The 576716-nt window shown below is 43.4% G+C and overlaps 4 protein-coding genes and 1 non-coding gene across 11 annotated transcripts; 2 read left to right on the top strand and 3 right to left on the bottom strand.

Annotated features, from left to right (window-relative positions):
- Positions 1-110673: 110673 nt before the first annotated feature.
- On the bottom strand, positions 110674-112625 carry LOC141126553 (integrase/recombinase xerD homolog). The gene has a single exon (XM_073612479.1). It carries the CDS (start codon positions 111493-111495, stop codon positions 110674-110676), a length of 822 nt encoding a protein of 273 aa, XP_073468580.1. The 5' UTR covers positions 111496-112625.
- A 44791-nt stretch (positions 112626-157416) lies between these two features.
- Positions 157417-161103, bottom strand: LOC141129817 (uncharacterized). Of its 2 annotated transcripts, none has more exons than XM_073617882.1 (4): positions 160738-161103; positions 158846-159070; positions 158188-158699; positions 157417-158103 (listed from the first exon to the last, which is right to left on the bottom strand). In XM_073617882.1, the coding sequence occupies exons 3-4, from the start codon at positions 158537-158539 to the stop codon at positions 157742-157744; spliced, it is 714 nt and encodes a 237-aa protein (XP_073473983.1). In that variant the 5' UTR covers positions 158540-158699; positions 158846-159070; positions 160738-161103; the 3' UTR covers positions 157417-157741. The 2 variants fall into 2 exon arrangements, with proteins under 2 accessions (XP_073473983.1, XP_073473984.1); XM_073617883.1 differs by lacking the exon at positions 160738-161103 and adding an exon at positions 159974-160631.
- A 706-nt stretch (positions 161104-161809) lies between these two features.
- Positions 161810-242586, top strand: SPRYD3 (SPRY domain containing 3). 4 transcript variants are annotated; one of them, XM_073613556.1, is made up of 12 exons: positions 161886-161960; positions 164822-164869; positions 167222-167357; positions 178469-178544; positions 187865-187989; positions 220707-220842; positions 220923-221108; positions 221197-221346; positions 221849-221906; positions 231359-231478; positions 231561-231727; positions 233303-234459. In XM_073613556.1, the coding sequence occupies exons 3-12, from the start codon at positions 167230-167232 to the stop codon at positions 233435-233437; spliced, it is 1281 nt and encodes a 426-aa protein (XP_073469657.1). In that variant the 5' UTR covers positions 161886-161960; positions 164822-164869; positions 167222-167229; the 3' UTR covers positions 233438-234459. The 4 variants fall into 4 exon arrangements, with proteins under 4 accessions (XP_073469660.1, XP_073469656.1, XP_073469657.1 ...); XM_073613559.1 differs by lacking the exons at positions 164822-164869; positions 233303-234459 and adding an exon at positions 242149-242586 and having other exon boundaries at positions 161810-161960; XM_073613555.1 differs by lacking the exon at positions 164822-164869 and having other exon boundaries at positions 161810-161960.
- On the top strand, positions 164892-165055 carry LOC141130779 (U1 spliceosomal RNA). The gene has a single exon (XR_012242527.1). It is a non-coding gene; the product is annotated as a U1 spliceosomal RNA (small nuclear RNA).
- Positions 242587-255839: 13253 nt separating the features above from the next.
- TNS2 (tensin 2) lies at positions 255840-526917 on the bottom strand. 3 transcript variants are annotated; one of them, XM_073613552.1, is made up of 29 exons: positions 526761-526917; positions 392313-392418; positions 370122-370159; positions 367597-367635; positions 363980-364018; positions 354690-354736; positions 349807-349978; positions 345542-345592; positions 344847-344969; positions 344682-344746; positions 341411-341494; positions 340178-340290; positions 334827-334887; positions 334565-334643; positions 330383-330512; positions 328746-328811; positions 325027-325143; positions 311492-312916; positions 281857-283366; positions 275686-276251; positions 275511-275597; positions 273217-273348; positions 273047-273136; positions 265141-265218; positions 264572-264649; positions 262114-262279; positions 261953-262021; positions 261836-261865; positions 255840-259225 (listed from the first exon to the last, which is right to left on the bottom strand). In XM_073613552.1, the coding sequence occupies exons 1-29, from the start codon at positions 526833-526835 to the stop codon at positions 259084-259086; spliced, it is 5778 nt and encodes a 1925-aa protein (XP_073469653.1). In that variant the 5' UTR covers positions 526836-526917; the 3' UTR covers positions 255840-259083. The 3 variants fall into 3 exon arrangements, with proteins under 3 accessions (XP_073469653.1, XP_073469655.1, XP_073469654.1); XM_073613554.1 differs by lacking the exon at positions 526761-526917 and adding an exon at positions 463632-464059; XM_073613553.1 differs by lacking the exon at positions 526761-526917 and adding an exon at positions 425421-425568.
- Between the last annotated feature and the right edge of the window lie 49799 nt (positions 526918-576716).

The following is a 576716-nucleotide window of genomic DNA, read 5'->3' as shown; positions in this document are numbered from 1 at the left end:
GAAATACGTGATTGGGAGAATTCTCTCTTTTCTACAGTCGGCTGTGGAAATAAGATTGGCTTTGAGTACAATCAAGGGTCAGATTTCAGCCCCTGTCGGTATTCTTCCAAAGACCTTTAGCCTCCCATTCGCTGATCCGAACTTTTATGCAGGGGGCAACTAGTTTGCTTTCCCCCATTAGGTCACCTTTGTGTCCTTGGGACTTAAATCTGGTGCTCTGTGTTACAGAAGCAACCATTTGAGCCTATCAAGGAAATTCCTTTAGACTTGCTGTCACGCAAACTAGCCTTCCAGATGGCAATCACCTTGGCTAGAAGGGTGTTGGAATTGGTGGCCCTTTCATGTAGGGAACCATACCTAATCCTTCACCACGACAAGGTGGGGTTGCGTCTTATTCCATCCTTCTTGCCAAAGGTGGTGCTGGCTTTTTATTTGAATCAGGAGATTGTTTTGCCTTCTTTTTTTTCTCTCAGCCTCATTCGGCGGAAGAGAGGCGACTACACTCTTTGGATGTAGTGCGGGCAGTCAAAGTTTTTTGTCTAGATCTGCAGAGATTCAAGGTTTAGACTCCTTTTTTTTGTTTTACCAGAATGACCCAAGAAGGGGCAGGCAGCTTTCAAAGCTTCCATTGCCAATTGGGTCTGCCAGTTGGTCATTCAGGCCTATGGTCTGAAAGGTAAGGCTCCTCCCTTCACGGTGAGAGCTCATTCTACCAGGGGTGTAGGAGCCTCCTGAACTTTTCGCCATCAGGTATCCATGGCTCAGATTTGTAAGGCTGCTACCTGGTCTTCAATACATACGTTCACAAGATTTTATCAGGTAGATGTTAGAGCAGCCAAATACCGTATTTATCGGCGTATAACACGCACCGGCGTATAACACGCACCCCAATTTAGGAGGGAATTTTAAGGAAAAAAAACTTTTAGGAGGGAAGTTGAAGGGAAAAAAACTTACATTTAAATGCCCATCATTGCAGCCTTCTCAGTGCAGCCTTGCCCCAGTGCAGCCATGTCAGTGCAGCCTTGTCAGTGCAGCCTTGTCAGTGCAGCCATGTCAGTGCAGCCATGTCAGTGCAGCCATGTCAGTGCAGCCTTCCTCAGTGCAGCCTTGTCAGTGCAGCCTTCCCCAGTGCAGACTTCCCCAGTGCAGCCTTGTCAGTGCAGCCTTCCCCAGTGCAGCCTTGTCAGTGCAGTCTTCCCCAGTGCAGCCTTCCCCAGTGCAGCCTTGCCCCATTGCAGCCGTCGATCCCCTAGCCGAGTAGGTTCGGATAGCTCCGCTCGGGACTACGAGTGGAGCCGAAAATGAACGAGAGCCGCTGGAAAGAGCCGAGGACCGGCTCTGTGTATTTCGGCGCCATTTTCAAATCGCGGTCGGCGATTTTGAAGTTTTGACACCACGGGATCGCAGGGGATCGGCGTATAACACGCACCTGCGACTTTCCCCTGATTTTAAGGGGAAAAAAGTGTGTGTTATACGCCGATAAATACGGTATTCGGCTTTCGACCGTAGTGTACTACAGGCTGCCGTTTAAAGTCTGATGGCTATTTCCAGGGCTTTTTTTCTCAAACAATAGGTGCTGGAACTTAACCACAGCCCCAGAAAACCCCTCCCTCTACACACACCCTCCAAATCACATCAAATAGTGGGTGTGTTCAGTCAAATTTCACAAAAACAGTAAGAGGGTCTTAAAGGGGCATTAAATACCAGGATTGCATTAACATACAGAGTGCAGAATTCATGGGGGCTACACACAAAGTGCAGAGCTGTCACTTGTAAACACAGAAACCAGACTTCTGTGTTTACAAATGATTGTGGTGAGCAGGCACCAAAGGGTCTGAGCCAGAGGTGGTGGAACTGAGTTCCACCAAGTTCCCCCTGAAAAAAAGCCCTGGCTATTTCACGTAAGCTTACCCCTAAACATTCACATGTACCTCTTCCAAAAATTAGACTCTCAAGCGCCAATCTTTCCCAACACCCCCAAAACTATACAACCCATCCCAGGGCCACATTCCTGTTTCCATTAATAATTTCTTGCACCCCTAATCACCTTATCTCTGCCATCTCTCACAGAATCCCATAGAGAACTTATGGACCAACCCATTACATGTGGGGAAATACATAACACTATTAAGCTATTGTCATTACATAATTCACTGGCCCTGATGGCCTCCCAAATAATTATTATAATACATTTTCTGAACAGTTAGCTCCTCATATGGCTCTCTACTTTAATTTCTTGCGAGGTGGCGGAAAAGTCCCCATAGATGAAAATAGGGCATACATCAGTGTCATTCCCAAACCACACAAAGACTCCACAGACATCCTTAACTATAGTCCTATCTCACTGATTAATTGTGATGTCAAAATCTTAACAAAACTTTTAGCTTCACTCCTCGGCACCTTTTGGTGCAATACATCCACAAAGATCAATCTGGTTTTATTACCGAACGCCAAACGTTAGATCAGATTCGTTGGTCCATAGCATTGATCTCTGCAGGACACTCCAAATGGGATGCCCCTTTCATTGGACCTTCATAAGGCCTTTGATAGCTTAAATTGGGACTACTTATTAGGCTTTTGGATTTGGCTTTGCTTTTATTATATTGCTTAAACAACTTTATAGTAGCCCGTCGGCCCAGGTTTCTATTCGGGGTCATAAATCAGCAACCTTTTCTATCCAGCGCAGAATGAGACAGGCAATTGAACCCCTAACTGTAGCAATTCAAACTCATCATAATATACATGCTCCTTGTTTGCCGACGACATCCTTATGTATGTCACAAATCCTCAAATTACTTTACCTAATCTTTTGACTCTGTTCCGTCAATTTTCCCAGATCTCAGGGCTTTCTTTAAATACCCAAAAAACGACAGCCCTTAATATTTCTTTACCCCCCTCAATGGTCTCAACCTCACGAAACACTTATAATTTTCAATGGGCACAAAGCTCCCTCCCATATTTAGGCATCCAGCTGACACCCTCGATCGATTATCTCTATCGGGCTAATTACTCCACTTTTCGGTCGACTCCGGGAGGATCTTCAACGATGGGCAGATTATCCCTTGTCTTGGTTTGGCAGAATCAATTCTATTAAGATGACCTTTCTACCTAGGATACTTTATTATTTTAGGACTTTACAGATTGCGGTTCCGAGGGGAGATATACAGCGACTACAATCAGACATCCTTCATTTGATTTGGAGCAACAAGAAAGCTCACATGACTAAAATGACACTGTATGTCTCAAAACCATCTGGGGGGCTTGGCCTCCCTAATTTACAAGCTTATTATCAAGCGGCTCAAATAACCCAGCTTTCTTACACAACGGCCAAGGATCTACACCCCTCTGGGTCTCTATTGAGGCTTTTCGTGCCACCCTTTCGCCATAGGTTCTCTAATGTGGCTCTCTAACCGTCTTCGCCCTCCTATTTTGTGCCCTACCCTGTCTTATTCACTAGCAGTCTGGGTACGACATGGCAAACCTCTGTCCTCCCCACATACGCCACTAGCTCCCATATTCTTTAACCCTGAGTTCTCTCCCAGATTGACTCCAATGCTATTTCTATGGTGGCTCAACAAAGGGCTTCTTAGGATAGGAGACTACCTTAATGGGGAACAACCACACTTGTTGCAATATTTTAAAGACACATTTCAGATGCCCTCCAGCGAACTAATTAGATATAATAAGATTATTTCTTTTGTACGATCTAAACTTAACCTGTTGGATGGACCCCTTATACTTATAAATTTTGAACTACTTTGTAAAACGAAGGGCCTCTTACGGGGAAGGATATCTACAATATATACTACCCTTACTGACCCGAATGCTAAGCTCCCTTACATGACTCAATGGGAACGGGACTTGAATACCACGTTGAAATTATGGGATTGGCAAGATATTGCCTATGCTTTATCCAAAATATCTATCAATACAATATTAATTGAAGCAAATTATAAAACACTTCTACGTTAGGATTTGATTCCAACCAGAGTCGCAAAGATGCATCCGTCTGCGTCACCCACCTGCTTTTGACGTTGTGGCCGGATGGGTACAATGTTTCATGTTTGGTGGCAGTGCCCTGTAGTCACTAGATTTTGGATTTGTATATTTAACCTAGTATACTCTGTGACGGGGGTTAATATACATAGATTTCCGGATAATATACATAGATTTTCACTTTTTCAAAAGTTTTCTGATGAGGTCCCCAAAAAAATCGACAAAACTAATTACATGTATGTTTTTGGCAGCTAGATTAACTATCACTAAATATTGGAAGCAGTCGATGGTTCCCCTTGACCATGTGAAGAATAAACTTAACTGGATCATGGTTAAATATAGACTTACCTGTATCCTTTGCAATTCTACTAAGAAATTTGATGCGACATTGGATCCATGGATACGTTATTTATGTACACCTTAACCACTTGCCGACCAGCTGCCTCAGTTGTACTGTGGCAGAATGGCACGGCTGGGTAAAACGATGTTATGTAATGTTGCTTCGCACTACTAGGGGCCACCGCCGGGCTCCCGCGATCACTCGTGGCACACCGAGAATCGGGATCTGTGTGTGTAAACACACAGTTTCCGGTTCTCTGAGGGGAGAAGAGATGGATCGTCTGTTCATACAGAGTATGAACAGCGATCTGTCATCTCCCCTACACAGTCCCCTCCCCCTTCAGTTAAAACACACACTGGGGAGTACAATTAACCCCTTGATTGCTCCCTAGTGTTAGCCCCCTCCCTGCCAGTGACAATTTTACAGTAATGGTCCCAAAAATGTGTCAAAATTGCCTGACGTGTCCGCCATAATGTCACAGTCACGATAAAAAATGCAGATCGCTGCCATTACTAGTAAAAAACTTTACCAATCAATATACGCTTATTGCGATTTTTTTAACCAAAAATATGTAGAAGAATACATATCATCCTAAACTGAGGAAAAAAAATAGTTTTTTTTTATATATTTTTGGGGGATATTTATTATAGCTAGAAGTAAAAAATATTGCGTTTTTTTCAAAATTATTGCTCTTTTTCTGTTTATAGTGCAAAAAATAAAAAACGCAGAGGTGATCAAATACCACCAAAAGAAAGCTCTATTTGTGGGAAAAAAGGACATCAATTTTGTTTGGGTGCAACGTCGCAGAACCGTGCAATTGTCAGTTAAAGCGACCCAGTGCCGAATCGCAAAAAGTGCTCTGGTCAGGAAGGGGGTAAAATCTTCTGGGACTGAATCGGTTAAAGCGCTTCTGACTGACCCTCTTCCTTCCTCTCTTTCTTCTTTCCTCCTTTTCTCTTTCTCTCTTTTCCCTTCTCTCGATTTACTTCCTTTTTTTTCTTTTATTTTTTAGATTGTTGCTGATTTGGTTATTATTGCTAACTGCAAAATGCTTTGACAAAACATATATCCCTATGATGACATGATACTAGTAGAAATGTATACAGGGGTTCCCTTTCTTTGACCTCTTTCTCCTCCCCACCTTTCCTCATTTCCTTACCACCCTTCTCTATTCCTTACAAAATATCTCTTTCTGCCTGTGAAAGTCATTCCTAATGTTATAAGTTAAAGTAGCTTGATGGGACAATCTGCAACCGGTCCCTAGTTGATTAGAGATGTATTTATTGACTGATTGAGTGAAAGACTTGATTTCTTATTTTTTTGTTTATGTTATATGGTTATGTTAATTGGCACTCCCGCCAAACACATTTTATGTTGAGATTGCTCTGTCTCTTATTTCAAAGGTCCTATGTTTATGATCATTTGAAAGAAAGGAACTCTCTGAGGGTGCTCGATTTTCACTTCTGTTTTTGTAACTGTTTATCGATTCTGCCTTAAATAACATTGTTACTTCAATAAAAATATTGAAAAGTAAAATCTGATGTCTATTTTTGTTTGGCAGGGTGTCCCCCTCTCCTCAAGGCTATTGCTCTGGGATGTCCCAGTAAGTAATGAATAATAATAGCCTAACTCTGTGTCTCGTGAGGTATGATATGAAAATAGGATTTTTTCATCATACTTACCTGTAAAATCCTTTTTTTTAATACATCACGGAACACAGAGGCCCCTCCCCTCTTTTGGGAATTTGGTGCTTGCTACAAAACTGAAGTACTTCCTGTATGGGAGGGGTTATATCGGGGCAGACTTCCTGTCTAAGACCTTTGGTCTACCAGTGTCCATTCACCTAGAGATGGCGTATAACCCACTAAGTAATGAATAATAGCCTAACTCTGTGTCCCGTGATGTATTCAAAGAAAAGGATTTTACAGGTAAGTATGACGAAAAAAATCCTATTTTACGTTTTTGGCTGTAACATGACAAAATGTGGAACATTTTAAGGGGTATGAATACTCTTTCAAGGCACTGTAAAACTATTCGATTTTTTTTTACATTTTAGAATGGGGTGCCTTGAGACTGTCCATAATTACCACAAGTTTGATCCTGGCTGCTTTGGGGAAATGACCGCTAGGGGGAGGAGGCTAGAACACTGACCCCTCTTGCTACGAGAGGACCTGCCCCTTACTCCAGGTACCACACTTCTGACTGGCTGTTATTCACTCTTCACTAATTACTGGTTACTCATTCCTCCTCCGACTTGTCTTGCCAAATTAACCTTTGTAGTGGTTTTGTTTCATACCCCATATGTGCTTTACAGGTCTAGTTCCTTATCACGCCATGTACCACCATGCACCCCTTGAATAACTTCAGAGCAGGCTCACGAATAGTTCAATTACTGTACTGAGAATGTCTGCGACAAAGACAGTACAGGTATACCAGTTAGTTCCTACCCTAGCTGGCCAAGTTGAGGCTGTCCAGGCATAACTTAGAAAAGTGCAAGTCCAATACTGGCATCATCCAAAGCTGGCAGATTCCTCCAAGGCTCCGATATTATTGTGGGACTACATAGCGCAGCAGCCTTTCCTCAGCTTCCCATATGCAGGCTCCAGCTCTATAGGGCTCTGCCCTCCCCCTATTTATATGTGGACTGGGAAGTAAGGCAGAAGGGAAAGACCCAAAAAGCCCAGGAAAAGAGTCTGAACACAGCCTGGGCAGACTACCTCACTCACTGAAAAAATATTACCCCTTTTAGTCGCCTGCCTACAAGCAGCTTAAGGTGATCTGGGAACTTCTGATACTCAGCTGGTAAGGTAAGCCCCTTGTTTGCTTACATTTGAGTTATCAGACTTCCTTGATCCAGTAAGGCAGTTTTGGGATTTTTTTACTGCTGTTAATCAAACTTTATTGATTGGTGGTTATATGTTATGTTGCCACTGCCTACTGTCCATCGGATTGCTAAGTAAGAAAATGAAGAATAGTGCTGTTGACAGGTTATGCGATGCACATATGTGCTGTAATGTTTGTTTAACCACTTCAGCTCTGGAAGGTTTACCCCCCTTCATGGCCAGGCCATTTTTTGGAAAACGGCACTGCGTACCTTTAACTGACAATTGTGTGTGTGTGTGTGTGTGTGCGAACCTGTACCCAAATAAAATATATGTCCTTTTTTCCCCACAAATAAAGCTTTCTTTTGGTGGTATTTGATCAACTCTGCGGTTTTTATGTTTTGAGCTATATACAAAAAAAGACCGATAATTTTGAAAAAAAATAAAACAATATTTTTTACTTTCTGCTATAAAATATTTCCAATAAAAAAAATGTAAAAAATCTAATTTCTTCATCAAATTAGGCCAATATGTATTCTGCTAAATATTTTTGATAAAAAAATTCCAATACATGTATATTGATTGGTTTGCGCAAAAGTTATAGCGTCTATAAACGATGGTATATTTTTATTTATCAGCGACAGTCCAGTGGACAGCAGCCGGAAACATCACATTAACATTGTGAGAGTAATTGGCGTTTCGCTGGATAGTCATCAGCCAACGTGGAGGTGTTGAGACTGAAGGGGGCGCTTGATTATGTCATGAGCTATACAATGTTTCATACAAGATGTTTTACATGTGAGTGGACTGGGTATTGGTTTTAGATTAACCACTTGAGCCCCGGACCATTATGCTGCCTAAGGACCAGAGGTCTTTTTCCAATTTGGCACTGCGTCGCTTTAACTGCTAATTGCGCGGTCATGCAATGCTGTACCCAAACGAAATTTGCGTCCTTTTCTTCCCACAAATAGAGCTTTCTTTTGATGGTATTTGATCACCTCTGCGGTTTTTATTTTTTGCGCTATAAACGGAAAAAGACCGAAAATTTTGAAAAAAAATGATATTTTCTACTTTTTGTTATAAAAAAAATCCAATAAACTAAATTTTAGTCATACATTTAGGCCAAAATGTATTCGGCCACATGTCTTTGGTAAAAAAAATGTCAATAAGCGTATATTTATTGGTTTACGCAAAAGTTATAGCGTCTACAAACTAGGGTACATTTTCTGTTATTTACACAGCTTTTAGTTTATGACTGCCTATGTCATTTCTTGAGGTGCTAAAATGGCAGGGCAGTACAAAACACCCCCAAGTGACCCCATTTTGGAAAGTAGACACCCCAAGGAAATTGCTGAGAGGCATGTTGAACCCATTGAATATTTATTTTTTTTGTCCCAAGTGATTGAATAATAACAAAAAAAAAAAAAAAAAAAATATTTACAAAAAGTTGTCACTAAATGATATATTGCTCACACAGGCCATGGGCCTATGTGGAATTGCACCCCAAAATACATTCAGCTGCTTCTCCTGAGTATGGGGATACCACATGTTTGGGACTTTTTGGGAGCCTAGCCGCGTACGGGGCCCCGAAAACCAATCACCACCTTCAGGATTTCTAAGGGTGTAAATTTTTGATTTTACTCCTCACTACCTATCACAGTTTCGGAGGCCATGAAATGCCCAGGTGGCACAAAACCCCCCAAAATGACCCCATTTTGGAAAGTAGACACCCCAAGCTATTTGCTGAGAGGCATATTGAGTCCATGGAATATTTTATATTTTGACACAAGTTGTGGGAAAGTGACACTTTTTTTTTTTTTTTGCATAAAGTTGTCACTAAATGATATATTGCTCACACAGGCCATGGGCATATGTGGAATTGCACCCCAAAATACATTTAGCTGCTTCTCCTGAGTATGGGGATACCACATGTGTGGGACTTTTTGGGAGCCTAGCCGCGTACGGGGCCCCAAAATCCAATCACCGCCTTCAGGATTTCTAAGGGTGAAAATTTTTGATTTCACTCTTCACTGCCTATCACAGTTTCGGAGGCCATGGAATGCCCAGGTGGCACAAAACCCCCCCAAATGACCCCATTTTGGAAAGTAGACACCCCAAGCTATTTGCTGAGAGGCATGGTGAGTATTTTGCAGCTCTCATTTGTTTTTGAAAATGAAGAAAGACAAGAAAAAACATTTTTTTTTTTCTTTTTTCAATTTTCAAAACTTTGTGACAAAAAGTGAGGTCTGCAAAATACTCACTATACCTCTCAGCAAATAGCTTGGGGTGTCTACTTTCCAAAATGGGGTCATTTGGGGGGGGGTTTGTGCCACCTGGGCTTTCCATGGCCTCCGAAACTGTGATAGGCAGTGAAGAGTGAAATCAAAAATTCACGCCCTTAGAAAGCCTGAAGGCGGTGCTTGGTTTTCGGGGTCCCGTACGTGGCTAGGCTCCCAAAAAGTCTCACACATGTGGTATCCCCGTACTCAGGAGAAGCAGCAGAATGTATTTTGGGGTGTAATTTCACATATTCCCATGGCATGTTTGAGCAATATATCATTTAGTGACAACTTTGTGCAAAAAAAAAAAAAAAAATGTGTCTCTTTCCCGCAACTTGTGTCGCAATATAAAATATTCCATGGACTCGACATGCCTCTCAGCAAATAGCTTGGGGTGTCTACTTTCCAAAATGGGGTCATTTGGGGGGGTTTTGAACTGTCCTGGCATTTTATGCACAACATTTAGAAGCTTATGTCACACATCACCCACTCTTCTAACCACTTGAAGACAAAGCCCTTTCTGACACTTATTGTTTACATGAAAAAGTTATTTTTTTTTGCAAAAAAATTACTTTGAACCCCCAAACATTATATATTTTTTTAAAGCAAATGCCCTACAGATTAAAATGGTGGGTGTTTCATTTTTTTTTTCACACAGTATTTGCGCAGCGATTTTTCAAACGCATTTTTTGGGGAAAAAACACACTTTTTTAAATTTTAATGCACTAAAACACACTATATTGCCCAAATGTTTGATGAAATAAAAAAGATGATCTTAGGCCGAGTACATGGATACCAAACATGACATGCTTTAAAATTGCGCACAAACGTGCAGTGGCAACAAAATAAATACATTTTTAAAAGCCTTTAAAAGCCTTTACAGGTTACCACTTTAGATCTACAGAGGAGGTCTACTGCAAAAATTACTGCCCTCGATCTGACCTTCGCGGTGATACCTCACATGCATAGTGCAATTGCTGTTTACGTTTGACGACAGACCGCCGATTGCGTTCGCCTTAGCGCGAGAGCAGGGGGCGACAGGGGTGCTTTTTTTTTTTTTTCTTTATTATTTTTCTGCTTTTTTTATCTTATTTTTAAACTGTTCCTTTCATATTTTTTTTTTTTAATCATTTTTATTGTTATCTCGGGGAATGTAAATATCCCCTATGATAGCAATAGGTAGTGACAGGTACTCTTTTTTGAAAAAATTGGGGTCTATTAGACCCTACATCTCTCCTCTGCCCTCAAAGCATCTGACCACACCAAGATCGGTGTGATAAAATGCTTCCCCAATTTCCCAATGGCGCTATTTACATCCGGCGAAATCTAAGTCATAAAATGCTTGTAGCTTCCGGTTTCTTAGGCCATAGAGATGTTTGGAGCCACTCTGGTCTCTGATCAGCTCTATGGTCAGCTGGCTGAATCACCGGCTGCATTCTCAGGTTCCCTGTTGAGACAGGAGAGCCAGAGAAAAACACGGAAGACGGTGGGGGGGGGGGCATTCCCTCCCACGGCTTGTAAAAGCAGTCTAGAGGCTAATTAGCCGCTAGGATTGCTTTTACATGAAAGCCGACCGCTGGCTGAAAAGAATGATACCAAGATGATACCTAAATCTGCAGGCATCATTCTGGTATAACCACTCAAAGTCGTGAATGGCGTACCTGAAGACAAAAAAATGGTTAACAATAAAGCACAGTAAACGGTAAAGTATAAAAAATTGCATACCTGAAAAAGCAAACATGATAAAACATAATAACAATAAAACATTGCAGAATAGAATACAGTAAAAAAGAGCAGAACAATAGAGAGAGAATAGAGAGAGAGAGAGAACAATAAAACGACAACTATTTTTTTTTTATTTTATATATATATTTTTTTTTTGACACTTTTTTTGTAACTAACTTTTGTAACTGTAACCGGTTCCAGGTTCGGGTCTCACAAAATGCGATGGCATCTTGGGAGACCCTGTGAAAGTGTGCCTAGTCTGTGCAATGCTGTACCCTACGCTAATACTCAACTAGTGCATGGTAGCGTTCAAAACATTCACCAATGCAAAGACCAGGATTGTCAGGACAGGAGGGACAATAATAGCGGGTGTCACGCCTATATCCGCGCTTCCTGCAGACACAACATCTTTTTTGGGGGTTCGTTGGGTAGGGGTACTCGGGAGGACATAAAGAAAATGCCTCTCATGCAGCCGACTGCATTTGATTGGGGATGTGAATGGGGGAAGTACGGGCGCTACAGAAGCGGTGTGTTCCCAATTAGGATTGACGAATGCAGCAGGAAGGGCACTATGGGCACGACGGGCCTGTGTTTGTCTTTTTGGTGGCAGCGGGACACTACTTGTGCTTGTCACCTCACCAGCTTGAACTGCACTTATGGGACTGGCCACGTCACCAAGTGTTGCTGCAGTGCTGGTTTGACTACGACCGGGGTGTACTAGGCTGCTGGTGCTTGCCAGTTCACCAAAACGCTACCAAAAAAACTGTTAGCGATCGCAGGGATCAAGGCCTGACTCTGCAAACGCTGCAGTTATGCGTTTAGTGTTTTGTAAGTGTCAGTGATCGATCGATACTGCACTTGGGTGGGCTGGGCTGGGCCGGGCGGAGGGGCAAAACGCAGGTGCTAGCAGGTATCTGGGCTGATCCCGCTAACACTGCGTTTTTGGGAACCCTAAACTGCTGGGGACGCTAGTATAGATCTGATCGGATCAGATATTGATCCGTTCAGATACTATACCACTAAGGGAGGTGTATGCTGCATGCGTGGGTGTTAGCGGTACTGGCGCTAACCTGACGCTGCCTGGGGCTGGTGCTTGCCAGTTCACCAAAACGCTACCAAAAAAACTGTTAGCGATCGCAGGGATCAGGCCTGACTCTGCGAACGCTGCAGTTATGCGTTTAGTGTTTTGTAAGGGACAGTGATCGATCGAAACTGCACTTGGGTGGGCCGGGCCGGGCGGAGGGGCAAAACGCAGGTGCTAGCAGGTATCTGGGCTGATCCTGCTAACACTGCGTTTTTGGGAACCCTAAACTGCTGGGGACGCTAGTATAGATCTGATCGGATCAGATATTGATCCGATCAGATACTATACCACTAAGGGAGGTGTACGGTGCGTGCGTGGGTGTTAGCGCTACTGGCGCTAACCTGACGCTGCCTGGTGCTTGCTTGCCAGTTCACCAAAATGCTACCAAAAAAACTGTTAGCGATCGCAGGGATCAGGCCTGACTCTGCGAACGCTGCAGTTATGCGTTTAGTGTTTTGTAAGTGACAGCGATCGATCGATACTGCACTTGGGTGGGCCGGGCGGAGGGGCAAAACGCAGGTGCTAGCGGGTATCTGGGCTGATCCCGCTAACACTGCGTTTTTGGGAACCCTAAACTGCTGGGGACGCTAGTATAGATCTGATCGGATCAGATATTGATCCGTACAGATACTATACCACTAAGGGAGACGTATGCTGCGTGCGTGGGTGTTAGCGGTACTGGCGCTAATCTGACGCTGCCTGGGGCGACGCATATCACCGCCGGGCGATCAGGGGGCTAAACCTTTATTCGGTAATAAACGGCGGGTGCCCTGACACTATAAAAAATAAACGAACTAACCAGCGTCAACCGTAACGTTTATACGGTGATCAGTGGTGAAAGGGTTAACTAGGGGGCAATCAAGGGGTTAAAACATTTATTAGATAGTATATGGGGGTCCCTGACACTATAAAACGCTGACGGCGAACCTAAATATTTACCTCACTAACTAGCGTCACCAGTGACACTAATACAGCGATCAGAAAAATGATCGCTTAGCAACACTGGTGACAGGGGGTGATCAAGGGGTTAAAACTTTATTAGGGGGGGTTAGGGGAGTACCCTAGACCTAAAGGGGGGTAATACTAACTGTCCCAACACTGTAACTGTCACAAACTGACACTATGCAGTAATCAGAAAAAAAAAAAAAAAAAAAAACCTGCTGGTGTCAGTTTGTGACAGGGGGGGGGGTGATTGGGGGCGATCGGGGGGGGGGATCGGGGTGTTTTGTGTGCCTGGCATGTTCTACTGTGTGTGTAGTGTGTTGTGCACTTACATTGATGTCTTCTCCCCTCGGCGCTGGAACGGAATACCGAGCCGAGGGGAGATGACATCATTTCCTTTGCTGCTGTTTAGCATACAGCAGCAAAGGAATGTTCCCATTGGCCGGCGGCGATCGCGAGGGGGGGGCCACGAACGGATGGCCTCCCCCTCATCTCGGATCGCCGGGGAACAGAACGGGACCGCCTCGGGCACCGGGGGGGGTCCGATCGGACCCCCCACCTGCGGAAGGCAAATCACGTACATGTACGTGATTTTGCCTGCCCGTGCCGCTTTGCCGACGTAAATCGGCGTTAGGCGGTCCTTAAGTGGTTAAAGATTGTGCTTTGACAATATTACACTAGTGGAGCCTTTCCTTTTCATGTATCCATGGATATGTGCCTTTACTACAAGGAACTGTGGAGAAGTGGATTGGCTTATTAAGGAATCTTTGAACAACTGAATCTTATGGCTTACTAGCCTAACCATGAGAGTGGTAGGCAGTGGCGACCCGTCCATAGGTGGTGCACGGGCACCGCCCCCCTTTCAGGCAGTCACAAAAAAATTAAAAATAAAATAAAAAATAGAAGAAAAGGTCTTTAAGTGCCCTGTGTTCTGGCGCCAGACACAGTGCACTATGGGAAGCGCCACGTCTATGCAATCACGAGATTGCCCGGCGCCCATAGTATTTATTACTATGGCCGGGTGCTTTGATTGACATTCGAGTTACGATGTCACTTCCGGTTTTCTCTGTGCCAGTGTGCCAGAGCGGAGGAAGCATAAGGAGCGGACTCCTCCAATGCCACTGCTGCCCACTGAAGGAGACACAGCAGGATGAGAGGACACCACAGTAAGGTAAGTGCTGGACCTCCCGCGGAGAATGGGGGAGGTGCTATAAGTGTGTCCTGACTCTAAATCAGGGCGACAAGTAATTACCATGTGCAAAATGCTTTTGGTTATAGAGCACGGGACACAGTGAGGCTGCATTTGATGGGACACAGTGAGGCTGCATTTGATGGGACACAGTGAGGCTGCATTTGATGGGGCACAGTGAGGCTGCATTTGATGTGGCACAGTGAGTGAGGCTGCATTTGATGGGACACAGTGAGGCTGCATTTGATGGGGCACAGTGGCTGCATATGATGGGGCACAGTGAGGCTGCATTTGATGGGCACAGTGGCTGCGTTTGATGGCACAGTGAGGCTGCATTTGATGGGAGACAGTGAGGCTGCATTTGATGGGACACAGTGAGGTTGCATTTGATGGGGCACAGTGAGGCTGCATTTGATGGGGCACAGTGAGGCTGCATTTGATGGGATACAGTGAGGCTGCATTTTATGGGGCACAGTGAGGCTGCATTTGATGGGACACAGTGAGGCTGCATTTGATGGGGCACAGTGGCTGCATTTGATGGGGCACAGTGGCTGCATGTGATAGGGCACAGTGACGCTGCATTTGATGGGGCACAGTGAGGCTGCGTTTGATAGCACAGTGGCTGCGTTTGATGGGCACAGTGGCTGCTTTGGATGGGCACAGTGGCTGCATTTTATGGGGGGGGGTTTCTGAGTTTGTTTGCCCCCCCAAAAAATTTGGAATACCAGCCGTCACTGGTGGTAGGCAAATTAATTTGTTGAGTTTCCACTTGATGGAAGCGGGTCTAATGTGACACATACGGTGGTGGATACCTCGCTGTGTTTTTCTTGACTAGGACATCACTGGGAATTATCATCACATTCTTCGCTGTTTAACGAGGACTGCTACTGGACTTTTTTTTTCCTTATTTAATTTTATTTTTACAATTTTTTTTTCTTTTATATACATTTATATAATTTGTATAATTGTATAGTTTTATATATATATATATATATATATATATATATATATATATATGTTGTGCTACTGTGAATCTTGCTATATATGCACTTTGGTATATGTGGTATATATATTTCATTTTCACTGGTTTAGTACAGCTCGAAGCAAAAAAAAAATAGGCGTATGGCTAGCATGACTGGGAACACAGGGCAATCAGGGAGAGACAGGGTAACATTTTTAGAGTTAACATATCTTCAGAGTTAATTGGTGCTGCTAGCAGGTGGGAGGGGCTGCAGGGGTCTTTTGGGGGAAGTGAGGTATTTCCTGGCATCCGGTGAAGACACGTGAGGAAGGAACATTCGTGGACCGTTTTCCGGGCTGTGCATCGCTTTGATCACTTATAGGCTGTGCCCCACCCCCACCATCTCCTCTGGGAGGGACTCAGCTGCTCCAGGAACCACTGCGAAGACCTCGTCGGACTTGCCGAGGGACGTTAGTAAAAGTACAGACACGAAAATAAATAGATAGGTGTTTTCACCAGGCCTGTAGATACACCACTCAGCGCCAGGACGCGATACTGATCCGAATACAGAAAAAAAAATTATATATAAGAATAACAAATATATATATATGAGTAAAACCCAATCTGCAAATATGCAAACAAGGCGTAAAGCCCTAAGGCAAAAAAAGCAGCCTTCAAGAAATCGCTACATACAGTGTAATAAGCAGTGTTTAAAAATAATCTAAAAAAAGAGACTAAAATGTCACACTAAACAGCGCTAATGTTGAGCAACCTATAATAAACATGTGGCCAACTACACATGCACAAAAAAATCCATCAGAAGAAAAGTGATGTAAAGTTCAGAGTGCAGTTCATAAAGCGTTCATCAGGTGATGATGGAGAATATTCCTCAACGTGCACCTTCCACTGATCACTTCAAATTCCACCCTGTGCGAACACACTCCCCGCAGGGGGTTAAACTCACCAGAGCTAGAACATAATACAGCATCCAAAAGAACAACAGTTCACTCCACCAGCTGATGCTAACATCACTCCAGAGGGATCTCAGATGTACAGGGCTCGCAATAAGTCAAAAACAAAGAGAAAGGCGCACATAGCGTAATCCTGTTTATTGACTATACATTCCTTACAACACATACACACACCCCCCTTCAATAAATATACGTACATCAATGTTCATAATACCCTTGCAATCAATCAAGCAGGTAGTAAGGAGCGTTTTTTACTTCACCGCAACAAGCCAGTATCGCTGCACAGGAAACGTCATCCACTTCCTGGTTGTGTAGCTGGCTGTGGTGGAGCGCACACGTCACTTCCTACGTCGCGTAAGCCACGCCCTGACGCGTTTCGTCATATCCTGACTTCGACAGAGGGCGTGGCTACACGACGCAATGATCAGCTCGGAAGCGCAAGAAAATGGCCATTTTGGAGGGTAAAATTAATGAATTCCGCTTGCAGCTGGATCCTGTTAAGGACTCCCAGCAAGTTATAGATTTTAATACTCGTATCAAAAAAAAGCTTGAAAAGATTGACAAGGATACACAGAAGAAGAAGGCTAAGAAGTTTCATAGGGACTTAAGTGATTTTAGATCTGGTTCTGTGTATCTTTGGCAACAATGTAAAACCCCAACTAATGTTGAAGGTGATGTGGCTGGGACACATAGTGATGGTCCAGGCAATCGTGCGACTAAACCTCCTAATGCGGGTCCGTATGTTGGTGGCAATAGAAGAGATGATGGGCTTAACCGCCCCTCTGATGTATGTACCACCCCTGTTAGGGGCAATGCAGGTTATGGGAGAAGCAATGAGGGGAGAACTGGATTCAATAAACCGTATTGCTATACGCCTTCCAATAACCAATATCAGGTCCCTGTACATAATAGATTTGATCCTTTGAGGGGAAATGGAGAGAGAGCTAATTATTTATCTCCCCGTCCTTTTTTAGGGAGTGGGAGAGGATGGCAGAAACGGGATCGGGGGAACTCTCACCGAAGAGGGAGGCCTCCGGGACAGTGGCAGCCAAGACAGGACTACCACGAACCACAGTGGAGGGAGCAGTCGCGACAAGAGGGGGATTACGCCCATCACCCCAACCAGTGGAGAGAAGAACAAGGGGCTGCAGGGCAGGAAGAAGGGCCCAAAAAAAGAAGGAGAGAGCAGGACTAGGAGGCATTTTTAATTTAAGTAATGTGATTTTATCTCCTAAAGAAACTAACATTTTGCATCTGGGTTTGAAATGTGGCTTGAAAAGGCCCATTAACAAGTTTGATGTTTTTATTGATATACATAGGTATATGAGGAAAGTAAATATCAAGAAATATTTTCTAAATAAGAATCCCCGACCGGTTGTCACGAACACTTTGGGGCCTATGGATAGTGGATTGAGGAATAAGTCCCTCTTTAATCCCCTCAATAGCGCTAATCAACACATTGAGGTGTTTAAAGGGTTGGTGATGCGCGACTTGGAGCAGCTAGTGCCGAAAAAGAATGTCAATCCACAGCACATTATAGATGGGATCTCCTTGCTTGAAAAGAGGAAGGAGATAGTTATTAGGCCGGCTGACAAAGGGGGGGGGGGGATAGTGATTTTAAATAAGGATTTTTACTTGAATCAACTCACTGAGATGTTGAATGATGGCTAGACATATGTAAAATTAACAAAGGACCCTACTGCACAATATGAAAAGGATCTTAGGAATCTTGTTGAAATGGGTTACTCAATGGGGGTTTTGTCTAATAGAGAAAGGAGGTATCTTGTGCCGAGTGATAGCAGAATCCCCACGATCTATACCTTGCCTAAGATACATAAGGATCTGAATAGGCCCCCTGGGAGACCGATAGTCAATGGGATTGGTTCCATCACGTCTCGGATGGGCCAATACCTTGATCACTTTCTTCAAGATAGTGTTATACACACTAAGGCGTATCTTAGGGATACTAAGAGTCTCCTACAGATCCTACAACAGGTGGATCTAACAGGGAAGCAAGAGCTTTACTTTGTAACGGCGGATGTGGCTTCTCTTTATTCAATCATACAACATGATGATGCCCTCCTAGCCCTCAATTGGGCCCTCTGCCAGCGGGATGATTTGCCACATAACCAAAAAGTTTTTATCAGGAATGCGCTAGACTTTTGTTTAAGCCATAACTTTTTTTGGCTTGATGGTCAGTTTTTCTCCCAGCGTAGAGGCGTTGCTATGGGGGCAAAATTCGCCCCGAGTATAGCAAATTTGTTTATGGGGGAATGGGAGGATAAAACAATATTTTCTGCCACCCGTACCCAACTTTTGCTATACAAAAGGTATATCGATGACCTGTTTTTTTATTTGGGAAGGGTCTAGTGAGAGTTTGCAAGAGTTTCTGAATGAGCTCAACTCTAATGTTAACAATATCAAACTGACCAGTGAATTTAGTCAGAGTGATATTCATTTCTTGGATGTGAATATCTTTAGACAGGGGAATAGGCTGGGGACCAAAGTTTATTTCAAACCCACAGACTCCAACAGTTACCTACCAGTTAATAGTGGACATCACCCTAAGTGGTTAAAAAATATACCTAAGGGGCAATTCACTAGAGTGAAAAGGAACTGTTCGGAGGATGCTGATTTTATGTTGCAAGCCCAGATTATTAAGAAAAAAATTATGGAAAAGGGGTATTTGGAGGAAGCACTGGACTCCACTATTCATGAATTGGCTGTACGACCGAGGGACTCTTTTTTAGAAGAAGTACCAAGAGTTCAAAATATGTGTATGGACAAAACGTTGTGTCCGGTGTTACCCTGTAGGCCCAAATTCATCTACAGAAGGTCCCATAGTTTTGCGGACAAGGTAGTGCGGAGAGTGTTGGACCCTCCTTCGAGACCCTTGACCTGTTGGGATAGAAAAGGTTTTTTCAGCTGTAGGAGGTGCCGTGCATGCAGGGAAGTGGATAGACCAATGAGGGCTCTGGAAAGCTTTATGTCCACTTCAAACGGGAAAGAATTCACCATAAACAAATTTATCACGTGCAACACGGCCTTTGTGGTCTATGCTATGCAATGCCCTTGTGGTCTTATTTATATAGGACGCACTAAGAGGCTTTTGAGAGTCAGGATTGCGGAGCATATAGCAAACATAAAAATAGGTTATAAAGACCACAATGTATCACTCCATTTTGAATTAAAACATAATCAAGATCCATCGGGCCTCAAATTTTGGGGTGTTGACCATTTGAAACCAAAATGGAGGGGCTCTAATCTAGTTCGAGACCTGTCTAGGAGAGAGACCCAGTGGATCTTTTTGGCAGACACATTATCGCCAAAGGGGTTAAACGTGGATCTCGATATTAACTGTTTCATAAGTAATTATTAATATCTGTGAATAGCGTCTACTGTTGAATTTGAATATTGCCGGATATTTTATTTATATTTTTGGGGTTATCCCCCCATTTTTACTAATGCCTCTAGGATTGAAGTCTTCTAATTATATAATTATATTTCATCTGTAGATATATGGTGTCCATATGTATTTTTTATATTTTTTTATGGTTATATTTTTATCTCTCCCGTATTAAGTTGAGCTGTCTAAATCAACATTAATTGGAGTTGTTTAAAATAATATGAGAAAGACACTCTTTAACAGTGTAAATTTGGGGACTGCTGGTGTTTTTATTTTTATTTGTATTTATATTACCTGCTAATTTTGTACAGTTGCATTCTGGTAATATGAATGTCTATATTTAGTTATCCTTTATTTTAAATGTGAATATGGCGAGCATTATTGTCTATAATCTATGCACAATGAATGGCATAAGTCTTTCTATTAATATACCTACTAACATATTGATGAGGTTTCGCTAGGTAAGAGTATAGCTCATTGTACCCCGTGTGGATAGTGTTTAGTGCTGATTCATATGCCTAGGGACTGGCCTATTGGCTGGTGGGCTTGTGGATTTGCATATTCCGGGGTTTTTATATTTATTATTATGTTTTTAAGATGTGCAGTGTCTTATTGTCCCTCTCCCCCTCCTGTAGTAAGCCGTCAGTGGTGACTGGGGTTGGCGGCGTGCACCCGCCGGCACCTACGTTGCGCTCTGATTGGCTAAGGGGGTTGAAGAGGGAATATAAGCTTATCATTGCGTCGTGTAGCCACGCCCTCTGTCGAAGTCAGGATATGACGAAACGCGTCAGGGCGTGGCTTACGCGACGTAGGAAGTGACGTGTGCGCTCCACCACAGCCAGCTACACAACCAGGAAGTGGATGACGGTTCCTGTGCAGCGATACTGGCTTGTTGCGGTGAAGTAAAAAACGCTCCTTACTACCTGCTTGATTGATTGCAAGGGTATTATGAACATTGATGTACGTATATTTATTGAAGGGGGGGGGTGTGTATGTGTTGCAAGGGATGTATAGTCAATAAACAGGATTACGCTATGTGCGCCTTTCTCTTTGTTTTTGACTTATTGCGAGCCCTGTACATCTGAGATCCCTCTGGAGTGATGTTAGCATCAGCTGGTGGAGTGAACTGTTGTTCTTTTGGATGCTGTATTATGTTCTAGCTCTGGTGAGTTTAACCCCCTGCGGGGAGTGTGTTCGCACAGGGTGGAATTTGAAGTGATCGGTGGAAGGTGCACGTTGAGGAATATTCTCCATCATCACCTGATGAACGCTTTATGAACTGCACTCTGAACTTTACATCACTTTTCTTCTGATGGATTTTTTTGTGCATGTGTAGTTGGCCACATGTTTATTATAGGTTGCTCAACATTAGCCCTGTTTAGTGTGACATTTTAGTCTCTTTTTTTAGATTATTTTTAAACACTGCTTATTACAAAAGTACAGACACGGTTAGCTTGGCCGATTCGGCCAAATGCGAGGTGTATGTCTGTTTTTTTAGGGTCCTTTTGTGTGCACATCTTAAATCCAAGGTGCGGGATAAAATTTGGCACGGGAACTATGGGGAGATTTTCACATTGTTGCCCCTAGAGAAGTTTAATCTGGATAGGATTAAACCTGAAGAATCCAAGAAGGAAGATGAAGAAAAGCGCCGCTACCATTTGATTCTGTGGATTTTTAGTAACTGGCTCCAGGCCTTTGCCATTTTTGCAAGCGTTATTGGGAAATTTGAGCCCATAGAGTGTATGGGGGTGTGGCTTGGCTGCGCTATGACGAACAGTTTAGTCAACCAAAGGCTATTCAGCTGTCTTTACACTGGGATCATAAGGACATCAGTTTATGAATGAAACTTATGTCCTCTGCGTGGGCCTCCACTTCGTTTTTTCCAGCGGGGGCCAGGAGTCCGACTGCCCCTGGACAGCCGACCACAAAACGGAGGGGTTATTGTTGGCATTTCAATGAAGGTTCTTGCAGATTTGGCAATGGCTGCCGATTCAATGCTCCCACTGCAGGGAGGCTCACGCGCTGTCTCAAGGCTGGTAAGGCCCATCCCCTCGGTGCGGGGAAAAAAGGCAAGACGCCGGTGAAGGTGGACAGGATGGTTCCCTTTCTAAGTAGATATTCGGATCGGCGTGAAGCCAGTTGTCGCAGGCAGGTTTCTCAAAGGGTTTCTTGATTCCTTGCTCCCTTACTCAGATCCCTCCCATGGCCGACAATTTGCAGTCAGCTCTTTTACACTCCTGCGGTGGTTTCCGAAAAGCTCATTAAGGAGGTGTTATTGAGCCGTATGTGTGGCCCTTTTGTTCACCCCCCTTCAACAATTTGGTAGTCTCTCCTTTGGGTGTCGTTCCAAAGAAGGAACCTACTGTAATAAGTTCCACTTGATACACCATCTTTCATTCCCGAAAGGTGGGTCGGTCAGCGATGCTACTGACCCTGTAGTGTATGCGGTGTCTTATACCTCTTTTGATGCTGCGTTTTTTTGGGTGCGGCAGTCAGCCTTTCGGTTGTTGCGGTCCACCTGCGCAGTTTTCATCTTTTGGGTTGTAGATGGTCAGGTGCATTTTATGTGGATCATTGCCTTCCTATGGGCTGTTCCATCTCATGCGCATTTTTGAGACCTTTAGCTTTTTCCTTAAATGGGTGGTTTGGGACATGGCGGGGGTCAATTCAATTATTCATTGGTGTTTTAATGCCCCTGTAGAAGTCCTATTGGATGAAACACGTCAGGCCAAGCTTACCATTCCCCACACTTTGATTTTATCTTTTGTGATCATATTTTATATTTGTATATTGGTTTTGTCCCAATAAACCTACCATTTTGATCCGCACGATTGGAGCACTCCATTGTTTTCTTTCCACACCTTTATGTGACATGAGACTTGGTCCTTCCTGCTGAATGTGGGACTCCTTTTGAATAGTGGACACCGTTGCTGCTGTTCCAGACAAGGGGAGATGTGGTTTGAGATCCGGCACCCCCATTCCATCCCAGGACAGCCATCCATCTGGATCTCTAAGCTCGTTTGATTAGGTGCCACTGGCATCCGAATCCACCAGTTCCGGTAAGAGTATTTTATCTCTCTACACTTCAAGATTCCCATGTAGATGAATTACACACCAGAATCACATATTAGAAGATCTCTTCACATTTATTGGATTCCACTTTTCACTACAATGTGGGACTATCACCATTGACTTTACACATACCCACACCATAGTGGGGAGTCACTTTTTACATTTTGGTTCTATTATCCTTTTAACACGTTTTAGCGCTACATATTTACACAATTTTATCTTTGAATATTTGTCATATTTGGATGTAGCAGCTTTGTTTTCTTTCTTACTGGGTCAGCGCAGTAATATATTTTTTCGTTCCTCAGTTATTCATTATTTGGATGACTTTCTGTGCATTGGGCCTTCTTCTTCGAATTTATGTGGTATTCTGCTGGCTATGGTTCAGCATAACACTGAGCGTTTCAGTATTCCTCCCACGGCAGACAAAACGGAGGGCCCTACGTCATTAATCAAGTTCTTGGGGATAGTTATTGATTCCCAGGTGACGAAATGCCATCTGCCAGATGACAAGTTGCTTGCTCTCAAGGAGGAAGTTTGTCTAGTGTTTGGCAAACACAAGATACAGCTACGGGAGTTACAGTCACTCCTAGGCAAGCTGAGTTTTGCTTGCCGCATCATGCCGATGGGCAGAATTTTTGGTCGGCGGCTCTCTGCCGCCACGGCTAAGGTGCATTCTCCTAGGCATTTTGTTTGTTTAAACTTGCAGGTATGACACTTTTTTTGGAAACTTTCTGTCCCTCTGGATGGATGGACCGGTCAGTAACTACGATCTTGATCTTTTTACAGATGCCGCCAGGTCCACTGGTTATGGAGCATTTTTAAGTTGCCAGTGGAGTGCAGAGTGCTGGCACGCCGAATGTTATTTTCATAATAAAAACTGTGACAACCTGGTGTGCTGGCATGCCGAATATTATTTTCATAGTAAAAACTGGGACAACCTGGGGGTTGTTCAATCATCAATTCGCTTTCTGGGTCCTCCTTGCCTGTAGTCCAGCTCTTGCAGCATCTTGTTTTGTGTTGTCTTCAACTGAATGTATTTTTCTATGCTCTGCATCTTCCGGGGGCGAAGAATACTTTGGCTGATGCTTTATCTCACTTTCAGTTGACAGGTTTCGGGAGTTGACACCGGGTATGGAGCAACATTGAACCCCTTGTCCTCTACGGCTGTGGCAGATTGCATTGGAGTAGCCTCCAGTTTGATTCAAAGCCCCTTGAGCTTTGAATCAAAGCTTGGTTTTCGTACACCAAGGTCCGGCGGAATGAAGCTTGGTCTTCATACACCAAGGTCTGGTGGAAGTGGTGGGAGCTTCTTCAGTGGGCGTGGGTGGACATGGTCAGTCGAGAGGTCAGACATCTCTTGATGTAGTTAGTTTGTCTGAATTTCACAGGAGGTGTGACTATTTCTGCCATGAACCATAAGTTGGCCGTTCTGGCCTTTCTGCTCAAGTTACATCCCAGATTTTACCAAGAGTTTCTTGGTGAAACAGGCCTTGAGAGGTTATCGGACGGGTTCCCGGAGGCCGGATTGCCACTGGCCAATCACTTTTGACATCCTACAATCCTTGTTCATACTGGTGCATGCGTGCTGTGTGCTCTTCCAGTTATGAAGCTCTCTTGTTCCTGGTTGCTTTCGATTTAGCCTTTTACGGGGCTCTCGGGGTAGGCGAGTTGGTTAGTTTGTCTAAGGGTCCTTTCACACATACGAACCGTTCATTTCATCAGTTCAGTTCTTCCATTTTTCGTCAATTCAGTTCATTTTTTTTTTTATCAGTTCAGTTCATCCATTTTTCATCAGTTCATTTCATCCATTTTTCATCAGTTCAGTTCATCCGTTTTTCATCAGTTTTTATTTTACATCCACTACCAATGCAAAAATGGATTAAAAACTGACCATTTGTCAATTTACATCCGTTTTTCGTTTTTTGATGGATGAAATGTTGACGGAAGCGGATGCAAATGGATAAAAATAGATGATCATCTGATAATCATCCGTCTTTCCATAGGAATGCATTGATGTCCGTTTTTCATCCATCAACGGATGAATGAAAAACAAACAGTCCGTAGTTGTGAAAAGGGGCCTAAGGCTGCTCAGGGGGGCTTCCCGCAGCTGATGTCCTCTGTGTGTAAAACAATGACCAGGCCCTCCGGCCAGGAATAAAAAATTCCTCTGGTCCCAGCCAAAAGGCCCGGCCCAAGAGGCAGGTGCTAAAAAAGCGTGTTCTATGGTGCGGTGACTGTGGTGCCTCAAATCAAAGTGACTGCCACTCACAGTGATTTTATGGCACCCCTGGACTGCCACTCCAGGGGCACATACTCCATAGGCTTTCAGGACCAACCCTGACCAACGACCCAGACCACAGCAGCCCCCCACTCCAGGCAGAAAGGCATGAAGTTTAGGGCGCTTGGTGAGAGCCCTTTACCATCAGCCTCTACCGCCGCTCCCATCACTCCTTCCTAATTACATTCGGGAAATACTAACCACTCCCCCCCTCATTAGAGGGGAGTAAGCGTTCTCTCCCGTATAACTGTCCATAGCTAGAGCTACTACAATCTAGGCCAAAAGGCCAGGGACCCGACCCTCTGGCCAGAACCAGATGCAGCACCCATTCTCACCAGGAGCACCCTTCCAGATGGCTCAGACTCAACCATTGGCCGGTCCCCAGTATCTGTCGGGCAACTCGGCATAGTCCCTGCTGAAAAACCACCCTTCCAGGCACTATCACACCATTGAAATTGCTGACCCGCTCCTATGAGAGTGGCACAGCGCCTCCTCTGGAAACTTGATCTTAGCCAAAAATTTATTGATGCACAAATATCCTTGGCGTGGGTAAATTTATATATACAGTGGGGAGGGAAAGTACCCCCTTAAATTTTTCACTCTTTGTTATATTGCAGCCATTTGCTAAAATCATTTAAGTTCACTTTTTTTCCTCATTAATGTACACACAGCACCCCATATTGACAGAAAAACACAGAATTGTTGACATTTTTGCAGATTTATTAAAAAAGAAAAACTGAAATATCACATGGTCCTAAGTATTGAGACCCTTTGCTGTGACACTCATATATTTAACTCAGGTGCTGTTCATTTCTTCTGATCATCCTTGAGATGGTTCTTCACCTTCATTTGAGTCCAGCTGTGTTTGATTATACTGATTGGACTTGATTAGGAAAGCCACACACCTGTCTATATAAGACCTTACAGCTCACAGTGCATGTCAGAGCAAATGAGAATCATGAGGTCAAAGGAACTGCCTGAAGAGCTCAGCGACAGAATTGTGGCAAGGCACAGATCTGGCCAAGGTTACAAAAAAATTTCTGCTGCACTTAAGGTTCCTAAGAGCACAATGGCCTCCATAATCCTTAAATGGAAGACGTTTGGGACGACCAGAACCCTTCCTAAAGCTAGCCGTCCAGCCAAACTGAGCTACCGGGGAAGAAAAGCCTTGGTGAGAGAGGTAGAGAAGAACCCAGTGCGGCTGAGCTCCAGAGATGCAGTCGAAAGATGGGAGGAAGTTGTAGAAAGTCAACCATCACTGCAGCCCTCCACCAGTCGGGGCTTTATGGCAGAGTGGCCTGACGGAAGCCTCTCCTCAGTGCAAGACACATGAAAGCTCGCATGGAGTTTGCTAAAAAACACCTTAAAGGGGTTGTAAAGGTAAAAATTTTTTCACCTTAATGCATTCTATGCATTAAGGTGAAAAAACTTCTGACAATACCGCCGCCCCCAGCCCCCCCGTTTTACTTACCTGATGCCTCGAAAGTCAGCTTCGCGTTCCCGACATCTATTCCTCCGCTCACCCTGGCCGCTGATTGGCTACAGTGGATGGATTGGAAGCAGCGCAGCCATTGGCTCGCGCTGCTGTCAATCACATCCAATGACGCGGCGCGCTGGGGGGCGGGGCCGAGTGATACAGTGAGCGGCTATAGCCGCCGGCTGTATCACGGGAGCGCGCCCGCAAGCACTAACCACCATGCGAGGGAGCTCGCATTAAGGTGGTTAATGCTTGCGGGGAGGAGCTGAAATAGCCACCGAGGGACCCCAGAAGACCAGGTTCGGGGCCACTCTGTGCAGAACGAGCTGCACAGCGAAGGTAAGTACAACATGTTTGTTATTTTTAAGAAAAAAAAAATTTACCTTTACAACCCCTTTAAGGGCTCCAAGGTGGTGAAAAATAAGATTCTCTGGTCTGATGAGACCAAGATAGAACTTTTTGGCCTTAATTCTAATAGGGCGTACACACGGTCGGACTTTGTTCGGACATTCCGACAACAAAATCCTAGGATTTTTTCCGACGGATGTTGGCTCAAACTTGTTTTGCCTACACACGGTCGCACAAAGTTGTCGGAATTTCCGATCGACAACCACGCGGTCACGTACACCACGTACGACGAGACTAGAAAAGGCCGGTTCAGAACCAAGCGCGGCACCCTTTGGGCTCCTTTTGCTAATCTCGTGTTAGTAAAAGTTTGGTGAGAGACGATTCGCGCTTTTTCAGACTCGTGGCTTTCAGATCGTTTTCTGCCGTTCAGTTTGTGCTTGTGGGTTTGTATCTGCTCTTCAGTGCGTGCAAGCAAGTTCCGCGTGACTTTAGGTAGTCATTGTATTCTTGTTCGTTCATTACTGGTTTTCAGGTCGCTCTTCACAGGCCTTGCTGTTCTTCAGTGCGTTCTGTTACTTCGTTCTGAGCAGCCGACCGTTTTCTAGCCATGTTTCGTATGCGTACTCCTCGTAGAGTTCATGCTGTGCGGGGGCTTGGTGTTGGGGTCCTGACCTTGACACAAGTCCAATCCATGAACAGGGTGGGGAGGAGTTCATGGACCAAGAATTGGTTGCTTCAGCGTGACCAGTTCTGTCATATGCCTTTGCTCCGTGAGATCCGTGAGAATAATCCTGATAATTTCAGGAACTTTCTCAGGATGACGGACCCCGTGTTTCACCGTCTGTTGGCTTCGCTGACCCCCTATATCAGCAGGCAGGATACCTGCATGAGGCAAGCCATCACTGCGGAGCAGAGGTTGGTCGCTACCTTGCGGTATTTGGCCACAGGGAGAAGTCTGCAGGACTTGAAGTTCTCGACAGGCATCTCCCCCCAGGCTCTGGGGATCATTATCCCAGAGACCTGTTCTGCCATCATCCAGGTCCTGCAAAAGGACTATATGAAGGTAAGATTTTTATCCTTTTATCTCACATTTTATTGTATTTAATGTTTGATAATATCTTGTATTTCTTTCCTCATTCCCTAATTACCATGATTGTAATATGCTGTGAATGTCCCCTTTGTTCTCATGCATGCTGGATTGTTATGTAATTATTATTTTAGGTCCTTCATACATATTTGCCCTTCAATAACCTCTCCAGCATGGTGTCTCCTGCCCTATATTCACCTCATGTAGTCACTTAACAATGTATTTTATCAGCTCTATAGTAGTGCTTTACCCCAAACACCCCCTAAAATGTTTTAAAATGTTATTTTTTATTTAAATTCAGGCAGAGTGCCAGAGGGTTTTTTTGTGGTGTCCCCAAATTTTTTGTAACCCTCCCTCTCCCAACTGCTAAGTCAGCTGATCCCAATTCTCTATCCTCAATCATCTATCTGCTGACTTTGCCAAACCCATACACACTATACCCACCTCTTTACTGGTCAGATTTATGGATGAATTCCCCAAAGCATGTAGTGCAAGGGCCTGCCTGTATACTTTCCAATGGTACTGTTTAAAGTTTTTGTATCCTATTATTATCTTGATAGGTAATAGCAGAATGTTCAAATGTGCTCAAATGTGTACAGTGTGTATTTATATCTTAGTATTATGACACTTCTTACCTGTCCAGTGGTCTGCCAATAGTGTAACTAAGGAGGGGCTGTTCCAAGTAATACCCATTATTTAGGCATTCATCTCTCAATGAAGTGAAGAGGGTTACCTGTTCAAGAGCTTCCCCCCCTATAATGTTAGAAATGGCCCATGAGGGGGGGAGGGGGAATATGATAGGTGTACCTTATACTTTGTTGTTGTTAAATTCCCCTTAATAAATGCTATCTGGAGGTTGCCCCATAATGTTTGTGTCTAATCTGCTTGCCATGTTTCTGTGAAAAAATAGTAATGTTTATTGTTTTTTCCTCAACAGTTTCCTTCAACGCCACAGGAATGGCAGACTGTGGCCTCCCACTTTGCCCAGCGGTGGGACTTTCCTAACTGCGGAGGGGCAATTGATGGGAAACACGTCCACATCGTCCCACCACCCAACTCAGGGTCGTACTATTATAATTACAAGGGGTTTAATAGTATAGTGATGTTGGCGGTGGTGTCGGCTAATTACGAGTTCTTGTATGTGGACGTGGGGAAGAATGGCCTGATGTCCGATGGTGGAGTGATCGCCCAGACGGAGTTCTACAGGCGTCTCCAGAATGGCAGCTTGGACTTGCCACCTCCAGAGGACAATGTTGAAGGTCTCTCATTTGTGTTCGTTGCTGATGAAGCATTTGCGCTGGGGGACCACCTGATGCGGCCATTCCCGATGAGGACCCTCACCCCGGAACAGAGGGTTTTTAATTACCGGCTGGCCAGAGCCCGAAGAGTGGTGGAGAACACATTTGGAATCCTGGCCAGCCGGTTCCGATTATTTCTGACACCCATACATATGGCGGAGTATAAACTGAACCATATAATACTTGCCTGCTGTGTTCTCCATAATTTTTTAAGAAAACATTCAGCCAACTATGCTGGCTCAGTTGGGCTTGAGGCCGGAATCCCAAATCTATCAACACTGACGGCGCTTGAAAGTGGCCGTCCTGGCTTGCCCTCCCTGAGTGCCCGTGATGTCCGGTTACGCTACCTGGAGTTCTTTGCGGGTAGGGGGGCTATGAATATGCCAGACAATCTGTGAAACCTTTTTCAAATAAAAAACAACCAAAATAAATTCTTTGTGGACATTTACTGCTTGTGTTTGTTTTAGCTGACCCTGACAGAAATGTGTTGAGTGCAGAAAATGTCGTGATTGGGTAACCTTATAAAAAACAGTGTTGGCTGGTACTTCCTAAATGCAAAAACACATTTCACTACAAGTGCACTTGCAACTGCACTGAACCTGCACTTGTAGTGCAAAGTGTATTTGCCCTTAGGAAATAACCCCCATTTTTGCATAAAACAGCAATCACATCACCCCAAAAGTGTTGTAGTGTTGAGACAATAATCCACACATTCTTGAGTAAGGCACTTTTTTATACCTGCACAATCACATGTGCATTTACGAAAGGTTTTTAAAACAAACCAACATGTTTGTTGTATAACAATTTTTGCAGTAGCATTATCAAAAATCGAAATATCCATTTCAGATAAAACAGGCCTGTGTAAAACCAACAAGAAAGCCAAAAAACTTGAACTTACAAAGTTCACATTAGGTAAAACCTGAAGGCTATATCAGACATCAGTATTTAGGAACTGGGTTTGATATAGCGTTCAGATGGGGGGAAATCACCCCTGGAAAAGCCAAATTTGGAAGATGCACACCAATTTACGAATGTCAACATGTGCTATCTGCCATCAGGGGGGATCAAGGGACGTGTTTTGGGGGAGCAAGCCCTTCCTCAACGCGACTTTATAATTGAGGAAGGGGTTGCACCCCCAAAACGCGTCCATTGATCTCCCGTGATGGCAGATAGCACATGTTGGCACACTGTGTGCATCCTCCAAATTTGGCTTTTCTAAACATTGAAAACATTTTTGGAAGATTGGACCACAATAATAAAACAGGTGATTTTGTGGGGTTTAAATTCGCCCCAAAACATCAATGATGTTATTTTTTTTTTAATAACATCATTGATTTTTTGCTTGATGTTTTGCAGTTCGGCATTACACCCCATGATCTCCCCGATCAGGATCTGGGCACTTTCAGAAGTAAAGCGTTCTCTATCCCTCACATCACGAACACCTAAAAAGAGATGAAGAACAAAAAAAAAGGTCTCAAAAATCTGCCACCATCCATCTCTTTTACCTGAGCCTGTGGTCGCAGACACTCACCTGTTGTGGTGCCAATCTCCACCACGTCTTCTTCTTCCTCCTGCTCAGCATCTTGTGTTTGCGGTATTTCCCCTTCTTCCAGAGGTGGGGGGTCTGTGTTCTCCTGGGATGAGGGGTGTCCTGCGAGTCTTTTCTCCCCTATGTAAAACAAAAATGGTATACTTAGCACACAGATATTTGATGGCAGAACTAGAAATAGGAAACATTGCTTGGAAGTGGGGTACAATTGTCTATTTTAGCCGAGTTCCAAGATGTATATTTTTTAGTGTCCTTTGTCAACCTGCAATACTTTACCTGTTTGGTACAAGCTTCACAGATGTAGCCCCCCCTATAGTATACACTGGAGCACCTGTGTGCCCCCCCTAATAAAAATGGTGTTCTTGTGTCCCACACTAGTGCTCCAGTGTCCAGATGTGAAAACAGCTGCTCAGTGTCCTCTCCTTACACACAATCTAGTTGGCATTTCATTCTAGTAACAAACCCATCTACACAAACAAATATTTGGCATCCAAGTAGGCCCCAAAAAATGTGTGAAAATGCATATGGCCTAAATAATGGTGTTCTAGAGGCCGAAAGAAAAATGTTTGATACGAACGAATAATGGGCCCATGAACATTAAAGTTGTCCTTTTAAACGTTACAATTAATAAAAGCATATGGAGCAGAACGAACGGAATAAAGACAGAAAGAATAGGAACACAGCACAACTACTTACTTTTTTGCAGCACTCTCCGGATCTTTCGGTACTGCTCTGGCTCTCTCAACTTCAGGTCCGACCACCGCTTCCTGAGCTGATCTTTCGATCTTCGTACCCCGAAATTCCTCTCAAGACTCCTGACCACTTTCGCCATGATCTTGGCCTTTTGGATGTTCGGGTTGGGGTAAGGCCCATATTTTCCGTCATAGTCGGACTTCTTCATGATGTCGACCATCTCCAACATCTCCCCAAACGACATATTTGTGGCCTTAAATCTTCTCCTTCTGGATCGGGACGTGCCTGGATCCGGCCTTTCCTCCTCCTCCTCCTCGTTGCTAGAATTAGCACGCACCTGCTGTAACTCCGCCATGTGCTCTTCACCCACTGCGCTATTTTTTAGTGTCCTTTGTCAACCTGCAATACTTTACCTGTTTGGTACAAGCTTCACAGAGGTAGCCCCCCCTATAGTATACACTGGAGCACCTGTGTGCCCCCCCTAATAAAAATGGTGTTCTTGTGTCCCACACTAGTGCTCCAGTGTCCAGATGTGAAAACAGCTGCTCAGTGTCCTCTCCTTACACACAATTTAGTTGGCATTTCATTCTAGTAACAAACCCATCTACACAAACAAATATTTGGCATCCAAGTAGGCCCCAAAAAATGTGTGAAAATGCATATGGCCTAAACAATGGTGTTCTAGAGGCCGAAAGAAAAATGTTTGATACGAACGAATAATGGGCCCATGAACATTAAAGTTGCCCTTTTAAACGTTACAATTAATAAAAGCATATGGAGCAGAACGAACAGAATAAAGACAGAAAGAATAGGAACACAGCACAACTACTTACTTTTTTGCAGCACTCTCCGGATCTTTCGGTACTGCTCTGGCTCTCTCAACTTCAGGTCCAACCACCGCTTCCTGAGCTGATCTTTCGATCTTCGTACCCCGAAATTCCTCTCAAGACTCCTGACCACTTTCGCCATGATCTTGGCCTTTCGGATGTTCGGGTTGGGGTAAGGCCCATATTTTCCGTCATAGTCGGACTTCTTCATGATGTTGACCATCTCCAACATCTCCCCAAACGACATATTTGTGGCCTTAAAACGTCTCCTTCTGGATCGGGACGTGCCTGAATCCGGCCTTTCCTCCTCCTCCTCGTTGCTAGAATTAGCACGCACCTGCTGTAACTCCGCCATGTGCTCTTCACCCACTGCGCCGAACGAAAAGGGGCGGGGAATAGACTAGAAAGAACGTCAGGGGCGGGCGGAGTTACACGCATGCGCAGTGTGTATAAAGCGTAACACGCGTGCGTACTACGTACGATCTGTGAGCGGAGGAAGGAGCATTGGACGCGCCGATCGTAAGAACGAAGGTAAGAGACAAACTTGTGCCTATACTGCTTCTAGATTGAGGCCTATATTGTAACAAGATTAGGAGAGTTTTGTCTGACATTAGGCTTTGTCTTGTGTTGTGTCTTGCAGTGAACATGGATATCTTAATGAAAGACAATGACTTCATGTCAGTATTCGCAGAGATGCTAAGTGAGCTGCCCTGTCTGTGGGAGATTACCCACCCCCATTTCAAGAACCAAGCAAAGAGGAAGGCAGCACTGGAGCAATTGTGTGAAATTGTGAAGCAGGTGATCCCCACGGCAGACATCACTTATTTAAAGATTTTCATTGGTGGCCTGAGGAGCACATATCTGAGGGAGCGCAAGAAAGTCCTGGATTCACAGAGATCCGGAGCAGCAGATGACATCTATGTCCCCAGGATGTTGTACTACAACAGGCTGCACTTTCTGGCAGGCCAGACTGAACCCAGGCCATCCCTCTCCAGTCTTCCTTCCACGCTTCCTTCCCCCCCGGCTGAGGCTTCTGACGCCCAATCCGGGCCTTCCAGGTCACATGTGGAGGAGCCCAGATTGAGCCAGGTATAGAATTCCTCTAAATATTTCTGCTTGTCCAATCAATGATGTTAACTAGATGTTAGTTGGGAGTACTAATTTAGGATTGTGATTGATGATGCAAAACATTACAACCATGTCCCTTTTTCATACACAGGGAAGTCTCAGGCAGGAGGTGGCCGGGCCGAGCCGGCTGGCTGATATCAAGGTCCCTCCACCCCCCCTGAAAAGAGAAAGTGGCAGTAGGAGGAGTACCCTAGAGGAGGCTGCTATAGCATTCTTTTGGAGGGCTACAGAGGTCCTGGGAGCACCCCACACCATGGAGGAGAACATTGCTGCCTTCATAGCCTATAAAATGCAGAGGATGGAGGAGGGCCAAAAAGTCTTGTGTGAGGCCCTCATATCGGAGGCTCTGGAGAAAGGTATGAGGGGCCAAATTACACCTCACACACATCTTGGGGATGGTCCTCCTCCTCCTCCTGCAGGTCCTCCTCCTCCTCCTCCCTCTCCTCCAGGTCCTCCCAGTCCTCCTCCAGGTCCCCCCAGTCCTCCTCCTCCTCCAGGTCCTACTCCTCCTCCTGCCACATCTCCAACTGCACAGCCACAGCCCGGAAGGAAGCGTGGAAGGAAGACCAGACAGTGATTGCCCTGGGTTCAGTCTGGTCGGCCAAAAAATGCAGCCTCTTGTGGTACCACAGCCTGGGGACACAGATGTCATCTGCTGCTATCCGGATCTCTGCGAATTCTGGACCAGACTGGCCTCCCTTACATATGGACTCCTCAGGCCACCAATTTTGATGTTGAAGAATTGATGTCTGCCGTGGGGGTCCCAGGCTTCGCTAATTTCTCCTGTTGATCCAGTGTTGCCTTCCTCTTTGTTTGGTTCTGATCCCTTAATAAAGGATTCTTGTTTTGAATTATACTCTCCTATGTGTTTTACTTCAAAAAGGACAGTTGGTTTGTGAGTTTTCAGGTACATTTCAAATATACAATGTGAAATGAACAAGGGACACCAACACGAAACAATCTCCTTGAGATTAAATAATAAAAGATATCAATGGTGTTGGGGTAACTTGACACACAAAACACACACAAAAATATTCGGGAGTAAAAATAAAAATAACATTGAACAAAGATCAGCCTTGGCAAAAATCCAAACATTAAAGAAAAAAAAAGGCTGAAAATCCAAAAAATAAAAAATAAAAAAAATATAAAACTGTCAGATGTGACAACTAATAACAATATATTCATGGAATCCCACTAAAAAAACACAAATAAAAGTTTGTGAGAAGTGTGTGTGAATATGAGCAGCAAAACGACTTAATTCTTGTCACATTATAAAGAAGAAGAGAGTGCGCTGTATTAAACCATTTTGAACATTGCAGCGTGACGAAAGTGCTGTATCCATTGCGAACGCTAAGTTTACCAGAACGAGCTGTCCCGTGTCGGAATTTCTTCTGAGCATGCGTGGCACTTTGTGCGTCGGAACAGGCCACACACGGTTGGAATTGACGCGATCGGATTTTGTTGTCGGAAAATTTTATCTCCTGCTCTCCAACTTTGTGTGTCGGAAAATCCGATGGAAAATGTCCGATGGCGCCCACACACAGTCGGAATTTCCGACAACACGCTCCGATCAGACATTGTCCATCGGAAAATCCGACCGTGTGTGCGGGGCATAAGAGGTATGTGTGGAGAAAACTAGGCACTGCTCATCACCTGTCCAATACAGTCCCAACAGTGAAGCATGGTGGTGGCAGCATCATGCTGTGGGGGTGTTTTTCAGCTGCAGGGACAGAACGACTGGTTGCAATCAAGGGAAAGATGAATGTGGCCTGGGATATCCTGGACGAAAACCTTCTCCAGAGTGCTCAGGACCTCAGACTGGGCCAAAGGTTTACCTTTCAACAAGACAATGACCCTAAGCACACAGCTAAAATAACGAAGGAGTGACTTCACAACAACTCTGTGACTGTTCTTGAATGGCCCAGCCAGAGCCCTGACTTAAACCCAATTGAGCATCTCTGGAGAGACCTAAAAATGGCTGTCCACCAACGTTTACCATCCAACCTGACAGAACTGGAGAGGATCTGCAAGGAGGAATGGCAGAGGATCCCCAAATCCAGGTATGAAAAACTTGTTGCATCTTTCCCAAAAAGACTCATGGCTGTATTAGATCAAAAGGGTTCTTCTACTAATTACTGAGCAAAGGGTCTGAATACTTAGGACCATGTGATATTTCAGTTTTTCTTTTTCAATAAATCTGCAAAAATGTCAACAATTCTGTGTTTTTCTGTCAATATGATTTTAGCAAATGGCTGCAATATAACAAAGAGTAAAAAATGTAAGGGGGTCTAAATACTTTCCGTCCCCACTGTATATATTATAATATATTTTTAGTTTTTGGGTTTAAAGTGGTTGTATTGTCTGCTTGGTGATTTTTACCTAAAGGTAAGCCTATAATAATACTTGTAGGTAAAATGAATATCTCTTAAACATGCACAGTTTAGGAGATATTCACCCTCCATACAGCTGCTGACATCAGTGGCGCATGCGCTCTGAAGTCCTGGCGAATCGTGCCGGAACTTGCTGGAACCTGGCATATGAGGAGCTGCAGCCATCAACAAGTTCTACCACATTGGCATTTCCCACAGACTTTTGACATTTAAAGGGCTGACATGGATTGTTGACACTCAATTGTGTGCCATTTACTGTTCTTTTAACATGAAGTGATTGATGTGTGCGGGGGAGAATAGCATGTGGTTGTCTGGCACCATCATCATTTAACTTTTATGTATACAAAGTAGGATTTCCTTTGGGAGGAGATTTTCAGTCGAATTTGGATATATTTATTCAATTGCAAAGAAAAACAAAAAAAAAAAACGGTATTTAATCCATCTACTTTGGCCCTCTCTGTTCTTTTTGTAGGTGTATATGTAAACTAAACCTTGACTGGGTGACATTTAGTCTGTTAGTCTGCTATCTTTAATACTGTTTTCACCCTTTTTTCAGCCTTCATTGCATTTTAATTCTGCTTATCTCTTGCAGTCACTTTGTGTCTTTATGGTGATGGCTCAATATGGTATTTCTCAAGCAGGTTTTCTGATGGTGACTAGGGATGAGCCGAACATCCCCCCGGTTCGGTTCGCACCAGAACCTGCGAACGGACCGAAAATTCGCACGAACATTAGAACCCCATTGACGTCTATGGGACTCGAACGTTCAAAATTAAAAGTGCTCATTTTCAAGGCTAATTTGCATGGTATTGTCCTAAAAAGGGTTTGGGGGACAGGGGACATGTATCAATGCAAAAAAACTTTTAAAAACGGCCGTTTTTTCGGGAGCAGTGATTTTAATGATGCTTAAAGTAAAAAAAAAAAGTGAAATATTCCTTTAAATATCGTACCTGGGGGGTGTCTATAGTATGCCTGTAAAGTGGCGTGTGTTTCCCGTGCTTAGAACACTCCCTGCACAAAATGTCATTTTTAAAGGAAAAAAGTAATTTTAAACTGATGAGGCTTTAATGTAATGCCGGTTCCTGGCAATATGGATGAAAATCAGTGAGACAAATGGCATGGGTACCCCCCAGTCCATTACCAGGCCCTTTGGGTCTTGTATGGATATTAAGGAGAACCCCGCACCCAAATTAAAAAAGGAAACAGCAGTATACAGGCTCTGTACTCTGAACAGCAGTATACAGGCGGTGCAAACAAGACAGGGACTGTAGGTTTGTTGTTAAGTAGAATCTGTTTGTAATTTTGAACTGGTACATTTTTTACATGTTTAGCTCCAGCCAAAATGTCTATTTTAAACTTTTTGGAAAACATAGGGAAGGGTTATTGTGACATTTGTGACATTTGTTTTGCTGTCTGTGCTCCTCTTTAGAAGATTTCACCTCACTTTTTGTCCGAATGACAAATGTTTTTTGAAAATTTGGGGTTTTTTTGTGAAACAAGGATTGGTGATAAAGCATCAGTGGAAAGGAGAAATGTTTTTCCCATATTAACTCTTACAGGAGAGAATTTCCCTTCATAGGGGTAGATTTCATCTCACTTCCTGTTGTCTCCTTCCGTTTGCAAGTAGGAGTCGTTTGTAAGTTAGATGTTTGAAAGTAGGGGCCTGCCCTATATACTCAGCAGAAATTTGGGCCTTAGGTGTTGTTGTGGCCACAACACTGTAAGCCCTCACTGGGCCCTACTGTGAAATATTAGATCAAGAATTGTAATTACATGCCCCTGTTGAACAGGGGCAGAAAAATTGGGCCTTTGGTGGTGGTGGTGGTGCTGGTGCCACAACACTGTAAGTCCTCACTCGCTCTTGGTGGGCGCAGAAATGGGCCCTGCTGTGAAACATTAGATCAAGAATTGTAATTACATGCCCCTGTTGAACAGGGGCTGAAAAATTGGGCCTTAGGCACTGGTGCTGGTGCCACAGCACTGCAACCCCTCACAGATACTCTAGTTGGAATGCAGGAACGAGCCCTGCTGCAAAGTATTGCATCAACAATTGTAATTACACACCCCTGTTAAACAGGGGCTGAAAAATTGGGCACCAGCACTGGTGCTGGTGCCACAACACTGCAACCCCTCACAGATACTCTAGTTAGAACGCAGGAACAAGCCCTGCTGCAAAGTATTGCATCAAAAATTGTAATTACATGCCCCTGTTAAACAGGGGCTGAAAAATTGGGCCTTAGGCACTGGTGGCGGCGCCCAGAACCAAAAGTGTTCTTACAAGCTATCAGCGTGATCATTGAGGAGGAAGAGGATAATTACTCAGGATAGTCACTCAGCATCAGCATAGGCAGTCTTTGAAGGGATCTGAGATTTAAAAAAAAATTATTCGGTTACATCAGCATCAGGTGCTTGGTAGCTGGTGGTGATCCAAGACTGATTCATTTTTATGAAGGTCAGTCGAGCGAAGAGTCGGTGGACAGACGCACCCTGTGATCGGTTACAAAGCCTCCAGCAGCACTGAATGTGCGTTCCAAAAGAAAGCTGGATGCAGGACAGGCCAGTAGCTCAACTGCATACTGTGCAAGCTCTGGCCAGTGATCCATGCTCAAGACCCAGTAACCCAGAGGATTTTCTGTGGGAAAGGTGTCCAAGTCAGATCTTGCCCCTAGGTATTCCTGCACCATGTAAAACAGACGCTGGCGATGGTTGCTGGAACCGATCATACCTTGGGGCTGCGGACTAAAAAATTGTCTGAACGCATCAGTCAGAGGGCCACCTTCTCCACCGCTACTTCTTTGACTGACCGAAGCCTCAGCAACATGTTGTACAGAAACAGGAGTTTGTAACCTCCCAGTCTCTGGGAACGCATTGCACAGACCTTTCTGCAAGGCCTCCCGAACATGTTTCATCCTCTGCTCCCTTGCCAGCCAGTATTGGTCCTTATCCTTGATACCATGAATACGAGGATCCTTACGCAGGCTTTGCAGGATCAGGGAGGCCATGCAGTGTAGGTTTGCTGAGGCATTCGGTCCGGAGTCCTCTGGGTCACTAAGGACGACATGGTCCGCAGCCACCTCCTCCCAGCCATGTACAAGTCCATGTGTTTCTTGGGACTGATCCCTTAAAGACTGCTGCTGATGCTGAGTGCCAGGCTCCACCTCCATACTGACACAATCCTCGTCCTCTTTCTGTGTGATCGGCGGGCACGCAGGAACACTGGCTGGATAAAGGGGGCCTTGAGAGCTAATGAAGTCCTCCTCTTCCCGCCTCTGTTTTGCCTCAAGTGCCCTGTCCATTATTCCATGCAGCGTGTGCTCCAACAGGTGGACAAGGGGGACAGTGTCACTGATGCATGCACTGTCACTGCTCACCATCCTCGTGGCCTCCTCAAATGGTGACAGGACAGTGCATGCATCCCTGATCATGGCCCACTGGCATGGGGAAAAAAACCCAAGCTCCCTTGACCCTGTCCTGGTGCCATAGTCGCACAGGTACTCATTGATGGCCCTCTGCTGCATGTGCAGCCGCTGCAGCATGGCCAATATTGAGTTCCACCTGGTGGGCATGTCACAGATTAGGCAGTTCTTGGGCAGGTTAAACTCCTTTTGGAGGTCTGCCAGCCGAGCACTGCCATTATATGACCGGCAGAAATGCACACAGACTTTCCTGGCCTGCCTCAGGACATCCTGTAAGCCCAGGTACCTGCCCAAGAACCGCTGCACCACCAAGTTAAGGACGTGAGCCAAACAGGGCACATTGGTCATTTGTCCCTGTCAGAGGGCAGAGAGGAGGTTGGTGCCATTGTAGCAAACCACCATTCCTGCCTTAAGTTGGCATGGCGTCAACCACCTCTGAACCTGCCCCTGCAGAGCTGACAGAACCTCTGCCCCAGTGTGGCTCCTGTCCCCCAAGCACACCAGCTCAAGCACCGCATGGCATCTTTTGGCCTGCATGCTTGTGCAGCTCCTTGAATGGCTACAGAGCACCGCTGGTTCTGAGGACAAAGCACAGGAAGAGGCCATGGAGGAAGAAGAAGAGGAGGGGGTGGAGGAGAGAGGTGTGTCACAATCATTAGTAGTGGCATTTTGGAGGCGTGGTGGCGGAACAACCTCCAACACTACTGCACCTTGTCCTGCATCTTTCCCAGCTGCCAGCAGAGTCACCCAATGCGCGGTGAAACTTAGGTAACATCCCTGTCCATACCTGCTGGACCATGAGTCAATGGTAATATGCACCTTACCGCTGACCGCCCTGTCCAGTGAGGCCAAGACATTGCCTTCCACATGCCGGTAGAGAGCCAGAATCGCCTTCCGTGAGAAAAAGTGGCATTTGGGTACCTGCTACTGAGGAACCGCACATTCCACAAACTCAAGGAAGGGGGCAGAGTCTACCAACTGAAAAGGCAGCAGTTGAAGTGCTAGCAATTTTGCCAAGCTAGCATTCAACCGCTGGCCATGTGGATGGCTGGGAGCGAACTTCTTTCGGCGGTGCAGCAGCTGGGGCAGGGAAACTTGCCTGGTACAATCTGACGTTGGTGTACCGAAAGTAGATTGCCCACAATCTACTGTGACACACCTAATTCTACACCTTCATTCCTCTCAGTGCAGGTCTCAGAGAGGACTGTATAGTGGGGTTGGAGATCTCAGCTGATGAGGAGCAAGGAGAGGTCCTCTTTGTTCTTTGGTGTGGGTCTTTTAGATACGCTTGCCAACGAACTGCATGGCAGGTCAACATATGTCTGGTCAAGCATGTGGTGCCCAAGCGGGAGATGTTTTGGCCACACGAGATACGCTTAAGACATATGTTGCAAATAGCAGCGGTGCGATCTGATGCACTCGTCTCAAAAAAGGCCCACACCAAAGAACTTTTGGAATAACGCGCCCTGCACATGCGGAGCTTTGGGGTGGGATGCAGTCAGTGTGCTGCCCCTAGGCTGGCCCCTGGAGGGCATCCTGCCTTGTTGGTGATGTGCCTCCTCCTCCTCCTCTCTCCTATCAGGCACCCACGTTGAGTCAGTGACCTCATCATCCCCTCCCTCCTCATCACTGGAGCAAACCTGGCAGTATGCTGCAGCAAGGGGAGCATGACTGCCAGATTGCTGTCCTTCTTGGGCACCCCCTCTGTCCGTGCTCACGCTACTGCCTTCATCTAGCTCAGTATCATCATCAGAGTCTTCTAAACGCTGGGCATCCTCCTGGAGCATGTACCCAACACTATGGTCAAACATATATATATATATATTTATATATATATATATATATATATATATACTGATACTGCTACTGCAGCTAGCAATATCAGTAATAAGTAATCAGTAATCAGCAATATCAATATCAGCTAGCAATAACTGCCTGCCTGCCTGCCTGTAGTATGAGAACACCACCAACCTTCTACAGGTAGCTTTAGCTGAACACTGTGCAGAGCTCGCAAAAAAACTAACTTGTAGCTTATTTAGCTGCCTGCGGTAGTGATAGGATCAAGAAAACACCACCAACCTTCTACAGGTAGCTTTAGGTAAACACTGTGCAGAGCTCGCAAAAAACTAACTTGTAGCTTATTTAGCTGCCTGCGGTAGTGATAGGATCAGGAAAACACCACCAACCTTCTACAGGTAGCTTTAGGTGAACACTGTGCAGAGCTCGCAAAAAACTAACTTGTAGCTTATTTAGCTGCCTGCGGTAGTGATAGGATCAGGAAAACACTACCAACCTTCTACAGGTAGCTTTAGGTGAACACTGTGCAGAGCTCGCAAAAAAATAATTTGTAGCTTATTTAACTGCCTGCGGTAGTGATAGGATCAAGAAAACACCACCAACCTTCTACAGGTAGCTTTAGGTAAACACTGTGCAGAGCTCGCAAAAAACTAACTTGTAGCTTATTTAGCTGCCTGCGGTAGTGATAGGATCAGGAAAACACCACCAACCTTCTACAGGTAGCTTTAGGTGAACACTGTGCAGAGCTTGCAAAAAACTAACTTGTAGCTTATTTAGCTGCCTGCGGTAGTGATAGGATCAGGAAGACACCACCAACCTTCTACAGGTAGCTTTAGCTGAACACTGTGCAGAGCTCGCACTACACTAACTTGTAGTTTTAGCTGAACACTGTGCAGAGCTCGCAAAAAACTAACTTGTAGCTTATTTAGCTGTCTGCGGTAGTGATAGGATCAGGAAAACACCACCAACCTTCTACAGGTAGCTTTAGCTGAACACTGTGCAGAGCTCGCAAAAAAATAATTTGTAGCTTATTTAGCTGCCTGCGGTAATGATAGGATCAGGAAAACACCACCAACCTTCTACAGGTAGCTTTAGGTGAACACTGAGCAGAGCTCGCAAAAAACTAACTTGTAGCTTATTTAGTTGCCTGCGGTAGTGATAGGACCAGGAAAACACCACCAACCTTCTACAGGTAGCTTTAGCTGAACACTGTGCAGAGCTCACAAAAAAATAATTTGTAGCTTATTTAGCTGCCTGCGGTAGTGATAGGATCAGGAAAACACCACCAATCTTCTACAGGTAGCTTTAGGTGAACACTGTGCAGAGCTCGCAAAAAACTAACTTGTAGCTTATTTAGCTGCCTGCGGTAGTGATAGGATCAGAAAAACACCACCAAATTTCTACAGGTAGCTTTAGCTGAACACTGTGCAGAGCTCGCACTACACTAACTTGTAGTTTTAGCTGAACACTGTGCAGAGCTTGCAAAAAACCAACTTGTAGCTTATTTAGCTGCCTGCGGTAGTGATAGGATCAGGAAAACACCACCAACCTCCTACAGGTAGCTTTAGGTGAACACTGTGCAGAGCTTGCAAAAAACTAACTTGTAGCTTATTTAGCTGCCTGCGGTAGTGATAGGATCAGGAAAACACCACCAACCTTCTACAGGTAGCTTTAGGTGAACACTGTACAGAGCTCGCAAAAAACTAACTGGTAGCTTATTTAGCTGCCTGCGGTAGTGATAGGATCAGGAAAACACCACCAACCTTCTACAGGTAACTTTAGCTGAACACTGTGCAGAGCTCGCACTACACTAACTTGTAGTTTTAGCTGAACACTGTGCAGAGCTCGCAAAAAACTAACTTGTAGCTTATTTAGCTGTCTGCGGTAGTTATAGGATCAGGAAAACACCACCAACCTCCTACAGGTAGCTTTAGGTGAACACTGTGCAGAGCTTGCAAAAAACTAACTTGTAGCTTATTTAGCTGCCTGCGGTAGTGATAGGATCAGGAAAACACCACCAACCTTCTACAGGTAGCTTTAGGTGAACACTGTGCAGAGCTCGCAAAAAAATAATTTGTAGCTTATTTAGCTGCCTGCGGTAATGATAAGATCAGGAAAACACGATAAGAAAATTCTAGAGGATGACGTGAGACGTCAGACGGCTGAGGGGAAGGGAGGAGTAAGAGGCGTGCCGCCCAGCTGAAGCACTGGCGGACCTCCTCTCCCCTACACAGAGCGGGATGACCGGACGAGACAGCTGAGCGGGGTGCCACGGGTGTAGCGTGCAGCGTGCAGGGTAATGGCGTGCTGAAAGCCGGTGGGCGCCCGCTGGAGGAAGGCAGTGCACGGACGAAGCGACAGTCTCCGCTGCCGGCTCGGGGATCTCCGCTCTCCTCTCCCGCCCTCCCCCCCTCCCTGCATACAACATCAGCATCTAATTCATGCACTGACATAGACGCTGCAGGAAGCAGGCGTCAGAAGATAGGAGCCTCATAACCGGGAGTGACGAGGAAACAGCTGAGCCTCGCCTGATAACCTGGAGTGGTGACAGTGAGTTATGCAAGGTGGTGGTAAGAGACAATTAAAACCTAATAAAGCCAAGGTAAGAATGCATTAGAGATAAGCTTGGAGAACTAAGCCCGTAGCTATCTTGAAAGAAATATCTGCAAGGGATTTCCACCTTATACGGTAACAGGCTGGAGGGAAAATAGGTCTCTTTAGTATCATACCGCACATCTTTACTTCATAATCTACACCTAAAACCTAACATAAAGTGTAACATTGTCAAGGGGGGCGACGGTGGAGTAGCTGAGATATTGGGGCGAAGCAGTGGACTGTTACTCTGGTTTTTTTTTTTTTTTTTTTTTTTTTTTTTTTTTTTTTTTTGCTCCTTGCCATATTGGAAGTATACTAATGCCTATTACAGGACTGCGTTATCTCTGAGTCTTTGAGTCTGTATTCTAATATTCTAATGTCTAAGTGCTTATGAGGCGGGCATAGTTTGGTGGAAAATACATCCAGGAACCCTCTACATTAGTCCCGCACGTAGGCACGAATTCAGCCCAGGGATACAAAGGTCTATCCACTGAGTTAATCCTACCCTATTCCCACACCAGCATTTGCACTTTAAATCCAACTTTACTGGTTCCCCAAAAAAGAAAAAAAAAAAAGGGAAACCCGGAGACTCACCGGTTACGGTCAGTGTCGGTCCCAGCGATCAAACCAAGTAGGTCTGGATATTGATAAGAGAGATATGAGTCGCAGCTCATCTAAAGCTGGGAGGGGGGGCCCACCGAAAACCCCAAAAGATAACCTAGCTGGGAGTAATCCCGCTAGTACAATCAAGCAATACATGGTTAAAGGGGAGAGTCCGGCGAGTTCCCATCTAGAGTCGCACAAGGTAAATGTGGCTGACAAAAAGAAGAAGGGACGAGGCGAGAGGGAGGACCTGACCCCAGACCATTCCAGAGAGGAGACATTAATTGATGACACACTGGAAGCATCTAGAAGCTGTGAATATAGTCACAATTCACAGCTACTCTCGAAAGGAGACCTAGCAGAGATGCTCAAAGCGCTTGAGTCATCGATTAAGGCGGAGATCACTCTGCTGAGGTCTGATTTAGGCAACCTCCTGGCAAGAGTGGAAGAGGCTGAGGATAAGCTTGATAGGCAAGGGCGGGAGATCTTCGGACTAAAAGAACAACTTAAAACAACTCAACAAAATCAGATAAAAGCCTGTTACAGGCTGGAAGACCAGGAAAACAGGGATCGCAGACAAAACCTGAGACTCAGAGGGATTCCAGAAAATAGGGGTGAAGATCTAAGGCAGACGGTGGCGACTATCTTTAGTCCACTCCTGGGGCTGGGAAGAGAAGACTTCCCAAAAATAGAGCGGGTGCACCGGGTAGGCAGGTTAGACACCAGACGGACCGAAAGAAGCCGAGATGTAATCGTGAGGTTCAGATTTTATGAAGACAAGGAAAACATCTGGTATAAAATCAAGGGTCATGCCCCACTACAGTTTGAGGAGGCAAGAATTCAAGTCTTTGCTGATCTAGCCAAAGGTACACTGGCAAGAAGACGACACCTAAAACCCCTACTGGAGCAAATGGTGAACCAAAATATTAAATATACATGGGGATTCCCAGCCTGCCTGGTGGGCTCGAGAGATGGGAGAACCGCAATCCTTAGATATCCAGGAGAATTGGATGAGTTCTGCGAGAAACTGGGGCTGCAGGTGCCCCCAACTTTGGACTGGTCCATGGAACGTTGGATTGAACTGAGCATGGGTTAAGGGAGATTCTCGGTGGGAGGGGTGAGAGGGGAGAGGGAGTAAAAGGTCATATAGGGCAACATAGTTGTTGCTAGGGTAATACAAATCTAGAGACGGTACGCCTAAAACTTCACCTTCAGAGGAGGAGACCAATGGTGGGCCACAGTTATTGTGACCCTCAATGGTCCAAGGGTTCGTTAGGGACCAAGTGGGGGGATGGGGGACGGGGGAGAGAGCAGAGGGAGGGAAGTGGGGGGGGGGGAGGGGGGGATGGTGGGGGGATGGGGGGATGGTGGGGGGATGGAGGGATGGGAGGGGGGGAGTTGGGGGAACGGGGAGGGGGTGCTTTTGGAATAGAGGGCTGGGTTTAACCTCAACCCTAAGAAAAGGGGGAACTCTCCAGGGTTTAAAGAAAAGGGACATCCTAAGAGGTTTTAGAAGGGGTGATGGCAACAATAAAATTTACAAGTTATAATGTTAAAGGTCTAAATTCACTTAAGAAAAGATTAAATATTTTCAATGAGTTAAAATTATTGGGACCAGACGTGGCGTTCCTTCAAGAGACACATATTTCACTCTAATCGAGACTTAGATTGTCCTCGGGGGAATACCCGGTCTGGTTTCAAGGAGACACTATCTCAAATAGGTCACGGGGAGTAGCGATTGGTTTCGCAAAGAACACAAGGTTTGTGCTGGAGGAAAGGTTAGTAGATCCAGAGGGAAGGTTCTTGTGCCTAAGAGGTAGATTAAATGAGGAAAGATATACGTTAGTTAATATCTATGCTCCTAATAAAAATCCGTTGAAGTACCTGGCTAACATCTTGGGGAAAATAATGGAGTTTACGAGAGGGCACTTGATTTTGATGGGGGACTTTAATTTTTGTCTCAACCCTAGCATCGATAGTACGGCCCGTCCCCAGAGGAAGGACTGTACTTACTTAAAGAAGATAAAGCAAAAGCTCTCCTTCTGGCAACTAGTGGACATCTGGAGGGTCCAACATCCACATAAAAGAGATTACACGTTCTATTCCCCTGTACATGGGTCCTACTCGCGGATTGATTGGGGCCTAATTGAGCATAGGGGAATCGATAGGGTTAAGGGATCCACGATAGGAAATATAACCTATTCAGATCATGCTCCTATGACCATAGAAGTAATGTCCGAAAGAGAACAAGCCGTGAGGGGGCAGTGGAGGTTAAATGAGGAGCTGATAAGTGATGTCGAGGGGTATAATAGAATCAGACAAGAACTAGAGAAATACTTCGAGATTAATGATACAGGAGAGACGTCGGAGGCCATATTATGGGAGGCTCATAAAGCCTATGTTAGAGGTGTGCTCATTGAAATGGGTACGAGGAGAAAAAAGAACAGACAGGAAAAAATCAAAAAATTAACTGAAGAGCTCACGGGATTAGAACAAATACATAAAAAACTTATTGACCAGCGACCCCAAGAGATACACCATCGGATGGTTATTAAAAGAACTGAGCTAAAAACGTTATTGGAACAGGAGTCTAGAACATCATTAAATAAGATAGCCTGGGAAAGACATAGATGGGATAATAAACCTAGCAAGTTGCTAGCAAAAAGGGTACAAAAGAAAAAAAACAGGAATTTTATAGAAAAAATTCAAACTAAAGAGGGACATATAGAGTATTCAACTAAGAAGGTGGCAGAAACTTTTAGAAACTACTACAAGGAGATTTATTCAGCCCCCAAGCAAGATACTCCCTCCAATAATAAGACACTGAGATATAACAACTATATTAAAAAGGCGGCGCTCCCCAAGATCTCCGAGGAAGACAGAGAACTGCTAAAAAGACCAATCTCTGAAGAAGAAATAAATAAAGCCCTGGCGGGAATGGCCCTTGGGAAAAGCCCTGGCCCAGACGGCCTAACAATACTCTATTATAAAACATTTAGAGAGGTCTTAGTACCAAGGCTATGCCGCTACCTAAACGGGTTGGGCGATAGATTTGAGATGAGTAGAGATGCATTGAAAGCATCTATTACAACAATATTGAAAGAAGGGAAAGACAAATTACTGTGCTCGAGCTATCGCCCAATCTCTCTCCTGAATAACGATACAAAAATCCTCGCAAAAGTCCTGGCAGAAAGACTGAAGGAATTCATGAACCTTTTAGTTGACCCAGATCAGGCGGGGTTTGTCCCCAATAGGGAGGGAAAGGATAACGGGATTAGAACCCTTCTCCTGACCGGGAAAATGAGGGAGAGTGGACCCCCAGGACTACTCCTGTCAATTGATGCCGAAAAGGCCTTTGACAGGGTAGACTGGGGGTTCATGTTTCAGACTCTGGAGGCTGTGGGACTGGGCCCTAAAATGATCAGTAAGATAAGGTCCCTCTACCATCATCCAACCGCGGTAATTAAAATCAATGGCATTACTTCTCAACCTTTTGAGATGGAGAGGGGCACGAGACAGGGTTGCCCCCTGTCTCCGCTTCTCTTTGTCTTAGCCATGGAACCCTTCCTGGCCTCAATTCGAAGAGACCCTGACATCCGAGGCGTCGTGGTAGATGGTGAGGAGCACAAAGTCGCAGCATATGCGGACGACGTGCTATTTTTTATAACCGACCCCACCACGACGATGCCCAACCTATTAAAAGCAATAAGGAAATATGGAAAGGTATCCAACTTTCAAATAAATATGAATAAATCAGAAATACTAAATATAAATATAAGCAAGTCAGGGATAGAAAGTCTTAAAAAAGAATTTAGTTTTAAATGGACCAAAGAACTAAAATATTTGGGTATTAAACTAACTAATTCAACCAAGAAGACGTTTAACATCAACTATTTACCCCTACTAGACTTAGTAAGATCAGAATGCAATAGACTTTATTGCAAGGCCCTATCCTGGATCGGTCGCATCAACGTCATTAAAATGGTTCTATTGCCCAAGATTACGTATCTCTTCCAGATGTTACCAGTCCCACTGCCTCAGTACTATTTGAAGATGCTTAGGAAAATACTCATGACCTTTATCTGGAAAAATAAAAAACCGAGAGTCCCACTACAGACATTAAAACTAAGAAAATTGGATGGTGGCCTGGCTGTTCCCGATTGCAGTTGTATTATAAAGCCGTAGTTCTATCCAGGGTTGTAGAATGGGCGACAAGAGGAAAACGGAAAAAATGGGTGAAATTAGAAGAAGATTTAAGTAAAACTCAATTAGGCACCATTGTCTGGAACCCCCCATACTTTAGATCACTGGCAGATAGTACACATACAATAACTAGAAATGTTTTCAAAATATGGGATGGGGTCTACAAGAAGGTAAATGGAAAGTATAATTCACCTTTGATCACATTAATAGATAACACACTGTTTACACCAGGAATGGAGAGTATAGGAGGAAAGGAAGCACTTTGGGGGAAAACACAATTGAGAGAAGTTACGAACGAAGGTAAAATTATGTCACTGCACCAGCTTACACACGGGAGGATCACACGGGGTTTGGATGGATGGCGATATCTCCAATTAAAGCATTTTTTGAAAAGGCTCCCGCAGCCAATCAGGTCGGGAGAGCAGCTAACAGACTTTGAAAAATTGTGTGATAAGGAGGCGCCAAGAAATATAGTTTCCCAGATATATAAAATCTTGTTGGCCTCAGAAAAATTGGAGATGCCGCCATATATAGTTAAATGGGAGAAGGATTTAGGCACTAAAAAGGACACAGATACAATTAAAAGAATTTTTAAAATGAGCGCCAATTCAAAAATAGATTCCCGAACGGCTGAAATGAATTACAAATGCATCAGTAGAAGCTACCTGACCCCTGACATAATAAGTAAATATCAAAAAGGGCCAGCCACCTGCTGGCGAGGTTGCCAGGCCATCGGAACAATGGGACATATGTGGTGGGGCTGTCCTACAATCCAAAGCTTCTGGCGTAAAATATTACCTCTTATTAAGGAAATTACAGGAATAGAGGTGGTAGATGACCCCTGGGAGGTTTTGTTTCTCGGGGGATTAAGGGACCCAAACAACTATAAGCAGTCCTTAGTCCCACAGCTCCTGAATGCGGCAAAACGAACGATCCCAAAGAACTGGCAGAAGAAGGAAAGCCCTGAGCTTTGGGAGTGGTTTGACGCAATAGAGGAGAGCTGTAATATGGAAACATTGGGGAGTAGATTGGAGGACTTAAGGAGTAAAAATACCAGCAGGTGGGACCGCTGGAAAAAATTTAAAAAAACATGGAACTACGCCAAAGAGATCCAATCTATAGCCTAAAAAGGAGAGGTTAACGGAAACTAGACCCTGGAGAGGGGGAACGGGAGGGTTGGGGGGGGGGGTGGGGGTTATGGTAACTAGGGGTTAAAGGGGGGTAGGGGGTGGGTAGGGGTAGTTGTAGAAGAATCTAATACTTTATCCACATATGAGGGACACTAGACGAGATAGAGTAAGTCCACTAGCCTGGGTTTGTGGTGGTTTCAATTGCTCTTTTTCTCTTTTTGATATGGCAAGGAGTCACGATGATGAGACAAACGAGAGAGGGACAGTTATGGAAATGAACTGCAAAATTGATTTACACCTCTCGGTATGGTCGACTGATGTGACAAAAAAAAAAAAAAAAAAAAAAAAGAAAAAGAAAAGAAAAAAGAAAAAAAAAAAGATCAGGAAAACACCACCAACCTTCTACAAGTAGCTTTAGGTGAACACTGTGCAGAGCTCGCAAAAAACTAACTTGTAGCTTATTTAGCTGCCTGCAGTAGTGGTAGGATCAGGAAAACACCACCAACCTTCTACAGGTAGCCTTAGCTGAACACTGTGCAGAGCTCGCACTACACTAATTTGTAGTTTTAGCTGAACACTGTGCAGAGCTCGCAAAAAACTAACTTGTAGCTTATTTAGCTGTCTGCGGTAGTGATAGGATCAGGAAAACACCACCAACCTTCTACAGGTAGCTTTAGGTGAACACTGTGCAGAGCTCGCAAAAACAACTTGTAGCTTATTTAGTTGTCTGCGGTAGTGATAGGATCAGGAAAACACCACCAACCTTCTACAGGTAGCTTTAGGTGAACACTGTGCAGAGCTCGCAAAAAACTAACTTGTAGCTTATTTAGCTGCCTGCGGTAGTGATAGGATCAGGAAAACACCACCAACCTTCTACAGGTAGCTTTAGCTGAACACTGTGCAGAGCTCGCAAAAAATAATTTGTAGCTTATTTAGCTGCCTGCGGTAGTGATAGGATCAGGAAAACACCACCAACCTTCTACAGGTAACTTTAGGTGAACACTGTGCAGATGTCAGAGAGGTTACCTGGTTGGGCGCCGGTGCGCGCCGGGGCGCGTTGGTGCTCGTGTCTCCGTGCGTACTAGGGCGCGTGTTCCTGGGGGCGCTGGCGTGTCTGGTCTGACCAGCCGTGGCGTGCAGGGTGGCGTCCGGGCGGACGTGCGTACGCGCGTTCGCCTATGGGCGTTGCCGCGGGCGTGCCCGGTGGCGTTGGCGTGCATGCCGGCGTCGGGAGCGCGCTCGGGCGTGTGCGGGGGCACGCGGCGCTTTGGCGAAGCGGCGTACGCACGAGCGCGGCGTTTTGGCGCCAATCAGCCTATTTAAGTCTGCCTCTGTCCCTGTTCGGTGCTGCCTGATCAACAGCTCTGTGTCTCGTTCGGTGATCCTCTCTGTGTTCCTGTATTCCTGAAGTTTGACCCGTTGTGACCCGGCTTGCCTTTGGACCTCCCTTGATTGCTGCCTGAACCCGACCCCGGCTTGTTTGACCTTGTTACTGCCTGCTCCACTTGTACCGTTGCTGCCAGCTCGCTGCCGACCTCTGCCTGTGTGTGATCTGCCTGATAAGCTCCTGCTCAGCATCAGTTCCAGCCTTCCTGAAGCTCTACCTGTTGCCTGTAAAACCACCCTGCTCCAGGACTCCACATCAGGCCCTCATACCACTCCGCATTCGTGGGCTTCCTGTTTACTCTATCAGGGGTCCCGAATCGGATACGTAAGGGAGCCTACCCTCTGCCCAAGCGGACTCACCTGTCTGGTAAGTGTGGGACCTGACAGTATCAGGCAGCCATGACTCAGTCCCGGCAGGGGGCCTCCCCCATGGATGAACTTTGCAGGCACCTAGCGGGCCTCACCCAAGCCGTCAAAAGTCTACAGGAGGGCTATACCAGACTGGAGGGACAGGTCCAGGCCCTCTCAGCCTCCCCTTCGGGAACAGCACCTGCTAATCCTGCCTCAGCTGCCTCTGTAGTAATGCTCCCACCAGAACCCAGGGTGCCTACACCCGAAAAATTCTCCGGAGATCGTTGCAAGTTCCGGGCGTTCCGCAACGCATGCGAACTTTATTTTGCTCTACAACCCCGTACGTTTTCCCTGGAAGCCACCAAAGTGGGGTTCGTCATATCTCTGCTGTCCGGCGAGCCTCAGACCTGGGCCCACCACCTGCTTGAGCAAAAGGCCAGATCTTTGGATTCCTTGAATGACTTTTTCATAGCAATGTCCCAGTTGTACGAGGATCCCCAGTTAACAGCCACAGCAGAAGCCGCCTTGCACTCCCTTCAGCAAGGCCGCAGAGCGGCCGAAGATTACGCTGTAGAATTTAGGCGTTGGAGCTCTGATACGGAGTGGAATGACGCGGCTTTGCGTCACCAATACCGGCTGGGGTTGTCGGACACTAGAGGAGCTTATCAACTTGTCAATCCAAATTGACCGCCGCCTCAGAGAAAGACGTTCTGAGAGGTCCGTTGGCCATCCACGCCTCACTTGGATGTTACCCAGGGCTCCTATTGCCCCGAACCAAGCTCCACCTGTCTCGTCTGTTCCAACCCTGGAGGCTCCTGAACCCATGCAGCTGGGACTGCTCCGTCCCTCTCTGACCCCAGAAGAGAAGACACGCAGACGCACTCTCAACCTGTGCCTGTACTGCGGAGAGTCTGGACACTTTGCAAGAGCATGTCCCAATAAGAGACGTAAGTGCCTACCGTCCTCTTCGTTGTGTGCACCTGTTTTACCTAGATCCGGTAACCACTTAACACTTTCCGTTGTATTACAGTTACCTGGAAGGAACATCCCAGTACCGGTCATCATTGATTCGGGAGCATGTAGCGGATTCATTGACCGGACCTTCATTAAAGACCATCATATTCCTACTCAAACCAAAGCTCAGGGATTAGCAGTTTTCCTAGCGGATGGCTCCACTCTCAGCTCCGGCCCTGTTACCCAGGAAACTGTTCCTCTACTGGCCACCATTGGCCCGGAACACCAGGAACTTTTACGCTTGGATGTCATCTCCTCTCCCCTCTTCCCAATCATCTTAGGAATGCCTTGGCTACAGGCTCACAATCCTAGTATCAACTGGTCCACGGGCAAAATCCAGTTTTCATCTGAATATTGCAAGCAACACTGTTTACAAGGAACCCCTATGGCATCCTCTCAATGCCTGTACCTAGATTCAGAAACCAAGTCTTACCAAAATCTCCCCGAACCTTACCGGGATTTCCTGGATGTGTTCAGCAAAAAGGGGGCAGAAACTCTTCCAGTACACAGACCCTATGATTGCCCGATAGAACTCTTACCGGGAACTGAAGTTCCTTTCGGGAGGATTTTTCTCTTATATGAGCAGGAGCTGGGCACTTTGAAAGTCTATATAGACGAAAACCTGAAGAAAGGATTCATTCGTCCCTCCACTTCTCCAGCAGGTGCAGGCATCTTTTTCGTAGAGAAAAAGGATCACTCCTTACGTCCATGCATCGATTACCGGGAGCTCAATAAAATTACTGTAAAAACAGATACCCACTACCTCTGGTTCCCGAATTGTTTCAGAGATTAGGATCTGCTACCGTCTTCACCAAGCTGGACCTCCGTGGAGCCTACAATTTGATCCGCATAAGAGAGGGGGACGAATGGAAGACGGCCTTTCGTACTCGATTTGGGCACTACGAGTACCTCGTCATGCCCTTTGGTCTGTGCAACGCGCCAGCCACATTCCAGCACTTCGTCAACAATGTCTTTCGGGACTTTCTGGACCTATATGTCATCGTTTATCTAGACGATATCCTGGTTTTCTCTGCTTCCCTGACTGACCACCGCAAACACGTACGAAATGTACTTACCCGGCTTAGACAACATGGGCTTTATGCCAAACTCAAAAAATGCGAGTTCAAGCGACAATCCATCCAGTTCCTAGGCTTGGTCAGTTCCCCTGACGGTATCAAAATGGATCCGCAAAAAGTATCCGCTATCTTGGATTGGCCTGCACCTATAGACAAGAAAGGAGTACAGCGTTTTATTGGCTTTGCTAATTTCTATAGGAAATTCATTAAAGGATTCTCTTCAATTATAACTCCCATTACAGAACTTATCAAACAAGGAACCCGGTTCTGCTGGACCCCCAAGGCGCAAGTGGCCTTTGAAAGACTCAAAGCTCTGTTTACGTCAGCCACTATCCTCAAACATCCCAACCCTGCCTTACCTTTCGTCTTGGAAGTGGATGCTTCCGAAGTCGCGGTTGGAGCTGTACTCTCACAAAGACAAGGTGCCAAAGCACTCCTGTACCCTGTGGGATTTTTCTCACGTAAACTCTCCCCTTCCGAGAGAAATTATGACGTGGGAGATCGGGAACTTCTAGCCATTAAAGCAGCTCTGGAGGAATGGCTCTATCTCCTGGAAGGTGCAGCTCACCCCATTTTGGTCTACACGGACCATAAAAACCTAGAATACCTAAGGACAGCCAAGAGACTGAAACCCCGGCAGGCCAGATGGGCACTTTTTTTTTCCCGATTTATTTTTCACATTACCTACAGACCCGGATCCAAGAATGTCAAATCCGACGCCCTTTCCCGAATGTTTTTTGATTCAGAGAAGACCCTGTCTCCAGACACCATTCTCCCCTCTGGGAATTTCCTGATCTTACAGGAGGATCTAATCTCTCAGATCAGACGATCCTCTATGGGAATGTCATCACCTGCTGGAGCTTGTACCAAAGATGGGTTGTTCTGGTATAAAAATAAAATTGTGGTCCCTGAGGAGCTAAAGGTACGGGTATTAAGCTTATGCCATGATCACAAACTGGCCGGTCACTTCGGCACACGGAAGACAATTGATCTTGTCCAACGCACCTTTTGGTGGCCCCACCTTACCAAGGATTGCAAGGAATATGTTGAGTCCTGTAATACTTGCGCCAGAAGCAAGAGTAGCCGGGCAAGAGCTTGGGGTCTGTTGAGACCATTACCAGTCCCAGAGAGACCATGGGCCATGATTTCAATGGACTTTATTGTCGAACTCCCTCCATCAGAAGGATTTTCTTCCATTTTTGTTGTGGTAGACAGGCTGTCCAAAATGGCCCATTTCCTCCCCATGAAGGGCACCCCTTCGGCTATGGAGACTGCTACCATCTTTATTAAGGAGATCGTCAGACTGCATGGAGTACCAACCAATATAGTTTCTGACAAAGGCGTCCAGTTTACCTCCAGATTCTGGAAAGCCCTTTGTGGCGCCCTGGAAATCGAATTATCATTTTCTTCGGCCTATCATCCCCAGTCAAATGGACAAACCGAGAGGACGAATCAAACCTTAGAGCAGTACCTCCACTGTTTCTCTGCATTCTCCAAGGATGACTGGGCTTCCCTGCTTCCCATCGCGGAGTTCTCTTACAACAACTCACTACACTCAGCTACCAATCAGTCACCGTTTTATGCCAACTATGGATTTATGGTCAAAAAAATAACTTGTAGCTTATTTAGCTGCCTGCGGTAGTGATAGGATCAGGAAAACACCACCAACCTTCTACAGGTAGCTTTAGGTGAACACTGTGCAGAGCTCGCAAAAAACTAACTTGTAGCTTATTTAGCTGCCTGCGGTAGTGATAGGATCAGGAAAACACCACCAATCTTCTACAGGTAGCTTTAGCTGAACACTGTGCAGAGCTCGCACTACACTAACTTGTAGTTTTAGCTGAACACTGTGCAGAGCTCGCAAAAAATTAACTTGTAGCTTATTTAGCTGTCTGCGGTAGTGATAGGATCAGGAAAACACCACCAACCTTCTACAGGTAGCTTTAGGTGAACACTGTGCAGAGCTCGCAAAAAAACTTGTAGCTTATTTAGCTGCCTCCGGTAGTGATAGGATCAGGAAAACACCACCAACCTTCTACAGGTAGCTTTAGGTGAACACTGTGCAGAGCTCGCAAAAAACTAACTTGTAGCTTACTTAGTTGCCTGCGGTAGTGATAGGACCAGGAAAACACCACCAACCTTCTACAGGTAGCTTTAGCTGAACACTGTGCAGAGCTTGCAAAAAAATAATTTGTAGCTTATTTAGCTGCCTGCGGTAGTGATAGGATCAGGAAAACACCACCAACCTTCTACAGGTAGCTTTAGGTGAACACTTTGCAGAGCGCGCAAAAAACTAACTTGTAGCTTATTTAGCTGCCTGCGGTAGTGATAGGATCAGAAAAACACCACCAAATTTCTACAGGTAGCTTTAGCTGAACACTGTGCAGAGCTCGCACTACACTAACTTGTAGTTTTAGCTGAACACTGTGCAGAGCTTGCAAAAAATCAACTTGTAGCTTATTTAGCTGCCTGCGGTAGTGATAGGATCAGGAAAACACCACCAACCTCCTACAGGTAGCTTTAGGTGAACACTGTGCAGAGCTTGCAAAAAACAAACTTGTAGCTTATTTAGCTGCCTGCGGTAGTGATAGGATCAGGAAAACACCACCAACCTTCTACAGGTAGCTTTAGGTAAACACTGTGCAGAGCTCGCAAAAAAATAACTTGTAGTTTTAGCTGAACACTGTGCAGAGCTCGCAAAAAACTAACTTGTAGCTTATTTAGCTGTCTGCGGTAGTGATAGGATCAGGAAAACACCACCAACCTTCTACAGGTAGCTTTAGGTGAACACTGTGCAGAGCTCGCAAAAAAAACTTGTAGCTTATTTAGCTGCCTGAGGTAGTGATAGGATCAGGAAAACACCACCAACCTTCTACATGTAGCTTTAGGTGAACACTGTGCAGAGCTCGCAAAAAAATAACTTGTAGCTTATTTAGCTGTCTGCGGTAGTGATAGGATCAGGAAAACACCACCAACCTTCTACAGGTAATTTTAGCTGAACACTGTGCAGAGCTCGCAAAAAAATAATTTGTAGCTTATTTAGCTGCTGCGGTAATGATAGGATCAGGAAAACATCACCAACCTTCTACAGGTAGCTTTAGGTGAACACTGTGCAAAGCTCGCAAAAAACTAACTTGTAGCTTATTTAGCTGCCTGCAGTAGTGGTAGGATCAGGAAAACACCACCAACCTTCTACAGGTAGCCTTAGCTGAACACTGTGCAGAGCTCACACTACACTAATTTGTAGTTTTAGCTGAACACTGTGCAGAGCTCGCAAAAAAACTTGTAGCTTATTTAGCTGCCTGCGGTAGTGATATGATCAGGAAAACACCACCAACATTCTACATGTAGCTTTAGGTGAACACTGTGCAGAGCTCGCAAAAAAATAACTTGTAGCTTATTTAGCTGCCTGCGGTAATGATAGGACCAGGAAAACACCACCAACCTTCTACAGGTAGCTTTAGCTGAACACTGTGCAGAGCTTGCAAAAAAATAATTTGTAGCTTATTTAGCTGCCTGCGGTAGTGATAGGATCAGGAAAACACCACCAACCTTCCACAGGTAGCTTTAGGTGAACACTGTGCAGAGCTCGCAAAAAACAAACTTGTAGCTTATTTAGCTGCCTGCGGTAGTGATAGGATCAGAAAAACACCACCAAATTTCTACAGGTAGCTTTAGCTGAACACTGTGCAGAGCTCGCACTACACTAACTTGTAGTTTTAGCTGAACACTGTGCAGAGCTTGCAAAAAACCAACTTGTAGCTTATTTAGCTGTGCAGAGCTGTGCAGAGCTCGCAAAAAAATAATTTGTAGCTTATTTAGCTGCTGCGGTAATGATAGGATCAGGAAAACACCACCAACCTTCTACAGGTAGCTTTAGGTGAACACTGTGCAAAGCTCGCAAAAAACTAACTTGTAGCTTATTTAGCTGCCTGCAGTAGTGGTAGGATCAGGAAAACACCACCAACCTTCTACAGGTAGCCTTAGCTAAACACTGTGCAGAACTCGCACTACACTAATTTGTAGTTTTAGCTGAACACTGTGCAGAGCTCGCAAAAAACTAACTTGTAGCTTATTTATTTGTCTGCGATAGTGATAGGATCAGGAAAACACCACCAACCTTCTACAGGTAGCTTTAGGTGAACACTGTGCAGAGCTCGCAAAAAACTAACTTGTAGCTTATTTAGCTGCCTGCGGTAGTGATAGGATCAGGAAAACACCACCAACCTTCTACAGGTAGCTTTAGCTGAACACTGTGCAGAGCTCGCAAAAAATAATTTGTAGCTTATTTAGCTGCCTGCGGTAGTGATAGGATCAGGAAAACACCACCAACCTTCTACAGGTAACTTTAGGTGAACACTGTGCAGAGCTCGCAAAAAACTAACTTGTAGCTTATTTAGCTGCCTGCGGTAGTGATAGGATCAGAAAAACACCACCAACCTTCTGCAGGTAGCTTTACTTGAACACTGTGCAGAGCTTGCACTACACTAACTTGTAGTTTTAGCTGAACACTGTGCAGAGCTTGCAAAAAACCAACTTGTAGCTTATTTAGCTGTCTGCGGTAGTGATAGGATCAGGAAAACACCACCAACCTTCTACAGGTAGCTTTAGGTGAACACTGTGCAGAGCTCGCAAAAAACGAACTTGTAGCTTATTTAGCTGCCTGCGGTAGTGATAGGATCAGAAAAACACCACCAACCTTCTACAGGTAGCTTTACTTGAACACTGTGCAGAGCTCGCAAAAAAATAATTTGTAGCTTATTTAGCTGCCTGTGGTAGTGATAGGATCAGGAAAACACCACCAACCTTCTACAGGTAGCTTTAGGTGAACACTGTGCAGAGCTCGCAAAAAAAAACTTGTAGCTTATTTAGCTGCCTGCTTTAGTGATAGGATCAGGAAAACACCACCAACCTTCTACAGGTAGCTTTAGCTGAACACTGTGCAGAACTCGCACTACACTAACTTGTAGTTTTAGCTGAAAACTGTGCAGAGCTCGCAAAAAACTAACTTGTAGCTTATTTAGCTGTCTGCGGTAGTGATAGGATCAGGAAAACACCACCAACCTTCTACAGGTAGCTTTAGGTGAACACTGTGCAGAGCTCGCAAAAAAAAACTTGTAGCTTATTTAGCTGCCTGCTTTAGTGATAGGATCAGGAAAACACCACCAACCTTCTACAGGTAGCTTTAGCTGAACACTGTGCAGAACTCGCACTACACTAACTTGTAGTTTTAGCTGAACACTGTGCAGAGCTCGCACTACACTATCTCGTAGTTTTAGCTGAACACTGTGCAGAGCTTGCAAAAAAACAACTTGTAGCTTATTTAGCTGTGTGCAGTAGTGATAGGATCAGGAAGACACCACCAACCTTCTACATGTAGCTTTAGGTGAACACTGTGCAGAGTTCACAAAAAAAAATACTTGTAGCTTATTTAGCTGCCTGCGGTAGTGATAGGATCAGGAAAAAACCACCAAGCTTCTACAGATAGCTTTAGGTGAAGACTGTGCAGAGCTCGCAAAAAACTAACTTGAAGCTTATTTAGCTGCCTGCAGTAGTGATAGGATCAGGAAAACACCACCAACCTTCTACAGGTAGCTATAGCTGAACACTGTGCAGAGCTCGCACTACACTAACTTGTAGTTTTAGCTGAACACTGTGCAAAGCTCGCAAAAAACTAACTTGTAGCTTATTTAGTTATCTGCGGTAGTGATAGGATCAGGAAAACACCACCAACCTTCTACAGGTAACTTTAGGTGAACACTGTGCAGAGCTCGAAAAAAAAACTTGTAGCTTATTTAGCTGCCTGCGGTAGTGATAGGATCAGGAAAACACCACTAACCTTCTACAGGTAGCTTTAGGTGAACACTGTGCAGAGCTCGCAAAAAACTAACTTGTAGCTTATTTAGCTGCCTGTGGTAGTGATAGGATCAGGAAAACACCACCAACCTTCTACAGGTTGCTTTAGCTGAACACTGTGCAGAGCTCGCAAAAAAATAATTTGTAGCTTATTTAACTGCCTGCGGTAATGATAGGATCAGGAAAACACCACCAACCTTCTACAGGTAGCTTTAGGTGAACACTGTGCAGAGCTTGCAAAAAACAAACTTGTAGCTTATTTAGCTTCCTGCGGTAGTGATAGGATCAGGAAAACACCACCAACCTTCTACAGGTAGCTTTAGCTGAACACTGTGCAGAGCTCGCACTACACTAATTTGTAGTTTTAGCTGAAAACTGTGCAGAGCTCGCAAAAAACGAACTTGTAGCTTATTTAGCTGTCTGCGGTAGTGATAGGATCTGGAAAACACCACCAACCTTCTACAGGTAGCTTTAGGTGAACACTGTGCAGAGCTTGCAAAAAAAACTTGTAGCTTATTTAGCTGCCTGCGGTAGTGATAGGATCAGGAAGACACCACCAACCTTCTACATGTAGCTTTAGGTGAACACTGTGCAGAGCTCGCAAAAAAAATACTTGTAGCTTACTTAGCTGCCTGCGGTAGTGATAGGATCAGGAAAACACCACCAAGCTTCTACAGGTAACTTTAGCTGAACACTGTGCAGAGCTCGCAAAAAAATAATTTGTAGCTTATTTAGCTGCCTGTGGTAGTGATAGGATCAGGAAAACACCACCAACCTTCTACAGGTAGCTTTAGCTGAACACTGTGCAGAGCTCGCAAAAAAATAATTTGTAGCTTATTTAGCTGCTGCGGTAATGATAGGATCAGGAAAACACCACCAACCTTCTACAGGTAGCTTTAGGTGAACACTGAGCAAAGCTCGCAAAAAACGAACTTGTAGCTTATTTAGCTGCCTGCAGTAGTGGTAGGATCAGGAAAACACCACCAACCTTCTACAGGTAGCCTTAGCTGAACACTGTGCAGAGCTCGCACTACACTAATTTGTAGTTTTAGCTGAACACTGTGCAGAGCTCGCAAAAAACTAACTTGTAGCTTATTTAGTTGTCTGCGGTAGTGATAGGATCAGGAAAACACCACCAACCTTCTACAGGTAGCTTTAGGTGAACACTGTGCAGAGCTCGCAAAAAACTAACTTGTAGCTTATTTAGCTGCCTGCGGTAGTGATAGGATCAGGAAAACACCACCAACCTTCTACAGGTAGCTTTAGCTGAACACTGTGCAGAGCTCGCAAAAAATAATTTGTAGCATATTTAGCTGCCTGCGGTAGTCATAGGATCAGGAAAAAACCACCAACCTTCTACAGGTAACTTTAGGTGAACACTGTGCAGAGCTAGCAAAAAACTAACTTGTAGCTTATTTAGCTGCCTGCGGTAGTGATAGGATCAGAAAAACACCACCAACCTTCTGCAGGTAGCTTTAGCTGAACACTGTGCAGAGCTTGCACTACACTAACTTGTAGTTTTAGCTGAACACTGTGCAGAGCTTGCAAAAAAACAACTTGTAGCTTATTTAGCTGTCTGCGGTAGTGATAGGATCAGGAAAACACCACCAACCTTCTACAGGTAGCTTTAGCTGAACACTGTGCAGAGCTCGCACTACACTAACTTGTAGTTTTAGCTGAACACTGTGCAGAGCTCGGAAAAAACTAACTTGTAGCTTCTTTAGCTGCCTGCGGTAGTGATAGGATCAGGAAAACACCACCAACCTTCTACATGTAGCTTTAGGTGAACACTGTGCAGAGCTCGCAAAAAAATAACTTGTAGCTTATTTAGCTGCCTGCGGTAGTGATAGGATCAGGAAAACACCACCAACCTTCTACAGGTAACTTTAGCTGAACACTGTGCAGAGCTTAAAAAAACTAACTTGTAGCTTATTTAGCTGCCTGCGGTAGTGATAGGATCAGGAAAACACCACCAACCTTCTACAGGTAGCTTTAGCTGAACACTGTGCAGAGCTCGCACTACACTAACTTGTAGTTTTAGCTAAACACTGTGCAGAGCTCGCAAAAAAACTAACTTGTAGCTTATTTAGCTGTCTGCGGTAGTGATAGGATCAGGAAAACACCACCAACCTTCTACAGGTAGCTTTAGGTGAACACTGTGCAGAGCTCGCAAAAAACTAACTTGTAGCTTGTTTAGCTGCCTGCGGTAGTGATAGGATCAGGAAAACACCACCAACCTTCTACAGGTAGCTTTAGGTGAACACTGAGCAGAGCTCGCAAAAATCTAACTTGTAGCTTATTTAGCTGCCTGCGGTAGTGATAGGATCAGGAAAACACCACCAACCTTCTACAGGTAGCTTTAGCTGAACACTATGCAGAGCTCGCAAAAAAATAATTTGTAGCTTATTTAGCTGCCTGCGGTAGTGATAGGATCAGGAAAACACCACCAACCTTCTACAGGTAGCTTTAGGTGAACACTGTGCAGAGCTCGCAAAAAACGAACTTGTAGCTTATTTAGCTGCCTGCGGTAGTGATAGGATCAGAAAAACACCACCAACCTTCTGCAGGTAGCTTTAGCTGAACACTGTGCAGAGCTCGCACTACACTATCTTGTAGTTTTAGCTGAGCACTGTGCAGAGCTTGCAAAAAACCAACTTGTAGCTTATTTAGCTGTGTGCGGTAGTGATAGGATCAGGAAAACACCACCAACCTTCTACAGGTAGCTTTAGGTGAACACTGTGCAGAGCTCGCAAAAAAAACTTGTAGCTTATTTAGTTTCCTGCGGTAGTAATAGCATCAGGAAGACACCACCAACCTTCTACATGTAGCTTTAGGTGAACACTGTGCAGAGCTCGCAAAAAAAATACTTGTAGCTTATTTAGCTGCCTGCGGTAATGATAGGATCAGGAAAACACCACCAACCTTCTACAGGTAGCTTTAGGTGAACACTGTGCAGAGCTCGCAAGAAACGAACTTGTAGCTTATTTAGCTTCCTGCGGTAGTGATAGGATCAGGAAAACACCACCAACCTTCTACAGGTAGCTTTAGCTGAACACTGTGCAGAGTTCGCACTACACTAACGTGTAGTTTTAGCTGAAAACTGTGCAGAGCTCGCAAAAAACTAACTTGTAGCTTATTTAGCTGTCTGCGGTAGTGATAGGATCAGGAAAACACCACCAACCTTCTACAGGTAGCTTTAGGTGAACACTGTGCAGAGCTCGCAAAAAAAAACTTGTAGCTTATTTAGCTGCCTGCTTTAGTGATAGGATCAGGAAAACACCACCAACCTTCTACAGGTAGCTTTAGCTGAACACTGTGCAGAACTCGCACTACACTAACTTGTAGTTTTAGCTGAACACTGTGCAGAGCTCGCACTACACTATCTTGTAGTTTTAGCTGAACACTGTGCAGAGCTTGCAAAAAAACAACTTGTAGCTTATTTAGCTGTGTGCAGTAGTGATAGGATCAGGAAGACACCACCAACCTTCTACATGTAGCTTTAGGTGAACACTGTGCAGAGTTCACAAAAAAAAATACTTGTAGCTTATTTAGCTGCCTGCGGTAGTGATAGGATCAGGAAAAAACCACCAAGCTTCTACAGGTAACTTTAGCTGAACACTGTGCAGAGCTCGCAAAAAAATAATTTGTAGCTTATTTAGCTGCCTGCGGTAACGATAGGATCAGGAAAACTCCACCAACCTTCTACAGATAGCTTTAGGTGAAGACTGTGCAGAGCTCGCAAAAAACTAACTTGTAGCTTATTTAGCTGCCTGCAGTAGTGATAGGATCAGGAAAACACCACCAACCTTCTACAGGTAGCTTTAGCTGAACACTGTGCAGAGCTCGCAAAAAACTAACTTGTAGCTTATTTAGTTATCTGCGGTAGTGATAGGTTCAGGAAAACAACACCAACCTTCTACAGGTAACTTTAGGTGAACACTGTGCAGAGCTCGCAAAAAAAACTTGTAGCTTATTTAGCTGCCTGCGGTAGTGATAGGATCAGGAAAACACCACTAACCTTCTACAGGTAGCTTTAGGTGAACACTGTGCAGAGCTCGCAAAAAACTAACTTGTAGCTTATTTAGCTGCCTGTGGTAGTGATAGGATCAGGAAAACACCACCAACCTTCTACAGGTTGCTTTAGCTGAACACTGTGCAGAGCTCGCAAAAAAATAATTTGTAGCTTATTTAACTGCCTGCGGTAATGATAGGATCAGGAAAACACCACCAACCTTCTACAGGTAGCTTTAGGTGAACACTGTGCAGAGCTCGCAAAAAACAAACTTGTAGCTTATTTAGCTTCCTGCGGTAGTGATAGGATCAGGAAAACACCACCAACCTTCTACAGGTAGCTTTAGCTGAACACTGTGCAGAGCTCGCACTACACTAATTTGTAGTTTTAGCTGAAAACTGTGCAGAGCTCGCAAAAAACTAACTTGTAGCTTATTTAGCTGTCTGCGGTAGTGATAGGATCTGGAAAACACCACCAACCTTCTACAGGTAGCTTTAGGTGAACACTGTGCAGAGCTTGCAAAAAAAACTTGTGGCTTATTTAGCTGCCTGCGGTAGTGATAGGATCAGGAAGACACCACCAACCTTCTACATGTAGCTTTAGGTGAACACTGTGCAGAGCTCGCAAAAAAAATACTTGTAGCTTATTTAGCTGCCTGCGGTAGTGATAGGATCAGGAAAACACCACCAAGCTTCTACAGGTAACTTTAGCTGAACACTGTGCAGAGCTCGCAAAAAAATAATTTGTAGCTTATTTAGCTGCCTGTGGTAGTGATAGGATCAGGAAAACACCACCAACCTTCTACAGGTAGCTTTAGCTGAACACTGTGCAGAGCTCGCACTACACTAACTTGTAGTTTTAGCTGAACACTGTGCAGAGCTCGCAAAAAACTAACTTGTAGCTTATTTAGCTGTCTGCAGTAGTGATAGGATCAGGAAGACACCACCAACCTTCTACATGTAGCTTTAGGTGAACACTGTGCAGAGCTCGCAAAAAAAATACTTGTAGCTTATTTAGCTGCCTGCGGTAGTGATAGGATCAGGAAAACACCACCAAGCTTCTACAGGTAACTTTAGCTGAACACTGTGCAGAGCTCACAAAAAACTAACTTGTAGCTTATTTAGCTGCCTGCGGTAGTGATAGGATCAGGAAAACACCACCAATCTTCTACAGGTAGCTTTAGCTGAACACTGTGCAGAGCTTGCACTACACTAACTTGTAGTTTTAGCTGAACACTGTGCAGAGCTCGGAAAAAACTAACTTGTAGCTTATTTAGCTGCCTGCGGTAGTGATAGGATCAGGAAAACACCACCAACCTTTTACATGTAGCTTTAGGTGAACACAGTGCAGAGCTTGCAAAAAACTAACTTGTAGCTTATTTAGCTGCCTGCGGTAGTGATAGGATCAGGAAAACACCACCAACCTTCTACAGGTAGCTTTAGCTGAACACTGTGCAGAGCTCGCACTACACTAACTTGTAGTTTTAGCTAAACACTGTGCAGAGCTTGCAAAAAACTAACTTGTAGCTTATTTAGCTGTCTGCGGTAGTGATAGGATCAGGAAAACACCACCAACCTTCTACAGGTAGCTTTAGGTGAACACTGTGCAGAGCTCGCAAAAAAAACTTGTAGCTTATTTAGCTGCCTGCGGTAGTGATAGGATCAGGAAAACACCACCAACCTTCTACAGGTAGCTTTAGGTGAACACTGAGCAGAGCTCACAAAAATCTAACTTGTAGCTTATTTAGCTGCCTGCGGTAGTGATAGGATCAGGAAAACACCACCAACCTTCTACAGGTAGCTTTAGCTGAACACTATGCAGAGCTCGCAAAAAAATAATTTGTAGCTTATTTAGCTGCCTGCGGTAGTGATAGCATCAGGAAAACACCACCAACCTTCTACAGGTAGCTTTAGGTGAACACTGTGCAGAGCTCGCAAAAAACTAACTTGTAGCTTATTTAGCTGCCTGCGGTAGTGATAGGATCAGAAAAACACCACCAACCTTCTACAGGTAGCTTTAGCTGAACACTGTGCAGAGCTCGCACTACACTATCTTGTAGTTTTATCTGAACACTGTGCAGAGCTTGCAAAAAACCAACTTGTAGCTTATTTAGCTGTGTGCGGTAGTGATAGGATCAGGAAAACACCACCAACCTTCTACAGGTAGCTTTAGGTGAACACTGTGCAGAGCTTGCAAAAAAAACTTGTAACTTATTTAGCTGCCTGCGGTAGTGATAGGATCAGGAAGACACCACCAACCTTCTACATGTAGCTTTAGGTGAACACTGTGCAGAGCTCGCAAAAAAAATACTTGTAGCTTATTTAGTTGCCTGCGGTAGTGATAGGATCAGGAAAACACCACCAAGCTTCTACAGGTAACTTTAGCTGAACACTGTGCAGAGCTTGCAAAAAACTAACTTGTAGCTTATTTAGCTGCCTGCAGTAGTGATAGGATCAGGAAAACACCACCAACCTTCTACAGGTAGCTTTAGCTGAACACTGTGCAGAGCTCGCACTACGCTAACTTGTAGTTTTAGCTGAACACTGTGCAGAGCTCGCAAAAAACTAACGTGTAGCTTATTTAGCTGTCTGCGGTAGTGATAGGATCAGGAAAACACCACCAACCTTCTACAGGTAGCTTTAGGTGAACACTGTGCAGAGCTCGCAAAAAAAACTTTTAGCTTATTTAGCTGCCTGCGGTAGTGATAGGATCAGGAAAACACCACTAACCTTCTACAGGTAGCTTTAGGTGAACACTGTGCAGAGCTCGCAAAAAACTAACTTGTAGCTTATTTATCTGCCTGTGGTAGTGATAGGATCAGGAAAACACCACCAACCTTCTACAGGTAGCTTTAGGTGAACACTGTGCAGAGCTCGCAAGAAACAAACTTGTAGCTTATTTAGCTGTCTGCGGTAGTGATAGGATCAGGAAAACACCACCAACCTTCTACAGGTAGCTTTAGGTGAACACTGTGAAGAGCTCGCAAAAAAAAACTTGTAGCTTATTTAGCTGCCTGCGGTAGTGATAGGATCAGGAAAACACCACCAACCTTCTACAGGTAGCTTTAGGTGAACACTGAGCAGAGCTCGCAAAAATCTAACTTGTAGCTTATTTAGCTGCCTGCGGTAGTGATAGGATCAGGAAAACACCACCAACGTTCTACAGGTAGCTTTAGCTGAACACTATGCAGAGCTCGCAAAAAAATAATTTGTAGCTTATTTAGCTGCCTGCGGTAGTGATAGGATCAGGAAAACACCACCAACCTTCTACAGATAGCTTTAGGTGAACACTGTGCAGAGCTCGCAAGAAACGAACTTGTAGCTTATTTAGCTTCCTGCGGTAGTGATAGGATCAGGAAAACACCACCAACCTTCTACAGGTAGCTTTAGCTGAACACTGTGCAGAGCTCACACTACACTAATGTGTAGTTTTAGCTGAACACTGTGCAGAGCTCGCAAAAAACTAACTTGTAGCTTATTTAGCTGTCTGCGGTAGTGATAGGATCAGGAAAACACCACCAACGTTCTACAGGTAGCTTTAGCTGAACACTATGCAGAGCTCGCAAAAAAATAATTTGTAGCTTATTTAGCTGCCTGCGGTAGTGATAGGATCAGGAAAACACCACCAACCTTCTACAGATAGCTTTAGGTGAACACTGTGCAGAGCTCGCAAGAAACGAACTTGTAGCTTATTTAGCTTCCTGCGGTAGTGATAGGATCAGGAAAACACCACCAACCTTCTACAGGTAGCTTTAGCTGAACACTGTGCAGAGCTCACACTACACTAATGTGTAGTTTTAGCTGAACACTGTGCAGAGCTCGCAAAAAACTAACTTGTAGCTTATTTAGCTGTCTGCGGTAGTGATAGGATCAGGAAAACACCACCAACCTTCTACAGGTAGCTTTAGGTGAACACTGTGCAGAGCTCGCAAAAAAAACTTGTAGCTTATTTAGCTGCCTGCGGTAGTGATAGGATCAGGAAAACACCACCAACCTTCTACAGGTAGCTTTAGGTGAACACTGAGCAGAGCTCGCAAAAAACTAACTTGTAGCTTATTTAGCTGCCTGCAGTAGTGATAGGATCAGGAAAACACCACCAACCTTCTACAGGTAGCTTTAGCTGAACACTGTGCAGAGCTCGCACTACACTAACTTGTAGTTTTAGCTGAACACTGTGCAGAGCTCGCAAAAAACTAACTTGTAGTTTATTTAGCTGTCTGCGGTAGTGATAGGATCAGGAAAACACCACCAACCTTCTACAGGTAACTTTAGGTGAACACTGTGCAGAGCTCGCAAAAAAAAACTTGTAGCTTATTTAGCTGCCTGCAGTAGTGATAGGATCAGGAAAACACCACTAACCTTCTACAGATAGCTTTAGGTGAACACTGTGCAGAGCTCGCAAAAAAATAATTTGTAGCTTATTTAACTGCCTGCGGTAATGATAGGATCAGGAAAACACCACCAACCTTCTACAGGTAGCTTTAGGTGAACACTGTGCAGAGCTCGCAAAAAACGAACTTGTAGCTTATTTAGCTTCCTGCGGTAGTGATAGGATCAGGAAAACACCACCAACCTTCTACAGGTAGCTTTAGCTGAACACTGTGCAGAGCTCGCACTACACTAACGTGTAGTTTTAGCTGAACACTGTGCAGAGCTCGCAAAAAACTAACTTGTAGCTTATTTAGCTGTCTGCGGTAGTGATAGGATCAGGAAAACACCACCAACCTTCTACAGGTAGCTTTAGGTGAACACTGTGCAGAGCTCGCAAAAAACGAACTTGTAGCTTATTTAGCTGCCTGCGGTAGTGATAGGATCAGAAAAACACCACCAACCTTCTACAGGTAGCTTTACTTGAACACTGTGCAGAGCTCGCAAAAAAATAATTTGTAGCTTATTTAGCTGCCTGTGGTAGTGATAGGATCAGGAAAACACCACCAACCTTCTACAGGTAGCTTTAGGTGAACACTGTGCAGAGCTCGCAAAAAACTAACTTGTAGCTTATTTAGCTGTCTGCGGTAGTGATAGGATCAGGAAAACACCACCAACCTTCTGCAGGTAGCTTTAGGTGAACACTGTGCAGAGCTCGCAAAAAAAACTTGTAGTTTATTTAGCTGCCTGCGGTAGTGATAGGATCAGGAAAACACCACTAACCTTCTACAGGTAGCTTTAGGTGAACACTGTGCAGAGCTCGCAAAAAACTAACTTGTAGCTTATTTAGCTGCCTGTGGTAGTGATAGGATCAGGAAAACACCACCAACCTTCTACAGGTAGCTTTAGCTGAACACTGTGCAGAGCTCGCAAAAAAATAATTTGTAGCTTATTTAGCTGCCTGCGGTAATGATAGGATCAGGAAAACACCACCAACCTTCTACAGGTAGCTTTAGGTGAACACTGTGCAGAGCTCGCAAAAAACAAACTTGTAGCTTATTTAGCTTCCTGCGGTAGTGATAGGATCAGGAAAACACCACCAACCTTCTACAGGTAGCTTTAGCTGAACTCTGTGCAGAGCTCGCACTACACTAACGTGTAGTTTTAGCTGAACACTGTGCAGAGCTCGCAAAAAACTAACTTGTAGCTTATTTAGCTGTCTGCGGTAGTGATAGGATCAGGAAAACACCACCAACCTCCTACATGTAGCTTTAGTTGAACACTGTGCAGAGCTCGCAAAAAAATAACTTGTAGCTTATTTAGCTGCCTGCGGTAGTGATAGGATCAGGAAAACACCACCAACCTTCTACAGGTAGCTTTAGGTGAACACTGTGCAGAGCTCACAAAAAAATAACTTGTAGCTTATTTAGCTGCCTGCGGTAGTGATAGGATCAGGAAAACACCACCAACCTTCTACAGGTAGCTTTAGGTGAACACTCTGCAGAGCTCGCAAAAAAATAACTTGTAGCTTATTTAGCTGCCTGCGGTAGTGATAGGATCAGGAAAACACCACCAACCTTCTACAGGTAGCTTTAGCTGAACACTGTGCAGAGCTCGCAAAAAACTAACTTGTAGTTTTAGCTGAACACTGTGAGGAGGATGCACTACACTAACTTGTAGCTTTAGCTGAGCACTGTTCAGAGGACGCACTACACTAACCTGTAGCTTTAGCTGAACACTGTGCAGAGGTCGCACTACACTAACTTGTAGTTTTAGCTGAACACTGTGAGGAGGACACACTACACTAACTTGTAGCTTTAGCTGAACACTGTGCAGATGTTGCACTATATTAATTTGTAGTTTTAGCTGAACACTGTGAGGAGGACGCACTACACTAACTTGTAGCTTTAGCTGAACACTGTTCAAAGGACGTACTGCACTAACTTGTAGCTTTAGCTGAACACTGTGCAGAGGACGCAATACCCTAACTGGTAGTTTTAGCTGAACACTGTGCAGAAGTCACACTAAACTAACTTGTAGCTTTAACTGAACACTGTGAGGAGGACGCACTACACTAACTGTAAATAGTCTAGCTGCCTGACTGTGGTACTAATAGGATCAAAAGAACACCAGCAATTTTCTTCAGGCAATACTGTAACAAGACAAGCCTGCCTGTCAGTAGGAAGATAACAGGAACGGATCTAGCTAAACTGAATACAGTGTATATATATATATATATATATATATATATATATATATATATATATATATACACTGTATTCAGTTTAGCTAGATCCGTTCCTGTTATCTTCCTACTAGTATATATATATATATATATATATATATATATATATATATATATATATATATATATATCTCACCTGGTATGCATATATATACACACAATACACTGTAAGTGCAGCTAACTCACTGACTGTCCTGCCTAATCTAGCTAACTCAAATGAAATGAAACTGTCTCTTTCTCTCTAAGCACACTGGAACACACTACACAGGGCCACTGTGCAGGCGGCCTTTTATAGTGTGGGGCGTGTTCTAAACCCCCTGAGCCATAATTGGCCAAAGCCATCCTGGCTTTGGCCAATTACAGCTCTCTCTACTGACGGTGCTGTGATTGGCCAATCATCAGCTAGCAATGCACTGCAATGCCGCAGTGAATTATGGACCATGACGCACCACACGAATTTGGTGCGAACGGCCCATATCTTTCGCAATTCGGCGAACGATCGAACATGGGTTCGACTCGAACACGAAGCTCATCCCTAATGGTGACACTAAGGCTAGCAATATACGGTGCAAATTTCTTTCCTGCAACTACAGACTGTGTTGACAAGGGAATTTCTCCTTGTTGAGCTATTGTGTTCTCCCAACGGTTCTCCCAACAGTGGTTATTGCTAGTGGCTATAACAGTCGCTAGCAATAATCACTCGCCCATTGTATTCAAATTGATCAACTTGGGTACATTCAGCCTGCCCATACATGGTTCAAATCTTGGCTGGTTCCTGCTGAACCTGCCGAGATTCTAAATGTTTATTCCTGGCTTAGCCACTTCTGGACCGCCGCACACCGATATACATCCTTACTTTGAAGGGGGATATAGTTTATGGTAGCAGCTGGCTGCTATATCCCCGTCATCCTCTTCTTCGGCCGGCAGTCTGCTTTCCGATAAGAGTGGTCTCTGTGGCAGATTCGCAGCGAGATCACTTTTATCGGTGGCGGGAGAGGGGCATGTACATCCGAGGATGAGACCCAAGAGCGTTCCTCCGGACCGTACCCTTTCCAGTGCACCAGGTACTGTAGGCGCCCAAGGAACCTACGGGAGTCAACAATGGTCTATACCAGTGGCATAGCGTGGGTTGTCAGCACCCGGGGCAAGTCAAGTAATTTGCACACCCTAACCCGTACACTTTTAGTACTCCCTTCCACTAGTACAATATTAACTAGTTCCCCACTAGGGATGAGCTTCAAGTTCGAGTCGAACTCATGTTCGACACGAACATCGGCTGTTCGTAAGTTCGCCGAACAGCGAACAATTTGGGGTGTTCGCGGCAAATTCGAATGCCGCGAAACACGCTTTAAAAGTCTATGGGAGAAATCAAAAGTGCTAATTTTAAAGGCTTATATGCAAGTTATTGTCATAAAAAGTGTTTGGGGACCTGGGTCCTGCCCCAGGGGACATGGATCAATGCAAAAAAAAGTTTTAAAAACGGCCGTTTTTTCAGGAGCAGTGATTTTAATAATGCTTAAAGTCAAACAATAAAAGTGTAATATCCTTTTAAATTTCGTAGCTGGGGGGTGTCTATAGTATGCCTGTAAAGGGGCGCATGTTTCCCATGTTTAGAACAGTCTGACAGCAAAATGACATTTCAAAGGAAAAAAGTAATTTAAAACTACTCTCGGCTATTGCATTGCCGGTCCGACAATACACATAAAAGTTCATTGATAAAAACGGCATGGGAATTCCCCACAGGGGAACCCTGTGCCAAAATTTAAAAAAAAAACGGCGTGGGGTCCCCCCAAAAATCCATACCAGACCCTTATCCGAGCACGCAACCTGGCAGGCCGCAGGAAAAGAGGGGGGATGAGAGAGCGCCCCCCCTCCTGAACCATACCAGGCCACATGCCCTCAACATTGGGAGGGTACTTTGGGGTAGCCCCCAAAACACCTTGTCCCCATGTTGATGAGGACAAGGGCCTCATCCCCACAACCCTGGCCGGTGGTTGTGGGGGTCTGCGGGCGGGGGGCTTATCGGAATCTGGAAGCCCCCTTTAACAAGGGGACCCCTGGATCCCGCCCCCGTGCGCCAGAGGGGGGCGGGGTCACCGGGTAGCCCCGCCCCGTTATTTAAGAACCGTCAGAAGAGGAGACGCGTCACACAGTGGGAGCCTCCCTCCATGCCAGCATAGATGTGGAGCGGCCAGGAGAAGAAGATGAAGAAGAGAAGAAGATGAAGAAGAGAAGAAGTTGAAGAAGAGAAGAAGATGAAGAAGAGAAGAAGATGAAGAAGAGAAGAAGATGAAGAGAAGAGCGGGAGCCTCCCCCCATGCCATGGGTGCGGAGCGGCCCGAGGAGAAGAAGATAGAAGACGCCGCGGAGGAGATGCTGGATGAGAACACCAGAGGAAGAACCTGAAGAGCCAGAAGAACATGAAGGAAGATAGAAGAAAGAAGAAAGAAGAAGCATTTAAATAAAAGAATTGTCAAAAACTCTCTTGTCATTTTTAACATTTTTGACAATTTTTTAGTGAAATGGTAGGGGTACTTTTGTACCCCCTTACCATTTCACACAGGGGGGCCGGGATCTGGGGTTCCCCTTGTTAAAGGGGGCTTTCAGATTCCGATAAGCCCCCCGCCCACAGACCCCCCACAACCACTGGCCAGTTTTGTGGGGATGAGGCCCTTGTCCTCATCAACATGGGGACAAGCTGTTTTGGGGGGCTACCCCAAAGCACCCTCCCAATGTTGAGGGCATGTGGCCTGGTACGGTTCAGGAGGGGGGGTGCTCTCTCGCCCCCCCTCTTTTCCTGCGGCCTGCCAGGTTGTGTGCTCGGATAAGGGTCTGGTATGGATTTTTGGGGGGACCCCATGTTGTTTTTTTTATTTTGGCCGGGGTTCCCCTTAATATCCATACCAGACCTGAAGGGCCTGGTATGGAATTTAGGGGGACCCCCACGTCTTTTTTTTTTTTTAATTTTGGTCTGGTGTTCCCCTGTGGGGAATTCCCATGCCGTTTTTATCAATGAACTTTTATGTGTATTGTCGGACCGGCAATGCAATAGCCGCGAGTAGTTTTAAATGACTTTTTTTCTTTGAAATGTAATTTTGCTGTCAGACTGTTCTAAACACGGGAAACATGCGCCCCTTTACAGGCATACTATAGACACCCCCCAGCTACGATTTTAAAGGGATATTACACTTTTATTGTTTGACTTTAGGCATTATTAAAATAACTGCTCCTGAAAAAACGTCCGTTTTTAAAACTTTTTTTTGCATTGATCCATGTCCCCTGGGGCAGGACCCGGGTCCCTAAACACTTTTTATGACAATCACTTGCATATAAGCCTTTAAAATTAGCACTTTTGATTATTCATGTTCGTGTCCCATAGACTTTAACGGTGTTCGCGTGTTCGAACAAACTTTTTTCCTGTTCGTATGTTCTGGTGCGAACCGAACAGGGGGGTGTTCGGCTCATCCCTATTCCCGACCAGCTGCCATCGTTATACGGTGACAGGTTGGCTCTCCTGCACAAATCGCCATAGCTGTACAGCAGCTCATGGGGGGAGCATGCCTGCGGGTCAGACAGACTCGATGTCCCCCGGAAGCCCACGATCGCCTAGTACAGTTAGAACACACCCAGGGAACACAGTTAACCCCTTCATCGCCCCCTAGCGTTAACCCCCTTCCCTGTTAGTGTCTTTTTTACATTGATCAGTGCATGTAATAATGTCACTGGTCCCTAAAAATTGGCCGCAATGTCGCAGTCCTGCTAAAAATTGCAGATCGCTGTCATTACTAGTAAAAACAATTTTAAAAAAATATACGTCCCTAAATCTATCCCATAGTTTATAGAAGCTATAACTTTTGCGCAAAGCAATCTATATACGCCTATTGTGGCTTTATTTTTACCAAAAAGTGTAGAGAAAAAAAAAAAAAATTATATATATATATATATATATATATATATATATATATATACATATTTGTCTTTTTTATATTTTTGGGATATGTATTATAGCAAAAAGTGAAAAAAAAATAGGATGTCAATTTTGTTTGGGTACAGCATCACACGACCGCGTAAATCTCAGTTAAAGCAACGCAGTGCCGTATCGCAAAAAATGGCCTGTCATTAAGGGGGCAAATACTTCTGGTCCTTAAGTAGTTAAACCCCTTACCCCCAAGCACTAAGCACATGTATTGCATTTTAAGAAAATACTGATGTAATTAAAGTAAAATGTGTCACTGCCCCCATCACCCCATGTATTTTATACACACTGCCCCCCTCACCTCATGTATTATATACACTGACCTCCCATCACCCTATTTATTATATACACACCGCCCCCCCTCGCCTCATGTATTATATACACACTGCCCCCCATCACCCCATGTATTATATACACACTGACCCCCCCATCACCTCATGTATTATATACACACTGACCCTCCATCACCCCATGTATTATATACACACTGATCCCCCCATCACCTCATGTATTATATACACACTGACCCCCCCCCATCACCCTATGTATTATATACACACTGACCCCCCAATCACCTCATGTATTTTATACACACTGCCCCCCTCACCTCATGTTTTATATACACTGACCCCCCATCATCCTATGTATTATATACACACTGCCCCCCCTCACCTCATGTATTATATACACACTGACCCCCCATCACCCCATGTATTATACACACACTGACCCCCCCATCACCTCATGTATTATATACACACTGACCCCCATCACCCCATGTATTATATACACACCGACCCCCCCAATCACCTAATGTATTACATACACACTGACCCCCATCACCCTATGTATTATATACACACTGACCCCCCCAATCACCTTGTGTATTATATACACACTGACCCCCCATCACCTCATGTATTATATACACACTGACCCCCACATCACCTCATGTATTATATACACACTGACCCCCCCTCCCCCCATGTATTATATACACACTGACCCCCCATCACCCTATGTATTACACACTGCCCACACCATGTATTATATACACACTAACCCCATATATTATATATCCACTGACCCCATATAAGTTATATATACTGACCCCATATATTTTATATACACTGACCCCATATATTATATATACACTGACCCCCATACATTATACATACACTGACCCCCATGTATTATATATACACATACCCCCATATATTATATATACACTGACCCCCATATATTATATATACAGTAACCCTCATATATTTTATATACACTGACCCCCTCCCCCCATCATCCCATGTACTATATAAAAACTGACCCCCATGTATGAAGCACAGAGCAGACAGAAAGCTCTGGGTACATGTTGGCAATTATGATTTCCCGGTCTGTGGGAATGTGTCCCCCTCCCAGGATTTAAGGTGTCTCAGAAGTCATAGAAGGGTGGCACTTCAGATAAACTTCTTCCCTCATCTCATTCCAGCCTGGCATAAAATGTGTCACCCCGGCATAAAATGTGTCACCCCGGCCATCCCCATCCTACCTGATCCGATCATCCCACACAAGGGACCAGCACTGTCCGGACGGCATATACACACATAAAATGTCCGCAGCTCGGAGAGGAGGAAGACGGGGAGACTCTACATGGCATGGCTTTGCTCGCATGCTGCCCTCAGATGATTTTTAGATCATGGTGGAAACGCTGCACTGCTACATACTTTGTCCACATATTTTTATCCCCTGAGAAGTGCCCTCCTGTAACATGATCGTGATAGGGCACCCTTCACTGACACTGACCCAGGCTGAGTTGAGAGCAGCAATCACTTGGAGGCAGAGCACACACAACATGGAGTGACAGGCTGAGGCTCAGTGAGCGCACATTAGGGACACTTTTCTGCACCCCTCTTGATTTTTTGCCCAGTGCCACGGACCCCCCCGCACCCCCCATGCTACGCCACTGGTCTGTACTTCATACTCCTCATGGTTCTCAACCTGTACAGAGTGAGGACATGGCACCAAGGTGGTAAAGCGGTTGCAGACCAAAGGTTTTAATAAGGAGACATGAAATACATTCAAAATATGTATATTAGAAGAAAGGTCTAATGCGTAAGCCACTGGGTTATCCCTGCAAAGAAAACGGAAAGGCCCAATAAAACGAGGTGTGAACTTCAGTGAGGGAACACGAAGTCAGAGGTTGTGAGATGACAGCCAGACCCTGTCCCCAACCTGGTAGGAAGGCGCAGGCAGGCATCTGCGGTCAGCATGGAGTCTGTACCTATCATTAGCATGTCGCAAAGCCTCCTGGACTTGTGCCCAAGTGGAACGAAGACCATGGAGATGCTCATAATTCGCCATAAATGGGGACAATCGGGAAGAAGAATTCAAGGCACTGTTGTGAGCAAACTCTGCCCACAGCAATAGGTCTGACCAGTTGTTATGATGGTCAGAAATATAGCAACATAGGAATTGCTCCAAGGACTGATTGGCTCGTTCTGCGGCCCCATTAGACTGCGGGTGATATGCAGAGGAGAAAGCAAGCTGAATTCCCAACTGTGCACAAAAGGCTCGCCAGAACCGGGACACAAACTGACTAACCCTATCTGAGACAATCACCTTGGGTAGCCCATGTAAGCGAAAGATCTCCCGAGCAAAAATGGAAGCCAGTTTCTTAGAAGTGGGCAACTTCTTAAGTGGAATACAATGACACATCTTTGAGAACCAGTCAACCACCATAAGGATAGCTGTGTTGCCCTGGGAGTTGGGTAACTCCACAATGAAATCTATAGACAGGTGGGTCCAGGACCTCTCTCCATTGGGTATGGGTTGTAGGAGGCCCACTGGAAGGTGTCGTGGAGTCTTACTCTGAGCACACACGGAACAGGCAGCTATGAAGGCAGTTACATCAGCACGTAGACTAGGCCACCAGAATTGTTGGGAAATGACCCAAAAGAGTTGATTCTTCCCAGAGTGGCAAGCAGCCTTGGGAGAATGGTAAGTGGTGCACGGCAGTACAGAGACTCTCTGGGACAAAGCAACAGTCACAAGGTTTCTCAGGTGGAGCATGGACCTGAGCAGCAAGAATTTTGTCACCCAAAGGAAAAGTGAGACTGGTGCAAACCGTAGCCAGAATACGATCAGGAGGAATCACAGGAACTGGAACAGACTCTTACTTGGATTTGTGGAAAATTGTTGTGACAAGGCATCAGCCCTTACATTCTTAGTGCCGGGTAAGAATGAGACAATTTAATTAAAACTTGACAAGAAAAGAGCCCATCGTGCCCCATCTGGGAGAGAGGCGTTTAGCCTCAGACAACAATGTGAGATTCTTATGGTCAGCAAGAATGAGAACCAGCACAGTGGTACCTTTGAGGAGATGTCTCTATTCTTTCAGGGCTAAAACAGGGTTAAAACAGCTCTCTGTTGCCAATCTTATAATTGCACTCCGCAGGTGATAATTTCTTGTAAAAGTAGCCACAAGGATGCATAGCGCTCTCAGAGGTAGGACATTGAAACAGAAGGGCACCATCCCCAGTCTCAGAAGCATTAACCTCAAGAATAAAAGGTAACGTAGGATCAGGATGTGCAAACACAGGAGCAGAAACAAAGGCAGCCTTGAGACTCTCAAAGGCCTTAATGGACTGCGGAGATCAATTGTGTGGGTTACCGTCCTTTCTGGTCATATCAGTCAGGGGCTTGACTAGAGACCAGAAGTTACGAATAAACTTCCGATAATAGTTGTCAAAGCCCAGGAAACGCTGCAGAGGACATAAACCCACGGGTCGGGCCACTGTAAAACTGCCGAAAGTTTCTCTGGGTCCATCGAAAAAAAACAGCATTGGAAATGACATAACCCAGGAATTGAACCTGTTCACGATGGAACTCGCACTTCTCCAATTTACCATAGAGATTGTTCTCTCTTAGTTTCTGAAGTACATGATAGACATCTGTGTGGTGGCTCTCCAAGGACTTGGAAAATATGAGGATATCATCAAGATAAACCACCACACATAACTGCAACAAATTTCGGAGGACATCGCTAATAAATTCCTGGAAAACTGCCGGAGCATTACAAAGGCCAAAAGGCATTACGAGGTACTCATAATGGCCTGTTCTTGTATTAAATGCAGTTTTCCACTCATCACCCTCCTTAATCCTCATGTTGCTCCCTTGAGGCGGTCAAATAATTCTGTAATCAAGGGAATCGGATAGGCATTCTTAATCGTGAAACAATTGAGACCCCTATAATCAATACAAGGTCTCAGTTCACCACTCTTATTCTTCACAAAGAAGAAACTAGCACCAGCAGGAGACAAGGACTTGTGGATGAAAACTCAAGAAAGTGCGTCTGCAACATACTCCTCCATGGCCTTATCCTCCAAGACCAACAAAGGGTAAACCCGGCCACGAGGGGGTATGGCACCAGGTTGAAGGTGAATTGCACAATCATACAGCCGGTGTGGAGGCAAACTACCGGCTTGACCTTTGTCAAAGACATTGCTAAAATCGTGGTACTCCTCTGGCAGGGAGGAGGAGAGTAAAGAGGTGCACAGGACCTTGGCTACCTTCTGAAAGCATATCTCATTGCATTGTCGTGACCAGGAGAGAACCTCAGCACGGAGCCAATCAAAAGAGGGATTGTGCCTCTGTAACCAAGCATAACCAATAACCAGCGGAAACTTAGGTGAGGAAATAACTTGGAATTGGATTATCTTATGGTGAAGAGTCCCTACAGCCATGGACAACGGAACCGTCTCATGAGTCACATGGGCAGGCTGTAGAGGTCTCCCACCAAGAGCCTCAATGGCAAGTGGAGTGTTACGTAGCTGCAGCAGAATCGAGTGCTTCGATACAAAGGTAGCGTCAATGAACAGGCCTGTAGCCCCAGAGTCGATTAGAGCCTGTATCTCGACGGACGACTCAGCCCAAGAAAGGGTGACCGAAACCAGGGGCTTATCCTTCTGGATAACTTGGGATGAAATGTGAATATAAACGTGACTGCGCTAAATAAAAGTGAAATGGGAAAAAGCAGCTACAAAAAATGTGACAAACCTATAAAGCGTAAATGGTGAATGCTGTAGCGCTAATACATGTACACTTGAATATTCAAATGAAACCGTGCAAAGGGTCAAATGTACAAAGTATAAGAAGATAAATAAATTAGAAGGATTCAGGGTATGGAAAGGATCAGAGATTCAACATATTGACAAATTATACTCTGCTAAAACATATCAAGAATTACAAAAAGAAGAATATTTCCTTCCCCCAACACCTTTTTTTTCAATATTTACAATTAAGACAAGCTTTACAGATCCAATTTAAAGGAAATAATTTAAAAGTTCAAAATATGCCATTAATAGACTTAATCACAAAGATATAATTGAAAAAGGGCATCATCACTAAAATATATGACTATTTTTTGGCCAACTCCAAGGAAAGGCTACCTGTCAAGCTAGACGGGATGGGAAAAGGACCTAGGACAGTGATGGCGAACCTTGGCACCCCAGATGTTTTGGAACTACATTTCCCATGATGCTCATGCACTCTGCAGTGTAGTTGAGCATCATGGTAAATATAGTTTCAAAACATCTGGGGTGCCAAGGTTCGCCATCACTGACCTAGGAGATCTAACAGATGAACAATGGCAAAATATTTTGGAACAAGTACAATCAGTATCAGTTTCACCCCAACAAACTTTAACACAATTATACATCATTCATAGGGTGTAAAGGACCCCAGTTAAATTGTATTACTGGGGTAGACGAGATACATCTGACTGTCCCTGGTGTAGGAGAACCTCAGCTGACCTAATACATATGCTATGGAAATGTCCCAAATTATTTAGGTACTGGCAAAAAATAAATTGATACTATTTGGGATGGATCCTATCCCACACTCCGCTGAGTGCTTCTGTCAATAATACCGCTTCCTCCAGTCTGACCATCAGAGAGATATATTATTATAGCTGCATTGAATACAAGTCTAGCCAAAAATAGCTTGTAGAATCTTGAATCGTTTATTGGGCAGAATACAGCCTTTTTATACACTTTTAACACAAGGGGTTAGATAATGAGGTAGGGCTGGCTAATGGATACTTCCCCCCTAGCAGCAACTTAGTAGACAATTATATAATTCACATATTAATTAACACAGCACTTAAGGCAGCCTAGGTGACAAGACAGTCCGTCTCCGCAGGTCAATGTGATCAGCTCTTTCAAGGATCATATATTGTTCAGAATTAAATGTAAAAAAATATGTGGCACTAATTAATCTGTGTAAATAAACTATGTCTAACCTGTGAAATAATGGTGATCCAAATAAATAACTATCAAAAACCAATCAATAAACATAAATCAATATATAAGCTAAATAAATAACGGTGAATAAATACATAGCTCAATAATAAAGTGCAATGGTGGGTGGATCCAAATAATTAATCTTCAAAAGTGCAATAATCAATAATAATAATAAGTGCAATGGTGCATAAATCAATAATGCTACTAAGTGAATAAATCTTATAAAGTGCAGTAATAAATAAAATGTAGTAATACGTGACACAGCTGAGTAAATAACATCCAGTGAATGTCCAAAAACAGGAAGAAATCCGATAATGTGCAATAATTAAGTGAACCAAAAAAGTCCAATGAACCATGTACTACAACTCCCAGCAAATAGGGTCAGATCTTCTTACAACAGTTCATATATAAAAAAAAGTGCAAGTGCAATAAACAATCAATGTGCAAAAAGTAATATGAAGTCTGTTCCATCCAAACACAATCCAGAGTGCGCCACCTGTTTCCACCAGCGTCTCACCTCTAGCAGCTGCCCCAACAGGCCAAATTGGGCTTGAATCAGCAATGGATGAAGATATCCTCAGAAGATCGACCTCCAGTAGTCCCCACAATGGGACACCCGATATCCGGCAGGCAACTTCAGTCTCCAGAGCTCAGCAGATGCAGTGAGGACATGTAGTAAAAGAGGATGGCTCCATTGTGTAGTATTTAAAAAATGTATTTTACTCCAGCACAAGTAGTAACTTACATTTAAAAAAGCGATATGACAACGATCTGAATGAATACTTCCGGCCGTGACCGGAAGTGACAACACCTGTCTCCTCACTGACGTGTTGCATCACTGCTCACGTGACTTTATCAAAGGGTCAAGGAGTCTGGTGTCAGTATGCCAGTTTAAATTGTCTCTTCTGCTGTCATAGCAACAGCAGATACAATCAATGACATATCTTCAATCAATTCAATAAGCAATAAAAACATCATATACACCTGAAATGGAATATTGGCCAAAAGTATAAAAATATTTTAAAAACTTGATAAAATTCTGGAAAAATTATTTTCTAATCAGTCACATAATGAATGCATACAGCACATAACAAGCGCCATCTGGCTGGTAGGGAAAATATATAAACATACAGAAAATCCTCCAAAACTCACTGATGACATCTAGTGGGAAAGCGATACCTAACACTTCAAGAGGAAATTCATAACATAAAAAGAAATAGCCGAGGGCTCTAGGTCTCACTGGTGACATCTAGGGGAAATGTAAGTACTGACATTTCTAACATAGAATTCCTAAATTCCTTGAGGCGTCATACAATGGCCAGTAATATAAATCACAATAATTAAAAACTGGTCTAACTGATGACAACTAATAAAATAAGAGTATAACCGCTCAATAGCTCAGGGCAAAGACTCTCTGACGCCATCTAGTGGTAAAATAACAAATTCTACCAAGGGACAATAATGAACATATAAACCGTATAAAATAAAATAAAACGAAAAAAAATATATACGGATAGATAGTATTAATAATTAGATATACAACAATTAAGGTCAAATTCAACGTTATGTCCTAGTTGCAACAAGGTACGTAATTCATATATCCATCGGGACTCAGCTTGGCTAATGACTTTTTTACTATTATCACCCCTCCAGTGGGGTTTGTATTTTTCTATTCCACAGACTTTTAGTGAAGAGGGGTCACTATTATGATATTTTGCATAATGTCTTGACAGACTTCTCAAAGTCTTTTTTGATGTTCTGAACATGTTCCCTCAGCCTCTTCCATAATTCCCTCTTCGTTCTGCCAATATATTGGATATGACAGGGGCACTCCAAAAAAGGTACACGACACCTTCACCTACACGACACTTTTTTTGAAGTCACAGTTGAGGTGAAGCTAGATTTCTTTTTCTTGCATTCTTTTGTGTGTCTGCGCGTGTAACAACTTCTACAAGGGTAGTATCCTTTACCTTCAAAGAAGGAGAACGTTTTCTTAGCTGGGGGGTCAAGGACATTTTTTGCCAAACAGTCCCTAAGGGTTGGAGCCCTCCTATAAGTAAATTTTGGTCTTTCCGGGAGGATAGTGCCTAAATGGCGATCTGCTCTGATGATATTCCAATATTTTTTAAAAATTCTCTCAATTTGCTTGTGTTGGATATTGAAATCCATAACAATAGGTACCTTATCTTGATTGGCTGTATTTTTGATGTTATCTTGTATCAATTTTTCTCTATCTAGTAGTGAGACATCCCGTATTTCTTCTTCAATAAACTCAGAATGGTATCCTTTTTGAACAAATCTTTCCCCAATCATTTTTGCTTGATTCGAAAATACTTTTTTAGTGGTGCAATTCCGTCTTAGTCTGATTGGCTGACTGTTTGGTATATTGTCTAACCAGAGGCTATGATGACAGCTATCAAGGGGCAAATATCTGTTCCTATCAACTGTTTTAAAATAGGTTTGTGTCATCAATTTGCTTCCTTCTCTTTCTATTACTAAATCCAGGAAATTGATTTTTTCATTACTTATCTCCCAAGTGAGCTTTATGTTTTTATTGTTGGTGTTTAAATTAAAACAAAAATCAATGAGGCTCTCTCTGTTGCCACTCCAAATTCTAATAATGTCATCTATATATCGTTTAAATAATGTAAGTTTATGCGGTACATAATTATAGAGTGACCCTTCTTCCCATTCTGACATGTACAGGTTGGCAACACTTTGTGCCCATTGCAATTCCACAGATTTGCTTAAAATAGTTGTTGTTGTACCAAAAATAATTGGAATCTAGACTGTATCTCAAACAGTCTAGCAAAAACCTCCTTTGTTTACATTTTAAATCACTTAGGCTATGTTTCCACTAGTGCGTCCCCAAAGTCGTGGGATTTACACTGCGACTTTGCGATGCGGTTTGTGGTGTGATTTGTTGCGACTTTAAAAACGACTTTGTGCGACTTGGATGTTCTGCGATTTAGTCATAGTGATGTAATTCCTTATCCTGCTTAGTTTCCCCTTCCTCTTTCGTTGTCACGTGTTGTATGTTGGTTAGCAAACATGTTGGCTATGCAATATGTTGGGTCAGCAGTCATTTTGGCTGCTGTAGCAGCATTTATAGATGAAGAAGAGGAGGATAACCGGAGGAGGAGAAGGCATAGGTTTTGGATCTATCCCATCATCGCCCAAAGGGAAGTGAGAGGCCAGTTTGGGGTCCTTTACAACGACCTCCGTGTTCATGAAGACAAATTCTTTAACTACACAAGGATGTCAATTAGAAGGTGAGAACATTTTTTGATGTCAATTTGCAAATGCTGCAAGATATATTTATGAAAATGTGTATATGCCTGGTCAGTATGACTCTTTTTATAATTTTTAGGTTTGAATAGCTAGAAGTGTTAACTATAACCTGATCAAATTGTTAAAAAAAATGGAACTCAATTTTTAAATGTTTGATTTTTACATGGTCAATGTAGATAATAGCCATATTTTTTCTCTTTACAGTTTTGATGAATTGTTGGCTTTGCTCTCTAGCCATCTAGAGCGACAAAACACAAGTTTCCGAAGGAGTATTCCAGCTGTTGAAAGATTCATTATAACATTGAGGTAACTTTTCATACCTACTTTTTCTTCTTCTTAACTTATATGTGGCATTTGGATATCCACATAATTCTTTTATCCTCTTTACATGAAGTAAAAAAATAAATACTAGCATGTAATTGTGCGTGAGATTGTTTTTACAATATTAACTTTCCCTCTACATCACCAGTGTCTTTCTCCTGCTCCTCTTCCTTCACTTCCTCAGGCACCTTCTTCCTAGCTCATTTTTTGTTTTTTATTGAAGTAGCTTATTGTAAATATGTATCATTATAATAAACTGTATGTACTGTTCCATTTTAGGTACCTGGCAACCAGACATTCCTGCATTATGAGTTTTTGGTTGGCAAAACTACTGTCAGCAATATTGTCCAGGATACCTACAGAGACATCTGGAATGTCCTTAGGGATTTGGTCCTGAAGAAGCCCACTTGCGAAGATTGGTGCAAGATAGCGGAAGTTTTCTGGGATCGTTGCAATTTCCCAAATTGTCTCAGGGCAATTGACGGAAAACATATGAGGGTAGTGATGCCCATCGGCAGTGGAACCAAATACTTTAACTACAAAAATATTTTTCTTTTGTATTACTAGCAGTGGCTGATGCCAATTATTGTTTTAGCTATATAGACATACGATCGTATGGCAGCAGCTCAGACTCCAGTATTTTCCAAAGATCATCATTTGGAAGAATGTTGAGGGAAAATGGTCTGGACCTGCCACAGGACTGTCCGTTGCCAGGAACAAATGGGCCGCCAATGCCATTTGTGTATGTTGGGGATGAGGCCTTTGCTCTCAGTGAGCATCTATAAAGGCCTTATTCCAATAGCTGTCTGAGTGAAGAGAAGCGAATCTTCAATTACCGGTTAACGAGGGCAAGACGAGTGGTAGAATGTTCATTTGGCATTTTAGCAAACAAGTGGCATTTGCTACATACACCGATTAATTTAAAACTTGAGAATGCAATATCTGCAGTAAAAGCAGCATGTGTGCTTCATAATTTTGTTAGAATTCGTGATGGCTATCTTTTTGAAGATTCCCTCATGCACGATCTGGAAGGTGCACAATGGAGTGCCAGTAGGGGCACCACCAATGGTGCCACTGTGCGTGAGAGATTCTCGTCATATTTTATGTCTGCTGCCTGTTCTGTCCCCTGGCAGCAGGATGCCATTGCATAATGTATGTCATGCATTTTATTTTAATATAATTTAGATATCTGTTATGGTTTATTGCATCCAAATGCAGAATAACAGGTCTTTAACACAAATTCGAAAAAAGGATAAGTAGAAAATGCATAATGTAACCAGAATAATTTTTATTTTCCTGAATTTTGTGCAAGAATGCACCAAAAATTGTTTTTTGTTTTGGTGAACTACACCGTTTTTTTTTTAAACAAGCACAACAAATATTAAAATAATAAAATATTTCACTTTGAACAACACAAAAATAAAAGTCATAAAAAAATAAACTATATAATCTGAATCTTTTTTACAAGCAAAATCTTTTTGCAAGAAGGCAAAAAAAAGAAATAAGTTCCATGAACTGAAAAATTCTACAGTTGTTGTTTTGGCATCCACAACCAACAAAAAAAAATAACAAGTCTTAAACCCACAGCAAAAATAATAGAAAATTACAATTGCTCGTATGTTTTGTTTTCAGTGGTCCCGGAAACTGAACTATTGGTTGGTCCAGGGAAATCCACTGATGGACCAGGGTAATATTTCCTTTCAAGAAAAGGTGGAACCTGACTGGGTGTAGGCTGCCTAAGTTGGTGAGAAGTTTGGTGGGCCAAGGGTAGAGGTAGTGGGGGCAGGAATTGGATGCAACATGCGTGGCCTTGAGGGATTCAGAATATTACCATACTGGTCACAGTATGGACGGTTTATTGGTGGAGCATACTGTGTACTTTGAAAGTGAGGGTACTGTTGATAAGGGGATAATGGGGAAGGGGGGGTTGCATATATGCTGGGGATGTTGTTGGCCCCTCACCCACAAAGGATTGAGCAGTTGACATCAAAGCCATCCTGAGTGCATATTTTTTCTCAGTGGGTACCTGTTTACATATGCCTAAAATTACAGTGAGAAATGCTGTGTCTTCACACTGGTTTTCAGCCATTTTAGTGGACATCTGACTGACTACATCTAAAATTTTATCCATGGGTTTCACAGGCCGGACACTTCCCCTTGAAGATCTTCGCAAAGGCCTAGAGACATTGCTAGGCACTGGTTCTGCATCCTCCTCATTCATTGAGTTTGATGTTGACCTTGATTCATCTACGAACAGTTCCTTGTCAACATTGTCTTGGAATTGTTCTTGCTCCTCCTCCACAGCAGCTTCCTCTGACTGACTTCTGGTGCCAAACCCTGTGTGCTGTCTTCCCAGCTTGCTTGGGTTCTGAAATGCAAATCACATATCTTTAAAGTAAGCATTACAATTTGATATGTACAATTCATAACATATGCCTGCTGATAACTTACTCTCGCATTTCCAACACTGGTTTTAAAAAATCAAGATCCCCGGCATGGGCATATAGGGCTAATCTTTTTGAGCCGGAACCACTTCTTCCTTCTTTTAATTTTTGTAAGTACCGGTTGTAGCAATCTTTGAGACTTCTCCATCGAGTTTGTAACGAGTGCACTACAAAATATAAAGAAAATAAAATATAAACAAAAAAAATCTTTATTAACTGCCTATAGGTCATTCATTTGCTAGGGTGCATAATTAATATGGATGGTGTTAAAACAACCGCTAAATATATTACCCATGACACCTGCATAATTTGCCATGTGCTGAAGGATGTTGACAGGGTCATCTTTAATATTATTTAATGTTATTTGGACCATGGTCAAATATTATTTCCTGGCCCACACACACACACACAGATTTACTTTCCTGCAGCCACAGGTTACAGGAAAGTAACTATATAAATTCCACCATCAACACAGATAGTGTTGACAGGGCATTCCCTCCTGCCAAACCATTGTGATCTCCTGGCAGGAGAAGCGGTCCCCACCAAGAAAACACAGTGCACATTGTTAACACACACCCATTGGTTGCAGAATATTTAAATAGGTGCAAGGCGCAAAGTGCTAAGCAGCATATATCAACCACTTACTTTTTGAAGACCGTTCTGTGGCTGATAAGGAGTCCCAGGTATCATAATATATGCGAGCCACTTCCAACCATGCTCTCTCCTTCTTTGCATGATCTTTGTAACCTGGATCTCTGAGGTCATATATTGCCGGACGTTGTCTGACAAGCCGAATAATTTCCTCATTGTGATGAACTTGTCTCTTGTTCTTTCTAGCCCTAGGCATGCTTCCTGCTGTCGTCCACACTCACATACATCAATATAGGAAGTGATATATTTGGGAGGAGCAGAGATCATGTGCTTCCGTAGACTTCCGTGGAAGTCGCAACAAAGTCGCGGTGTCAGACATATACATACGACTGCATTGCGACTTAATACCTTTCTATGGAGAACAAGTCGCACCGAAGATGGAACAAAGTAGTGCAAGAACCTTTTTTGGAGTTGCTGCGACTTGAGTCGCACCAATTAGAACGGGGACCATTGAAATACATGGGTTTTGACTTGTCATGCGACTTGACATGTGTCAAGTCGCAAAACAACTCGCACTTGTGGAAACAGAGCCTTAGGCTTCTAAGGGTCCATTTAGTTGCTTGAATGGCCTCCTCATTATTGATAATTGTATAAAGGGATGTGACATCAGCAGGTCCATCCATCAAGGTGATATCATTTAGCAGTTGAATGAGATGTTTCGTATCTCTCAGATACGACCTGGTTTTCTTCACCACAGGTTGCAAAAACCAATCAATGTATTCACCAATTCGCGCACCCACCGAGTTGATCCCATTGACAATAGGTCTACCTGGGGGTTGGCATTATCCTTATAGATCTTTGGTAGTGTATAGATGACAGGTACCCTACATACATTCGGCTGTAGGTATTTAATTTCTTTTTTATTCAACAGACCCTTCTCGGATCCCTTCTGGATCACTTTAGCCAATTCTTTCCTATATCTCATAGTGGGATTACTTGGCAATTTCTAATACGTTCCGACATCACTCAACTGTCGATTTAGTTCTTCATTATAGTCAACTTTTGATTGGATGACTATGGCCCCTCCTTTGTCCGCTTGTCTTATCACAATATCTTTTCTTAATTCCAGTTTTTTTATACCAATCTTTTTATCTCCTGGGTCAAAGGCCTTTTTAGTTTCAAATCTTGTCCTTCAAAACCATTTTTTTAAATACCTCAACATGTCCGTCATTCCCAGCCGGTGGATTAAAGAGAGATTTGTTCTGGAGATTGCTGAATAGAATACCATTGGTTTCTGGTATATTCCTTCCTCTGCCCTCTCCAGGGTTACTGAGCATGTATTTTTTTATGTTGAGACTCCTAAAAAATTTGTTAATATGAACATATGCGTTGAATTTGCTAAGATTCTTTTTAGACTTTTTTACCCTTTATCTAATACTTTGATTTATTCTTGTGTTAATTCTACCCCACTAATATTTATAATTCCTTCTCCTGTTATTCCCTTTTCCTTTTGTTTTTTTACCCCTGCTCGGCAACCTCTTCTTGTTTTTTGAAATATCCCTTTGGCTATTTCTTTTTATTTTATGAATTTCCTCTTGAAGTGTTAGGTATCACATTCCCACCAGATGTCATCAGTGAGATTTGGAGGATTTTCTGTATGTTTATATATTTTCCCTACCACCAAATGGCGCTTGTTATGTGCTGTATGTATTCATTATTTGACCGATTAGAAAATTAGAATTTTTATCAAGTTTTTAAAATATTTTTATACTTTTAGCCAATATTCCATTTCAGGTGTATATGATGTTTTTATCGCTTATTGAATTGATTGAAGATATGTCATTTAATGTATCCGCTGTTGCTATGACAGCAGAAGAGACTATTTAAACTGGCATACCACACCTGACTCCTTGACCCTTTGATAAAGTCACGTGAGCAGTGATGCAATGTGTCAGGGAGGAGCCGAGGCCGGAAATATTTGTTTCGATCGTTGTCATCTCACTTTTTTAAATGTAAGTTACTACTTGTGCTTGAGTAAAATAATTTTTTTAATTACTACACAATGGAGCCATCCTTCTCTTTTACTACATGCCCTCACTGCATCTGCTGAGCTCTGAAGACTGAAGTTGCCTGCCGGATATCGGGTGTCCCATTGTGGTGACTACTGGAGGTCGATCGTCTGAGGATATCTGCATCCATTGCCGATTCTTTTTTTTTATTCTTTATTTTATCCAAATTTATTGTACACAAAGAAGTAAAAACATTTTCCCTACTCAATAGGGATATACATTAACTAATTTTATTTCCAAACCTTTATCTACCCTTACCCTCCTTCCCCCCCTCCATCCTCCACCCCACTCCTAGGCCCTTTTTTCTCCTCTTCTCTAAGTAATCTTAATCTTGCTATATTTCTTTGTTAATTTAAACTTTTTACACTTTTCCCATCTCTTAATGAATCCCTCTCTAGTATCCTCATGGCTATATCTTAGATGTTCCATGTTATATATCTCTTCTATTTTATCAAACCACTCTCTAATTTTTGGGCTCTCTGCTTCTTTCCTTTTCCTCGGAATTAAGCTTTTTGCAGCATTCATCATATGTACAATCATTGAGTTTCTATATTCTTTTGTCGGAATATATACCCCATGAAATAGACATGTCAATGGTTCCTCAGGTATATCTATATCAGTAATTTCCTTAATATAACTCAGTATTCCCTTCCAGTACATTTTAATTTTAGGGCACCCCCACCATATATGGGCCATGGCTCCCATTTGGTTACAGCCCCGCCAATACTCCGTTGTTTGTCCTATTTGATATTTCCCTAGTATTTCTGGGGTTCATTAACTTCCAGTTTATTTATTTCTTAATTTGTGCTCCACTTCCATATGTATTATGTCCAGTATTGCCTCTAGTTGTAGTGTATCGCTTATTATCCCTTGCCCCGCCCCCTCCAAGACTACAAAAATGACTGCCATAACATCCGCCCCTCATGCTTGAGAAAGGAGTGCCGCTATTCTTGCCACCAATAGCGCGCAGACTCAGAAACGCGTCGCATAGCTGTGACGTCACAGCCCGGCGCCGCGCTGTGCTTGCCCTCCAGGCCTCGTTTTGGCTCCCTATACGGCCGCTACTATTCCATCCACGGAGCCAGACGAGCCTCACCATACTCTGCAGCACGCCCTGCGATCGGCCTTGGCGTCCTCTTAACCCCATCCTTGGAACCCGCAGACAGTTGGTCTGTGTTATTTTAACCCATCCCAACCCGGAAGTGCCATCTGGAGACCTGAGGGAGCCCCTGCTGTGTCCAGCTACCACTATCCATCCTCGCCAGGATCCGATGTGGGATCAGCACTGCACGGACTTGCTGAGACTTGTGGTCCTCCAGTTTTTCCTCTGCTCAGAGACGCACCGGAACGTAACACTACAGTCTTCCATGTGAGTGGATATTGTTTGTTGAAATAAATGTTTATTGATATATACTCAGAGGCGCCCCTTTTCCTTGTTTATCTTTTAGCCTATTGGACCTCGCTTCTGGTCTTTTTTTGGTGGCAGCCCTGACTGACTTCCTCTTGTATATATATTTATATATACCCATCCTGCCATTGGACTATTTAGGAACAGTTATTTGAGGTATACCTGCATTGCGCCTTTTTTACTTGTCCTTCATTTCTGGGGTTCTATACCACTGGGTTACACACTTATAGTTAATTTCCACCATCCCATTATTTTTGATGATCCATGTACTAGTTTCAGGATTTTTCCTACTTCTTGGTTCCTTCCTCGTTTCCCCAATTCCCTCTACCATTTTTTTTATAAATGTTGGAATTTCCAGCTCTTCCACTTCTATCAAGATTTTATATATCCTAGATATATTTCCACTTGTTTTTTCAATGGTACATAGTCGCTCTATCAATGTAAGTGCTTCTCCTTCTCTTATTGGATGAGGAAGTGCTGCTATGAAGTGTTTGTTTGAGCTGAAAATACCTCCATTCATTAATATCCAGCACATCTTTTTTTATTTTTAATTCTTGTAAAGTGCAAATTTTTCCCCCTTGTATTATATCACGTAGTTGTGCATTTTCTTTTTTAATCCAATTCCCCCCTATCGAACTTTTCCCTGGTGCGAATAGATTATTTTCCTTTAGTGCCATCAATGGTGAATTATATTTCCATTTATTTTTCTTGTGTAGTGCATCCCAAGTTTTCAAAACTATCCGTGTCAATGTGTGTGTATTTTCTCCCAATGTCCTATAGTGTGGTGGTATCCATATATTCCTCCCTAGTTGTGTATTAGCCATTATGTGTTCTATATTGACCCACCTTTTCTCGTTATTTGATGCAGCCCATTCCACCACGCGTGTTAACAGAACCGCCTCGTAGTATTTTTGAAAGTCAGGTACATTTAATCCCCCTTGGATTTTTACTTTCTTCAGAGTTGCCAGAGAGATTCTAGGTTTCTTATTGTGCCATATTAATTTAGTGATTAAAGTTCTTAATGTTCTAAAATATGCTAGGGGTATATATTTGGGGAGCATCTGAAACTTGTACATGATCTTCGGAAGTATTATCATCTTTAGGGCGTTAATCCGGCCCATCCATGATAAGGGGCGTGCTGCTATCCTTTTTATTTCTATTTTTATCTCCTCTAATAATGGGATATAGTTTGCTTGATATATTTCCTCTGGCGATGCCGTTAGTTTAATCCCATGCTATTTTATGTCCGTCCTCCTCCAAGGGAATGGAAGCTCTTGTTGTAGACTGTTTCTCTTTCAATTTCATGTTTATATTTAATATTTCAGATTTACTTGGGTTGATCTTAAAATTAGATAGATCTCCATATTTCTTTAATGCTTTCATAAGATTGGGCATTGTAATTCGGGGATTTGATATATAGAATAATATATCATCTGCGAATGCAGCTAATTGTCTGCATCCCCCCGCACTGTCGCCAGAAGAGGTTCCAGCGACAGCATGAACAGGAGCGGAGACAGGGGACATCCCTGTCTCATCCCATTATTCATTCTAAAGGGGATGACAATGTTCCATGTACTTTCACCATGGATGTAGGACCTCCATATGTTTGTATCCACTGCATCATCCTTGGGCCTATCCCCATGCTCTCTAGAGTGCTCATTATGAATCCCCAGTCTACCCTGTTAAATGCCTTTTCGCCATTTATCGACAGGAGTAGACTGGGAACTCTCCCTTCTTTTATTTTTTGAAGTAACAGAAGTGTTCTTACCCCATTATCCCTCCCCTCTCTCCTTGGTACAAAGCCCACTTGATCAGGATGGACCAACTCTGTCATTAAATCTTTCATCCTTATTGCTAGTATTTTCACGAAAAATTTTGTGTCCGCGTTTAACAATGATATAGGTCTATAGTTTGAACACTTAGTACTATTCTTGCCTTCTTTTGCTATAATAGTAATTGATGCCAATAAGGCCTCTTTACTTATCCCATACCGTCTTCCCAATCCATTCATATATGTGCACAGCTTTGGGGTCAGGATTTATTTGAACCTTTTTAAGTATAGCGTCGTGTATCCATCTGGCCCTGGACTTTTTCCTGGCACTGATTCTTTTAACGCCCGATTAATCTCCTCTAACGTTATTGGTGATTCTAGGGATATTGCTCTTTCCTCTGTTATCCGGGGGATCCTAGCTTTTTTTAAATATTCTTTTATTCTTTCTTTTTTCCCCTCATCCCATTGTCCTTTCTGATTTACTGAGTATAGTGTTCATAAAAGTCTCGGAAGACCGTCGCTATGTCCTTTGTATTATAGACCATTTCCCCTTTTATATTTTGTAATTTTATCATTGATTTTTTTTTCTTAACATCCTTGCTAGGCACTTGCTATTTTTATTCTCCCATTGATATCTTTCCTTTGAGATTTTATTGAAGGTTTTCCTTATTTCCTGTTCTAATAGTTCCTTTAGTTCATTTCTTTTTATTACTAGTTCTTGTTACAGTTTCTGATTAGGGATGAGCCGAACAGGGATGAGTTGAACACCCCCCGGTTCGGTTCGCACCAGAACCTGCGAACGGACCAAACATTTGCGCAAACTTTAGAAACCCATTAAAGTCTATGGGACTCGAATGGTCAAAATCAAAAGTGCAAATTTTAAAGGCTAATATGCAAGTTATTGTCCTAAAAAGGGTTTGGGGACCCGGGTCCTGCCCCAGGGGACATGTATCAATGCAAAAAAAGTTTTAAAAATGGCAGTTTTTTTGGGAGCAGTGATTTTAATGATGCTTAAAGTGAAAGAAATATTCCTTTAAATATCATACCTGGGGGGTGTCTATAGTATTCCTGTAAAGTGGCACATGTTTCCCGTGCTTAGAACAGTCCCTGAACAAAATTACATTTTTAAAGGAATAAAAGTCATTTAAAACTGCTTGCGGCTTTAATGTAATGTCAGGTCCCGGCGATATGGATGAAAATCAATGAGCCAAACGGCATGGGTACCCCCCAAACCCCAGTCCATTACCAGGCCCTTTGGGTCTTGTATGGATATTAAGGGGAACCCTGCACCCAAATTAAAAAAAGGAAAGGCGTGGGGCCCCCAGGCCCTATATACTCTAAACCATACAGGCGGTGCAAACAAGACAGGGACTGTAGGTTTGTTGTTAAGTAGAATCGGTTTGTAATTTTGAACTGGTACATTTTTAAAGTGTAGCTCCAACCAAAAAATCTATTTTTAAGCCTTTTGGAAAACATAGGGAAGGGTTATCACCCCTGTAACATTTGTTTTGCTGTCTGTGCACCTCTTCAGAAGATTTCACCTCATTTTCTGTACCAATGACAAATGTTTTTTGAAAATTTGGGGTTTTTAGTGAAACAAGGATTGGTGATAAAGCATCAGTGAAGAGGAGACACGTTTTTCCCATATTAACTTTTACAGGAGAGAATTTCCCTTCCTAGGGGTAGATTTCATCTCAATTGCTGTTGTCTCCTTCCGTTTGCAAGTAGGAGTCGTTTGTAAGTTGGATGTTTGAAAGTAGGGGCCTGCCCTATATACTTTGCAGAAATTGGGGCCTTAGGTGTTGGTGTTGCCACAACACTGTAAGCCCTCACAGTTACTCTTGGTGGGTGCAGGAACGGGCCCTGCTGTGAAATATTAGATCAAGAATTGTAATTACGTGCCATTGTTGAACAGTGGTAGAAAAATTGGGCCTTTGGTGGTGGTGCTGGTGCCACAACACTGTAAGTCCTCACAGTTACTCTTGGTGGGCTCAGAAACGGGCCCTGCTGTGAATATTATATCAAGAATTGTAATTACATGCACCTGTTGAACGGGGGCAGAAAAATTGGGCCTTTGGTGGTGGTGGTGTTGCCCTCACATTTCCACTTGGTGGGTGCAGGAATGGGATAGCTGTGAAATATTAGATCAAGAATTCTAATTACATGTCAATTTTGAACAGGGGCAGAAAAATTGGGCATTAGGCACTGGTGCCACAACACTGCAACCCCTCACAGATGCTATAGTTGGAGAGCAGGAATGAGCCCTGCTGCAAAGTATTGCACCAATAATTGTAATTATACACCCCTGTTAAACAGGTGCTGAAAATTTGGGCCTTGGGCACTGGTGCCACAACGCTGCAACCCCTCACAGAAACTCTAGTTGGAACGCAGGAATGAGCCCTGCTGCAACGTATTGCATAAAAAAATTGTAATTACACGCCAATGTTAAACAGAAAAATTGCCACAACACTGCAACCCCTCACAGATGCTATAGTTGGAGCGCAGAAATGAGCCCTGCTGCAAAGTATTGTATCAAAAATTGTAATTATATGCCCCTGTTAAACAGGGGCTGAAAAATTGGGCCTTGGGCACTGGTGCTGGTGCCACAACACTGCAACCCCTCACAGATACTCTAGTTGGAGCGCAGGAATGAGCCCTGCTGCAAAGTATTGCATCAAAAATTGTAATTACACACCCCTGTTAAACGGGGGCAGAAAAATTGGGCCTTGGCCAATGGTGGCGGTGCCCAGAACCAAAAATGTTCTTACAAGCTATCAGCATGAAAATTGAGGAGGAAGAGGATTGTGACTCAGCATAACAGGATAGTAACTCAGCATCAGCATAGGCAGCCTTGAAGGGTTCTCACATTAAAAAAAAAATCAATCGGTTACATCAGCATCAGGTGCTTGGTAGGTGGTGATCCAAGACTGATTCATTTTTATGAAGGTCAGCCGATCAACTGATTCGGTGGACAGGAGCACCCTGTGATCGGTTAGAAAGCCTCCAGCAGCACTGAATGTGTGTTCCGAAAGAACACTGGATGCAGGGCAGGCCAGTAGCTCAATTGAATACTGTGCAAACTCTGGCCAGTGATCCATCCTCAAGACCCAGTAACCCAGAGGATTTTCAGTGGGAAAGGTGTCTGATCTTGCCCCTAGGTAATCCTGCACCATGTGAATCAGACGCTGGCAATGGTTGCTGGAACGGATCAAACTTTGGGGCTGCAGACTAAAAAAGTGTCTGAATGCATCAGTCAGACAGCCACCTTCTCCACCGCTCCTTCTGTGACTGACCAAAGCCTCAGCAACACGTTGTCCAGGAGGATCAGGAAATTGTAACCTCTCAGGCTCTGAAAACACGTTGCACAAACCTTTCTGCAAGGCCTCCCGAAGATGTTTCATCCTCTGCTCTCTCTGAGACGGCAAGATAAGGTCCACAACCTTACCCTTGTAACGTTGATCAAGGCGGGTTGCCAGCCAGTAATCATTCCTCCCCTTGATATCACGAATACGAGTGCCAGGCTCCACCTCCATGCTGACACAATCCTCCTCTTCCTCCTCGTTCTCTGCCTGTGTGATCGATGGGCATGCAGGAACATTGTCTGGATAAAGGGGACCTTGAGAAGTAAGGAAGTCCTCCCTCTGTTATGCCTCAATTGCCCTGTCCATTATTCCACGCAGCATGTGCTCCAACAGGTGGACAAGAGGGACAGTGTCCCTGATGCATGCACTATCACTGCTCACCATCCTCGTGGCCTACTCAAATGGTGACAGGACAGTGCATGCATCCCTGATCATAGCCCACTGGTGTGGGGGAAAAACCAAGGTCCCTTGACCCTGTCCTGGTGCCATAGTCGCATAGGTACTCATTGATGGCCCTCTGCTGCATGTGCAGCCGCTGCAGCATGGCCAATGTTGAGTTCCACCTGGTGGGCATGTCACAGATTAGGTGGCTCTTGGGCAGGTTCAATTCCTTTTGGAAGTCAGCCAGCCGAGCACTGGCATTGTATGACCTGCGGAAATGCACACAGACTTTCCTGGCCTGCCTCAGGTCATCCTGTAAGCCCGGGTACCTGCCCAAGAACTGCTGCACCACCAAGTTAAGGACGTGAGCCAAACAGGGCACATGGGTCAGTTGTCCCTGTCAGAGGGCGGAGAGGAGGTTGGTGCCATTATCACAAACCACCATATCTAGCTTAAGCTGGCGTGGCATCAACCACCTCTGAACCTGCCCCTGCAGAGCTGACAGAATCTTTGCCCCAGTGTGACTCCTGTCCCCCAAGCACACCAGCTCAAGCACTGCATGGCATCTTTTTGTCTGCATGCTTGTGTGGCCCCTTGAACGCCTACGGAGCACCACTGGTTCCGAGGACAAATCAGCAAAGGAAGAGGCCATGGAGAAAGAAGAAGAAGAGGGGGCGGAGAAGAGAGGTGTGGCAGAATCACCACTAGTAGAATTTTGGAGGCATGGTGGCGGAACAACCTCCAACACTACTGCACCCTGTCCTTCATCCTTCCCAACTGCCAGAAGAGTCACCCAGTGCGCAGTGAAAGATAGGTAACGTCCCTGTCCAAGCCTGCTGGACCATGAATCAGTGGTAATATGCACCTTACCGCTGACCACCCGGTCCAGCGAGGCCAAGACATTGCCTTCCACATGCCAGTAGAGAGCCAGAATCGCCTTCCGTGAGAAAAAGTGGCACTTGGGAACCTGCCACTGATTTACCGCACATTCCACAAACTCACGGAAGGGGGCATAGCCCACCAACTGAAATGGCAGCAGTTGAAGTGCTAGCAATTTAGCCAAGCTAGCATTCAACCGCTGGGCATGTGGATGGCTGGGAGCGAACTTCTTTCGGTGGTGCAGCAGCTGGGGCAGGGAAATTTGCCTGGTACAATCTGACGTTGATGTATCGATAGCAGATTGCCCGCAAGTACTTGGCTGTGACACACCTAATTCTACACCTTCATTCCTCTCAGTGCAGGTTACAGAAAGGACTGAAGGTATAGTGAGGTTGGAGATCCCAGCTGATGAGGAGCAAGGAGAGGTCCGCTTTGTTCTTTGGTGTGGCTCTTTTAGGTATGCTTGCCAACGAACTGCATGGCAGGTCGACATATGTCTGGTAAAGCATGTGGTGCACAAGCGGGTGATGTTTTGGCCACACGAGATACGCTTGAGACATATGTTGCAAATAGCAGCGGTGGGATCTGATGCACTCGTCTCAAAAAAGGCCCACGCCAAAGAACTTTTGGAATAACGCGCAGAGACAGCAGCGCCCTGCACATGCGGAGCCTTGCGGTATGATGCAGTCAGTGTGCTGCCCTTAAGCTGGCCACTGGAGGGCATCCTGCCTCATTAGAGATGTTCCTGCTCCTCCTCCTCTCTCCTATCAGGCACCGACGTGGAGTCAGTGACCTCATCATCCCCTCCCTCCTCATCACTGGAGCAAACCTGGCAGTATGCTGCAGCTGGGGGAACATGGCTGCCAGATTGCTGGAATGTATATATATATATACTGATACTGCAGCTAGCAGAATCACCTGCCTGCCTGTAGTATTAGTATGAGAACACCAGCAATTGTCTTTAGGTAGCTTTAGGTGCACACTGTGCAGAGGACGCACTACACTAACTGTAAATACTGCAGCTGCCTGCGGTACTAATAGGATCAGAAGAACGCCACCAATTTTCTTCAGGTAGCTTTAGGTGCAGACTGTGAAGAGGACGCACTACACTAATTGTAAATACTGCAGCTGCCTGCCTGTGGTACTAATAGGATCAGAAGAACACCACCAATTTTCTTCAGGTAGCTTTAGATGCACACTGTGCAGAGGACGCAGTACACTAACTGTAAATACTGTAGCTGCCTGCTTGTGGTACTAATAGGATCAGAAGATCACCAATAATTTTCTTCAGGTAGCTTTAGGTGCACACTGTGCAGAGGACACAGTGCAGTAACTGTAAATACTGCAGCTGCCTGCCTGTGGTATTAATAGTTTCAGAATAACTGCAATCGTCTTCAGGTAGCTTTAGGTGCACACTGTGCAAAGGACGCACTACACTAACTGTAAATACTGTAGCTGCCTGCGGTACTAATAGGATCAGAAGAACACCACCAATTTTCTTCAGGTAGCTTTAGATGCACACTGTGCAGAGGATGCACTACACTAACTGTAAATACTGCAACTGCCTGCGGTACTAATAGGATCAGAAGAACACCACCTATTTTCTTCAGGTAGCTTTAGGTGCACACTGTGCAGAGGATGCACTACACTAACTGTAAATACTGCAGCTGCCTGCAGTACTAATAAGATCAGAAGAACAGCACCAATTTTCTTCAGGTAGCTTTTGGTGCACACTGTGCAGAGGAAGCACTACACTAACTGTAAATACTGCAGCTGCCTGCGGTACTAATAGGATCAGAAGAACACCACCAATTTTCTTCAGGTAGATTTAGGTGCACACTGTGCAGAGGACGTACTACACTAATTGTAAATACTGCAGCTGCCTGCCTGTGGTACTAATAGGATCAGAAGAACACCACCAATTTTCTTTAGGTAGCTTTAGATGCACACTGTGCAGAGGATGCACTACACTAACTGTAAATACTGCAACTGCCTGCGGTACTAATAGGATCAGAAGAATACCACCAATTTTCTTCAGGTAGCTTTAGGTGCACACTGTGCAGAGGATGCACTACACTAACTGTAAATACTGCAGCTGCCTGCAGTACTAATAAGATCAGAAGAACAGCACCAATTTTCTTCAGGTAGCTTTTGGTGCACACTGTGCAGAGGACGCACTACACTAACTGTATATACTGTAGCTGCCTGCGGTACTAATAGGATCAGAAGAACACCAGCAATTTTCTTCAGGTAGCTTTAGGTGCAGACTGTGCAGAGGACGCACTACACTAATTGTAAATACTGCAGCTGCCTGCCTGTGGTACTAATAGGATCAGAAGAACACCACCAATTTTCTTCAGGTAGCTTTAGATACACACTGTGCAGAGGATGCACTACACTAACTGTAAATACTGCAACTGCTTGCGGTACTAATAGGACCAGAAGAACACCACCAATTTTCTTCAGGTAGCTTTAGGTGCACACTGTGCAGAGGATGCACTACACTAACTGTAAATACTGCAGCTGCCTGCAGTACTAATAAGATCAGAAGAACAGCACCAATTTTCTTCAGGTAGCTTTTGGTGCATACTGTGTAGACAATAGGAGGACTAATAGGATCAGAAGAATCAGAAGAACACCAGCAATTTTCTTCAGGTAGCTGTAAATACTGTAAAAACACCTGCCTGCCTGTCAGTAGGAAGAGAATAACATGAACGGATCTAGCTAAACTGAATACAGTGTGTATATATATATATATATATATATATATATATATATATATATATATATATATATATACACACATACATACATATATACATACATATACACACACACACACAACACCTAGGATGCATATATATATATATATATATACACACAATACACTGTATGTGCAGCTAACTGACTCGCCTGCCTACTCTATCTAACTTAAATCAAATGACACTGTCTCTCTGTCTATCTCTCCACTGCTGCCGCAACACACTACACATGGCCACCACACAGGTGGCCTTATATAATATGGGATGTTTCCTAAACCCCCCTGAGCCATAATTGGCCAAAGCCACCCTGGCTTTGGCCAAGTACGGCTCTCTGTACAGACGGCGCTGTGATTGGCCAAACATGCGGGTCCACATGCATCCGATCATCAGCCAGCAATGCATTGCGATGCTGCAGTGAATTATGGGCCGTTACGCCCCACTCGAATTTGGTGCAAACGGCCCATGACGTTTGAAATTCGATGAACGAGCGAACATGCGATGTTCGAGACGAACATATGTTCGACTTGAACTCAAAGCTAATCCCTACTCAGAACCAACCTTGCCCAGAGAGGTCTTCATTGCCGCAGTGACACTGAACCTCCCAAGAGATGGATCATCCCCTCAGTGTCACTGAACTTTCCCAAATAGTGTACAAATGTTTTTACAGGGCTGGTTTGCTGTCCCAGTATCCAACCCACCTCTTTTTGCAGCACAGGCTTGGGACCGGCCATAGCAGAGTTATAAAAAAATTCAAGAGCACTGGTAAGCAGTCTTCCAGTTTCGGAAGGGAGTGCAGAGTTCCCCTGCACTTTACGTATGCTTGCACACAACCTTCACGTGCAACCTTTGGACCAGCTCTATACCGCAATGAGCATCTTCCAAGTGTTATGGAATGGAGTCTGGGCCATCGCTCTCAGAACCAACCGCGCTCAGAAAGGTCTTCATTACCGCAGTGACACTGAACCTCCCCCGAGATATGTCATCACCTCAGTGTCACTGAACTTTCCCAAGTGCTCTTCAAATATTTTTACAGGGCTAGTTTGCTATCCCAGCACCCAACCCTCCTCTTTTCGCAGCACGGGCTTGGGACCAGCCATGGCAGAGTTAAAAAAATTCCAGAGCACTGGTAAGCAGTCTTCCAGTTTCGGAAGGGAGCACAAAGTTCCCCTGCACTTTACGTGTACTTGCACACAACCTTCACATGCAATCTTTGGACCAGCTCTATACCCCAATGAGCATCTTCCAAGTGTTATGGAATGGGGTCTGGGCCATCGCTCTCAGAACCAACCGTGCTCAGAGAGGTCTTCATTGCCACAGTGACACTAAACCTCCCCCGAGATGGATCATCATCTCAGTGTCACTGAACTTTCCCAATTGCTCTTCAAATGTTTTTACAGGGCTAGTTTGCTAAATCAGCACCCAACCCTCCTCTTTTTGCAGCACGGGCTTGGGACCGGCCATGGCAGAGTTAAAAAAAATTCAAGAGCACTGGTAAGCAGTTTTCCAGTTTCAGAAGACAGCACAGAGTTCCACTGCACTTTATGTGTGCTTGCACACAACCTTCACGCGCAACCTTTGGACCAGCTCTATACTGCAATGAGCATCTTCCAAGTGTTATGGAATGGGGTCTGGGCCATCGCTCTCAGAACCAACCACGCTCAGAGAGATCCTCATTGCCGCAGTGACACTGAACCTCCCCCGAGATGGATCATCACCTCAGTGTCACTGAACTTTCACAATTGCTTTACAAATGTTTTTACAGGGCTGGTTTGCTGTCCCAGCACCCTACCCTCCTCTTTTCACAGCACAGGCTTGGGACCGGCCATGGCAGAGTTAAAAAAAATTCCAGAGCACTGGTAAGCAGTCTTCCCATTTTGGAAGGGAGCACAGAGTTCCCCTGCACTTTACGTGTGCTTTCACACAACCTTCACGCGCAACCTTTGGACCAGCTATAAACCACAATGAGCATCTTCAAAGTGTTATGGAATGGGGTCTGGGCCATCGCTCTCAGAACCAACCGCGCTCAGAGAGGTCTTCATTGCTGCAGTGACACTGAACCTCCCCCGAGATGGATCAACTTGTGTCACTGAACTTTCCCAATTGCTCTACAAATGTTTTTACAGGGCTTGTTTGCTATCCCAGCACCCAACCCTCCTCTTTTCGCAGCACGGGCTTGGGACCGGCCATGGCAGTTAAAAAAAATTCAAGAGCACTGGTAAGCAGTCTTCCAGTTTCAGAAGACAGCACAGAGTTCCCCTGCACTTTATGTGTGCTTGCACACAACCTTCACGCGCAACCTTTGGACCAGCTCTATACCGCAATGAGCATCTTCCAAGTGTTATGGAATGGGGTCTGGGCCATCGCTCTCAGAACCAACCACGCTCAGAGAGATCCTCATTGCCGCAGTGACACTGAACCTCCCCCGAGATAGATCATCACCTCAGTGTCACTGAACTTTCACAATTGCTCTACAAATGTTTTTACAGGGCTGGTTTGCTGTCCCAGCACCCAACCCTCCTCTTTTCACAGCACGGGCTTGGGACCAGCCATGGCAGAGTTAAAAAAAATTCAAGCGCACTGGTAAGCAGTCTTCCAGTTTCGGAAGGGAGCACAGAGTTCCCCTGCACTTTACATGTGCTTGCACACAACCTTCACGCGCAACCTTTGGACCAGCTCTGTCCGTTTTCATCCGTTGTGCGCATAAATTGCCGCCACTGTACGATCAAACGCAACCACTGTGCCCATTAATCCAATTCCTTCACCCCTCAGATCAGTCCCAATTCCTGCCCCATCAGACCTCAAATCCTGGTATATACCATTTCTCAGAAATCCTGGTATATAGCATTTTGCACAAAGCCTGGTATATAGCATTTCGCACAAAGCCTGGTATATAGCATGTCTCACAAAGCCTGGTATATAGCATGTCTCACAAAGCCTGGTATATAGCATGTCTCACAAAGCCTGGTATATAGCATGTCTCACAAAGCCTGGTATATAGCATGTCTCACAAAGCCTAGTATATAGCATTTTGCACAAAGCCTGGTATATAGCATAGCATTTCTCACAAAGCCTGGTATATAGCATTTCTCACAAAGCCTGGTATATTGCATTTCACACAAAGCCTGGTATATAGCATGTCTCACAAAGCCTGGTATATAGCATTTTGCACAAAGCCTGGTATATAGCATTTTGCACAAAGCCAAGTATATAGCATGTCTCACAAAGCCTGGTATATAGCATTTCACACAAAGCCTTGGTATATGGCATTTCGCACAAAGCTTGGAATATAGCATGTCTCACAAAGCCTGGTATATAGCATTTCTCACAAAGCCTGGTATATAGCATTTCGCACAAAGCCTGGTATATAGCATTTCGCACAAAGCCTGGTATATAGCATTTCGCACAAAGCCTGGTATAGAGCATTTCACACAAAGCCTGGTATATATCATGTCTCGCAAAGCCTGGTATATAGCATTTCTCACAAATCAGGCTATATATAGCATGTCTCACAAATCCTGCACAATTACCCCCCCAATCTGCACAATTACCCCCCCAGTCTGCACAATTACCCTCCCGTCTGCACAATTACCACCCCTCCAGTCTGCACAATTACCACCCCTCCAGTCTGCACAATTACCACCCCTCCAGTCTGCACAATTACCACCCCTCCAGTCTGCACAATTACCCCCCCACAGTCTGCACAATTACCACCCCCCCAGTCTGCACAATTACCACCCCCCCAGTCTGCACAATTACCACCCCCCCAGTCTGCACAATTACCACCCCCCCAGTCTGCACAATTACCCCCCCCCCAGTCTGCACAATTACCACCCCCCCAGTCTGCACAATTACCACCCCCCCAGTCTGCACAATTACCACTCCCCCAGTCTGCACCCCCATCATCAGCACAGATCCCGTCACTCACTGAGTGAGTGGAGAGAATGAGAGGGGGGCAGAGCACTGCAGAGAAGCACAGGGAAGGGATCCAACTGACAGCGAGGAAAGGGTCCATGGTCCAGGCCTCCACAGCCTCCAGGGATTAGTGTGTACGGAGCAGAGGGGCAGCTCACGTGCCGCGGCCACATACAAACTGACTGAGTCAGTCAGCTAGAAGCTAGCTAGGAGGAGAGGGAGACACAGTCTGTGACAACAGACGGCCCGCGGCGGTTTACATACCTTAGAAGCCACCAGCGAAGCTCAGGAGTCGGTCAGGTTCCTTCACTCCAGTCACCACGTGCCACCAAACACAGTGAGCCAGAAACTGGAAGTGACGCAGTGCCGCGAAAAGCACCACCCACCGTCCTCCGCTCTCGGCCATTGAAATAAAAGAACAGGAGCTGCAATGGAAAAATCACTGGAGATTGGAGAATGGGGGAGTGTTTGCGGGCACATCTATTGTGCCCCTGACACTCCCTAAACATGGGCAAATCAACTTGATTGCTGATTGCAAGCTGGGAAGATTCCCATAGACCGTCGTATGTCCAGCGCTCAGTCACTCTTAAAGTGACAATTTTTTTTTTTTTACGTATGGGGTGGGGGCGGCGCCCGAGTGCCCCCTGTGGATGGGCTGGCACTGATGGAGTGTCCGCTCAGGTCTGCCTGAAAGACTGACAGGCAGACCTGATCGGAAAGCCTGTGTGAAAGGGCCCTTAGTAACATGGTACCAAAGCTGAGCTTATCCTTGAGAGAGCATACAGTCTAAAGGCCTTGCCTCACATATATGCATGAGCACACACTGACTCACAGGGTAGAGCCCCACCTGCCCACACAGACAGGGAAGGTGAGGGTGCAGAGACACTGTGGCTGCTGTGCAGTTGAAGTGGTGCATAACACCACTCAGGATGCTTATTGCGATTTATTTTTTTAACCAAAAATATGTAGAATATTGGCCTAAACTGATGAAGAAATGTTCATCATTTTTGGGGATGTTTATTATAGCAAAAAGTAAAAAAAAATTTTTTTTCAAAATTGTCGTTTTTTTGTTTATAGCGCAAGAAATAAAAACCGCAGAGGTGATCAAATACCACCAAAAGAAAGCTCTATTTGTGTGAAAAAAAGACGTCAATTTTGTTTGGGTACCGCGTAATTGCCAGTTAAAATGACGCAGTGCCGTATCGCAAAAAAATGGTCTGGTCATTCAGCAGTTAAATCTTCCGGTCCATAAAGCAGAGTTCCACCCAAAAATGGAACTTCCACTTTAAGTTCTGGTGACTCCCTGACATGCCATATTTGGCATGTCATTTTTTTGGGGGGGGAGCGGGTACCCTGTTTTTACAGGCACCCAGCTTCCACTTCCTCCCCTGACGCCGCGGCACCGGAAGGAAGATCACCTCTCCCCCCTCCCTCCCTGCAAACTTCTGGGACACATCACAAGTCCCAGAAGATTGCCCGGCCATTCAAGGCTCGCGCCCAGCGCTGTGGAGAAGCGTGGGAGAGGAGCAGAGCTTCATACGCCCCCAACGCTGGACCATGGGACAGGTGAGTGTCTGATTATTAAAAGTCAGAAGCTACACTTTTTGCAGCTGCTGACTTTTAAATGGGTGGAACTCCGCTTTAAGTGGTTAATATACAGTAACACGTTGACGATTGGAAGATGCCAATAATAATTAGATGGATGCTAATAATAGTATAAATACATAATTATAAACATCATTGTAATCTATTATTATTCACTTCTATTATTATTTATCAATATCTTCTATTATTATCATTTGTTATTAGCCAGTCTTATATTGATCATTATTAATAGAGAATACAGATAATGACAGGGCCTCTTTCATGGTGAATATATAAATGATCAGATTGGGGAAGTTACCTCTCTTCACTGTCAGTGACACATGGACTTTGTTTTTTTCTTACACTGGTGACATCGGTGGGTGGCACAGCCGGTGATCTGCCGGTTGGTGCCCGCTATCGAGAAGTGCCCTGGTTGTACTGCGCATGCGCCGTACGGAGCAGCACAACAGCTGATTTTACGATCAGCTTTTGTGACGGCGCATGCACAAAATAGCCATAGTTTCCTCCAATCCCCCAGTAAAAATGTCCGACTCGGCTTCAGTAAATTCCCCGTCCCTCTCTCTCTAAATCTCTAGTGACAATCTCTGCCTTCTTAGAGTCCAGCTGTGATTCTGTAGGAAGACATTAAGGTGGGCGTGACAGAGAAAAGCCAAATCGTACGCCTCCTCTAGCTGGGCGATCGCGACTGATCCTCCCACCGAGTGACGCAGTAAGGTAATGCCCTTCCGCCGCGCGCTCGCACTTGATTGGCTGTCTCTCTCACTGTCTCCAGAGCAGGCTCCGCCCCCTCAGTCCAGCTATCAGCTCGCGGCTCTGCTATTGGTCAGTAGGCGTGGCCTGTATACTCCTGATTGACAGCTTCAGCATCCCCGGCTCCTCCCCCACATTCTCCAGCCGGAGATAGTCACAGTACCTACAGGTAAGCCTTATTATAGGATTACCTGTAGGTATAAATGGGTAAAACACAATTTACAACCACTTTAATAGAGAATACAGATAGTGACAGGGCCTCTTCCATGGTGAATATTACATATAAATGATTAGATTGGGGGAGTTACCTCTTTTCTCTAACTGGTGACATCGGTGGGTGGCGCAGCTGGTCTGGAACCGCCCATAGTTTCCTCCGATCCTGTAATAAAAATGTCCGACTCGGCTTCAGGAAATCCCCTCTCTCTCTAGTGACAATCTCCGCCCTCTTAGCGTGCAGCTGTTATTCTGTAGGAAGATATTAAGGTGGGCGTGACGGAGAACAGCCGAATCGTACGCCTCCTCAGGCTGGGCGATCGCAGACTGATCCTCCCACCGAGTGACGCAGTAAAGTAATGCCCTTCTGCCGCGCGCTCGCACTTGATTGGCTGTCTCTCTCACTGTTTTCAGAGCAGGCTCCGCCCCCTCAATCCAGTTATCAGCTTGCTTCTCTGCTATTGGTCAGTGGGCGTGGTCTGTGTACTCTTGATTTGTTTCACTGGCTCCTCCCTCCACACTCTCCGATCAGGGCACCGAGGACAGCAGCACGGCTTCATAATAAATGCAGAGCCTCCGAATCTCCTTCCGATGTCCTCATTCACTCCGCTCCACTACTACAGTTGCCACCTCATCCCTTTAAAACCGAACACGCATTAATTACACAGGTTCTGTGGCTCATTAAGGTGGTAATTAAACTCACTTGGTGCCTTATCTGCATTAAATCAGCCTCAGAACCTGTGTAATTCATATGTGTTCGGGTTTAAAGGGATGAGGTGGCAACCCTATCCACTACAGCTGTGTCCTGTATCCCCTCTACTGGACCTGTGTCCTCCCGGCGATGTGCCTTCCTTCCTCGGACTCCTGTGGGCGGCTGCCGGGTGAATAGTATGTCATTTACTGAGCCAGGCTTCCCTTCCCCCCCACCTCTGATAACTTTCCCTAAGTGTCTATTCTGCTGCAGAACTTATTAGAGGGGGAGGGGCGGGTCTCCTGGGTGCTGTAGTGCAGGGCAGTGATTGGCAGATGTGGGATTCCCAAATACCCCCCTCCCCTTCTCCACCCTAAATAATATCCACCCTAAACAAATAACCCCCTCTCCCCGCCTCTCCACCCTCAACACAAACCCCCGTGTTTAATAATGGGGGCAGTATGGAGGATGGGGACCTGTGTAATTATGGGGGAGGAGGGACTGTTTAATAATGAGGATAGCATGGTGGAGGGGGACCGGTGTAATGATAGGGGGCAAAATTTCACAGGGGGTCTAATAAAATGTCTTTCCAGGGTCCAATCAATATTAAAGATGTCCCTGGCTGCGCCTGTCACTAAGTGCATACAGCACCCAGGGGCGGATTGAGCATTCAGTGGTCAGTGAGGGGCCCCATGAGAGGTTCCTGTTGGTGGTTGATGCATTGGCCCTGGGAGAGGAGGAAGGACTTGTGCTGGCTGGGATGAGAGGGATGGTGGAACCAAGCGAATGAGGGCAACCATTCCTGTAACTTCTCCTCCTGAATGGTTCTATATACAGACACACACCGCCTACTGTGCCCCTCTGTGTTCATGGAGAGCCACAGACCACATCTCTGCTGTGGGGAACAGCAAGTCAGTGCCAAGAAGAGAGCCGGAGGTGGCAAAGTGTACAGAGCAGCAGTCTGCCTTGTATGCAGCTCTGTGATCGCCAGCAGCTTAGGCCCCTTTCACACTTATACGACTTGTCCCACGATTTTGTACTGCAAAATCGTATGACAAGTCATTCTCCATGATTTTCAATGACTACCATTCATAAGTCGCGCCGACTTCAAAGTAGTCCCTGCACTACTTTGGTCCAACTTCCATACGATTTGTACTCCATAGACCTCAATGTTAAACCCTCAAGTAGCATGCAAATCATATTTGAATAATATAGGCACGATTTCAGCACTACTTTGTAAGCACAAGCTGAGAATGGTTAATGCTAAAGTTGTGGCAAGTTGTACAAAGTAGTACTGCTCCCAAATCGCGGTAAAATAGCGGCCACGAAATCGTGTTAAAATCGCGTGACTTTGAAGTCGTATAAGTGTGAAAGGGGCCTTAGTGTGTAATTCATTCTAGAACAGGCTCAGTGTGACAGTGACTGCTCATGTACTACGTGTTATAACCTATACATAACACTGATCTCTATACACTGAGTGCTATTACCCATCTCAGTGTACAGATACCAGTGTTACATATAGGGAATATCACTCAGTGTATAGATATCAGTAATGTATGAACTCCCCACTTCTTTTCTACACATACTACCCACCTCCATACACTCCGCACTCATCTCCTGCACATACTACCCACCTCCATACACTCTGCCCTTTATATTTCCCATTTAACATTACCACATTCTGCACTATGTAAGTCATTTCAGACTCTAGCCACACCTCCTTCAAGCCAACCTCATGACGTAAGCGCAATTTAAAGCACGCCCACTTCTCGCCACGTCACACGGCCCCCTTTTTTTGCTCTACAACAATAGGGCCCACTTTTGATCTTGTACACGGGCCCACTGATTTCATAATATGCCCCTGGTGCATTCTGTGCGATTCCTGGTGTAAACTGGCGTTTATATATGTTTTCAGAGAGCACCTAGTATGAGTCAGAGCTGGGGCCTTTTTATTTTCACGATTTAAAAATTGTCAGCAGACATTTATAGACTGACATTCTTTGTGTTCTGTAATCCTGTAGCCTCTCTGATGTCTGTCACTGTCGGAACATTTCAAAATGTAGAAAGTGTAATTATACCTGTTATGTGTTTGGATTGTTTTGTTATTCAATTAACATGACTGACGGATACAGATGTCATTTTACCCCTAATACCAACCCACATCCGTCTTTTCCCCAATAACTCAAACCACACCGAGCTTGGAGTATAAAAAGGCCGTAGTGGCCTAATTTATTTAACAAATAATCTTAAATATAAAATTATAACATATAAAACATTATCTATCATAAATAGAAAAAACATCAACATCTGTTAAAACAACCTGTTTAATCAACAAGCGTTGGTCTGAGCAATATCTTAAAAAATCCTCCGTGTCCATAACAGGACTAGCACTGCGGTCCCATCAAATCTATCAAAATAGGCCTCAAGCCGACAAGCTGGCTCAGAGACTAGCAATGACCGCAGTGCCCCATTATCTTTTCCCGGCTAACCTCCGTTAACCGGGAACCACCATCATGAGCCATATCAATGCTAGCTCCCAAAAAGACTCTTACTTTTTACCATCTACCTTCTTTTTGCCCAGACCAACGCCCGCCATCTCTTTTTTTTTTTTTAACCATAACCAGATCTACTCAACCTTACTATATCAAAAAAGGGGAGGGTGGGCAGGAACTTTCTTCAGCCACTGTTACTCCCCCCTGGGCGGGGTTAACTTATAAAGCCCTGTTTGATACCTCCCCCTCGGTTACTTTTTAGTACCACCCCCCTAAACTATTAACTCCCCTGTTACCACAGTCATGTATGCCCTCCGCTATGCATTACATGCTGTTGCTACGGGCTTTTCTTGACTGACGGATACAGATGTCATTTTACCCCTAATACCAACCCACATCCATCTTTTCCTCAATAACTCAAACCACACCGAGCTTGGAGTATAAAAAGGCCGTAGTGGCCTAATTTATTTAACAAATAATCTTAAATATAAAATTATAACATATAAAACATTATCTATCATAAATAGAAAAAACATCAACATCTGTTAAAACAACCTGTTTAATCATCAAGCGTTGGTCTGAGCAATATCTTAAAAAATCCTCCGTGTCCATAACAGGACTAGCACTGCGGTCCCATCAAATCTATCAAAATAGGCCTCAAGCCGACAAGCTGGCTCAGAGACTAGCAATGACCGCAGTGCCCCATTATCACTTCCCGGCTAACCTCCGTTAACCGGGAACCACCATCATGAGCCATATCAACGCTAGCTCCCAAAAAGACTCTTACTTTTTACCATCTACCTTCTTTTTGCCCAGACCAACGCCCGCCACAGCACCCAAGAATAATACCTTAATCTTGGGTGCCCCTCCACACCCGAATTGCCCTCTGTATGCCATCTTGTAGCCCCAAGGCCCACAAATCAATTCCGACCTCGTTCAAATGCACTCCATCCGCTCGTAAATACCTCCACGTCTCAAACTCGAGTTCCAAATGCCTAACCACCAGCCCACCATTATTCACTACAAATTTGCTCACTTCCCTATTTATTTTTTTATGGGCCCTGTTGACGACGTCAACCGATCTAGCCATCCTCCAGGAAGTCCGGGCCACCATGTCTGACCAGACAATCACCATTTTCAGAAAGGCTTCTCTTAACCGCAAAACATCCAACTTGATGTCGCGCTTCAGGTCCACCATGGCTCTAATACCCAGGTCATTACCGCCAGCGTGTATTACCAATACATCCGGCGGCCTATCGCGCTGCGCATAACGATGCACCTCCGACACCAATCTGCCCCACAACATGCCTGGGATCCCCAACCACTTTATGCTCGCTTCTCTCCTGCTAAAGCCCAATTGCCTACCCTCATAGCGGGCGTCCCCTCTCCGAGCCCCCCATGCCACATAGGAATGACCCATGATCCAGACCATCCCCAGCAGCGAATCTGAAATAGACAAACACATAGAACCATACTATAACCAAACAATCCTATTAACACTTCCAACCCCAACACCCATATCACTATTACCCATAAAATACTTAACCTACAAGCTGATAACCAGATTGGGCCGCACATAAGATTGAAACCTCTTGGATTCCCATCTACCAATCCTCTTCACCGTCTCCTCCCCCAATCCATTCCTGGCTGCTTCCGTGGCTGCACCTATCCTGAAGGAATGTGACGAGAAATCCTTCTCAGTCAGCCCCAATCCCTGTATACATTTTGCAAAAACTGCCCCAAATTGGAATCTGGATAAAAATTCGCCACTTGAATGTACCAAAAAAGGGCCCATTCCCACCGGGCGAAAACCCAAAAACTCCCGAACCGCCCCAACTGGGCACAACAAAGAACCCATAACCGGATACACCCTCACGATTCTGCCCCTTCCCAGCTGATCAGTCTTAGATTTTCTCAAATACAACTGCAAAACTTCCGCCTCACACTTCACATCCTGATAACTCAGCCCTCCTTGTACCCTCTTAGAAGGGCTAACCAACTCCCCTATTCTAAAAGCCCCAAAAAACGCTAATAAAAAGGCTACTTTAAACAACAGCACTTCGTAACCTGAGGAACACACCCTCTCCAGTTGCGCTATAACACCCTGCAAAATCTTAAATGTCACCGGCCTTCTCGCATCCTGCCGAACCCATGCCTTTCTGTAACCCCTCATTGCCTGCCGTACCCAGAAGTCTTTCGTAAAATCCATCTGACCTTGCAACTTAAACAGAAAGGCCAACCCAGATACATTCTTATTCACTACTGATGCAGACACACCCTCCTCCATTTTCCTGGCAATGTAGTACATCAACAGCAATCTCACCTCTCCACCAACCGGCTCCTCCCCAATTTCTTGCACAAAATCCATCCATTCCTGCCATACCCTCGTGTAAGCCGCCCACGTGGACCCACTTACCGAGTTCTTTATCCATCCAGCGATGAGGCCAATGCTATCCCCCACAGCCAGTCGGGACAAGGAACCCCGTGTTGCTCCGCCTCCGGCGCCAACTCCCGGAACCTTTCCCACTGGAAGCGAGACAACGCATCAGCTATAACATTTTCCACCCCTGGTAAATGGACAGCGTGAATGAAAACATTCAGTTGCAAACAACGTAGTACCAGGTGTTGTAATAGCCTAATCACTAGTGGAGACGATGCCGTGCTCCTATTAATTACCTGTACCACACCTAGATTGTCCCCGTGGAAACGCACCTTCAGATCCCTGAATGATGCTCCCCATAACTCCACAGCCAGCACTACCGGAAACCACTCCAGCAGCACCAGGTTTTTTGTAAATCCTGCTTCCACCCACGACTGAGGCCAAGGCCCAGCGCTCCACTGTCCCTGAAAAAAGGCCCCAAAACCTGTTGAACCGGCGGTTGAACGGGAAGTGACACAGTGCCGCGAAAAGCACCGCCCACCGTCCTCCGCTCTCGGCCATTAAAATAAAAGAACAGGAGCTGCAATGGCAATCACTGGAGATTTGAGAATGGGGGAGTGTTTGCGGGCGCATCACTTGCGCCCCGGACACTCCCTAAACGTGGGCAAATCAACTTCCCAGCTTACAATCAGCCGATTGCAGGCTGGGAAGATTCCCATAGTCTGCCGCATGTCCGGCGCTCGGTCACTCTTAAAGTGACAATTTTTTTTTTTTTTTTTACACATGGGGTGGGGGTGACGCCCGAGCGCCCTCTATGGACGGGCCGCAACTGATGGAGTATCCGCTCAGGTCTGCCTGAAAGACTGACAGGCAGACCTGATCAGAAAGCCTGTGTGAAAGGGCCCTTAGTGACATGGTACCAAAGCTGAGCTTATCCTTGAGAGAGCATACAGTCTAAAGGCCTTGCCTCACATATATACATGCACACACACTGACTCAAAGGGTAGAGTCCCACCTGCCCACACAGACAGGGAAGGTGAGGGTGTAGAGACACTGACAGTGGCTGCTGTGCAGTTGAAGGATTTGGGGCTGCCATCACACCACTCAGTACGCTTATTGCGATTTTTTTTTTTCCCAAAAAATATGTAGAAGAATAAATATTGGCCTAAACTGATGAAGAAATTTGTTTTTTAAAAAACATTTTTGGGATGTTTATTATAGCAAAAAAAAAGTTTTTTTTCAAAATTGTCGCTCTTTTTTTGTTTATAGCGTAAAAAATAAAAACCGCAGAGGTGATCAAATACCACCGGTCTTCCGGTCCTTTTTTGGGGGGGGAGCGGGTACCCTGTTTTTACAGGCACCCAGCTCCCACTTCCTCCCCTGACGTTGCGGTGCCGGAAGGAAGATCACCTCTCCCCCCTCCCTCCCTGAAATCTTCTGGGACATGTCACAGGTCCCAGAAGATTGCCCGGCAATTCATGGCTCGCGCCCACAGTTAGAATGCTGGCGCTGCGGAGAAGAGGGGGAGAGGAGCGGAGCTTCATACGCCCCCATCGCTGGACTGTGGGACAGGTGAGTGTCTGATTATTAAAAGTCAGCAGCTACACTTTTTGTAGTTGCTGACTTTTAAATGGGTGGAACTCCGCTTTAAGTGGTTAATATACAGTAACACGCTGACGATTGGAAGATGCCAATAATAATTAGATGTATGCTAATAATAGTATAAATACATAATTATAAACATCATTGTAATCTATTATTATTCACTTCTATTATTATTTATCAATATCTTCTATTATTATCATTTGTTATTAGCCAGTCTTATATTGATCATTATTAATAGAGAATACAGATAAAGACAGGGTCTCTTTCATGGAGAATATATAAATCAGATTGGGGGAGTTACCTCTCTTCACTGTCAGTGACACAAGGACTTTGTTTTTTTTTCTTACATTTGTGACATCGGTGGGTGGCACAGCCGGTGATCTGTCGGATAGTGCCCGCTATCGAGAAGTGCCCGGATTGTATTGCGCATGCGCCGTATGGAGCTTTTACAATCAGCTTTTGTGATGGCGCATGCGCACAATAGCCATGGTTTCCTCCAATCCCCCAGGTAAAAATGTCCGACTCGGCTTCAGTAAATTCCCCGCCCCTCTCTCTCTAAATCTCTAGTGACAATCTCTGCCCTCTTAGAGTCCAGCAGCGATTGTATAGGAAGATATTAAGGGGGGCGTGACATAGAACAGCCAAATCGTACGCCTCCTCTAGCTGGGCGATCGCAGACTGATCCTCCCACCGAGTGACGCAGTAAAGTAATGCCCTTCCGCCGCGCGCTCGCACTTGATTGGCTGTCTCTATCACTGTCTCCAGAGCAGGCTCCGCCCCCTCAACCCAGCTATCAGCTTGCGGCTCTGCTATTGGTCATTGGGCGTGGTCTGTGTACTCTGCTGGGTGCTGTAGTGCAGGGCAGTGATTGGCAGATGTGGGATTCCCAAATACCCCTCTCCACCCTAAACACTAACCCCGTGTTTAATAATGGGGGCAGTATGGAAGATGGGGACCTGTGTAATTATAGGGGAGGAGGGACTGTTTAACAATGGGGATAGCATGGTGGAGGGACATACTAAAAGGAATGACAGAATGGAATGCCCATAGACTTTAACAGGGAGATGGAATGCCCATAGAGAATAATAGAACAAAGTGGAATGCCCATAGAGAATAATGGGGAAAAAAATTCTATTTCTGACAAACTCTTTAGACATATCATCAATTTCTTTTTTTAAAACCTACTTTTAAATATCAGTGGCCATGTTTATTATTGAGATTAGGTGGGATTATTGTTGTTTTTTATGGCATAACAAAGGTGAATGACAGAAGGAAATGTCCATAGAGTATAATGAGAAGTAAACTGGGAAGTAAAATCTAAACTCATTTGCAGGCAAATCGAGAGACTTAGCAATTCCACCTTTCCCACAGCTGTTCCTCAAGTAGAGTAGCAGATTGTAAGATTGTGATTATTTGGGATTACATCTGTTTTCTATGGAATTACAGATACATAATAGAAAGGAATGCCCATAGAGTATAATGGGAAGCAAGATGTGACCTGGAGTCAGAACCATTGGTCATATCAGATCAATCTTTAGCAGACATACTCTCTATGTTCAGTGATGATGTTCAAAATCGAAATGAAGCAGGATTATTATTGTTTTCTATGGAATGACAAACATAAGACAGACAGGAATGCCCATAGAGTATAATGGGAAGTAAAATATAAACTCATTTGCAGGCAAATCGAGAGACATAGCAATTCCACCTTTCCCACAGCTGTTCCTCAAGTAGAGTAGCAGATTGTAAGATTCAGATTATTTGGGATTACAGCTGTTTTCTATGGAATGACAGATAAATGATAGAAAGGAATGTCCATAGTCTTTAACAGGGAGTTGGAATGCCCATAGAGAATAATGAAAAAAATATTTCAATTAGTGACCGAATCTTTAGACATATCAAATGAATCCTTAGCAAACCTATTTTTAAATATCATTGGTGATGTTTAATATTGCGATTATGTGTGATTATTATTGTTTTCTATGGAATGACAACAGTGGCGTAGCTAGAACATCTGGACTTTCTTTTGCACCAACCCCCCCCCCCCCCAAGAAAAATGGTATGTGGCAATATAGCGGCACCATGCCAACACACTGTGGGTGTAGTCAGATTGCTTCTACAGTGGGAGGAGCTTAAAGAGCCATATGCTTTAATGATTGTGCCACACGCAAGTATGTAGCAGACAGTACAAACCTCAGTACACGCATTTTAATAAAATAAAACTGTTCTATTGAATATTCTTTACTACACACAGCTAACCTTAAAGTGATATTAAAGTCTTGTTTTTTTTTTTCTAAATAATAAATATGTTATACTTACATATCTGAAGTAGCTTGGATTCTCCTCTTCTTGGGTTCCTCGCCAGATCTTCTGGCCCCTCCCTTTTTCTGGGTGCCCCCACAGCAAGCAGCTTGCTATGGGGGCACCCAAGCAGGCACGCTCCAGAGCTGCGGCTCTGTGTGTCCATTCACACACATAGCCCTGGCTCCACTCCGCTCCCTCTTCTGATTGGCTCACTGGCTGTAATTGACAGCAGTGTGAACCAATGGCTCCCCCTGCTGCCAAAAGAAAAATCAGGAGTGCGAGTCCCCAAACAGTCCTCTTGTGGACATTGCTGGATCGAGAGGGGTCTCAGGTAATTATTAGGTGGGACTGGGGGGGCTGCTGCACACAGAAGGTTTTTTACCTTCATGCATATAATGCTGTGCCGTTACAACCACTTTAACAAAGAATGTGCTGTACTTTGAATGCAGTAGTCAGGAGTAAGAAAGGTAAAACACAGTGAGGGAAATTTATCAAAACTGGTGCAGTCAGAATCTGAAACAGCTGTTCCTGGCAACCAATCAGTTCTAGGTTATTTATCAAACACAGTATATGCATACCACAAATTACACACCAAAATACATTCTGCTACTCTTTCTGAGTATGACGATACCACATGTGTGAGACTTTTACACAGCGTGACCACATACAGAGGCCCAACATGCAGGGAGCACCTTCAGGCATTATAGGAGCATAAATTACTTAAAATTTCCTGACTACCTCTTGCACTTTTAAAGGCCCTGGAGCACCAGGACAATGGAAATGCCCCAAAAATAACCCCAATTTTGAAAGAAAACACCCCAATGTATATTCTAGGAGGCATAATAAGTCTTTTGAACATGTCCTTTTTTTTTTTTTAATTTGGAAAGAACATGAAAACGCATTTTTTTAAAAAAAATTTTTTAACAAAGTTGTCCATTTATACAATATTTCTAACACATAGCCTGTACATAGCAAAAATAACAAAACAGATTCTCCTACTCCTGAGTATGGCGATACCACATGTGGGAGACTTTTCCACAGCCTGGCCACATACAGAGGCCCAACATGCAGGGAGCAATGTCAGGTGTTCTAGGGGCATACATTTCAAATCCAATTTGACTACCTATTACACTTTTGGGAGGCACTGTAGTGGCATGGATAAGAACTGATGTGGCATGGATGAGCATGAATGGGGATGGATGAGCCGTGGATGGGGATGACTGAGCATGGTTGAGCCGTGAATGTGGATGCCTGGGCATGAATGGGTATGGCTGGTTAGGGCTGTGTATGGCTGAGTATGGATGGGATGGCTTAGTAAGGCTGAGTATGGTTGGGTATGACTGAGTATGGATGGGGGTGGATGGGATGCCTGAGCATGGATGAGTGGATGAATGCTGCAATGGGCACAGAGCAGCGCTGCTGCACCCGATCTCTCCCCTCTCCATTCACACTGTGCCGATCAGTACAGAGAGGGGAGAGAGAAACCGGACATGATGCCGGTTTGTTTACAAGTGATTGTTCTGTCATTTGTTGGAGCGATCACGTGGTAAACGGCTGCTGTCAGCCGTGATCTGCCGGGTCCGGTCAGGGATACTCCTGTGTGTGTGCCTGCGATTCTGGGAAGACATCATAGTAGGCCCTCCCTGAGTAATAGAGCCATCATTTGGCAATAGTGAGTTTGTTAAAGGGTTAAATCAAGGTGTGACACTTATGCAGTGTAGCCAGAATACTTCTTTTAAGATTGCATCCAATGGGGACCTCCTCAATTTTGCAAAAAACACACACATCAAAAAAATTGAAGATACAATCCCAATCTTTGCAATATTCTCTTTAATTGAAATATTCATATACATTGCAGGTAATCTGAGATCAGCGACTGCACAGTTTCGACCATAACATGTTCTTCATCAAGCAGCACATGTGCTTGATGAAGAACATTGTTATGTTTGAAACTGTGCATTCGCTTATCTCAGATTACCTGTAATGTATATGATTATTTGAAGTAAAGAGAATATTGCAAAGATCGGGATTGCATCTTCAATTTTTATACATAAAAAAACTGTCTTAAATAAAGGCAAAGCCTTTAAATGAGGCTGTTGTCTCAGATGGAATACATGTCCCTTTTAAATAGCTATAACTTTCAGGTTTGCCTGCAAGAGTTGATGTATATTATACTTTATGAGCATTTCCTTCTTTCATTCCTTAGAAAACAATTATAATCCAATTTGTCTTGATTTTAAATATTGCCGCTGAATTGAGAGTATATCTGCTAAAGATTTATTTGATATGTTGAATGGTTGTGACTCCGGGTCACATCTTACTTCCCATTATAGTCTATGGGCATTCCTTTCTATCATTTATCTGTCATTCCATAGAAAACAACTGTAATCCCAAATAATCTCAATTTTAGAATCTGCTACTCTACTTAAGGAACACCTGTGGGAAAGGTGAAGTTGCTATGTCTCTCAGATTTGCCTGCAAACAAGTTTATATTTTTCTTCCCATTATACTCTATGGGCATTCCTTTCTCTCATTCACCTTTGTCATTCCATAGAAAACAATAATAATCCCGCTTCATCTCAATTTTGAACATCACCACTAAACATAGAGAGTATGTCTACTAAATATTGATCTGATATGTCCAATGGTTCTGACTCCAGGTCACATCTCACTTCCCATTATACTCTATGGCAGTGGTTCTCAACTCCTGTCCCCAGGACCCACTAAAAGGCCAGATTTTAAGTATTACCTTGGGGAGATGCAGACTAGAATATTGAAATCTCTGAGCAGCAAATTATATCACCTGTGATGTATTTCAGCTATCCTGCAAAACTGGCCTGTTAGTGGGCGCTGAGGACAGGAGTTGAGAACCACTGCTCTATGGGCATTCCTTTCTATTATTTGTCTGTCATTCCTTAGAAAACAGCTGTAATCCCAAATAATCTCAATCTTACAATCTGCTACTCTACTTGAGGAACAGCTCTGGAAAAGGTGGAATTGCTATGTCTCTCGATTCGCCTGCAAATGAGTTTAGATTTTACTTCCCATTATACTCTATGGGCATTCCATTCTGTCATATGTTTATCATTCCATAGAAAACAATAATAATCCCACTTAATGTGAAATTTGGACATCACCACTGGACATAGAGAGTTTGTCTGCTAAAGATTGATCTGATATGACCAATGGTTCTGACTCCAGGTCACATCTTGCTTCCCATTATACTCTATAGGCATTCCTTTCTATTATTTATCTGTAATTCCATAGAAAACAGCTGTAATCCCAAATAATCTCAATCTTACAATCTGCTACTCTACTTGAGGAACAGCTGTGGGAAAGGTGAAATTGCTATGTCTCTCAGATTTGCCTGCAAATGAGTTTATATTTCCCTTATCGTCTTTCAGGACAGCACTTGAGAGAGTGACTCCTCCCCTTGCCAACAGGAAACACCTCTTCCACCAAACTTTAAAAGCAGGCTCCTTTCCACACATTGTCAGTTTTTGTGTTTCCTCCGGAGGGAACACTTTGTGGGGAAGTCAGGGCTCTCAGGTGCTGTCCTGGGAGCTCAGGTTTCCTGGATTTCCATCAAACACTTTTTTACCTCATGAGAGCTGTTCCTCCCATTCCACAGCTGAGGTGAAGTGCTGCTGGCTGGGCTCCCTCTCCCTCTTCATATGGGCTCAGGGTGAGTCCGACTGTCGTGGGCATCGCTCCTAGGCGGCGGGAAGACAGGCAGTGGCCGTTTACTATATTTTTTTCTCAGGTCCACCGCCTGTTGCTTATTGCACCGCCGCCATCTTGGGGATGGCAGCGGGGCTCCATCCGCCGGAAGTGAGGCATCCGGAGGGGGCGGCGCCCATGGAACAGGCGTGTGGCGTCATTTCCACCGGAAATCGCAGAGGGAAAGGGGAGGAACGGGGCTGGTGCTTATTTAGCGGTTCTGGTCTGGCGCACTGGCGCTATTGGAGTCCGGAACCGGCGTTTAGCCACACAAACACAGCAAGCGCTCCTCGATGGAATCGATGGCGGCAGCGAGTGGGACAGGCACAGGCACCAGCAAGGCCCAGGTAAGGTGCAGTTGTATACTGTCTTCCTTGTACTGTGGGGTCTCTCTCTCCCTCTCTCTCTCTCTCTCTCTCTCTCTCTCTTTCCCCCCCCCCCCCCCCGGTGGCAGGGGCCTGTCTGGGCACATAAAGCAGTTAGCTCTTACTGTGCACCTGTGGTGAGCATCCTTGGGTATAGGACAGGTTGTCTCACTGGGATGGTTTCTTCTTTTGTCTCATGGCAGGCCAAGAGCTCTGATCCAGTGGCAAAAAGAAAATGTCCTTCATGTAAATCCAGGGAAAAGTTGCAGGAGGATTTGAACAAATCCCGCAGTCATTTGGAGTCACTAGGGTGGATAGTGAATGTTCAAAAATCAAATTTCATCCCAGCTCAGCAAGTACTGTTTCTGGGTTATTTGATAGATTCAGTGGAGCAAAAGATTTTTCTCCCAGAAGAGAAAAAGATCAAGGTCCAAAGGGTAATAACGGCACTACAAACAAATCAACTGATTTCAGTCCGAAAGGTTATGTCGGCTCTGGGGACATTAACCTCTTCAATGCCAGCCATCCAATGGGCAAGGCTGCATTTCAGGACCCTCCAGAGGTTCTTTCTAAGGACATGGAACCACAGGACGGAGAGTTTGCATACAAAAGTAAAGATTCCCACCAGAGTCAAACGTTCACTTTGGTGGTGGAAAAGTCAGGTGGTACTGCAAAGAGATCTTCTTTGGTCTTTTCCGACCGGGAAAGTGGTCACAACAGACGCCAGTTTGCAGGGATGGGGGGCCCACATGGGTCAAGCCTTAGCGCAGGCATTGAACGAAGTAGCGGATTATCTGAGCCGACAAAAAGTTCAGGAATCAGAGTGGAGTCTGAACAGGAAGGTGTTTGCATTAATCACCAGTGTTTGGGGCCTTCCGCAGGTAGATCTGTTTGCTTCAAAACAAAACACGCAGCTCCCGAATTTTTTCTCCCTTCAGAGAGACATTTGCTCTCAGGGGATAGATGCTCTGGCACATCCGTGGGATTTTCACCTAGGGTATGCTTTTCCTCCATTTCGATTAATCCCTCTAGTGTTGAGGAAAATACTGAAAGAGAGAGTATCAATCATTTTGATTACTCCATATTGGCCAAAGAGAGCTTGGTTTTCCATGATTCTGCAGTTGGCAATCAAACCATGTTGGCATCTCCCGCTCAGTCAGGATCTGTTGATTCAGGGGCCAGTGCTTCATCCAGAGGTAGACAGGTTAAAGCTCACTGCCTGGTATCTGAGGAGCAATTAATGAGAAGCAAAGGCTTTTCAGAACGTTTAACTGCTACGTTGCTTTCCAGTAGGAAAAAGGTAACCAGGGATATTTACGTCAAAGTATGGAAAGTCTGTTTCTTTCTGTCATTCCGAACATAGGGGGGTTAAAGACCTAGTTTCAGTGCTGGAATTTTTGCAAAAAGGTGCAGACAAGAATCTGGCGGTCAGCACTCTTAAGGTGCAGGTGGCTGCCTTGGGAGTTCATCTGGAGAGATCCTTATCTTCAGAAACTCTGATCATGAGATTTTTCAAAGCACTTTCCAGGTCGAGACCGGTACCGGTGAAGCATTTCCCAAATTGGGATCTCTCGGTGGTTCTGCAGGCTCTGGCAAAAGAACCATTTGAGCCTTTACAGGCCATATCCCTAAAGAATTTAACTTTGAAGACTATTTTTCTGGTCGCAATTACTTCAGCAAGAAGGATTAGTGAACTGCACGCCCTATCAGTAAAAGAGCCTTTTTTGTCAGTTTTTCCTGAGAGTTGTCCTTAAAGTAGATCCGGGGTTTTTGCCAAAAGTGGCAAGCTTTAGTAACAGGTCTCAAGAGATTACTCTACCAACCTTTTCTGCTAACCCTTCGGGTGCAAAGGAAGAGCAGTTTCACAATTTAGACGTAAGACGTATCCTATTACAGTATTTGGAAGTAACAGGAGGGTTTAGAGTTTCAGATTCATTATTTGTTCTTTTTTCTGGAAACAAGAAAGGCCAACAAGCATCAAAAGCATCATTGGCTAGATGGCTTAAGACAGCTATTTCTGTAGCCTATTCTCAAATGGGTTTATCTTCCCCGCTGGGAATTAGGGCTCATTCAACAAGAGCGCAGGCCACTACATGGGCAGAAAGAGCTGGTGCCACCCCAGATCAGATTTGTAAGGCGGCTACGTGGTCAAGCTACTTAACGTTTGTCCGTCATTACAGACTGGATCTCCTATCAGCAGGTGATCAGGCTTTTGGCAGAAAGGTTCTGCAGGCTGTGGTCCCTCCCTAGGGGGGTAAGTCTCTATTATCCTCTCAAGTGCTGTCCTGAAAGACGATAAGGGAAAATTCAAGTTAGACTTACCGGTAACTTGTTTTCCTTGAGTCTTTCAGGACAGTAGCATCCCGCCCTATTGTTTTTACATATATATACTGTGACTAATCATATCTCGATTATGTGTTCCAGTTTGGGGCCGGAGGTTCTCTACTACTACTGACAATGTGTGGAAAGGAGCCTCCTTTTAAAGTTTGGTGGAAGAGGTGTTTCCTGTTGGCAAGGGGAGGAGTCACTCTCTCAAGTGCTGTCCTGAAAGACTCAAGGAAAACAAGTTACCGGTAAGTCTAACTTAAATTTTTACTTCCCATTATACTCTATGGGCATTCCATTCTGTCATATGTTTGTCATTCCATAGAAAACAATAATAATCCCACCTAATGTCAAATTTGGACATCACCACTGGACATAGAGAGTATGTCTGCTAAAGATTGATCTGATATGACCAATGGTTTTGACTCCAGGTCACATCTTGCTTCCCATTATACTCTATGGGCATTCCCTTCTGTCATTCACCTTTGTTATGCCATAAAAAAACAACAATAATCCCACCTAATCTCGATATTAAACATGGCCACTGATATTTAAAAGTAGGTTTTAAAAAATAAATTGATATGTCTAAAGAGTCTGTCAGAAATAGATTTTTTTTTTTTTCAATTATTCTCTATGGGCATTCCATCTCCCTGTTAAAGTCTATGGGCATTCCATTCTGTCATTCCTTTTAATATGTCCCATGGTGGAGGGGGACCGGTGTAATGATAGGGGGCAAAATTGCACAGGGGGCCTAATAAAATGTCTTTCCAGGGTCCAATCAATATTAACCACTTACCAACCCGGCCAATTCTGACACTTTGCTCCTACATGTAAAAATCATAATTTTTTTTGCTAGAAAATTACACAGAACCCCCAAACATTATATGTTTTTTTAGCAGAGACCCTAGAGAATACAATGGTGGTCATTGCAACTTTTTATCTCGCACGGTATTTGCGCAGCAATTTTTCAAACACTTTTTTTTTTTTTTTGGAAAAAAAAAAAGTTTCTCAAGTCATCTTCCAGGACGGCACACCTGAGAGATGAGAGGCTCCTCCCCACAGGAAACACAATCAATCAACAGCTGTTTTAAGTCCCCCCCCTTCCCCCTGATCCGCAGGTTTTTTGATTGTGTTTCTCCCTACACGGCGAAACTGTTTGTTTTTCTCCAAATGACCGAAGCCTGGGGCTGGTGGTCTCCCCCTGGGAGCCAGACCAAATGCCTGGGAAGCCTCTGGGTCTGGCGGGATATATTTATCCTTCCCGGGGGGTTCCCCTATCCTTTCCTCGGGGGGGGGGCAGCAGAAACTGGGAAAGCCCCCCTGAGAGCTGAAGGCCCCTGGGTACAGTGGTGACCCCAGAACTTCAGGGGCCTTTATCCTGTCTCCCCCCCCCCTTACCTGTCCGGACGTCCGTTCAGACGGGGGTGCTGGCCGTCGGTTCTTTCCAGGGGGATCGTATCCCCTGACTCCTGGGTCCCTGGTAGCTCGCGTGGGCTGCTGGGGAGGGCACCGCCTGAACGACCCGCGTTCTTACCCAGAAGGGAAGGCTGAGAGTCAGCAGGAGCAGGCGCCCACATCCTCCTTTTCGAGGAGGCACCAGTTTACTATGGTGAATGTCTGCCTAAACCACCTCAGATGGGAATGAGGAACATACGGCATTGCCCCCCCCCCCCATGTGTATATACTGACTGGACAGTGCAGGACACAGCCTAACCTTGCAGCTCCCTAAAGGGACAGCAGTTGTGGGGGGGGGGGCACTTTGGCGGCTATCCTCCTTGCGTGTGGACCATAAGGATGGAAAAGCAAGCCCGGTGGCTGTGGCAAATGGGGAAGATGACAACGGTGAGTCAAAAATCCCCAATCCCAGTCAGATGGTTTCTGGGCATTTGAGATAATCTCCCCTGGGGTCTGGATTCAAATAGCCCAGAAGCTTTTGCTAAAGACACCAGCCACAGCTCCCTCCTACATCAGAGATGCTGTATGGTGGACAAGTGGTGCAGAGGAGCGAGTGTGCCTAAACCACCTCAGATGGGAAAGAGGTAGGTAAGGCATTTTTTTCCCCTTCCACCTGTATTTACTGAGTGGGGCAGTGCAGGACCTGGGGTCTCCATAACAAAATAGCCCAGAAGCTACTGCTAAAAACCACCAGCCACAGCTTCCTCTTATAGCAGAGACACTGTGGTTATCACAACAGTAGGTTGCCAGCCTCTTCCTACATACCCGGTTGTGGTACATTAGTAGGGGTGAATACAGCAAAGAGGGTGACCTGGTAGAACAAAGAGTTCCTTACTGGCCAGGTATACCACTGAACAAGTTATTAATGGTGCAATGGTTGAAGGATTCAGGAGTAAGCTCCCTTGCTCAGCAGGTGCACTAGGTTATCTGGCCCTATTAGCCCAGCTGCTAGGAATCTGCTTAAAGTTGCTCCAAGATGCTTAAAAAAGCTGACCTAACTTTCAACAATGTGGCAGGGACCAAGCTTCTGTGTGGCACAGTAGGGGTTCCCTTGTGACAGATCCTCCTTTTGGGGGTTGCTTGCTATGGGTAACTTTTCATAAGCTCCAACCTCCCACTCCACTCTTACATTGTGGTTATATTTTAATGCAGGGGGTAAGAAAAACCTTTTTGTTGGTTTGGGCTACAGTCCACTCAGTGACAGATCTAAAAGCGATTTACCATAAATCGTTTTTCCTATATCCTTTGATTAAGGATTTTCAGTGCAAACATATGCAAGAGCTAGATGGCTATATGATTGCTTCTTTAAGGGCTGCAGGTGGCTATTTACCTCCAGGCTAAATTGGTAACCATCCTTTTTAGAGGTCTTATATTGGTCTCTAGGGCTGGGCTCATTGAGACTTTAGTTACTGATCAGCCCCACCCGTGTATGAGCTGGCTAGCGTTTGCTCAATATATGGAGGTAAGGTAGGACAACAGCTACTATAGTAAGGTGTCCAACCATTTTAGGATTGGTTCCTTCACTGGTGGTGAAGGATTAGTATCTACAGCCCAGGCTATGCCTATGAAATAATTTGCCCCTGTTTGGTTATTTCATAAAGGGATATACCATGACTCCTTCTTGGCTGCTCACCAATAGACCTCAGTAGTGAAGGTTTGTCCTTGCTGGGGTGTTTGGTGGCACAACTAAAGTACACATTGAAATTTGTGACATCTCTGCTGAAGCTTGTTGGATGTCCTTTATATCTTAAAGGTACTGCTTTGTTTGGCTACAGACCAGAAAATACAACAGGGAAGGTGGTCTGTACTTTCTGGTTTTGTGCCGCACGCCAGAAACGCACATTGAGTCTGGTGATGACATTTCTGCTCATAATTGTTATATTGCTGCACATCAGACCTACACAAGATTGGGGTCTGTCTGTGGGGTTTTTGTGTCCTGTATTACTGCTTTATTGATTGCTTATCAGAAAGGCAGCAGGAAAGATTGATGGCAGGGGTAGTACATGTACTGCCTTTGGTAATCGGTACAGCACCACAAGGTGGCGTCGTGCTGATTCAGACAGTGCTATTAACGGCAATAGCTGCCGATTTTAGGCATGCAATTTGACATGTGAGTCGCATGCCAAATCGCTTCAATATAGATGTGCTATCTCTATTCAGAATTGTTAGATTGTTGCACATTAGAGATATACACGATTGAGGTTTGTCTGTGGGTCCTGTATTACTGCCTTATTGGTTGCTTATCAGAAAGGTAGCAGTGAAGATGGATGGTCCTGATTTTGTTGGAAAATACAAATTGAACCTGTGCCATGGGTAGTACACATACTGCCATTGGTAATCGGTGCAGCACCACAAAGTGACGTCGTGCTGATTCAGCCAGCGCTATTAACGGCAATGGCTGCCGATTTTAGGCATGCGATTTTGAAATGTTGAGTCACATGCCAAATCACTTGAATATGGATGTGCTATCTCTATTCAAGATTGTTGTTGCACATCAGACACATACAAGATTGAAGGTTGTCTGTCCTTTGTCTTTCATTTACTGCCTTATTGGCTGCATATCAGAAAGGACACAACAGTGAAGGTTGTTTGTCTTTTTCTGATTTGTTTTTGCTGCTCAGCAGGGAGACACATTGAGGGTGATGACATCTCTGCTCAGTATTGGTATATGCTACACATCAGACATACACAAAGATTGAACATTGTTTGTGTCCTGTATGTCCTATATTTACTGCCTTATCGTCCGTACATCAGAAAGGCACAGCAGTAAGTGGTTTTTCTCATTGATCTTCCTTGCTGTTTCTTAGGTATACACAGTAGGGGGTTGTTGGCTGCACTCCTCCAGGGAGCCACAGCATGGGGACCCCTTGTTTGTTCGACCCGAAAACTGCTTTTCCTGCGACTTGTGTAATCTTGAGGTCTGTGGTTCCGTAAGCAGGGACTGCTGGAGACGCTGCGACCTGGAGTCGCACAGTCACGAATGGTACCCTTTGGAAGCCATAGTATATGATTTCTCATGCGTCTTGCAGTCCCAAGTGGCAGGTTGGGTCGCACGGGTGTGGGAACCCTAAGCTTATCTGTCCCTTCTGGTTCAAGTTTTGCAACGCAGCAGGAATACTCATTGTGGAGTTATTGCCTTATTTTGCAGTAGACCAGAAAGATCGCAGCTGTAAAGGCTGTCTGTTGTTTCTTTGTTTTTATGTTGCTGCATAGCAGAAGTACTCAACATTGAAGCTTGTTGGAGCTTTCTGTTTCATATTGCCTTACCTTATGGCACTTCAGAAAAACACAATGCTGTAGGTTGCTTGTGTTCTTTCTCTGTTTGTTCTATGTAACTGCACTACAGAACTGCATAACAGGAAGGATTGTCTTATAACTGTACTTGGTGGTTCGTCATAAATGCGCAACATAGAAGTTTGGGTCTGTCTTCTCTTTGTAGCCTTGTTTTGCTGTACATCAGTAAAACGCCACTGTGTAAAAGGGGGTTCCCGTCCTTTCTGTATTTACCAGTTATGACCTAGCTAGCTGCACTTCAGAAATGCGCAGCATTTAAGGTGTGTTTGTGTCTTAATGCTTACATATTGGCCGCACATCAGAAAACCAGACTGTGAGGTTCAGATTTGGGTCTTTTCCCATATTTGATATTTTGGTTTAGCTAGTCACACACAGATACACAACATTGTTGTCTATGCTTGTGTCCTTTCTGTCTAAATCTATTGTGCTATGTCCACAATCTGATTTTTTTTATTTGTGATATTAATAATACATGTATCACCTTTTTGTATTTCAGCCTTCTCTTCCGTGGAAGGGCCAGGAGTTCTGGCTGCAGATGTCACATGTCAGAAAGCCTCGACCCCTTACATTCAGGGATGCCAGAGCCATTTCCTCGGGTTGAAGCCCAGTAGAGTTATGGGTTACTGGAGGAAGGCGATAATGAATCACCCTGTTTAATAAGAACTTAGGAAGTTTAGTTCAGGGGAGTTTTATGGCCTGAAGATGAAGTATAAACATGTATACCCGACCAAATAGGTTACAGCTCGGTGCATGGCCTTCATTTTGCCCTTCTAGCAAAACTAGATGTAGCAATATGAGTGTTCTTCTCCTGCTATAGATGTTAGTCTCCTGAGTAGGCTCTCAGGCGTAAGTAAAACTATAGATTGGGCATGCCTTAAACCCAGGGATTAAGTTTTTGTTAATCTATTTCCCTTAAGTAGGTTTCCCTTCAGTCTTTGCTGACGTAAAGATAAAAATGAACAAAAAGGGGTTGTCTGTCAGGGGCCCCCCTTTTTTGGCAGTTTTATTTCCCTGGACAGGGTTGTGTTAAGACAAGCCCCCTTATGGATCAATGTAGTGTCCTTGTCTTAAAACACAGGTCTCCGATTAATCTTTTTAGTGGTTCTAAACAGCACCTATAGGCAGAATAGGCCATTGTTAGTAGATGTGTGACAGGCAACATTGATAACCTACAAGTTTAACATGTTTTCTGATTCCATCTTTAAGAGCCCACTCCACCTAGATCTTGCATCTGAAACAGAGAAGGCAGGGACACCGGTGGAGTAGACCGGCAGATCAGCGGCATGATCCAGCTAAGATACCTTCATCAACCATATGGAGTAAAGGTAAAGCTTACTGCAGAACCGAGGTTCGCCAAGAGGGTCTTGCAGTGGTCCCACCCTAAGGTAGGCCTGAGGTACTTGATTATCCTCTCAGGTGTGCCGTCCTGGAAGATGACTTGAGAAAAGTACTAGTTACTTACCGGTAACTGTCTTTCTGGGAAATCTTCCAGGACGGCAGGCCTACTTCCCACCCGTTGGAGGAGGGAACATTTTAGAACACTAGAAGGTGAGTGCCTATGAGAAATGATTTCCCTTGTGAACCAGGTTCAGGAGTTACTTCTCTACAAACTGAGGATCAGGGGGAAGGGTGGGGACTTAAAACAGCTGTTGATTGATTGTGTTTCCTGTGGGGAGGAGCCTCTCATCTCTCAGGTGTGCCGTCCTGGAAGATTTCCCAGAAAGACAGTTACCGGTAAGTAACTAGTACTTTTCATGCTTTAAAAAAAAACAAAACAGTAAAGTTAGCCCACTTTTTTTGCATAATGTGAAAGGTTTCTATTTACTCGGCACAACTTCATCTAACATGTCACGCTTCAAGACTGCACACGCTCGTGGAATGGCGCCAAACTTCGGTACTTAAAAATCCCATAGGCGATGCTTTAAAATTTTTTACTGCTTACATGTTTTGAGTTACAGAGGAGGTCTAGTGCTAGATTTATTGCTCTCACTCTAACGTTCGCGGCGACACCTCACATTTGTGGTTTCAACACCGTTTTCATATGTGGGCGGGACTTGCGTATGCGTTCACTTCTGCGTGCGAGCACACGGGGACAGGAGCACTTTAAAAAAAAATTTTTTTTGTTAATTTTACTTAAATTTTAATTTGACACTTTAAAAAAAAAAATAAAAAATTTGATCACTTTTATTCCTATTACAAGGAATGTAAACATCCCTTGTAATAGGAATATGGCATGACAGGACCTCTTTACAGTGAGATATGGGGTCAATAAGACCCCACATCTCACCTCTAGGCTGGGAAGCCTGAATTAAAAAAAATAAAACTATCACCGCTTCACAGCCGAAGCAGCGCCGTTTTTTTGAATGCAGAGGCCAGGCGTGACGTCATAACATCGCGCCCGGCCTCCAACGATCATAGAGACTCCGGCAACCATCTGGTCCGCCGGAAATCTCCATGGTCAACATCCGGGGGAAGCACGGGGGGGAGTCCCCTCTCGCTGCCCGTAAGAACGATCAAGCGGCTGACCCGCCGCTATGATCGTTCTTATGGTGTAGGGAATCACCGGCTGAAAACGGCAATATCTGAATGATGTCTCTAGCTGCAGGCATCATTCAGATATACACCCACAAACCCAGGACGTCATACGGTCGGCAAGTGGTTAAAGATGTCCCTGGCTGCGCCTGTCACTAAGTGCATACAGCACCCAGGGGCGGATTGAGCATTCAGTGGTCAGTGAGGGGCCCCATGAGAGGTTCCTGTTGGCGGTTGATGCACTGGCCTTGGGAGAGGAGGAAGGACTTGTGCTGGCTGGGATGAGAGGGATGGTGGAAACAAGCGAATGAGGGCAACCATTCCTGTAACTTCTCCACCTGAATGGTTCTACATACAGACACACACCGCCTACTGTGCCCCTCTGTGTTCATGGAGGGCCACAGTCCACATCTCCGCTGTGGGGAACAGCAAGTCGGTGCCAAGAAGAGAGCCGGAGGTGGCAAAGTGTACAGAGCAGCAGTCTACCTTGTGTGCAGCTCCGTGATCACCAGCAGCTTAGTGTGTGCTTCATTCTAGAACAGGCTCAGTGTGACAGTGACTGCTCATGTACTACGTGTTATAACCTATACATAACACTGATCTCTATACACTGAGTGCTATTACCTAGGGCTGCAACTAACAATTATTTTCATAATCGATTAGTTGTCCGATTATTGTTTCGGTTAATCGATTATTCGGTTAATAACCTTATAAAGTGTGGTGTATAATTAAGTTTAATATGTAAAGTTTAAAAAAAAAAAAAAAAGGAAATTTATTCTTAAATTCTTAAATTACCAACTTTATGGTTAGGGAGCAAAAGCTCTAATCCACTCTGAGAATAAGACAGAGGAGATATACTGTATATACTATTAGAGGAGATATACTATTAAAGGGTGAATCTGGTAAACATCATCAGACTCAGATCTATTTGTTTTTTAAATTTAAAAAAAAAAAAAAAATGTCGTTTTAAGAACGTTCGTTCGATTTTCTCGTTAGTGGGGTCAAATCGACGTTCATTTTCAACCACGGTGATGGGAAAATTTAGAAATAATGGAAAACTTCTTGGTCAAAGGAATTTTTAGACAGTGTATGTGGTTTTCGTTTAGAAATTACATTCATTTTAAAAACAGGATGTTAAAAACAAGTTAAAATTTCAAACATTCTTTCATTCAGCGACTGTACAAAGATTTTTCGTCTGAATATTCTCATCTGAACATTGACCGTGTGGCCAGCATAAGGCTCGGTACACACCTATGCAGTTTGCTTTTGATCCGTTTCTGCAGTGCTTTTTTTGCTGTGCGTTTTGATTTTTGCACACGTGATTTTGCTGCGATTTGCATTTTTTTTTTTTGGACATTTGTTGTTGGGCAAATTAAACACAAATTGCTGCAAAAACACATTATATGCTTTTTAGCAGCTTCTCCATTGAAGTATATTGAACCAAAAAAGCACCATTTTGCGTTTAAAAAAAAAAGTCCCTGACCCTTTCCAAATACGCAGCGGCTGAAAAAGCATAGATGTGAACCTGTCCTATAGAAAACCATGTAAATGAACTGTAGTGCGTTTCTGCAAAAAGCACAAAAAAAACACAGATGTGAACCAGGTCTAAGATGTTTAGTAACATATTGGGGTCTATAAAAACAAAATTAGACCTTTTTAGATAATCACTACTGTAAGGGGTTCATTTTTTTACTGTACAACTGTGAAAGTAATATTTACAGTAACAATTATTTGCTCTTTTTGTGCTATAAAGGGCTCATTTTAGGTTTTTTTTGTTTTTGTTTTTTTTTTTTTTTACCGCATTATGTTACTGGCTGATTAATCGATTATGAAAATAGTAATCGATTAATTTCATAATCGATTAGTTGTTTCAGCCCTACTATTACCCATCTCAGTGTACAGATACCAGTGTTACATATAGGGAATAGCACTCAGTGTATAGATACCAGTTCTATATGAACTCCCCACTTCTCTTCTACACATAATACCCACCGCCATACACTTCATACTCCTCTCCTGCATATACTACCCACCTCCATACACTCCATACTCCTCTCCTGCACATACTACCCACCTCCATACTCCTCTCCTGCACATACTACCCACCTCCATACACTCTGCACTCCTCTCCTGCACATACTACCCACCTCCACACACTCCTCTTCTGCATATACTACCCACCACCATACACTCTGCCCTTTACATTTCCCATTTAACATTACTTACGTAGTGCAGAATGTGGTAATCTCAGACTCTAGCCACACCTCCTTCAAGCCACACCTACAACTTGAGCACAATTTAACCACTTGAGCCCCGGACCATTATGCTGCCTAAGGACCAGAGGTCTTTTTCCAATTTGGCACTGCGTCACTTTAACTGCTAATTGCGCGGTCATGCAATGCTGTACCCAAACGAAATTTGCGTCCTTTTCTTCCCACAAATAGAGCTTTCTTTTGATGGTATTTGATCACCTCTGCAGTTTTTATTTTTTGCGCTATAAACGGAAAAAGACCGAAAATTTTGAAGAAAAATTATATTTTCTACTTTTTGTTATAAAAAAAATCCAATAAACTAAATTTTAGTCATACATTTAGGCCAAAATGTATTCGGCCACATGTCTTTGGTAAAAAAAAATGTCAATAAGCGTATATTTATTGGTTTGCGCAAAAGTTACAGCGTCTACAAACTAGGGTTCATTTTCTGTAATTTACACAGCTTTTAGTTTATGACTGCCTATGTCATTTCTTGAGGTGCTAAAATGGCAGGGCAGTACAAAATCCCCCCAAATGACCCCATTTTGGAAAGTAGACACCCCAAGGAAATTGCTGAGAGGCATGTTGAACCCATTGAATATTTATTTTTTTTGTCCCAAGTGATTGAATAATGACAAAAAAAAAAAAAAAAATTTACAAAAAGTCACTAAATGATATATTGCTCACACAGGCCATGGGCCTATGTGGAATTGCACCCCAAAATACATTCAGCTGCTTCTCCTGAGTATAGGGATACTACATGTGTGGGACTTTTTGGGAGCTTAGCCGCGTACGGGGCCCCGAAAACCAATCACTGCCTTCAGGATTTCTAAGGGTGTAAATTTTTGATTTCACTCTTCACTGCCTATCACAGTTTCGGAGGCCATGGAATGCCCAGGTGGCACAAAACCCCCCCAAATGACCCCATTTTGGAAAGTAGACACCCCAAGCTATTTGCTGAGAGGCATGGTGAGTATTTTGCAGCTCTCATTTGTTTTTGAAAATGAAGAAAGACAAGAAAAAACTTTTTTTTTTTTTCTTTTTTCAATTTTCAAAACTTTGTGACAAAAAGTGAGGTCTGCAAAATACTCACTATACCACTCAGCAAATAGCTTGGGGTGTCTACTTTCCAAAATGGGGTCATTTGGGGGGGGTTTGTGCCACCTGGGCTTTCCATGGCCTCCGAAACTTTGATAGGCAGTGAAGAGTGAAATAAAAAATTCACGCTCTTAGAAAGCCTGAAGGCGGTGCTTGGTTTTCGGGGTCCCGTACGCGGCTAGGCTCCCAAAAAGTCTCATGTGGTATCCCCGTACTCAGGAGAAGCAGCAGAATGTATTTTGGGGTGTAATTTCACATATTCCCATGGCATGTTTGAGCAATATATCATTTAGTGACAACTTTGTGCAAAAAAAAAAAAAAAAAAATTTGTCTCTTTCCCGCAATTTGTGTCGCAATATAAAATATTCCATGGACTCAACATGCCTCTCAGCAAATAGCTTGGGGTGTCTACTTTCCAAAATGGGGTCATTTGGGGGGGTTTTGAACTGTCCTGGCATTTTATGCACAACATTTAGAAGCTTATGTCACACATCACTCACTCTTCTAACCACTTGAAGACAAAGCCCTTTCTGACACTCATTGTTTACATGAAAAAGTTATTTTTTTTTGCAAAAAAATTACTTTGAACCCCCAAACATTATATATTTTTTTTAAAGCAAATGCCCTACAGATTAAAATGGTGGGTGTTTCATTTTTTTTTTTCACACAGTATTTGCGCAGCGATTTTTCAAACGCATTTTTTGGGGAAAAAACACACTTTTTTAAATTTTAATGCACTAAAACACACTATATTGCCCAAATGTTTGATGAAATAAAAAAGATGATCTTAGGCCGAGTACATGGATACCAAACATGACATGCTTTAAAATTGCGCACAAACGTGCAGTGGCAACAAAATAAATACATTTTTAAAAGCCTTTAAAAGCCTTTACAGGTTACCACTTTAGATTTACAGAGGTCTACTGCAAAAATTACTGCCCTCGATCTGACCTTCGCGGCGATACCTCACATGCATGGTGCAATTGCTGTTTACGTTTGACGACAGACCGCCGCTTGCGTTCGCCTTAGCGCGAGAGCAGGGGGCGACAGGGGTGCTTTTTTTTTTTTTTTTCCTTTATTATTTTTTTGCTTTTTTATCTTATTTTTAAACTGTTCCTTTCATTTTTTTTTTTTTTTTTTTTTTTTATCATTTTTATTGTTATCTCGGGGAATGTAAATATCCCCTATGATAGCAATAGGTAGTGACAGGTACTCTTTTTTGAAAAAATTGGGGTCTATTAGACCCTAGATCTCTCCTCTGCCCTCAAAGCATCTGACGACACCAAGATCGGTGTGATAAAATGCTTCCCCAATTTCCCAATGGCGCTATTTACATCCGGCGAAATCTAAGTCATAAAATGCTCGTAGCTTCCGGTTTCTTAGGCCATAGAGATGTTTGGAGCCACTCTGGTCTCTGATCAGCTCTATGGTCAGCTGGCTGAATCACCGGCTGCATTCTCAGGTTCCCTGTTGAGACAGGAGAGCCAGAGAAAAACACGGAAGACGGTGGGGGGCATTCCTTCCCACGGCTTCTAAAAGCAGTCTAGAGGCTAATTAGCCGCTAGGATTGCTTTTACATGAAAGCCGACCGCTGGCTGAAAAGAATGATACCAAGATGATACCTAAACCTGCAGGCATCATTCTGGTATAACCATTCAAAGTTGTGAATGGCGTACCTGAAGACAAAAAAATGGTTAACAATAAAGCACAGTAAACGGTAAAGTATAAAAAATTGCATACCTGAAAAGCAAACATGATTAAACATAATAACAATAAAACATTGCAGAATAGAATACAGTAAAAAAGAGCAGAACAATAGAGAGAGAGAGAATAGAGAGAGAGAGAACAATAAAACGACTATTTTTTTTTATTTTATATATTTTTTTTTTTTTTTCACTTTTTTTGTAACTAACTTTTTTATAACGCTAACCGGTTCCAGGTTCGGGTCTCTCAAAATGCGATGGCATCTTGGGAGACCCTGTGAAAGTGTGCCTAGTCTGTGCAATGCTGTACCCTACGCTAATACTCAACTAGTGTATGGTAGCGTTCAAAACATTCACCAATGCAAAGACCAGGATTGTCAGGACAGGAGGGACAATAATAGCGGGTGTCACGCCTATATCCACGCTTGCTGCAGACACAACATCTTTTTTGGGGGGGTTCGTTGGGTAGGGGTACTCGGGAGGACATAAAGAAAATGCCTCTCATGCAGCCGACTGCATTTGGTTGGGGATGTGAATGGGGGAAGTACGGGCGCTGCAGAAGTGGTGGGTTCCCAATTAGGATTGGCGAATGCAGCAGGAAGGGCATTATGGGCACGACGGGCCTGTGTTTGTCTTTTTGGTGGCAGCGGGACACTACTTGTGCTTGCCACCTCACCAGCTTGAACTGCACTTATGGGACTCGCCACGTCACCAAGTGTTACTGCAGTGCTGGTTTGACTACGACCGGGGTGTACTAGGCCGCTGGTGCTTGCCAGTTCACCAAAACGCTACCAAAAAAACTGTTAGCGATCGCAGGGATTAGGCCTGACTCTGCGAACGCTGCAGTTATGCGTTAAGTGTTTTGTAAGTGACAGTGATCGATCGATACTGCACTTGGGTGGGCTGGGCCGGGCTGAGGGGCAAAATGCAGGTGCTAGCAGGTATCTGGGCTGATCCCGCTAACACTGCGTTTGTGGGAACCCTAAACTGCTGGGGACGCCAGTATAGATCTGATTGGATCAGATATTGATCCGTTCAGATACTATACCACTAAGGGAGGTGTACGGTGCGTGGGTGTTAGCGGTACTGGCGCTAATCTGACGCTGCTTGGGGCTGGTGCTTGCCAGTTCACCAAAATACTACCAAAAAAACTGTTAGCGATCGCAGGGATCAGGCCTGACTCTGCGAACGCTGCAGTTATGCATTTAGTGTTTTGTAAGTGTCAGTGATCGATCGATACTGCACTTGGGTGGGCTGGGCTGGGCCGGGCGGAGGGGCAAAACGCAGGTGCTAGCAGGTATCTGGGCTGATCCCGCTAACACTGCGTTTTTGGGAACCCTAAACTGCTGGGGACGCTAGTATAGATCTGATTGGACCAGATATTGATCCGTTCAGATACTATACCACTAAGGGAGCTGTACGGTGCGTGCGTGGGTGTTAGCGCTACTGGCGCTAACCTGACGCTGCCTGGGGCTGGTGCTTGCCAGTTCACCAAAATGCTACCAAAAAAACTGTTAGCGATCGCAGGGATCAGGCCTGACTCTGCGAACGCTGCAGTTATGTGTTTAGTGTTTTGTAAGTGACAGTGATCGATCGATACTGCCCTTGGGTGGGCTGGGCGGAGGGGCAAAATGCAGGTGCTAGCAGGTATCTGGGCTGATCCCGCTAACACTGCGTTTTTGGGAACCCTAAACTGCTGGGGACGCTAGTATAGATCTGATCGGATCAGATATTGATCCGATCAGATACTATACCACTAAGGGAGGCGTATGCTGCGTGCGTGGGTGTTAGCGGTACTGGCGCTAATCTGACGCTGCCTGGGGCGACGCATATCACCGCCGGGCGATCAGGGGGCTAAACCTTTATTCGGTAATAAACGGCGGGTGCCCTGACACTATAAAAAATAAACAAACTAACCAGCGTCACCCGTAACAGTTATACGGTGATCAGTGGTGAAAGGGTTAACTAGGGGGCTATCAAGGGGTTAAAACATTTATTCGGTAGTATATGGGGGTCCCTGACGCTATAAAACGCTGACGGCGAACCTAAATATTTAGGTCCCTAACTATCGTCACCAGCGACACTAATACAGCGATCAGAAAAATGATCGCTTAGCGACACTGGTGACAGGGGGTGATCAAGGGGTTAAAACTTTATTAGGGGGGGTTAGGGGGGTATCCTAGACCTACAGGGGGGTAATACTAACTGTCCCAACACTGTAACTGTCACAAACTGACACCAATGCAGTAATCAGAAAAAAAAAAACTGCTGGTGTCAGTTTGTGACGGGGGGGGGGGGGGGGTGATTGGGGGGGGATCGGGGTGTTTTGTGTGCCTGGCATGTTCTACTGTGTTGTGTAGTGTTTGTGCACTCACATTTCAGTCTTCTCTCCTCGGCGCCGGAACGGAAATTACCGAGCCGAGGGGAGATGACATCATTTCCTTTGCTGCTGTTTAGCATACAGCAGCAAAGGAATGTTCCCATTGGCCGGCGGCGATCGCGAGGGGGGGGCCACGAACGGATGGCCTCCCCCTCACCTCCGATCGCCGGGGAACAAAAGACGACCGCCTCGGGCACCGGGGGGGGGGGGTCCGATCGGACCCCCCACCCGCGGAAGGCAAATCACGTATATGTACGTGATTTTGCCTGTCCGTGCCACCTTGCCGACGTACATCGGCGTGAGGCAGTCGTCAAGTGGTTAAAGCACGCCCACTACTCGCCACGTCACACGGCCCCCTTTTTTTGCTCTACAACAATAGGGCCCACTTTTGAGCTTGTACACGGGCCCACTGATTTCATAATATGCCCCTGGTGCATTCTGTGCGATTCCTGGTGTAAACTGGCGTTTATATATGTTTTCAGAGAGCACCTAGTATGAGTCAGAGCTGGGGCCTTTTTATTTTCACGATTTAAAAATTGTCAGCAGACATTTATAGACTGACATTCTTTGTGTTCTGTAATCCTGTAGCCTCTCTGATGTCTGTCACTGTCGGAACATTTCAAAATGTAGAAAGTGTAATTATACCTGTTATGTGTTTGGATTGTTTTGTTATTCAATGAACATTTCTGTGGGGTATTTTGTTTGTTTTAATAAACCTTTCTGTCCTCAAGGTCTGGTCTTATTTTCATGTTAAAAGGTCTTGTGACCTTTATTTTCATGTTTGGTAGACACTGTCCCCTGATTTCTAAGGACTTCTCTCTGGTGGTAGTTCCTATAGGAATTACTTTACGCCCAATTCAGAAATTTTTGCACCCGTGTAAGTAATATTAACCACTTGCTGACCCGCCTCTTTCCATGCTGAGCTGATGTCCTATGTATACCGCTGAGGGTGTCAATGTATACTCTTGTCTAAATAGGATTTTGGTTTTCATACAATATCTCTCTGGTGTAATTTTTCGTTTGTCCTAATTATTACTTAAGCCTCGTACACACGGCCACATTTTCCAATGGGAATTGTGTGATGACAGGCTGTTTGGCAGAAAATCCGACCTTTTGTACGCCCCATCAGACAATTGTTAGCCAACTGTCCGTGGACAAATGTTGGATGTCAAGTTTATACATTTTCCGCGGAAAACGGTGTGTTGTTGGATTTTCAGAGCGTCTGTACACAAGTTCGTCGGACAAAAGTCCAAAGTATAAACACACATGCTCTGAATCAGTGTTCACCTAACACAACATTGGCAGAAGGTGCCCAAAGGGTGGCGCTAAAGAGATATAAAAAAAACATGTAGTACTTTACTACGTTTGTGTTTGTTGGCCAACAATTGTGTGCCGTTTTGTATGCAAGACATGTTCCTGGCCAACGTCCTTCCTGCGGAAAATCCGATTGTGTGTACGAGGCTTTAGAGTGACCCTACACTGTACAATCCTTCGGACAGCATACCTGAGTTGAGCATCTAGAAACTTAGGTGTAGTTTGAGCTGTATATGGCTTCCCTAGAGGGAAATGAGTGCTGGGTGAGCTCCTAATCACACACAGATTTTACAGTGCAATCAGGTGAGCATTCCACGCAGACATCACATTGCTGTGCATATCACATGTGATGTCCGTGCAATGCAAATTCAGCCATACAAATTGTATGGCTATAATCACATCGCATTCGCATCAAAATCGTGCGGCACTGGAATCGGATTGCATTGTTGCATTGGTGTTTACATCCATGCGATCCGATTCCTGTACTATTTCACAGTTTGTACTGCAATCTGTAAACCCATTTGAGGGTGTCATTAACTTTACATTGACACTCCCAGTGGTTCGCAGATGTCAATGTAAACCAGTGTATGATGCGGGAACCTGCACTGGAATCACAGGGTTTCCCGCATTGCAGCAGTGTGAACCGGGAATTCGAGTAATACTAAGTTGGTGGAAAATTAGCAAATAATAAAAGAAGGTGTGTTAGTTTGATTTATGTTATGTTGATTTGTGAACCTTTAGGCCCGGTTCACACTGGTACGACATGAAAGTTGTGCGACTGTCTCAGACTTTGCCCTGCAACTTCGGTCCAACATTGATCCGACTTCCATGTGACTTTAATGAATGGGATTTGATTTTGATCCAACTGAGAAAATAAAAAATAGCATGGGGCTTCCCCCCCCACTCTGCTGAACAAGTCTATAACTCTGATTAGTGGATTACAATCCGCTGATCAGAGTTATTAACCTCATGTGACCACCGCCACACCCATGTCACCGCTTCCCTGTTCCCAGCCTCTCCACCTCCCTCCGCTAACTTTCACCTAAAACTACTCCCCCAACTCTCCTTTCCTATCCCCTTCACCCCCAGCACTGATTACCCCCCTCCACACCCGCTCCAACACCCCTGCAAACCCGATCCCCTGCAGCTACCATCATAAGCTGGCATCCCTCCTCTGCCGCTCTTGCCACCTTCAAGAAGTTTTCTATTATTTCTAAATTTTTACATCACTGTGGTTGAAAACAAACGTCGATTGGACCCCATTAACGATTAGAAAATCGAACGAACGTTCTTAAAATGACTTTTTTTTTTTTTTTTTTTTTTTTGAGGGTAGACATTAGAGGTCGACCGATATGGGTTTTCTCATGCCGATATTTAGAAATCGCGGTGGCCGATGGCCGATATGTGATGCCGATTTTTTTGGGCCGATATATTTGGCCGATTTTTTTTTTTTTTTTTTTCCTTCATCTCATAAAATCTAACAGTTAGACCCCTTTCACACTGGGGCATTTTTCAGGCGCTTTTGGGCTAAAAAGAGCGCCTGTAAAGTGCCTGTAAAACGGCTCACCTGCAGTCTCAGTGTGATATCCCGAGTGCTGTCACACTGAGGCGATGCGCTGGCAGGATGTAAAAAAAAGTCCTACGAGCAGCATCTTTGGAGCGGTGTATACCACCACTCCTGCCCATTGAAATGAATGCGCACCACTGCCGAAGCGCCTGCAAAGCGTTTTGGCAGCGGTGCTTCAGGGGCGCATTTAACCCCTTCCTCGGCCGCTAGCTGGGTTATAAGCGCCCCGCTAGCAGCCGAATAGCACCTCTAAAATGACGGTAAAGCGCCGCTAAAGCTAGCAGCGTTTTACCATCAACTCCTGCCCGCTCCAGTGTGAAAGCAACCTTAAGTAATAAGTGATACAGAAATTTTTTTACATTTAAACATTAAACAAAACAAACCTCCGATCAGTTCACTTGTATGTATAATTTAGAAAAAAAAAAAAAAAAAATCTTAAATATTAAATACACAAAAACAGGTAATCAAAACTTTTGGACGAAAAAAAATGGGCTAACTTTACTGCTTAGTTTTTTTTTTTTAATTCATTACTGTATTTTTTTTTTAAAAATTGCGTTTGAAAGACCGCTGCACAAATACCGTGTGACATAAAATATTGCAACAACCACCATTTTATTCCCTAGGGTCTCTGCTAAAAAAATATATATAATGTTTGGGGGTTCTAAGGGATTTTCTAGCAGAAAATACAGGATTTTTACCTGTAAGCAACAAGTGTCAGAAAAGATTTAGTCTTTAAATGGTTAAACTGAGAGCTTCTACACAGAGTTCAGTCTATTGATAAAAAGAACTTGAAAAGATACAATGTATCTTCTTATCAGACTTGGCAGACTGCCCAGAGGAGGAGAGAATCCTCTCCACAGGCAACTTGCATTGACTTCTATTACAGAAGTCATTTGCAAGTCATGGCTGAAGTTACAATCGGCCTTTTTTATCAGCACAATCGGCCGATGCCGATTAAGTAAAAAACGCCAAATATTGGCCGATATATCGGCCGACCTCTAGTAGACATTGCTTTTGTATGGCCAGCATATAATACATTACAGTTCTGTTTGAAAATCTGCAAAATAGTCTGACTTTTTTTTTTTTTTTCCTTTTAAATAAAAAAAAAAAAAAATGATCTGAGTCTGATATTTACTAGATTCAACCTCCTAATAGTATATATAGTATATACAGTATACCCCTTGTAATAGTGTATATACAGTATATCTCTTCTGCCTGTTATTCTCAGAGAGGATTAAAGATTTTACTCCCTAACCATATAGTTGGTTATTTATATTTACCACTGCTTAGAGATATATTTAAGAATAAATTGCCTTTTTTTTTTTTTTTTTTTTTAAACTTTACATATTAACTAAATTATACACCACACTTTTTTTTTTTTTTCAGTTTATTAACCAATTAATCTAAACAATCAGCCAACTAATCGATTATGAAAATAATCATTAGTTGCAGCCCTAGTAGTGTGTTTCTGTAAAACTGAAAACGCACTAAAAAATGCATAGGTGTGAACTAGGCCTTAAAGCGCACTGCAACGTGTGTCGAAGACAAATATTAGCACATGAACAGAATAATGTGGTAGAGAAAGGAAGGTTAGTGTATATATAGCTGGGGAGAAGGAAGGGGGTCATTAAAGCATAAGCAAAGTCCTTAAGCCAAGGCCCCACCCCCTTCTCAAGTCACTGTACATTAAATTTTAAATATTTTTTAAAAACCTTTTTATTTTAAACGTTCAGTCACCTGACCATTTTGATGGTAGCAGCTCAATGGCATCATCACAGTTTGCACCTGTGCTGGGACCACAACTCCTTGCACCTCTAGCTGCAAGATGCACTGCACCCTTCATTGGGTGTGACTAGCGCTGCCATTAATGCCATTGGCCTGCCTAAACAAAATGTTGCTACAGCGAATGCTAATGTAAGTTGGTGGGATATGGAGATAGATAGATATATATATATATATATATATATATCTATCTATCTATCTAATTTTTTTTTTTTCTTCCACATCAGAATTTAATATCACTTTAAAGAGGTTATTCAGCCTGAGCCAGTTCTCTTTATTCCATGGCACAGTACTACGGTGAACGCTACATCCGCTTACATGCTTCCTCATAATGCTGAATAGAGAATAGCTTGGGCATCCTCTGAACCCATCTCTAGCCACACTCATTCTCCTTTCCTTTTTTTTTTTTTTTTTTTTTTCTTTTTGTACTCCAGTGAGCTGCAGGCTGGGTCATTCTCACAGCAAAGAGGTGGGCTGGGGGTCAGGAATGACCCGACTCGCCACTCAGTATTAACCACTTCAGCCCCGGACCATTATGCTGCCTAAGGACCAGAGGACTTTTTCCAATTTGGCACTGCGTTGCTTTAACTGCTAATTGCGCGGTCATGCAATGCTGTACCCAAACGAAATTTGCGTCTTTTTCTACCCACAAATAGAGCTTTCTTTTGATGGTATTTGATCACCTCTGCCGTTTTTATTTTTTGCGCTATAAACGGAAAAAGACCTAAATTTTTTTTTTAAAAATGATATTTTCTACTGTTAGTTATAAAAAAAATCCAATAAACTCAATTTTAGTCATACATTTAGGCCAAAATGTATTCAGCCACATGTCTTTGGTAAAAAAAAAAAGTCAATAAGCGTATATTTATTTGGTTTGTGCAAAAGTTATAGCGTCTACAAACTAGGGTACATTTTCTGGAATTTACACAGCTTTTAGTTTGACTGCCTATGTCATTTCTTGAGGTGCTAAAATGGCAGGGCAGTACAAACCCCCCCCCAAATGACCCCATTTTGGAAAGTAGATACCCCAAGGAAATTGCTGAGAGGCATGTTGAACCCATTGAATATTTATTTTTTTTTGTCCCAAGTGATTAAATAATGACGACAAAAAAAAGAAAAAATTTACAAAAAGTTGTCACTAAATGATATATTGCTCACACAGGCCATGGGCATATGTGGAATTGCACCCCAAAATACATTCAGCTGCTTCTCCTGAGTATGGGGATACCACATGTGTGGGACTTTTTGGGAGCCTAGCCGCATACGGGGCCCCGAAAACCAATCACCGCCTTCAGGATTTCTAAGGGCGTAAATTTTGTATTTCACTCCTCACTACCTATCACAGTTTTGAAGGCCATAAAATGCCCAGATGGCACAAAACCCCCCCAAATGACCCCATTTTGGAAAGTAAACACTCCAAGCTATTTGCTGAGAGGCATGGTGAGTATTTTGCAGCTCTCATTTGTTTTTGAAAATGAGGAAAGACAAGAAAAAACTTTTTTTTTTTTTTTTTTTTTTCTTTTTTCAATTTTCAAAACTTTGTGACAAAAAGTGAGGTCTGCAAAATACTCACTATACCTCTCAGCAAATAGCTTGGGGTGTCTACTTTCCAAAATGGGGTCATTTGGGGGGGGGGTTTGTGCCACCTGGGCATTCCATGGCCTCCGAAACTGTGATAGGCAGTGAAGAGTGAAATCAAAAATTTACGCCCTTAGAAAGCCTGAAGGCGGTGCTTGGTTTTCGGGGTCCAATACGCGGCTAGGCTCCCAAAAAGTCCCACACATGTGGTATCCCCGTACTCAGGAGAAGCAGCTGAATGTATTTTGGGGTGTAATTTCACATATTCCCATGGCATGTTTGATCAATATATCATTTAGTGACAACTTTGTGCAAAAAAAAAAAAATTTGTCTCTTTCCCGCAACTTGTGTCACAATATAAAATATTCCATGGACTCGACATGACTCTCAGCAAATGGCTTGGGGTGTCTACTTTCCAAAATGGGGACATTTGGGGGGGTTTTGAACTGTCCTGGCATTTTATGCACAACATTTAGAAGCTTATGTCACACATCACCCACTCTAACCACTTGAAGACAAAGCTCTTTCTGACACTTTTTGTTTACATGAAAAAATTATTTGTTTTGCAAGAAATTTACTTTAAACCTCCAAACATTATATATTTTTTTTAAAGCAAATGCCCTACAGATTAAAATGGTGGGTGTTTCATTTTTTTTTTTTTTTTCACACAGTATTTGCGCAGCGATTTTTCAAACGCATTTTTGGGGAAAAAACACACTTTTTTAAATTTTAATGCACTAAAACACACTATATTGCCCAAATGTTTGATGAAATAAAAAAGATGATCTTAAGCCGAGTACATAGATACCAAACATGACATGCTTTAAAATTGCACACAAACGTGCAGGGGGGACAAACTAAATATATTATATATCAATTTTTAAAAGCCTTTACAGGTCACCACTTTAGATTTACAGAGGCGGTCTACTACTAAAATTACTGCCCTCGATCTGACGTTCGAGGTGACACCTCACATGCATGGTGCAATTGCACCAGACCGACGCTTGCGTTTGCCTTTGCGCGAGAGCAGGGGTGCTTTTTTTTTTTTTTTTTTTTTTTAAATTGGGGTCTATTAGACCCTAGATCTCTCCTCTGCCCTCAAAGCATCTGACCACACCAAGATCGGTGTGATAAAATGCTTTCCCAATTTCCCAATGGCGCTGTTTACATCCGGCGAAATCTAAGTCATGAAATACTCATAGTTTCCGGTTTCTTGTGCCATAGAGATGTTTGGAGCCACTCTGGTCTCTGATCAGCTCTATGGTCAGCTGGCTGAATCACCGGCTGCATTCTCAGGTTCCCTGTTGAGACAGGAGAGCCAGAGAGAAACACAGAAGATGGTGGGAGGGCATTCCCTCCCACTGCTTGTAAAAGCAGTCTAGAGACTAATTACAACCCCTGGCAAAAATTATGGAATCACCAGTCCCTGAGGATGTTCCTTCAGTTGTTTATTGTTGTAGAGGAAAAAAAGCAGATCACAGACATGGCCAAAAACTAAAGGCATTTCAAATGGCAACTTTCTGGCTTTAAGAAACTAAAAGAAATCAAGAAAAATAATTGTGGTGGCCAGTAACAGTTAGATTTATAGAACAAGCACAGGGAATAAATTATGGAATCATGAAAAACAAACAAAATAACACTCCAACACATCACTAGTACTTTGTTGCACCACCTCTGGCTTTTATAACTGCTTGCCGTCTCTGAGGCATTGACTTAATGAGTGATAAACAGTACTCTTCATCAATCTGGCTCCAGCCTTCTCTGATTGCTGTTGCCAAATCATCTTTGAGCCTTGTCTTGGACCATTTTCTTTAACTTCCACCACAGATTTTCAATTGGATTGAGATCCGGACTGTTTGCAGGCCATGACATTGACCTTATGTGTCTTTCTTCAAGGAGTTTTTTCACAGTTTTTGCTCTATGGTAAGATGCATTATCATTTGGATAAATGATTTCATCATCCCCAAACATCCTTTCAATAGATGGGATAAGAAAAGTGTCCAACATTTCAGTGTAAACCTGTGCATTTATTGAAGATTTAATGACAGTCATCTCCCCAGTGCCTTTACCTGACATGCAGCCCCATATCATAATTGACTGTGGAAATTTGCATGTTTTCGTCAGACAGTTGTCTGCATAAATCTCATTGGAACGGCACCAAACAAAAGTTCCAGCATCATCACCTTGCCCAATGCAGATTCGAGATTCATCACTGCATATGACTTTCATCCAATCATCCGCAGTCCACGATTGCCTTTCCTTAGCCCATTGTAACCTTGTTTTTTTGTGTTTAGGTGTTAGAGATGGCTTTCTTTTAGCTTTTCTGTATGTAAATCCCATTTCCTTTAGGCGGTTTCTTACAGTTCGGTCACAGATGTTGACTCCAGTTTCCTCCCATTTGTTCCTCATTTGTTTTGTTGTACATTTTCTGTTTTGAAGGCATATTGCTTTAAGTTTTCTGTCTTGATGCTTTGATGTCTTCCTTGGTCTACCAGTATGCTTGCCTTTAACCACCTTCCCATGTTGTTTGTATTTGGTCCATGTTTTAGACACAGCCGACTGTGAACAACCAACACCTTGTGCAACACTGCGTGATGATTTACCCTCTTTACCTACATACTAACAAGCAGATTTAATCTGATGCAGGTGTTAGTGTTTGTAATGAAAATTTACAGGGTGATTCCATAATTTTTTCCTCAGAATTGAGTGATTCCATAATTTATTCCCTGTGCTTTTCTATAAATCTAACTGTTACTGGCCATCACAATTATTTTTCTTGATTTCTTTTAGTGTTTCTTAAAGCCAGAAAGTTGCCATTTGAAATGCCTTTAGTTTTTGGCCATGTCCGTGATCTGCTTTTTTTTCTACAAAAATAAACAACTGAAGGAACATCCTCAGGGACTGGTGATTCCATAATTTTTGCCAGGGGTTGTAGCCGCTAGGATTGCTTTTACATGAAAGCCGACCGCTGGCTGAAAAGAATGATACCAAGATGATACCTAAACCTGCAGGCATCATTCTGGTATAACCACTCACAATCGTGAATGGCGTACCTGAAGACAAAAAAATGGTTAACAATAAAACACAGTAAACGGTAAAGTATAAAAAATTGCATACCTGAAAAGCAAACATGATAAAACATAATAACAATAAAAGAGAGAGAGCTATTTTTTTTTTACACTTTTTTTTGTAACTAACTTTTATAACTGTAACCGGTTCCAGGTTCGGGTCTCTCAAAATGCGATGGCATCTTGGGAGACCCTGTGAAAGTGTGTCCTAGTCTGTGCAATGCTGTACCCTACACTAATACTCAACTAGTGAATGGTAGCGTTCAAAACATTCACCAATGCAAAGACCAGGATTGTCAGGACAGGAGGGACAATAATAGCGGGTGTCATGCCTGTTACTGCAGTGCTGGTTTGACTACGACAACGGGTGTACTAGGCCACTGGTGCTTGCCAGTTCACCAAAACGCTACCAAAAAAAACTGTTAGCGATCGCGGGGATCAGGCCTGACTCTGCGAACGCTGCAGTTATGCGTTTAGTGTTTTGTAAGTGACAGTGATCGAGCAATACTGCACTTGGGTGGGCCGGGTGGAGGGGCAAAATGCAGTGCTAGCAGGTATCTGGGCTGATCCCGCTAACACTGCGTTTTTGGGAACCCTAAACTGCTGGAGACGCTAGTATAGATCTGATCAGATACTGATCCGTTCAGATACTATACCACTAAGGGAGGCGTATGCTGCATGCGTGGGTGTTAGCGGTACTGGCGCTAACCTGACGCTGCCTGGGGCTGGTGCTTGCCAGTTCACCAAAACGCTACCAAAAAAACTGTTAGCGATTGCAGGGATCAGGCCTGACTCTGCGAAAGCTGCAGTTATGCGTTTAGTGTTTTGTAAGTGACAGTGATCGATCGATACTGCACTTGGGTGGGCTGGGCCGGCCGGAAGGGCAAAACGCAGGTGCTAGCAGGTATCTGGGCTGATCCCACTAACACTGTTTTTGGGAACCCTAAACTGCTGGGAACGCTATTATAGATCTGATCAGATATTGATCCGTACAGATACTATACCACTAAGGGAGGCGTATGCTGCGTGTGTGGGTGTTAGCGGTACTGGCGCTAATCTAACACTGCCTGCGGCGACGCATATCACCGCCGGGCGATCAGGGGGCTAAACCTTTATTTGGTAATAAATGGCGGGTGCCCTGACACTATAAAAAATAAACAAACTAACCAGCGTCACCCGTAACAGTTATACGGTGATCAGTGGTGAAAGGGTTAACTAGGGGGCAATCAAGGGGTTAAAACATTTGTTAGGTAGTATATGGGGGTCCCTGTGGCTATAAAACGCTGAAGGCGAACCTAAATATTTACCTCCCTAACTAGCGTCACCAGCGACACTAATACAGCGATCAGAAAAATGATCGCTTAGTGACACTGGCGACGGGGGGTGATCAAGGGGTTAAAACTTAGGGGGGGTTAGGGGGTATCCGAGACCTAAAGGGGGCTAACAGTAACTGCCCTAACACAGTAACTGTCACAAACTGACACCATGCAGTAATCAGAAAAAAATAAAAAAACTGCTTGGTGTCAGTGTGACGGGGGGGTGATCGGGGGGGAATCGGGGGTGTAATGTATGCCTGGCATGTTCTATTGTATGTGTGTGTTTGAGTAACTCACATTCCAGTCTTCTCTCCTCGACGCCGGAACGGAAAATACCGAGCCGAGGAGAGATGACATCATTTCCTTTGCTGCTGTTTAGCATGCAGCAGCAAAGGAATGATTTGATTGTCAGGTGGCGATCGCGAGGGGGGGGCCACGAACGGTGGTCTCCCCCCTCATCTCTGATCGCTGCTGGTCAGAAGCGGACCACCTCGGGCACCGGGGGGCAGATCACGTATGTGTACGTGATTCTGCCTGCCCTTGCCGATGTACATCGGCGTGAGGCGGTCCTTAAGTGGTTAAAGAGCAAGTTTGGCTAGAGATGAGCTCAGGGGATGCTGTGGATCGATTGATTACCTAGGAAGAAGTGAATTTACTCCCTAGATTATGGGTCGGTACTTGTCCTTTCCAATAATATATGTCTAGTAATCAAGCATAACGTGAAAGCTAGTGTAACTGTTGGCAAACTTAATTGACTATGCAGAGTCCATACCTATAGAATAGGAACACAACATCCATACAACAAATGCAAACACTCCCATAAAAAGTAGATCTGGAAAACAGTCCTACCATTCGTAGAGGATCACCTTCTTCCTTGCTTGAGCTGAGCAGATTCATCCAGCTTTTCTGAGGGAACATCCCACCTTCCCCTCCAGGCTCTGTAGGAAGGTTTACTGGGTCCCTGGAATGTGTTGGCCTCACCTCCTGAACGTCTTTGAGTATTAATGGTTTGAAGTTGTACACAGAGAAGAGGTGCAGAGCTTCATCTCAGATTTTCCACACTTAGCTCACCCGAAGTGTGACACTGCTCTGGTTGGCCAGGTGCCGACCGAGGCTCCCTCAGTGTGACATGCAGATTTATACTGCCCTCCCACTACGAAGTACCAATGCCGCGCTGCTCAGCAAATTAGATGCCAGCATGCAGCCCCACTTGTCAGAGCCAGACATGTCCCCTCAGTCCTGTTTGTTTATCGGGTTGCAAGTTTGCAACTTCTAGCCAAAGCTGCCTCGCTCATGCAATTTAGTTGTTTATCAGGTATGGGAGCATGATCCTGCCTCTCGTAGACCTGGCCCCCTATTTATCACAAGACCTGACCCCCTTCGGTCCTATCTCCCATCCGTGACTGTAGAATATATAAAGATAGTGGGAAGAATTCAATAAAACTGCTGCACCACTTTTGTGATGGATTGATGAACCATTTGTGACCCTTTTGGTTCTGACAGTGACTCGTGCAGCAAATTCAGGTCATTGTGAAATGCTTCACTTTTACATTGTGATGCAAGGAATGTGCCAAATAAAAATTAAAATACAGACAGTTTGTATCGTATGAAAGTAGAGCTAATTTACACTAATGCCCCGTACACACGGTTGGATTTTCCAACGGAAAATGTTCGATGGAGCTTGGTGTCGGAAATTCCGACCGTGTGTAGGCTCCATCGGACATTTTTCATTGGATCTGGATCTCAAATTTTCCGACAACAAAATCAGTTTTCGCAAATGCCGATCGTGTGTACACAATTTCGACACACAAAGTTCCACGCATGCTCGGAATCAAGTAGAAGAGCCGCACTGGCTATTGAACTTCATTTTTCTCGGCTCGTCGTACATGATGTATGTTCTTGAAGTTCGGAATTTCTGACAAGATTTGTGTGACCGTGACAAGTTTAAGCCAACATCCGTCAGAAAAAATCCATTGATTTTGTTGTCAGAATGTCCGATCGTGTGTACAGGGCATAACTCTTCTGGCATAGAGAAACTGGCTCAGACAGATTTTGCTAAAGTGTCTGGTGCATTGTAAAAGTGGCGCAGTACATGTTCTAGACAGGTAGAAGAATTTTGCACCACTTTTAGAACACACAAGCGACAGTTTTGCAAAATCTCTGTTCCATACTTCTGAATTCCAGGGAGTGTGATGTGTAATCAGTGTCTGACAGAGAACAAGAAGACCACATGGGTGTTGGCTGAATGTGATGTCTAACATCAGCTCTTCTTTCCAATCCATTATTTATCAACTTAAGTCCTCATGCACACGGACGTTTTTACAGCTGCTTTTTTGAGCTTTTTTTGCAGCTTAAAAAGGCCTGTCTATGTTAGTCTATGGCTTCATGCCCACCTAGGCGTTTTTGAGCTGCAAGTGGCATAGGCGTTTTTAAGCTGTAAAAAAAACCCAGGACCAGTGGGTTCTGAGACGTTTTTCAGCTGTAAAAACGCTCTAACGCTGAAAAACGCTCAAAAACGTCATTCACCAACGTTTTTTAGCGTTTTTGATCCATTGAAAAAAAAAAAAAAATTTGAAAAAAAAAAACGCTCAAAAACGCTAACGCGGAAAAACGCTCAAAAACGCTATTGCAAAAACACTGAAAAAAGTTAAAAAAAATCACTGCAAAGATACTGGCGTTTTCATAACGTTTTTTTAACAGCCTGTGTGCATGAGGGCTAAGGATTGTGCCCATGTTTCACATTTGGTGTTTACAAGTTAAAATCAGTTTTTTTTTTTTGCCAAAAAATTACTTAGAACCCCCAAACATTATACAGGCAGTCCCCGGGTTACAAACAAAATAGGGACATAGGGTCTATAGGTTTGTTCTTAAGTTGAATCTGTTTTTAAGTCGGAACAGGTAAATTTTTTAAATTTAGCTCCAGCCAAAAAAACGATTTTTAAGCTTTTTGGATAGCATAGTGAAGGGTTAACACCCCTGTAACACTTGTTTTGCTGTCTCTGCCCCTGTTCAGAAGATTTCACCTCACTTTCTGTCTCTATGACAATTGAATTTTGAAAAATTTGGGTTATTGTGGAAACAAGCCATGGTGATAAAGCATCAGTGGAGGTACTATATATTTTTTTTTTTTTTTCATAACTCTAAGTCCTCATGCACACGGACGTTTTTACAGCTGCTTTTTTGAGCTTTTTTTGCAGCTTAAAAAGGCCTGTCTATGTTAGTCTATGGCTTCATGCCCACCTAGGCGTTTTTGAGCTGCAAGTGGCATAGGCATTTTTAAGCTGTAAAAAAAACCCAGGACCAGTGGGTTCTGAGAGATGTTTTTCAGCTGTAAAAACGCTCAAAAAACGTCATTCACCAACGTTTTTTAATGTTTTTGATCCATTGAAGGAAAAAAAAAAAAAAAAAAATTTGAAAAAAAAAAACACTAAAAAACACTAACTCTCAAAAACGCTATTGCAAAAACAATGAAATAAGATAAAAAAAAAAATCACTGCAAAGATACTGGCGTTTTCATAACGTTATTTTAACAGCCTGTGTGCATGAGGGCTAACAGGAGTGAATTTCCTTTCCTGGGGGTAGATTTACTCTCACTTCTTAAATTTAGTCTCTCCCTCCGTTTGTAAGTTGGATGTCTGTAACTAGGGGACCGCCTGTGTGTGAGAGATAGAGAGAGATAATAAATATATATATATATATATATATATATATATATATATATATATATATATATATATTATTTATTTCTCTATTCTCCCCCCCGACACCCTAGAGAATAAAGTGGTGGTTGTTGTTGCATTTGTGCAGGGGTCTTACAAGCAAATTTTTTTGGGGAAAAAAATTTTTTTTTTTTTGAATTAACAAATAAGAAATCGGTAAAGTTAGCCCAATTTTTATTTTATATTCTGAAAGATAATGTTAAGCCGAGTAAATTGATACCCAACATGTGACGCTTCAATATTGCGCCTGCTCGTGGAATGGCGACAAACTTTGACACTTACAAATCTCCATAGGTGATGTTTAAAAATTTCTACAGGTTACCAGTTTTGAATTAGAAGAGGTCTTCTGCTAAAATTATTGCTCTCGTTCGAACGTTCGCAGCAATCTCCACATGTGGGGTTTAAACACCATTTTCATATGCAGACGCTTTAAAAATGTTTCTTTATTTTACTTTTTTTATTTTTTTTTTACACTGTCCTTTAAAAAAAATATTAATTTTGGGTCAATTTTATTCCTATCAGTGCTGCCTCATCAGTGCACATCAGTAAAGGAGAAAAATTACTTATTTACAAAATCTATTGACAGAAACTAAGAAAAACTTTTATTTGTTTTCAAAATTTTCGTTTTTTTTTTTTAATATAAAGTAAAAGGCCCAGCAGTGATTAAATACCACCAAAAGAAAGCTTTTTCTGTGAAGAAAATAAAAATTTCACATGGTTACAGTATAGCATGACTGTGCAATTGTCATTGGAAGTGTGACAGCGCCGGAAGTTGAAAAATGGCCTGGGCAGGAAGGGGGTTAAGTGCCATGTATTGAGGTGGTTAATGTGAGTGGACACTGAACAAAAAAATCTGAAGTTTTCTACTCAAGTTTTCCCCCTCACCTCCTTTTTACCTGAGCCCTCATTTGATCCAGCGCAGTACACGTCTGAAGCTCTTCTCTCCCCTCACTTCTGAGTCACTGGCTTTGCTGTGGCACTGGGAGCCATTGGCTTCCGCTGCTGTCAATCAAAGAAAAGTGACTAGGGGCTGGGCCGTGTCCCGCTGTCTGTGTCAGTGGATGCAGTAGCGGGGCTTGGTAGCAAACATGCATTAGTGACCCCAGGGGAAGCGGCTTCCCATGGGGGACACTGGACGGAGGGGAGGTGCCAAGAGCGCTGGCAGGGGACCCGAGAAGAGATGTGCAGCTACTCTATGCAATTCAATTGTACAGAGCAGGTAAGTATAGACTTGTTTCTAATGGTAAAATTTAAGAAAAAAGTTAAATAATCTTTGTCAAGCCAATGTGTGCAAATTATCAATAGAAACTGAATAATTTCCCTTCAAATAAAATACAACGTGCAAAAAAACAAGTGCTTAATGTCCTATAAATAAAGTGCAAACTTGCAAAAAATTTACAGTATCTGTGTCTTTTGGTCTTCAATATCCTCCAGATGATAAATAATGTGCAAATGTGCCAAAAAAGTGCCAAAGACTTAGTGCAAACTGATTATCCTCAAAAGACAGTTCTTCAGGTAATTAATATACTAATTGCACTCCTCTTCACCAATATTTAAGTGCTCCACATGATAAAGTGCCAGGTGCTCATTACACCCCCTAGGCTAGAATGACTTACCAAAAATTAAGGACCTTTTTGATTAGAAAAACGTCTACAAGCGCTTAGGAATGTAATCTGTTATCAGCTTTCAAGTGGTTTGAAAGGCTGAAGATAAAAAACCTTCAGAGAGTGGCCCCGCCCCCTAATACTTGCCTGAGCCTGATCCAGTGATGTGGAGGCTCTCTTGAATCTCTCCTCATTGGCTCAGACACAGCAGCGAGAGCCATTGGCTGTCAATCACAGCCAGTGAGAAGGGGGCGGGGCTAAGCCATGCTCTGTATGTCCCATACACACAGAGCTGAGCATGTGGATGACAGGTCCTTCTCCACTCACTGTGCCGAGATGGACCTGTCAGAGACCCGTTTGTCCGTTTTTATCCGTTCCGGAAGATGGATGGAAAATAGGGTCACCATCTGCCTGGATTTGGCGGACAGGATCAGATATCAGCGGGTGTCAGTGGACATGTCACTGCTGACATCCGCTGCCCCATAGGGGTGAATGGAGTGCAGTCACGGCTGGTGTTTAAAACAAACTGGGCACAAACTGAAAAATTCTGGAAAAAAAAAAACCATCAATTGCAGCCTCTCTGTACCATCAAACGCAGCCATTGTGCCCATCAATCCAATTCCTGTCCCTTCGCCCCTCAGATCAGTCCCAATTCCTGCCCCATCACACCTCAAAGCCTGGTACATAGCATTTGTCACAAAGCCTGGTATATAGCATGTCTCTCAAATCCTGCACAATTACCCCCCCCCCCAGTCTGCACCCCCCATGTCACTCACTGAGTGAGTGGAGAGAATTAAAGGGGGGCAGAGCACTGCAGAGAAGCACAGGGAGGGGAACTGACGGTGAGGAAAGGGTCCACGGTCTAGGCCTCCAGGGATTAGTGTGTATGGAGCAGAGGGGCAGCTCGCGTGCCGCGGCCACATACAAAGTCATAGCTCAGTCAGCTAGAAGCTAGCTAGGAGGAGAGAGAGAGACACCGTCTGTGACAACAGATGGCCCGCAGCGGTTTACATACCTTAGAAGCCGCCAGCGAAGCTCAGGAGTCGGTCAGGCTTTCTTCAGTCACCACACGCCGCCAAACAGTGAGCCAGAAACGGGAAGTGACGCAGTGCCACGAAAAAGCACCGCCCACTGTCTTTCGCTCTCGGCCATTAAAATAAAAGAACAGGAGCTGCAATGGCAAATTACTGGAGATTTGAGAATGGGGGAGTGTTTGTGGGCGCATTGCTTGTACCCCGGACACTCCCTAAACGTGGGCAAATCAACTTCCCAGCTTGCAATCAGCTGATTGCAGGCTGGGAAGATTCCTATAGACCGCCGCATGCCCGGCGCTTGGTCACTCTTAAAGTGACTTTTTTTTTTTTTTCAGATTGGGGAGGCGGTGCCCGAGCGCCCCCTATGGACGGGCCGCCACTGATGGAGTGTCCGCTCAGGTCTGCCTGAAAGACTGACAGGCAGACCTGATCAGAAAGGCCGTGTGAATGGGCCCTTAGTAACATGGTACCAAAGCTGGATTTATCCTTGAGAGAGCATACAGTCTAAAGGCCTTGCCTCACATATATACATGCACACACACTGACTCACAGGGTAGAGTCCCACCTGCCCACACAGACAGGGAAGGTGAGGGTGTAGAGACACTGACAGTGGCTGCTATGCAGTTGAATGATTTGGGGCTGCCATCACACCACTCAGTACGCTTATTGCGATTTTTATTTTTATTTTACCGAAAATATGTAGAAGAATAAATATTGGCCTAAATTGATGAAGAAATTTGTTTTTTAAAAACATTTTTGGGGATGTTTATTATAGTAAAAAAAAAATGTTTTTTCAAAATTGTCGCTCTTTTCTTGTTTACAGCGCAAAAAATAAAAACTGCAGAGGTGATCAAATACCACCAAAAGAAAGCTCTATTTGTGGGAAAAAAAAGGACGTCAATTTTGTTTGGGTACCGCATAATTGTCAGTTAAAGCGATGCAGTGCCGTATTGCAAAAAAATGGCCTGGTCATTAAGCAGGAAAATCTTCCAGTCCTTAAAGCAGATTTCCACCCAAAAATGGAACATCCACTTTAAGTTCTGGTGACCCCGACATGCCATATTTGGCAAGTCATTTTTTTTTTGGGGGGGGGGGAGGAGTGGGTACCCTGTTTTTACAGGCACCCAGCTCCCACTTCCTCTCCTGACGCCGCGATGCCGGAAGGAAGTTCATCTCTCCCCCCTCCCTCCCTCCCTGCAAACTTCTGGGACACGTCACAAGTTCTAGAAGATTGCCCGGCACTGCGGAGAAGAGGGGGGGGGAGCGGAGCTTCATACTCCCCCATTGTTGGATTGTGGGACAGGTGAGTGTCTGATTATTAAAAGTCAGCAGTTACACTTTTTGCAGCTGCTGACTTTTAAATGGGTGGAACTCCGCTTTAATGGTTAATATACAGTAACACGCTGACGATTGGAAGATGCCAATAATAATTAGATGTATGCTAATAATAGTATAAATACATAATTATAAACATCATTGTAATCTATTATTATTCACTTCTATTATTATTTATCAATATCTTCTATTATTATCATTTGTTATTAGCCAGTCTTCTATTGATCATTATTAATAGAGAATACAGATAATGACAGGGCCTCTTTCATGGTGAATATATAAATGATCAGATTGGGGGAGTTACCTCTCTTCACTGTCAGTGACACATGGACTTGGCACAGGCGGTGATCTGTTGGATAGTGCCCGCTATCGAGAAGTGCCCGGGATGTACTGCGCATGCGCCGTATGGAACAGCACAACAGCTGATTTTACGATCAGCTGTTGAGACAGTGCATGCGCACAATATCTGACGGAAGAAATGTTTCTGTCAGATTGTGCCTGGCGCTGCCGAGGTGTGTTCATGTCAGCGAGAGGCGGATTTGTACATGTTGGGTGCGGATTTTTAAAAGATGGGCACGTCCCGCAAGCGTCCAGGAAAAATAGCAGAATAAAATTTGTTTTGCAGCACTGCCCATCATTTAAAAATCCACCCCCAACATGTACAAATCTGCCCCTCACCGACATGAACACGCCTCGCCAGCGCCAGGTACAATCTGACAGAAAAATGTCTTCCATCGGCCATTGTGCGCAGCTCCCTCACAACAGCTGAACGTAAAATCAGCTGTGCCGTACGGCGCATGCGCCGTACATCCCGGTCACCTCTTGCTGGCGGCCACTATTTGACGGTACACCTGCCTAGACCCGAACATGATTTTCTCCGATCCCTTAGTAAAAATGTCCGACTCGGCTTCAGTAAATGCCCGCCCCTCTCTCTCTCAATCCCCTAGTGACAATCTCCGCCCTCTTAGAGGACAGCTGGGATTCTATAGGAAGACTTTAAGTTGGGCGTGATGGAAAACAGCCGAAACGTACTCCTCCTCCAGCTGGGCGATCGCAGACTGATCCGCCCACGGAGTGACGCAGTAAGGTAATGCCCTTCTGCCGCGCGCTCGCACTTGATTGGCTGTCTCTCTCAATGTCTCCAGAGCAGGCTCCGCCCCCTCAGTCCAGCTATCAGCTTGCGGCTCTGCTATTAACGTGTCCTGTGAACTTCTGATTGACAGCTTCTGCTTTCCCGGCTCCTCCCCCACATTCACCAGCCGGAGATAGGCACAGTACCCAGACATGGGGGTAAGTCACACATGTGCAAGTCACAAGCAAGTCTCAAGTCTTAACCTTCAAGTCATAAGCAAGTCCCAAGTCACTGTGGCGAAAAGCAAGCAAGTCAAGTCGAGTCCCTGCTAGAAGTCAAGCAAGTCAAGTCAAGTCATTTATTTTGGTCAAGTCACAAATTAAGTCAAAATACTGATCTACCCCATTTCCATCCTTTAAATGAGTTAAAAGTCAGTTTTCAGGAAAGGTTTTGTTTTATTTTCAACATTAACAAAACAGCTTAGTGCTTTTTTCTTGGCATATTAAAGAAACACTTTGAATGCCCAAATAGCAGACAAGGAGCAGAACACTCAGCAATTAAATGGCCAACAAGCCTGAAAAAAATGTAGTCCTTGCTGAGGGGGAAAATAACTAAGCTCAAAGTTTGAACTTGACACAATGCCAATATCTGGACACTTGAATGGTGATGAGAATAATAGTATTCCCATCACCATTCTTCAAGTGTCCAGATATTGGCAATTTGGCATTGTGTCAAGTTCAAACTTTGAGCTTAGTTATTAGAATAGAAAAAAGAGGGAGAAACACCCGTGCAATGGGATGCATGCAATGGAATAAAAATTTAAAAATGAAAGAATGTTGTTGGAACAGCTGCCACTACCGATTACTTCCACTAGGTGGAGTAAGATATAAGAAAAAAGGAATAGAAGTAGATAGCGCTGTTTCCAAGCCTGGTGAATTCAAATGTGTTATAAAGGTCCTGGATGTGCATAAGTCAAGTTGGTTGTCTGACTTAATAAAGTGCAGTGTGTGCTCTAAAAAAGATATAACTTAATCCGTATAAATATAATATATCCATATATAAATGAACCCTATTTTTAAATTAAAAATATTTGTGCAAAATTATGTGATCCATAACGTAAATCGATAATGTACATATGAAGTGAACAAACAAATATATATAATCAAGTGCTTTCAGTGCTGCTAGGATCTGGTGAGTGCAATCAATCACTATTAGAACACGGATTAAGGCACGCACTGAAAGGTTTGGAAAATCCATCAGAATCCAGGGGTTTTCTTTGTAGCAGCACTGAAAGCACTTGATTATATATATTTGTTTGTTCACTACATATGTACATTATCGATTACGTTATGGATCACATAATTTTGCACAAATATTTTTAATTTAAAAATAGGGTTCATTTATATATGGATATATTATATTTATACGGATTAAGTTATATCTTTTTTAGAGCACACACTGCGCTTTATTAAGTCAGACAACCAACTTGACTTATGCACATCCAGGACCTTTATACACAATTCCACGGGATAAACATTCACTGAAAACTATAGGCAACATCTTTACAATCTTTCCCACTCCATACTGCCCTCCCACTAAGGGAATAACACATTTGAATTCACCAGGCTTGGAAACAGCGCCTATCTACTTCTATTCCTTTTTTCTTAGTTATTAGAACAGCCACTTAAAATGCATTGCATTTGCAAAAAATAGTATTCTCACTTCTCAGAATACAATTTTTTGCAAATGCAATGCATGTTAAGTGGCTATTCTCAGAATAGCCACTTAACATGCATTGCATTTGCAAAAAATTTAATTGGAAAGTACTTTCTCGCTCAGTTGTGAGCGATGGTGTCGCATTATCACCCCACCATGGCTGAACACACGTTCAACAGGTGCGCTTGATGCAGGGACTGACATTACTCTTACCGCTACCCTGAACAAAGAGGGGAGCATGTGCCTGTTCATGGCCCAAAACTGAAGGCAGCTCTGTCCATCACAAATGTCTAAATACTGGTTCAGCTGAATTTGGGGACTGGAACATGAATCTCTCTTCTGTTTTTTGCGGTATGCTGTGAACAGCCCAGATTGACTCTCTGACTCTGCCACTGGCATTTGCTCGTCTTCATCGGTGGTTGTTGGGGTGGGCTTGCAGTCCTCTTTGAGAATCAAGTCTGAAAAACACAAGCATAAAACAGTGACTCAATGCACTCAGGTGTTATTACTGCAAACGGGTTATTACCAAAAACATAACATACTTTTTATCATCGCGGACACAGCCTCCTTGACATTTTCGGTAGTCAAAACATCATGGGTCAACCACATGGTGCCAAATGAAGGATCCAGCACAGCAGCTATTAGGTATAGAGGGTCAGAGAAGGGTAAGGTTGCTACATCATTCTGTTCATCTGCCATCCTCACATTGACAAAGATCCCTTCGAATAGTCTTTGGAGTGATTCTTGCAGGCTACAGATCAAGCCACCAAGGTAACGCACGCTCTCTTTATGATTTTCCAAGTGGTGATTCAGAGAAAGGATGCAGGGTACAACAGCACTTATTGTCACAAGTTTTTCTCCCTGTGAGAGGTCTGTGGCTTCTCCAAAAGGCATGTTGCAGTTTATAATGAGGTCTGACAGGATTGAGTTTGTAATTGCCTTTTGCTGCTGGTGGTTGCAGTGGTATAGCTGCACAGTCCCCTGTGCGATGAATTGTGAGATTTGAGGCTGGGTATCATCAAAAGTCCCTTTGGTATGGATGTACACTTCATATCTATTAAGTAAACAGAAGAGAGATAGAAAAAAAAAGTTAGCTATGTGATTTATTGATTTGAACAACAATACACTCTGCTCCCACCTAAAGTGGGATGTAGGCCTAATTTGCATATATATACATACACGTGACGTTACTGTACCTACTTTTCTTTGTGGTGACGGATGAAATTGGATGTTGTGGTGGACGTGTCTCTTATTTTTGAGTTGCAGGCCTTGCATATCGCCGTTCTCTTCTTTTCACCAACATCTAAAACATAATCCTTAAATCCAAATTTAATTATTTTTGGAATCGCTCACTCCATTATAGCTGCCTTGTGCGTTGGTCTGTCAGGGGCGGATCCAGATTTTGCTGTCGGGACAGCCCGGGCACTGCCAGAAAATAAGGTGTTGCTGCTTAGTACACTAGTACTTACAGAACTATTTTTAATGTATTATATATATACGGTCCTACCCTAACCTTGTTTAAAACAGTGACACGTTTATCATTCCAGATTAGAATATTACATTAGTGACTCACAGTGACACTTTTTGGGCACCCGTGACACCAATACAGTGACCAGTGCTAAAGTTTGCATTGATTTCAGCATGCATGGAGCACTGCAGTACATGAACTTTCACTGGATGTGGACTGTTTAATGAGTTTGTAGTACGCATGGAGCACTTAATTCAGCAATATGATTTTTATGTAATATTCACGTTGAGCACTTTGTACTTCGCACAAGTAATAGTTAATTAGTGAAGGATTTAGGGAGGAACTGGTCTGGGACTGGGGGTCAGTGCAGTGGCTGTCGCAGCGCAGGAGAAAAAAGCACAGAGCCGAGGAGGAGGAGAAAACAAGGAAAGAAGGTTTGTACCTACCTAGGTTTCATAGTTTTAGCATGTGCAATGATATTGATGATTGATTGCATCTGCAATCATATCTGCATCCTGCAATCATCAGTACAGGCCACTGGCCAGGGCCCTGCTAGCTGCTACATCACTAGTGCAGATTTGCAGAAGCTGTAGGTCTGTTTGATGCAGTGCCAAGCAAGCTAATGCTCCCCTGCAAAGTTTGCAGGGAAGTTTTCAGGGAAGCATTTGCTTGGCACTGCATCAAACAAACCTGCAGCTTCTGCAAATCTGTTTCCTCCTCCTCGGCTCTGTGCTTTTTCTTCTGCGCTGCGATGACCACTGCACTGACCCCCATTCTCAGACCTGTTCCTCCCTGAGTCGTGTGACTGTCCCTGCTCCAGTGCCCCCTCAGTAGAAGAATAATAGTCTGCCATGACTTACTCTATGGCTGCTGGACTGGACTCCACTCAGATTCAGTCAGTCGGCTAGGCTTGGCTGGCTCCTTGGGCAACTTCCAGTTCCTTCTTCCTCCCCCACCGTGAGGCCCGCGACTCACGCTGCTGGCTCTGCACGTTTGCACAGAAGCCCAGCCCCTCCCTCAGAGATCACTCTGCAGCAGGAAGGGGGCGGCGCCGCGGCCTGGCCGGACGGAATACAGAGACCTACAGCCTAGGTGGAGAGACTGCAGTGCAGTCATCATCAAATAAAGAAAAAGTCTGCTGCGGCCACGAACCCTGCAAGCGCCGCTCGCGGACACCTATCCGATCCCCGCCCACAATGTTAGCAAGCTGTATTTGTGCGGGCAGAAGCCGGGACTCGGGGAGCTTTCTTTTGTGGGGGGGCGGCTTTTGCCTAGGCCAAGACACAGCACTGGTGGTGCCAAGTCATTGCAAGTCAAATAGCCCAAGTCAAAGTCAAGTCGCAAGTCATTAGTGGCAAGTCAAAGTCAAGTCGAGTCATTTATTTAATTTTGTCAAGCAAGTCGCAAGTCCTCAAACAGGTGACTCGAGTCCGACTCGAGTCAAGTCATGTGACTCGAGTCCCCCACCTCTGACAGTACCTACAGGTAAGCCTTATGATAGGATTACCTGTAGGTATAAATGGGTAAAACACAATTTACAACCACTTTAATAAAGAATACAGATAATGACAAGGCCTCTTCCATGGGGAATATTACATATAAATGATTAGATTGGGGGAGTTACCTCTGTACTCTACACTGGTGACATAGGTGGGTGGCGCAGCTGGTCTGGAACCGCCCATGGTTTCCTCTGATCCTTTACTAAACATGTCCGACTCGGCTTCAGGAAATGCCCGCCCCTCTCTAATTCCACTTGTGACAATCTCCGCCCTCTTATCGTGCAGCTGTGATTATGTAGGAAGACTTTAAGATGGGCGTGGCGGAGAACAGCCGAACCGTACTCCTTCTCTAGCTGGGCGATCGCAGACTGATCCTCCCTCCGAGTGACGCAGTAAGATAATACCCTTCCGCCGCGCGCACTTGATTGTCTGTCTCTCTCACTGTCTCCAGAGCAGGCTCCGCCCCCTCAATCCAGCTATCAGCTTGCGGCTCTGCTATTGGTCAGTAGGCGTGGCCTGTGTACTCTTGATTTGATGCCTTGGTTCCTCTCTCCACACTCCGAGCGGAGCTGCGAGGACAGCAGCACGGCTTCATAATGATTGCAGAGCCTCCGAATCTCCTTCCTATGTCCTCATTCACGCCGCTCTACCCTATGTAGAGCGGCGTGAATGAGGACATAGGAAGGAGATTCGGAGGCTCTGCATTTAGGGCCTTCGGAAACATTTATCAATTGCTACTTAGAACGGCTCTGGGTATAGAATAACAAAAGTAAAATCTTCGTAGACACATTATTACACCCGGTGTAACGTGGACACCTGGTGAGCTCATCTACAGTCTATTGATAGGAGGTGAGCGGCCATAACCGGTCATAAATCCAGTCAGACCGATCACAGATGTGACTCACACCTGGACATCCCTCTACAGACCCTCCCCGCCCACCTGACACGCTGTTCTGGTGTACATCACCACTAGCGTCACAATGTCCACCCTCTGACCGACCCCTAGTGACGGAAAAACCGTCCCTAAAATGTCTCCATGACACAATGAAGCTTCAGGCCACCGGCCATTTTTCTGAAGCCCGCGGTTTACCTGTAGCGGGATAACAATCTGCAACAACATGGCTGCCGCACCGAAGACGTCAAGTTGTCCGGCCTATTGGCGCTCTAGAACGAGTTGCGGTAAAAAGTTATTTCCCGCCTGCTGAGCTAATATCTCTCCTTTGATTGGCTGCCCGCGTGTGTCTTTCACAATGGCGAATGCTAACTGGCCGATGATTCGGTAGCGGAGCGGTGATTGGACCGAAGGCTCCCAGCCTTGAGAAGTCACTGATGGTATCCATGGCGGAAGGTAAGCGGGTCTGTGATATGGGGAGAAGGAGAGGGGAATGCGGCGGAACAGGAGCCAGGGAGAGTCCGGGCGCCATAGCAGGTGGTGAGTGAGGCGTGGGAGCTGACTGTTCTCTTCCCCTATAGGGTGAGGAGAGTGTCCATTATATAGTATAGGACCCTGTCTGAGGGGGAGCTCAGCACATGTGAAGCGGACCTGTCATTGCTGAGTGTGTGTGCTGCGGACAGATCCTTTATTATAATCAGGGATGTGATACTTTGAAGTGCAGAGGAGGGATCTTATAGACCCCCGATCCCTCCATAAAGAGTACCTGTCGCTGCCTATTACTGTCACAAGGGATGTTTACATTACATTACAGTGATGATAAAAAAAAACAGTGTAAAAATTTTTAAATGTACAGAATATTGGCCTGAGAGGTGGTATTTGTGCACTTGTGACAGAAACAAACAAGCGCTGTCTGATACTTTTTTCTATTTGTACTAACATACAATTTTTCGGGACAAGCTTTTAAGGTGTGTCCCCTTCCTCCGGGTTCAAACAGTGATTAGTACCACTGGGATCTTAACTGCTTCCCGACCGCCATATAGACCAGGGCTCTCCAAACGATGGCCCTTCAGTTGTTCATGAACTACAATTCCCATCATGCCTAGTCATTTCTGTGAATTTCTAAGTTTTACAATGCCTCATGGGATGTGTAGTTCCGCAACAGCTGGAGAGCCATAGTTTGGAGATCCCTGGTATAGACAAATGACGGCGGGCGGGATGCACTCTCGTTCAGGGCCGACGTCATATGACTTCGCCCAGTCTCACCGTGATTGCACACCCCTGGGGGCACGCGTCCCTGATACATGGCGCGACCCTGATTTCGGTAAAGAGCTGATGACACGGCTCTTTACCCATGTGATTGGCTGGGTCCAATTGCATGTAAACACGGAAGTGCCATTAATTGGCTCTCCTCGCCTCACACTGACAAGAGTGTGAGGAGAGCCGATCAGCGGCATCTTCTCACAGGGGAGACTACAGATCAGGGCACTGATTATTAGTGCAGCCCCAACAGTGTCACTAATCTGTGCCCATCAGTGAGGCCATTCTCTGCCCATCAATGTCTGCTCATCAGCACATATCAGTGAAGGAGAAAAAAAATACATATTTAAAAAATATTCTGACAGAAACTTCCTTTTTTCAGTCTCTCTTTTTTATAAAAAAAAAAAAAAACCTGCAGTAATTACCACCAAAAGAAAGCTCTATTTGTGTGAAAAAAAAATGATAAATTCATTTGGATACAGTGTTGCATGACTGCACAATTGTCAATCAAAGTGTGACAGCGCTGAAAGCTAAATATTGACCTGGGCAGGAAGGGGGTGAAAGTGCCCTGTAGGGAAGTGATTAAAGTGGTTGTAAAGCCTCAAGATTTTTCACCTTAATGCATAGAATGCAATAGAGGAAGTAAACCTTCCTGTATAATTTGTACCTATAGGTAAGGCTTATCTATAGGTACTGTAAAGATCTCCTAATCGCACACTATTTCGGAGACATTTACTGTATACTGCACCGATGATGTCATCGGCGCATGCGCTCTGAAGGAATGGCCTCCCACAATGCATACTAGCATATTATGCCTTTACTTTGCAGGGAAGGAAAAAAAAAAAAGTTTACTTCCTCTTTAACCACTTCAGCCCCAGAAGATTTGGCTGCTCAATGACCAGGCCATTTTTTGCGATACGGCACTGCGTTGCTTTAACTGACAATTGCGGTCATGCGACGTTGCACCCAAACAAAATTGATGTCCTTTTTTCCCACAAATAGAGCTTTATTTTGGTGGTATTTGATCACCTCTGCGGTTTTTATTTTTTGCGCTATAAACAAGAGTGACAATTTTGAAAAAAACACTTTTACTTTTTGCTATAATAAATATCCCAATTTTTTACAAAAACAAAAAACAATTTTTTTCCTCAGTTTAGGCCGATATGTATTCTTCTACATATTTTTTGGTGTGCTGTGGGCCCTCTGGTGGCTCTCCTGGGCAAAGCCGTATATGTATGGGATTTTGCCCAGGAGATCCATTCTGCCGCAGTATGTATATCTGTGTGAGCTGGACAGGAACCGGGTAAGGTGAAAAACCTTCTGTGTTGCAGCTCCCCCTCCCCAGACTCCCCCTTTTCATTACGTGAGTCCGATCTGATTCAGCGATGTGCATGAGCGCAGCAGCTCCAGCCGCTGTCACTGTCCGCATTGGACAAATTAATAGCAGCAGGAGCCATGCTGTGTCCCTGTGTCAATGGACGCAGCAGCAGGACTCAGGAGCGAGCCCCCATAGAAACTTTCCATGGGGGCACTCCATAAAGAGGGGCCTGGAGCGCCGACGGGGGTCCCCAGAAAAAGAGGATTGGGGATGCTCTGTGCAAAACCCTTGCACAGATCAGGTAAGTATAGGTATGTTTGTTGTTGTGGTATTTTTTTTTTTTGTTTTTTGTTTTTTTGTTTTTTTTTTTTGTTTTTTTCTTAAAACAAATGTTTGCAAACACTTTGTAGAAGGGAACACATTCCAAAAGCTTGTCCCACAAAATTGAGTATGTAGGTATACCTTGTGCAAAGTGACTTGATCTTTGCACACTGACCGCAGGGGGGGGGTCAATCACTTGGCACAGCCACCATTCACAGAACAATTTGTATATTTTTTTCAGAGAATACAAAGTGGTTTCTGATTGGACGTGTTGGAGTTTGACATTACTGTCCTACCTCTAGATCATTTATTATGTATTTTTTGCCTCGGGTAAAGGGTGTGATGTGAAGTATATCATTTTTTTTTTTATACTCAGAGATGGGTTTTAAAGCAGACTTTCATTCTTTTTCTTCTTTAGGTATAATTGTACTCAAAGAAAAAAAATTGTTTCAAAATCTACCAGAAGGTCAGTTTTAACAATATGTACGATACTTACCTGGCAGGGGAGATACCATGTTCACAAAGGTGGTTCTCCCAGGGCGAGGCTCATCCATTGCACGCCGGGTGTGCTGACCCCTACAATTTCCCCAAATGTAGGAAACTCGATTGCATAATTAGTGGTAGTATGGGAATGCGTTTGTGCTTTTCCCCCCAGGGGAAAAAAATAAATACGTACATACATTGTGTGTATTCAGAAGACTGTGGTTCTGTGGTGCTTTAAGCAACACTGTTAAGGCAGCACATTCATAATAAATGGGATGCCAACACTCCAAGAAAAAAAATAAATTGTCCCATTCGTCTCCTTGGTGAGGATGACATAGCTCTTGGCGCCCTCAGTCTCCTGGAATATCACATCATGAATCCCAGGAGGCTTTTGGAACATTTTCTCACAGACTGCAGATCTCATCCACTGGTGATTCAGCAGGGGATGACTGAGAGGTCAGGAAGTGACAGCCAGCTCCCAAATGCAATATGGCAGGGCAAAAAACAGAAACCCTGCAAAAGAATCTGTAGGCATGTGGCCTCTAAGACTGAGAACTGAGCGTTCAATTACCACTGATCACTCAGCTCCAGATGTTTTGGAACTACCTTTTCCATGATGCTCAACTACACTGCAGAGTGCATGAGCATCATGAGAAATGTCGTTCCAAAACATCTGGGGTGACAAGGTTCGCCATCACTTCTCCATGCTGTGCGGGTTTGGAATGCATTGCTCCAAATTCGCACAGGACCCTTTTTTTAACTTAAATTTTCAGATGCCATGCATATCTATGCCTTTTGGATTGCATCTGATCCACATTAGATATGCATCAGTGTGAACCGTGACTGCTCCATTCACGCCTGGGCATTTTGGGATTGCGGCAGATTTGCTGCAATTCTGCCCATGATCTCAAAATGCACTACAAACGCAAAATGCAGGTTCAGGTGCCATTATTTTCAATGGCACTTAAAATGCAGTGTGCGGCATCGTGTGAAGCTTGACATCCAAAAGAGAAGCAAGAGCTCCTTTTGGGTGACCAGCTTCTGGCGATGCGATTTGCCGTGCCAAAATTGTGGCAAAACAGCACCATGTTTTAGGTGCCATTGAAAATGATGGCACCTGGACCTGCATTTGGCTATTGTAGTGTGTTTTGAGATTGTGGACAGAATCGCAGAGATTCTTTCGCAAACGCAAAATGCCAAGGTGTAAATGGAGCCACACCGAGGCTTTGGCAGCTCAGCATGCGCTTGTCCTGAGCACCCAAGTGCTTCTTTGTGTGAGGGTAACCTGAAGGAATGTTTTTTTTTTTTTTTTTTTTTTTTTTCCCCCTTCCTCTTCGGGGCTGTGCCTTATCTATTCAGCAGATGCACTTCTGCTGAGCGTTAAGAGAGCCTGCCAATCCCTTTTACTGACAACCACCCAAACGGTGCTCGTCACACTGCGAGGTCTCCCCCCACCCTGCTAGTCCTCGGGGGCAGTGCTGGAGAGAGGCAGAGAGGTGGGTAGGGGATAAACAGGGCAATGTTAAAACCTTATTTAAATACGGTCTTGGTTAAAATGATTTTTTTTTTTTTTTTATCAAGTAGAGTGGGACCTCGATTTAGTCCCTTGGACAAGTCATTTAAAAAAAAAATGTAAACACACCCCTGGGGAGCTCTTGTTCTGGGTGGATGTCATATGATGTCCTTCCCAGCATGCATCTCGCACACACGCGCCTCAACAGACACAGCAGATGACAGATCGGTGTACCTGGACCATGTGATTGCTGTGACCAATCTCAACAGATCACATAACCATTGTACACAATGGATGGCTTCCATTCATTGTGTACTTTTGTGTTGAGCTCCATGATTGGTCACATGGTACAGACGGGGCCAATCACAGCCCATCTGCACCATGTGATTAGCTGTGGCCAATCACAATAGTAAACACTGAATCCATCTCATTCAGTAAAAATGGTTGTTTATAACAGCAATATTCACTGTTTATAAGCAATCATCCTGATCACCTCCCCAGAGTATTAGTCTTACTGTGGTAACATTGTTCTGCTCTGCTTACAGTATGCGAAAAGAAAATTGAAAAAAATGTAATAAAGAAGAGAAAAAATGTATTTTTGTTTTTGTCCCTGATCACCACCATACCAGTTATATAATGATGCTCTAGTGCACTGGTGACAGTATGTAAAAAAAAAAAAAAAAGTTAAAAAAAATTTTCAATTTCCCAAAACATTGTGACAGAAATGCTTATGTCTATTGGTTGTTTCAGCCCTACCATACACCATTGGTAATCTGGTAAGTTCAGTCTGTTCTAAAAATTATATATATATTTTTTTCCTAGGCTAAGACATGGATGACCTGAACCTTCACTACAGATTCCTGAACTGGAGGCGGAGAATTCGAGAGATCCGCGAGGTGCGGGCAGTACGTTACCAGGAGAGGGCCAAGCATATTATGGTAGACGGGGATACCCTTAGGTGAGGAAATGGCCTCGGCATTTCAGTGTCCTGTTTCTTTGGGCTGTTGCACTTTTCTGTACTCTGTCTAGGAGATATTAGTAAAAACTGGTGCACATATAAAAAAAAAGGATGTGTATTACACGTTATGCCTTTTAAAAGGGTGAAACAAGCTGATGGAAGTTTAAAATCTAAAGTTTAATGTAGACTTGACCTGGGTAACCGTAAGACCAGCTGTGTATTTCTACACCTTGGTGAAATGAATCACTAGGGAAGCAACAGCTCAGACTCTGTCTATGAAAATGTAGATTGAAAGTACCAACAAGGTATCAAGATGTGAATAGGTCCTTTCTCTAAAACGCTCATTCACATGTTTAGCATTAAAGTGCAACTGCATATAGATGCATACAATATACACTGGAAGGTATTTAGAGATAAGAAAAAACTTAGAGATATAGTATAGATTTCTATTAAAACAAAATTTGAGAGCGCACCACTCTCCCATAAGGTGATGGGACTTTCACGGATATGCCACTGTCGCTGAGATAAGCACATACACAGTGAATAATAAAAAATAAATATTTCTTACAAAATATACAGGGCATAAAATTCTGACAGTAACATTAGGCCATATAGAACATTGACCAAAAATGATACTCAAACCATATAAAAGCCTGTGTATACAGTAATCCGTTGGGTTTCGCAGACTCCTTATCTGCTTCTTCTGAGCAGCTCAACATGCATCTAAATCATTTAAATTACAAAAACATCATAAAGATAACATTAGTATCATTTACAATTTATTCAATAGTTCATCCTATACTTATGAAATTGAGTATAATTTTTGGACAATGTTTTATATGGCCTAATGTTACTGTCAGAATTTTATGCTTTTGTATATTTTGTACTAAATTTATATTTTATTACTCACTGTGTATGTGCTTACCTCAGCGACAGTGACCTATCCCTGAAAGTCCCATCACCTTACGGGAGAGTTGTGCTCAATCAAATTTTGTTTTTATCAATTTCTTAGGGATGTGGATATGACAGTCTGTCCCTAGAACTGGTATAACAATCCTAAATTATATATATTCTGTAGTATAGATTTCTATTATAAACCTAATCAGATGGGGAGACTGAGGCCTGAAGGGCCTAAGTCTACATTCTGACTGTCAAATCAAATGGTAAGTTGCACTCAAACTAATACTGTTGCTCTACCTGCTCCAGTAATTGAAATCCAGATATGCTGAAACAAATGGCCTGCTAATGTGGGAATGGGGTCGGGAACAAAAGCCCCCACTCTTTAGCTAAGTTTACGAGAAAAAAATGTCTAGCTCTGCCAAAAAAAAAAGGAAGCGGGAGGAGGGAAAAAAGGGGATGGGGGGGGTGAAGAGGGGACAGGACCCTAAATAGATAGGGGGAGGTTTCTATTTTTTTACCTGGTTATCCTGGTAATTCGCTTCCTGTGCCAGGTTGACAATGCTCACTTACCATTCTGTATCTGTGAGGAAGCAGTGTTGACACCTTAGAACAAGAAGTGGGTTAGGATTATAGGACACTGTTCTCTCGTCTTTTCCACCTTGATCAGAGGGTTCTCCCGTTTCCTTTTCAGGACCTTGGCCCTTGTGTTTGTATTGGTGTCGACTCTGGAATCTTGTGTTTTTAGATTGTTCTATGGTGTGTTTTGTGACGACAGGGGCACTGTGGAGTCTGTGTTAGCAGACAAGTAGGCAGAACAACTTTGGGAGGTGGTATGTGGACCAGGCCTCAAGTTTCAGTGGGATGAGGACACAGACTGGACAAAGTGGGATATTGCCGTTACCATCCAGAATGGTGAGGGACACTAACTAAAAAGGTTTTAACTTTTCAGTCATTCATACCTACCGTATACTTAAAGGCTAAGTTCACCTATGAGTAAAATGGGCTATACAGATAAGAGGTCTAAGTAGGTTAAAATAAACACTGCAGTTTTGTACAATTCAGCTTCATGTAGCTGGCATACCTGTAGGCCACTTAGGTCCTCCCTGAGGCCTGGCTGAAAAACTTCCACTTGGCCCAGTCTAGATCACGGGACCTTTTCTAACCTGAGAGCTTATGATGGCGAATGAGGTATCTGACCTGGCTGAGTAATTGTGAAATACAGTTTTTGTTTCCGACAATGCTCCCACTTTGTTTTTGGCATACTTTAATCACCAAGGTGGTTTAGATCTTGCACACTGTTATGGGAGGCCCAGGAAATTATTTTCCGGGGGGAAAGAAAATATATCCATTTCTGCAGTCTACATAAGAGGATCATTGAATCTTGTAGCAGATTTTCTCAGTTAAGTGAATAGAAGTAACATCAAGAGGTGTTTGTTGAGGTTGCCAACAAGTGCAACATGCAGACAGTAGATTTAGTCTCAAGCAAGTTAACAGAAAAGGTACAATAATGCTTTCTCTGGCACAGAAAAAGATCTTGTAACATTGATGGCCCTGTTCTAATGGGATTTTAGCCTAAGGTATGCATTGCCGCCTCCTTCATTAATTCCACAGGTACGTCAGAAAGTCTGTCCAGAATGTGGTTTGCAGGCATATAGAGTATATCGGTCCGCACTCCCTGGCCTTTGAGGGCAGGCTGGACCTTTCTGCTTCAAGGACCAGCAATGCATCCAAGACAGAATAATTAAAACTCTACTTCAATGTAGAAAAATTGTCACTAGAAAAAGCTATGGACACACCAGTTCAGCAAAACCCACATGCAATTTGTCCAAGGTGTTTGTTGGGCTTACTAGACTCTCCATTGAACCAATACTGGATTCTTCATTAAAGGATAAGTTCACCTTATATGTTATATGTTCCATTCATTTTTCGGGTGTCACATGTAACCTGTTTCCACTGCTGCAGCCTTTCTCTCTCCGGGAGAGAAGTCCCCCGCACTAGCTGTCACATTTTGAAAACATGGACATGCGGGGCTCCGCCCATATGGTCATGCCATTCATTTACAGAGCCTTTGCAGCTGTAAGCTTGTAGTTTTCAATTCACTAACACTGTGCTGTTGAGTGTTGTGGTAGTTCATTGAGTCTTCTTGTCAGTGTGAAACTGACCGTATGATGTACAGGTAGACAGCTCACACTTATGATATGCAGGAGAAATACATGGCATCGGCGATCTGCTGTTTGCTGGTGAAATGCTTTTCAGGCTCCTATAAAAATAAAATGGTAAATGCTAATTTTTAAATTTTTTTGCAGAAAAAAAAAAAAGCATTTATTTTTTGTTAAAGTGAACTTGGCCTTTAAAGTGGTTGTAAACCCTAGAAAAAGAATCCCCCCCCCCCCAAAAAAAAACCCTGCAAGACAAAGGCATAATGAGCTAGTATGCATAGCATACTAGCTCATGATGAATTACTTACCTGAGATCGAGGCCCCCCGCAGCGGTCCTCGTTCACCGCTGCAGCGGCCAACATTGCTTCCGGGGGTTACTTCCGGGTATCGTGGCTCCGGCGCTGTGATTGGCCGGAGCCGCGATGACGTCACTCCTGCGCATGCATGCAGGAGCCACCAGTAATGGCACAGCCTAACTAAGCCATTGCTTCAGTTTGCTTAAGTGCGCATGTGCCGATGACGTCGGTAAATACAGGGACATCTCCTAAACCATGCAGGTTTAGGAGATAAATCTATCCAGTGTAGCTACAGGTAAGCCTAATTATAGGCTTGCCTGTAGTAAAAAGTGTTTGTAAAGGGCTTACAACCACTTTAAAGTTTCTGACTTCAAAGATTGCCTTTCGTCTTGCTATTACCATGGCCAGAAGAGTTGGAGATTTACAAGCTTTTTCAATCATCGAATAAAAACCGAGTTGCCACGCTAAACCTTCAAAATAACATGTAGTGACAAAAAGTCCATAAAGTGAAGCCGTTCATGCTATTCTCCATAATGACAAAAACGGTAATTCAAAAACTGAAATTCTCCTGGTATATATCCAATTTTAAGTGAATAGTTGATTAAAAGTGCCGATCACTCGGGTGCACCTCCACCATAAATCATATAAAATGCCACCTCACTGGAAATCTAGACTCCAAATCATAAGTGTCTAAAAAGGTGCTGTTCACAGGTCCACAAGGTCTAATTCTCTCCCTCTGTTATACTGATGGGGTAATGCCATGGATGGTGGTGAGGATCACTCCGTCTCAATGCCTTTTTTCTGCCCCAAAACAAATATTAGAAAAGCTGCAAGTATCTGGCTTTCCTGGTCACATTGGAACCTCACATTCCTTTAATTCACTGTGGTTAATATTTCTAATCTTGAGCTTTGGATTGTTCTCCTTTCCCTGCCTAGGTTAGGATCTTTGGCAGTTTTTTGAGCTATTACCTGTACCTGCCCTTTATGTGGATGATTAAGCCTTCCTACATACAGCCCAAAGGGGATTGAGCAGTGCCTTTTTTTGCTTTGTGTCGTTCTCCTACGGGCAGGACATGTGCTGCCTTCATGCCCTTTTGGAACAGCTGGTAATTCAGAAGGTCCCAAAAACAGCCGTTTGTGGGTTGGAAAATAGATCCAATTAATGCACTTCATGGGGGAACAACTTCATTGACATGAGTTGTGATCTCAGAACTCTGTTAATTAATTGTCCTACTTGTAATTGGCACTTGTGGGCTGTTAAAGTGATAAATAATGCATATTAACTGTCCAACCTCACATGAATGTAACAATATACTCCAGAGGTCAACTGCCTTTTCCAGTGAACTACTCGAGGCAGGATGATTATGGTAAATGCAGGAAATCCAATGAATCTCGGCTGGCCCTGTTGAACTAGCTGAGATGTACCATGTATGTCCGGCTTTAGACTTCAGTTCTGCAATATAGTCTACCAATTGTATTTGTTTACATATATTTTTTCTGTAAGGAGAATACTTCCTTGTTGCGTGGTTACTCAAAATAGAAAGAAGTACAACATGGGAATTGACGTTGTTTTGCGATATAGCTGGTTGTACAATGAGTCACCGATTATGCAGTATAGCAGCTTTGAGACTTTCCGAATGCCTCAATACATATTTATGCATTAGTCATGCACTCATATTTTGTCTTGATTTTACGTAGGACTTTACGTATTTGTATACCGGTATTTTAGGGGTTTTTTTATTTCCTAAACTGGCTTTAGCTGCAACGCTTATCTGCAGCAATTGATATTTTTTATATTTCCTCCCTGCATAATGTGCAGCTTTCTTCCCTTTATTTACTTTCAATCTTATTATTTTTGAAAAAAAAGAGTACAAAGTTACATACAAAAGTGAGGCCAGAGTAAAGGTTATGCATAAATAACGTGTATCGAAAATAGAAGTGCAAAACAATACAATAAATGTGCGATATGACCTAAGACATAAATGACATATGTCCAACAAAGTGTAACTGTGCAGTACAATATAATAAGCAATACTATATACAATCAAAAAAAGGTGCAAAAATTGTGCAGTTCTATGCGACTGTATAATAAAGCCAGAATCGCATACAGAACGCATAAGCGTGTTAAAAATGCAATATGAATGCAAAAAAAAATGGTTGATCTCAAAAGTTCATATATTGCTGGAATCCAATAGTGACTTCATGTGGAACGTAGATCGGTGATCGACACCGTGATACCCGTCACCTCATTAGGATAAAAGGCTTACCAGAAAGCCTGCGACCTCTTACTCAGGGGGGGTTAAACAGTGCATAGTAGAATCAAAGATCCGCTGATGGAATACTCTGGTGTTCCCCAGAAATCCTGCGACCTCCCTTACTCAGGGGGATCAAACAGTGCTTAGTAGACCCCTCATGACGTCACATCTGACGAAACGATCGTCTGGATGCTACGCGCACACGTTCTGGGCATGCGCGGTTTGATACAAACGGATTTGTATGTTTTTTTTCCTTGCAAGGAATTCTGCTGTGTTTTTACACTCATATTGGAGATTTTATGTATTGCAACCCCCCTTTTTTTTATTAATAAAACGCCTTGGGAAGATACTCTACACCAGTGGTCATCAACCCTGTCCTCAAGGCCCACTAACAGGCCGGGTTTTATGTATTACCTTGGGGAGATGCAGACTAGAATACTGCAATCACTGAGCAGCAAATGATCTCACCTGTTATGTATTTCAGTTATCTTGCAAACCTGGCCTGTTTGTGGGCCCTGAGGACAGGGTTGGTGACCACTGCTCTACACTATTGGAGTTTCTTTTCTTCTTTTTTAAACTTATCTCCTGCTGTTTGTCCACTGATGTCCACGGATCTCTCCGGAGAGGAACGCCAGAGTATTCCATCAGCGGATTTTCGATTCTACTAAGCACTATTTGACACTCCCCCCCCCCCCCCCCCCCGAAGATTGCAGGCTTTCTGGTAAGCCTTTTATCCTAATGAGGTGACGAGTATCACGTTGTCGAGCACCCGGTCTACGTTCCACATTGCACTTGAAGTCACTTTTATTGGATTCCAGCAATATATGAACTTTTGATATCAACCAAATTTTTTTTTTTTTTTTACATTCATATTGCATTTTTAGCACACTTGTGCGTTCTGTATGCGATTCTGACTTTATTACATAGTCGCATAGAACTGCAAAACTTTTGCACCTTTTTTGATTGTATATAGTATTGCTTATTATATTGCACTGCGCAGTTGCACTTTGTTGGACTTATGTCTTAGGTCATATTGCACATTTATTGTATTGTTTTGCACTTCTATTTTTGATACACATTTTTCATCCATAGGGTTATTTTGTGCATAACCTAGTGCTGCACTTATTATTTTTATTTACTATCTGGTGCCCAATATCTGGGTTATAGTGTTCAGCTGCAGGTCATACATTTTTTTTTTTTTTTTTTTATTGAAATTTTTATTATTGTACATCATTTAATATCACTTAATTACCAAGTGCAGATATTAATTTTTACTTGTAGTAAAAATACAGCAAGATGTAATAACGGGACAAGAAAATAAACTGGATAATTTGGTCCAAACAAGCAATTTGCTTCCCTAACAGCTGTACCAGCTGGGTGTGCTGTATGAACTATATGTAGCATAGTATAAAGCGCTGTGTTCCAGCAGCGTTATGGGGACTTCCTGTCCTACTCCTGGAACAAGATCAAGGTGTGCTGACTGCTGCATAGCAATTTACAGAGAACTTTGGATTTCATCAGTAAATACAAGGCTTCCTTTGATTGGCTGAGGTGTAGATGGAGTTGGAGAAGCTTTGTATTCATAGGTACTTTTTTTTTGTTTCAGAAATGGGATGGGATATCCTGCTTCCCACTGCTGTAACACAGCACTGTATACTGTACTTAGCTGATACTTCGTACAGTTTATACAGCAGTGCACTACTAGCAGGCATGTCTGAAGTAAATGGTTCGTTTGGACTAGCTTGGTCCAAAAAAACAAAAGTGTCAAACCTGTAGTTAGGCTTTAATATATCTTTAAAAATGAGAAGAAAAGGGGTCACCTGATCATTCCTGGGCTTTTCATCTTTATGTGCTCAGTCCTATGCGGGATCCACCCAACTCCTCCCATATCATTGCAGTAATGCCTACATAAGTGAGCGTTATTAGGTGTCATGTCTATCTAACCTTACACACGGCTTTACCTAAATGAACTGTAAAAGGCAGTGAATGACTTGCTGTATGCTACATGAGTTTGCAGTCCAGATCACACTGCACAGTATAAGACACCAGTCAGAGCTTCCCTTCCATACTACTTACTGCTCCTGAATAATACAGCACGAATTACTGAGAATTGCTGCATTCAAACATAGAAAGCAACAAACTAACTTGCAGTATACTGTTGGTAGGGTTGTCCCAATACCGAGCATTTGCCCAAGTACTTTTACTCGGGCAAATGCTCCCGATGCTTCTCCTGATACCTTGACAGTCAGCAGAGATCGGCGCGTGGGGGAGTTGCAAGCTTCTCCCCCAGCGGCTTTCAGCTGCTTTAGTGAAATCTATACAGGGGTGGTCAGTGCTTGTAACTCTCCCACACACTATCGCCGCTGACTGTCACCGCATCCTCCATGCCCCCTCCGTTCCGCTGTCCCCCTCCATGTCCTCCTCCTTCCTTTGTGTATGGACAGAGTCAGCTGACTCTGTCCATTCACATAGCTGAAACATTGTAATCTGTGATTACGATGTCTCAGTTTATGAATGGAGAGGAGCCGCTGTCTTCTCTCCATTCCTTTTCAGTGCAGCTGAGGCTGCAGAGAAAGGGACTGGGGAATCTCTATCCTCGGTCTCTTTCTCTGTCTCAAGGAGGAGATATCAGGGGTCTGTTAAGACCCTTGATATCTCACCAAAGCCCCCCAACAGGGCTGATTAAAAATAAAAAAACACAAAGTATTGCAATAAATAATAATTTAAAAAAATATTATTGTAAAAAATAATAAAAATGTAAATTAAAAAAAACAGACAGCGTCCACCAGCCCCCCCCCCCCCCCCCCCCTAAAAAAAAAAAAAATAAATAAACGCTGCCGTGTGACATTAAAAACAAAAGTATCGGTACTCGGTATCGAGTATTTGAAAAAAAAAGTATCAGTACTTGTACTCGGTCTTAAAAAAGTGGTATCGGGACATCCCTAACTGTTGGCAGCTCTTTCTAGCATTCAGGGTATAGAGGGGGTGGGCTTTTCACTAACATTATCATCCAGCTCTGTGGAAGTTGTGTGCAGCACATAGGAGACACCAGCTGTGATGGGCAACCCCTAAAGCTCAGGGGCAAGCCAAAGACACTGTTAAAGCGGAACTAAACCTAACATGTAAAATTACTGCAATCAGGCTGCTCTTTATTGCAGAAGAGACCTGCAATGTCTCTTCTGCAGTAGCACACACCTGCCTGCTTGCATTATTCTATTGAATGTACACTAAGCTTACATGCCCAGCTCAACAAGAGTTCCCAGCGTGTTCTGGCTGTTCCCGAAATTACTGACTCCCATTGCTTGAGCCAGATGATGTCATTCCCTGCCGGACAGTCAAGAGGCTGAAAACCCGGCAACAGGAAGTAGCCTGGGAAGAAGATGACAGTGGCCAGTGAGGGATGTAACTGTCACATTGTGGAAGGTAAGGGAAGTATTTTCCAGAGTTTAGTTCTACTTTAAGTCAGTGGGGTTGATTTACTAAAACTAGAGAGTGAAAAACCTGTGCAGCTCTGCATAAAAACCAATTGCACCAGATTTTGCACTCTCCAGTTTTAGTAAATCAACCCCAGTGTGTCTTATAGGACACTGGGCATCCTGAAGATAGAAATTGTGCCTGCTGTAGTGCCTTTAGGTAAAAAATTCAAAGGCACACACTAGGAAGGGAGAAGGTTACAGAGCCAACACTGGTTTCCACCAAGCACCAGAGGCAGAAGATGGGACAAAAACTGATAAAGCTGGATTCACAAGATAAAAGTGCCTACTAGGTAACATACATATTCAAAACTAATTGCTGCCACATCCAGTTTGGCTTTGACCAAGCTGAGCTCACCTTTTTGTAAGCAGTTAAAAATAATTCCATTGGGAACAGGCCATTGCTGTATCAAGGATTATTTTTTAAAGCATAAGTTCACTTTTATTAAAAAAAAAAAAAAATGTGCATTGTACGTTTTATTTATTTTGTTAGGAGCTTGTAAAGCACTGTACCCACAATCAGCAGATCGTGGGTGTAATGCAGGACTCCTGTCAGTGTAAGCTTATAAGCTCTCTGCTCGTACTGGCAGGGAGATGCACAGTGGCAGCACCAGTGAACACTCAAAAGCACCCTGATGGGTCATTGAGAACTACAAGCAGTCGGTACTTGTAGTTCAATCATTCACAGATATCTGTGAATGATTCAGACATGTGGGTGTTCTTTTCAAATAGTGACAGCGGGAGTGGATCCCTGGTCCGCTGTCACAGGGAGGGAGGTGGGATCTGGGAGCGGCTGCAGGAGAGGGAACATGTTGCATGTTCCCAAATGTGAACTTTGAATCCTTTAAGCGAAACTCCGGAAAAGCAGTAAAAATGCTTTTAAAGTGATTGTAAAGTCTTGGGTTTTTTTTTTTTTAGTTAAAAATAAACATGTTAAACTTACCCGCTCTGTGAAATGGTTTTGCACAGAGCAGCCCAGATCCTCCTGTTCTTGGGTCCCTCTTCATTGCTCCTGGCCCCACCCTCCTCTTGACGTGCACCCACTGCAAGCAGCTTGCTATGGGGCACCCGAGCCAAGTCACAGCTCCATGTGTAAATTCAAACATGGATCGGTGTCCCCTTTCTCTTCTCATTGGCTGACTAACTTTGACAGCAGCTGGAGCCAATAGCGGCACGCTGCTGTCTCAGCCAATGAGGAGGCGAGTCCTGGGCAGCCGAGACACTGCTGCAACATCGCGGGATCTGGATGGACCTCAGGTAAGTATATGGGGGGGGGGGGGCTTACCTGAAGGCTTTTTATCTTAATGCATAGAGATAAAAAAAAACAAAAAAAAAAAAAAACCTTCTGCGTTTTACAATCTCTTTAATTCTTGTGTATGTGGTGTTATATATTTTTTTTTTTTTTTCCCCCCATTAGCTTGCTGAAAAAGAGTTGATAATTTGGCTTGTATCTCTCTCGGTTTACCGATGTGTGGTAGAACTTTTGTTTTTTGCTTCCTCTGCTTTGAAATGCAAAAATTCACAACACTCACTGAAATGTATCTGCTGACTGTGCATTTCGTCAATCTCCGGACTAATAAATATATATATATATATATATAATCTCTCTCTATATCTATATATATATATATATCTACCTTCATCCTGAAATGCTTCGCTATCCTTGTGTTATGAGGACCCTGAGTTGCTTTTTTGCAGAAATAAACCCTGGTCTTGGGAACTTTGCATCCTGGGCACAGAAATTGTAGTAGACCACTTTTTGCTGGGAAGGGGGTTATTGCTCCACCACATAGCCACATTGTAACCATGTTTATCACACCCCGCACACTCTATTGTACGTTAATAGAGATGTTTAGATATTTAATAGCATAGGGCCTTGGATCTGAATGTAAACTATAAACTTGTGTACTATGCATGGGTATATTTGTGGTATTGAAGCTTTGCTGCTCGAATGAATATGATTACATTTTATTTCTGTTCTCACCACTAAATTATTAATAAACTTTTGTCATTGCATTTTCTCAACAGTTACCACGGTAACTCGGGGGAGGTTGGCTGCTACGTTGCTCCACGACCACTAAGTAAAGACAATAATTACTTTGAGGTGAGCTATTGACAGACCACAGAAACAAGCCATAAGGCTGGCCATACATGGATCAGTTTTTTTTTTTTTTCCCGATCAACTGAACAGATTTCCCCATCTATGCAAGAGAGGTGGATGGAGGAATTCTCTCCGCTGTGTTATTGTATTCTGACAGCGGAGACTTCACCTCAGAATACACTGATCAGCGCTGATCGAAGGAAATTTCCAACAAGCTGGCTTTCATTAGATTGACTTCTCTGGAGCTGCAACTGCCATAGATGGATTGAAATTTGGCTGGTTCAGCAGGGACCAGCCAAATTTCAATCCATCTTTGGCCAGCTTTAGTTTTTCTAATTTTGTTTGTAGAGAATTCATCTTGCTGTGAATTGCATGTCTGTCTGTTTTTTTTTTTTTTTTTTTTTTTTTTTCAGTTAAAAGTGTGCAAGAATATGTAAAGTATATCTACTATAATTCGTTTTTTACTGCCGTATGGTTCTGTGGCTGTTTTACAAATATGATGGGGCATAGTCAGTAATCCCCAGGTTTCTGAATGATGCGTGCAGCTACAGTATTTATATTGTGGTGCCAGAACCTAAATTACCGATGTATGTGAGCTGTGACTAAATTAAATTGTAAGTTAAGGCTTTGCCTGAGATGGTGGGTCCTTGCCTCCCCTAATGCCCACACCACCAAATAGCGCTCTGCTGAAGAATGATCATCCCCCAAAATTTGACCAGAAACCAACCCTCTTGATCTCCTGGACCCTGCTGTTCTAAATTGTTCCTCTCAACGACCATTACTTCAGGGTACAGTAGTGACAATTGGGGTCAGCAGAACTGCTTAGCGCAATGGGAGACTAGGAGATCAACACTATAGGGGGGTTGGTTTCTCAAGAGACTTGAGGGGGTGACTTCTCTTCATAGGAGAGGTGTAATGTAGTGCAGGCTGTGGGAGAGGTAAACATTTATGATCTTCTTTACAAGGGAGAGTTTCATTTGCATTTTTACATTTTAAATTGTAAAAAAGATCATGTCATCTTAACAAGTTGCTGCACGTGTCATATATAACATTTATATGTGATAATCCTCCTGTATTATACAGGCTCCAAACCATTACATTGAGGACTAATCGAAACAATGCAATTATGAGCAGTGATCCAGACTGTATTTTTTTTTTTTTTTTCAGTTTAGCAGTGGCCGCTTTTAAGCAGTAATAAACCATGTTAAAAAAAAAAAAAAATTGTCCCCCCTGCAGGCTCATGTCATAATGTGCTAGTATGCTCTTCATTCCTCCAAAAAAAGTTGATCCCTCTAGTGGTGTGCAGGCCATTTTAACGAGTCATGGCTGCAGCATAGCTCTCTATGGACGGAATGTCGTCAATCGAGAGTGCAGGGTGTATGTGCAGCTGATGCCATCGGCTGCTACACATGTAAATATCTCCTAAACGGGGCACGCTTAAGAGCTATAATAGGACTTACCTGTAGGTACAAGATGGACATGGGAGTTTACTACCCGCTTTAATGTGGTTTTTTTTATTTTTTTATTTTGAGTTCTGGGTTATGGTTAACCACTAAGTTTTTAGGTCTAATTATGCAATAGCATATGGCTTTGTTTATAAATGTATAAACTTCTGCACTTTAGCATTTCTAAACATAACATACAACAGTAAAGCATTATTCAGTATGATAAAGTGATATGACTTTACTGAGCCTTAAATAAATCTGTGGACAAGCTATCTATGTTCAAGTGTTTACATTCATTTACCAGTGACTTTATTAAAGCGGGGGTCCACCTATCTATCGTGGTTTTTTTTTTTTTGAGTTCATTCACAAACTTTTCTTCTCAGCATTACATACTCACATATTGTGTGTAATATGTCCGCCTGTGTCAGATTTCGTCGGAAAGAATAACTTATATTATTCACTGCAGGCGGTTTCCATCTTCATTGTGGGCATTTGAAGCCCACAAGCATTTATTTCCTGGATGTGGGGAATGCTGTGCTCCCAGCATTCACCGCTCGTTCCCGCACATGCTCAGTGGCATCCTGGGAAGCCTGAGACTAGCTCCCAGGAGTCTGGGAGAGGCTAGAAACACGCCTACTCCCACGGGAGGAGAACCAGGAAGTGCAAAGAAGAATAGAAAAATAAAAGGTAATTACGGCGATTTAAATTTTTTTAAACGGCATGTCAGCATCTAGGCAAGGAAGAGAATACATACAGATATTGTTCAAAATTTGGGTGGAACCCCGCTTTAAGTACACCTGTTCAATTGCTTGGTAACACAAATTGCTAATCGGCCAATCGCATGGCAGCAACTCAATGCATTTAGACATCTAGCTGTGGTGAAGATGACTTGCTGAAGTTCAACAGAGTATCTGAATGGGAAAGAAAGGGGATTTAAGTGACTTTGAATGTGGCATGGTTGTTGGTGCCAGACGGGCTAGTCTGAATATTTAAAAAAACTGCTTATCTACTGGGATTTTTACACACAACAATCTCTAGGGTTTACAGAGTTTGGTCCAAAAAAAGAGAAAACATCCAGTGAGCGGCAGTTTTGTCGACGAAAATGCCTCGTTGATGTCAGAGGACAATGGGTAGACTGGTTTGAGATGATAGAGAGGCAATAGTAACTCAAATAACCACTCATTACAACCAGGGTATGCAGAATACCATCTCTGAGCAAACACATTGAACCTTGAAGAAGATGGGTTACAGCAGCAGAAGACCACATCGGGTGCCACACCTGTCAGCTAAAAACAGAAAACTGAGTCTACAATTCGCACAGTCTCACCAAAATTGAATAATAGAAGATTGGAAAAACGTTGCCTGGTCTGATGAGTCTTGATTTCAGCTGCAACATTCAGATGGTAGGGTCAGAATTTCAAGCAAACACGAAAGCCTGCATCCACCCTACCTTTTATCAGCGGTTCATGCTGTTGGTGGTGGTGGTGATGGTGTGGGGGATATTTTTCTTGGCGCACGGGCCTCTTAGTACCAGTTGAGCATCGTTTAAATGCCACAACCTACCTGAGTATTGTTGCTGACCGTGTCCATCCCTTTATGACTACAGTGTACCCATCTTCTGATGGCTACTTCCAACAGGATAATGCACCATGTCACAAAGCTCAAATCATCTCACCACTGGTTTCTTGAACATGACAATGAGGTCACTGCACTCCAATGGCCTTCACGGTCACCAGAACTCAATCCAATAGAGCACCTGTGGAATGGGAGATTTGCATCATGGATGTGCAGCTGACAAATCTGCAGTAACTGCGTGATGCTATCATGTCAATATGGACCAAAATCTCTGAGGAATGTTTCCAACACCTTATTGAACCTATACCATGACGCATTAAAGCAGTTCTGAAAGCAAAGGGAGGTCCAACCCGGTACTAGCAAGGTGTCCCTAAATAACGTTGCCGGTGAGTGTATACATAAGTGGCAAATGAGCCTTTAAAATAAGTGCTCTCTGACCTCTGTAGCTGAAGGCACTCTGAACCAATTCATCCTAAACTTCACAACAGAAGCATTAAAGTAATTCAGCAGCTCAGCTTATCCTGCACCCTGCTCTGTGTTTACAGATTAAAAGGCTGATGGTCGCTGCTGGCAAGGGGTTTGTGCTGATCTGCATGAGAAAAGGACTGCTGTAAATTCTGAGGATGAATTGCTCCACACCATTTTTAGTTAGAGGGCATTGAGGGCTTGTTTTATAAGCTCATTTGCTGTTTAACCACTTGACGACCACCTCACACCGATTTACGTCGGCAAGGTGGCACGGACAGGCAAAATCACGTATATATACGTGATTTGCCTTCCGCGGGTGGGGGGTCCAATCGGACCCCCCCCCGGTGCCCGAGGCGGTCATCTTTTGTCCAGCGGCGATCGGAGGTGAGGGGGAGGCCATCCGTTCGTGGCCCCCCCCTCGCGATCGCCGCCGGCCAATCACATCATTCCTTTGCTGCTGTATGCTAAACAGCAGCAAAGGAAATGTCATCTCTCCTCGGCTCGGTAATTTCCGTTCCGGCCCGAGGAGAGAAGACAGGAAGACACTACACACACACAGTAGAACATGCCAGGCACACTAAACACCCTGATTTCCCCCCCCCCCCCCCTGTCACAAACTGACACCAGCAGTTTTTTTTTTTTTTTTTTCTGATTATTGCATTGGTGTCAGTTTGTGACAGTTACAGTGTTGGAACAGTTATTATTACCCCCCTGTAGGTCTAGGATACCCCCCTAACCCCCCCCTAATAAAGTTTTAACCCCTTGATCACCCCCTGTCACCAGTGTCGCTAAGCGATCATTTTTCCGATCGCTGTATTAGTGTCGCTGGTAACGCTAGTTAGGGACCTAAATATTTAGGTTCGCCGTCAGCGTTTTATAGCGACAGGGACCCCCATATACTACCGAATAAATGTTTTAACCCCTTGATTGCCCCCTAGTTAACCCTTTCACCACTGATCACCGTATAACTGTTACGGGTGACGCTGGTTAGTTTGTTTATTTTTTATAGTGTCAGGGCACCCGCCGTTTATTACCGAATAAAGGTTTAGCTCCCTGATCGCCCGGCGGTGATATGCGTCGCCCCAGGCAGCGTCAGATTAGCGCCAGTACCGCTAACACCCACGCACGCAGCATACGCCTCCCTTAGTGGTATAGTATCTGAACGGATCAATATCTGATCCGATCAGATCTATACTAGCGTCCCCAGCAGTTTAGGGTTCCCAAAAACGCAGTGTTAGCGGGATCAGCCCAGATACCTGCTAGCACCTGCGTTTTGCCCCTCCGCCCGGCCCAGCCCAGCCCACCCAAGTGCAGTATCGATCGATCGATCACTGACACTTAAAAAACACTAAATGCATAACTGCAGTGTTCGCAGAGTCAGGCCTGATCCCTGCGATCGCTAACAGTTTTTTTGGTAGTATTTTTGGTGAACTGGCAAGCACCAGCCCCAAGCAGCGTCAGATTAGCGCCAGTACCGCTAACACCCACGCACGCACCGTACACCTCCCTTAGTGGTATAGTATCTGAACGGATCAATATCTGATCAGATCTATACTGGCGTCCCCAGCAGTTTAGGGTTCCCAAAAACGCAGTGTTAGCGGGATCAGCCCAGATACCTGCTAGCACCTGCATTTTGCCCCTCCGCCCAGCCCACCCAAGTGCAGTATCGATCGATCACTGACACTTACAAAACACTAAATGCATAACTGCAGCGTTCGCAGAGTCAGGCCTGATCCCTGCGATCGCTAACAGTTTTTTTGGTAGCTTTTTATTGAACTGGCAAGCGCCAGCGGCCTAGTACACCCCGGTCGTAGTCAAACCAGCACTGCAGTAACACTTGGTGACGTGGCGAGTCCCATAAGTGCAGTTCAAGCTGGTGAGGTGACAAGCACAAGTAGTGTCCCACTGCCACCAAGAAGACAAACACAGGCCCGTCATGCCCATAATGCCCTTCCTGCTGCATTCGCCAATCCTAATTGGGAACCCACCGCTTCTGCAGTGCCCGTACTTCCCCCATTCACATCCCCAACCAAATGCAGTCGGCTGCATGAGAGGCATTTTCTTTATGTCCTCCCGAGTACCCCTACCCAACGAACCCCCAAAAAAGATGTCGTGTCTGCAGCAAGCGCGAATATAGGCGTGACACCCGCTATTATTGTCCTCCTGTCCTGACAATCCTGGTCTTTGCATTGGTGAATGTTTTGAACGCTACCATACACTAGTTGAGTATTAGCGTAGGGTACAGCATTGCACAGACTAGGCACACTTTCACAGGGTCTCCCAAGATGCCATCGCATTTTGAGAGACCCGAACCTGGAACCGGTTACAGTTATAAAAGTTAGTTACAAAAAAAGTGTAAAAAAAAATAAAAATATATAAAATAAAAAAAAATAGTTGTCGTTTTTATTGTTCTCTCTCTCTCTCTCTATTCTCTCTCTTGTTCTGCTCTTTTTTACTGTATTGTATTCTGCAATGTTTTATTGTTATTATGTTTTATCATGTTTGCTTTTCAGGTATGCAATTTTTTATACTTTACCGTTTACTGTGCTTTATTGTTAACCATTTTTTTGTCTTCAGGTACGCCATTCACGACTTTGAATGGTTATACCAGAATGATGTCTGCAGGTTTAGGTATCATCTTGGTATCATTCTTTTCAGCCAGCGGTCGGCTTTCATGTAAAAGCAATCCTAGTGGCTAATTAGCCTCTACACTGCTTTTACAAGCCGTGGGAGGGAAAGCCCCCCCCCCCCCCCCCAGAGTGGCTCCAAACATCTCTATGGCCTAAGAAACCGGAAGCTACGAGCATTTTATGACTTAGATTTCGCCGGATGTAAATAGCACCATTGGGAAATTGGGGAAGCATTTTATCACACCGATCTTGGTGTCATCAGATGCTTTGAGGGCAGAGGAGAGATCTAGGGTCTAATAGACCCCAATTTTTTCAAAAAAGAGTACCTGTCACTACCTATTGCTATCATAGGGGATATTTACATTCCCCGAGATAACAATAAAAATGATTAAAAAAAAAAAAAAAAAAAAAAAAATGAAAGGAACAGTTTAAAAATAAGATAAATAAGCAAAAAAAATAATAAATAAATAAAAAAAAAAGCACCCCTGTCGCCCCCTGCTCTCGCGCTAAGGCGAACGCAAGCGGCGGTCTGTCGTCAAACGTAAACAGCAATTGCACCATGCATGTGAGGTATCGCCGCGAAGGTCAGATCGAGGGCAGTAATTTTTGCAGTAGACCTCCTCTGTAAATCTAAAGTGGTAACCTGTAAAGGCTTTTAAAGGCTTTTAAAAATGTATTTATTTTGTTGCCACTGCACGTTTGTGCGCAATTTTAAAGCATGTCATGTTTGGTATCCATGTACTCGGCCTAAGATCATCTTTTTTATTTCATCAAACATTTGGGCAATATAGTGTGTTTTAGTGCATTAAAATTTAAAAAAGTGTGTTTTTTCCCCAAAAAATGCGTTTGAAAAATCGCTGCGCAAATACTGTGTGGAAAAAAAAAATGAAACACCCACCATTTTAATCTGTAGGGCATTTGCTTTAAAAAAATATATAATGTTTGGGGGTTCAAAGTAATTTTTTTTGCAAAAAAAAATAACTTTTTCATGTAAACAATGAGTGTCAGAAAGGGCTTTGTCTTCAAGTGGTTAGAAGAGTGGGTGATGTGTGACATAAGCTTCTAAATGTTGTGCATAAAATGCCAGGACAGTTCAAAACCCCCCCAAATGACCCCATTTTGGAAAGTAGACACCCCAAGCTATTTGCTGAGAGGCATGTCGAGTCCATGGAATATTTTATATTGCGACACAAGTTGCGGGAAAGAGACAAATTTTTTTTTTTTTTTTTGCACAAAGTTGTCACTAAATGATATATTGCTCAAACATGCCATGGGAATATGTGAAATTACACCCCAAAATACATTCTGCTGCTTCTCCTGAGTACGGGGATACCACATGTATGAGACTTTTTGGGAGCCTAGCCGCGTACGGGACCCCGAAAACCAAGCACCGCCTTCAGGCTTTCTAAGGGCGTGAATTTTTGATTTCACTCTTCACTGCCTATCACAGTTTCGGAGGCCATGGAAAGCCCAGGTGGCACAAAACCCCCCCAAATGACCCCATTTTGGAAAGTAGACACCCAAAGCTATTTGCTGAGAGGTATAGTGAGTATTTTGCAGACCTCACTTTTTGTCACAAAGTTTTGAAAATTGAAAAAAGAAAAAAAAAAAAAGTTTTTTCTTGTCTTTCTTCATTTTCAAAAACAAATGAGAGCTGCAAAATACTCACCATGCCTCTCAGCAAATAGCTTGGGGTGTCTACTTTCCAAAATGGGGTCATTTGGGGGGGTTTTGTGCCACCTGGGCATTCCATGGCCTCCGAAACTGTGATAGGCAGTGAAGAGTGAAATCAAAAATTTACACCCTTAGAAATCCTGAAGGCGGTGCTTGGTTTTCGGGGCCCCGTACGCGGCTAAGCTCCCAAAAAGTCCCACACGTGGTATCCCCGTACTCAGGAGAAGCAGCTGAATGTATTTTGGGGTGCAATTCCACATAGGCCCATGGCCTGTGTGAGCAATATATCATTTAGTGACAACTTTTTGTAAATATTTTTTTTTTTTTTTGTCATTATTCAATCACTTGGGACAAAAAAAAAAAATATTCAATGGGTTCAACATGCCTCTCAGCAATTTCCTTGGGGTGTCTACTTTCCAAAATGGGGTCATTTGAGGGGGTTTTGTACTGCCCTGCCATTTTAGCACCTCAAGAAATGACATAGGCAGTCATAAACTAAAAGCTGTGTAAATTACAGAAAATGTACCCTAGTTTGTAGACGCTATAACTTTTGCGCAAACCAATAAATATATGCTTATTGACATTTTTTTTACCAAAGACATGTGGCCGAATACATTTTGGCCTAAATGTATGACTAAAATTTAGTTTATTGGATTTTTTTTATAACAAAAAGTAGAAAATATCAATTTTTTTCAAAATTTTCGGTCTTTTTCCGTTTATAGCGCAAAAAATAAAAACTGCAGAGGTGATCAAATACCATCAAAAGAAAGCTCTATTTGTGGGAAGAAAAGGACGCAAATTTCGTTTGGGTACAGCATTGCATGACCGCGCAATTAGCAGTTAAAGCGACGCAGTGCCAAATTGGAAAAAGACCTCTGGTCCTTAGGCAGCATAATGGTCCGGGGCTCAAGTGGTTAAGAATATAATTACTTAAATGTTCATAGCCCAGCCACGGGTTCCCTTTTTAAGGTTTACTTGTCACTTGTAAACAGTGAACGTTACCATTTTGGGTTTCCTTTAATTATTTGCTGTAGTACAGGTTTTAATAGAATGGAATAATTTGTGCTGAGTACCAGACAGTTCTTCAGAAACCTATTGTAAATTAGGTTAACTGTGAGATCACCACTTTTTCTGCCTTTTTTTTTAATTTAACTTGAAAGTTTATATGAAATTTTACTTATTATATCAAAGAACCAGAACAACATTGTTTAGTGTATTTTAAGATATAGGGAGTATATATTATCGAAGCAGAATATCAGGGCCTGTTTGGTCATTATTTGAATGTTCTAAATGGCCGTCATGAATTGGAAGCAAAAAACTTCTTTGAGTTAGTGGTAACAGCCCAGCCTCAATGTGCATATTGAATTCATATTGAGAGAGTATGTTAAATTTTGTTAAATCCTTAGTTGATTGCAGGTAACTGATGAATCTTCCAGGTGTATGTGCTTTTTAAACTACTGTGATTGATGTGTAAATTCACGTGAGTCTTTATTTCCCTCATCTCTCAAGTAATGACCTCTTATCCTTCTAGGTGTCTATTGTGGACCGTGGTGTTCGGGGGACAATCGCTGTTGGACTAGTGCCACAGTATTACAGTCTGGATCACCAACCAGGATGGCTGCCGGATTCCGTGGCCTACCACGCGGATGATGGCAAGTAAGTGCTGTCATGAAATGGCTGGTAAAATCTTAAGAATATCCCAAACTATTGATTACTAGTACAAAATGGCATAAGAAGTGTGAAACTTTGCAGTATAGATCAAACTGTATCTTCAGAACTGGAACTAAACGTGTGTGTGTGTGGCCCAAAAAAATAGGAGAAATGACAAATCCGTGACTATCTCACATCCATAGGCCTCCCTACCGTTCCCACTGATGCAGTCGAGTCTCGTAATGCTCCGCTCCCAACAGAAGAATTCCTGACAGCAGTCAAGTTCCTCAGGCCTCAGGGTTGACTACACTGGTGCTTATAAGCCATTTACTCCCATGCTAGCTGCACAGGTTTGGGTATTTGGATGGTCAAGCATCTGACACACTACAGACAGACACCTCTGTGATCTTGAAGGAGAGAAAAGACAAGGCCCAATGTATAAACTACCGCCTGATCTCTCTACTAAATGTTGATTTAAAGCACTTTACTAAAATCATATTGCTCAGACTCTTGCCTCTCCTTCGGGAAGTCCTCCACCATGATCAAGTGGGTTTTATACCCACCAAAGAGGTGAATGATAACACCACAAGTGTGCTTGACATAATCCACTTGGCTAAACTCTGGAGAATTCCTTTGTTTGCTTTCTTCTGCAAAAGCAGCTTTTGACAGGGTGGATTGGAACTTCCTGAAGGAGACGCTGTCACATTTTGGAGTAGGAACAAACTTTAGTAAATGGATAGATGCCATTTACTTCATTTCTATGGCAGCGGTAAGGTTGAATGAGGCAACTTCAGCTTAATTTATGTTGGCAATTGGCACATGCCAAGGGTGTCCTGTGTTGTCCCTAATTTTCATCTTGATTCTGGAGGCTTTCCTGCGCCATATCCATCAAAATTTTAATATTTAAACTTTTTTTTTTACCACTTCCGCCCCGGAAGATTTGGCTGCCCATTGACCAGAGCATTTTTTGCAATACGGCACTGTGTCGCTTTAACTGACAATTAAGCGGTCATGCGACACTGTACCCAAACAACATTTTTTTTCCCCCCACAAATAGCTTTCTTTCAGTGGTCTTTGCTCATCTCTGCGTTTTTTTTTTTTTTTTTTTTTTTTTGCGCTATATTGCGCCAATTTTGAAAACACAATATTTTGTACTTTATGCTATAATAAATATCCCCAATTTTTTTTTAAGAAAAGCTCATTTTTTTTCTCAGTATAGGCCGATATGTATTCCTCTACATATTTTTGGTAATAAAAATCGTATTAAGCGTATATTGATTGGTAATTAAATTTTACTAGTAATGACGGCAATCTGCAATTTTTACTGCGACATTATGGCGGACACATCGGACACTTTTATAGCACATTTTTTGCTATAAAAATGCACTGATTACTGTATAAATGTCACTGACAGTGAAAGGTTTAACACTAGGGGGCATGTAGGGGTTAATTGTGTGTTCTAACTGTAGGGGGAGGGGACTGACGAGAGGGGATGACAGATCGTGGTTCCTAGCTATTAGGAACTCACGATCTGTCTCTCCGAACAGAACAGGGATTTGTGTGTTTATACACACACGTCCCTGTTCTGCCTCCCATGCCCGCAATTGCTTGTGGTCGGCAGTCATCATGACCGCTGGCCACGAGCATCGCAGTGCAGCTGCCGCATGCGCGCGCCTGCTTTCCCACTTAAAGGAGCCGACTTATTGCTATGACAGCTCGCTGGAACGTGCTGATCTGCCACCGTATAATGACGGCAGCTGGTCGGAAAGCGGTTAAGGGAAGCAGAAGGTAGCTGCTTTCGCATTTTTTATTTAGACACGTAAATCGCTCTTCCCAACCTTTTTTGAGTGAATTTCAGATATAGCATTTTATTCATTTTCAAGACAAATTTGCACAAGTCCAAGATGCTTTCCTTGCGCCCCCCCCCCCCCCCCCAGCTTGTCCCACCTTAACTATTTGGCAGTGAAAATAACTCCTACCGTGGACATGATCTTTACAGCCAACTTTCCAACTTCATGAACTTAAGGAATACTTGCATAAGTGGTCGAAACCACATTCTGAAGATAAATATCATGCCCAGTTGTTTTCTATACCCTTTCCAAACCTTGTCCATCTTCATCCCACAAACCTTTTTAAAATCAGTCTGTAGTGTATTTATATGATTTTATATGGGCAAAATCAGGTCCATCTCTCAAGCGATAGCCTAATGTAGTGTCTTCGGCCACAAAAAGTGGCTTGAACTCGAACAATCTTGCACCGATATACCATTGCAATGTCTACCCTGGATAGAACCTAATCTTTTGGGTTCCCTCCCTCAAGAGTCCTCCTCTGATCAGGGCAACTCTTGGAGTACTACATAAATGGTGGCAAACCTACGATTCAGGTTTTGAAAATGCACGGATGGCCCTGGTAACCCAGCATTTTTCCCAGGCCTACTAGATAGACGATTCAGACGGCTTATCCAACAGGGTACGTTTTGACTTGAGGATATCCTGTCAGGCTCAGTAATGAAATAATCTTCAGACCTGCATATGATATTTGACATCCAACTGTTAAATGTACAGTAGTGCAGGCAGTAAATATTTATGAAAGAATATGGGACAGTAATTCTATACGTTTATGGTGCCACATCCAGTATTGAAACTAAAGCGAAAAAACCCCCTATGATGGACTTTCAAAGGCACACCTAATTAAAGTAGAAGTATCTAAGAGTATTTCAGTAAAAGGTTTTTATTATTTGTTAAACACATTACGTAAATGCATGCATATAAAGAAGGAATGTATTGTACATCTATAACATTGTCACCTTCTGCTAGCATAACAGATATGATCCTCTTGCATCCAACGCATTTTGGAGTACAGATATCTCCTTCTTCAGGGCTGTATATTGAAGAGGAAAATGTCTATCTCTGGATGTTGCAGGTGAAAGAAAACCAAAACTGGAAAGCTGATCTCAACTGAAAGAACATGATAAATTAAGGAAAAATTAGATGGTTATAGGGCCATTTTTAAAGGTAGTTTAGACCTATGTAATAGTAAAGAAAATAAGTCATAGACAGTCAATTTTTTTTTCATATAAAGTTTTACTGAGCCGTCTATTTATGAATATATTATAGGTAGTATATATCGCACTGTTAAAAAGAGGGCCACATAAATTAACCATATACCAACTGTTTCCCCTTTTTGTATTCCCATTCCCGCTCCTCTAGCCCACAGGCCAATGGACTGCCCGGCAAACTAAGCTGCCCGGGCTAGGTAAACAGCAGCGGCCTTTATGGAGGTTACAGACATATTTACATCTTCGTCTGACCTCCATCTTGCTACTCCGGTGGACATGCGCAGTCTGCCGATGAAGCTGTGTGTGTTGGTGGGCGGCACACGCGTGACGTCATGCCGGCGCTTCGCGCATGCACACCGGAGCAGCGCTTACACGGCTCAGGAGGCCATAACGGAGAGACCTGTTCCCTCCTCCCTCCAGGGATATCAGCTGTCACAATCACTGGCGCCAGCTGACTGGAGGGGGAGGAGTATTTGAGATGCAATTCTGGGCATGTCCAGTATTCACCACGTTTGGTTGCTGGACGTCAGGACGTGCTGCACTTTCTTCAAGTACCTGTTTAAAGGTAAAAATGCCTATTTACACCCATCTTACTGAAATTTGACTGGGATAGCACATGTTGGAATCATTACCTTTTTGCAAACAGGTTTAAATTCCTTTAACACCCTATCATCTGCCAACCTGTATATTAGTATTACAAATGTTAGTATATGGTTAATTTATGTGGCCCTCTTTTAACAGTGTGATATATATACTACCTATAAAATATTCATAAATAGACAGCTCAGTAAAACTTTATATGAAAAAAATATATTGTCTGACATTTTCTTTACTATTACATATGTCTAAATCTGCTCTTTGGGATAGATACACTATGCAGTTGTAAGATTCCTTTCGACAGTTGAGATATTGAAGCAGAAAGCCAGCAAGCACAGTCTTTTTATGGTTATATATATATATATATATATATATATATATATATATATATATATATATATATATATATATATATATATATATATATATATATATATATATATATTATAATTTTATAAATGCGTGGGTGCAAGGGGATCATATCTGTTATGCTAGTAGATGGTGACAATGTTAGATGTACAATACATTCTTTCTTTATGTGTGTTTTACGTAATGTGTTTAACAAGTAATAAAAACCTTTTACTGAAATACTTTTAGATTCTTCTACTTTAATTAGGTGTGCCTTTGAAAGTCCATCATAGGCTTTTTTTCGCTTTAAGTAAATATTTATGATCTTTACAGGGAGAGCTTCATTTGCATGTTAACATTGTAAAAAAGGTCATGTCATCTTAACAAGTAACCGCACTTGTCACATATAACATTTGTACATGATTTTCCTCATGTATTATACAGGCTCCAAATAATTACATTGAGGACTGATTGAAACAATGAAATTATGAGCAGTGATCCAGACCGTACATTGTTTAATTAGCATTTTCAGTTTAGCAGTGGCCGCTTTAAAGCGGTAGTAAACCATGTTAATAAAATTTTTTTTTTTAAATTGTCTCCACCCCCCGTGGGCACATGCCATAATGTGCTAGTATGCTCTGCATACTAGCACATTATGAAAAACTTGCCTTTAAAAGTGGATCCCTGCAGTGGCGCCCTGGCTCTTTCAGTGATGGGAGTCATGGCTGCAGCACAGCTCTCTATGGATGGCATGTGCTGCTGATGTCAGCTGCTACACATGTAATCCTCTCCTAAATGGTTCACTTTTAGGAGATATTTATTACACCTAATGGTAAGCCGCCTTCTAGACTTACCTGTAGATACAAGATGGACATGGGAGTTTTCTACCGCTTTTATTATGGTTTTTGTAATTTTAAATCTGGCTAGTGGTGAACAAGTTTTTTAGATGCAATTATACAATTGCTTGCATATGGCTTTGTTATAAATGTATAAACGGCTGCACTTATAAATGGGGATTCACCGAAATTTCGGCGGTCAAAAAAAAAAAAAACCTAACTGCTGAAAATGGTGTTTTCGGCACATTGCTGAAAGGAAAAAATTACAGATTAATTGCCCTGAAAATTGTGCATGTGCAGCAGTAGTGGGCGCACCACCGGGTGACGTCACTCGCTGTGTGGACGGAGTGCATGCTCCTCGTGGTTAAGACTCTGGACTCGGGGAGCACGTTCCCTGCGGTTGGGAGCACTTTACCCACGGATGGATGCTGGAGTTGAGAGCACGTTCCTCGTGGTTGAGACGCAGTTGGGACTAGAGCATTCAGGGCTGCATTGGGCCCTCCTGGATGGCTGCTATTACTACTGTTCAACAGTGAGCATTGCTGGAGATCTTTCCTCTTAACTGATGACAGTCCAACTAGTATTATAAAAAAAAAAAAAAGATATTAATATTTATATTTTCACTTCAGTTGTATGTAACTGCCAGTATTTAGTTAGATCTACTACTAATCTATAGAACAGGCCAGATAATGCCTAGTGTATGCCATTTCAGTATGTTTTTGTTATTACTACACTGACAAGTGCATAATTTTTTTTTCTTTAAAGTAGTAATAGTAGTAGTCGTCTGAATATCTCAAACCAAATAACATGCATATATTCTTTGGTCCAAGATGTAGTGCAGGCTGCAGGCATAACTACCTTGAATGGAATGGCAAGAGAACTGCACTGTTAAAGATTGGCAAGTTAGGCTTTTTTTTTTTTTTTTTTTTTTTATAGCTGCCTGGTGTTTAGTTTTAAAAATTTCCACTATAGATCATTCTATGCTATTCTTCTGCGCTACCAGTAAATGTGGACCATGTCTGCAGTGTGGAAATATTTTAACGTTTTGATCAAGACCCCAAATTTGCAATCTGCAGTCTTTGCTCAGCAGAAATTTCAAGCAGGGGTACAGTGCCAAGGTATTTTTCAACAACAGGTTTGATACACCACCTGAAAACACGTCATCCAGTTCAGCATACAGAATACAAGAAAACAGTAATGTCCTGTACACACGACCGGTTTTGCCGTCGGTATAAACTCCGAAGGTTTCTCAGACGGAATTCCATTCAAGCGGTCTTGCCTACACACGGTCAGACCGTCCAGGACGCAGTGACGTACAGCACGTACGACGGGACTAGAATAAGGAAGTTCAATAGCCAATAGCTTCCGTCTCGTACTTGCTTCAGAGCATGCGTTGCTTTTGATCCGTCGGAACAGCATACAGACTAGCAGTTTTCCCCATAGGAATTGGTTCTGTCGGAAATATTTAGAGCACTTTCTATTTCTTGGTCTGTCAGAATTTTTGAAAAAAAGTCAGATGAGGCACACACTTGATCGGAATATACGATGAAAAGCTTTCGTCTGACTTTTTCTGTCGGACATTCCACTCGTGTGTACGCGGCTTAACGCTTCCAAAAAGTGCCTCAGGCTCAAGCACATTAAGTTCAACACCATCTTCACCACAGTCTTCGTAAAGGTTAAAAAATTTACGAGTGACGGTCCCAAAGCTTGTGCCATTTCAGATAAAATTATTGCATTAGAACGACCAGCCATTCTCTGTTGTGGAGGACATTGGCTTCCGTAGGCTTATGCAACATATTGAGCCGCGTTACACACTACCAAGCAGACACTACTTTGCAGATACCTGTCTACTTAAATTGTTTGGCAGTGTTAGAAAACATGTTCACGAGCTCATGACTACCGACATCATAGCAATCAGTTTTACTACAGACATTTGGAGTTCAGACGTCAGTCCAACGAGCATGCTTAGCCTGACAGCGCAGTGGATAGATGCCAAATTTTAAATTGAAAAAGATCCTACTTAATATATGTGAATTTGTTGGATCACATACTGCAGCAGCAATATCTGATGACTTAAAAACCATACTTGACACATTGAGAAGTCTAAAGTGCATCTGATTATCCGAGATAATGCGCAGAACATAGGGATGCTGAAATTAATTGCTGCATAGATGCATTGTGATTCGGGTGTCCCCGATGCATATGACCGGAAAAATCGAGTGCCGGATGACGTCATCCTGACTTGCCCCGCCCCTCCTGGGAGAGCGCTCTGAGCGTGTTGTTAAAGTAACTGTGTTTTAATAAATCCCGAGCTACAATCCATTAAGTGCCCCGCTGTATGTGCTTTTTAAAAAATATGGAGCTACATGCCACTCATGTGACTGCACGGCCTGCCTCACTCCTCTCTCCTGACGTCAGTGAGGGATTCTCAGCCCCGACCGCCTCTCTTCTCATCTGATGGCTACAGCAGGCGGGGCTGAGAATTCTCCACTGACTTGAGGAGAGAGGCGGGCCGGGCAGTCACATGAGCAGCATGTACACACACTGAGAAATGCGGTATGAAGCTCCATATTTTTTGAAAAGCACATACAGTGGGGCACTTAATGGATTGTAGCTCGGGATTTATTAAAGCAGTTATTTTAACAGAAGTAAGAGTACAAATGTGTTTGTACTCTACTTACACCTCGTACACGCTCCATGCTGACAGTTCCCCGTCTTCCCCATTTGCACATTCCACTGTGTGAACTCCTAGTGTGCTGGAAGGTGCAAACAGGGAAGCCAGGTAACTGTCAGCACAGAGACAGTACAGGGAACTTCACAGGGCTGTTTGTCAGCTGTGGATTCTAATCCCTTCTGACCTCCAAGCAGCAGTGTGAATGCCTGTAACCTGTAATGCATCAGATTAGTGCACTTTTTAAGAGAGTGAGTTTATTTTTAACTCAAAGCGGAGTTCCAGTCAATTTTTTTTTGTTTTATTAAAAGTCAGCAGCTACAAAAAAAAAGTATCTTCTGACTTTTAATAAAGACACTCACCTGTCCCAGACTCCAGCGACGTGGCCACCCAAACCCTCCCTTCTCTCCCCCGCCTGTCCACGACGCTGGCAATACTACTGTGGGCATCTGGCTGTGACAGCTTGCAGCTTCACAACCAGTTGTCTTGCTGAGCTGTCCTGCATAGCTGAGCAGTCTTCTGGGACCTGTGACGTGTCCCAGAAGATTGCAGGGAGAAAGAGCCGCCTAGGTGTCCTAAGCAGAAATGGGAGCTCGTCGGTAATCGTGATGCATCGCGGAATCAAATCGTTGACCAGATAATAGTAATCGAATTGAATCGTGAGACCAGTGAAGATGCGCACCTCTAGCGGAACATGGCAAAGGCAATGGAAGACAGTGAACTTAAAAGCATACCATGTATGGCACACACGCTACAATTGGCTGTGAATGAGGGATTGCTGAGTCAGCGCACAATATCAGCTATTGTATCAAGAGGAAGAAAAATTGTGGGTCACTTTAAGCATTCTCCACTTGCTTATTCCAGATTACAAGCTTTGCAAAATCAGTTTGGAATGCCACCAAAATGACTGCAGCAAGATGTAGCCACTCGGAACAGTACCTACTATATGCTCCAAAGATCTTTACGAACGAAAGCATGTTTTAGCTACATATGTTGCAGATTACGAGCTGCCGGTGTTCTGGTGAGAGAGGTCCCCCCATCTGATAGTGTCCGTCCTGTACTGCGCAGTCCGGGGGACAAAAGAGACGCCGAAAGTCTCCGAACATGAACAGCTGTTCATGAGCTGTACACGGCGCTTGCACAATTAATAGTACATTCTGTCACACGCTCCCGATGCTCGTGGGAATGGATTTCTCAAATGGCCGGATCTTTGCGGGGCGTGTTAAGATATAAGCATCATTGTAAAACGCCTTTAGTAAATCAGCTCTGCCCATTCTGTAGGCACATTGCCCCTTGCAGAGTTGTACGAGCATCGGGAGTGTGTGACAGAATGTACTATTGCGCAGGCGCCGTGTAGAGTTCATGTTCGTAGACTTTCGGCATCTCCTTTGTCCTCCACGCTGCGCCTGCGCAGTATAGGGCGGACACTATTCGATGAGTGACAGTTCTCTACAGGACACCAGCAACACTGAGTGCGCATCAGTGGATGTTAGTTGAAAATAGTTTGTCTCTTCTATTTTCATTTGAACAGTTGACAAAAGAAATAAGCTCAGCTAATGCTTCCATTGCTGAAGTTATTCCCTTGATTTGCTGCACTGAAGCGTCTGCGGGGAAAAGAGGCAGAAACAGACCATGGCGTAATAATGGCTAAAACCACTCTACTGGAGGCCGTTAACCGGTTTCAACTCAGAGTCCAACCCTCTGTACTGCATTGCAACAGTTCTAGATCCTCGATTTTAAATTTTAATGTGGAGAAAAAGCAGCGTGCACGGGAAATGATTCAGGCACAAATGGAGGTGATGGAACATCTGGTGAAGGAGTTTCGAGGTGTAGCACAGAGGAAAGTATACCAGAGAAACGGTCGCATACAAGTGAAAAGGAACACACTCCCTCGATATCTGACATGTTAGAAGAAATTTTACATGAATGCACCCCAGTCCATAGCAGTGCCACAACAACTGCAGCTACCCAACACCTGGAGATTTATTTAGCTGAACAGCCTATTGCCAGAAGCGACAATCCCCTTGAGTACGGGCGCATCAACAAACAACGTTTTCATTTGCTTGCACAGATTGCACGCAGATATTTATCTGCCCCAAGCACCAGTACAGAGAGTGAGAGACTATTCAGTCTCTCCTGTGAGAAAGCTGAACAACTTTTGTTCTTAAAGCGAAATCTGCCACTTATACTGAAATAGATTAGAAAGCAGTAGCATAGTCCAATTTATGTAGAATTGTCTAGTTGTTCCACTCTTGCACTATAATTACCTACCAATTACAGTGGACTGTAAAGTTGAGTTATAACGTTGAGACTTCAAAACTTGAAATAAGTTTTTAGTTTACTACATACATAACAGAATAGAAAGAATGGGTAGGGCAGGCCCTTTGCTATTTTGTTGGTTGTTCATTTTAGTTGTACAGTTTTTGCACTTTCAATTTTAAAAGAGAACTCCTCCAGCTTTTGAACTACATAGTTTGTTGTTGGGCCAAACTATGTCTCTCCTTAAGCTGTCAGCCCGCTGCATGTGCGAAACTGTATGTATCTGTGGCTGGCTACATACATACAGTATACCACGCTGTGTTCCGGGTAAGGGCGGAGACTTCCTGGAACACAGACTAGTCTACAGCTTGCTGTGATTGGCTGAGCGCCACTGCTGTAGACTAGTCTGTGTTCTGGGAAGTCTCCGCCCATACCCATTCATACACTATACCGCACAGTGTTCTATGCATGTAGCTGCAGCTACATACATACAGTTTTATCGCACATGCAGTGCGCTGACACCTTAGGGAGAGAACTTAGGGAAAATAGTTCTCATTTAACCCCTTCCCGCCGACCGAACGCACATATGCGTCCTCGGCTTTCCGGGGTTATACCGGGATGATGCCCGCAGCTGCAGGCATCATCCCGGTACCGTTGTTTTCAGCGGGCGATCGGCTACCCGAATATAACAACCGATGCGGCTAAAAGCCGCTCGGCTGTTATACCGGAGGAGCGGGAGGGGACATCCCCCCCCTCCCGCCGCCTCCCGCCGCTGTTACCGGGCCTCCCGTGCGATCGGGAGGCCCGGTGTCCATTCGGGAATCTCCGGCGGCTGGGGGCGGGCTGGAACGAAGCTGTGAGCGGCTTCGTTCCAGCCTTCTAATTGTAAACGCGGAAGCGACGTCATGACGTCACTTCCCGTTTACTCGGCTGCCAATGGCGCCGAATTTAAAAAAGTACACAGTATTCAGAATCGCCGTTTTCGGCGATCTGAATACTTTGAAGTGTAAAGGAGGGATGGGGGGTCTTTTAGACCCCCCATCCCTCCATAAAGAGTACCTGTCACCACCTATTACTGTCACAAGGGATGTTTACATTGCTTGTGACAGCAATAAAAGTAAAAAAAAAAAAAAAAATTTTAAACACAATTTATAAAAGTACAAAAATAAATAAAATAAATAAATAAAAAAAAAAAAAAATTTTTAAAGCGCCCCCGTCCCCGCGAGCTCGCGCAGCGAAGAAAACGCATACGGAAGTCGCGCCCGCATATGTAAACGGTGTTCAAACCACACATGTGAGGTATCGCCGCGATCGTCAGAGCGAGAGCAATAATTCTAGCCCTAGACCTCCTCTGTAGCTCAAACCTGGTAACCGTAAAAAATTTTTAAAGCGTCGCCTATGGAAATTCATAGGTACCGTAGTTCGTCGCCATTCCACGAGTGCGTGCAATTATAAAGGGTGACATGTTTGGTATCTATTTACTCGGCGTAACATCATCTTTCACATTATACAAAAAAATTGGGGTAACTTTACTGTTTGGATTTTTTAAAATTCATGAAAGCGTCACTTTTCCAAAAATTTGCGTTTAAAACACCGCTGCACAAATACCGTGTGATAAAAAATATTGCAACAATCGCCATTTTATTCTTTAGACTCTCTTCTAAAAAAATATATATAATGTTTGGGGGTTCTAAGTAATTTTCTAGCAAAAAATACGGATTTTAACTTGTAAACACCAAATTTCAAAAATAGGCTTAGTCATGAAAGGGTTAAGTTGAAAATTAAAATAATAAAAAAAAATCGTATGTTATGATTACAGAAAAACTGTGAAACAGAATAACGGCCTTCTACCATAATTCTGTTAGACCCCTTTCACACTGGGGCAGTTTGCAGGCGTTATTGCGCTAAAAATACCGCCTGCAAACCGACCCTAAACAGCCACTGCTGTTTGTTCAGTGTGAAAGCCCGAGGGCTTTCACACTGAAGCGGTGCGCTGGCAGGAGAAGAAAAAAACTCCTGCAAGCCACATCTTAGGAGCGGTGTATTCACCGCTCCTGCCCATTGAAATCATTGGGGCAGCGCGGCAATACCGCGGCTATGCGAGCGGTTTTAACCCTTTTTCGCCCGCCAGCGGGGGTTAAAACCGCACCGCTAGCGGCCGAATACAGCCGCAAAAACGACGGTAAAACAGCGCTGTTTTACCGCCGATGCCCCCACCGCCCCAGTGTGAAAGGGGCCTTATGGTTAGTTGTTCTTTGATTTTGTAACAGTTTGTTTTGCACAGTAACTTTGCAATTAAAGGGATATGAAACAGAATAGAAGGCCAGGCCTGCCAGTTCCCAGGCTTTTGCTACTCGTGTTGTTAGTAGTTCAGTTTTTCAAATTTTATTGTACTAGAAAACACACAGAGGTTAAATGATTTACTAAAACTGGAGAGTGCAAAATCTGGGGCAGCCCTTTGTAGAAGGTTTGGTTAACCAATTGGCATTCCGTTTTTTTTGTCTAAGCTTTGAATAAGTCAAACTTCGAAGCTCGTTGGCTAATATACTCAGCTGCGCTAAATTTTTCAATCTCTCCAATTTTAATAAATCAACTCCACAATCTCCGGTGCTTGGAAGTGGGCCCCAGACTGTTGCCTACATTTTTCCCTGCTGGCTTTACTGGACATGCCTCGCTTTGATGCCCTCTTATGACTAGGGAAGTCCATGGCTCTACTGTCTGAAATAAAACCAGCCAGAGGGCTTACTGGCCTAGTACATTATCTTAAGAAAGACCTCTCTTTGTTAATATGGTAAGTAATATACAACAAACCAACTCTATCAACCTTGTCATCAAAGTAAGCTTCCAGCCCATGATACATCCATATCACATCACCTATAGGACAACTGGAAAACCCAACAGGCTACTGTGTTTTGAGGCCTAGCCTCTCCTCGGAGCTCTGGCTCTAAGGAAGAGACAAGTCCTTGAAACACGTTGGCCTGTTAAATGGGAGTGGGACAGCTGCAAAACACAACATGTGATGTGAATGATGGTGTATTCTGGACTGGAAGCTGATGTTTTACTTCGACAACAAGCTTTGATACAACTGACCTGAAGGCTTAGTATGATGTGTATAATAGCCCATGCGCCCTCTGTCTTGTTTTTATGGTTCTTCTATTTTTGAACAATAAACACAGTGCAAATACCATACATCTACTCAAACATAGTCTCTTAGTCTTTGGCATTTTATATTATGCCTGTTTTGTTTTTATATTTTTTTTTTATTTTATTTTTTATTATTGTGCAGCATATGTACTGTAAGTTTCTTTATTTAATTTAGTATTTTATTTTCTCTGTCCAATTTATGTGGGTTACTTTTTAATTAAAGTACTTATTTTACATTAATGGATTGTATTTTTTATTAATTTCATGATAGTTAAAAAGTCGAATTTGATATATCAAAACTTTATTTTTTATTTATTTTTTTTTAAATTGTCATTTTCGGTATCGGTTTTCGGCCTAGTGTATCCTTCATTTTCGGTACCAAAATTTCCATTCGGTGCACCCCTACTTATAAAGCATTTATAAACCTAGCATACAACAAAGTGTGTATGTAAGTGAGCCTTTAAAATAAGCCCTCTCTGTCCTCTGTAGGTGAAGGCACCCTGGATCAATTCAACAGAAGCATTAAAGTAATTCAACAACTCAGCTTATCCTGCTCCTCCTTCTTTGAGCTCCTGCTCTTTGTTTACCCAAAATGTGGTGGGGATGCAACATATCACCTCCTCACCACCTGTCAAAACACACTCCGATCGCTTTTTAGGGGAGTAGCAGTGCTTGCTTTCTCAATAAACTCTCCGCTCTCTTAGCCTCCAAGATTCTGCTCTATCCTGGTTCTCCTCTTACCTATCACATCGCTCCTTCAGGCCCTTTTGACACTGATTTTGCCACGATTTTACCGTGATTTTGATGGAACTTTAAGCAATGCCTGTGTAAACCTGAGGTCTGTGGACCTCAAATCGCATCAAAGTCGGACCAAAGTAGTGCAGGGACTACTTTGAAGTTGCACAGATATGAATGGTACACATTGAAAAACATGGGGAACGACTTGTCTTGTGACTTTGAAGTCCCAAGTCGCATAAGCGTGAGAGGGGCCTCAGTGTTACCTACAACTCTGTCTCCTTCTCTCCACTTTCTTTCTGTCTGGGTCCTTCAAAGCTCTGTTCTTGGACCACTTCACACTTCTATATACACCTCCTCTCTCTTGGTCACTTGATAACTTCCCACGGCTTCCAATGCCATCTCTACACCAATGACACCCAAATCTATCTATACTCCTCACCTCACTCCTTCAGTCTCCTCTCGCATTACTAACTGACCCATTAGCATGGATGTTGCACCATTTTCTTAAACTAAATCTCTATAAAACTGAGCTGATAATTCCCCCGCCCTTGCCCCCCTCCATGACTTTTCCATCAAAAATAATGCAACCATCAATCCCACCCCTCACGCCAAGGTACTAGGTATAATCCTAGACTCTGACCTGTCCTTTTTGCCCCAAATCCAATTATTGTCAAAAGCTTGTAGACTTCATCTAAATAACATCTCTAAAATTCGCCCCTTTTTAACTAACGAAACCACCAAGCTACTCATTCATTCCCTTGTTATCTCTTGCCTTGACTATTGAAACTGCCTTCTCATAGGCCTACCTCTCCAAAGGCCATCACCTCTTCAGTCTATGTTGAATGCTGCTGCCAGACTCGTCCACCTTACCAACCGCTCAGTGTCTTCCACCCCTTTGCTAATCCCTACACTGGCTTCTGATTATCCAGCAAATTAAATTCAACATACTAACTACAGCATACAAAGCCATTTGCAACTCTGCCCCCAGCTACGTCACCAATCTGGTCTCCAAATATCACCCAAACCGTCCTCTCCTCTCTTCTCAAGACCTCCTGCTCTCAGGCTCCCTTGTCTATTCCTCTCCAAGACTTCTCCAGAGCTTCTACCATCCTCTGGAACTCTGTCAGGCTATCTCCTACTCTGGCTGCCTTTAGGCAATCCCTGAAAACTCATCTCTTCAAGAAAGCCTATCGTGCCTCCAACTAATCTTTTATCACTTGCATCAGCTTGTCACCAGGAATTATAACCTTTTTGTAGCACTTGCCCTACCCTCTTAGATAGTAAGCTGTTATGAGCAGGGCCCTTTATTTTATTGTATTGCAACTGTACTGTCCCTTCTTATATTGTTAAGCTCTATGTAAACTGATGGTGCTATATAAATCCTGTATAATAATCTGTGTGCACAGAAATGCTTTGCATACCAGCCAACTGCATATACTTGCCTTTCCTTCAATCTCTCAAACTTGTGACCGCCATTTAGACTGTGACCTGTCGCAGAGCTTTTTATTTTGCCATTGAGCACTATAGGATACTGATTCTGGTTTTATGTATGGTGTAACAGTTGGGTGTTGCAGGAATCCTGAGAACATCATCCCATCACCTGTCCATATTGCTGAGGTTGTAAAGTAGTTGTGTGAGGATGACAGGACATATCCCTTTACGAAGGCATGAACAGTTGAATACCAGTATTTTGTACACAGTGTAGATTCTATACAATTCTCTATTATATACAATTATCTATTCGATAAAAATATATTATTTAGATAATTGTGATATTTTGTAAAATAAAATCTCATTTGACAAATTTGTTGGTACTCTTCACAAATAAAGAACCCAGAAAAGTAAATAAAACTGACAAAAATGTCCATTTATTATATATTTATATATGCCTTTTTGATTTTTGACTCGACTAATACAAATGAAAATGGCATAGACCAGAATGATGGAACCCTCAAACTAATATTTAGTTGCACAACTGCTAGCAATCACTGCTAGTGACTAGTGATTTTCTGGAGCTCTCAGTGAGACCTCTGTAACTGCCAACAAGTAGTTTGGCCTGCTCTTATTAAGCAAACTGCTCCAGCTGTCTCAGGTTTGAAGTGTGCCTACGGACGCAGAGAAGAGTACAATATACGACCATGGGGTGGGACATCCCAGGGGCGGAAGATGCAGGAGAAGCGGGACTCCCCTGAAACTGGGAGAACCCCACTACAAACGGAAACAGGAGCCAGCCAGGTATGGTAAACGTAGATTAGCGAATATCAAGTTGTCCCCATAGATTATACACTGCCGTATTGCATAGCAAACTCTCTAGTAGATGGCTGGGGGTGGATCAGACATGCTTGGCAAGGGAGGAAGATATGCTGAAAAATGTGTGGGTTCACATGGTAGCAAATAGAGAACACTGCAAATGAACCAGAGTAACTGTCTAATATATTCTGTACACTGACTTCCAAGAGCTGATATATAGACTGGCTCTCATCAAAAACATAAATCCCAAGAGCAGGCTACCATGTCCCTTTAAGGCAAGATAAAGCCTTGCAGCCGAGTGGTAGAAATCCCCAACGCTAGCTCCTGAGTGTGCAACTTTAGTCACAGGAAAATCAAGCTGCTTGAAGATAGTGTTACAGCCTTTATCTTTGATATGCTGGTCTGTAAATTTACTTTCTAAACTCCTCAGACAACTCTCCTTTTTGGTCCATGTTCGGTGTGCTTTATGTGATTATATCTAAACAGAAGAGTGCTTTTCTCCATTTACAGTGCGGGGGGGATACAGTATTTGATCCCCTGCTGATTTTGTACATTTGCCCGCTGACAAAGAAATGATCAGGCTATAATTTTAATGATAGGTTTATTTTAACAGTGAGAGACAGAATAACAAAAATATCCAGAAAAACGCATTTCAAAAAAGTTATAAAGTGATTTGCGTTTTAGAGTGAAATAAGTACTTTATCACTATCAATCGGCAAGATTTCTGGCTCCCAGGTGTCTTCTATACAGGTAACGAGCTGCGATTAGGAGCACTTCCCTTAAAGGGAGTGCTCCTAATTTCGGCTTGTTACCTGTATAAAAGACACTTGTCCACAGAAGGAATCAATCAGAATCCAATCTTTCCACCATGGCCAAGACCAAAGAGCTGTCCAAGGATATCAGGGACAAGATTTGTAGACCTACACAAGGCTGGAATGGGCTACAAGACCATCGGCAAGCAGCTTAGTAAGAGACAATAGTTGGTGCGATTTTCCGCAAATGGAAGAAACACAAAATAACGGTCAATCTCCCTCGGTCTGGGGCTCCATGCAAGAGCTCACCTTGTGGAGGACTCAAATCCTGCAGCATTCCCCTGCTCAAGAAAGTGCATATATACAGGCCCATCCTGAAGTTTGCTAATGAACATCTGAATGATTTAGATGAGAACTGGGTGAAAGTGTTGTGGTCAGATGAGACCAAAATCATGTTTGGAGGAGGAGGAGAAATGCTACCTATGACCCCAAGAACACCATCCCCACCGTCAAACATGGAGGTGAAAACATGCTTCAGGGGTATTTTTCTGCTAAGGGGACAGAACAACTTCACTGCATCAAAGGGACAATGGATGGGACCATGAACCTCCTTCCCTCGGCTAGGGCATTGAGAATGCGTCTTCCAGCGTGACTATAACCCAACTCACGGCCAAGGCAACAAAGGAGGGGCTCCAGAAGAAGAAGCCTAGCCAGTCTCCAGACCTTGATCCCATAGAAAATATGTGGAGGGAGCTGAAGGTTCGAGTTACCAAACGTCAGCCTCGAAACTTTAATAACTTGGAGAGGATCTGCAAAGTGGAGTGGGACAAAAATCCCTCCTGAGATGTGCGCAAACCTGGTGGCCAACTACAGGAAACGTCTGACCTCTTTTGCCAACAAGGGTCTTGCCACCAAGTACTAAGTCATGTTTTCAGAAGGGGTCAAATACTTATTTGACTCGTTAATGCGATCAATTCATAACTTTTTTGAAATGCATTTTTCTGGGTATTGTTTTTGTTATTCTGTCTCACTGTTAAAATAAACCTACCATTAAAATGATAGACTAATCATTTTTTTGTCAGTGGGCAAACATGCAAGATCAGCAGGGGATCAAATAATTTTTCCCCTCACTGTAAATAGACTAATTAGTCTTCAATCATGTCTAACAAGATTGTGATACTAATAACAAAAAAAATAAAAAAATCACTATGATCCAATTTATACTTTTTTCTAGGGGTACTAACAGATGTGTCCAGGCCGTTTTAGAGTATGCAATAATATATCTGTTTTTTATTTATTTTTACTTTTTTTTAGATATAAACGGAAGAAGACCGAAAATTTTGAAAAAAAAATATTTTCTACTTTTTGTTATAAGAAAAATCCAATAAACTCAATTTTAGTCATACATTTAGGCCAAAATGTATTCAGCCACATGTCTTTGGTAAAAAAATGTCAATAAGCGTATATTTATTGGTTTGCGCAAAAGTTATAGCGTCTACAAGCTAGGGTACATTTTCTGGAATTTACATAGCTTTTAGTTTATGACTGCCTATCTCATTTCTTGAGGTGCTAAACCCCCCAAATGACCCCATTTTGAAAAGTAGACACCCCAAGGAAATTGCTGAGAGGCATGTTGAGCCCATTGAATATTTAAATTTTGTTTTTTGTCCCAAGTGATTTAATAATGACATGACAAAAAAAAAAATGTTGTACAAAAAGTTGTCACTAAATGATATATTGCAAACCAATCACTGCCTTCAGGATTTCTAAGGGCATACATTTTTGATTTCACTCCTCCACTACCTATCACAGTTTTTGAAGGCCATAAAATGCCAAGATGGAACACCCCCCCCCCCCCCCCCAAATGACCCCATTTTGGAAAGTAGACACCCCAAGCTTTTTCTATTTGCTGAGAGGCATGTTGAGTCCATGGAATATTTTATATTTTGCCACAAATTGCGGGAAAATTACAAACTTTTTTTTTTTTTTTGCACAAAGTTGTCACTAAATGATATATTGCTCACACATGCCATGGGCTTATGTGGAATTGCACCCCAAAATACATTCTGCTGCTTCTCCTGAGTACGGGGATACCACATGTGTGGGACTTTTTGGGAGCCTAGCCGCGTACAGGGCCCTGAAAACCAAGCCCGCCTTCAGGATTTCTAAGGGCATAAATTTTTGATTTCACTCCTCACTACCTATCAGTTTTGTAGGCCATAAGATGGCACAACACCCCCCCCCCCCCCCCCCAAATGAGCCCATTTTGGAAAGTAGACACCCCAAGCTATTTGCTGAGAGGCATGGTGAGTATTTTGCATCTCATTTGTTTTTGAAAATGAAGAAAGTAAAGAAGAAAAGTGTGTTTTCTTTTTTTTTTTTTTCAATTTTTAAAACTTTGACAAAAAGCGAGGTCTGCAAAATACTCACCATACCTCTCAGCAAATAGCTTGGGGTGTCTACTTTCCAAAATGGGGTCATTGGGGGGGGGGGGGGGGGGGGGGTTGTGCCATCTGGGCATTCCATGGCTGTGAAACTGTGATAGGCAGTGAGGAGTGAAATCAAAAATTTACACCCTTAGAAAGCCTGAAGGCGGTGCTTGGTTTTCGTGGTCACAAAAGCGGCTAGGCTCCCAAAAAGTCTCACACGTGGTATCCCCGTACTCGGAAGCAACAGAATGTATTTTGGGGTGTAATTTCACATATGCCCATGGCATGTTTGAGTCGTATATCATTGACAACTTTGTGCAAAAAAAAAATAAATTGTCTTTTTCCCGCAACTTGTGTCAAAATATAAAATATTCCATGGACTCGACATGCCTCATCAAATAGCTTGGGGTGTCTATTTTCCAAAATGGGGTTATTTTGTGGGGGGTTTTGAACTGTCCTGGCATTTTATGCACAACATTTAGAAGCTTGTCACACATCACCCACTCTTCTAACCACTTGAAGACAAAGCCCTTTCTGACACTTTTTGTTTAACTGAAATTTTTTTTTTTTTTGCAAGAAAATTACTTTGAACTCCCAAACATATATTATTATTTTTTTTTTTTTTTTTTAAAGCAAAGGCCCTACAGATTAAAATGGTGGGTTTTTTTTCACACAGTATATACGCAGCGCTTTTTCAAACGCATTTTTTTTTTTTCTTTTTGAAAAAAACACACTTTTTTAATTTTAATGCACTAAAACATACTATATTGCCCAAATGTTTGATGAAATAAAAAAAGATGATCTTAGGCCGAGTACATGGATACCAAACACAACATGCTTTAAAATTGCACTCAAATGTGCAGCGGCGACAAACTGCATACATTTTTTTAAAAGCCTTTACAGCAGTGGTTCTCAACCTGGGGATCGGGACCCCCTCGGGGGTCGAATGACGATTTGCCAGGGGTCACCCAATCCTGGGCTGTTCCTGAAGCCCGCACCGCTCTCAACAGCCTTATCGCGCCCACCACCAGCACTGCCACTCATCCCATTCCTCCCACCCACCCGCCAAGGAGTAAAAGAATGAATAAAAATAGAGAATACGTGGAAGGGAGAGGAAAAGAGGGGGAGGAACAAAGAAAAAGGGAGAGAAAGAATAAGAGCAAAAACAAGAAACACCGCTAAAGAGAGGGATGGGGGGAAAAAAAAACAAGAAATTAGGATTGAGAGAGATAAAAGGGAAAGAAAGGAGAACAAAGAGAGAGTGGTACATCCTAAAATGTACCATAATGGGTTTTAATACACTCATAATTGGAAGGGACTCGGGGAGCGCTAAATGTCCGTGGGTTAGGGGCGCAAATTACTTGTCTTGCCTTGGGTGCTGACAACCCATGCTACAAAAATAATTTTACTGTTAGGGGTCCCCACAACTTGGGAAATTTTATCAAGGGGTCATGGCGCTAGAAGGGTTAAGAACCACTGCTTTTCAGGTTACCACTTTAGATTTACAGAGGAGGTCTACTGCTAAAATTACTCCCCTCGATCTGACCTTCGCGGTCATACCTCACATGCATGGTGCAATTACTGTTGACATATGACGCCAGACCGACGCTTGCGTTCACATTTGTGCGAGAGCAGGGGGGGACAGGGGTTCTCTTCCTCTTCCTCCTCCTCCTCCTTTCCCAATGGCGCTGTTAACATCCAGTGAAATTTAAGTCATGAAATGCTTGTAGCTTCCAGTTTCTTAGGCCATAGAGATGATTGGAGCCGTTCTGGTCTCTGATCGGCTCTATGGTCAGCTGGCAGAACCACCGGATGCATTCTCGGGTTCCCTGTTGGGACAGGAGAGCCAGAGAAAACCATGGAAAGACGGTGGGGGGGGGACATTCCCTCCCATTGCTTGTAAAAGCAGTCTGGAGGCTAATTGGCTACTAGGATTGCTTTTACATGAAAGCTGACCGCTAGCTGAAAAGAATGATACCAAGTTGATACCTAAACCCGCAGGCATCATTCTGGTATAACCACCCAGTACAGCAACATACCAGTACGTTGCTGGTTCTTGTTGGGCATATATTGTAATCTTCTTTTTTTTTTTATGCCTGTGGCCTGCTTGAAAAAAAAGAGATTGATCGGTGGGTATGCCCACCATTAGAATACCTCCCTTCATCCACCCACTTCTAATGATGGGCATACCTGCACCATTTTTGTTTTTAACTGTGGTGGTGAAATCACCTCCTACAGTGCTGGAGTCACGGCTTTATGTTTTGTGGGAGCAAACACTGTTGCTGTCAAGATGGATGAATCAGTGCTGCAGCTGAATGGTCTAAAAAATATAGGCCGAAGCATGGGGGCATCTGCCCCAAAAGTTAGGAGCAAATCGCTCCTCCACCCATGCTGCCCCCATGCTTCGGCATATATGCTCTTTTTTTTAACTGTGGTGGTGAAATCTCCTCCTACAGCGCTGGAGTCACGGCTTTATCTATCGTGGGACCAAACGCTGTAGCTGTCAAGATAAATATCCACGCTGCAGCTGAATGGCTTACCTGAAAACAAAAAAATGGTTAACAATAAAACACAGTAAACAGTAAATTATAAAAAAATTACATACCTGAAAAACAAACATGAGAAAACATAACAATAAAACATTGCAGAATAGAATACAGTAAAAAAAAGAGCAGAACAATAGAAAGAGAGAACAATAAAACAACTATTTTTTTTTTTTTTTATTTTTATATATATTTTTGTGGGGTTTTTTTTACACTTTATTTTTTTTGTAACTGTAATGGTTTCAGGTTTGGGTCTCTCAAAATGTGATGGCATCTTGGGAGACCCTATAAAAGTGTGTCCTAGTCTGTGCAGTGCTGTACCCTACGCTAATACTCTACTAGTGTATGGTAGCGTTCAAAACATTCACCAATGCAAAGACCAGGATTGTCAGGACAGGAGGAATAATAATAGCGGGTGTCATGCTTATATCCGCGCTTGCTGCAGACCCGACATCTTCTTTGGGGGGCTCGTTGGGTAGGGGTACTCAGGAGGACATACGGAAAATGCCTCTCATGCAGCCGGCTTACTGCATTTGGACTGGGAAGGTGAGGTGGAGCACCGTCTGGAAACATAATGGCTCTGACGATCTCTTCCTGGAAGTTAAGGAAGGATCCAGTCCGTCCTGAAGCTCTGTATAGCACATGAGCATCCAGCAAAACCAATTGAAATAAATAAACACACTTTTTTTTGTACCAGCGTCTGGCCTTACAGGCAACTAGTTACGGCGCCAACAACTGGTCGTTAAGGTCCACCCCTCCCATATTTTGGTTATATTTGTGGACACAGAGGGGTTTCTCCGCAACACCAGTCGCCGTAGGAATTTGGACCCTGAAGGGAGGAGAGAACGAAAACATTCTTATCCCTCCACTTCACAGCGAGCAAGTTATTACACTTCAAGCAGGCTCTCTCCCCCAGTCTAAGACGAGAATCTACAAGCCTCTGGGGTAAACCCCTGCTATTGGGTCGCACTGTGCCACATGCGCCAATCTGATAATCAAACAAGTGACTAAAAAGTGGCATGCTTGTGTAATAATTGTCCACATACAAATGGTACCCCTTTCTAAATAACGGTGACACCAGGTCCCACACAATCTTGCCAGCGGTCCCTATGTAATCTGGGCGGTTCAGCGGCTCTACGTGACTATCTCTTCCCTCGTAAACCATAAAACTACATGTATAGCCTGCGGCCCTGTCACCGCTTATACATCTTGACCCCGTATCTGGCACGCTTGCTGAGAAGATGCTGTTTGAAAGACAAGCGGCCAGAAAACTTAATCAGGGACTCATCGACACAGACAACTTGATGGGGAGTAAACAAGTCTACAAAACGTTGGTTGAAGTGGTTTACGAGGGGCCGAACTTTGTAGAGCCAATCGTATCCAGGGTCTCCACGAGGACGACGGAGTTCATTGTTGTTGAAATGCATGAACCGCAAGATCTGCTCGTATCGTGCCCTGATCATGGAGGCAGAGAACACGGGCATATGGTGAATTGGGTCATTGGACCAATATGACCGCAACTCACTCTTTTTATTTATGCCCATGAGGAGGGATAGGCCCAGGAAGGTCTTAAATTCGGAGACCGTAATTGGTCTCCAATCTCTGGCAAGGGAGGACTGGGGATTAGCGGCGATGAATTGACCATACAAATTATACAAATACAAATTACTTTGGTCCACAATAGATCTATAGAGATCTTCGGTTAAAAACAGCGAATAAAAATCAAGTGCCACAAAATCAACTGTTTCCACCTGAATTCCGGGTTGGCCAGTGAATGGGGGAAGTACGGGTGCTGCAGAAGTGGTGGGTTCCCATTTAGGATTGGCGAATGCAGCAGGAAGGGCACTATGGGCTCGATGGGCCTGTCTTTGTCTTCTTGGTGGCAGCTGGACACTACTTGTGCTTGCCATCTTGTCAGCTTGAACTGCACTTATGGGACTCGTCACGTCACCACGTGTTGCTGCAGTGCTGGTTTGACTATGACCATAGTGTACTAGGCCGCTGGTGCTTGCCAGTTCACCAGAAGGATGAGCGGCACTAGTACTTCTCTGCTCCATACAAGAGCCCTGCGGTTCTTGCACCTCAACAACAGCAGAGGAAGATTGGGGTCTGGTACGCCTGACCTTGGCAGGGACCACAACTCCGTCATCAGAGCTATCTGTCATGGAGCCACTGTGGTCTACAGGATCGTATGCTGAGCATGAATCTGACGTGACTTCCTCTTCACTATCTGTCATGTTTAGAAACGTGTAGGCCTCTTCACTAGTGTACCTTCGATTTTGCCATTTTGCGCTCTGAATTTACTGGTACACTAGTGAGACTCGCAGGTAAAAAAGCTCCTAGGCTGTCAGCAACTATCAAAAACTACCAAAAAAACCTGTTAGCGATCGCAGGGATCAGGCCTGACTCTGCGAACGCTGCAGTTATGTGTTTAGTGTTTTGTAAGTGACAGTGATCGATCAAAACTGCACTTGCGTGGGCTGGGCTGGGCGGAGGGGCAAAACGCAGGTGCTAGCAGGTATCTGGGCTGATCCCGCTAACACTGCGTTTTTGGGAACCCTAAATTGCTGGGGACGCTAGTATAGATCAGATCAGATATCGATCCGTTCAGACACTATACCACTAAGGGAGGTGTATGCTGCGTGCGTGGGTGTTAGCGGTGCTGGCACTAATCTAACGCTGCCTGGGGTGATGCAGACCCTATCTGACCCTAAAACCTAACTGATATCACCCGCCGGGCGATCAGGGGGTTAAACCTTTATTGGGTAATAAACGGCGGGTATAAAAAACAAACTAGCGTCACCCGTAACACTTATACGGTGATCACTGGTGAAAGGGTTAACTAGGGGGCAATCGGAGGTTAAAACCTTTATTAGGTAGTATATGGGGGTACCTGACGCTATAAAAAGCTGAAGGTGTATCTAAATAACTAACAGGCTAACTAGTGTCACCCGTGACACTTATGCGGCGATCAGAAAAATTATTGCTTAGTGACACTGGCGACAGGGGGTAAAAGGGTTAACTGGGAGGCGATCAAGGGGTTAAACATTTATTAGGGGGGTACCCTAGACCTAAAGGGGCCTACCACTAACTGCCCTAACACTTATAACAGTCACAAATGACACCAATACAGTGATCAGTAAAAAAAATAAATAAAAACTGCTATTGGTGTCACTGTGACAGGGGGTGATCGGGAGGGGGGGTGGGGGTTTATGTGCCTATGTGTATTGGTGTTAGTGTAGTGTTGGTGCAAACTCCACTGTGATGTCTTCTCTCCTCGGGAGCCGGAACGAAAAGGCTCCACGAGGAGAGATGATATCACTTCCTCTGCTTCTGTTTACATTACAGAAGCAGAGGAAGCTTCTCGTTCATCAGGAGCGATCGTAAGGGAGAGGCCATGAATCTGTGGCCTCCCCCTCAGGACGGATTGCTTCTGAAACGATGCCGACCAACTCAGGCATCGGGGGGGAGCACAATCGCGCCCCCGCCCAAGGGTGGGGATTAATGTATGGGTACGTTACTCTGCCTGCCCATGCCATTCTGCCGCAGTATATCTGCGTGAGGCGGTCGGCAAGTGGTTAAGGGTATCAACAAATTTGTGTGTGTGTATATGTATGTATGTATGCCATGTAGTTGCCTACCCCATTAATTTGTTCAGATCTTTTTGCAAGGTTTCCACATCCTGCGGAGAAGTTATTGCCGTACTGTGTCCGTGAGTTCCTTCAGCCGGTCCCTGAGCGCTAGTATGTACCCTACCACAGAGGTCTCTTCAGCCCCTACACCTCCTTCCCTAAGTAGATCTAGTGGCCCCCTCACCTGTCTCCCATACAATAACTCAAATGGGGAGAACCCCGTTGATTCCTGCGGCACTTCCCTGTAAGCAAACAGAAATTTCTCCTAATCCTGGTGAGAAGTTGTGAATGTCCGCAGCAATTGCTTTAGCGTTCCAATGAACCGCTCACATAGTCCATTAGTCTAGGGGTGGTAGGGAGAGCTGTGTATAGGCTTAACAGAGCTTCCACGACTGCTGGGTTAGGTCCGCAGTAAACTGAGTCCCTTGCTCTGAGATAATCTCCTGAGGGAAACAGACCCTGGCAAAGATTCGGAGCAGGGCCTCCACTACTGTCTCTGCATGAGTGTTTGTCAGAGGAACTGCCTCCTCCAGGTAACGAGTAGCATAATCCACCACCGTCAAGATATATCTCTTCCCAGAGGGACTGAGTCGGAGTAATGGTCCTACCAGGTCTATCCGGCTAAAGGGCTCAGCTATGATTGGTAGTGGGTACAAAAGAGCTTTAGATTGGTTGCCCTCCTTTCCCACATGCTGACAAGTATCACAGGTACGGCAATACTGTCTAATATCACCACTTATCCCTGGCCAGAAAAATAGCTGAGTTGAACGGTTTTGGTCACTCCAAACTGACCAGCTAGGGGAATGTCATGTCCGATGCTAAGCAGGTTGCACCAATATTTATTTCTGCGGCATGACCAGCTATCACTTGGGCACTGGATGAGATCCCTTCCCTTCGGTCACTCGATAAATTGATTCCCGATCCCACTCTATCCGTTCCCTTTCTAATCCCCCGGGGTCCATCCCTGCCCTCTCCCGGTAACTAGCCAATGTCGGGTCAAATAGTAGTCCCCGGCTAAAGTAAGTCAGGGTAGCCCAGGTGAAGGGTGGTACAGTCTGGTCAGGGTTTTGGGAAGTTGGGCCTCACCTGGGTCCCATCATCGAGTGCTTTGACTGCTCGCCTTGTTTGCTGCCGAAATGGGCAAAGGGAAGGCTTCTGGGGATAAATCCACATGGAAAGATGAAGAAAGATTTCCCAAATCATTTCCAAGTAGAACATCTGCGGGTATATCTCTCATCACTCCAACTTCCATGTCTCTGTATCCCGAGCCCCAATCCATATGCACTTGGGAAGTAGGGATGCGTTTTCTCCCAGTCATTGTAACCATCCTGGGTTACGCCAAACTAATAGTAGCTCCGCTGACCCTGAGTCCTTGGGCGGGTCCCCCATTCACCCATATGGCCTGTCGGTGATGCCTGTGATTGTCATCGGCAGCAGCTTGTATCGGGCTCACCTCCATGGAGTAGCCCAAATTCCTCTTCACCCCAGCCAGTTGAGGTAGATGGTGGGGCGGCTTCCAGGTAATGAGCAGCTGCTCGGGCCAGGCCAGGGGCAGCACGGTTCCTTGAAATGACTTTGACATTTCGAGGACAGTTAGCTCGTTGGTGTCCCATTTGATTACACCCATAACAGTGAGGCCCGGACTTCTTAATGGGTATAGCCAGTCGTGCTCGCAGTGGTCTGGAGATGCCGCGAGGCTCCTGTTGGTGGGATCTCCGGGTGTCCATATACTGGTCGGCTAGTTCCGCTGCTTTGTCTACCATTAAGGGCTTTTGGTCTTGGACCCACTGGCAAATTTTAGTAGGGGATCGGTTGTAAAACTGTTCCAGTAGGATCAGTTGGGCAGCATCCGCTAAGGTAGATGCCTGACAGCCAGAGAACCATGCATCTACTGATTGGGATATCTGATGAGCCCATTCCTTATAGGGCTGGCCTGGCCCTCTTTCCGTTGTAGGCTACAAAATTTGGACCTATGAGCTTCAGGGGTGATTGCGTATCTTGGCAGCAGTCGCTCCTTGACTCTCTTGTAGTACTTTTTTTTTTTTCTTTTGTCTTCCCCATGTATGGCTTCAAAAGCATCCAGTGCTCGACCAGACAGCTTGCTGGTGAAGATGGTGACCCAGTCAGCTTCCTTGAGATCGCACCGGGTCTTGAAGACATGAAGGTACTGGTTGATTTCCTCCACCCCATCCTGTAAGGGTCGGAAAGCCTTGTAGGGAAATTTCTTCAATCTCCTTCTGAACCTCAAGCATTTTCAGACGTGATATGTCTGCAATTATCTGGGTCATCACCTCTTGGGGGGGGGGGGGGGGGGGGGGGGGGGGGGGGGGTTGTGCTGTATAGCGACAGCTGCCACTGGATCTTTCGCTGGAGCTCGGCCATCCTGAACCCCTCCACAGCTGGCTCTCTGCTTCAGTCGCTGGCCTGGTCACTCTCCATTAACTTGGCAATTAGAGTTGCCTTTGACTTGTTGATGGCGTTCTGTCTCCTTGAGTCTAGCAGATCCTTGAGTGTGCTTCGCTTAAGGCTGGAGTAGCAAAGATCATCCGACAAAGTCCCATTGGTGGTTTGGATGTTCCAGGCACAAGAAAGCATCGCACCGCTGCTAACCAAATGTGACGAAGTCCGGACATCCGGGTTGGGTATTTCTGCCAAGAAGCTGCTTCCCAAGTCCTGGAACACGAGACCAGTGGATCTGGCTATAGAAACCCAAAGGACCAGACAACACCAGTCTTGGAGTACACCAGAAAATAAACGTCTTTTATTTTTTGGAAAATGAAATACTGAAATTTGAAATAACTTCTAAACTAAATAATATTTGAGGGTGGTCATGGATTCCCTCTATTTATTCCATGAATGTATTCATTTGTCTACTCCTACGATTACCTAGGCTATTAAAACTCTGATCACATGTTACTGTTGACAGCACAATAATATAAGGTTGGCTATGAAAACCAACACACTGCTTAACCACTTGCCTACCAGGCACTTACACCCCCTTCCTGCCCAAGCCATTTTTCAGCTTTCAGCGCTGTCGCACTTTGAATGACAATTGTGCGGTCATGCTACACTGTATCCAAACAAATTTTTTATCATTTTCTTCACACAAATAGAGCTTTCTTTTGGTGGTATTTAATCACTGCTGGGTTTTTCATTTCTTACAAAAAAAGTGTTTTACTTTTTTTTTTTTTCTGTCAGTAAATTTTGTAACTAAGTAATTTTTCGCCTTCACTGATGTGCGCTGATGAGGCAGCACTGATGTGCTGAACATTGAGGTGGCACTGATGAGGAGGCACTAATATGCTGTACTGATAGGTGACACTGGTGGGTAGTGATAGGCGGCACTGGTGGGCACTGATAGACGGACGGCACTGGTGGGCACGGATAGGCGGTACTGATGGGCATTGATGGGTGGCACTTATGGGCGACACTGATGGGCATTGACAGCATTGATGGGCAGCACTGATGGCACTGATTGCCAGCACTGACTGGTGGCACTTGTGGGCAGTGGTGGGCACTAATAGCTGGCATTGGTGGGCAATGTTGGGCACTGATTAGTGACAGTGTATTGCACTATTGTAATCAGGGCACTGATGACCAGTGCCCTGATTACATTCGTACATGTTCCCCTGTGAGGAGATGCCGCTGATCGTCTCTCCTCTCCTCACACTGATTGGATACAGCCAATCACATCGTTAAAGAGGCGAGGACGCGCCTCTTTAGAGATCGGGGTCGCGCCGTGTTCTATCTGCTGTATTGTTCTCTAGGGGCAGCATTGTCCATGTATCATATGTCTATCCTGGTCAATCTTCAGTGCCTTTGATCTCTGTAACCTACCTTCAACAATCATCCTGCCAGTCATGGCCCTCTTTGAAGCTCGCTTGCATAGCGTTTATCACACCAGACGGATAGGAGCCAAGCTTTTGTTCATCCTTTGCTTCTTTCAGATGCATAATCTGATATGCTACCAAGCTTTGATGTGCAACTTGTTACATTCCAGACAGCCCCCAAGAAAGCGAAGGCTTGGTTGTATCAACCAGAATGAAACTCCAGAAATATGATATTAAATCATGTTGCCTTCCAACAGAAAAGCACTGAATTTTTACAGCAAACGATCAGATAAGGGCTACTCCCATTATCTCAGACAAAGGTCATCTTACACAGTAGAGCTAGTCCTATAATCATAACAATGACCTCCTTAGACAGTCCTGCACCCCCCCATAGGACTAACTTGCATAAGACGACACAAGCAATTATTGACCAGCTCTGGATAACTTAAGAACACATTATAACACAGAGTTCTCCAGGCCATGGTTCTCCTGCAGCCCAAAGTCTGTGACAAAATAAATATATAAAAATATATATACACAAAAAGTTGCACGGTTGTGCCCATTTTTCAGAGAATGAATGATAACACAAAAAACTTTTCTTTCACTCATGGTTAGAGTTTGGCTGAAGCCATGTATTATCAATCAACTGTGTTTACTCTTTTTAAATCATAATGACAACAGAAACTACCCAAATGACCCTGATCAAAAGTTTACATACCCCAGTTCTTAATACCATGTATTGCCCCCTTTACCATCAATGACAGCTTAAAATCTTTTGTGGCATTCATGGATGAGGCTCTTTATCTTCTCAGATGGTAAAGCTGCCGTTCCTCTTGGCAAAAAGCCTCCAGTTCCTGTAAATTCTTTGGCTGTCTTTCATGAACTGCACGTTTGAGATCTCCCCAGAGTGGCTCAATGATTTTGAGGTCAGGAGACTGAGATGGCCATTCCAGAATCTTCACTTTATTCTGCTGTAGCCAATGACAGTTATGCCCCGTACACACGGTCGGACTTTGTTCGGACATTCCGACAACAAAATCCTAGGATTTTTTCCGATGGATGTTGGCTCAAACTTGTCTTGCATACACACGGTCACACAAAGTTGTCGGAAAATCCGATCGTTCTGAACGCGGTGACGTAAAACAGGTACGTCGGGACTATAAACGGGGCAGTGGCCAATAGCTTTCATCTCTTTATTTATTCTGAACATGCCTGGCACTTTGTCCGTCGGATTTGTGTACACACGATCGGAATTTCCGACAACGGATTTTGTTGTCGGAAAATTTTATCTCCTGCTCTCCAACTTTGTGTGTCGGAAAATCAGACGGAAAATGTCCGATGGAGCCCACACACGGTCGGAATATCAGACCGTGTGTACGGGGCATCAGACTTGGCCTTGTGTTTTGGATCATTGTCATGTTGGAATGTCCAAGTACGTCCCATGCGCAGCTTCTTAGCTAATGAATGCAAATGTTCCTCCAGTATTTCTTGATAACATCATACTGCATTCATCTTGCCATCAATTTTGACCAAATTTCCTGTGCCTTTGTAGCTCACACATCCCAAAACATCAGCGATCCACCTCTGTGTTTCACAGTAGGAATGGTGTACCTTTCACCATAGGCCTTGTTGACTCCTCTCCAAATGTAGCGTTTTTGGTTGTGGCCGAAAAGCTCGAATTTGGTCTTGTCACTCCAAATGACTTTGTGCCAAAAGGTTTGAGGCTTGTCTCTGTGCTGTTTGGCGTATTGTAAGTGGGGTACTTTGTGGCATTTGCGTAGTAATGGCTTTCTTCTGGCGACTCGACCGTGCAGCCCATCTTTTTTCAAGTGCCTCCTTATTGTGCATCTTGATACAGCCACACCACATGTTTTCGGAGAGTCCTGTATTTCACCTGAAGTTTTTTGTGGGTTTTTCTTTGCATCCCAAACTATTTTCATGGCAGTTGTGTCTGAAATTTTAGTTGATCTACCTGACCGTGGTTTGGTTTCAGCAGAACCCCTCATTTTCCACTTCTTGATTAGAGTTTGAACACAGCTGATTGGCATTCTCAATTCCTTGGATATCTTTTTATATCCCTTTCATGTTTTATACAGTTCAACTACCTTTTCTCGTAGATCCTTTGACAATTCTTTTGCTTTACCCGTGACTCAGAATCCAGAAACGTCAGTGCAGCACTGGATGAAAGATGCAAGGGTCTGCCAGGAGTCAAGAAATTCACTGACCTTTTATACGCACACACACTAATTACAAGCAAATAGATCACATGTGAGGATGGTTACCTTTAATAGCCATTTAAACCCCTTTGTGTCAACTAGGGCCGAAACAACGAATCGATTAATCAACAACTAATCGATTATGAAATTAATCGGCCAGTAACATAATGGGGTTAAAAAAGCTAAAATTAGCCCTATATAGTACAAAAAGAGCAAATAATCGCTACTGTAAATATTACTTTCACTGTTGCACAGTAAAAAAAACTAAGGGCTAATTTTTTTTTTTTTTGTGTTACTAAATGTTACTAAATGTTTTTTGGTGCTTTTTGCAGAAATGCACTACAGTTCATTTAACGTTCACATCTATGCTTTTTTCAGCTGCTGTGTATTTGGAAAGGGTCAAGGACCTTTTTCAATGCAAAACGGTGCTTTTTTGGTTCAATATACTTCAATGGAGAAGCTGCAGAAAAACATGTAATATTACAGTTCTGTTTGAAAATCTGCAAAACAGTCTAGAATTTTTTTTTTTCTTTAAATAAAAAAATTTGATCTGAGTCTGATGATATTTACCAGATTCAACCTCTAATAGTATATAGAGTATATCTCTTCTGTCTGTTATTCTCAGAGAGGATTAAAGATTTTACTCCCTAACCATATAGTTGGTTATTTATATTTACCCCTGCGTATAAAGATATTTAGGAATAAATTGCCTTTTTTTAAACTTGACATATTAACTAAATTATACACAATGCTTTTTTTTTTTTTTAAGGTTATTAACCGATTAATCGAAACAATAATCGGCCCACTAATCGATTATGAAAATAATCGTTAGTTGCAGCCCTAGTGTCAACTTGTGTGCATGTTATCAGGCCAAAATCACCAGGATATGTAAACTTTTGATCAGGGTCATTTGGGTAGTTTTTGTTGTCATTATGATTTAAAGAGTAAACCCAGTTGATTGATAATAAATGGCTTTAACCAAACATGAGTGAAAAATGTTTTTGTGTTCTCATTCATATTCTCTGAAAAATGGGCAAGAAATCATAAATTCTGCCAGGGTATGTAAACTTACGAGAACAACTGCGTGTGTGTGTTTATGTATGTAGATATAGATCGATATAAAATCTGTTGACATTACACCTAATATGTGGCTTTTGGATGTCTACACGAGGGAGGCTTTGACATGTTGTTAATGCATACATAAACATGTTACATGCACATACAATCTTTTTAGATGATCTAAGTCTGAAATGAATGGTCTTGGCGACTTGGTGGTCACTTTTTTTCTATGATGGAAAAATTTATTATCATGAATAGGTTTGAGCAAGTAACCAGTAACACTATATGGTAACACTTGCAGGATTTACTGGAAGCTCGCTATGGCTTCAAATACTACTATTAACCCTGGTTTTCTTCTTAGGTTGTATAACGGGCGAACAAAAGGCCGACAGTTTGGAACAAAGTGCAGTTCAGGGGACCGGATAGGTTGTGGTATAGAACCCAGCTCTTTCCATGTCCAAACTGCTCAGATTTTCTTCACGAAGAATGGGAAAAGGGTAAGCAAGAGAGCTCGGCGTATACTCTTTTATATTTTGTGATGACTGTTTGTTGCAGTGTTTCCTAATCTGTCTTATAGGTTGGCAGCACTGTGATGCCATTATCTCCTGATGGTCTTTTCCCAGCAGTGGGCATGCACTCTCTAGGGGAGGAAGTTCGTCTTCATCTAAACGCAGAGCTTAGCGAGGACGATGACAGCATCATGATGGTGGACAGTTACGAGGATGAATGGGGCAGGCTTCATGATGTTAGAGTATCTGGCACTGTAAGGCCCTTGTGTTACCTGTAATGACTTCTACTGTATTTGCATCAGTGCAACTTGGCCTCTCACCTCCACTTGTTCTTGTCTGCAGCTCCTGGAGTATGTTGGAAAGGGTAAAAGTATTATAGATGTGGGTCTGGCCCAGGCTCGGCGCTCTCTTAGCACTCGCAGTCATTACTTTGAAGTGGAGATTGTGGACCCAGGAGAAAAGTGTTACATAGCTTTGGGGCTTGCAAGAAAGGTATGGCTCATTCTGTTAAGGATTTTATGTGCAAATATCATTGGTCCTTTTTTATGTTTTCTGAGTGACTCCACTTAAAAGTTTTTCTATGTTTTAGGTGAAATAGGGCAGGGTCCAGTTTACATGGACCTTGTTAAATACTTCTGTAGGAGTATATAGGATTTAAGTGCAGCTTCAGGCAGTTAGCTAAATTTATTATTTTTTTTATAAAGTGAATTTGTTGTAAAATCTACTAGAATGTGTTGCACTCGTCGGTACTAACAAGAAAAATGTTGCAAGAGTTCCCACTACATACACACTACCAAAATTCTTATATTTTATATATTTTATTAACACTGACCACTTCCTTTCATATGGTATATGGGTTTCTGCATCCTGAAGGAAGGCAGCAAGTTTCTCACCACTGCCTGCAGCTCCTTTAATTGAACTATCCACTTCAGGACCGAATTTTACATCTATTAGTCTTATAAATTGGTGTACTTTTATTTTTTTCCTCTTACAGGATTACCCAAAGAACAGACATCCGGGCTGGAGTCGGGGTTCTGTGGCTTATCATGCAGGTAAAAATACTTCTGTCATGAAATACAAGGCTAATATCAACACACAGTGCAGCTATTTTTAGCATAAAGTTGGCTGCCAATTTTACTTAAAACTTAATTTAGTTATGGGTAACACAGGTAGGTTAAAGTGGTTGTAAAAGCAGAAGGTTTAATATCGTAATGCATTCTATGCTTTAAGATCAAAAGCCTTTTGTGTGTAGCAGCTCCTCATCCCCCCTAATACTTAACTGAGCCCATCTCTATCCAGCGATGTTACATGAGAGATTCGGCTGCCCAGGACTTTCCCTCCTTATTGGCTGAGACAGCAGCATGGAGCCATTGGCTCCTGCTGCTGTCAATTAAAGTCAGTGAGCCAATGAGGAGAGAAAAGGTGCAGGGCTGGGTCGCGGCTCCATGTCTGAATGGACACAGGAAGCTGAAGCTCAGCTCGGGTACCCCCATAGCAAGCTGCTTGCTGTGGGGGCACTCAACAGGAGGGAGGGGCCAGGAGCACTGAAGAGGGACCAGAGAAGAGGATCTGGGCTGCTTTCTGCAAAACCACCACACAAAAACAAGACTTTAGTATCGCCTTAAATCCTCCTGTGTTGTAAATCTTTTATGCCGAATGGTGGAATGGCGAAGGTGCCACTTCATTTATTCGGCCTTATGAAAATGTAATTCCATCGGGGTGCACAATGCCATCAATTGACTTTGAAATAGCTTTGCTGACTGTGGAGAGCTTGGAACTATGGGAAATAATTGGGAGTTTTGAGAGATATAAGAACCAGCATGTACATAACCTTGCCAATAACAAAAATAGTTTCCAAGTCTATGTTGACTAATTTATGTACAGTTCCTGTGGTTAACTAAATGTAGGCTTATGACTTAAGGGATAGGTTCACCTTTTATAAAAATAAATGCACATCTTTTTTCAGGTAAATAAATGTGCATTTATAATTTTTATTTTTATTAGGAGCCTGTAAAGCATTCCACCCGTGGGTGCAATGCAGGGCTATTGCAGACTGTCAGTGTAAGCTGTCTGCTCGTGCAGGCAATTACACAATGACAGGAAGCATCAGTAAACTACCTAGAGCGCACAAAGGCTGTCGGTACTTGTAGTTCTCCCATTCACAGAACTGTGTAATTAAATGTCGCGGCTGGGGCAGGCGGAGCCCTGCAAAGCCACAATTTAAAAAGAATGATTGTGACAGCGAGCTGGGGGAGAAGATCCCCAGTTCACTGTCACTACATGCGGCAAATCGGGGAAATGCTGCAGCAATGGGAACACATTACATGATCCATCCTAAAAACTGGTGGAATATGTAACATGTTCCCGAAGGTAAACTTGTCCTTTTTTAAAAGGGCACATCTACTACTACAACTACTACTACTTCCGTCTTTTTTTCTTCTTCTTCTCGATCTGTGCCCCCATTAGGGAGATTCTGCCTCTCTATTGGTTTTATTTATCGTTATCGAAAGTAAAAGAAAATCCCAAATTTTCGGTTGTCCCCAGAAAAGTAATAAATGGGAAATTTTCCGACAGGGACACTAATCCTGGTGATACTCCGGGATTACCTCACTTTGGAGCGTTTTACTCTCACTTACTGTTTTGGCTTGAATTTGGGAAATCTCCCTAATGGGTGACAGAGGGTAAAAAAAAAAAAAAAATGAAAATGGGTTATAACACCCCCCCCCCCCCCCCCCCCTTACGCTATTCAAAATGAAAGCTTTGCCTTTAGTTCTAGTATTACTCTGAACCCCAAAAAACTGAATATTTGACAGAGGAGCAGATCCTAGGTGCTTTTATTTCATCTACTGTGGAATGGTTGTATGCTGAATTGTTCAAAATACAATAAGGCAATACAGTGCCTTGAAAAAGTATTCATACCCCTTCAATTTTTCACATTTTGTCATGTTACAACCAACAACATAAATATATTTTATGGGATAGACCAACACAAAGTGGCACATAATTGTGAAGGGGAAGGAAAATTATAAATGGTTTGCAAATTTAAAAAAAAAAATATGTGAAAAGTGTGGCGTGCATTTGTATTCAACCCCCTTTTTACTCGGTTCCCCCCTAACTAAAATCTAGTGGATCCAATTGGCTTCAGAAGTCACCTAATTAATAAATAGAGTCCACTTGTGTGTAATTTATTCTCAGTATAAATACAGCTGTTCTGTGAAGCCCTCATAGGTTTGTTAGAGAACCTTAGTGAGTAAACGGCAACATGAAGGCTAAGGAACACACCAGACAGGTCAGGGATAAAGTTATGGAGAAGTTTAAAGCAGGGTTAGGTTAAAGAAAATATCCCAAGCTTTGAACATCTCACGGAGCACTGTTCAATACATCATCCAAAAATGGAAAGAGTATGGCACAACTGCACACCTGCCAAGACATGGCCGTCCACCTAAACTGACAGGCCGGGCAAGGAGAGCATTAATCAGAGAAGCAGCCAAAGAGGCCCATGGTAACTCTGGAGGAGCTGCAGAGATCCACAGCTCTAGTGGGAGAATCTGTCCACAAGACAACTATTTTTCGTGCACTCCACAAATCTGGCCTTTATGGAAGAGTGGCAAGAAGAAAGCCATTGTTGAAAGAAAGCCATAAGAAGTCCTGTTTGCAGTTTGCGAGAAGCCATGTGGGGGACACAGCAAACATGTGGAAGAAGGTGCTCTGGTCAGATGAGACCAAAATGTTACTTTTTGGCCTAAAAGCAAAACCCTGAACACACCATCCCCACCATGAAACATGGTGGTCACAGCATCATGTTGTGGGGATACTTTTCTTCAGCAGGGACAGGAGAGCCGGTCAGAGTTGATGGGAAGATGGATGTAGCCAAATACAGGGCAACCTTAGAAGAAAACCTGCTACAGTCTGCAAAAGACTTGAGACTGGGGCGGAGGTTCATCTTCAGGTAGGACAACGACCCGTAACATACAGCCAGAGCTACAATGGAATTTTTTTTTTTTTGTTTGTTTGTTTTTTTTTTAACAGAAAAGTTTTTATTGATCTCTATTAGAGATGATTTTCATTATACTATATAATACAATCAGTGAACATAAACATAATAGAATCGAACAGATGATATATCATTAGATATTACAGTACTGTGTAAGACATATTAACCACCACATTATTTACACATACTTCTTTTTGCATAGAATCTGATATACATTTTTAGTACAAGAGGTGTTATAGTTGTCTGTTTTGTCTGTTTTCCCCAAGGGATATGCTATAATAGGTACAGACTTTCCTATCCTTTATCAGCCATGGTAACAATCATGATGTTTCTAAAGGGGGGCACCCCAGGTGGGTGAGAGGGGTGGGGGAAGACACTGAAGGGGGGGAGATCTCTCCCATCCTTAATAGGGCCTTAACTGTCAGCCTAGGGACCCCAGATCTTTTCAAATTTTTGGGGGCATTTACGACTCATATATGTAAGTTTATAGAGTAGTGTCAATAAGTTTTCTCCACTGCCCAACCGTCAGTGGCTCCGGCTGCTTCCATTTAATTAGGATGGCCTTTCTGGCATGGTATGAGGTATAGAAAATTAGCAACCTTTTGTGAGTGTTTGTGGTAATGGTGTCACAGACGCCCAGTAAGAGGATACGCGGAACAAGACCTATAGTTAGATTCCCAATCGAGTTTATATAGTGCACCACCTCCCTCCAAAATTGTTGAATAAGGGGACAAGACCACACTACATGAAAGAACATTCCAACTGCATTGTTGTATTTTGGGCATTTGTCAGAATAAGTGGGATATATTCTAGCAAGCCTCTGGGGGGTATAGTAGGCCCTGTGGAGGAATTTCAGCTGAATGTACCTATCCCTGGCGGATATCATTAAAGGTATGTATTGTTGAATTCCTTCTTCCCAATCATCATCTGTCAGGGAGGGCACATCCACCTTCCATTTATTGAAAAGCTTAGTTCCCTGACCATCAGTCCCACAGGACATCCGGAGGTACAGGGAGGAGAGGATACAGTCCGCACTGGCTGAGATAAGAAAGCGCTCCACCATGTGTGACTCCAAGCGAACATCAGTGGGAAATTGGGCTTGTATGGCATGTCGCAATTGTAGATAACGAAAAAACATCTTCGCTGGAAGTTGGAAGGTGTGTTTTAGTTCATTGTATGATAGGAGTCTGCCTGCTGGCATAATATGCTGTATAAATTTCGTATCTCGCCCAAATAGCCGGGTCAGGGATAGATAAGAGATGTGGTAGCCTAGGGTTGCCTCACAGTGGTGTATAGGGGGGAGATAACATTAGGTGGATTAAGTTTAGCTGTCAGTTGTTCCCAAACCTTAATCGTGGTGCGCATAGGGACAGTCATCCCAACCTGTGCCCTCTGGCCCCTGAACACCAGGTTACTCAGTGCCAAATATGACCCCAGGATGGCTGCCTCTAGGTTAACTGATGTGATATTTCGTGACTGGGTGAACCACCAGCTTACTGTTACCAGCACCGCTGCCCAGTAGTATTGCTTGAAGCACGGCAGTGCCAGTCCACCTGCAGAGAGGGGGAGCTGCAAAACCGTTTTAGACACCCTAGGGGTCAGTCCGGCCCAAATGAATGAGTTGATCACTTGGTCTAGTTTTTGGAAAAAGGAGTTGGGGATGGGGACTGGGGTGTTCATAGAAATTTGGGGAGGAACGTCATTTTGAGAAGGTTAATCCTCCCTACTGGAGTCAAAGGAAGAGACTTCCAAGTCAAGCATCGCCGTGTGAGTTCTTGTAGAATAGGATAAACATTATCCGTTAGGTAGCAGGAAGGTTCCTTCTGTACTTCAATGCCCAAATATCTGAATTTAGTGACTGGTAGTAATGGTATATGGGAAGGAGGGAGAAGGGGTGACGAGGTTAGTGGGAATAATATGGATTTGGTCCAATTAATACGTATCCCGAAGAAGGATCCGAACTGGTCAACAATCCACAGGGCCTCCAGGGAATCCGAAGCATCAGGGAGATAGAAGAGGGCATCGTCTGCGTATAGGGAGATCTGTTCCCTCAGTGGGCCCACCTCTATTCCCTTTGTGGTCGTAGACGACCTAATGAGAATGGCCAGGGGTTCGATTGCTAGGGCAAACAATCCCGGAGACAATGGGCAGCCTTGCTTAGTTCCTCTGTGGAGATTAAAGGGAGATGAGTGTGTTATTAGTTCTGACTCTAGCCGTGGGGTTGGCATACATTAGTTTCACCCATGAGATGAATTTGAGTCCAAAATTAAACCTCTCTAATATCTGCCAGAGGAATTCCCATTCGACCGAGTCGAAAGCCTTCTCGGCATCGAGGGAGGCCACCACCCCAGGGGACTCCGTGACCGTGTATAACCGACGTAGATTGATGTCTGTAGCTTTCCCTGGCATGAAGCCTGTCTGATCTCCATGAACCAGGGAAAGAATGACCGAATTGAGACGATTTGCCAAGATTTTAGTAACTATTTTTGCATCCACGTTAAGGAGCGACTCACACATCTCAGGGTCCTTGCGTGGCTTAGGGATTACTACGATCACAGCCTCCGACATAGGTGGGGGAAGACTCTGAGCCTCCAACATGGGTAGGAGAAGCTCGTGAAGCTGTGGTGCTAGGGCTTCACTATTAGTCTTGTAGAATTCGGCCGGTAGACCCATCTGGGCCCGGAGTTTTTGCAGGTTGGAGCGATGAAATTGCCAGTTGTACTTCTTTAAGGGTAATTGGTGCATCTAGCTTGGCACTGTTAGCCTCTGATAAAGTAGGGATTTCTACCTGAGCCAAGAAATCCTGCAACGAATCTGATGTGTAGTCCGCCCTAGACGTGTATAAACCTTCGTAATATTGTACAAATCTAGCATTTATCTGGATAGGGTCTGTCTGTATTTGTCTCCGGTCATCTCTGATGTTCGCAATGTGTGCCACTGTGGCGCGCTCCCTGGCCAACCACGCCAAGAGTCTACCCGATCTCTCCCCCTGCTCAAATATCCTCTGTGACTGCGATAACAGAAGTTTCCGAGTCGCATTAGCCCTCAACACCAAAATTTCTCGGTGAAGTGTCTGGAGTGCAGCGTATGTCACGGCATCTCTGTTAGCCACATAGCTGGACTCCAAACTCTGAGCTCGACTCTCCGCCTCCTCCAGAGCAAGTCTGTTATTTTTCCTATAAAAGCAAAAATAGCTGCGCTGTAACTTATGAATAGAAATAAAAATTAAAACAATGTGATCACCTTAATATATACAGATTGTACACCCATATAATGTGGACCGACAGTGAAAAGAAAATTAGATTGTCATCATAAATCAAATGTAATGAAATGACCCATAAATCAATGAACATGTATTTTTCCTGACCTTACTAATGATTGTGGGGTATTGTCCGCGGGTATATGCCTTAAAGGCATCCCATAGCATTGGAGGAGGGGCCGTTCCCTTATTTACCACCCAGTAGGTGTCCATCTCCCCTGCAACCTCAGGAGCGACCCGCTCATCAGTGATCCAAAAACCTGAAAGTCGCCAGAGGCTGTTGCCTACCGGCGAGTCTGTGTTGAGCCGTAGTAGGAGTGGAGCGTGATCAGAGATACCACGCAGGAGAATTTCAACCCCCTGGATGTGTGGGAGTGAGGAGCCACTAACTTAGAATAAGTCTATCCTAGAAAAGGAGGCGTAGGTAGACGAGTGGCAGGTGTATTGCCTGTCCCTGGGATACCGCCACCTCCACAGGTCACTAAAGCCATACTCATCTGCCCATCTAGATAGTGGGGATTCAGTGGCCACATCCGTACCAAGCTTATCCATACTGGGGTTGGGGGTTATATTAAAATCACCCGCCATCAACACTCCCGCAGCAGGATATTGAGCCAGTATAGGGGTCAATTTATGGAGGACAGCCAAGGAGGCTGGGGGCCGGTTGTACAGTCCAACTACAACCAATTCCATCCTGTCACACATAGCATGTATAACAACATATTTCCCCTCGGGATCCAAATGTAGATCTAGGAGGGTGAAGGGTAATGATTTGTGGATCAGAACGCTAACACCTCTAGTAGGTGGAATGATAATAGGATCCTACCCAGGGCTTTTTAAGAGCCAGCGTCCTGCTCCCAATTAGATGCGTCTCCTGCAATATGCAGATATGAGGTGTTTGTATTTTTTTAATATAGTTAATTACTAAGGAACATTTTATTTTGGAATTGAGGCCCCGCACGTTCCAGGACAAGATGTTAAGTGGAGTCATTTAGGTCGCCTATGAATGTCTTACAGGATTGAAATAGCCCTCTTGCCACATAGAACTTGCATAATACAGCAATATATCTGATAAGTAGTGCAAATATCTGTACATCAGTTATTGAATAGACTACTCCCTCCAGTGGCAAGAGAGCAGTCTTGCATGTCTTACGATTATCCATCAAATCATCATCAACATTTAAAAAGGAAATAAAACAAAAATAAATCCCAAAATAAAACATGGAGCAAAACCAGTTGCTCCAAAACATCCCCCCTCCCCCCACCCCGCACCACCACCCAAACTATGGGGTGCCTGATCCCCGTAACAAATCGTGACAACTGCCCATGGGGCACATGAACAGTGGAGCACCAGAGCGACAGTCTGTGCTTAGAGAGTCCAGGTGTGGAGACAAAAATTCAGGATAAACAGTCCCTGCAGATCAATAGTTCACCCAGAATGTTCTGGGGGTCATACTTCTTGAACTTAAACATGTTACTAACCCAAAACTTCAGGCCTAAAAACTTCAAGTGTCCTTGTCAAAGGTAGTGACAGGATCAAATGGCTCACTCCATCACAGCAAACATATAATTCCTGAACCGTCACTGTGTATAGGTGGATGGAGGAGTCAGCAATAAGCCTGAAGACTCAAAAAGGGTAGTAGGAGTCAGAAGGCCGGCAGCAGAAAAAAGCCTACATAGAGAATAAAATCAAGGCGAGTTGAAATGTGAGATCCCAGCAGCAGTAGGTTCAACCTCTTGGTAGTGTATCCAACCATCTGGACGCATCTTCAGGGGAGGTAAAGAACCTCACTGACTCTCCATCTTGAACTCTAGCAGGGAACAACATGCTGTATTTAATCTTACGATTGCGTAAGTCCAGTTTAATTTGGTCAAAGGATCTCCGCATTTTTTGTGTGTCAACTGAATAGTCCGGGAATATCATAATCTTTGCTCCCTCATGGTGGAGTACTTCAATCTGCCGCGCTTCTCGCAGGACCAGGTCACGATCCCTGAAGTTCAGGAGTTTTAAGATAAAAGTGCGTGGAGGAGCTCCCGGGGGCCCCCGGGTAGCAGGCATTCTGTGTGCCCTCTCCACTACAAAGAAATCGGAAAACCGGCCATTAGGGAGGAGGGTGCGCAGCAACTGTTCGGTAAATGTTGTGGGGTCCTTCCCTTCCGCTCCCTCAGGGAGCCCCACTATCCGAAGGTTATTTCTGCGATTTCTGTTTTCAGCGTCCTCTGCACGCGCTTCCAGGGTTTTCATCTTGGTCTGTAGCGTGTGGAGTGAGACTTCATATGATTGTAGCATGTCCTCTGCCTCTCCCACTCCTCTCAGATTCAGTCAATCTGGAACGAAAGCTGTCCATATCCCTGCGGATCAGGCTTATATCAAGCTGCATAGTTTCAATTTTTCCTGTCAGGGTGGGCTGGCAGGTGGTTATAGCCTGCATGAGTGCAGCAAAGTTGTCCTGCTCCCTCATCCCTGTGTCAGCTCCTTCTGTTTGGGACGCCATGCTGATAGCTGTGGCGGGAGACGGCCGCGATGCGGAGGACGGTGTTTTGGCTGTGTTGCGGGTGGTACGAGACACCGAAGTGTTTCCCGCTGGGCATACCGCTCCGTAAGGGTTCCTGTACCGTTCGGGTCCAGTTTGGGCCAGTTCTTCTGCAGGGAAACGGATGATAAGGCGGCCAGGTCTCGGAGCTCTCCTAAAGCACGTCTGCTCTGGTGGCCATCTTGGACACGTCCCCACAATGGAATGGTTTAGATCAGAGCATATTCATGTGTTAGAAAGGCCAAGTCAAAGTCCAGACCTAAATCCAATTAAAGATCTGTGGCAAGACTTGAAAATGGCTGTTTATAGGTGCTCGCCATTCAATCTGACAGAGCTTGAGCTTTTTTGCAAAGAATGGGCAAAAAATTCACTCTCTCTAGATGTGCAAAGTTGGTAGAGACATCCCCAAAAAGACTTGCAGCTGTAATTGCAGCAAAAGGTGGTTCTACAAAGTATTAACACACTTTTCACATATTTATTTGTAAAAAAAATTTGAAAACCATTTATCATTTTCCTTCCACTCCACAATTTTATGTGCCACTTTTTGTGTTGGTCTATCACATGAAACCCAACAAAATACATTTGTCTTTTGGTTGTAACATGACAAAATGTGAAAAATGTCAAGGGGTATGAATACCTTTTCAAGGTACTCTATATAGGGGCGTCCAATTACATGTGCAGAGAAAATTTCATTTTTATATGTTGCTTTCCATACAGATGATGGAAAAATATTTCATGGAAGTGGCGTTGGTGATCCTTTTGGGCCTCGTTGTTACAAGGGTGATATCATGGGATGTGGAATTATGTTTCCAAGGGATTATATCCTGGACAGTGAAGGTATGGATCAGCTTGGTGAATTGTCTTGTCTGATTTCTATTGGTAAATTTGTTACACATTCCTCAATTCTTGCCTGCTCTAGGTGAAAGTGATGACAGTAGCGACATGAAGGAATTGAGGCTGCAACCACGTGGAGTTCGGAATGTCATGTATCTCTGGAGAGAACAGCAGCAGGAAGAGGATGGGGAAGAAGAGGAGGAGGAGGAAGAAGAGGACATTGAAAGGGATCATGAGGGCAGGAAAGTGGTGGTATGTGATGGCTTAGGATTTGACCGGGAAATACTTTCTACATGGTGCTCTAAAAGAAACCAGTTAGTTATGTTGTAGTGCTTCCTGCCCCCCAGCCCACCCTCCAATTTCATAATCGCCTGTCCCAATCCAGTAAGTTATGTACAGGGCAGCTTGTCAACCCACACAATTGCATGTCAAAACAAAGGTGCAGTTGCACTCTAAAATAACCCTGTCACCACCCAACAAATAAGCTTCATAACAAAGCCAGTAAAAATGGACGCTTTACATAGATCACTTTACCCTTTTTTTTTTTTTTTTTTTTGTATTCCAATGTTTTATGACATCGGAAGGATAAAGAGCTTTCTTAGCCAGTCACCACCGTGCAGCTGTTCCCCCATGCCCTAACATGGGAAGTCTCCAGTGACAGCCCAGAGGGCTATGGGAGCAAGCTTGCACCTCCATTTAATACAAAAGACTAGTCATGTGAATGCTGCTGGTCAAGTGACTGTTCTGTTTACTGAAATGGTGGATTGTAATCTATGTAATTCCACAATTAGTTCTACAGCTGCTGGGTCTGCTATGGGCGCAATCATCCTGTCACCAGCACAGCATACAGAGACTGTTACTTTGTAAAATGCAAGGTATGCACGCATCGGTGACAGTGCAGCATGTTGCTGCATCTAAATTGCTGAGAACAGTCTCTTTAACAAAACAGGGTGGCTGCTATTGCTGAATTCTTGTTTCTAACTTTTTTAGTTACATAGCTGTCTTGTTTACACTCTTGTTTCTGACCAGGACACATATGCAGTGGAGGAGTTTGGACTTTCTTGTTCTAAGTCAGTGATTTACAAAAAACATTGAAGCCACTGGATCAGCATTGCAGCCAGGCTACTGGAATTTTTAGGAAAAGGTTCAGTGATAGCAGCTTTCATCGTGACAATCTTTTTTTTTTTTTTTTTTTTTTTTTTTTAAAGCATCAAACAACCAGTACTCCATAAGTACTCATATTTTAATGCTTTTTTCCCTGTGTATGCAGTTACTCCACCTTAGCATGCTAATTGTGTTCCAATAATGGGATGGTAGCTTTGAAAGCTCTGTCCCAGCATGAATTGAGTAGTCATTGGTGTAGCTGTGTTATGTGTATACAGAGGTGGTATAACAGTGTCCATTCTTTGTGGGGAAAGAAATCCTTACCCTGCTTTTTAGTAAGGTTAGGTTCACACCTCTGCGTTTTGTATGGGTGCGTTTGCACAGGCAAAGCAGCCCAATTAATTTGAATGGGTAAGTGTCCCCAGCCATTTTTCCAAAATGCACTTGCAGGGTAGCTGCATGTAACTGCATGGCACCATGTTGCTTTCCACGCCTGAAAACATTCTGTGTTTTCTGATGCGTAGGGGTGCCACTAAGAATTTAGAAGCATCTCCCAAGGGTCTTCTAAAGAGCAGCACGAGGCAGTGCATTTTGTCTGGGGGTCAGGAATCGGTGCGATTTATTTATGGCCGCATTTGTGTGAGCCTAGTCTTAGATGTAACTTATTTGGAGAACTATGGATACTGTAATATATCATTGGGATTGCCTGTCTCCCCACCACAGGTTTTCTTTACAAGGAATGGAAAGATTATCGGCAAAAAGGAGTCCATTCTGCCTCAGGGTGGCTTTTATCCAACCATAGGAATGCTGAGCAGTGGGGAGAAGGTGAAAGTGGATCTGCACCCGCTGAGTGGATGACCAAGTGACCTCCATGGGAGAACACGCTGCATTCTTCAGTCACCTTCCCCTTCTACCAACCATCTGGTCATGCACGATTTGCACGTGGGCTTGTGATAGTGCTTCTTCGTGTCTGGAAATGTGTTTCAGTGGCCCTTGCCTGTGATTGTTGGCTCCACGACTTTTACGTTTTGGCATAGCAGGAGACGTGATGGGACAGGAAACAAGAGTGAATGTAGGGAACCAGATGTTTTATCACTAATACAAAAATGGCTTCCTGTTCCACAGTAGGAAGACTACCAGCTACAAGATGAATGTAGATTTACCCAATCCCTAGTTTCTTGAATATCTGGCATTCTGAGTTATGGCATTTGGCAGTTAATGTGGAACTGCAAGCAAAATGTCTTGAAGTACTTGGTTCAAAAGGAAATTCTTTACCAGGTGAAAAAAGTAAAATAATATAATATTTTTAACTGCATATTTAATGGTCTGCCTACAGTTCAGCTGTAAGCCTGACAGTCAGTTGAAAGATTGGTCCTCCCTAAACTGATAGTTCAGTTTTTGCTGAAGCCAAGTGGGCTGGGTCATTTGCCAGCTTGCCCTATAACTGGGGACTTCTATGCTGACATAGACCTGGGCTCTGTGCTCACCCACCTTTACCTGTCACATCTTATATTGCAGTCATGTTCCTAATTTCGATTTGCATTCTTCACAATTAATTGTAAGTCAGCTTGGAGAGCAGGCCCTTGTAATGCAGGGGCACAGACCTGGAAAACCAGGTATACAAATCTCATCGCTGAAGACCTATAATGAACTGTATGGTCATTTAAAGGGGAAACTGTCTAGAGAGACACATGGAAGCTGTTACTGCTTTCCTGTTGGTTGCCTCACTTAATGCTGAATCGCTGACCCAGCACCATAATGTTAACTTCTGATGTTCCAGGTCAGTAAATGAAAATATTGAAGTTGGTGGGTCAGCACAGCCAGGCATTTAGGCCTCTTGCACACTGCGGCTTGAAAAAACTCAGTACAGCTTATTAAAGCCCATTACGCCTAATGCGCGCAAATGTCCATTAACATATTGTAAAAGCGAGAATAAGTTTGCTTGCGAAATTGCCCAAACGCATATGCGTGGAAATACGCGCAAATGCATACAAAAAAAATGGCTGAAAAAATAGATGCTCAAACAGGAGTATTGTGTGCAAGAGGCCCTAGGTGTTCAGCAACAGCAGCCCTTGTATTTAGTTTTTCATCTACCAACTGCTGAAATATTGGTTTTGGGTGGACTAGATTAATAAGCCTGTGAGGAAGTTAGAGAGTCAAAAGCGTTTAGGGAAATTAATTTCTCTTTCTCTAAGAGTTGGCATCTCCCAGTAGATGGGTCCCAGTCCTGCACCCATCCACCAAGTGGGACCACAGCCACCTATTCTTCATGGTGAGCAAGCTTACCTAGGCTGCATAATCTTATGATGAATGGAACTGGAAGGTTTTCTTTCTATGTAGTAGCCAAAGATTTCTGGCTACCTCCAATCAGTGCATACTAATTACACAGCGCACTTCCATAGAAGTTCACAGGGCTGGGTATATATTTAATTCCTGAGAATAAACAGAAACAGATTGGGGTAATCTGCGCTACCTTCCTAACTTGCATGTAGGGTGCAGTGAGCCTGGTGTGTAAAGATGGATATATATATACACCTATAGGTCAGGCAGAAAACCCCATGCAGACCCCATACAGTCATACCAATACAGATAACATAGGAGCAAAAATGTTATAGAAAACCTAGTGGCTAAAATGTGTGACAGGTAATAAAGGTGAATACATGAAAAATAACCTTAGTGATGTGTCCACAGAGCCTGAAATCATCAAACGCTATCATAAAAAATACCAAAAAAAATTATAAAAAACCCACAACTCCCAGTGTGTAACAAAGTCCCAGATAATAGACACCATAAATTGGCGTGGTAGAAAAAAATGATGAATAAAAAGCTGTATATTGCAAATAGAGTAAAGCCTCTTTCACCCGGCCGATCCGTTCAGGTCCGCCTGTCAGTTTGTTAGGCGGACCTGAACGGACATTCCATGGAGGTCTATGGAGCGTCGGATGTCAGCGGTGACATCCGACCCGCTCCGATCCGAAAAAGTGTGACAGAGGAAAAACCTACTTTTCCATCCGTCATCGGATCGGGTGACGACGGACTCTGCGGTCCGTCGTCATCCGATCCCCATAGGGGAGAGCGGCGCTCTGTCATCTGCCTGCTCAGCGGGGATCGACGGAGCGATCCCCCGCTGAGCAGAGCGGGCTTTGTACACGGACACGTCCGTGTGAAGGAGCCCTTAATATGTAGACTCCAAAGATGACCAAAAGTCACTTGAATGCTCTTGAACTTTTGGACATCTTTGGAGTCTACATATTAACTCTATTTGCAATATACAGCTTTTTATTCATCATTTTTTTTCTACCACGCCAATTTATGGTGTCTATTATCTGGGACTTTGTTACATACTGGGAGTTGTGTGTTTTTTATATATATATTTTTTTGGTATTTTTTATGATAGCGTTTGATTTCGGGTTCTATTAATGTGGACACATCACTAAGGTTATTTTTCATGTATTCACCTTTATTACCTGTCACACATTTTAGCCACTAGGTTCTCTATAACATTGTTGCTCATTTATATGAGCAATGTGATTTATATTGGTATGACTCTATGGGGTCTGCATGGGGTTTTCTGCCTGACTTATAGGTGTATATATATCCATCTTTACACACCAGGCTCACTGCACCCTACATGCAAGTTAGGAAGGTAGCGCAGATTACCCCAATCTGTTTCTGTTTATTCTCTGGAAGTTCCTACTGGGGGCTGAATAGGGGAGGCAGCAACCTTATATCATCCTGAGCGCGAAGGTTACTCTTAATTTATATATTTATTTCCTGTACAGCTCTTAGCACTTGACAGGTAAAACCTTGAGCGGGACATTAGTAAGTTTCTGAAGGTGCTTAGCAAACCACATCAGAGTGATTACACTAATATCCAAATGGCTATCTTGCCTAGAAGTAAACCAGCCACATACACAAGACTGTCAGTGTATTTTGGGTTTGGTGGTGTGAGCTATGATGCTGCTGCATAAATATTTCTATGTGACGGGTGTGTGCGTGTGCAGAATCTTTTCTCTGTCACTTAAATAATGGAAGCCAATCATTATTGCTGACTGGCTGTGCTGTATTTAATGGCTGTTGGTTGGCACGCAGGTAAGCTTTCGTCACGGGCCAGCTTTAAGCAGTCTTGGTTAGCACTTATTTCTACTCTTGTACATTTTTTTTGTGTTTACATGACAAGATATTATGTTGTCTTTTTTCTAACTTTTTGCATAGTTTGAAAAGTATGAGAAACACATGTGATTCCTTATTTATATTTAATATGGCATAACTACCTCTATTTCTGCTGCTAATTCTCACTTACGTGTCCTGCTGATTGTTGGCTTGGGCTGCACACAGGGCCCTTGGCTTGTCTGGCATTGTAGTCCTGATTAGAATGGTCATTCAATCTCTGCTCAGTTTGACTGGTCGGTGTAATGATCTTCTTGCTAACTTCAGGGTCTCATGACATTCTTTGTTTCATTCTTGGATCTTGCATTTTTCTTTGTTTCCTTCATTGTCTTCACAAGAGCATACCCTTGTGCACCGTTTTCATTGTTTTGTTTGTTAATTCTGATGATCAGATTGTTTTGTTATCTTCAGAGGAAGGCAGAAAAGCTGCTTAAGGATAAATGTAATAAGGGATCACCCTTGCGTTTATAAAATAATTCCTGTGCTTTAGTGATTTGGTCCCTGCATGTGAACTTCAATCATGGATTATGATGACTTTGATGGAGTGTGTGATAGGAGACATGCAAATATTACATTCTTCAGTATCTGATGGGCAGATACCGTTTCACAAAGCACATTCTTTTACTTTTATACTCCTGTGCTTCACTCACAGAAGCTCCACTAATGTTGTATCTTCTCATATTGGCTGCAAATCATGCAGTTTTTACTGTAAAGGGGCCCATAGACATTGGATGAATTTCCAGTCTAATGTCTATGGGGACAATTCTGCAGAGGATAAGGCCATCTGATAAATTTAAGAACTTTGCTGCTTCCCCCAAGATAAGCCAGTGACCAGACTGTTTTCAGATTCATACCACCTAAAACAGGAACATTGTGCACCCTGAGCAGCACAAGCTGTGCCTGCAGAAATTGGGAGACAGTTTGAGCTTGCATGCACATCCAGCTGTTCTTTGATGCTTTGGCTAGTTCACCAACAAGTCAGCCAAACAAAAAAAGAAGGCATTTCACAGTAATGCAAATTGGAAATGACTTACAGATTCTAAAACTGCCAAAATACAATGAAGAATGCACTGAAATAACAAAGTGCACCTGTACATAAATCTTCTTGTGTGTTAGTGTGTCTAACACACTCTAGTCTAGTCTAGTGTGTTCCTTGATCTGGGAATTCTGACGTTGACTGGAAGAGGCAGCCTTCCTATGGATGGGGGTGTTTGTTTACACATTCTTGATCATCTACTCTTGATTTGACTTTTTTTTTTCTCAGAAGAATTTGATACATAGTAATACATTAGTAAATACATTTGCAGGTATCCCTTTCAGTGTTTGCACTTTTCCTTTTCTCTTATGATCTGGATGTACAGTGTGACAGTTGTAAGCTTTGGGAATGTGTGCCTCCTTCTCTTACAAGTAGCTGTATGTGAGCAGCTCAGATGGCCTGCATCCTCATACAAGGTTAGGCAGTTCTGCCTGGTGTGATGCACCATGGTGGCACATGCTCCTTTCCTTGTTGGGATACATTCCATGTGGATATGTTTACTATGTCATTAGAAGATGCATTCGGTACTTGTTGCCGTTGTCTAACTCCATGGAAATACATAAACTGCAATGGCTTTTATTTTATTAAAAGCACCTAGTGCAGACTGCATTGTATCTTTACAGGAGGTAGCTGTATATAGGACACTCAAGGCAAAAAAAAAAAGACTCTCCTATTGCCAGGAAGTATACAGTCTAAATGAGCAGGGAGTAGGCAAGCAGATGTCTAGCAATGCACTCCAGCAGCATTTCAATTGAGAGCAGCAGGCTCTAGTGGAAGGATAGAAAGAAACAAAAGAGAAGGTGCTTCTAAATGCAGTAATGTAAGACTTTAATCTGTGTTAAACTATTAAAATAATTGTAAAGGCTCCTATAAAAATAATAAACATGTTATACTTGCCTGCTCTGTTGCAGTGGATTTGCGCAGAGAAGCCCGGATCCTCCTCTTCTTGGGTCCCTCTTCTGTGATCCTGGCTCCTCCCTCCTGTTCTGTGCCCCCACAGCAAGCAGCTTGCTATGGGGGCACCCGAGCCGAGTCACAACTGTGTATCCATTCAGACACAGAGCCCCGGCCCCACCCCCTCTCTCCCCTGATTGGCTAGCTGACCTTGACAGCAGGGGGAGCCAATGGCGCTGCTGCTGTGTCTCAGCCAATCAGGAAGGAGAATCTTGGTCGTCTGAGACACTCATGGACATCGCTGGACAGAGAGGGACCTCAGGTAAGTATGAGGGGGGCTGCTGCACAGAAAAGGCATTTATCCTAATGCATGAAGATAAAAAACCTTCTGCCTTTACAACCCCTTTAAGTATACACTTCCAGAAATGTTGAGATAAACAAGCTCATTAATAATATGGAGACGTCCAACAGGGGGATTTCCATTAACAATTCTGGCGGTGGGTCTTGTCACTGGCTGGCCTAGCGGCATGTCAAGAATGCCGGAGCCAGCGTTGAACGCAAGCACCTGGATGTAACGTGTTACGGAGCATGTGCACCAGCTTCTTCATAACCCTTGGTTATGGAAACACGTTCTTGCCCCCCACGTCGCATCATGGTGCTTGTGTTCCACGCTGGCTCCGGCAGAGCGGCGGCCCTTCCGACATTCCTGACATACCACTCTAACACGGCTGGCTGATAATGAGACCTGCCATCAGGATAGTTAATGGAAATTCCCCGGCTGGACATCTCCATATTTTATGAGCTTGTTTATCAACATTTCTGTAAGTGTTTTGGGCACATTAAAGTCTTATATTACTGCATATAGAAGCTCATTCTCTTTTGTTTCTGTAATTTGTCTTTAGCCATTCATCTCCATGGTATGAGCCTACACCTACTCTAGTTATAGTGAAGTTACTATAGGACTGTCTTGTGCGCTGTGATCTCCCATTTTCAAGATAAGTTAAAGTTCACAGTTTGGAACATATTACATGTTACACCCGTATTTAGGGTTTAACATGTTCCTAAGGATCGTCCCACCCCATGTGACAGTGTGCAGGAAATCTCACTTTTAAAATTGGCATGGTTGTGTGAGGCTCCACCCACATAGCTACATCATTCATTCACAGAAATCTGCCAAAGGAATGAACTACAAGTCCTCTCTGCCAGAGTAGCATATGGACTTGTAGTTATAAATGGACTACAAGTGTGGTAATCGGTGCACTCCTAGTCCATTGACGCCTCCTCCAGTTGAAAGCCAGTACATAGGTAGAGGCAGAAAGATGGAGGAAGAGTGTGCAGGAACCTGAACTTTGCAGTCTCTTGTGGGGGAAAATAATAAATGCACATTTTTTTTTTTTTCCTGCAAAAATATGTGCATTTAATATTTTTTCCTTGAAGTTGAACTTAGCCTTTAGAGACCGCTCCTATGATACAATGCAGTGTACACTGTGCAGAGCATGGAAAGCTACATTGTTTTTATAAAATGGAGATACTGAGATAGCTATGTATAACCATGTAACAATTATTCATTGTCAGACTGTATGCCCTTCAGTTACTACACAATCTCCCTTTGACTATAGTATGAACAGGCTCATCGCTCAACACCTGCATTGTTGGTCATGAAAAGTAGTGCTGTCAGCAGATGAGTGTTTGGAGTTCATGCTTTAAATTTGTTAAGCCGTGACATGTTGAAAAGGAAGAGGTAGATGAGCAAGAGGGGAATTCAGAGAACTGTGCATGTCATTAAAGTAGAACTATAGGCAAAAGCTTTTTTTTTTTTTGTTGTTTTCATTTTGGATAGAGTAAGGGAGGGTTATCACTTGTAAGGGTTTTTTTTTGCCATCTTTGTCCCATTGTGGTGATTTTTACCTTCACTTCCTGTCGCAAAAGCAAGAAGTGAGCGGATATCTCTGCAAATTAAGGGGATGTTCTGGGGGCACCAGTACTAGTGTGCTCATTGTAAGGGGATCTCTTTGGGCCCCTCAGGTCCCCAGGACTAGTGTCCCCATTGGAAGATTTTCCCTCTCTTATTTTTCTGTGGACAACCCAAACTTTGGGATTTTCTTTTACTTTCAATGCTAATGGTAAACAGGACAAATCGAGAAAATGAATCTCCCGAACAGGGTCCCAGACAGCAATAAAAACTTACAGGGGTTCAAATCCCTCTCCACTCTATTCAAAACTAAAAAAGTTTGTCTTTCGTTATACTTTAATAATAGTGATGAGGTTGTCATGGACTAGCTTTAGTTTATTAAACTGATTTAAAGAGGTCGTAAACCTCAGAAGAAGAAAAAAAAACCTGACAGACAAAGGCATAATGAGCTAGTATGCACTAGCTCATTATGAAATGCCTTAGAACGATGCCCTCCAGTTCTTACATGGCTGACATCTTTCCCGGAGTTTCTTCGGGGGTTCGCGGGCTCCGGGGCTGTGATTGGCTGGAGCTGCGGTGATATCACTCCCGTGTATGCGTGCAGGTGCCGCTGGTCACGGCACGGGTCCTGAAGAGACGGCACAAGCAGGTGCTGCTCTGATGACATCGGGGGCAGCATATATAGTAAATATCTCCTAAACGGTGCAAGTTTAGGAGATCTTTTACAGCACCTTACTATAGGCTTGCCTGTAGGTGCAATTAAAGAGGAAGACTATTTTCTCTTTTAATTATGAAATATTGTAATTTTTAGATACAAATGTTGCTTAAGTAGAGATCTTCTTTAATACATCCAGCAACATTAAGCCAAATGTTATATCTGCACATATCCAGAGTGTTGCACCTTCCTCCAGAAGACCAAGTCACCAGATGCATGGGGCACTCTGAAGTCAAAGCTGAACACAGATGCTTAGACTGCTGAATTTAGAAACCTTTTGGGCCTGTTCACACTTATCCATTTTCATGCAGTAAAATGTATACATATTGCTACACGAAAATGCATTTTCCATTCCAAGTAGAAATCCCATTGTTTGCTGAGGAGCTGGTTCACATTTATGGGCTGCTGTTCTGTAGGAATGGTAAACTATCAGCCCATTCACACGTTTGTGACCACACATGCTGCAACACACTGCACAGTGAGTATCAAGCCAAAGTAGCCTTTCACACCTATGTAAATACAGTTGTGTGTTTCGGTCCAAGATACTGCTGGCATTTGTGTGTGGTAGTCAGCACGTGTTTCCTTATGAATTATGTAGAGTGAAGAAGAAACATTCAGGATAGGCAGGTTGTCTGGCACAGTGGTTTAGAAATACACAAATCTGTATGGCATATGTCTTTTGGTGTGTTTACCATTCATTTTAAAGAGCATGATTAACACAAATTCTATGTGTTTTGTTTTTTTTTTTTTTTTTTTTTATGTGCTAAGCTGCATAGATGTAAACTAGCCACATTTTAATAAGTAGGGTTTTTACTGATGTAACTTCTGAATTTTAATTACAGGAAAAGGGACATGAGAACAAACTTGGAGAAGGGCCATCAGTAAGGGTTTTCTTGGTGGCAGCCTAAGAGGAGCTCATTTTCCGCCTTCTAAAACTTTCATTCACATTGTATGTATGTCTGTCAGCGTTGGCTGGTTTCCCTTGTCTATACAGAGGCTATTGTGGCCATAAAACACCATTCCTTTTAGTTAGCTGTGTCACCTCTACATATTAGAGGAAGTAAACTTGCAGTAATCTCAGGGGCTGAATTTCACTAGTGAAGGAAGGAGGGAGTCTTGTTTCCCAACTGTCTGCCTGCTGCTAATGCCACCCATTTTTTCCATGTAACCATTTGGTTTTGTTACGGTTCCACGGAATTGCACTAGAACATATCCCAATGTCTGTACATAATCAATAAACATGTTTATATACATATAATAAAAACACAGATCTCTATTTATATGGCTGCTTTCTGATTTGTGAATTGTGTACATATGTTAACGTGAATAAAAAGGCTATTCAGCTAAATTTGTTAACTACAGCTGTGGGTGAAGAGTGGTGCCACTTCACTGTCAATTCCCGTGATTCTCTGGGGTGTTGGTTTGGTAAGATGGAAAAGGTTGTGTCGTTAATCCATTAATGCCTTTTGTTCCAATATTGGAACAGTAGTGATGTGGGAGTTATTTATATCCTACTACTCTATGTAACATGTGAATTTTATGCGCAAATTAAAAATTCAACCATAGGCATAAACGGGTTATTCACTCTGGTGGGTCAGCTGAGCTGCAGTAAAATGCTTTGTCTGTGCTTGGCTTGCACCAGTGCATTGCAGTAGTGTGTGCTGAAAAAAAACGTACTGCAAGCAATACTTTTTTTCTTAAATCTTTTTTTAATAGCTCATTTAAGAAAAAAAAATGAGCAGTGCGATGTGCCATTATCCACAACATCAGCAATGCAGCCAGACCGCACCACACACCAGTCACTGCATTGTAACGCAGCGGCTGGTTTGAATTGGCCCTCATACAGTGTCTGCAGGAAGTGATTCTACATCACTATGACTGGCAAGGTCAATGGGCATGAAGCAGGAAAACTGAGTGTAGCAGCAAAATGCCATACAGGTAAACAAACCTATTGGGGGGAATTCAAAAAAAGCTGCTGCACTTTTATGGCATTAATGTGTTGCACCAAATTCTTGAAGCATCTGCAACACTTGGTTCTAATAGCAACCTGCATGGCAAATTCAGGTAGCTCCAAAATGTGCTACTTTTTACATTGTGGGGCAGTGCCAGCACCAAATTTTGAAATAAAATACAGCAGTTTGTATCTTATGAAAGAGGAACTCATTAAGACCAAATCTTTTGGCATACAGAAAGAGACCCAGGCACAGATTTTGCAAAAGTGTCTTGTGTGCATTCTAAAAGGGCCGTACCCTGACCAAAATTCAAGTACACATTACATCAGGGATATGCAATTAGTGGACCTCCAGCTGTTGCAGAACTACAAGTCCCATGAGGCATAGCAAGACTCTGACAGCCACAAGCATGACACGCAGAGGCATCATGGGACTTGTAGTTTTGCAACAGCTGGAGGCCCGCTAATTGCACATACCTGCATTACATAGTCTGGCTAAAAAAAGACATCTAGTTTAACCAATAAAAGGAACAATGTATATATCACATATGTAAAATATATATATACACACACACGGTCCTATATATACAATCCTTTACCCACAGTTGATCCAGAGGAAGGCATAAAACCAATCGACACTATTCTGTACTCCTACTCCTGGACCTTTCTGCTGCCTTTGATACAGTTGACCACCCCCTCCTCCTCAAAAAAATACACACCTCCTTTGGTCTCCGTGACTGTACACTTTGCTGGTTCTCTTCCTACTTATCCAACTGCACCTTTAGTGTTTCTTACAACTTTACTTCCTCCTCTCCTCTTCCTTTCCCTGTTGAGGTCCCCCAGGGTTCTGTTCTTGGACCTCTCCTATTTTCAATTTACACCGCCTCCCTGGGTCAACTGATGGCCTCACATGGCTTCCAATACCACCTCTACGCTGACGACACCCAAATCTATTTCTCTACCCCTCAGCTCACTCCCTCTGTCTCCTCACGTATCCCGAATTTACTATCAGATATATCAGTCTGGATGTCACACCACTTCCTCAAACTCAATCTATCCAAAACCGAACTTATAATTTTTCCTCCCCCATATGCCCCTTCCCCTGATCTCTCTGTCAAAATCGATGGCACAACTATATAAGCCCATCCCCACATGCCAAGGTTCTAGGTGTACTCCTAGACTCTGAACTCTCCTTCAAGCAACACATCCAATCACTGTCCAAATCCTGCCGCCTCAACCTCCGCAACATCTCCAAAATACGCCCCTTTCTAACCAATGACACAACAAAGCTCTTAATTCACTCGCTGGTCACCTCTCGCCTCGATTACTGCAACTCCCTTCTCATTGGCTTACCTCTACATAGTCTATCACCTCTTCAATCCATCATGAATGCTGCTGCCAGACTCATCCACCTTACCAATCGCTCTGTGTCTGCCACTCCTCTGTCAAGCCCTCCACTGGCTTCCGGTCAGCCAAACAATTTGATTCAAAATGCTAACAACTACGTACAAAGCCATCCACCATTTCATCACTAGCCTAGTCTCTAAATGCCAACCTACTCATTCTCTTCGTTCCTCTCAAGACCTCCTGCTCTCTAGCTCCCTCGTCACCTCCTCCCATGCTCGCCTCCAGGACTTTTCCAAAGCCTCTCCAATCCTATGGAATGCCCTACCCCAATCTATCCACTTATCTCCTACTCTATTAGCTTTTAGACGATCCCTGAAAACCCTTCTCTTCAGAGAAGCCTATCTTACCCACACTTAACAGTATTTTCATTTTTTCCATCAACTCATCCCCCACAGTTATTACCTTTTGTTTCCACTTGACCTTCCCTTCTAGATTGTAAGCTCTAACAAGCAGGGCCCTCTGATCCCTCCTGTATTGATTTGTATTGTAAGTGTACTCTCTGCCCTCATGTTGTAAAGCGCTGCGCAAACTGTTGGCGCTATATAAATCCTGTATAATAATAATAAAAAAATTCAAAACGAATAAAGCATGATTCAATTTGCTCCAGCAGGGAAAAAAAATTCCTTCTTGATCCCCCAGGAGGCAATATGATATTGCCTGGATCAACTTTACCTATAAATGGCACATTCTGGACACTTACATAATTTTGGCACACTATACACCACTTTTAGAACGCACGCATGATGCTTTTGCAAAATCTGTTTGCACCAGTCTTTGTGAATTCCAGAGACTGAGTCTTTATGGGTAGACAGAGAGAGTTATTTACTAAAGGAAAATCCACTTTGCACTACAAGTGCACTTGGAAATAAAGTCGCTGTAGATCCGAGGGGGACATGCAAGGAAAATAAACAGCAACAGCTTGCACATGATATGATGCAGGAGATGGTCAGAGACTGGGAACATGGTACAGGAGATGGTCAGAGACTGCGGACATAGTACAGGAGATGGTCAGAGACTGGGGACATGGTACAGGAGATGGTCAGAGTCAGAAGGATCCCAATCAGCTTTGATTATACCACTGCAGCACTTTCATGTGCGTTTAAAAAAAATGCAGAGTGCTGCATTTTTATGCGCTGCAAATGCACATGAAAATTATTTATTATTATACAGGTTTTATATAGCGCCAACAGTTTGCGCAACGCTTTACAACATGAGGGCAGACATTACAGTTACATTACAATTTGATACAAGAGGAATCAAGAGGGCCCTGCTCGTTAGAGCTTACAATCTAAAAAGGAAGGGTCAATTGATAAAAAAGGCAATCGCTGTGGGGGGATAAGCTGATGGAGGAAGTAAAACAGTGTGTGTTAGAAGCAGGATAGGCTTCTTTGAAGAAAAGGGGTTTTCAGGGATCGCCTAAAGATGGATAGATTAGGGGACAGTCTGACAGGAGTTGGAGAAGAGGAAGTGGAGTTGTAAGTGACACTGAAGGTGCGATGAGATAGGTAAGATTCGAACCAAAGGAAAGTGCAGCCATGGAGACCAAGCAAATTGAGATGTTTGAGGAGCAGGGGGTGGTCAACTGTATCAAAGGCAGCAGAAAGGTCCAAGAGTAAGTGTATGGAATAATGACTGTTGGTTTTGGCTGTTAGTAAGTCATTTGTGAGTTTAAGGAGGGCAGTTTCTGTGGAGTGCTGTGGGCGAAATCCAGACTGAAGGGGATCAAGAAGGTTATTCTCAATGAGGTGGTCGCTCAATCGATTGTAGACTAAACGTTCAAGGAGTTTGGAGGCAAAAGGGAGTAAAGAGATGGGTCTTAGGTTGTTCAGATTGGTGGGGTCTACTGAGGCCTTTTTTGGTATGGGAGTGACTAGCGCATGTTTTAGAGGGTTGGGGAAGATTCCAGTAGAGAGGGAGAGGTTGAAGATCTGAGTTAAGGAGTGTAGGATTGAGCCAGACGGTGACTGTATTATTTGAAAAGGAACAGGGTCCAGGGGTCAGGAGGTTAGGTGGGCATTAGAAAAAAGTTTAGTGACTTCCTCTATAGTAGCTGGGTTAAAAGAGGGAAGTATTGTGCAGGAGGACAAGGAGTGTAAAGTGAGGGAGATATCTAGAGCGGAGATCTCGAGACGAATTGTCTCAATCTTATTTTTGAAGTGATTAGCAATCTCCTGGGCAGTGAGTAAGTTAGTGGGTGGGGGTAATGGAGGGCGAAGTAGAGTGGTAAAGGTAGAAAAGAGTTGACGGGGACTGCGTGAGAGGGTGTTAATGAGAGATAAAGTAGGTCTGTTTGGCAGTGTGGAGGCAGGAATGGTATTTTTGGAGGGCAGATTTATATTGGCTGAAATCTTGCTGTGACTTAGACAATACCAGATGCCTTAAAAAAAAGGCTTCTAAGTCTATCTGCCAGGGTTGTAGCGGTCAGGGCCTGATTCTGTGTGTAGTGAAGGGGGTGAAGGTATCCAGGGTGGATGACAGTGAAATATTGTAGACAGAAGTGGCCAAGTTTTGGCAGGACAAGGATGAGATTTTGTTGTAGAGACAATCTGTAGCAGAAAAAAGAAGGGTGAAGATGGCGAAGGTTTCTACGGGTAATAGTTTGGTAGTTGGAAGGCAAGGAGGAGGCAGACAAGGAGAGCGTGAAACTAATAAGGTGGTGATCAGAGAGAGGAAAAGGAATATTGGAGAGGTTGTGCGGAGTGCATAGGTAGGAGAATATGAAGTCAAGGCAGTTGCCAACAGAGTGGTCAAAAGAGGAGGTTAGGCTCAGCAGCTTAGACGTATCGGGAGTGTTAAGATTAACAGGGATGTTGAAGTCACCAAGAATGATTGTTGGAATTTCAGAAGAAAGAAAGTAGGGTAGCCAGGCAGAGAAGTCGTCAAGGAAGTTTTGATATTGGGCCAATAGATCACAGCAATTCTCAATGAAATTGGAGAAAATAGACGAATACAGTGAGCTTCAAATGAAGATAGGGGGGTGGATGAAGAACACGAAAAGTGCTTTGAGGGGATAGGATTCCAACACCACATCCTTTCCGTCCACTAGCCCCGGGAAAGTGAGTCCACAGGAGGTCACTATAGGAGAGAGAAGCAGGAGAAGGAAGGTCAGATTCTTGAATCCAGGTCTCAGTAATTGCAAGTAGGTTCAGGGAGTTTGTGATAAATAGGTCATGGACGGTGGTGAGTTTATTACAAACAGAGTGGGCATTCCAAAGGGCACAGGAGAAGGGGAGGCTGATTCTAGGCTGAAGATGAATAGAAATGAGATTGTGTGGATTGCGGCTGCTATCAGAGGATGGGGGGTGCTGGGTATGTTGGCCGAAGGTAAATGATGGCGGTGCAGGATTTGGGGAAATATCTCCAGAAGTTAGGAGAAGCAGAAGGGTGTGAGAGGTGATATGGGAGTGTGACTTATATGGGGGGACACGTCCCAGTGGCCTGCAGGTTTTATTGGTATATGGGTTCAGAATTAGCAGTAGCTGATAAGTGCAGTAATAAGGTGAAGACAGGAGTGAGGGTGATATATATAAGCTGTGGGGTGGAGAAGACGGGTGAAGGAGTGAGAATTTAAGGAGAGAGGATGCAACTGTGAGAAGGAAAAGTAGGGAATGCATGATACAGAGTGATGAGAGATGAAAAAGTTTGATGGAGAATCGGGTCTGCTTAGTGTTCTGCAGAAGTCTGTTGTGGATTTTCGCTTTGTGCATTCGCTGAAGTGCTGAGCGTAAGTGTAATACTTAATCCAATATGAATACTTTATCCAAGATGATCGTTGCCAATGCAATCCCAGCCTCTGCGTCCCCAGGTAAGGTCTAAATTGCTGAGTTTGGGTGGGGGTATTGCCAATTAATTAGTCAGGATTGCATAGGAGGGACACATGGCTAACAGAATGAACTTCTCACACCAAGGCTCACTACAAGACACAGCAAGAGAGCAGAAAGGTCAGAGCTGTAAAGATAGGAACTGCTCATAATTTAGGTATAGACAATAAGAAAGTAAAATAAACATCACTGTGATATGGACAGAGGTAAAGAATTTGAAGGCAGCATAGATCACCAAAAGCACATACACAGAATTTAGCAAACAGATCCCAGTTTCAATTAAAGGTGGAGGAAAATGCACAAACATGACTTTGGCCGGAACATGAGTGTGGTGCGTTCTTTTCCCTGTCACATTTTCTATGCACGTTTTTAGACTTGCTACCATTAGATCAGTATGCATGTTTTATGAAGGCGCATCAAGGAGGTGGTATGCAGGAGTTTGATGCACTTTCATGAAAAAAATTACTTTTACTCTGCCATGGCATGCTGGGAGTACTAGTGCTACCTTAAATTTGCTGCTCCTCTTCAAGTCAGAGCATGCTGAGACCTGTAGCCCCCTCCACCATCACCTCTCCAGGAAGCCCTCGAGGTCCCAGATCTGGAGTTTGTAGAACTCCTTGTTCTCCTCGGTGACGGGCTGCCCTCTGGTCCTCTCCTCTGCCACCTTCTACTTCTTCCCTTCCATGCTCTTTTTTTCCCTCCTCCTTGGACACCGTTACACCATAGTACCTTCTCCGTCTACAGTGTGCCGTTGCTAGGCAACCACAGGGGAGGAGCCGCAGCCGGACACAGATGCTAGGATGGTAGATTGGGCGGGCTGAGGACAGGGTTTTTCTGAGCAGGGAGGGAAGCAGGTGACGGTCAGCCCGCCCCTGGGTGGGTGTGCCCACACTAGTGCCCCTGCTAACACAAGGAGAGCAGGAGGGAGGGACACTCCTGCAATGGGCGGCACTCAGGGCGGACCATGCCCCCTTTTTGGTGTCGGCTGTTTTTGTCATTCGGCCGTTTTTGTTATTCGGCCAAATGACAAAAACACTATTTTCGGCAGCCGAAATTTCGGTGCACCACTAGTTAATTTACTACAACTGGAGAGTGCAAAATCTGGTGCAGCTGTGCATGGTAGCTAATCAGTTTCTAACTTCAGCTTGTTCAATTAAGCTTTGAAAAAAAAAAACCCGGAAGCTGATGGCTCCGTTCACATAGTGGCATTCCGGATCGCGGGCGGAATCGCTGCAAAACGCGGGAGGCGCTTGGGTGCCTGACGAATTACGGTAAAATTGTAGGGGTCACCCAAAAGAAGTTCCAGCACCGCATACCACGATTTGTCGGGTGACAATCGTGGCAAAATCATGCCGCGGTTTCGGTGCCATTGAAAGTAATGTGTATTGCAAGCGTGTCCCACGTTTTGTAGTGATTCTGCCTGTGATCCAGAATGTCATGGTGTGAATGTAGCCTAAAGCCTCGTACACACAGTACGATTGTTGGCAGACTGTTGTCCTAAAATCTTACCGTTAGTACGTTCCTTTTGACAATTGTCCAATTTTCCACCAACAAATTGGATGACAGGCTAGTAAATTTTTGGCGGACAACGGTTTGATGTCAGATTTTCATATGGTCAGTACACAAATCCATCACACAAAAGTCGAAAGTACAAACACGCATGCTCGGAATCAATGCTCACCAAACACGAAATTAGCAGAAGGGGTCCCAAAGGGTGGCGTTCAAGAGCTGAAATTCCTCATAGTATGTCGCTACGTTTGTGTTTGTTGCACGACAATTGTTTACCGTTAGTATGCGAGACAAGATCCTGGCACATGCCCTTTTGACAAAAATCAGACGCTCGGTTGGCCAACAATCGTACTGTGTGTACGAGGCTTAAGACCCCATAGACACTATTAGATTTTCTGCAGGTTTTTGTCTTCAGATTTACCAGAACCTATAATATCAGGTCAAACCTTAATGCCGCGTACACACGGTCGGACTTTTCGTCTACAAAAGTCCAACGGACGCCGACGGACTAAAGCTGGCTGGTAATCCGATCGTGTGTGGGCTTCTCCGGACTTTCAGCAGACTTTTTCAGCCTCAAATCCGACGGACTTTAGATTTGAAACATGCTTCAAATCTTTACGTCGTAACTACGACGGACCCCGAAATCCGCTCGTCTGTGTGCTAGTCCGACGGACAAAAACCCATGCTAGGGCAGCTATTGGCTACTGGCTATGAACTTCCTTATTTTAGTCCGGTGTACGTCATCACGTACGAATCCGTCGGACTTTTGTGTGGTCGTGTGTAGGCAAGTCCGTTCGTTAGAAAGTCTGCTGCAAGTCCGCCGAAAGTCCGCCGGAAGTCTGTCGGACAGGCTGTCGGACTTTTGTAGACGAAAAGTCCGACCGTGTGTACGCGGCATAAGAGTTTCAATTTGTATGCAATCGGCAGGCCATTGCACTACATGGTTTTGGTAAATCTAAAGACAAAAGTCTGCCGAAAATCTAATAGTGTGTATGGGGCCTTAGTAAACATTTCCACATTTTTGGGTCGGCTGGAAATAATTGACAAGGCTGAGTGAAAGTATTTATTACAGGTTGCTTTTACTGATATTTTTTTTTACATAAGATATAGACATTTGATAAAATATTTATCAAGCTTGCATAGAAAATTTAAATTTTCTTTCCCTATAATAACATTACAAAAGCTCTTGCCTCTGGCAAGTTTATTACATATATATTACATATGCTATGTATATATTATAAATAATGAATATATTTCTCTGTATAAAGCTCCAGCACATCCTTGGCACATTTGTTTTATAACTTGCAAACCAAAAGCTGTGAGATATCTTCCATATCCGCCTAAAAGTGTCTTTAATGTTCAGTATGGTGTCAGGGTGGGTTTATGGAAAGCACAAAATCATTAGACAGGCCTATGACCTCTTCTGATAAAGCCAATAACGAAACAATGTTACAAGTACATATTGACGGTTCTGGGAGCAATTAGTCCATTTGGGCATTTTGCATTATGTCACACCCTAAATGTGGGGGTAACATAGTGCAAAAGATGGTATAAGTCTTTTAAGTGGTTCTAAAGGAAGCAGGTTTTTTTTTTTTTTTTTTATTACCTTAATGCTTTTTCTGCATTAAGACAAAAAACCTGTGTGTGGCCCCCCTTATACTTGCCTGATCTCAATCCAGCATTGTGCCTGAGAGCAATGGCTCTTTTCATGCTCTCCCTCCTCACAGGGCAGATTGATAGCAGCAAGAGCCACTGGCTCCTGTGCTGGAGTGGAGCCTCGCTGTCTGTGTCTATGGTGGCAGGCAGAGAGGTTTGAGATCAAGCTCGCAGGTGTGTCGCAATAGGAAGCGGCTTCCTATGGGTGGCACATCGAAAAGTGCAGGAGCGCTGACAAGGGAACTAGGAAGAGAAGGATCAGGGCTGCTCTGTACAAAACCATTGCAGGTAATTATAGAACATATTTAAAAAAAAAAAAAAATACCCCTTGCAATCACTTTAAAATTATTCAAAAGAGAAGTTGTATTATGTGAATTTACCAACCGTAAGTTCACTCTATAATGCCCTGCATCTGGTACAGAGAATGCTCCAGCCACATTGGTAGTTACTCCAAAGAGTGGAGGATTAGTATAGTTACTCTAAAAGTGCACACATGGAAGCTGCCATTTTGTGGGTGTGATCACCGATGGATAAGAATGCTGCAATTCATTTTACAAGCAATGATATCACTACACACTCTACATACTGCAATAAGCAGATTACACTGCTATGAGACAATCATTTAGCTACTCGTGAATACTACCTGGAATGTCACATGTAATATGGAAACATTCGTTCACGGATGTTTATACAGATCTCTGCTCATTTATACATTACCATTTCTGCAGAGACATAGCAGATTAAAAAAAGTGTAAAGAAACAAGTTCAGAAAGATAAAAATAAGAAAATTGAAGTATTGCTAAAACCAGTGATATTTGCCAGCATTTAAATTGATGGCTAAGCACCAAGATGGGCCACTGCCATGCAGCCATTTCTGGCCACTATAATACAGCAGTCAGTAAAGCAAACTCACCCCTAGCAACCAAACAGAATGTTTTTCTTCTAGCAATCCATTAACGTGATTTGATGTATTTTATTGCACTGCATCCACAAAGCCTTGTAATATCTTTAGTTACAAGCAATGCAAATACTTGGTTTGGTATACTCTATGAACTGCAGTACCTGATAATGCCTGGCATGTATGAGGACTGTTGGGGGTCCCTATTGACACCCATATACAAAAGGGCTTAAACACTTCTAGTCTCTTCTATTAGGTTTTTTTTTTTTTAATCGTGGTGATTACTATAGGGGACACTGGTCATAACTTCTAATGTTCTGGGAAACAAAGGATATGGGGACACACCCCTGGTTATAAGGACCACAAAAATCATTGGTTATACCCACTGATGCTTTTGTCCTCCACTATTTGTCCATAATACCAGCATGAAAAGTTATGTATGTTGTTACACTTCAGGAAGGTAAACAGTATCTTTGTAAAGGTCTAAACATCAAACCAAAATAAGGAACAATCCATTTTTAAAAGGACAGCAAAATTTGGAAGCCAAGATATCCAGACTAACATCCTCTTGTTCATGCACAAGCTGATATTTTATCTTAGGAGTTCAGAGCTAAAACATAAACATCACTCAACCCTTAACCTGTACCATAAGATTTGGCTCCATCAAAAAATAAAAACAATCCATAAATATCATGGCTTTATTGAGTATACCCCAATTGTGGAATAATAAACAGAATTGGTTGACATAATATCAGACTAGGGTGGGGTTCACACATGTGCGAATTGGATGTAGGGTTATCCACATCCAATTCGCATGACATGCGAGTGTTCCCAGCTCGCAATGGAGCTGGGTCACACAAGTCCGGGACGGCTGTGGTCCACATTCCAAAAGGGTCTTGTGTTTGGGTCCGGTTCAGGTGTGAATTCAGGCAAAGATTCGCACCTGAACTGGTGAACATAGACGCACCATACCCTATGCTGGGAACTGCGGCCGCACATACTGTATGTGAATCCAGCCTTACAGGGAAAAAGCTGAAATTGCCCATCTGTCACACAGTAGTTATGACAGATGGGCCTACTGAAGTCCTTCCAGCATATCCAGACTGAGTTCTATCTCCCTAGATCTATGTTCTTTAGGTATCTCCAATTTCTATTTAGATATATAAGTGATCAGCTTGAATTGAAATAAAAGTATTAATGTGTGTTAATGTTAAAAAAAAAAAAAACACTATACCTATACACAAGAGTAGAAATGTTTGTGCTGCATAGTGGTTGTGTCTTACCGTCTCTATCTCGGTGCAAATTCTACTTATAGCAATCAAATAATTCCATATGTAATGGAGATATATTATCTAATACCATAGAAAACTGACAGGAAAAGAGGCAAACATCTATGAATCTGCTGTCTCTAACGCAACAATAAAAAGATATTACAAACAGTATAAAAATGTAAATGCATTAAAGTGAACATTACACCAATAACTTAAAATACTAAAATACCAGCTCACTAAAAGCATACTACACTTTCCCTGCAGTCTATAAAAAATGTCTTCACTCCCTTAGGCCTAGTTCACACCTATGCGTTTTTCAGTGTGTTTTCAGTTTTGCAGAAATGCACTACAGTATATTTAACATGGTTTCCTATAGGTCACGTTCCCATCTGTGCGTTTTCCACAGGTGTGTTTTTTTAAAAAGGTCAGGGACTTTTTTTCCTGCAGCAAGTTGCGTTTTTGGTTCCATAGACTGCAGTGGAAACGTTTAAAAACGTAGTGCGTTTTTGCTGGTTTCTTATGCAAGACAGCATACACCTCCCAAGATCTCAAAATGCACCAAAAGTGCTTTAAAAAAGGTGTCAAAAACACATGTGAAAAAATGCAAAACACCCCCCGAAAATGCATCAATCACAACCTGCATAGGTGTGAACTAGGCCATTTAAGCAAATCACTGTTTATGGTGACAAAATTAGACCTTTCATCCTGCGATTATCAGGGCTGTATCACGCTGCCCCAGGCTCACCCGACACATTCCGACCCATGTGTCATGGGATCACTTTACTAAAAACAAATGATAAAATGTGCTAATGGAGGCGGCTTGGTCTGCTTTATGCGCAGAGCTACTGACCACCAAACAAAACAAACAGATATGTTTTCTAACTAAAAAGAGTCTTCTGACTCCTCTTGACATCACTTTCTATGACGGTTCTCTTGCTGACCTTAACCACAAATGCCCAGCAATGGCCAAATTACAGAAACAAACTAACCTAAATGTTATCACATTGTGTAACTGTTGTGACTTAATGGTGCCCCGGTAAACCTGCTGCTCCAGGCACTGCCCCATGAGTGTCATTATGGTAAATATGGACCTGGTATACAGATCTAGCTCATCTTAGACAAGGTATTTTCTTATTGTTTTATCTTCATTTCAGTAACATTCAGCTTATGAATGGTTCTCTGCTATACTATTCCCAGCCAGGCTAAAGGATGTCCTGGCATTACAATATAGCTCCAAATCTTGTTTTTCTTGATGTAATTCTTTCTCTGAATTACAATGTTCAGTTTTCTCCAAACACAACATCTCTAAGTCACCTTCTGAGTTCCACTTTCTTATGATCTGTCCACCTAACGTTCCGATGTCAATCACTGAGAGCTGTATGTAGCTTTCTGTTTGGCAACTTCCCCGCTATAACAGACCTATTGCCAATTTGATAAATCCAGTAAAAGGACATATGAATAGTAACTAAGGGTAATTATGCTTTACAAATCATCAATGCCCTTTGCACTCTACTGGAGCACAGACTGTGCGTGATTCTGCCCACCAGTGTTGATGCCACTTTCCCAGTTTGTTTGCTGCTGGCCTGATTTTTAACTGTGGAAGACTAAAGGATAGTTATCAGTGGTTTTCTATCTATTGTATCCAGTTCTAGCCATGTAATGTATAACAAAGAAGCTTGAATGCAGCAGGGCCCAATTTCAACCATAGGTGTGCCGGATGTGCCTGGGCACATCCTAATCGCCGCAATTGCATTAGCATTATTGCTCTGTGTGCCAGCGGGAAGATAGGAAAGAACTCACCTTATTGGCTCTGCCATAACTTTCACAGTGCCGGCAGAGAGATCAATGTCATATACAGTTGTGCTCATAAGTTTACATACCCTGGGAGAATTTATGATTTCTTGGCCATTTTTCAGAGAATATAAAAAACACAAAAACTTTTCGTTCACTCATGGTTAGTGATTGGCTGAAGCCATTTAATATCATTCAACTGTGTTTACTCTTTTTAAATTATAATGACAACAGAAACTACCCAAATGACCCTGATCAAAAGATTACATACCCCAGTTCTTAATACCGTATTTTGCCCCCTTTAACATCAATGACAGCTTGAAGTCTTTTGTAGTATTTGTGGATGAGGCTCTTTATCTTCTCAGATGGTAAAGCTGCCCATTCCTCTTGGCAAAAAGCCTCCAGTTCCTGAAAATTCTTGGGCTGTCTTGCATGAACTGCACGTTTGAGATCTCCCCAGAGTGGCTCATGGATAGTTAGGTCAGGAGACTGAGATGGCCACTCCAGAACCTTCACTTTATTCTGCTGTAGCCAATGACGGTTCGACTTGGCCTTGTGTTTTGGATCATTGTCATGTTGGAATGTTTAATTTGTTCATAAACGACCTGGAGGATGGGATAAACAGTTCAATCTCTGTATTTGCAGACGATAATAAGCTAAGCAGGGCAATAACTTCTCCGCAGGATGTGGAAAACTTGCAAAAAGACCTGAACAAATTAATGGGGTGGGCGACTACATGGCAAATGAGGTTCAATGTAGAAAAATGTAAAATAATGCATTTGGGTGGCAAAAATATGAATGCAATCTATACACTGGGGGGAGAACCTCTGGGGGAATCTAGGATGGAAAAGGACCTGGGGGTCCTAGTAGATGATAGGCTCAGCAATGGCAGGCAATGCCAAGCTGCTGCTAACAAAGCAAACAGAATATTGGCATGCATTAAAAGGGGGATCAACTCCAGAGATAAAACGATAATTCTCCCGCTCTACAAGACTCTGGTCCGGCCGCACCTAGAGTATGCGGTCCAGTTCTGGGCACCAGTCCTCAGGAAGGATGTACTGGAAATGGAGCGAGTACAAAGAAGGGCAACAAAGCTAATAAAGGGTCTGGAGGATATTAGTTATGAGGAAAGGTTGCGAGCACTGAACTTATTCTCTCTGGAGAAGAGACGCTTGAGAGGGGATATGATTTCAATTTACAAATACCGGACTGGTGACCCCTCAATAGGGATAAAACTTTTTCGCAGAAGAGAGTTTACCAAGACTCGTGGCCACTCATTAAAATTAGAAGAAAAGAGGTTTAATCTTAAACTACGTAGAGGGTTCTTTACTGTAAGAGCGGCAAGGATGTGGAATTCCCTTCCACAGGCGGTGGTCTCAGCGGGGAGCATTGATAGCTTCAAGAAACTATTAGATAAGCACCTGAATGACCACAACATACAGGGATATACAATGCAATACTGACACATAATCACACACATGGGTTGGACTTGTGTCTTTTTTCAACCTCCCCTACTATGTAACTATGTAACTATGTCTAAGTACGTCCCATGCGCAGCTTCCTGGCTGATGAATGCAAATGTTCCTCCAGTATTTTTTGATAACCTATTGCATTCATCCTGCCATAAATGTTGACCAAATTTTCTGTGCTTTTATAGCTCACATTTCCCCAAAACATCAGCGGTCCACCTCTGTGTTTCACAGTAGGAATGGTGTACCTTTCATCATAGGCCTTGTTGGTTCCTCTCCAAATGTAGCGTTTATGGTTGTGGCCAAAAAGATCAATTTTGGTCTCATCACTCCAAATGACTTTGTGCCAGAAGGTTTGAGGCTTGTCTCTGTGCTGTTTGGCGTATTATAAGTGGGATACTTTGTGGCATTTGAGTAGTAATGACTTTCTTCTGGCAACTCGACCATGCAGCCCATCTTTCTTCAAGTGCCTTCTTATTATGCATCTTGAAACAGCCACACCACATGTTTTCAGAGAGTCCTGTATTCACCTGAAGTTATTTGTGGCTTTTTTTTTGCATCCCGAACAATTTTCCTGGCAGTTGTCACTGAAATTATAGTTGGTACACCTGACCGCGGTTTGGTTTCAACAGAACCCCTAATTTTCCACGTCTTGATTAGCGTTTGAACACTGCTGATTGGCATTCTCAATTCCTTGGATATCTTTTTATATCCCTTTCCTGTTTTATACAGTTCAACTACCTTTTCCTGCAGTTCCTTTGACAATTCTTTTGCTTTCCCCATGACTCAGAATCCAGAAACGTCAGTGCAGAACTGGATGAAAGATGCAAGGGTCTGTCAGGAGTCCAGAAACACACTGACCTTTTATACACACACACTAATTACAAGCAAACAGATCACAGGTGAGGATGGTTACCTTTAATAACCATTCAAACCCCTTTGTGTCAACTTGTGTGCATGTTATCAGGCCAAAATCACCAGGGTATGTAAACTTTTGATCAGGGTAATTTGGGTAGTTTCTGTTGTCATTATGATTTAAAAAGAGTAAACACAGTTGACTGATAATAAATGGCTTCAGCCAAACACTAACCATGAGTGAAAGAAATGTTTTTGTGTTATCATTCATATTCTCTGAAAAATAGCCAAGAAATTATAAATTCTGCCAGGGTATGTAAACTTATGAGCACAACTGTATATGTAGACATACACACAGACGTGATTTTGAGCTTTAGGGTACACAGACTGAAATCCATTTCTGATCACACAAAAGCCTTTTCCAGTAAATGTAGATCCAATGCATTTGTCTTAACTGTTGTACAAAGACATTCTTCCCTTAGCAGCCCAGATTCTACTTGAGTCTATATATGCTAATAGAGTTATGGGGAGTCATGTTTACATTAAAATGTGAAAATCATGAATGGAAGATGTCTCAGAGCACACAGGCCACCTGTAGAATATACAGCAGGCTACCCCTCTAGCTAGGCCCTTGTAGCCCTGGTAAGCTCATCTTCTGAATGGAGCTAGGAGTGAGCTTGCAGACTTCTCCACATACACTGGAGCATGACAGCACAGAATCCTATGACAAGATTCTGCATTCCTACCCAAATACATTGTCAGTTTCCTGCTGAATCTGGCTGGGAAACACATGTTAAAAGTGACTTTAAACTGCCCAGAAAATGCAGCAACTCATTTGCATCCAGTTCACATTTGGATTTTTTTTGTCACCTGGAGTAATCCAAAATGCTACGAGCAACCACATTTAAAAGTTAAAAAGAGATCAGACTACATTGCATGTCAGCCGAATAGTCAAAACGTAAACTATCTCCTATTGATGCAACAATCCTCATCTTTTGTCCTTTGTGTAGGGCAGGGAGGCAGAGTGAAGCTTTATCTGGGAGGTAGAGAGGGATCAGCACTATTTGATTGTCTATAACATTCCACCCACTGGATTTCGGTACATAGTGAGACCTTGTCCCCGACTTCCTGGTTAACTCATGCTTCTCTCTATCTCTTCTGTGTGCCCAGCATGACTTTGGTAATAAAGTTTACAATAGCTGATGCCGGCTGTTCTGGGTCCAGTTCAGCAAAGAGGTGACAGACGTTCTCTGCAGCAGTCCCCGATTTCCGAGCCACAAAGCCAAACACCCTGAAAATAAACAAAAAACTTTTAATGCTTTTAATGGCCAACAGAATCAGATCAAGTCGAGTAATGAAATCAATCAATGAAGATTCTAACAAGAGAGACACCTCCAGTAGGGCTTTGTGAGAGTCGCTACTGCAGGAAAACTCTCACTACTGGAATCTGAGATCAAAGAAGATAAATGTACATGTTGGGTGAGTTGACTATATCATTACCATTACTTTCCCTGTAAAGATATAGTTAATTTTAGAGATATATGGGGAGTTTTACTAAAGGGAGGAGGGAGATTTACTAAAACTGGAGCACAGAATCTGGTGCTCAGCTTGTTCAGTTAAGCACTGATAAAAAAAAAAAAAAAATCAACCCCTATATGTCCAAAAGTTTGTGTAGACATGCCCATTACACTTAGCTATATGACCAAAAGAATGTTGACAACCCACCAAATGATTGAGATCAGGTTTTTCCAGTGAAGGGTACATTTAATGCTACAGTATAAATCACTAGGACATTTTAAACAACTGCATTTCAAACCTTAAGGCTCGATTCACATCTATGCATGTGAATTCTGCAGTGTTTTTTGACACGCGTTTTTACCGCGATTTGCGTTTTTTTTTACACTGTATATAGCTGGTTACTAAGGAGCAGGCTGGGAAGCCAGCCACCACGTCCTTAACAACCGATGAGTCATCAGCTGACAGCGGGCTTCCCCGCTGACAGCTGAATGTAAAAAAAAAGAATTGCTGGCTAAAAACAAATAGTTCCCCCCCAGGTCCATACCAGGCCCTTGGGTCTAGTATGGATTCAGAGGAGACCCCCCCCCCACGCCATTTTTTTTTTAAAATGGTGTGGGGTCCCCCCCAAAATCCATACCAGACCCTTATGTGATCTGGGGGGCCCCTTGTTAAAGCCCCCCGCAGACCCCGACAACCACCGGCCAGGGTTGATGGGAGGCCCTTGTCCCCATCAACATGGGGGCAAGATGCCCCCCTGCCCCAAAGCACCCCTCCCATATTTTAAATTATATACAGTGAATGTACAGTTAAAAAAAATTCAAAATCGCAAAACACAAATTGCGTCAACATTGCGGTAAAAACGCGGTGCTTGCATTTTGGATGCAGGTTCATTGAAGTCTATTACATTCAAAACGCTGCATTTTGCGGGAAAAAAAGTCCCAGACCCTTTCCAAAAATGCAGAGGCACAAAAATACATTGATATGAATGTGTTCCATAGGAACTCATGTTAAAAAAATTCCCTGCATTTCTGAAAAATGCATCATAAAATGCATTAGTGTGAATAGAGCCAAATACAAGTTTAGAAAGGCCATTTTCTGTTCCAGCATGACTGTACAAAGACAGAGTTTAACACCTTTGTAATGAATCTGAAAGCTAATTGTGAGCAGGTCTTCTCCTCCAATATCTTTATCTAACCTCACAAATACTTTTTTGGGTTTATGTGTACAAATTCCCACCAGCATACTCCAAAAACTTCTGGAAAGCCTTCTGAGAAGGGTAGGAGGCTGTTATAGCCACAAAGGGGCAGCCAACTCCATATTAATGCCCCTGGTTTTTGAAAAAGATATGTTTGATGATTAGATGTCCACAAACTTTTGGCCACATAGTTTATAACATTCTAAAATATCATAACATAAAAAGGGGTGAACAGCACAAAAAATTTAAGTCAGGCCAGTCTCATGCCCTGTACACACTACCGGTTTTCCGGAATTCCGCTGAAAATGTCTTGCGTACACACAATCACACCAAAGTCCGACCGTCAAGAACGCGGTGACGTACAACACGTTTGATGGGATTAGAAAAAGGAAACTCAATAGCCAGTAGCCAATAGCTTCTGTCTCATACTTGCTTCAGAGCATGCGTTGTTTTTGGTACGTCGGAACAGCATACAGACGAGAGGTTTTCCCAATAGGAATTGGTTCTGTCTGAAATTTTTAGAAAATATTCTCTTTCTAGGTCTGTCAGAATTTTCGACGTAAGAAGTCCGATGAGGCCTACACACGATCGGAATATACAATGAAAAGCTCCCGTCTGACTTTTTCTGTCAGACATTCCGTTCGTGTGCACGGGGCATAAGGATTATTTTTACTGCGCTCGGTTCACAAAGCACTGAAACACAGACTACTGTCTGCAAGGATCTCTGAGGGTCGCACAGTGAATGCTAAAGAGTCGCAGACTGGGCACCAGGGATAATATGGATTTAATGCATTATGGATTCTCCTGTGAACCCAAGGCAATTTGATTTTTCTTGACTACCTGGGTTCACCAGATAAGAGCAAGGATTGCATTGCTGGATCATGGCAAGGGCGATTAGTGCTTAAGGTGTTTTTTATTTTTCTTATTGGAAGGGGGGGGGGTATGAATTATGGTTTATAATATGCCAACTTGTATATATTGCCCCGGGAAGTGTCTGTGTGTCACAGTTTATTCTCTAGAGTGTCTACCAGTCCTCTATTTATGCCTATTTTCTTTTTTAATTTTACAATAAACCTACAACAAAAACTAACAAATACAGAACAGTAATCTCAAAATGCAAATACTGATTACTACTACTGGAACCCGGTGCAGGTTTGCAATGACATTTTCTAGTCAATTTATATTTACTTGGAAGTTGTCCTGTCTGGATTGGTCCACCTGCAAAAGAAAAAAAAACCCTGTAATAAGGAATATGTTCTGCTGTGGGACATGTAGTCAGGGAGTTCAGAAGCAGAAAAGTCATACCTGCGATCCTGTGGGTCCGCACTACAGTATGTTACACTGCATATAGGATAATGCCTTCTGAAGAAGACCCTGTAATATACAAACACATTGTAGTGTAACAGTACTGTAAGGAGCTGGAAGGCGCACCGTGTAGTGGAAGGCAGCCACTAGCTGATACTCACTTGCGCTGGCTGTCAGTCAATGTGATACCCTGGTCAGACACCTTGAAATGAACATTCGTTGCACTAGATCTTGGTGGGGTCAGGATGGCAGTGGAGGCCTTAGAAATGGCCTGGGGACCTGTCAAAGATTCAGTATCCACAGAGCCAAGATAGAGGACACTGCAGGCTAGAGGGAGAGAAACACACACACGTTACACAGAGATCAATGTGTTGGCCACTTTTAATTTCATTTTATGGCAATAGGATTGTGACCTGCTCCACCCTGAAACAATTACATTACTTACCTTTTTTATTATTATTATTATTCTGTATTTAAGGCAATACAAAGTATGCAGAACAGAATCTCTCACGCACAACTCAAACTAAATTGCGTACACAACAATAATGCACAATGCATCACCCAATCATCAAGGGTGATCATTATTATGCATGTGAGGATATAAATTAGTAATAGAAAATTGGTGGGATAAAAAATCACATAAGACAATGGCAGAGACCTTGTCTGCCTGCAAAAAGCCAGAATTCGTATTCTATTCCTTTCCAAAAATTTCCAATTTTTGGACAGAGCTAAAAAAAATAAAAGGAGAAAAAGAGAGAGAAGAAAAGGGAAAGAAGAGAGAGAAAAAAAGGGTGGGAGGGAGTCAGAGGCAAGAGATCACAGACTATTATGTGCCAGCTACAGTATCTAACAAAAGTGAGTACACCCCTTTTATTATATCTTTTCACGTGACAATCATAGGTTGGACTTGTGTCTTTTTTCAACCTCACCTACTATGTAACTATTTAACACTGAAGAAATGACACTTTGCTACAATGTAAAGTAGTGAGTGTACAGCTTGTATAACAGTGTAAATTTGCTGTCCCCTCAAAATAACTCAACACACTGCCATTCATGTCTAAACCGCTGGCAACAAAAGTGAGTACACCCCTAAGTGAAAATGTCCAAATTGGGCCCAAAGTGTCAATATTTTGGGTGGCCACCATTATTTTCCATCATTGCCTTAAAGGAAAGTCCAGCTTCTCGTATGGATCACAGGAGTGCAATTCGTTTTGCACTCCTGTGACCCGTTTTTAGCAGAAAGCGGGCTGAAATCCGAAAAAAGCTGAAAAGTCACAGGAATCAGTCCAGGCACCGCATCATCATGACAATAAAGTCTGGATCCGCCAGGTGCCTGGACTGACACCCATCTCAGCCTCCCATTGAGCTGCTGAGAGCCTGAGATGGCCCGCTCCCCGCCCCTCCACAGCTTAGCACTTCAGTGAGCGTGCAGGAGCAGAGAGGAGAGCTGCTGATTGACAGTCAGCAGCTCTCCATTTGGTGAGCTGAGAGAACCGAGCCATCGGCGATGTTCGATCGCTCGGTTCTCAGTGCAGAGGCGCCGGGGGACAGATGCAGCATCAGACTGATGCTGAATCCACCTAGGTAGGTATGAATGGGCTCTACTTCAATATGTCACAGTACATGTTGGCATTCATGGTTCCCTCAGCTGTAGCTCCCCAGTGCTGGCAGCACGAATGCAGCCCCAGACCATGACACTCCCACCACCATGCTTGACTGTAGGCAAGACACACTTGTCTTTGTACTCCTCCCCTGGTTGCCACCACACACGCTTGACACCATCTGAATCAAATAAGTTTATCTTATCTTATGGACATGGTTCCATGGTTTTACATGCAGAAGAGCATGTAAAATCCATCCAAGGGTAACAGGTATTGCAACATTTTTTCTCCCTATTATATAGAGTGCATATCTCTCTATAATTACAAAGTTACATATTGTTACATAGCCTGGTTAAAAAAGACACAACTCCATCCAGTTCAACCAATAAACACACCCCTCTCACCCAAACTGACAATGCAAAATGTAGGGTTTATCTGTCACTCTCAGTGAATAGAGGGGGGGGCGGCACAGACAGTAATGACAGGGGGACATCCCCTCCATCTAACACTGACAAAGTTCAGCTTCTAGTTACACTGGAAGAGTCCCTGGTTGGTACTGGGTGTGTCCCCTGACCCCTCACTTTCGGTTCTCGTGACCCCTGTTACAGGAAATGTGGTGTCAGGGTGTCACCGGAAAGCAGTGGCCTCCCCTCCCCCGAACAACAACCGCCGCCCTCTCTGTCCGTTCATTCATTCATTCATTCATCCGTCCGTCTGTCCTCAGTGAGGGGAGCCGGACTCAATGAGGGCAACTCAGTCCTCCTCCTCTCCACGCTTGGGGAGAGTACTTTGCACTACATCCGGACAGGAAGCAAGCCATCTCCGGTACACAGAGCGGGGGGAATCCCGGTACTCCCCTCCCCCTCCTCCAGTCCCTCAAACTCACTAATGATAATAATCATTATATTACTAGTAATGCACATAGCCATGGAGATTTTACCCAAAACGCTCAGTCTGTTCTAAGTTGAGCACAATCTAGTAATGCAAAGATGACTTATCAAAAATGGTTTTCACATACCGGCACCTTGTCGCAGTAAGTCGGCTGCTGTGCTCATGTTAGTGGGAACTACGACATCAGAGGTCTGTTCAGTCAGATCTGTACATAGGATAGATTAGAAGATAGTTGATTAAATGTAAATTAGTGAAAGTTACATGTTAAAATGATCAATAGACCTGTAGATAAAGGCAGCTAATGATATAGGAAAAGATCCACTTTTCCTGTTAAAGTCAATCTTGGCAAAGAAAAAAAAAAAGTCTTTAGTGTCTTCTATCTTATATTTGGTCCACTGATTTCACGGGTGACTTCATTAACCAGCAGGTAGGTTTTGAGTTAAAAGCAGGGCCAAGTATAACTGATATAATAAACCACCGGGGCCTGTACCTTGGGACCCACTCATTGTTCAGACGTGAGGTTTTCACTGTAGGTGATCTCCAATCATGCCTATTTTCATTATATGCTCAGTTTAATATACCAATCAGTCATCACTTTGTGACCACCCACCTAATGTGAGTAGGGCCCCCCTTTTGCCCCCAAAACAGCCCTGACCTGTCACGGCAAGGGTGCTTGAATCATGGCCATTCACTTACCTTTATCAGGAATGCGTAGTCTACAGGGCAGGGACAGAGGTGTGATCGAATGCTGTGATACCAGCGCTGACAGGCTTCCTATAAAACATAGAGACATGTTTGATCAAACAGTTGACACACGTTACTAGTTATTACTTTATACTATACACATGGGTGTGATGTCCACAGACATGGTAATATTAAGCACATATAAAGCAAAAGCTCATTTAGATCCAATGAACTGACATCATTCACCAGGTCCATTGCGCTCTCTGTGTGGCTAGAATATCCTCAATACAAATATAAATGGTCATCTCTTCAGGACACTGGCCACGTGTATGTTCAGCATGTAAAAATAATCATAAACAATAATTCTTGAATTTTTAGAATTTGTCACCATGGCCATACATTCCAACATGCTGGAAATTTTTCATCATTTGAAAACAGTGACACAAATAGTTTGTATGGTAGTCATTTGCGTTACTATAATAATCCTTTCAATACATAGTCTACAAAATAAATGTATCTGCCGCCTTTACCTTAACCATCTAATCCTACCCTTCCTTTCCCTCCACTCTTTGCAAAACTTTTCTGTCTTCTTTTGGTTTCTAGTTAATACATTCTCTATTGATAATATATACTTGTACATTCTGGACAAATTTAAAGTGGAGTTCCACCCACTTTTACAACTCTTCAGCATCCGTCACTAAACTGTGCACTGTAAACGAATTGGATATTTTAAAAAAAATTTTCTCAGCACCTACTGTATATCTGCTGTATTCATTTTTCACTTCCTCCTCCCTGGCCGCGGCCCATCGCATCATTTCCTGTTTGCAACTTCCTCTGACATTGCCGTTGCTATGGAAACCTGACCTGAAACCTATTACACTGCTTGTGCTGCACTGAGCATGTGCAAGATCTGCAAGGATGAGATCCAGGAAGAAATGCAGCCTGGCTTCAGATGCCCACACTTAAGATGGCCACGGCCTGCTGTAAGTTTATAAAATAACAAACTACTGCTATAAACTAACAAAACAGACCTTAGTTTACAGACTAACTTTACTAGAATACATTAAGCTTGTGTATTATAGGGGTATTTTTATTTAAAAAGTATAATTTCGGCCGGAACACCACTTTAAATTACGAGAGCATGTAAATGTACATTGCAACCTGGGGATGGGACTTCCTGTACTAAAGTTCTCCTCTATACAGATAACACTATCTCTCCAGTTTTAGAATCCAAGAAGAATATGATTCTAAGCGAATTCTCTGCTATTGTTTACGGTATATAGTTTATTATGCCTACACATTATCCACTGTACTTCTGTCAAAAATGTAATAAAGAAAACTAACCGGAAGAAAAAATAAATGTATCTGCTACCAAGCAAAAAGCAGACATGTTGGAACTGTTGTCCTAAAGCAGGAGTCTCCAAACGTTCAAACAAAGGGCCAGTTTATTGTCCTTTAGACTTTAGGGGGGGCGGACTGTGGCCAGCGGGGTGTATATTTTCCTGGCATCAGTGGAAGTAAACATCACCACATTTGGTATTAGAAGGAGGAATAGTGCCTCATCATTGATATCATTGGAAAGAATAGTGCCCCATTTTTTATGTCAGTGGGAGAAATGGTGCCCCATTGTAGTCAGTTGGTAGAATAGTGTCACTTATCAGTGGGAGAAATAGTGTCCCAAGGGCCAGATAAAGGCAAGCAAAGGGTAGCATTCGGCAGCTGTTTGAAGACCACTGTCCTTTTTGTTATTATACAGGATTTATATAGCGCAGACAGTTTGTACAGCGCTTTACAACAGTAGGGCAGACAGTACAATTATAATACAATTCAATACAGGAGGAATCAGAAGGCTCTGCTCGTTAGAGCTTACAGTCTAGGAGGGAGAGTCAAGTGATACAAAAGGGTAATTACTGTGGGGCATGAGCTGATGAAGAAAATAAAAGAACACTTAGGTGGAGGCAGGGCAGGCTTCTCCGAAGAGAAAACTTTTCAGGGATCACCTAAAAGTAGATAGATTTGGAAATAGTCTGACAGATTGGGGTAGGGTATTCCAGAAGATGGGAGAGGCTCGGGAGAAGTCCTGGAGGCGAATATGGGAGGAAGTGATGAGGGAGCTAGAGAGCAGGAGGTCTTGGGAGGAATGAAGATGACGATTAGGTTGGTATTTTGAGACTAGGCTAGTGATGTGGCTGGGGGCAGAGTTGTGGATGGCTTTGTAACTTATTGTTAGTATTTTGAATTTAATTTGTTGGGAGAGTGGCAGCCAATGGAGGGATTGGCAGAGAGGGGAACATGAGCTCAAATGCATAAGATTTCCAACTATAGTGACCTAGTATCCACCATGTTGGCGTTGGGATCATATATGCTTGTTATTTCCCCATGTTTGTATGTATGTTTTTGGCTTTTTAATCAATTCTATGGTGTTGGAGGTAATGCACTAGGCATTTGCTCCCTCCTTTATTTCCTTATACTGGCCATTATCTGACTTGCAGATTGTATACTAGCTATAGGGCAGTGAAGCTGAACAGCTGAACAGCTTCACTCTGGGTGGTACTACTGTCCTGTAACTTTTGTGTACAACCCAGGCCCCTTTCAACCTTGTGTGACTTTTCCTGTGGCTTTGGACATCAGATTCGCATGACAAGTCATATACCATGACTCCCAATGATAACCATTCATGTCTGTGCGACTTCAAGTCGCACCGACTTCAAAGTAGTCCCTGTACTACTTTGGTCTGACTTTGATGCGAGTTGAGGTCCATAGATCTCAGGTTTACACAAGCATTCCTGAAATCGCAGCTGCAAAATCGTGTCAAATCAAGCGACTTTCAAGTCGCAGCAGTGTGAAAGGGACCGAAGGCTTTTCATATAGGTATTTCGCTTGATCACGGTTGCCCTTTTAATAGTTGGAAGTCTTTCTGTACTTGCTTAGCAGAATTATGGTCATTCCTGCACTTGCTGTTGACCAACATAGCATTTCCACTTCCAATCCCTGGCTTGTGATGTTCCACCCTCCATACGGTGGCCATACATCTCCTGTACAAAGTTGAGAGCATTCAACACCTCGACAATGTTTTACTGCTTTCCCCAGGATGAGTAGGAACTTGAAGGGTCCAGGATGAGAAAACAGAATCATGTCGCCCATAAGCTTGTCATACGCCCTTCATTTTGTGTTGATTTATACTAGATTCAATCAGATTTTTTATGATATTAAGTAAGCCACATCTGCATTTTTTTATCATACCCAAAATATGATCACATGTTAATAAGTTGATTTTTATTCTGTACTAATTTGACACCTTAGAAAATTCATTCTTTTTCAATTAAACCTCGAGAGAATCAACTGAAAGTGTTTGAAAAATGTATCATTCTTAAATTTTTCATAGATATGATGAAAATGATGAATGACTGGACTAAAGTAGCATGGGTGCTGTTAGAGGATGTCACCTGAGACAGAAATCTTAGCATGCCTCGTAGCAGGAAGAGGCCTGAGAATAATATGCTGCGTGTTATAGTCTGCAGGGAGTGTGCAGAATATGAGAGCCCCATCGTGGTCTATATCAACCCATGTCTGAGCCACAAACATCCCATCCAGCCACAGAAGCAGGAATGGTGGGAAGGGAGCAGAACAGCCCATGTAGACTCTACTGAGAAATATGAGGCCAGACATAAACCTCTACAACTCCAAAAATTATAAATGGATGGCCCTGTCTGCACCGCAAGTAACATAACTCATCTATACAGGCAAGCAGGACTGATTAACTGCTGAACAAAAACCTCAATTCCTACACCAAGGACAAAAGAAAACATAGCAGCTTATTAAATGGGCCTTCCAATGAAATGCATACTATAACAGATTTGTGTAAATTTTATATTTTTAAAGCTAAAATATTTTAAAACTGCTTTTAAATCTGAGCCTAAAGCTCCACCTGCTGGATGGCTGTGAAAATTGAAATATATGTAGGCAGTATTTTACATTTAGCTGCCTAATGAAAAAAAAAAGAAACAATGAGGTTGATTTACTAAAACTGGAGTGTAAAATATGGTGCAGCTGTGCATGGTAGCCAATCAGCTTCTAACTTCAGCTTGTTCAATTAAATTGTTACTAAACCCAGGACACTGCATTCACTATATCTGGTCTCCCACAGTACACAGAACATGGAAATGCAATTATTTTAGTAAATATAAACTGCTAAATAAATTTTCTCATCAGCAGTATATAGCAGTCTTTTACCACTGTCTAGCCAAGCACTAGTTAAAGCTTGTAGGAGGAGTTTTCATACTGCATTGAGCTGTCCTATCAGGATCCAGGACTTCTGACCCTCTGTCTGGACAGTGCTGATTGGCCCTGTGCTGATCACATGCACTCTTCCAAGAAAAAAAAAACCTCTCTAGCAATACACACCAAACTGAGCATGTGCAGCCTGACTCCATAGGTTCTGTGTTATCAGGAAATTATCAGGGGGCAGTGGAAGGAAGGGAGGATCTGTGCAAACAGGATCAAACAGCCTTTTTATAATGCGTGGGATTAACCCCTTAGGTTCAGACTGATTTTACTGTTGTGGGTTTAGTAACATAGTTACATAGTTACATGTTTAGTCAGGTTGAAAAAAAGACACAATTCCATCCAGTGCAAACAAAAAAAAACCCATACAATCCCATATACACAATCCTTTACCCACAGTTGATCCAGAGGAAGGCAAAAAAACCCAGCAAAGCATAAACCGAATTGCTACAGCAGGGGAAAAAATTCCTTCCTGATCCACCAAGAGGCAACCGGATTTTCCCTGGATCAAATTTACCTATAAATGTTATAATCCAGTTATATTATGTACGTTAAGGAAAGAATCCAGGCCTTTTTTAAAGCAATCTACTGAGCTGGCCAGAACCACCTCTAGAGGAAGTCTATTCCACATTTTCACAGCTCTCACTGTGAAAAAACCTTTCCGTATTTGGAGATTAAATCTTTTTTCCTCTAGACATATAGAGTGCCCCCTTGTCCTCTGTGATGACCTTAAAGTGAATAACTCAACACCAAGTTCACCATATGGACCATTTGTTTATTTATCAAGAGAGAATAAATTCAGTTCCTGTAATCTTTCCTCATAACTGAGCTACTCAATGCCTCTTATCAGTTTGGTATTTTGGTTGCCCTTCTCTGCATTTTCTCCAGTTCCCCAATATCCTTTTTGTGAATCGGTGCTCAAAACTGAACAGATGAGGTCTTACTAATAATTTGTAGAGGGGCAAAATGAGCTCTCTCTCTGTGGAGTCCATACCTCTCCTAATACAAGAAAGGACTTTGCTCGCTTTGGAAACCGCAGCTTGGCATTGCATGCTATTATTAAGCTTATGATCTACCAAAACCCCCAGATCCTGATTTCAGAGACATCTGTGCGGATTTCTGCACAGATGTCAATGGAAATCGCACCCCGAAATTGCCAACAGTAGTACAGAAACTACTTTTTGGAATCGGTGCGGCGCCGCACCGATTCGGACGCTGCCATTGCCGGAAATTGCTGCCAATTTGGCATGTGATTTGACATGTCAAATCACATGCCAAATCGCATCAATGTGAACCAGAGCTTAACCTCATTTGTCACACAGTTGCTAAATTAAACAGTGCATTGAGGTCGGCTTGAAAGTTGGAGACATCCTGTAAGGACGTTATTCCACTGCATAGCTTGGTGTCATCTGCAAACATTAAAATGATACTTTTAATCACAGACCCTATATCATTTATAAAGATTTTAAAATGTAGGGGATTCAACACTGAACCTTGGGGTACACCATTGATAACCTTAGACCACCAAGAGTAAGAATCACTAGAAAAGCTACAATTTCTGGGGAAATTGTGAAAAGTGTTCTTGCCTCTACAACTGGAGTGGGCGGAGTAACTGGGTGGAGTGGCTTGAGTAACTGTGAAAAGTGTTAAAAAGCTTAATATTTTAAAAAGTATAAATAGTAGTAAAACAGTTGAAGTCCCATCATTAGCTAAAAGAGCTGAACATTTTTTTAAAAAATGATTTTGTTTTTGTTTTCAAAAATGATTTTGTTTTTTTTCAAAAATGATTTATTTTTTTCAAAAATTATTTTTTTTTTCAAAAATGATTTTTTTTTTTTTTCAAAAATTATTTTTTTTGTTCAAAAATGATTTTTTTTTTTTTCAAAAATGACATTTTTTTTCATGGGGCGGTCATAATGTTTTGGCTGATCATGGGGTGGTCATAATGTTTTGGCTGATCATTGGGTTGTCAGCTTTTGTCACCTCCCACTCTAGTTTTGAACATTTCGCCATTCATTCCTATGGGACCAATTTCGCTGCAAAAACTACGATATTTCGTGAACCATTCGGCGAAATGTTCCACAAAGTAATAGCACACCAATTAAATGACATTGATTCCGGATTCACACTGGTATTTTTCAGCTTTTCACAAATTTCCACAAGGTAATAGGACACCAATTAAATGACATTGAACATTTCGCCATTCATTCCTATGGGACTAATTTTGCCGCAAAAACAATGATTTCGTGAACCATTCGGCGAAACGTTCCACAAAGTAACAGCACACCATTCGGGAACAATCCGCACGTTTCGGTATATTACTTGTCTATGTAGTGTGAAAACTGTGGGAGGAGTTAGGGTGGTAAATTTGGCTATAATAAGAATAATAATATATATGTGAGATAACAGTAAGTGGTCTTGCTATGCAAGAACACTTAATTAACCACTCCACTACTCTCTCTTAATTCTCAACACTTTAAGTGTTGGAAAAAAAACCCGGAAGCTGATTGGTTTCCATGCAGAGCTGCACCAGATTTAGCATCTCCAGTATTAATAAATTAACCCCTATATGTCCAAAAGCTTGTGTGGACATATCCATCCCACCTAGCTATATGACCAAAAGAATGTTGGCAACCCACCAAATGATTGAGATTAGGTTTTTCCATTGACGAGTACTGTTAATGCTACAGTATACATTACTAGTACATTTTAGACAACTGTGCATTTCAAACCCTAATAAAACAGTTTAGAAAGGCCATTTTCTGTTCCAGCATGACTGTGCTCCACTGCACAAAGACAGGGCTGAACACTTTTTTATTTGAATGCTAATAGTGAGCCAGGTCTTCTCTAATATTTTTATCTAACCTCACAAATACTTCTTTGGGTGAATGTGCACAAATTCCCACCAACATACTGCAAAAACATCTGAAAAGCCCTCCCAGAAGGGTGGAAGCTGGTATAGCCACAAAGGGGCAGCCAACTCCATATTATTGCCCCTGGTTTTGAAATAGATATGTTTGATGGCCAGGTGTCCACAAACTTTTGGCCACATAGTGTATTGTATATCCAAAACTGCCTTACATTCCCTTTAACCCCAAATGTACCCACTCTATCGTTAATAAATAAACTATACTGGTCCCCTTCTTCTGCTTGTGTTGTTTCTATCCATGCTTGGTCAGCACCTTCAGGTATTTATATAGCACTGACAATTTACACAGTGTATTACATAATTTTCCATTCACTATTACATTCATTTTCCATTTGAGGTCCCTGACCTCAAGGATCTTACAATCTAAGGTGCTTTATCTCGCATACATACACACACGCATTAGTGCCAATGAGCCTGTCTTTGGCATGTGTGAAGAAGCCAGAATTCCTGGGGTAAGCCCAAAGAGCACATGCAAACTCCATGCACATTGTGTCAAAGTTGGGATTTGAACTGAGGAACACAGTGCTGCAAGGCAGAAGTGCTAACCACCGTGCTGCTCAATGATGGCTACAGAACACAGATTACATTTTCTCAGTACATCATGGGAGCATGAAATAGAGAATCTGATTACCTGTTGTGAACAAAGGCACCTGTTCTTTAGAAATCTTTTATACAAACAGCTACCTTGGGCTATTTTTCGCTTACCAAAGTGGGGCTCAATGGGAGATCCTTTAATTTTTACTCCCTTAGGTCCTGTCTCAATAAGAAAGTGACGAACCAACTGTTCCAAGGGATCTGAGAAAAGAAGGAGGAGAATTATATGAACTAAGCCCAAATGATACCAATAAGGATAAAATAACTTTGAGGCAAATCACCTTTGCATGGCTGAGTTGGTACATTGGGAGGAGGGCTGAACACCTTTAGGGCCAATCCATAAGCTCCACGGAAAGAGTTACTATCCCGAATCAGGAAGGACCCTGGCTCTGCACCTCTTAGAAGTGCAATGGCTAAAAAAAGAGAGAAAAAGTGATAGGCAGACGATGTAAATGTAAAAGGCACAATTAACCGGTTCCCGACCAGCTCCTGTAGATATACGTCGGCAGAATGGCACGGCTGCGCAAAGTAACGTACCCGTACGTTACTTGGAATTCACCGCCGGCGGCGGCATGCCTGCCACGATCTCCGTGAGTCAGGTCGCGGGTCCTGCGGACTCGATTGCCACGGGCATACCAGCGATCGCCTCACGGAGAGGACGAATGGGGAGATGCCGGTTTAAACAGCATCTCCCCGTTCTGCCTAGTGACAGTGTCACTCGATCTTTGCTCCCTGTCATCGGAGTAGAGATCAGTGAAGTCACATACACTGCCCATCCCCCTGACAGTTAGAATCACTCCCCTAGGACATACTTAACCCCTCCCCGCCCCCTAGTGGTTAACCCCTTCACTGCCAGTGTCATTTACACAGGAATCAGTGCATTTTTATAGCACTGATTGCTGTATAAATGACAATGGTCCCAAAAATGTGTCAAAAATGTCTGATGTGTCCGCCATAATGTCGCAGTCACAATAAAAATCGCTGATCACCGCCAAAACTAGTAAAAAAAAAAATTATTAATAAAAATGCCATAAAACTATCCCCTATTTTGTAAACGCTATAACTTTTGCGCAAACCAATCAATAAATGCTTATTGCGATTTTTTTTTACCAAAAATATGTAGAAGAATACATATCGGCCTAAACTGAGGAAAAAAAAATGTTTTTTTAATATATTTTTTGGGGATATTTAATTTAGCAAAAAGTAAAAAACAATGCATTTTTTTCAAAATTATCACTCTTATTTTGTTTATAGCGCAAAAAATAAAAATCGCAGAGGTGATCAAATACCACCAAAAGAAAGCTCTTTTTGTGGGAAAAAAGGATGTCAATTTTGTTTTGGAGCCACGTCGCACGACCGCGCAATTATCAGTTAAAGCGACGCAGTGCCGAATCGCAAAAAGTGCTCTGGTCAGGAAGGGGGTAAATCCTTCTGGGGCTGAAGTGGTTAATAAAAGCTATAATGAACATTTCATTTGCCAAAAAAGGTTGTTATATTCAGCCATGTTAGTGTTATATTCTGCTCACCATTGTTAAAACGTTAATGTTATAGCTTGAAAGTGCAAGGCTACATGAAGAAGCTAATCTAAAAGAATAGTGCATACTGAACCCTGTACTGGTTTGTCAATGTTAAACCAGTTATTATCACAACAGCCATAAAGTTAGATCCAAAACTTTTCAAACCCAACTGTTACTTTGCAGGATAGCTTAAAATCTAAGTGGTGGCTGAACAGATACTCTGAGTAAAGGGTAGCTGCAAAAGAACATCTCTATTAATGTTATTACAGTGAAGCCACTCATAAGACAAAAAATTTGTATAAAATGCTAACAATGAACTGCTTTTATTTGCTCCCTTTAGGTCTGTAAAGTGGAACTAAATTCAGCGATTTAACTGTTACATTCAATGTATGCTATGATTGAGAACTGTCACAGATGCTTGTGTTCTCAACTGAACTGTCAAGCCATCAAATGGCTGGTGTCAGAACTGATCACATGTGCAGCACCATGGCAACTGTGGATCAAACAGAAGCTATGATGGCAGTTTTATTTGCTGTAAAGGATAGGAGGGTTTTGATTCCGCTGTAAAAGTACAATTGCGCGTGTTTTGTTATATCTACTTGATAAGTGCAAAAAATACCCCTTGATCCTGCTAGAAATCCAGTGAGCTGATAGGTTCCTTTGCTCTCTAGCTCTGCTAACTCTTATCGGTTAACATTGTTCTCAGGTATCTCTCTGGACTACAGAACAGCTCCCTTTGCTAAGCAAATGAAAGAGTGGGAGGGGTTCCATAGCTAATAAACTTCCCATCCTAGGATGACAACATTGCCCAGCCATAGATACGGTATGATGAGTCACCCTTAGACAGGAAGTGCGTTACTGGTAGGATCAAAACTAAAGAAAAAAAAAGCCTGAAAAAAGGAAAGGAATGCAGCCAGCACATCTAAGAACTGGTATGCTGCATAACATTACATTATTGTTTTTGGGTTTCGATTACACATTAAACTTACTAACATCTTATTGTAAAACATCTGTCTGCACCACAATGGAGAACTATAATATTAAGGAGGATTTATTACCTTGCTCCCTGGATATACTTGGCTTGTACCAAAATTTAGAGGAATCCTGCACAAAGTTGTAAGCCAAAGGAACATCCTGCTGTACATCTGAATGTCAATAAGAGGAAAGGAAATGTTTTAGTTCTTTCTAAACATTCATGTACTAGCTGAAAGCTGTAGGCATTTGTTATTTTACCTTTCTTTGTGGGTGACGTCTCTTCTTGTAGTTGTCTTGGTCTTCCAAGAGTCCCACCTTTGTCCCCTGTAGCTGGAGTATGGCATTTTTCTGGCAATACAGGTGGCTGGCCATTTGGAGGGCAGGGGCTCCCAGAATAATAAGCAGTGCTGATAGGGAATGATGGGGTTGGGGATGGAGACAGAAGTTCTGTCTGGCTTCCCATTGGAGAAAGTGGTGGGCTGGTAGGGACTTCCCCTTTATGACTGATGTTGGGTGGGGTGTCAGGAAGGGATAATGTAATACTTTTCTTCAAAGGTATAACAGGGTTTATTGGCACAGCAGAGGGAGGGGAAGAGTAAATGTTTTCAGTGGGCACACTGTAATGATTGGATGGAGAAGTAGATGTTTCTGTAGGGATAGAAACAGGATTCACTGACACCTGTCCATGGTTGCTTTCCACGGTCACTGTGGTTGGAGTTACAGGGATCGGAGGGGTGGTCTTTGTTATATGTGATGGGGACTGTGGAATGGCTGAATATCCTTCTGATACTGAGGTCGAAACAACAGAATGTGGGACTCCAGGCCTGTAAAATGGAAAATGGAGCAAATGTTTAAAAATGTTACATTTTTGGCAATCAACAAAGGAATATTTTTAAGCATTTTTCAGGCATAAGGTAACAGCCCGGAAAATGTTAATGGTCATACCTTGATAGTTATTATCTAGTAAAGTTTTACTGGTTTTGTTTGTTGAAACTATAGCGGTTCTGAGTCTACTTTATTTCTCTTCTAAGATAATATATTTTCATACTGTTATTATTAATCTGTTTTATTAATAAACATTTAATAGAAGACAACGTATTCCCAGAGCACTATGGATTAGCTAAACAACAGCACAGCTCAGCAGCTCACTTTAAAGCTCAGTTTGATAAAAACCTTGGACTCATCTGTCTGATAAGGGATGAATCACTGCTCTAATGTCTTATTGAAATGCAACAGAAAAAAAGATAATTGTAAGTGCAAAGAGAGTGTAACTGTAACCATATAAGTAGGCAGATAGGGCAGATGCTCGCCTTGGACTCCAGGAGAGATATCATATACAGATGAGCATTTTTTAATCTTTATCTTGTGAGTATCATTGCTTACACTGCCATTAAATTGTGCTCTAATACTACACTCAGGTGGCGCTTCCAGTGTTCCCCCTTTTTCTTATCCTGAAGTCTTATTGAGCTCTGTAAACAAAAGGCTTGATGTGAGGAGACTAGTGCAACATTTGCTGGGAGCTACATTATATATATATATCTATATATATAGATATATCTATATCTATATATAGATATAGATATATCTATATATACACAGTATCTCACAAAAGTGAGTACACCCCTCACATTTTTGGAAATATTTTATTATATCTTTTCTTGAGACAACACTGAAGAAATGACACTTTGCTACAATGTGAAATAGTGAGTGTACAGCTTGTATAACAGTGTATATTTGCTGTCCCTTCAAAATAACTCAACACATAGCCATTAATGTCTAAACTGCTGGCAACAAAAGTGAGTACACCCCTAAGTGAAAATGTCCAAACTGGGCCCAATTAGCCATTTTCCGGCTCGTTAGTGTTACAAGGTCTCAAATCTGAATAGGGAGCAGGTGTGTTAAATTTGGTGTTATCACTATCACTCTCTCATACTAGTTACTCTAAGTTCAACATGGCAGCTCATGGCAAAGAACTCTCTGAGGATCTGAAAAAAAAAAAGAAGAATTGTTGCTTTACATAAAGATGGCCTAGGCTATAGGAAGATTGCCAAGACCCTGAAACTGAACTGCAGCACGGTGGCAAAGGCCATACAGCGGTTTAATAGGACAGGTTCCACTCAGAACAGGCCTCGCCATAGTTGACCAAAAGAGGTGAGTGCACGTGCTCAGCATCATATCCAGAGGTTGTCTTTGGAAAATAAACGTATGAGTGCTGCCAGCATTGCTGCAGAGGTTGAAGGGCTGGGGAGTCAACCTGTCAGTGCTCAGATCATATGCCGCACACTGCAACAAATTGGTCTGCAAAGACAAGCAGACTAAGGACACGGATTACTGGAACCACGTCCTATGGTCTGATGAGACCAAGATAAACGTATTTGGTTCAGATGGTGTCAAGCGTGTGTGGTGGCAACCAAGTGAGGAGTACAAAGACAAGTGTGTCTTGCCTACAATCAAGCATGGTGGTGGGAGTGTCATGGTCTGGGGCTGCATAAGTGCTGCCGGCACTGGGAAGCTACAGTTCATTGAGGGAACCATGAATGCCAAAATGTACTGTGACATACTGAAGCAGAGCATGATTCCCTCCCTTCGGAAACTGGGCCACAGGGCAGTATTCCAACATGATAACGACCCCAAACACACCTCCAAGATGACCACTGCCTTGCTAAAGAAGTTGATGGTAAAGGTGATGAACTGGCCAAGCATGTCTCCAGACCTAAACCCTTGAGCATCTTCGGGGCATCCTCAAACGGAAGGTGGAGGAGCGCAAGGTCTCTAACATCTACCAGCTCCGTGATGTCGTCATAAAGAAGTGGAAGAGGACTCCAGTGGCAACCTGTGAAGCTCTGGTCAACTCCATGCCCAAGAGGCTTAAGGCAGTGCTGGAAAATAACGGTCTCCACACAAAATATTGAGTCTTTGGGCCCAATTTGGACATTTTCACTTACTTTTGTTGCCAGTGGTTTAGACATTAATGGCTGTGTGTTGAATTATTTTGAGGGACAGCAAATTTACACTGTTATACAAGCTGTACACTCACTACTTTATATTGTAGCAAAGTGTAATTTCTCAGTGTTGTCACATGAAAAGGTATAATAAAACATTTACAAAAATGTGAGGGGTGTACTCACTTTTGTCAGATACTTTGAATAGATAGATAGATAGATAGATAGATAGATAGATAGATAGATAGATAGATAGATAGATAGATAGATAGATAGATAGATAGATAGATAGATAGATAGATGTTGGAGGTTTCATTCAGGTATAGTCCTCACTAGTGATTACGGTCCACATCAGCTATGCAGTTTTAAGGCTTGTGGCCTACTTTTATTTAAAATGAAATTACAAAGTTCAACACCGAACAGTTGCCTACACATACATAGGGTTTTCCACTATAAATATGAACTTAAACAATATTCTGCCTCCTGGCTCTCTCTAGCAGGACTACTGCTCAGGCTGTGTGTCTTGGTCCTAAAGACCAACTAACACAGAACCCCTGGATTCATGTACATGCTCTGTACCTCTATGTCTTGCACGCTCAGACTTTGTCTGTTCTGTTACAGACTGCACCTGCACTGAGCAGAAAAGCACATCCCTGAATGCTCCCTTTCAATTGCACAGGCTTCTCGGGAGGGTGGAGCACCGATCTACCTGCTGGTCTCCAGCAAGACCCAGACACAAGATTGGACATCCAGCTCCCCAGTGTCCCTAATTTCGAGGGACTCTTTCGGAATAAAGTCCCTCAGTCCCTCTTTCCTCCTCATTTTACTCTCATCTCAGTCTGATCTATATAGTTGTTTATAAAATGCACTACTTGTCTATCAAAAAGTGTTTTACAGTGCTAAACCTTTCATCCAATTTCTAAATTGCTGCATTTGTAAATTCCAAATGCCAATATAAAGAAATAGTAATGGTAATAAAACCCTTGTGGGTTTAACCGATTATTTCTTTTCTCAATTCTCCTTTAAGGGGGTGTGGCAGGGGGTGTGTTCTATGCCTACATACAGTGGGGACGGAAAGTATTCAGACCCCCTTAAATTTTTCACTCTCTGTTATATTGCAGCCATTTGCTAAAATCATTTAAGTTCATTTTTTTTCCTCATTAATGTACACACAGCACCCCATATTGACAGAAAAACACAGAATTGTTGACATTTTTGAAGATTTATTAAAAAAGAAAAACTGAAATCTCACATGGTCCCAAGTATTCAGACCCTTTGCTGTGACACTCATATATTTAACTCAGGTGCTGTCCATTTCTTCTGATCATACTTGAGATGGTTCTACACCTTCATTTGAGTCCAGCTGTGTTTGATTATACTGATTGGACTTGATTAGGAAAGCTACACACCAGTCTATATAAGACCTTACAGCTCACAGTGCATGTCAGAGCAAATGGGAATCATGAGGTCAAAGGAACTGCCTGAAGAGCTCAGAGACAGAATTGTGGCAAGGCACAGATCTGGCCAAGGTTACAAAAAAATTTCTGCTGCACTTAAGGTTCCTAAGAGCACAGTGGCCTCCATAATACTTAAATGGAAGACGTTTGGGACGACCAGAACCCTTCCTAGAGCTGGCCATCCGGCCAAACTGAGCTATTGGGGGAGAAGAGCCTTGGTAAAGAAGAACCCAAAGATCACTGTGGCTGAACTCCAGAGATGCAGTCGGGAGATGGGAGAAAGTTGTAGAAAGTCAACCATCACTGCAGCCCTCCACCAGTCGGGGCTTTATGGCAGAGTGGCCCGACGGAAGCCTCTCCTCACTGCAAGACACATGAAAGCCTGCATTGAGTTTGCTAAAAAAACACCTGAAGGACTCCAAGATGGTGAGACCAAGATAGAACTTTTTGGCCTTAATTCTAAGCGGTATGTGTGGAGAAAACCAGGCACTACTCATCACCTGTCCAATACAGTCCCAACAGTGAAGCATGGTGGTGGCAGCATCATGCTGTGGGGGGATTTTTCAGCTGCAGGGACAGGACGACTGGTTGCAATCGAGGGAAAGATGAATGCGGCCAGGTTAGGGATATCCTGGACGAAACCTTCTCCAGAGTGCTCGGGACCTCAGACTGGGCCGAAGGTTTACCTTCCAACAAGACAATGACCCTAAGCACACAGCTAAAATAACGAAGGAGTGGCTTTACAACAACTCCGTGACTGTTCTTGAATGGCCCAGCCAGAGCCCTGACTTGAGCATCTCTGGAGAGACCTAAACATGGCTGTCCACCAACATTTACCATCCAACCTGACAGAACTGGAGAGGATCTGCAAGGAGGAATGGCAGAGGATCCCCAAATCCATATGTGAAAAACTTGTTGCATCTTTCCCAAAAAGACTCATGGCTGTATTAGATCAAAAGGGTGCTTCTACTAAATACTGAGCAAAGGGTCTGAATACTTAGGACCATGTGATATTTCAGTTTTTCTTTTTTTAATAAATCTGCAAAAATATCAACAATTCTGTGTTTTTCTGTCAATATGGGGTGCTGTGTGTAAATTAATGAGGAAAAAAATGAACTTAAATGATTTTAGCAAATGGCTGCAATATAACAAAGAGTGAATAATTTAAGGGGTTCTGAATACTTTCCGTCCCGTCCCCACTGTATATTTTCTAATAGGTGTCCCTCATTCCCACCTCAGAAAGTTGGGAGGTATGGGATTGGAGGCTTCTTCACACCCAAATCTCTTCAAAGCCTCTGAGCTCCAGACCTTATCTGGGACTTACAAAACCCGGAGAAAACCAAAAACTTAGTTTTCTCCACTCTAAACAAAGTTTCTGGACCCCCTAAATCTGCATCCTTGAGAGTACTATGTATGTTTTATCTCTTTGCAACAGGGCTGGCACTTTATTGCCAAAAAATTTCCATAGTGCTGTTTTTGTTTGCTTTAACTGCCCATTAACAGTCAGGTAAATGAGCTAATCATAATGCAGTCCCTAGAAGATTAATCAGTTGTGTTAATCAACTGAACCTGTTTAGGATACAGCTTAGACCCCTTTTCACACTGTGGCAGTTTACAGGCGTTTTAGCACTAGAAAAAGCCTCTAAAAAGTGCCTGAAAACTGCCTCTCATTCATTGCAATGAGTGCTTTCACACTCGGGCGGTGCGCTTGCGTGACATTAGAAAAAGTCTTGCAAGCAGCATCTTTGGGGCAGCCCATTGAAATGAATGGGCAACGCTTCTAAAGCACCTTAAAAGTGCTTTGAAAGCACAGCAAAACTGGACTTTTTTCCTTTTCTTTAAGGTCACGTTGTAAAGTGACCTTGAAAAATCTGCCCCGCTTTTGCCCGGAAAGTGCTGCTAAAGCACTGCAAAAACGACCGGCACTTTAGCACTGCTTCAGTGTGAATTGCGTCTTAGTAAAACAGAAATCTACATCCATGTGTAAAATCCTTGAAAGGTTAGTACAATGTCATTAGGCACAGACTCACCTGTCTGCAGTGCCAGGGCTGAAAGGCTGTGAAGAGGGACTGTGTGTGAGCTCCGGTCTGTTATTTGGTACAGCTGGTCCCTGGCTGCAGGGGCTTTTAAATGTCTGAAAAGATGGACTTTGAATACGCACAGTGCTGTGTATCTGGGGGCTCTGTTTGTGAACTGGACTGTGTAGTGCTAGAGTAGACATTTGTGTGTGCACAGTGTTTTGTGTCTGTGCACTGCTCTCTGCATGTCCAGTCTGATGTTGCGTGTGAATACCATTGTTGCTCTGCATACTCTGTGCTTCTGTTCTGACAGGGCTGTGCAGATGGACTGAATTCTGCTTGGGGTTACTTGTCTGTGCGCTCTGTGTGCGTACAATGGTGGACGTCTGAGCTGTGTGGTTATATGAATTTATAAGTGAAGGAGGTTGTGTATTCTGGCACTGTACAGTCTGTACAGTACTACTGTGTGAAGGGGAGTGTGAGCTTACAGCCTGTACCTGCACAGCAGCAGGGGCTTTTACTTCACTTTGTGACTGTACAGGAGAAGGAGGATGAGTGTTCACACTCTGGGACTGTACAGGAGGAGGATAAGTGTTCACACTCTGGGACTGTACAGGAGGAGGATAAGTGTTCACACTCTGGGACTGTACAGGAGGAGGATAAGTGTTCACACTCTGAGACTGTACAAGAGAAGGAGGATGAGCGTTCACACTCTGTGACTGTACAAGAGAAGGAGGATGAGTGTTCACACTCTGGGACTGTACAGGAGGAGGGTGATTGTTCATATTCTGGGACTGTACAGGAGAAGGAGGATGAGTGTTCACACTCTGGGACTGTACAGGAGAAGGAGGATGAGTGTTCACACTCTGGGGGTGTGCAATGCTACGTGCTTGCATCCTCTGTTCCTGTGACATCCCACCATTATACACCTGGATGGGTGAACTATGCATCTTGTCAGGGCTCTGACACTGCACCGAGGGACTTTTATGTTGCACGTAGGTATTACCTGGTATAACAGGGCTCTGTGTATTCACCTGACTGTGGAAATGTACATGTGCCCGGGTAGGACTATGCCCCTGTACAGAGCTCTGTTTTGCCAAAGCACTATGCAGCAATGGCTGACTCTGCGGCTGTATTGAATGGTCTGCTTGTAATGGCACCCTCTGTGTGGCTGAAGACGTGGAGCCAGAGCGCACAAGAATGCTGGTTTGGGTTTGCACAGCTGTACTTTGGGTGTGGACATGATTATGCTGTTTTTGCACTGGTTGGCAGTATGTGTTTATAGGAGTACTCGCATGCACTGGGCTCTGAGGATACATAAAGGCGTTGTTGTTGTGGCCATTCACTGGACTGTGCGGATTGCTGGTTGGGTCAAGTGTACTCTGAGCATGTGATGAAGTGTTGGGATGCACTGGATTCTGTATGGGTGCTATAGGGGAGGAGTTGATGGCATGTGATGGTCCTGTAGACTTCTGTGTCTGGAGTGTGACGGCATCTCTTTGCACCCCATGGTCAGTGACATCTGCAAGAACAACAGATGGAGTAATGTTAATACAAGCAGTGCATATTACTTAATGTTTCATAAGCCCTATAACAGAATGCCTCATACATTTGGGGTATATTGTACTTTAGTAAAATTTAAAAAGTCAAAATATATTATTAAAGGGGGAGTAATGCCCTGTGACTGTGGCCCTATCCCCTGGACCCTTCTAGGTCAAATTGTTCTGCAGATTCTGCAATCATATATGAGTGCACAGTCTTGCTTGTGGCGTAATGCATAAAATCATGGATTTAACTGGAGTTTCTATTTCCAAGCACTGGTACTAAAATTGCTACAGTAATGCCTTACCACCTTTACACATCTATCAGTAGCTTAGCTTAATGAAGCTTGCCATTGACGGTTCGAATCTTGGCTGCTTCAGCAGGGACCGGCCGAGAATCAAACCATGTAGGGGCAGGCTGAATGTACCCAAGTTGATTGATGAAATAACTTGGGTACAACCAGCCTGACAGATTTTACATGAGATTATTGCTAGTGGCTATTATACCACGAGCAGTGATCACAGTATTACACTGGTGGGGATGGCCCCCCCACCTAGAGAACACAATGGCTCCATGGGAGGGAGTCAGTGTTGATGGGGGAAATCGAGAGATTTTCTTTCCTGCAACCATGGAAAAACGCTCCATCTATGTTCAGCTTAATACTACTGATCTATGGACATTAACCTGCGGCATAGCACTAAAAGTTAGAAAAGCCACAGCACGTGTTGCTTTGTCTATCATTGCTGCTGCAGCTCTTTTACTTACCTTTCCATTTCGCATTAAAGCAGAGTTCCACCCAAAAGTGGAACTTCTGCTTAATTGCTTCTTCCCCCGCCTCTAGTGTCACATTTGCAGCTTTCAGGGGGGAAGGGGTAAAGAGGGGCACGGCCCTGTCCCTCGGAAGCTCAGCCCCCCTCTTCCTGCCTCTGCCGCCATGCCGGCCGTGAAGCCTAAAGGCTTCACTGCTGGGTTCCCTTACCTGGAATGGCAGTGGCTGCACTCGACAGCCGATCCGAAGATTGTCTGGGGTGCCAACATCAAGGGCTCCCTAGACAGGTAAGTGTCCATATAGTAAAAGTCAGCAGCTACAGTATTTGTAGCTACTGACTTTTAATTTTTTTTCCCCAGCCGAAACACCACTTTAAGAATATAGCTGAATAAAGCTGGGTAATTATCAAAAAAAAAAAAACAACAACTGGAAGATAAGAGTGTAAAGTGTGTAGTTTGCATTGGTAAAACATAAGCCATTAAGTCATTGTGGATCCTGTAACCAGCTAAGAAATGATCTGCTTCTACAAATCATTGAAGGAAAGTATACTCTACATTTCCATATGAGCTGACATCATCTGGCTCTCAAAGTGTAATGGGGTTTATGGAATGTATAGTCGCGTTCTGCTAAGACAGTGTCTCCCACCCATTGCTGTGGAGATCTCTCTAAACAAACTAAAGTGTTCCCCCAATGGAGTTAATCAAGATGGGAGTTTCACATACAGAACTATTTTCGATGTTTGCACACAGGACTTGTCATTGATCTTGGCAGCACGAGAATTAGTCATAACATTCCCATATAAATGGGTAGCCAAACGTGCCACAAAAAAAAGAGAGTGGGTAAAACTTGCTGTTATTTATTCAATAAAGCCTTTTTTAAAAAACTGATTATCATGAACTGAGTCCATGTTATATCTGTTTTTATATTAGGTTTATAAACTTTTAAACTTTTGTATATACAGTGGAGATAGACTTTTTTTTAGCACGACAGCAAACAGTTTCAATGCAGAAGGGCTTTGTACAGCAAGTCTATAGAATAATGTTTTTTTACTTGGACAAGCAGATGTTTTGTTTGTCCAAGTAACTAATTTCAAGTGAATTCTTGACTAACTGGGTGTTCCCCAATGAGTTCCCCAATCAAACAGGCAGCACATGTACCTTCTAAGGCTCCATTCACACTAACCCGTTTTTTTATGCATTTTGCACTTTGCAGAAATACATGGGAATTTTTTAACATGGGTTCCTATGAAACATGTTCACATCAATGCATTTTTGTGCCTCTGCGTTTTTGGAAAGGGTCAGGGACTTTTTTTCATGGAAAATGCAGCGTTTTGCATGTAATAGAATTTAATGGACCAGCATCAAAAACGCAAGCACATCGTTTTTGCGGCGTTTTTGACGCGTTTTGCATTTTTGGCATTTTTTTTTTACACTGTATACAGTATAAAAAAAACTTAAAAGAAAAAAAAAAACGCAAAACGCGGCAAAAACACTGCAAAAACGCTGTAAAAACACTGTTCAAAAACATAGCAAGCACCACAAAAAAACACTGCAGAAACGCTCAAAAGCAACATGCATAGATGTGAATCGAGCCTAATGCCGCGTACACACGAGCGGACTTTCTATCCTACTTGGTCCGGCACACTTTCCGACGGACTTTGTCCGCCAGGTGCGCCGGACTTTAAAACGAACGGACTTGCCCACACACGCCGGGATTTTCCGGCGGGCTAAGTCCGCCCGTCTTTCCGACGGACTTTCGCCGGAGTTCCGGCGGACTTTCAGAATGAACGGACTTGCCCACACACGGACAAGTCCGTTCATTTTGAACGTGACTCAGGTGCGACGGGACTAGAAAAGGATGTCAATCTTGCCGCTTTTATCGGCTAGATTGACACCTTGCGAGCCCCGTCGCGGGGCATACCAGGCCCTTAGGTCTGGTATGGATTATAAAGGGGAACCCCGCTACGCCGAAAAAACGGCGTGGGGTCCCCCCTAAAATCCATACCAGACCCCGATCCGAGCACGCAGCCTGGCCGGTCAGGAAAGGGGGTGGGGACGAGCGAGCGCCCCCCCCCTCCTGAACCGTACCAGGCCGCATGCCCTCAACATGGGGGGTGGGTGCTTTGGGGGAGGGGGGCGCCCTGCGCCCCCCCCCCCCCCAAAGCACCTTGTCCCCATGTTGATGAGGACAAGGGCCTCTTCCCGACAACCCTGGCCGTTGGTTGTCGGGGTCTGCGGGCGGGGGCTTATCGGAATCTGGGAGCCCCCTTTAATAAGGGGGCCCCCAGATCCCGGCCCCCCACCCTATGTAAATGAGTATGGGGTACATGGTACCCCTACCCATTTACCTAGGAAAAAAGTGTAAGTAATAAAACACACCACACAGGTTTTTAAAATATTTTATTAAACAGCTCCGGGGGGGGGGTCTTCTTCCGGCTTCGGGGGTCCCTCCGCTTCATCTTCTCCCGGCGTCCGGTTGGTTCTTCTCCGCTCTCCGGCCTCTTCTCCCGGTGTCGCAGGTCTTCGGCCGGCCCCTCCGCTCTCTTCATGTAGCTCTATTGCGAGCGGAGGTCCGGACTTCTGGGCTTCTTGGCTTCTTGGCTTCTTGGCTTCTCTTCTCTTCTCTTCCCCCAGATGTTGACACGACGCTCTCTCCGGCTGGACTGGTCTCTGAGGGCTGCGTTGTGACTTATATAGGCGGAGACCCCGCCCCCATATGATGTCACAGTCCCTGGGCATGCTGGGACTGTGACGTTTTAGGGGGCGTGGTCGGGGGGCGTGGTCGACCACGCCCCCTAAAACGTCACAGTCCCAGCATGCCCAGGGACTGTGACATCATATGGGGGCGGGGTCTCCGCCTATATAAGTCACAACGCAGCCCTCAGAAACCAGTCCAGCTGGAGAGAGCGTCGTGTCAACATCTGGGGGAAGAAAAGAGAAGCCAAGCCAAGCCAAGAAGCCAAGAAGCCAAGAAGCCAAGAAGCCCAGAAGTCCGGACCTCCGCTCGCAATAGAGCTACATGAAGAGAGCGGAGGGGCCGGCCGAAGACCTGCGACACCGGGAGAAGAGGCCGGAGAGCGGAGAAGAACCAACCGGACGCCGGGAGAAGATGAAGCGGAGGGACCCCCGAAGCCGGAAGAAGACCCCCGAAGCCGGAGGAAGATCCCCCCCCGGAGCTGTTTAATAAAATATTTTAAAAACCTGTGTAGTGTCTTTTATTACTTACACTTTTTTCCTAGGTAAATGGGTAGGGGTACCATGTACCCCATACTCATTTACATAGGGTGGGGGGCCGGGATCTGGGGGCCCCCTTATTAAAGGGGGCTCCCAGATTCCGATAAGCCCCCGCCCGCAGACCCCGACAACCAACGGCCAGGGTTGTCGGGAAGAGGCCCTTGTCCTCATCAACATGGGGACAAGGTGCTTTGGGGGGGGGGGCGCAGGGCGCCCCCCTCCCCCAAAGCACCCACCCCCCATGTTGAGGGCATGCGGCCTGGTACGGTTCAGGAGGGGGGGGGCGCTCGCTCGTCCCCACCCCCTTTCCTGACCGGCCAGGCTGCGTGCTCGGATCGGGGTCTGGTATGGATTTTAGGGGGACCCCACGCCGTTTTTTCGGCGTAGCGGGGTTCCCCTTTATAATCCATACCAGACCTAAGGGCCTGGTATGCCCCGCGCTCGCCGCAATAGGAAGATTTGTTTTTCCTATTGCAGCGAGCGCGAGATGCAATACCATCCCCTCGTGTCGTATTTGGTCTGTCGGACCAGCCTACACACGAGCGGGCTTTCCGTCGGACCAGCACACACACGAGCGGACTTTCCGCCCGAAACTGAGTCCGACGGAAAGATTTCAAACATGTTTGAAATCTAGGTCCGGCGGGCTTTTGGGAAGAAGTCCGCCGGAAAAGTCCGCCGCCGCCCACACACGGGCGGATTGTCCGGCACACTCTGGTCCGCCGGACCAAGTATGCCGGAAAGTCCGACCGTGTGTACGCGGCATTAGTGTTCTTTCAGTAGTCAGCCTTTGCACCCAGCAGCAAGCTTCCACAGAGAAAGCAAGATAGAAAGAGACCCAAACATCAGTCAGCACACATATATAAAAGCCTGTGGACATATGAGACTAATAACAAGGTCTAGGTACCAGGTGAGATGTTGACCGAAAAAAAAGAGGCTTTTTCCACCCAAAGGTCTAAAAAGCCTCCATCCCTTGAGCTTCTCATCAAGCATGGGTGAGAAACTTAGGTGACTTACATACACTGTCCACAATCCTGCCAGCAAGTGCCTCACATACCCATTGCTCACAACTGTTCCTGATTTTAAAGGGACTGTCCCTGATTTGGAACAAAGTCCCTCTGTCCTCCTCATTTGTCCCTTGTTTTGGTCTGCTCTATATAAAATATAAAAAATGTATCTTTCAAAAAGCGTTTCACAGCATTAATTTCTAAATTGTTGAATTTCTGAATTTCAGTATAAAGGAAATGCAGTGGTAAAAAAAGCACTTGTGGGCTTAACCAATATTTTTTTATATATAATTCTTCTTTAAGGGGGCGTGGCAGGGTGTGTGTGCTATGCCTACATACATTTGCTAGTAGGTGTCCCTCGTTACCATCTCAAAAAGTTGGGAGATATGTATACCCTATACCTCTGCTCAGACCAGTAGAAAGAAGCACATTTTGCCAAGATAAGGTGGACACCTCACAGCCCATAAGTATTCCTTTGCTGGATCCCTAGCCTATGTTCTACATAAAATTTAATGTCATGCAAAGACAGAAACCACCTTGTGATCCTTGCATTCTTGCTTTGCTCCAAGCCAACCAGTGTATTGGAGAATGGTCTGTAATCAATCAGAACTAGTGTGTACTTTATGGCCTGACATATGTTTATACAGGAAATTCTTGACTGAAAGTGGTTCTAAAGACTGAAGGTTCTTTACCCTCATGCATTCTATGCATGAAGGTAAAAAACCTTCTGTGTGCAGCAGCCCCCCCAATACCTACCTGAGTTCCCTCTCGATCCAACGATGTGCATGAGAGCACCAGCTCTCTGGGGAATTTCTCCCTTCATTAGCCGAGACAGTCAATCACAGCCAGTGAGCCAATGAGGAGAGAGAGGGGGCAGGGCCAAGCCGTGGCTCCGTGTCTGCATGGACCGGCAGAGCAGCAGCTTGGGAGCGTGCCTGCTTGGGTGCCCCAATGCAAGCTACCTGCTTTGGGGGCATTCAACAGGAGAGAGGGCCCAGGAGCGCTGGTGGGGGACCCGAGAAGAGGCAGATCGGGCTGCTCTGTGTAAAACCGCTACACAGAGCAGGTAAGTATGACATGTTTGTTATTTAAAAATAAAATTGCCTGTAATATCACCTGAAGTTGGGAGGGGGTAGGTGGGGTTAACTTTAAGGCTGCTTGCACGATACTGATTTTAGCTCTTCAAAAGCATTCTCTGCCTCTTCACCATGGTTAACATGCTCCCCTTGTAGATAGATACTTACTGTAGATTAGTAAGCATAGTAGCAAAGTAAGGCACAAACATGTGGTAGTATCCTACATTTCCTAGAGAGGAGCTAACCTATTTTTTGACACTGGCTAGGGCCAACTTTTAGACCCCGTTCACACTGAGGTGCTTTACAGGCGCTACAGCGTTAAAAATAGCGCCTGCATAGCGCCTGTAAAGTGACGCTCCTGTCTCTCCAGTGTGAAAGCATCTTTGGAGCAGTGAAGGAGCGGTATATACACCGCTCCTGCCCATTGAACTGAATGGGCACTGCTGCCGAACCGCCGCAGCGGCGCTTTGCGGGTCGTTTTAACCCTTTTTTGGCTGCTAGCGGGGGTTAAAACTCCCGCAAAAACTACGGTAAAGTGCGCTTTACCGCCGATGCCCCAGTGTGAATGGGGCCTTAATGTTTGTTCATGTCCATTTTATTTATCTTGTTCCTTAGAGGCTTTGAGTCCCCCTGTGTAATGTGTAATGCTGTTGTCCAAATGCTGGGAAACATCAACTAGATAGGCCAAAGCATGTTCTTTGTGAGGCTTAAAGTGGAACTTCACTCTCCCTCTCCCAATCATCATTGATTATTTTTAATCCTCATGCTGCTAGCATTAGTAAATAGATACAGTAGGAAAGTATATCATATTTACTCTTTTTAAACTTTTTTTCTTTAAACATTCCTTCAGTTACTTCCTGGTTTCTGCCTACGCAAATTATGTCATACATCCCAAGAGTCTTCAGGAGTGGGGGAGAGGAGGAGGGGTTTTCTCAGCTAAGCACATTCCTCTGCATGTATGCTTGAGCTTACTCAAGATGGCTATGACCAGAAATGCTAGGGGGTTGTTTTTCAAAGTGATTTCTTAACAAAATATAGCTTAGAGACATGGATAGATGGGGGAGTTTGCTTTGATTATTAAAAACAAATTAAATAGTGTTCTTGGTTTGTGGTGCTCAAATGCAGTGAAGATCCACATTAAGAATGTGGTCCATAATTCTTTGGAATGAAGCTGGAGCCTCGTGTAAGCCAACGGGAAGGACAAGGTACTGGTACATTCCATTTGGTTTCAGAAAAGTTGTATTTTCCTTTGCCCTGTCTGTTAAAGCCTAACTCCAGGTTTCATTTAACTTTAAAGGAAAAGTACAGCCAAAGTTTGTTTGGCTGTACTTCTCCTGTGGATCACAGGAGTGCAGTTTGTTTTGCACTCCTGAGACCCGTTCTCAGTAGACAGCGGGCTGAAGTCACAGAGCCGGTCCAGGCTCGGGAAGGATCGCAACCATATGGTCGGGATCCGCCCACATGCATGGACCGAAACCCAGCTCAGCCTCTAAGTGTGCTTCTGAGAGCCTGAGCCAGCCGCACCTGTCCCCTCCACAGCCCACCTCTCCAGTGAGCGTGGGGGAGCAGAGCAGAGAGCCAGTGACTGACCGTCGCCAGCGCTCTGCTTATGGAGCTCTGAGAAGCGAGCGATCAGTGGTGTTTGATCTCTTGGCTCTAAGTGTTAGAGCCGCAGGGGGACAGATGCAGCATCGGACCATAAGTAAGATTACAAAAACAAAAACAAACCCATACTTCTCTTTTAAACAGTCTGTTTGACCAAAGCTGGTCCAAACTAACTATTTCCTTCACCAACACATGCACCCACTGACAGTGCTGTATAATCTCCATTTAGCCTCAGCTACATACAGTATACAGCTCTGCATTCCAGCAGTGGTACAGGGACTTTTTGTCCTGTTCCCGGAAGAAAACTGAGTTGGGCTAAGCGCTGCTCAGACATTCACAAGAAGCTTTGTATTTTTATAACAAGGCTTCCTCTGATTGAGGGGAAGATTCTGACATCACCCACCTGCCTTTCCAATTCAGCCAATCAGAGGAAGCCTTGTTATAAAACCATAAAATGAAGAACAAAGCCGCACTTCCATGAAGTCTCAACATTAAGTTTAATTAAACCAGTTGGCTTCCAACATAGTCCCTGCCCTACATCATGCCCTCTGATAAAAATAATCCCTGATTTGGCTTATTCATAGAGGTCATCTAATAGAAAGAGCATGTGAAAACTGGTTGGTATTTTAATCAGAACATGCAGGAACAAATCTAAAAATTGGAAGATGGCTGTCTTGGTGTGCTTTTAAAGGGGTCACATTTTAGTTATCAAAGTTGGATGCAAAATAAGTTGAGTTTTCAATCACTTTGGCATCTCCAATATATCCTTTAAGGGGTGTGACCTGTATATGGGTCAAAAATTGAGGTGAGCTGCCAGTAGTGACAGGTATGCAGCATGAGGTGTTTTTCTGTATAAGGATTAGAAATATGGAAGATTAGAGACTGTAATCTAACACATACACATGGACTTTAAATATCATTTTGTTGGTTTTTGGTGATCTTCTATTTATTTTTTCACAAACGTTGTTGGATATAGTGCAGCCCTGAATCACTTTTTATTGATATCTTTGGATGCAAAATAAGCAGTCTGTGGCCAGAACTCAACCTATATTGTTCAAATGTTTAATGTGCTCCGAAGAAGTCAATGTTCTTCGTAATAGGCTGCAGGTCCAGAACTTGAACAATATACAAACTGCCTGTTAACTCAAGTTGTTTTGCATATTTGTTTTCTCAAGTTCTAATTAAAAGTCTGTCTGAGTGGCTAAATGCTGCACACCTTGGTATACTGTATGTCTTGAATGTATAGTGTTGACGTTCCTTGTGGTGTCTCCGCCCTCTCCCACAGGACCATTAGCAATAATCTCTATTTAGCTGTTTATGCTGCAGTATGTAGAAAATTATGTTAAGTGTTGCAACATTTGTTTGGTTTTCTAATGGTCGTAACCGGAATAGTACATTTTGGTTGGCATTCTCTCTGGAGTCCAGAGGGTATATAAGAATTCAGAAAACATCAATTTTTTATAGAGATTACCTTTAAACTATCTTCTTAGCCTAGTAAAAGGGCCCACCTTGGCTTCAGTGGAGTTTAAAGCGGAGTTCCACCCAATTTTGAGAGGTTGTCCTAAACGAAAGACCACCACCTCTCCACCCCTCGTTTTTGGATTTTTAAAATTTTTTTTTTACTTTCTCTCGTACCTCTTTTGGAAGTACTAAGATTACTTCCGATCCAGCCGGGCCGTGGCTGAGGAGGTCACATCCCCTTCGGCATAGAGCCCCCCGTTGTCTTCTGGGACATGTGTGTGTCCCAGAAGAAAAGCTGGCCATTCACAAAGCGCCGCGTGACTCGTGCATGCGCAGTCGGAAGTGGCTCCACTACCGGTTTCCCTTAATTGGAATGGCGGCCCCTGCACCCGATCCGATGGACGGATTGGCCTTGGGGGGCCGACATCGTGGGCTCCCTGGACAAGTAAGTGTCCTTGTTAAAAGTTAGCAGCTACAGTGTTTGCAGCTGCTGACTTTAAAAAAAAAAAAAAAAAATTTCGGCTGGAACACCACTTTAAGGAGCACCATGGGAGCAAGGAACACTACTGACATGACAACTGAGACAGATGTGTCTGCCTGCATTCCCCCCCTAGTTGAATAAAGCAAATATGCCAAAATAAGTTGTGCAAGTGTTCAGGTAAGTCAATGCAAGAAAGGTTAAAGGAAGCAGAGGCAGACCTGGTGGGTTTACTTCCTCTTTATTTCTGTCCCCACTAGAAGGAAGCGTCCATCTTCACCCCTCTTTCTTCCGGGGCCGCGAACTCCGGCTTTGTGACTGGGCATGCGCGCGGGAGCCGCTAGTCACGGCATGACCCCTAAAAGAAATGGCATGATGTGCCCTTTCTAAAGTGCGCATGCGCCGTAGAAATCAGCGCACGGCTATTTTGTAAATATCTCCTAAACCGTAGAGGTTTAGGAGATATTTACAGCACCTACAGGTGTACAACCACTTTCAGTGTTATCACATGAAAATATATAATAAAATATTTACAAAAATGTGAGGGGTGTACTCACTTTTGTGAGATACTGTATATACAGTTGTGCTCTTAAGTTTACATACCCTGGCAGAATTTATGATTTCTTGCCCATTTGTTAGAGAATATGAACGATAACACAAAAACTTTTCGTTCACGTGGTTTCGTGGTTAGTGTTTAGCTGAAGACATTTATTATCAATCAACTGGGTTTAATCTTTTTAAATCATAACAGAAACTACCAAAATGACCCTGATCAAAAGTTTACATACCCCAGTTCTTAATACTATGTTTTGCCCCCTTTAACATCAATGACAGCTTGAAGTCTTTTGTGGTATTTGTGGATGAGGCTCTTTATCTTCTCAGATGATAAAGCGGCCCATTCCTCTTGGCAAAAAATCTCCAGTTCCTGTAAGATCTTGGGCTATCTTGCATGAACTGCATGTTTGAGATCTCCCCAGAGTGGCTCAATGATATTGAGGTCAGGAGACTGAGATGGCTACTCCAGAACCTTCACTTTATTCTGCTGTAGCCAATGACAGGTTGGCTTGGCCTTGTGTTTTGGATCATTGTCATGTTGGAATGTCCAAGTACGTCCCATGCACAGCTTCCTAGCTGATGAATGCAAATGTTCCTCCAGTATTTCTTGATAACATACTGCATTCATCTTGCCATCAATTTTGACCAAATTTCCTGTGCCTTTGTAGCTCACACATCCCCAAAACATCAGCGATCCACCTCCGTGTTTCACAGTAGGAATGGTGTACCTTTCATCATAGGCCTTGATTCTCCAAATGTAGCGTTTATGATTGTGGCCAAAAAGCTCAATTTAGGTCTCATCACTCCAAATGACTTTGTGCTAGAAGGCTTAAGGCTTGCCTCTGTGCTGTTTGCGTATTGTAAGCTGGATACTTTGTGGCATTTGCGTACAAATGGCTTTCTTCTGGTGACTCGACCATGCAGCCCATCTTTCTTCAAGTGCCTCCTTATTGTGCATCTTGAAACAGCCACACCACGTTTTCAGAGAGTCCTGCATTTCACCTGAAGTTATTTGTGGGTTTTTCTTTGCATCCTGAACAATTTTCCTGGCAGTTGTGGCTGAAATTTTAGTTGGTCTACCTGACCGTGGTTTGGTTTCAACTAAACCCCTCATTTTCCACTTTTTTATTAGAGTTTGAACACTGCTGATTGGCATTCGCAATTCCTTGGATATCCCTTTCCTGTTTTATACAGTTCAACTACCTTTTCCCACGGATCCTTTGACATTTCTTTTGCTTTTCCCATGACTCAGAATCCAGAAACGTCAGTGCAGCACTGGATGAAAGATGCAAGGGTCTGCCAAGAGTCCAGAAACTCATTGACCTTTTATACACACACACACTAATTACAAGCAAACAGATCACAGGTGAGCATGGTTATCTTTAATAGCCATTCAAAACCCTTTGTGTCAACTTGTGTCCATGTTATAAGGCCAAAATCACCAGGGTATGTAAACTTTTGATCAGGGTCATTTGGGTAGTTTCTGTTGTGATTATGATTTAAAAAAGAGTCAACACAGTTGATTGATAATAAATGGCTTCAGCCAAACACTAACCATAAGTGAAAGAAACGTTTTTGTGTTATCATTCATATCTCTGAAAAATGGCCAAGAATCATAAATTCTGCCAGGGTATGAAACTTAAGAGCACAACTGTATATATATATTTTATATGTGTGTGTGTGTATATATATATATATATATATATATATATATATATATATATATATATATATATATATATATATATATATATATATATATATATATATATATATATATATATATATATATATATATATATATGTATATATATATATATATATATATATATTTAAAAGGCATACATGAGACGCACACAGACCTCTGCTATTATTATTATTATACACGATTTATATAGCGCCAACAGTTTACACAGTGCTTTACAATGTAGAGGGGGGACAGCACAATTACAGTACAGTTCAATACGTAAGGGACAGGAGGGCCCTGCTCGTAGAGCTTACATTCTAAAGGGAGGAGGTAGTGGTACAAAAGGTAAAAGATGCGGGGAATGATTTGATGGGGCTGGCTCGGGGACAGTTGTTAGGTATAGGTTAGGTTAGGTAATGCTATAAATTTTAATGTTGTAAGAGTGACTGTGTGAAAAGTATAAGCAGAGTGGATCCAATCTAGTCTAAAGTACTATGATAATTGGTTTCCCCTGGGTACTCCAGTTTTCTCCCACACTCCAAAGACATGCTGGTAGGTTAATTGGCTCATGTCTCCATCGGTCCTGGTATGTACAGTGGGTAAGAATCACCCCCCCCCCTTAAAATAATCACATTTTGTTGCGTTGCAGCCTGAGGTGAAGACAGACACATTTTTTGTTTTACCCAAAATCACTGAGTTGAAAAAAGTATCACCCCTTTGTGTCTGTATTTTGTTGAACCACCTTTTGCTGTAATTACAGCCTTCAGTCTGTTGGGATATGTCTCTACTAACTTTGCACATCTAGACTGTGCAATATTTGCCCATTCATTTTTGTTCAGTTAAATTTGATAGTGACTGTTTGTGGACTGCAGTCTTCAAGTCATTCCACAGATTTTTAATGGGGTTTAAGTCTCGGCTCTGACTAGGCCATGCATCTTTTTACCCTTCAACTACCGTGTGGTCATTTTTGCCGTGTGCTTCGGGTCATTGTCATGTTCGAAGGTAAACCTTCTTCACATTGACAACTTTCTGGCAGAGAGCAGAAGCTTTTTCTCAAAAATGTGATGGTAATTTGCCCCATCCATTTTTCTTCTATCCTGACAAGTGCTCCAGTCCTTGCTGCAGAGAAATACCCCCATAACTGGATATTATCACCTCCATGCTTTACTGTAGGAATGGTGTTATTTGGATTGTGTGCTGTATTGAATTTCTGCTAGACGTATTGTTTTGTGTTGAGGCTAAATAATTAAATTTTAGTCTCATCTGACCATAACACCTTTTTCTATATGGCCTCAGAATCTTCAAGGTCTGTTTTGGCAAAGCTCAGTCATGAATGCATGTGGCCTTTCTTAAGGAGTGGCTTTTTTCTTGCAACCCTCCCATACAAGCCACATTTGTGGAGAATTTGTGAAGTTGTCACATGAACACAATGACCACTCTTTTTAATAAGTTCCTACAACTGCTTCAGAGTTGCTGTAGGCCTCTTGGTAGCCTCTCTGACCAATTTCCTCCTGGCTATTTCATCCAGTTTGGAGTGACGTCCTTATCCAGGGAGGGTCTGTGTTGTACCAAATAACGTAATATTATTCTTAAAGCGGAGTCCTGCTTAAGACAAAAAAAAATTAAAAGTCAGCAACTATAAATACTGCAGATGCTGACTTTTAATAATCGGACATTTACCTGTACCAGGGTCCAGCGATGTGGGCGTACGAAGCCCCGCTCATTTCCCCCTCCTCTCTGAGGCACCGGCATTGTAACTGTGGGCGCCGTGACTGGTCGGGCAATCATCTAGGACCTGTGACGTGTCCCAGATGATTGCCGAGAGGGAGAGGGGAGAGGTGATCTCCCTTCTGGTGCCGCGGTGCGCCGGGAGGAAGTGGGAGCTGGGACCCTCTAAAAAGAGGGTACCGGCTCCCCCCACCCCCCAAAAAAAAATGACATGCCAAATGTGGCATGTCAGCGGGTTACCTCCCTTAAAGCGGAAGTTCCATTTTTGGGTTTAACTCCGCTTTAATAATAGACTTCACGGTGCTTCTAGGCATTTCTAAAGCCTTCAAAATTTTTTTGTATCTATCTCCTGGCTTGTGCCTGTCCACAACTTTATCCCAGAGATCTTTTGACAGTGCCTTGGTACCCATAGTTGATTGGGTGATCCTTTTTTCAACTCAATGATTCTGTTTGTTATTTTTTTTTTAATTTTTCCAGACATGTTGGTATTATATCTTTTACTTGGATGTTATAGGTTGCACTGAGTAAATACAGCTGGATAAAACGAAAACTGTGTCTGTCTTTATTTCAGGCTGCAAAGCAACAAAATGTGATTATTTTAAAGGGGGTGATTCTTTATTATTTTACTTATTACAGGTACTTATGTAGCACCTTACGTATAATACAAGATGACTTGAGAGGACACTTGGCTTTCCGGCACTATTTAAAAATCTTCTCATCACACTACCCAGATCTATAAAATGTATAATTTTGCTAATTAGAACAGAATAGGATGAAATACTAAGCCTCAACATTCCATATCTGGCAGCTTCATAAATGTGGATAGAGCACTTTCTACAATGGACTCAATGGATGCTTGGAATACCTACATATGTGTAAAGAACAAAGACAGCATTACTATGTACAAAGTGTATGTCCCTGCCCTACCTTATAATAAGATTGTTTAGATGGGCGGGGCTAAACTTTATAGAACAGTTACAAGTAGTCAATCACCGAACTGATACTGCTATTCAGTACACACTGCTAAGCCAAGTGGTGTTTTCATAAGTTGGTCAGTGATGGCAGCCTACATACTTTTGTCATACGGGTTCCTTTAAATACAGCTTTAAGTTTCAGTTGGGCACATTTATTCAGCAACACTCCACATGTAAAGCCAGGCCAGATTTTCATTCCAGCCAACACTGGCAATCCTACAGTAGAATCTGTCAGCAAGCCAAAAGGAACAGAGCTTCAGTGATCCTGCAGTAGGGAAATAATCGCTTCTTGGTTTGGCACACTCCCTGTGCTTGGAAAATAAATTTCTGACTGGACAATGACGCAGTAAACTGGGAAAAGTCAGGAGAGGAAATTTCCAGGAGTCATCTTAGCGGCTTTGTGGAGTAAATTAGTCAAACCATGCCTAGGGGCAACTGAACTACATTTCTATCACATCTACATTGTAATTGTGCTGTGTTTGCAGGCATTTGCCCGATGCCACTTTGGATGTACAGTCATTCGTTTTCAGTGTAAACATGAGTGAAGTACATTTGCTGGGTTTTATTTGTAACGCAATACATCTTGCAAAACCTGGATACATTTATGGAAAAGTTAAAATGGAACTAAACTCTCTCAATCAACATAAACAATTTTTAAGCCTTATGCTGCTAGCCCTACGCTGGCAATAGACAGTTCAAATCTCTGCTGAGCTAGCTGAGATTCGAACCATGTATGGGTACGCTGAATGTGCCCAAGTTGATCGACCGATCAACTTGGGTACAACCAGCTTTCCAGATTTTACTTGCAGATTTTACAATGAGCTGATCTTTTTCTTTAGAGAGTCAGAGTCTTGTAGTTGTCTTTAGTGTGAAGGTTTGCTCTGCTAGCCATGTGTCTTTTATAAACTCTTGAATGATTAATTGACAAATACTACCCCTACTCCATTTCAGTATAAATTTAGATAATCTTTATGGGGCAAGCATAGGCTGAGGCAGGCCCTGTAGATATCATCCTATCAACATATCGAGGCACTTTAGCACAGCTCCTCAGTTGAGGCACAAATAGAAAATCAGCAGCAAACTACTTTGTAAACCATCAAGCAGACTGTACTCACTGCAGGGGATCCTATTTCTTCATCCAGCTCTTTCAACTTAAGCCTCATACACACTAGTAGATTTTATTCATTTAACCCAGCAGGGCTGTAAGAAAAAAAGACTGACAGCTCAGGAGGAGCCTCTGTACACACTATACAAAGTTAGGACAGCGCTCTCCCCTGATGTTCTATTGTGTTCTGACGGCAAACCTTTTTTCGGTCATGCCCCTTCGATTGTCGGACCGACTCCAGTACACACGGGCCGAATGTCGGCTGGTTCTATTGAACCGTCGGATGCCACCCGACATTCGGCCTGTGTTTCATTGGCTTTACTTTCCAAGTCTGCTTTCTAATCTCTCCACCCCGTAACATGTGCTAACTCACCTTTCCTTCTCACAGCTGTGTCCCCTCCTTAAACTCTCTTTACTTCACCCCACTTTCTCCACCACAGCTTATATAGATCACCCTCACTCCTGCTCTCTCCCTTTATTGCACGCATCAACTCCTGCTAATTCTGAACCCACATGATAACAAAACCTCCAGGGCACTGGGGCATACCTCTTCACATAAATCACACTCCAATATTACCTTCCTCACCCTCCTGCTTCTACTAACTTCTGGAGATATATCCTCTGATCCCTTGCAACTACTATGGTCACCCTCTTGGTCTATCCTATACTCTCTAACTCACGTCTTCAATCTCTCCCTCTCTACTTGAAAAGCCCTTGCCACACCCTACCAATCTTAACAACCTATGACCCATCTCTTTGCTCTTCTTTACAGTGCCTTGCAAAAGTATTCACCCCCCTTGGCTTTTTACCTATTTTGTTACAATACAGCCTTTAGTTTTTTTTAATCTGAATTATATGTGATGGATCAGAACACAATAGTCTAAGTTGGTGAAGTAAAATTAGAAAAATATATACATAAAACTATTTATGAAAAAAACTGATAATTGGCATGTGCGTATGCATTCACCCTCTTTGTTATGAAGCCCATAAAAAGCTCTGGTGCAACCAATTACATTCAGAAGTCACATAATTAGTGAAAAATAATGTCTACCTGTGTGCAATCTAAGTGTCACAAGATCTGTCATTACATATACACACTTTTTTGAAAGGCCCCAGAGGCTGCAACACCTAAGCAAGAGGCACCACTAACCAAAAACTGCCATGAAGACCAAGGAACTCTCCAAACAAGTAAGGGACAATGTTGTTGAGAAGTCAGGGTTAAATTATAAAAAAGAAAATCTAAATATTTGATGATCTCTAGGAGCACCATCAAATCTATCATAACCAAATGGAAAGAACATGACACAACAGCAAACCTGCCAAGAGACGGCCGCACACCAAAACTCATGGACCAGGAAAGCAGGGCATTAATCAGAGAGGCAGCACAGAGACCTAAGGTAACCCTGGAGGAGCTGCAGAGTTCCACAGCAGAGACTGGAGTATCTGTACATAGGACGACAATAAGCCATATGCTCCATAGAGTTGGGCTTTATGGCAGAGTGGCCAGAAGAAAGCCATTACTTTCACCAAAAAAACAAAATGGCACGTTTTGCGTTTGTGAAAAGGCATGTGGGAGACTCCCAAAATGTATGGAGGAAGGTGCTCTGATCTGATGAGACTAAAATTGAACTTTTTGGCCATCAATGAAAACGCTATGTCTGGCGCAAACCCAGCACGTCACTTCATCCAAAGAACACCATCCCCTCCAGTGAAACATGGTGGTGGCAGCATCATGCTGTGGGGATGTTTTTCAGCAGTCGGGACTGGGAAACTGGTCAGTGTTGAGGGAAAGATGGATGGTGCTAAATACAGGGATATTCTTGAGCAAAACCTGTACCACTCTGTGTGTGATTTGAGGCTAGGACGGAGGTTCCCCTTCCAGCAGGACAATGACCCCAAACACACTGCTAAAGCAACATTTGAGTGGTTTAAGGGGAAACATGTAAATGTGTTGGAATGATCTAGTCAAAGCCCAGACCTCAATCCAATAGAAAATCTGTGGTCAGACTTAAAGACTGCTGTTCACAAGCGCAAACCATCCAACTTGAAGGAGCTGGAGCAGTTTTGCAAGGAGGAATGGGCAAAAATCCCAGTGGTAATCTCATAGAAACTTATCCAAAGCCACTTGGAGCTGTGATAGCAGCAAAAGGTGGCTCTACAAAGTATTGATAGTTATGCACATTGATTTTTTTCTGTTATTTTGTCCTATTTGTTGTTTGCTTCACAATAAAAAAAAAAAAAAATCTTCAAAGTTGTGGGCATGTTCTGTAAATTAAATGATGCAGATCATCAAACAATCCATGTTAAATCCAGGTTGTGAGGCAACAAAACACAAAAAATGCCAAGGGGGGGTGAATACTTTTGCAAGGCACTGTACCTTCATACTCCTAAAACCCTAGTCTACATTTGCCTGAGCCTGATAACAGCTAGCAGCCCTCCACAGAAACTGCTTTCCTAAAACTCACCAATGAATCGCGAACTGCTAAAACAAATTGTCACTACTCTGTACTCCTTCTCTTAGTCCTCTCTATCGTGATACAGTTGACCATCCCCCCCTCCTCAATCTACTCTATTCCCTTGGCCTCCATTCTCTGTGTCTCACTGCATCTTCAGTGTCACTTACAACTCTACTTCCTACTCTCCTCTTCCGCTTTCTGTTGGGGTCCCCCAAGGTTCTGTCCTAAGACCTCTGCTGTTCTCTATCAACACCTCCTCCCTGGGTCAGCTGATAGCGCCTCCCACAGGTTTCCAACACCATTTCCATGCTGACGACATCCAAGTCTATCAGATCACCCCTCAGTCTCCTAGCGCATCACAAGTTTATGGACATATCAGTATGGATGTCACAACACTTACTCAAACTCAATCTTTCCAAACCTGAGCTCATAAAATTCCTTACCCCCGTTTCCCTCCCCTGATTTCTCCATAAAGATCAATAGCCCAAATATCAGTCCCTTCCCACATGCCCTATCCTGGATTCCAAACTCTCCTTTTGGCTCCAAATTGAATCACTGTCCAAACCTTTCTACCTCAAGCTCTGTAACATATGCCAAAATATGCCCCTTCTTAACAAATGACAACACAATGTCTTTTGCCTTGACTAATGCGTCTCCCTCCTCATTGGCCTACCTTTACATAGGCTATCATTCCTTCAGTCCATTGTGAATTCTGCTACCAGACTCATCCACCTTACCAACCATTAGGTGTCTACTACCCCTCTCTGCTAAGCTCTCCATTGGCTTCTGCTCACCCAACAAATAAAATTCAAAATACTAACAACCTACAAAGCCATTACCAACTCTGCCCCAGCTACATCACCAACCTCATGTTAAAATAACAACCAAACCGTTCTCTTTGCTCCTCCCAAGACCAAGTTGGCATAGAGTTGGTTCCAGAGATTATACCCACTCCTGCTCCCTAGTTCCCTTGTCATCTCATCCCACGCTTGCCTCAAAGGCTTCTCCAGAGTCCCAACCTGTCTATCTCCTATGCTTTCCACGTTTAGAAGACCCATGAAAATGTATTACTTCAAAGAGGTCTATCCTGCCTCTAATAAACTGTATTGTTACTTTATCTATCAGCTCATCCCTAACCATTATTTCCTTTTGTATTACTTGACCCTCCCTTCTAGATTGTAAACTCTAATGACACAGGCCCTCTGATCCTTCCTGCATGGGATTGTATTGTAACTGTAGTTTTCCCCCTCCCTTTTGCAAATAAACTGTTGGCACTATATAAATACTGTATAATAATAATAAACTGGCCCCACCTAACATTAAAGCACTATACAAGTGCAGTTCAATTGTTTCTCAATATGGATCCCGAAGTTGTAAAAAAAAAAAAAAAAAAACAGACTATAAGCATTATATGCACTAACGCAGGACCAAGATGCAAAAGGTTCATAGTTGACTTATAATCCCTCCCACATGGAGAGTACCTAAGTTTTTTTGCCAGTGTCTAAGGTGGTTGGTCACGTTATAGTGGATGTAAACCCAAATTTTTTTTTTTTTATCATACTGTAGAGTATAAGATTTCCTATCATTTGAGCCCAGTCTTGCCACACAGAGTTAATCCATCTCTGAGCAATCCTCTTTTATTGTTCAGTGAGAAAAATCTTCACAAACTGAGAAAAACTTTGTCAAATCCTCCCCCTTGCTGTGAGTGACAGGTGATTTACATCTCGTGCACTAGCCTAAGACATGCATTATTTTTTAATTCTCACCCCCACTTCTTTCTTCAGCAGCTCTGCAAGGATCGGCTGTTCCACACTTCAGCATGATTTGGCGATCATAGCAGAAGTTCAGTGTAAGAAATACACAGAGAAAATGCATATTGACAAGGGGAGTGTAGAGGTGGGCGGGGAGTCTACTGACATCACGACTCCACCCACCGAGCTCCAGACAACAGACCCACCCACAGAATATGCAGTTTTTCGGGTCTAATAACAGACAGAGGGGAGACATTTGACAGGTAAAGATACATGCAGGAGGCATGTATAGCCTTATAGATAACCTCTATGGCAGTAGTTTAGAAAGGTTGACATTGGGTTAACGTCCACTTTAAAGATGTGCTAAGAAGAAAGCTCTGTTTGATGGTCTCTGCGGGGGCCTAGGAGCTATACAAGCGGATCCATGCCTCGGGCCAATACACCTAAGATGGATGGTACCCGGGCCTCGTGAAAGAAGAAACAAGGTTTTGCCTGTAATGTCTCTCTTTGAGGACTGGGCTCTGGGATCCAGCGCTTTGGTGCACAAAAATGAAGTTGCGCAAAAAGTTTTTCTGGCAGAGTCTTCTACAGGTCCAGGGAAGAGGATCCTGTGAGTAGGAACCCAGAACCCTGAAGGTTGGCACAACGTTACCCACCGTGATAGGTGAAGGTTGGATCTGTCTGTTATCAGCAATTTCCTGTGGCGGGGATAAGGTAAGTGAAGACAATCCTAAGTATACACCTTATGGATTATCTTCTTTTTTTGAGTAGTTTGCATGTCTTACCTGGTTTCCGCCACTAGAGGGAGTAAGAGACAAACCTGGTGTATACTTACATGCCATCCAGGATACACGCTCAGTGAAGCATGGTCTGAGAAGCCGCTCACCTCCTCCGCTGCAGGCTCTGCCACATAAGGTGAAAGGGGGGATCCCGCACAGTTCGGGGTCCCGCGTAGTCCTCAGGTGCTCTCCTTTCTCCGCCCTCGCCCCCGGCTGCCGCGACGATTCTACGCGCACGGGCATGCTTTTACATTGGTTTCGGCAGGGAGGGAGGGGGCATGGTTGCGGCGATGTGTGCGCGTGGCGTGCACAATGCACCAGTGCGCAGGTGCAAGGCGGTTATGTTTAAAGCCCAGAACGCCGGAGCCTCTGTAAGCGGTGGGACACAGAGCTGGGACACAGAGCCTCTGTAAGCATCTCAGTGGATTCGGATCCAGGCATACCTAAGACACCTACTCGGCATCAGGTTGTGCAGATTGAGCTAATGTTAATATTGTAAGACTAAGGCACAACAGTGATTGCATTTGTGCTAGTATCTCTGCTTTGGCAGCTTAGGACTAAGTCTCCCGGTAAGAGGGCTTCAGGGGCAGGTAAAAGAGGCACTAAGAAATCACCTCCTAGATCTAGGGGTTCTGGGCATGCCTGCAGGATACCATCCCCCCCTGAAAGACTGGATGAGTCTGTGCCCCTGTCAGGCTTTGCAGCCTCTCCCAATGTTGTAGCGCCTGTGTATGTCACCGAAGACACTATGAAAGCTGCATTGGATGGTTTAGAAGGAAGGATTAACTCTTTTATCGCAGCTTCCTTGAAAATTAGCAGAAAAAGGGGTAGATTCCCTTCCTCTGCTCTGGATTCCCTATCGGATGAGCATTCTGATAATGGGGAAGTATCCCTATCTGGGGATGGGGATCAGGAACAGTCAGATGATTCAGGGGAAGAGGAGAAGCTTTCTTCTGCCTCTCAGGCCCTCAAAGTGCAGGTGCAATATTATACTGAGTTGGTGTGTACCACATACAAATTTCCCTCTGCCGAGGCTGCCATATCCTCTGTTTCCTCCTTGGGATCTCGGAAATCCCCACAGGCTGCGTATACCTTCCCAATTTATCCCTTGCTGGAGAAATTGTTGTATGAGGACTTGGTTCACCCAGATAAACAATTTTCTCCTCCTAAGAGGTTTTCCATGCTTTATCCAGTAGAGGAAAAGTTCACCAAGAAATGGGGGGGCCAGCAATTTATGTAGCTATTTCCTGTGTGAATAAAAGCCTGACCTGTCCTGTGGACAATGCTCAGGGGTTCAAAGATCCAACTGATAAAAAGCTGGAAACTTTGTTTAAAGGAACAAATAAAGCAGGTGCTTAACCTCCTTTCCACCGAGGAGATGGAGGTTTATGCAGACCTTCCTAAGGCCTTGTGTTTTGCGGTTGATGTCATTATGGATTCTGTTCAGCAAGCATCCCGCCTTACTCTCTTGCTGGTACACATACGCAGGTCCCTTTGGCTTAAGCATTGGGCAGCTGAGACTTCATGCAAAAGATATTTGACTGGGTTCCCGTTTTATGGGGAATGCTTGTTTGGGGATGATCTGGACAAATATATCCAGAAGATTACCGGGGGCAAGACCATGTTGTTATCGCTTAAGAAGAAGAATAAACGTCCCTCATTTAGACGTTCTCTTTCCCCAGCCCCAGGAGCATCGACCTCCAGGCAGTGGCGATGGCCTCCCCAGTCCAATACTAGGGGAAAGGTCCAAGGCCAAGCCCAAGGGCAAAAGAATTGTTGGGGTCAAAGATCTGGTAAGCAGAACCCCAAAGCCTCCCTATGAAGAGGCGCCCCCCCGCTCGGACGAGTGGGGGGAAGGCTGCTGCAGTTTGCAGGCGCCTGGCGGGAAGAGGGTCAGGACAAATGGGTAATCTCCACGGTGTCTCTGGGCTACAAGCTGGGGTTCCGGGAGCATCCACCATCTTGTTTCCTAAGGTCAAGGGTCTCCAAGGAGCCAGAAAAGAGGAGGGCCTTGTTTCTAACCTTAGAACATCTGTTATACCAAGGGGTAATTAATGAAGTAGCCTTAGAAGAGCAAGGCTCTGGGTTCTACTCAAACCTCTTTAGGGTTCCAAAACCGAACGGGATGTCAGACCTATTCTAGATCTAAAAGACTTGAATCAGTTTCTAAACATTCGCTCTTTCCGCATGGAGTCAATCCGCTCAGTGGTTTCCACCCTTCAGGGAGGAGAATTCCTGGCATCGATAGACATCAAAGATGCATGTTTACATGTGCCAATATTTCCCGCTCACCAAAAGTTTCTAAGGTTTGCGGTGGATCAGCGCCACTTCCAATTCGTGGCCCTACCTTTCGGTCTTGCTACCGCACCTCGAGTGTTCACAAAAATTCTAGCCCCACCCTTGGCAAAACTAAGGGTTCAGGGCATAACAGTTACAGCCTATCTGGATGATTTGCTACTCGCAGAACAGTCCATAGCACAATTAGACCACAATGTGATCAGCACAGTGGAGTAATCCAGAAAAACCCTCCTTACAGCCCCTAAAAAGGCTGGAGTATTTGGGCATGGTCATAGACACAATCCAAAACAGAGTATTTTTACCCGGGTCAAAAGCCAAAGCCATAAAGGATTTGGTCCGGATAGTCATAGCAAGGAAAAATCCTTCCATTCGACTATGCATGAGACTATTAGGGAAAATGGTGGCCTCATTCGAGGCTGTTCCTTACACTCAGTTTCACTCAAGGCCTTTACAGAGCAGCATTCTCTGGGCCTGGAACAAAAGAGTTCAAGCCTTGGATCTTCCAATGTGCCCATCACCATGGGTACGCCAGAGCCTCAATTGGTGGTTGCTGACCAAAAATCTACTTTCTCCCAGTTACTTGGAAAGTCGTAACCACAGATGCCAGGCTGGGGAGCGGTTCTGGAAGAAGCTTCCACTCAGGGAAGATGGTCCAGAGCCAAAAGACTCTTGCCCATCAACATTCTGGAGATTCAGGCAATTCGTCTAGCCCTCAGGTTGCAAGGTTGCCCTGTCCGGATACACTCCAACAATGCTACGGCAGTGGCCTATATCAATCAACAAGGAGGCACCAGGAGTCTGGATGCCCAAAAAGAGGTGAATCACATTTTTTCTTGGGCAGAAAGGCATGCTCCTTGCCTGTCTGCAGTCTTTAGTCCAGGGGTAGAAAACTGGCAGGCGGACTTCCTAAGCTGCCAGCAGCTGTGTCCAGGAGAATGGTCTCTACTCCCCAACATATGGGGTACCCCGGATGTGGACCTGTTGGCTTCCAGGTTCAACAGAAAGCTGGACAGCTTTGTGTCAAGAACAAAGATCCGCTAGCACAAGGGTCATATGCCTTAACCATTCCATGGGATCAGTACTCTCTGATCTATGCGTTCCCTCCAGTTCCGCTTCTCCCCCGATTCCTTCGGAGAGTCAAAAGGGAAGCCGGTAATTCTGGTGGCCCCCGGTCTAGTCCAGACGATCTTGGTATGCGGAAATCATAAAGATGGCAGAAGGAAGACCTTGGGTTCTTCCGCTATGCCCAGATCTACTCTCTCACAGAGTCCAATATTCCATCCTGCCTTACGAAGTCTGAATTTGACGGTTTGGCTGTTGAGACCCACATTCTGAAGAGCCGTGGACTTTCAGGGCCAGTCCTATCCACTCTTGTTAATGCTAGGAAGCCGGCATCCAGGCTCATCTACTACAGAATCTGGAAGGCATATGTTTCCTGGTGTGAATCCAGGGGATGGCATCCTAGAAAGTATTCCATTAGCAGGATTCTTGCTTTTCTAAAATTAGGCATAGAAATGAAGCTGGCCTTGAGCACTATCAAGGGCCAGATCTCGGCCTTGTCGGTATTCTTTCAAAGGCCGCTTGCCTCTCATTCCCTGATCCAGGCCTTTGTTCAGGGGGCACTGCGCCAGTTAAGCCTCCCCTTGTGCCTATGGGATTTAAATTTGCTTTTGTCTGTTTTACAGGAACAACCTTTTGAACTGTTGCACCATGCTTCTTTAGTTCAAGAAACAAGAAATTGTTTTTTCTGGTAGCAATATCCTCAGCTAGGAGGATATCAGAATTAGCAGTTCAGCCATATTTGATTATTCACAAAGACAGGGTGGTGTTGCGTCCTCCCCCGACTTTTTTGCCTAAAGAGGTTTCAGGATTCCATCTGAATCAAGATGTGGTCCTACCGTCCTTTTTTCCAAATCCACAGTCCGCGGAGGAGGAGTTGCTACACTCTCTAGATGTTGTAAGAGCAGTCAAAATCTATCTGCAGGCAACGGCTATTTATTTTGCCAGAAGGCCCCAAGAAGGGCCAGGCAGCAGCAAAATCCACTATCTCTAGATGGATTTGACAGGTTATTGTTCAGGCTTATGGTGTAAAGAAGAAAATTCCTCCTTTTCAGGTTAAAGCACACTCGACTAGGGCAGTTAGTGCTTCATGGGCAGTGCATCACCAGGCCTCCATGGCTCAGATCTGCAAGGCTGCAACTTGGTCTTTGGTCCATATATTCACTAGGTATTACTAAGTGGATGTGAGATGGCATGAGGATGCCGCCTTCGGGCGCAGTGTGCTGCAGGCAGCAGTATAAGTCCTCTTGTCTGTTGGCGGTCTGTGTTTTTCTGATCTGTGTCTCCCTCCCCTCAAATTTGGGCATTGCTCAGGGACATCCCACTAAGTAATTATCAAAGGCTCTGTGTCTCATGATGTATGAACAAGAAAATAGGATTTTTTAAAACAGCTTACCTGTAAAATCCTTTTCTTGGGAATACATCACGGGACACAGAGCTCCCGCCCCTCTTCGGGATTTTACGTGGGGATACTTATTGCTTTGCTACAAAACTGAGATACTCTCCATGTAGGAGGGGTTATATAGGGGAGGAACTGGTCTTGTAATTAGGGTTGCCAGTGTCCAATCACCTGATGGTGACAATCTAACCCACAAAGTAATTATCAAAGGCTCTGTGTCCTGTGATGTATTCCCAAGAAAAGAATTTTACAGGTAAGCTGTTTTAAAAAATCCTATTTTTGAACCTTGAACCTTGTACTATGTTTTTGTTTTGAATCTAAAGATAATAACCGACACCCTACTAACATAATTACATGCCAGCTACAAAAATGCTAGGGCATGGAAATGGTTCCCCATGTGGGATGGGGCAGTTCCAAATTCTGGAAGCTCAAGCTTTCTCAACCCCAAATTGCGCATACACATCTAGCAGAGTGTATTCAAGTTGTGTAATACTGATGCCCTGAATGTTAATGTTGTACATTATAATATAAATATATTGATCAATTACTATAGATCTTCATAGAAAAACAAGAATCACTTTACTTTAATAATATCTACCAACCTCCTGGGACTGACTGTTCACAAGAGTGTGGATGTTATACTAAGTTTTGACTGCAGGTGGCACTGCACTCAAAATCTCTAGCTGGCTACCAGTTCCACTGGACAAGTGCAAGAGTCAGATGTAAAATTCACTCCATGTAAGCACACATACTATCATCTGAATAGATCACATCTTTTTAAAGTAATCTTTAGACTAGAAAAAAACTAATTTCTGTCTGGAAATAGTCAATATACTGTATGTTGGCAACAAAACAGCTGTGGCAATTAGACTATTGCAAATACCCAAGATCATTACAGCTGTCAGTTTATTTGTTGCCAACTGTGTCTCATTGGGCAGATTTTCCTTCACTTCCTGTCCCATAGCCAAAACAGGAAGTGAGAAGAAATCCCTGCAAATTAAGGAAATCCCTTGGGGACCCCCAGGTCGCCATAACTGTCCCCACTGGAAGATTTCCCCTCTATTACCTTTGGAGGACAACCCAAATATTGTGATTTTCTTTTACTTTCACTGTCAATGATAATGGTAAACAGGACAAATAGAGAGGGGGCATAGGCAGAAGTAAAAACTGGCAGGTGTTCAAATCCATCTTCACTCTGTTCCAAACTAAAAAAAAAGAAAGTTTTACCTTTAGTTGTACTTTAAACCACTTGCCGACCGCCACACGCCGATGTACATCCCTACTTTGGGGATGGATATGGTTGTTATGGCAGCAGCTAGCTGCCATAACCCCGGTATCCCCGTGTTCGGCTGGCGACCGGCTACAAGATAAAAGTGGTATCTGCAGCGGATTCGCCGCAAGATCACTTTTATCGGTGGTGGGATAGAGCCCACCGCTTACCGGTGCCCTCCGCCGCTTACCGGAGCCGTCGGCAGCAGCGGAGGCGATCGCGTCTGTCCCCTGGGCTGACATGGAGACGATTGAGGGGAAGATGGCCCCCACCCATCTCCATGACACTGCAGGGCGGAAGCGACGTCAAAACGTCACTTCTGCCCATAGCTCTTAAAGGGCCAATTTATTTTTTTATTTTTTTATATGACAAATTTTTTATTTTTTTTATTGCATTTTAGTGTAAATATGAGATCTGAGGTCTTTTTGACCCCAGATCTCATATTTAAGAGGTCCTGTCATGCTTTTTTTCTATTACAAGGGATGTTTACATTCCTTGTAATAGGAATAAAAGTGACACATTTTTGTTTTTTAAAAAACAGTGTACAAATAAAAAGTAAAAGGTAAAATAAATAAGAATTTTTTTTTTTAAATGCACCCCGTCCCGCTGAGCTCACATGCAGAAACAGTGTAAAAACAACACATGTGAGGTATCGCCACGATCGGTAGAGCGAGAGCAATAATTCTATCGCTAGACCTCCTCTGTAACGCAAGACATGCAATAGGTAGAATTTTTTAAATGTTGCCTATGGAGATTTTTAAGGGTAAAAGTTTGTCGCCATTCCATGAGCGGGCACAATTTTGAAGCTTGACATGTTGGGTATCAATTTACTCAGCGTAACATTATCTTTCACATTATAAAAAAAATTGGGCTAACTTTATTGTTGTCTTATTTTTTAATTCAAAAAAGTTGATTTAAAAAAAAAGTGCGCTTGTAAGACCACTGCGCAAATGCGGTGTGACAGAAAGTATTGCAACAACCTCCATTTTATTCTCTAGGATGTTAGAAAAAAAAATTATAATGTTTAGGGGTTCTAAGTAATTTTCTAGCAAAAAAAAATGTTTTTAACGTGTAAACACCACATCTAAAAAAGAGGCCCGGTCTTAATAATGCAAAATATGTCTTTCTCAGAAGCCATTAGCCAAGTCCTTAGCTCTGTCTTTAACCACTCCTGAAGCGCTGATACCTTACTTCCTGTCCTAGGGAAGACACGTGTCTTTGATTGCCATGATTACCCCTAGTCTGGCTCCACGTCCGAGCAGGAGGTAATATGGCAGGTCTTCAGGAGCAGAATGTATGTTAACTGTCTATACATTACTACTCTGAATAGTTTATACTTGGTGGTGGTTTCTGTAAACAGTGGCAAGTAAAGAGTTGCTTTACTATATTTTTAATAAAGTTGGTTTCATTCTACTCACCTTTCGGTTGTTGTGGTGGTGTTAATTCCCCAGTACTGTCTGCTGACATGGTGTCACCGCTCATTCTCCGAGGGCCAGAACAGGAAGGGACAATGGGAGACACAGAGCTTGGAGGAGATGGACTGCCAGGTTGGTTGTAGGAAGACATACATGTGGGAAAGGAATGGGCACCATAACCATTTGGTGGACAGTGTGTAGGAAGATAAGAAGGGTGCAAGAAATGTGGATAACCATGGGCATATCCAGCCTCTGCGAAATGGTTATAATGCATAGAATCTTCATTATGAGAAATGGGGAACCCATAGTGCATCTTAGATGAGGGAACCTGAAAGGGAGGTAGAATATCATGGTTGGGCTGTCCATAAGGCTGTGATAGGTGTAATGGCAGTTGTTCTCGATGAAAATGCTGAACTGGTGGCATCTTCCCTCCATCCAAGGGCCACAAGTTTGGCACAGGGTAGCAAGGTGAACTCTGGCAGTGGGAACAGGGGCACATAGGTGGCAAAACAGGTTCATGAGCAGGAGGCTGGCACATGTACTGCCGATTTTCTCTGAGACTACCTCTCTTTGGTGGACTTTGTGTCTGATTTGGATAATGTTGAGGTCCTTCAGACAAGGAGCGATACAGCCTCCTTCTCTCTTGTTCTCCATATATGCCTGGATAGTGAACACCTTGCAGTACAGCACTTGTTCCTGGTGGACCATGGGAATCAAAGATGCCATCTGATCTGAAGTAGGACCTGTTAGGAAGCCCCTCGATACTGGGACCTGCATATCCCGATCTACAGGAGCAGTGTCTAGATAATAAAGACCTTCTTCCTGGGTACATAGCTAAGCCACCAATCTGTCCCATCTGTTCTTCCAGAATGGCTGTCTCACGATCTGCCTGGCCCTCCCAAGGATTTTCACAAGGTGATTCCCTCTGTTCATCCCAGGATGGGGGCGTTAAAGGCAAACTTTGAGATGCTCCTTCATCAGACATTGCAGACCACGGAGGGGAATACTGAAGTTTTGATTCTCCATTCATTTTTGGCTGAATGTTCTGGCTTGGCACTCCGTGATTAACCTGATATTGTACATCTTGAATTCTTCCTTCTAAATTCTGCTTCTGGTGTGCATTTGTAGTTACCACTTCCTCACGTCTGAGAACCTGAGAGTACTGGGGCTCAGCCTCCTGTTTTACACTGACTCCAAAACCACCCAGAAGTTTCTCCAAGTCTTGTCTCTCAGCAGCTGTTGGTAATATTTTTTGTGGAGTTTCCTCAAACCTTTCTGTAGCAGCTGAAGAATGGCCAGAGTCACTGCTAACAGACAAAAGACGGCCATGTTGCTCAGGACTTCCATTAGTAGATGTCAATGGTGTTGTCTTCTTCTTCACTCGGGCATACAGACTTCCATCCAATGGGCCACGAGTATGACTAAGATCTATGCAAATAGAATGATAGGAAAAGATGAGCAAAAGACAGAAAAACAACTGAAGAAACTTATGAAGTCATAGACATAATTGATAATATAATGAAAGTAAATAAGAGTGTTTGATGTTGTTATGAAATATAATAGACAAACTTTAAGGCTCGGTTCACACTGGGGCATCTTCAAAGTCACTCGACTCTGAAGCCGCCCCGCACAGCGCAACTTCAGCACAGCTTGAAAAGGACTTCTTTAATAGAAGTCAGTGCAAGCCGCTTCAAAATCGCCCCCGAGTAGTGCAGGAACCTTTTCATAAGTCAGAGCGACTTAAGTCGCTCCGATTTGAACAGTTCCATTACACTGAATTGAGCACAACTTGTCAGGCGACTAAGTGACCTGACAAGTCACCCCAGTGTGAACCGACTCTGAAGCCGCCACGCACAGCGCAACTTCAGCACGGCTTGAAAAGGACTTCTTTAATAGAAGTCAGTGCAAGCCGCTTCAAAATCGCCCCCGAGTAGTGCAGGAACCTTTTCATAAGTCAGAGCGACTTAAGTCGCTCCGATTTGAACGGTTCCATTACACTGAATTGAGCACGACTTGTCAGGCGACTAAGTGACCTGACAAGTCACCCCAGTGTGAACCGACACTAAAGCATAACTAAAGGCAAAACGTTTTCTTTAGTTTTGGATACAGTGGAGAGGGATTAGAACACCTGTCAGTTTTTAATGCTGTCTGTGCCCCCATTAGGGAGATTCATCCTCTCTATTTGTCCTGTTTACCATTAACATCGAAAGTAAAAGAAAATCCCAAATTTTGGGTTGTCCCCAGAAAAGTAATAGATGTGAAAACTTCCAATAGGAACACTAGTTCTAGTTCTAGTGACCTGGGGGTCCCCAAGGGATTTCCCTAATTTACAGGGATTTCTTCTAACTCCCTGTTTTGGCTATGGGACAGGAAGCAAAAGTAAATCTCCCCAATGGGGCACAGATGGCAAAAAATAAACAAAAAAAACAACAACAGGGGTTATAACCCTGTCTTACTCTATTTAAATAAAAAAAAATGTTTTGCCTATAGTTCTGCTTTAAAGGAGTCAACAAACTAAGCAAAATGAGTACAACATGAAAGCCAACACATGAAATTAGAAATGAGTGTCTATACCAATTGGGACAGATGGATTTGTTTTTGTCCTGTATTCAATGAATTCCTAATTTTAAGGCAGTGTTGTTAAGAAGCATTAGGAAGTGTGCTGTATAGTGAATGTGCGTAATGGATGAAAAGAAAGCTATGCCTAGGGTCTGTAAGTTCTCTGCCAAAGGATCAGATGATTCTGTCACCTTAGCATGAGCTCCAGTGTAGGGCTGCAACTAACGATTATTTTCATAATCGATTAGTTGGCCGATTATTGTTTTGATTAATTGGAAAATAACCTTAAAAAAAGTGTGGTGTATAATTTAGTTAATATGTAAAGTTTAAAAAAAAGGCAATTTATTCACAAATATCTACATGCATTGGTAAACATACAGTGCCTTGTAAAAGTATTCATACCCCTTGACATTTTCCACATTTGTGCCTTATGCCGCGTACACACGAGCGGTCTTTCCGGCATACTTGGTCCGGCGGACTCTCCGACTGTGTGTTGGCTCCGGCGGACTTTTCCGGCGGACTTTTTCCCAAAAGTCCGCCAGACCTAGATTTGAAACATGTTTGAAATCTTTCCGTCGGACTCAGTTTCTGACGGAAAGTCCGCTCGTCTGTGTGCTGGTCCGACGGAAAGCCCGCTCGTCTGTATGCTGGTCCAATGGACCAGATACGACGCAAGGGCAGGGTATTGCATTCCGCGCTCGCCGCAGCGAGCGCGGGGCATACCAGGCCCTTAGGTCTGGTATGGATTTTAAAGGGAACCCCCTACGCCGAAAAAACGGCGTGGGGTCCCCCCTAAAATCCATAGCAGATCCCGATCCGAGCACGCAACCCGGCCGGTCAGGAAAGGGGGTGGGGACGAGCGAGCGCCCCCCCTCCTGAACCGTACCAGGCCGCATGCCCTCAACATGGGGGGTGGGTGCCAAAGCACCTTGTCCCCATGTTCATGAGGACAAGGGCCTCTTCCCGACAACCCTGGCCGTTGGTTGTCGGGGTCTGCGGGCAGGGGGCTTATCGGAATCCGGGAGCCCCCTATATGAGGGCCCCCAGATCCTGGCCCCCCACCCTATGTGAATGAGTATGGGGTACATGGTACCCCTGCCCATTCACCTAGGGAAAAAGTGTCAATAATAAAACACACTACACAGGTTTTTAAAATAATTTATTAAACAGCTCCGGGGGGGTCTTCCTCCGGCTTCGGGAGTCTTCTTCCGGCTTCGGGGGTCCCTCCGGTTCCTCTTCTCCCGGCCTCCGGTTGGTTCTTCTCCGCTCTCTCTGGCCTCTTCTCCCGGTGTTCCAGTTCTTCTGCCGGCTCCTCCGCTGTCTTCATGCCCCTCTTTTGCCAGCAGAGGTTGGGACTTCTGGGCTTCTTGTCTTCTTCCCTCTTCTCTTCTCCAGATGTTGACACGACTCTCTCTCCGGCTGGACTGCTCTCTGAGCGCTCCGTTGTGACTTATATAGGCGGAGACCCCGCCCCCTTATGACGTCACAGTCCCTGGGCATGCTGGGACTGTGACGTTTTAGGGGGCGTGGTCACCGGGTGATGTTGACCATGCCCCCTAAAACGTCACAGTCCCAGCATGCCCAGGGACTGTGACAGCATAAGGGGGCGGGGTCTCCGCCTATATAAGTCACAACGGAGCGCTCAGAGAGCAGTCCGGTCGGAGAGAGCGTCGTGTCAACATCTGGAGAAGAGAGGAGGGAAGAAGACAAGAAGCCCAGAAGTCCGGACCTCCGCTGGCAAAAGAGCAGCATGAAGACAGCGGAGGAGGCGGCAGATAACCTGGAACACCGGGAGAAGAGGCCAGAGAGAGCGGAGAAGAACCAACCGGACGCCGGGAGAAGAGGAACCGGAGGGACCCCCGAAGCCGGAGGAAGACCCCCGAAGCCGGAGGAAGACCCCCCCCCGGAGCTGTTTAATAAATTATTTTAAAAACCTGTGTAGTGTGTTTTATTATTGACACTTTTTCCCTAGGTGAATGGGTAGGGGTACCATGTACCCCATACTCATTCACATAGGGTGGTGGGCCGGGATCTGGGGGCCCTCTTATAGGGGGCTCCCAGATTCCGATAAGCCCCCCGCCCGCAGACCCCGACAACCAACGGCCAGGGTTGTCGGGAAGAGGCCCTTGTCCTCATCAACATGGGGACAAGGTGCTTTGGGGGGGGGGCCCACAGGGCCCCCCCTCCCCCAAAGCACCCACCCCCCATGTTGAGGGCATGCGGCCTGGTACGGTTCAGGAGGGGGGGGCGCTCGCTCGTCCCCACCCCCTTTCTTGACCGGCCGGGCTGCGTGCTCAGATCGGGGTCTGGTATGGATATTAGGGGGGACCCCACGCCGTTTTTTCGGCGTAGGGGTTCCCTTTATAACCCATACCAGACCTAAGGGCCTGGTATGACCCGCGACGAGGCTCGCAAGGTGTCAATCTCGCCGATAAAAGCGGCAAGATTGACTTCCTTTTCTAGTCCCGTCATACCTGAGTCACGTTCAAAATGAACGGACTTGTCCATGTGTGGGCAAGTCAGTTCATTCTGAAAGTCCGCCGTAACTCCGGCGAAAGTCCGTCGGAAAGACGGCGGACCTAGCCCGACGGAAAGTCCGGTCGTGTGTTGACAAGTCCGTCCATTTTAAAGTCCGGCGCACCTGGCGGACAAAGTCCGTCAGAAAGTCTGCCGGACCAAGTATGCCAGAAAGTCCGATCGTGTGTACGCGGCATTACTCTTTCCATTTTCGAATGATGGACTGAGCAGCGCTCCCTGAGATGTTCAAAGCTTGGGATATTTTTTTTTATAACCTAACCCTGCTTTAAACTTCTCCACAACTTTATCCCTGACCTGCCTGGTGTGTTCCTTGGCCTTCATGATGCTGTTTGTTCACTAAGGTTCTCTAACAAACCTCTGAGGGCTATTTATACTAAGATTAAATTACACACAGGTGGACTCTGTTTACTAATTAGGTGATTTCTGAAGGCAATTGGGGCTGAATACAAATGCACGCCACACTTTTCAGATATTTATTTGTAAAAAAAATTTGAAAACCATTTATCATTTTCCTTCCACTTCACAATTATGTGCCACTTTGTGTTGGTCTATCACCCAAAATCCAAATAAAATACATTTATGTTTTTGGATGTAACATGACAAAATGTGGAAAATTTCAAGGGGTATGAATAATTTTTCAAGGCACCGTAAATAACCAACTATATACTGTATATACTATTAGAGGTTGAATCTGGTAAATATCATCAGACTCAGACTTTTTAAAGAAAAAAAAATTTAAAACAGTTTTGCTGATTTTCAGACAGACAGAACTGTAATATATTATGTATGACAGACTCCCGTGTCATAGGCAGGTGGCTTGATAAGAGCTACCTGCACCTGCTGTCACTTATGCTGGCCATACAAAAACAATGTCTTCCAAAAAAAAAAAAAAAAAAAAAGTTTATTTTAAGAACGTTCGTTCGATTTTCTAATCGTTAGTGGGGTCAAATCGACGTTAGTTTTCTACCACAGTGACGGGAAAATTTGAAGGAGCATAAGGCTCAGTTCACGCCTATGCTGTTTGCTTTTGATCCGTTTCTGCAGTGCTTTTTGCTGTGGGTTTTGCACGGGCGTTTGTTATGCTTTTTTTGGCTAACTTGTTGTTGGGCAGATTAAAAAATGCAGATCACGGCAAAAACACACTACATGCTTTTCTGCAGCTTCTCCATTGAAGTCTACTGAAACAAAAAAGCAAAAAAAGCACAGTTTTGCATTGAAAAAAGTCCTTGACCCTTTCAAAATACGCAACGGCTGAAAAAAGCATCATAGATATGAACATGTCCTATAGGAAACCATGTTAAATGAACTGTAGTACGTTTCTGCAAAAGGCACCAAAAACGCATAGGTGTGAACCAGACCTAAGACGTCTAGTAGCAGCAGCATGCTTTTTTTTTGTATCACCTGTCATAATGGGGTAAAAAAAACTAAAATTAGCCTTTTATAGTACAAAAAGAGCAGATAATCACTAATATATGAACTGTGTGAAACTTGTGAAACAATGAAAGTAATAATATATATTACTTATATCATATATATAATAATAAATACCCCCAGAAGTTAGGGTGACCAGACGTCCCCGGTTTCCGGGGACAGTCCCTGGACTGAGGACATTGTCCCGGACCAAGCCTGTGCCCGGTCTTGTCCCCGGATTCAAGGCCGGATTAACGTAGACAGGGTATCCCATGCTGACTGAGAAACAGCCTGGTGGTTCGGATGCCGATGCCCCCTGCTGGGCGATCTCACTGCCGCTCCTGTTGCTGTTCAGTGGAGAAGAGGCAGGGCCAAAATTTGACTGTGTGGAGGGCTGAGACTGGGAGGTGAGCAGATGGGGTGGGGGTTCTGTTTGTACACAGGTGAGGGCAGTGGGGGAGCTGGGGTCAGAGCTGATGCAGCTGCATGGAGAGATGGAGAGTTTAGCTGTTGTGGGGGATGGGCTGGAGGAAGGGCTAAGAAGTGGCTACAAAGATAATCTGTAGAAAAGGGTGCAGAGGTGAGCTATGGATGTAGGAGCAGAAGTGTCCTCTGTGCATAGCAAACCTCTAAACCCTGCACTAACACCCGCCTGTGTATTATGTAGTCCTGTGCCCAGCACTCTGTGTGTTATGCAGTCCTGTGCCCAGCGCTCTGTGTGTTATGCAGTCCTGTGCCCAGCACTCTGTGTGTTATGAAGTCCTGTGCCCAGCGCTCTGTGTATTATGTAGTCCTGTGCCTAGCTCTCTGTGTATTATGTAGTCCTGTACCCAGCGCTCAGTGTATTATGTAGTCCTCTGCCCAGCGCTCTGTGTATTATGTAGTCCTGTGCCCAGCGCTCTGTGTATTATGCAGTCCTGTGCCCAGTGCGCTGTGTATTATGCAGTCCTGTGCCCAGCGCTCTGTGTATTATGCAGTCCTGTGCCCAGTGCTCTGTGTATTATGCAGTCCTGTGCCCAGCGCGCTGTGTATTATGCAGTCCTATGCCCAGCGCTCTGTGTATTATGCAGTCCTCTGCCCAGCGCTCTGTGTATTATGCAGTCCTGTGCCAAGTGCGCTGTGTATTATGCAGTCCTATGCCCAGCGCTCTGTGTATTATGCAGTCCTCTGCCCAGCGCTCTGTTTATTATGCAGTCCTGTGCCCAGCGCTCTATGTATTCTGCAGTCCTCTGCCCAGCGCTCTATGTATTCTGCAGTCCTGTGCCAAGCGCTCTGTGTATTCTGCAGTCCTGTGCACAGCGCTCTGTGTATTATGCAGTCCTATGCCCAGCGCGCTGTGTATTATGCAGTCCTCTGCCCAGCGCTCTATTTATTCTGCAGTCCTGTGCCCAGCGCTCTATGTATTCTGCAGTCCTGTGCCCAGCGATCTGTGTATTATGTAGTCCTGTGCCCAGCGCTCTGTGTATTTTGTAGTCCTGTGCCCAGTGCTCTGTGTATTAAGTAGTCCTGTGCTCAGAGCTCTGTGTATTCTGCAGTCCTCTGCCCAGCGCTCTGTGTATTATGTAGTCCTGTGCCCAGTGCTCTGTGTATTAAGTAGTCCTGTGCTCAGAGCTCTGTGTATTCTGCAGTCCTCTGCCCAGCGCTCTGTGTATTATGTAGTCCTGTGCCCAGTGCTCTGTGTATTAAGTAGTCCTGTGCTCAGAGCTCTGTGTATTCTGCAGTCCTGTGCCCAGCGCTCTGTGTATTATGTAGTCCTGTGCCCAGTGCTCTGTGTATTATATAGTCCTGTGCCATTTACCAATGAGAAAAAAAATATGTCCCCGGATTTCATTTTAACCCTTTCATGACTAAGCCTATTTTTGAAATTTGGTGTTTACAAGTTAAAATCCGTATTTTTTGCTAGAAAATTACTTAGAACCCCCAAACATTATATATATATTTTTAGCAGAGAATCTAGAGAATAAAATGGTGATTGTTGCAATATTTTTTATGACACGGTATTTGTGCAGCGGTGTTTTAAACGCAATTTTTTGGAAAAGTGACACTTTCATGAATTTTAAAAAATCCAAACAGTAAAGTTACCCCAATTTTTTTTGTATAATGTGAAAGATGATGTTACGCCGAGTAAATAGATACCAAACATGTCACCCTTTATAACTGCACGCACTCGTGGAATGGCGACGAACTACGGTACCTTTGAATTTCCATACGCGACACTTTAAACATTTTTTACGGTTACCAGGTTTGAGCTACAGAGGAGGTCTAGGGCTAGAATTATTGCTCTCGCTCTGACGATCGCGGCGATACCTCACATGTGTGGTTTGAACACCGTTTACATATGCGGACGCGACTTCCGTATGCGTTTTCTTCGCTGCGCGGGGACAGGGGCACTTTAAAAAAAATTTTTTTTCTTTTTTTTATTTATTTTATTTATTTTTGTACTTTATAAATTGTGTTTAAAATTTTTTATTTTTTTTTTTTTACTTTTATTGCTGTCACAAGCAATGTAAACATCCCTTGTGACAGTAATATGTGGTGACAGGTACTCTTTATGGAGGGATGGGGGGTCTAAAAGACCCCCCATCCCTCCTTTACACTTCAAAGTATTCAGATCGCCGAAAACGGCGATTCTGAATACTGTGTACTTTTTTAAATTCGGCGCCATTGGCAGCCGAGTAAACGGGAAGTGACGTCATGACGTCGCTTCCGCGTTTACAACAAGAAGGCTGGAACGAAGCCGCTCGCAGCTTCGTTCCAGTCCGCCCCCAGCCGCCGAAGGCAGCCGAACGGACACGTGCGATCGGGAGGCCCGGTAACAGCGGCGGGAGGCGGCGGGAGGGGGGGGATGTCCCCTCCCGCTCCTCCGGTATAACAGCCGAGCGGCTTTTAGCCGCATCGGTTGTTATACACGGGTGGCCGATCGCCCGCTGTAAACAACGGTACCGGGATGATGCCTGCAGCTGCGGGCATCATCCCGGTATAACCCCGGAAAGCCGAGTATGCATATCTGCGTACGGTCGGCGGGAAGGGGTTAAAAATCTGGTTATCTTATTAGAAGTAGGATACATGGGCATTTTAACTAGGAGTCAGACATGAAGCTATATGAAGGGTGGAAGGGAAATATAAATCTTTTATATTAAAGTAGTACTAAAATCTGAGACTTATTTTTCATGGATATAATAATTTTAAATATAATGTACAATACTGGCAAAAGTTTGCTTTAAATGTAATTGTAATGCCTTATATTACCTCCAGTCTATCAGCCTCTACCTTCTCTGGGTTCAGATGCTGATCTGCATCTGCACAGAGTCTTTAACCACTTTAGGACCAGCCGTTGTACTGTAGCAGGTTGCTCCACTGCGCGAACCGCCGTCATTGTACGTTGGCCGCTTTAAGAGGAATAGAGGGCGCGTGTGGGCTGCCAGAGGCACGCGTGTGCACCCGTGGGACCCGTGTCCACAGAGAGACAGAACGGGGATATGTCAATGTGAACAGACAGACCCCATTCTGACAGGGGAGGAGAAAGTGATCTGCTGTTCCTAGTGATCAGGAACAGCGATCTATTTCTATTGCCTGTCAGTACACTGCCCCCACAGTTAGAAACACCTCTCTAAGGAACACTTAACACCTTGATCGCCCCCTTGTGTTAACCCTTTCCCTGCCAGTGACATTTATACAGTGATTAATGTCCGATCTGTCCGCCACAATGTCGCAGTCACGCTAAAAATCGCTGATCACCGCCATTACTAGTAAAAAAAAATAATAATAATAATAAAAATGCCATAAATCTATCCCCTATTTTGTAGACCCTATAACTTTTGCGCAAACCAATCAATATGTGCTTATTGCGATTTTTTACCAAAAATATGTAGAAGAATACATATTGGCCTAAACTGATGAAGTTTTTTTTTTTTTTTTTTATTTGGGGATATTTACAATAGCAAAAAAGTAAAAAATATTGTTTCTTTTTCAAAATTGTCGGTCTTTTCTTGTTTACAGTGCAAAAAATTAAAACCGCACAGGTGATCAAATACCACCAAAAGAAAGCTCCATTTGCTGAAAAAAAGGACATTAATTTTGTTTGGGTACAGCATCACATGACCGCGCAACTGTCAGTTAAAGCAACAAAGTGCCGGTTCGCAAAAAATGGCCTGGTCAGGAAGGGGGCAAAGTAGTTAAAGTGACTTTTTTTTTAAACACCAAACATGTTACAAACATGTTACCTGCACTGTACAATGGTTTTACACAGAGCAGCCCCGATTCTCCCCTTCTGGGGTCACCCATCGACACTTCTGGCTCCTCCTGCTTTCAGAGTGCCCTTATAGCAAGCTGCAAAGTATAGCATGGAGTGCCCCTATAGCCAGGTAAAAAAAACTGCCTTTAGAACCACCCACTTCCTGCGCAAGACTACATGTCCCATGAGGCATTGCTCCTCACAAATTCACAAGTTCTCAGACACTCACTGACATGTATGAACGGTGTTCTGAGCTGTATGTGTGCTGCACTGTGTCTTCTGACATGTATGGACGATGTACTGAGCGGTATGTGTGCTTAACTCTATTTCCTGTGTGATATTGGGGGATGTCTAGCTCAGTGGTAGATGCGTTTTCAGTTAGTTCACAGCCAATAGGAACTTCCGCTTAAGGACATGGTAGCCCATTTTTATTGAAAGTAACGAAAATGAAGGATATACAATGTAATACTGACATTAAATCACACACATATGTAGGTTGGACTTGATGGACTTGTTTCTTTTTTTCAACCTCACCTACTATGTAACTATGTAACTAATGTACACAATATAACTGGGTACTAACATTTATTGGTAAAGTTGATCCAGGAAAAATCCGTTTGCTTATAGGGGGATCAGGAAGGAATTATTTCGCCCTGCTGTAGCAAATTGGAACATGCTTTGCTGGAGTTTTTGCCTTCCTCTGGATCAACTGTGGGTATAGTTTTGTGTATATGGGATTGTTTTTTCTTTTTTTGGTTGAACTTGATGGACTTTTTTCAACCTGACTAACTATGTAACTATAATTATTGGAACCATGTCCTGTGGTCTGATGAGACCAAGATAAACTTATTTGATTCAGATGGTGTCAAGCATGTGTGGCGGCAACCAGGTGAGGAGTACAAAGACAAGTGTGTCTTGCCTACAGTCAAGCATGGTGGTGGGAGTGTCGTGGTCTGGGGCTGCAAAAGTGCTGCCGGCACTGGGAGCTACAGTTCACTGAAGGAACCATGAATGCCAACATGTACTGTGACATACTAAAACAGAGCATGATCCCCTCCCTTCGGAGATTGGGATGCAGGGCAGTATTCCAACATGATAACGACCCCAAACACACCTCCAAGATGACCACTGCCTTGCTAAAGAAGCTGAGGGTAAAGGTGATGGACTGGCCAAGCATGTCTCCAGACCTAAACCCTATTGAGCATCTGTGGGGCATACTTAAAACGGAAGGTGGAAGAGCGCAAGGTCTCTAACATTCACCAGCATCATGATGTTGTCATGGAGGAGTGTAAGAGGACTTCAGTGGCAACCTGTGAAGCTCTGGTGAACTCCATGCCCAAGAAGGTTAAGGCAGTGCTGGAAAATAATGGCGGCCATACAAAATATTGACACTTTGGGCCCAATTCGGATATTTTCACTTAGGGGTGTACTCACTTTTGTTGCCAGCGGTTTAGACATTAATGGCTGTGTGTTTAAGTATTTTGAGGGGACAGCAAATTTACACTGTTATACAAGCTGTACACTCACTACCTTACATTGTAGCAAAGTGTCATTTCTTCAGTGTTGTCACATGAAAAGATATAATAGAATATTTACAAACATGTGAGGGGTGTACTCACTTTTGTGAGATACTGGATATGTTCAAAACAAGAGCATATTTGCCCAACAGTTACATTTCTAAACTCATAGAAACATAGAAGAGTGATAGCAGTGAAAAAACAAGTTGTCCATTGAGTCTGCCCCCAAGAAACTCATGTCTATGGTCAACTAAACAGATGCAAATACCTTGTTTGGGGCCAATTGCTATGACCCATGATTGGTCATCATTATTTGATGATAAAGAAAGTGTAAACTCCAAGCATAGTAAAACTGACTATATATATAAAGGTATATGACTGTCTGGAAACCAAAATCGCAACCAGAGCCCCACATCCATGGTGTCATTGGAGCCAGGCACCAAGGACACATACCCTGCCAAGATCACCCTCCACTGCAGCATCTCTCCCTGCCAGCTACCTATCAGAATGACAGACTTCAGAGCTGGGGGAAGCTGCCCCTATTTGGCTTGTCTCACATGACACAAGGGGGAGGGGGCCTGGTAAGAAGGACATCCCCCAGCATTCTGCTGTGCTGTGTCTGAGGTCTGTAAGCTCAAGGGAGGGAATTGTACTGGAGGGACACTGGGGAGAAGGGGGGAAATGGTAACAAAGATTTGTGCCTGGTGGGGGCGGAGCATTTGTGAAGGAAGCGAAGATTTGGATGAATGATCATGTGTGCTGGAGGGGAGGGGGTGATTAGGCCATCTACAGGTCTGTCCGCTGCACAGATTATGTGCAGCACAATGTTAATATCACCATTATTTTACAAAGTATTATCCTGGTTTGCTAAGGCATTACGTGCATATTAGTAAATGTATATTCTTTGTGGCTATTGAACAATATATTTAAATGAAAGTATTTATGTCTGGTGTTTAGCTTTAGGTATACAAGAGACATATTTTTCCCATCTCTTCCTTTCCCACTGAATCATCAATGTTACTCACCCGAACATAAAAGACTTCAATGCCTTAAAAATGTAATTGCTTTATCTAAAGCCCACAGTAACATAAGGTCACCATAATATTAACCTTAATTCAAACCTCTATGTTTACATACTAATCATTTCAAAGGAAATGACTAATCCTTTAAATCTAACCCTCCAGGCTAAACTACATGACAGACACCGAATTGAAGAGACCCCCATGCTATAGGTTAAACGCTTCTGCTAAAAGCTTATATGACACATATGGTCAACTCACCCTCCAGGCTGTCCTCATGGTTAACGTTGAGGTTCTCATAGGAGTCATAACGTACTAATGGATCAGTGATGTCATAATCAACCGAAATGCTGGGATCCTTCCGGACTACATCTCGCCCTTTAATGACCGGGGAAGATATCACAACATGTTAGCGGACTGCAGGAAGGCAAGCAGACATAACATTGAAGTGCTGTGTAGGTGTGAGTCAGATGTGTAAGAACTCACGTCACAAAGGTCAGTACACAAATGTGAAGGGGACAAGATTTACAGTATGTTGCTGGGGGTCTTAAGGCAGTGGGAGGAGGCAGGACAAATATTGAGGATTTACGTAAGATTACCATAATTTGATTCCGTGATTAACCATTTTACCGCACTCTGCAGCCAAAACAACTGAAGTGAGACTTTGTTAAAAACCAAAAGAAATGAAAAATGAAAGCAGTCCCTGTACAAACCAAGCCAGATGTTTCCTTGGCTCGCTTACACAAGATGCAGACAAACACGTTTTTAAATGCAGTATGAACACATATACAGTTGTGCTCATAAGTTTACATACCCTGGCAGAATTTATGATTTCTTGGCCATTTTTCAGAGAATATAAATTATAACACAAAAACTTTTCTTTCCCTCTTGGTTAGTGTTTGGCTGAAGCCATTTATTATCAATCAACTGTTTTTACTCTTTTTAAATCACAGAAATTCCCAAATGACCATGATCAAAAGTTTACATACCCCGGTGATTTTGGCCTGATAACATGCACACAAGTTGACACAAAGGGGCTGGAATGCCTATTAGACCCTTTTCACACCGAGCTGCCCTGGGCGTCAGTGGTAAAGCGGCGCTATTTTTAGTGCCACTTTACCATCGTTTTTACGGCGCTATTTGGCCGCTAGTGGGGCAGTTTTAACCCCCCCCCCGCTAGTGGCTGAAAAGGGGTTAAATCCGCTGGCAAAACCCTGCCGGAGCGGCGTTTTGCCAGCGGTATCGCAGCGCTGCCCCATTGATTTCAATGGGTAACAGCGATGGAGGAGTGGTGAGTTCACCGCTCCTTCACCGCTCCAAAGAAGCTGCTGGCAGGACTTTTTCTGATGCCCTGCTAGCACACCGCTCCAGTGTGAAAGCCCTCGGGCTTTCACACTGGAGTGCATGGAGCAGCTGTTTTAGGGCGGTTTGCAGGCGCTATATTTAACGCTATAGCGCCTGCAAAATGCCCCCAGTGTGAAAGGAGTCTTAAAGGTATCCATCCTCACCTGTGATCTGTTTGATTGTAATTAGTGTGTGTGTATAAAAGATCAATGTGTTTCTGGACTCCTGACAGATCCTTGCATCTTTCATCCAGTGCTGCACTGACATTTCTGGATTCTGAGTCATGGGGAAAGCAAAAGAATTGTCAAAGGATCTGCGAGGTAGTTGAACTGTATAAAACAGAAAAGGGATATAAAGAGATATCTAAGGAATTGAGAATGCCAATCAGCAGTGTTCAAACTAATCAAGAACTGGAAAAGGAGGGTTCTGTTGAAACCAAACCACGGTCAGGTAGACCAACAAAAATTTCAGCCACAACTGCCAGGAAAATTGTTCGGGATGCAAAGAAAAACCCACAAATAAGTTCAAGTGAAATACAGGACTCTCTGAAAACAGATCTGCTGTTCCTAGTGATTAGGAATAGCGATCTGTCTCCTCCTCCAGTCACTACACTTCCCCCACAGTTAGAAACACCTCCCTAGGGAACACTTAACCCCTTGATCGCCCCCTAGTGTTAACCCCCTTCCCTTCCAGTGACATTTATACAGTATATAGAAGCAAATTACTCTTGCGCACAGATGTATTAACTAGATGATCCCAAGGGTTCAGAAAGGACAATGGGTTTCGGCCTTGCTGCTCTCCAGGATGGGATTATCCTAGTAGTATGATAAGAAAGAAAGAGAGCGCACCAGCCTAGTGCATTATCCCAAGTAAATTTATTTAATTAAAACCAAGATAAAAATCTACTCACAAAGGTAAGGAGAAAAAAATCGCACTATATACAGTCAGAGAAGCGATTGGTCCACTGGTAGCAGTTTTCCAGGTCCTAGGAAGAGGACGTACGAACTCCGTGGTGCTCCGTAATGCTGAGTGGAACGCACGCCGCACCATCACTTCCTGGTTGCAGTCCACAGGGCGGAAGTGCAGTCATGACGTCACTTCCCGTGTGCCCAATGGCGCGCAGGATTGACATACAATACAAAACCTCTCCCCCCCCCTTTTTTTTCTTAATAATAGTCTTTATTATACTTTATTATTTTGTCTAATATCTTTATAACGCTATGTACGTCTAGCATTAGGCAATTAATTGTATCCCTCTTTCTTCTCTCTCTTTTTTCCCCCCTTTAGAGGCTCCATTGTGAGCTTGATGCTCCCCCTAATTCATTGTCTTGACGCTCTTGTCCGGCTTTGGCCTCTATCTTTTCCTTCGTCAAAATGGCAGCTTTTGTTTATCATTGTATGTCAATCCTGCGTGCCATTGGGTGCACGGGAAGTGACGTCATGACTGCACTTCCGCCCTGTGGACCGCAACTAGGAAGTGATGGTGCGGCATGCGTTCCACTCGGCATTACGGAGCATTGGGACATGGGACCGGCTAGAAACTGCCAGACATGGACGCCGGAGCAGCTACGGTTCCTGCAGAGGCATTTTATGAGTGTTTGAGAGCTGTTACTTGCCTTTTGTACTACATGGTACGTTGTTTGACTCTTGATCTTTGTCCTTTGATGTCTGTTTTTTAGGGGGTTTTAATCAATGTCAGATATGCCCAAGATAATCTGTTATGCGGCATCTGCTGGTTAATCTCGGTCAGCTTGTTGCTGGATGCATACACTTCTAATGTGCGTGCACTTGTTGAGCAAAACCAAATAGAAAATAAATAAAATAATAGAATTAAAATCTAAATCTAACAAACTATTATTTCACAATGACGTAGCCAAGGTCCATCCCCTTTGTAGGACCGCCCACCAATTAAGGGAGGGGTTTCAGTACCAATCTGAAGAGTGCTTTTCAGATGGACACATGTATAAAGACTAGCAAGAGACTAGCACCGATAAAGCTCTGATGAAGAAGGGACACCTTCGAAACGCGTTAGCCAGCAGCAGTTCGTACGTCCTCTTCCTAGGACCTGGAAAACTGCTACCAGCGGACCAATCTCTTCTGTCACTGTATATAGTGCGATTTTTTCTCCTTACCTTTGTGAGTAGATTTTAATCTTAGTTTTAATTAAATAAATTTACTTAGGATAATGCACTAGGCTGGTGCGCTCTCCTAAAAGTAATCCTTAAAAAACAATAACTAACTTATAAAACAGCACTGGATGTATATTTAGTTTGTATTAAATTTGGGAAATAGTTAAATATTAATATTAAATTTTAGCAAATGTTCAAATGTCAAGCAATATATTAAAATTGATCTCAGCTACCCTACTACTGGAAGGTCTGCAGACTGCTCACTCACTTCACTACCATCAATGCACTGGGTTGTATGCCCTGATGGTAAAGGGTCATAACCCGTCCCAATTTAGTGGGGTGGTTTAAACAAAGTGGCTAACTTAAAAATCGGGGCATAGATCAGCTGCAGCACATACAGTACAGTAGATTTTTTGGAGGTCATACATGATGGGGTATTGGGTAAACACTGGCTTTTATAAAGGTGTACATACGGCAGTGGGGCTAGAGCATTCTATTCTCACTCACCTTTTGCTTTGTCCTGTGCAGAAGAAAAGATCAACTCAACAGCTGCATCCTCTGGGAATCTTCCATCTAAGAATGAAAAAGAATATAGCTACTATGCTAAAGAACTGCATTATTAGATTTGGGTTAGTTCCAGGATACATGCAACTGGTTTCAATCAATGAGCACTTAAAATATGACCTAAAAAAATGTTGCTGTGAACAGAATTCTACATTCCTTGTTTTATAACAGCAGAACTAAAAAGTACATAAAACATGATACAGAGCTGTCCTTTTCTTTACCTAGGACTGAGATAAGTGACTTTATCCTAATACAGTAGACAGATGGAGCCTTAATATGTTTTGCACAGTATGTGGTGAGACAATGAAATTGCCAGAAGTCCCCAATTAGTAATCTGAACATGTACATAAACCCCCGATCATGTACACCCCCCAAATGTGTTCCCTACCCCTTGTGCATTTGGCCTTTGGCTGAAAGCAATAATTTCCATGTTCTTTCCGATCTTCAAGTCAGTTTGTAGGACTTTACTACAGTTATCAGCCCTCAAGCATCCCCATGGGGGCATATATTGGTACTGATTTCTCACAAAGTAGATATGCAAATACAGATGTTTTCGTGGTCACTATCTGAGCATATACACTAACGCACAGATCATCTGAAAGATTAGGAATAGAATCAAGCTGCCAACTCGGTGTAATCCAAATGTGGTAGATCTTATTGGCTACATAGTCAATAAAGTGTAAACACGCAATCATGTTTCGGCCGTCAGGCCTTAATCATTGCTATGATTAAGGCCTGGGCCTGACAGCTGAAACGTATTAGTGTGTTTGCACTGTATTGACTATGTAGCTAATAAAGTCTACAACATTTTGATGACACAGAGGTACTGACTTGAATCTATTCCTGGATGTTGGATGCTGTATAAGTGTGGTGTCACTGATGTAAAGTCGCTGAATAGGCCACCGTTGAGCGATACAAACTTGTCCTTGTGCACCTGAAAGATCATCCAGTCCAAAAGCTCTGCACTATGGAATAGGAAGCAGTGAGTGTTGGGGGGGGGGTGCTTGCCACTAGGAAGTGTTGGGTGGGTGGGTGTGTGTTCCAGGCAGTTCTGGAGAAACAAATATTAAAGTAACAGGTGTGTGCTAACAGGCATTGCCAACTACTTGGTCTTGTAAGTTTTAAATCTTGTGGTGGAGGCCCAACAGTGGATTTATTCTAAAAGCTATTAAAACATCATTATTTAAGGTACATTTGCATATTCTCATATATCTTTTGATAGATGACCTGAGATGGCTGTACAAGCACCATACAACTGTTTTAAAAATAAAGTTGGTGCTCCTGTAAGTTAATGAACATACAAGTACTCATTGTCATAGCGGTGGAAAATTCTTGTGATTGATTAGTGATAGTTCCCTTTTCTGCACAGAACAGAGAACTGCCCTCCACCCTATGCAGACAACGCTGGCCAAGAACTTGAGTCAAGGAAGGAAGACAGAGAGGAGCATGGCAATGATCCAAAATAGTAGATCTCACGCTACCCATTGCTTGCTGCAAAGATCTGCCCTTGTACAGTTATTCTTGCAGAGGTCTGTAGACAATTTGTAGCCGCACTGCATATCTCCTCCTTCTCTCCTCACCTGTGCAAGCGCAGTCCAGCTGGTCCTTACTGAAGCACAGATGTGTGTTGTGAATGGTGCATGTATGGAACTGAAGTCTGAAGAGCACTTCTCTCTCATGGGGCTTGCAAAGCTTGTGATAACATTTCACCTGTGGAACACATAAAGATTAATGCTGCTTATCAATTCTAACTACAGAATAAGCTGTAGAGACATCAGAAAGCATTCAAGAGTAAAGTTAACTACAGACATGAGATTTTTCAGGAGAACTAAACCCAATCACAAATATCTTATATACATATTAACATGTTAAAGTAATTTCAAAAGTTGTTTTCAATCTTTTATAATATGAACCTTTTACCATAGGTGTGCACCCCAAAGCTCCCCAAAGCATAGGGTGTGCACCTCAAAGCATTAGGATGTGCACCCCAAAGCTCCAACACACATGCCTTTCTCTGAGCCTCAGCTGCACGAGGCAGTGAATGGATGGGAAGTGCTCTGTGTTCAACAGCTTCCTGTTTATTCACAAACGGTAGCATAGTAAACACAGTTTACTATGCTTCAGTTATTAATGAACACAGTGAGTGAGTGTGTTCATTTAAAAAAGGAAGGAGCCGGTAACTGACATATTTGCTAATCCCTTACCCCGTTCTCCATTTTGAAACATCCGCTGAAGTAGCTGGGGAAAGGGGGGGGAGGGAAGTCAGCAGCACTGCAGGGGGGTTGCCGCAACACGAGGGGGGAGCTGGCCAGGATAGGAAAACGGCACCACACATAGTGATTGGAGTGTGCCCAGGCACCGCCTGCACATGCCTATGCCTTTTACTAAAGGAATATCTGGTGATCCTGCCATGGCGTTCCTTATTCAATCACTTCTGGTTATGCTCTTCCAGTAGTGCTCCTGCTTTATCACCCTGACACATGTGCCTCTAGCACACAAGCGGCTGTACTGACACACATTGGTCTGCTGTATAGCTGGTCCACAGCAATGAAGTGCCACTAACATAAATCCAAATCGCGGGTGGTATAAAAGGCGCCACATCCTAATATTAGTTACAATCACAAAACACCTAAGCACTTGGGTTTTTACGGCATCAGGTTCAAATAAATCACAACCATATATCAACATATATAAATTACATTTTTATATAATATATTGCACATAAAACACATACTACCCCTTGAAAAATTATTCTGTCAATCATTGATATTGGTGTACCCAAAGCAGATATACAACCCTCTACAAACATATTGCATTATAAGTCAAGGCAACCAACTGTTCCGTTCCAAAAATTGGTCATATATACAGGCATACCCCACTTTTAAGTACACAATGGGGTTTATTTACTAAAGCTGGAAAGTGCAAAATCAGGCTCACTTCTGCATAGAAACCAACGAGCTTCCAGGTTTTATTACCAAAGCTTAATTGAACAAGCTGGGGTTAGAAGCTCATTGGTTTCTATGCAGAAGTGAGCCTGATTTTGCACTTTCCAGCTTTAGTAAATAAGCCCCATTGTGTACTTAAAAGTGGGGTATGCCTGTAATGCTGTGGACTGATAGAAGTTGATTTACTCAAACTGGAGAGTGCAAAATCTGGTGCAGTTCTGCATAGAAACCAATCAGCTTTCAGTTTTTTTGTCAAAACCTAATTTAACAAGCAGAAGTTAGAAGCTGATTGGTTACTATGCAGAGCTGCACCAGATTTTGCACTCTCCAGTTTTAGTAAGTCAACCCAATAGAGTCTTCACAAAGGAGGAGGGAAAAAAGAAGGGTCACTGATGAGTTCTACATGTTTCACAGTTAAAGCAGGAGACATACAAAGCAGAATCTGTAATTATAGAACATAGAACATTAAATTGATATAGTAACAGAGTATAAAAATATAGTTTTACTGTTCTATATGTACTGAATTGTAGATTCTGATATGTATTGTCCCTGACAAAGTAGCTTTGGCTGGGAAATGTGTAGTGCTCATCAGTGACCCTATGGTTATGGTTTGTTTGGTATCCAACGCCTTAAAAACTCAAGAGCTTAGGTGTTTTGTTATGTGCCGCTAACACTGCTGTGAGTGTATGTAGACAGGAAATGACTGGGGAGATCAACAGCACTGAGATACAAAAGTATGAAAAAAAGGTGAAAAGAGTATAATGGAAAAAATATAGCAGTTGTTTATGAAACAGTATGCTTAAACAGACCAAATGTCTTCCAGCTTCAGTTTTGACCTACTTTTTATTAAGTAAGTGGTATTAGTATTACCACTAGGAATCTTCCTTACTCTTCCGTAACTGACAGTTTTATGAAAACCAGCAGTGAATTTGACTTCCTACATAGCATAAAAGTACCCGTGAGCTACAACTATTTGCACAATTCTAAAGCAAAAGTGAAGAAAGCATTTGCGACATAACAGCTTAAGTGCAGCAAGTCAAGTTTACTTAGAGCGTATATTTATTACATAGATTGATATCAGCCATGGGAGAGTAGGAGACAGGCTGCAGATTCAAGTTATGTAAATCAAACCCCAACTTCTATTTTCAAAAACATGCCTTATACTTAAAGTGGAGTTCCACCCACTTTTACAACTCTTCAGCATCCCTCACTAAACTGTGCACTGTAAACGAATTGGATATTTTAATTTTTTTTTTCTCAGTGACTACTGTATATCTGCTGTATTCATTTTTCACCTCCTCCTCCCTGGCCGTGGCCCATCGCATCATTTCCTGTTTGCAATGCCTTCTGGGAAGGGGCGGCAACTTCCTCTGACACTGCCGTTGCTATGGAAACCTGACCTGAAACCTATTACACTGCTTGTGCTGCACTGAGCATGTGCGAGATCTGCAAGGATGAGATCCAGGAAGAAATACAGTCTGGCTTCAGATGCCCACACTTAAGATGGCCACGGCCTGCTGTAAGTTTATAAAATAACAAACTACTGCTAACAAACTAACAAAACAGACCTTAGTTTACAGACTAACTTTACTAGAATACATTAAGCTTGTGTATTATAGGGGTATTTTTATTTAAGTATAATTTCGGCCAGAACACCACTTTAATATAGTATGTAAACTCTAACAATAAACTTCTCTTATTTACTCCTCTTTGGTCAGTTGAAAGTGCTTGTTATATCTGTTGGATAAGTGTACAAAATACCTGCTGATCCTACCAGAAATGTTGTCAGCTTATAACTTCCCATGATCTTTGCCTTTCTAAAAAAATGAAATAAATGTGCATCTTTTTGTAGGTAAAAAAAATGTACATTTATTTATTTTTATGCACCCGCAATCAGCAGATCTAGGGTGCAATCTCAGTTTCCTGCAGACTGTCTGTGTAGTGGAGGAGGCCATCCCCGCCGGGAGAACACAGTGATTATTGCTAACGGCCATAACAGACGCTAGCAATAATCGCATGTAAAATCTGATTGGCTCGTTGAACTAAAGTTGATCGACCAATCAACTTGGGTAGATTCAGCCTGCCCATACATGGTTCAAAACTCGGTCGGTTCCCGCTGATTTGATTTGATCTGTCTATGGCCAGCTTAAGAATCGAAAGGAAGGTGGCTACTTTTCCAGAACCAGAACCAGAATTTATTTATACAATATATGCATGTTTTATATAACATGATGAATAGAGTGTTGTGAATTGTTAGAGCCACATTCAACCACACATAAAACAGTCTAGTCTAGTGAGGCTAATATTTGTTCAGTTTGGCTTGATAAACATCATTAGTAAGTCCTTGGTGCCTCATACCTTTCCTTAAACTCCAGCAGACATTAACATCACATCTCTGAAGAGCAGACAGCATATTACAGTATATCTCTGCCTGAGAAAAGTGTGGTTATTTCAGTTTTACCCACAGATGTTACAGCTGTTACTGCACCGTGTGCAAATATTAGGCTGGAGACCGAAGATCATTTGATTTTCCCAGAAACTTCAGAACCAGGTCTATGGTTGCTGCAACTTTAATATTTCTCTGTCCCAGTGGGATGAGAAAATAACTACAATTACAGGTGCACTTGGCTTGCTCCCCAGACCAACACAGATGGACAGAATTCTAAATACAGGAGGAAATTAAAATAGTAACCATATCACAGGTTACAGCTTCTGAAAGCATGTCTGTGAGTAAAAGCCAAAACCTGATTGGTTACTATGAGCAGCGCCCCTATACTTTCCTTGTGCAGCAGATTACTGTTCTTCTCTGGTACCTACCATGATATCACCTTTAAGCAGCAAGGCTGGCTCCAGACTTATGCACAGCTGTCGTCTCTGGCTTGTGCCATCTGCAAGGCTTAAGAAAAAGAAGAGAAGATGAGCTCCAAGAATAACAATAAAGTAGAGAAATACTGCTTCTCCCTTGTGACTGCTTCATCATTGACTTCTTATAATTTTGTACAATTATTATGTGGTCAATAAACAGTGTTTATTAAAAACAAAGTTAGGAAGTACACTGAAACTGATAGGCTGAACTTACTAGATTCCAGAGGTGTAGACCAGCTGCATGGACTGGTAGATCTTCAGAAAAGGGCAGAATACTGTGAAAGAAAGTCAATGAATTAAAAAATGCTAAAGTCATAGAGTTAGATTGAGGTATACAGGTGGAAAAAATCACAACCAGGCATTCCTGGTATTTTATGTGGCATGACCTGGAATGTGAAAAATATAACAGAAGAAAGGAATTATGATGACACACGTAAAATAGCACTGGTTTATTGCTGCAGATGGTAAACATATGGGCATTGGGCACATTATGCTACATACATTTGCATCAGAATTCCACTAGGGATGAGTGAGGTTCAAATAAGGCTAGGTCTTTGGAACAAGTAGCTAAAATGTATTTAGCTTTGACCTCCCAAAAGCCCTGATGGCTCCAAGTTCAGACATCCAAAAATTATTGCTTCCTATGCTTTTACGACCAAAGTAAAAAGTCTAAGGCTCCATTCACACTAGCGCGTTTTTTGATGCACTTTGCATTTTGCAGAAATGCATGGGAATTTTTTAACATGGGTTCCTATGGAACATGTTCACATCAATGCCTTTTTGTACCTCTGCATTTTTGGAAAGGATCAGGGACTTTTTTTCATGCAAAATGCAGCGTTTTGCATGTAATAGAATTCAATGGACCAGCATCAAAAACGCAAGTGCAGCGTTTTTGCAGCGTTTTTGCAGAGTTTTTGGCTTTTTTTGTTTTTTGAAATTTTTTTTTAGACTGTATACAAAAAAAAACGCAAAACGCCGCAAAAACGCTGTAAAAACGCTACAAAAACGCTGCTCAAAAACGTGGCAAGCATGACAAAAAAAACTCCAAAAACGCTCAAAAACAACATGCATAGGTGTGAATCGAGCCTCAGACTGGAAATAGGCTATCAATGGATTCAGTCTGTCTGACTGTTCCATGACCAGTCAACAGAAGAATATGATTCAGGTATCCTATATCAATTCCAAGCTTGTTTTTCACTAAGAGATCATGTACAAATGACAGAGCACCTTTGGGTACAGGTGTTTTCAAATATGCAATAGGCTCGCCTCAGAAAAACTTGATAGTTCACTATATGGAAATAGTTTGGGGCAGTTTCTGGTGTAGTCTATTTTATTTCTAAAACTCTTTCTGTATGGTAAACCACAGATTTGGAGTTACATGTAACTTATGGAGAAGAGATAGAGAAATTGGAAGGAGATAAGTGTTTAGTGGCTGGGAGTGGCCTGGCTTTGTGAGCGGAGGTTGTCCCACAAGAGCTACATCCGTATAGTAAATAGTATCCAGGAAATGTGTTTGTTTTTAGAGCGCATGAGAAGAAAAGGGGAGGCACGGCTGTCAAAATGAGAGGGCTCTGTAAAGTAAAGCCGGCCATTCATGAATCAAGACTCAATTCATGTACGGTCAGGCTGGTTGTAATGAAGCTGATCCATCAGTCAGATTTTTGGCATGCGATTACTGTCTGCAGCTACAGCCGCTAGCAGCAATCATCATGTTCTGACAGCTGGGAAGGTTCCCCGGCCCCTCTCCCCCCCCACCAGCAGAACACAATAGCGCTGCAGGAAGCATTCCCCTATCAACACTTCAGCTTGCCATAGACGGAGCGATTTTCTTCAACTGTGCGTTGCAGGAAAGAAAACAGGCAATGTTGTTGGGAGAATCCCTCTCGCAGAGCCATTGTGTTCTACCAGGACACAGTGAGCCGCTAGCGATAATCGCATGTAAAATCTGGCAAGCTGGTTGTACCCAAGTTGATTGATCGATCAACCTGATTACATTCAGTCTGCCCATACATGGTTTGAATCTCGGATGGTTCCTGCTGAATCAGCCGAGATTCAAACAGTCTGTGGATGGCTTTACTGTGCTGATAGGGAGGAATCAAGCAATTTTCTTCCCTGCAACCCATGGTTGCAGGAAAGAAAATGGTTGAAGGGAAGAAAATCCAATAGTTTATGACTTGCCAAATTTCTGAAGCCAATAGATCAGAATTACAGACAAGCAACTAGCAATTACAGAAGGAGCATACAGTGAGGCCAGCCTTCTTATTTCTCTGAGTACGGGTATCCTGTAAGTTGGTCAACATCCCCCCACCCCACCCCGCTCTTCCCCACTGACAGTTATCATTTTCTGAATTGGAAAAGTGCCCACATATATAGGTCCTGATTTTTTTTTTTTTTTTTTATTATTCTACCATATGACAGAAAGATGCATGAGATTACATAAATGTGTTTTTACAAATCTGCATTTAGAATACACTATGAGATAAGCAGAGTTTCTCTTTATTTGCATGCTCTGGTTATGTGTAGTATTCCAGAACCTATAGATTATGGTTTCTTATAGAAAGTTGGATGCTATTAGGTTTCCAAATAACAGTGAGCATTAAAAAAATCAATGCCGTTTTTCAGAAACATCAGTGGGATTAACCACACAGTCTATGACTGTGCCTGAGAAACAGATGTCAGGGGAAGACAAGAGTTATAAGAAGCACATGTGCTTGAGACAACTGTATAATGAGCACCATATAGAAGAAATGAATTGTAGAACAATGACACAGAAAGTCAGGACCGCAAGATGATTGAACGTCATTGCTCAAATATTTACTGTAATAGATATGTAGAACAGGCATCTCTGGAGATGTGTCAATCAGTAAGTCCTGGGTCTGACTGATCTGTATTTTTATCTATTGTTAAGCCTGTTTTTTTTCCACATTGCATGAAAATGTAGAAATAGTGTTGGTCTGAAAAAGGTCTGAATACACATTTGTTTTCTGAAAATGACACATTTGAATAGAGTGAGGGGTTAATTGTCTAATTGTCCTGATCACCAATGTCCACCAGGAATGAAAGTGAAATGCAAAATTCTGAGTTGCCTTCAGAACAAGAGAGAAAATCTTCCAATGGGGACACTTGTTCCTGTGACAACCCTCTTATGCCACGTACACACGATCAGGATTTTGGTCGGAAAAAGATATGATGGCTTTTCCGACTGGATTCCGCTCAAGCTTGCCTTGCATACACACGGTCACACAAAAGTTCACTGAATTTACGACTGTCAGGAACGCGGTGACGTACAACGCTACGACGAGCCGAGAAAATGAAGTTCAATGCTTCTGAGCATGCGTCGAATTATTTCCGAGCATGCGTAGGAATTTTGCGCGTCGGAATTGCTACAGACGATTGCATTTTCGGATAGGAACTTTTTCCGATCGAAAAATTGAGAACATGCTCTCAATCTTTTGCTGGCTGGAATTCGGCCAGCAAAAGTCCGATGGAGCATACACACGGACGCATTTTCCGACCAAAAGCTCTCATCGGTCTTTTGCTGGCCGATCATGTGTATGGAGCATAAGAGGGGCTTTCCCTCACATTGGAAAGATATCTCCTCACTTCCTGTTTACAGGACAGGAAAGGAAGGAAAATCTCCTGAATGAAACACAGATGGCAAAAAACAACAACAGTTTAAGTCTTCCCTATGCTAAAATGAAAAAATAAATATACTTTAAACTGCCCCACATGAAGTATGACCAGTCCTTTACAGCAGATTGAGACAATACTGAAATCACTTTTACTTGTTGAATACTGAATGATTAGCCTTGGAAAAGCACTGATTTCCCTTACTTTTCATGTTTCCAACTCTCTCAAGAGCCTACAAGAAACAGAAGCTCTCTACACTGCTCAGCGTCTGAATGATTCAGAATGGCGATGACAAGCAACAGTTTTATATTTTATATTTTACCGTTTTATATTTTACCGCATCATCAATCCAGAGATTGGATTTTTAACATCAATCCTGTGAGTGACATAGAGGTTTGTGTTATTTTAATACTGAACTGGCACATTTTTTGTTTTTCTTTGTCTAGTGCAGGGTCGGCAGCCTACGGCCCACCGCTGCTAAATGTCCCATCAGTTTGAACAGAGATAATTCCCCGGATGTGGCACAATCTGCAGATAATTAGCCGACCAAACCCCTGTCTTCAGTGTCCCATCAGTGCACATGATGAATTCACGCGCACCCAACCCCTGGGCATTTTAACCCCTTCACACTGACCTACGCAAATATGCGGCCTCGGTTTGAAGGGGTTGTACTGGGATGATGCCTGCAGCTGCACGCATCACCTCACTACCATTTTTTTACAGCCAGCAGTTGGCTTCCTTGGGATAACAACTGATACGGGTAAGAAGCTGCTCAGCTGTTATACCAAGCAGCGGGAGGGGACAGCCCCCCCCTCCCGCTGCAGTCCGCAGTGCGCCCGGGCTCTCCCGTCCCAACGGGAGGCGCTAGCGACCAGCTGGCACATCTGCCGCCTGGCCGGAGACCCGGACAAAGCCGGAATCGGCTTTGATCGGGTCTTGGATCTAGTAACCCACAAGCGATATCATGACATCATTTCCAGTTTACAGAAGACTTAAACAAGACAAATTTTAAAAAAATTACAGTATTCAAAACAGTCAAACTTGGCGGTTTGAATGCTTTTAAGTGCAAATAAGGGATTTGGGGTCTAATAGACCCCAGATCCCTCCATAAAGAGTACCTGTCACTGCCTATTACTGTCACAAGAGATGTTTACATTCCTTCTGATAGAAATAAAAGTGATCAGATCCCCTCCCCCCCAGTGCTTACACAGCTGGGGGTGGGAGGAGGCTGTGTAATTTGCAGGGGGTGCTGTGTAATATGCAGGGGGGACTGTGTAATATGCAAGGGGTGGGGGGGTCCAGAAGTGCACGGGCTGTGTAATGTAAAGGGGACCAGAGGTGCAGGGTCTGTGTAATGTTCTTCACTTATTAGCAGGTGAATGCGGCCCTCCATGCATTCACATACATTGAATCTGGCCTTTAAAGTGGAAGTGGTCCATGCAAAATCAAAAATCCCTGCATCTATAGACACCTAGGATCTAACACGAACCTCTCTATCCCTGTAAAGAAAAAACGAGTATGCATACCTTTTTGGAAGCCGTTCTGACCCGCTCCAACTGCATCCCACGCTCAGCTGTCAGGATCCAGTCAGAGCGGGTACAGGGGAGACGGAGGACAACGGAAACGCCCCATAGTAACTCTATGGGTGATGTCACTTCCTATTCATTTCACAGTCGTTGTCCTCCGTGTCCTCTGCAGAGCTTCTGGCGCTGCAGAGCGGGTCAGATCGGCTTCCAAAAAGGTATGTATAATCATCATTTCTTTACAGGGATAGAGAGGTTTGTGTTAGATCCGTGGTGTCTATAGATGCAGGGATTTTAGATTTTGCATGGACTTCCACTTTAAGTGGAAAATGGTTGCTGACCCCTGCTGTAGGAGCATGCAGAAGTCCATTTTGAGGGTAGATATCAAACTAAATGCTAACTGAATGCTTACCTCCATCTGTTTGCAGTGCAGGAATGACTGGTAGTAACACACACTGCAGGGACAACATATCACTGCTGATCTTTATGGTGCTAGACAGCAAACCTCCAAAATAATTGATATATCTGTGTACAAAGATAACATTTAGTTAGTAAATCCTACATTAGCTGACAAGAAAACACTAGTCTGAACTACTGCAAATAGGCAACACAACATTTCTATTATAACACGCAGGGTTTTACTAAGCCAAAAACTTTACATGTAAACAAGCCCTAAGTGTGCCGATGCCGAATGTAACCAAGGGCTCATTCACAAGTGCAGCAGGCACTGCTGCTCCTCTGAAAAGTGATCCAAGTGTGTCTGACAGGTGGTGAGGAGGCGATATGTTGCTTCTTCAGAACTTGATTTAAATGCATATTTGCTGTGTAATGCATGTGTTTGCAAATCAGATCAGGTGTAAGAAGACACTGTGCCCGATGATCTTTGACCTCTCCCATGTTGTTTGGGTAGATCTTCACCTCTTTAAGGTTATATCATATAGCAGCTTTGCTCTTTGCACTTAGTAATCTAAGTGATTATACAGTATATACGGTATGGAAGAAATACTTCTTATATGATGGAAAAAAAACAATCTTGCTACTTAAATCTTTAAGACTGTGCACAGAAAATGCCAAGGAAATAAAGAAATAGTGATCTGCATAGAGCATAAGCTGATAGTAGTCAGACGTCAGCTTTCATTAGAGTAATTAAAACAGTTGTTACCCGTTTACTATAGGTTACATGTCTTTGCACATTGTCCTTAGCCAGATTAAACAAAGGCAGATTGTTTATGTGTCCTATGAAAGTTTCGTGGGTTTTTGAACTATTAATCAGCTATGTGCAATCTATGTTCCTGCAGCTGCTGAGGGACGTCTTGGTCTAGTAGTCCCAGCAAGGTGCTCAGCTCCATTCCATATACTGTACTGGTTTAACAAGAATTTTCCTGGTTGTGCCTGCTGGGAAACAAGTGAAACTGTATTTCTGCCAAACCCTGTCACAGGAAACAAGATCAGTAAAAAGCTTTCTGCAGTTCATGATAACAGGATGCAGGGCAATGGAGTATTTCTATGCTGCAGCAGGATAAGCTCCTGATTTCCCAGCTATATGCTAACAAAACATCAATGCAGGGCTAAGACCTTGCCTGTGAGCTAGGAATAATGACAGGGGTTATGGGTGCAGTATGGTTACCAGCTTCCCTTCACTGACCTGCGCTGGGATGGATGAAGTGATGAAGAGACCTTATCTTCACAAAACTTTCTCATGGCCAGAGTGCTAAGAGCCTGATCCACACTACAGAAAAGGAATGGAAACCAAGCATGTGATTTAACATTCAGGGGGAAAAGGGAGAGATACGATCACAAAACACAGCATGGCAGGAGAAAATTATTCACAAACTAAAGATATGATAATGTGCCCGTAGACAGAATACTGCATACTGCAAACAAAAATACATTAGGATAAAAATAACATAATGGCTCTATAGTATTGATTTACAGTATTTGGTTTGTTATTCTTATATGGTGGCCATAGACTGGGATATATTTCACCAAATGTAACAGGGAAGATATTTGCTTTCCCCGAAACTGGGAGACCTAGTCTTGGTACCCACGTATGGTACTTTGAGCTTTTCCTCTAATCTATAGCATTGTAAAAGGATGAGGTCCACTCACTGGGGAATGTTACTAGATGGGAAATTACAGAAACAATATGGACAACATGACCATAAGCAAATGCTAAGAGTCGGGAACATCACTTTTTTGTATGGGACATAATTAAAGAGTACACGTCACTATTGTTGAGAGTTCCCCTCTGGGTAATCTATGTACATTGCAGGTATTTTAACAATTTTGTAGCCTACTTTGTTTACTCTTGTTATTCTGAAGGAATAGCTGTTTGTATGTCTATGTCCATGTTCTGAGCTAGTTAGGCCGGCCATACATGGAGCAAATTTCTTCTGGAAAGAATCTCGCTTGATTCCCCCATCAACACAGTGTTGATGCGGTAATCTCTCCTGCTGGCCATTGCCTTCTCCCAGCGGGGAGGGGAGCCAAGGGGGGGGAAGTGGGGGGGCATGGGGGCGGACTAAGATGCCCCGCTGGGAAAAGACAGCGATTATCGCTGGTGGCTATAGCAGCCGCTTGGGATAATTGTAAACTAATCCAGCAGGCTGGTTGTACCCAAGTTGATCGATCGAGCAACTTGCTACATTCAGCTTCCCCATTAATGGTTTGAATCAGTATGAAACGGCCGAGATTCAAACTGTGCATGGCCAGCCTTAATGGGGTTGTAAACCCTTGAGGTTTTTCACCTCAATGCATTCTATGCATTGAGGTGAAAAACCTCTTGTAGTGCACCAGCCCCCCAGAGCCCCCCTTTTACTTACCTGAGCCCGATCATTCCTGCGCTAGGGACGAGCACACCCGCTCCAGCCAGTGACTTGGGTCCTGATTGGATAGATTGATAGCAGCGCAGCCATTGGCTTCCGCTGCTGTCAATCATATCCAATGACGTGGGAGCCAGGGGGCAGAGCCGAGTCCTGCAGTCTGTGTCAATGGAAGCAGCAGCAGGACACGGGAGCACGCCCGCACAGGTGCCCTGAGGGAGAGCGCTTCTTCGGCGGGGTACTCGAGAAGAGGAGGAGCCAGGAGCACCGCTGAGGGACCCCAGCAGAGGAGGATCGGGGCCCCTCTGTGCAAAACTAACTGCACAGAGGAGGTAAGTATGAAATATTTGTTTTAAAAATAAAACTAAAAAAAAAAAGTTTACCTATACTTTAATCTGTATGGAAGTGGTTTTATAAATATCAATCATTTGCCGCACCTGCAGGTCTCTAATGAGGAAAGTGACAGGGTCTGCATCCCTTTAGACGTGATTGCCCTATAAGAGTATCACACTAAAAATGACATTTTTGTTGCATGGGATGTTCAAAATCTGACTTGTATCTTAGTGCAGACTTCTTGGAAAATCAGCGAACCAATCACACAAGCAGGAAATGACATTTCTGGGGGAATGTTCCATTCACCATCTGTGTACAGAACACCTCCAGGTAGCCATATTGCATTTTACAGAAAATGGCAAAGCAGCAAATGACTTGTGTAACAATTGTATATACTGTAAAACCTTGGATTGTGAGCATAATTTGTTCCAAAAACATGCTTGTAATCCAAAGCACTTGTATATCAAAGCAAATTTCCCCATAAGGAATAATGGAAACTCAAATGATTCATTCCACAACCATTTATTCATAGGTCCTTCAGTTTATAGTTCATATAAAAAGTTTATACCAATGTGACCAGGTTGTGTAACCATAAAATGTCCATCCACACATGGAAGCCTCCACAAGAGAATTAGAAGCAAAATCCAGCAGGAGCTACAGAGAGAGTATAAAAGAGAAGAGAGGTGCCTCCAAGTGTAGCAATATGTTGCTAAATGTTGTACCTTCAATAAATGTAACCATATTGCTACACTTAGAGGCGCCTCTCTTCTCTTTTATACTCAGTTGTGACATGACACTACTTGTATATCAAGACATCGCTTTTATATCAAGTCAAAAGTTATTGAAAAATTTTGCTTGTCTTGCAAAACGCTCTCAAAACCAAGTTACTCTGAAACCAAGGTTTTACTGTACTATATTTTTTTATATGTTCATCCCCCCCCCCCCCACGAAACTGGAGTTTCCCTTTGACTCAATGTCTTATATACAAAGATCAAATAAAAGAGCAGACAAGAATACAGTACTGTATATCTTCTGTGATGCTTTTAACACAATTAGCTCTGACATGTGCAATCTTTTAGACAGAATCATCTATACAGTCACATCCACTTATGGGATACCATTCCTCCCACTAAATTACACTCAATATTATATTTTCATACTGGATAAAGGAGTAATGCACATTTTTGATACTTGCCAGTTGTTGCTCTGGATACAAGCCACAAATTGCCCCAGCAGCACAAATATCTTTTGCAAATGTGGGGATGAGTTTGGCTGTACCAAAGCTGCCCAAAGGGTTTAGGAAACGTGCATGATATAAGCACCTTGGGGACAAACTACCTCCAAGGTGCTCCATATATTTTTATCTGCTGACCTTACAATTTTATATCAATGTACAGAGGAGGAGAGGAGTTGGTATGGGAGGAGATCTGGGACCAGGAGGCTGCCATTAGCTTATCAAGAGGACAGAAGGGGGTCAGGGTTCTCCTATAGATATGACATATCTAACCTGTGGGTATCATGAAGGACCCGGGACAAATGCCCTTTTTGCCACTCTATTAAGACTCCTGCACATGAGACAAAACTCTTTATATTATCTGCAACAGGCCACACTAAACTTCCAAACCACAGGACACATTATAAGAAATAGTGTATTATGATTGTGTGAATAGGTCATGTATATAGTTCTGAATACCATTAGCTGTCCTGTATCCTGATACGTAACCACAGAAAAAGAATAAAGTTGAAGCATATGTAGCATACCTCGCAGATATCTTGCTGTAGTGCATGTAGGATGCTATGACTACTCCTGTCTTCCCCTGATTTCCCTGACACAGATAGAAACAAGAGTTATACATTTGAAGTATCAAGCACCCATTCACAATCTTATGTGAGCTAATCCTCATGTGTAATCAGCTCAGTCCATACCTTGCAGTGAAGAACAACAACATGTTGAGGATCTGAGTTCAGCCAGGCCTCAATGGCTTTACAGATAGAACAGATGACATCTAATGGAGGTGCATGGCAGTCTGGCCAGAAGAAATCCTGAACCTTGGACATAAAGATGGAAAGTGTTAAATTATTCTCATGAGGATACTATAAGACACCAAGAAGCAGAGTTTGCTTTAAATCAAATATTAGAGATCAAATAAATGTGAAAAGGAACACTAGATTTTATAAAGCATGGTTTAACAAAACAGTAACAATTCTTTGTAGGCCAAGTGGTTAGCAGGGTTTAGCTGCTGTGCGGTCGCTAGCTTCCAAAGTGCCGCAACATGGGAGTTTTTAACTTCTTCTTTGTGGTTAAAAGCGCCCCACTAGCGGCTGAAAAGTGCTGCTTAAACAGCAGTAAAGCGCCGCTAAAAACGAGCGGCGCTGTACTGCGAATGCGGCTGCGGCCCCAGTGTGAAAGGGGTCTAAAAGAACCAATAACTTATATAAGGATCAACCCAAACTTTGAAGACAGGCAGTTCTAAGGTTAGATACTGAATGCCTAGGAGAAATGGGGGGGTTGGGGGGAGTTTTGGGTGCTGAATGCCTATATTTGTGACATCTGCTATGCACATGGATTCAGTGGGCCTGATATGGATCGTTAGTTTTAAAGGTATAGCCAATATATTTACCTTTGGATTGAGCTTGCGGATATCGTGTCTTTTCTTTGATAAGTTGAAAAGCTGTAAAACAAATCAAGCTAGTTACAATCCAAACAAACACACTGTAGATACTTTGACTTTGCATGTGAAACAGTAACATTCTTATTTATGCTCCCATACAAAAATGCAGCCTCATCATAAGCAGCAGTTTTGTGTAATCCTTTCTGACAGCAAGGACATTTATAGTAGCTAATGAGCACATGGGCACTCACAATGTAAATGTATATAAGACTATACAGGCATGTTATTAAAGCGGGGGTCCACCTATCTATCATTTTTTTTTTTTTTTAGTTCATTCACAAACTTTTCTTCTCAGCATTACATACTCACATATTGTGTGTAATATGTCCGCCTGTGTCAGATTTCGTCGGAAAGAATAACTTATATTATTCACTGCAGGCGGTTTCCATCTTCATTGTGGGCATTTGAAGCCCACAAGCATTTATTTCCTGGATGTGGTGAATGCTGTGCTCCCAGCATTCACCGCTCATTCCCGCACATGCTCAGTGGCATCCTGGGAAGCTGAGACTAGCTCCCAGGAGACTGTGCGGAGTCTGGGAGAGGCTAGAAACACGCCTACTCCCATGGGAGGAGAACCAGGAAGTGCAAAGAAGAATAGAAAAATAAAAGGTAATTACGGCGATTTAAATTTTTTTAAATGGCATGTCAGCATCTAGGCAAGGAAGAGAATACATATGGATATTGTTCAAAATTTGGGTGGAACCCCGCTTTAAGAGAAACATAATAAGTACTATTATAAAAGAAACAAGGATCATCAAGTTCAATCTATGCTAAATCCTGTACAATCAACACTAGATATACCAGGACTTAAAGTGATACTAAACACACACTTTTTTTCCTAATCAATATACAGCTGTCACATGACCCAGCTCTTTCTCAGCCTGTCTGCAGTAAAACAAGCAGGAGGAGCTTCTAGTCCTCTGCTACTGGTCACATGTTCAATAAAAAACAAAAAACAGCCTTTGTAATACAGAGGAAAAAAAATTAATATCAATAAACTGTTTTAAATTGTCATACAAATATATATATATAATCAAATCTTTATTATTTTTTGGCAATAACATCAATAACATGGTGTGGGCGAATTTCAGCCAGTCACAGGCTGTGTCACACCCCTCCAGCCTGTGTCCTAAAATAAGAGGGAGGTGAAGCCTCAATTAATCTACATGTAATATCCCACCCCTGTTGTTTTTAGCTGGTTAGTGGGTATGGAATAGGAGGGAAGGAGTGGGCTGTCATTTACCACTGTGTATACACCCACATGTGTGACTATATAGTCACATGGGCTGATCAGATGTGATAGAGAGGACATTCTCAGCATAGAAACTCACTAAAAACTGAGCATGTGCAGAGTTGCCACCACAGCTGCAAAATCCCCAACTGCAGTGGGGACATGAATAGGACAGCAGCAGGCTCAACCAGGTTTTTTTCTTTGCAGAATACAAAAAAGGAATCATATAGTGACTAAGTGAGTATAGACAGCATGTAATACCGCATATATCGATAGATTTTTTGAGATGTGGGTTTAGTGGCACTTTAACTGAACAATCTGATCCATATATTTCAGACAGGCCCTTGCACTAGTTAGGTTACTGATAAATCTGTTACATTGTACAACTGGATTGTAACATGTGTGGTTATCTTAATTTTAGACAAACCCAACCCCTTTCACTTCTCAAAGGCCAGCCTGTATCCTCCTCGATGCCCTGCAATCATCCAGGTGCCAAGGCCCTGGAGTCCACCATTTAAATAACAGGCTATACATCAAAGATGGTCAACTCCAGCTAAGATTTATTGCAATGACAGCACACGGCTCACTCCCACTCAAAGCCATGCTCCCAACATGTTTCATCTACACCAGGACTTAATCATGGGGATGGAAAAACACAACTACAGTAAGATGCTGTCAAATTATTTCATGTAATAGGGGAAACAAATCTGTATTCCATCTATGGTATCAATATCCTACCTAGGTCAATTTGTGCCCTACTAATTTATAGCTGATTACACAATTTTTTGTCAGTAAGACATTCAAAGCACATGTAAGTTCATTCACACTGGTTTCCCCCACCGTCTCCTGTGGGAGAGAATTCCAGAATGCAAACCCCCCCCACTTGTTGAATGAACTATTTCTGTTCAAATCATCATGAACATTCCTTTGTCACTGAAGTTTTATAGTGTTTTCCAACAGTATTTTAAGATTCTTGGTTAACCACTTGCTTACTGGGCACTTAAACCCCCCTCCTATCCAGACCAATTTTCAGCTTTCAGCGCTGACGCACTTTGAATGACAATTGCGCAGTCATACAACACTGTACCCAAATGAAATTTTTATCATTTTTTCCCCACAAATAGAGCTTTCTTTTAGTGGTATTTGATCTCCTCTGTGGATTTTATTTTTTGTTTAAAAAAATTTAAAAATACTGAATTTAAAACAAAAAAAAAATTTTTTTATATTTTGTTATAGAAAATTTAGAACAGGTAATATTTCTCCTTCATTGATGTACGTTGATAAGGCGGCACTGATGGGCACTAGATAGATAAAAGGGGATTTTGCGAGCCACAATGGTATATTGCCTCAAATGTGGAAATCACCTAGCTGCCCGCACAGAACACGTTTCATATGCCGTGCAATACAATGTATACAGTGATGGGCACTGATGGGTGGCAGTGATGGGCACGGATGGGTGGCAATAATGGGCACTGATGGGTGGCAATAATAGGCAACACTGCTAGCTGGCACTGATTGGCACTACTGGTGGGCATTGATAGCTGGTACTTGTGGGCATTGATAGGTGGCACTTGTGGGCACTGTTAGGTGGCACTGTGGGCACTGTTAGGTGGCACTGTTAGGTGGCACAGATGAGGCAGATGTGCCTCTTCCACTTTGGGACCTTTGTCCCTCGCTTTCGAGCCGGTGATCGCTATCAGTGTGAGTAGAAAAAAAAAACGTTTACCGATCTTTTGTTTACATCATGTGATCAGCTGTCATTGGCTGACAGCAGATCACATGGTAAGGGGCCGGGACCGGCCCCTTACTCGGATCGGTGATCACTCGAGTCTCAGTGACAGTCACAACGCGCTCGGCGTGCACCTGCAGGGCGCGTGCACAGGGGAGGCCATCATATGACGGCCTCCCGGGAATTCAGGTCAGCGCTGTGGCCATCATTCGGCCATAACGCGGATGTCAAGTGGTTAAATTAAGTCCTTAGACGCCTGAAGAGCAATGTGCCTTAGAAAGCTTTGTATTGAAATCAGCTAAAGCCTAACTAGTCTTAAAAATACTCCGTCGCCTTATAACATCTATACTAACTAGCCTATGTAAGAAAGACGTATGTACTGGCCTATTTGCAGCCCATTCTGGCCCGGTCACGTGATCTGGCTCCCCTGTGTCAGCCAGCGGTGGTTGCAGGTGAAAGGAGGGACTGCCAACAACGGGAACCTATGGGTGGTGTCACCACTCACAGCTTTCACAACCATTGTCAGGCGCTATCTCCTCTCTCCAGCAGCACTCGCTGGCTGATGCAGGGGATCACGTGACTGGACCAGAGTGGCCTGAACATAGGTACATATATAGATTTTTTTAAAGGATTAGTTGGTACAGATGTTAGGAGGGGGAAGGGGACATATTTAGGACTAGCTAGGCTTTACCTGCAATTCTATGTTAAAGTGGTTGTAAACCCTTGTATATACCCAGTGAAGTGACTGGCCTCAGGTGATATACAAAGATGAAACAAATCCTCCTACATAAATTGTACCTGTCTATTTGCAGTCTTCTCTTCTCAACATCCTTTCAAAGTGCAGAATTATAAAGCTTTTCTGAGAGTTCAGAAAAAAAGGCAGTGGAGAGCTGAATTTACACTTTGCAGAGCTCAGTAAGGAGAGCTCTGAGAGCTGATTGGAGGGGAGGTAAGGTAAGGGACACCCCCACCCCCCTTCACACATAGAGCTGAGGCTATCAATCTGCTGGAGGTCCCTCCCCTGTCACCTTTTTTTCTGTTGGTGTCAGGAAAACTTGTAAGAAGTCATTCATGCTGATAGCAGAGGAAAGAAGCAGCAGACAGAAATGACACTTAGTGCTCTTAATTGGGACAAGTACACACTATAGAGGGATATGCTTTGTTCATATTTCATGTCTGAGGCTTACAACCACTTTAAATGTATTTGCTGTAAATTACCATCATGCTGTACAGTACTGAAATGTCAATAATTACCAAGTATTTGTCCTCATGTTTGGATCTTAGCATGCTAGCTACTTCTCGCAGGTTGCTTTGGTATCGCTGTTCCTCCAGGTTGATGGGGAAGAAGACACTAATGATACGCTCCGTTATATATGTTAGATCTAGGTCGTAATTGCGCTGCATTACGTGGTCCAGGCTGAAACTCCTGTATCAAAAGAAAAAAAATTTCAGATACAGAATTAGACGCTCGGTCAAAATAGAATGCACCTACCACATTTTTTTGCACATACACAGATGAAATATCCTCAGATGAACACAAAGATCATGATTTCAAATGTATATAAATGGGTAAGCATTAATACATCAATGTAAAAGAGCACAAGTGGTTTACCAAGGCTGGTGCATTGATGCACGTGGGGAGCAAAGGCCTGTGTAGTCCGATCCAATACTGGAGCTCAATTTTCTGAAAAAAGTAAATGCTGATCCCAACAGAAAGGTGTCAGAACACAGTGCCTCTCAGTTTGTTGTGTATGGAGCTATGTAGCTGCAGACCAGTCAGGGTGCCCATGCTGACCCATGTCCATAGCCAGAAGTTCCTACAATGGGCAAGTGAGAATCAGACCTGGAACATGCACCAATATAAGAAGGTGTCTTCGAGGTGTTGACTTGGCCTCCAAATTTCCAGATCTCAATCCAATCGAGCATTTGTGGAATGGGCTGGAAAAACAAGTCTGATCCATGGAGGCCCCACACTACATGTATAGTAGTGTGCAAAAGTTTTAGGTAAACCCACAAGGAAGAGAAATATATTTCCAATATAGTTATAAAAAATATGTATATGATATACTGTATATTAACAATATATTGTAAATATACATCATATATATATATATATATATATATATATATATATATATATATATATATATATATATATATATATATATATACACATATATACATAGATATCTGTCTATCTATCTATCTATCTATCTATCTATCTATAGAGATATATATATATATATATATCTCTATAGAGATATATATATATATATATATATATATATATATATATCTCTATAGAGATAGAGATATATATATATATTTTATTTTTTTTTTTGTTTTTTGTTTTTTGTTTTTTTGTTTTCTAAATATATTGGAAATAGATTTTTCTTCCATGTGGGAAAAGAGCATACTTTTAAAAATAATGGATAGATTTGTGCAAACCTCAGCAAGTGTTACAATCAAACAAATGATTAATCAAGCAAGCTGGAGATTTTAATTAATTCAGCTGTTCACCGAAATGTACCTGTGTGCAAAACAATATGAGTATATGGTCTCTTGCACAGGGAGGCATCCAGCTGACATGTATGCATCCCGCTGCCTGAAGGCACAAGTGCAGCATCCAGCCTGGCTACCTGCAGCCTGTAAAATCCATAGTAGGCTGGGGCTGAAAGGGGTTGAATACTGTACCAAGTGGTACTCACTTTTAGGGCCCTATGCGTCCAGGGACGAATGCCTGAAACACAGGTTCTAGTAGAGCAGGACGCTGCTTCTATGCTTCCATATGCTTATGCTGCCTGTGCTCCACCATATACTATAGAGCAGGGATATGCAATTAGCGGACCTCCAGCTGTTGCAAAACTACAAATCCCATCATGCCTCTGCCTCTGGGTGTCATGCTTGTGGCCGTCAGAGTCTTGCTATGCCTCATGGGACTTGTAGTTCTGCAACAGCTGGAGGTCCGCTAATTGCATATCCCTGCTTTAGAGAAAATATCTTGCTTTCTGTGTGGAAGCAGTAGTCCTACTGCAGAGGTCCAACATGCTTGCTGCTTTATAGCTCCTCAATCAGTAAAACTCATGTTCCCTGCTGAATTGGGAGCTCTAGCTCTGGCTCAGCAGGGGATGTGTTGAACATCTACAGAGAGGTCACTGCTTCCACACACAGAGGAACAAAAGTTCTTAAAGTTATTGTAAAGTCTCTTTTTTTTTTTTAAATAATAAACATGTTATACTTACCTCCTCTGTGCATGGGTTTTGCACAGAGCAGCCTACATCCTCCTCTTCTCGGGTCCCTCTTCACTCCTTCTGGCCCCTCCATCCTGTCGAGTGCCCCCACAGCAAGTAGCTTGCTGTGGGGGCACCCAAGCCAAGCTACAGCTCCCTGTGTCCATTCAGACACGAAGCTGCCGTTTGTCCCCGTCCCCTCTCTCTCCTGCCAACGGCACCGCTGCTGTGTCTCAGCCAGGGAGGGAGAGTCCCGGACGGCCAAGGGACTTGTGAATATCATTGGATAAAGATGGGGCTTAGGTATGTCATAGGGGGGCTGCTACAGACAGAAGGCTTTTTATCTTAATGCATAGAATGTATTAAGATAAAGAACCTTCTGCCTTTACAACTCCTTTAACTGCAGCATACTGGCAGATAGGCAGGCTCAGTTTGCCTCTGGCTTTAGTTGAGTTCTACTTGTGGCTGCTTTCTAAAGAAAATAAACTGTAAGGCTGGCCATAAATTATGTTACATACAGTTTTCTAGTACAATTTTTCTTTAGCTATACCAAAACCATATAATATGAGGTCAACCCTAGACTCTTTCTGGCAGGCCCTTGCACTACAAAATTGAAGGTAAATCTAAAGGAAATGAAATAAGAAAATTGTATGATGTATAGCCAGCCCTTTGTTTTGATGTATCTAGAACAGCCTTTTTCAACCAGGGTGCCTTCAGGTTTCTTCAGGGTTGCCTTGGCAAAATGCCTAATATTTGCCCAAAAATTGTATACAAGCCAAGCCTGCCTTTTAGGTAGACAAACACATTGTGGACCAATACAGCCTACTAGCTGCCGGCATCCAAACAACCATCATCAGTGGATAAGGAGGACAACGAGTGCCTGCGCAGCATCCTTGTTTGCCCCTCCCCGTCATTCCCCATCAGCACTGGGGTCACATTAGGTGAATGAGGGAGAAGACAAACATTGGAATACTAGTCAGTACCAATGTGCTAAGGTGTGTTTGGAAGAATAAATCACCTCTAATATTGTGTGTCCTACATGTGTAAATGTTGCTGCGATGTGTAAAACTATTTGTTTTTTACATTTAGAATGGGGTGCCTTGAGAATGTGCAGAATTTTACAGGGTGCCTTGACCTAGAACATATTTAGCTGACTTAAAGTGGTTGTAAACCCGTTTTAAGATATTAAAAAAAAAAAACCTGCAAGATAAAGGCATAATGAGCTAGTATGCATAGCACCTACGTGCCATTGCTTCAGTTGGCTTAAGTGCACATGTGCCGATGACGTCGGCACATGCAAATACAGGGATATCTCCTAAACCATGCAGATTTAGGAGATATCCGGTGCAGCTACAGGTAAGCCTAAATATAGGCTTGCCTGTAGTTTAAAGTGGTTGTAAAGGGTTTACAACCACTTTAAATGCTCATTGAAATAGATGTTTATAGAGTATACCAAAATAATATATAAATGTGCCATGTCCCATTAACTGAAGATACTAGTAAAGGATTGGTACTGGACTTTATAGGCACTGAAATACACAAATACACAAAAATTAAAAATAAAAATATTTTATTACAGATTGATTAAAACAAGAGCAACCAGACAAAGACTATTTTAAAAACTTTGCAAAGTAAGAATCACCTAAATGCTTTTACAACACACAACCCAAACACCAAGAAGTACAGGCATAACCAACTTTTACGTACACAATGGGGTTTATTTACTAAAGCTGGAAAGTGCAAAATCAGGCTCACTTCTGCATAGAAACCAATCAGCTTCTAAACCCAGCTTGTTCAATTAAGCTTTGGTAATAAAACCTGGAAGCTCATTGGTTTCTATGCAGATGGGAGCCTGATTTTTCACTTTCCAGCTTTAGTAAATAAACCCCATTGTGTACTTAAAAGTGGAGTATGCCTGTATACTCCTGAATAATCATGATGGTGTCCTTGTTGAAACAACAATTAATGTTCTGTCAGGCTTGGTGTGAGTTGATCATAGTGTGCAGTAACTCGGCTCTACATGTTATGCGTGTAAACGCTTCTTCAGGAGCTTAGGCATGCATTAACGTACACATCACCCAAGAGTAGATAATAAAGTAGGTAAATGTTCAGGATACGGCAGATGTTGCAGGCAAATGATCCCTATCATCCTCCTGCTGAAGATCTTTAGAGCAGCGGTTACCTTAATGCAGTTTTACATTTATGATCAGGATATACTGACTACTCCTTTGCTGCAGCTATTAAGAAATTACTCCCCCTAGATGCTTTTAAGTTCTGATTGTTGTATAGGATATATAGGCTCCTTATATGCCTTTCCTTTACCCAATACGCTACCCTATGCTATTTGTATAATCATTGCTGAACCAGGGCTCAACACTATTTTCATCATTATGGACTAGTCATACATGTGATGACATTTGCCTGCAACATCCGCCATATCTTGGACATTTACCTACCTTGTTATCTGCTGCTTGGGTGATGTGTACATTAATGCATGCCTAAGTTCCTGAAGAAGCGTTTACACGCATAACATGTAGAGCTGAGCTACTGCACACTATGATCAACTCACACAAAGCCTAATAGAACATTAATTGTTGTTTCAACAAGGACACCATTATAATCATTCAGCAGTATACTTCTTGGTGTTTGGGTTGTGTGTTGTAAAAGCATTTAGGCGATTCTTACATTGCAAAGTTTTAAAAATAGTCTTTGTCTGGTTGTGCTTGTTTTAATCAATCTGTAATAAAATATTTTACATTTTTGTGTATCTCAGTTCTCTATAAAGTCCATTACCAATCCTTTACTAGTGACTTAAATGTTCAGTTGGACTTTAAAACTTTGCCCTTGTATTGGTGGTAGTAAATATTACTGCATTTCTATGATCAGCAGACAGTTATGTTCTCTTACCTTGGCAGGGAGCTCCGTTGTTTCACACTGATAGATTTTGTGGACCCCTGAAAGTAAGCCATCAAATTATATTACATAAAGCATTATCAGTTCTATATATACAGTATATGTATACAATGCTTATTGTGGTTAAGGAATGATCATTTTTCTTTTGGAAAGAAGAAAGAAATGGCTGCACATCCAGAACTTCCGATTGCCTTTTATTTTATTTTACAGAGATAACACCAAAGACACCAAACTGTGGTCACGTAGACGTGTTTCACACATACATCTTGTGCTTAATCTTTCCCACGGAGGCGGGCTGGGTCTAGCACTCTGCAAGATACTCCAATCAGCCTTATCTCTATACACCTGGAGCAGCAGTTCTTTTTCTATTATGCCCCATACACACAGTCGGATTTTCCGATGGAAAATGTGTGATAGGACCTTGTTGTCGGAAATTCTGACCGTGTGTGGGCTCCATCACACATTTTCCATCGGAATTTCCGACACACAAAGTTTGAGAGCTTGCTATAAAATTTTCCGACAACAAAATCCGTTGTCGGAAATTGCGATCGTGTGTACACAAATCCGACTCACAAAGTGCCACGCATGCTCAGAATAAATTAAGAGACGAAAGCTATTGGCTACTACCCCGTTTATAATCCCGCCGTATGTGTTTTACGTCACCGCGTTTAGAATGATTGGATTTTCCGACAACTTTGTGTGACCGTGTGTATGCAAGTCAAGTTTGAGCCAACATCCGTCGGAAAAAATCCTAGGATTTTGTTGTCGGAATGTCCGATCAATGTCCGTCCGTGTGTACAGGGCATTAGTCTGGAAGCATACAGCAATCTAACTTCCTGTATTCCCTGTTTATTTGCTGCTTATATAATTGACCCATAAAATGATATAATGTTCTTAGTCTTCACATACAGATACATGTGAAGCCAATGAAGAGCTAATCGGTCCCAGCAATGGGTTTAGTTCACGTTTAGTTTCCAAATTGTTCATACAGTATTGCAAAACTGATGAAATGTGGTTCATAATGTTTACCCAGGAACAGTGACAGCAAAGATTATGATAAAGCCAAAATGTGTTCATAATAACTTGTAGCAGTTTCCCGCTAGGAAAACTGTATGACATTAGTTGGGAAGGTTGCATAACAGACATGTTGTGATGCACTGAAAATTCAGCCACCAAAATGAGTAGAAGTTGAAACTCAGCACATAGATCATATCAAATATCTTTCTTGAGAGATGTCAGCAATCAAACAACTCTCTTCCTTCCTTCTTATTAAAAATCTCAAAGACATTTTCAAAATGAGCTACTGATATGGGGAGGTCTGTGAAAAGATTGCAATGGGATTAAAGGAAACCTGTCATGAGATAATTATGTAGGTTGGCAAGCTAGTTTTATGGCTGCTGCTGATGCATTGTTCTGAGCTCTTTTGAATGCTGGTGAGCAACCTGGCACTAGATTTTCACTGGAAACTGGCACAGTTTAGTGCAGTCTTTCTCAAACTTTTTAACATGGCCCTGAAATACCATTCCAGGCTCAGGGAATCCCTGCTAATAATTACTATATCTACAGTTCACAGTACATGGTTAGTGGGAATAATGCTCCTTAGAATTGCAATTATTGGAAAAATACTCCCCTTATTCCTAAAAATATAATTGATCCCAGTGGTTACTTATCTCAGAAGCATAAGTTGATCATTGCTCAAGGAACCGCTAGCAGCCTCTGGATTAACCCTGGTTGAGAAGGACTGGTTTAATAAATTAGGAGTCTAGGGAAGAGGGGGCTGTGGGGGATTTTAAAAAAAGAGTCCATAACTTGTCCCTGTCAGAGCACTATCCGCAGCAGAGGCTCGTGAAGACCTGGCATCCCTGCTACTATCTTACATGGCGGCATGAATGCAATGATGATGCACATAAATGCACACTGGCGCATGGCCGTGAACGCTCCCGGTCCGGACTGGCGCCAAGAGACTTTTATAAGGGAGCCCCCCCTCCCCCCCGATTGCTGATTGATTCTCAGCTTTCCTGTGCGTTTGTTCCGGTGTTAACCTTTGCATCTGTGAATATCTGTTACCGGCTCGGCTTACCCCTAGACTTGTCTTCTGCCTCCTGATCTGACCTTGGCTTGTTAAATGGACTGTCTTATCCTGCTCTCCTGTGTATGACCCTGACTATCCTCCTGACTACACTTGCTCTTGTCCACACCTGGTACCTGACCTTTGAACTGGCTATTTTCCTGACTCCTGCTCTACCTAAGCCTGGCTACTTTCCACGGGCGACACCTGTCTGCAGATACTATCCTGGTGTCTTATCTGAGTACCTGGACATCTCGCCTGACAACACTCCAGTCAGAACATCTCTGCAAGTAGTTCCAGCAGGTGACCCATGTTTCTTTGATACTGACTCCTCCTGTTCCACCTTCAGGGGAGTCTGGAGTTTAGCTGCAAGGGATGCCCACTGACCTCCAGCACCAGATACATGATAGTCCCTTAATGACCAAAAGCTATATACTGCAATAAACATTTCATCCAAACTCTATATTGTATTTATTTTGAAAAGTCAGAGAAAGTGGAGGTAAACCAGGACTTGTGGGTTTAACAAATCTCTTTTTTTTATATTAATTCTTCTTGGCCTATGCAACCTAGGGTGCTGCAGGGATGTGTCTTACGTACATACATTGTATATAAAGGTGAACCTCCTTCTCATTACAGAAAGTTTGGAGGTAAGGGATGCTCTCACTGCTCTTGCCCAGCACATGCCTAAACTGCTTATTTAATATACGTGCAAAAGTTACAGTGCCTTGAAAAAGTATTCATACCCCTTGACATTTTCCACATTTTGTCATGTTACAACCAAAAACATAAATGTATTTTATTGGGATTGTATGTGATAGACCAACACAAAGTGGCACATAATTGTGAAGTGGAAGGAAAATTATATAAATGGTTTTCAAAATTTCTTACAAATAAATATGTGAAAAAAGTGTTGCGTGCATTTGTATTCAGCCCCCCTGAGTCAATACTTTGTAGAACCACCTTTCAATGCAATTACAGCTGCAAGTCTTTTTGGGTATGTCTCTACCACATTTGCAGGTGTAGGTCAAGCTTTGTCATATTGGATGGAGAGCGTCTGTAAACATAACATTTTCAAGTCTTGTCACAGATTTTCAATTAGATTTAGGTCTGGACTTTGACTGGGCCATTCTAACACATGAATATGCTTTAAACCATTCCATTATAGCTCTGGCTGTATGTTTTGGGTTGTTGTCCTGCTGGAAGGTGAACGTCCTCCCCAGTCTCAAGTCTTTTGCAGACTCTAACAGGTTTTCTTCTAAGATTGCCCTGTATTTTTCTTCATCCATCTTGCCATCAACTCTGACCAGCTTCCCTGCCCCTGATGAAGGAAAGCATCCCAACATGATGCTGCCACCACCATGTTTCACAGTGGGGATGGTGTGTTCAGGGTGATGTGCAATGTTAGTTTTCCAGAACATATAGCATTTTGTTATTAGGCCAAAAAGTAAAATTTGGTTCCCATCTGACCAGAGCACCTTCTTCCACATGTTTGCTGTGTCCTCCACATGGCTTCTCGCAAACTGCAAACGGGACTTCTTATGGCTTTCTTTCAACAATGGCATTCTTCTTGCCACCCTTTGATAAAGGCCAGATTTGTGGAGTGCACGACTAATAGTCTCTGCAGCTCCTCCAGAGTTACCATGGGCCTCTTGGCTGCTTCTCTGATTAATGTTGTCCTTGCCTGGCCTGTCAGTTTAGGTGGATGGCCATGTCTTGGTAAGTGTGCAATTGTGCCATACGCTTTCTATTTTCAAGTGATGATGGATTGAATAGTGCTCTGTGAGATGTTCAAAGCTTGGGATATTTTTTTAATAACCTAACCCTGCTTTAAACTTCTCCACAACTTTATCCCTGACCTGTCTGGTGTGTTCCCTGGCCTTCATGATGTTGTTTGTTCACTAAGGTTCTCTAAACAAACCTCTGAGGGCTTCACAGAACAGCTGTATTTATACTGAGATGAAATTACACACAGGTGGACTCTATTTGCTAACTAGGTGACTTCTGAAGGCAATTGGTTCCACTAGATTTTAATTAGGGTTATCAGAGTAAAGGGGGCTGAATACAAATGCACACCACACTTTATAGATATTTATTTGTAAACATTTTTGAAAACCATTTATCATTTTCCTTCCACTTCAAAATTACATGCCACTTTGTGTTGGTCTATCACATAAAATCTCAATAAAATACATTTATGTTTTTGGTTGTAACATGACAAAATGTGGGAAGTTTCAAGGGGTATGAATACTTTTTCAAGGCACTGTACAACAACTGTTAGTGTACTGAATGATTAACATGGTGCAGAAGTTAAATACCCAGTACAACGCCCTAAACTTTCCCCAATGAATTTATTACTGAAGCCTAATGACAGCAACTTATAGCTGCTTGCCATACATTATCCACTGCTGTAGCTTTTTTGGCTTCTGGGACCTGTTAAACCTTTCCTCTTTGTATAAAAGCAGCTGGCCAGCTATATTATATGTCAGAGATATTCCACTCACTGGTGAGTCAATCAAGCAAGCTGAAACAGATATAATAAAATGCTAATAAAGCTAGCACCTCCCTTGACTGTAACTGCATTATGGTGTTCTAACCTACTGGCAATGAATCCTATTGAGCGGTTATGGATTACACACATGCCTTCTGGCATATATTCTGCTTTCCTATACAGATCAATGATTTCTGCAGAGACACACATTCCAATGTTGTTTTCTGGGCTGTATGCATGGCAAGTATGCCAGACAGCTTATTGTCTAGGGGAATGCAACAACTTATGAGTATAGCGGTGTGATTTCTGGATCAATGGCCCAAGTCATATTTAAAAAAGAAATGCATTCAAGCCCAACTCAGGTTAAACTTTATAATGTTTTGGGTTTTGGTAAGGAAGGGTTAGAACTGCGGTCAACTGCTAATTGTCATTCATGTCCTCAAAGGAGAGTTCTCCTTACTTCTGTTCTATATGTCAGGTGTCAAATACAAAAGTAAATACAGGAAAGTCTCCCCATTTTCTATATATTTCAATGGTGTCAGACAGAATAGTGAGTTAGAATAAATCCCTCCAAAGGGAACACAGGCAGCAATAAAGAAAATATATGTATTTCTGGCCAGGGTTATGCAGAAGCATACAAGCTAATGTGTTGGTTGCTTATGCTACAGGTGTGGAAGCGGGAGGGGGCAAGTCTGACACTGGCTAATTTTAGGAAGAACAACAGTAAGCGAACATATCCCTCTTACTATCTTCCCCACCAGGAAATATTGACCAGAGGTGTGTTCTGCTGCCACAGACATATCCTTGTAAGTTGTCCCATGTTAATGGCCAGCTTCAGATCCAAGTATACTGTTAAACTGGCCATACATGGATAAAATTTGCTTATACCACATGGCTTGGCAAACACATGCAGTCATTGTTTGGGTATTCTGATAGCCGCTGGTGCTTTCTGAGGTAGTCAAATTTGCTAGCACGTTCTAACGCACATGCAAGTCAAATTGCAATAAAGTTTTACAGACATATGGCCAGCTGGTCATTCTGTCATGACGCAACATCAACAAGATATTACGGGTACAAACATTGTTAGCAGGGCACAATGTGAGTTTAGTAGGGTGAACCTCAGTTCAAGGGGCAGATTTCAGGTCCAGACAAAGCCGTCTGTAGCTTGGAAAGCAAAGGTAATATACAGTGCCTTGCAAAAGTATTCACCCCCTTGGCATCTTACGTGTTTTGTTGCCTCACAACCTGGAATTAACATGGCTTGTTTGAGGATTTGCATCATTTAATTTACAGAACATGCCCACAACTTTGAAGATTACTGCAGAAATGACTGCGGAAATGATGGTGTGTAAAGATTTAAGGGTGGATCGTTTGCAAATATTATCCCATAAGTGTAATGCTTTATTTTTTTAGGTGGTAGCTACTTGAGGTCGTCTATGGAGTGAGAAGAACTCACCTGGTATTCAATATTGATCCTGTCTGGAAGTTTTTATTGCTGTCTGTGCCCCTGTTAAGGTGATTCGCCCTTTCTATTTGTCCTGTTTAGTATTATCATTGAAAGTAAAAGTAATGAATCTCCCAAATTTTGGGTTGTTCCCAGAAAAGTAAGAGAGGGGAAATCTTCCAATGGGGACACTGGGGGTCCCAAAGGAATTCCCTTAATTTCAGGGATTTCCTGCTTTGACTATGGGACAGGAAGTCAAGGAAAATCACCGCAATAAGAGACAGATGGCAAAAAAAAAAAAATCTGACAGGGGTTATAACCCTCCTTTGCTCTATCCACAAAAATAAGTTTTGCCTACAGTTCTACTTTGAGTCCTAACATATTCCCAAATTCGGTCAGGGTTTTAAACAAATTGGGTAGAGTGGTGATTGGAGAAGTGATAAACAAGAGTAACAGGGCTAAATAAAAAAAAAAATGACAGCTCAGGAGGAGCCGCTGTAATAACCATCCGGCATTAGTACAGCGATCCCCCCTGCTGTTCCTTTGTGTTCTGACAGGGGGGAGCCCCTCCCGCGCCAGAACACTCCAGTCAGCACTTTCAGCTGTTGGCTGAGAGCGGTGATCGGGAGCTGATCAGCAGACCTTTTTCGGTCATGCTCCTTCGACAGAAGCTGGCCTTCTGTCAGACTTACTGCAGTACACATGGGCTGAATGTTGGCCGATTTCTATTAAACCCGGCCGGTGCTGCCCAACATTTGGCCCAGATGTACTAGACTTTATACCCTTTTACTGTGACATTCCCCGTGGGGGAGGAATGAAGAGAAGGTTAGTAATTTGGGTAAAAAATTCCATCTGGTCAGAGTGTGAAATAAGTATGGCCAGGATAAGTTATTAAAGGCCTCATGCAGGTCTAGAGAAAAGTAACATTCGTTTGTTTTCCAAATTTGTTGTCCAAATTTAAGGCTAGTAGAGATGATGTATATTGCCTTTTTGCTCTGGCATGCCTTCTGTCTTTTGGGAACAAAGCCTGCTTTATCTGTATGACTATAGTACTCCAAAAATCCACTTAGCCAGCAAGGGTTAATTTTTGTTAATAATTTTATGTCACAGTTAATTAGTTATATTGGTGTGAATTCTGCCACTCTTTCTTGAGTTTAGGGATTATACTGTTCTGTTGGAATCTTTATCCAGGGGCGAACATTGCTGCAGTGCATTGAAAAGTTTGGATTAATGCGGTGCTGAGGAGCACATTTTCTGTAGTACAAAGCCATGAAGCCATCTGGGCCGAGGGTTTTGGAGGATTTAGCTTGTTTGACAGCGAGTAGAATTTCTACAGTTGTAACTTCCTTTTTCATGATTTCTCTATGGGTCTGTAACCTAGAGGGGATTGGAAGCCTTACAAAGAATGTGTTTTGTCTTGACTAGGGGCTGCATAAAGCATAGAATAGTAAGAGTGAACTTCCCAGAGAACCATTTGAGCATTCTGTGTAAAGGAACCACCAGCTTACCTGCAAGTTTGCAAGTTACTGTCTAAAGTCAGAGTTTTTTTTAACAAATTTAATTTAATAAAGGAAATATAAAACTTCAGATAGATTGACCTACAGCTCATTTTTTTTCTGAAGGACTTACTAAAAGTAATACTAGGAGTTTTTGTGAAAGGAATGTTAGTCATGGTACCAATTTCCACACTCAGCATTTTTTTTTATAAGTAATGAAGTTACAAGATATTCAGAGCTTTATGATTAAGACATTTTAGCATGTATAGAAATGTATGTACATTGGCAAGAGAAACTGTTTTGTGAGAAATATGTTATACTCTATTAAACAACCTCTGTGCCAGAAATGCTTAGCATGATTGTGGAAGACACCCAAGCAAAAGTTTCTGAGCGCTTCAAGGGAAAAAAAAAACAAAATGTAATGCATTTAAAGAGGAACTCTGCTGACATTGTGCAGTTACTATTATTGACTAACAGTGGGTTCAGAATGCATGTAGAAAGCATAAGGCTGGGTTCACACTTTTGCCTTGTGGGAATGTAATGCACACATTGGGGTTGATTTACTTAAGGTAAATAGACCTGCACTTAGCAAAATGCAGTTGCTCCAGAGCTTATTAAATGAGCAGAAGCTCTGCTGACAAAATCATCCAATCATGTGCTATGAAAAATGCATTTTTTTTTAATTTTCTTTGCATGTGATTGGGCATTCTTTGCAAAGTGAACCTTTACCTTATTTACTAAGCTTTGGAGCAACTGCACTTGAAGAGTCTATTTGCCTTTAGTAAATCAACCCTATTACGTAAATCAACCCTATTGACTTGCCATTTATTCTTAATGGCACACCAATGCATGTGAGTTATTATTATTATTATTACACAATAATGTGCTACTGTGCATTGTGGTGCACTGTGTTGCAGAAAAATGTTTTAAAGAGTGTTCTGTTAGATAGAGATTTGTGGGCAGCTGAGTTGCCTGTCACTACATCCAAAAATTCTCTGACGTGCTGGAAAATCTATGGCCCTCACAGGTGATTTTTTTTCCAATCCATACTTTTGGATTGGGAAGCGGGGGGGGGGATTTTTAAGGATTTCTTTTGAAGTTTCTGCCTATTCTTGGCCACTCTTATGCCCCATACACACGATCGGATTTTCCAACAACAAATGTTGGATGTGAGGTTGTTGGCGGAAAGTCCGAAAACAAATGTTTGTTGTCGGACTTTCCGATCGTGTGTACACAAATCCGTGTGACAAAAGTCCACACAAACTCGGAATCAAGTACGAGCCAGAGATATAACTAGCATTCGTAATGGAGATATCACGTACGTCTTGTACATCACTACGTTCATAATTGTTGGCCAACATTTTTGTGACCGTGTGTATGCAAGACAAGTTGGAGCCAACAACCTTCAAACAAAAATCCACGTTTTTGTTGACGGAAAGTCCGATCATGTGTACAGGGCATTAGAGCTGAGACCAGTTCCTAAATCCATGACATTGTGCAAGCAAGTGTTTCTTTTGAAGGTTGAAAAACAAACTGCAGAACGGATCAACAGATTTACCTAATGTAGACAAGTTTCTATATACAACAGTGTCTGCCCTGATGGTTTTCCTTTTCTCTTGCCCCTCCTTCTCATCATCTACTCTAGAACTGGCTGTGTCACTTTCTCCTTAATCGCAGCCAACAAAAACTTCACACAGACATCCAGCCACGTCCTGCTCATTTCCATCACCCTTTCCTCGCCAGCCCTTCCACTCCTCCCTGCATCCATTAACCCCATCCCTTCCTCACCATGTGCTGTATGCTGGGCCCCGGAGCAGTTCTTCTCCTCTGCAAGAGAACACACAGGTCAGTTATTATAACTGTGCACAGGTAACTTCTGAATAAGACCACTAAAAACAAATGTAACTAAAAATATTTAGTTTGTATATACAGTAATGCCTTGGATTGCGAGCATAATTCGTTCCGGAAACCTGCTTGTAATCCAAAGCACTTTTATATTAAAGCGAATTTCCCCATAAGAAATAATGGAAACTCAGATAATTTGTTCCACAACCATTTATTTATAAATCCTTCAGTGTATAGTCCATATAAAAAGATTATAGCAATGTGATGGGTTGTGTAACCATAAAATGTCCATTCACAAATGGAAGCCTCCACAAGGGGATTAGAAGAAAATCCATCAGGAGCTACAGAGTATAAAATAGAAGGGAGGCTCCTCTAAGTGTAGCAATATGGTTACATTTAAGGTACAACATTTAGCAACTTACATGGTTGATGATTAAAAGAGGCACATCTTAGTATGCAGGCATCCGGGGTAAAGCTGTCCACATAGACCATCCTTCGCACCGCCGGCTCTCACCGCTGTCAGTCTGCAATCATGACCGGGGAGACTACCCTGCAGTAGAGCGATCTGAAAGCGAGGCTCAAAGCGCTCGTTGAGCGCAGTGTGGAAGGAACAACGTCGATGGCAGTGCGGAGAACGGTCTGTGTGGACAACTTTACCCCGGATGCCTGCATACTTAGATGTGCCTGTTTTAAATAATGTTACAATAATGTTACACTTAGAGGCGCCTCTCTTTTCTTTTATATTCAGTTGTGATGTGACGCTACTCTTATATCAAGACATCGCTTGTTTATCAAGTCAATATTTATAAAAAAATGTTGCTTGTCTTGCAAAACACTCTCAAACCAAGTTACTCTCAAACCAAGGTTTTACTGTAAGTCCTTCCAATGAACTGCACTTGATTTATATTTACACATACATATTTATATGCTATTTTATGTTAATTAAAATAGCTTCTCTATGGCAGCTGATATTTAAAATCAGGTAGCGTGAAGGGATAACGTGAGTATGTCATAGACCTCATACCTGCAGTCTCTGTAGTTACAGTAGGATTATATTATATTCTCTAGTGTTGGATGAGCAGGTATTTACACACAAAGTCTTTTCATCCTGAGCATCACCAAGGATCTGAGCATGTGTATGGATTAAAGGATATGGAATTTGGCAACTAGAGATGAGTTCCTTGCAGTTTTTAAATTTGGCTTTAAAGTCCCCATTCCCATAAATACTGGCTGTTGTTTTAAGGCCAATGAAAACCATCCTTAGTTCTCAGTAAATAAGGATAAATCCATTCATAAACTATATTTTCTCAGTTCACAGTGATCAGAGGAAAAAGACACTTATAGAACAAGTGTGATGTTCTTAGGACTGAGTTTAGATATTGCTTGACAACTTGGAACCTTTATTGACTGACTAGCAAAGTGTATTTAAAATACATCACTGCAAATGTAAAAGGTATAAATAATAGTTGGCTATGTAAAAGTTTCTATAGCTGAACAAATTTTGGAATATATAAATTGACCCTATGGCAACAGGCTCACTTTTACTCAAAAGCTCACCCTTGAAGAAAATGTGCATATACTTACCTTTATGGCAGTATGTGAATTCAAAAGCCAATGTGTGCCCCCTTCTGTACTCACGGCAAGTATTGGACCAGTCTGATGGCTCAAATATTTGCTCCTCCAACTGGATGATGTGGTTTCTGTCGGTGGTGACATACGAACCAGCAGAAGGAACCATAGTGGCTGACAGGAAAGCAAGTATCCAACACATCCAGAAGTGCAGAATACATGCATTAGCTTTTCAATACAGGGGCCACTACAAAGGTAAGTATATCCATACTTCTTTAACAGGTGTACTATTGAGTTAAAGTGTTACTAAACCCAGGACCCTGCATTCACTATATCTGGTCTCCCACAGAAAATGGAAATACAAGTATTTTAATAAATATATAAGCCGCTAAATACCTTTTCTTGTGACTTCTATCAGTGTCTGGTTAAAGCTTGTAGGAGGAGTTTTTATTCTCCTCTGACTGTCCTATGAGGCTGTATGACCACTGACCCTCTGTTCGGACAGTGCTGATCAAATGCAGCCTCCCAAAACAAAAAGCAAAAGCTTTCTAGCAATACACATCAAACAGAGCATGTGCAGAGTGCCTCCTAGGGCTCTGTTCTATTAGCAGATGGATTAGGGACAGTAAAAAAAGGGCAGAATCAAAGAAGACAGTATCAAATATACAATGCAGGGGATTAACTCCTTAGGTTCCACAGTGAGTATAACAAGCATGCTTTACTGTATATACATAATTCGTTTACTGTTGTGGGTTTAGTAACACTTTAAGTTGACCCTGCGATGACAGGTCAACTTTAAAGTGAAGATGAGATAGACACTAGATTAGATAACTTCCAATAAAGATAACTTGATTTGGCATCAAACACCAACCAGATGGGGAACTTTGTTACTTTAGAGAGTGGGCGCCCCTACCATGTAAGAAATATTACAAAATGCTCAGATAAATGATTCTGGGAAGAATCTGCAGCCAAATGCCTCCCCTGCCCATAATTCCGCTGTGCCATGTTTCTAAGAAGCTTCAACCAGTGTGCAAGTTAAAGAATACCTAAAAAAAAGTTTTTTTGTTTTTTTCGACAGAGTGGAGATGGATTATAACACCCGTCAGTTTTTATTGCTGTCTGTGCCCCCGTTAGAGGGCACAGACAGCAGACAGCCTCCCTATTTGTCCTGTTTACCATTATCATTGAAAGCAAAGTCACAAATTTTGTGTTTTCTCAGAAAAGTAATAGAGGCGGAATCTTCTAATGGGAACACTAGATCTGGTGACCTGGGAGTCCCCAAGAGATCCCCTTAATTTTCAGGGATTTCCTCTCACTTCCTGTTTTGGCTATGGGACAGTGAAGGAGAATCTCCGTAATGGTACACAGATAGCAAAAAATAAACTGACAGAGGTTATAACCCTTATGCCGCATACACACGGGATTTTGGTCGGAAAAAGATATGATGGCTTTTCCGACGGGGTTCCGCTCAAGCTTGCCTTGCATACACACGGTCACACAAAAGTTCGCTGAACTTTCGACCGTCAAGAACGTGGTGATGTACAGCACTATGACGAGCCGAGAAAATGAAGTTCAATGCTTCCGAGCATGCGTCGAACTGTTTACGAGCATGCGTAGGAATTTTGCGCGTCGGAATTGGTACAGACGATCGCATTTTCGGATAGGAACTTTATCTGACCGAAAAATTGAGAATATGCTCCCAATCTTTTGCTGGCTGGAATTCGGCCAGCAAAAGTCAGATGGAGCATACACACGGTCGCATTTTCTGACCAAAAGCTCTCATCGGTCTTTTGCTGGCTGAATTTCCGATCATGTGTACGCGGCATTACTCTATCCAAAATGAAAAAAACAAGTATTGCCTTTAGTTCTACTTTAAGAAAAGCAAGGTCCCAATGTTAAATGCAAAGATTTATATGCTCCCCTGGAACAAAACACTGTTTTCTTATCAATAAAGCATTGTACGCAAATAGGAGTTGTGTTTATATACTTACCATGTCAGGTTGGGGAGGACTGGAGCAACATGGAGAAACCTGTAAGATTCATATAAAAATAAAGTGACTTGACAAATGATCGAAGTAGGGGTTCAAATCGTATTATATATGAGGAACAAAGATGTGACAAAGCCTAGCCATTCTGTAACATACACATATCCTAATTGCATTATATACTATTCACACAGAAAACAAGTAAACACAATATTGCTTATTTTAAATAAAAATGACACACCAAGCTTTACTACTGAAAATTAAGACAGTGGCAGGTTTGCCTGGCCACTAATCATGTAAATCTACCAGTAAAGCGAGTCATGTTTCTAGGAAAATAATCATTGTGAGGTGAAAATGTTTCCAGTGCCATGCAGGAGTCCTGTAAACAAGACACAAAAGAGCTTTATCCACATATGAAGCCTCTCTAATAGCAGGTGTTCACCTTCACAGGTCTTTGGTCTATATTTAGCTGAGAACCCTCCACCCATGAAATGGACAGAGGGCCTATTCATAATGACCCTGTAAAATTATGACTGACGTCCAAGGGACTAAAAAGACTTCATAGTTCTAAGCACACATAGTACAGGGATGTTTCAAATAGCCATGTGTGTATAATGAGACCCAAACCATAAGTTAGGCTTTAAATCCCCCACCCCATATGCTGTAATTAGGATAACTCTGAAGACGATGGTCAGGTACCACAGCCAGCATAAATTGGGGAGCCCGGGGTGCATGTGGTCCTCTTATTTCCTCCTTCTGGACCTTGGTTAGTTTATTGATGTTAAATTATATATAAAGCCAAAACAGATTTAGTTCTAGATACTGTGGGGAAGGGTTGGAACTCCTGCCCTGTTTTTCTTGCTGTGTCCCCACTGTGGAGAATCAAAAACCAATATATCCCTCGCGCGCATTGAGGTACAGTCAGTGTAAAACATAGAACTCCAAAGTCCGCAATAAAGATGTGCCAAGATAAATGCAGCTGTCCCTTGAAACTGTCCAACAAGGGCTTCCAAGCAATCTGTACCAAAAACACATGGCTACCTTTCTCAAATGTCATCTCAATGTTTCTCATTTGAGAAACTAGGCTATGCTGCCGAAACACCTCAAGTGATCGGGCAATTTGCATGCTCTTCTGATTCCCTCCACTACAGGGAGACCATCCTAGGCCTTCCTCACCTGAATTTGGCGCTTGTCTCTTGTTGGCTGCCGGAGTGATCCTAGGCGGGGGCAGTGAACTGTGTGTCTCTATCTCCCTGGACTACTATCTCTTTCGGATCATCTGCAGGTGAGGCTGGCAGGTTGTTACAGTTCCCCCACTGGGTTCTGATAGTGACAGCTAGATCTCACACTGCACATCGGTATCTCCTGCCGATGCTTGGGTGAAGTCATCTATAGATGGGTTGCCATAGATCCAGAGTTTGTGGTGGACATATTCAGGATGCATTTTCTGTTTGAACCATATGAATGCAATCTTATTGTGTGTGTTTATGTCTGCTTGATTAAAGGTTTATTGTGCTAGGTTGTGCTTCCTTCTCCTTTGTGCCACTGTGGATAATCACCTTTTTTATTTGTCTTAATGATCATTGTTACTGGGGCAGTAAGTAAGGGTAAATAAAACAGAACTTAACTGATGTATGCTGGGTGGGCTTATGCCCTACTGTGCAGGTGTAAATATGTCACACTTACCAACTAGAGTGCTTTCTCAATCAGTGTGATTTCTGCGATGTCCCTCTATGGTTTAGATGCTGCTGAAATCTTCTGCCAGCCTTTTTCAGGTCTGATGTCTCCCGTGTCACTATTAAGCCACCACCGATGATGCTACTCCTAAGCACATGCACAGGAGTTACATCGTTCCCAGTACTTGACCTCATTCCTGGTATTTTACAGATCCCAGGAATAAGCCAAGGCATACACTACCCTGCGAATGCACTGCAGCCAGTGACCACTAAATAAAAAAAACAGCTAGAACCAAGAAGAAGCAGTTTTTTGGGCAGAAAGACTTTGCATGTCTGTTCTGCCAAAAAAAACGAATCTCTACTTTCTAGCATTTTTTTTTATTTTTTTAGCTTAGTTCCACTTTAAGTTTGTCATTGGAACAGATGATGATGGGAAATCTACTAGAGAGGACACTGGTTTCAGAGAAAACTGTCTACGAGGGGATTTTTTTTCTCATTTTGTAGAGATTTACTTAAACTTCCTGCTGTGTTTCTAGAATAGGTGGTGAATGGAATCTCCCGCAAAGACACACAAAAATGGCAGGTGTTTTACCTATTCCCTACTCTACGCAAACTGACACATAGGGTCATATTTTCCAGTTGGCAGAAAGTAGGAATTATATGGGCCCTGAACAATCGGGCTGTAAATAACACTGAATGCACCCTAATGGGAGTATAAAGTAAACTTGTCAGACAAAAAACAAATGCTCAGCCAATCCACAAATCTGGCAAGTACTGGCCTACATTGATGGATAACCAAAGAGAAATGCACATTATATATGACAGACAGGGAAGTGACTTGGATGTTGGTCTCACCTTTCCTTCACATTTTTTATGACTTATAATCTTGCATACTGAAATACAAAAGAAACATACAGGATATTAGATAAGGCGCACAGAACATTCAAAATGCATTGCCAATCACCAACACACAACTCTGATGCCTGCTGTGACAAGTCCTCTCTCCAACTGCTGTCTGCAAAGAGCCTCACCAAACCAGCACTGTTGCCACCATTTTCAGTAGAATGGGTACAAAAAACAGCAAATCTGTCATACAGAAAAACTGCAACAACAACATAGGTTTGTGGAAGTGAAGTGGGAGTGAGACACTTCATGATGCCTTCTATTCATGGCTACCCTTCTACACAAGACGCAGTGCAAGTTGGCTTTGAGCAGTAATGGTCAACCCAACATACAGTGTATGGCTGTGCATGTTAAGTGAACAGGCTATCATGTGGGGATCTTATTGTTTAGTTCTGAATGATCAGATTAGTAAGACTTGCAATATTACTTCTCCTTTAATGTCAGACTTGGAGAGCTCCAGCAAGCAGACGTAAAGTCCCATGGGTGGGTGACTGCACAAATGTTTGTAATGAACTGTTTGTCTTTTCAAAACTGCTACATACTGTATGTGATATGTGCTGGAGATCCCCTATTCTGAAATAAACAATTGCAATTGATCCAGACATAGCATGAACAAAAAAAGTATTTGAATCTACAAAATGAGTTTATGTTAGCCACCGCAGGAAGTACTTGGTTATAAAATAAAGTTAGGAAAGCCTACACCATGGGCACCCTTTGTATCATCATCCATCCAGTCAATTTTCAATAGCACAGTCAGGAACCTAAAAATCACTTATTCTGCTCTACCCTGACCATGGGGCTTCCATGCCTTAAATACTCAGGCAAATAAAGAATATTTTGAATAATTAAGACCTCTCATATATGAGCAGGTCTGATTCAGCTCCACCCTCATAATGCATTAGAAACCTCTTGTATCTTGCTCTATTTAAAGGGTATCTAAACAAAACAAAACAAAAAAATGTTAGCATATCAGTCCTCAAATGAAGTATCTGCATTCTTTTTATCTTTATTTTCACCTTGTAATCACTTCCTGTCCCTGGGTGGCTACGATCGCTTCTCCAGTGTATCTATGGAGGTAACCATGGTTGCCACCCAGGATGGACTTCAAACATGTCTGCTTTTGTTCATCTCCATCACATGAGAGGTGATGGGTTTAGTTGTTTACAGAAGGAAAAGAAGTTTTTTTTCTACCAGTGCAGGCAGTTACAAGGATACTGCATTTCTAGCAAGATCAACATGTATTTTCTGTATTTGCTAAATAAGTTCTGAAAAATGAAAACGAATGCAGCCACCGCATCTAAGGACTGGTAGGCTGCAATGTATTAGATGTTTGATCTTGGGGCAAGCAAACTGTGCTTATAATAGGCATGATGAAGAGAAGGTATTGAATGACACATATGATGTTCTACCACTGGAAGAAAAGATGACAGAAGTTTTCATTTGCAGAATTTAGGAACTTCAGAAGGTCATCACTGAACATTGTCTGTTTTTGTCTTTTTTGGGTATTAGAAAGGGCAGATACCACATCAAAATGGTTACTTACACATGTTGCATTCAAAAATGCATGTGTCCTCATAATACACATGACGACATAACAACATTGGTTTTATTTTTATCTACCTGAATTTTAACTTTAAACTGTAATTCCAGCTTAACACTAGCTACTCTTAAAACTATCACTTACGAGTGGCGTTCGGAATTCTTTGACATTTCAAATGGGACGAGACAGGGGTGCCCCCTGTCCCCACTAATTTTCATTCTGACCCTCGAGCCGTTCATGTGTAGCATCCGAAGGAACCCCAATATAACGGGAATTGCAAAGCCCACTGGTCATCATAAAATCGCGGCCTTCGCCGACGACCTGATCTTTTTTGTCTCCAACCCACAGATCACTCTGCCCAACATTTTGTCAGCTCTTCGGTTATATGGGGAAACATCAAACTTCAAAGTCAACTGTGCCAAGTCCGCGGTGTTGAATATCACATTACCAGCTAAGGTAGCAACAAACATGAGCAAATCTTTCCCCTTTAGATGGGCGGAGAAATCTATCCGCTACCTGGGGGTGGACATCACCCCGGACTTGGCACACTTGTATACCAGCAACTTCGCACCCCTACTTCAGAGACTTAAGATAGATCTCCAGACGTGGCACAAACTTACCTTGACCTGGTTTGGACGTTGTAACGCCCTGAAAATGACGGCCCTACCCCGGATTTTATATATACTTCAAACATTACCGATCCAGTTACCAACTACCTTCTTTAAGCAAATTCAGTCTATCATCAGAGAGTTTATCTGGTCTCATAAATCCCCCAGAACAAAAATGCAAACACTGACTAAACCCAAAGAAAAGGGGGGCATTGGTCTCCCGGACATCTTTCGATATTACCAAGCGGTTCATTTGGCCAGGATCGCTGACTGGCACTGCAACAGAGACTCCAAACAATGGGTAGAAATGGAAATTGAAGACTCCTCTTTGCCCTTACTTCCATCCCCGTGGCTAATGTCAACTCCGCCGGCAGACATGAAATCACACCCGCTAATAGGTGCCACCCTACAGGTGGCGAGGAAAGTATTCCGTACCACAGACGTGTCACCGTTGCCCTCCCCCATGACTCCTATTATAGGTAACCCGGACTTCTCCCCCGGACTCACAAGTCGCAGATTGAGACAATTGGCGAGTTGTGAAAAACAGTCCCTGGGCGAGATTTGGCCCCAGGGAGAACTCCCAACCGCCTCCACCCTCTCCAGACTCATTGACCCTCCATTAGACAGTCTCAGTACTCTTCAACTTAGACACTACCTGAAGACCCTCCAGAAAATACCCTATGTCCCCCGTAGTCACACTCCTCTGGAATCTCTCTGCAAATCGGGGGAACCTATAAGACACACACTGTCATTCTTATACAGTATCCTTACGAGACAAGGGGAGGACTCAACTCTAGAGTTCCTCCTGAAATGGGAAAGGGACCTGGGGACTCAGCTCACCACCCAGCAAAGAGAGAGCATCTTGGTGTTGGCACACAAGTCATCGATTGCGAGTCATTACCAAGAAGCGGGATACAAAATCCTGACCAGGTGGTACAGAGTCCCATACGTGTTACACAAAATGAACCCGTCGCTGTCGGATAGGTGTTGGAGGTGTGACAGGGAAGCAGGAAGTATGCTTCACGTCTTTTGGTCGTGCCCACTCCTGAGACCCTTCTGGGAGGGGGTGACTTCAACAATCCAAAGTCTGACCTCGGTCGATCTCAGGGATAACCCGGCAGCATGCCTCCTACACCTGACCACGAGACCGATTCAAAAGTACAAGAAAACATTGACAATGCAACTCCTGAACGCAGCAAAAACATGCATTCCGGCGCTCTGGCGGAATCCCCTACCTCCGACCAGGGTCATGTGGTACTCAAAAGTTAACTGTATTTTACGTATGGAGGAACTGACGGCAACCCTACAAAACAAAGAGGAACAATTTATGGAAAAATGGAGACCCTGGAGATATTTTGTTGGCACCGACATATATCTACAGGACATAGCCCAGACACAATCCTTATCTACCTGAGAATAACCCCATGGACCCCACTGAAACAGATATCTGTACACATCCCTCTGGGGCGTGACAGGTGGGACCAAGTTGGGGGCGATGCCGCGACCATGCCTTTATATCCTTTTCTTTCTTGCCCCTTTCTCACCCCATTACACCTCCCCTCCCCTTCCTTCCCCGCTTTTCTCCCCACCTCCCACTCTTTTCTTTTCTGTAGTTTCTTTTGTTCTGACCGCTCACTAATCCAGCCGTGGTGACGGCGATAACAAATATAATGTGAAGATATTTTTTAAGGTGAGCAAGAAACACGCACCTGTATAGCAAAAGACATTTCTGTCTCTAAAGGTTTAAATATTATAATATATTTCAAAACTGTTCATAAACAGGTTAAGGTTTATGCAAGGAGGCCCATTTGTAGGCAACCTTGATATAATATGTTTGTAAAGGATATACTTTTGGCTGGAATACATGTATGCTACCATATTTGTTTGGTAAATAACTTGATCTTGGTCTACAGTTTTACTGTATATGGTTTAACAATAGGAATATATGGATTAAGTGACCTGCTGTAACCCGAACTGTATTTTTATGCCTTCTGTGTATCAAAATAAAGGAATTTAAAAAAAAAAACTATCACTTATGCTTACTAACCTGTGTAAGAAAAATGTATATACTTACCTATTTTCAGCCCGCTCGGGTCCAGCCCCCCTCCGATTTTGGGCGAGAGAAGGGAGTGCCGACAATGGATGAGATGTTGAAGTCTATGGGTGATGTCACAGTTCCAGGCTTTATAGCTCTTTTTTGCAGCACTTTCTCCTCCTCCCTGCAGTGCTGTTGGCTGTCACAGGAGATTACATGACTGGACAGGAGTGGCCTGAAAATAGGTATCTTTTTTATGCCCCTTTCACACAGGCTGGACTCTTAACGCTTAACTCCGGTTTTCTCAGTAGGGAATCTATCCGCTGATCCCCTGTTGAACAGAACAGAGTACAGCAGGCGGATGACAGGTCCATGTCCACTCACTTTATTCAGAGTGGGCACGGACACAGCCTGCTCTGCTCTATGGGCAGTGAGATGTAAATAGACCGACTGTCTGGTTACACTGCCCTTTGGTCCGATCTGCCTAAATGGAAGGGAACAGATCCCCTTCCATTGTTTTTGCCAGATTGGAGGTAGGCGGGTGTAAACGGACACAAGTACGTTTACATAAGCTACTCCATAGAGGAGAATGGAGGGTGCTGAAAAATGGACAGGTGGACCTCTTGTGTGAAAAGGGCCATACACAGGCTAGGGTCATTAGGGTTAAACAGGAATTCCACTTTAAGTTTGGAATTAAGGTTGTATGATATCTTAAGTGTCCCCACACACTCAGAGCGCTGCTTCCTGGAGTGGTCAATCAGCATGCCCAAGTATTATCATGTGGGGGCATGCCTAGACCTATGCAACCATTACCTTTCTGAAAGCTGATATGTTTGTAGGGTTTATGGGAGACTACAGTTGAGAACAAAGTAGGTGATACTATAAAGGTAGAAGCAGCAACTTTTAGTGGCCGCTGTACAGTTCTCGTATTACCATATCTGAAATGGAAATAGTATTTGTTTTCTTTAGTTCAGTATAAGAAAACTATAATTGAAGCCAGTCACAATAAGTTTACAATTGTCAACTGTTAGTACGAGAAAGTCAGTCAACAGGCTACAAATAATCCTGCTTTATCCAAAGCCTAGTATTAAGCCACCCTCAACTAGGCGTCCCAGCTAAATGCAGTTTAATGAGGATTCTGAAAGCTCCTCTTTTATAGCTTACAGGAAAAGTCATCAAATCACCACTGTGACTCACAGCTCTATGTGACATTCACTGTAATGTGAACTCCCTGGTCACATCATCGACCACTGAGGTTTTGCGTTCACTGACAACTTAATTGTGACCTCATGGGCCAAATTGTGAGCCAAAAAAGCTTCAAAGTCTTTCTATGACCTGCAGTTTAAGGGTTGACGCTGGGAAAGCTGATAATCCACAAGACCACATTGGGATATCAGATATTTTTTTGGCCAATCTTCTTTAGATTAGATAACAGATAATATTATTTATAGACATAATGCCTCGGGTCCATCAGTATTCAGCTAACAGTTGCCTTCATACATGTACATGACATGCTACTAAAAGGCATGGTTTGGTTTAACTCCTGGGAGTATACAGCACTCATGTATTCCGGGGGTATAGTGAAGAAACTGCAAAGTGATAGACTGCCATCATGGTATCTTTATTGTACAATAATGTCCCTATCTACCCTTACACTGGATGAAGCTAAGAAGGAAAGCATGCTACTTTGTAGTAGATATTGTAAAAAAAAAAAAAAAAAAAAAGAGGAAAAAAAATGCAACTAACTGAAACTAAGATTTTTTTTATGTTTTCTACTTTCAGCTTACCTGCTGGAAAAGCCCTTTATTGTGGTTGCAAATGTGGCAGCTTAAAAGCCACTGGCAACTGCAGTAGTGACAGAACCTGGCCTCGGAACCCCACTGATTTTCAGGCAGTGTTGCATCAATGTAGCCAAGCCTTGAGATTCTATAGAAAAATGCTGTATTTCCAAGACTAGGTGAACATGACCGTCACACTGGTAAAGCCAGATGTGCCTCACAAATCTGACCTGTGTAAGTTCACCTTATATTATTTTTTGTAAAGGTGAACTTACACTTTAAAGTATATTTCCACCTTTGTAGCCAAATTGGGATAACATCTACTTTATATTTGAAACATGTTCTCATTCACATAGCAAAAAGCATAAAAAAAATATTTCAAACTGCTGCTTACCTAATCACATGGTCTTTTCTGGCAGAGCCCACACTGAAAAATCCTACTTTAACTCGTTCATGCCAAAGCCTATTTCTGACATTTGTTGCTTACAAGTTAAAATCCTTATTTTTTGCTAGAAAATGACTTAGAACCCCCAAACATTAAATATATTTTTTCATCAGAGACCCTAGAAAATAAAATGGTGGTCGTTGCAATATTTAATTTTACACGGTATTTGCCCAGTAGTCTTTCAAATGCATTTTTTTGGGAAAAAAATACACTTTCATGAATAAAAAAAAAAAAAAAACGGTAAAGTTAGCCCAATTTTTTTTCATAATGTGAAAGATGATGTTACGCCGATTAAATAGATACCTATTATGTCATGCTTTGAAAATGCGCACACTCGTGGAATGGCGACAAACCACGGTACCTAAAAATTTCCATAGGCAATGCTTTAAAAAAATGTAACCGTTACCAGGTTAGAGTCACAGAGGAGGTCTTTTGCTAGAATTATTGCTCTCACTCTGACAATTGCAGCGATACCTCACATGTGATTTGAACACTGTTTACATTTGCAGGCGAGACTTACGTATCCGTTCTTTTTGCTGCGGGAGCACGCGGGGACAGGGGCACTTTAAAAAAATGTTTTTATTTTTTTTTTTACATTGTCCCTTTAAAAAAAATTCTGATCACTTTCATTGCTGTCACAAGGAATGTAAACATCCCTTGTGACCGTAATAGGTGGAGGGCAGACAGTCGAGCTGTGGAGCTAAGGATATGTCCAATAACGAAACGCGTAGGGTGGGACTTACGAACGTCTTGCGTCACCTCCAGTCAGACGAACACAGGCCATTTGTGACGAATCTTATCCTTTCATGCTTATATTTACCTTTTAAAATGTGAGTACGATCTTTGCTTATGTTAAAATAAAGCTTTCAAAATGGTTTTACACTATGGGCATTCCCTCTTTTTTATGGTGAACATATTTAAAGTCGTTAAACAACATTCAAAGCACGGACCGGAGATATCCAGGGCTGCTACACAGTGGCAGATACTGTGACCGCGTATACCCCTGCAGGGGTGAGGCTATCCATTGAGTGCAAGCACATTAGGAGCATGTTTAAGAAGCACCATCACCAGGCCAGTACCTGGATAAGAAGTTTTTTAAATGATATTGTCTTCCAATGAGGACTCATCCCTTTTGAGCCATATAAAAAGACTTCAAAAAACGAAATTATCTTTTCCAGCAAGCACTGTTTTTTTGGAGCACAAGTCACTTTGATATTCATTTTTTAAGCACAAGTCACTTTGTTAATTAATAGATGCTAAACTAGCACATATATTTTTGATCATTAAGCACTTTTTGCACTTTATCATTCATTAATGCAACGGTATGTGATATAGCATTGGGCATATATTTAATGAGATCCCGGCTTTCCACTTGCAAAATTAGCATTTTATATTTATGATTAATATTCATGGAGTGTAATCCACACCACCTTTGGTTAAAACCATACATAGGAACACATTCTAGGATTAATGAAACTATATTGGTAAGCAGCCGCCAGAGGCTGTAGCACAATTTAAAACTCACCGCAAACTGGGCTATAGAGGCTGTAACACATGCTGGGTCTTATATATCTTATTTTGTATTTTCCACTAATTTTATTAAGTTTTATTCATCCACATATTTTGGTTTGAACCAGCGTAATTGTCAACAAGACACCACAAACCTCTAGCACAACACTGTGATATATGTGCACACACAATGCTTAAGGCTCTTGCCATTTAGTACATATAATTTAAATTATTTAGCCTCCATACCTAGCCCAGGAGACCACACAAGGCAAAAAACAGTGGTTCACCATCAAAATTTACCCCACTAGAACAGTGCCATATCTACAACTGTTTTCTATACACAGGTGATGACAGGTACTCTTTATGGAGGGATCGGGGGTCTAAAAGACCCCAAAGCATTTCTTTGTACTTAAAAGTATTCAAATTGCCAAAATCTGCGATTCTGAATACTGTCATTTTTTTTTAATTGGCGCCATTGGCAGCCGAGTAAACCGGAAGTGACGTTGTGACGTCGTGACGTCGCTTCCAGGATTTTACATCGGACCCGATCAAAGCCGAATACGGTATTCAGTCAAATTCTCCAACCCGTCAAAAACTCCAACCATGTCACTTCCGGTTTATTTAAACCATCAGTAATTGGAGATTTTGACAAATTGCTGTTTGGACACAACACCAGCAACTGAATACAGTCCGGTGCATGATATTAATTTGACAGAACCCCCGGCTTTGTTTGGGTCTCAGCCTAGGAGGCACACTGGCTGGTGGCCTGGGTCTCTCCTGGTGGGATGGGAGGTCCGGTCAGAGAGGTGGCAGGAGGGGGGATATCCCCTCCCGCTCCTTTAGGATAACAGCCGTGCGGCTTTTAGCTGCATCGGTTGTTATCACCAAAAAGCCAACTGCTTGCACTAAAAAACAGTACCGGGGTGATGCCTGCAGCTGCAGGCATCACCCAGGTTTAACCCCTTCAAGCCATGAACGCAAATTTGCATGCGGTCGGCGTGAAGGGGTTAATCACTTTTTTGAGGAGTGAGCTGTGTTTGCCATAATTCACCCTGTTTGTACTGTATGTGCATCTCATTATCAGTTGGAAACTAGATTTAAACAATGTCCATCCCAACAAAGGGTAAAGAATTTGAAGGTGGCCTTCTGCATTGTATGTTAAAGTGAATGTAAACTGTTTATGAACTACCTCCCCCACCTATCTTCCGCGCCGATATTCCTTGTAACATTTGGCAGCCAGTACCGCTACTGAACACGATCATTTTAAAAGAGAAATATGTTTTTTTCCCGCCAAATTAATACTTACCTAGGTGGATACAGCATCGGTCCAGTGCTGCATCTGTCCCCCAGCACCTCTACACTGAGAACCGAGCGATGAAACATCGCCGATCGCTCAGTTCTCACAGCTCCATGATGAGAGGTGCAGATTGTCTGTCACAGCTTTCTGCTCTTCTCCCTCCTCGCTCATTGGAGCGCTGGGCTGTGGAGGGAGCACAGCGGCCGGCTCAGGCTCTCAGGGGCTCGTTGAGAGGCTGAGCCGGGTGTCGGTCCAGGCACCTGGCAGATCCAGACTCCATTGTGATGATGATGCGGTGCCTGGACTGACTTCTGTGACGTCAGCAGAGAGTGGTCTAGGCACCGCGTCATAACAACAATGGAGCCTGGATCCGTCAGGTGCCTGGACCGCTCAGCCTCTCAACAAGCCGGGAAATACTTCTCCTTTAAGTGAATGGGGTTGCACAAAGAACCAAATGCTGGACTCGTGGTTGTGGTTTGGCATTCCAAATCAAAAACCAGATTGGCTATCAAAAATTTTAAAAAAGCATTCAGGCTACAGTAGAATCGCCTCCTGAATGGCTTTCAGCCGCTCTTGTACCATTCTCTGAAAAGCCATACACCACAGATTAAATTTCAGAGACCAACACAGATGTACATAACCCCTTACTCTTAACTTGCTCAGAAATGCTTGCAGTGAGCCATGACACCAACTTTTAAGAAACATTGCATATGTAAAAAATATTTAAAATAAGAAAACTGTTTAGGTATGGTGTGTGAATGGAAACACATAAGACCCCCTTCATACTGGCGTGTTGCCTCATCTGCAATCCCAATGTGAAAGCCCGAGCCCTTTCACACTGCCAGCGCCCGAAAAACATTGGTAAAGCGCCGCTTAAGACCCCTTTCACACTGGGGCGTTTTTCGGGCACTGGCAGTGTGAAAGAGCTCGGGCCATCGGCGCACCCAGCCCCGTGGCAAAAACACGAAAGCGCTGCAAAGAAGCTGCTTGCAGGACTTTTTTTGACACGCTGCCAGCGCAGCACCCGAGTGTGAAAGCACTCGGGCTTTCACATTGGGATTGCAGATGAGGCTTCTTTCAGGCGCTTTACAGACGCTTTTTTTAACGCTAAAGCACCTGAAAAAACGCCCCAGTGTGAAAGGGGTCTTACAAACGTTTGGTAGAGTTTTCTAATTGGCTGAAAAAGTAGAAATACACTTTTATGCCCCGTACACATGATCGGACATTGATCGGACATTCCGACAACAAAATCCATGGATTTTTTCCGACGGATGTTGGCTCAAACTTGTCTTGCATACACACGGTCGCACAAAGTTGTTGGAATTTCCGATCGCCAAGAACGAGGTGACGTACACCACGTACGACGAGACTAGAAAAGGGCAGTTCTGAACCAAGCACGGCACCCTTTGGGCTCCTTTTGCTAATCTCGTGTTAGTAAAAGTTTGGTGAGAGACGCTTTGCGCTTTTTCAGACTCGTGGTTTTCAGATCATTTTCTGCTGTTCAGTTTGTGCTTGTGGGTTTGTATCTGCTCTTCAGTGCGTGCAGTGAGTTCGTATTTGATTATTCAGTGCGTTCTTGTCCGCTCGTTGCTGTTTTTCAGGTCGCTCTTCACAGGCCTTGCTGTTCAGTGCATTCTGTTACTTCGTTCTGAGCAGCCGACCGTTTTCTAGCCATGTTGCGTATACGTACTCCTCGTAGAGTTCGTGCTGTGCGGGGGCTTGGTGTTGGGGTCCTTACCTTGACACAAGTCCAGTCCATGAACAGGGTGGGGAGGAGTTCATGGACCAAGAATTGGTTGCTCCAGCGTGACCAGTTCTGTCACATGCCTTTGCTCCGTGATATCCATGAGAATAATCCTGATGATTTCAGGAACTTTCTCCAGATGACGGACCCCGTATTTCACCGTTTGTTGGCTTTACTGACCCCCTATATCAGCAGGCAGGATACCTGCATGAGGCAAGCCATCACTCCGGAGCAGGGGCTAGTCGCCACCCTGCAGTACTTGGCGACGGGGAGAAGCCCGCAGGACCTCAAGTTCTCCACAGGCACCTCCCCCCAGGCTCTGGGGATCATTATCCCGGAGATCTGTTCTGCCATCATCTAGGTCCTGCAGAAGGAGTATATTAAGGTAAGATTTATCCTTTAATATCACATTTTATTGTATATAATGTTTGTTAATATAGTGTATTTCTTTCCTCATTCCCTAATTACCATGATTGTAATATGCTGTGAATGTCCCCTTTGTCCGCATGCATGCTGGATTTTTCTTTAATTTTTTTTTTTTTGTCCTTCATACATATTTGCCTTCACTTACCTCCCCAGCATGCTCTCCTGGCCCTATATTCACCTCATGTAGTCACTTAACAGTGTATTTTGTCAGCTCCATAGTAGTGCTTTACCCTAAACACCCCCTAAAATGTGTAAAAATGTGATTTGTGCTTTAAATTTAGGCAGAGTGCCAGAGGCTTTTTTTTTGGGTGCCCAAATCATTTGGAACCCTCCCTCCCCCCAACTGCTAAGTCAGCTGATACCAATTCTCTATCTATCCTCAATCATCTATCTTCTGACTTTGCCAAACCCATACACACTATACCCATCTCTTTTGTGGTCAGATGTATGGATGAATTCCCCAAAGCATGTAGTGCAAGGACCTGCCTGAATACTTTCAAATGGTACTGTTTAAAGTTTTTGTATACTATTATTATCTTGATAGGTAATAGCAGAATATCCAAATGTGCTAAAATGTGTATTTATATACAAAGTATTATGACACTTCTTACCTGTCCAGTGGGCTGTCAATAGTGTAAGTAAGGAGGGGCTGGCCAAAGTAATACACATTATTTAGGCATTCATCTCTCAATGAAGTGGAGAGTTACCTGTCCAAGACATCTCCCCCCCTAAAATGTTAGAAATGGCCCATGGGGGGGGGGGGGGGTTGGGCTTGGGCAATCTGATAGGTGGACCTTATACCTTGGTCTTTCAAAACTCCCTAAAATAAATGTTATACTGATGTTGGCCAAGAATGTTTGTGACTAATTTGCTTTCCCTGTTTAGGTGCAAAATGATTAATTTTTTTTCTTGTTTGACTCCACAGTTTCTTTCCAACCCACAGGAATGGCAGACTGTGGCCTCCCACTTTGCCCAGCGGTGGGACTTTCCTAACTGCGGAGGGGCAATTGATGGGAAACACGTCCACATCGTCCCACCACCCAACTCGGGGTCATACTATTACAACTACAAGGGGTTCAATAGTATTGTGATGTTGGCGGTGGTGTCGGCTACTTATGAGTTCCTGTATGTGGACGTGGGGAAGAATGGCCGGATGTCCGATGGTGGAGTCATCGCCCAGACGGAGTTCTACAGGCGTCTCCAGAATGGCAGCTTGGACTTGCCACCTCCAGAAGACAATGTGGAAGGACTCCCATTCATCTTCGTTGCGGATGAAGCATTTGCGCTGGGGGACCATCTTATGCGGCCATTGCCTATGAGGACCCTCACCTCGGACCAGAGGGTTTTTAATTACCGGCTGGCCAGAGCCAGAAGGGTGGTGGAGAACACATTTGGAATCATGGCCAGCCGGTTCCGCCTATTTCTTACACCCATACACATGGTGGAGTACAAACTGAATCATATCATCCTGGCGTGCTGTGTTCTATACAACTTTTTAAGGCAAAATTCTGCCAACTATGCTGCCTCAGTTGGGCCTGAGGCCGGAATTCATAATGAACCAACCCTGACGGCGCTTGAAAGTGGCCGTCCTGGCTTGCCCCCCCCGAGTGCCCGTGAGGTCCGTCTTAGATACCTTGATTACTTTGCGGGTAGGGGGGCCATCAATATGCCAGACAATGTCTGAAACATTATTAAAATAAAAAAATCATTTTAACTACTAAAATCTTTGGTGACATTTACTGCTTGTATTTTCTTTAACTGACCCTGACAGAAATGTGGTGAGTCCTGAAAATGGCGTGATTGTGTAACATTACAAAGCACTGTTGTGTGTTATTTACTAAAGGCAAAGACACTTTGCACTACAAGTGCACTTGAAACTGCACTTGTAGTGCAAAGTGGATTTTCCCTTAGGAAATAACCCCCATTGTCACAGAAAACACCAATTTGAGCACAACAAAAGTTTTGGAGCGTTGAAAGAATAATCCAAACATTCTTCATTATCAATCTTTTTAATACCAGCACAATCACATGTGCATTTATAAAAGGTTTTTAAAACAAACCAACATGTTTGTTATATAACAATTTTTAGGGTCACATTACTAAAAGTAGAAATGTCCATTAAGGTAAAACAGGCATGTTTAAAACCAACAAGAAAGACACAAATCTTGTACTTACAAAGTTCAACTTTTCAAGAAATTGAAGGCAATATCAGACATGAGTATTTATAAACTGTGTTTGATATTGCGTTCGGATGGGGTGAAGTCACCCCTGGAAAAGCCAAATTTTGAAGATGCACATAAATTCCCAAAGGACGTGTTTTCTAGTAGCTTCATCCCAGCTACTTTATTATTGAGGAAGGGGTTGCACCCCCAAAACGCCTCCACTGATCTCCCGTGATGGCAGATAGCACATGTTGACACGCTGTGTGCATCTTCAAAATTTGGCTTTTCTCAAATATGTTAAAAAAATGTTAGAAATTTTTAGATCCCAAAAAGCACAAAAAAGGGAAGGGATTTGGAGGGGTTTTAAACTCTCCCTAAAACATCAATGATGTTCTTCATTTTTTGTTAAACATCATTGATGTTTTTCTGGATGTTTTCCAAGTCCCTATTACACCCCATGATCTCCCCGATCAGGATCTGTTCACTTTCAGAAGTGAAATAACCTGGATCCACAACATAACGATCACCTAAAAAGATAGAAACAAACACACACCATGTATTATAAATATGCCGGCATCCATCTCTTACCTGAGCCTGTGGTCGCAGACACTCACCTGTTGTGGTCACAATTTCCACCACATCTCCTTCCTCCTCCTCCTCCTCCTGTTGTCTTTGGTGGGTCTGTGGTCTCCTCAGATGAGGGGTGTCCTCCGAGCCTTTTCTCCCCTATGTAAAAAAAAAAAACGTATACTTAGCACCTTAGCACACAGATATTTGATGGCAGAAATAGGAATCTGAAACCTTGCTTGGAAATGGGGTACAATTCTCTCTTTTGGCAGAGTTCCAAGATGAAGAAATTTTTTTGGCCTTTGTCAAGCTTGAATACTTACCTGTTTTTTACAAGCTTCACAGATGGAGACACCCCTATAGTATCCACTGAAGCACCTGTGTGGGCCCCCCTAATAAAAAGGGTGTTCTTGTGTCCCACACTAGTGCTCCAGCGTCCAGATGTGAAAACTGCTGCTGAGTGTCCTCTCCTTACACAAAATGTAGTTTGCATTTAATTCTAGTTACAAACCCATCTACACCACAAAATTATTTTAAGAGAAGTAGGCCATAAAAAATGTATTTAAATGCATATGGCCAAAACAATGGTGTTTTCTAGGCCGAAAAACAATGTTTCATACGAACGAACAATGTGCCCATGAACATGAAAGTTGCCATTTTAAACTGTACAACAGTAAAGAGAAGCACATGGAGCAGCACGAACGTAATACAAAGAAAGAATAGGAACACAGGACAACTACTTACTTTTTGCAGCACTCTCCGGATCCTTCTGTACTGCTCGTGCTCCCCGATTTTGAGGTCCGACCACCGCTTCCTGAGCTGATTCTTGGATCGTCGTACCTCGAAATTCCGGTGCAGACTCTTGACTACTTTCGACATGATCTTGGCCTTTCTGACATTGGGGTTGGGGTAAGGTCCATACTTCCCGTCATAGTCGGCCTTCTTCAGGATGTCGACCATCTCCACCATCTCCACAAAGGACATATTTGATGCCTTAAATTGTCTCCTTCTGGATCCAGACGTTTCAGGCTCCGGGCTTTCCTCCTCCTCCTCCTCGTAGGTGTAATTATCAGACACCTGCTCTGTCTCCGCCATGTGCTCTTCCCCAATGCGATGAACGAGAAGGGGCGGGGAATAGACTAGAAAGAACGTCAGGGGCGGGCGGAGCTTCACGCATGCGCAGTGTCTATAAAGCGTAACACGCATGCGTAGTACGTACGATCTGTGAGCGGAGTTAGGAGTAACAGAGGCACCGATCGTGATAACGAAGGTAAGATTTAAAATTCGGTCTATACTGCTTCTAGATTGAGGCCTGTATTTGGACAAGTTTAGAAGACTTTAGGCTGACATTCTGGTTTGTCTTGTGTTGTGTCTTGCAGTTAAAATGGATATCTTGAAGGATCATGACTTTATGCCAATCTTCATAGATATGGTCAGGGAGCTGCCCTGTCTGTGGCAGGTAAACCACCCTGATTATGAGAACCAAACAAAGAGGAAGGCAACGCTGGATAATTTTCTGCAATTTGTGAAGTCGGTGATCCCCACGGCAGACATCACCTATTTGAAGATCCTAATTGGTGGCCCGAGGAGCACTTATCTAAGGGAGCACAAGAAGGTCCAGGATTCCCAGAGATCAGCTGCTGCAGATGACATTTATGTCCCCAAGCTGTGGTACTATGACAGGCTGCATTTTCTGGCAGGTTAGACTGAACCCAGGCCAGCACTCTCCACTCTATCTTCCACGCTTCCTTCCACCTCAGCTGAGGCTTCAGACGCCCAACCTGGGCCTTCCAGGCAGCAACATGTGAAGGAGCCCAGCTTGAGCCAGGTATAGCATTCTTCTAAATATTTCTGGTTGTCCAATCAATAATGTTAAATAGATGTTAGTTTGGAGTACTAATTTGGGATTGTGATTGATGAATCAAAAACTAAAACCATGTCCCTTTTTCATACACAGGGAAGTCTCAGCCAGGAGGTGGCCAGGCCAAGCAGGCTGCCCGATACCCAGGTCCCTACCCTACGCCTTCAAAGACAAAGTGGCAGGAAGAGGAGTAACCTGGAGGAGGCTGCCATAGGCCTATTTTGGAAGGCTACTCAGGCCCTCAGAACACCCCACAGTGTGGAGGAGGACTTTGCTGCCATAACTGCATGCAAAATGATGCAGGTGGAGGAGGGCCAACGACTCCTATGTGAGTTTTTAATTTTGGAAGCTCTAAATAAGGGGCTGAGGGGCCAAATCACATGTGCAACCCACATTTGTCACCTCACCCATAGTCCTCCTCCTCCTCCAGGTCCTCCTCCTCCTCCTCCTCTTCCTCCTCCTCCAGGTCCTACTCCTCCTCCTGCCACACCTCTAACACCAGAGCCACAGCCGGGAAGGAAGCGTGGAAGGAAGACCAGAGAGTGATGACCTGGGTTCAGTCTGGTCTGGCAAAATATGCAGCCTCTTGTAGTACCACTGCCTGGGGACATACATGTCATCTGCTGCTTTCATAATCTCTTGGTCTTCTGGACCAGACTGCACTCCCTTAGATATGGACTCCTCAGGCCACCAATTTTGATGTAAAATAATTGATGTGTGCCCTGGGGGTCAAAGGCTTCGCCAATTTATGATGTTTATCCAGCGTTGCCTCCCTCTTTGTTTGGTTCTGAGCCCTTAATAAAGGAATTTTTGTTTCAATTATAATTGCCTATGTGTGTTTTCCTTCAAAAAGGACAGTTTGTTTGGGAGGATTCAGGTACGTTTCAAAAATACAATGTGAAATTAACAAGGGACACCAACACCAAGCAATCTCCTTGAGATTAAAAAATACAAGATAATAATGGTGTTGTGGTAACTTGACACACAAAACACACACCAAAATATTCTGGAGTAAAAAAAAAAAAACAAAAAAAAAAAGATCAGCCTTGAAAATAATACAAAACCAAAAAATAATAATATATATATTTTTTATCAGATGTGACAAATCAAAATATATTGAGGGAATCACGATAAATAATAAAGAAAGAAGTTTGTGAGAAGTCCGTGTGAATATGAGCAGCAAAACTACTTCATTCTTCTAGCATTATAAAGAAGAAGAGAGTGCGCTGTATTAAACTATTTTAAACATTGCAGCCTGTATCCATTCCGAACGCTAATTTTACTAGTCCAAGCTGTTCCGTCTCGGAATTTCTTCTGAGCATGCGTGGCACTTTGTGCGTCGGAATTGGCCACACGCGGTCGGAATTGACGCGATCGGATTTTGTTGTCGGAAAATTTTATAGCCTGCTCTCAAACTTTGTGAAAATCCAATGGAAAATGTCCGATGGAGCCCACACACGGTCGGAATTTCCGACAACAAGCTCCGATCGCACATTTTCCGTCGGAAAGTCCGACCGTGTGTACAGGGCATTAGTCTGCTATCACCAGGGCACAAACAGCAGAAAAAATTTCATCACGTGGCACCACCTAAAAGTTAAGTGTTATCGTGAATTAAAGCATCCATAGCAGTAGCTAGAAAAGCTTTGGTGTGTGGACAAAGTAGCCAATACAAGCAGACCTGACTTGAAAATTCTAACTTCAAAAAAGAAAAGAATAACAAATTAAACTAATATACACACCCGACATTTGTTTTTGACCTCCCCCCCCCAAAAAAAAAGGGTTCCTCTAAAGTAGTTTTGGCTTTACACTATGTGGTTAGTTTACACAATTACAATGCTTTGTGATGTACACTGACCACTAGCACTACATTTTGGCTAAGAAGAAATGTGACTCCTATCGACAAAATGATGTAAAGCCCCAGAGACTGGGATCTGGAACTGTTCTAATTTACTGAACACAGAGTTCCAAACAATACAGATACATAAAAACATGTGGTGCAATATATGATTTTCCAATTCAGCCTTGCATTCTACATGTTTGACCTTGAGTGACCACCACATATGTCAGACATCTTCTTAAGAGCTGCAGCATATGTCTTGGCTAGAAAATGATCCAAAGTGAATGCATACACAAATAAAATGAAATCACATTGAAGCAGAAACAAAACAATATGTATTTTATTTGCACTTCAAGGTAATCGGATTATAGCAACTTTGCCAAGGACCAATCACAAGAATTAAAAAAAAAACTGATCAGATGAGTATGTTGTTGTGTTAGCACTAAAATGAAGCTTCTGTTTGGAGATTTTATACATATACGGTACCACTGACCAATACATGTTAGATAGGTAATTCCAGTCAAAACCAAAATCTACTCCTAACCCCACTCTAAGCCTATTCTATCTACCCTGTAAAAGGAAAGAAGTTTATCTTTTAAGGGGTTGTAAACCCTCAAGGTTTTTCACCTTAATGCATTCTATGCATTAAGGTGAAAAACCTCCTGTGATGCAACACGCCAGAGCCCCCTTCTACTTACCTGAACCCCGTCTTTCCAGCGACTGGGACGAGCACAATAGCTCCAGCCGGTGTCTCAGGTCCTGATTGATAGCAGCGCAGCCATTGGCTCCTGCTGCTGTCAATAATATCCAATGATGCGGGAGTCGGGGGCGGGGCTGAGTCCTGCTGTCTGTGCCATTGGATGCAGCAGGAGGACATGGGAGCGCGCCCACACGAGTGCCCTGAGAAAGAGCGGCTCTCCAATGGGGCACTCGAGGAGAGGAGGAGCCAGGAGCGCCACTGAGGGACCCCAGAAGACAAGGATCGGGGCCACTCTGTGCAAAACCAACTGCATAGAGGAGGTAAGTATGACATGTTTGTTTTAAAAAAAAAACAAGATTTTAGATATCCTTTAAAGTGTAAATTCACCTTTGAATCTCCGGTATATCTGCGCCAGGGGTCCGGGGCTTAGAAAACCTCTCTGCAGCCACGCATCTTCTCCATAGCTGACAGGATTGGCTATGCGGCTGCTGATTGGTCGGCGCCGCCAATGTGACGGCACTGACCAATTAGAATGCTCCAAAATGTCCCTCCTGACGAGGGACGTTTTGGACATCCAGCTCAGGGAATTTCTAAGCCCCAGACTGGCGCGTATATACCGGGGCTTAGAAACGGAGATTGCCACGGTCCAGCAGGTCAGTGAGACCGGGGGTGGGGGATTTTTCTGTAAAGGTGAACTTACCGTTTAACTATTCTGAAGTGACTCTGGTCTGGTCATATGACTGGGTTCCAGCACCGGCTTCAGTGTAGAGGAAGGACAGCTGACAATGGCTACCCCATAGTAAGTCTATAGGTGATGTCATAACCCAGGCTCTGCAGTCATTGTCAGCGATCTCTCCTCCACACTGAAGCTACTGCTGGAGAGATCATTTGACCGATCAGAGCGACATCAGAATAGGGAAGTATACACATCTTTCTTTTTACAGGGTAGATGGAATAGGCTTATAATGGGGATGGGAGAAGATTTAAAGTGCTACTAAACCCAGGACCCTGCATTCACTATACTGTATCTGGTCTCCCACAGTACACAGAAATGCAATCGTTTTAGTAAATATAAACTGCTAAATACTTCTCTCATCAGCAGTATATAGCAGTCTTGTGACTTCTATCAGTGTCTGGTTAAAGCTTGTGGGAGGAGTTTGCATTCTCCTCTGACTGTCTTATGAGGCTGCAGGACCCCTGACCCTCTGTCTGGACAGTTCTAATTGACACTGTGCTTATCACATACACCCTTCCAAGAAAAAAAAAAAACTCTCTAGCAATACACACCAAACTAGCATGTGTACCTTGCCCCCAAGGCTCTGTACTATTAGGAGATAGTTTAGGGACTGTGGAAGAAGGGGAGGATCAGAGAAGAGAGGATTAAACAGCCTTTTTACACAATGCAGAGGATTAACCCCTTAGGTTCCACAGTTAGTATAACAAGCATGCTTTACTGCATATACAGACTGATTTTACTGTTGTGGTATTAGTAACACTTTAAGCTTAGTTAGGTTTTGACTAGAATTACACTTTAATTCTATCTTTTAAATAATTAAATAAAATATTTCAGGCTGCAGAATTACAGGTGAAGACTCTCCAATCTGAAGGATCTTAGTTCAAAAATATCAACACCACTTATATTAACGTTCAGCTGCAACTCATCCTTTCACTCCTGGGTAACCACATAACAATGTACATTTTCCAAAAGGCATGCTTTCATTTACGATCACATACTCATCAGATTCAGCATTCACCGGAAACATCAGCACTCGATTTCTGAAGGTCTAAAATGCTTTTGTTACAGCCCTCCAATCATAAATTCTCTACTCTCTTTAGCTCTTTGGTCGCTCCCAAGGTGCACACCAGCACAGAGATATGGGATTACAGCTTCAATTCTTGGGACTTTCTATCTACTTCTCATCCCTCTTAGAAACAACTCCACCAGTATATTGGGCAGGAATTTCTCCCATCAGAGTCCTTTAGAACCCCCATGGCATCAGAGTGCCCCCCCCCACACCCCATTCACATCAAGGTCCTCAGCCCCTCCCCATCTTTCCACATTAGAATCCTCTGCCCCCCTTTCACTTTAAGTCCTTAGTTTCCCCCCCTTTCTTTTGCAGTAGAGTCCTTAGTTCTCCCCTCCACCTTTTTCACAAGAGAGTCCTACCTTCTGACTTTCACCAGAGCATGGTTGTGGCAACACAGAAGTGGGCAGGAGGCAGAGAAGGTCTAATCAGTGGCATCTACTGTCCTCTTTTGAATGCTGGGACTGCCCTGAATGTTACTCGGTGGCTGGCCTATCTACAGCATGGAAATGCATGATGTTGTGCTAAAATATTGCATGTATCATGGTCCTACTGTTAACCCCAGATGGCACACCGAGGAGCTGGTCTACATAACATAGCCATAGTTCAAATGCCCAGCCTGTAATCCTAGTATGTAGAAAAACAGCATATAAAAGGGGGGGAGTAGTAATTCCCTCATATACTTCCTAGTAAGGCTACAGTAGACTCTGCAAGAAAATGCCTGTACACTCACGACTGAACATCGTCAGAGACAGGACGGGGAGAGCATCTCTACACCCGAAAACTCAGCAAAGAATACCCAAAAGTACTGGCCTGACCTGAGAGTCCTGTGCTAACTGGAACAAACATGATATCACTGCCAACACAGGGAACATCGCATAATAAATTAATTTGGAAATTCTGCACTGGCTAAATGGAGAGAATTCCAGAGTTTATAATATCCAGCATTAATCCACCAATTAATATTGATAGAAAATCTATTCTCGTGAGGAAACTAAGGCCGACCATAGACGGTTCGAATCTCGGCCGGTTCAGCAGGAATCGGCCAAGATTCAAACCATGTATGGTCAGGCTGAATGTACCAAGTTGATCGATCACATGTATGTTTGTTACATATTAAAATCATAAAACAATAAAAGAAAGGTTATTTGTGCAGAAAAAAATGATACATGGATTACATTATTACCTTAAAGAGGAACTTTATCCATAACAACTTGATAAAAAATAATGCTCTTTTGCAAAGAACATACATTCAACATTAATAATTATACTACCAAAATTAGTGTGTGTTGTAAATTGCCTCCAACATTGTTACTGCTTCTTCTTGCTGGAGGCTGCCATTTTGCTGAAGCCCAGAGCCCCTGAACAGCAGTAAATCTTTAGGCTATCAGCAGATCAGCTTCTACAAATTCGGCACAGTGCTTAAAAAACGGAAAGCAACTGAACATGTGCAGAGCAGGGTGAGACAGTATATTATTTGATTTTAAACAATTTAGGCACATATTTTTAATGTTTTACATAGTTATACCTGCAAAAGGGGCCAGCCTGAACTGATCTAACAGGGACTAATTTTCTGACTAAAGTTCCACTTTAAGTAATGACAGAGTTATTGCCGAAGGAATTGGCCCATAGCAGAAATGTAGGGATAAGGAGTGAGGGCTAAACTGGTGAGTAAAGACCCCTGGCAAGTCATAGGTCTGCTTTAATTTTCTAACTTCCACTAACAAAAAATCCATTGCTTTAGGTGTGCTAATAATGTGACATTTAAGACCATCAGAGGTCGCCTCTGAGGCTGAATAAAGGCATGCAGAGTACTTGTCACCATTTACCTTTGCAGACGCTGCCTTGGGACACGACAGGTTCACTGCAGGCGGCACACAGCCGCTTCTTTCTCAGACCTTTCTCTTGAAAGATGTGACGCTCACCCCCTGCAGGCTGTAACGGAAACAAAACTGAGATTAAATAAGACCAACAGTTACAGCTTGTTTTTCCTTAAAAAAAAAAAAGTTACAACTTGTATGGAGTCTAAATACAAATCACCACTAAAATTGTGGGCTCACAAAATATGCAGCACATGCCCACAACAAAACAACATGTTAGAGTAACGGCAATTTAGTGCCAAACACAGAAAGAGACAATTTTAATAACTCAAAGAAACATTAAATAACTTTAATAACGCAAAGAAACATTTTTCTTTTAAAGTTAATATACACTTTCTATTGTTAATTAGGTTACGTAATATAGGATGACCAGACATTCCCAGTTTTTGGGAACAGTCCCTAGATTTCAAGTGTTTGGCAACAGGCTCATTACTAGTTGACACAAAGTTGCCCTTTATTGCTGTACTTCCCTGCATAGCTGTGTGGTATGGTTGTATGCACCAAAGCACCAAATTTTTATCCCCACCACTATTTATTCTTAATTAAAAAACAAGGTCATGAAGGCCTAAAATGAGAGGCACAGGGCAGTGAATGCAATGCAACCAGGAGGTTATGTTAAAAAGGTGTCTCTTTTCAAGATAAGGCTGCCAGCTCAGACACTGACTTCGTGTGGTGGTGATGGCTACTTGGACTTGTCCTGGCTTGGCATTATGTGCACATGGTTCTTTGCTGTGAAACAGCTTTTCTATTTGGCCTCAACTGAATCCCTGAGTCTTCTGACAATGTGAAGAAGGGTATTAATAACGTACGGGAAAAGTTAGACATTGGGCTCCATTCACACAATCAGATCGTATGCGGTATTTAGGTATTTTCCCAAATACCACATGCGATCCTGAAAATGTCAATTCACTACTGATTTATGCAGTATTTACTGCATAAAGCAAAAACGCTCTGTAAATACCACGTAAAACAGGAGTGAAAGTCAATTCACAAAAAAAAAAAAGGCATGCTGTAAAAAAATTAATGGTCCCAGCATTTGACATTTAAGGAACCAGCAGCCGCCAGCATCCTTAACCTCCCTGGCGGTATGATTATTTCGGATTTTAGGTGCTGAAAGCGGTACAATTATTTTGCATGGAAATTTGGCATTTTATATTGTAGGCCTGTAATTCTTAACAATAACGCACTTAAATCTGTCCAAACAAGAGTCTAGTAGATATCCCGGGTATGATAAAGTTTGAAACACAAAACATAAATTATAACATAATAAATAAAAATAAATAATTAAAAAAAATAAAATAAATTTCCCCACGATTCACTATCGCTCAGTTCTGCAAGTGTTCTAATTTACTATCGCTGTTTTCTAGCTGGTCTAAAGCCACTTTTGATGTAAAGGGACACTTTTTGGTTGCTATGGACAATCTCCAGTTTCCAGGCAGAAAGAACAGTATATATAATATAAAACTGCATGCAGGGCATAGGACAAAGCACTGGGGACAAAAGGGATGTGACATGATTTCATACAGTACTGTAATCTGTAAGATTACAGTACTGTAGGTGTTTTGATTTTTACAATTTTTTGAATTTGCCGCCAGGCAACCGCCCCGTGCGTCGCGCCGCTTGCAGGGAACGGAGCCTGGCAAGGAGAGGCTTCGGAGGAGGACACAGCCCACGGACACTGCGGGGGACATCGCAGGATCCTGGGGACAAGGTAAGTAACGCTGCACCAGGATCCTGCAATGCGATCCCGAGTGTGGCTCGGGGTTACCGCTAATGGGACTGAATTTTAACCCCGAGCCACACTCGGGAATACCGCCGGGGAGGCTACAAACAAGTAAACAGCCTGGTTGTTAAGGGATGGGAGGCTGCCGTGTCCTTAACAACCGATGAGTCATCACCTCTCAGCGAGTTTCCCCGATGACAGCTGAAAGTAAAAATAACAATTGATGGCAATTTAAAAAAATCATGAAAAAAACAGCGTGTGGGAGGGGGGCATCTTCCCCACAACCCTGGCTGGTGGTTGTGGGGGTCTGTGGGCAAGTAGCCTATCGGAATGTGAAATCCCCCTTTAGCAAGGGGGCCCCCAGAACTCCCGCCCCCCATGTGAATGAGTATGGGGTATTTAGGACCCCTACTCATTCACCAAAAAAAAAAGTGTAAAAAAACACATTAGACAGTTTTTGAAAAGTCCTTGTTCACATGGGGGGCAGCATCTGGGGGCCACCTTGTTAAAGGGGGCTTCCAGATTCTGATACACCCCCCTGCCTTAAAAGCACCCTCCCATGTTGAAGGCATGTGGCCTGGTATGGTTGAGGCGTTGGGGGTGCTCGCTCGTCCCCTTCCTTTCCTGACCTGCCAGGCTGCATGCTCGGATAAGGATCTGGTATGGATTTTTGGGGGGACAGTTGCTGGTTGTTAAGGAAGTTGGTGGTTGCCTCCCCTTAACACTTAGCTAGTGACAGCCTGTGATAAGGACGCCGGTTACCCCTAGCAGCAGTAAATTACTGCAGCCTTACTCTACTAAAATACCGCACGACTTCATAAAATAACTCATGTGGTATTTTAGTAGTGTTTTTAGTGAATGCTAAAAACTTTTTGAAAAATCCTATGCGGTACCCTACCACATGCACAGATGCGGTAAGATACTGCTTTGTGAATGGAGCCCACTGACAAAAAGAAGTTAGAAGTCTCAACAGGAAATAATATTTAACACATACAACAGAGTTGTAAAGCAGATCATTGAAATGAAAAGTATTTATTAAATGTTGCATTCAAACTTGGATGAATAAATGGCAGTCAAGAAGACTGCTAGGAACTCAAACAGGTGTGAAGGTTTCTGTGTTCATTGCATGGAGATCAGCAGGTGCAACTCTGAAACCTAAAAACCTTGTATAAACTGACATTCCACTTTAGGCTAGGTTTCCACTAGTGCGTCCCCAAAGTCGCGCGATTTTGCCGCGATTTTTTACCGCGATTTTACCGCGACTTTTTACCGCGATTTGAAGCAATGCCTGTATCTATAGACCTCAAGTCGCATCAAAGTGGGACCAAAGTAGTGCAGGGACTACTTTGAAGTCGCTGCGACTTGAAGTCGCACAGATATGAACGGTACTCATTGGAAATCATGGGAAACAATTTGTCATGCGACTTTTCAGTCCCAAGTCGCATGAAAAGTCGCACTAGTGGAAACAGAGCCTTAATGTTACCCAAATAGGTAACCAGTACATAACACTTGTCGAAGCTCAGGTTCTTAGTGCTGAGCACAGCTGGTTAAAATGTAATGATTTAATAATAATTGAGCATTCTTCACTGAAGACATGTTTTCAGCAGAAGAGATAAACAGACAGTAAAAAAATGGGATGATAAATACGCAGTAGTTAGATTTTTTGCACAGCTGCTCAACACCAGTACTTGACGTCAGTAAGAAAACAATGTTGAAGAGGAGGTGACAGGAAGATGTATGTAGACCACTCATTAAGCTGATGGGTGTAGCAGTGGGCCAAGCTGTAGGGATATAACGAGACAAACTAAGGCTGTCTTAACTGCTCTTCGGAAATTCGGAAATTGTCGTTCATTCAAAGAGCAGCTAAAAATACAGAGGAGAGGAAAGGATCAGTATAATCCAAGGAAATTCAGCCCAGAAACCAGTCTAAGAAAATATATAGTAAATACATTTTTACACAGTACTGTAATGAAAAAACATTTCCAAGTCCTTGCTTTCAAGCCATACCCAAGCTACTGATATCCATGTCCACACTGTCTGGATTTTGTCAGGAGGTATGACAAGACTGCAGCCAACTATGGCTCGGCCAAAAAACAATCAGGAACCCATTTGTAAGCTTCTGTTTACTACTTCTGTCCATGTAATCTCTTCTACCTCCATTAATATCCAGGAAGTTATCTGAGCAAAGAAGGTAAACTGAAAAGATGTTAATAGATGGTGATATTTGCTGACCATTGAACACTATTTTCTCACCAAGAACCACCATTGTGAAGATTTCCATTATGATCGGTTATTGCTTACGGTTCCATCACTGAATTTCCTGACACTTAGCAAATGCAGCAAGTATGATATGCTATGTTCTCTAAGTGCTTACAGATGGTAAAGTTGAATGTTAGATGGTCTGGTAAATGTAACGAAATTCACAAACTCCTTGTAAAATCGAGGAAAACCCAGCGTATGTTTCTTTCCTTACCCATAATAGCTGGATTAAAGAGAAACTGCCAATATCTACATTTAGGAACACCCATTGCTGACTTGTTTACGAAACAGAACAGGATTGTCGCAGTTATCCTTTATTAACTACCAAACACGCATGTGTATCTCTGATTTCACATGCATTGAACATGTATGTTTCAAGTCATTGTTTCACCAAATAGAGAATATGCCAGCCTCTGGGCTTGTTATAGTAAAGCAATAAGTAATAATAGATCGCTTTAAAGCCCATTCCTAAGGACACCTGAAGAAGGACCTTTCCGCCTACAAACAGAAGAAGAGAGAAATTTTATGACAGTAGTAGAATGTGATCATGGATTTTTATAAGTATAAAGGGGTATTCAGATGCCAGCGATAAGTTAGAGAAAGGTTGGGCGGAGGGGTGGTGGAGGGGGAGCCCGGAGTTCAACTTCAAAGTCAAAACTCTTGACAGAACTTATAATGCCATTGCTATCTTCCTTCTGAAAATGCTAGTTGCCTGGCTAGAAATCTGACTCACTGACTCACTGCCTTCAGAACTCTCTGAGGTATAGACCCCTAAGTGTACAGATTAAGAAAGTCAGAAAAACTTATCTCCTATATTTTTTGCAGGTCAATATTGCAGCTAAAAGGTCAGTATGGCAGCTAGCATTTTCAAAAGAAGCAACCAGCAATAGCATTCGCCACTTGTTTTCTCAGCAAAGGATCCTTTAAGGACCAGTCACTTATATTAGTCCAAGTTCACAGTTAACAGATCATTACTGAACCCATTTTATTACATACACTATGCATTCCATCTCACTTGGACTTGTCCATACTTTTGTAATGTTAAAACCAAAATAAAAAATAGTAAATTGGAAATTTATGTCATTGGTATACACCAGGGGTCTCTAAACTTTCTAAGCAAAGGGACAATTTACTGTACTTCAGGCTTTAGGGGGGCCGGACTGTGGCTATTCGGTGTAGAAAATCCGCCGGCATCATTGCCCCTTCATTGGTTTTAATGGGAGAAATAATGATGCTGTCAGTAGGGGGAATGGATCCCCATCTTTGGTGTCAGTTGGTCGAGGGCCAGATAAAGGCAAGCAAAGGGCCACATCCAGTCCCCAGGCTGCAGTTTGGAGACCACTGGTCTACACAAAAGAAAAGTCTTTGCTGAGTAAGTATTCACTGTCTTTTTCGTAAAACCCCTAAATAACTGTTTTTAGAAGCATGATCTCAGATATGCCAGAGTTTGTTACAGAACATATCTAAACAGATCATGAAAACTAGCATAAAGTTATGGAGAAGCACCACTCAGTGTTGGGTTATAAAAAGATACCCCAAGCTATAAATATCTCCTGAAATTGTATTAAACCTTTTAAAGAAATGTAGTGCAACTGTGACCATGCCTGGCAAAGGCCATCCCACCAAACTTAGTGACCTGGTAAAGCAGCTATTAGTTAGAGAGGCAACTAAGAGGCCAACGGAAATTGTAAAGGAGCTGCAGGAGGGCACATCAGAGCCGATAGAACCATTCATAAAACAACTATAACCTGGGCACTCTACAATTATGTGCAAGCAAAAATCCAGTTTTTCTTATTATCTTTGCACTTGATGGTGTATTCAAAGTGAACACAGCTTTTCCTCAGCTTCCTTTTATTTATTTTCAAAAGTGAATCTCTGCTCAATCCAAGTAAAAATTTGTGGCAAGACTTGAAACTTGTCAAAATCCCCATCTAAGGCTGGGTTCAACTTCACACTATTGCGAATTGAAAGCGGGTTCCCCGCATCCAATTCGCAATAGCAGGAGATTTTGACCAGCTCTCTATGGAGCCGGTTCACATATCTCTGCTGCGGCTCCGGTGCACATTTGCACAGGAGCCCTGTGCGTCTTTTGGTCCATTTCAGGTCCAAATTCAGCCAAAAATTCAGGCTGAAATCGGACCTGAAACACTGAACGTGGACGCACTGGACCCTGCTGTGAGCCGCATGCAAAGATAGTGTGAGCCCAGCCTAAAATATAGTTTTCCTTTTGCAATATGTATTACAGAGAGCCTACTCCATTGCCTGTTATCAGCTCTACCCAGTGGCATATCATCCATGTGTGCAGGGTACTCCCTGCACATGGGCCCCTGAGAGGGGGGGGGGTCCGACTGTGACCCACGTTGCACACATGGATGATTGTTCCTTGATCGGGATGGTGCTCGCAGAGGGACAGTTGCGAGCACCAATCTCCCTGCATGGCTTTTCAGACAGCCGCTTCTCCTCCACACCCTCCCACGGCTGTCAGCTGAAATGCCATACAGGGAGATCGGTGCTCGCAACTGTCCCTCTGCCACACCGATCATCCCCCCAATGTCCGTCGTGTCCTTCTCCTCCAGCCCCGTGTTCTCCGGACCCCTGTCTTCATCCTCCTGTTCCAGCCCCGTGTTCTCTGGCCCCCTGTCCTCCTCCTCCACCCCCCCCCCTTGTTCGCCCGCAGCTGCCGGGAGAGGAGAGGAGGGAGCCGGCTGCAGGGGGTGTGTCAGGATGGAGAGCGGAGGAAGAGGCCCCCCCAAACAAAAGCTGCAAATATATATACTGATGGAGGAACAGGATGAGTGATACTTTACTTTGTTTTGGGGTGAAGATCCCCTTTTTATAATTCCTGTATCTGATAGAAGAGGGAGGTGTCAGCTATTCATGTCTATTTTTTATTGCAACAACTGCACAGAGAGAATTCACAAAGCACTGAATGATTGCTTGAAGAGTAACGCCACTTTTTTTTAGAACAAAGCATACCCTCTGTTTGATCTATGTACATTACAGGGAATAAACTTCCTATTTTAAAGAAATAGCTGTTTGTTTGTGTCCATGTGCAAACTGAATGTGAATGGGAGTGACTTCTTCATTAGTGATCAGCTGCTGGGTTTGAATTCTCTTACATGTGATTAACCCTTTGGGAGTCTCACCGCAACTGAAAATTTTGTTGCAGAGGAATCAATTTTGCCCAAAATCTGATTTGAATCGAAGACCTTCCACACTGAGGCACTTCTCAGGCACTTTCACGCTAAAAAAAGTGCCTGAAAAGCTCACGAAAACCTATTTTCATTAAAATCAAAGAATGTTTTTACACTGGGGCAGTGTTCTGGCAGGGCGGTAAAAATAAATGGAAAGCTCTTCAAAAGTGCCTGAAAAGCTCTTCAAAAGCACTCAGTGTTTTACTCGCAGTTTAGAAGCGCTTCAGTGTGAAAAGGGCCTTATTAGTGCAAACTTCTAAAAAAAAATCAGTGAGCCAATCACAGAAGCAGGAAATTACATTTCTGGGGGGGCATTCTGTACACTATGTGTGTACAAAATGCTTCTAGGTTGCCATATTGCATTGTATTTTACAGACAATTACAGTGCTGTAGATTGAAAGGGAAAGGTAATTTTTACTAATGTTTGATTACATAGAAACATAGAAAAGTGCTCTTGGATGGGCCGCATCCACACGATCAAGATGACCCTTTTCTCGAAACTCCTGTATGCTTCTAGAGGTCTAGCGGTTTCAATCCCCCCGCATATACTGCGTTCTTTGCAACGTCAAATTCTTAAATTTGTCTGGGGATCGACCAGACAAAGATTGAATCAGGCAGTGTTATACAAACAGGAGCGTGCAGGTGGTTTGAAGTTTCCATACCTGATGCACTATTATAAAGCTGCGCAAATTGCACCCTTGATACAGCTATATGCTGAAAATTCGGGATGTGGACCCTGTCCCGTTATCGTCACTTTTATGGCTGCCCGCTCAATTTCATTCTAAGCCTCTAAACCCTATTTTGTCTCATTCATTCGCAATATGGGATTCGGGTAAATATTCCACAGGGCTTCTTTCACCTCACCTACCTCTTCTGGAGGTCTTCAACTGCCCATGGTTTCCTCCAGGGTTGGATGACCCCCATAGCTTTCACTGGTTGGCACTCGAAAGGCCAGACAATGGTCTGTTCTTTTCTCATGACCACAGGGGGGAATATACTTTTCAGCAGCTTCAGAAAACTTATGAAGTTCCTGACCGAGAGAGAAACCGCTATATCCAAATTCGCCATTTCTTAGACACCCTGGTTAGAGAAACACATCAACCACAACCTGCATAGATGTGAACCTGGCCTAGATGCAGACTCAACACAGACTCCAGCATCACTTCTGATGGGCTGTTTAGAGGGTAACAGAACGTGAGAAATCCTTGTTATGCTTCAGAATATTTCTGCCAGGGATAGCCAATTGCTCTCTTTCCTCCATAAATGTAACCAAACTTTTCACTTCTCCAGTCCATATCCATTGATTGGCCCAAGAGAAAGACTGCGGTGGTCCAGACATGGAAACATTGAAGTGAAAACTAGCACTGCTTGGCAGTTAGAGTGATGCCCACGTATAGCCAGCCTGGGATTTAACCGTCCCTTTTCAGGAAATGTTCTGTAGACTTTTCTACCGATTCACATCACAATTTTACTTTGAAGGTTTAACTTTGACACATACTGTTGTTTCAATAAGGTCTGCAAATAGCGCATGGAAATTCTGAACCTGAAAAATCCTGTAAAAGACCCAAAACAAATAGAGGAAATTCTTAGCATAATGCGCCTTTCATCATAGTCCTTTACACGGGTGAAATTTTGGGATCAGATTTAGACGGAATCATATCTAAGAAAGAAAAAAAAAATAACCCCAAAACCTCTGAAATGTTTCCAGTGCTTTGCTTTTCAGGATCTGGTTACTTAAGCCCGTGTGAGCATACTTTATGAAATTTTGGTGGGGAACGCAGGCCCAGGATCACTATAAAACTGCCAGGCGTATTTTAATTTCTTGGACTGACCTCCCTACTGGTATTAACTCTTTCCATATGGCGACCTTCACCAAAGAAAAGGAAAGCGCCAGCAGTTTCAGATGAATAACTAACATCAGCAACACATTCAAAAGAACATTTAGTTTAGTCAAATATTTTTTTGTAGTTAAAGTCTTGAGTTATAACAACATTGGGCCCTGTAAGGACTCAGTTCACACCTGAACCTTACTGGCACCTATGGCATGATTAAATGGTTCACTCTAATCTAAGATCAAATGTTGCACACACACACAGTTTACTGGCTGATAGGGATGAGCTTCGTGTTCGAGTCGAACCCATGTTCGACTCGAACATCGGCTGTTCGATCGTTCGCCGAATTGCGAACGTTATGGGCCGTTCGCGCTAAATTCGTGTGGCGCGTCACGGCCCATAATTCACTGCGGCATCGCAGTGCATTGCTGGCTGATGATTGGCCAAGCATGCACTATGACCCGCATGCTTGGCCAATCACAGCGCTGTCAGTAGAGAGAGCTGTAATTGGCCAAAGCCAGGGTGGCTTTGGCCAATTACGGCTCAGGGCATTTAGTACACACCCCACACTATATAAGGCCGCCTGCACGGCGGCCCTGTGTAGTGTGTGTTCCGGTGTGCTGAGAGATAGAGAGAGAGAGAGACAGTGTCATTTGATTTGAGTTAGATAGATTAGGCAGAACAGTCAGTCAGTTAGCTGCACTTACAGTGTATTGTGTATATATATGCATCCCAGGTGTTGCATATATATATATACACTGTATTCAGTTTAGCTAGATCCGTTCCTGTTATCTTCTATCTAGACTATTTACATTTAATGCAGTGCGTCCTGCTCACAGTGTTCAGCTAGATCCGTTCCTGTTATCTTCTAGACTATTTACATTTAGTGCAGTGCGTCCTGCTCACAGTGTTCAGCTAGATCCGTTCCTGCTATTTACATTTAGTGCAGTGCGTCCTGCTCACAGTGTTCAGCTAGATCCGTTCCTGTTAAATTCCTACTGACCGGCAGGCTTGTCTGGTTACAGTATATAAAGCTACCTGAAGAAAATTACAGGTGTTCTATTTGATCCTATTAGTACCACGGTCAGGCAGCTAGACTATTTACATTTAGTACAGTGCGTCCTGCTCACAGTGTTCAGCTAGATCCGTTCCTGTTATCTTCCTACTGACAGGCAGGCTTGTCTGGTTACAGTATATAAAGCTACCTGAAGAAAATTACAGGTGTTCTATTTGATCCTATTAGTACCACGGTCAGGCAGCTAGACTATTTACATTTAGTACAGTGCGTCCTGCTCACAGTGTACAGCTAGATCCGTTCCTGTTATCTTCCTACTGACAGGCAGGCTTGTCTGGTTACAGTATATAAAGCTACCTGAAGAAAATTACAGGTGTTCTATTTGATCCTATTAGTACCACGGTCAGGCAGCTAGACTATTTACATTTAGTACAGTGCGTCCTGCTCACAGTGTACAGCTAGATCCGTTCCTGTTATCTTCCTACTGACAGGCAGGCTTGTCTGGTTACAGTATATAAAGCTACCTGAAGAAAATTACAGGTGTTCTATTTGATCCTATTAGTACCACGGTCAGGCAGCTAGACTATTTACATTTAGTACAGTGCGTCCTGCTCACAGTGTTCAGCTAGATCCGTTCCTGTTATCTTCCTACTGACAGGCAGGCTTGTCTGGTTACAGTATATAAAGCTACTTGAAGAAAATTACAGGTGTTCTATCCCAGCTTAGTGCAGCTACAGGCCATTAGTATGTCTGGAAGGCCAAGAAGGAGAGGCAGACAGTCACAAGCCAATAAGAGAGGGCAAGCAGGCTCTGTGTCTAGTGCTGGTCGTGGAGACGGTGCATCCTCATCAGCACGTGGCCATGGGACACGCTTGGCCTTTTTTTCGGCAGCTGGCCATGTTGAGCCGCAACATGCGGAAGACTTGGTCGAGTGGATGACCAAGCCGTCCTCATCCTCCTCATCCTCTCTCACCCATGCCCAGGGTGCTTTGTCTGGCAAAGCAGCGGCCTCTTCCCTCAGCTCAATGTCATCAGTGACTCCTTCCCTAGCTCCACCATGTCCTCATGAGGATTCCCTCGAACTGTTTGACCACAGTGTTGGGTACATGCTCCAGGAGGATGCCCAGCGTTTGGAAGGCTCTGATGACGATACTGAGCTCGATGAAGGCAGTAACATGAGCGCGGACAGAGGGGGTGCCCAAGAAGGACAGCAATCTGGCAGTCATGCTCCCCCTGCTGCAGCATACTGCCAGGTTTGCTCCAGTGATGAGGAGGGAGGGGATGATGAGGTCACTGACTCAACGTGGGTGCCTGATAGGAGAGAGGAGGAGGAGGAGGAGGAGGAGGAGGAGGAGGAGGAGGAGGCGGCAGCACATCACCAACGAGGCAGGATGCCCTCCAGGGGCCAGCCTAAGGGCAACACATTGACTGCATCACACCCCAAAGCTCCACATGTGCAGGGCGCTGCAGTCTCTGCGCGTTATTCAAAAAGTTCTTTGGTGTGGGCCTTTTTTGAGACGAGTGCATCAGATCGCACCGCTGCTATTTGCAACATATGTCTCAAGCGTATCTCGCGTGGCCAAAATATCTCCCGCTTGGGTACCACATGCTTGACCAGACATATGTTGACCTGCCATGCAGTTCGTTGGCAAGCGTATCTAAAAGACCCACACCAAAGAACAAAGAGGATCTCTCCTTGCTCCTCATCAGCTGAGATTTCCAACCCCACTAGACCTTCAGTCCTCTCTGAGACCTGCAGTGAGAGGAATGAAGGTGTAGAATTAGGTGTGTCACAGCCAAGTACTTGTGGGCAATCTGCTTTTGGTACACCGACGTCAGATTGTACCAGGCAAATTTCCCTGCCCCAGCTGCTGCACCGCCGAAAGAAGTTTGCTCCCAGCCATCCACATGCCCAGCGGTTGAATGCTAGCTTGGCAAAATTGCTAGCACTTCAACTGCTGCCTTTTCAGTTGGTAGACTCTGCCCCCTTCCGTGAGTTTGTGGAATGTGCGGTTCCTCAGTGGCAGGTACCCAAACGCCACTTTTTCTCACGGAAGGCGATTCCGGCTCTCTACCGGCATGTGGAAGGCAATGTCCATGCCTCGCTGGACAGGGCGGTCAGCGGTAAGGTGCATATTACCGCTGACTCATGGTCCAGCAGGCATGGACAGGGACGTTACCTAAGTTTCACGGCGCATTGGGTGACTCTGCTGGCAGCTGGGAAGGATGCAGGACAAGGTGCAGTAGTGTTGGAGGTTGTTCTGCCACCACGCCTCCAAAATGCTGATTGTGACACACCTCTCTCCTCCACCCCCTCCTCTTCTTCTTCCTCCATGGCCTCTTCCTCGGAACCAGCGGTGCTCCGTAGGCGTTCAAGGGGCTACGCAAGTACGCAGGCCAAAAGATGCCATGCGGTGCTTGAGCTGGTGTGCTTGGGGGACAGGAGCCACACTGGGGCAGAGGTTCTGTCAGCTCTGCAGGGGCAGGTTCAGAGGTGGTTGACGCCACGCCAACTTAAGGCAGGAATGGTGGTTTGCGACAATGGCACCAACCTCCTCTCTGCCCTCCGACAGGGACAAATGACCCATGTGCCCTGTTTGGCTCACGTCCTTAACTTGGTGGTGCAGCGGTTCTTGGGCAGGTACCCGGGCTTACAGGATGTCCTGAGGCAGGCCAGGAAAGTCTGTGTGCATTTCCGCCGGTCATATAATGCCAGTGCTCGGCTGACGGACCTCCAAAAGGAGTTTAACCTGCCCAAGAACCGCCTAATCTGTGACATGCCCACCAGGTGGAACTCAACGTTGGCCATGCTGCAGCGGCTGCACACGCAGCAGAGGGCCATCAATGAGTACCTGTGCGACTATGGCACCAGGACAGGGTCAGGGGAGCTTGGTTTTTTTTCCCCACGCCAGTGGGCCATGATCAGGGATGCATGCACTGTCCTGTCACCATTCGAGGAGGCCACGAGGATGGTGAGCAGTGACAGTGCATGCATCAGTGACACTGTCCCCCTTGTCCACCTGTTGGAGCACACGCTGCGTGGAATAATGGACAGGGCACTTGAGGCAGAACAGAGGCAGGAAGAGGAGGACTTCCTTAGCTCTCAAGGCCCCCTTTATCCAGACAGTGTTCCTGCGTGCCCGCCGATCACACAGGAAGAGGACGAGGAGGAAGAGGAGGAGGAGGAAGATTGTGTCAGTATGGAGGTGGAGCCTGGCACTCAGCATCAGCAGCAGTCTTTAAGGGATCAGTCCCAAGAAACACATGGACTTGTACGTGGCTGGGAGGAGGTGGCTGCGGACCATGTCGTTCTTAGTGACCCAGAGGACTCCGGACCGAATGCCTCAGCAAACCTACGCTGCATGGCCTCCCTGATCCTGCAAAGCCTGCGTAAGGATCCTCGTATTCGTGGTATCAAGGAGAAGGACCAATACTGGCTGGCAACCCTCCTTGATCCACGTTACAAGGGTAAGGTTGCGGACCTTATCTTGCCATCGCAGAGGGAGCAGAGGATGAAACATCTTCGGGAGGCCTTGCAGAAAGGTCTGTGCAACGCGTTCCCAGAGACTGGGAGGTTACAAACTCCTGTTTCTGGACAACGTGTTGCTGAGGCTTCGGTCAGTCAAAGAAGGAGCGGTGGAGAAGGTGGCCGTCTGACCGATGCGTTCAGACAATTTTTTGGTCCGCAGCCCCAAGGTATGATCGGTTCCAGCAACCATCGCCAGCGTCTGTTTTACATGGTGCAGGAATACCTAGGGGCAAGATCAGACTTGGACACCTTTCCCACCGAAAATCCTCTGGGTTACTGGGTCTTGAGGATGGATCACTGGCCAGAGCTTGCACAGTATGCAATTGAGCTACTGGCCTGTCCTGCATCCAGCGTTCTTTCGGAACGCACATTCAGTGCTGCTGGAGGCGTGGTAACCGATCACAGGGTGCGTCTGTCCACCGACTCGGTCGATCGGCTGACCTTCATAAAAATGAATGAGTCTTGGATCACCACCAGCTACCAAGCACCTGATGCTGATGTAACCGAATAATTTTTTTTGAAATCTCAGATCCCTTCAAAGACTGCCTATGCTGATGCTGAGTGACTATCCCTGAGTAATTATCCTCTTCCTCCTCAATCATCACGCTGATAGCTTGTAAGAACATTTTTGGTTCTGGGCGCCACCACCAGTGCCTAAGGCACAATTTTTCAGCCCCTGTTTAACAGGGGCGTGTAATTACAATTTTTGATGTAATACTTTGCAGCAGGGCTCGTTCCTGCATTCCAACTAGAGTGTCTGTGAGGGGTTGCAGTGTTGTGGCACCAGCACCAGTGCCTAGGGCCCAATTTTTCTGCCCCTGTCTAACAGGGGCGTGTAATTACAATTTTTGATGCAATACTTTGCAGCAGGGCTCGTTCCTGCGTTCCAACTAGAGTGTCTGTGAGGGGTTGCAGTGTTGTGGCACCAGCACCAGTGCCTAAGGCCCAATTTTTCTGCCCCTGTCTAACAGGGGCGTGTAATTACAATTTTTGATGCAATACTTTGCAGCAGGGCTCGTTCCTGCGTTCCAACTAGAGTGTCTGTGAGGGGTTGCAGTGTTGTGGCACCAGCACCAGTGCCTAAGGCCCAATTTTTCTGCCCCTGTCTAACAGGGGCGTGTAATTACAATTTTTGAAGCAATAATTTGCAGCAGGGCTCGTTCCTGCGTTCCAACTAGAGTGTCTGTGAGGGGTTGCAGTGTTGTGGCACCAGCACCAGTGCCTAAGGCCTAATTTTTCAGCTCCTGTTCAACAGGGGCATGTAATTACAATTCTTGATCTAATATTTCACAGCAGGGCCCTGTGAGGGCTTACAGTGTTGTGGCCACAGCAACACCTAAGGCCCAAATTTCTGCTGAGTATATAGGGCAGGACCCTACTTTCAAACATCTAACTTACAAACGACTCCTACTTGCAAACGGAAGGAGACAACAGGAAGTGAGATGAAATCTACCCCTAGGAAGGGAAATTCTCTCCTGTAAGAGTTAATATGGGAAAACAATTTCTCCTTTCCACTGATGCTTTCCAATCCTTGTTCCACAAAAAAACCCAAATTTTCAAAAAACATTTTTCATTGGGACAAAAAAGTGAGGTGAAATCTTCTGAAGAGGAGGAAAGACAGCAAAACAAATGTCACAGGGGTGATAACCCTTCCCTATGTTTTCCAAAAAGCTTAGAAAAGATTTTTTGGCTGGAGCTAAACACGTTAAAAATGTTCAAAATTACAAACAGATTCTACTTAACAACAAACCTACAGTCCCTGTCTTGTTTGCACCGCCTGTATACTGCTGTTCAGAGTATATAGGGCCTGGTGGCCCCACACCTTTCCTTATTTTAATTTGGGTGCGGGGTTCCCCTTAATATCCATACAAGACCCAAAGGGCCTGGTAATGGACTGGGGGGTACCCATGCCGTTTGTCTCACTGATTTTCATCCATATTGCCATGACCCGACATGACATTAAACCCGCAAGCAGTTTTAAATGAGATTTTTTCCTTTAAAAATGACATTTGGTGCAGGGACTGTTCTAAACATGGGAAACACGCGTCACTTTACAGGCATACTATAGACACCCCCCAGGTACGATATTTAAAGGAATATTTCACTTTTTTTTTTTTACTTTAAGCATCATTAAAATCACTGCTCCCGAAAAAACGGCCGTTTTTAAAAGTTTTTTTTGCATTGATACATGTCCCCTGGGGTAGGACCCGGGTCCCCAAACCCTTTTTAGGACAATACCATGCAAATTAGCCTTTAAAATGAGCACTTTTGATTTCGAACGTTCGAGTCCCATAGACGTCAATGGGGTTCTAACGTTCGTGCGAACTTTCGGTCCGTTCGCGGGTTCTGGTGCGAACCGAACCGGGGGGTGTTCGGCTCATCCCTACTGGCTGAATGGCTTTCATTTTCATCCTAGCATTCATCTTCAGCAACTTCTGAACTCCTTGGGTAAAGTAGCACTCACAGAGCACGCAGGGGCATAAAAAAGGTTGCACAGGTCAGAATCACAGAATCATGTGACAAGAGGTTATAGCCCCATCAGAAGCCTTGGTAGAAGTCTCCTAAATGTATCTACACTGGATTTAATGAAAGGTATAAGGCTAGCCATACACATTAACCACTTCAGCCCCCGGAAGATTTGGCTGCTGAATGACCGGGCCATTTTTTGCGATTCGGCACTGCGACGCTTTCACTGACAATTGCGCGGTCATGTGACGCTGCACCCAAACAAAATTGACGTCCTTTTTTTCCCACAAATAGAGCTTTCTTTTGGTGGTATTTGATCGCCTCTGCGGTTTTTATTTTCTGCGCTATAAACAAAAATAAAAAAAAGCCACAGTTTTGAAAAAAACTGAATATTTTGTACTTTTTGTTATAATAAATATCTCCATTTTTTTTTTTTTCATAAAAAAGCACATTTTTTCTCAGTTTAGGCCGATATGCATTCTTCTACATATTTTTGGTAAAAAAAAATGGCATTAAGCGTATATTTATTGATTTGCGCAAAAGTTATAGCATCTACAATATAGGGGATATATTTATAGCATTTTTATTTATTTTTTTTACTAGTAATGGCGGTGATCTGCCATCCAGCGGTGCGCACGTGCCTGCTATCCTGATCCCGCGAGCCGACGTATAGCTACGACGGTTCACGGGATCGTGCTGACCTGCCGCAGTAAAATGACGGAGGCTGGTCAGCAAGCGGTTAAAGTGGTTCTAAAATCTGAAGATTTTTTTTACCTTCATGCATTCTGTATACATACCAGAGATCCCTCTAGATCCATCGATATGCACAAGAGCATCGGCTCCCCGGGGACTCTCCCTCCTCATTGGCTAAGACAGCAGCTGAAGCCATTGGCTTCCGCAGCTGTCAATGACAGCCAGACAGCCAATAAGGAGAGAGAGGGGATGGGACAGAGCCACAATTCTGTATCTTTATGGACATGTAGAGCAGCGGCTCGGGAGCGCACCTGCTTGGGTGCCCCCTATTGCAAGCTGCTTGCTCTGGGGGCACTCAACAGGAGGGAGGGGCCAGGAGCACCGGCCGAGGACCTGAGAATAGAAGGATCAGGGCTGCTCTGTGTAAAATCACTGCACAGAGCAGGTAAGTATGACATGTTTGGGGTAAGTATGGCATGTTTTTTTTTTGCCTTTAATATCACTTTAAGACTCTCATTCCCTCCTTAATTTTGAACAGCAGAGCTGATGGAATCTTCTCTGCAGGCTATTTTAGGGTCCCTGCAGACTGGGCTTAAAAAAAACGCCACTTATTTTGGCAGGAAAAAAAAAATATAGCGCTTAGCGTTTTTTTTTTTTCTGTCAGAAAACTCCTATAAAAAAACGCAATCCAGGAGGGTTTTTTTTCTGTCTCTAAACACTGAGCGTAAAATATGCCTCTAAGAGCCGGTTCGCCTGACAAGTCTCCTCCCGTTCTGTACAATGGAACCGTTCTAATCGGAGCGACGCAAGTCGCTCCGACTTAGAAGAAAGGTTCCTGTACTACTTTGGGGGCGACTTGCATAGACTTCTATACAGAAGTCGTCTTGCAAGTCGCCGCGGCAGTCGTGTGCAGGTCGCCTCGGTGAGGCGACCTGCAAGTCGTGCCGCTTCTAATGTGAACTGGCGCTCAACGTACTAAAGTGCATGGGCACATAGAATAACATTGAGCTGCTTCTACAGACAAAACACTAAACTCCTGTAGAAGCAGAGTTTTTTAAGCCCAGTGTGCATGGACCCTTATTCTGGCAACTGCTACTTCCACAGCTCCAGGTATTGGCCGAAATCTGAGCCATGTATGGCCAACATGAGGTAAATGGGTCCTATTGACTTGTATACAGTTCCAAAATTGGCAAGACAAGGCTTAGATGGGCAGTTTTCGCCCATCTAAGAGAAATCACATTATATTTAATGGTGTCCATCCTCATCAATGCAAATCAGCTGGTGCAATTTTGGAAAGGGTTCCTGTGCTACTTTGGTGCAATTTACAGTGCAACTTGGCCCCCAAAGAATATGCAAAAATGTAACCGAGCCTTAAACTCTTCATGTCCAGCATGTTCATCAGGTCATTTGCAACAAAATTAAATCAATAAACTGCAAACGAGAGGACGGACAACCAATAGTTAATTGGCTGATAAGGGGACTGACAACCAGTAGTTAGACAGCTCAGTAGCATGAGTTTTTTTTTAAGGTTCCTACTATGTCACGCACAGGAAAGAGAGAAGGGGAAAAAATAGGCACTATTATTGTCATTACTCCTATGGGGACATGGTTCCTGTTTTAGAATAGTTAGTTATTCAATATGATTTGGGCCATATCCTTTTTTTAGTACCTATATATTTGTATTTGTGTTTTGCAAAATAGTTCTGCTTTTATTAAAGATAGGGGTTTTTGGGCAGGGGAGGGAATGTTATTATGTAGTTCTTTGAAAATTCAATTTTTTGCACATCTAATATCAGACTGAATGGTTAAAAGTGGAATCAAAGTTGTTGCAAACAAAAACGTTCTTTTAGGATGTTATTATAGTAGATGGTAAGTGTAAACCTTCCCTTCCATCTCCCTTTCTCTTCCACCTCTGCAATTAAGATCAGTTTTGAGTGAAACGCACCAACAGGAGGAGTGGTTGTAAACCCCATTCATGAAATTTGACCTAGGCACATATATCTGTAGTGTTTACTTATCTCTCTCCAAAGCTCTAAGTGCCGTGTCTTTCTGCTGCTCCATTCCTCCGTTATCAGCAGAGTCACTGACAAGTTCTCTGACACATGAGATGACAGCAGCTGAAAATTTGTGTCAGGGAGGGAGCTTAGAGGGAGATAAGCAGAGAGCTTGCCTATTCAGCATACAGCTCTGCATGTTCATTCCTTCCTCTGCCTATGTGTGTGTGTGTGTGTGGGGGGGGTCCCTTTCCTCCAATCCATAGGAGGGCCATAGGAGTACTGTTTATGTATAAGCAATGTGGCAACACCAACCATAGGGTCAGGCAGTCCTAATTGGGAAAATGATGTAAAAAACCAGGGACCTGCACAAATCAGAGTCATATAAAATCATATGATTGAAAAATTGTCAAGGTATGCTGTTGATGGCTGTTAGGGGTATACGGCAAAGAGGTATAAGCATTCTGGATTGAAGCAAATAAAAGTCCATCTCATGAACACTGGTGTATGTTGAAATCCAAAAACACAAAAAGATAGCCGGCTTAGCGATCATCGACCACAAAGAGCAAACAGATCCAGTGACAGAAGCATAGCAGGTAACAGGTAGGCATATATTGTAATTTACCTTACCCAGATGTAAAGGATGATGTGCTGCAAGTGGTCTGCCATGATCTGTTGTGTTCAGTAGTCTGTTTTCCCTGGGATGGAAATAACGGTAGTGTTCAATAGAAATGAATGGCGATCAGCTGAGCGAGGGATCACCTCGTATATCAGCCAGTTCCTGTATGCCTCTCCGCAGCATTTGTCGTATCTGGGCTTAGAACTTAATCATCCAGGATGGATGAAAGGTGAAGTAGCTGTTGGAGTGGCTGCTGGGTACAGTGACCTGAGATGCCGTGTCCCGCACTAATGTGCCAGCAAACATCAGTGCCATGGATCCTAGGCGCTGGTGCAGAGTGCACAGAGTGAATGACGTTCACATGGAGAGGGGGAGTGACGTCAACGCGTTTCACGTGGAAACCCCCGCTTCTTCAGGACTGCCTGGCCCTAGTTGGTGTTGCCACATTGCTTATATATACACAGTACTCTTTTGGCCCACATATTTACACACCTGCAGTGAAGACGTTTCCTTATTTGTTTGTCAGTCTGTCTGTATACCGACAACGTTGTCATTAGATGGTGAACGGTGGAGGTTTCGTTGATTTTATACTTTAGGGTAATTGATCATTGTTTATTCATACATTTAATACATTTATATTCTATTTTGTTATAATTGATTTGTAAATTTTTTTCAGATACTATATCTTGGTGGCTCTAAATGTGGCATCTCTCTCTATGCCTCTCTCTTTGGTATAGTATTTTTTCCTTCATTGTACTGCTAGCCACTGAGCCCCACCCAACACTAGGGTGAGTAGATGAGTATCTGGTGTTCTTTATTGTTTAGTTTGGTTTCCATACCTTCCCTTTATCTAGATGTTTGGCTACATCTAGATAAAGGAAGGCCCGTAGACGTGGTGTATCTGGATTTTGCAAAGGCAATTGATACAGTTCCCCATAAACGTTTACTGTACAAAGTAAGGTCAGTTGGCATGGACCATACGGTGAGTACATGGATTGAAAACTGGCTACAGGGGCGAGTTCAGAGGGTGGTGATAAATGGGGAGTACTCGGAATAGTCCGGGGTTTTAAGTGGGTTCTGTCCTGGGACCAATCCTATTTAATTTATTCATAAACGATCTGGAGGATGGGATAAACAGCTCAATCTCTGTATTTGCGGATGGTACTAAGCTAAGCAGGGTAATAACTTCTCCGCAAGATGTGGAAACCTTGCAAGATGATCTCAACAAATGAATGGGGTGACAGGCTGCTGCAAGCAAAGCAAACATAATACTGGCATGCATTAAAAAGGGGATTAACTCCAGAGATAAAACAATAATTCTCCCACTTTACAAGACTCTGGTCCGGCCGCACCTGGAGTATGCTGTTCAATTCTGGGCACCAGTCCTCAGGAAGGATGTACGGAAACTGGAGAGAGTCCAGACAAGGGCAACAAAACTAATAAAGAGATTGGAGGACATTAGTTATGAGGAAAGGTTACGAGCACTGAACTAATTCTCTCTGGAGAAGAGACGCTTGAGAGGGGATATGATTTCAATGTACAAATACCGTACTGGTGGTCCCACAATAGGGATAAAACTTTTCTGCGAAAGGGAATTTAATAAGACACATGGCCATTCACTAAAGTTAAAAGAAAAGCGGTTTAACCTTAAACTGCGTAGAGGGTTCTTTACTGTAAGAGTGGCAAGGATGTGGAGTTCTCTTCCAGAGGCGGTGGTCTCAGCGGGGAGCATCGATAGTCTCAAAAAACTATTAGATAAGCACCTGAATGACCACAACATACAGGGACATACAAGGTAATACTGACACAAAATAACTCACATAGGTTGGACTTGATGGACTTGTGTCTTTTTTCAACCTTGCTACTATGTAACTATCTAACTATATATAAGACTTGCTGTAACCAAATGTGTAGCTGCACTGACATAGGAAACATAGTTTATGACATTATCGGATATTTATAGTCACAGCATACACTTTTATTTTATAACATCATTTATAACATCAGCATTGTAATAGCAATTCAAACAATAGTTATCATTGACAATCCATTATAAGCTATGGTAATTTGAAAAATCTCCTTTCATGTTGCAAGTGCTGCCTCCCAAATCCCATCTTTCCACACCTTCCTGGATTCCCTGCATGTTTTGCAGCTTCCCCTCTGCTGTTTATTTTCACTTTCTGTGGACTACATTTCCCATGGTACCTTGCTGCATGCAAGCAATGATTCCAGGACTGACTCCGCCTCCTGAAACTCCTCCTCTCAACAGCTCTGTAGATCAGTAGGCAGGCTCTGTGATATGTGTGACACAGCAGTGTCTACTCACAGGGCATAGTGAATGGGTGTCACAGAATTCAAGGAAGTAAATGTGTGGGGATCTTCACAAAGTTTACAAACTCCAAGATCATTAAGAATAACAGGAACCTGTCTACAAATAATAAAACCCAATGTGGAAATGAATACATAATTATAAGTATCTTTCGCCATAGATATGCATTAGATCAGTAAATTTCAACAACATGGGATATACTTCCATGGTGAAGTTTTATATTAAAAACAAAGCAGTAAAGTGTGATCACACAAAATGCACTCAGAAAATCAAACTTTTACTCATAAAAACCAAAGCAGGGAGGTTCATATTTAACAAGTTATGTGGAATGGTTTTCTTGAGGCTCTCTTGAGAGTTGATCTAAAAAATATGTTAGCTATAATCCCCCTCCTGTTGGTTTTCACAATCCATTTTAATAAAAAAAAGAACCCCACAAGACATAAAAGTGTAATATAAAAAATATGAAAGTGTAGAAAAAGCAGTGTACATTGAGTGAAAAGGCAAGACAATCATAATGCTTTGCCAGTAAATTACACAATGTTTGCTAATAACCTAAATACAACGCTTGATACACATTCCACACTAAAAACATATTCTCAGCAATATGTACTGTAATGGGCAGTTAACGGGTAACTTTGGTATGATGTTGCCTAGTAAACCTTAGTTAATAAGTCAACAGCAAACACAAGCAATCAGGACACATGACAGCAATATGTAGTTTTTCACTTTATGAGGTTATGTACAGAAGCAGATCCAATGTCTGTTTGTGATTTCACACATGAGGCCCAATCCGGGAATCAATAAATATGAATGAAGACTGTAGGGCGAAAGCCCAATTGCAGCCAAGACCTCTTATTTTTTACATAGTGTGGGAAGGTGAGAACCCAGCGTTCTCTTTGCTGTGTGCTCCCATTGAGGAGATTTCTACTTTCTTCCTGTTCTGTTGACCATTTAAAACTTGAACAGGAAGAGAGGGGAAATCTCCCTCATGGGGCACAGAAAACAATGAGAAATATTTGACCACTACAGAAAATAGACTAATAACTAGAGGTCGACCGATATGGGTTTTTCTCTGGCCGATGCCGATATTTAGAAATCGCGGTGGCCGATGGCCGATGGCCGATATGTGATGCCGATTTTTTTGGGCCGATATATTAGGCCGATTTTTTTTTTTTTTTTTTTCTTTTTTTTTCCCCCTTCATCTCATAAAATCTAACAGTTAGACCCCTTTCACACTGGGGCGTTTTTTTAGGCGCTTTTGGGCTAAAAATAGCGCCTGTAAAGTGCCTGTAAAACGGCTTCCCTACAGTCTCAGTGTGATATCCCGAGTGCTTTCACACTGAGGCGATGCGCTGGCAGGATGTCTTTGGAGTGGTGTATACCGCTCCTCCACCACTCCTGCCCATTGAAATGAATGCGCACCGCTGCCGAAGCGGCTGCAAAGCGTTTTGGCAGCAGCACTTCAGGGGCGCATTTAACCCCTTCCTCAGCCGCTAGCTGGGTTATAAGCGCCCCGCTAGCAGCCGAATAGCGCCGCTAAAATGACGGTAAAGCGCTGCTAAAACTAACAGCGTTTCACCGTCAACGCCTGCCCGCTCCAGTGTGAAAGCAACCTTAAGTAATAAGTGATACAGAAAATTTTTTACATTTAAACATTTATTGAACAAAACAAACCTCCAATCAGTTCACTTGTATGTATAATTTAGATTAAAAAAAAAAATAACTATATCTTAAATATTAAATACACAAAAACAGGTAACCAAAACGTTTGGACGAAAAAAAATGGGCTAACTTTACTGCTTATTTTTTTTTTTTTTTAATTAGTGTATTTTATTTAAAAAAATTGCGTTTGAAAGACCGCTGCGCAAATACCATGTGACATAAAATATTGCAACAACCGCTATTTTATTCCCTAGGGTCTCTGCTAAAAAAAATATATATAATGTTTGGGGGTTCCAATTGATTTTCTAGCAGAAAATACAGAATTTTTACTTGTAAGCAACAAATGTCAAAAAAGATTTAGTCTTTAAATGGTTAAACTGAAAACTTCTCCGGAGTTCAGTCTATTGATGAAAGAACCCGAAGAGATACAAATGTATCTTCTTATCAGACTTGGCTGCCCAGAGGAGGAGAGAAGAAACCTTCAGACAACTTGCAATTGACTTCTATTACAGAAGTCATTTGCAAGTCCCGCTGAAGTTATAATCGGCTTTTTTTATCAGCACAATCGGCCGATGCCGATTAAGTAAAAAAAGCCAAATATCGGCCGATATATCGGCCGGCCGATATATCGGTCGACCTCTACTAATAACATTTATTTTTTGCCCCATTCGCACAGAACTAATGTACATGCACTTTCACTTGGGAATTGCTATGCATTTTTTTCAAATAAATATATCCCTTTAAGTATAACTATAGGCAAAACTTATCCAGACCTAAAAAAAAAGTTTTGCCTTTTGTTATTCTTTAATTCTAGTTCTTAAGTGCCCAACAACAAGTTGCATATTTTTTGGCATTTTTCTCAGAATATAGCTGAACTGACCTCTGTGCAACAGCCAGTAATATACACACTGCCCCCCCTATACAAATTGCTCCTATATACACATTGCTCCCCCAATAAACATTGCACCCATATACATATTGCTCCCCCTATAGACACGGCTCCCTCTATACATTTGTACCCATATACACATTGCTTTCCCTATAGGCACTGCTCCTCCTATACACATTGCTCCCCATATAGAAACTGCTCCACCTATACACACTGCCCCCTACAGACACTGCTCCCACCACACACACATTACTCCCCCCAACACATGACCAAGGTACCCCAGATGTATCCAACCCTTTTGTATAACTACAAGCTGCACCACCAACCCGTTACCCCTTACTAAAAAATACCCTGACACAACCGTTGGAGTAAATTGGCCATTTCAGCCCCTTTATTAAAACAAATAACACATTTTTTGAACCAAAATAATCAAATAAAAACATAATACTTTTTAAGGTTGCCAATTCTTGGAGGCACCAAGTATCAATATTTTACTTCTATCTGTGAAATTACTTTCACTGTCCCTGCCGCACTGCACCAGCAGAACAAACCACAATCTGCAGATACCACCTTTGTAACTACCAGTTAATGTACCATAACTGGCATTCCACCAAGGACTCCATACCTTAGATGGGTCCCTAATAATCTAATAACAGCAGGTTGTTTTAAAATGCCTCCAAAGACCCAACCATACGTAAACCATTAAAAAAAAAAAAAAAACACAAAACGAACAACAAGCATAAGACGAACCAATCCGATGTAGGGCGGGTGGGCACATTTCTCCTCCTCGTTCTTGCCCCGGATGTCCGGTCCCCCTTGCTTCTCCACAATCTGACCCTTGCAGTCCCTCCCCCACGCAAGGCTGACCAATGCCCTGCAGCCCAAGTTAACAGAGACAAAACTGTTAACCCTACCTTGTCTGGCTACCCTGTGTCCCTCCTTATGTTAGCCCTGCACTCATTTTTTTTTTTTTGCTTCGGGCTATACTCCCTACTGCTCCCCCTACACACACTGCTCCTGTACAGTGGGGAAAATAATTATTTGTTTCAGCTCCCTCCATAGATTTTCTATAGAATTAAGGTCTGGAGATTGGCTAGGCTTCTTTTTGGGCGACTCCTTTGTTGCCTTGGCGGTATGTTTTGGGTCACTGTCATGCTGGAAGACCCATCCACGACTCACCTTCAGTGTTCTGGCTGAGGGAAGAAGGTTCTCATCCAAGATTTCACAATACATGGCCCCGTCCGTTGGCCCCTTAATGCAGCAAAGTCGGCCTGTACCATTAGCAGAGAATCAGCTCCAAAGCATAATGTTTCCACCTCCATGCTTGACTGTAGGGACTGTGTTCTTAGGGTCTCACTCAGTATTTTTCTTTCTCCAAACACAGCGAGTCGAGTTAATGCGAAAGAGCTCAATTTTTGTCTAATCTAATCACAGCACTTTCTCTTAATCCTTATCTGAATCATTTAGATGTTCATTGGCAAACTTCACACAAGTCTGTATATGTGTCTTCTTCAGAAGGGTGACCTTGCGGGCGCTGCAGGATTTCAATCCATGGCGGCGTATTGTGTTACCAATGGTTTGGTGACTGTGGTCCACACTTCCTTGAGATCATTCACAAGCTCCTCCCTTGTAGTTCTGAGCTGATCCCTCACTTTTCCCATGATCATCCTTACCCCATGAGGCAAAATCTTGCATGGAGCTCCAGCCCGAGGGCTGTTGATGGTTAGTTTGTATTTTTCCCATTTGCGAATAATTGCTCCAACCGTTGTCTCCTTCTCACCAAGCTTCTTGCTGATGGTCTTGTAGCCCATTCCAGCCTTGTTCAAGTCTACAATCTTGTCCCTGACATCCTTTGACAGCTGTTTGGTCTTGCCCATTTTGGCATTGGTGAATGGAAGAAAGAGATTCTGTGGGCAGGTGTCTTTTATACACATTACGAGTTGTCGTTAGGAGCTCCTTTAAAACTGACAGGACTAATCTGTGTACATGAGGACACACTGTAACTAGTCTGTGGGAGCCAGAATTGTTGGTTGGTAAGGGGTCAAATACTTATTTTACTCACTGAACTGCAACTCAATTTATAACATTTGTATCGTGTTTTTTTCTGGATTTTTGGTTGATATTCTGTCTCTATCATTTAAAATACACCTATGATTAAAATTATAGACACTTAATTTCTTCGTAGGTGGGCAAACTTACAAAATTTGCAGGGGATCAAATAAATATTTTCCCCACTGTATACACATTATAGACTCTGCATGATGGGTCCGTGACATCACAAGGGAGCGGGGTCTCAGGGTGACGTCACTGCATGGCCATGCCCCATAGGTATATAAGAATGGCCAGACACCAGCTCAAAGAAAGGTGGGAGCCAGCATCGGACGAGGAGCGTTTTTTTTTTTTTTTTTCTCAGCGGGACGGCGGAGGAAGAAGACTTCAGTGGAGGAAACGGAGAAAGAAGACATAGGTGGAGGAAGTAGAGAAAAAAGACATCGGTGGAAGAAGCAGAGGAAGAAGACATCAGTGGAGGAAGTGGAGAAAGAAGACATCAGTGGAGGAAGCTGAGAAAGAAGATATCGGATCGTTGACACGAAGGGGTGATCAGTGCGGCGGGTGGCCAATTACTGGAACTGATTCCCCTATCTGGTTCTCCCTGAATCAGGTGAAAAGATGGCTTCTCTGCCTCTCCCTCCTGCCAGTTTCAGCTGCTGAAGAGAGCGCCACACAGGGGATCAGTTCCAGTAACTGCCCTCCCCGCCGCACTGATCACCCCCTCCTGCCCACAATCCTATTGCCTCTGGTGCTTAGGCCCCCTTGCTCAACTGATGTGGCCTGGAACCCTGTCCAGCTGTACCCCCTTATCAGTGGCCTTGGTTATAGCATATGGCATAACCAATCACAAGGGATCTTTGGTTGTGCTCTTTCCTGGAGTTAAAAGAAAATGATCATTTATTTGCACGGTGTCCAATAATACATTTTGCAGCACTCATAATTGACAAACACAGTATTACCTGTTTACCTGTCCAAGCATTGGTTACAGCAATCAATCAAGTTGTGAACAAGATTACGGGAGATCCTCATACTGCCACTGATGTCTGTAAGATTTTAAGGTGTGACTTTCTGCATACACAACCACTATGTTATTTATGAATTGGTGAATATGTGTTCTATATTTAATACACAGTCTCTTCATAACAATAAATGTCTCTGATCATTCACACAATACCTGACATACAGCACAGAGCTCCCTTTTTGTACACTACATCATTGTCATCTGAATCAACTTACACCAGAGTGCATGGCTGCAAGCCAAACCTAACATAATCAGAGACACATTCCCATGTAAAACTTAGACTGTGATCAATGATCAACTCTTACTATTACCATGATTTTGGCCTCCTGTCATGGCACATGTCACATATTACACAGTTCTTCACATTGCTCACCCTATGTGGCAGAGATGCCCTTGCCAACATTACTAACATCCTTCAATGTATCTCTTGTTCTTTAAGACCACTATGAGGAAGGAAGCACAAACTATACAGCCTTGTGTACTTTTTATCCTTCTGTTTACACATCCATGACTGCTCAACCATAAAGGGAAGCTGGATCCCTAACAGATTTGGATAGTGAACTGCATAACTCTTGAATCTCATGAACTCAATCTGCCATTTATTTAGCCAAATATTAAGTAAGACACTGCTGCAGGGACAAAACAAATCACAGGGCCCCAAAGCAACATTTTGACCCCCACCCCCCTGCTGCTCAGCTCCATTCTTTCCAGTGAAATCTCTACCGTACCTGTCATTTTCCACCCCTAATAACAGCAGCCTATACTACATACTCATTTAAACCTCTTACATAGACCCCTTTCACACTGGGGCGCTTTTCAGGCATTTTTGCGCCTGTAAATTGCCTGAAATGCACCTCTCAAGCCATCCCAGTGTGAAAGCACAAGTGCTTTCACACTGGGGCGGTGTGCTTGCAGGACGGAAAAAAAGTCCTGCAAGCAGCATCTTTGAGGCGGTGTGGGAGTGGTGTATACAGTGCTCCCAAAACGCCCTGCCCATTGAAATTAATGGGCAGCGCTGCCGAAGTGCCTGCAAAGCGGGCGCTATTAACGCTTTCTTCTGTCGCTAGCGGGGGTTAAAGCGGCGCTATAACAGCAGTAAAGCTAAAACTAACTGTGTTTTACCACTAACGCCCGCACCGCCCCAGTGTGATAGTACCCTTACGGGTGTTCTGTGGCAGCTTAAGCACCCCTTATTTTTATTAAGCCAGTAGACTGCACCAAAGTAAAGGCCTTATGTACATCGGTGGCCAGTGTAACTTCCCTTATTAAACTGGTGATCAGCACAGTATCTCTTTACATTGGTGGCCAGAAGAAAGATGCTCCTTACATATTGGAGATCGTCATTAGGACTAAAACTACTGTCCCAGTGGTATGAAAAATTACCTGAATCGGCAAATCTGGAACCCAGGGAAGAGGAGTGAAAACAAGTAGAGCCAGGAAAATCAATTGGTCCACAAATTAGTGTGTTTGAAAAGTCCAAACGTCAGAAAGGTTGCAAATGCCCCCCCAGCTCCCATAGAAACAGTCTGGGTCGACATGGTGGTAGTTTTGCTCTTGGTGCTTTAGCCTGGTACAGTATTTTCTCCAGAGAAGGTATCTCAGCCTTTCATTTGCATTTTACTTATTTGCACCACCATGGTTGTTAATATAGCTTTATATTAAAGTGGAACTTCACTCCTGGTAGTTACCTTTCCCCCTTGCATTCCTCCCCTCTCCGTAATGTCAACATTGTGTCTCTGCTCCTGCAGCCTCCTGTAATATCCCCTTCACATATTCCAAGGCCGCAGAAGTCATCTTTAAGACATTGGACATCATTGAGGACTGGCTGCCTGAACACAGAGGAGGCAGCTGGGCACCCAGTGATGTCAGAAAAGAAGGTGACATTGCAGGACCCAAGCTGTTGCAGCAGATCGCAGCAGGTCATCACTGGATGTGTTGGCCAGGTGAGTATGTGAATCAAGGACAAGCCTTGATAACAAGTAAGATGGGGAAAAACAAGGGGTGGGAGTGAAGTTCATCTTTAACCTTTGAAGATCGGTCCTCTTGCAGCAGGGCTGGACAGATCTGAGTAGCCAGGTAGCACATGCCCCCTAAAAATTACAGCTGGTGTCTAACTTTTGAGGTTTTCTCTAGTTGTTAATTTAGCTGCCTCCTATAAAGAAAAATTCTGCAGGCTCTTGGATTGGCATTGGTAATACACTGTATACAATGATCTACTATTCAAAAAATAAAAATTATGTGATAAAATAACGAATGCCAAATTTTTACACTTTATACAATCCATGAATACAGTTGGTTGTAAAGGCAGAATGTTTTTTTTACCTCAATGCATTTCCTGCATTAAGGTAAAAAATGTCCCAGTAGTTATATCCCCCCTCACCGCCCTTATACTTACCTGAGTCCTATCTCGACCCAACTCTGTGCCTGAGTGCTGCTCTCTCTTCCTCTTTTCACAGGACTCAGTGACAGCAACGGGAGCCAATGGCTTCTGCTGATGTCGATCAAATCCTGTGGGAGTGAGGGGCATACAGCCCAGTTCAGAAGTGAGACAGCATGTGCCCCCCGCCATAGGAAGCGACTTCCTATATTGGCGCACGGAGAAGGGAGCCCAGTGTGCTGTCGGGGGTCTACAAAAGACAAGGTTCGGTGCAAAGTATTGCACAGAGCAGTTAAGTATACTATGGGGGAGCTTTGACTTAAAGGGATTGTAAAGCTTTGTTTTTTTTTTTTTTAAATAACAAACATGTTATACTTACCTCCGCTGTGCAATTCGTTTTCACAGAGTGGCCCAGGTCCTCCTCTTCTGGGGTCTCTTCTGGGGTCTCTTAGCGGCGCTCCTGGCTCCTCCCCGCATCGAGTGTCCACGTCGGAGAAGCGCTCTCCTTGGTGGACACTCGTGCGGGCGCGCTCCTGAGTCCCGCATCTGTGTCCATTCACAGAATGCAGGACGCGGCCCTGCCCCCGGTGCCACGTCATTGGATTTGATTGACAGCAACGGGAGCCAATGGCTGCGCTACTATCAATCTATGCAATCAGGACACAAGACACCAGCTAGAGCTGGTATGCTCATTCCTGGCCGAAGAATGACATCGTTCAGGTAAGTAAAACAGGGGGGCTGCAGCATGAGAGAAGGTTTTTCACCATAATGCATAGAATGCATTATGGTGAAAAACCATGAGGGTTTACAACCCCTTTAAGCCTGGAAGTTGACTGGTTTGTGGCTGCACAAGATTTTGTACACTCCAGTTTCAGTAACTCTCTCCCCCCCCCCCCCATATTTGTAATTTTAGAAAAAAAAGGATAGCCTTTACAAACATTTTAAGCCTAAAGGTTATGTAGTCAGAAGCTGAAGTTAAAATGAATAAAATCTACTTTTCCACTATTCCTTTATTTCTGGGAGGCTAAGGCCCCATGCACACAATGAGAATATCGAACGAATGATTATTTGTTTTTTTTGCATGTTACTCTCATATCGAAAACCAACAGGTTACTAAGGTTATTAAAAATCTCAAACGACAGAATACAACTTCTCAAGTGATGTATTGTATTGTACTGAAATTAATTCTTTTGTTTCTGAGCATGCATGGTCTTGGTCTTCAGATTTTTTCTGGTCGGATACTGTACTGATTAAAAGAAAATTGGTCATTCTGGTATCGTATGAGAAAAATGTTTGTGTTTGTCCCTTCGGATAATTTCAGATGAACTGTCGTGAGCGGCTCTCGAAAGTTGCGTACTAACAATCAGATTATTGTATGATCGCTTCAAAAGCGGTATTTTTTGTCTGATCTTCTAGGGATACAACTTAAAATGATTAGATCAAGCAGAAAGCTAGACTTTCACCACAGATGGTGTCCTCTAATAGACAGCCAGGTAGAGTGAAGGTAAACCACTATCTTTAAAGCGGAGCTCAGTTTGTTTGCCCCCCCCCCACTGCCACATTTAGCACCTTTTGGGGGGGAGTGGGTACCTGGTTTTGACAGGTACCCGCTCCCACTTCTGGCTGACTTTGTTGCGGCAAAGTCAGCTGGAAGTTCAGGCCCCCCTCCTCCTTTTTCTGCTGCCAGGCCATTCACAAAGCATAGCATGCTTTGCCTATGCGCAGTAGGAAACCGACTGTGAAGCCACAAGGTCACTGCCGGTTTCCCTCAGCCAAGATGGAGGCGGCGGTTGCCACCTCATCCCTTTAAAACCGAACACATATCAATTACACAGGTTCTGTGGCTGATTACTGTGGTAATGAAATTAACTTAGTACCTTACATGCATTAAATTTGCCCCAGAACCTTTGTAATTAATGTGTTTGATTTTAAAGGGATGAGGTGGCAACCCTAGGCAGCACCTGAGAGCTGACTGAAAAATCGACTCGGGTGAAGACACCGCTGGATTTATGGACAGGTAAGTGTCCTAATATTAAAAGTCAGCAGCTACAATATTTGTAGCTGCTAACTTTTATTTTTTTTCTGAAGGAGCCTGGAGCTCAGCTTTAATGTAATGTCAAAATAGACATAACATGCTTCCATAGCAGGTGCAGAGCCAGGCAGCTGACCCATGCTCACTTTACAATGTCAAGCAGAAAATGTAGACATAGATATGGTGTAGGAGAAATAAGTGAGGCTCCACCAACATCTGGGAACGATTTCCGTTCCTATGTGGACCCCAAATATTACACCTGTACGCAGAAGGAAGGTTATTGCTGTAGAAAAGAAGAAGGGACATCACAGGAATGGAGAAAGACTTTATGACACAGGAACACTGGAACCACACAAGTGGCCAGACATGGTATCTCTACTGTGCAAACCCTTGGCTACTGCTATGGATCAGTCAAAGGACTGTGACATGTAGGGAATGTCATATGACACATCATGCCTATCTGAATGTCATAGAGGCTTCTCTGTAGTAAACTCGTGACTCAGAAGACTCAACATTCCCATTGATCATGTGTGACTGGTTTTAAAACAAAATAGACTAGTTGAGTAGATCAGTGTTTTTTTCTAAGCTGTAATAAGAAAATGACATATGGAATCTGATTAGCTGTTATGGACACCTCTTTTTTTTAAAAAAAAACAGCATTGACATCATTCCAGTCTACAATGGAAAACAACTAGTAATTCTTATCACAATACTACATTATTGGCTGGTTGATTTTATGAAAACTGGAGCACAAAAAAATCTGTTTGCCATAGGAACCATTTATATATCTAATTTTCCACTTCAACGTAGAGGGCGAAAGATTAAACCAAACTTCTTGCTAAGGGTAACTGTTTTCTTACCCCCAGTTTTTATTATTATATTATTATTATACAGGATTTATATAGCACCAACAGTTTGCGCAACACTTTACAACGTTAGGGCATACAGTACAGTTACAATACAATACAGGAGGAAAAAGAGGGCCCTGCTCGTTAGAGCTTACAATCTAGAATAATTTAGGCTCTTGTCATAGAGATACATACTTCTCAGAACCCTCCTGCTGATACAAGTTATTCTTAAACTCAGCTTCCTCCAAGAGAAGAATTACTATAAGGTACTGTCCTGTCATTCACAGATACTTCCTTCACTTTGCACACTGAGCATCCCATTGGAACCCGCAGAAGTAGGAGGACCACCAACGCTCTACAGGATCCCTCCTGGGTAACACATTGATGTATTGTTGACTACACACCTTCACGCAGCTTTCCACGTTCCTCAACACTGTTACACACTCACACAGGTCACACAATCTTAGATTACACCACATCCTTGCAATGTGTATATAAAGAACAGCAGCCCCCATCTCCATACCGTGGCACAGTTGAAACTCCTGCTCAGCCCTCTCAGCACATCCTGAAAAGTCCTCCTAGGCTTCATGGTTACTTGGAGAAGCCCTGAGTTGCAGCTTCCCAGGCTGCACGCTGTATTAGCTGTGTGTAACCAGGCTGGGGGGCTGCGCAGGGAGTGGTGGCTGATCAGGGCGGACAGAGGATGTGATGTTGGGGGGGGGGGGGGGGGGGAGGACATGATGGGGGGAACTAGCCTTTCCTGAAAGACAAAGCTCACATTTCCTCCCCACCTTATATTAAGCTTACAACTTAACCTCTGCACTGCCGCTCCTTGTAGTAACAAGGCAGGGGTTAATTTGTCTCGATTTGTGACCAGAGTGGAGGCTTGAAAGCATTCTATCAAAAATATAGTCACAGGACATCACGTTATTATTCTATACAAATCACTAACTAAAACTTGATCATTTTAGGAACTGCAAAGAGGAACAATGACACGTAAAAGTACATTAGCCTAAAGCAATCAGACTTTACTTTAGAGGAGTGATCATTGAATGATGATCCAGCTATGAGTAACTGCACTGTGCACGCTACTCTTGTTATTTATAGCTGGCCATAAGCAGATAAAAATTTGGCCAATTCCTGCTGAACTGTCTGAAATAAATTCTATTGGTGGCCCCAGCTTGACACAAGTTATTTTTTTTTAATCAACTTTTGTCAAATGATCTGGGTGAAAAATTCTTCTATCCAATCAGATGCAGTCAGTGTTCAGGTATTCTCACAGCTGTGTGCCAGCTGTCAGAATACAATAGCCGGTGTTGCAGATTAGTCCATCCACACTGTTAAGCAGGGAGAGATTTTTCTCATTCAGCTCGCAAAGCTGAACGGCCATTTTAAAACTGAGGGTTTTATTCCTATACACAGTATTATCATTGCTTTAATACAACACAAACTCCTGATAAGACTGATTGGTTAAAACTGTAGAAAAGTGTGTCTAGGTTGCCGACAGTAACCCTTCCGATTCCAGTTGTAATTTTCAAGGGCAAGTTAGAAGGTAAAAATTTAAATTTGATTGACTAATGTGGAAAAGAGATCTTACTTTGCTTTGCTTCTGTTTCCATATATCTATTAAATTTAAGTCCTTTTCAAAGCAAAGGGAAAGTAATGCATTATTGCCTCCGGATCCATTTTTGCTCAGCAGGAGATCTATCAGCTGAGAGGAGTGGGCTGACGACAGGTCTGTGCCCGCTCTGCTTATGCAGAGTGGACACGGACACAGCCCACTCTGCTCTTTGGGCAGCTGGATGTAAACAGACTGGCTGTCTGTTTACACCTGGCTGCCCTCTAATCTGATCTGGCCAGTTGGAATGGGAATTGATCCCTTCCTTTTTTTCCAGACACAAGTCTGTTTACATTATTATTATTATTATACAGGATTTATAAAACGCCAACAGTTTGTGCAGCGCTTTACAACATCGGGGAAGACAGTACAGTTACAATACAATTCAATACAGGGGGGAACAGAGGGCCCTGCTCATTAGAGCTTACAATCTAGAAGATCTGGTGTTCCATAAAGGAAAATGGAGTGTCTGATCGGTTCAGGCTGAAAAATGAACAGTCGGCCTGAACTGATCTCTTGTGTAAAAGGCGCCTTAATCTGTTTGTTACAAAGTATTCAGATTTCAGGTTTTCTTTTTTCAGACAATACCCTTTGTAATCTGCTTTTACAATCTCTTCACATTCAACCTCAGATTTATAAATTATGCCATCTGATGACCTACCTAAAAAACCAATCAATTTGCATCCAGTTTGGACGACCCTTAGCCCCAGTTCACACTGCCGCGACCTTGACGCATGACAAGACGTGCCCCATTAACGACAATGGAACTGTTCTAATCAATGTGACTCAAGTCGCTCTGATCTAGGAAATGATTCCTGCACTACTTTGGGGCGACTTCAACACGACTTGCATTGACTTCTGTTAAAGCAGTCCTATGCAAGCCGGGATGAAGTCGCGCTGGGATGTCGGCTTCAAAGTCACGTGACTCTGAAGCTGCACTGGTATGAACCTGTACTAAAGCCTAGTACTCTACACACTATAAGTTTTTTTTTTTAATCAACCCGTGGGCTGAATGGTAAAAAAAACTGAAGAGCTTGGGAGGTTGCTGTACTAACAATTCGATGTTAGTATAGCGATCTTCCCGCACTATTGTGTTCTGACAGGGGGACGCCCCGAGAGATGACCCCTGCCCCCCCACCAGAACACACAGGTCACTACTCTCAGCCATTGGCTGAGAGTGCTGATCGGCAGACCTTTTTCATTCATGCTCCTTCGACCCATGGGCCGACTGCCATACACATGGGACGAATGATAATCAGCCCTTGTGTACAGGGTTTTATGCTATAGTTGTTGGTAGATCTGACACATTTTAATCCAGATGAATCTTGTTTAGATCCATCAACAACTATGTTGTGAAAGGGCCTGGCTGATTAGATACAAATTAAATGCATGGTATAGGTAGGCCCAAACATTGAATAGTTTTGGATAATTTAAGAAATTTACAGCGATTCTACAATCAGAATGTAAAATGTTTTCCGACTCAACTCAGCCTGCAAATTACATGGTCAGCGTGATTCTAAAGTTTGCTTAGCTCAGTGAATTAGACAACTGCCCTTCATTAGTGATTCTAGTGATTTAAGACACTAAACAAAACTTCCAATAAGCTGAAAGATTTTTCAGTAGATTTATTTGGCTCAGAAACACTTGTCTTTAGCATCTGATCCCCACACTTTACCTTACAGGTGTTAACATGGGGAATGTTATAAAGTTTGGGTAAAAAAAAAAAACCTGTGTCCATCAAGTTCAGCCAATAGAAAAATAAATTAATTATTAAAAACCTGAATCTACAGAAACTTTAAATTGCAGTTGATCCCAAAAAAGGTGGGATTTATGCAAACTACTCATTATCTGCTTAGATACCATTCCCAGGGTAAACAACCCAATCACACATATTTGGCGATATATCTGTCTGTCCACATTTCTTAAGCTGGCCAAACACTGTAAGATTTCTCTCATTCTGCCCCACAGGCTGAAAACTCACTTGATTCTCTCATCCTCAATAAACAGGGTAGATGGATGAATCTCTCCTCGGGCTGTCAGAATACTCGAACCAGGACTGCATCTGATTGTATGCCGTTGCTGTTCGGCCAACAATTTTCCACCAGGATCCTTTGATTTTCAGTTCGAAGGATGTAGGGTGGGAAGATGCCAACATGGCCAACCATTGCTCGAATTTCATCCAGTTCACAAGGAGCCAAACAAAACTCAATTCATGGATCAGGCCATTCATGATCAAGTTTAAGCTCAGATAGTCTTTTCTCTGTATTACTAGCGTGGGAGATGCTAACGTTTTTAATACATTAGGCCCAAAAAAAATCTGTTCATGGCCAGCACACAGTTGATAAACTGTTCCTTCAGATAATGATCATCATTGTACATGAATGCCATGCTTTACTGAACTCTGTATAAAAATAGAAAAAAAAAATCTAAAGCTACTTATATCTCTGCCATTTATCATACAATTTAGTGCCAATTAGAGGCACTTTACATGTTTATGTGTTTAAAGTAGTCATGCAGGGACATAATCGTTGAAAAAATAAACCATGAATCGACTTCTCTGTGAACAATCTTGTCCTTCTCATGGAAGCTACATTCTGTAGAAACAACTGTCCTCTGATATAAACAACTCAATTGTAAAGGTCAATGGACTAGAGGCCCTATTTATTTCTGGAGGTATTTGTGCTGTCCATAGCAATCAGTCACATTCCAGATGTCATATAATCTAGAGTAGTTTAGGCCTTGAGAGCTACAAGCTAAGAGGTTGCTTTTAGCAACAATCCATTCTTCTTATCCCCAAAAATGATATAGATGAGTCTCGCTAAGTACATTAAAACCAAACTACTGTTACAATTTACTAACCAGGTTAACCAACGAGTTGTAATGATTGACAGAATGATTGCAGGTGGTCATTTGTGGGATACTTATCTAAAGCCAAACCTTTGTATTTTGTAGTTTTGGCTAGAATGGGGAAGGGTTAAAACACCTGTCTGGTTTTTATCACGGGGAGGTTCACTCTTTCCGTCCTACTGACCATTGCCAAAGAGTCTGGAACTAAGGTAAAATTCACTGTGAACCAAATAAAAGTTTTGGGTTAGCACCAGATTGTAAAGCCATGTCTGGTGGATTCCAATCAGGGTGCAGGCTGGGTGAGAAGTCTGTCCAAACTATTTACAATGTATGAAAGCAAGAAGAAGGAACAATGAGCTGCACACCAAGAAATCCCATACATCAAAGAGGCAATAGCAGCTTCAGTCTCTCTCAGCCGGGGCCACACCCCCTGACGTGTTTCACCCTGCTCAGGGGCTTATTCATGGAGGTCCATGACTAAGCCTTGTTGGCAAGGCAAAATGTGTTGGGAGGGGTGGCAGGGACGGAGATAGACTGAGGCTGCTATTACCTGTTTGATCTATGGAATTGCTTGGTGTGCAGCTGGTGGTTTATTACTCTTGCTCTCATATATGGTCTAATTCTTTCTCGCTGGAACAGGAATAGAGGGGAAATTTTCCAGTTGGGATACTTTTTTAGTAAGAACTGTCTAGGAGAATTTCCCTCTTGGCTACCATTCTTACCTAGGCAAGAATGAGAAATCCTCTGCTCTGAATGCTCCTGGGAGCCGCAAGTCACATATACCAGAATGCTACAGGTTTTTTACCATGGCGGGAGGAGGACAGTGCATCATCAGGGGGCCAGGTTGCCTGAACTGGGAAAAAGCAGCCAGCTTCCGATGCTGTCAAAACAATGATGGCAGTGCGAGACCCAACATGTGACATCACTGTAGCAGAACACAGAAGGATAATGCTGGCTTCGCTGGCCAAGTGAGTTTGTGAATACTCCATAAGACCCCTTTCACATTGGGGTGGTTTGCAGGCATCATTGCGCTAAAAATACCGCCCGCAAACTGCCCCTAAACAGCCTCCGCTGTTTGTTCAGTGTGAAAGCCCGAGGGCTTTCACACTGAAGCGGTGCGCTGGCAGGACGGTGAAAAAAGTCCTGCAAACCGCTTCTTTGGAGCGGTGAAGGAGCAGTGTATTCACCGCTCCTAAACCGCTCCTGCCCATTGAAATAAATGGGACAGCGCGGCTATACCGCGGCAATACCGCGGCTATAGCCGCGCTGTACGAGGGATTTTAACCCTTTTTCGGCCGCCAGCGGGGGTTAAAACCGCACCGCTAGCGGACGAATACCGCTGCAAGAACGACGGTACAGCAGCGCTAAAAATAGCGCTGTTGTACCGCCGACGCCCCCACCGCCCCAGTGTGAAAGGGGCCTAACACCAAAGAAAAAGGTAAGAGGAAAAAAAAAAAGACATGAGCAGGGGAAGCAAAATTCTTTTTTAAATTCCTATAAAGTCACTTACATGAGCTAAAACCTTGTTCATAAACAAAATAAAGAAAAAAATCGACCCAACAGGAAGGATGTACTGGAAATGGAACGAGTACAAAGAAAGGCAACAAAGCTAATAAAGGGTCTGGAGGATCTTAGTTATGAGGAAAGGTTGCGAGCAGTAAACTTATTCTATCTGGAGAAGAGACGCTTGAGAGGGGATATGAATTGAATTTACAAATACTGTACTGGTGACCCCACAATAGGGATAAAACTTTTTCGCAGAAGAGAGTTTAATAAGACCCGTGGCCACTCATTACAATTAGAAGAAAGGAGGTTTAACCTTAAACTACGTAGAGGGTTCTTTACTGTAAGAGCGGCAAGGATGTGGAATTCTCTTCCACAGGCGGTGGCCTCAGCAGGGAGCATTGATAGCTTCAAGAAACTATTAGATAATCACCTTAATGACCGCAACATACAGGGATATACAATGTAATACTGACACATAATCACACACATAGGTTGGACTTGATGGACTTGTGTCTTTTTTCAACCTCACCTACTATGTAACTATGTAAGTACGTGTAAATGAAGGCAGGAAATACGCACCCTTCCCAGCTGTCCAGGCTAATAAACTTTTCTCTGAAGCTAAGAAAAATTCTACTAAAACCAACACTTTCCATTCACTTTCGACAATTTCAGTCTCCGTGTTCTACCGTAGCTCTCACTGGTTTCTCCCTCTGACCCTCACCCATCATAGGATGGAGTAGTGATGTGTAATTCCTAGTACATACCACTAGTTTTTTCCATTCAACCCAGCGGGTTGAATGAAGAAAAGAAAACTGGCAGCGCCCGATGGAGCCGCTGTACTAACAATCCAATGTCCCCTGCTGTTCTGTTGTGTTCTGACAGGGGGACAGCCCCCCCCACCAGAACACTCCGGTCAGCGCTCTCAGCCAGGGAGCCAGTCACCTGCTGGTTTTCCAGCATGCTTGTCCGACAGAAGCGGGCCAAATGTCTGGCTTCTGGTAGACCGGCTGCCATACACACTGGCCAAATGTCGGATGGTTTTTTTATTGAATCAGCTCATGTCGTCCGACATTCGGCTCGTGTGCACTAAGCTTAAAGGAGTTCTAAAGTCAGAAGGTTTTTTATCTTAATGCAGTGTATGCATTAAGATAGAAAGCCTTCTGTGCGCAGCAGCCCCATCTCTGTCCAGCAATGTCCACGAGTGTCTCGGTCGTATGAGACTCTCCCTCCTGATCAGCTGAGACACAGCAGGGGCGCCATTGGCTCCCACTGTTGTCAATCAAAATCAGTTAGCCAATCAGGAGAGAGAGGGGGTGGGGCCAGGCCGCAGCTCTGTGTCTGTATGGACACAGGGAGCTGTGACTCAGCTCGGATGCCCCCATAGCAAGCTGCTTGCTGTGGGGGCACTCAACAGGAGGGAGGGGCCAGGAGCAGCGAAGAGGGACCCGAGAAGAGGAGGATCGGGGCTGCTCTGTGCAAATCCACTACAGAAAGCAGGTAAGTATAACATGTTTATTATTTTTATAGAAAGAAAAAAACAAGACTTTACAATCACTTAACATCAGCAGGAGGAATCAGAGCTGTGACATAATCCTTATACTGTATGTTTCCTTATGTAAACATTACAAATAAATCATATGTAGGCAGAAGGCATTTTAACAACTTGAAAACATCCTTTTACCGGAATGAATAGTGGTTTGGGCAAGATTATGTGAGGAACAAGACTCCCACTAAAGTTTAGACTCTGGCAGAGCTTTGAGCTGTCAAAACACCCGTCTAATATTTTTAATCCATATGATAGTACATTCTCCATTAACAAACCTCAATTTATAGTATAGAGTGTCTTTTGCTATGCACAACAGAGGTTGTACATGAAGAATATCCAGTGTTGCTCTTATAGAAATCTCTGATAACAGAGGTGATATAGTACAGGCTTTTAGCCAAGAAGTGAACGCTACAGATCAGTGAAACTCAAGTTCACATGCAATCCTGTTTTTTCCAGCTAAATCTATACAAGTGGATATGTTCCTCTTCACAGTCTTCAGCTTATTGGCACAAAAAGGAAACATATTTTTAAAATGCTTTCACTTCATTTGGCCAACAAAAAGTTACATGGCAATACCTTATGTACACAAGTATCTGACAATTTAATTCTAAACCTTCATAAAACATATAAAATAAAGTGATTTAAAGTGTGATTGACAGATCTATCCTGTAAATCACACTGAGAAACAATGTGAAACACTGTGTCTCTTAAGACTGGTACACATTATGAGTTTTCTTCCGTTCAATCCAGCGGCTTGAACAAAAAAAAACAGTCAGCTCCAGTTGGAGACACTGTACTAACGATCCAATGTTAGTGCAGCAACTTCCCCCATTGAGCTGTTCTGACACATCAGTGATTTAATACCATTAGGGCACTTTCACACTGAGGCGCGGGGACAGCGGCGGTAAAGCACCGGCAGTTTTAGCGGCACTTTATCGACGTTTTTCGGCCGCTAGAGGGGGGGGGGCGATTTTAACCCCACTAGCGGCCGAATAAAGGGTTAAAAGCGCCCAGAAAGCGCCGCTGCCACGACGCTCCCATGGCGCTTTGCAGGCACATCGGCGGCGCTGCTTATTGATTTCAATGGGCAGCGGCGCTTTAGGAGCGGTGTATACACCGCTCCTACAGCGCTGCAAAGTTGCTGCTTGCAGGACTTTTTTAACGCCCTGCCAGCGCACCACTCCAGTGTGAAATCCCTCGAGCCTTCAAATTGAAGTGACAAGAGAAGCGCTTTACAGGCACTCTACAGGTGCTATTTTTAGCGCTATAGCGCCTGTAAAACTCCTCATTGTGAAAGTAGCCTTAGTGCGTGACCTATTGCAGAATTGTGTGGCCCTAACATGTGATCAAGTCATCTAATTGAAAGGATATCATTTTTTTTTTTTTTTGGAGAGCTGGGAAACATAATACAACATTTAGTATGATATAATTTGTACAAAGAATGCACTTACATTATTAAAGTGATCCTGTCAACTCCAGCATTTTATTAGCATGAGGTTTAACATGCCAGCCATGAAACCTTCATTTTTAACAGCAACACCAAAGGCCATTTCTTTGTTTCTTTTATCACAAGTATACTTTAAAGTGGTCTTAAACCCAAAAGCAAACATTTCTTATATTGCAGTTTCCAATTCTTAGATGTGATGGCTGCATTCGTTTTCTTTTTTAGACAGTTTTTTTATTTATGCAAAACCTTTATTTCAAAAGAAAAAAAAAACTGTTGCTGTAACTGCTTGTGTAACTGCAGTGAGGCTGGAGTTTGGCTTCATTTTGTTAGTGTCTAATTCTGCTAGTACATCTAACACTTCCCCCCTTTTTTTCATTTTGGATAAATGAAGATCATGATTCTGTCAGTTTATTTTTTGCCATCTGTGTCCCATTAGGAGATTTCCCTTCACTTCCTGTCCCATAACCAAAACAGGAAGTGAGGGGAAATCCCTTCAAATTAGGGAAATCCTTTGGGGGCCCCCAGGTCACCAGAACTAGTGTCCTTATTGGAAGATTTCCCCCTCCACTACTCTTCTGGGGACAACTGAAAATTGGAGATTTTTAGTTTCAACGATAACGGGGGCACAGACAGCAATAAGAACTGACAGGTGTTCTAATCCCTCTCCACTTTATCCCTAATCCCTATCCTAAACTAAAAAAAGTTTTGCCTTTAGTTGTACTTTAAGGATAGAACATATACTCTACCTACAGTCTTTTTCGTGCTAGACTAGACTGTCATTAAAATTGAAAATTAGGGAAAATTTGCCAAAATTTCCAAGGTCCAGATTTTGGTGTACTGGTTTGAATTGTCATAATTTAATTTGTCTAGCTCTGTTTTTTGATACACTGTAGTTGATTTACTAAAGGAATATAGATTGTTTACTTAAAGTTAAAAGTTTAGTCAAAGTTAAGGTCCTCGTGAAATGGGTGAATACGGTGAAGCTGTGCTTACTTCAATAAACCCATGTTCTACAAAAAACAAACAAATTTTTTATTTCCTGGTTACTTGGTATCTACTAACATTCACTTTTTACCAACTCTTGGTAGGTTGACAGCTTACAATGTATTCAGGTGCATAAAGCCAGGTCCTTAACCGCTTCAATACCAGGCACATTCACTCCCTTCCTGCCCAGGCCAATATTCGGCTTTCAGCGCTGTCACACTTTGAATGACCATTGCACAGTCATGCAACACTGTCCCCAAATTACATTTTATATAATTTTCTTCCCATAAATAGAGCTTTCTTTTGGTGGTATTTAATCACTGCTGGGTTTTTTTATTTTTTTCTAAAAAAACGAGAAAAGACCTAAAATTTTGAAAACAAAAAAAAGTTTCTCTTAGTTTCGGTCAGTAAATCTTGTAAATAAGTAATTTTTCTCTTTCACTGATGTGCGTCGATGAGGCAGCACTGATGGGCACTGATAGGCTGCACTTATGGGCACTGATGAGGCGGCACTTATGGGCACTGATGAGGCGGCACTTATGGGCACTGATTAGGTGGCACTTATGAGGAGGTACTAATATGTTGCACTGATGGGCACTGATAGGTGGCACTGATGGGTACTGATAGGTATCACTTTTGGGCAATGATAGGTGGCACGGATAAGTGGCACTGATGGGCAAGCACTGAAGGGCAGCACTGACTGGCATCACTGATGGGCACTGATTGGTGTGACTGATGGGCTCTGCTGGGACTGCACCGATGATCAGTGCCCTGTATTACCTGTACAGTCTCCCCTGTGAGGAGATGCCGCTGATTGGCTCTCCTTGCCTCACACTCTGTCAGTGTGAGGCGAGGAGAGCCGATAAACGGCACTTCCATGTTTACATGTGATCGGCTGTGATTGGACACAGCCGATCACTTGGGTAAAGAGCCGCATCATCGGCTCTTTACCGAGGACACGGCGAGATGCATCATCAGCTCTTTACTGAGAACACGGTGCGACCGTGTTCGCCGCGCTGCATGCCACCACAGCTCGCGAGAGCGGTGACACTGGGGCAACGTCATATGAACAAGAGGGGATTCCGCCCACCGTCATTTTACTATACGGTGGGCAGGAGGTAGAAAAAAATATGGTGTGATGATTTGGATGGTGAATTGCAGTGGAGAAAAAGTAGATTCCAGATATTTGGCACCCGGACAATTGCAGGGAATCGAGGAGGATACAGGCTGGTCTGTGAATGGTGAAAGGGGTTTGGTATATGATTTGATGAGCCTAGTGTGAAGAAACTCAAGTGGCCTGCAGAGAGCCCTTACCTTAATCTAACATAACCTTAAGATAAAATGAGAGCCAAGCTTTCTTGTCAAACAAGACAAATGGGCTGAATGGGCACAAATTTTCCCATACACTGTCCAAAATCTTGTGGAAATCCTTCATAGAACAGTGGAAGCCATTATGGCAAAGTGGGGGTGACAGAAGGGGGGGGCGATTTGTAATGCCCACTGTTTTGTAATGAAAAGTCTAACAAGCTCATATAAGTTTTCCACAAACTTTAGGCCATGTAGGGTCAGGTCCAATGCTGTTAGTTACTATAGGACGAATTTTGAGTATGGATGCTCTCAGTAGCGGTGCACCAAAATGCAAATTCTGGACCGAAACCGAAAATTCAGGCTGCCCTTGGCCGAAAACCTAAACCAAAATGGACAGTTTAAAAAAAAAAATGTTTTAAATTTAATTAATGAGGCTGGCGTTTTTTGCATTGAAGTCAATGGGGCATGATTTTGCATTGAAGTCAATAGGGGACATTTTTGTATTGAAGTCAATAAGACACAGTATATAATGGTATCTGCACCTTTTTTTTTTCTATCAGCAAAACGCTGATAACCCTATTTTTATCCGATATATTGGTGCATCTCTAGCCTTTAGGATACAACTCACTGTATACGGAAGTTGTTGAAGGCAAAGAAAGAGAATATGTTCTTGAACTGGAAACCAGGTCTCAAACAATAAAAAAAAATCTACTTCAAATATCCCAATAATCTGAGAAGTGGATATGCATGCTGGGTTCAAAAGTATCTGATCCTATGTTTATAAATTATCAGAAGGTATTTTGTATGAGCTAAATTGCAGTCATGCAGCTCAACTTCCATTAACCTTTAACAAAATCCTTCTCTTCCAGAATGCACAAACACATTTGCTCCCTATTTTTCTGCTTCATAAAGCAATAATGGCTAGTGCTTTGATGACACAATTTCTTGGGAAAAATCTCTAAGCAAAACAATTAAGTAAACATCCATTTTTAAAACTCAACATTAGAGGAAACTTGGCTTGGGTACAAGGTAAGAAAATGGATATCATCCAAGAATTTTTCTCAAGTTTTTCTCACTTATTGATTAGATAAATATTCTACAAGGAAAATAATGCAATACATAGCTTAGATTAGAATGTGAAAAATAGATTCCATTCATGTTACACATAACAAGGAATACAGATTTATGAAAGATGCAAAATATGTTTAAGTGTGTATGTATGTCAGAGTCACTCGTTTAATTTGTCCAAAAATAGATCTTGGAATGATCATTGTATACAAATGGTATCACAAAACAATAGGAATATTTAACAACGCACGCAATAAGCAATGTTTTAGTGGCCGTTAGTTGTTGGTTTAGTCTGTTGTCTCTGAAGTTAGTTGTCTCTTTCATACAAAGCTTCATAATGCAAGCAATGTGGCATGTCTACTAACGGCTAAAACCAGTGGACACTATTCTGCACTACTTCTCCTGGACCTCTCTGCTGCCTTTGACACAGTGGACCACCCCCTCCTCTTCAAAAAACTCCACTCCTTTGGTCTCCGTGACTCTACTCTTCGCTGGTTCTCATCCTACCTATCCCACGGCTCCTTCAGTGTCACTTACAACTCTACTTCCTCCTCTCCTCTTCCTTTCTCCGTCGGGGGTCCCCCAAGGTTCTGTTCTTGGACCTCTCCTTTTCTCAATCTACACCACCTCCCTGGGTCAGTTGATTGCCTTCCATGGCTTTCAATATCATCTCTACGCTGATGACACCCAAATCTATCTCTCCACCCCCCCAGCTCTGTCCATCTGTCTCCTCACGCATCACCAACTTACTAGCAGACATATCAGCCTGGATGTCACATCACTTCCTGAAACTCAACTTATCTAAAACCGAGCTCATGATATTTCCTCCCCCAGGATCCACTTCCCCTGATTTCTCTGTCAAAATCAAAAGCTCAACTATCAACTTGTCCCCCCACACCAAGGTCCTAGATGTAATCCTGGACTCCGAACTAACCTTTCGGCCCCACATCCTAGCGCTATACAAAAGCCATCCACTGCAGCATCTCCAGGATACGCCCCTTCATAACCAATGTCACCACAAAGCTTCTAATCCAGCTCCTGGTCATCTCTCGCCTTGACTACTGCAAGTTCCTCCTCATTGGCTTACCTCTAAATAGGCTATCCCCATTTCAGTCCATCATGAACGCTGCTGCCAGGCTCATCCACCTCACAAACCACTCAGTGTGTGCTATACCCCACTGCCAATCCCTACATTGCTCTACCCCAATCTGTCTGACTTTCTCCTACTTTGTTCACTTTCAGACGATCCCTAAAAACTCACCTCTTCAGAGAAGCCTATCTGGTCACCACTTAACAACTGTACATTTATCTTTTCTATCAGCACATCCCCCACAGTTATTACCCCTTGTATCTCTTGACCTCCCCTCTTAGATTGTAAGCTCTAAGAGCAAGGCCCTCTGATTCCTACTGTATTAAAGTGTATTGTATTTTTACTGTCTACCCTCAAGTTGTAAAGCGCTGCGTAAACTGTTGTAAACTCCTGCGTCCAAAGGAGTTGTAAATCCTGTATGATAATAATAATAATAATAATATTGTAGGAGGGTTATTGGGAAGACATGTCAATCTATGGACAACCTAAGATGTTAAAAGGCAAGAAAAAGTTACTGCACACTTTTAGGTTTCCTAAGGCTCCATTCACACCTGACCACAGCAATTTACTGGCGTTTTTTTTGTGCTTTTTAAAATATTTTTTTTTAAGCGTTTTAAAAGCGTATTACAAACATTTTACAGCTTTAGTCATTTTTGTTTATCCAATAGAAAGCACTAGGGGGGGAGAGGAAATTAGGGGTGGAAAACTGCTGTTTGAGCAGAAAGCGACAAAACACTTGTAAAACGCTCAAGTCAGGCATTTCTATTGAATCTGCCAAAAAGAAGCTCATGTACTTTTTTGAGTGAACCTGGAAGAGGACCAGGAGAAGATGGAAGTTACAGCACAGAGGGAAGCCAAACATCAATACGCTGAAGGGGTTCGCATTTGAAGGTAAATATGCTATAATGTGCAAATATGCCGAGCATACTTAAAATTATGGTAAAAGCTCCTGGGGACCCCAAATTGTTTTGGCGGATTTGAGCTGCTTTAAAGCTGATCATCGGGGGAAAAAAAAGATTGATCAATCTACCAATCGACTTCTATACAACCGCTCTGTTGACTTTTCCTCACTCGATCAGCACTGTAGGCTATAACCTGGAATGCTGATCAGTGTAATCTGATGGCAGAGAAGTCTCTCCGCTGTCAGAATACATTAGCTCAGCAGGGAGGATTCCCCCATCCAACTCGAATCTGTGGTGTGGATGGGGGAATTAGGTCAGTTTTTTTTCTGTTCAACCCACTGTTTAAAATTAAAAAAACTGTATCATCTATGAGCTGCCTTAGTGATGATGTAACTAGCCACCATTTGGTGGATTACATCAACAAAGTCAACTTAAGCAAATCATGGCAAAACTATTGTGAAAAAAGTCTAGCATTTATATTGCTGATTTAATAAATTTTCTAGGCTCATTACAATAATAATTTATAATACAAAGGTGGAGTTGTTCTTTAAAGATCAAATATTGTTAATTTAAAGTTCTAGTGCTAAATGGTTGCTTAAGCTGGCAATACATTATTCTGCCCAAATACATTGATCAGTGCTGCATCGATTGGCTGCATGTGCTGATCACACATTTTCCAGCAGTCCCTTTCAGGAAGATTCAATCACTAAATCAACTCCAACAGGAATGCCCATAGATGGAAAAAAATTCAGCCGGTCCTTGCTGAACCGGCCATCTATGGCCGGCCTTAGTCTTAAAACACTGAATTCTTTATTGAAATAAACAAGATACTCTTATCACAGGGACCTGAAGAAGTGGCCAATGTGTGCCTTGATACACCAACATCAATTAAGCTTCAGGTGGGTTTACCCCATAACTTCCACTTCTCACATTGAGCTGCCTATAAAAAATGGCTTTTAAAAAGACAGAATATGCCTCTCAAGTTTCTTGCCAACTCCTTAGAACAAAGTCCTAGACCAGTTATGGCAAACCTTGGCACCGCAGATGTTTTGGATCTACGTTTCCCATGATGCTCAACTACACTGCAGGGTGCATGATCATCATGGGAAATGTAGTTCCAAAACATCTGGGGTGCCAAGGTTCACCTTCACAGTAAATGAAAGCCCTCTTGTGATTTACCCAAAACACATCCAGACCTGCCATAGCCATGCCCAGACTGAACAGCCATGGTTATTTTAGGACTGTTGTACAGTCTGCCAAGGACTTGCTGCATTGACAAACATTTTGTGCTCTATGACAGAAAAATGGCTCTTTTATTCCTGTCCATTTCATATAGAAAACACTTCATATTACACTTCATATGAAAGGACAACATACAAAGTGAGACCTCATGTGCTTTAGCAGTTTATAGAAACTAAAGCAGAATTTTTAATTAATTTATTTGTAAAAGATCAGGTCTTTGGCAGAACCACAGGGTTCTCGAAATTCCTGGAAATGTATATTTGCCTCAGCAGCCAGTCATAATTCTGAAAACGACTCCAATACGCAGTGCCAGTGGACTGACAGAACTGATCAGAGAGCTCAACCTTCACGTTCCAAATTTTTTCTGTCAGACTTATAGGCTTTTTATAGTTACAGTATTGTAAAATCTTTTTCTAGGAGTTCAATGAGTGACTCTGGAATTCAGAACGTTATACTGCTGCCTACAGGAGGTTAGGACCCTATTAAACCAAAATTGAAAGCCAACTGTTTCTGAATTCCAGTGTCCCTCAATAAGCAATAAAGAAATATCTTTGTCTGATGGAATAATTTCATACAATGCAGAAACCCACAGTGACCAATTTAAGTCTGTACAGGAAAATAACAGTTGGCAAGCCAAAATTTGAACAGAATATTTGCTATGAACAAATCTTCCCTTAGACTGACCATACAATGCTGGCTGAACGAAAAAAAACTCACAGATTCCTTTAACAAAGCTTTTCTATCTGGCCAACAATTTCTGCCGGACTCTTAGGTTCAGTTAAAGCATAGCTCCACTTTTGTTGAGAATAAAACATTCCACCCTGGGTGATCTATGTACATTGCAAAGATTATAACAACCTTTGTTGCAGATTCCTACCTTTTGTTATTCTGAAGAAATCCATGTGTGTTTGTCTGTGCCTCTGGACTGAGTGGGTCTAATGGGAGTGGTGTCATAATTATCAGTCAGCTGTGGCAGCTGCAGGGCACTAATGAGGAAATTTGCTGGGCATGCATCCCTTTAGACGTGTTCCTATTAGAAATATTTCAACAAAAATGACATTTTTGTTGTAGGGGATGCCTTAAATCTGACTTGCATCTTAGGCAGACTTCTGGGAAAATTGGTGAGCCAATCACACAAGCAGGAAATGATGTTTCTGGGGAGTGGTCAATACACACTCTGTATACAGAACAACTCCAGGTAGCCATGTTGCATTGCATTTTTAGAAAATTACAGTGGCTGCAGATTGAAAAGGAAAGGTATTTTTTTTATAACATTCAATTACAATATGACTTGTATCGCAATTGTACACGCTATATTATTTTTTCTTTATTTGCTATTTTTTTCCCCCACGAAAGTGGAGTTACCCTTCAAGGGATGTTAGTCACGAGGGATAATGCCAACAGGCCCACCAACGATGCAAATTTTGTCCGGTTCATTAGGAACTGGCCAATCCTCGCACAGTGTATGGCTAGCTTTTGTTTTATACATCAGGCCCATTAGAGCCCATTCACACAGGGACGACTTGTCAGGCGACCTAGCCGCCTGACAAGTCGCCTCCTGTTCTGTACAATGGAACCATTCTAATCGGAGCGACGCAAGTCGCTCCGACTTAGAAAAAGGTTCCTGTACGACTTTGGGGGCGACTTGGGGCGACTTGCATAGACTTCTATACAGAAGTCGTTTTGCAAGTCGCCGCGGAAGTCGTTTGCAGGTCGCCTCACTGAGGCGACCTGCAAGTCGTGTTGCCCCTGTGTGAATGGGGTCTTAGGGTCATTCCAGAGTTTATGTGATTGCTCAAGCAGGTGCACCTGAAGACTGTGTCGGTGCTGAAGTTGAGTCTAATGCAGGTCATACATGGATCAAATTCCAAACAAATTTTCTTTCTAAAATCTGAAATTTCATTAATTTTGTAATCCAATGGTGCCACCATTGATTTAGAAATTCGCCCAATCAAGCATTCAAATTCACCTCATGTTGTTACAGAAAAGACATTTTGTGGCCGGGAATTTTATTTTCTTTCCAGATTATGCGCATTTCTTTTTCGATTATATTTCTCGCACGATTCTCCCATCATTGATTAGAAATTTGTTCATTTTTCTAAAAATTTCCAACATGCCCGATTATTTAAATTTGACAGCCGTACGAAAATCGTCAAAAGAAAAATTGTTCGGAATTCGACCCATGTACGGCTAGCATTAGCCTAAAGCTGGTCATACCAGGGTCAGTTTTTTGATCAGCCAGAGGGCTAATCGAAAAAAAACAGAATGGATTCTCCCAGCCACACAAATGAGGTGGATAAAGGAATCCTCCTTACTGTGTTATTGTATCCTGACAGCGGGGACTCCTCCTCCTCGGTCATAATACACTGATCAGCGCTGCAGCCAATTGAATGCAGCGCTGATCAAGTAAAAATTTTCCACCAAGCCTGTTTGTGAGAGGTCGATAACTGGCTAGTTGTGTCCTATTCAGGGACTGGCTGAATTATAATCCATGAATGGCTATTCCTGTTCGTGAGTAATCTAATGATCAACTTCTCACAAAAAGGGTTGTTGGAAAATGTTGGTTTGATCAGTGCTGCAGCCATTTCGAATTATGATTCATCTATGGCCAGTTTAAATGATAAGTTCACTTTTACAAAAAAAAAAATACATGCACATTTTTTGGCAGGGACCTGTAAAGCATTGCACCCACGACCAGCAGGTCAAAGGTATAATGCCATGCTCCTGCACACTGTCTGTGTATCTGTTTGCTCATACCTCCAATGCAAGCAAGTACACTTGAGACAGGAAGCTCAATTAACTACCACAGCACTCAACAGCGCCCTGGTAGTTCATTGAGAACTACAAGCTGACACCCGCAAAGGCTGTCTGACCTTGTAGTTTTTCCATTCACTTTCTGTGAATGGATGATGCGGCCGGGCGAGCGGGTGGAGAAACTCCACCGCTAGCTGTCAAAACGGGGGAATATGGGTGTAACATGTTACAAAAGGTGAACTTATCCTTTAAGGCAACAACTCAGTGCATTTAGGCATCTAGACATGGTGAAGACGACTTGCTGAAATTCAAACCAAGAATCAGTATGGGGAAGAAAGGGGACAGCCATACCACTTTCAAGGATGACCACAACCATCTCTAGGGTTTACAGAGAATGGTCTGAAAAAGAGAAAATATCCAGTGAGTGGCAGTTGTGTGAGCACCAATATTTAAAAAGGGCTCAAAATACATCCCTGGGAATTACAGACCAGTTAGCCTAACATCAATAGTATGTAAACTCTTGGAGGGGATGATAAGGGTCTATATACAAGATTTTAGTAATGAGAACTGTATCATTAGCAGTATTCAGCATGGATTCATGAAGAATCGTTCTTGCCAAACCAATCTATTAATATTCTATGAGGAGGTGAGTTGCCATCTAGATAAAGGAAGGCCCGTAGACGTGGTGTATCTGGATTTTGCAAAAGCATTTGACACAGTTCCTCATAAACGTTTACTGTACAAAATAAGGTCCATTGGCATGGACCATAGGGTGAGTACATGGATTGAAAACTGGCTACAAGGGCGAGTTCAGAGGGTGGTGATAGATGGGGAGTACTCAGAATGTTCAGGGGTGGTTAGTGGGGTCCCCCAGGGTTCTGTGCTGGGACCAATCCTATTTAATTTGTTCATAAACGACTTGGAGGATGGGGTAAACAGTTATATTTCTGTATTTGTGAAAGATACTAAGCTAAGCAGGGCAATAACTTCTCCGCAGGATGTGGAAACCTTGCAAAAAGATCTGAACAAATTAATGTGGTGGGCAACTACATGGCAAATGAGGTTCAATGTAGAAAAATGTAAAATAATGCATTTGGGTGGCAAAAATATGAATGCAATCTATACACGGGGCGAAGAACCTGTGGGGGATTCTAGGATGGAAAAGGACCTGGTGGTCCTAGTAGATGATAGGCTCAGCAATGGCATGCAATGCCAAGCTGCTGCTAACAAAGCAAACAGAATATTGGCATGCATTAAAAAGGGGATCAGCTCCAGAGATAAAACGATAATTCTCCCACTCTACAAGACTCTGGTCTGGCCGCACCTGGAGTATGCTGTCCAGTTCTGGGCACCAGTCCTCAGGAAGGATGTGCTGGAAATGGAGCGAGTACAAAGAAGGGCAACAAAGCTAATACAGGGTCTGGAGGATCTTAGTTATGAGGAAAGGTTGCGAGCACTGAACTTATTCTCTCTGGAGAAGAGACGCTTGAGAGGGGATATGATTTCAATTTACAAATACCGTACTGGTGACCCCACAATAGGGATAAAACTTTTTCACAGAAGAGAGTTTAATAAGACTCGTGGCCACTCATTACAATTAGAAGAAAAGAGGTTTAACCTTAAACTACGTAGAGGGTTCTTTACTGTAAGAGTGGCAAGGATGTGGAATTCTCTTCCACAGGCGGTGGTCTCAGCTGGGAGCATCGATAGCTTCAAGAAACTATTAGATAAGCACCTGAATGACCGCAACATACAGGGATATACAATGTAATACTGACATATAATCACACACATGGGTTGGACTTGATGGACTTGTGTCTTTTTTTCAACCTCACCTATTATGTAACTATGTAACTACATGAGCAAAAATGCCTTGCTGATATCAGAGGTCAAAGGAGAATAGGCAGACTGGTTCGAGATGATAAAAAGGCAACAGTAACTCAAAGAACCACTTGTTACAACTAAGATATGCGAATACAATCTCTGAACACACAACACATCGAACCTTGAAGCAGATGGGCTACAGCAGCAGAAGACCATACTGGGTGCCACTCCTGTCAGCTAAGAACAGGAAACTGAGGCTACAATTCACACAGGCTCACCAAAATTGGACAACAGAAGATTGGAAAAAGATTGCCTGGTCTGACGAGTCTCGATTTCAGCTGCGACATTCAGATGGTAAGGTCAGAATTTGGTGTAAACAATATGAAAGCATGGATCCTGCCTTGTAACAACGGTTCAGAATTGCAGTGTAATGGTGTGGGGGATATTTTCTTGGCACACTTTTGGCCCCTTAGTACCAACAGAGCCTTGTTTACACTCCACGGACTACCCGAGTATTGTTGCTGACCCTGTCCATCCCTTTATGACTACAGTGTACTCATCTTCTGATGGCTACTTCCAGCAGGATAATGTCACAAAGCTCAAATCATCTCACCACTGGTTTCTTGAACATGACAATGAGGTCACTGTACTCCAATGGCTTCCACAGTCACCAGATCTCAATCCAATAGAGCACCTTTGGGATGTGGTGGAACGGGGGATTCGCATCATGGATGTGCAGCCGACAAATCTGTAGCAACTGCGTGATATTATCATGTCAATATGGACCAAAATCTCTGAGGAATGTTTCCAACACCTTGTTGAATCTATGCCATGAAGAATTAAGGCAGTTCTGATGGCAAAAAGCAGTCCAACCCAGTATGGCAAGGCGTACCTAATAAAGTTGCCGTGAGTATATGCCTCACCTCAGTAGACCCACTACCTACTGGTTAAGAAAGCCACCCATCAAAGTGATATGTCTTTAGTAAAGGCCCATTTAACTACTTTTTGGTAACAATAGGCAAACACTCCTTTCAAACTGGAACAAAATTGACAAACTTATAGAGGGAGAGGCTATATTTTCCCCACTATCATGTCACCAACCATACTAATTTTTTGTTCTTGAAGTCTACTTACACCCATTTACAAATGTGGTATGCTATAATAAAATATGGTAAAAATGATGGAAAATGTTCAATAAATGGAGAGGGGCAAGCCAAAAACTCTCCGATATAAAAAGAACCATCAACCATATTTCTATAAATGGAGCAAAATAGAACAGGACATAAAAAATTGATGACTCTCTGATCCTCTATCATAACTCCCAATAGCCCTAGCTATTCTAAACCCAGGGACAGAATTATTCCTAAACATTATGGAGAGATGGCAATCATCTGTGTAATCCTATGATTAATATGAGCATTGTAATCCAGCCATGTCTGGTTACATGACTGACTGATGCTTCTCAGCAGGGCTCCAACAGGAAGAGATAAGTGGAGGAATACTCTGCAGTTTTCCAAACAGGAAGTCATTCACAGACATACTATCAGATTCTGATAGGAAGTTGTTAATTGGATGGCACTTGTGTAGGAGCGAAAGCAAGCCATTCATTATTTGTTCAATACATATACATCACTGATGTTTTACATTGATAAGACAATTTGTTATTTTTTGATGTATAAACATGATGATAGCGGAAGTTACTAAAAAAAAAAAAAAAAAAAAGAAGTGCCCCTTAAAGGGGTTGTAAACCCTCCTACGCATTAAGGTGAAAAAACACCAGGCAGTGACCGGCCCTCCATCCCCCCGTTTTATTTACCTGAGCCCCTTCATCTCCTCGGCGGGGACATGCTGTCCCTCTCTCCATGGGGTCCCGGCTCTTGATTGGATAGATTGATAGCAGCGCAGCCATTGGCTCCCCCTGCTGTCAATCAAATCCAATGACGCGGGCACCGGGGGGGGCAAGGCCGAGTTCGGCATTCGTGTCTCTTGTCACAAATCCTGGACTCGGGAGCGCGCCCGCACAGTAACACCCTTGGGAGAGCGCTTCTCCTAGGGGGGGTTATCTGATGTGGGGAGGAGCCGAGAGAGACGCCAGGGGACCCCAGGAGAGGATGTTCAGGGCCACTCTGTGCAAAACGAGCTGCACAGTGGAGGTAAGTATGACATGTTTGTTATTTAAAAAAAAAAAAAAAACAATCCTTTACAATCACTTTAAGGCATATCAATACGTTATTACATTAGCTCTTTAGCTATAGATTTTTTTTTTTATTTTAATTTTGATCTTTTCTCACAATTTATCAAGGTGTGTAAGGTAGTCATTTTCAGATGCTATTTTTGCAGAGTTTGATTCTAGCTATTTTACGCTCTTTGCCCTTCATGGTATTAAGCATACAAGTGAAATGTCAGGGACTCAAAATTAAAAAATGTCTTTTCTCTTATGTTGTGATTCCTAAGTCCCCTTTCACACCAGCGGACCGATCGGGTCCGCCTATTCGTTTTTCATGTGGACCCGATCAGACCACCCATAGTTCTCCATGGGGCAGCGGATGGAGATCCGTTCCCCATCCATCCAACAGATCGGATCTGCCAAATGCCATTTCCATCCAATCGCATAGAGAACAGCAGGGTGTATCTGTGGACGGATTCATCTGAAAGGGACCTTTAAATTTATTATTTTTTCTTTAATAAAGGGTAAACATTATTTTCCTCCAACTGTTCACCCCTTAAAACTCTTACATACGTTAATAGATGGCATCACATTTCACATAACGACTTTTTTTTTTGGGGGGGGGGGGGATCTGGCTATAAAAGTAGTACTACATCACAGTGGGCAGACTTAAGCCTCAAACACACTAGTGGGTTTTTTTTCATTCAGCCCAGCAGGGCAGAACTAAAAAAACTGACAGCTCAGGAGGAGCCACTGTACTAACTATGCAATGTTGGTACGGCAATCTCTCCTGCTGTTCTATTGTGTTCTGACAGGGGGATGCAGGGACGCTCCCCCCACCAGAACACTCCCTTCACTGGCTGAGATTGCTGATTGGGAGCCGATTGGCAGACCTATTTCGGGCATGCCCCTTCAACAGAATGACCAGCTTCTGTCAGACCAACTGCAGTACACACGGGGCCCAATGTCAGACAGTTTCTATTGAACCGGCCAATAATGCCCCATTTGGCCCACATGCACTAGGCTTTAGACTTTAATGCTTATTTTTCTTACTTTTGAGCCCAATTTTTGTGCCAAAAACCTTACAACGCTTTAGCATAACGCCATATATCCCCTTATATTGTGGATCAATAACTGTTACAGTTCCATAGTAACTTTATTGGGAGGAATCCTCTGGCACCCAGTTATCTCCATATAATCTACTTTGGCATCTTGCTTGGCATTTGATAATAACCATGTTAACGGTGCAGATCTGATTAAAAACAAAGAAATATGATTTTGTTTTCCAGTGGTTACAAGAATTATGGGAGAGCAATGACCTCGGTTAGACGTCTAAAGAAAAACAAATTTGGAAATAAAGTTCTAGGAGGTAATGTTCTCAGTGACTGGAAGACAATGTTTCAGTGTACTATGTTCACCACACACTGCTATTACCAGCAATTTGTGGCAATGTAACAAGCACTTTGGTTATCAGAATGGTGTCACTGCTACATTGGTAAATGATGAGGTTTAAAATGCTTTATTATTGGAGTTAGGGCTTCCAGTATGGACACTCCTTACAGTAAAAGTGCAGTTTAGCTAAGAAAAAAACCTTCAGGTCAACTATAAACTCTGCACTCTACCATGGGCACAGTATGGGAGCCTAAAGAAGCCCATACAGGCATTTAAGTACACAATGGGGTTTATTTACTAAAGCTGGAAAGTGTCAAATCAGGCTCACTTCTGCATAGAAACCAATGAGCTTCCAGGTTTTATTACTAAAGCTTAATTGAACAAGCTGGGGTTAGAAGCTCATTGGTTTCTATGCAAAAGTGAGCCTGATTTTGCACTTTCCAGCTTTAGTAAATAAACCCCATTGTGTACTTAAAAGTGGGGTATGCCTGTACATGATTCAGTTTTTTTTCCATTCAACCAGGGGGTAAAAAAAAAACAAAAACAAAAAACAGACCCAATTCCATCATTCACTCATTGGATGTGTATGGGTGAAATCAATCCTGCTGAGCTATTGTGTTCTGATAGTGGAAAGACATCCTCACCACTTCCCCACCACTACCCCACATACCAGTGACTAGGAGCAGTAAAACAAGAAAATGTTCTGTTTAAAATAGGTAACCCTAGCAGAGAAGTGTTTTATTCAGCATCAAATATTCTGTGCCTACAGGCCCGATTTTTGGCAGCTTCTAGCAAAACCTTACCTGCTGCCAGGGCTGGACTGGGACAAAAATTTGGCCCTGGACTTCACCCAGACTGGCCCACTTTGACAGGTCTCTCCCATGCCGGCTTGCCACCCAAGCCCCCCCCCCCACTAGCTATTAGCCGTTCTACATTATTTCTCTTATAGGCAGTATCAGTGGGGAAGCTAGACATTATTTCACCTGGGGCAAAGAATCAGTTTGGCGCCCCCCCCCCCAGTGGAACAAGATTAGGCAGGAAAGTGAGGCCGCCCTCCTTCCAGATCGTATGATGAGCTTCTAAGTGTTGACTCCTGAGCATCATGTCTGTATTCAGGCGCGCTGCATAACTAGCCAGGGAGAGGAGGTGAGCACTGTGGGGGGGGGGGACAGAGGACTGGAGGGAGGCAGCGGTCCACTGTCACTGAAATCGGCCCACTGAGCCATCGGCCCACCGGGAAACTCCCTGTAGTCCCAATGGCCAGTACATGCCTGCCTGCTGCTGTTCTGTAGACAACAATACAGGCTTTCCTATCAGGGCTGGAGCAAGGATTTTTGACACCCTAGGTGAAAACTCATTTCGCTGCCCCCCCCCCGACTCCACCCCCTTTGCTCTGCCCTCTTAACACATGTGACCTACCTGACAATTACACTGACCTACCTGACCCCCCCACTGACCTACCTGACACATAACCTGACCTACCTGACACCTACCCTGACCTACCTGACACCTACACTGACCTACCTGACTCATACACTGACCTACCTGACACATACACTGACCTACCTGACTCATACACTGACCTACCTGACACCTACACTGACCTACCTGACGCATACACTGACCTACCTGACCCACCTGACCACTACACTGACCTACCTGACCCCTACACTGACCTACCTGACACATACACTAACCTACTAACCTACCTGACACCTACACTGACCTACCTAACACATACACTAACCTACCTGACACCTACCCTGACCACTACACTGACCTACTTGACCCCTACACTGACCTGCCTGACACATACACTGACCTACCTAACACAAACACTAACCTACCTAACACCTACCCTGACCACTACACTGACCTACCTGAACCCTACACTGACCTACCTGACACATACACTAACCTACCTGACTCGTACACTGACCTACCTGACACATACACTGACCTACCCGACTCATACACTGACCTACCTGACACCTACACTGACCTACCTGACACATGCACTGACCTACCTGACACCTACTTCCTGCACTACTCACACCCCCCCCCACACACACACAATTTAAATGTAGATTGGAGGATCCATCCTTCTTATCTCTTCATGGCTTCATCGTCCATCTCATCAGGGCTCTCCTTAGCACGGGGCAGGTAGTATTGTTTAGGGGAGTTCCCGCCAGCGCCATCCAGCCACTCCATGGTGTCCCCTCCCCGTAGGCCGGGAGGTCAGCTAACAGCCGCTGCACCTCTATCAATGCTCCCATCTCTACTGAGACCCGCCTCCTCCGCTGTACTCACACAGACACAGGCCGCACCAGAGGGACAGGCTGGAACAGGGGAGTCCCAGAGGCGGCGCTGTTCAGGTATTACAGTAAAAAGGTGATGTGACAGTGGGGCGCTCAGCGGGACACATGGGGGGATTGGTGGCACCTGCAGCGGATGTGTTCCCGGGACAGCCGGCACTGAATAGGGGCGAGCGACCAGGAGAGGAGAGCCGATCTCACACACGCCTGGAGCTTCACTGGGACAGAGGCCGTGGCTGTGCCCTAGGTGGTAGTGCGCCCTAGGCGGCTGCCTAGTTTGCCTAGTGGTAGCGCCTGCCCTGTTTACAATGAACTAGCAAGCATTATAGGAGAACTAAAGGCAATACTTCTTTTTTCATTTTGGATGAAGGGAGGGTTATAACCTCTGCCAGTTTTTTCTTTTATTTGTGTCCCATTGAGGAGATTTCCCTTCACTTCCTGTCCATAGACCAAATAGGAAGTGAAAGGAAATCCCTCCAATGTAAGGACCGCACAGCCCGTTTCCAGAACAGAGACCGGGGCCTCAGCAGGAGCCCCAGGTCCCAAACTAATGATCAGGACCTGGAACTCCTGGTTCTGGGTCACCTGATCACTGTAAGACCCTCTGATTAGCTATCACAGTGATCAGTCACTGTGAAGGCTGCCCCCGTGTATCTCTGTGAATGGAGAGGAAAGATCATAGATTGGACTTGATGGACTTGTGTCTTTTTTCAACCTCACCTACTATGTAACTATGTATACAATGTATCGCTCTCTCTCCTCGCAGTGTGTAAAAATAAATAAATAAAAAATAAAATAAAAAATACCTAGATCAAAGTTTGATCTAGGTCAGTGCCAGGGTTTGTGTTTGGGTCAAAGGTCAGGGTCAGTATATTTTATGCAAGATTTAAAAAAATAAATAATTAGTATCAGTGTCAGTTAGTGTCAGTGTGTTTTAGGTAGGATAACATAAAGCATAATGCGTACTATTGATTCTGGGCTGTACTACGGGTACAAACAACAAATAACATACACATATGTAGTATCTCTGCAATTGTTGAGAGCAGGAGATTTTATTTAGGGTTGGTTTGGTGGTAGGTTATGGTAACAACAAGAAATGTACAGCTAAATTTTTTTTTTTTAATGTTTTTTTTTTTTTTTACTATTTTGGACAATTTTTTCTTTGATAAAAAAATAAAATCAGGAGATATCCATTACCATTTACAACCAAATGAAAGTCCAATTTGTCCTGAAAAAAAAACGAGGTATAATCCACCTGGATACACAAAGTAGTTGTGATGATATGTACGGTTTTACTAACACGTCAAAATTACAAAATTGTGCTTCGGTGTTCACATCTGTTTTACTCTTAGGCACGAAGGGGTTAAAGACACAGGCTACCTAACAGCTATGTCTATGGTGTATATGGGCTGCGCAACATAGCATGGAAAAACGGCTATGAAGGTACTCCTGAGCAAGCATAACAGGGCAGAAACAACTAGCAGCTGCTAGTATTTTTACTGTCCAAAGATAGCGGTTTCTTAAAGCTAATAAATTATTTATTAATTAAACCCCCATGATCTGTGCTCATCAATGTGACCAAGAATGCAGACCACATCAATGGTCAGCATCTGCCTGTGGTCTACAGTCCTAACCGGATGAATGAGGAGAGTTATTTAAATCCCCTTTAACAAACTACAGGCTATGACCCCATTAGTTGGTCTGGGAAGATGTGCAGACACACTGACCTAAATGGAAATAGATAAAAAAAACCTGGATACCAGCAAATTTTCAGTTAAGTTAGCTACTAGGTTGCTGGAATTTGGAAAGTACTACTGATCAAAGAAATTAACCCTATGTTTACGCGTATATGCTCTCCTGTTATATCTCACTGGCCTGCCTCTCCATAGGCTATCCCCTCTTCAGTCTATCATGAATGCTGCTGCCAGACTTATACACCTTACCAACTGCTCAGTGTCTGCCAACCCTCTCCTCCAATCCCTACATTGGCTCCCAATCACCCAGCGAATTAAATTCAAAATACTAACCACAACACACAAAGCAATTCACAACTCTGCTCCGAGCTACATCACCAATCTTGTCTCCAAATATCACCGAAATCGTCCTCTCCACTCTTCTCAAGACCTCCTACTCTCAAGCTCTCTCATCTCCTCCTCCCATGCTCGTCTCCAGGATTTCTCCAGAGCCTCTCCCATCCTCTGGAACTCGCTACCTCCACCTGTCCGGCTTTCCCCTACTCTTGCTACCTTCAGGCGATCCCTGAAAACTCATTCAGGAAAGCCTATCACGTCTCCAACTAATCTTTTACCACTTCCATCAGCTCATTCCCCACAGTTACAACCTTTTGTGCCACCTTCCCCACCCTATTAGATTGTAAGCTCTTCTGAGCAGGGCCCTCTTAATCCTCTTGTATTTTATTGTATTAAAACTGTATTGTCTCCCTTTTATATTGGAAAGCGCTGCGTAAACTGTTGGCGCTATATAAATCCTGAATAATAATAATAATATTACATGCTTTCTATCAGTCAGGAATGAAGTCACCATCTTCTGGTCTGCAGAAATTTACCAGAATTGGGAACTGGGAATAATTACATTACAACTTATGGCATCTTAATCAAAAGAGTCTAAATGGAAGAACTATTCTTATTGATCACCAAATCAGTTGCTTCTCTTTGTTTTTACTAGAGCATTGGAGGATGAAAAGGATCACCTGATTAGTTGCTAAAGATGGCAAGAATAATTCCTACTGTATGCATCCTTGATAATGGAGTCCTTTCAGTTATTGCACTTTTCTTCATACCTATACTTATTTTAAAAAATGATAATCAGTTATGGTATAGTGAAAGAAGGACAAACATTTATAAATCACATTTCTAATAAAAAGTGTATATCATACTAAATGTGCAATGCAGTTTGGATTTGGTACATACAGTAGAGACAGTAACTGTAAACTTTTCATTGTAGCATATAAAATACCTGACCTATTCAATCAAACAATGCTGAGCACAAATCACGATGAACAAAGTGCAATAAAGAAAAGCAATACATCAGAATTCATATTTTTACTGTAGAAAGGATTTATTCTGATTGGCTAAAATATTTTATTGCATCATGTGTATTGTTATTGTGTTTGCGGTGCCACAATGCATAGAAGGAGCTTTAATTGGCCGTGATGGCACATCGCACTACCCAAACCCATAAAGTCTTGCATAGAAAGTTCTGATCTTTGGTAACAAATAGTTTTGGTTCCTGGAGTCCTTTCATTTAAGTGGTGTATGCTTCTGACTATATAAGTACGGAAACAAAAGACTATAAAACCTGAAAATTGCAGAGCAAACTCAATCATCCAGTTTGGCAGATGCTTCAAGTAGCATCGACTGTAAAAAAATTAAATGACATTTCTTATGTCTAGAGTTGGTAAATTATGGGTAGGGGATCTTTAAAAGTCTGTTTGTACTCCTTAGGTCTTAAAATATGTGCTTGTAAAATTGTTGATTAACTAGAGATATTTATGGCAACTGGCATCAGGAAGGGATTTTCCGCTTACTATGAATACAATCTACTTTTCCTGAAAGTCACTCTGTGAAGGGAGGAACGACAAGAAGGAGCCAAGGAGGGAGCAGAAATTGTCCCATGGATTAGGAGAGAAGTATCCCACTCCCCGTCCTTATTCCCAGATGTCAGTTGTATAAGACAGAAACTTGTCCCATGATATTACAGGAATGTGCTGGGATCATCCAGCTGCTGGACAGAGGGAGGAGAAGACAGGATGACATGGAGAAGAGGAAGAATGTAAAGGAGAAGGAAGTAGAATCAGAGGTCATAATAACCAGCTCATACCAGAGATGTTGACTCAAGGACAGACAATAAGCAATCTCCATGGCACAATAGCACCTTATCAATCATACTTCCTGGAATAAAAACAGGATTTCCTAAAGCAACCAATCAAACTCCAGTCTACACTAGAAAATTGCAGTTAGGGATGTAACCTTAGAACATGATTGGTTTCTCTGGGCTGTGGGCTATTCATGTAAAAATGATCTTCATTTCTGTATTGCTACTTTACCATAAAGAGCTATAACCAAATCTTGAAACTGCATTTTTGTGGCTGGGGGCTTCTAGTTCTCATATTGGTTGTATCATATTATACTAATTTCAACATCTCATCAAATGATATATCCTACTTTTAAAGTGAATGCATGGTCCTCCCCCCTTTTTCTTACCTGAGCCCGATCCATGAGTGCAGCGGCTCCAGCTACCATCGCTCTCCTCATTGGACAGATTGATAGCAGCTGGAGCCATTGGCTTTCGCTACTGTCAATCAAAAGCTTTGACATGGGAGCGGGGGGGCAGGGCTGAGCGCCACTGTCTGTGTCAATGGACGCAGCAGCGGGACACGGGAGTGAGCCCGCATGGGTGCCCCCATGGAAAGCGGCTTTCCAGATACAAGGCCAATCATCCTACACAAGAATAAGATGCAGAAGTGACCGGTCTTCATTAGAGGAAGCTCCCGCACAGAGGTAAAGTTTCACACTGGATTACTGCACAGACCTGGAAGAACTACACAAAGCACACCAAGATTTAAATAAGAATACACGTGACTCTTGTATTTAAACAATTGTTGCTTATCCTGGAGTTCAGCTTTAAATAAGCTAACTTAAAGCATAAAGTGAGTATTTTCAATATTTTCTTCTAAAGTTTTATTATTTTTATGCTTTTTTTTTATTTGGGATGGGGAGCTTCAGACCTTCCATTTTTATGCAAAGCCCAGTTTGGGAATTCTTTTCCCAAGGAGGAATCATCTCTGAGTTAGAGTTCAACTTGAACAAAAATAATTCAGCATAAGCACTGATAAAATATTTTTCTTATAAATGTGGTGAGATGCTAGCTATAGCCCATCCTATTGCAAAATTGCAAACAGTTTGTTGGTGACCCAAAGAAAATATCCGATAAACAATATGCTCATTCCCTGGTGAACAAAACCACATACAGAGTGCTCAGAGACCTCATGGATTGGCGGAACTTGCTGCAGATGTCTGAGTCATGTTTAGCCATAAGAGGTAGCCCCTCAGATTTATGAACCATGACTTTTGGGAACAATGACTCAATGCAGATGGGCACAAATCCAACAGGATGGGGAGGCATCTTGACTACATAAAGTGTTCAGAGAATTGAAAAAAAAAAAGCAGTGGGAAAATCTAAACTCATAAATAAGCCCAATTCATCATGTCCAGCACTGATAAACATCAACACATGCGACAATAGAAAAAGCAAAGTGATAAACATACACAGCACACACAGCGCTATAGTTACACTTGTCATGGCCTTGATGTCAAATAGGAACCAGAGCTCCACATCATCTCCTTACTGAAGGGGAATTTTACATTACAGAATATTCTTTTCCAACACTGCCAAAGTCATCATATTGCAATATATTGTACATGTTGTTAATTAAATGAAGCTGGAAGGAGATAAACAATGAAGTACACACCCAGGATCCATTATTGTCATGTGCAGCTCTGGGACCTGACTTGGTCAACTTTTCTTAAAGTGGAAGTTAACTTCAATGCATGACTTTTACCTATAGGTAAGAATATAATAAGGCTTACCTATAGGTAATGTAAATATCTCCTAAACGTGCACAGTTTAGGAGATATTTATTGTACATGCAGCCAGTGACTTCACTGGCTCATGCGCTCTGAAGGTACGGCCATCCATGCTGTTTCTTCAGAGCCCCGTGCCGTAAACGGCGGCTCCCACGCGCATGCGTGGGAGTGACGTCAATCCCGGCTCTGGCCAGACACAGAGCCGGAGTCCGCAAACCCAAAAGCAAGACAGGTGAAGAAGGAAGCGGCCTCCAGATCTGACATCTAGGCGTGGGAGTTTGTTTTAGGCTGGGTTCACACTATCTTCATATGCGGCTCACAGCAGGGGTCCGGTGCGTCCCTGTTCACCATTTCAGGTCCGATTTCAGCCCGAATTTTTGGCTGAATTCGGACCTGAAAAGGACCAAAGGACGCACAGGGCTCCTGTGCAAATTAGCACAGGGGCCGCAGCGTAGATATGTGAACCGGCTCCATAGAGAGCCGGTCAAAATCTCCTGCTATTGCGAATTACATTTGCAATAGTGTGAACTCTGACTTACGGTAAGTTTAACATATTGTGCTAGTATGCCATGCATAGTAGCACATTATGCCTTTAACTTGCAAAGTAAAAAAAAAAAAAACGTCCAGCGGTTTACAACTGCTTTAAACTTACCTCTAGCTGCACAAGAGGAATAACCCATAAAGCCTAAAATTGTTTTCTTATAGAATTGTCTTAAGCTGGCCATAGATGGATCGAAATTTGCATTATTCACCAGGGGCCAGCCAAATTTCAATCCAGGTAAGGGCATCCCTGTTCAGCAGAAGTTGATTGTTAGATCAGCTTCTGTCGAAGGGGAATGTTGGAAAACTTTTGTCGATCAGCGGCTGCAGCCAGTGGGCTGCAGACGTTGATTAGTGTGTTCTGACAACGGAGACTCCTCGCTGTCAGAATACTATGTCTTAACATGGGGGGTGGGATTCCTCCATCCACTTCATCTGTATAGATGGAGGAATCCATTTGTTTTTTTTTTTTCATTCATTCAGTCCGCTGGCTGAAAGAAAAATAAAAACTAAAAAAAATTGACCCATTTATGGCCAGCTTTAGTTCACAGACACAAAACTAGCAAAACCAATACAAATTATGAGCTTGTCAAGTTTATTGGCTCTTCAAGTTCTTACGAACCAAGCAAACCAACCTAGCTTTCTCAATGGCCCTAACCCTTATTGATGCCATACTGGCACTGCCCACTTCCATGTAAATAGGATGATGTGAAACAATTGGAAGGGACATTCGCTTTTTTAGTAAATTCACTAAAAATGCTAGATTCTCCCTCACATTGAGTTTGGGTTAAAAAAATGTGACTTCAGATATACCAACAATAAAATTAGCTGTTTGATAACAATGTTACATTGACATTTCTCTTGGAACATTGAAAAAGAGCAACAAGCAGATCCCAACCGGCTTTAGAGCTAAACCATACTGGGCTGTGACCTTTCTACCAACTTCTATCTCTGCTACATCTCCTATCACAAAATAAAACACCTGTGTCATTAGGTTATGATGGAATTGGCATTAAAGCAGGGGTCTCCAAACTGTGGTCTGGGGCCAGATGTGGCCCCTGGGGCACTATTCATCCCACTGATCTGAGACACTAATATGCCCATTGACACCAACAATGATGCATATTTCTTGCCACTGACACTAACAATGGGGCACTATTCCTCACCCTGACACCAAAGATAAGGTACTGTTTACTCCCACTGATGTCAAATAAATGTATATTCCCGCTGGCCACAGTCCGACCCCCTAAGGTCTGAAGCACAATAAACTGGCCCTTTTTTAGAAAGTTTGGCGACCCCTGCTCTAAAATGTGTATTACAAACTATGAAGCTACACCTGTTATTGAGCCGCTGCCTTGGAACTAATATACAACTGGAAAATGGCTGCTTCAACCAAGGCCTTCTAACACAAGTGTTAAATTTCATCGGAGTCTCTTTAAATGAAAGCCCTTCACAATACAAGCCAAAAACAAGCACTGCCACAGATTTCGGGATAACTATACTTTCATCAGATTTGGCACTATCCCCAAGAAAACGATACGCACCATTACAGACCTCAAATGAGATGTCCATACAGTTCTCAGAGTTGCAGTCTACATCAATTATTTTTCTGTGGGCTAGGCCATGTACTATGCAAAGGTGGTTCTATGCTATAAGGACCACTTCCTGTCAGAAAGAAGTACTGTCTGATCTAAGGTCTGAGGAATCCAATAGTCCCGATTAACAGAAGACACCACAAGATACCTGCTATAATTATAAAAGCTTCTTTTTTTTATTTAGTTTAGTTTTGTTATTGGGATCTGACTTTCTGTAACTTCACTGCTAAACTACATCCATGGCCATTCTCCAGTCCAATTAGAGTACTTAATGGCCAATGCGGTAGTCTAATTAGATGGTATAAAGGCAGTAGGTGGATCACAGTGAGCAGAGGGATGGGTCTCATAGTCTACATTGTCCTCCTGAAAGTTAGGATGACCCAATGTATCTGACCAACCTTTCCTGCTACTGAAGTGGAGGTTTAGGTCCCATCTGGCAGGGCTATCTGGATCACAAGCCTAGTTGCACAGAATTACCTTTCGAGAAGAAAATAGTTACCATAAATATATGTATTCCAGCTGTTTATTTACTGTGGCTACTTGCCTTTAGTTCAGTTTTAAAGGACAACTATTGTGAAATCTTGTTTTTTTTTTTTTTTTGTTCCTCAAAAATGAATAAACACATCACAACACAACTATCTATTGGTCTATTTTGTTGCTTCCTATTCCCACTATTAAAGCCGGCCATACAAGGATCAAAATTTGTCAGGGACCAGACAGATTTAGATCCAAGAATGGGCTGGGAAGTTGTTCAGAAGCTGATCTTCTGTACAATCATCTTGTCAAATTTTTCCTCCCTCGACCAGCACTACAGGCTATAACCGACAGCGCTGATCAGTGTATTCTGACGGCGGGGAAATCACCCTGTCAGAATGCAATAGCTCAGCGGGGAGAATGTGTGGATAGGGGAATCAGGTTGACTCTCTGGTTGACTGAAAAAAATGATCCATCTATGGCCAGCTTTAGATTACCGTATATACTTGAGTATAAGCTGACCCGAATATAAGCTGAGGCACCTAATCTTACCACAAAAAACTGGGAAAACTAATTGATTCGAGTATAAGCCTAGGGTGAGAAATGTGCAGCTACTGTAAGAGGAAAAGAGGGTCAACAATGCCCATTTGCAGCCTCACTGTGCCCATTTGCAGCCATAGGTCCCCCGAACTTCAAACTCGGTAGTTAAGGGTTCCTAGATACCCCCTAGCTGCAGCCAAAATTTGGGGTCTCTGGACCCAAAGGGTCCCGAAATGACATTGCTGCAGATGGACACAGTTGACCAACTTTGGGGCCCCGTATCTCGGGTCCACTTGGTGCTAGGAACCCCCATGGTGTGCAAACCCAGTGGAACTGGCACTACAACATATCCAAGCTGGGGTTCCTAGCACCAAGTGGCCCCGAGATACAGGGCCCCAAATTCGGTTCGGAAAATGTCAAGCACTATTCTGCAGCAGAGAATGACATTTTCCGAACCGAATTTGGGGCCCCGTATCTTGGGGTCACTTGGTGCTAGGAACCCCAGCTTTGGATATATTATAGCGCTGGTTCCACAGGGTTTGCACACCAAATTTGGGGTTCCTAGTACCAAGTGGCCCCGAGATACGGGGCCCCAAAGTGTCCCAAAGGGAGGCATTTTCAGCACAAAAAAAAGTGCTGAAAAACTCGGCTTATACTCGAGTATATACGGTAGGTTACTTTCCTGGTTGCTAGAATGAACTTTACACAGTAAAACAGTGAGGCACTCAAGAATAAAAATGCAATATATTTCAGCTTACCAGTTCTTTTGGATCTGATGGCTGAATTTGTTTTCTTTTTTTTTAGGCTTTTTCCCTGTTTTTTCACCTAGTGATGCTGCCAGTAACACACTTCCTTCCCTCGATCACAACACCCAATCACTAAGCTGTATCTATGGAGAAGCAGTTTTGTCACCCTACGACAGGACTGGGAGGATCAACAGGCATTTCTTTACACTTATGGATCAAATATAACAAAACACTTTCAATGGTATATGTAAAGCATAGCTAAAATAAAAAATAAACTAAAATTACATGTTCTTTAACTTTCAATTCTCAATTGTTTCATTCTGTTTATTTACAATTCTTTGTATATTTAGTCCCCATAAATACCTTTGAATCTTTCCAGATCTGCATTAATTTTCTTTATGCGTTTGTCTTCAATTCAGTTTACTTTTTCAATATCTCTCTTTGCAGCTCATTCAGATGTACTGTGTGCAGGTAGTGTAGGTGATGGGGAATAATGAGTCAGAATGAAAGAACATACACCTGGCATCCCTTTAGAACAGCATGTTTCTCCCTGCTGGCCCCTGGATGGTGCAGACTTTAGCTGTGCTGATCAATTGCTTGATTAGTGTTCCAGAAGCAGGTCTGATAGAATATAACCAAGCAACCAACAGGCAGACTGCATAGCTAAAGTCTACAACATCCAGTAGCCAGCTCCCATCTGGCTGTTATAAAGAGCCAGAAACACTAAAAAACAAGTAGCTGCAGCAACAAGGATGGACTGAGGATATACACACAAGTAAGAAAAAATATTTCAACAACATTAATGCAGCATTTTGAGTCGGTGATCAATGTTCTTTATTTATACCTAATGCAATTTATGTGACTTTGGTACTCCTTTGGCCCTAAGGACCAAATAGGAGAAGTTCATTGTTATGTCACGTACACACGATCGGACATTGATCGGACATTCCGACATCAAAATCCATGTTTTTTTTCCCGACGGATGTTGGCTCAAACTTGTCTTGCATACACACGGTCACACAAAGTTGGTCGGAAATTCCGAACGTCAAGAATAGAGGTGGTCCGATATATCGGTCGCCCGATATATCGGCCGATATGGCTTTTTTTACTTAATCGGCATCTGCCGATTGTGCTGATAAAAAAAGCAGATTATAACTTCAGCGGGACTTGCAAATGACTTCTGTAATAGAAGTCAATGCAAGTTTCCTGGAGTTATCTGTGGAGAGGATTCTCTCCTCCCTGGGCAGCCTGCCAAGTCTGATAAGAAGATACATTGTATCTTTTCAGGTTCTTTTTATCAATAGACTGAACTCCATGTGTAGAAGTTCTCAGTTTAACCATTTAAAGACTCAATCTTTTCTGATACTTGTTGCTTACAAGTAAAAATCCTGTATTTTCTGCTAGAAAATCACTTAGAACCCCCAAACCTTATATATATATATATATATATATTTTTTTTTTTTAGCAGAGACCCTAGGGAATAAAATGGTGGTTGTTGCAATATTTTATGTCACACGGTATTTGCGCAGCGGTCTTTCAAACGCAATTTAAAAAAAAAATTAATGAAATAAAAAAAAAAAAAAAAAATAAGCAGTAAAGTTAGCCCATTTTTTTTTCGTCCAAAAGTTTTGATCACCTGTTTTTGTGTATTTAATATTTAAGATATAATAATTTTTTTTTAATCTAAATTATACATACAAGTGAACTGATTGGAGGTTTGTTTTTTTTAATAAATGTTTAAATGTAAAAAATTTTCTGTATCACTTATTACTTAAGGTTGCTTTCACACTGGAGCGGGCATGCGTTGACGGTAAAACGCTGTTAGTTTTAGCGGCGGTTTACCGTCATTTTAGCGGTGCTATTCGGCTGCTAGCGGGGCGCTTATAACCCAGCTAGCGGCTGAGGAAGGGGTTAAATGCGCCCATGAAGCGCTGCTGCCGAAACGCTTTGCAGGCGCTTCGGCAGCGGTGCACATTCATTTCAATGGGCAGGAGTGGTGGAGCAGCAGTATACACAGCTCCAAAGATGCTGCTTGCAGGACTTTTTTTTAACATCCTGCCATCGCATCGCCTCAATGTGAAAGCACTCGGGCTTTCACACTGAGACTGCAGGGGAGCCGTTTTACAGGCACTTTACAGGCGCTATTTTTAGCCCAAAAGCGCCTGAAAAACACCCCAGTGTGAAAGGGGTCTAACTGTTAGATTTTATGAGATGAAGGGAAAAAAAAAGAAAAAAAAAATCTGCCCAAAAAAATTGGCATCATATATCGGCCATCGGCCACCGCGATTTCTAAATATCGGCATCGGCCAGAGAAAAACCCATATCGGTCGACCTCTAGTCAAGAACGTGGTGACGTACAACACATATGACGAGGCGAGAAAAATGAAGTTCAATAGCCAGTGCGGCTCTTCTACTTGATACCTAGCATGCGTGGAACTTTGTGCATTGGAATTGTGTACACAAGATCAGAATTTACGACAACGGATTTTGTTGTTGGAAAATTTGAGAACCAGCTCTCAAATTTTGTGTGAGGGAAATTCCGATGGAAAATGTCCGATGGAGCTTACACACGATTGGAATTTCCGACAAAAAGCTCCCATCGAACATTTTCCATCGGAAAATTCGACCGTGTGTACGGGGCATTAGGGTTAACACACTCTTTAAGATGACACCAGCATTGAGCAATGAGACACATAAGCACATTAGTTGTTTTTAGGTAATGGATGGGGAAAGTTCAGACATAGCTGTATATAATTCACTACAAATGGCTGGAGAGCATTCTAATGGACAGGCTGTAAACTAGGCAATTGTGGGACTAAAATAAGCAGTCTGTTTAAATATCACCGAATAATAGCAAAAGTGGGAATGTACTTTACAAATAGAAAAATTGTTTGGAAGAAAGTACAGTCTTGAAGGAACACACGCACACACATTAAGTGAGATGGCCAGATTTCAGACTATACATAAAAGCCCAATATATGTATATAGTTTCCTAATGGAAACGAGCAACATGTAAATAATGACAGCTGAACATAATAGATATTTCAAAACCCTTTACAAGCACAGGGAAACAAGGCAGGTAATAATTTCTATAAAAAATGATAATATCACTTTCTAGCCTAATGGCATTTTATTTCTCAAAAAGTTGGTCTTCATAAAAAAAAATTAAAAAATTGCAAAGTACAAAGCAGGCAGAACTTTATAGACAACATACAATACACACCTTAAAATGCTGATTGCAGCAAAAGTCCAGATTTCATAACACACAACAAAATCCTTTCATGAGTTCCTTTAATTATTTCCTTCTAGATTTTCCTTGCGCTCCCCTTGACATTTTCCTTCCCACGTTCTCTTCGTACTCCTTGTCCTGCAGACTTTCTCGTCATCGTCAGCCTCTGATTCTGGCACTCAACTGAATCCAGTGCTGTGTTATAACATCAGATAATAGCGTGTCTGTGCTGGATCCCCACGCTCCAAATCGGAGGAGGGGGGGGGGGTAATTAAATATCTGGAGAGGGTCACTGGCCTGCCGTTCTACACCTCCCACTCTTCGTTTTTATATTAAACTTTTACATAGTACAACACTCCCATGCTACACTTTGGTTGGGTTCCAAGAGTCACCAAACATTAGCTGCATTGAATGTCCTACACAAGAACGCACCTGCGATGTATCAGAGATATGCAGAAATCCTGGCCAGCGTCTATAAACACAGCTGATCGCTGGAAAGACACAGAAATGTTTCATACTTCAGAATATGGCAGGGAGAAGAGTACAGTGGAGTTCTGTAATGAGGACGACTACTTGACAAGACAAAAATCTGCAAACTCTCCTATGACTGTAAATAGAAGAGCTGTTCAGATCACGTTAAAGATAAACTTCAGACACAGACCTTTATTGAAATACTGTAAATATACCAGTATCCATGAATATATATATATATATATATATATATATATATATATATATATATATATATATATACACACACACACACACACACACACTCACCGGCCACTTTATTAGGTACACCTGTTCTATTGCTTGGTAACAGAAATTGCTAATCAGCCAACCACATGGCAGCAACTCAATGCATTTAGGCATCTAGACGTGGTGAAGGCAACTTTCTGAAGTTCAAACCGAGCATCAGAATGGAGAAGCAAGGGGATTGAAGTGACTTTGAACAGACATGGTTGTTGGTGCCAGACGGGCTGATCTGAATTTTTCAAAAACTGCTGATCTACTGGGATTTTCACGTACAACCATCTCTAGGGTTTACAGAGAATGGTGCAAAAAAAAGAACATATTCAGTGAGCAGCGGTTGTGTGCAGGAAAATGCCTTGTTGATGTCAGAAGAAAATGGGCAGACTGGTTCAAGATAATAGAAAGGAAATAACCACTAAATACAAATAATCACTCGTTACAACCAAGGAATGCAGAATACCATCTCTGAACACACACCACATCGAACCTTGAACAAATATGGGCTACTGCAGCCGAAGACCACACTGGGTGCCACTCCTGTCAGCTAAGAACAGGAAACTGAGGCTACAATTTGCACAGGTTTACCAAAATTGTACAATAGAAGATTGGAAAAACGTTGCCTGGTCTGATGAGTCTCAATTTCAGCTGCAACATTCAGATGGTAGGGTCAGAATTTGACATAAACCACAGGAAATCATGGATTCATCCTGCCTTGTATCAACAGTTTAGGCTGGTGGTGGTGGTGTAATGGTGTGGGGGACATTTTCTTGGCACACTTTGGGCCCCTTAGTACCAAATGAGCATCATTTAAAGGCCACAGCCTACCTGAGTATTGTTGCTGACCAAGTCCATCCCTTTATGACTACAGTGTACCCATCTTCTGATGGCTAATTCCAGCAGGATAATGCACCATGTCACAAAGCTCAAATTACCTCACCACTGGTTTTTTGAACATGACAATGAGGTCACTGTACTCCAATGGCCTCCACAGTCAACAGATCTAAATCCTATAGAGCACCTTTGGTATATGGTGGAATGGGAGATTCGTATCATCAGCCGACAAACCTGCAGCAACTGCGTGATGCTATCATGTCAATATGGACCAAAATCTCTGAGGAATGTTTCCAACACCTTGTTGAATCTATGCCACAAAAAATTAAGGCAGTTCTGAAGGCAAAAGGGGGTCCAACTAGCACGGTGTACCTAAAAAAGTGAAACTCATATATTTTATATAGATGCATTACACAGAGTGATATATTTAAAGCATTTCTTTCTTTTAATTTTGATGATTATGGCTTACAGCTAGTGAAAACCCAAAATTCAGTATCTCAGAACATTAGAATATTACAGAAGCCCAATAAAAAAAAGGATTTTTAAAACAGAAGTGTTGGCTTACCGAAAAGTATATCCATGTACAGTATACTTAGTCAGGGCTCCTTTTGCCTGAATTACTGCATCAATGCGGCGTGTCATGGAGGAGATCAGCCTGTGGCACTGCTGAGGTGTTATGGAAGCCCAGGTTGCTTTGATAGGGGCCTTCAGCTCATCTGCATTGTTGGGTCTGGTGTCTCTCATCTTCCTCTTGACAATAACCCACAGATTCTCCCCAAATCATCACGAACTGTGGAAAATGTAGCATTTCATTCGAAAATCAAGGTCCCAGAGTCTGGAGGTCTGGAGGAAGTGTGGAGAGGCACAGAATCCAAGTTGTATGAGGTCCAGTGTGAAGTTTCCACAGTTCGTGATGATTTGGGGAGCCATGTCATCTGCTAGTGTTCGTCCACTGTGTCTCTACCAGGAAATTCTAGAGCATTTCATGCTTCTCTCTGCTGACCAGCTTTATGGAGATGCTGATTTTATTTTCCAGCAGGACTTGGCACCTGCCCACACTGCCAAAAGTACCAATACCTGGTTTAATGATCATGGTATCACTGTGCTTGATTAGCCAGCAAACTTGCCAGACCTAAACCCCATAGAGACTCTGTGGGGTATTGTCAAGAGGAAGATGAGAGACACCAGACCCAACAATGCTGACGAGCTAAAGGCCGCTATTAAAACAAAATGGGCTTCCGTAACATCTTAGCAGTGCCACGGGCTTATTGCCTCCATGCCACGCCATATTGATGCAGCCATCCATGAAAACGGAGCTCCAACCAAGTATTGAATGCATACTATAATGTACATGGATATCCTTTTCAGTAAGCCAACATTTCTGTTTAAAAATCCTTTTTTTTATTGGTCTTATGTAATATTCAAATTTTCTGAGATACTAAATTTTGGGTTTTCACTAACTGTAAGCCAAAATCATTAAAATAAAAGAAATACTTGAAATATATCACTCTGTGTGTAACGCAAATATTATTGAATTATTGAAATCAATTAACTTTTTGATGATATTCTAATTTTATGAAATGCACCTGTATATAGCAGAGCTGTGGAGGGCAGGAATTCAGTAGGTCCTCCTGATACAGGCTGCCTGTAGAAAACTGCAGGGGGCACATATAGAACCAGCCCATGTGTACAAATCACCAGTGATTGGTTTGTAATACACAAAATCTCTGCACAGAGACAAAGGGTAAGAGGTTTTTTTCATGTTGGATTACTACACAGATCTGCAAGAAATACACAAAGGGCACTAAGGTTCAAGTAAGAATATACATGGCTCTTGTATTTAGATTACATTTGTTTAACCCAGAGTTTAGCATTAAAGATGAACTCCAGGCAAACAGCTAATAACACAGTTAAAAAAATTTGCAGTAACTGTTTTATCTGTCAGAGGGTTTGCTGCAATGTGGAACCAGTTTTGTGATCAAGGCACCCCTACCACACAGTACAGTCAGATACTTGTCCTCTACTGCCACACAAAAAGATGTGCCCTACCTTCTGATTGGATAGTGAATAAACAGCAACACCAGTGGCGGGTGGTGCTCAAAATTTTTTGGGGGGGCGCAAACAAACTGAAAAATTCTGAAAAAAAACCCCATCAATTGCAGCCTCACTGTACCATCAATCGCAGCCACTGTGCCATCAAACGCAGCCACTGTGCCATCAATTGCTGTCACTGTGCCATCAAACGCAGCCACTGTGCCTATAAAACGTAACCACTGTGCCCAAACGCAGCCACTGTGCCCATCAAATGCAGCCAATGTGCACATCAAACGCAGTCACTGTGCCATATCAGATGCTCCCACTGTGCCATCAAATGCAGCCACTGTGCCCCATCAAATACAGCTACTGTGTCCATCTTATGCAGCCACTGTGAAGCATCGAATTCAGCCACTGTGCCCATCGTATGCAGCCACTGTGCCCATCATATGCAGCCTCACTGTGCCCATCAAACGCAGCCACTGTGCCATATCAAATGCTGCCAGTGTGCCCCCCGCACGCCATCCGTACTTAACCTGTGTCAGTGGCAGGGAGGCCTATGGCTTTAATCAGGTGCTTCAGGTGCTTTAAAAAAAAACCCTGCCGCTGTAATTCCTGAATTGGGGGTGGCAGCAGCGGCCATAGATAGATTCATGCAACACATGAATCTATCTATTGGTGCTAGAGGGGGCGACACCCGCCACTGAGCAGCACACTGATAAGCTCTTTCCATGGTAAAGGCTCTCAATGAAGTCTACTCACCCCCCCCCCCCCCCCCCCCCCCACACACACACACACACACACACCTAAACTCTCCTCTTGATCTGGTTATACTTGACATAGGGGAGCATATGAACTCCCTCGATTCCCTTGGGACAGTGCTTGTGTAATTGTTAGGCCTGACGACCTGATCAGGCCTGGGGTAACAGTGCTGCCACCAGATGAGATCAGCAGTTGTGTGTGGTAAAGGAAGGAACAGTGTCAGCATGCAGATGCTGCAAAGATGAGTAAAAGGTGTTCTTTGTGAGCTATAAGGCTGAGTTCACATCTATCCGTGTGCATTTTTTTGTGCGGTTTTTAACATGCATTGTAGTGCCTTTTTACACATGTTTTCATCATTTTGTTGGGCATCATAGTGCATAGAAATAATGTGAAAGGCTCATCGGATTCAATATATTTTTGATGACACGTGTTTTTGTGTGTTCCAAAATACACATAAAAATGCAAAGCTGTGAAATCAGGCCTAAAGATAGCATGTGACTTTTACAAGGAATGGACAAGTGGTCTGTTAAACAACCATAGTGCAGTCCCAACGTCCCCTCCTCTCATCATTCTGTCTCCTCTCCTGTCCTACACTGCTTGACTCTCTCAGTTCAAGTCCTCTTCAGCCACCCTTCACCACATGGAATTCTTTTCTATGTTTCAATTGTCACTGCCACGGCTTTTATTCATCAGCTGGATACATGACTGATACAATGTATGTCTCCTCTGTATCATCCCACCCCACTCTACACCATGCGATAATAACTTGCACTACTCTATCACCCGCTCACCACATCACTGTGATACATTGTATCTTTCCACAGTCCTATTATCATTGCACTGCTTTGGACCACTTCATACCTCTCCTCTGTCTTGGTCTGTACAGTCCCTGCAACCTTTTTGGATTCTACGTGATCCTCATGTTTAGGTGAACCTCCCCTCAGAGCCATCTTAATAGCATCATGGGCCCCTGGGCCCCAGTAATGCACTGGGGGCCCTACCAGCATGGCCCAAATGTACGCATCAAAGTAGAGGGTGGGGATCAGGAGGGCAAGATACTGGGATCAGGGGAGCAAAGTACAGGTTCCCAGGATGCTGGCCATCCCAAGAAAGCTTAGTAAAAAGCATGACTATTCCAGCAGATCCGGGACAGTTGGCAAGTATGATGTAATGCAAGATTAGCATGGGGCCCCCCATGCACCCGGGGCCCCTGGGCAGTGCCCATGCATTAAGACAGCCCTGCCTCCCCTAGTATTCCATTACTATCATATAGTCTCGCACATTCTCTGCAGCCCTTCACCCCCTCCTCAGCAAGCCATATTTCGCCAATTCATAGTGTCAGTCTTTTATTTTAACATCCAATTACATATTTCACATCCTCTATCCAGCCTTAAAGGGGTTGTAAACCCTTGTGTTTTTTCACCTTAAGGCATCCTATGCCTTAAGGTGAAAAAACACCTGGCAGTCACCGGCCCCCCTGCCCAACCGTTTTACTTACCTGAGTCCCTTAATCTCTTCGGCGGGGACGCGCTGTCCCTCTCTCCACAGGGTCCCGGCTCTTGATTGGATAGATTGATAGCAGCGCAGCCATTGGCGCCAGGGGGTGGAGCCGAGTCCGGCATTCGTGTCTGTGGACCCAAATGCTGGACTCTGGAGCGCGCCCTTAAGGAAACCCCCTCGGGAGAGCGCCTCTCCTAGGGGGTTATCTGATGTGGGGAGGAGCCGCTGGGTGACCCCAGAAGAGGATGTTCAGGGCCACTCTGTGCAAAACAAGCTGCACAGTGGAGGGAAGTATGACATGTTTGTTATTTAAAAAAAAATAAAAAACAATCTTTTACAATCACTTTAAAGTATAACTACAGGCAGAACTTTTTTTGGATAGAGTGGAGAGGGATTAGGAGGTGGTATCAAAAAATCTTGAGACTAGTTTTGTAACACGCCAACAGATGGCAGCACAAGGCTACACACATTATAATCACAGGGAGTGCCGACCTTCATAAGTCAGTGTGCCAAAAGACATCATTCTGTGTACATCGGGAGCTGTGTCACTGGTGCTATTGCAGCACCTCAAACAACTTATTGCAGCATCACTGCAAACTTGCCGTACCATGTCAAACATCTCTGTGGCAGATCTGCGCTGTTCCACGCAGAATTTCACATTTGTCCTTTATTCTAACTTGCTGTCCATGATGAAATAGCAGATGCAGTAACACAAGTGGTTAGAGTAGCACCAGTTGCACAGCTCCCGATGTACACAGGATGAAGTTTTTTGGCACACTGACTTATGAAGGTCGGTGCTCCCTGTGACTATGTGTGCAGCCTTGTGCTGCCATCTGTTGGCGTGTTACAAAACTAGACTTTAAAATTTTGATACAACCTCGAAGAACACCTGTCAGTTTTCATTGCTGTCTGAGACCCCCCTTTTCCTTCACCTTTTCTGTTTGTCCTGTTTACTGTTATCACTGTGAGTAAAAGTATCTCCCTCACTTTGGCGGGATTTCCCCTCACTTCCTGTTATATCTATGGGACCGGAAGCAAAGGGAAATTTCCCCAATGGGGCACAAAAAAAAAAAATGACAGGGGTCATAACTTTCCCTTATGCTATCCAAAATGAAAAATAAAGTATTGTCATCCTTTGTCCAAGGTTAGTATTTTGCATTTTATTTTATTTGACTATATAGACCATATTTTACAATTTGTCTGTTTATTCTACAGCTTGATTGCACAATGTTTTGATTTTTGCATGCTAGTTGCATATTGAAAATGGAGAGGTTACTAAAATGATGAAAATTCTCTTACGACAGAATAAAAAATCGGAAGTGATGTCATGTGTTGTAGTGTATATCTCTGTATTTTCGGACAACTGTACCGATTAAATGAAAACCGTACGATCTGGTATCGTACGAGAAAAATTTTCGTGCTTGTCCGTTCGGATAATATCAGATGAACTGTCGTGATCGGCTCTTGAAAGTTCTGTACTAACGATCCGACTATTGTACGATCGCTTCAAAAGCGGTATTTTTCCTCCAATTTTTGGATCGTGTGTACGGGCCATAAGGCCTCATGTACACTTCTACAGGCGTTTTTAATGGAGAAACATTTTTGACAATTTTTTCAATGTAAAAAACACTTTTAAACGCAAACGCGGCTAAACGCGCCATGTAAACATGGCACAACGGATGTTTTTAAAGGTCAGTTACTATCTGTCAAGGTAAATCATTCAGGAGAGGTTTTAAAACATCCCGTGTACATGAAGCCTTACAATACAGTGTATTTACAAAAGCATATTAACCACTTCAGCCCCAGAAGATTTGGCTGCTGAATGACCAGGCCATTTTTTGCGATTCGGCACTGCATCGATTCAACTGACAATTGCGCGGTCGTGCGGCGCTGCACCCAAACAAAATTGATGTCCTTTTTTTCCCCACAAGTAAAGCTGGTGGTATTACATATATATAATCATCTCTGCGGTTTTTATTTTTTGCGGTATAAACAAAAAAAGAGCGACAATTTTGAAAGAAACACAATATTTTGTACTTTTTGCTATAATAAATATCCCCATTTTTTTTTTAAAAAAAAAAGATAATTTTTTCTCAGTTTAGGCCGATATGTATTCTACATATTTTTGGTAATAAAAATCGCAATAAGCGCATATTGATTGGTTTGCGCAAAAGTTATAGCGTCTACAAAATAGGGAATAGATTTATACCATTTTTATTATTATTTTTTTTTTTTACTAGTAATGGCGGCAATCTGCAATTTTTATCGGGCCTTCAACATTATGGTGGACAAATCGGACACTTTTGACACATTTTTGGGACCATTGGCATTTACAGCGATCAGTGCTATAAAAATGCACTGATTACTGTAAAAATGTCACCGGCAGGGAAGGGGTTAAACACTAGGGGGCGATCAAGGGGTTAACTGTGTTCCCTCTCTGTGTTCTAACTGAAGGGGGGATGGGACTGTCTAGGGGAGACGACAGATCGCTGTTCATTCATTTCAAAGGGCTGCCCTTCCCACAAAAATGTGGGGGGAAAAAGTCCTTGACCCTGCGTCCAGAGCTGATCGCTCACATGTGATCAGTATATGAGAAATGACATGCATGGCGTGACATGAGTGGCCACGATTATCTAAGGGAGACGGCAAACTCCCACTGTGTTCAATGGGGCTCCCTCTTACAGCTAATTGTGAGAACCCCCCCATTGGGGGCAGGTGTGAACGCACCCTAAAGTCATATTTCACAATATACACAAACATGATCATTCCCAATGACTATAAAATGATTTTCTTGTAAGAGAACAAAATGACAATTGATTGAAGATTGAGAAACATCAGCACAGCTGGTACTGAATACCCGATCTGTGAAATCAAGATTTAAATTTCCAAACATAAAACTGTGGTTTTAACAGTTACATTTACCATGCAGCTATTCAACAGGATCAGGCTTTTTTCTATAAGGGCTTAAATAGGATTATGCACAGGAAGTCTGCTGCATATAGAAAATGTATCCCCCATCCCAATACTTACACAGAATCACAGCATTTCTCTGTTCCAGAAATCCCTGAAAGATTTTCACATATGAATGTCGCGGTTGTTCGGACCCTTTTACTCCAAGCTATCTTATCAGACCCATTTTCCTCCACATAAAATACCATATCTCAATATACAGCCAAATATATTCAAGTTTTAATGCTGTCTGTGTTCCTGCTAGCAAGAACCCCCTCTCTTTTTGTCCTGGTCACCATTATCACCAAGACACAATAAGATGGTAATGGCCAGATCAAGCGTCTGAGATCGAAAATGTTATGCCGCGTACACACGGTCGGAATTTCCGACAGCAAATGTTCGATGTGAGCTTGTTGTCGGAAATTCCGACCTTGTGTAAGCTCCATCGAACATTTGTTGTTGGAATTTCTGACAACAAAAATTTGAGAGCTGGTTCTCAAATTTTCCGACAACAAAATCCATTGTCGGAAATTGTGATCGTGTGTACACAATTCCAACGCACAAAATTCCACGCATGCTCGGAATCAAGCAGAAGAGCCGCACTGGCTATTGAACTTCATTTTTCTCGGCTCGTCGTATGTGTTGTACGTCACCGCGTTCTTGACGTTCGAAATTTCCGACAACATTTGTGCGACCGTGTGTATGCAAGAAAAAGAAGGTTTGAGCCAACATCCGTCGGAAATAAATCCAGGATTTTGTTGTCGGAATGTCCGATCGTGTGTACGCGGCATAAGGGTTGTCATCAGAACAAGAGGAAAGGGTAAGTCTTTTAAAGGCAACATCTATCCCAGTGACAAATGTCTAAGGGCTCATGCACACAGGACATTTTAAAAACGCCAATTTTTTCCAGTTTAGCTGCGTTTTTACATTTTTGCGCGTTTTCCCGCATTAGCGTTTTTGGTCTTTTTTTATTAAAAACGCTCTCTATAATGTAAAAACGCCTAAAAATGTCAAACGCGGCTTTACCCGTTTAGTCGTGTTTAGCTACGTTTAGTGGCATTTTTTGTTTTATCTGCTCCTGGAAGCACAGGCTGGCTGTTTTTTTTTTACTGCCACTAAATGCTTATGCCTCTAAACGCCTCTGACAGTTTATGTGTTCACGGACACATAGGCTAACATGGAGGGGCTTTTAAAAGCAGTTAAAAAAAATGTCAAATGCCCCTAACAGCAGCTGTAATATTATCCTGTGTGCATGAGGCCAAAGAGGGAAATGCCCATCACAAGCAAAAGATTTATATCTGTTATAATTACAGAAAGTTAAAGCAGAACTTTACCCTAAAGGGGAAGTTCCGCTTTATGTCCCCCTACCCCCCCCCCCCCCATCCTGCACCACATCTGGCACTTTAAAGTGATTGTAAACCTCAGACATGAAATATGAACCAAGCATACCCCTCTATAGTGTGTACTTGTCTCAGTCCAGAGCACTAAGTGCCATTTTTGTCTGCTGCTTTGTTCCTCTGCTATCAGCATGAGTCACTTCTGAGACAAGTTTTCCTGACACCAAGAGAAAAATGGTGACAGACCTCCAACTGATTGACAGCCACAACTCTGTTCCTGTGTGAAGGAGGTGTGTACCTTGCCTCCAATCAGCTCTCAGAGCTCTCCACACCCTTTTTTCTGAACTCCCAGACAAGCTTTATAATTCAGCACTATGAACAGCTATAGAGAAGAGCAGACTGCAGATAGACAGGTAGAACTGAGAAGAGGTTAAAAGCCTGCCTAGTTTATGACAACATCGCTTAGACGGAGATAAACAGAAAAATTGTAACAGTTTGTCCTTTTAGATCAAATAAATGAACTTCGGTCTGTAAATGAGGGAAGTTTAACCACTTAAAGACTAAACCTTTTTCTGACATTTGTTGCTTACAAGTTAAAACCAGTATTTTTTGCTAGAAAATTACTTAGAACCCCCAAACATTATATATTTTTTTAGCAGAGATCCTAGAAAATAAAATGGTGGTTGTTGCAGTATTTTATGTCACAGTGTATTTGCACAGCAGTCTTTCAAACGCAATTTTTTGAGAAAAAACACACTTTAATAAATTAATAAAAAAACTAAACAATAAAGTTAGCAATCTATACACATTAAATGATAAAGTCACCTTTAAATATAAAAATAAATGCACATATTTTTGCAGGTAAAAAAAAATTGCATTTATTATTTTTTTCTAAAGAAGCCTGCAAAGTTTTACACCTGCGGTCAGTGGATCGTGGGTACAATGTCAGGCTCCTGCAGACATTTCCTTTAGCTTTCTTGCCTGTACCTGTGTACAGGCTTTCTGTTAGAAAGCTGGAGGAAGTGTCAATGAAATATGAGGGCGCTTTATGATTAGCGCTTTCAAAGTTTATTAAGAACTTCAAGCAATGTGCTGTAGTGGTAGATGGGACTTGTAGTTTATTCATTCACAGATCTCTGTGAATGAATGAATAACACAGCTGTAAAGACACAGCCCTGCACAGCCACGCCAATTTTAAAATGTGACAGCGGCTGCACGGGAGAGGATCACAGGTTGGGGGGGTTGCTGAGCATGTTGCATGTTACACCCTTAATATGGTTGTAACATGTATGTGTTTGTTCAGAAGGTGAACTTAGCATTTAAAGCATGATCACCACTATGTTCTAGGCAAGTTCTAGAAAACATAATCATCATGAATCATTGATTGTTTGATGAAATATTATGAGAGTCTGTTGCAGCTAAACAGTTTCACAGTTTTGGGTACATGCTAGAGGGCCATGATAACATAATTACGCTGTAGACATATTTTATTTGATCTATATTGGGATAAATGACTCACTTGAAAGAGTTAATTGATTCATGAACAAAAGTCCACTTGTCTTCATACACACCAAGGAGCCTTGAAAATAGGTTATTTTAGGCCATCACTTGCACAGTCCGAATTACTGGTGGAGCTTGTCAAAAACCAGGGGTTGCAGAAGTCTAGTATAAAAGCTAAAATGTCATTGTCTATGCATATGTTAATATACAGTACATATAAGTTTAAGGGCTAGGTTGACGTTAAAATAATCTCCAGGCAATCAGCTAAATGCACCGATGAGACACATGCAGTATCTCACAAAAGTGAGTACACCCCTCACATTTTTGTAAATATTTTATTATATCTTTTCATGTGACAACACTGAAGAAATGACACTTTGTTACAATGTAAAGTAGTGAGTGTACAGCTTGTATAACAGTGTACATTTGCTGTCCTCTCAAAATAACTCAACACACAGCCATTAATGTCTAAACCGCTGGCAGCAAAAGTGAGTACACCCCTAAGTGAAATGTCCAAATTGGGCCCAATAAGCCATTTTCCCTCCCGGTGTCATGTGACTCGTTAGTGTTACAAGGTCCCAGGTTTGAATGGGGAGTAGGTGTGTTAAATTTGGTGTTTGGTGTCACTCTCTCATACTGGTCATGGGAAGTTCAACATCGCACCTCATGGCAAAGAACCCTCTGAGGAGCTGAAAAAAAGAATAGTTGCTCTACATAAAGATGGCCTAGGCTATAAGAAGATTGCCAAAACCTGAACCTGATCTGCAGCACGGTGGCCAAGACCATACAGCGGTTTAACAGGACAGGTTCCACTCAGAACAGGCCTCACCATGGTCGACCAAAGAACTTGAGTGCACGTGTTCAGCGTCATATCCATAGGTTGTCTTTGACAAATAGACATATGAGTGCTGCCAGCATTGCTGCAGAGGTTGAAGGGGTGGGGGGTCAGCCTGTCAGTGCTCAGACCATATGCCGCACACTGCATCAAACTGGTCTACATGGCTGTCGTTCCAGAAGGAAGCCTCTTCTAAAGATGATGCACAAAAAAGCCCGCAAATAGTTTGCTGAAGACAAGCAGACTAAGGACATGGATTACTGGAACCTGGAATGTTCCTGAATGTCCTGTGGTCTGATGAGACCAAGATAAACTTATTTGGTTCAGATGTTGTCAAGCATGTGTGGCGGCAACCAGGTGAGGAGTACAAAGACAAGTGTGTCTTGCCTACAGTCAAGCATGGTGGTGGGAGTGTCATGGTCTGGGGCTGCATGAGTGCTGCCGGCACCTCGGGAGCTACAGTTCATTGAGGGAACCCTGAATGCCAACATGTACTGTGACATACTGAAGCAAAGCAAGATCCTCTCCCTTTGGAGACTGGGCTGCAGGGCAGTATTCCAACATGATAACGACCCCAAACACACCTCCAAGATCACCAGTGCCTTGTTAAAGAAGCTGAGGGTAAAGGTGATGGACTGGCCAAGCATGTCTCCAGACCTAAACCCTATTGAGTATCTGTGGGGAATCCTCAAACGAAAGGTGGAGGAACGCAAGGTCTCAAACATCCACCAGCTCAGTGATGTCGTCATGGAGGAGTGGAGGAGGACTCCAGTGGCAACCTGTGAAGATCTGGTGAACTCCATGCCCAAGGAGGTTGAGGCAGTGCTGGAAAATAATGGTGGACACACAAAATATTGACACTTTGGGCCCAATTTGGACATTTTCACTTAGGGGTGTACTCACTTTTGTTGCAAGCAGTTTAGACATTAATGGCTGTGTGTTGAGTTATTATGAGGGGACAGCAAATGTACACTGTTATACAAGCTGTACACTCACTAATTCACATTGTAGCAAAGTAACATTTATTCAGTGTTGTTACGTGAAAAGATATAATAAAATATTTACAAAAATGTGAGAGGTGTACTTACTTTTGTGAGATACTGTACATGTGAACTGCGTTACCTGCAAAGATAGTAGGGCTGTACCGATACCGATACTAAGCATTTGCACGAGTATCGGTACTCGTGCAAATGCTCCGATACCTGAAACCGATACTATCAGACTCAATTCTTTCAGCTGTCAGTGGGATTACCCCACTAACAGCTGGAAAAAAAAGCAGGCAATTTATCAGTTGTTAAGAAGCGGGGCCGCTGCGTCCTTAACAACCGATGACTTATTCAGCTGTCAGTGGGGTTCCCCTGTTGACAACTGAAGTGTAAAATGAATTCCAGCAATTGGAGCTCTCAAAAAATAAAGCAGCCAATGTTTATCAACAAGCTGAAATGAAAGATAAAAAGAAACATTGTTTCTTTTTGTATATTTCTGTTTATTCATCTATAGATCAAAGGGATGAACTTCGATCTGCAGATGTAGTCAGTTTAAAGCAACCGTGTCAACTAAAAAAAATTTTAAGTGTTCATCTGTTTAATCCCTTAGTAAAGTGGAACTTCAGTCATTTTTCATCTTTCCAGCTATTAAATCTTCTGCCCTTGTTGTTTTAACTTTGGATAATAAAACATTTTTTTTTTCTGCCAGTAAATACCTTATACAGCCCACTTCCTGCTTCTTGTCTGGTCATTAGCTTAGGCTTATGACATCATGCACAGCTCTCTCTCTCTCTGTCACTCTCGTGAGAGTTTGCCAGGAAGTGAGGGGGGTATGAGTCATAAGAGGGCCAATGAGAGCTGCAGAGCTGGAGGTGTGCCTCTGTGTGTCTGTGTAAATCCAGGAAGTGAACAGGCAGCAGCTTCAGCTGCCCACAGTTAAAACGGATGCAGCCAGACTCGGTGGAGGGAGATTTCTGCAGCATATTTGGCAAGCAGAGAATCACAGTATATATAAAATAATACGCAAAGTGGCTGGAGGAAAGCTTCAGAATTGCAAAGATGTTTTTATTACAAATTATGTGAGCAGACTGCAGTTCCTCTTTACCTAGGGTTTCCACTTTTTCTTCAAGTCAAACCCAAACACTTTAGCAGCACACAGTAATTTATTTTTTTTTTTTTTGTATACACTATAGCAGGGATATGCAATTAGCGGACCTCCAGCTGTTGCAAAACTACAAGTCCCATTATGCATCTGCCTATGGGTGTCATGCTTGTGGCTGTCAGAGTCTTGCTATGCCTCATGGGACTTGTAGTTCTGCAACAGCTGGAGGTCCGCTAATTGCATATCCCTGCACTATAGGATTGTAACAGGCTCGGGACACTTTTGGGCACTCCAAAGAGAATAGTAATGCAGTGCACATAGTGCCCCCTCACCCTCCTGTCAAGCCCTGTTCTGAGCCACATTCCTGTCTGAAGACTGAAGCCCGAACACATGATTGAAAACCCAGACTGTCCGGGTGAATCCTGGACAGGTGGCAACCCCTCAGCCTTAATTAACCCCGTATTCTCTTTCTCTATCTAATCATTATTTTACTGCAGATTTTTTTTTACACTTCTATTTTATAAACTATTAATAATTAGAAGTTTCTTTTTGTTTGCTTTGTTCGTTAATATTTTTACACCTTTAACATATATTTACACGTTTCAAATAAAAAAAAAGTGCATAATTAAAAAAAAAAAATACATTTATTCAATTTGTAAATAACTTTTCAATGCTTTGTACCATTGCTGACAGCTGAAGTGTAAACAGTTGTGGTAGGTATCGGTAATTGGTATCAGTAATTGGTATCGGTGAGTACTGAAAAAAAAGTACTCGTAAAAAAAATGGTATCGGTGCATCCCTAGTAATTTGTAATACTGTTTAGACAACCTGTGCTTATGATCCTACTAGACTGTACAGCCAAGTCCTGTGCTACTTTGCAGCATATTCTGTAGGTAAAGCAACCCTGTCACTTCAGAACAAAATATTATCAAGTGGAACTCCAGAAAACAAAAGTCAATGAAGTTACTTCTAATAATGATGACCTTAGGTCTAGATGGCTGCTGTAAACTGTAAAAATCCTAGCTTTATTAATGCCAGGTACTAGAGACAGCGCTCTTCTTCTAGCACTGTGGCTGAAAGCTCTGGTTTTCATACAGTGAATGGATCCTGTCATTTACTCTCGCACTGTCCATTAACAAAACGCCTTGTATTTTGTAGGGCAGATGCTCGTCATCTTCTTACTCTGGCTACAATGCGGTGCTTTGTAACTGAGCAGCCAATTGCCAACCCTGAGCAAGGTCATGAGAGGAGGTAGCACATGCACAGGATTTTCAGAAGACTCCAAGGAAAATGGGCATTACTGAAAAACCACCATGCAACATCATTCTTGCCTAGCGTGATTTCTCTTTCCATTATTTTCTGGGTAGTATTGCCTTTAAGGTTTAATTTTAGGAGTTACATTGAGGGTAAAGCAAACCCAAAGTGAGTTTGGTAGAGCACAGCTGTCATGGTACAGCAAGCACCATTGCGGTATCCTTGAATTCTGGACCACTCTGGTATGCCAATTTTCAACCGCATCTCCTGGCTGACAGCATATCCCCTCCCCCACCCCCTTTCACTTAATTTCTCCATTATCTTCCCTTCTCCATCAGAGGTGTACTTTATTGTTTCTGGCTCCAGAGGTGAAGTTTATATTCTGGGAGGCCTGGAGAAACAGGGCTGTTATTTCCCAGTGATAACTAAACATGTGTTGCACTGTTTCTCCTGAGGGAAGTTTGGTAGAGCAGCTGCACAATGTGGCCCAGTTCTGAATAAACCACGGGGAGCAGTGTGTAGGGAACACAGCTGTGCAACATCAGAGCACAGGTTCCAGGACACTCATTCATTTTACTATTACATGACTGATCCCAGCAGGCTCCATTTGGCAACTAGAAACATGAGGAGATGATAATGGATTTCAGCAGGTTGATACTACTGAAAAAAAAGAGAAACCGTCCTTTGTTTTTTGTTAATGGCTTGTAGATCAGCAACCATTAAAATGTATTTTTGCACTGTGAAAACCAAGAAAACGTTCTACAGCTTTCTATTAACAGGGGGGGCTTTTCGAAAGTATATATTTTATACCGGGCATAACACCTTGACCTCTGTTCTAGTGCCAATCCAGTGGCAGTGGTGGAAAAATTATTCATGCTTAGAGGGTCAAAGGAGCCTGCCTTGCCCTTGTGCAATGGCCCACACATACACTAATCTGCCATAACTTTATGACCATAAACCTAACATTGGGTAGGTCCCCCTTTTGCCACCAAAACAGCCCTAACCCATCAAGGCATTGACTCCACTAGACCTCCGAAGGTATGCTGTGGTATCTAGCACCAAGCCATCAGTAGCAGATCCAAGAAGACCTGCAAGTTGTGAGGTGAGCCTTCATGGATCTGACTTGTTTTTCCAGCACAGGTGCTTGATTGGATTTAGATCTGGAGAATTTGCCAAATCCAAGTCAGCACCTCAAACTCGTGTTCCTCAAACTATTCTTGAACCATTTTTGCAGTGTGGCAGGGGGCATTATCCCGCTGAAAGAGGCCACTGCCATCAGGCAATACCATTTCCATGAAGGTGTATACTTGGTCAGCAACAATGTTTAGGTAGGTGGCGCATGTCAAGAAACACCCACATGAATGGCAGGACCCAAGGTTTCCCAAACAGAACATTGCCCAATGCATCACACTTCCTCCACTGGCTTGCCTTCCTCCATTAGTGCATTCTAGTGCCATCTCTTCCGCAGGTAAGCAACATACGCACACCAGACCATCCACATGATGTAAAAGAAAACATTATTATTCAGACAAGCCTCCATCTTCCATTGCTGGTCCAGTTTAATGCCCATTGTAGCCACTTTTGGCTGTGGACATGGGTCGGCATGAGCACCTGGACCAGTCTGCAGCTACCCAGCCCCATACACAACAAACTGCGATGCCCGTTTTTCTGCTTTCAACACATAGACTTCAGGGACAACGTGTTTACTTGCTGCCTTATATATCCCACCGACTTTCAGATGCATTGTAACAAGATAATCAATGTTATTCATTTAACCTGTCAGTGGTCATTAAGGTATCTCTGATCGGTGTATTCTTGCCTTTCTAAAACCACAGCTTTTACTCTTTGCAGCTATTCTTTTGAAAATATAAAGAGCATACTGCTACAACAGCCTCCATAATTAGTGACTGACAGGATAATGGAAGAATGCACTGGTGCAGAAGGGTTGGGCTCTTTCTTCCACAATATGTGCATCCGGACCTGGGGTCCATATAGTCTGCCACTGCACCCAACTTCTGTCATGACACTTTTTGCCACTTTCACTCCATCACCCCCTGCATTGTACAAATAGGGCTGGCTCCAATTTCAATTATTCAAACCCTGCACTGCAACTCATGGCAAATATCCATTCAGGACTGGTAATGTTTTTTTTTACACTGGTCATATAGTTAGCGTGACCCCTAAGACGAGTACAGTTCACCTCTTATGAAAATGTCCATTTGTGGAATGTGTTCCACGAATGTCCATTTGTGGAAACACTTTCATGCTTACTTTCTTATTGATTTCAAATAAAAATGAATGAAAAAATGTTAAACAAAATCTAAAATAAATACCAAAGAGAGCCTAAGGCCCCTTTTACACGATTGGCCTGCTCGTATCCGTTTTTCAGGTGGATCCGAGCAGGCCATCCATTGATTTGTATGGGCAGATGTGTCCGCTGACACCCGCCTGCCATCTGATCAGACAAGATCCACTCTTATTCGTTAAGCCCTGCATGTTGTGTTCTGGAGACCTTTCTGGCACCATTCTTATCAAGAGAGGACAGCTACAGGCTATAAAGTGTTGTCCTGGTCCAAAGCCTTTTCCACTAGTAGAGGTGGTTTAACATCTTGGATATCTGCAGACATGCCAAATGTCATTCAATCACATGCAATTGCAGGTTTTTGGCAATAACCAAATAAGACCTATTGGTAGTTTTAGAGGATCATGTGAAAAGTGAAACCACTTTCATCTCTTTATCTGGTAATGAGGGAGCAGATAACACCGACCTGGCCAAAAATACCTTTTACAAATCGTCTTTGTATTGGAGGCACTGTTGCCTATCCATCAATTAAAAGATCGATGTAGCTGAATAAATTAATTATGGAGAGTGAAGACATTGCCTGACTGACCTCACAAAGATCGTCAACAAAATGGTGGCAATCTGCACACAGACACCAACTTCATGTTGCATGAATGTAAATAAGCTAAGTAAAACATGGCTTCAGCTCCTGCTCTCCTCCTGTATAGAACTTCTCAGATGCATGTTGCCCTTTTTGGGGCTTAATCATAGTATGATTAAGTCCCAAAAAGGGCGAAACGCATCCTTGCCATTCTCTACAGGTGGAGACCAGGAGCTAAAGCTACCTTTTACTCAGCTTATTCACATTCATGCAACAAGGAGTCAGTGTCTGTGTGGCCACTATTTTGTTGAAGTCTACTAGAGCCTGACAAGCCGCTCCTGTCTGTCTTGCCCCAGTCTATTCAAGTGTTTCTCAGCCTTTTTTCAGTCAAACCACCCTTTAAAAATTATGGACAATCTCGAGGCACCTTTTAAAATTTATGGACAGTGTCGAGGCACCCCATTCTAAAATGTAAAAACTATTTTTAAACAGTTTTACATAATGCAACAACATCCACAAGTCCAAGTAGGACACCAAATGTTAGAGGTGATTTATTTTTCCAAAGCAAAAATACTTTTGTAAACAGGTACTGACTAGTATTCCAATATTTCTCCATCACTCAGCTAATGTGACCCCACCTCTGATGGAGAGGGGCAGGGGAGGGTCAAACAAGGATGCTTTGAAGGCGGTTGACATCCTCCGTATCAACTGATGCTGCCACTGGTTGTTAGGACACCAGCAGCTAGAAGGTTGTAATGATGCACAATGAAAACCTGTGACTTAGGCAGTTTTCATGCACACGCCGGCTTGTATACAATTTTTGGGCAATTTTTAGACATTTTGCCAAGGCACGCCTGAAAAAACTTCAAGGCACCCCAGTGTGCCTGGGCACACTGGTTGAAAAATGATGGTCTATTCACATGCTGATCTGACAAACACAGGTTTCTGTGGGCATTCAAGGGGTACTATTTTCTTTATTTTGGGCTCACAAAGCTCTTGGTGTATATCACTTATGAAAAAGGACAATATCTTATGGATGACCATATATTTCCAGCTTTAATAGTTAGTCACTGAGATTAATGATCCCGTTTTTTCTCCTGGAAACGGATGTATTACTTAGCTGTAAACATCTGTGTACATGCAATGCTAAAGAGAATGATTTTACCAAAACTGCCAAAGTAGGAGGAAGTTGTGTAATGCATAGCTAAGCTAAACTAATTTTCCCAAGATTGTGCATATATCCCTAGATAACTGAAATAGATTATGCTTATTAAGCAAAGCAAGGTTTTGTGTGCAGCAAGAAATAGACAAGACAAGCTCTAAATTTAAAATTAGCAGAGTGGTAAGGCCACACAAAAATAGGCAGATGTATGAATGTGTTGGGTCATCTGACCCAGATAGCCCCTTTGACGCACAAATGTATATGACGTGTAATTCAACACTTCACGCATCAGTCCCACTACACTGCTCTGCTATGCCATAGTAGGGTTACCTTCCTTAGCATCTCTGACATTTTACAAGACATGTTTTACATTTAATGAGTCTCCGAAACCTGAATCCCTCCTCAACCACAAAGTCCCACTCCATTTACAACAATGCTTTGGTAATGGTGCTGCAAAATACTGCACCTCCTTGAAAAAGACAGGGAACATGTGTAGGAACTGTTGCAGCACTAATATACTGTGAAAAACTTGTGGACACCTGACCATCACACCTACTACATACAATATTTTAGACAATTGTGCGTTTCCAACCTTGTGGCAACAATTTGGGAAATGCCCCTTTCTGATCCAGGATGACTCTGCTCTTATGCACAAACCAATTCCATAAATACATGGATCGATGAAATTGCTGTGGAGGAATTCAAATGGTCTACACAGAGCCCTGGCCCCAACCCTATTTAACACCTGGAGGTTGTCAAATTTTAATGCCAATTGAAAGACAGGTCTTTGTGTCCAACATCAGTACCCATCTTCACAAATGTTCTGTTGGCTGAATGGGCCCCCAGACATATTCCAAAATCCTGTGAAAAACCTTTCCAAAAGAGCAGAAATTGCCTTATAAAGGGGGATTGGAAAGAAACTACATATAAATGCCCATGGTTTTAGGATACTTTGGGGGTTATTTACTAAAGGCGAATCCACTTTTCACTACAAGTGCAAACTACAAGTGCAAAGTGCACTTGAAATTGCACTGAAAGTGAACTTGGAAGTGCAGTCGCTGTAGATCCGAGGGGAACATGCAAGAAAAATAAAAAACAGCATTTTGGCTTGCACATGATTGGATAATAAAATCAGCAGAGCTTCCCCTCATTTCAGATCTACTCCTCAGATTAACAGTGGCTGCACTTCCAAGTGCACTTTCAGTGCAATTTTAAGTGCACTTTGCACTTGTAGTGCAAAGTGGATTTGCCTTTCGTAAATAACCCCCAATGTCTATCAACCTGACATAGCTGTGATGGCAAGGTGTCCACAACTCCAGTTATCTGCTGCAATGTAAGCACCATAGACCCTAGTGCAGGTCCACTGCCAGGCCTAAATTCCTTCTGCTTCCTCTAGGCTAGTGATCTCCAAACTTCATCCCAGGACCTGGATGTGGCCCTTTGCTTGCCCTTTTCTGGCCGTTGGGGCACTTTTCTTACCAGTGATACAATACAATATTCCTTCCACTAACACCAGTGATACCATTCAATATTCCTCCCACTAGGGGTCGACCGATAATCGGTACGGCCAATTATTGTGGGCCGATATCCACAATTTTAGAAGAATCGGTAGCAAACTATACCGATATTACAAATATTGGTCTCCGCGGGCAATAGCCATCTTTTTGGGGCCCAGAACCCTGGAAGGTTTGCGGTGCACTGCAAGCCCAGTGCTCAGGGGCATGCGGCACACGCACATTACATCATTACGCCTCCACGCGCTGGGCCTAAACGTTCTGAGTCTGACAGTGAGTCCTGGCCTCCCTCACCTCGCCACGGCAGTGCACATTACGAGAGAAGTCGGACGGACACACTAGCCAGACAGCCACCCACAGCAAGATGCCAGGTGCCAGGCCAGCCAGCCAGCAGCCACCCACCCACCCACATCAAGGTGCCAGAACAGGCAGCTGCCAGCCACCCACCCACAACAAGGTGCCAGGCCAGACAGCCAGCAAGCAACCCACAGCAGGGGGGCAGCCAGCAAGCCCACACACAGCAGGGTGCCAGCCAGCAAGCCACCCACCCACAGCAGGGTGCCAGCCAGCAAGCCACCCACCCACAGCAGGGTGCCAGCCAGCAAGCCACCCACAGCATGGTACCAGCCAGCAAGCCACCCACCCACAGCAGGTGATTTTAAAGTATTAGCTGGAGTTCAGCTTCAGTTTGTTAGTGTATTTAAATTTGCTAGTACTTCTAACATTCCCCTCCCGCCAGACTGGCAATGCTGCTGTCCAAATCTGCCTCCTATGCTCATTCATCCAGAGTGGTATCTGTATAATACAGGAGATGTATTACTGGTCAGATAGCCAGGGGAAAACAGAGGGAAAAAAGCCTAAGGAAGGGAAACTCATTTTTGGTTTTGGGGTTAATACTACTTTAACTTAAAAAACAAAACATTTTTACTTCCGTTTGTGTTACTGTTATAGTGATTTCTCCTCAATTCCTTTCATGGGTCCAACTTTTTTATCTCTCCAAAGGAGCCTTTAACTATCCTAAAATCTAACATTTCTAATTTCTAAGGCCTCTTGCACACGGTACTGTTGTTTGAGCCTTTTTTTGGATGTAAATTTAGGCGTCTGTTTTGCGTGTATTCACACATATTTATGTGCATATATGTGCGTACAATACATTCCTTGAGAAAATCCATTCATACTTATGCTCATATGCGCATATTTGTGCGCACTTTCACGTCTTTGTGCGTATCGGCGCAAAATACTCACCAAGAACACAGATATTTCCATTTTCTTTTTTTTTTTTACTCAAGAATACTCCTTTTTCGCTAGGTCTTTGTTTGCCCCCTGCAACCACGTATAGTTGTGGCGCAGGACCTTCGTTTTTCCTCGGGGCACCTTGTGCCCCTTGGTGCTCACTGCGATCATCTGGCAGGTATTCATCTATCCATCTGGGGGGCTATGGTTTGGACCCGGGCATTAGTGAGAGGGGATCATTCTTAGTCATGTCCAGCATTCATTTATTGATAAATACCGTTGACAAATGAGTTAACTGTTTATTATTAGCAAATATTGTTATATGTTTTTTCTTTTCTTTTTAGAACTTATAGAAGTGTACAGGTATTATCATCTTTCCCTGAGGAAGCCAATGTTGGCGAAACATGCAGGAATTTATTACCCGACATAAAAAACCTGCCTGTTCACACACTGGTCGGTTCCTGCTATATTTTCTATACGTCTGTACAGTGATTTTATATGTATTGCACTCTTGTACCTTATATATTTTTCTGACTTTGCATACCAATAAAATTATATATTTTAAAAAAAAAATTTTTTGCAACATATCTTTAAATTCCTTGGCTCCGCTATAATCCCCTTCTCTATCCCCAATTGTTGCTCTTTATTAATCATTTGGATGAGGTGCCGTATTCTGTCGTGAACCCTCCAGCCACAACTTCTTCTTTAATATGCAGCAGTTGTTTACGTGCCTGGGTGTACAGGCACATTGTAAACAATGGGCTGCATTTTAGATCAGTAAAAAAAAAAAAAATAGCTGTACTGAGCTTTTTTAAGTTGCAGTGTGCACAATGGCTTAAGGGTCCATGCACACTGGACTTAAAAAAATGCCAGAAAAAAATGTGTCCAAAAAAAACTCTAGTGATCATGACTGTGCATACTTGGAAAAGAAAGAATACATTATAATACAATACATTAAATAACTTCCGAAGTAGCATTTTTGTCATGTGAGCATTTTCGTAACTTTAGTAACTTATAAGAAAAAAAAAAAAAAACGGACAATCATTAGTCCCATTTTCTTAGTCTGTGTACAAGGCTCAAAACTGAAAAAAGTTTGGGGTATAGATACCCTTTAAAATCCTAATGTGTATATTTGTTATAATTAAGTGACTTCAAAGTACTAGTAGTAATTGATTAACATGAGATCAAGGTAAGTAGCACATTGAAAAGGACATTGAAAAGGAGAGATAATAGACAGCCTTCACACCCCCTCAGTACAGACTCCTTTTATATTGTGAGGAGTGGTAGCAGGAGATAAGATCACAGCACTGCCCCAATTAAATGCTCAGTTTGGGATAACCCTGGGGCAAATGTTTATGATTATCCTAAAGCTTGGTACACACAATGAGATTATGGGACAAATGATCGTCTGTTTTTTTTTTTTTTTTTTTTTGCATGCTAGTCTCCATATCGAAAATGAAGAGGTTAGTAAAGTATGAAAAATAAAAAATAATAAAAATTCGGAAGTGATGTAATGTATTTGTATTGTATTTTCAGACGAAAACTGTCCTGATTAAGCGATCTGATATCGCACGATCGCTTTGAAATCGGTATTTTTTCTACTATATTCTGATAGTGTGTACGGTGTGTATGCAATAAACTTAATCAAGCATTTCACAACCCAAACAAGGAACCAACGTCATCATTAACCATATGTGGCTGCTTTTGGCTGACTCATATTTTAAAAAACAATGTTTAAGGCTGAGTTCACATATGAGTTGCATGCGGCTCACAGCAGGGGTCCGGTGCATCCTGGTTCACTGTTTCAGTTCCGATTTCAGCCCGAATTTTGGGCTGAATTCGGACGTGAAACGGACCAAAAGACGCAAAACGTTTTTCTGCAAAACACACCAGTACCCGCTGCGGAGATATGTGAACCGGCTCCATAGAGAGCCAGTCAAAATCTCCTGCTATTGCGAATTAGATACCACATCCAATTCGCAATGGTGTGAACCCAGCCTCATGCCTTAAAACGATGCTGTGTGTCAGTTCCAAAGACTGCTTTTGAAATGAAACAATGCTTCTGATCAACAAAAAATCTTCCTGGTAGTACAATGGAGATAGGAGCTCCTTAGGCTCCATTCACACCTAGGCGATTCGGATTGTGGGTGGAATCGCCGTGATTCTGCCCGCGACTCCAGAATCACAGCAATACACGGAATCAGCGTTAATTTCATTGACTAAAATAATTTTGTCGACTAAATTAATACTGTTACTAAAATATGACTAAAACTAAAACAATTGATATGACTAAAATACTACTAAACTAAAATGGCATTTTAGTCAAAAGACTATGATTAAAACTAGTTTGAAATTTAACACTGCACTACCACATAAGAATATGTAGGGGGCATCTACTAAGCTGCTAATAGAAAAAGAAAAAAGAAAGAAAAAGGCTTTTCTTATTTTTTTTCTTAACATTTAATGTTGGTAATATACTCAGATAGTATGTGCAATGGCATTACAGCCAATACAGTTTACAATATATTTGCTTGGTTTTATTTAGACGATATGTATCGCAACGGCTAAATCTGTGTTTGTAATGCATGTTCAAACCTTAAAGAGGTTGTAATCCTCTCTGTGGAAGTTGTACCTTATATGTAAGCCTAGAATAAGGCTTACCTATAGGTACTGTAAATATCTCCTAAACGTGCACCGTTTAGGAGATATCTACTGTGTTTTGCGCCAGTGATGTAATTGGCATATGCGCTGTGAAGAAACAGCCCCCCGTGCCGTTTCTTCACAAGCGAGTGCCATGACTGGCGGTCCCTGCGTGCATGCGTGGGAGTGATGCCACGCGACTCCTGCCAGTCACAGAGCCGGAGTCCGCGGCCGCTGAATGAAGAGGGGCGATCATGGATGCGGCCTACAGCAGGGTCAGTGTGAGCTTCGTTTGCAGGTGTCACATAATGTGCTAGTATGCGATGCATACTAGCACATTATGCTTTTACTTTGCAGGGGCAAAGGAAGGAAGTAAAACCAATCAGGGTTTACTTCCTCTTTAATAACATAAATAATAACATGTTATTAGATTTTTACTCCAGCAGTATATAATGAGTTTGGCAATTCTAAAGACACGTTTAACCACTTCCCGCCCGACCTACAGCAGAATGACGGCCGGGCGGTGGTTCAGTTATCCTGACTGGGCGTCATATGACGTCTTTCAGGATAACATGCCGGTGCGCGCCGATCAGTGGTGCTGTGTGTCACTCTGACACACCGCATCTCCAATCGTGGTAAGGAGCCTCTGACTGAGGCTCCTTACCACGTGATAAGCTGTGACCAATCACAGCTGATCACAGCGTGAACCAGGAAGTGCTAGTAAACGGCTTTCCTCGGTTCGTGCTGACAGGGAGAGCTGATCGGCAGCTCTCCCTGTCAGAAGGGGGGTCTCTGCTGATAATCAGCACACTGATTATCAGCACAGCCCCATGTGCCACAACAATACCAATCAGTGTCCATCAGCTGCCAGTCAGTTCCCCATCAGAGACGCCTGACAGTGCCCGTCAAAGTGCCAATCAGTGCCCACAACAGTGCCAATCAGTGCCCATCACAGTGCCAATCAGTGCCCAATCACAGTGCCAATCAGTGCCCATCAGTAAAACCTGTCAGTACCTCATCATTAGTGCTGCCCATCAGTGCCATCTATTTGTGTCCATCAGTGCCACCTGTCAGTGCCAATCAGTGCTGCCTATCAGTGCCAATCAGTGCCGCCTATCAGTGCCACCTGTCGGTGACCATCAGTTCCGCCTGTCAGTGCCCATCAGTGCTGCCCATCAGTGCCACCTATCAGTGCCCATAAGTGCTGCATATCAGTGCCGCCTATCAGTGCCCATCAATTCTACGTATCAGTGCCTCCTCATCAGTGCCCATCAGTGCCACCTCATCAGTGCCTGTCAGTGAAGGGGAAAACCACATTTTATAATTTTTTGTTTAGCAAAAAATAAAAACCACAGAGGTGATCAAATACCACCAAAAGAAAGCTCTATTTATGGGAAGAAAATCAGTTTTGGGCAGGAAGACTAAAATACAACTAAAACTAAAACAATTCAGATGACTAAAATACGACTAAAAATGAAAATGGCATTTTAGTCAAAAGACTATAACTAAAACTAAATTGAAATTTGATGTCAAAATTAACACTGCGCGGAATGCGTTTGCGATGCCATTATTTTTTAATGGCACCCCAAACGCTGGGCAGTTTTGCTGCGATTGTCGAGGGACAATTCGCGCTACAATTGCAGCAAAAATCGCAACTGCGAACGCTCCTGGCCCTGTGCTAAGATTTAGTACATGAGCTTCTTTTGGAGCGTTTTTGAAGTGGAGGGAGGCCCATTCAAATGAATGGTGCCGCTCCAAAAAAATAAATAAAAAAGCTAAAAAACAAAACGCGCGGCTGCAGCTGTCGCAGCAGATCGCTCAGATGTGAATGGAGCCTAAGTGCAATGGGGTAGGAGCTCATATTGGTTTATAAAGTGATGTTGGAGAAAACACTTATTTCAGTTATGAAATGAATATGAGCGCCAATTCCTCTGCTCAGTGACAGCTATGTATGTTACATGCTCAGTGACAGCTATGTATGTTACATGCTCAGCGACAGCTATGTATGTTACATGCTCAGTGACAGCTATGTATGTTACATGCTCGGTGACAGCTATATATGTTACATGCTCGGTGAGAGCTATGTTTGTTACATGCTCGGTGACAGCTATGTATGTTGCATGCTCAGCGACAGCTATGTATGTTACATGCTCAGTGACAGCTATGTATGTTACATGCTCAGCAACAGCTATGTATGTTACATGCTCAGCGACAGCTATGTATGTTACATGCTCAGTGACAGCTATGTATGTTACAAGCTCAGCGACAGATATGTATGTTACATGCTCAGCGACAGCTATGTATGTTACATGCTCAGTGACAGCTATGTATGTTACATGCTCAGTGACAGCTATGTATGTTACATGCTCAGTGACAGCTATGTATGTTACAAGCTCAGCGACAGATATGTATGTTACATGCTCAGCGACAGCTATGTATGTTACATGCTCAGTGACAGCTATGTATGTTACATGCTCAACGAAAGCTATGTATGTTACATGCTCAGTGACAGCTATGTATGTTACATGCTCAGTGACAGCTATGTACATATGTTACATGCTCAGTGACAGCTATGTACATATCTTACATGCTCAGTGACAGCTATGTACATATGTTACATGCTCAGTGACAGCTATGTACATATGTTACATGCTCAGTGACAGCTATGTACATATGTTACATGCTCAGTGACAGCTATGTACATATGTTACATGCTCAGTGACAGCTATGTATATCACATGGATGGACTGCAGCTGTCTTGCAGAGGTAATATCATTTGAGTTTGGTTGTGCTTAGATCAACTGAAATATAACTCTGAAGTTATACTGCAGCATTTAATCACAATCACACATCACCCTATTTAGTCCTTAGCTGATCTTAAGCTTTTTAGTGAGGTTTAAATAATAACTATTAATAACTATTCAAACGTCACTAAAAGCTTCAAGCCTTATGCCGCGTACACACAACCGGATTTTTCGGCATCATAGGTCGGACAATTTGATCGTGTGTGGGCTTCATCGGACCTTTTCTGTCGAAAAATCTGACGGACTTTAGAAATAGAACATGCAACAAATCTTTCCGACGGACTTGAGTCCTATCGAAAGAAACGTTTGTCTGTATGCTAGTCTGATGGACCGAAATCTACGCAAGGGCAGCTATTGGCTACTGGCTATGAACTTCCTTATTCTAGCCCGGTCGTACGTCATCACGTTCGAAACGATCGGACTTTGGTGGGATCGTGTGTAGGCAAGTCCGTTTCGTCGAAACTCAGTTGAAAAGTCCTTCGGAATTCAGTCCGACGAAAAGTCCGCTCGTGTGTACGCGGCATAATTGTTCTTATACAGTGTTTGCAAAGGTGATCTATACTGTATGTGTGCCGTAGGGCGCCTTCTACTCACACCTGTAGCTTAGCCTTGGATGAATCTACATATATCACATCCTAAAATAAAGCCCTTTTCAGCAAAGAAATAACTTACTAAATGTGAACTCTTCCCTTCCAGCAAATCACAAGCTGCAAAACAAATGAATTAACATACTATGAGCTAGTGGAAAACTGTGCAGGACTCACCAATTGCCTCCCAATCTAGAGACTGTCCCTTGTAGTCCTGCTTCCTCTGTCCACTCTTCTTCTTCTGTCCCCTTTTCGGCATCAAAGCAAGACCCCCTACCCAGTGTGCTCCTCCCCCCATCTCTATGGCTGGTAAAGGGATCAGAGAGTGAGAGGGGCTGTTCAAAGGAATCAGTGCAATGCGGGGGAAGGATTCCACATTATACACACAGGACTTTTATCCTGACCTAAACATTAATACATGTGATACCCACGCTACACATGTGCTACACACAGTTTTGCAGACAGGTTAATGTATCCATGGAATTAACAGGAACGATGTTGAATGCGATTATTTTTTGACTTGATTGCATGCTCACTAAAAATGTCATTTCAGATACTTTGTCATTGTAGAAGAAGCCGTCAGCTGACTGATCCTAAAGAAGAGTCATCAAGGTTGAAAGGGCAGCTTTAACCACTTGACCTCTGGAAGGATTTACCTCCTCTTCATGACCAGGCCATTTTTTGCGAAACAGCAAAGTTTTACTTTCTGATAAAAAAAATATCCAATAGAAAATTTAGGCCAATGTGTATTCTGCTACATATTTTTGATTAAAAAAATCCCAACAAGTGTATATTGATTGGTTTGCACAAAAGTTATAGCATCTACAAACTATGAGATAGATTTACGGAATTTTTATTTATTTTTTTTACTAGTAATGGCGGCGATCAGTGACTTATAGCGAGACTGCGATATTGCGGCAGACAATTCAGACACTAACTGACACTTTTGACACTTTTTGGAGACCAGTGACACCAATACAGTGATCAGTGCCAAAAATATTTGAACTGTCACTGTGCTAATGACACTGGCTTGGAAAGGTTTAACATCAGGGGCAATCAAAGGGATAACTGTGTGCCTAGCCAGTGCTTGTGTACTGTGTGGGAGGTGTTTTTACTAGGGGAAGGCATTGATCCATGTTCCTGCTTTGCAGGAACATGGATCAATGCCTTACCTACTGACAGAACAGCAATCTGCCTTGTTTACATAGGCAGATCGCCGCTCTGGCTCTCTGCCTAATGATCGGCTCCAGCAGTGTATAATCACAGCGGGAGGTACATAATGCTGCACAGCAGAGCCGTCTTGCCACTGCATATGTAAGTTATACGGCTGGCAAGCGATTAATCCTATTACTCCCAATTCATTTTTACCGTACCCAAAGCAAAAAGCAAAACGGCTCCTGGCCCATTTACTATCTGCACTGCTATACACGTGAAATTCAGTTACATATTATGAAAACCCTAAAATAGAAATGAAAGTATATGTAAACCCTCACCTTGTAAAACTTCCCATTCACTTTAAAGAGGTTGTAAAACCTTCCTGTATTATTTGTACCTATAGGCAAGCCTATGATTTATTTATTTATTTATTCCAGGTACTTATATAGCGCCATCAATTTACGCAGCGCTTTACATATACATTGTACATTCACATCAGTCCCTACCCTCAAGGAGCTTACAATCTAAGGTCCCTAACTCACATTCATACATACTAGGGACAATTTAAACAGGATCCAATTAGCCTACCAGCATGTCTTTGGAGTGTGGGAGGAAACCGGAGTACCCGGAGGAAACCCATGCAGGCACAGGGAGAACATGCAAACTCCAAGCAGGTAGTGTCATGGTTGGGATTCGAACCAGTGACCCTTCTTACTGCTAGGCGAGAGTGCTATCCACTACACCACTGTGCCGCCCACTACACCACTGTGCCGCCCTATGATAAGGCTTACCTATAGGTATTGTAAATATCTCTTAAACGTGCACCATTTAGGATATATTTACTGTATACTGCACTGATGATGTCATCAGCGCATGCGCTCTGAAGGAACGGCCGCCTTCAAAAGTCAGTGCCATGACCGGTGGTTCCCGTGCGCATGCGTGGGAGTGACGTCACGCGGCTCTGGCCAGTCACACAGAGTCCTCGGCCCCCGGAAGGAAGACGGGCAAAGATGGATATGGCCTCCAGCGGGGACGACACGGGCTTCGTTTGCAGGTAAGTGTCACATAATGTGCTAGTATTGCGATGCATACTAGCACATTATGCCTTTACTTTACAGGGAAAGAAAAAATTATATAGTTATATCAGAGTTTACTTACTCTTTAAAATAAAAATAAAAGGCAAAACATTTGTGTAGAGATAAAAAAAAACATTATAAATACCTTTTTTCCCCCATTTGTAAGTGATCACATTCCCTCTGTTAGCAGCTGCATAAGCAGCTCAGAGAGCTAGGGATGGAGAAACAGCAGCACAATAGTCTTCCCAGTGAATGGCTGTGCAGGGAGGGTGTCAGGACAAGTCTGATCATTGGAGGAGAGCAGGCTGAGTTCCCAGCACAGCTAGAAAACTCACCACGCTGTGCTCTCATGCCTAGCGTGCTCAGTTTTAAGGCCTTGCTCACACTACTGCGGGTGGTTGCGAGTGCGGGAATCGCAGAGATTTCCGCACCAGCAACCACCCACAGTTAAAAATGTGCTTCTGTTTAAAATCGTGTTTGGCTTCCATTCATTCTTAATGGCACCCCCACGCATCTCAAACAGCAACGCGTTTTGCCAGTGCATAAACCAAGGGGAAATAGCGTGGTGCTTTTGCCAGGGACTGGCAGGAACACCAGGGATTTCACATAAAGGAAGAAATACAAAGAGAACAGGATACTTTCTCATACAAGTACATGGTACAGCAGGCACATATCAGGAATATGAAATATTGGGTTTACATATTCTGTAAATATATTGGCGTTTACCAGTCCTGAGTTGTGGTGGCTTCATTCATTTTTATTTTTTTCATCTTTTAATTTCTTTATTTTTACCTAATGTAAACTTCCCGTGATAAACCTCCAGCTATAGGGCAACTATTGTATATTTATACAGGTTCAGCATTGACTCCCTAGGATGCGTGATCTAGATTTGTACATTCAATCTGAGCTCATAGACCATGGGTGTCCAACCTGTGACCCTCCAGCTGTTGTGGAACTACAGGACCCATGAGGCATTGCAAGGAATGTCCCATGAAGCTTTGCAAGCCTGACAGTTGCCAGCATGACTCCTGAAGGCAGAGGTATGATGGAACTTGGCTTGGCTACTAGAGGCAGAGGCATGATGGGACTTGTAGTACCACAACAGCTGGAAGGCCGCCGGTTGGGCACTCATGCCATAGACTATGCCTAAGCAGGAGCTGGCCCACATCGTCACTAAGAGATTTGCACCACACCTAACATGGCGTGCATAAACAGAAAGAGACCTGGGAGAAAAAGGGACATCCATGAGGTGCAAATTTCAAGGGAAGATAAGTAATTATATAAACAGATTAAAATAAAATGGATTATTTATTTTGACTACAGAGGACACAAACAACCAAAAATAATAAACTAATGTCAAAGCTCAACACAGATGGAATCCACAAGTCTATGTCTGCCAAAGTTCTAATTATTGGCACAAAGTCTCTTACTTCAACATAATATAGTAGGAAGAAAATCCACATTCTTGCAAGTCTCTTCACCAGAGACCAGAGACCTTGACCTGAGAATCTCCAGAAAAACTGTAAATGAAACGGAGTACTCAGGCAGCATGTAAGATCCTCAAAAAATCTTTAATTGGTTAAAATAAATATATTGTACTCACAAAAGTGGTATAAAGACATGCTTCTCACATCATTTCTATAAGGAACATCTTGAAGTGGCTCTGATGAACAGGCATCAGTGTTCTATTCTTGTACGGTGGCATTTTCTCCAATCAGAATCTGTACTTCACACTGCATCCTGTTTGCTCTCATCTATTTCATACCGCTTGTAAAGTCCTTTTTTCCATTAAAATAACAAACAGGTTATACTTACCTGCTCTGTCCAGTGTTTTTTCACAGGACAGCCCAGATCCTCCTCTTCTCAGGCCCCTGGCTTGAGCTCCTGGTCCCTCCCTCGCATTGAGTGCCCCCACTGCTAGCAGCTTGCCATGGGGGCACCCAAGCTGAGCTGCAGCTCTGTGTATCCATTCAGACACGGAGCTGCAGTTCGCCCCCCGCCCTCTCTCTCTCCCGATTGGCTAACTGAGTTTGATTGACAGCAGCAGGAGCCAATGGCGCCGCTGCTTTTTCTCAGCCATTCAGGAGGGAAAGTCCCGGATGACCAAGGCACTTGTAGACATCGCTTGATAGAGATTGAGGCTCAGGTAAGTATTAGGGGGGCTGAGGGGGGTTGCTGCACACTGAAGGTTTTTTTATCTTTTTTTTTTTTCAAATATATAAAGATATATACATACAAAGGACAGTAGTATCGCATGTAACTAAGTGCAACTGGTGGACAGTCAATCTGGTAATCAGTAAAGAAGGTTTTTTATTTTAATGCATAGAATGCATTAAGATAAAAAAAAACTTTCTACCTTTAAAACCACTTTAAAATGTTACTAAACCCAGGACCCTGCATTCACTATATAGGGTCTCTCACAGTACACAGAACATGGAAATGCAATAATTTTAGTAAATATAAACGGCAAAATACCTTTTTTAATCAGCAGTATATAGCAGTCTTGTGTCTATCAGCCAAGCACTGGTTAAAGCTTGTAGGAGACGTTTTCATTCTCCTCTGACTGTCCTATGTGGATGCATGACCCCTGACCAAAGTTTTCATTCTCCTCTGACTGTCCTATGTGGATGCATGACCCCTGACCCTCTGTCTGGACAGTGCTGATTGGCCCTGTGCTGATTACTTGCACCCCCACCTACCAAAAAAAACAAAAAAAAAACTCTCTATCAATACACACCAAACAAGAGCCCCCAAGGCTCTTTACTGTCAGGAGATCAGAGGATCAAACAGCCTTTTTACACAATGCAGAGGGTTAACCCCACAGTGGGTATAACAAGCATGCTTAACTGCATATACAGACTGATTTTACTGTTGTGGGTTTAGTAACACTTTAACTCTTGAATTTCTTTGATTTGCATGTGACTCCAAAATCATGTAGTCACCAAGACTGAAATGGTAGATTCAAAGGGTACCTCACAGTGTTCTATTTTTTTATTAAATGTTCTATTTTCACAGGCATTCACAATACAGACCAGGAAAGAGACAGATAATAAACGGTCAATACTAGGCGCTTGTAATTTAGGTCTGGGGTTTCAAACTTTTAGTACTGACAGGTATACTGACAGATGACAACTGGATAGCTGCTCTTAGCAGTGCACTGACAGGACAGATGAGAAACCCAGTATCAATTACAATGTTTCTCCTGTGGAATAAGCACATGCCACAATGGCTACCCAACATTTAAAGCAGTATTAAAACCAAAAGCAAAAATGTATTATATTTCAGCTTACCAATTCTTAGATGTGATGGCTGCATTAGTGTTTTTTAGGCCTTCTTTATTCTATTTTCATCTGGTGATCTGGCCAGTAAGCACGTTTTTCAAAAGAACAAGTTCTCTTGCAGATGCATTAGTTACAGGGATAAAACAAAGAATTCAACAATGACAGGGGTGCTGCAGTTTTAACAATTTAAGTAATACCCTTATCCCACACATAACATCCCCCCCTCCCCAGACTAACAATGCTGTTGTCCACATGTGCCTCCTGTGCTCCTTCATCCAGAGTGAAGGCACTCTAATACAGGAGGTATGTTACTGGCCAGATCTCCAGGGGGAAAAAAAAGCCTAAAATAAAAGAAAATGAATGCAGCCACTACATCTAATGATTGGTAAGCTGCAATACATTACATTTTTGGTTTGGGGTTTAATATTGCTTTAATTGGCTACCTTTTTAATGCCCACCTTTTCTTAACATTTACCACTGTGCTCATTAAAATCTTGAACCTTTCAACCAAGTCCTGCCTGATGTACAGTAGCACCTTTTTTACGAATTTATTCTATGCTCACTTTCCTTCCCTTCAATATCATTCTCCACTTCCTATAGCCACACCTTCTTTCTTCTCTGTAAACATTTGTTTTCTGCCTGTGAACATTCACTAGCTCCTCCATCCCTGCCCTCTCCCCTCTCCTCTATAAAGAGTCTTCTCCTGCCTAGGAACATTCTTCACCTCTTCCATCCATGCCCTCTTTCCTCTCCTCTGCAAACATTTGTCTCCTGTCTATGAACATTCTCCACCTTTTTCATTTATGTCATCTTCACTCTCCTCTGTAAACATTCTTCTCCTCTGTGAGAACCTTCTCCGCCTCTTACATCCACGCCTTCTTTCTTCTCCTCTGTAAACATTCTTCTTCTGCCTGTGAACATTCTCCACCTCTTCCATCCATGCCCTCTTTCCTCTCCTCTGCAAACATTTGTCTCCTGTCTATGAACATTCTCCACCTTTTTCATTTATGTCATCTTCACTCTCCTCTGTAAACATTCTTCTCCTCTGTGAGAACCTTCTCCGCCTCTTACATCCACACCTTCTTTCTTCTCCTCTGTAAATATTCTTCTTCTGCCTGTGCACATTCTCCACCTCTTTCTTCCATGCCATCTCCTCTGTAAAGATTCTTCTCCTGTCTGTGAACATTCTTCACCACCTCTATCCATGCCCTCTTCCCACTCCTCCGTACACTATCTACTCCTGTCTATGAACTTCCTCCATCTATTTCATTCATGCCCGCTATCCTCTCTTCTGTAAACATTCTGCTCCTCTCTGTGAAAATTCTTCACCTCTTCCAGTCACGCCTTCTTTTATCTTCTCTGTAAAGATTCTTCTCCTTTCTGTGAACATTCTCCACATCTTCCATCCATGGCCTCTCCTCTGCAAAGATTCTTCTCCTGTCTGTGACAATTCTCCACCTCTTCCATCCATGCCTTCTCCACTCTAATCTGTAAGTATTCTACTACTCTCTGTGAACACTCTCCACCTCCTCCATCTGTGCCCTCTCCCCTGTAAACATTCTTCTCCTGTCTGTGAACAATCTCCACTTCTTCCATCCATGCTCTCTTTCCTCTCCTCTGTAAACATTCTTTTCCACTCTGGGAACATTCTTCTCCTCTTCTCTCCGTGCCCTCTTTTCTCTCCTCTGTAACCATTCTTCTCCACTCTGGGACCATTCTCTTCCTCTTATTTCCATGCCCTCTTTCCTCTCCTCTGTAAACAATGTTCTCCACTCTGTGAACGTACTCCTCCTCTTCTCTCCATGTCCTTACTGCTCTCCTCTATAAACATTGTTCTCTGCTCTGAACTTTCTCCCCCTTTTCCATCCATGCCAACTCTTCACCCAGCTATGAACATTCTCAACCTCCTGGGAAAATGCCCAATCTCTTCCCTCTGTGAACAATTTTTGCCTCTTACATCAAAGTTTTTCCTTGCAGCCCCAGCCACCCACATTATCCCTTGGAATCATATCTTCAACAAGTTTACAGATTGTTATGTGACTGTCAGAACTGCTCAAGTTGTACATCAATCCTTATGGTGCAGAAGTACCCGGTGACAATAGGATATTATTAAGTCAAATTTTTAAAACCAAACATTGAAATGTTTTCATTTAGATGCTTTTAGTATTTTGTACTGGACTAAACTGAACACTTAGATATTCTTACATATTATTCATGCTTAATATTTTTGTGTTTTTCTTAAAAAAATAAGATTTAATGTCAATATTATATACTATATATATATTGTCATAAGCCACATCCTGGCAAGCTTCTAATCTGATTTGCATCAGAAACATAAGGAATATTTCTAACACCTGCAAAATGGGCTGGGAGATTACATCTCACCCAAAAAAATTCTATAAATTTCCCTTTAAAGGCAACATTCATAAGTTGAAGAGCAGGGACTGACACAGGATAGAGCACGGCTGGGGGGGAGAGCAGGATGGTGAGAACATACAGAGCACTGATGTAGGGTCAGTGAAAGTACACAGAACCAAGGAAGAAGAGGGTCACTGACACTATGCAGAGCACTGAAACAAGCAGGCTTAAAAAATATACACAGCGCAAGAGGGAGCAGGATTAACAATACACAGAAAGCTGGAGGAAGTTCTGTGACAACATGCTACAAACTACAGGAGGACAGTTAACACTACACAGTGAATCTAGCAACATCAACTGTAAACCATACAGACATTGCCAAATAATGTTTCTATTGCAGAAGCTGATACCAGCAAAAGACCAAATAAAAAACAGGCTGAGTTGCAAATGTACGTAACAGTGTGAATTTCTTTTTTGCCCTTTCTTACTTTTAAAGAACATATTTATGCTAGTACAATCATTTTTTTATAAAATCATCATGTCATCTCTTTCTATGGCTACCATTGCTTAGAATATCTCAATATAGCTGTGAATGCAAAACAGTCTTCACCAGCATTAGAATTTTTTTGCTCCCAGAGCATTAGGGTGGTCATACACAGAGCAAATTTCCTTCCTGCAACCACGGCTTGATCCCCCAATCAATATCGAACTGTGGCCATTGGAAGTAAAAATAGTCCTAGTGGCAGTGGGAGTAAACAATGCACCTTTGGTATCAGTGGAAGGAATAGTGCCCCATCGTTAGTGTCAGTGGGACAAATATTGTCCCAAGAGCCATATAACAGCAAACAAAGGGCCATATCTGGTCCCCAGGTCACAGTTTGGAGACCACTACCTTAAGTGAACATAAAATGTAACTGTCAACATGATTGAATGACGCTTGGCAGCACACATATGTAGAAGGAGCTGAATTCTGCAGATAAGATTCTGTGAGAGAAAGGCATAGTACAAATTAGGGGTGTTGAATATAATCGCAGCATTTGTGCATCACGATTCAGACATTCAGGATAATGCACCAATGCTGCCTAGTGACATCATCAGTGTCTGGTGAAGTCAACCATCGCACCGTGCGGTGCCCTGCCTCTCCGGGAGAAACATAGAGGCAGAACCTGCCTGGTGGATAAAGCCCCCCCCTTCACTGAAGCAGAAAATCAGCTGATGAGCTGACAGACAGTACAGTGCAGGGGGGAGGAGCTCGAGGAGACCCGACATCAGGAGAGGCTTCACTGGAGGCACCGGAAGGCGGAAAACACACAGAGCAGCATGGAGCAGGGGGAATAGACTGACACCGAGAGCAGGTGAGTGGCAGTGTCACTGATCCCATCCCTCCACTACCATCTATCCCTCTGCCTGATCCCATCTATCCTTCTGCAACTGATCCCACCACCCCTCTGCCTGATCCCATCTATCTCTCTGACACTGATTCCATCAATCCCTCTGCCACTGATCCTATCCATCCCTCTGCCTGATCCCAGCCATCCCTCTGCCTGATCCCATCCATCCCTCTGCCTGATCCCAGCCATCCCTCTGCCTGATCCCAGCCATCCCTCTGCCTCTGATTCCAGCCATCCCTCTGCCTCTGATCCCATCCATCCCTCTGCCTCTGATCCCACCATCCCTCTGCCTGATCCCAGCCATCCCTCTGATCCCACCATCCCACTGCCTGGTCTCAGCAATCCCTTTGCCTCTGATCCCATCCATCCCTCTGCCACTGATCCCACCATCCTTCTGCCTGATCCCACCATCCCTCTGCCACTGATCCCACCATCCCTCTGCCACTGATCCCACCAGCCCTCTGCCTGATCCCACCATCCTTCTGCCTCTGATCCCATCCATCCCTCTGCCACTGATTCCAGCCATCTCTCTGCCTGATCCCATCCCTCTGCCTCTGATCTCAGTCATCCCCCTGCCTCTGATTCCACCATCCCTCTGCCACTGATCCCACCATCCCTCTGCCACTGGAGAAAAATTTAGTTTTTCTGACTGCTTGAATTTTTGAATAAAAAGTTTTTAAAAATGCGCACTTGTGCAGTAATCATGATGCATCGTGATGCATTGCAGAATCAAATCGAATCGTGGACAGGATAATCATAATCAAATTGAATCGGGAAACCAGTGAAGATGGGCACCCCTAGTACAAATTAGTGATGCTTTGCTAAAATAGGAAATTTCTTGGTAGGGAGACATAAAAGGGTGACACCTTGTGATCAGTGTTCAAAAATCTCAGATTATGTCAGTCCTGAACATGATAAAGTCCTTGCAATAGGACCTCTTGCTAGAAGAACCTCCTTCTTTCTCTCATGTTTCTGCCACATCACTTAACACATTACTTATGTACTTAGGGTTGTTCACACTAGAATGCCGCCTTCTGTTTCCTGCACTGGATTCAAATTGCACTACTCTTGCGATCTGCAGCGGGTATCAGTGCAAAGTTTACAACACCCCAAACCCAGGGCACAAAGAAGAGTGTTTGCCTGCACTGGATTACATGGTAAAAATGTACTATGCAATCCGGTTGTAGTGCATTTCAAAATGTGGTGCATGCGCTAATGTTGGTGCGGTGTGGTGCGATTGATGGGGGTAAGGTGTGACCCTGTGCCTTTAAGGAGGAGTGGGCTCCCTCCAGGAAAACCTGCCCTCAATCTATCCATTACTATATACAGTATGTGCTCCTACTATGGAGGCTCCTAAAATTGATAGAGTTAGGACTGCAGATAATATTGGGTTGCCTTGTCATGGCCTCTGCAGCTTACGCATGTATTTGCAAATGTGTGCAAGCTAAACCCTTTTTTTTAACATGAACTGTTAGACAGGGCAATTCGGTTTGTTGCAGGCTGGTTGGTAAGTTGAGCTGGGAATTTTTCTTTATTTTTGTTTGTGGTGCAATTTGAGCCCATTCAAAATGAATGGGCTCAAATTGCACTGCACAGAACTGCATGTCAATTGCACAGGAACCGTAGCACATTCCTGTGTGATTCACATGCTATTCCTAGTGTGAATGGGCCCTTAGTCAAACCCATGTGTCCCCTGGCTTCATGTCCACTTCACTACCCAAGATACCACTAACATTCATAGGCGTGCGCACAGGGTGTGCCAGGTGTGCCCAGGATCACCCTAATCCCCCTATGCGCATTATTGTTATCGTTCTTTGTAGCAACAGGAACATAAGAAAGATCTCCCTCTTACCGGCTCTGCCATAAGAGAAGTGTTTACCATTTTCTATTTCACTGTGCCAGCAGGGAGATCAATGTGCCGGGGTCATATATATGTAGATACATACACATGCATGTATGTTTGAGCTTAAGGGTGCACACCCTAATGCATTAGGCTGCGCACACCTATGCTAACATTATTAGATTGACCTCTGGCCCACAAAAAGTGAGATGGTCTTTGCTGTTCTTCAGTACTACCATATTGGGTAACCTTTTCTCATGGGGTCCCTCTGCATTAACACATACTACAGAAGTATGTTTTTTCTATAGGTGCACCAGAAATGTTCCTTTATCAACCACTGACAAAAGCCGGTAATGCAATATGACTTGTCAGTTATAGGTATGCTCTCAGAGAGCCATTATATCTGAATGATCAGGCTTTGGGACAAATAATAAAAATAGTGGAATGACACTCATGTTGTTGCTGCAGTGAGGGACTGTACATGAAGTAACAGTTACATGTGGTTGCTATATTATGTAAAATTGTATATATAGTATAGGCAGTCTCTCATATTACATAGTTTTGGTAAATCTAAAGGAGACTGTACAAAGAATGTACAGTCAGTTTGTAATGCAAAAATTCTCAACCAGGGTTTCCTTCAGAGTCTGATAAGGGAGTCATCAATCTGTGGTTGGTTGATCTCCCATCTGATGGTGCATAAATGTTTCTTAGTCCAATGCCACACAGCAGTCTGTGGCATGACACTGGTGACACCAGGGCATTGTTCCCACCGACCACCAAGGTAAGGGACCTTGTTCCCACTGACTATCGAGCTAAGAGGCATTGTTCCCACTGACCATCAATGTACAGGACATTGTTCCTACTGACCACCAAGGTAAAGGGCATTGTTTTCATTGACCATCAATGTACAGGCCATTGTTCCAACTGACCACCAAGGTAAGGGGCATTGTTCCTATTGACCCCTGATCAATTCATTGTAGGTTCCCATTTGAGAAAGGCTGCTGTAATATTTACAGCTTCTCCAGTGGACAACATTTACAGTTTGAGTCTAATGCCAATGCTAATATGTAGTTGTGGTAAACTATAATAAAATGGTAGTCTGAGCATTTCATAGTGTCTGAAAACTGACATTTACTGGCATTCCCTTAAAACAAATATATTTTCTGTGAAGTCGTGCCCAGTGAAGCGCTATTCTCACTGATCACCAAGGTAAGGGCCATTGTTCCCACTGACCCTCAAGGTAAGAGGCATTGTTTCCACTAACCATCAATTTACAAGGCAATGTTCTCACTGACCACCAAGGTAAGAGGCATTGTTCCCACTGACCATCAATGTACAAGGCACTGTTCCCACTGACCACCAAGGTATGGGACAATGTTCCCACTGACCATCAATGTACAGGGCATTGTTCCCACTGACCACCAAGGTAAGGGGCATTGTTTCCATTGACCATCAATGTACAGGCCACTGTTCCAACTCATCTTCAAGGTAAGGGGCATTGTTCCTACTGACCCCTGATTGTAGGTTCCCATTTGAGAAAGGCTGCTGTAATATTTACAGCTTCTCCAGTGGACAACATTTACAGTTTGAGACTAATGCCAAAATATGTAGTTGTGGTAAAATAAAATTAAATGGTAGTCTAGGCATTTCATATTGTCTGAAAAAAATGGCAATAACTGTCATCCCCTTAAAACAAATCTATTTTCTGTACAGTCGTGCCCAGTGAAGCGCTATTCTTTCTACAGGGTTTCCAATTTCCACTAAATATTTAACTCCCTCCTTTCCTAACTATATTTTTATGACCCACTTTGCCTGGGGGCTTGTACCGTGCTTATTTATTTTTAAAGTACACAGGACATAATTATGCATGCACCTGTGCAAATGTCCTAAACTCATTGACAAATGCTGGCAAGAATATACAAATATAAAGAACTATAAACAAGCGGGAAATCCAAGCAGAACATTCAGACAGATGCACTGAAGCCAGCCTATAGTGTTGTGTTACAGTATTGGGATTGGCGGCAAGTATGCATAATTCTCAAGTAGGTTCATGCAGGGTGGAAATAACATTCAAACTCAACTTTAAGGCAGAAAAACGTATGCAGAGACGTAGGAATTAAATTCTAGATACATACTCTTCTGTCTTTCCACTAATGCACTTTGAACATCCAAAGAATCTTAGAGAAGACCAGTGGGAAAGCATGGTGGGGGTAAGTTGCAGGCACCTTACGGTTCGTGCTGTACAGGGTACAGTATATTAGATACAAATTGGTGGAAACTCAATAATAAATCAATATGAGTCCAAAGTCTGAGGTGCTAATAGAGGTGGTTATTGGTGTCACGTCCGACTTATCGAGACGAGTGGCGAGGACTGTAAATTGATCAGGCATTGTACAGTGGGTGCTGCCTTATGGCACAATAAAATGTAAGTGCACTGACATTTTTTTAAAATAGTAATCTCTTTTCAATAAACGTACCACGTGATTATTGCATCATCGCTTTTGTATTCTGGGATACCCTTGCTAATGATACAGGATGCAGGAGAAAAGGAGGTGTATGCCGAGTATATAACAATCTAGAGATCTAAGCTGCAAGGGTCCTGGTGGCCCAAAGTCTTCTGGTGAGTGGCCCCCTTATATTAGGTGGTGGAGCACATATACAGAGAGGAGCACTCTATATTGAGAAGAGCATGTATGACTAAAGTACATGGGGTTATGGAAATGAATTAGAAGATTATGCAGTTGATGAATCAAAGGACTTTTTGATCATATATCCTATGCACGGACTTGTTGATTCGTTTTTTAATTTTTTGCATGTTTTTGGTATTTTGAGTTTAGTAATTTGCACACAAAGTTAGTGCCTCAACACGGGAATATTTTTGTCCCATACACAGATGGCAACCGACACTATGGCAATATGCATGCAACTGTGGTAATACGAAACCAACACACCGGGAATTATGGCACACAGACAACTGTGACAATACATGGGAAATAAACATGGGCAACACAGTGGCAATTGTGAATGCAGGTGGGCAACCAATACGCGTAACACACTGCCAATCATGTCAAGACTTGGGCAACTAACTGCAACTCTTGAAAATATGTTGCAAAATTTCTGATGATCCCAAAAACCATGTGGGCAAATAACCGGTAATTATGACAGCACATGGGAAACAAACCAGCAGTCATGGAAACATGCAGTCAACAACTGGGTGATCGTGGCAATACATGGGCAACAAATGGACAGTTATGACAACAAACAGGTTTTGACAATGCATGTGCAAAAAACAAGCAATCATGACAATACATAGGTAAAAAAAGGGCAATGGTGATAATACATCATCAACAAACTGGCACACTGTACGATACACAGGCAACTAATGGGCAAGGACAGCAATACATATACAAATAAAATCAGAGAACATACTTGAAGCATAGCTCCCAACTGTCCCTGATTTAGAATAAAGGTCCTCTGTCCCTCTTTCCTCCTCTTTTGTCCCTCATTTTGGTCTGATCTATATAGTTGTATATAAAATGCACTTTTTATCTTTCAAAAAGTGTTTCCCAGTGCTAAACCTTTCATCCAATTTCAAAATTTCTGCATTTGTAAATTTCAAAAGCCAGTATAATAGTAGTGGTAAAAAAGCACTTGTGGGTTTAACTAATCATTTTTTTTATATAATTCTCCTTTAAGGCACATGGCAGGGGATGTGTCCTATGCCTACATACTTTTACAAATAGATGTCCCTTGTTCCCATCTCAGAAAGTTTGAAGGTATGCCAGAAGGCCTCATATAGGCCCCACTACTCCAGTTAGCCTTTCAACCAAGCCAGAGGGAGATCCCAGACCCAGAGGCATGTCAATATTGATAATTAGTCTAATGGCCCGTACACACGATCCGAATATCGTACGAAAACGGTCGTCCGAGGAAGGATCGTACGATATTCGGATCGTGTGTACACTACTGTCGACAGCCGATCACGACCGTTCATCTGATATTATTCGATCGGACATAAACGAAAATATTCCTTGTACGATGCCAGATCGTACAATTTTAGTTTAGTCAGTATAGTTGTCGTCCGAAAATACAATACAAATACATTACAACACATGACATCACTTCCGATTTTTTTGTCTGTCATACGAGAATTTACGTGACTTTATTTAGCTATTCAATTTCTACTTGCGACTATTAAGCGAGAACGGTCGTACGATCGGTCGTACAATATTCAGAACGTGTGTACGAGGCATAAGTCTCTGGGCCAATTCTGGAGAGTTACCAGGAGTAATCATATTCCTAGGTATTCCAGATGCTCCAACCCAATGCATCTTAACAGGGGATCACTCATCCATTGGGGTCAGAGATGATAGCCTCTTTTCATATTTTGGCCATACCACTCCTATGGATCATAGGAGTGTAGTTCGCTCTGCAAACACGCTCTCAGCTGTCAGCACTCAGCTGGACCAGGCTCAGGAAAGATCTCAACCATATGGTTGGTATCCTCTCAGAAGCCTGAACTGGCACCTGGCTTAGCCTCCTGAGCCAGCTCCTCCTTCCCCCTCCACAGCTCAGCACTCCAGTAAGTGCTGGAGGGGGGAGCAGAGAGCCGCTGACTGACAGTCACAGCTCTTTGCTCAGAGCTGAGGGGGACAACTGAGTGATCAGCCATGTTTGATTGCTCAGTTCTCACTGCAGAGCCAACGGGGGACAAATGCAGCATCAGATCAATGCTGCATCCTCCTAGGTCAGTGATGGCGAACCTTCTTGAGCCCGAGTGCCCAAACCGCGACGTAAAACCAACTTGTTTCTTTCAAAGTGCCAACACAGAATTACCATAAACCTGCCAGCGTCTCTGTACAGAGGATGGGACTGATCATCCCTCTGAATGAGCCCTAAGGGACCAAAAAGAATGCAGAATGCACTGTGCAACATACACTGACCTACCTGACACATGCACTGACCTACCTGACCATTACACTGACTTACCTGACCATTACACTGACCTATCTGACCATTACACTCACCTACCTGACACATGCAGTGACCTTCCTGACACATGCACTGACCTACCTGACCATTACACTTACCTACCTGACCATTGCACTCACCTACCTGACACATGCACTCACCTACCTGACATATGCACTCACCTACATGGCACATGCACTCACCTACATGACACATGCACTTACCTATATGGCACATGCACTTACCTACATGGCACATGCACTCACCGACATGACACATGCACTCACCTACATGGCACATGCACTCACCTACATGACACATGCATTCACCTACATGGCACATGCACTCACCTACCTGACCATTACACTCACCTACCTGACACATGCTTCCTGCACTACTAACATCCCCCCACACAGTACAATGTAGATCGGAGGATCCATCCTCCTCCTTCCCTTTCCATGGCCTCATCGTCCAGCTCTCCCCGGGCAGTATTGAAGGAATCTCCGCCATCCAGCAGCTCCTCGATATCCTGGCCGCCTGGATGTCAGCTAGCAGTCATTGCACCTCTCCCCATGGAAGATCAGCTCCAAGCACCACCCCTCCCCCTCCGCTTTTTCACAGGCTGCACTAGGACAGACTGAATCAAAGTCATCCTGGAGCAGGGGGAGCTGGAATAGGGTACCTTCAGAATGGAATCCCCGAATGCCTTACCAGAAGTGTAGGGGTCCGGGGGAGGCAATAAGCTGCCGAACAGAGTCGGGACGGTGGAGGAAGTAGAATTTTACACCCCTCCTAAATGGCACACATGGAACAAGATAACTGGCTGCCCACCCCCCTGCCGATGTCACTGGCACTGATGCAAGGAAGGGAGCTGGCTCCTCACTGCCTGCACCGTCATTGCAAGTGACCGCCTGGCTGGGGGATTTCCCTGGCGTGCCGACAGAAAGGGCTTTACGTGCCAGCTGTGGCACGCGTGCCATAGGTTCGCCATCACTGTCCTAGGTGAATATAAATGTTTAAATGTTTAAATGTTAAATGTATAAATGTTTATTTTTTAATCCTGAATTTCTCTTCTAATACAATTCTTTTTTTTACAGAAACGTGTAAAGGTTTACATATTGTACATTCACAGTCCCTGCTCTTAAATGCATACATACACATACTAAGGCTGATGTAAACAGGAGCCAGAGGAAACACATGCAAGCATAGAGAGGACATGCAAACCCCATGCAGATAGTGTACTGGCCATAACTGGAACCAAGAACCCCAGTGCTGCAGAGCAAAAGCAATAGGCCTGCTTTAGAAAAATCTAATAGTGCAAGTATGAAAAAATATTATTTTAAGGAAAACGCTAAAAAAATAAAAACTCAAAATATCGGCTCACTGAAAATACACTGTAGAGTTGATTTACTAAAACTGGAGAGTGCAAAATCTGGTGCAGCTGTGCATGTTAGTCAATCAGCTTCTAACTTCAGCCTGTTCAATTAAGCTTTGCCAAAAAAAGGAAGCTGACTGGTTTCTATGCAGAGCTGCACCAGATTTTGCACTCTCCGGTTTTAGTAAATCAACCCCTTTATTTTCCTTTTATTTATTCTACAATTCCCTTAATCGGTACTCACCCTTAATATGCTTATTGTTACAGTAATTCGGACAGTTTTTCGTTTTAAAAATGGTAGCTGTTTTTATTAAAATGACTTTGGGTTTATGCAGTGGCCACACACCGGAGCAAACATTTTAATTATTCCATCTATTCCTGACATCAATAGCCAAGATGGAAACATAAAACCAAGTTTATTTCACTGCATGGGTTGTAGATTCTCTGAAATTATAATAGGGTTATGCTACGTGGTAATGTTAGATTCAAGGAGGGCGAAGCGCAGTTTTTTGTTTAAAGTCCATTTTTCACCTGTTTCATACTTCACAGAAATCTTCCAGGAGAAAAAAAAATCCATCATTTAGGAACTGTATGGGATATTTCTCCTGCTACTATCAGCTTTCAATGAAATGTGCTGAATGTTGGAAACAGCTGTACTCATTTAGCCACAATAAACATAACTAACTATAGAACAAGAGTGAATCCATCAAGCAAGCAGGGGGTCACGCATAGGGAGTCAGAGGTCTCAGGTCATCTTTCACTTTTAAACCCCGGGGAGAAAAGCACACCTATACCATTATTCAATAAAGGAAAGAGGAATATGCCCGAAGACTAGAATAACCAATCAGAAAACATTCTTCACTCTTCTGACTTTCTTGACATTTTCATAAATGAGCATTTGTGTTTTGCTTCTTACATGGGTTTGTAAAGGAACACAATGTTTCAGTTTTAAATCGGATTATATGGAGCAAAGTTAACTTGTGTTTACTGTTGTTTTTGCCAAGTATTGCAATACATTTTTGTTCTATTCTGCTGTGTGTCAACTGTTTTTATTCCCTTATAAAAAGCTAAGGCATCTCAAAATGAGAGGAACTGAACTCATTCTCTATTTGACTTCCCTCTGAGTTCAACACATGTAAACTAGTCCTTCAAGAGAAGAAGGCGCAAACAGCTTGTTAAGGGCCTTCTTCCTTTGTGTAGTCATTTACTGGTAAACCAGATGTGCACATATCAACTGCTGAGAAGAAAGCCACCGCACTGGTGGACTGGTGTGCACATTTATTAGGAAGATATCCACAAGATGGACATTGATAGCCCTCATCTAGGACTGTCCCTCTAACGTTATACCAAAAGGGCCTAATCATAGTACAAACAAATGGCAACCGCCACAATCTATAACTGGTGTTTGCAGCAAGCACATGGAAGGGCGACACATGTCAAAAAACAACAAACAAAAATTCCCAGCTCACTTACCAGCTAGCCTGCAACAAACGGACTTGACCTTGTCTAACAGTAAAACAAGGGGTTTTGTTTGCACACATTTGCAAATACAATAAGCTGCACTGGCCATGTTATGCCGCTTAAAAGTACTGCAGTCCTAACTCTATAATTTTGAGAGTCTCCTAAATTGGAGAACATACACTATATTACTAAAAGTTATGGGATGCTTGCCTTTACACACATATGAACTTTAATGGCATCCCAATCTTAGTCTGTAGAGTTCAATATTGAGTTGGCCCACCCTTTGCAGCTATAACAGCCTCAACTCTTCTGAAAAGGCTGTCCACAAGGTTTAGGAGTGTGTCTATGGGAATGTTTGACCATTCTTCCAAAAGCTCATTTGTGAGGTCAGGCACTGATGTGAACGAGAAGGCCTGGCCAGCAGTCTCTGCTCTAATTCATCCCATAGGTGTTCTATCCGGTTGAGATCAGGACTGTGTGCAGGCCAGTCAAGATCTTCCACCCCAAAAGTTATGGGTCACGTGACTTCTTCAAGGGAATGGAGCCTAGTGATGATCGCCGGGATTTAAGAGCCTTAGTCTGTTTACAAGTTACCATGGTGACGGGTGAATCATCGGGACATCCTGCCATGATGTGAATAAATCAATATGGTGATTTATATCACTGAAGTTTTATTGCTGCGTGGCACATATTGGAGCAAGGTGTCCAAGGAAGCATCCTAGATTCATTATCATTTTGTGGGACGTTTTCACTTGAACCATTTATCACATATTCACCATTGTATGTCATTTATTATTAATTACGTTTAATAATAATTTTCATGCTGATGAAACATCAGCAGTGGTAGGCTTTATATGTGTTCAACTAAGCACTAGTTTTTTTTGGATTTATGCACAGGTTGAATTAGCGCACTATTCTTTTGAATGTTTTACCATAGTCTGGTGTGAGATCACCATCTAATGGTGCAGCCGTTCTAGTTTCACAATTTTACTATTCTTGCATAGCAGTGCTCAAGTATTCCATACTGTTTTACTACAGCTTTAACTATGGTGACCGTTGGTATGATGGAAAGGAAGAAGCAGGGCACTGACACAAAACATTTCAGGGTGTCCTTGCAGGCTCCATGTACATTAATATAAATTAAAGCTTTTTCCTTAAAAAATGAAGGCACGTGTTGTCATAGTTTTGGGAAACTTGGCCCAATATGTATACACTACTTTCTGAAGAAGCTTCATTAAAGCAGATCTTCAGTCTATTTTTATACTTTCTTATAATAGCTTTTTCTCCCTCTCTTTGAATACCAATGGAGGAGAAAAATAAAAAAATTCTAGATTCTAGTTCCAAATATCTTTTTTATTGATTGTTCTTCTCTACTTCCTGCTTCTCTCTTAGGCGAATGACATCAAAACTGTTGACTCTGTCAACAATCTGACGGTACGCTACTGCACGTATTCTGGACATGCCCTCGGGTCCGCCACTTCTGGGACGATATCAGACGGGTGATTTTCAGACTGACAGACATTTTACTGGCAGATGACCCCGCGCACCACCTTACCCCAATGTCAAGGCGTCGTTATAAAAAGTCCCTAATGATACATCTCCTTAATGCCGCTAAAATTTGTATCCCGCAAAAGTGGAAAAGTGCGGAACCCCAACGATTGGTCAATGGATAGCTGTGGTGAATGAAATAAACCTGATGGAACAATTGACGGCTGCATTACGTCGCAAAGAGGAAAAATTCAACAAAAGCTGGCACTACTGGCACAAGTTCCGGTTCTCTCAAGACTATAACATCTTTGTGACCCCCTCGGTAGAGTAATTGTAACTGTACATGATTCATGATTTCACAACCACCTGCTTTTACAACCAACCCCCCACCCCCTTTTTTTTTTCTCCTTCCCCTAACTCTACTCCCTCCTCTTCTTCTTATTTCTATTGATCCTGTTCTCTCCTCCTATCCTTACCTTTCTGCCTTTTATTCTCCATGACGAAGAGCTTCTTCATCAGGCTTGAAAAATTGTTTGGGTACATCTGACGTAATGTACAAATATATGTTGTTGGACATTTCTGTCCTGTCTGTTGTGCTCAATAAAAAACTTTTAAATGAAAAAAAAACAAAAAAAAAAACCTGTCAACTCTTGGGATATTTCGTCAGAAATCACAGCAGTCTTTAGGTCTTTTTTTTTTTTTTATTGTGAAGGGAAGAGAGCTGGAGGAGGGCAGAGGGGAGCTGAAGGAGGGTGGAGAAGATCCCCATGACTAAGCTCTGAGGGGTGGAGTGAAACGCCTTGGGGGCATGGCCTGGTCGGTGTCCAGGCTGAGGTTGCCATTTATACACCCAGCATAGGGACAGCAGGGATGTGCGGCTCCAGGGAGTCTTTTCTTTACAGCCAGTGATTGTAGGAGCTCGGGCTCCCTCCCCTGCCAGCAATCCCAGCGGTGGATGCTTGGGATTCACATCCCGTTCCAGCGAGCTTGAGTGGCACACAAAGCATTCCAGGGTCACAGAGGGCAGAGAAGAGCTGAAGGAGGGAAGAGGGAAGCTGAAAGAGGGAGGAGAAGAGCTGGAGGAGAGAGGAGGACAGGCAGAGATGGGCGGAGAAAGGCAAAGGACGGATGGAGACAATGTGTAATGCACAAGCACGGACTGGCTGTGCACCACAGATACGCGTCATGAATTCCTCGGAAACCTGAGGGCACTGGCTTCAGCTGCCCTCAGTTAAAATGGCCACCGTGACATATACTATGTGGTGAGTATAATTACGGACTGCTTTTTACATTTAAAAATGGCAGATTTAGAACAATGAATTGGATAAGTCACATCACTGAGGTTTTTACATGCTGCATGTATTTTTTCTAAAATTTTTAAAGTGTGGCTGAAGTTCCTCTTTAATTACATACACAGTATTCACAAAGAAATGGCAGGCTTTGGAAAAGGAGAAGTGTGTGGATCCGGTAGGTCTAAGGGCAGAGTAATGGGAAAATGAAAGGCTCACTAGTAATATTTTAGTTATAAGTGGAGCCATGGCATCTTATATATCCCAGATTCTCCAACAATGAGATCTACTCACCATAATTTCCTGACTCCCTTCTTGTCCAACTTGGAGTTTTAGGTGTCCCTGCCAACCTTTGCGTTTTTCAGTTCCTCAGTTTTACATTTCCTATAACATTAAAATAAATTAAAAATCCAATAAAGTGAGTGGAAACTCCTCATAATATCCCCAGCAGGTGTGCAGACCGGGGAACTCAAGAACTGACATCTTAGCTGTCCACAAACTGTCAAGTAGTTTCATTTTCCAGTATATACTAAAAGCTGTAATAGTTTTGGATGGACTGAACCTTTAATAATCTCAATCTAGATAATTAGAAGTAAGGAGGGGGTATGTAGCATAGGTCTGTAAGCGTCATGAGTTTCCTTAGGACACCACCACCATTACTGCCTTATTACATAATATGTTGACATTTAATTTAGCTGTCATATAACTCGTTGACAAGCTTAAACAATAAAAGGTCACATCCCAGCAGCAAGCATCCACCGCCAATATTTATCTTAATGAAAAAGATGCAGCTGCATTTGTGTACAATTTTTTGCAAGCTATCTTCTGAACAGTGTCACTTTTATCATCACCAGCAGCAAAATGAATACTGGCAGTCCTCGGGTTACAAACAAGATAGGGACTGTAGGTTTGTTCTTAAGTTGAATCTGTTTGTAAGTCTGAACAGGTACATTTTTTAGGTGTAGATCCACCAAAAAAAATCAACTTTTAAGCTTTTTGGATATCATAGGGAAGGGTTAACACCCCTGTAACGTTTGTTTAGCTGTCTGTGCCATTGTTCAGAAGATTTCACCTCACTTTCTGTCCCAATGACAATTGGATTTTGAAAATTTGGGGCTGTTAGGGAAACATTAATTGATAAAGCATCAGTGGAGACACCTTTTCCCCATATTAACTCTTATGCCCTGTACACACGATAGGATTTTCCGATGGAAAATGTGTGATAGGACCTTGTTGTCGGAAATTCCGACCGTGTGTAGGCTCCATCACACATTTTCCATAGGAATTTCCGACACACAAAGTTTGAGAGCTTGCTATAAAAATATAACATTTTCCGACAACAAAATCCGTTGTCGGAAATTCCGATCGTGTGTACACAAATCCGACGCACAAGGTGCCACGCATGCTCAGAATAAATTAAGAGACTAAAGCTATTGGCTACTGCCCCGTTTATAGTCCCGACGTACGTGTTTTACGTCACCGCGTTCAGAACGATCGAATTTTCCGACAACTTTGTGTGACCGTGTGTATGCAAGACAAGTTTGAGCCAACATCTGTCGGAAAAAATCCATGGATTTTGTTGTCGGAATGTCCGATCAATGTCCGACCGTGTGGGCATTACAGGAGAGAATTTCCCCTCGTAGGGGTAGATCTCCTCTCACTTCCTGTTGTCTCCCCCCGTTTGTAAGTAGGAGTCGTTCGTAAGTCGGATGTTTGTAAGTATGGGACCGCCTGTACTCGTGTTCAGTAGATACCACTCTAAAGCACGTAATCCTTCTTCATGCCTGGAACCTAACTCTGCATGCTACTATGGCGCACAAAAACAAAGACAAATAGCTGCATCATATAGGCAATTAAATGGCGCGTCAATCTGACCTCGTATGGAGTAACAATTCTCCACAAGAGTCAGAACATTGATTAGCTGGTTTGGTAAATTTTAGTCAGTTGTCGATTGTTCTTTGTTTAGAGGTAAACTGATACTTGCCTGGCACTGTCCAGTGGATGGATTTATTAGGATCATCACAAACATTATTATTATCATTATTATACAGGATTAATATAGCGGCAACAGTTTACGCAGAGCTTTACAACCATGAGGACAGACAGTACAATTACAATACAATTTAGCCTATTGCCGACCGCAATACGTATACATACGTTGCGGTTTTACAAGTGGTTTACTGGGATTGTGGCTGAAGATATCAGCCATAACCCTGGTACCATTTTTTACAGCCGCCAGCTGCCTTTCTCAGGAAAGCAGTTTTGAGTGGCTGATGTAGCTTTCAGAAGCTCGCCACTGTTTCTCTGGCTTACTGTTTCCACCGGTTCGCCAGAGAAATGATCTGACGGTGCCACCAGCTGGTCACACAGGTGATCAAAGAGTACATCCGCTTTGATCGCCTCTATGACCTTGGAGGATGGAGCGACCTCATGACGTCCCTTCTAGTCCAGGCTAGGAGGAAACTTTTTTTTTAAAGCAAAAGATCAATTTTCTTATTTTTTTTAATCTTTTGCTTTTAAAGGTAAAGAACAGATTTGGGGTCTTTTTGACTCCAGATCTTTCCATAAAGAGGACCCGTCATCCTTATTTTTATTACAAGGGGTGTTTACATTCCTTGTAATAGGAATAAAAGTCATACAAAAATAAATATATATAAAAGGAATAGTAAATAAAGGGACAGTAAAATAAATAAGAATAAAAATTTAAAAGCACCCCCATCCCTCCGTGCTCACGCGCAGAAGCGAACGCATACGTAAGTCACGCACGCATATGTGAACAGTATTTGCATCACACATGTGAGGTACCGCCACAAACTTTTGAGCGAGATTAATAATTCTAGCGCCAGGCTTCCTCTGTAACTCTAAACAGGTAACCTACATAGGCATTTAAAGCGTCACCTATGGAGTACTGTAGTTTGTCTCCATTCCACGTGCATGTGCCATTTCAAAGCGTGACATGTTAGGTATCTATTTACTTGGCGTAACATCAACTTTTACATTTTACAAACAAATTGGGGTAAATTTTGTGTTTTGTTTTTTTTTTTTTATTCAATAAAGTGTATTTTTTCCCCAAAAAAATTGCATTTGCAAAACCGCTGCGCAAATACCGTATGACATAAAAAATTGCAGTAATCGCCATTTTATTCCCTAGGGCAGTGATGGTGAACCTTGGCACCCCAGATGTTTTGGAACTACATTTCCCATGATGCTCAACTACACTGCAGAGTGCTGGGGCATCATGAGAAATGTAGTTATATATGGTGATCTGTGAGGTCAACATCCACACTAGTTAACACCTGATCTTTTTTACTGCACCAAAGGAGGTTCAACATTGCCCAAAGATACCTAAGCAAGCAGCAAAACAAAATGATTACATGGAGTTGTACTTTAAAGGGCCCACTTACACCACATCCATTGGCCTGCACTAAGCTTCTTTATGCACCACAAAAAGTATTGGCTTCTGCAGTGGAAAAAAAAGAACATCAACACAACTTGTTAAAAAACTGGATGTCAACTCAGGTGCATTTAATGCACATGAATGTGAACGAAAAGCAGTGTGGTGCATTGACTCTCATAGCATTGCACAAAACACACATGGAGATAGCACTTTTAAGATACACTACATATTTTTTTTCTATGTGTGACTACTGTTCTACTGTAAAATCACTACAATGATATCTGCTGTGCAAAAATGCACCAAGTTAATGGAGAGTGTGTCAGACATGCTCTGTCCACTGGATATCCATATTGAGTGAAAACAGGATCTACAGTAAAACTGAGCAGACACCATGTGTATGGGCATCTTAAAAGTGTTGGTGCAGCTAAAACTGGCATTTCAGTCTAAGGTAGCTAATAGCAGGTTGAATCACATACTCTATCTCTCCTAAGATGAGAGTTTTGGCTCCTTAGTATTGTGGTATATGTACCTACCATGTGCATTAAAAAGAGTCTCACTCTTTTTACTTGAATTCACTTTTTTTTTAGATTACTTAGAAATGTTATTCTATAATAGGAGGAGTAAAAGTTGGTGGCGGGAGCGCCATTCAAGCAATATCACCACCCGAGAGATATACGAAACCTGTTGGGCAATGTAATTAATTTGTGTTGATCTGTATATGAACAGAGCTGTGGGGACATTAAGGAAAGGTAATGTATGTGCTGCTGGAAAGGAGTAAATAAAAGCAATCCTGTTGTTTGAACTCTGCACGGGCAAGGCACAGGTTTGATTTAAAATGTTCCCACTGCAAATTTTATCTCTGGCCGTTAATACATCTTCTTTCCACTGCCTGCAAGTGTGCAGTAGAACTCCATAGACTTTTATAGGATAATGTGCTAAAAGGGTAAGGAAAAAGTTTCAGTTGGTTTTAGTTGGTGTTTGGGCATGCATACATAAATCAAATGCAAATCAATCTTCAAACTTCCATCTGGGCAACTGATTCTTCAGTATCAAGATGAATGGCTTGGGGGTGCTGGCAGGGAATATAAAATGCTCAATCCTCATTCAAATCACTGTAACAATCATCTAATGTTTAAATATACTGTTTATAAAGGATGGCACTCAGCTGATTAAAACAGAGGTACTTAAATGTATCAATCTGAGAACCCAAATAAGAAAATTGTTACCTTACCAGGCCCCAACAAGAGAATTAATTTCAAAATAGTAGCAAAGCTACACAAAGTCAAATCAATGGTTGTATAATAATAATAATAATTTAAAAAGTGTAGAAAACAGTAAACACATTTGTTTCCATTCACCTACAGTTTTCTCATTTGTATGCAGAAAAATTAATTGTTAATAAAGCAATAACTATTATATATGTATGTACGGTATATAGTTATAATAGCTAGAATAATAGATTTCCAAGACTCATCCCAATATAAATACTCATACATGTACCAAAACTATTTAAAGGTGGACTCCAGGCAAATACATAAGACATAATGCAGTTCTGTATTTATAAAACATTAGGAGATTTTATAATACAATTAGTCCAAGTACTTAAATTTGACTTGGTATCAGTCTCTCTCAGTCCGTCTGTGTAATTCGCTTTTGGCCCCGCATCGCACTCAATTTAGTACCTTATATGTCTCTGTGCTATCATTGTGCTAAATCAATTGCCAATGATTTCGAACTTGGACAAACCAGGCTACACAGTCAAGAAGTGACCCATCGCTAACACATCTATGACCCAATATGACCCATAGTTTATGAAACACTGTACTAAGGCTTTAGTCCACCCAAGTGTAATAATAAGTTATAAGTGGACACGGGTTGACCTAAAAAGCCCCTGGCAAGTAAATGTGTCCTGGATACTCCAACTGTAAGTTCTCAAGGTCATAAATCTGACTCTGTTACTGTCCACCTAGGGCAAGAGTCTTCATAAAATAAGATAAATTAAAAACCCAACCATGTGAGTGATACCCCCCTAGCACTAACCAAGACGGGTATCATAACTGAGTATTGAAGCACAGAGATCTCACCAAAAGTGTCCCCAAGAAATTAAAGAATCCTTCTGGTGGAATAACTCTCCAGCACCTACCAAAAACTGAAGGATCTGGCTGGAATATACTGAATCTTTACGGTTACAGCATGAAGATGTTACTAATCTAAACATTAGGAAATATCCATAGATGGAGCCAACCTCCACCAATCTCTAGAAAAGCAGCCCATCGTATTTATGGAGAATCTGAGTCTTCTGAGCGTGTTTACAGAAAAGAGACAGGAAGCTTACACTGTGTTATGTTTTATGTAGGATGATGGAAATTTGTGTATATACCGGGGCTGCCACTGCACATCACTTCTTCCTGAAGGACCCCTACAATCACGTCACTGACCGCAATGTCTCTCCGAGTATACACAGGACATAGCAGTGGCTGCATTAGTAACAGACCCCCTCAGTTCTAACTCAGCTAAGCGAATACTCAACATAGTTTAATCCGTACACCCACCAGGACAGGCCTTCCCCAACCACACTCTTTCTATTCATATTTATGTGCAGAAAGAGTTATTAAAAGGCCTCTTTGTGTACGCAGATTGTGAAGGCTAAAAAGTCAGATATATCTACATACAGGGATGCAAAATACTTCTTCTTCGTCTTTACAGAGGGTAGCCAAATACAAGCTGACATCTTCGTAAGGATAATGTGTTGGGAGACATAGGGTTCAGTTCACTAATGGTTACTGCATGCGATAACACGGTCATGACTTATTTGCATAAATGATCGCATGTAGTAAAAAAAAGTTCAATTCATTAAAAGAAAAAAAAAATTGTGCCGTATTTAACGCTAAATTAAAAATATGCCGGTAAATATTGCAGAAAAACCATTTAGTAAGCTCTTAAATCCTAAATGGAACACCAGGGTTTGAAGCAGGTATCACATGCGGTATTTTGTCAGAAACGAGTTGGGGGTGTCCCCCCCCCAATAGCTGGTTGCTAAGAAGCGGGCCTGGGAAGCCGGCCACTGCGTCCTTAAAGCAAAGCTCCACTGGCTATTTTTTTTTTGTAAACATTAACACAATCACACACAGACATTTGCAAACTCACTTTTTTGTAGATTTAGCTTGCCCGATGTCCGCTTTCATAGTAAAGAAGAACTTAGAAAAAATCTGGACGGCCGTTTTCATCTTGCTTGTGGGCATGTGAAGCCCACAAGCATTTACTTCCTTCTTCCCTTGATGCTGAGCTACCAGCATGCCTTGCTCGTTCCCGCGCATGCTCAATAGTAACTACGTTGAGCGCCGTAAAGTTCATAGTTCCCGCCCCCTTGTGATGGCAAAAAAAACTGTACACAAAAAAGGCAGAGGAAGCAAATGCCATTACGAGGAGAGATTTTCACTTCTGATATTGAAATCCCGCAATAACTTGCAGCAGGCATCCGCAATGACTCCTGGGAACAATGACACAAGCTCCCAGGAGCCAGTGCGGCTAAAAGGAAATTACGAAATAGCACCAAAATACCCGCCCATATCCGCAGAATCCACGGACAGGAAATAGAGAGGAAGATCTGCAAAACACAGGTACAGTTGAAGAAAAAAAAAAAAAAAGCTCCGTTTTATAAATGAGTACATTGACGTAATCTGATTGAGCTAATGTTATAAAATAGGGTGGAAGTCCACTTTAACAAAAGATGACTCATTAATTCCATAATGCATGTCTTCTTTACATTCAGCTGTCAGCGGGCAGATGATGAGTCATTCATTGTTAAGGACTCTGCGGCTGGCTTCCCAGTCCGCTCCTTAGCAACCAGCTCAATGCGATAAATTACCACATGAAAATATGCGGTAATTACCAATTTATCGAAACTTTAATGCAGTAGTTATTTACCACACAATTCTTAGTGAATTGAACATTTGAACAATTGTTTCCGCATGTGGTAAAATAACGTGTTATTTAACTCTTAGTGAATTGACTCCACATTCCCATACTTAGTCACATCTGAATCTGCCACTGATTACTATGCAACTCACTAAGAATTCACAAAAGGGCTGTTTATGTTCAGCGCCCTTTCCCATGTCAAATTGGTGCCTATTGCCGGCAATAGAAGTGTCCCAATTGGTGCAACGCCGACTTTGGGGCGCTGTGCCAATTTCCAAAAATAGTTTCTGCACTACTTTTGGCGACTTCGGGGCAATTTCCGGAGACACAACAGGTGCGTAAATTTTGCAATGACCCCCGCAGCAGATCACAAGGGCAGTGCGGCTGGAAAACAGTGTGGGAAGCCACACAGGAATGGAGCTTTCCCACATTGCATTCTAGTGTGAATGAGCCCTAAATCTGTTAATTTTCAATGTCCTTTAACAGACCAAGCTGTCCTGCAAAAATGGCAGTTAGAAGGTTGAGACAAACCATTTACCACTGACAGGGGTGCCTGCAGTGGGCAACGTTTATCCCTAAAAGAACAAAAAAACTGTTTGTTGTAACTGTTTATAAAGTAGAGATCAGCTTTAATTTGTTAATCAAGTCATCTAAATGTACTAATGCATCTTGCACATCTAAATCAATTACACATCCAAAAAATGTGACACTGTCTGTGAAAATTGTACAGTTCTGTAAAACAACATACATCTTAAAGGCATCTCCTAAACATGTATGTTAGAGGGTTGATGTTCTTTCCATTCTGCCCCCAAAATCACATTAAATACCCTTAAATATGACCAGAATGTAATATGGAAATGCCCTCACAGATTTCAAATGCTGCTAATTGCAGCTAAATTTAGGTTTCATGGATTTCCAGCAGGATTTTCTTATGTTTTCTTTTTTTTATATATCCCTAATATAGTAATAAGCAAATATGGCCACTTCATGTACATTCACCATTAGAGACTTTACACAAAAGGATTTTATTTTTTTTAACATTAACACATACTAGATGGTTAAGCTTAATTTGTCTCTTAGTTAGTAAGGCTGAATAAAACTCAGTCTATTTCAAACAATAGTACAAAAGATCAACTTATCTCTTGCTAATTGTAGCCTTGTTTACATCCTTTGGTACTCCTGATAAGAGCAGTGTATTCCAAGAGACGATAGAATATGCTGTACATATCTATGTGCCATCCATATGTAAATGCACAAAGCTACTCTTATCTTGGAGGGGGGGCGCTAAAAAATTATAGGGATGACAGGGGTGTACACTGTCTATATTTATGTGCCGTTTGTATGTGTATGAATGGTGCTACTCTTATCTTGGTTGGGGGCACTCAAGAAATCCAATAGACAATAGGGGAGTACATGGTCTTTTATCTTGGGGAGCATACTAAAGAAATCTAGGGACGATAGGGGAGTACACTGTCTATGTGCCATCTATATGTATGTGCATGATGGTAGTCTTATTTTTGGGTGGGCACTAAAGAAATCTGGGGACAATAGTGGAGTACACCGTTTATATACTGTATATGGGACATCTGTATGTGTGTGCACAATGCTACTCTTATCTTGGGAGGGGGGTACTAAAGAAATCCAAAGGACAATAGGAGAGTACATGGTCTTCATTTTGAGGATGCACTGAGGAAATCTAGGGACAATAGAGGAGTACATTAAGGCCTGTGAAAGGAGGTGGACCCCCCAAATATGTTCCCACGCCCATGGGTGTTTCCTTGACTGGATGACATTACGGGGCTTTCCCAAAGCTGTTCAAGTCGGGTTCAATCAATGGGAGGGACCTCCTGCCAGCAGTGATCTTCCTACCTGCTGGCCAAATTGATTTCAGGCTAGATGTGAAGCTGAGTGGCATTCTTACATTGGATTACCTTTTATACGCTTGCACTTGACATGCGAGTGGCCGTTTTTAAATATATATACAGATTTAACGTTTTTATGATACTGCGCTTAGCTGTGCCCTCTGTTTCTTTTTATTTTTCTTAGAGACATCCCTTATCTCTGGATATGCAGCAACAAGCAGCAGATTCAAGACTGAGAGCCCATCCTGCATGCATCTGACCACTGATTATCCTCCAAAAGAGACACCCCATAGCTTGGACTTTTGTAACCTGTGCACTGATCCTGGTGTGTGATCTCATGTACAAATTGTTTTGTTTTTTTTCTTCTGATTAAAGAGTAAACTATCCATATCGATATACCATGTGTATGTATGTGCAAAATGGTATTTTATTATTGGGGGGAGGGCACTAAAGAAATCAAAGGTACAATAGGGGAGTATGTTCTTTAAATCTATCTGCCATCCATACCTGTATACATGATTCTACTGTTATCCTGGGGGATAGGGGGAGGTACTAAAAAAAATATAGGGACAATATTGGAGAACACTGTCTATATCTACTGTGTCATCCATTTGATGGTGCATGATGGTGCTCTTATCTGAGGGGGGGGGGGGGGGCACTAAAGAAACCTGGAGACAATAGGGGAGTACAATGTCAATATCCATGGGTCATCATACATACTATATGCATTCCTTAGCTTGGGGGAGTACTAAAAAAATCTAGAGGCAATAATAGAGCACAATCTCTAAATCTGTGTCATCCAAATGTATGTGCACAATACTATTTTTATTTTAGGGGGGCACTAAAGAAATCCACCCTGACTGATCGACTTTATATGAGATCCATCATCTGGCGGCATCTGTTGAGATTTTCTCTGAGTTGAGTTGTGATGATCTAATAGCTCTGCCTTCTCACAATCTCCATCCATCCACCAAACATCATCATCTTCTTCCCTTTCCCTCTATACCCCATCTGCCATCCAGACTGAACGCAGGCAACAAGCAGAGCCTCGTCTCCTACCCGTCATGTACAATAATATAGACAAAAGACTGGGACAAATATTTATATAATCTTATCCATCTATTATAATAGTAATAGATACTCATACTGTAGTAGTAATAATAATACAAATACATTTCTCATCACATGTTTAAAAAAAATAATGTCCCAAACTTTAACAAGTTTTATCTGGGAATGTGTTAAATATTGAGGACAGATGCTGGTGACAGACTGCAGACTCTGCCCATACACAATGGGGTGGGTTTACTAAAGGACAAATAGACTGTTCAATTTGCAAGGGAATTTGCTCCAGAATTTAGTAAATGAGGTGAAACTTTGCTTTCTAAAGAATATCTAGTTACATGTAGGGAAAAAAAACACACTTTTGCACATGACTGAATGATGAAAGTTAGCAGAGCTTCCCCTCATTTACTAAGCTCTGGAGCAAATGCACTTGCAAAGTGCAAAGTAACCCCTAAGTGTCCCAGCAATCCTCTCCTATATGGGATACGTCAAGGATGTCACATGTGTACAATTATTAGGAGAGGGATCGGTCCCAGCAATCCTCCTCTATATTGGATATGCCAGGGATCACATCTGTACAATTATTAGGAGAGGGATCAGTCCCAGCAATCCTCCCCTATATTGGACATGCCAGGGATCACATCTGTACAATAAGTAGGGGAGAGATCAGTACTAGCAATCCTCCTCTATATTGGATATGTCAGAGATCACATTTGTGCAATTAATAGGAGAGGGATCAGTCCCAGTAATCCTTCCCATACATGCAGTATGACAGGGATAACACTTCCGTACAATACTATTAGGAGAGGGATCAGCCCCAGTAATCCTTCCTATATGTGCAGTATGGCAGGATCCTCCTCTATATTGGATATGTCAGGCATCACACCTGTACAATTAATAGGAGAGGGATCAGTCCCAACAATCCTCCCCTGCATTGGATATATCAGGGATCACATAAGATATGTACAGTTAATAGGAGATGGATCCAGTCCCAGTAATCATTCCCATACATTTAGTATAACAGGGATGACAGCTCCGTACAATACTATTAGGAGAGGGATCAGCCCCAGTAATCCTTCCTCCTCTATATATTGGATATGTCAGGCATCACATCTGTACAATTATTAGGAGAGGGATCGGTCCCAGCAATCCTCCCCTATATTGGATATGTCAGGGATCACATCTGTACAATAAATATAGGAGAGGGATCTGTCCCAGAAATCCTCCCTTATATTGGATATGTCAGGGATCACATCTGTACAATAAATATAGGAGAGGGATCTGTCCCAGAAATCCTCCCTTATATTGGATATGTCAGCGATCACATCTGTACAATTAATAGGAGAGGGATTGGCCCCAGCAATCCTCCCTTATATTGGATATGTCGGGGATCACATCTGTACAATAAATATAGGAGAGGGATCGGCCCCAGCAATCCTCCCCTATATTGGATATGACAGGGATCACATCTGTACAATAAATATAGGAGAGGGATCGGCCCCAGCAATCCTCCCCTATATTGGATATGTCAGGGAACACATCTGTACAATTATTAGGAGCCAGAGAGGGATCCAGTCCCATTAATCATTCACATATATGCAGTTTGTCAGGGATCACATAAGATATGTACAATAAGAGAGGGATCAGCCCCAGTAATCCTTCTAATATGTTCAGTATGGCAGGGTCCTCCAATATACTGGATATATCAGGGATCACATCTGTACAATTTATAGGAGAGGGATCGGTCCCAGCAATCCTCCCTTATATTGGATATGTCGGGGATCACATCTGTACAATTTATAGGAGAGGGATCGGTCCCAGCAATCCTCCCTTATATTGGATATGTCGGGGATCACATCTGTACAATTTATAGGAGAGGGATCGGTCCCAGCAATCCTCCCTTATATTGGATATGTCGGGGATCACATCTGTACAATTTATAGGAGAGGGATCGGTCCCAGCAATCCTCCCTTATATTGGATATGTCGGGGATCACATCTGTATAATTAATAGGAGAAGGATCGGTCCCAGCAATCCTCCCTTATATTGGATATGTCGGGGATCACATCTGTATAATTAATAGGAGAAGGGTCGGTCCCAGCAATCCTCCCTTATATTGGATATGTCGGGGATCACATCTGTACAATTTAATAGGCAACAGAGAGGGATCCAGTCCCATGAATCCTTCCCATATGTGTAGTATGTCAGGGATGTCACATCTGCACAATCCTCCCCTATATTGGATATGTCGGGGATCACATCTGTATAAAAGTTGGATTGGGATCAGTGCCAGCTCCATCGTCTTCTGATCGCAGTCGCTTCATGTGCCCCCATACACCATACAATCCAAGCCTACCATGTCATCATTACACAGAACACGTTTGGGTCCCTGAAAACTTTCCCAAAGTCCTCCAAGTAGGAGGACACTTCCAGCCCTCAACAGGTTAATGTACGGAATTCGGGACTAGGTGACACCGCTGCTGCCCCAAGCTGAAGCCAGCAGCACACGTCATGTGCAGATGTGGAGTCAGTACCTCGGTCAGATGCATTGTCCTCTTGGCCCGTCCAGTGTCCGGTCCTCTCACCGCGCTGCTCCCCGCACAGCCCATACAGGACGAATAGCATGACCCGACACCGGGCACTCCGCACCGCACACCGCTATACAGCCCGCACTCTGCTGGACAGCGAGCATAGCTCCGCCTAGGGGCGGGAGAGAAGGCTGCACACTTCACCTCTTACTGCCTGCACAATGTCTGTCCTCATTAGATGATGTACAGTCGGTGTGCTGCTCTATCTCACCCCTACATTGTCCATATACATTGATCACTCCATTTATTTATCATTTCTTTCCAAAGTCCATCTCGCTTTGTGTTTATGTGAAAAAGAACAACACGGAGATTAAAGTGACATTAAACTCTGGTTTAAAAAAAAATATGTGTGATCAAATCTTCTTGTGTATGCTCCAACACCCGTGAATTATAACCTGCAAATGTGCTTCGAGAATCTTGCTTATAAAAGTGCTTCACCCGAAGTGATAACAAAATGCACTCACCAGATCGTCTCAGCCACATAGTCACCACAAAGCAGGATTTTTTTAGAGAGAAATCCTCGAATTAAAGATATATCTCCTTCAAGGAACCTGAATTCCCTTCCAATATGCAGATTTTAAAAGTAGGTAACTTCACCTTATGTATTCTCCACTGCATACAACTTGCATCAAGTAGGTCTGTGAAATGGCTCCACCACAAAGAGCCACAGAAGGCAGGATATAGTGTAATACCGCTTAGATTTTATTACTGAAAATAGCACTTACATATTGCAGCATAGGATCACAATCAATCCGCTCAAGGGGAAGCAGAAGGCGGTCCGACGCCTGTACATGACTTGCGGCGTGCGCAATGCGTCTCAGCTTTCCAAGCGGAAGTAAAGGGCTCCTAATGTTGTGAGTGTTAGGCCCCGCTTCTATGCATTTCACACTAGATCACGCGTCATCAGGAAGTGGCTGGAGCATACACAAGAAGATTTGATCACATATGTTTATTATGGACATTTTTTATGGTTTACTTATTTGTGCACATTAATCATTAGGATAACACCGTATATTTATTAATTTGGTATTTGTTCTATTTTGCCCTTTTGCGCCTTTTATATATATATATATTTTCATTACGTATTAGTCTTTACTAATTTTAGGTGCAGCATTGGTATACAAATGTTTTTTTTATTTCTGATATACACTGTGGTGCTGACAACCCAACATTTCCCCTTTAAAAAAAAAAAAAAAAAATATATATATATATATATATATATATATATATATATATATATAGACAGTGGGGCAAAAAAGTATTTAGTCAGCCACCAATTGTGCAAGTTCTCCCACTTAAAAAGATGAGAGAGGCCTGTAATTGTCATCATAGGTATACCTCAACTATGAGAGACAAAATGTGGAAACAAATCCAGACAATCACATTGTCTGATTTTTGAAAGAATTTATTTGCAAATTATGGTGGAAAATAAGTATTTGGTCAATATCAAAAGTTTATGTCAATACTTTGTTATATATCCTTTGTTGGCAATGACAGAGGTCAAACGTTTTTGTATGTTGACCCATTCCTCCATGCAGATCTCCTCTAGAGCAGTGATGTTTTGGGGCTGTCGCTGGGCAACACAGACTTTCAACTCCCTACAAAGGTATGGCTAGGCCACCCCAGGACCTTGAAATGCTTCTTACAAAGCCACTCCTTCGTGCCTGGGTGGTGTCTTTGGGATCATTGTCATGCTGAAGACCCAGCCACATTTCATCTTCAATGCCCTTGCTGATGGGAGGAGGTTGGCACTCAAAATCTCACAATACATGGCCCAATTCGTTCTTTCGTGTACACGGATCAGTCGTCCTGTTCCCTTTGCAGAGAAACAGCCCCAAAGCATGATGTTGCCACCCCCATGCTTCACAGTTGGTATGGTGTTCTTTGGTTGCAACTCAGCATTCTCTCTCCTCCAAACACGACGAGTTGTGTTTCTACCAAACAGTTCTACTTTGGTTTCATCTGACCATATGACATTCTCCCAATCCTCTTCTGGATCATCCAAATGCTCTCTAGCAAACCTCAGACAGGCCCAGACATGTACTGGCTTAAGCAGGGGGACACGTCTGGCACTGCAAGATCTGAGTCCCGAGCGGCGTAGTGTGTTACTGATGGTAGCCTTTGTTACGTTGGTCCCAGCTCTCTGCAGGTCATTCACTAGGTCCCCCCCGTGTGGTTCTGGGATTTTTGCTCACCGGTCTTGTGATCATTTTGACCCCACGGGGTGAGATGTTGCGTGGAGCCCCAGATCGAGGGAGATTATCAGTGGTCTTGTATGTCTTCCATTTTCTAATTATTGCTCTCACAGTTGATTTCTTCACACCAAGCTGCTTGCCTATTGCAGATTCAGTCTTCCCAGCCTGGTGCAGGTCTACAATTTTGTTTGTGGTGTCCTTCGACAGCTCTGTGGTTTTCACCATAGTGGAGTTTGGAGTGTGACTGTTTGAGGTTGTGGACAGGTGTCTTTTACACTGATAACAAGTTCAAACAGGTGACATTAATACAGGTAATGAGTGGAGGACAGAGGAGCCTCTTAAAGAAGAAGATACAGGTCTGTGAGAGCCAGAAATCTTGCTTGTTTGTAGGTGACCAAATACTTATTTTCCACCATAATTTGCAAATAAATTCTTTCAAAAATCAGACAATGTGATTGTCTGGATTTGTTTCCACATTTTGTCTCTCATAGTTGAGGTATACCTATGATGACAATTACAGGCCTCTCTCATCTTTTTAAGTGGGAGAACTTGCACAATTGGTGGCTGACTAAATACTTTTTTGCCCCACTGTATATAAATACATTCACAGGCCACTTTATTGGGTACACGCTGCTAGTACCAGGTTGGACCCCTTTTGCCTTCAGAACTGCCTTAATCCTTCATGGCATAGATTCAACAAGGTGTTGGAAACATTCTTCTGAGATTTTTGTCCATGTTGAGATGATAGCATCACGCAGTTGCTGCAGATTTGTTGGCTGCACATCCATGATGCAAATCTTCCGTTCCACCACATTCCCCAAAGGTGCTCAATTGGATTGAGATCTGGTGACTGTGGAGGCTATTGGAGTACAGTGACCTCATTGTCATGTTCAAGAAACCAGTGGTGAGATGATTTGAGCTTTGTGACATGGTGCATTATCCTGCTGGAAGTAGCCATCAGAAGATGGGTACACTGTAGTCATAAAGGGATGGACATGGTCAGCAACAATACTCGGGTAGGCCATGGCGTTTTAACGATGCTCAGTTAGTACTAATGGGCCGAAAGTGTGCCAAGAAAATATTCCCCACACCATTACACCATCACTAGGGATGAGCTCGATGTTCGGGTCGAACATCGGGTGTTTGCCCGTTCGCCGAACAGCGAACAATATGGGGCATTCGCAGAAAATTCGAGCCTCATGGAATGCCCTATAATGCACTGCGAGATTGCAGTGCATTGCTGTATGATGATTGGCCAAAGCATGTACCTGACCTGCATGCTTTGGCCGATCACAGTGCGCTCTGCTAAGAGAGCCATAATTGGACAAAGGCAGGGTACCTTTGGCCAATCATGGCTCAGGGGGACTAAGTCCACGTCCCACACTATATAAGGCTGCTTATATAGCGGCCATGTATAGTGTGTGACTGTAGACGGAGATAGATTGAGCTAGATTAGGCAGGCAGGTTAGTTAGTTGCAGTGTATTTGATATATATATAGTAGACTATATATTTAGTGTTTACTCGATATTCAGTCACTGCAGGCTACATATATATACTCTGCATCAAGGGTAGCCTATATCTGCAGTGCATTCTGTGGTGTACTGTTTATAATACACTTCAGGCGGTGTATTATATACAGTATCTCACAAAAGTGAGTACACCCCTCACATTTTTGTAAATATTTTATTATGACTTTTCATGTGACAACACTGAAGAAATGACACTTTGCTACAATGTAAAGTAGTGAGTGTACAGCTTGTATAACAGTGTAAATTTTCTGTCCCCTCAAAACAACTCAACACACCGCCATTAACCACTTGCCGACTGGCTCACGCCGATATACGTCGGCAAAGTGGCACGGGTGCGCAAAACAACATACCCATACGTCGCTGCGTCATCCACAGCTAGCGGGCGGGCGCCCACTGGTCCCGCGGACTCAATGTCCTCCGGTGGCCCGCGATCATGGCATGGGTAGGCAGAACGGGGAGATGCCTATGTAAACAAGGCATTTCCCTGTTCTGCCTAGCAACATGACAGTGATCTACTGCTCCCAGTGATCGGGAGCAGTGATCTCTGTCATGTTCTAGTGAGCCCATCCCCCCTACAGTTAGAACATGCTGAGGGAAGACAGTTAACCCCTTGATCACCCCCTAGTGTTTAACCCCTTCCCTGCCAGTGACATTTACACAGTAATCAGTGCATCTTTATAGCACTATCACCGTATAAATTCCAATGGTCCCAAAATAGTGTCAAAAGTGTCCGATCTGTCTGCCGCAATGTCGCAGTCACGATAAAAATCGCAGATCGCCGCCATTACTAAAAAAATATTAATAAAAATGCTATAAATCTATCCCCTATTTTGTAGACACGAGAACTTTTGCGCAAACCAATCAATATACGCTTATTGTGATTTCTTTTACCAAAAATATGTAGAAGAATACATATTGGACTAAACTATGGAAGAAATTAGATTTTTTATATATTTTTTGGGGATATTTATTATAGCAAAAAGTAAAGAATATACTGTAGCTTTTTTTTCAAAATTGTCGCCCTTTTTTGTTTGTAGCGCAAAAAAATAAAAACCGCAGAGGTGATCAAATACCACCAAAAGAATGCTCTATTTGTGTGAAAAAAAAAGGACGTCAATTTTGTTTGGGTACAACGTCGCATGACCATGCAATTGTCAGTTAAAGCGACGCAGTGCTGTATCGCAAAAAAGTGCTTGGTCAGGAAGGAGGTAAATCCTTCCGGGGCTGAAGTGGTTAATGTCTAAACCGCTGGCAACAAAAGTTAGTACACCCCTAAGTGAAAATGTCCAAATTGGGCACAATTAGCCATTTTCTCTCCCCGGTGTCATGTGACTCGGTAGTGTTACAAGGTCTCAGGTGTGAATGAGGAGCAAGTGTGTTAAATTTGGTGTTATTGCTCTCACTCTCTCATTTAGGGTCACTGTCAGTTCAACATGGCACCTCATGGCAAAGAACTCTCTGAGAATCTGAAAAAAAGAATTGTTTCTCTACATAAAGATGGCCTAGGCTATAAGGAGATTGCCAAGACCCTGAAACTAAGCTGCAGCATGGTGTCCAAGTCCATACAGTGGTTTAACAGGACAGGATCCACACAGAACAGGCCTCGCCTTGGTCGACTAAAGAAGTTAAGTGCATGTGCTCAGCTTCATATCCAGAGGTTGTCTTTGGGAAATAGATGTATGAGTGCTGCCAGCATTGCTGCAGAGGTTGAAGGGGTGGGGCATCAGACTGTCAGTGCTCAGACCATACGCCGCACACTGCATCAAATTGGTCTGCATGGCTGTCGTTCCAGAAGGAAGCCTCTTCTAAAGCTGATGCACAAGAAAGTCCGCAAACAGTTTGCTGAAGACAAGCAGACTTAGGACATTGATTACTGGAACCATGTCCTGTGGTCTGATGAGACCAAGATAAACTTATTTGGTTCAGATGGTGTCAAGCGTGTGTGGCGGAAACCAGGTGAGGAGTACAAAATTAAGTGTGTCTTGCCTACAGTCAAGTATGGTGGTGGGAGTGTCATGGTCTGGGGCTGCATGAGTGCTGCCGGCACTGGGGAGCTACAGTTCATCGAGGGATCCATGAATGCCAAAATGTACTGTGACATACTAAAGCAGAGCATTATCCCCTCCCTTCAGAGACTGGGCCACAGGGCAGTATTCGCAGTATTCCAACATGATAACGACCCCAAACACACCTCTAAGATGACCACTGTCTTGCTAAAGAGGCTGAGGGTAAAGGTGATGGACTGGCCAAGCATGTCTCCAGACGTAAACCCTATTGAGCATCTGTGGGGCATCCTCAAACGGAAGGTGGAGGAGCGCAAGGTCTCTGACATCCACCAGCTCTGTGATGTCGTCATGGAGGAGTGGAAGAGGACTCCAGTGGCAACCTGTGAAGCTCTGGTGAACACCATGCCCTAGAGGGTTAAGGCAGTGCTGGAAAATAATGGTGGCCTCACAAAATATTGAAACTTTGGGCCCAATTTGGACATTTTCACTTAGGAGTGTACTCACTCTTGTTGCCAGCAGTTCAGACATTAATGGCTGTGTGTTGAGTTATTTTGGGGGAACAGCAAATTTACACTGTTATATACAAGCTGTGCACTCACTACTTTACATTGTAGCAAAGTGTCGTTTCTTCAGTGTTGTCACATGAAATGATATAATAAAAAATTTACAAAAATGTGAGGGGTGTACTCACTTTTGTGAGATACTGTATATATATACACAGTCTCATATATACTGTGTACAGTTTATACTACACTTTTGTTGGTGTATACAGTACACAATACAGTGCAGCCATAGCACAGTTTCTAATACAGTGCAGGTGGTGTACACAGTATCTAATACAGTGTGTACAGTTTCTTATACACTTCTGGTGGTGTACACAGTACACAATACAGTGCAGCCGTAGTACAGTTTCTACTACTTTTCTGGTGGTGTACACAGTATCTAATACGGTGTGTACAGTTTCTACTACACTTCTGGTGGTGTACACAGTACACAATACAGTGCAGCCGTAGTACAGTTTCTAATACAGTGTAGGCTGTGTACACAGTATCTCATACAGTGTGTACAGTTTCTACTACACTTCTGGTGGTGTACACAGTACACAATACAGTGCAGCCTTAGTACAGTTTCTAATACTGTGCAGGCAGTGTACACAGTATCTAATACAATGTGTACAGTTTCTACTACACTTCTGGTGGTGAACACAGTACACAATACAGCGCAGCCGTAGTACAGTTTCTACTACTTTTCTCGTGATGTACACAGTATCTAATACAGAGTGTACAGTTTCTACTACACTTCTGGTGGTGTACACAGTACATAATACAGTGCAGCCGTAGTACAGTTTCTACTACTTTTCTGGTGGTGTACACAGTATCTAATATACAGTGTGTATAGTTTCTACTACACTTTTGGTGGTGTACACAGCACACAATACAGTGCAGCCATTGGACAGTTTCTAATACAGTGCAGGTGGTGTACACAGTATGTACAGTTTTTACTACACTTCTGGTGGTGTACACAGTATACAATGCAGTGCAGCCATTGTACAATTGCTAATACAGTGCAGGCAGTGTACACAGTATCTAATACAGTATGTACAGTTTCTAATACACTTCAGGCATTGTACACAGTATATAATACAATGTAATAAGGTGTTGCAAAACAAAAATACATCATGTCCGGAAGGCCATCAAGGAGAGGCAGACGCTCACAGGCCACTAAAAGAGGGCAAGCAGCCTCTGTGTCTACAGTCAACGGTGGTGGTCGTGGACATGGTGCATCCTCTGCAGGTGGCTGTGGGGCACGCTTGTCCTTTTTTTCTGCTGCTAGCCTTGTTATTGAGCCACAACACACAGAAAAGTTGGTGGAGTGCATAACAAAGCCCTCCTCTTCCTCCTCATCCACTGTCACCCAGGCTCAGAGTAGTTTGCCTTCCAACGCAGCTGCCAAAGCGGCCTATTCCACCAGCTCCTTGTTCACAGTCACTCCTTCTGTAGCCCCACCATCATGCACGGAGGAGTCCCCAGAATTATTTGACCACAGTGTCAGGTACATGCTGCTGGGGGATGCGCAGCGATTTGAACGCTCCGATGTTGGTTCGTAGGTTGAGGAAGGGAGTAACGTGAGCCTAGAGAGAGGGGGTGCCACAGAAGGATAAGAAACTGGCAGTCATGTTCCCCCAGCTGCAGCATACTGCCAAGTTTGCTCCAGTGACGAGGAGGGAGGGGATGATGAGGTCACGGACTATTCTTGGGTGCCTGAGAGACAAGAGGAGGAGGAGGCACAACTCCAATGAGGCAGGATGTCCTCTAGGGGGAAGCTTAAGGGCAGCCACCCTATTGCTTCACACCGCAGAGCTCCGCAGGTGCAGGGCGCTGCTGACTCCCCGCTGACTTTTAAAAGTTCCTTGGTGTGGGCCTTTTTCAACACATGTTCAGCAGATTGCACTGTTGCTGTTTGCAAACCTATGTCTGAAGCGGATCAAGCATGGCTAGAATAGCAGCCGCTTGGGCATCACATGCTTGACCAGACATATAGACATATGACAATATTTTAGCAGGCAAATTTCCCTACCCCAGTTGCTGAGCCGTAAAAAGAAATTCAGTCGTAGCCATCCACATGCCCACATGCTTGACCAGACATATGACGACCATGCAGTCCGTTGGCAACAGCACTTGAAAGACCCACATCAAAGAAAAAGGCGGACTTCTCCTTGCTCCTCATCTGGGATCTCCAACCCTACTATACCTCCAGTCCTCTCAAAAACCTGCACTGAGAGGAATGAAGGTATAGCAATAGGTGTTCCAAGTACTTGCAGCCAATCTGCTAGCAGTACACCACCATCTGATTTTAGCAGGCAAATTTCCCTTCCCCAGTTGCTGAACCATAAAAAGAAATTCAGTCCCAGCCATCCACATGCTCAGTGTCTAAATGCTAGCTTGGCCAAATTGCTAGCACTGCAACTGCTGCCTTTTCAGGTGGTAGACTCTGCCCCCTTTCGTGAATTTGTGGAATGTACTGTACCTCAGTGGCAGGTTCCAAAACGCCATTTCTTTTCACAGAAGGCCATTCCGGCTCTCTACAGGCATGTGGAAGGCAATGTTTTGGCCTTGTTGGACAGGGCGGTCAGCAGTAAGATTCATATTACCACTGACTCATGGTCCAGCAGGCATTGGCAGGGACATTACCTTTCCTTCACGGTGCACTGGGTAACTCTGCTGGCAGCTGGAAAGGATGCAGGACAGGGTTCAGTGTTGTTGGAGCTTGTTCCGCCACCACGCCTCCAAAATGCTAGTGGTGATTCTGTCACAGCTTTTTCCTCCACCCCCCATCTTCTTCTTCCTCTATGGCCTCTTCAGCAGATTTGTCCTCTGAACCAGCTGTGATCCGTAAGTTTTCAAGGGGCTACACAAGCAGTCAGGCTAAAAGATGCCATGCGGGGCTTGAGTTGGTCTGCCTAGGGGACAGGAGCCACACTGGGGCAGAGATTCTGTCAGCTCTGCCGGAGCAGGCTCAGAGGTGGTTGACACCATGCCAGCTTCAGACAGGAATGGTTGTATGCGACAATGGCACCAACCTTCTCTCCACCCTCCGACAGGGACACTTGACCCATGTTTGGCACACGTCCTGAATTTAGTGGTGCAGCGGTTCTTGAGCAGGTACCCAGGCTTACAGGATCTCCTGAGACAGGCCAGAAATGTCTGTGGTCATTTTTGCCGGTCATACAATGCCAGTGCTCGGTTGGCTGACACGCAAAGGGTATGCAACCTGCTCACCAACCACCTCATTTGTGATATGCCCACCAGGTGGAACTCAATGTTGGCAATGCTGCAGCAGCTGCACACACAGAAGAGGGCCATCAATGAGTACCTGTGCGAGTATGGCACCAGGACAGGGTCAGGGGAGCTTGGCTTCTTTTCGCCATGGCGGTGATTACTGATCAAGGATACATGCACTGTCCTGTCACCATTTGAGGAGGCCACAAGGATGGTGAGCAGCGACAATGCATGCATCAGTGACACTGTCCCTCTAGACTTCCTGTTGGAGCACACGCTTCGTGGAATCATGGACAGGGCACTTGAGGCAGAACAGGGGGGGAATAGGAGGACTTCCTTACCCCTCAAGGCCCCATTTATCCAGATAGCATTCCTGAGAGCCCGCCAAACACACAGGATGAAGAGGAGGAGGAGGAGGAGGATTGTGTCAGCATGGATGTAGAGGATAACACTCAGCAGCAGTCTTGGGATGGTTTTCACTCCCCAGAAACCCAAGGAGTTGTACGTGGCTGGGAGGAGGTAGTTACGGATCATGTTATCCTTAGTGACCCAGAGGACTCAGAATCGAATGCCTCTGCAAACTTACGCTGCATGGCCTCCCTGATTCTGCAAAGCCTGGGAAAGGATCCTAGGATTCGTGGTATCAAGGAGAGGGATCATTACTGGTTGGCAACCCTTCTTGATCCACGTTACAAGGGTAAGGTTGCAGAACTCATCCTGCCTTTGCAGAGGGAGCAGAGGATGAAACATCTTCAGGAGGCCTTGAAGAAAGGTTTGTGCAATGCATTTCCAGTCCCTGGGAGGTTACAATTTCCTGGTGCTGGACACGTGTTGCTAAGGCTTCATTCAGTCAGAGGAAGAGCGGTGGAGAAGGTGGCCGGCTGACCGATGCCTTTAAACAACTTTTCAGTCCTCAGCGCCAAGGTCTGATCGGTTTAAGCAACCATCGCCAGCGTCTGCATTACATGGTGCAGGAATATCTAGGGGCAAGAGCAGACGTGGAGACCTTTCCAACAGAGCACCCACTGGGTTACTGGGTCTTGAGGATGGATCACTGGTCAGTACTTGCTCAATATGCAATTGAGCTCCTGGCCTGTCCTGCATCCAGCGTGCTTTCTGAATGCACATTCAGTGCTGCTGGAGGGTTTGTAATGGATCAAAGAGTGCACCTGTCCACAGGCTTCGTTGATAGGCTCACATTCATAAAAATGAATCAGTCTTGGATCAGCAGCTATCAAGCACCCGATGCTGATGTAAATGATTGAATTTGCCATGGATGTGGGATCCCTTGAAGACTGCCTATGCTGACTATCCTATTCCTCTTCAATCTTGATAATGCTAGCTTCCAACAATATTTTTGGTTTAGGGCAACATTGTTTTGATATAATATTTCACAGCAGGGCCCGTTCCTGCGCCCAACAAGAGTTATGCCCCGTACACACGGTCGGACTTTGTTCGGACATTCCGACAACAAAATCCTAGGATTTTTTCCTGACGGATATTGACTCAAACTTGTCTTGCATACACACGGTCACACAAAGTTGTCGGAAAATCCGATCGTTCTAAACGCAGTGACGTAAAACACGTACGTCGGGACTATAAACGGGGCAGTGACCAATAGCTTTCATCTCTTTATTTATTCTGAGCATGGGTGGCACTTTGTCCGTCGGATTTGTGTACACACGATCGGAATTTCCGACAACGGATTTTGTTGTCGGAAAATTTTATATCCTGCTCTCAAACTTTGTGTGTCGGAAAATCCGATGGAAAATGTGTGATGGAGCCCACACACGGTCAGAATTTCCGACAACAAGGTCCTATCACACATTTTCCATCGGAAAATCCGACCGTGTGTACGGGGCATTACTGTGAGGGCTTACAGTGTTCTGGTACAATTGGATTTTGAAAATTTTGGGGTTGTTGTGGAAACAAGCCTTGGTGATAAAGCATCAGTGGAGGTACCTTTTTCCCATAATAACTCTTACAGGAGTGGATTTCCCTCCCTAGGGGGAGATTTCCTCTCACTTCCCGTTGTCTCTCTCCGTTTGTAAGTAGGAGTTGTTTGTAAGTCGGATGTTTGTAATTAGGGGATCGCCTGTAATTACAATTTTTTATATAATATTTAACAGCAGGGCCCATTCCTGCGCCCAACAAGAGTATCTGTGAGGGGTTACAGTGTTGTGGCACCACCACCACCGCCCAAGGCCCAATTTTCTGCAGAGTATATAGGGCAGGCAGTTCAGAGTATATAGTGCCTGGGGGCCTGGTGGACCCCCACGCAATTTTTTTTTAAATTTGGGTGCGGGGTTCCCCTTAATATCCATACCAGATCTGAAGGGCTGACATCCACACCATTTTTATTTTGTATTTTTGGTATTTGTATCTATATTGCCGGGATCTGACCATACATTATAGCCGCGAGCAGTTTTAAATTACATTTTTTTGTCCTTTAGAAATTTCATTCTGCTGTGGCACTGTTATAAACATTAGAAAGATGCGCTACTTTACAGGCATAGTAAGGACACCCCCCACCCCACCCCCCCAGGCATGATATTTAAAGGAATATTTCATTTTTATTGCTTCACTTTAAGCATTGTAATAATTATTGCTCCCAAAAAAACTGACGTTTTTAAAACTTTTTTTTGCATTGATACATGTCCCCTGGGGCAGGGCCCGGGTCCCCAAACACTTTTTATGACAATAACTTGCATATAAGCCTTTAAAATTAGCACTTTTGTTTTTCATGTACATGTCCCATAGATTTTAACAGTGCTCACGTGTTCAAACAAATTTTTTGCCTGTTCGCATGTTCTGCTGCGAACCGAACTGGGGGGGGGGTTCGGCTCATCCCTAATCACCACCACCAGCCTGAATCATTGATACAAGGCAGGATGGATCCATGCTTTCATGTTGTTTAAGCCAAATTCTGATCCTACCATCTGAATGTCGCAGCTGAAATCGTGACTCATCAGACCAGGCAACATTTTTCCAATCTTCTATTCTCCAATTTTGGTGAGCCTGTGTGAATTGTAGCCTCAGTTTCCTGTTCTTACCTGACAGGAGTGGCACCCGGTGTGGTCTTCTGCTCCTGTAGCCCATCTGCTTCAAGGTTAGATGTGTTGTGCGTTCAGAGATGGTATTCTGGTTGTAACAAGTGGTTATTTGAGTTACTGTTGCCTTTCTACCATCTCAAACCAGTCTGCCCATTCTCCTCTGACCTCTGAAATCAACAAGGCATTTTCCTCCACACAACAGCCGCTCACTGGATATTTTCTCTTTTTCGGACCATTCTCTGTAAACCCTAGAGATGGTTGTGTGTGAAAATCACAGTAGATCAGCAGTTTTTGAAATACTCAGACCAGTCTGCCTGGCACCAACAACCATGCCACGTTCAAAGTCACTTAAATCTCCATTCTTCCTCATTCTGATGCTCGGTTTGAACTTCAGCAAGTCGTCTTCACCACATCTAGATGCCTAATTGCATTGAGTTGCTGCCATGTGATTGTCTGATTAGCAATTTGTGTTACCAAGCAATTGAACAGGTGCACCTAATAAAGTGTTCGGTGAGTGTAATATATATATATTACTAGTATATATACCAGCTGAGAAAGTAGTGTAGGGATCCGCTGTCCTCTACTGCCAGCTTCTAATATCACAGTATTACCTATAAATATGACTTCCTGTCTCTGGGAGGCTAGATTTTAAAGCCCAGAAGGAGGAAGTAGAGAGAGAGAACTGAGTCACAGGTCCTTATACACAGAGGGGCTGCTACCAATGCAATATTTTCATCCAGACCAGAAGCAGAGACTATTAGGAAAGTATCCCTATGTTCTAATAGGTTAACTGCAGCTGCCCATAGCTACTTGAGTATGTTTTTAAACCTTTGTGACAGACTTATCTCTTTCCTAGTTTTATTATCTCACAGTGCCAGATAGCTAGCTCTGTGCTACGGTATGTATGTAGCGGTCACCTTACAGTATATTAGTGGGTGAACCTTTTTATTGCAATAGAGTTTTTATGTAGCTCTTCTTATTTTAGATAACCCTGTCTCTTCTGGTCTGGGATTTTACAGCTAGTTTTAGCTTAGGGCTAAATAAGCAGCATAGGCTAGAGCATGGTAAAAAGGCTACTAGTACACCAGCTATGAAAGATACCATAATGAAGTATGACCCTCCCCCCAACGGGTTTCAGAGAATTAACACCTCCTTCATCAGGGGTGTGAGGAGTATTATATATCTAGAATATAATACACATACTTAGATTAAAGAAGGTATACTTATACATGTATAACTTAAAGCGGAGTTCCACCCAAAAATGGAACTTCCGCTTTAAGTGACAGTGACCCCCTGACATGCCACATTTGTCATGTCATTTTTTTGGGGGGAGGGGAGCAGATACCCTCTTTTTAGAGGCATCCATCTCCCACTTCCTCCCGGGGCTTTGCGGCGCCTGAAGGAAGTTCACCTATCCCCCTCCCTCCCTGCAATCTTCTGGGACACGTCACAGGTTCCAGAAGATTGCCCGGCCATTCACAGTGTGCAGCACGGCTCATGCATGCACAGTGTGTGCCCAGCTGTGAAGGTGAGAGGCTCCACCCACAGGCAGGGAACAGGTGACACGAGGCCAAGGAGATTCAATCCTATGATCAAAAAAAGTATTTTGTAAGCACATAGTCAGAAATGGTGAGAGACATGCAGGATGTACCTAAATACAAGAACCTGCATCACTCTTGGGGACAGAGAGACTGTAGGAAGGACAAAGGTAAAAACATGGAGAAGCTACCGAAGCCAGGAAGTCAATCCTGAACATGAGAACCCCAGTATTAAGGTATGGGGGAGTTTCAAATCAGTGATCTTTGGTGTAGCATAGTTGTTATAATCTGCAGTGCAAAACACATGTATACATATATGTCAAAACATATGTGTACAAAATAATGTACAGGCTTAATAGTATATGGGGTGCAGCCCCACTGGCCTTAGCTCCACAGGTGCATACAGCGTAGCGGAGTCAAATCACCTATATTTAATGTAGACCATCATCCAGGGACCACTGCTTCACATCCTCATATCACACATAAAGGAGAGGAAGCCAAAATACAATCTCATAGGGTGATACCATGGATTGAAATCACCATAAAACCATAAAAGAATTTACATGACGGGGTGCCCCCCAGCACCCAGAATGATCTACCAAAGCTTGTTCTGGAAACGCTGCCGCTCTGAACCGCACTAGAGCTGGGGTGTGTTTCAAATTGTGGAAGTGACGTGGCACCAGAAGTCCCTGTTCCTACGCGTTTCATCATATCCAAGCTGTCATCAGGACGTCTTTATTTGCACAATTGCACTTTGAACTGAATTGGGTTGCACTTGTATGAATTTTGGCACTTTATGAGGCATGGTCACATATACCGTATCTATATACTTAAAGTAGTACGTAAAGTAGGACAAGTTCACCATATATGGAGGGCAGAGCCAACCTATCCACAGCCCTGAAAGCAGGAGGGGGACAAATCCGGATACATTTTGGAGAGGCGTTCTGGTACAAGGTACCATCACGCAATCACCTTGTATCCTGCTTCAATCAGGGCAACATTCATTATACCCTTATGAATGCGTGTAGTCCAGGATTGCCAGTCCTCCACCTCCAGGGCAATGCCCAGATCCCTCTCCGAAGCCATTTGATGAGGAAGTTTGGATGAGGGGGAAACAAAGGATTTATATAACATGGAGATACATCCCCTCTGAAAAGTCTCCTGTATGCATCGGCTTTCGAACTGTGTTCGCACTGTAAGATTGGAACCGTTCTTTTGTAAGAACCTAAGAAGTGCCATATTTGTTGTAAGCGGAAACTCTCAGAGGGGGGCATCTGCAAATCCTGCACAAAATACGAAGAGGGCTATATACCTGTAGCAATAACTCACGGTGGAGCTGCTGATTTGTTGCGGGCTGTTTCCATTACCTTTTTTACCTGTGATTTCACCAACACCGGGTCTAGGGTCCCGTTGAGCTTACTATCAGACAATGTAGGCACCAGTCACTTGAGTACTTTTCTAATGCTTTAATGCAGTGGTTCTCAACTCCAGTCCTCAGGACCCACCAACAGGCCAGATTTTAAGTATTACCCTGGGGAGATGCAGACTACAATACTGCAATCACTGAGCAGCAAATGATATCACCTGTGATGTATTTGAGTTATCTTGCAAACCTGGCCTGTTAGTGGGCCCTGAGGACAGGAGTTGAGAACCACTGCTTTAATGGGATATAACTGGAAGAAGTAGCAGGAAAGAGGTAGAAGAAGAGTTGCAGGGAAGTTCAAATACCTTTTCTTGGTGTAGCACTGAGTAATTGGAATCTTAGGGATCAATATACTTTCCTTTCAGAGTTAAATCTTTGCCTGCCCGGATAGGTCTCTCTCACCAACCTAGCAGCCGGTACGCAGCACGAACAAAAAGTCTCTGCCACAGACTTGAGTGAAAAAAAAAACCCCGTACGATCCACTGCCACAGGATGTAGCTGCCCTAGCGTGGGTTTTTGTCCGTCGGACTAGCATACAGACGAGCGGATTTCTGGGTCCGGCGGAGTTATGACGTAAAGATTTGAAGCATGTTCCAAATCTAAAGTCCGTCAGATTTGCGACTGGAAAAGTCAGCTGAAAGTCCGGTGAAGCCCACACACAATTGGATTGTCCGCCGGTTTTGGTCCGTCAGCGTCCATCAGACAAGTCCGGTAGAAAAGTCCGACCGTGTGTACGCGGCATAACACTATCTAGCTATATACCCCAAAGTTCTCTTTTCTTTTTAAAAGAATAGAAGACAACAGTTCCTTTGCATAATCACCAATAAAACCGGTGATCTGGTAATGTCAGTTTTTTCCCTAGTTTATCCATGGTAGTGATAAAGTACACAATGTCATCTTTTCCAGGTCTGCAAATGACCACCTTGTCAGCATAAATGTGCCGACCATAGTTCCAATGCAGCAAACATCCATTGAAGCGTTCATCCATGGCAACAGAATACCCAGCTTTCCGGAAAGGTTTTGGAACTGACAAATAGTCCCAAACAGCTTCACGGTACCATTGTTCCCGGTTGGCCTCAATTTCCTGCATAATTTGATGAGTAACATAGGGAAATTCCAGACCACATTCTGTGGCAACTCATTTGGTGAGCACTCTCTGTAAACGGGCAAGTCTAGGCAAAGTTCTATTTTTTCCCCAAACCAGGAGGCACACAAGAATTCAGTGATTTATGCACCATAGATCCGATGGGTGTCGGCTCAAACTTAAGCAAACTAGCAACTTTAGACAATGTCTCTTTGGTAATACTGTGCGGCTCCACACAATGTGATGTCTTCCCAGAATTCAGGGCTGTCCATTCTGAGAAAGTTAGGGCAGAAGCAACATTTTCACCATGAGCCCACAATAGTTCCTGTGACATTGTCTCAAACAAATCATCATCACCGGAGAGATCTGACATAGAATCTATCTCCGAGTCTCTCAACTCTTCTGCTGGCAAATATTTACAAAGAGTCCCAGATATGTTCCCCTTTGATCTCTCACCGTTCCTGATGTGGACTTCTCCGGATCCATATATTCCTCCGGCTCCGGTTCGGGTAGTCTCTGGGGTAGGCCTCGACCAGGGCCGCGGGAAGCCTTCACATATCCCACCTTCCTCTGGACAGGTGCAACGGGGATAGGTGTGGTAGAAGTAGAAATGAAGGTGATGTCCGCTGATGAAGTGGTGACAGCGACATCTCCCTCGGAAACACTCTCGGTAGCAGACGAGGTCACGGCCTGTTGCTCTCCAACAGCAATGGTAGCAGCTTCCACTGTGGCGGTACCTGTAGCCCAGTCCACACGATAAGCACGGGGCAACATTGTAGGTTGCTCCACTGTGAACAAATATTCTCCGCACTGCAAACATCGAACAAATGGACGGAGATGTATGGCCAATCCTTCACACTTGTGGCAAAGCATGCCCAGCCCTTCGATATCTCCAACTGTGTATAATACGAACCGCCCCTGCGGCTTCAAACGAATGCCGCTATCTGTAAGCAGGGTTCCAGTCAGCATAGCACCCGCAGCGGTACTCGTAGGGAACATCTTGGATCCCAAAGTTGATGGTACCAATGGGAAAGAAGACATGGCTGCACTCTGATCCTCTCAAAACGATCATGAGGCCTCTCTTCTCCTTTGGCGCCAAGACACACATACCTGCGTCCCACGCGGCAACAAGTAGATGTGGCTCCTCCCGCTTGTTCCTCTGATCACGTAGCTCCCGGGCTTTTACTTCTCACCCTCAGCCTACGCAGCCAGAAATAAAGTCCTGCAATTTAACCCCTTCTTTTCCTGGAAAAAGTGACAAAGTCCAGAAGCCTCTTCTAGCATAAACTCTCGGTGAAATACTTCTCAGGGCTGCTTAGGGTAACGGTAAACAATCCCAGATGACGCCCCCACATGTAGCAATAACTCACGGTGGAGCTGCTGATTTGTTGCGGGCTGTTTCCGTTATCTTTTTTACCTGTGATTTCACCAACACCGGGTCTAGGGTCCCGTTGAGCTTACTATCTCAGACAATGTAGGCACCAGTCACTTGAGTACTTTTCTAATGCTTTAATGGGATATAACTGGAAGAAGTAGCAGGAAAGAGGTAGAAGAAGAGTTGCAGGGAAGTTCAAATACCTTTTCTTGGTGTAGCACTGAGTAATTGGAATCTTAGGGATGAATATACTTTCCTTTCAGAGTTAAATCTTTGCCCGCCCGGATAGGTCTCTCTCACCAACCTAGCAGCCGGTACGCAGCACGAACAAAAAGTCTCTGCCACAGACTTGAGTGAAATAAAACCTGTACGATACTCTGCCACAGGATGTAGTGGTTTTCGATGAACAGCAAACACAGTACCAGAACCTTTAAGCCAACCCGGCAGTACTTGTGCGGTAGGGTAGTTTAGGATACGTCCTCCAATCAAGTCACCAGGCCCTTCTTAAGACCAGCCTTGCATGGTCCCTTCCAAGGTGGGTCCTCCCCTGGATCTTCCCGATTGTCCGGCTTCTTCCCACAGGACAGACCGCACAGGATCATCCCAACGATAGCAGGCCCCAGACAGGCTTCTGGGTCCACCTGCACGGCTGCAGCTCCGTAACCCTCCAGGCCGGAGGGCTACGAGATAGCACTCACTGACACATACCTCTAGGCCAGGAGGGCCACGAGATAGAAAAACCCCTATAAATATGGCGTCTGTCCCATAAATACCCTCTCCCAGAATGCAACTCTTTGGACCACCTCCGCCGAGTTATCTCCGGGACAGAAGAGCACTCATACACTTCAGCATGTTGCCTTTCCAACACCGACCCATGGTGACAACGACACCCACAGGCACAGTGTGAAACTACACGCAACACAGCCAAACTGGAACAGAGGCTAAATCTAACAATAAACTGAATCTGAACTATGTACAGAACATTTGACCCACTAAATTTACCTATAAGCGGTAGATTGAAAAATCTACCAGCGCTACATACCTCTATGGTAAACATAGTGTCCTATGCAGTAAAGTCCCTTGTCCATCCACCAACGAAAGGGGGGGCATCATACCTGGCAGGAATTGAGGATTGTTAAAGAGGGGCACCGCAGGGGAGTTTTGGGAACATAGGGAACATAGTTTGCAAGTCGAGTCCCATAAACTGACAGAATGGGAAAGTGTGGGGCATAGGATAGCCTTTCTAAATTTTGAAGTGATCCAGAGTACCAAGTCTATTGTCAATGGGGAACAGGCCTGGGCCTCTACAGACACCCAGTTCAGTCTATAATGATTGTAGTGCAATTGACACAGTTGTGTCAGTTGGGCTGTAATGTAGTATTTCCGGAGGTCCGGAACCCCCAGGCCACCTAGGTCCTTATGTGCAAATGTTGTGGTCCGAGCCAGCCTGCTGCCCTTAGTGCCCCAAATAAAATTGAATATTTTTGTTTGAAACTGCTGTAATGCCTATACTGGTACTGGGATAGGCAGGGTTCTAAAGTAATATAGTATTTTAGGCAATAGTTGACTCTGGTTTTTGTTTTTTGATTCAAGTTGGCCATCATAGTATAAGAAGGTACAGTAAAACTGAGTTATGCATGTTTATGTTTCCTTTAGCCAACCAGAAAGTTTATTGTCCCTGGTGCATGCTGGGAAAGAGGGTCTCCCTCTTTCCCCTGGGCTGCGGCCTGGAGAGGGTGTGTGAAGAGCAGCCAAGCTGAGGCCTCTGCATGTGCTTGGTAGCAGAAGAAGCCTGTCTGTCCAGAGGGTCCCGGTACTTGAAGCCCTGGGCCCAGGGAGTCTTGCAGAGGATGGAGAAGGTAAAGTGATGCCTTGGCATGGAGTACCGGAGAGGACTATGCTGCGCAGGATCCTATGAAGGAGGCTGGGAAAGCATCAGGAGGATTACTGAGGCTGCTACTGCTAATGAAGATATGTTTGTGATGGGGAAATTGCATATTACATATTTTCTTAGTTAATGTTGTCTAGTGGTCTCAGAAATGTCAAATTAAGAATTCCAAGCCATGGTTAAGGGGCCATACAAGCCATATAAGGACATAAGCATGGCTTTACCTTATGCCAAAGACATTTTATTGCTAACTGACCAGGATGTGGCCAAGCCCACTTTCTTCTTTACGATTGGTCATTTCCTTACATTCAATTTTTATATTACCAAAGCCAGAGCTTGTAACCTGTCACCTGCGCCACGCCATCATGGGAGGGACCCGTGGTGGAAACAGCATCTTTAGTTAAGTACTCTTGTCATATTTTCTTTATCTGTATTTGTCATTACTTTTAATAAATGTTATTCTTACAGTATAAGTACCGGTATTTGTGTGATCTCTCTCTGCATATTGAATGCAACCCCAAAAACTTGGCAAAACAGTTTGTTACTGGAAACAACTGCTGCTGCTTCCAAGAAGGCTTGGGTTGCTGGGTTCAGCTTAGAGGCCCTTTTCCTGTGCTGTGTCTGGTGTTGGAGTCCAGGTCTGCAGGTCTGTCATGGGTGTTTTGAATTCCCTACCCCTCTCTCTTTGGCGTTTGAGTCAATAAACTCCTTTTTGTTGGCGTATAAAGTGACTAACGCCCACCTGTCCATCTTTTCCACTATTTCCGGGGATCTACACCCTGAGGGGAAATGTCAAAATGTCAGCCCTCCCTGTCTTTTGGGGTACAGCACCTAACCGCTACAAAAAAGAAAAATTTCTTTAAAAAAAAAAAAAAAAAAAATCATACAGTTTATATGTGGTCATAGTGCTGCACCTCCAGATGCAGAATTAAGCCACTTCTGAATGCTACAGTCTAGCTACCCATATAAATGAGTCCTAAGTGAAGTACCCTGAAAAATCTACGTTTTGTCTGGAATTCCTTGTAAAATAACTATTATTCTTAACTCAAAAAAAGTACCTTTGTTTTCGGGTGTGATCTGAGTTCCTATCAGTGGGTGGCTATATGCCTTCTTCATGGTTCCACTGTATGTAGGAATGTAGACACCCTCTCTTGCTCACTTTGGAGATGGACTAGGTCAGCCATTCTCAACCAGGGTTCCGCCAGAGGTTGCTGGGGGTTCCTCAAGCAATGATCACATTCTGCCTCTCATATAACATACCATTGACCATCAGGTAAGGGGGCACCTTTTTACTGACCACCAATGTGAGGGAGCATGACTGCAATAACGTGCACTTTTCATTTCAAACTTAAGTGAGGTGGAAATAATGAGGACATTACGAGTAGACATGTGCACTACTGAAAAATTTGTTTAGTTTAGTTTTCGTTTCATTTGTTTTTTGTTTTTTTCATTTATCGGATCATTCAATATGATCAGCATTCGTTACTTTGAGTCATTCGTAATTTCAGATGCATTTGTTTTCATTCTGTTCTATTCGTTTAGATGCAGCATTCGTTACTTTGGATAATTTGTAACTTTGGATGCATTTGTATTCGTTACGTTCACTAACAGTTATTTTAGCCAAATTTGAAAGGAGATTCCAATAAAAATGTAAATCTAATCTATCCCAAATTAGCTGCTATGGCACAGAGACCTAAATAGAAGAATTATTGACTTCAGCTATTTTGAATATAATTTAATAGTTTATAATAATAAATAATAATAAAAAAAACTATAATAATAGTTAATAATTTAATTATACTAGAAAATACGAAAAACAAAAGTATCCGAATGTAATCGTTGAATCGTTTTTCGTTCTTACAGATTTTTGTATTTTCGTTCTTTTGGATTTTCGTTCTGACAATTCGTTTTCGTATGCATTCGTCAAAAGAGTCTTTCGTTCATTCATATGCTTCTGAATGAACGAATATGCCGAATTTCGTTCAAAAACTAATTTGTAACTAAATGAATTGCACATGTCTAATTACAAGGAGCCAGAAGAACACAATAAGAAATTACTTAATGAAACCTAGTCTACAGGGCCATTAGAATCTGGGTGCGTATGGGTTATATTTGAAGAATAAGGATATTGCAGGGGCGGACTGACCATCGGGCAGTTCGGACGCTGACCGAGGGCCCGTGGCCAGTAGGGGGCCCCATGGCAGCTTCCACTTTGGGAGTCGGGACCCGATCTTACCGTCAGCTAGCTGTGATTGACGGGCTGATCGGGTCCCTGCTCACTGCTGAGACTGCAGTGTATACACACACACCTCGTGATGCGCTCCTCCTCCTCCCCGCCGGCCCCTCCTTCCCTCCCGTCCACCCCAGGTGCTTGTATCTGTCATCACCTCGGACGGACAGAAAAGAGGAGGGGCCGGCGAGGAGGAGGAGCGCATCACGAGAGGTCTGTATACAGCCGCTTCCCGCGCTACTCTGCATGTAGGAAGGAAAGTGCAGCAGCTTGTACCACGTGCTGCTATTAGAAAGTTGCTGCACAGCTTCCCACCCACAGTGTCCCCCTGTGCCCCCCACCTCCCCACAGTGTCCCCCACCTCCCCACAGTGTCCCCCTGTGCCCCCCACCTCCCCACAGTGTCCCCCTGTGCCCCCCACCTCCCCACAGTGTCCCCCACCTCCCCACAGTGTCCCCCTGTGCCCCCACCTCCCCACAGTGTCCCCCTGTGCCCCCACCTCCCCACAGTGTCCCCCTGTGCCCCCCACCTCCCCACAGTGTCCCCCTGTGCCCCCCCTCCCCACAGTGTCCCCCTGTGCCCCCCACCTCCCCACAGTGTCCCCCTGTGCCCCCCACCTCCCCACAGTGTCCCCTTGTGCTCCCCACAGTGCCCCCCTGTGTGCCCTCCACCCCCACAGTGACCCCCTGTGCCCCCCACCTCCCCACAGTGTCCCCCTGTGCCCCCCACCTCCCCACAGTTCCCCCCTGTGTGCCCTCCACCCCCACAGTGACCCCCTGTGCCCCCCACCTCCCCACAGTGTCCCCTTGTGCTCCCCACAGTGCCCCCCTGTGTGCCCTCCACCCCCACAGTGACCCCCTGTGCCCCCCACCTCCCCACAGTGTCCCCCTGTGCCCCCCACCTCCCCACAGTTCCCCCCTGTGTGCCCTCCACCCCCACAGTGACCCCCTGTGCCCCCCACCTCCCCACAGTGACCCCCACCTCCCCACAGTGTCCCCCTGTGCCCCCCACCTCCCCACAGTGTCCCCCTGTGGCCCCCACCTCCCCACAGTGCCCCCCTGTGTGCCCTCCACCCCCACAGTGACCCCCTGTGCCCCCCACCTTCCCACAGTGACCCCCACCTCCCCACAGTGTCCCCCTGTGCCCCCCACCTCCCCACAGTGACCCCCACCTCCCCACAGTGTCCCCCTGTGCCCCCCACCTCCCCACAGTGTCCCCCTGTGCCCCCCACCTCCCCACAGTGCCCCCTGTGCCCTCCACCCCCCACAGTGACCCCCTGTGCCCCCCACCTCCCCACAGTGACCCCCACCTCCCCACAGTGTCCCCCTGTGCCCCCCACCTCCCCACAGTGTCCCCCTGTGCCCCTCACCTCCCCACAGTGCCCCCCTGTGTGCCCTCCACCCCCACAGTGACCCCCTGTGCTCCCCACAGTGACCCCCACCTCCCCACAGTGTCCCCCTGTGCCCCCCACCTCCCCACAGTGTCCCCCTGTGCCCCCACCTCCCCACAGTGTCCCCCTGTGCCCCCACCTCCCCACAGTGTCCCCCTGTGCCCCCCACCTCCCCACAGTGTCCCCCTGTGCCCCCCACCTCCCCACAGTGCCCCCCTGTGTGCCCTCCACCCCCACAGTGACCCCCTGTGCTCCCCACAGTGTCCCCCTGTGCCCCCCACCTCCCCACAGTGTCCCCCACCTCCCCACAGTGTTCCCCTGTGCCCCCCACCTCCCCACAGTGCCCCCCTGTGTGCCCTCCACCCCCACAGTGACCCCCTGTGCCCCCCACCTCCCCACAGTGACCCCCACCTCCCCACAGTGTCCCCCTGTGCCCCCCACCTCCCCACAGTGTCCCCCTGTGCCCCCACCTCCCCAGTGTCCCCCTGTGCCCCCCACCTCCCCACAGTGTCCCCCTGTGCCCCCCACCTCCCCACAGTGTCCCCCTGTGGCCCCCACCTCCCCACAGTGCCCCCCTGTGTGCCCTCCACCCCCACAGTGACCCCCTGTGCCCCCCACCTCCCCACAGTGACCCCCACCTCCCCACAGTGTCCCCCTGTGCCCCCCACCTCCCCACAGTGACCCCCACCTCCCCACAGTGTCCCCCTGTGCCCCCCACCTCCCCACAGTGACCCCCTGTGCCCCCCACCTCCCCACAGTGACCCCCACCTCCCCACAGTGTCCCCCTGTGCCCCCCACCTTCCCACAGTGACCCCCACCTCCCACAGTGTCCCCCTGTGCCCCCCACCTCCCCACAGTGACCCCCTTTGCCCCCACCTCCCCACAGTGCCCCCCTGTGCTCCCCACAGTGCCCTCCACCTCCCCACAGTGTCCCCCTGTGCCCCCCACCTCCCTACAGTGTCCCCCTGTGCCCCCCACCTCCCCACAGTGTCCCCCTGTGCCCCCCACAGTGTCCCCCTGTGCTCCCCACAGTGTCCCCCTGTGCCCTTCACCTCCCCACAGTGTCCCCCTGTGCCCCCCACCTCCCCACAGTGACCCCAACCTCCCCACAGTGACCCCCTGTGCCCCCCACCTCCCCACAGTGATCCCCTATGCCCCCCCACCTCCCCACAGTGTCCCCCTGTGCCCCCCACCTCCCCACAGTGCCCCACAGTGTCCCCATGTGCCCCCCACCTCCCCACAGTGCCCCCCCAGTGCCCCCCTGTGCCCTCCACCTCCCCACAGTGTCCCCCTGTGCCCTCACCTCCCCACAGTGCCCCCCTGTGCCCCCCCACCTCCCCACAGTGTCCCCATGTGCCCCCCACCTCCCCACAGTGCCCCCTTGTGCCCCCCACTTCCCCCCTCCCCACAGTGCCCCCCTGTGCCCTCACCTCCCCACAGTGTCCCCCTGTGCCCCCCCACCTTCCCACAGTGTCCCCCTGTGCCCTCCACCTCCCCACAGTGTCCCCCTGTGCACTCCACCTCCCCACAGTGCCCCCCTGTGCCCTCCACCCCCCCACAGTGTCCCCCTGTGCCCTCCACCCCCCCACAGTGCTCCCTGTGCTCTCCACCCCCCCACAGTGTCCCCCTGTGCCCTCCACCCCCCCCACAGTGCTCCCTGTGCTCTCCACCCCCCCACAGTGTCTCCCTGTGCCCCCACCTCCCCACAGTGTCCCCCTGTGCCCCCCACAGTGCCCCCCTGTGCCCTCCACCTCCCCCCTCCCCACAGTGCCCTCCACCCCCCCACAGTGTCCCCCTGTGCCCCCCACCTCCCCACAGTGCCCTCCACCCCCCCCAGTGTCCCCCTGTGCCCTCCACCTCCCCACAGTGTCCCCCTGTGCCCCCACCTCCCCACAGTGTCCCCCTGTGCCCCCCACCTCCCCACAGTGCCCCCCTGTGCCCTCCACCTCCCCCCCCACAGTGCCCTCTCCCCCCCCCACAGTGTCCCCCTGTGCCCCCCACCTCCCGACAGTGTCCCCCTGTGCCCTCCACCTCCCCACAGTATCCCCCTGTGCCCTTCACCCCCCACAGTGTCCCCCTGTGTCTTCTATCCCCCCCCATGGTGTCTCCCTGTGCCACTCACACAGTGTCCCCCTGTGCCCTCCACCCACCTACAGTGTCCCCCTGTGCCCTCCAACCCCCCCCCCATGGTGTCTCCCTGTGTCCTCCACCCCCACTGTGTCGCCTTCCCCCTGATGGCTACCCTGAAAGACACTGTGTTAAGTCTGGAGGATCCCAGTGCTGTACTGTGTGCCCTGTGTTTTGGTTTGTGCCCTGCTATTTGCCCTACTGCGTGCCCCATGGCCTGTGATGTGCCCTGCTAGTGTACCCCCTTATGTGCCCTACTCTGTGCCCCTTGCCCTGTGATGTGCCTTGTGATGTGCCCTGCTGTGTACCGTCTGTTGTGCTCTACTGTGTGCCCTGTAATGTGCTCTACTGTGTGCCCCATGCCCTGGGATGTGTGCCCTGATGTGTACCGCCTGTGTCCTGTTCCCAAGGATGTGCCCTACTGTGTGCCCTGCTGTGTGCCCTACTATTTGCCACATGCCCTGTGATGTGCGGCACGCTCCCTGCTGTGTATCTCCTGATGTGCTCTGTGATGTGCCCCGCTGTGTACCCACTGATGTGCCCTGTACCCTCTGTGATGCACCATGCTGTGCTCAATAATGTGCCCTGATGTGTACAGCATAATAAACCCTGCTGGGTGCCCCATTATGTGTCCTGTGATGTGCCCTACTGTATGCCCTGTGCCCCATGATGTGCCCCGTGCTCTGCTGTGTGCCATGTGATGTGCCTTACTGTGTGCCCCATGTAAGTGGGGCTTTGTGTAGGTGCGGCTTGCATGTGGGCGGAGACACAGGGGGCCCCATGATCTTCTATTGCCCGGGGGCCCCATGAGTTGTCAGTCCGCCCCTGGGATATTGTTTAGTGTCACTTTAGACCACAATAATTTTTTCTGTATGGCAGTTGAGTTAGGTGACAATCAATTTGTGTGTAGGTGCCTTTGCAGCATCTGATATAACTACCGCAGCAAAATGGAGATGATATTGCCCAGGTTGGTCATAAATAAGCTTATAATGAATGCTCCAAATTTGAGCATTGCTTGTGACAATTAGGCTGTGTGTGACCCACCATGAGGGTCAATAATGAGCTTGTCCACAGATTTAAAGTGTTACTAAACCCAGTAATATGAAAATAGTTCATACCATGCCCACAGCTTATAAATCTTCTTTTTACATTAAAATACTACCACTATATACATTTTTGGCTGGTCTGTATACCATGATTACATGATAAACTGCAGAGTTTCTCCAGCTAAGAGTTCAGGTGGGTGGAGATTTCCCCTGCAGCCTGTATACACGCCCACATGTGTGATACCAATATCACGTGACCTAGCTATCTCTGAGAACAAGTAAATGTTCTCTCCAGCAAAAAAGACACAGCTGAGCATGTGCAGGTTGGCTATTGCCTGTGTGTTAGCTGGCCTTCCCAAGCTAGACATTGCAAGAGGGGGAGGATCTATGCATACCGGATAAAACAGCCTTTTTACACAATGCCGAGGAATGCCGAGAACCCCTTAAGTTCCACAGTGAGTATAACAAGCATGCTATGCTGCATATACAGACAGATTTTACAATTGTGGGTTTAGTAACACTTTAAGTACACATTGGCCGAATGTCAGTCCGACATTTGGTCTGTGTGTATGTCGGTCTGTCCGACAGAAGCCGGCTTCTGTCAGATGTGCATGCTGATAAACCTGCAACAGACCAACTCCCAATCGGCGCTCTCAGCCAATGGCAGAGAGCACTGATCGGTGTTTACTGGCAGGGGGGCTGTGACCATGTCAGAACACAATAGCTCAGTGGGGGAGATCGCTACACTAACTTTGCATAGTTACTATAGCGGCTCTGACCACAGCGAACTGTTTTTTTTTGTTCAACCTGCTGGAGATAGAAGACAGATAGGACTTTGCCACATGTGCAGCTTTCATCATCAGCTGAGTAGGGAGCTGTGTCCAGCATTCCAGTAACTCATTAGATAACTTCTTGTCAAATGTTCCCTGATATATCTTTTGGCAGTCTGTGTACATCAACAGGCAAGGCCAAATTAAACACACCTTCATTGTAACACCCTAGGAAAAATGCCAAATGGCAGCCGATTAGGAAATCACAAGATAATCTGCAATTATTTAAGTGTTGTGTAAAATTCATGTGATTAAAAATTTAAAGTAGAGCTCCCTGCCAGCTTCTCTGGGCAATTTTTGGAATATACATTTATTTATGCAGTAGCAGAGGCAGGTCATTGTTTGCTAGACCTGTCCTCCCATACCACAGGTGCTGCAGGTCTTTTTGTGATGTTACATTTTTAGTGGTACTGTAATAATCAGGCCATCTATACATTACCCATCTTTCTTAACCTCCCTGGCAGTATGATTATGTCAGATTTTTGATGCTAAAAAGCGGTACATTGTTTCGAATAGAAACTTGACGTTTTATACAAACATCCCAGGTGTGATAGAGTTTGAAACATGAAATCATAAATTATAATATAATAAATAACTATAAATCTTTATAACAAATAATAATATAATAATAATAAATGTATTCAATAAAGTATAGGCCAGGAGCTCAGGCACAGCATAACCGCAGGGCCACGTGAAGGGGCTTTGTCCAGAGAGGCTATAGTCAGGAAGGGGTTAAGTTAATGTTGGTGAATTTTCTAGGAAGAATTATAGGTCGTATCTCATTGGAGGAGGTTGGGTTGGGGCAGGGTGGGGTCCTAAGGGGTTACTTGGTGGGAGGCGACCCTCCAGCATCAGTTGGACCAGGGGACAGCGCCGGAAAAGATTCTCCACTGCATGCTGTGTTTGGAGTTTTGCTGTGCTTTAAAATGGAGGATCTTGAGAGCATGCTGGCGAACTTTCGCTCAGCTGTGGTTGCCAAGATGTTGTCGCCGCTCTGGGAGCCCAATATTGGGCCCTTCAGCCTCCACCGCCTAGAGAACGCCTGCTCCGTTGGCTGGTGGGTCTGGGAGGAATCCTCATCATAGGCAAGCTCTGGGGGGGGCATGGGTCATCTGCCAGCTCTCAACTCCCATCTACAGATCAGCGGGACCATGTGGCTGTCACGGCGGGTGTCCTGCCCCCTGCTGGAGCGGCCCAGCGAGGGAGAGCAAGATCACCCGACACACACACAACAATGGTGTCAGGGAACAGGGACCGCAAGCGCAGGAAATCAAATTTGATATCCCTACACAATTCTCGAGAGGTGCGAAGCCCCATGTCATTGCCCCCACATGCAACAGGAGCACGTCCGGGGCCCTGTCCAGCCTAGAATAGTGAAGTACCTCCGGTAAGGCCCTGGACATAACATCCCCGGGAACCCAGATTCATCGGATCCTGACCTGTCCCCTGTAAATGTAAATGAGCAAATATCCCCCAGGTAAGTACTAAGGACTTTATAGGCAACAAGGAAAAGGGGTCTGAGCAAATTTTTTTATAAATGATAATTTATTTATTGGTTTGTAGAAAATATAAAATTATTCAGGTGCAGACATCACCAAAAATAAAGTTGATAAAAACAACAAGTTTACAAAGCTAGACCGTTAGTGCGTGGCAATTGTAGACATTCGACCCAACGCGTTTCAGGACACTTGTAGGGTCCCTTCATCGGGGTGTTCAAGGCAAGGTGAAATTACCATAGCACATTCTAAAAAATGCAAAACAAAAAAATAATAATAATAGTAATTTTGGAAACATACACAAACACAAAAGAAAAAAAATAGTTCCAATATTACTATTATTGTGTTCTCTATCTCCACATTCTATCCCCCTAACATCTGGACAGGAACGGATCCTTATCACCAGTGGTTTCATTGCTAGAACGAATAGCAGTGGGGATAAGGGGCATCCCTGCCGAGTTCCGCTCCTAATGTCCAGGGAGCGGAAGGAGTAACCCCTAAGCATCAAGGATGCCATTGGTGTATTATATAGTGTTCAAAGGAGAGCCAGAAAGCATTCGCCAAACCCAAAGCGGGATAAAACGTCCAGTAAGTAGTCCCATGATAGGGTATCAAATGCCTTCTGGATGTCCAACGAAAGCAACATGCCTTGTCTAGGTCCCTTGTGGTCCCAGTCTGACTAATTGGCTGAGATAAGATTTATGATTTTGCGGGTCTGATCTGACGCCTGGCGGTTAGGGACAAAGCCCGCCTGGTCCGGGTGAATGGATTGAGAAAGGAAAGAGTTTAATCTATATGCGAGTACTTTTGTCATTATTTTTAGATCCACGTTAATCAGGGAAATTGGGGGGTAATTGGCGCAATCTCCATGATCGTTCCCCGGTTTTGGTATGACATGTATGTAAGCTGAGTTTTCGTGTCTAGGAATGATATTCCCCCATCTCAGGTCAATGAAGTAGGAACACAGGTGGGGTACTAGGATCGCTTGAAATTTTCTATAATAGTGACAGGAGAAGCCATCCGGGCCTGGGGCCTAAGAGGGATGCATAGTTTTTATGGCCATTCTTATCTCTAATTCCATGAATTCTTTATCCATAAGTTCTGCATGGGCGTGTGAAAGCTGGGGGAGTTGGATATCTCGAAATAAAGATTTGGCTTTTGTATGGGAGAACTTATCTGGCGTATTATACAGTTTCCTGTAAAATTTAGTGAATTCCTGAATTATCAGTTCGGGGTTCTGTGTGGGGTGTCCCGATGGTAATCGCAATTTGGGCGTCTGTGTCCGGGGTACCAGTTTTCTAGCCAGCATTGTGGTCAGTTTGTCTCCCATTGTGTAATGCCTATGTTTCGACCGAATACTTTTTTCCACTAGGGTGGTCAGGTTTATATTAAGTGCCAATCTACCCTTGTCTATCTTGTGTCTAATATCGACCTAGGGAGCTATGCGTTGTTCTATAATAAGTTTATCTAGGTCCGCTTCTAGTTTTTTGATTGTTTGTTCCCTGACTCTTTTGGCCCTGGCTGCTATTTGTATAAGTGTACCCCGTATAGTGGCCTTGTGGGCTGCCCAGTTTATCACGGGGGGATGTGGCCAATGATGAGTTGACCCGAAAAAAGTTCTGCAACTCTTTTTCAATTTCGGTCTGACCAGGGGGTGGACAGATTGTTCACTGACGTTATATATGAGAGTAAGGAAGTATGGACTAAAAAGTGGTCTATACGTAAGTGTGATGTACCTGTGAAAAATGTGTATAGTCCCTTGTGGAAGGATTCGTTTCCCGCCGGGCGTCAATCAGGTCATACAAGTGTAGTAAGCGTGCTATTTTATTCCTGCCGCTGGGTGGTCATTTGAGTCGCATTTTAGTGGGGTCAGATTTGTCCATTATCCGATCTAACGGAATATTACTATCACCACCCATGATTACCTGTCCCTGCACTGTGGGCATCAATATTTCTAGCATCTTGCCAAAGAACTCTACCTGTCCGGTATTGGGGGCATAATATGAAATAAATGAGACCAGTTGGTCATGGAGGCATCCAAAACTCATGATATATTGACCATTTTTGTCCTTGACTATGGTGATGGGTGTGAAGGGCAATTGCTTAGAAAAGCAAACTGCCACCCCCCCCCCCTTTTTTTCCGGGCCCGAGGATAGATAAAATTGCGGGTATTTGGTGTTCAGGTATCTAGGAGCCAAGGTTTTAGAAAAATGCATTTCCTGTAATAGGAGTACATCGGCTATCTGAGCGTGGTAAAATTGGAACGCTTTGGGTCTTTTGATTGGGGGATTAAAGCCGTGTACATTGTGGGTTACTATGGAATAATTAGTGGAATATACCTTAGCCATTGTGGTAGGGCAGAGCACTCTTACCTTGCATCATGTAGTTAGATGGCGGAGCTTCTGAGTCAAGTGGTATCATCTCCCACATCAGCCAAGACCGAATCGTGAGAGCGGAGCGTGGAGTCAGGAACAGGGGTGAGGGGAGGGAAGGGGAAAGACAGGGGAGAAAAAAGAAAAAGTAAATAAAGGGAAATTGAACATTTAGCCTTAGGCCCATGGTAACTCCCATAATATACAACATAACCCCGACTGGAAGCAATATCCGGGCATGTATGTGCGAGGGTACCTTCATCCGCAGAGGGAGGTAGTCTCGCTAGTGGGGGCATGTATGTCCATTTATGACCCCGACCCAAAAGTAACAAAAAAAACAGATAAATGAACAGGTACTACACTTTAACTAGTCTAACCTTGTGGAACAACGATTGTTTTGAACATATCTCTTGTTCCCATGGCCCAGAGGTCCAGAGCAGGCCAGCGCCCACCGTCTGGTGTGCCCCTGATGGTCCTATGACCATCCCCCCAGGAGACAGGCACCATACATTACTGCGGTACAGCAGTGTAGACACTTAAATGGATTAATCAATTAATAAACCAAACATAATGTTAAACTGTGCGGCTAACGTGCAGTAGGGACGACTGTGGTGAATCGACTGTCAGTGACAGGTATCCTCCAGTCCAACTGGGGGGGGGACTATGTCAACCCAGTATGAGGGGAGAGTAGAGTTCAACTGGATTCAGGTGATTGGAGAGGACCGCCTAGCCGATGTTGTTTTACGATCTTGCTACAATGGGGAGAGAGGGTGTTTCGCTTTGCGGGAGGGGGAGGCAGCGTGGGAGTCCCGTGTAATGATCCCCAATTCTACCAATAAATCTTCGCCGTCTTGGAACGTAGAAAAGGAGTGGGATCTGCCCTTGTATGAAAATGACAATTTGAATGGGAATGCCCATCTGTACTTTATTTGTCTGTTCATGAGCTGTTGCAGTAAGGGCTTCATATTCCATCGTATTTGTACTGTAGAAGGGTCTAAGTCTGTGAAAAGCTGAATAGGTGCTCCAAATAGTGATAAATCCGGTCTACTGAAGGCGGCAAACATCAGCTTCTCTTTTATGCGGTAATAGTGCGGTTTTACTATTACATCGCACGGTAGGCCATCCGACCTAGGGGCTGTGAGTGCACGGTGGATTCTATCGATCTCCATTTGGTGTACGTTTATGTCAGGAATCAGTTCCGTCATCAGCTCCCTCATGGCTCCTTCTAAATTAGTGTGAACTAATCCCCTTATGCGCATATTGTATCTGCGGGACCGGTTTTCCAAATCCTCAATTTTGGTATATGCCTCCTCCAATCTGTCCTGAAGATCAGTAATCATATTAGAATTCTGGTTAACTTTAGTAACAGTACTGTCCATCTTAGACTCAATGATTTCAAACCGTTCTCCTATGCCCTGGATGTCACATTTAAGGTCTGTGGTGATTATAGAACAGGCTTTGGATAATTCTTGCTGCAGCATTGCAGAAAAACGAGCCAGCAGCACAGCATCCCCAGCATAGTGTGTTGGTTGGGGTGTGGGCAGCTCCCTATCAGGGCTGGGTTGGCTGAGGATTAAGTCTGTCATTTCTGCTATGTTTCTGTCCATAAAAGACATAGGGTAGTCAACAGGCTCTTGCTTGTCCCTGTATGTGGCAGGTGATGGGGGCTGTGATAGAGACTCACCCTGTTGCTCTGCATCCAGGTCCCCAGAGCTTTGGGAGGAGAAGGGGTCTCTGATATGGTCAGGCTGGGGCTGCTTGGCTGCCTTCTTCTGCGACCTGGTTGTCTCTGGGTTGAGGCCGCCTCGTGGGTCTCCTCGGACCAGCGCCATCTTAGTTAGAGGCTTCTGGCCAGGGGAGGGCCCCACCACTGGGTTCTGTTGCTGCTGCTTATATGGCCTTCTTTTGGGTTGTCCCGTCGCCCACTGCTGCATAACCGGCTTGGGGTGTGAGCCGATAAGTCTCAGGTGCTCGTTCCCGTGGATGACACTGTTTATCGCTGCTTTTGGGCCAGCGGTGTGCGGAGCTCACTCGGACACATCCGCTCCCGAGTTCCGACACATGCGCACTTCTAAAACCACTTTTGACGTAAAGGGATGCTTTTTGGTTGCTATGGACAATCTCAATTTTCCAGGCAGAAAGAACAGTATATATAATATAAAACTACATGCAGGGCACTGGACAAAGCACTAGGGACACAAGGGAGGTGAAATAATTTGATACAGTAATGTAATCTGTAAGATTACAGTGTACTGTACGTGTTATGTATTTTTAACTTTTTGAATTTGGCGCCGGGCTCCTTCCCCATGCGTCATGAAGCTCGCAGGAAATGGAGCTCGACACAGTGATGAATCAAGCGGAGGACACAGTTTGCACACACAGCAGGAGGACATCGCAGGATCCTGGGGACAAGGTAAGTGACTTTGCCTGGATCCTGCGATGCAATCCCAAGTGTGGCTCGGGGGTTACCGCTTTTGGTATGAAAAATTCACCCCGAGCCACACTCGGGAATACCGCCAGGGAGGTTAAAGGAGAAGTCCAGCCTGAGCTTTTTAGGCTGGGCTTCTCCTAAGGGTCACAGGAGTGCAATCCGTTTTGCACTCCTGTGACCCATTTTCAGCAGAGATCGGTCTGAAGTCCGCTCTCCGCTGATGTCACTGCAATCAGTCAAGGCACCGCGTCATCCCGACTTCCGAAGTCTGGATCCACCAGCTGCCTGGACTGATGGCAATCTCAGCGAGCCGCTCAGATGCTGAGATGGCCGCTCCCCACCCCTCCACAGCTCAGCGCTCCAATGAGTGTGGAGAAGCAGAGCAGGAGCGATGCTGGCTGATAGTCAGCATCTCTCTCCACTCTGGGAGGAGTGAGAACCGAGCCATCGGCGATGTTCGGTGGCTTGGTTCTCAGTGAAGAGACACTGGGGGACAGCTGCTGCATCGGTATGATGCTGCATCCACCTAGGTCTGTATGAATAGGCAAAAAAAGCCAAACCCATACTTCTTTTTTAAGGAGAAGACAACAAGGAGCCTACAGTAAGTGTGTTTGGGAATAAAGCTGGCCATCTACAGCCAGTAGGCTCAGCAAAAAAAAAAACCTCATCTGCTGGGACATTGTAATCTGTCAGCAGCACCCGCAACTGTCAGAATACACTGATTAATGGTAGCATCCACTTGGCTGCAGCCACTGATTAGGGAAAATCTTCTAACCTGTCCCTCCAATTAAAGTCCATCAAATGACCAATGTCTGTTGAGCGGGGATGACCACACACTGTACAAAGATCAGCTGATTCAGCAGTGTTTTGGTGTATGGCCACATTTACTCTCTTACATCAGAAAATAGGATCGCCAGCTTGCAGACAAAAAAGAATGGGACAGGAACAGCAATACATAGGTGAAAAACTGAAATGAATAACTAGTAGCTTTTCACCAGTGTATGCTTCTCTGAGTTTATTATTCCAGACCTGTGCTTGTATGGCCTTTAAATGTTGTTACAAAATGGGAAATTCCTCTTTGTGGGACTCTGAAGGGCAGGAGTCTCAAAACAATATATCAACAAAGTATGAATAATAATTACATATTTTATTTATCAAAAAGTTAAAAAAGACATAACAATCAATAAAAGAACAAAGAAAAAAATGGATGCTAAGATTTCGATTGATGATGATACAGCAATAATATATGACAGTTTCACAAAGGTACACTTAACCCCACAAAAACTGTTCCAGCAAGAGGAAAGCTGTACAGTAGAGTCCGACGCGTTTCGAGGTTTTGTCAGTGTTGAGACCTCTTCTTCAGGGATGATAGTGATGTACTTTATCTGTCTAAAGACATTTTATAAACAAAGAAATATGTATAAATGAAAAGAAAAAATAATAAAAAACAAAAAACAAAGACCAAATAGCAAAATAAACAACACCGTATGGACCAAACATAGTACAGTATTCCATATCTACATGACATAAATATCATAGTACTATATAAAGAGAGGTTCTAACCGTGTTATTTCTTGATCAGCATCCTATAGCATCCAATTTAAAAACTGGTTTGCCAATGGGGTTCAAGAGCTGAAGAGCCTCTGCTGTCATTGAGGGACTGAATGTGTCCCAACCTAGGACACGACACAAAGGGCATCCCGCCCACCAGCTAGCGAGACTTTTAATGTTGACAGTTGTAAGGTGTTGTTATCCACTGAAAAAAGGGAAAGTATATATGGTAGAAAGGTGTATCCCATATAAAGAAAAAAAGAGGAAGGAAAAACAAGCAGAGTGGTGTTTTATTTGGACACACACCTGCTGAATATTTACAAAGATGTGTATGTGCATAGTTAATACATACCTGACAATGCATGTATAGGGTGGTTAGCCCCAGTGACAAGCTAAAGTGAGGGTGTCTCAAATGGTGCTGTCTGGTCTAAGCACCAAAGAGAAGGCACCAAAGAAGCCTCTGCAATCAGTGGCTATAATCAAAAAGAAAAGAAGGAAAATAGACAATAAGTATGGGCTCTAGAATCAAGCTAAATTAAGCATAGCAAACAGAGACTAAGGATAACTGAGGATCAGCACGTGGAGAGTCCTCCTTATGCATGAACCGATATCCCTGTGCTCTGCATGTGAGGTACATGCTGGGCTTCAGGGACCATTGTTATCCATATAGTATGTGTGGAAAAGCGGTATGGCTTACCTTTAGAAGCTTAAACAACTGCTGCAGAGTGAGGCGTCTTTACTTGTAATTTAAGTAGTGCTGCTCATTGAGAGCAGATGTCTCACAGCTGACTGGAGGGAGCGTCATCGCCGGTGGGCGGCGCCGCCCTCCGAGTCCCCGGCGCACAGGCCAGCCCCCAAACCCCACACATGAGTACTAGCCCAGGGAAGGAAAACGTCACGTCCTGGAACAACAGGACCCATGCTGGGAGGGAGCTGACGTCCGCGTCAGGGGCCCACGGTGCGCCGATCGCCATGGTGACGAGATAACATATGTCGGCCATAGGCAATCAAGAAGGGGAGGCCAAACACTGCCAAATAGAAATGGCGCTATTGGCCCCCATGCGCCGAGTGGGGTATCCAGGTGTGGACCAAACGATCCCCCAGAACTGCATCGGCCCAGAGTCCAGAACCACTATGGCACCAAAACAGATGACAAGGACTAAACAGGGGGAGAAGGGGAGAGGAGAGAATGCACAGATGAAACTATGCAGTGATACAAGAGGCATATAGCAACAAAAAACCCATTGGGAAAAAGAGAGAAACAAATGCATATCAATACTAGCCTTTACACAAGGGAGGTATATGATCGATTAACATTATACTATCTTAAGTCTATCTCCATCCATTACCTCATACCAATCTAGTAATGTTTAGGCAGAATCTGACCGGACATAATCGAGGGGGGCATTTTAAAGGTCGGACAGTCCTCCAAGTCGCATAGAATACACACGGATCTGCATTGGCGAATAGTTTTACAGAAAGTGGGGGGTATGCACCCCAGGGGGGTCCCATTCGGATCCCTCCGAGGTGAAGCCCTCTAAGAAGGGTCTATAGGTGGTAGCATCATTAAGGCCAGGTGCCTTAGTCGCCTGAAGATGATAGATCCACTTCTGCTCCTTTTGTAGTAACGTTTTATTCCAGTCCCCACCGTGTAGTCCTGGGTGAACACGATCCAAGATCAAGAAGGATACTTTGGAAAAAATACCCGCATGAAAGTTGGAAACGTGTCTACCCAGTGGTAGACTGGGATTACATGTTTTCATTGAAGCTATGTGACGATATGCTCGCCGCCAAAATTCTTGATTTGTCTTGCCCACATAATAACATGCGCAATCACACATCAGCAAGTATACCACCCCAATTGTTTTGCAATTTGCAAAATGCTTTGGTGTGTATTTTTGACCGTCAGGTAATCTGATGTTAGGCTTGACATTCATGAATTGGCAGTAAGGACAGCCGCCATAGTGAAATGTCCCAGGACGTTTGCATGGATCCCGTTTGCCCGCACCGCCGCCTATCTACTCACTAGCTACCAGATTGTCCCTAATGGATCTGGCCCGTCTGAAAGTAAACGATGGTTTGTCCTGTACATAAGGGCCAATGGTGGGGTCTAATTTAAGGACATGCCAATATCGTTCCACAATGCTTTTAATCCTAGCGTGTTGATTGGAAAATTTTGTAACTATGCGGATTGGGTTAGTTTGATTCTTTTTGACTTCCGCCTTGAAAATAAGCTCATGTCTGGTTTTGGAACAGGCACGTTTAAAGGCCTTCTTCAGGCATTTTTTTGAGCACCCACGTGCCAGGAGTCTCCCCATCAGCAAATGCCCGAAGAAGGCCTTTAAAGGCTCCAAATGCAGTCTGTACGGGGATGCTTTCTCATCTCCTAGCCAACATTAGCTCAGTGTGGAGTGATGTTGCGCGCAGCACCTCATTGGCTGGATACCTCTTCTTCGCTTATTGGCTGAAGTTTGCAGCTAACATCATCCAATCCTGCAGCAGTATGCGGAACATGTGGGGAACAGAGCACCCATCAGAAATTTTGGGGCCCCTTACACAGCTTTAGGCCTGGGCCCCCCAGCCTGACCCCCTTACAATACAGTTTACCAATTTCATTAGTGTCCACAAAGTCCCCCCCTTTACATCAGGGTCCCAAGAGCCTCCTCTCTTTAAATCAGGGTCCTCAGAGGACCCCCTTACATAAGGGTTCCCAGAGTTCACCCTTACAACAGAGACCCCACTTTCAATAGGATCCCCAAAGTCTTCCCATACATTAGAATCCCAAAGTCCCCCCTTTCATTAGGGTTCCCAGAGTCCCCCTGGCTGTGGCTGCGACCTAGGCAGCAGTGCGCCATAGGCGGCTGCCTAGTTCACCTAGAGGTAGCACCGGCCCTGGATACACCCCATTCACTACTTTGTGGTCATCTAGCAGCTATCTGGGCATTTCCACTGCAGTGCATACTTTTCACTATAGGCTTCCCAACCCTACTATGTGACATCTAGTGACCAACTTGGGGGACTACATTGGGCACCTTCTTGCTCCTACCCTACAAGTTCTACACCTTGGGGTTGATTTACTAAAGGCAAATCCACTTTGCACTACAAGTGCACTTGGAAGTGCAGTCACTGTAGATCTGAGGGGAAGATCAAAATTAGGGTAAGTTCTGCTGATTTCTATCATCCAATCATGTGCAAGCTAAAATGCTGTTTTTTATTTTCCTTGCATGTCCCCCCTCAGATCTACAATGACTTCACTTCCAAGTGCACTTGCAGTGCAGTTTTAGTGCAAAGTGGATTTGCCTTTAGTAAAAAAGAGAGGAATCTCTAAAATAAAAAGGATTGATTTAAATCTTTGCTAAGGTCCTGCTGTATAGAAGAAAAGGTTTCTATTTTACTTCACTTAAAATGTTTCTTCTGTCTCTTCATCCAGATTTCCAGTGCCCTCCCTCACAGCGTGTATGATTACAGGCATCCCTGAATCCCCTTACATTCAGTATTTCATTCCACTCTCTGGCTATTTCATATGTTGGATTAAGACCAAAATAACTATTTGGTTTCTTAGGATAAAAAACATACAGTTACTTTCTGGCTCCTGGGTCCCAGCAGCTGGCAGCACTCAGACACTGCAGGTCAGTTATTCCTCTAATGGGTAAATGTTATCAGAAGGAGTTGACTGCAGCAGCTAGGAAATCTCTCCCTATGGATAAGTCAATGGAACACTACATATTGTTTATTTGGTGTGTGTGTGTATAGAGTGAGTAAACCCCTCACATTTTTGTAAATATTTTATTATATCTTTTAATGTGACAACAATGAAGTAATTACACTTTGCTACAATGTAAAGTAGTGAGTGTACAGCTTGTATAACAGTTTAAATTTCTTGTCCCCTCAAAATAACTCAAGACACAGCCATTAATGTCTAAACCGCTGGCAACAAAAGAGAGTACACCCCTAAGTGAAAATGTCCAAATTGGGCCCAATTAGCCATTTTCCCCTTCCCGGTGTCATGTGACTCGTTAGTGTTACAAGGTCTTAGGTGTGAATGGGGAGCAGGTGTGTTAAATTTGGTGTTATCCCTCTCACTCTCTCATACTGGTCACTGGAAGTTCAACATGGCACCTCATGGCAAAGAACTCTCTGAGAATCTGAAAAAAAGAATTGTTGCTCTACAAAAAGATGGCCTAGGCTATAAGAAGATTGCCAAGACCCTGAAACTGAGCTGCAGCACTATGGCCAAGACCATACAGCGGTTTAACAGGACAGGTTCCACTCAGAACAGGCCTCGCCATGGTCGACCAAAGAGGTTGAGTGCACACGCTGAGTGTCATATCCAGAGGTTGTCTTTGGGAAATAGACGTAAGAGTGCTGCCAGCATTGCTGCAGAGGTTGAAGGGGTGGGGGGGTCAGCCTGTCAGTACTCAGACCATACCCTGCACACTGCATCAAATTGTCTGCATAGCTGTCGTCCCAGAAGGAAGCCTCTTCTAAAGATGATGCACAAGTAAGACCACAAACAGTTTGCTGAAGACAAGCAGACTGAGAACATGCGTTATTGGAACCATATCCTGTGGTCTGAGACCAAGTTAACCTTTTTTGGTTCAGATGGTGTCAAGCATGTGTGGTGGCAACCAAGTGAGGAGTACAAAGACAAGTGTGTCTTGCCTACAGTCAAGCATGGTGGTTTGAGTGTCATGGTCTGAGGCTGCATGAGTGCCGCCGGCACTGGGAGCTACAGTTAATTTAGAGAACCATGAATGCCAACATGTACTGTGACATACTGAAGAAGAGCATGATCCCCTCCCTTCTGAGATTGGGCTGCAGGGCACTATTCCAACATGATAACGACCCCAAACACACCTTCAAGAAGACCTTGCTAAAGAAGCTGAGGATAAAGGTGATGTACTGGCCAAGCATATGTTCAGACCTAAACCCTATTGAGCATCTGTGGGGCATCCTCAAATGGAAGGTGGAGGAGCACAAGGTCTCTAACATCTACCAACTCAGTGATGTCGTCGTGGAAGAGTGGAAGAGGACTTCAGTGGCAACCTGTGAAGCTCTAGTGAACTCCATGCCCAAGAGGGTTAAGGCAGTGCTGGAAAATAATGGTGGCCACAGAAAATATTGACAATTTGGGCCCAATTTGGACATTTTCACTTAGGGGTGTACTCACTTTTGTTGCCAGTGGTTTAGACATTAATGGCTGTGTATTGAGTTATTTTGATGTGACAGCAAATTTACACTGTTATACAAGCTGTACACTCAGTACTTTACATTGTAGCAAAGTGTCATTTCTTCAGTGTTGTCACATGAAAAGACATAATAAAATATTTACAAACATGTGAGGAGTGTACTCGCTTTTGTGAGATACTGTGTGTATAAATATATACAGTGTATATACTCTGTACTGAAAATGTTTGATTCTTTCAAAGGGAACATATCTATTTTATTTTTTACTGTTTTATTTAACTGATAGGGTCCCTAGGCATTGCTATTGTCTTAAAAACCCAGGGTACTCCTGGGAACCTTGCCTGTATTGTTGCTGAGCTTGTAGAATGTAACAAAAAGTGGATGAGACTGTTTCCTGTCCCTTGTATCATCTCTTTTTTCCCTCCTCTTTGTTGTTCTCCCTTTCTTGAATCTCTTACCCCTTCCCTGTTGTACTTCTTAAGGCCTCGTGCACACTTCAGCTCAAAGAAGCTCCTACGGGTGTTTGAGCTTTTACTTTTCTCTGCCCATTAACTCTCTTCTATGTTAGCCTACTGTATATGTCCATGAACACTATAGACGTTTTCAGGAGTTTAGTGGCACGGGAGTTTACATGCAGAAAAAAACATCACTTGTGCGTTCAGGAGAGGAGCTTTTGAGCATACAAAAAGCTGAAAAGTGAAAAAATGTGCATTAGCGTGCTTTAATGCTAGGCGTGCTAACGCATTTCCATGTTAATTCATTCTAATGGCCAGAATTCTGGGCCTGACGTAGGAACGTGCATTAATGTGTATTAACATGCATGCAAAAACCCAGCTTTTTTGTGCATGAGGCCTTAGAACTGAGCCATTAGTCCTCTGGCCCTCTGCTGATGACCCCCCCCCCCCCCCCCCCAGGAACTAGAAGCATGGATCTCAGAAGCACACTCAATAATAGTTTGCACTCCCAGGTAATATCTTGAAATGTCTTTCACTAGTGACATGGATAGGGGAATCCTCCTTGCTACACCTTTGTATTCTGACAGCGAGACTCCTTCGCTACCAAAATACACTAATCAGATCTGCAGTCAATTGTCTTTAGACGCTGATTGAACAAAAATATACCAACAGTCCCATTCTAGAGGTGTCAGTCATTAGATTGACTCCTCTTAAATGGGAACAGTCATAGATGGATCAAAATTTGGCTGGTCTCCAGGAGATGGGGTTTAAGGTCCTGACCCGATAGTATAGAGTACCCACACCTTTACATAAGATTTACCCTTCAGTACTCTCCACTTGTGGGCGTTTTCAACAGCGAGAGGGTTCCCCAATACACTTATTTTGGACATGCCCCCTTATACGCCCCTTCTGGGACACTATTCGGAAATCGGTTTTTAGACTGACAGACATTTCACTAGCAGATGATCCGACGCAGTGCTTGTTTCCCCTCACTCCGAATTTGGGGCGTGAAGTCCCTCTTGATCCTATTCTTAATGCCGCTAAAATATGTATACCGCAAAAAATGGAAATGCTTGGAACCCCCATCAGTTGGTCAGTGGATAGCTGTGGTGAATGAAATTAACCTGATAGAACAATTAACGGCTGCATTAAAATGAAATGAGGAACAATTCACTAAAACCTGGTTTTACGATTTCTGGTACTCACAAGACTACAACACCTTTGTGGCCTCCTCGGTTGAGCAACTGTAACTGTGCATGCATTCTCAACCTTTTTTTTAACAATACCCCCCCCCCTTTTTTTTCTTTTTCTGTTCAATTCTTATGCCCCGTACACACGGTCGGATTTTCCGATGGAAAATGTCCGATTGGAGCGTGTTGTCGGAAATTCCGACCGTGTATGGACTCCATCGGACATTTTCCATCGGATTTTCCGACACACAAAGTTGGAGAGCAGGAGATAAAATTTTCCGACAACAAAATCCGTTGTCGGAAATTCCGATCGTGTGTACACAAATCCGACGAACAAAGTGCCACGCATGCTCAGAATAAATAAAGAGATGAAAGCTATTGGCCAATGCCCCGTTTATAGTCCCGACGTACGTGTTTTACGTCACCGCGTTTAGAACGATCGGATTTTCCGACAACTTTGTGTGACCGTGTGTATGCAAGACAAGTTTGAGCCAACATCCGTCAGAAAAAATCCTAGGATTTTGTTGTCAGAATGTCCGAACAAAGTCCGACCGTGTGTACGGGGCATAACTCTTGCCTTCTTGTCTTCTAACTTCTGTGATGTAATGCCTTCTTCTTTCTATTGGAAAATGTGTTCGCGTACACCAGCCTCTGGGCGATTTTAGTGTCTTACACTTTTACATTTTAATTCAGACTAATGTATTCTCTTTGTTGCCATGTTGCTATCATCCTATTCGCTATGTACCTCTAGCATACAGTGCTACTCTATTTTTGGTTTGAGTAACAGTCTATTCTTACTGTACCTTATATCAATGCTGGATTTGCATTGTCCTTACTGGTGCACACAATAAAACTTTAAATGATAACAAAAAAACTAAAAATTGTCTGGTCCCTTTTGAACCAGCCGAATTTCAATCCATCTGTGGCCAGCTTGAGCAATATATTTTTTTTAAATTTAAATAACCTTATAGGGTTCATTCAGATATAAACAAAACAACTACTATGCAGTCACACTATACCATAGTAGCACCCTATGCTGATCAGATCTTTCAACCATGCCTCTCCATTGGCAAGATACCTGTGGGCCTTATTCAGGATAACAAAAGCCTGCCAGAATATAGCCACTCTATTCACATGGCTTACTTCTATAATAGAGCAGTCATTATAATGAACGCCTTAGTTAGTGTAGTGCGACCTCTGCACAGTGCTCAGCTAAAGCTACCTGTAGAAGGTTGGTGGTGTTTTCCTGATCCTATCACTACCGCAGGCAGCTACATTATTTACACGTTAGTGTAGGGCGACCTCTGCACAGTGTTCAGCTAAAGCTACCTGTAGAAGGTTGGTGGTGTTTTACTGATCCTATCACTACCGCAGGCAGCTACATTATTTAAACGTTAGTGTAGTGTGTCCTCTGCACAATGTTCAGCTAAAGCTACAAGTTAGTTTAGTGCGACCTCTGCACACTGTTCAGCTAAAGCTACAAGTTAGTGTAGTGCGACCTCTGCACAGTGTTCAGCTAAAGCTACAAGTTAGTGTAGTGCGACCTCTGCACAGTGTTCAGATAAAGCTACCTGTAGAAGGTTGGTGTTGTTTTCCTGATCCTATCACTACCGCAGGCAGCTACATTATTTACACGTTAGTGTAGTGCGACCTCTGCACAGTGTTCAGCTAAAGCTACCTGTAGAAGGTTGGTGGTGTTTTCCTGATCCTATCACTACCGCAGGCAGCTACATTATTTACACGTTAGTGTAGGGCGACCTCTGCACAGTGTTCAGCTAAAGCTACCTGTAGAAGGTTGGTGGTGTTTTACTGATCCTATCACTACCGCAGGCAGCTACATTATTTAAACGTTAGTGTAGTGTGTCCTCTGCACAGTGTTCAGCTAAAGCTACAAGTTAGTGTAGTGCGACCTCTGCACACTGTTCAGCTAAAGCTACAAGTTAGTGTAGTGCGACCTCTGCACAGTGTTCAGCTAAAGCTACAAGTTAGTGTAGTGCGACCTCTGCACAGTGTTCAGCTAAAGCTACCTGTAGAAGGTTGGTGGTGTTTTCCTGATCCTATCACTACCGCAGGCAGCTACATTATTTACACGTTAGTGTATTGCGACCTCTGTACAGTGTTCAGCTAAAGCTACCTGTAGAAGGTTGGTGGTGTTCTCCTGATCCTATCACTACCGCAGGCAACTACATTATTTACACGTTAGTGTAGTGCGACCTCTGCACAGTGTTCAGCTAAAGCTACCTGTAGAAGGTTGTTGGTGTTTTCCTGATCCTATCACTACCGCAGGCAGCTACATTATTTAAACGTTAGTGTAGTGCGTCCTCTGCACAGAGTTCAGCTAAAGCTACAAATTAGTGTAGTGCGACCTCTGCACAGTGTTCAGCTAAAGCTACAAGTTAGTGTAGTGTGACCTCTGCGAATTTTGCACAGTGTTCAGCTAAAGCTACCTGTAGAAGATTGGTGGTGTTCTCATACTAATAATACTACCGGCAGGCAGTTGATTTTGCTAGCTGCAGTATCAGTAATATATATATATATATATATATATATATATATATATATATATATATATATATATATATATCCCAGCTTAGTGCAGCTACATCTCACTGCAGGCCATTAGTATGTCTGGAAGGCCAACAAGGAGAGGCAGACATTCACAAGCCAATAAAAGAGGGCAAGCGGGCTCTGTGTCTAGAGGCAACAGTGCTGGTCGTGGACACGGTGCATCCTCAGCAGCACATGGCCGTGGGACATGCTTGGCCTTTTTTTCGGCAGCTGGCCGTGTTGAGCCGCAACATGCGGAAGACTTGGTCGAGTGGATGACCAAGCCGTCATCATCCTCCTCATCCTCTCTCACTCATGCTCAGGGTACTTTGTCTGGCAAAGCAGCTGCCAATGCTACTGTATGTATCCATGAACACTATAGGCGTTTTCAGGAGTTTAGTGGCACAGGAGTTTACATGCAGAAAAAAACATCACTTGTGCGTTCAGGAGAGGAGCTTTTGAGCATACAAAAAGTTGAAAAGTGAAAAAATGTGCATTAGCGTGCTTTAATGCTAGGCGTGCTAACGCATTTCCGTGTTGATTCATTCTAATGGCCAGAATTCTGGGCCTGACGTGGGAACGTGCATTAATGTGTATTAACATGCATGCAAAAACCCAGCTTTTTTGTGCATAAGGCCTTAGAACTGAGCCATTAGTCCTCTGGCCCTCTGCTGATGACCCCCCAGGAACTAGAAGCATGGATCTCAGAAGCACACTCAATAATAGTTTGCACTCCCAGGTAATATCTTGAAATGTCTTTCACTAGTGACATGGATAGGGGAATCCTCCTTGCTACACCTTTGTATTCTGACAGCGAGACTCCTTCGCTACCAAAATACACTAATCAGATCTGCAGTCAATTGTCTTCAGACGCTGATTGAACAAAAATATACCAACGAGGTGGAGATGGGCGGAGCCTAGGGGAGCAGACATGCATTGTTAGAACTCCACACCGCTGAGGAGAGAAGAGAAGGACAAAGCGGAGCCTGCAGGCTCAAAAGGTATCCATTTGAACCTTTTTGCCCCAGGGAACAAACTGTGAAAGTTTGGGCAGGAAATATGGTACTGGGAGGAAACCGTGGCAGAAATAAAAATCACCTCACAAAGAGCTCACAGGCACTCACTGCAACTAAAGCAGCTCCAGTCACCTCACAAGATACAGCATCAGGGCGCTCTCACAGACAGAAAATGTCACAGCAAGACTCTCCATTTGAGTCAGATACAGAACAAATCCTCTCACAAACTTCTCCACAAGCCTCCTCAGCATCCCCAGTAATATTATTACAATTTGAAAAGATGCTTCATAAGGCTTTAAAACAAACCTCAGACCAAATAACAAAAAGCCTAACCAAAGAAATAAGAGAGCTGGGAAACTGCACCGCAGCCCTAGAAATAAAAATGGATGAAATTGAAATTACAACCCAAGTAAATATAACAGAATTGGAACAATTAAAAGAAGAGAATTTAATACTTCAAACTAAGTTTAAAGATTACGAAAATAGAGCCAGACGTTCAAACTTGCGCATAAGGGGAATACCTGAAACTGTGACAGACCTGCAATCTACTATTACTGCTCTATTACAAGAACTAAAGCCAGATATCCCTATTGAACGTTTAGAACTGGACAGAGTACACAGAGCCCTCACAGCCAAAAAGAAAGATGGACCCCCACGTGATATAATCACAAAATTTCATTATTACAGAACGAAAGAACAAATACTAATTGCTGCAAGAGAAAAAAAGGAACTTAATTTTCAAGGACACAATTATCAAATTTTTGCTGACCTATCCCAACTTACTATTACTAAAAGACGATCCATGAAACCCCAACTAATGGAACTGCAACGCCACAACATTATGTATCAATGGGGCTTCCCCTTTTCAGTCAGATTTAACTACCAAGGTACAATTTACAGAAGCAGATCAGCAGATGAACTACAACAAACCCTTTTAAAATTAAATCTGACAGAACCCACAAGCAGCAACACTCCCACACGCAGAAGAATGGCGTCATCTTCACCTTCAGGCAGCACCCAGAAAATTTCAGAACAAAATGGGAATCATCATTCTCACAAAAGAGGCCGTTATGCCACATCATCCATGGACCAAGAAGATTCAATGGACTGACATCCTAATTCCTGATATCTCTTCATTTATTATACTAAGAGATGGTTCTCTATAAAAAACCTATATTTATAACTGAATGTAACTGCATTCTGATAGTCACACACTGTGTGGGATCATGTTACATTCCAGTTATATTTCTTATTACTTCTGATTCATATAGCCTTAGAATATATAAGTGAAATAAGGAAATTCTTGTTCAGTTATATATTATCAGGTAATAACAATAGATTTATTACTTTTTAGGACAAATATGTTCAATAATCCAGAAGTAATGGAAGCTTTTTCTTTCTTTTCTTAAAACAAATATATTATTACCTAACTAGTTCCTAGAATTATGTTTTTGTTTATTCTAATCTGAAGCAATACAACCTCAATTTTATGAGTTAACATATCTAAACAGTTACATATGAATAAAATATGTAATTATTTACTCTAAAAGGGTTAAAATCCCAAAATAATTCAAACTATCTTCATCAATACCAAAGTTATTAACAGTACTTTTCTAACTGAATTATTTAGCCTAGGGCAAGACTAACCATATACAACCACCCTGGAATAAATAATTTCAACAAAAACTATATTCTGCACTCCAATTAATGAAACATCATTTTGATGTCTTTTGACATAGCACTTCTCTCCTGTAAGCGGAAGATCCGTGTACCCCCATTAGACCTCCTCATTCTCCCAACCATATTATGTGGGAGTGTGACGAAGGCACTTATTCCCCTGAGAGAGATATTTATTCTCTTTCACGGGTAAATTGTGATTACTTGCAAAAAATAATTTATACAATGTATCATCTAATCTCATATGTTTTTTGTTTACTCTTTACTCCAGAATTCACTGGTTTCTTTTCTATCTATTCATCTCTTCAGTCCACACAGGTTGATCTGCGCAGTCAGCTCTGCATAACAAAAAGTAAGTCAAAACTATTTGATCTGTTGCCATGGCACCACTGAATATACTTTTCCTGAATGTTCAGGGAATAAATGTCCCTCAAAAAAGGACCAAAGCCTTCCGTACTTTCCATAACAAGAAGGCTCACATAGTATGCCTCCAAGAAACACACTTCACCAAAGATTCTACTCCAAAATATATTTCTCCTTTTTATCAACAAATTTACATGGCTTCTGCCTGTACCAAGCAAAGGGGAACTCTAATTGCATTTCACTGATCCACACCATTCACCTTATCATCAGAAATTAAAGACCCAGAAGGTAGATACCTGATACTCATGGGTTATATAATGGATACAGCAATCACGGTGATTTCCTACTACGCTCCTAACAAACAACCTACACCATTCCTCTCACATATATTACAAGTGATTAATACACACAAAATAGGAACAGTGATAATGTGTGGGGATTCGAACCAGGTCCTCCTCCCATTTCTAGATAAATCACCTTTTACACCATCCAAAATAACCTCTAGATTACCTTTTTCTCAACTTCTTTCCAAATACAATCTGGTAGATTCGTGGAGAGAAAGTAACCCAATGAAAAAGAAATTCACTTATTTCTCGCACCCTCATCAAACCTTCACCAGAATAGATCATATTTTTCTAACAATAGGAATGATACCAGAAATTATTGCATCAGATATAATTCCGATTCCGTGGTCTGACCATAATGCAGTATACACTACTATAGCCTCAGCCATACCAAAAGCGCATGACCCAACGTGGTACTTACCGGACATAATGCTCAAACACCCACTACATCAGATGGCCATTGAACAAGCTTTAAAGGAATACATATCAATTAATAATACAACAGATATCTCCCCAATAACACTGTGGGAAGCTCATAAGCCTGTCTTGCGTGGTACAATACAAAGACAAATGGCACTATTTAAACGGGAACGCAAAAATCTAGCAAAAAAACTAGAACTCAATTTTAATGCAGCCTACATATCATTTCAAGATAATCCATCTCAGAGTACAAAATCTCATCTGGAAAAATCTAGATTGGAATACGATCTATTTCTCACTGAGTCAGTTGATAAATCCCTCAAACGCTCCAAACACAATTTCTACATGAATACAAACAAACCAGGTACATATTTGGCTCGGGCATTAAATTCAACTAACAAATCTTTCAAACCAATACGTTTTAAATTATCAAAAAATGTTTACACTTGTAATCCAGTTAAAATAGTCCATAAATTTCACTCACATCTCGCAACTTTATACAAGACAAACAATGAATTTAATCCTACAGAGGCTGAATCTTTCTTCTCAAAAATAACCTTACCTGAGTTATCTCAGAATCAAAAAAGCAGTTTGGATGAGCCTATAACTATAGATGAAGTTGCTAACACCATAAAAGACCTAAAACTTAACAAAAGACCAGGCCCAGACGGCTACTCGGCTTTATACTATAAAACATTCTCAGAAATACTCTCTCCCATTCTCACTGAAACTTTTAACAAACTCCTAGATGGACATTCTTTTCGGCAAGAAACACTAATGGCAATTGTTTGTATGATCCCAAAACCCCTTTCTGATGATACTTCCTGTGTGAATTATCGGCCTATCTCTCTGTTTAACCTCGATATTAAATTATTAGCAAAAATAATAGCAAAACGCCTCAATAGCATTATAGAAAAATTAATACATAGAGATCAAGTAGGCTTCATGCCAAATAGACAGGCAGGCGATAATATACGCAGGGCAGTGTTATTGGCACATATTGCTAAAAAACGGAAAATCCCTTTATGTTTTCTATCTCTCGATATTAAGAGGGCATTTGACACAGTATCCTGGCAATATATGCAATATTCATTACAAAAATGGGGTTTTGGACCCCACTTTTTAACATGGATCAAAGCATTATATAATAAACCCAAAGTCTATATAAAATATGCTGGATACAAATCTGAAGCCTTTAATATCGAAAGAGGTACCCGACAGGGTTGCCCATTATCTCCCTTATTATTTGCCCTTATACTCGAACCCATGGCCCAATACATCAGAACAAACCAAACTATAACTGGCATTGAAGTAGGAGGTATTACAAACAAATTATGTATATTTGCAGACGATATATTA

Source organism: Aquarana catesbeiana, linkage group LG02 (genome assembly GCF_042186555.1).
Source record: "Aquarana catesbeiana isolate 2022-GZ linkage group LG02, ASM4218655v1, whole genome shotgun sequence".
NCBI lineage: Eukaryota > Metazoa > Chordata > Amphibia > Anura > Ranidae > Aquarana > Aquarana catesbeiana.
Note: the sequence above shows the minus strand (reverse complement) of the source record. Positions and strands in the feature narration are given on the sequence as shown.

Excerpts from the sequence above, each read along its gene's own strand:
- LOC141126553 (XM_073612479.1), bottom strand. The coding sequence starts at position 111,495 with ATGGATTTTGTGCAAGAAATTGGGGAGGAGCCGGTTGGTGGAGAGGTG.
- LOC141129817 (XM_073617882.1), bottom strand. The coding sequence starts at position 158,539 with ATGCCTTTTGGAGAAGCCACAGACCTCTCACAGGGAGAAAAACTTGTG. Across the intron at positions 158,104-158,187 it reads TGTGTCCGCGATGATAAAAA|ACTTGATTCTCAAAGAGGAC; the intron begins GTATGTTATGTT and ends TGTGTTTTTCAG.
- SPRYD3 (XM_073613555.1), top strand. The coding sequence starts at position 167,230 with ATGGATGACCTGAACCTTCACTACAGATTCCTGAACTGGAGGCGGAGA. Across the intron at positions 221,347-221,848 it reads CTTTGGGGCTTGCAAGAAAG|GATTACCCAAAGAACAGACA; the intron begins GTATGGCTCATT and ends TTCCTCTTACAG. Across the intron at positions 231,728-233,302 it reads ATGAGGGCAGGAAAGTGGTG|GTTTTCTTTACAAGGAATGG; the intron begins GTATGTGATGGC and ends TCCCCACCACAG.
- TNS2 (XM_073613552.1), bottom strand. The coding sequence starts at position 526,835 with ATGGGCTGTGCGGGGAGCAGCGCGGTGAGAGGACCGGACACTGGACGG. Across the intron at positions 349,979-354,689 it reads CAACGGAGCTCCCTGCCAAG|GAGTTTCAGCCTGGACCACG; the intron begins GTAAGAGAACAT and ends CTTTTGATACAG. Across the intron at positions 328,812-330,382 it reads GCTGGACTGCGCTTGCACAG|ATGGAAGATTCCCAGAGGAT; the intron begins GTGAGGAGAGAA and ends TTTCATTCTTAG.